This window comes from Rhea pennata, chromosome 5 (assembly GCF_028389875.1).
Source record: "Rhea pennata isolate bPtePen1 chromosome 5, bPtePen1.pri, whole genome shotgun sequence".
Classification (NCBI taxonomy): domain Eukaryota; kingdom Metazoa; phylum Chordata; class Aves; order Rheiformes; family Rheidae; genus Rhea; species Rhea pennata.
The window spans coordinates 30682257-31258972 of record NC_084667.1 but is presented as its reverse complement, the minus strand read 5'-3'; the positions used below and the strand labels follow the sequence as shown (position 1 = coordinate 31258972).

Sequence of the window (576716 nt, the reverse complement as noted above, 5' to 3'; positions counted from 1 at the left end):
GGTACACAGCCAAATAAGCAATCAAAAGGAAAGCTGTCTTCCTGTATCAGCATATCTAACAAAAAACAATTTTCAAACCTTTTAAATAGGGAACAGGGCAGAAAGAGATGCTCTCAAAGAGTGCCTCTGGAAAGGGAAGATTTAAATACCTAATGGATTCCATATTTTTGCTATCTCTGAACCACTTTTCATATAAAAAAGGCAAATCACTAATTGCAAAGATGGAAGCATCACTCCTCCATTTACAGGTGTGGCTTGCAGCCCTCTAAAGCTCCTACACCCAGGCCTCTGATTTTGTCAGTTTATCATTCAGACAGGGAGGTGAACAAGAAAATCCTGCAGAAAATTATTTTCTTCCTAACCAAATCAATATGTTACTGCATCACTAGTGGGCAATGGCATACTGAAAGTGCTATCTTTTGTATGACTGGTAAAACCAATAGCCCTAAACTGTTGCTATCATTGGCCCAATACAATTTAGATTAGTAACTTCCTACCTACTCATATTCCATCCCACTTTCCAATATTACTTACCATTTTTTATCCTCAGCACTACTTCTGTTGTTTTACATTGCTACAGAATTCCTGGGTTTCACCTCTATAGATATCTAGTTTCAGAAAGAACTTTAGATAATGGGAGCAAGATTTAAAAATGTGTTTCTGAATCCTATTACATGCCTATATATACACACTTATGTAGCTAAATGTTTTTGTTAAACTCCTATTTGCATTTAATAGTCAGATAATTAGCCCTGGTTTGATAAGTTTCAATAGATGGCCACCCATATTCTAGTAAATCTGTGTATATCTTAGCATGCCATCCAAGTCTGTGTTACTTGCTTTGCTTGATTAGCAACAAAAGACTTTTGGTGCTAGAGTAGTATGAATTACCTTGAAAAAACTTTGAATACTATTACTTCTTTTGATATATTACTACATTTCTGATTTGCAGGCAAAAGAGATCACATAAAGTGAACTGATGTGAAAATCTTGCAAGATTTGCTCTTAGATGTTAGGACTGATGTGCTGGCCAGAAGCTACACAGGAAGATACATCAGTTTCACATCCTCTGCTGTTTTCTAATTCATGGGTGAATTTAAGTAATCTGGCTGCTCTATTCACATAAACAGTGCATAACACTTCCGTTGAGTCCTGTACTCTGATCAGGTTTTTTTAGATATTTCACACATATGGAGAATGCAATTTATATTAAAGCTTATTTTTGAAGATATTTGATGTTACAACAGATTTTTGATTTAGTAGAGCAATACAGTATTACACTAAATTCACAATACAAATGTATACTTACATCATTCAATCACAATGACAACGTAATCACCATTACTGGTCTCTATAATATGCTTACCATCATGACACTGAGCATCCCTAGTCGCCAGGAAGGAATACATGGATTGAAGCCAGCTCAAGCCCATTGCTCTCTTCAAAATTCCTTGTGGAGGTTTTATACTTTATGTCGGGCTGAGCCCCGTATACACTTGTCCCATGCTGGTCTGGCTAATGTCAGGGAGACATTCACATTCTTTTGATCAGCTCCAGAAGAAACACTTACACCTTTACACCTGGCACCTGGTCCAATTAACGGCTATTGCTACTTATCTCAAACAAAGGTCACCACAGGCCCCCTTTGGCTTGAGATAAAGCCAGTTCTCTGAGCAAGAACTAAGTTGCTGCTGCATCCTACATTGTTCATCTACATTGTTCATCTACATTGTTCATCTTCATGGGCACCTCAACCTCTGAGCCTCAGTTTTTTACTCCAAGCTTCCTCTACAAAAGGCCTGGATCTTGGCAAGACTATAATCTATGAGATTTCTTGGGGTTTTTTTGTTTTTTTTGATTGGAACAGAAAAGTGTCAAGATCACCCTTTCACTTTGTTTTCCTCTTGACAGCTATAACTGAAATCTAAAAGTAGAGGTGTACAGAAAAAGCAATAAAATAAAGATTTTAAAATGGTCCAGAAGCTCTAAAAATCAGTTTATTCTCAATATATGTTTAGAAAATGAGTGATTTGTTTCTCATTGTATCCACGTGTTCATCCACACAAGTCTATGCAACGTTTTCTATGACACAGCAGAGAACCGTCAAGGCAATAAAACAAAACAAAAAACAAGCCATAAAACAAAAGAATCCACAACTTCACCATTTTATTCAGACAGTCTTATTATATTAATAAGGGTAATAAATACAACTTCGATTATATTCATTTGGTCATCATCAAAAAAATTGCAGATGAGTATAGCTTATAAGACTGCACTAAAATGCTGTCATATATATGATGCAACTGCCCCTCATTTCTTTTTATTTCATACAGTCCATAAGGAAGTATTAACTCTAAACTGTATGTTAAACAATGCTGATGAGAATTTTAATGGTCTGGAGAATAAACAAAGGATCAAGAAGTTAGGCAGGATAGAAAAGGAAGTAAAAGAAATGGCTGTTATGGAATTTTATTCAAACACTACCCTATCAACCAGTCTGAGTAAAGAGGTGCAGTTCTTCTTTTCAAAAGGAAAATACACTTTTTTGATAGATATATTCCTTATGAAATAACAGCTGTGTCTGGCAGAAAAATACTGATTAAAAAGCCAACTTGAAAGTAAGTGTTGGCACTCTCTAACACTGGTCTTGAACAAAACATTTGAAAGATTATCTTTCAGGCGAAAGGATACATTCTCCAGCATTTGTTTGTTTGACAGTTGCAAAAATTATCTTTTAGTAAAGGAAAAAAGCTTGGCATGAGTGCAAGCACATATTGAACTGGGAGCCTGGATGGAAGCCGCTGAGTTATTCCATGCCAGGATGCTGGTAGTTAGGGCTTGAAGAAGATATTTTAGAAGAACTAATTCCCCACTTTTGATAGCATTTCAATGCTCTTTCCTTTTAGGTTTCTATTTGAGGCCATTTCACAAATGCTCACATACATCATTGTTACCATAATATTCCAGCAAGAGAGCAAAGTTATTGCTTTACTGCCATGGAAACATGTGATCAATCCCCTCCTTCCATCATTACGTACACTGTAGCTCTACTAATAGTTCATTGTGCTGTTCAAGTACTGGCACAGACCTATAGGAAATGCCAGGAGAGACAATCTAAATATCCTTAAACTAAAACCATAAAAATACCCAGGAAGCTAATTCTATATTTTCAGCAAACCCAAAACATGTTGATGCTCTAAGCATATAATTTATAAACCCTCTGATTACACAATTGTTCTTTTTTATAACACCAGCTAAGAAAGCTGAAGTCATGCTTGCTAATTTGAGTTTAAAAATTTGCATTACTGTGTGTCACACTCCATTTTATTCATCTGTCTGTTCACACTGCAGGAGCATTCTAAGGGTTCCTCCTGTCTCAGCCTCAAAATAGCAGAGCAAACCACAAGTGTGTATACATATACATACATACATACGTATATATATATACACACACACACATATACACATGCATATATATATAAGAAAAAGGAGATCTGCACTATGAATCATTTTTTAAGGAATTGTTCAGCTAATAAGCAAATGTATCTCATAAATTCCATGTTAACTGCACAGAGCTCAGTGGGGTTATACTCATACTGAAAGCGCCCCTCCCTTTTTTTAAACCATTTAAACCTTTTAAAAGGCTTCCTAATTTTCCTGATTTTCAACAGAACTTGACAGAGACTTGAAAAAAGCCTCAAAAGACTGGAAAATGGTTCAGAAGTTGAAAGAGCTAACAGAGTTTGTAAGATGGGCTGGCATTTGCTTATAACTGATCACAGCCTCCACCCAAGGAGTCTCATTTATCTTTTTAGAGAGGCTGTCGCTACAGGTAAATAATCTGACGCAAAAGAACATTATAGAACAAGAACATAGTTCTTATCTCTACAATACTTTTCTAAATTTTAGCTGTTTTCAACTTCTTGATGAGACAAAATTTTGCAACAGAGAACGAAGCTTAAAATAATTAACAGAATTGAGGGACTAGTATTTGAGGAAAGAATTAAAATATATATGTATGCAAAGAATAATTAAGTGGGAACAGCAAGGCAGAGGCAGTGCTGCTAGTCCAGCAAGGCAGTGCTGCTAGTCCACCAGTGCCTCCTAGAAGGTGCAGGCATGACAAGGCTGTGGAATAAATTAAGAATGTAACACAAGAAAGCCATACTGGGCAAGGCCAAAGACCACCCAGCAGAGCATTCAACAGTCAACACCTTAGAAAGAGCAGAAAAAAAAGGCAAAGATAAATTGATCCTACTCCTGTACAGCATTCTTCAAAAAGCTCTAGCTCAGAGATTTTTTTTCTTTCAGTTTTTCAGGTATGGATTTCCCCTGTCACATTTTGAACTCCTATAAAATTCAACAGCCACCACATTCTGTGAAGCAATGTTCCAGAGTTTAATATATTACAAGGAAGCATAAGGAGATCTACAGAACCAAATTAAGCTAAATGCATTTTAAATAGAGTGTGAAACAATGGCAACAAGTTGTATTAGACCTTTGCCCAAGAACACTATGAACATTCTGTAGAGAGTTGCATACCTCTAATAGTGACGACATACTAACAAAGAGCCTTGGGGGGAAAAGAAAAAAAACCTATTTTCAATAACAGATTTCAAAGGGCTTTACAAAAGTTATGTGTGTATGTTGTGTGTGCTACTGCTCTAATACTGCTGTAATACTGTAATTCTGTAATAAAAAAAAAGATCTGCTACAGTCAACAGACCAGTTGGCCACAAGGGCATTTTCCATCTCTTTGAATTATTGTTCTGTCGCCTTGCTAAACAGCTTGATTTTCTCGTTGCTGAAAAGTAACTCCAAATAAGGTAACGATGTCATTATTCTCATTAGGAAGAAACACTGCTGAATATAAGGAGTGCCTAGTGGTAGCTAAACATTTACAGGTCCACTACCCCTTGACACTTCCTTTCTTTAAGCATCTAGCATTTTATGTTTTCTTGGATGCTTAAAGTGCAGCATGAAAAGTGAAAGTGAAAAATATCTACATTAAAAACTGGATGTGAAAGTCCATAAATTGGTTTAAATTTCTCTAAAGCTTAATGAAAAGCAGTGTTCAAAGACAACAAATACATTATTGTTCTGATTTTCATTATGTAGTTTAGCAACAAATAATTAAGAATCTAAAGAAAAAAAGAGTTGCAGTTCTTAACTACGTATCTACTGTAATGGCTTACTAATGGGAAGAAAGCTATGCTAGATCATAAACTATAAATCCTAAAATCATAAGATTGAAAATATAGAAGTAAAGGTATTACTGACTACCTGATCAGGAGAAAGCGACTGCATATAAACTAGTAGAGGAAGGCAGACAGGCAACAATAATATTACATAATCGTAGCAACCACTATATAAACTGGAAAAAAAAAAACATATCCAGGCTTTATGTCTAAAAACAATTTCTTCACACTTTCAATGATGTAAATGATGCTCAACCAGTTCAAAAGCACTAGAGACTAGATTTTTGGCAATGGTCTTCATCTACAATAAGAGGTATGTTCCTATTATTCCTTGCTCTAACTCAGACTACGTGGGAAACTGGCTGTCCTACCTTTCAGGAGGATGTCCTTATTATTAATCTCCAGTTCATTTTTGCACTAAGAATCAGTCTTTTCCACCATACTTTTGATGTAAAACTTCAAATTAGGCTTCAGAAGCTTTCCACGTAGAGCTTTATCCGTTATTGTTGAAAATTTCAATTTAGACAAATTTGGTAGTTTCTAAAAGAAAAAAGAAAAAAAATGACTACTTACAGTTCATTCGGTTTAAAAAGTTGTATTACTTGATACCATTAATAACATATAAATAGCTACTAAACATCAGATGAGATTTAAGAATCTTGTATAAAGTAGACTATCTACATAACAAGAAACAAGACAAAAGAAGAATTAATTCCATTTTATAGATAAACAACAAACTCAGAGAGATTGAAGTACTTGCTGAAAGTTATACATAAAACCTATGGCAGAAAGGAAAATGGATTAAAATATAAGGCCAAAGTTAACCCCTCAATCAAAGTTGAAAACAGCAAAAAGTTGGTAAGTTATGACAATTAACCGGCAAAGCAAAGAATCCAAAGAAACTGAGGAACATATAGCTAAATAGAAACATTATTTCCTCATATCACAAAGAGGGACTTGCAGATGTACTAGACCTGCTAGATCAGCCTGGAACGAAAACAGAAAATATTCATAAATGAAACTTCTGTTCTCTGAGATTAGAATCACCTTTTACACTAATTTTTTCAAGCATTTGAGCTAGTACAACTCTGTTATTCAAATACTCACATGAAGCAAAAGTTGTATCAGTTATCTGAAATAATTTAGTATCATTTAGTATTTCAAATAAATACTTGCCTTTTTTCATTGTTGTTTTACTTTGTGACCATTTAAATTAAAAAATATATTAAAATTTATCCAAGATATAACACACACTTTTTTAGCAAATATTACAACCTCCAAGATCTACTCCTGAATTATTTAATTCACAAGATCAGGACTATAATCTGCTAGTACTCATCTGTTGACTAGCCTGCAATTAGATTTCAGAAAAAGCAGGCATATTTTGCTCATCCCACCATCCCACCTCTGAAATAATCTCCATAACTAGTAAACATATGATGCCCAGAATCCATTAATTTCTTAAGCTGGAGCTTCCAATTTGCTGATTATTTTCTTGCACAAAAGTTATCTGGAAACAAAAAAACACCAAGCAAACAATATAGAAATTATCCATGAGTTAAAACCCACCACAGATATGACACACTCATGTTAACACTCAATACTATTTCTTAATTTTATGGTAATACAAAACCACTATGGAGTTGAAAAAGGATAAATAACATGCATTTCTACATAACTGGTATATAGAGTAATTGCATACTTATTTGTCCCTGTAAACAAAATCATAAACTAGACAATTTTCACTCTGTGTAACTGCAGAGATAGTTTTACACTAGAAAACAATCCATACCAAAATTTTCAGAAAATCAAATTCTCTATAGCCAAGTATACATGTATGCATCTGTATGTACACATATACTATACACACATATTCTACAAAGAATACAGCAAATACTTCTTTTACTATGTTGGATTTTACCAAATCAAGTAATAAAGGGTTTCAACATTAATGTCCTCTCCCCAACCCCCACCTGCCAAATAATTTCAACATGAAGTTCTATGAACTGAAAATAGAATCTCACTCTTTTAATGTGCAGGAATTTTATTTCCTTGACAGAGTTCATCTAGTCCTCCATACAAACCAAGAGGACTGTTTATGAAATCTGCAGTTATAAGGAGAAAGTCTTTATAATAATGTAATAGTAACACTATCTTCTTAACCTCTACAACACTGAACAGAATGTTGTATCTACCATTTGCAACTGCAATCATCGACCAGCCTGGGAAAACCAAACTAAACCAGAACACAGACAAGCCCTTCTGCAACTCCTTATAATTTTCAGAAAACTTTCTGATTCATACAAAACATTTTCGGTTTGGTAATTTGTATGTCACACGCCACATATTCACACCACATATATGATCCTAAGTACTGCATAAGAAGCTTAGATTACAAGAAAATTTGATAATTATCCAGCATTTCTGAGTTTTTTGCATCATAATGAACAATAGAAAAATTCCAGTAAGCCTTAGACATTTTAAGGAAATGTTTATGTTCCATGCAGCTCTGTTTTACAACCTTTAACACAATTGGTTTTCCAAAGTGTATGAAGAGAGGCATAATCTGATCAACAAAGCATTGCCTTTTGAAGCTCTTTCAACTGATACTAGTCTACCTCTACTTTCAACGTAGTGGAGCTTTTGCTAGATCTACTGTAAATTATTAAAATAATAACAAAGGTATAAAGTTAGGATAACCAGATATTAAATGATGTTTGCAGGATACAGTTGCATTGGAAACCATTATACAAACACTTGAATTCAACGCAGAAAAAAGCATTTAAGTATGCCTGTTACCTTAACAAGTATTTGCTCTTATTTTTACCTACGGAATGCCTTTTTTTTTTTTTTTTTTTTTTAATATGCTTAAGTCATTGTGGTGGGTAGGGTCTTTGATCTTCACTTGTGCAGGCTGTAAAGAATATACCACTTTTGCACACCAGTGAGTGCTGAGTGGCCCTCGTCTTTAACTTAGAAGTTGAGCCAATGTGTATATATATTTCACATATATAAATGTATCTACACTTTGCCAGGGGCAGGTGACATGGGTAGTTGTTTTGTGCCCAACTTTAGTTAGAAGATCACTGATCTTTTAAAATAGGCTTTAAATACTTGCATTTTCAGCTCTGAACCTGGCTGTGGAAAATGCTAGACATTTATATTCTTAAGAAACACAGTAAATATGAGAGAATGGCAAAACTGTTTGCAAATCAATTAAAATCTTTGGTAATATTCTATAGTTGAATAGTTACCAGTGTTCACAATCCAGATATTAGAATTAATAAATTCAATCGCAAGACTCCTACTGGTTTTAATGAGATCAGGATTTAGTGCTTTAAAACAACTGGCCTCTTTTCACCCTCATGAGAAATGTCATTCATTATGTGGCATTAAAACTGTGGGTGGTATAATGTCTGTTCTCTGCATCATTCTACTGCATGTAAACTGTAGCTTAACACCATGCTATAACAGTTCACACATAGTAAAATTTCCTGAGAAAGAGCTGCAATATGAAGGAGTTAATATTTTACATTGATGCTGATTATTTTCATATGACAACATACAGAATTACAGTTAAGATCTGCCTTCTTAACACTGAATAGCAATTCTGTAAGAGTATGAAAGCAACGCTGCACCTGAAGGCATAGTCTGACTTGCTGTGTTCAGTGTAGGAGCATTTTTTTAATGTGTTTACGATTTCTGCAAGTCTCATGTTTTCTTTCTTCTTATAACGAAGTAAAAGCTATAAAAATCTTCTTAAGAGATGACAGAGAAAGAAATACGGAGCATTTGCACTTCCTTGTGCAACTGAAGGATGAATGATTGATCAGGACCGAACAGGACCATTCCATGTAATTGAGAAACATCTAGGGGACAACACTAAACATTCTAGTGACCAGGATTAAAATTTAACAACTCATTGTTTTCAGAAAAGAACAAGATTATTTAAACTAAACTATTATTTAACTATTTTTAAGAAGGGTAGGAGAAGGAAGGGGGAGCTCTGAAAGCCAACTTGACTATAGCTCGTCTGTAAAGAAATAAGCATTTAGGTAAGATTTTGCTCTTGGATGTTTCAACTCAAGAACTCTGCAGTTCTATAATCCAAGTAATGAATAAATACTGGTTTGTTTTAGAAGAGCTGCTTTAGCTACCACTACAGGTTATCAACTTCCCCCCCCCCCAAAAAAAAAAAAAAAAGTTACATCTGCTCAGAGCTGATTTAGTTCTACAAAGAAGAGTTACAGAGAGAAAAAGACTAATTATTAGCCCTCTTTGAGAGGAACCTTCACATAATGATTAGGTCAACTTTTAGCTAAAAATATTTCTGGAAAATTGTATAAAAGCCAGACAGCTTCTCACACAGAACATGTATTTAACCTCTGCATCTCAGCAAACTTGACAGTAAACCAGGTATGGAGAATACCATGAAATTACACGGACTACAGAATTTTTATAGTTCACATCCTTCAATTATAGGACAACCTCATTATTCCCACATCCTGCTTCTAAAGCTAAACAGGATTTGTTTAGATGTAAAGTGAGCACACATTCATTTCAGAACCAAGTCATGTGTCCATGTATCCCCTAACAGCTCTAGGCATATATTTCTGGGAAGTCAGAAAAGATAAATATTGTAAATAGATATAACAGAAAAAACATAATGCTTGTATGTACTGATTACGAAGAGAAAGAGACTTTTCCAAGGATACTTTAAAATATTTCAAATATTTTGGAATTTAGTGCTTTAAAACAACTGGCCTCTTTTCACCCTCATGATCAAAGAGATCATTTATATACAGTGGCTGGAGAAAAAGTTTTGCATGGGTGGACCCCTAAAAAGAAACACAGACTCCCCTTCCCCCCTCCCCCCCCAAAAAAATAACTTACTAAACTAACACTTACTTAATGACCACTTAACATTTAAGATGCTTGTGTGGAATCTGCTTTATCTCTGGCTCTGTTCAACCAAATACATAATTGCACTCACTGAAGAAGAATTTCACATGGCCATGTTCAGGCTCTTCATAGGAAACTGCTTAAAAGTAAAAATCTTTAAGATTTTCAAGTTCTAAACACAGGGAAAACATTACTCCTGTGGAGTATTTCCATATACAACGGTACATTTTGCATATTACAGAGCCATGTTCATGCCCTAAATGTAGCCAGAACAGCTAATGCCTCTAAAGTGTTAGATACAGAAAGAGAAGTTATTCATATAGGACACACAAGAATTTTTATTCAGAAGGAAATTCACAGCTCATATAGGAGAGAAACTATTTTCTTCTATTAGTGTGAGCAAACATATCTACAAGAAAGAACATCACAGATAACGTTAAAAAAAAAAAAAAACACAGCAAGCCCCAGCTTGTTCCACATTTTCATGCTCCTTCTTACTTTAATTAAACGCAGAAGCATTAATAAAGACTGAGAGACAAATATGGCATGAGATCTCAGAGGCTCAAGGTTCTGCAAAAAACTTGACCAAAACACATCGCAGGGCATTTCTTGTATATTTTATTATGTCTTTAGCAGCACAATCATTCCCAATTCATACCTAGCAGTGTAAATAAGAAGAGAGTATCTAAAAAATGTTGCACCAGGATCATAAACTACAGGAAAGGCTAGCTTTTCAGCACAGACCGCCATTCTGGAAGAGCCCAGCACCATCCTCTATGAGGCTGAATGCACAACATAAATCCCCTGCTGCCTCTTTCTGAATGTTTTCACAAGTAGCATCCTCTTCCTCTCTTGAATCAAGAGCAATCAAGTCCATCAAGACTGAGGACTGGAAAAGTGGGATAATGGCGGTGCTGTAGGCAAGCGGCTGAACTCTTTAACTCGTAAGCGGGTGATCTGCTCTGACAAGCCAACCTCCCTCCACCTGATGGCCCTGGCGAGCCTTCCAGCTCCATAGCAAATATTCTCAAATTCAAAGAGCTCTATTTTCTTTAGTTTGCACAAATTTTATGTAAGAATCAAATCCTCCCCAAGTTGTAAATAAAGTACTTAGTATGTCCGGCTGGCTACCTCTAGGTATTTCCTCTTTCAGGGAGCAGAATTTTTTCCTCCATTCCTCCCTCTGAGGCCCTATCTCTTTCCACATAATACACAAAAAGCTTATTGCTTTTCAGATTCCTTTCAGCAGGCACAGAGACAGAAATTAGACATTACCTTGCCAAATACTGTAAGTGTCTAAGGTTTTTACACCATTTAGTGCAACATCACTCAAGAGGTTCTTAGAGAGATACACAGAAGGATTCAGCACCATTTACGTGTGAACTTTTCACTTACACAGTAAAATCCTCCCAGCAATGATCATCTTCAAAGTTGCTACCCTCTGATAAGCCTAAGTCCTTGGGCAAAATCATCTATGACCTCTAGCTAATTCCAAGGGACTCATCAGTAAGTATTAAACACTGACTTTATTTACAGAGACCGCTGTACCAATTCTTAGGCCACGTGATACAGCCTTTTCACAAAGCAGGAAGGTGACCAGTATCTTCACTATGCATCGGCTGCACTGGCAAATTGAGCATCGGTAAATTCTTCCCTCTCGTGATCAGATTTAACATACATCATTTATGACACAGTTTTGGCAACTACACAAAGGACTTCATGTTAGAAAGTGAGGACTAGAAAAGCTAGGCAAAGAAGAAGATAGAAGAGGTTTCCTTGCTAGTTTTTCGTTGGATGCAAGTGTTATTTTTTATATAAACACAGATTTGCTATTAAAAATAATGCTTTCTGTAAAACGCAATTTTTTTTTTCACTCCCTAAACATGGTAAGTGCTTTATGACCCTGACAACGTTACCAATCTGTAACTATTCTACAGCTAATGGCCTGTTTTAATAGCTTGTTTTATTACCTGGATATACCAGACAGCAAGTTGTTCTCACAAGATATTTGCTAAGGGAATATGGGATCAGAAAATAAGCTGAGCTTCACAAAATTGCTGAAAAAGTTCCTCCCCTCCCCAGTGAGGATAAATATAGACAATACGGAATAGGCAATTATACAAGGGATCTCATAGATGAATATACGTTGATTGTGTTTTATTTTAACTTGAAAAACTGAAGCAAACAAAAAATACTCAGATACACAACCATGACTCTAGCTGCTTGGTCCAAACACACCTTTTCCTTTAAGCACCCTGATTTTGCTCCTCACAGATCGGCTTCCGATCAGCTTGATGTGGCTTTCAGCCTACCTTCTGAGAGCCTGCAGAAAAACTTTCGCTAACTTCAAGATTTTGGAGACCCCAGAATCAGCCCCGCCACCGCCAGCGGATGTGCGGAGCCAGCACGAAGCGAGGAGCAAGGAAATCGGGAAACGCAGCGTACAAAGCAATTCCAATCGCTTACCGTCACGTCCTCCGTCAGGCACGCGCTGAAAGGCAGCGAGCCGAGGGGATCCGCGCCCCAGCCGGGATGGCCACGGCCACGGCCACGGGCCCAGCTGCGGCAGAGCTGGAGACCAACGCTCCCACAGCGCTGCCCGCGCAGGGGCGCGGAGCCGAAGCGGCCCACGCGAGGGCCGGCGCGGGGGGCGGCAGAGCCGTTAGGGAGGGCCCGCGCGGGGGGGCGGCAGAGCCGTTAGGGAGCCGTTAAAGCTCGTTAGTGCGTCAGGGCTGCTCCCCCGCACGGCAGGTCCTCGCAGGGGCCCGGCTCCAGCAGGGACCTGCCTGGAGGGACCCAACGGCTGCGGGGCGCCGGGGGCTGCTCGCGGGGACGGGGACGGGGGGGCGAACCGGGAAGGGGAGCTGGGAGGGGGGTCAGGCAGCCCCGAGGGAGCAGGGACTGGCCCAGTTTTCCCTGGAGAGGTAGGGCGAGTCATTTCACTTCAGGATCCCTCTTCCGACCTTTACCAGGCAGCCTTGTTCTCCTGCTCCTCAGTTTCCGGGGCACTGCGCCCTCTTCTTCTGGAAAACGCACCCCTGTTAGGTAATGAAGGTGATAACAGCCCTTCCCTGTTACCTTTTAGGAATGCTTACTCAAAGCACGCACTGCCACCTTTTCTTCTGGCAACCTGAATTTTTATCTGAATTTTAGCTCAGTGCCACTTTCTATGTAATCCTTTTACAAGCAAATCATCTCTTAAAAAAAAAATCATTAGTTTGAAGGAATATTTAATATAAAAAATAATCAAATGAATCTGTCTGATGAAGACCAGGACAGTAAGATATTACACCCTCTGGAAGGGGTTACAACTCAGAATTAAATTTTTGAAGATCTGTTGCTTTTATTTACAGTCCTGTACTATTTACAGCAACATACTGGCATGCCATTGGTTGCTGTAGCTTGACACATATTTAAAAACCGTAAGAACAGATAAGGTCAAAAATGTTTCAATGTTTGTACATTAAAAAAAAAAATCAACTTCTGTGAATGAGAAAGGCAGTAGCCTTGGGAAAACCCAAACTACATCTTGCCCAGAGAAAACTTTTTCATGTTCAGAAGTAGCACGATGTCAATTCTCAATGAAAACAGCCTTTTAAACAACACCTAAGTACAAATAAATGCTGCTTGGCTCTGCTTTTTCAAATAAAGTTCACTGTTTTCATTTTAATCATCCATTCTTATTATAGCACATTATATTAAAGAAAAATATTTTACGTGTTTTTAATTATTAGCAAATGTAACATGCTTGGAAATATTTAAGCATATAATTTCCAATTTATTATTGTGGCTAGGCCTATTCTTCAACCAAGGCAGCTCGGGGATTAAGAGCAGGGAATCTGCTGCCACACAGCTTAACACAAACTGCACAACCCTGTGCAAAATCCACAGAATTCGCCCTGAGCAGAAACCTGAACTGCTTTGACTTCTTTTAACCCGAAGGTGACTGAAGATACAACCATATTTTGCTTTCTGAACACCAGATTAATTTGTACTGTAACTTAACTTTTGCCTTTTGATCTCCACATTGGACTGGGATATTCTGAGCCAATAAAGGAATGGCAACAATTCAGATTTCCTCAGCTGAGCAGTCGTCTGCCCAAGGAAAGATGGCTCTAGGAGAAGGAAATATGTTTGCTTCTGTCCAGGAGCATCAGGAGCAAACTTTCCCCATTTGGACTGCAGGCTGGCCATATAAGCAGCAAATCATGCACACTGGATTTGAAACCAAACAGGAAGATCTTCTCATATGTATGGCTGCCCTTCTCTTTTTTTCTGAGATAGACTAAACAAACTGCAGTACAGAACAGATCCTTATGTACAGTCAGCTGTGTCTCAGCTTAAATGACAAACCCCCATATATAGTTACTCCAACTAAGGGAAAGAAAATCAATTTAAATTCCTTTCTGGGCATCCCCAAAATAGCTGTTGAAAAAGTTCTGGTCAGTTATACCTCTACAAGTCCAGCAACATAATTTCTTTCACATATCCTTTTGTGCATCAGGGAATACAAATAAAAAAAAAGAACCAAAAAGAAAAGGCAACTCTCCTATTACAGCCTAAGTTATCAGAGATGGGATTTATCAAGCAACACTTGCAACAGTAAATATACTTGACACTTAGTAACTGAAGTAAAGTAAATATATAGGACCCAATAGTGTCATTTTTATGGAGTAGAATAACACTTTAGAGCATATGTCAAAAGTGAAATTTATTTAACTAAAGAGAAAAGAACCATCTAAAACTGACAAGGGATATGAAAAAAGGTTGCTACAAAATATTTCTGATTCCTTACCAGATATCTAAGAGGACTAGAAACTGTTACACCATCAAAGAGCATTATCATTCCACCTACAGAGACTCTTCATGTAAGGCATTAAAGTTACACTGCAAAGACTTCACTGTCTGCTAGAATCATTTTGATATTGTTTTTCCTATATTGCACCCTTCATACTTGCTCATTAAGTCTCAATACTTGTTTACAAAAAAAAAGTCAAGCCAATGATAAATCTGAAGTTCAAATTTAAACAATGCATATGATCAAGGGAAAAAAAGAAAACATTGAATTCTCTCTCCTGGTGTGAACTCATTACTGTGTATTTACATAATGGCATTTTGAAAGCCAGTGAAATGACACTCTGTTACAGAACCTCAGTGGTTTTCCTACATAAAATCCAGCAATTACTCTCACCAGGTAGATCAAGTAACCAGCAAGTGAGATGATCTGGCCAAATGAGTATGATAACGCTTTCTATGTCATCATAAATGTGTCTGGAGAGTGCCTCCATGTATGTTCATTTGTTTATTTTATGCTTTTCGTAGAAATGTCTTTTTGTAGCACAAGTATCTCATCCATATCTCACTTAAGACTTTTAGTTTTTATATGCAAATAAATGAGTTTTCATGCAATTTCACAGCTGTTAACCTGCAAGTAGTTAGCAGAGCCTGAAGCTGTAGAGCCCCATGTCACAGTTCATCACCCCTCTAGAACCTGTGGCATCAAGTGCAGATTTGAAGCTTATTTTCTTTGAAATTTTCTTTAAACTCATTGTGATTAGCGACTTTCCAATAAATGAACAAAATTAACTACATAGTTTTATTCTACAGAACACCTTCTGGAGGAGACAATTTCCATTTCAGACACTTGCACCCAACTCAAGTATCTAGCACTTTACATGAAATACAACCAAATTCAAAAACTGTTCCAAAAGATTCCTAATTATGCTTCAGGGAAAGCTGTAGCAACCATTCCATTTGAATTAATTGTGTATGCAAGTCAAATTCAGTATATGCTTCTAAACATAGACTGTATCACAGTTATGGAAATATGACTTAAATGTCTGATTAAAGTTCAGAAGCAAAGGATACCCAGTGCTTCATTCAATATATCCCACAGATGAAAACAGCAAATAGACAGTGTCATGTCTTTGACACACAGAGGAACATAATGAAGAGCCACTGAGCTGACCTCAAGCTCTCTCTTCCTGAGCTCCTGTATGTCCCTAGCTCCAAAGTTGCCACATCATACTCCACTGCTGGCTTAATTTGGAGACTTGCACAGTGTCACTGCAGGATATGCAGTGCCTTTGAGGAAGCCAAACCAAAGGGGAGCAAGTGTGAAGACTCCGATCTACCAGAAAAGATGATTCCTATTGAATCATCAGATTAAAATTTTCACAAACCAAATCTGTAGGAATTCAGAATACAGCTTATTAAACCAGTTCGTATTGTACGGGAGAAGTTTATTCATTCTTTTCAATAATATCACTTGGTCAAACAAAAAATACTACCTATGTCCACCAAGCCTTCCATGATATCCTTAAACTACTACAGCTAAAATATTCTACTACTACAAAGTACATTCAACAGTATTTATTATTTTTCAAATCAGTTTATACTTCTAGTATTATTAAGCATGTTAAACATATGAGCATTTTATACTAAAATTAAAGTACAAGTTGGATGTATTCCACTAAATCCTATGAAATATCTGTTAAAAAATTCATAATCAAAACTCACTATTTGTTCCAGAACCAGACTGCCAATCAAAATAATGCTATTTAAAGAAAAGCACTTGTGATCACTTTAGAAAGTGCTTTAGCTGTTAGAATATCTTTATCTGCATCTAATAAATTCAGAAAGAATAATGAAGTTGTTTGCAGATGCAATGCATGTATTCTTATTCCAATTCTTCCTAGCAAATAAAAGCAACCATTTTCAGTGTGAAAAAGGATCTGCTTCTTTGTCCTTTTTATATCCATATGTATTCTATTAAAACATAAATTTGGAGCTTTCTCTAAGCTACTCTTAAGTCGAATGAGTCTTTCTGGGTTATATCTACAAAGAAATTGAACTTGACTTCCCCTTTTTTTCATCCTTCACTTTCCTTTTTAAACGAGCTTTCTAAATTGAAAATTCTAGGCTAACATAGCTGTTTTAATTTTGACTTGGCACTCTAAATAAAACCGTCTGGGACAACTGGGACTTGAACCACATTCTATTACAGTTCTGCAGGTTACCCCAAAGCTCTACCCTACTTTATCTACATGTAATTGAAAAAAAAAAAAAAATCAAAGCATCAAAAAGACAGAATTTGGTGATTATTTTCACTGCTATCTTCCTGGAGAGACGCTTTCACCCAGCCTGCATTCAATTCACACTGCAGTCCACATGCATCCTGTGTTAAAATGGGAAAGTCATTTTATTTCTCTTTCATTCCCCTCTTCTGGGAAATAGGGATCTAAATATGTAGAGTCAAGCCCTAATCTTGGTTGAGGTGTATTACCAATTACTAAGTCAGTGTAAGCTTCATATTAAAAAAAAAAGGATAAAAAAAAAAGATGCAGGGGTAGGCTTTAACATGTACTTACATCCCAAAATGCCACCTATTTAGGGACAATATGAATACTTACGGTAATCATATATTTCAGTGATTTGCTGATCTATGGTAGTCTTACTTTTCTTTGAGATTTTTTTACTTATTCCAAACGGAAACTAAAATCTCTCCTACTTACATATGTGCATACATTATGTGACCTTGAACACTTTATGAAAATTGACTTACAGCACTTGGATCTGATTTCCTTGTTTGAAATCTGTTTCAGCATTTGGAAGCACTCAGTGGTGCTTCCAGAGAATCCCCTTTATGGAGAAAACCATGAAATTTCTCAGATTTTACAAGAGTAGCTTACTTTTCCTACTGAATGACTTACTAACAATGTAGTTCATGTGATAAACAAATAGAATTAGAAGTTGATATTTTGCTCCACGATCAGTCATTCCATAGGCAAGCTATAAGGTGAAACACTTAAAAAATTTTTTTTTAAATCATGCTGTGGATGCTAGAACAGCAGCTCTTTTATTATGCATGGACTTTCAGAAGGACAAATTACATGCAAACACTCACAAGCAAGCCATGCAGTAAGCTATCAGAATTAAGCTATATTCAATATAATGTCCTACTGCAGGAAAATAATTAATCTTGTATTCAACATGATTACAGAGAACTTGAAATACTTTGCTGAGGAAGCCAAGTTTTCAAAAGCCTTTTCAATCAGCTCTATAACTAAAAAGAAAAGGAGCTAGAAAAGGAATTCACACCTGTGCCTTTGAGATGATAGCTGATCAAAATAACTGAATAAACAAAGCTGTACAAGTCAGATCGAATCACCTACTTTAAAAACATTTTCTAAAATAAATTCAGCTCCCATTGTGAGGTTCATTAATGACATGCATTATTATCTCATTTAATTCAACATTTATTGGCTCATCATCTCTTGCTACCTGCCTAGGGGTCAGGCTGCAGAGTTCTCCTTACACACTGGTGTCATTTTTTGCTCTTCCTTTTCTCCCTTTTTAAAGTTTTGTGGATCTAATTGTTTTTTCTTCCTGCCTGTTGCTGCCAGCTCTACCCACGCAGCTCCCTTGTGCGCCCCTTGCTCTCTGCGGGCATTTGTGTGTGGTAGGCAGCAAACGCTCGCACAACTGGTGCTGCAAGCTAGCTGGCAGTCCACTGCACCTGGGCAGAGCAGCCCGGGGCCCCCGTTATCCCACCCTGCCCTCAACAAGGTTGTGCATCGTCATCCCTGGGCACGCCAGCTCCCTCGCCACCTTGCTCAGATGTCAGCCAGATCATCACGCTCGCCTTGCGCTTCTCTTCATGCTCTGCTGAGTAATTGCTTGGAATGACTTCAGCTCCCACTGTGACCGCCCCACGCTCCTTCACAGCAGGGCCTGTCTGCTCCTTCCCTCCCACTGCCACACACCTTGAAGTCGCATGCTGGCACTTTCGTTCATCAGAGATGGTTCCTGGTCTCCATCAGCCATCTGGCCCCAGCTCCTCTCTCCTTGTCCCTCCCCTATCAGATCGTGGATAGACACATGCACTCCATTTTCTTTACTCTTTTCTCTCCAGCATCTTATCTAGCAGCCGCTGAATGTCTCTCCCCCACAGTATCTGCTGCTTTTACTCCTATGCTGCAAAGCCTCTTTGTCCCAATTCCTGCAGTTAGGCAGACCTCCACCTTTAGGCATTTGCTCTCTTCTCCTTACTTCTGTTATCCGTCTGGTTGAACAGCTATACTTCTCCCAATTTAAACTGACTCCCACAGTCACAAGCACCTTTCCAAAACTGCCTCTTCAAATCCACCCGCTGCTTATCACACTGCTGAGGATCTTTCTTGTTTCTTCCAAACATAAACTGACTAAATGGATTAACTGTTTCCTTCACCTCCAGTCACCTTCAGTTCCCTTTCTTCTTCCATGTTTCTTTCCCCACACAATGCACAAAAAGATTTCTCATCTGCTTTCCTTCTCAAATCCTTCTACTTGCCCCAGTGATCTTAGTCCACCTTACTCCTGATTTCTCTCCCACCCATTCTCACCTTGTCTTCAGGAGGGAAGGCTTTGTTCCGCTTGTACAACACACAACACTATGCCCAGTCCATGGTTAGATGCCATTACAGCAATCATCGTAATATCTCTAAACTATTAGACTGGCTTAAAAAAAAACAGTCTTTATTTTCTCTGAAACAGAGAAGAGCTGGATTTGATTACTGTTTTAGATCTCCTACAAAAATATTATATAAAGCCAAGACAAACTAGGGTAGTTCATTACATGAATTTCTTGGAAATGTTTAGCATACGCTTTTGCAATCAGTACTCCCACAGAACGCTACAAAGAAATAATTAATAATAACCTCTCTGCCTAAGTGACTACATCATAAAAAGAAATGTCTTTCTGTATTTTTAAAAGCTTTGTGCTTTTAAAAATCTTGGTAAAAAAATCTGTCCTGTTTCGTTGAGGCCAAGAACTGAACTATCATTGTATGCATTTGTTAGTAACATGCGTGAAACAACGCATCAACCATTAATACCTTAAATTCTACCTTAAAACACTTTCTGTTTAAAAAACAATCAAATGCAGTTGTCATGAAAAACAGTCAGACCACTGGCTGAGCTGTAATAACCTGGGCCACTTAAAGATCATCAGTAAGTTCAAGGTTGCTTTAGCAACTCACCTCTGACACCAGCAGCCCTGGCACAGCACTGGGCAGCCATGACGCTGTGGTGTCGGTCACCCTGAGCCACCTCAGTGATGACCACCTGCTCTGCCCCATGCGGCTCTCACTGCTACACAACTAGGGTGCTCTACCTTGCATCAGCTCAACTATTCCTCTCATCGTTAGAAATCTGTTTCAGAAACATCCAAGATACACTGGTAGATCTGGAACAGATTTGCAACTCAGATCAATTGTAGAGCTCTTTATTTTTCCTTGGATCTCCGATTTACAGTATTAAATAGCCACCATAACCAAGGTAATGCTTGTTCTTACTCAACAGACTATACCTAACTCCAATTCCAGATGCAGTGCAAGAAGAGAGACTTAAAATGAAATGTTATAAGAAAATTCACTCTAATTATGTTATGTGGTTCACACAATGATGTATCTAACAGAACATATTCAGATTATTTACACTGGCAAACATTAAGTATTGTAGTGCAACATTTTCTGCTCATTACACTTAATACTTTTCTTCCTGAAATAATAGAAGGTGGTGTAGAAGAAGTCTGCAAAACAACAGCTAATATTATGAAAGCTTCATCATATCACACATGTCCAATTCATAACTGGAGAATACTTCTGACACAGGTTTGTTTGCTAGACACATACTGAGCTGTTTCCATACATCTATATATATGATCAAGAAGGCACAGCACCCAGGTTGGTAGTTAAGTGACATCAGTTTTATTACTGGTTTTGTCACTAACCTAAAGTCATTTGACTTATGTGCTTCTTTTCCCATTTTCTCACCCAACACTTTTGTTTTGTCTGTTTAGACATTAAAGCACTGTCAGTATGTGCAGAGAATATCAGTCCCAAAGGGACCAGAATTTTATTTGGGGACTAGAGAACTATTTTAATATAAACAACTCCCCCCTTAGGTATAGTTTACTTGGCAGGAGACTTTACACAGTATCTTAACTACAAGCTGAAAATTCCTCGACAGCTGGTGCTGGCATCACACGCACTCGAACACGGCACAAGTGAATGGTAACTGCAAGCGCTGCCAAGGGAAAAACATTCAGTACTGTCCCAGAAATTGTGGTAAAAACCTTTCTCCCATAGAACACACTTGCATTTTGAACACAGAAATTTGTTAAACTGCATTATCCTTTAATACACTAAATTTCCTTTCTGACTTTGCTGTCACTTACATATTAACTTTTTCACCAGGTATTTGTGTACCTCAAAGTAGCCTTGTCCCAATACTTAATCAGCATCTAGGACTGCTACCACCACTTTCTTCAGGCAATACTTTCAGCAGGTTCCCCTGCAGACTAAGGAACTGAAAGAAGCAATTTATTTCCGAGAGAGAAATAAATAAATAAATAAATAAATAATCCTAGGGCTCTTCCTAAGGCATCTGGTATCATATTACCCACCAAACCTCAACAGCTGATGGACATGCAGGTGCTCTACTTTGCCTCAAGGCAAAGCTCAGTCCTGGTTGTTGCTTGCTCATTGTCATGTAAGTTTTGTCTCTTTGCACAATGGTAAATCACATTTGTAAATGCATGTGATGCCCTGTATCTCAGACACTTAAAATGAATATATGGATACAATTCATTTTAATGAATTGTTCTGTTCATTCCTACTTGCAATGCATTACTCAGTAACTTAACTTTGCCTCTTTCCTTTCAGAAGAATGTTGCAAAAAGCCTTTCACATCACAGAACATGCAAGCAATTATTTTCCTTTAACTGTTATATTTTTGTGAGGTGCCCTTTTGCCATTATTGAATAGCCTGTAATTAACAGACTCTTAAAGTGCAAAATATTCAATGACATAGGAGAAATAGAGATCCAAAACAAGGTATATGGAGTGAGGACAGAATCACTTTAGCTGATTCCGGAACTACTATAGCTCATGCACTGCACAAAAGCTAATACAAGCTTTTCGTGAAGGCAATATACAATATTGCTGCAGAAAAATGAACTGTCATCAAAACAGCTGTGATAAAGATAAATATTTGGACATGGGATTTTTTTTTCTAAAAATTGTTTATGATCTCCAAAACCTAAAAATAAAGTCAATGGAAGGTAAATGACTAAAACTGAGGACTCCTGGTGATGTTCGAGTGAACAATCTGAAAAAAACTGTATACATTCATATAAAATGTATTATTTATAATAATACCAGGGAAGGAAAAATAGCAGTCACTCAGTTTAATTTATCAGACCCTTGGTCTCCTGGAGAGAAAGCCTATGTGAAGGAACAGTGCACACAGACATTCTCAGAGTACAGGACAGAAATGAAAATGAGTCAAGATGCTTTCAATCAAAACTGAGAGACTGTTGAATGCCATCAAGATGGGGACTTCTAAGACGTTTTATTTCTGAGCCACATGACTGTTTTTCACAAGAATATGTGGCGAGCCAGCATCTCCCCTAGGCATCTACCTTCTCTGTGGAGATCCACTGTGGCTTTCTCCACTGACACACTCTCTTGACACATTGGCAGTTCTGTCCAGAAGGAACACTAACCACGGTCTCTTTATTTCTTTGATCCTAATCTGATATTTTAGACAAGAGCGTAACTTAAATCCACTCTTTTCTCTCTCCTTCAGTTTCTATCCCTCTGGAAAATAATTTAGCACTTTTTTCCACACACTTTTACATTATTAGAGAAAGTGTATGTGTGAGCATATGGGAAATAGCAGGCTGATGGGAATAATCTGGTAAAATTGTATATTAATATAAAAGCTGTGAAAACCCAGCAGTTATAACTGTCTTGATACATCAGTTTCGGTACTGAGACTATTTTAAACCATTCAGTAGTAATATCTACACCTTCGTTTCTTGCAGAAGTCATAGTTCAAATCAAGAACATTATATATTCTTCATAATTCAAATAAAATACACTATTAAATTATCAATATTTTCCCCTAATGTTGTAAGTCCAAAGAATTTCATTCCTTCTGACATCAAAATACTTTGTTCATGTATGACCAAGGGAAACTATTAACATTTCTGGAGTTACTGGAGCTTCCAAATATCACTGAGTAAGTGCACTCTAATTATAAATTTTTCTTTCTTTATGTGGTCATGTCATTACTATACGGATATATGGATATACGTGTAATAGATACATTACATAATTATGATTACATGACTTGATATATTACATGTGTACATTACAGACATCATTTCAGAAATAATTTCCTATACAGTCATGTAAACAGTGAATTATTTTAATTTAAACTCATTGTAAGATGCAATGTAATCACTACGATAGTCTGAGAAATAAGGAATGTGGAAAATTCAAATAGGAAAAAAATATTCAAAAAGATGTTATTTTACAGATATTCTCCCTGAGGTACTGAGTCCAGCCAAACACCAATAACATTCAACATCTGCCACCTCTGAAGCTAAGTTTTATCTGTTACTTGAAGATGTGGTTCTATTCTTGCCTTCCCTCTCTTTAAAATAGAGAGAAAATTGGTGAAAATCAATTCTTCTGAAAACTACTTTATTCTGTTTGCAAAACTGAACCCAGGAATAGTTTAGCTTTTAGCTCCTTTTAATGAACCATCACAGAATCTGGAGATAGTTTGGGCAAACAGCTGCCACGCAGCTCCCCTCTCCCTCCGATTCAGGACCTACCACACAAGGCAAACTGGGCCCCCTTCCTAAGCAGTGCTCATGCATCCAAGGATAACTGGAGTCAGCACTTGCCATGGACAATTTTGTATTTAACTTATTGATAGGGGTTAAGCTTCTTTTTATGTTACTAATGAAACATTTTGCAGACAAGTTGCTGCTCTGTGGCATCAGGACCTTAAAGAAGTGGAAGATCAAAACGTCCCCATTTCCAATATGCTTTTCTGTTTCTATAAATAAATGTTGTCAGACTTAAATTTCAATAAAAATTGACCGTTTCTTATGACAATTCATTTCCATTATGTTATAAATGCACATGAATATGCCCAGGCATAGAAGCATTTTTAAGCAGTTACTATGGCCAGTGATCATATCAGTTAATTAACTTGCATTATAATGCAAATGACAAATATAAGAAAAAGAAAAGCAGAAGCAATTTCAAACTGACTTCAGTCACATCTGAACTGTCAATGCTACTGTAAATTTTGTCTTCAGTGTAATTAACCAGAAACAGAGTGAGCACCAGGGTTACTGCAGTTAGACCCTTAGCAAAAACATGGATCCTTCTTCTCATATTCCACTTAGGCAACACTCAGGTATGTTCTGTCCTAGCTGTCTTGCAGTTGCTATGTATAACCGATTATCACAGTTACACATGATGTTGCACATAGTAATATATGCTTATCCACCTGGAATTTAACTATTCACTTCAGTACCTTTAATTGCAAGATGCATTATCTTCTGACCTTTTCATATTGGGTCCAGATAATTTTATCTTCTTTTTGCTTATTCAGTTACAAAGAAGCTGGAGAACTGCATTAATATGACAACTAGGATTTCTATGAACTAAGGCAACTTGGAGCTACTGGAGAGAGTCCAGCGTAGGGCTACGAAGATGATCAGAGGGCTGGAGCACCTGCCCTATGAGAAACGGCTGCGAGAGCTGGGCCTCTTCAGCCTGGGGAAGAGAAGACTGAGGGGGGATCTCATCAATGTCTTCAAATACCTTAAGGGAGAGTGTCAAGGGGACTGGAACAAACTCTTTTCAGTTGTCCCATGCGACATGACAAGAGGCAGTGGGCAGAAATTGAAGCACAGGAAGTTCCGCCTGACCGTGAGGGAGAATTTCTTCACTGTGAGAGTGACGGAGCCCTGGACCAGGTTGCCGAGTCTCCTTCTCTGGAGATCTTCAAGGCCCGCCTGGATGCAACCCTGTCTAACATGCTCTAGGTGACCCTGCTGAGCAGGGAGGTTGGACTAGATGATCTCCAGAGGTCCCTTCCAACCTTACTGATTCTATGATTCTATGATTAAGCAAGTTAACCACCTATGCAGGAGAATATCAGGTAGACCAAGAATTTATCCAGGATGGAAAAGAATCAAGCCAATAGAACAGTCTTCTTAGGCCTTCTTTTTTCATTGGTACAATTTAAAGCAATCCTTAAAACAGTCTGCTTTGCCATGGTCTGCTGCAGTCCACTGGCTAGTACAGAATTAGGGGAACCATGGCAAAGCACAAAATAACTTTTGTGCAGGTGCCTCCTTCTCGATCCTGTTCCAACTACAGTACTGCAGACATGGGAATCTGCCCCACTCTGTATAAGGTCTGTTATTCCACTTTGCTGTGACAACAAAGTGCAGAAGGTAGCCCGTATCATTTTGCAGTATTTTTTAATATACTGATATATGAAAATATTAACTTGCACGAATACTTAAGGCAAATCAGAGTAACTTAGACTCAGTTAATTTTTTTCTAATTTAAAGGAGAAATATGATCAAAGAATAAAGTGAGAAGCAAAGATCCATAAACTCATTCAGATACAAAGCAAGCCATGTTGAAGGTGGCTGTTTTCCATTTCCATGATGTTACAACACTCAGACTGTGTTTTGACTATGTAGTGTGTTGTATGCTGGTAATTTTAGTAAGTTTTTTAAAAAAGTTTTAAAAATCTACTAGGAAAAAATCTATTAGAAATATCTACTTGTAAATGATTTTTTAAAAATGCTACTCAGAATGCAATACGAATACACAGTTTGGTCTTTTTTTTTTCTTTTTTGCAGGATGGACATTTTCAAAAGTACGGTTGCCAAAGCCCCAAAGGAATTTTGTTGCAGGTTGGTTTCTTTTTTTTTTTTGGTGTGTTATTGTTTTATTCCTAACCTAAGCTTCACTGCCCGTTTTTCCACATCCTGCATCAACACGTTCATGTGCTAGCCTGTACTAGAAACAGAATTACATTATGTTATCTAACGGAAGAACCATGTCTGAAAAAAATCAGGAATGAAAAAAAAATAGCCAAAGAACTGAGATTAACACCTCATTTTTCTAATCAGGGGCCTGAAAGAAGCAATTTGGTTAAGCTTCAGTTTCTGAAACTAAATCAAATCCTCAAAGCTTCTGAATAGGCAAAAACTATATTCTAAATTGTAATACTAATAAGGAGCCATGATTATTTAAGGAGAGATACTCAAATTATGCTGAAATAGTTATAGTTCAATATCACTTTTCACTTTGATAGTGCACATGCAATTATTTGGCTTAAATAATCATAGCTCTGGTCTTGATTAGGATTTGGAAAGCAGCTCTACAAAACCTGGCATCTCAAGAGAACAACTAGAATGGCTAAGGGAAAACCCAGGCACATTTATGGTCTCTGCTTATGGCTCTAAAAAGTGTTTTATTCCTGTGTGATGTACTGCCCTGGAGAACTTGGCTGTACTGTAATCATACTGACTGCTTGCTTCTTGCTTCTTTTTCTCCTTGTCTGCAGCCTTATGCCCGCAAATCTCTTTCTACTCTTAATTTTTCTGATGGGCAGGCAGTGTTGGGTCAAAATCAGGTTTGAGACCAGGAAAAATGCACAAAAGTTGCAACTTTGAGGTTGCACTGCACAGCTGTTCCAGTTTCCATGACCGTTGCAAACACTTCAAAAACTCAAAATTTGGCTTTATAAAAGAAATTCAGATCAACACTTTAAAATATAGGTAAGGCTTCAATCACTTTAGAAATGTAGGTAAACCTGCAATTGAATGGACATACACAATCATGCTGAAAAGCACGGCCAAAGATGAACTAAACAGTGAAATATATTCTGTTACCAGAAGTGAAAGATTTTATATACATATATATGTGTGTGTGTGTGTGTATGTATGTGTATATATATATTTTTTTTCTTAGTGAACGATATTCAATTACCTGTTTTCCTCTTTTTTGACACGCAGGTAAGGTGTCCTGGGTTTACCCAGGAGCACTTTTCTGCTTGTAATAACGACAGCAGCCTGGGAGATAGCTGATGAACATTTCCAAAATAATGAAAGAGCACGGCTCTGTAGTATATAACCACTTTTACATGCATTGACATGAGCTATCCTTGAGTCTGAGAAGACAGATAACAACAGATAAAGCAGTAAGAAATTTCCTTGGTCTACATCAGTAAGAAAATATGTGCAGGTCCAGAGATTCTTCTCAAGCTACACAAGAACAATAAGGTTTGTCCCTACTCATTTTACACCTCCAAGAGAAACTGCAAGGAAGCTGATACTGAAAAGTCAGCTTATGTTGTGTGACAGAGCTGGCGGGGGGGTGTGCGCTTATTTGTGCTGTAGAGACAAGAGCATACAAAATTATTGCACTTGCACTGCCAAGTTCTGCTTTTCTGTGCTAAATATAAGGCCTGCATATACTTCACTGTCATCAAAAGTACCAACCATGTGCAAACCTCTTTTATAAACTTTATAAACTTTAAAACAGCACAGTATTCTCTTCCGAATATCTCTGCTAGTGACAAGCCCAGGTGCAAAGCTTCTGTCCTAACTGCAATCCAAACGCGGTTATATCAATCCAGGTCCTTCTGTGCTGAAATGAAAGTAGCCATAATAGGTTATATAAAATTTTCACGCAGAAGCGGGGATGGGAAATTGGTAAGAAGGAATTTAGGTAACTGGACAATGAAAACATCCAACCTACTCAAAAAAAATATCCGTGTATCACACTTCTAACCCTTGCTATTTTGATTTCAGAAAGCTGAAAAATAATCACCTCCATGTACTTCTGTGCTCTCTTATTTTCCCTCATCTGCTAAGGAAATAAATAGTCTGTCACTACTTTGGAATTTCTTGTTAGAGATAAGGTATAAAATATTTTAGAGGATTTTCCAGAAGTTCATTACCAGAGTGTTTCTATTAATGATACAGCTAGCAGAAGTGTAGTTTTCTAATCAATTATGTTTTCGACTACTGCCTGAGCTAATTATTTAAAGAGTGTATATTTATGCTCCAAATATGAGACTTTCATTTCATTGAAGTTATAATCACCTCACAATCACAGTGTTATAAAACATGCCCAACAATAGGAAATATGCACAAAAAGATCATTTTTTGTTTTCCAATTTACTGCCTTCGACCTGCATGGAAGACCTACAAACCTCTTGCTGCCTTTCTAAGATTAATGTTAGTTTAAGGAAAATCAATGATATCTTTGCCACCAGCTAAGGGAAGAAAATCTTTCATTTTTATATCCTACTTGCCAGTTTGTCACAGGTTAGAGTAAGTATGCATTTGGGTCTGCTAGGCTCATAAATAAAGCAAATAGTGACTGGAGCAATATAGTGGGAACTCCTAAAATGTTTTTATTTTTATCCTTGCTTCTTCCCCCATTCCTACCTCCAGAACACCTTCAAAAGGCTCTATAAATTTCAAAGCAATGAGCAAGTTCTCTTGTAAAATGATGTCTTTCAGTTGTCATCCTTTGACATAGATTAACCTGGTACACAGCTTCCCAATATCTTTTGATGGATTTTAGCAGTAGTAATAATCATTCTTTTTCTATAATTTCCCTTTGAAGAGGATAATATGTGGAGTTTGGCTGGCTTTTCCTAACATAAAAATGAGCAGCTTTTTCCCCTCATTATACAGTAGCATTATGGTCAATCTAAAGATTTATTTTTAATTAACTTTTCACATCACTTACACCAAAACTGTGTTGTGGTTGTCAGTATTTAGAGTGATAGGAAAAGAGACAACAATTTCTAACAACCACTGGGGAGAAAAGTAAAAAATTAAAATCACTTATTTATAAAAACCAATGAGCAAGGAAAAGGCAAGAGGCAGTGCACAAGAAAGGAAAGAAAAACAACAAAAATGATAAATGGGTAATATCTAGTAACAGAGAGCTCACTCATGACAGTGTGGACAAGGCAGTTTTTCAGACAAGTAACATGGACGTTAGGGAGAAGACAGCTATTAAAGGGCAAGAATAAGAGAACAAAGATGAGACAGGTCTTGATATCATTTGTATGATTAATTACCTCCTTAAAACTGCACATTTTATTATACAGCAAACAAAAGGCTTTCATGCTAAATAGTATTTTGAAACTAAGTGAAGTTTCTGCAGTTGGAAATTTCTCCCTGAAAAAAAGCATCATTGACAATTTTCTGCAGAAAATTGAAATTTTGACAGAAGTCACTTAAAAAAATATATATATCCATACCTAATTTCCAGAGAAGTTGCTAGAAATATGAGCTGGAGGGTCTTCAACACTGGCAAATCTGTATTTCGACATTTCTTTATTTTCTGTATCTACCTTACTCAATTTAGTCCTGCAGAACTTCTTGCCAAGCTTTAATTATTTGGTCCTCAACTTCTATATATTACAGGATGTAACTTCATAAAATGCTGTGCTGGCATGTGTCTGTATGATTTTGTTTCAATTTGAGAAAAAGAAAACTATATGTAGGAGTTCTTTTAATGCAACACAAAGAGCCAATATGGAAAACTTTATTAGATTACTCATAACAATCAAACATCAAATGGTCAGGAAAGTTCATTCTTTCAGGCCTTGCCTTTTTTGTGTGCTCTCTCTGTAAGATACAGCTCTAACTGTAAGTGTTTTAAAGACTTCTGGTTAGTAAAAGTTCTGACTACGTACTCTTGGACTCTACAGCAATCACTGCAAGCATAGACTTGATGAAAGACTTGAAAATAGAGGCAACTTTCATTTTAGCTGGTATTCCAATTCATTTTCAAGTGCAGAAAAACACTAGATATCAATGTCTAAACTGCACACTTTACCAAAGATTCCACGGTTTAGGGTCAGTCTAAAAAAATCCCCAAAACCAAAAAACATATTAAGAGATTTCTATACGGCACAAGGCTGGAAAATTATGGATGTTGATTTCCATGTTCCAGTGTACAGTCAAGGATTTTGCCTGTGATTACCACACTTCTTATACTCTTACACTACTTAATTTCCAATTGTAAATTTCTCAACCCAGTTTAATATCCTCATCCACAGTTTAATATAACATTTATACTTCAGTTAATATAAACCATAGCATGTTTCAGGTTAGACAAAGAGGAGACTGCTATATATTCTTATTTTCCCGGAGGATTTTATATATATATATATATATAATTGAAGGAAAAATACTGATTTTTGTCTATCAGTGGTGAAAAATCCGTTTTTCAGGGGACATAAGAGATTACTATAGGAAATATCACAACGTCAGCTTATAATCAGTGGCACATCTTCTTGCAACAAGGCTCATAATTTTGTGTCCTTGTCTAAAATAAGGATTTTTATCCACTATTCCAATAGAAAAAAACAGTAAGTACATTATTCAACTGCACAGTAAATGAAAAAATGTTTCAGGAACAGCTGTATCTCTGGACAAATGACTCAAACTGTAACGAAAAAATGGTAGAATATATATATATACGAGACAGGACCTTTCTCACATCCTCAAAGGTTAATTCAGCTCTTCGCTTCAGTTCTTCCTTTTCATTACCTCTGTAGGTTTTCAAGTTGCTGAGAGAACATACATTTCCACAGCATTTCCCACAGTCCACTTTTAAAACTAATATTAAGGACAATACTTAAACTGTGTTAAGATCTTAATTGTGTTATTTTCTAACATAATTGTCTCAAAACATCACAAATGTATGTAGGAAAGAGAGAAAATTGGGTAGATTAAAACACTCTAACAAAACTGCTTTGCTAAGAAATTCCCTACTGATGCTCCTCATTTTACTGACCAAGTCCTCTTGCTCTGCTTCCTTAAGATTTATTTCTGTTCTCTCACATTTCAAACAGTAGTTCACATTCCTCATCTTTCAGCAGCATCCCTTGCCACATCTACCTACCTTTGCACGCATTTCACAATTTGCAGAGCTGATGCCAAATCGCATGCAGAATGCTGAATTTTTTAAGACTTCTGTACAGCGGTTAACTTGCTTTGTAGCAACAACCAGCCCCTTACATTTTGATCCTTTGGGCACAACAAAGAAGAATGATTCTTAGCTCTTAGCCTGTTTTAATTAACTGCACTTCTACAGTTCGTTAGACTTGATATTCCTGTTTAGAAGTGATATTAAAAAGGAGGTTTTTAGCCATTTATAGAGAATAAAAAAGCAGTAATTTTCAGCTCTCAGTTAGGTCAATATTTGAATTAAGCACAGATTTCCAAGAGGAAAATATGCTCCTTTTTACAGTATGTAGTTTGACTCCGAAGGTTCACAAGTGACCAAACCTTCCTGGGGGAAAAGATGCTTCCCACCTGCCATCGCAACATAAGAGATGCTACAAGAAACCCCATTTAGTTAAAAATGCGAAGAAATGCTGTAAATCAGGGCTGTCCCAAATGTATTTCAGGAGCAAGACCTCTCCCCCAGCATATACCATCCAAAGAAGCATTCTTAGCAAATTTTTAAGAGAGGGCTTATACCTACTACAATAATAGGTGTATTAAGGAATAGGAAAACATAAGAATATAATACAAAGTGGAAAGGGGGAGGCATTTTGCTGTTTTGTTTTTTATATAATTCGCCATAGCGCACTGAGAAAAAGGCTGTATTTTCCCTGTATTCATATTCAGATAAGCTAGTGGGACAAATCCCCTCAAACTAAATGAAAATTATTACTTGACTTGTCATTTCCAGTAATAGCATTACTATCTTTCTATCTCTGACTACACCTAAAATCAAGTTGATCAAGATGCACAGAAAACTTAATGCAAGAACTACTTAGTAATGTGCATTACTCAGTCTTCACGCTCCTTTACAATAAATTCAACTAACATTTTATGGAAGTTGGACACAATGCAGTCTGAAGCATAAAACTATGATTCCACATCTATATGCATTTTTATTTAAAAAAATGTTATGTAGCACAAGATCATCTGAGAAGCAACCTGGCAGAGGAACACATCTGATTGTCTCACTATTGCTCAAGATTAAAAGGAACAGAGAGAAGACAACATAAACTGTATTGCTCTACACACACTAATAGCTCTTTTGTCGCCTATCACACTCAGTACGTCCCAAGCATCCTTCCGTATCATTCGGTCAGCTGTTTGAAAGCATAATCTAGAGGAGAATAAAGTTACATTAATAAAATCAACAAGCTACTCTCCATCGTGCAGCACATAAAATAAGGCATTTACTGCAATATGATAATAATTTAAAGGTGACCTTTAAGAATACTTTCCTTTTCCTACAGCTTAGAAAAAAATGCAGAAAACTTTAGTTCTATGCTTTATTTTTTGGCAGTTACCAAGTGCACATTGTTATGCACACAATGAAGAAATGGCACACTGGATCTTGAACAAATATACCCTTCCTGAAAGATAACAGATGTTGAATCCAATTAGATATTGAGTTCAAATATTTCAAACAGTAAAATTTTTTTCCTTCTCAAATGCTTGTTTCTTTACTAGTTAAGAGTAAAGCTTCCTTAGCCGTCAGGTTGCTACACTCCTTGATCTGTACCTCTAGTGTAAAATAAAAATAATGGCAAAATTAAGCTCTAAAGCTTTTGTGACATTTCAGGCCTCCTGAATATATTGCACAGCAAGCAAGAATCCCTGTCTTCTCTTTTCCTCAATAGCTTTAAGTACATAATTTCTTACACACTAGAATTAAAACAGATTACATTAAAATAATGTTTTGGGAAGGACAATAGAAGGATTACATATTTAATGAAAACCATTTATGAAATCTCATTAAAAAATCAGCAGCTACCACTTCAGTTGGGATTTATTCCACATGAGCCAGTTCACTTAACCTTTTAGCCTCTGCAATCATGTACAGGGAAAAATGTGACCTGTCCCCTCCATCAAACGGAAGTGCCTTTTAGCATCATTATTGCCTTCGAATCTAAAAATAAAAGTAATTTTCATGCATCACCTGTGTACTTCATATACTCAGCCATATGATTTAACATTTTTTTATTATTATTTAAAGAAAGCTTTAGGGAATGAGTTGTAAAATAGACACCTGCAAATGCGTAAGAAAATATCAAAGAACATTTCACATGCTCTCAAGAGGAATGCTTCTAAAACCCAATGGACATGAAAAAGATCCAGGAAAGATTCTTCTCAGATGCAGATGAACTGCTGATGAAAATGGATGTTTGGGAAACAAAGGCACTAGTTTACTAGTGAATCTGAACAAATACCAATAAATCAATGAGAGTGGGTGCAGACTCCAACTTGAATAGAGCTTTTCAAATCTGAAAATGGCCCTCTCAATTAAAATAACTAGGGCAAAGTTTTATGTACTCAAATGTTGATTATTTTTGATTTATTAATAAATGAGTTAACATCTTCTGTCAATATCATCTATGGTATTTGCATGACAATAAACTAAGGTTATACTTCTGCAAGTACAGGCACTGAAATTAGAAAGCGTTTCTGCTAAATGTTAAGATCTTCTCTAAGCACTAGGGACAAGAGTTGTGACTAATCCTCACCAAACAAATTTAGGCATCCATAAAAATATCGTTTCCACGTGTCTATGACAACAAGAAAACCCTTCCATTTCTCTAAGATGACGACACTGAGCGCACAGGTTCAATCACACACTCCTCCCACAGTCTTCTGTCTAACTTGGAATTGAGAATGTGAGTTCCGTGCTTTACTTCCCAGCAGAGAGAGATGCAGTAATCTTTTTTCTCTCCTTTTGCCTGTCTTTTCTACATAGATGCAACGAGATGCCATCTCTCAATCTCTGCACACATTAAGCCTAGGATAGTGAGTCTGTATTATCAACTTAAGGTTTAACTCAAACAAACCAAGACAAATGATCACAACCAACAAGAAAGCCAAATTCACATCATACATAAAACTGGCTTTAAAAACAAACAGTCATGCTGCACTATCACTTTCTCATCAGATTCTGCTAATGATTACAGTGTGTTTTGTGATTAACATGCAAAAAAGATGAAATCCTGTTCACAATACAGGCTTCTAGGTGACACCCATGCATACCTGATGATTATATGACAAGCTACTGCAGTCTATTGACTGTGAATCAGATATTTAACATGCAATAAATAAACACAGTATGGTCCAACACTCCTTAAAATTGAATGCACATTTTCTCTTTGGCTTCAGTGGGCTTTGACTGTGCTCTAGTTTACATCACTCATTCTTCTTTAGAGTACGCTTGCAATAGATTCCCCACGGGAAAGAATCAAGGGTAAAGAATTTTAGGAGTTAAAAACATATAAATCCACATTAGATTTCAGAAAAGAAAATAGTGATTTGTAATGATATTCCCTTAAGGGACACAACTCATGAACTTGAGGTTGGAGGTATCTTCTAAAAGCATCAAGATAATTAATGAAGTGGATGACATGCTCAGGAGCTGGGTGTCTCGGCACTGTCTCGAAGTACCAAGTCAATTCCAATGCTGGAACCCATCGTTGCCTACATTGCTCTGTGGACTTCTCAGAACCATCGCACCATCAAGATTTCTTCTAACTTTTTGAGTATTTTATCCCACTTTAAGGAAAATGCATATAAATTCCAAAATTATTCTGGTCATGTATTTATCACTGACAGATTTCATGTACTGTAAATGACCTACTGCTTGCGCAGTACAGCTGCTGAAAAGGGAAAAAGGTCATTAAAGGATGGATAGCTCCCAGAAAATGTGAAAACGTAAGAGGATGCAACTACCCACTGTTTATCTATGGCTGTATCTACATTGGCAAACAGTAAAATAAAACTGGAGCAGAACCATAGAGCAAAACAACTAGTGCTGAAGATCCGATGCCCACTTTATGCGTGACTTGGGCCTGCTTCTTTGGACTAGCTAGGGCATGGTCCTAGGGACTGAGTTTTTTTAATTACTAATAATTGAGCTAATTTCTTCTTCCAGTGTCATCTATGACATTTTCATGACAATAAACTAACATCTCCCCCACCCAGAGAGTAGTTAAGAGTATATTAGGTTTGTTCCTAGACTGTATTTTCCAGTCTGTTTCATCCAAAAGTAACCTAGGTCAAGCACTCTGAAAGTGTTTCATATTATGAACGAAAGCTCAGGAAGTGGGGACAACCAAGGAATTCACAAGTACACTCCTGATCAAAGGCTAATATAAACTTATCTTACAAAGTCAGTACAGGGTTAAAACTCAGAGACAGCAAAAAAAAAAAAAAAAAGAAAAAACCAGGTCTTTCATCACTGCACTTAAGAGATTCCAAAAGAAAATACAGAAACATGGCACAGAATAGATTGCAGCCCTCTGTCATGAGTCTCACTCCCTTCTGCTCCTTATTCTGCATCTATTCTGACCCAATACGCCCATTCTCACTCAGGAAAAAGATCCTGTCTCTATGATTAGCAGTGGGGAAACAGGAAGTGTCACAGATGCACTGTCTGAAGTGGTTTTTAAATTGATCTTCCTCAAAATTTTAATAATACAGGTCTCTTTTAAGCTATATGGAAACTTAGTGCAAAAGGAAATAATGTCATTTAATCAAGGGAATTCACAGAAAGAGAGAGATAAGATTAGAGCTGCAATGATCATGCTGTTTACCTTGAAAAAGCTGAAAGTCAAATTCTTGAATACAAACTTCCTTCTCTCAAACAACAAATTCACAGAGCTGGGTATCAAGAACAAAACAGTACTTAATGTATCACAGAAATACTCAACATTAGATAGGAAGAGAAATAATTTTCCTACTTTGTGCAAACATTTGAGATGCTGCATTAAAGCCAATCTGATACTTTGGAGGGCTTTTGTATTAACAAAACTGAAAGCCATTAAAGAGAAAGGAAAACCCATGTTAGCAAAGCCAAGGCAGTTTTGTTTAGAGTACTCAGAAGTGAGGTTTAAGAGCTTAAGTTCTCACTTAGAAGAGGGAAAAGCAGGCTCTGGTACTGGAACATCAAATCTCAGGAAATGACATTAGTCCCTAGCCTATTGTAATACAGTGCAGTATGATAACTCGTCTTACTCTCATCTAAAATTCTCCCTGCAAGAATGCATGGCTATAGTTAGACCAAAGGTTTTTTCTTGTTTGAAATCAACATCTTTCAATCAATACAATATTTCAAGAATATGATCTGGTAGTGAGAAACAGACAACTCCAAAACTAGAGTCTGACACAAGTGTAGTAGTTTATCTTCCTGTTTACTTACATATAATATCTACTACTGTTGCTAGATGTTACAAAAGCACGTGAAGAGACTTCTTTAAAAATCACTGGGCAGAAATTTAGCATCCTGAATTCCAGTAAATTCGCTAGTTTTAAGTATGAACATTAGTAATGAGCTAGATTCCTAACAGATTCCACAAGAAAAGAGTTATTCAGTAATCTATTTTTAAATGTAATGCCTTCAAATCAGACTCATCATTAGACAACCAACTAAGCCAGCGCCCAGATTATAGCAACTGACTGCGAGTGCCTTCAAATCCTCCCCGTACTGAGCCATGCTGCTCCGGCCGGTGTTTCGCGCTGCCCGCAGCAGGCAACGCAGGTGGCAGCTCTCCCCTTGGCCGGGGCCGCAGCAGCGGGGCCCCCCGCCCGAGGGCTAACCCGGGCTGGCAGGCGCCAGGCAGCTCCGAGTCGCGTACGTTAGGCGCTGGCCACGTCAGCCTCCCGCTGCACCCACCCACCCGCTCCGCTTGCCGAGCTCCTGCTGCCGCAGCCTCCGCTCGGAAGAGCAGGCTGAATCACTGCATCACCAATTTGATGCGTTTCTAAGTGTTGCTGAAAGACAGTCTATAATGTGGATGGAGAACTATGCATTAGAGGAAAGAGTCAAAGAGTATGGCAACAGATCTGAAATTTCCACTGAACATCTAAGTATTAAACAGAATATTCTTTTATTTTTTTTTTTTTAGCTATGTAACATTTCCTTCGATAGCTTTGTGAAGTTTCCACATATGGACATCTGAAAGCTGTCTAAATGTATGTTCTGTTATTTCAAAAAAAAAAAGAACAAAGCCTTATGAACAATGTTTTTCATTTTTTGAAGGGCTTTTTTAATTCTTTGTATCTTCACAGAGGCAATATAGAGTGCATCATTTACAAAACAAATTGACTTTAGTTTACGTCTTGGATCCCCTCTGTGTATATGCAGTTGTCAATGACTGGGTCCAAAAGGTGCAGGTCGTAATATATATTCTGGAAAATCAAACTGCCTACGTACTTTGACGTCCAGGCATGCCTGCCCTTCAAAACTAAGCACACTTGTCCATCTCAGGTACAAAACTGGTAGCTTTTGGCAGCTGTGTAATCTAGAAGACATTTGCAATGTTAAACAATGCCTTTATTTGCCCAAATTTATCTACGAAATACACAGAAGTATTCAGTGTATAAACAGTGTACAACAAATGCATCAACAAATGATACATATTACCATACTGGACACATTACTGTCATACAGGGAAATCAATCAGCTGATAAGAAAACCAAACCTATCAATTCACGCCAGATATAGATCAGTATGAGACTAAATAGCTATTGTTTCACTTCTGCTTTAAAGTTCCATTGGAGAGACAGTATTCCTCATTTGAAAGAAATTAAGCTAGAAAGTCATGCAAGCCAAATGCTTCAGTAACATGAAAAGAAGAAAGCAGACACAAAACTTGTAACTTCTCAGATTTACACAGATGACATTCTCTGATGACTGCTACATTAAAGCCCTGATATGCTGATAAAGCACTCACTCTACACATTACTGGGGCAGGCCACAGGTCCAGCCAGCTCAGGATCATGTAGCCCAAGAATGGCTGAAAAAGGCTCAGGCAATATTGCAAGAAAATGAAGTTTACACAGTGATATTTCCTCAAAATAATCCCACAACATATGGGCTGTTGGAAAAGAATGTTTGTGTATAAGAACCTTCATTGATTATTATGCTTTAAAGTATGTGCTAAAAAACTAAAGATACCTACTGCAATTTTTATGAAATAAAAACTGTTATATTTGTAAAATTAAGCAGTGAGCTCTTTTGCTTAGTCTTTGATGCTTTAAATGGCATTTAGCTTACAGCTAAATGTGGGCAGCTGGCCTGTGGCAGGCGTCAGGCAGCTCCGAGTCTCGGACGTTAGGCGCCGGCCGTGTCGGCCTCCCGCTGCACCCACCCGCTCCGCTACCTCTCCAAGTTAGACTATCTTAAAATACAGCTGAGGATCTCCTCTAGCCACTCGGGTCAGGGGCATCGCCGGAGCTGCTCACACAGGCAGCAGAGCGGGCTCTGCGCGCGCCGAAGGCCCTCCCTCCTAACGTCCGTGGGAAGAAGGCGGCGCGCCGGCTGCCGCGCGGCCTGCTGGGCGCACCGGGAGGCGAGCGTGCCGGGGCGTGCTGCCGACCGCCCTGGCGCACAGCCCTGCCTGCCTTCCGCACGCCGGCTTCGAGGAAGGGGAAAAGCAACAGCTTCCACTGGGATAGCCCGCTTCTGCCTTACGCAAGGCTTCCCTCCCTTTACCCCAAACCAGGGGAAAACTAACCAGCCCAGCTCTGCAGGCGTTTTGAATGGCAATGGGAAATAAAACTAAAAGTCACATGTTACCATTCAAAGGCAATAGTGCCGGATACATGTTCGCGTGTGTGCAGACAGGCAAGGGAATGAGTAATGGAGAGTAAAAATCAAGCTAAAAACACTTGAACAATAACCAGGGAAACGTGGTAGTACCCGAGCACGTGCATTGAGAAATTAAGTGTAGATTAATCTTTCTAATGGTTTATATACAGAATTATCTTCGCTAGATTCTATTTTAAACAACGCTTATTAACAATGCATCATTTCATTTAACAGTGTCTTTTAATAACAAAAGACTACAAAAAAGCTATGAATTAACAAATTTATTGCTCCTAAAAGGTATGTGTAAGGAATATGGAGTACAGCACACTGCTGCAGATATTAATATAATCTCTGAAGGGTTACAGACTCTTTTAAACAAAAATATCGGTGACATCTGGAACTGTTTGTTAAAAACGGCAGACTGACAGAATGGGGACACAAAAACATACGGCTAAAGAGAATAGATGCAATGATGGTGTATGCACTTACTTACTATTCCGTTATTTAAAACAGATCACCTCATGTGCATCTTGTTCTCTATTTTCACAAATCAGTTTTCTGCAAAGTGCTTGCTGTAATTCAAAAGAATGATAATTGGACTCATTATTAACATAAAAAATATGCCCTTACATGTTTCCTCAGTGTGATATTTTCCTCTTGTAAATTATGAAGTTATTTCTTACTTACTTATGAAGTAAAATCTTTACTTATGAACTTAGGTCAAAAGTACTTTCAAGTCTTAATAAATTAAAAGCTTTTCAAGCCATGAACCTATGGTATTTTTAGAGACCTACTACCCCAGTTACATCCAGTATGTGCACAGCTGAAAGTAGCCTACTACGAACCAGAGGGAGGATGATGATGATCAATGAAAATCACTGTCCATTACTATGCGGGGAAAGAGCTCAATACATGCTGTTTACTAACTTAGCACAGTTTGCATTATATACGTAATGCCTGAAATATTAAGTGTACAGTTGTTGAGCTGCACTATGCTGTCAAGTCTTTCCCCTTGCAGCCCTAAAAGCGAGAGTCGCTCAGTGGCAATAACCAATGAATTAGCCCATGTCAAGTTTTGTGGCATTCATCGAGCAACAAAAATGGGTAAGATAACTTTCCCATAAATCCCATTATTAAGTAGTTGCTGCCTTCTCTCAGTGTGCTTGTCACTGCAGAAAAGAAAATAATCTCTCTGCTCAGGAACAATACATATCACATGGTGAAATTTATGCTTAACCATTAGGTAAAACTGCAAGTATTAGAAGCAAGATTAAATCAAGAGCAAAAACCATCATCTGCAAACTTCAATCAAATGGAGCTCTGAATGAAAATCTGCAGCTTGAGGCCATAGGCATTTTGTCCTCATGATCTTCTGCCTCATGACTGCAGTGACAGTCATGTACTGCTCTCTTCCCTCTCAGTACTGCATGGCTTAATGGCATCGTCACCACAGTCGATAGCCCCTTTAAACATTTCTGAAAAGAAGTTCAAGATGTACCTTGCATTCTATTTTAGCATTCATATTTTCTTGTTTTAGAGAGTTTGTTTTTTCCTCCAAGAGCAACATCCCCACCACTGAGCTCAGAAAACTCTTTATTCCAGGGTATTTTTTTGAAATATGTCAGGGAAACTGGAAGAATGAGAAAAATTCATGACAAAGAGAATGCAAGTAAGTATTAGCATGTAACCTCACTCAAAGTAAATACAAGTAGTTATCAAAGAGAAAATGCCAGCTGCAATTGGACTAAAGACCTAAGGAAGAAGGGAGTAACAAGAATGAGGCACAGAACCGCTTACAATAAGCTCAGGAATTCTTGATTAAAAATTGAAGGTACAAGCACAGCTTCCAAGGTGTAAGACTAGTAAAAAGAATCAAAGAACCCTCATTTTTCTTCCCTTTAGAGACTTAAATGAGACATCTTCATTCATAATGGAAATACAACAACAGTTCCAGATGTTCTCGTGAACAGAGAGCCTGGATAGAGGGGAAACTGGAAAGAAGTGGCTACATACTTCAAGAGGCAGATCACCTAGGTGCATCTCACTCGATTTCTTTCCTGCTGCAGGTAGGTGACATTAGCGGCATCTTGACCTCTGCTGTTCAGTATTATCTCCCAGCTTAACTGATTTAATTTACTTGTTTATTGAAATCTTTACCTTTAAGATGGGATATCTGGATGAAATGTAATGGGCAGTGATACAGAACAGTCACATCAATAAGCTTAATGGTTCCTTCTGCTTTTGAACCATAAAACTACAGGAAGTCTGATCATCACCATTTACAAACAGGGCTTACTAACAATACTTCAGCAGTTAAGAGATATTTTAAAGTATCAGAAAGTGACTGTATAAGTACCAACATTAAAGGTTAAACATAAACTTAAGATAAAAAACCCTGCAAGTTCAGAACTACAGATGTATTTTATATCCTTTTAAATTTTATTGTAAGCTGGAAGTATCATAGCTTGCGTTCTGCTCACCAGTGACAGCGCCTTCTCTCCCCTTTCTCACAGTCTAACCAGCACTAACATAAAACTTCTCTTTGGCACCTTTACTGTTTTTACTTTTCCAATGAATTTTCTTTCAGCTCTCCTTTGACTAACTGTCCCCTCTCCCTCAGTAGCCACTGGGGAATGTCATTTTTACCTCTCTCCTCCCACCACCCCACCTGAGGAAATTCTCTCAAGCACAGAATTTGTTTCTGCACGTTCACCGAAGTGAGACGAACACAGTGAGGATCTGCAATAGCATAAATAATATATGCAGCTTATGTCTCAAGAATTTACTTAAAATAACAGCAAAATTTATTTTCTCTTGGGGACCTTAATGTCAAGCCCAAAGCTTTTTAACTGGATATATGCATATTCTTCAAACATCTACTTTAATTTTCTGAGATTCAGTCACTATATCTACAATGAGGATGTAAGTTATAAAAAGTTACTATTTGGGTTTACAGTACAATCAGTAAGAACAATTAATTGAAGGAACAGTACCAGGCACTAATTAGCAACTACTTTTTTGAAGTAACTGACAGTACAAATGCTTTTCCTGAATTTCTGCGAGACTCTTTAAAAATTCATCAAAGCGCTTCCACATCCAGTTGGGCTTTGAAGCACATAATCGGACTTCAGTGCCCCTTTTTAGAGCAGCTGCCTAAGGAAGCCGTGATTACATAACCACGCTGTATGCCACTCTCCCTCCTACCAGCCCCTTCCTTTCCAGGAGGGAAAAGAGAGAAATTAGTGGCTCTTCTGAGAGAAGCCTGGGCTTTGCATCTCCTGTTTCATCAGTACATCAGCTGCAGCAGCCGCCACCGCTCGGGCGGGTTTCTTGGAAAGAGTAAACGTATCCAGTGCTCTAAAAGACACATTTATTAGATCAGCAGCTCAGGCAAAATCTTGTCTACTTACACACGCTACAGAGATGACTTCAAGTCAAAAGCCCAAGCCAAAATATCTTAGAGCTTCGGCAGCTGTTGAGAAACAGTCTGCAAGCTGAGCGTGAACTTTATAAAAGCCTCAGTTAATACTGTGGACTAAACAGTAGCATGAGATCCAAGTAGCATGAGATGCAAGTATCTTTTATCTCTAGATGTCTGAACCAGAAGTTTGCAGAGTGAGCCTTTGGCTTTGTTATCTTCATGCTTGCTTTGTCATGCCCATTCATTTTTAAACGAAATTGTACGTACATACAAGAAAGAAGCAACTGACTTCTTTCATGGCACAATAAACAATAAATTCTAGAACTACGTCTTCTCTAGAAGTAATCCTATATGAAGCAAGTATTGAAAAGTGTATTAAGTTATGCAGGACAAAAAGCCCTGTAACACATCACACACTAGTATAGTGTAAAAACTCTTCATTTTCCCGCTGAATCTCCTGCAGACTATGGAAGTCATCTATCTCACGTAAGGTTTAGTACTCAATGTACTAGTACCTTGAAGTACATGCAAGCAAAGTGCAGCTGCCCTGGATGTTTGATGATATAAATATATACACACACACACACAATATATATACAAATACATACATACCTATATGTGTGTGTATATGTATATATAAATATATATATATATAAAATTAAAATGCAAATACCAGTTCCTTTCCTTTAGAGAGGTTCTCCAGATTTGGACATCATCTTTATAACTCTCCTAGAGAGGGAAAAAGACCAAATTATCTTTCAAAACCTTTCATCTTCTCCACTTTCTCTACAAGTTTACTGAAAACTCATCCAGAGTACTATCCTGTGGATCCTTAATGGTCCAAATTGCAATCCTACACAAAGAATACTCTCCAGTGTAATCAAGCAGAAGAACTGCTTAACCAACCTGATAGCCTTCTATGATGGAATAACTGGCTGGGTAGATGAGGGGAGAGCAGTGGACGTCATGTACCTTGACTTCAGCAAGGCTTTTGACACTGTCTCCCATAACATCCTCCTCGATAAGCTCAGGAAGTGTGGGTTAGAGGAGTGGACAGTGAGGTGGATTCAGAACTGGCTGAAAGGCAGAGCTCAGAGGGTCATCTGATATCAGTGGCGTGGAGTCCAGTTGGAGGCCTGTGGCTAGCGGCGTCCCCCAGGGCTCAGTACTGGTTCCCATCCTGTTCAAATTCTTCATCAATGACCTGGAGGAGGGGACTGAGTGCCTCCTCAGCAAGTTTGCTGATGATACCAAGCTGGGAGGAGTGGCTGACACACCTGAGGGCTGTGCTGCCATTCAGAGACCTGGACAGGCTGGAGAGTTGGGTGGAGAGGAAGCTCATGAGGTTCAACAAGGGCAAGTGCAGGGTCCTGCACCTAGGGAGAAATAACCCTAGGCACCAGTCAAAGCTGGGGGCTGACCTGCTGGAGAGCAGCTCTGCAGAGAAGGACCTGGGAGTGCTGGTGGATGACAAGTTGACCATGAGCCAGCAATGTGCCCTTGTAGCCAAGAAAGCCAATGGTCTCCTGGGGTGCATTAGGAAGACTGTTGCCAGCAGGTGATCCTGGCCTTCTACTCAGCCCTGCTGAGGCCTCATCTTGAGTACTGTGTCCAGTTCTGGGCTCCCCAGTATAAGAGAGACATGGAGCTACTGGAGAGAGTCCAGTGTAGGGCTACAAAGATGATCAGAGGGCTGGAGCATCTGCCCTATGAAGAACAGCTGCGAGAGCTGGGCCTCTTCAGCCTCGAGAAGACTGAGGGGGATCTTATCAATGTGTAGAAGTACCTGAAGGGAGGGTGTCAAGGGGACGGGGACAAACTCTTTCCAGTTGTCCTGTGTGACAGGACAAGAGGCAATGGGCAGAAATTGAAGCACAGGAAGTTCCGCCTGACCGTGAGGGGGAATTTCTTCACTGTGAGAGTGACGGAGCCCTGGACCAGGTTGCCCAGAGAGGTTGTGGAGTCTCCTTCTCTGGAGATATTCAAGGCCCGCCTGGATGCAACGCTGTCTAACATGCTCTAGGTGGCCTTGCTCGAGCAGGGAGGTTGGACTAGATGATCTCCAGAGGTCCCTTCCAACCTTACTGATTCTATGATTCTGTGAACTGAAGATACTCCAAACTTAATAAAAAATGATTAGCTTAATGCAGTTAACTACTACTCACATTTTCAGCATTGAACTCTTGACTGAGTTTAGATATGCTTGGGTTCCGCCCTAAATATTTACTGTTAATTTATAAAAAATTTATCTAACCTGTAAAAACTTTAAAAGTAGCTATTGGTAGCAAATTGTATTAGTTTGATTTTTATATAATTTATGTTCCACAAAGGCTGGATTTGTATGTAACTTGTCTGACAATGTTTATACTGTGATTTATGGATCTGGTTTGCATTAAAGTTGGTATGTATCAGCTGCCTTAGCTGGTGAACAGGTAAAGCGGGGAAGAAGGAAGGAAAACAAAACAAAGGTACAAAGGGGCTCTAGCATCCCTCCTTCAATTCTACATATTAAGGGACCAAACCTTATAAAAACAAAAAAGGACTGACTTCACAAAACCTGTCCACATTTAGCTATACAACACATTTACTACACAACTGCGTCCATCGACACCCAATAGACAGCACCGTCTGGGAAGTGTGGTCAGAGTGACAGTGCTGCCTGACAAAGCTTCTGCATCAAAACAAACGTGGTCTGCCTCGGGGCACCTGCTCAGGTAGGCATTTCGGATCAGTTCAGCAAAGCTTCTCCAGGCACAGCACTGCTCACACGAACACAGACAACATCTCTCACCTTCCGCAACCTGCCTGTGAGTGGCAGCTGATGAAAGACTCTGTGAGAATTACCAAATATGCTGCATGTGGCAGCCTGCCCCCCTGCATCTTTTCATGTTGTACAGGCACTCAGTTGGTCTTCACAGAACTTGTTATATTTTCTCTCTTTTAAGCTTAGATTCTTCCATACCAGACTTATGTGACTTCCTTGTCAATGATCTCTGTAAAGTCGAATAATAATACATTTCCATGTCCAAGGTCTTGAAGTGACAATAAAATGATTACTACTTTCTGTCATCTCCTCCTGAAAAGTATGTGCTTTGACTTGGCAGAACAGCTGCAGCAAACAGTGAATGCGGGTGTTTAGAATGAGTATTTGCTGCTCAAGTAAAAGGAGAACAGAGAGCAAGAGCTCTGCAGTTCCTCTGCTCTGCTCAGCTATTCACCGGCTGCAACACCAAACTGTAACGTGACTTTCCAGCAGCATTTTAAATAGTTTTCATTTCAAATAATGCCATCTACTTCTATCAGAACTGGGCATTTTTATTTCCATGGCAAGCTTTAGGGGAACTCCAGCTCTGAAGATCCTACTCAGGTGAAAGAGGAATGGTGTTCGAGTGAGGACTGCGCTGCTGCTGATGTGACCCAGTGCTCCATCAGCACAGCCACCGGCTGGAGTCACTGCACGAAAGGTGCCACTGTCCTGTGGTCTGCCAGGAGTAAAGCTGCAGGTCTAGGCCATTTGTATTTCCTCTTGCCCTGCTTCAAAAATTTTCAATCAGGACTTGAATATTGCCTTCTGATAAGAACATGGAAAAATGCCTAAGGCTATCCGAATTAGATTTGGCACAAAACATTGCTCTGAAAGTGTTATTTAACTAGTTTTAGCCTACAGCAAGGTTTTACAGCCAAGCTATAAACTCCTGTAAGAAGCCTAGAAAAGTGCTGACAGACCCTTCGCAGCTTCTGCAGTGCTCATTAAAATACACTACTAGAGAACAGTCTTAGGATGACAGAGTCTCAGTCCCTAAGAATGTCTTGATAAACATGTGCATCTCTGGCTGTGTATACTACATACTGACTTTTCCTCTCTCAACAGTATGTAATTATATTATTTTCTGCCAACATAATTATTTTGGCACAGAATGTTAATGACCTGTTCATTAGGTCACATCGTATCCTACCACTATGGAAGAACACTTAACTTTAACCAACATGTCCGTAAGAATTAACTTCAAAGAGATACTTTTATTGAAGGCTTTTGTAAGAGACTGCTTCACCACAAGATTTTATTTTTCTGGATTTACCAACTCTTCCTTTTTTTTTATAAATTAATTTAATTTTGAATTTTTGAAAGCATGCCATTGTGCTACAGGATTTCCTTTTCTTCATAAGAGTCATCTCACTGAAACAGTGCCAAGGGCGTAAGCATTGTTTTCTTGGCTCATCCAAATGTAATCCACTGACACACATCAAACCATCAGGGATAAACAAAGATTTAGGTGCTTGTTCCCAAGAACAGAATCCAGTCTGTAGAGGCTTCAAACACAAAGGATGGGAGGATTTTAGTTTCTACAGCTGGGATTCCCAACGAGCATCAAACAAACATCATAAATGTTTATGGGGTTTATGAAATTACTATGAAAACCTAAAATCATGGCATAATTAACATTTGTCCGATCTAACCTCCTTCTCAGAGGAGACTTCAAGGATAAATCTGTCTCCAGGAAGGACACCACAACCTCTTCAGGCAACCTGTTCCAGCGCCTAGCTGCTCTCACTGCAGAAATGTCTCCTCTTATATCCGGTAAATAAAGTTCCTCTGTACAAGAAGGAATTATGACTAAACAAACCTGAGAAAACAGAAGCCCAACTCCCCCAGTATAATTTTATATTGTATTGCTACCAAATAAAATGCAAGTCATTGGAGTAAGAACCAGTCTCAACCTAACTCCCGAGATCAATGGCACGAACACCAAGCTCTGGAGCTACACTTACTCTCTTTATATTAAGGGTTACTTTATGTAGAGCAGAACATAACACACAGGCAGTCTACTGACTTCTCACATTGGTTTCCTTCAGTCACAAGTCCTCCCATTTAATGGTTATGTTACTACAGAAAAGGAAACTTGATACACAGCCTCACCAGCAAGACTCTGTTCAGAAAAGCGTTTCAATCCAGTAAGAGGGAAGATAGAAAGAATACGAATATTGACTTAAGATCACACACAGAATTTAAAACTGAGATCTTAACAGAGTTAAATGAATTAATTAAATTTTTAAAAGAATATTTATTATTAATTTTTCCTCATTTCTGAAATGCTTTTTTATTTTTTAATTGCCTATGAAACATCTGCTTTCCAGCATGAAACCCTAATTTGTCATGCCAATTATTGATCTCTGCAGAGCTTCTAATGGCGCTGGCAGTCATGGAGCCACACAGTTTTCAACATCCACAATGCAGCTCCAGGAAATAATTCTGCTTTTACAAGGGACTCTAGCCTGAAATGCTTGGTTACTTGAAACGTCATTTCTTAATGAGAAAATAGTGTAATATTTAAGGATCTACTGTTATCATCCACTTGCAAATGTTTTTTTCTTGAAGAACTGAGCAACATGTATATCAAGCTGTTAATCCAAACAGAAATCTCCTTCACTGCTCAGAGATGACTTCTAGATCCCAGAATCCACTCTAGTCCCGTGCCGACCGCAGTACCGTACTGTCTCACGTCTGTGCTCATGTTAACAGCTACTCCTCCCTTGCACTGACCCAGCTTTTCACAGCCCTGTATTTAGTTTGGCTATGTATCAGATAAAATAGCAGATAAATTAAGAATTATATAAAATTACAAAATGCTATAATCAGAGAATTTACAGAACAATCAGAGAAAATATACTTCCAAATCCTGTGGCAAAAGAGTCCAAAAACCAAGAATCACAAAGGTCTCGCAAGAGATCTTCAGCTACCATTTTGGGTTTGCTCGCCTTATACATTTTATCTCATGGTCTTCAGTTCTTAGATACTTCTAAAAAGATCTGTAGATGTTTTAGGTAGCCTTGGTCAGTGTCCAGTAAAGGATTTTATGCCCCTCTTCTGCTCTGTGATAGAGTTCATCAGAAATTCTCTCTCAATACACATTACTTACTTTTCTACAATTCTTTGTTATAACACCAGAATAATTTTTCTTCTAGAGTATCAGTTACCTCCAAAGGCTTAGCCCCCTTTTCCTTCCTACTCTCTTAGGATTTAGCTCCGGTTAGTAGATTTTCTAAATCTCCTCTCAGTATTTTCTCCCAGTTTGCTCGCCAAGAAAAAACTACAAAGGCTTCTACTTGCCTGTCTGCCTTTCCTTCCAGCTGAGGTCTTACCACTGGTGACTCAACTTTCCTTGGACTCAGCATATTCTGTATGTGCTATCAGGTGTCAATTGTTTTCTGGGCCTGGGAATTCTTTAAGGATTTATTCTAAATTAGAATCACTGGCTCAACTTCAGAAATCTTCCTAGCACACCTTTGAAACACAGCTGAAAAATACCCTGGACACACCTAAACATTACTATATAAACAGGAGTCTTACATCCCTTGGGAAAATGGTGAATAAAGGACACAGAAGGTCAGACTGTTTATTTATTCTTCTAATAAAGTTCACTAAAGCCTTAAACTCCCACCACAGAGGATCATCTCTGTAGCCTACACTAACCAAAGTCTAACAGTCTACTTACAGCAGCTGCAGTTCAATTAGCTCTTTCATTAAAGAAATTTTTGATCCTACTATACTTGTTTATGACAGATACCCAGAATTTTTGTTAAACAAAGGAAAACAATAAGAAAACCATAATCTATGGCATACAAAGGAATCACAGGAAGTCAGAGTATTCCCCCGACTCTCAGCAGACACATTTTACCATATAGTACGTTCACCAAGAGCAACTGCTTTATTTAGCACATAAATCTCAAATGAGCAAAAAAAGTGCTGCTACAATTCAATTGCCAGTTCATGCAGTGATGTTCTATCTGACCTGGTGTTTCAGCACATCAGATAATAAACTAAACCCATAGCACAAAATCTCTTTACTGGTCTAGTAAAAAGGAGCTGTAAATTACTGTGCCTTAGGGACAGATAAAACTATAGCACAGCAAATAAAAGCAGGCAGGAAGGCAGTTTGGTTTGATCAGCTGAACAGGTTTTGCTTACAATTTTCCAGAACTGGACAGCCCTCCACTCTCACAGAGCAGTGATAACGGTTAGAGAAGAAAAGACAGTAAAAACTTGTAAACAGGATGTTGAACTATAAGGATGTTCTGTGTGGAAAAGTAACAAAACCAGAGATTACCTGTTAGTACTGAAAAATGGGACTTCTTAAAATCTATTTCTGATAGTCTGGAGAATGTCTTCCAGACACTTGTTTTCTGAGGTATCATCACTTCAGCGAATGTGGAGACAGATGTCATCAGGTAGATTACAATATTTTATGTTGTTTGGTACTTATCATAGAATCATAGAACGGTAAGGTTGGAAGGGACCTCTGGAGATCGTCTAGTCCAACCCTCAGCATAGCCCCGTACGGGGACTGAATCCACGACCTTGGCATTAGCAGCACCATGCTCTAACCAACTGAGCTGAACCTGCCCCCATTATCCTATGAGAATACCCCGACCCTTCAGGTACCGATTACACAGCACCATAGGGCCCCTCTGAGGTAGGCAGGTACTTGCTACAAACCCACCTCGAGACTGAGACAATCCCTCCACGCTCTGCTGCATGCCACATATGTGCTAGCTATTGTTTGTTACTAGAAAACATCTCTTTCACAATAATGCTTTGTTTTACCAGCTACAAAAACATCCCACCTAGTTTAACTGTAATAATGCACCTTCTTTCGACTGTCCCATTTTGGGGTACTGTGGACAGCAAGAATAAAGCAGTAAGCCCGCACTTGGGATCACCGTGCTTGTGGGAACGGAGTATTTTGATTTGCCAACACACTGTCACATTTAGATTCATAGGGTCTGTGTAACAATTTTTTAGCATGCCTTAGCTAATTACTGAATGGTGGATTTCTGCTGTACATTGCAGGTTGGAATGGTGTCTCTCCATTTCCCTTCTCAAAAAATAAAGCATTAATCCATCAGAAATTAAGAATTTCTTCCAACTACTAGGCTTCATATATTAGTATACAATTTTTTAAATATACAAACTTTTAAGTTTAGGAACATAAGGAGCTCCCTGCTTGGTCACAGCAGTGTCCCATTTCCAACAGGGACACAAGAAGTCCTGGAGAGAGCACTCAAACCTAGTCTTTGCTTCTTCCATGCTCCCCAGGCATCTTGTTACATTAAGGATATTGGACAGAATATCCCTGCCTGTTCCTTAGGATCTCTTTATGGACCTGTTATCCATGAATTTGAATCCATTAATATACGCTGCCTCCATACCCCCAGGGCAGTAAATTCCAGAAGTCCAAGAAGTGCTATCTTTTATACACAGTAGTTGTATCAATGAGCTCCAGTTCAAGTATGGCAACATTTGGTTAATAACAGTTCTGTATTCATTTTGCTCATCACCTTCACTATTTTGTGAATGCTGATCATATCGTCCCTCAGCCTTACTCTCTCCCGACCAAAGAAGCGTCACCTTTGCTCCAGGCTTGTCTCATAGCTCCTGCTCTGTTCCAGCTCAGCCTGCATACACTCACGTATGGTGAAAACCACTTTCTACACAAACATACCTAAATATGCATGAAGTACCTGAATAGCTCTTGATCAACATGCAACTTCAACGCCTGGCAAAGTTGGAGATGAGTTCTCCTAATCCTAGCTTGATCCTGCGGCATTATATCACCCCTTTACCATTTAAGGCACGACAAGAAACGTGATACAATCACACAAGTCAGCAGAACCCTAGAAATTTTAAGTCTGATGTCCACCTTTGCCATTGCCTTCATCCGGAGAAATTTAAAACTGTCATATGAGAAATGTGCTCTGGCTATTCTCTTTCTCACTGAACAACTTTTTAGCTAATCTCCCAACTCATCACCATTTTGATAAGTAAGTTCCAATTTAACATATATATTTTTTAAAAGCAGATTGTATTGACCACATTACCCTTGTGCAGAACGCTGCTCCGCAGAGAAAGACACCAGATTAGTCTGACACAAACTACATTCTAATAAATCCATGCTGCTTGTAATGCCATTTTCTATTCATCTTTTTAAAGCTCTTCAAAGATGCTGCCAAAATTCCTCTGAAAACCTGGCATATCATGGAGATGATATTTGAAAGCTACTCCTGAAAGCGCTACCTGGTACCCTGAGGCTCAAAGACGGTAACCAAGCAGAGAGACGCTGGCCCTCTGCTCTGCAAGCGCTTTGCGGGGAGCAGCAGGAGGGGGCTGCTCCGGGGGGGAGCCAGGGGGGCAGCAGGGCCGCGGCCTCACCCGCGAGGGGCGCATTCCCGCGGCAGCCCAACGCGAGGAGCCGGGCAGCTCCCGTGACGGTAACCACCACTGCAATCCTCCACGGCAGCCCTTTGCAGAGCCTCAGGCAGCAGGAGGTCTGTTAGCACGAGCGCGCACCGTGCAAAAGACACAGAACTTGTCTAGTCCTCATAATGGTTCTAAAAGACTTAATTTTTCAATTCCTGTCTAGGCTCAAGCATACGAGACACTGAGTACTTCTGTAGTATTGTATTTATGAGGACTTAAGAGGATCTATGAATAACAGACTTGTTAAAAAAAACAAACTAACTTTTGGGTTAACTTGGTTAACTTTTTTAACCAAAAAGGCTACACAGTAACAATCACCACAGCTAATATAAAAATGTAGAAGTTAAATCTTTTAAGTTCAAAGTAAGGTAAGTACGAAATCTTATCTTGCCTTAAATATTTACTAAATAGTCTTTTAACAATATTTCTAAAGAAAACATTCTTCATACTGCAGATACAAATGCACAAAAGAAAAAGGTAAGAATAGGGGTTTCTGAAACACAGGGAAACAAAATCCAAATTCAGTTGTGAACACTTCAGTTCAAGCACACCAGGGAAACACTCTGGGAGAAACACTACGAAACTGCAGCGCACAGATTTTCTTTCACATCTGAGGCTGAGCACAGTTAAACATAGCTAAAAGTGGCCAAAAACTTCGCAGTGTTTGGACCAAGAGGGAACACCACTTCCCTGAGCTGCTTTGTGCGACCCGAACGTCACCCCGTCAAGGTCACGTCTTCCCTCTCCCAGGCCGAGCGCGTCCTGCCAGCGCGACCGGCGGAAGCTGGCCCGTCGCAGCACTCCCAAGACACGGGCGCCTTCGTCGCGGCTCAGCTGCAAATCATGTGCCTGAGACAACCCACCACTAGGTAGAAGGGAATGATGAGCAAAGACAGATAATATATCCATATTTCAATATGAATCTGTGGTACCTAATGATAACAACATGTTGATTTGAATAGCTACTCACTTCAATCTTCTAATTTACCGGCTGACATAAGAACTAATTTATTTTATGTAAAATTCAAAGGAAAGTTAGAGAAGACATCCTGAGTAGTATACTATAAAAAGATACCTACTTTGAAATGACTGACACTGCTACAGCCATCTGCAAAGCATTTCAAAGAAGTATTGACTTTGTAGATGTAAGTGTAATCCATGTAAGTGCCGCTCCCTAGTACATCCTGTTTACGTAACTTTCTTCGAGATGAAGAAGAAAAAAATGTGTTTGTTAAAGAAAATGTCTTAGTAACAACTGCTGTTTTTCCTGTGATTGTCTGTTTGACTGAAACATGGAACTGATAAGTCAAACTGAATAAAGTAAATGCCTTTTCATAGAGTGAAGACTCTGAATTTTTTGGTTATAGAATATCAAAGCCAAGGAAACTTCCAAAAATATTTATGGGGACAATAATTCTTAAATAGTATTTTTATTCTTAAGAAGAAAATTTTTTATTCCCTAACAAAGATATAAACCACTATGGTTCAAAGCTTATACAAATCTCTCCATGTAGTTCTTTCACCGAGAGGCAGAGGCTTAGCAAATTAAGGAATCATTGGTTTAATCCAAAGTACCACAATTCTGTAGTTCGTAACACCACAATTCTGCAGCAGCTTATTTCGAAGCAGTATTACTGAGATTGATTTCCTGTTTTTCTAAGAATTTGAGCAATTTTAGCAGTTTTAGAGTAAGCCCTCAAAGATAAAAGTTCCAGAACTTCACGGAAATATGTGAAAGAAAGTAAAATTAAAATAAGTAAGTAAGTAAGTAAGTAAGTAAGTAAGTAAGTAAATTTTCAGAGTGGAGCTCAACTAATGTTCTCAATTTCATGGAATTTTTTTTAGCATGTACCTCGAAATAGGTAAGAGCAACTTTCTAGGAAGATATTACATATTTCACTCAAAATGAAGTGGCCAAATGAGCCTGTGAAAGTTGTTTTTAGTTGGTCTACACAATACAACAGATTTCTGCTGTTGTTTTAAACCAAAAAGAACCTTAGATCCATAGAAAGCAAAAGTTACCAGAGGGGAGCTTAAATACGCAAACAACACTGGGAGAGCTTGCTATCCACACAGATGTGTTAGCTAGAATAGCCTTATTAGCCCACCGCTCTGTAGCCTGACTAATTCAGATATCCATCTGACAGTTTCCTGGAAAAGTCTTCTGTTCCAGCAGCAGTGCTGCTGTTCTTTCTTTTATGAAAGGGTATGTTCAGGTTTAACAAGAAGCCTATAAAATCATGTCATCTAGGAATAAGGAAAAGTACGAGATCTTCCTCATCAACAAACTTTATTTTAACATGTGTACTATGTCTTTTAAAATCTGTCGTGCTGTGAATCTGGACAGCTCCATTTAAAGGCAATGTTTCACCTTTTATTTATTCTGGGTAGGTTTTTACCTTGATAACTTTCTACGTGATCTGACCATGAATATGGCACATTTCCATTCCTTCCTTTTATTTGGTTAGTTTGCTTCCCTAAGGATGTTTAGCAATTTTTAAAATAAGACTATAGTTGACGTGTACATAACTACTTTTCAATGTGAATTTCAAAAGCACTTAACCGTTGTCTTACTTTGCAAGTCAGTGGTAAAACTCCCACTCCAACAGCAGCAGAACTAGGACAGTGTTGGCTGATGTTTAGTCAAAAGTAAAATAAACATTCTTTCCAAAAGATAAATGGATCAATCTATTAGCCCTGATTTACTTCCAGCAAGATGACTGGTATCTGACTCAATTTTGAAATGCAGCAGCAAGGCAGTGCACAAGGTGGGAATGCCTTACCCAGCTGCATTAATTCCAAACATACAGAAGTTGGCAGTCTGCAGAGCTGCTACTGCAATGACAATTTTAACATCCACTGAAACCCACTAAGAATAATTTAAAGAGAAAGACACTGATTTTGAAAATTAGGCCCATGATTAATTTCATAGTAAGTAATTGCCTTTTAAGTAATGCTATTTGCATGAAATTATACCTAAAAGTTACGTTCATGTGCAGGTCTTTGCAGAACTGGATGTCCCCCAGAAGAAACAATATTTTTCCTTTTTTTTCATATAAAAAAAACTCACTGTATGTAATTCAGGCAAAAAAACATTTACTCTGAGAAAATAAAATCCAGCAGCCTTTGTAAGTATAGCCCTTATTAAAAACATAAATTGGAATCCAATTCCCCATGTGACCTTTATCTCCCATTACTAAAGGATCTGTTAAGTTTACTGTCTGAAGGAATAACATAAAGGCTTACTTCTCATTTATTGGGTGACTGACTAGCAGTTTCATTCATTATAATCACAGTGGGAATTCCTTTTTTTCCTTTCTTTTTGTAATCAGTGCAATGTGATAGATACTTCAACTACATAAGAGAACAAATTCTCTTAAGGGAATGCTTGCCTGAGCTTACCAGTTTTAATTTATTGACCACGTTATAGTTCCATAGGATGATAGGATGAATAGAAGACAACATGTTCTTCTCATGCAGTTCTTGATCAGCAAAGTATCACACAGCAATGGAAATTTCAAGTTTCAAAGTCACATTCAAAGGTGTGGGTTGGAGTATCTCCCTTAGAGATAATGCAGTTCTGGAGTTTGCTCCCTAAGTATGAAATGCAAACTCAAGAAAGAAAGTACATTGTCAGTTCTTTGGCTTATGAATTTCAGCTTGAGGTTATGCTGTTCTTGACCAAAAATCATGTTACATTCTCCACTGACACTGGCAGAATTACAAGAGCTTTTATATTTTTTGGTGGTCTAATGGCTAATTAATCCAGATCAGATGTTTAAAGTAAGGAACACTACTCTCACTGGGCTTGGAAAAAAAGCAGACCACAGCGCTGGCGTGAACAAAAGCCCAAACTTTGTGTCTACAAGCTTGTATTTTAGCTTTTAACTTCTAAGTGTTAGCTGTAAAGTGTTTTTACACAGACAAAGTATAATAGCTGCATTTTTCACAAGTTGAACTTTACAAATTCTAACAAAATTGAAACATTCTGTTACCCCGAAAATGCAAGGAAATGACAACACATTTAAGAAAGTAAAATGCTCTCTCATTTTCGATTTTACTGTATTGAAGGGGGTGGGACTGAAAAGCAGTGAAACAGAGACCGATTTTTCTTTTTTAATCACTAGCTCATATAAATGGATGCTATTTAGGGATGGTCACAATGGTAGCGAAGACGCTCTGATTGCAGAGGCTGTGATCTGCTCCACTGGAGTTATGTGAAGTTAGCCCTAGCTATGCAAGCAGTTTTAAGTAACAAGTTATTAGAAGGGGAGAAAACAGCGACAAAAAGCAAAGCCGTTAATTTGCAGTCAGCCTACGCATCTGTGAAAGGAAAGGAAACAAAGGAGGAGGAGAGACAGTCAGAGAGCCCGCGTGTGAAAGTTCGCTGGGAAACAGACCCTTTGCATTGTAAGTGTACTTCCTACTACAAGGGACCTTATCTCCTCGGCTCTTATCCTCCAGAGGAAAATGTGACAAGAAATAGATAACTACATACAAACACTGTACGACAGCCCGGAATTCCAAGTCATTCTGCAGAGGATCAGATAGAGAAAAGACATTGTTTGTCCTTTTCAAAAGTAGGACGTTGTGGTCTATTCAGGCAGTAAAATAAGAAAGGATACGATAAATTGCCTAGTTCGTTGATACATACTCAACCTCAATAAACTCTGATTTAGAATAACTAATAGCCAATGCAGGAAAGCTATTTCTTGGAAGAGGTGAAATTTGCAAAATAGTATGATGGTACTTACACTATCACACACTAAACAATATACTTACTATTTTTCTTACTATTGTGTAATTAGAACTTGAACGCTACCGAAAGTTGAGAAGCAGCAGGATGCTTTCAGATAAGTTTTGATGTTTTGTTCTACATTCAGAACTATCTTAAAACAGTTCACTTGTCTCTTCCATCTTCTAAGACCACGAAGCCTGACAGTCTAGAAAGCATTTAGAGAATAGTGAAACTGAAAAAAATTACTTGGAAAAAAACCCCAAAACAATGCCTCCCAAGAAGTCCTGAAAGCACTTTTTTTCTGTTAACCACTTGCAAGAGCTGAAGTATTACGTATTCGCAGCCATAGATGCTTATAAAATTGACAAAATAGTAAATATTCTTGTATACAAGTGTTCTGAAAATTGAACTTTCAAGCAGTGAAAGCAAAAACAAAAAAACCCCTAGGACTTGGGAAATACTAATTTTAGCTCTGCAATCATTCTTGCAATATATGATTTTTTTCTCTAGGATTTTTTAAGAGATGGCATATACCATGTCCACATAGTTTGATTTACTTATTCAGATGGATCATTCTACTTTTACATCTGTAGTATTTCAGAATATTCATTCCAAGATTACTGTAGAAGATAGATCCTTATGGATTTTCTTCTTTTCAGCCAGCAACATTTTGTTGAAATAGTTTCTTGTGAAGAGAATGATGAGAAATTATAAGAATGATGAGACTATATGCTCATCATTATAAGAATAATGAGATCTTAGTTTAGCTAGTTCTCCCTTTAGAAAAATATGTTCTATTAGAAAACATTAACCAGCAGCTAATGTTCTTGTGAAGAGAAAGGCGATAACAATTTTGAAATTGAATTTGCACTGGGTAACATGAAAATAAGCAAAACCATCTCAAAGGCTTTCAAACTTGACTCGTTTCCCTGTTCCAACGGATGTTAACTCACATTCAGCATACTGTCTGGTAAGATATGTTTTCCCCACAGAAGCATACTGACAGGTGTTCCTTAGGTACAGGGCCTTCACAAAGAACACCTAATCAGTAAAATCTTAAAGCGATCCCACACTGCCTCTTAGGAAAGCTTTGTAGGGCATCCTGTTTAGAGGCCTTTTATGCCTACACACTGTCTTTGTTCTTTTTATCCCTCTCTGTACTATAGTGCAGAATGAATCCATGGAAATAATGCCATGAGGTTTCCACTGCTTGTTAGGAAGGAGAAGACTACCTCTTGGCTGGTAATGAAGAGACTAGCAGCAGGCATGTATATTGGGTCTTCTGCATCTATGCAAATATGCTCAGATATTGTTTTCAAACCCTCAAAAGAGTTTCTATCACGACACCAAACTGCAAACCTAAGCCTCTGTTCACTGTGGATATTTATCACAACTCCAGCACCAACACTAGCTTAATGACAGTACAGAAACAGAAAACAGTGGTGAAGGCATGATTCTTGGGAAAGTCCTGGTTACGAACTCCTCTGCAACTTCCTCAAAATAAAGAGAGACAGAAAAAGTAACATTTTAGCACAGCAAGAGAACCAAGAAGGTACCAGCAACGGCGGAGAAATTGTAACCTCGGCCCTCCCATCACTGCAGCTGCTCTGGAGGCAGCTGTGGCAACCTAAGATGTTAGTCCCCTCCAACCTCCCAGTGGTTAAAACTATCACAGGAGAGTACATTGAAGACAGCCAGGTTATTTTGAACTTGCACTCAAGGTATCTCAAGCTCATTGAACTGGTTTTTGAAACAAAATAGATTAGAAATCTTCACCCAATCTGTTATGATAATTTGGCTGCTGGGAGAACAGCATCCAGTTCAGTAGTGGAAATGAAAACTGCTCCAAATAAACTTCAGAAACTTTTCTGTAAGTCTGAAATGGACCCACATAAACTAATACATTGAGCAGAAATATTCCTAACATCAGCAAGGAGATGTCTAGTTTTATCCAAAAGGAAAATACACAGGAGAAAAGCATTTCTGAAATTCTGACTCTCTTCAGACACTTCACTCAGAGATGGCCGAGGCCTCTCCCTCACTCTGGGATTTGCCTCCTGGAAATCTTTCCTAAATCTAATCACCTTAGACCTTCCTTTCATTAAATGAGAGCATGCTCTCTCTTTTTAGTAAAAACGTTGCCAGAGAAAAATCTGTTGACACTCTTGTTTTGTGCCATATGGGAGATACGCATTCCGTTGTGTGTAAGTGGCATAGAAAAACAGGATAATTCAGGTTGGAAGGGACCTCAGGGGTCTCTGTCCAACCTCCAGCTCAAAATAGTGTAATAGCAAAGACCAGACCTGGTTGCTCAGAGCTTTATCCAGTCAGAGCTTGAAAACCTCGAAGGCTGGTGACTCCGCAACCTCCCTGCATAATTGTTTCTGTGCTTTACTTTTCTCATGGTTAAGAAGAAACATCTGTGCCTCCCATTGCTATACTCAAAGGGAAGTGAGGGACAGTGGAAAGAGTGTATAGTCACCGTCATGCTGAGTACTTTTAAGAGAAAGTGATAACTAGCAGTGTATGCTATACAGATGTTAGTTTGAAAGCTCATGATAGGAATTATGAATAAGGGTCTCCAGGACAGACAATTCTCAATCCCTACTTTCCAGAGCTTGAATAAGGCAGAAGCATCAGCCAAGACCAAGGCTGCCCAGCCCTGTCGCTTTAAGAGGCCACTCACAGACATCACTTCCCATGCCTAAGACAGGAATGTAAAACACTCTAGTGCCTTTAGAGAGCTGCCACTGGGTTAAGCGGCTGCTGGGCCGTATTCTCAACATCCACCTGCTCTGCCTGCCTTCCGTGTCAGTCCCTGTGGGCTGCATTTGGTCTCCTGCCCATAGATGCCTCGCTTAATAGCCATGAAGCCTACAGGATTTTTGCAGAGTAGGCAAGCTACAGGATAGGGATAATTTCAGTTTTCTCAAAAGACTTCTGGTTTTATGCACTTCTTCTAGAAATACTGTCATTAGCATAATGCAGCTGTTCAATCTCATTTATTCATGGCTCAAAATCCGTGCTCTAAGATGGAGTCAATCGAGTGAGAAGAAACAATTTAGTCAATTTATAGATTAATTATTGCAAGGGCACAAAATAAATATTTTTGCCTTATGCTACACCTAGCATAAGTGTGTGGTTAAAATACTAGTTTAAAAGCGTGGTAAAATATCATTTAAATACTTGAAATACTGTACAGAGTACATGACAAAGCCCTCCACACTGACAACAGTCTTAGATTTAAGTTCCTCAGTAATTTCTTGAATTTTCTCCTTTTTGCTTGTACTTTTCTCAAAGAGTTTCTTTTACATAGAAGATACTGATGAGAAGGGTAAAAGATTGCATTTTACTCACTCATAGTACAGAGCGAGAAAAAGGTTCGACTCGGAAGTATTATTCATGTTTTTCAAGTAAGGAATTTAAATCTTCAGAGAGATTACATGATTTCCCAAAGTCTCAAAGTGAGGTAAGAGTTGAAACAAGAACAGAACTACATTACTTCATCCAGTACGCCCATTTCTAATCTTGACTCTGATTTAACTCCCAGTCTTCTAATATTAGATACTAAAAGTCACTACAAACTCAGAGAGAGTAATGACGCAGTTCATGGGAGAGAAGTCCAAGGAAGATGACTTAATACATAGAAGTCACTTCTGGATCAGAAGCCACAAGTGGCTAGGAGACAAGGAGAGAACTGGGGGGAAGTATCACATCTATATCCCTCCCTGCCCTCCCACTTTGGGATGTTGCTGCGTAACAGACACTGGGCTAGAGAGATCTTTGGCCCACCCAGAACAGCCACTCATAACTTCTCTTCAGTATGTACACATGAAAAATCTGGACAATCTGCTAGAAGATCAGAAGATCACTAGAGTGACATAGAAGTCACTCTAAGGAGATAGTGACATAGAAACAACACAATGGGAACACCTAGCTACTAAAAAATTGCAAGACGTCAACTGTTTAAAATGTTCTGCTTCAGATTCCTAGACTTTTGATGTTACTACAACAACCCATCAATGCTACTTAAAAATGCTTTTTTCTCCTTTCTTTCTTATATATGCACAAGACTAAAGTGTTTTAGATAATCTGACCTAATTGCAGAACTTCTGAGTAATGCAGAATGTTGACAAAAGCTGGCACAAACTGGCACTCTCACAGAGACAGGACTGTACCGCAGAGCTCGGGTTTCACTAGGGGCCTTCAGCCTTGCCTTCTGCTTCCCAGGATCCTCAACAGTAGTGGGGGTTTTTACCCAGACACAGATGAATTGACTGATAGACAGACTTCAGACAGTGCAGTGATAGTATCTTCACTCAGGAGCTCAGGGACAGCCTACAGCTCAGAAGGGAGGAGAACAGCACTTCCACGCTGACAAAGTTTGCATATTAACATGGGCACAAGCGGCTGTGGCCACCCCACCTTTGGAGCAGCCAGCTTGCTCAGCTTCCCAGGAACACGATGCTACTTTTCAAATCTGATTACACAGGGCTTGTATCAATACGCCATAGACGTCAATGTTTTGCCGTCTAGGGAAATCAAGATACTACCAAATATTTTACCTGATTAGCTTATAGTGTTTTAAATAAGGCTCCATTTTTCCAATATTCCAATAAAAGGTCTGGCTGATCTACTGGAAAAAGAAAGACACACCAGGCTGCTAACATTAATAACTCTGCATGGAGTTGCAATGAATTACCAACATACAAATAGCACCTTCCATCCTTCCAGCCATTTGTCTAAGCGCTGTAAAACACTGACAAAAGTTCTGACAATAATGACAAGTATATAATCCATAAAGAAGAGTAGGAAAATTCTTCACATAACGCTGTCCTTTCATGTGACAATTAATTCTTACACCGGTGACAGTCTTACTATTTTAACATCTAGTATCTTAACCTACAGGCGGATAAAGCACTTCACATAATGTATGTTGCTGTATCAACTGATGTGCTGAAGTGTTTTTTGCTACATTTGTTTAACAATGAAAACCTCAAAATGCATATAATAAAGTTTAGCACTGACGCTAATCTGTGAAAAACATGGAGAAGGGAGGGAATAGGCTATAAAATAGGACAGAGTAAGGATAAATACTGAGACTCACTGTAAAGTTGTTGTGTTTAAGAATTTTAAGACTTTTAAGGAAAACAGAGTGCACTTGTCTCCTGCCCAGATACTGATCTACTCCCAGAACTGAAAACATTTTTTAAGACATCTTATTTGATGTCTTACCGGTTTTGTTATACATTCAGAGCAGGTAGTCTAAAGCAAAGAACAAAGGTGGCGCAATTTGAACTTTAACTTATACTTCACAGGTTGGTGCCTCAGTCAGCCTGCAAGAAAAGCAATTATTGCACTCGAGCTAACACCAGGAATCATGTTATAAAAAGGGGTCAGTGACATGCCATTTCATTGTAGAAAAGATTTGCAGTAAAAAAATAAACTAAAAAAAATTAATTTTCTTAAAAGCTCTATAATTTCACCTTCCTGACTGAAGAACCGTTCAAAAATAAATAAATAAAAAAATAACGCTAAAACACTGGCATGACATTAGCTGCTTGAAATCTTACCCTGAAGTAATTCTGGAATACAGTTATAACAAATGATTAAGCATCATTTTTTAACTCAAATAGCTCCTTTCTTCCTCTTGGAAATTAAATGCTCTCTCAACAAAGATTTTAACAATGTTAACTTCAAAACAAATACGAAGGATGATCTGTTCCTAAGCAATATTAATTTAAAGTAATCCTATATATTTTTGGTAGCTTCTGTTTTAACAGTGGCTGCTTTCATTCTTTGAAACTGTTGCTGTTCCCTTTGGAACAGGTAAATTGCTTCAGTGAGTGACAAGTTAGTCCTCTTGCTGGGAGACTGGAAGCTGTTCCCTCAATCAAAAGTAAGCTAGCTGGAAATAACTGATTTTATGCCTCACCGAGTTTGGTCTTGCCTGAATACAAGAGGACATTATCTTACCGCTTGCCACGGTAAGGGAAAAGGCCCTATGTGACTGCTGTGCAAAGCGCGCAGCCAGGACCGGGGCCGGCTGCTTAACGAGGGGAACCGGGAGAGGGGCAGAAATTGCCTTTCGGCAGCCTGCGTGTACAGCGGAGGCAGCGACTCCTCAAGACAGCAAAAAGCTTCGCTTCTGACAGCAGCATCACCCAGCCGCTCCCATGTCATGCTCCTGCCTTCCAAATTCTTGAATTGAAGCATGTATCGGAAAGATTCATAGATTACTGAAATACTTAACACAGTGCAAGATGAAAACAAGCAAACTCCCCAGCTTGTTCTTTTTTCTCATTTTCACTTGTTAATCAAAGTGAGGCTCGAAACACTAAATGAAGCCCTTCAAAAAATCCATTTGCTACTTCAGGCAAATGCTTATGCTTACCCAGATCTGTGCTGCTCATCCATAAAGCACTGCATTATTTATTAGGACAGTCTAATTAGCTTCTAACTTGTCCCGTGTTCAGCTTTAAGTGAAGCAAAGAAGCTAGAGAACTGCTAGAGACACATTTCAGCTCATGGAAAAGCAGCTGGGGAAGTTCTCATACAAATTCATCCACTGTGGGAAAAGAGAAGTTTAAGTCAGTAAATGCAGTATCAGACAGTGCTTGACCTTTGAAACTGTGTGTCAGCCTTGGTGGGAAAACAAACATACCACTTGCCATTAATGGGCATCTCTTCTACATGGGAACAACGGGCTATTGTGGCATAGAAAAAGTGATGTCCTCAACATCTTACACTAATCCTGCTTAACAAAAAAATAAAAGAAAAAAGAATTCAAACTGCAAAAAACTCAAAAACAATGCTGTAATTGTTTTATTTATTTTAAAATAAATTCATTATAACAACTTACTGAATTTTAATTTCTAGATCCTAGTACTTTCCAAGAATATGTGTCCCTGTAATATAAAAAGTTATAAACATATGCATATGATCTCCTAACAACTGTGAGGGTGAAATAAAAATAGCTAGGAATCAAGCGATCAAAGAGAACACGCTTTACACGAATGGCATAGCCAAACCAACCTATCTAAAAATAATGTTGTCCTCCAATCCTTTTCCTTTTCATATTTTAATCTGACATTTTGTAGCTATCACAAATGTTAATTTGATTTGCAGGATTAATTTAGAAACCAAAAACCACACAAAAACAGCTTAAGCTGAAAGAGCATAGGAATGAGAATCTTGTTCTAACTGTAATGTATGTACTGAAGCATGTTTAGACACCAAACTGACTCTTAAAATGCACTTACCACTATGGTAATGCCAGGATAACTAATTGAGTTGCATAAATAATCTCTCATTTTTAATAATGTTTTGTTTACCTGCATCTTGATAGAAAAACTACTTAAAAATCATCTTAACAACCAATATATCCCTGTTGTCTCGTCATAGGAAATAAAGTAGTTTACTTCTGAATTTAAAGATAAAATGTAAGGATCTCAAATGATTTGCTGCTTGTATAAATAATGGGATGCCTAGCTATTCAGGTTACATGATAGTTTATGTGTTTCCTCTAAAGTAACTGTATTAAGAAAAAAAATACCAGTAAGTGGCAGCTTAGCAACTGATTGTGTCATACTTTGTAACCACGGACAGTCCTATCTGCATAATCTAAAACAACCCTAAGTGACAGACTTATTCAGATCCCTCTAAATCAGGTTAGCTATAGGATGATATGCTTGTGCAACCACAGTTTCTGCAATAAATCCCAGAGTAAAAGAGGAAAGCTATGCCCAGCTTTTGCAATAGCTGAAAAGAGATCAGAGGAAAAAAAGTCCTCCTCCCTGCACAGCCGTGGCTCACTTAAGTACTGTTCTGTGCAGCCACAGGATCTGCAGCATTTTCTGTCAGAAGTTTCCTTGGTTGGCAATGCTCATTAAGAAGTTTTATGTCAAGACACTGATGTATTCCATCTGTTTTGAGCATACTGCCAGTACAAATCAGCTTAAAGCACATTTCTACACCCTTCACAAGATTAGAAGAATTCTCATTTGGTAGGAAAGCACCAGTTCTCACACAGCCCATGTTTCAGGGATGCAAAGCAACTCGGGAAAAAGGAGGGCTGATTTTGGAGCGCCAGCGAACAGCCGTCTGTGCACAACTCTGCAGCAATCATAAGGTCGAAGAGGGGATCTGCACATCCCATCTGCCAGCTAAGCTGAGCTTAAGGCAGTTTTTCTTTTCTGCCCGGAGGATCTGTGGTAGCTGGACTACTGTACTCCGTGAAGCCGGATTACATAAGGAGCCTCCAGAAGGGAGGTTACTTGCCAAGCTGGCACAGCTGTACAACTGTCAGATTTTTCTCCATTCACAAATCTAGTTACAGCACTCTACAACACTATAAAATCAAAATCTAGCATACACACATATCAATAAGCAAAATATCTGTTTTGAATTAAAACAAGTACCCCAACTATGATTTTACCTTTATACATTGTTCATTAAATCTAAACTGAAGTGAAACATGCAGAAAGAAACCCAAGTAGAATTGCTTGCTTTAGTTTGTATTTACTAAAGAAATCAGTTATTATTCTAAAGAGTGCCCAGACTTTACAAAAGGTAATGACTCTATCCTAAACAAGAGAGGACAAGGACTAATGTCCACATTTAATACAGAACTGTTTTCAGGGTCCGTTTTGAAGAACTATTCTTTTATTGAATGATTTTAAAGAATTATTGAAGATTAAATAAATTCCTATTGAGGTATTAGGAAGGGAGAAATGGGAACAGTTTTTTCTTGTATTACAAATTTTAAGGCCAATCAACATGCATGTGGGTGGATTAAAACAGAAGAATGTTCTCTATTATGCCTTCAGAAGAATAACCTGAAATCAAATATCCTGGATATAAGGGTCTCTGTTACAAGAAAAATGGGCATAGGGCATATGTGGGAGACAATGGTCTAAATTCTTATTTCTGTATTCCTGCATTTAAACAATTCATAAAGTTACAAGATTTTAAAAAGGAAGATATCCTGTCTGCCTCTGGTATTTCAGGTTCACTTACTCAGAATCATTTGATACATAAAAATAAACAGGAAAGATTCATTGCTTTATTCAATGTGAATATAGTAGGTCATTTAAATGGAAAGAAAGAGGCAAATACAGCTATGTGCCCACTTTCCACAGTCAGACAGAACAAGCAGTACATTCTATATTCTCCTACAGGCTGTTCATCTCTCAGCTCAGCATTTCATATAGACAATAACAGCAAAACTGCAGCCTGCGCTTCTGATAGTGTCGATCATGTCCTGTTTCATAAACAAGCAACTTAACTCATTTCAAGCATCTTTCAGTTAAACCCCTCCAGTATAGAAATTCCTTCAGGGGAAACCTCCATGTACCTACCACACAGCACTAACAGAACTCCAATTTATACTTCTAGAACAAACCACAAAGCGTAATAAGCTATTACTTTAAAAAATTCAGTACACTTCTCAACTCATCCTCTCCTTCTCAAAATGAGTTTTTCATGATTTTTTGCTTTAACAATTTTATTTCTTTTTTTTAATTGTCCTGATTAGTATATTCATCGTTATTTTTAAAAAGTCAATAATCTACAACACTTCTCATCTCGATGCAAGGAATTAATAGCAAAACAGAGTCATCAAGAGGCATCATTACCTTCCTTGTAGGGCCTTATATTGGAGTTTAAATAGTAGTTAGACATTGAGCTGACGGTCTGCACTTGAACAAATTCCACTGCAGGCAAAAGACTTAAGCTCTATAATATTTTTTTCTCATATTGTTGAAGTTATGTTTTTCCTATTCTTATATGCCATTTTGTGTGAAATACCTTGCAAAAGATCCCAATGGAAAACCTGTGTTTCTATCTACGTCTAAAATAAATACTAATCTCCTAATACCTGGAACAATGTTTTCATAAAGTGTTTGATGTCCATTGATACACTGTGAACAATACCGTGTCATGCCCTCAGCATAATTCAACACAAGTTTCTTGTAGCCTGCAGAACTATACTTATTTGCATTTGTTGTAAATCTGGCTAATTCTTTTCTTGGTGGTACAAGAAGCTGAGTGTGACTGCTGAAACTTGGAGCTGCATGAAATGTGGTGCCTATGCAGAAATTCAGGCAGACTGCATGAGAACAATTCTCCAACTAAAAACTACGCTGAACTTTAATACCAGATCAACATAAAACCGTCATTAGTGAAGTTTTACTAACTTATAACTTGATCCCAGTTGAAAGAGGGAGCAAGTGGGAGCAAAGACACAGAAAGCACCCGCGCTAATCCCACGCGGCAGGGAACTGCCCGGCGTACGGCACCTTTGCAGCAAACAGGCATGATGGAGCTGCCTGGGAATCCAAACACAAAAAAGGACTGGGGCTCAGGTCTTCCCTTCAGCCTGGTCTCTGAGAGGACAAAGAGGGCAGAATAGAGGCAGAGGACCTGCATCAGAAAGAGCCATCAAATACACCCAAGATGTCCAGCTTTTGAAGAAGAGTCGCTCGTGGAAAGCACTGGGTTCTCTCAATCCATCTAGAAAAAGGAAGACCTCAGCGTCGAGCCTCTCGAAGTAAAAAAACCATCTATGAGCACGAGCAAGGCAATCAGACTGTAGCAGAACTGGAGGCAGCAGCTGCCACCTCAGCTCACTCTCTTCTCATCTGTGGCTTTTAATGCTCTTCTGCCTGCCCTAAGGGGGGGGCAACCATCAAGAAAATTCACACCTGCAGGGAAGTCAGGTGCAGAGCTCATAAACCAAAGAAGCGGTGCCCAGATCCTGGCTTTCCGTGTGCACTGACATCGGAGCAGCACTCGGGCCGTTTCAGGCATTTCACCCACCTTGGTCACAGCACTAGCATTGGTCAGATCCACAGCAATCCTTTCAAAGCAAGCTTCTGCTTGGAAATAATATTGACTAGCATTCATGCCAGGGTTAGAAACTTGCTTTCTTTTGCCATTTCATAATTTCTTTAACAGACACTTGAGTAAATCAAGGGAAAGCAGGAGTCATATTTTTAGATTTGAATAAATGTGACAATTACTGCTTCCTTGGATTGATCGCATCCCTTTGATGTGAATTAACGGCTCTAAATAAAGGTTTAATCTTTGACCAGCTAGGACTAGAAATCTTGGAAACGTATGTTTCCCTGAGCTTGGCAGTAGTGACATGTAGAGTGGTGGGCTGGCAGCATAGTTTTATTCAGGCCCTCTGTGTCTGAGAATGACAAGCACAAATGGAGATGGAGAATAAAACTAGGATACACTGCAGAGACAACAAATAGAAAAATAACAGTGAAAAACTGTAAGGAAAGAAATTATTAGAAAGAAACTTACAGAAACAGAAATAATATATGCCTTGAATGGTTTGAAAAAACAAAACAGTTTGAGACTATAAAAGTGCTTCAAGAGAATATAAAATGCCGTAGGCATTAGAGAAGTCAATTATGCAACTGTCCCCATGCTTGTTCCATCTTTCCCTCCTTCCCAGTTCCCGTTTCTGCTCATGTAGCCTCCATTCGTCCACTGAATTATTTTATTATTGGGTATTTATTATTTTATTGGGTAGAATTTTTCTTGTATTTACTTGCTGTGTTAAGTGCAACAGTTCTATAGATTATGTAATATACATATACGTCTATGCACACATATCAAACTAGATGAAAATAATGTATGAAAAAACCACCATTTTTCCATTACAGAAATACCTTTTCAGCTCATTCCTGAATATGTCACTGACCGAAGCAGTTAACATAGATGCACTCCTTTATTTCTTCAGTCAGCTTAACAATTTGTGTGAACAATTTCAGCACTTTTTTTTTTTAATTTTGGAAAGAGGTATGGAATTAATTTACCCTCTTCATGGATAATGGCTATTCAGAACGCATTAACTCAGAAATTTTGACACATCTGCCATCAACTTATAGAAGAAAGGACTAGCTGTTTCTTCGTCTTATTTACCTCTTATTACTCTGATTATTCTCAGACTTTTTCAACAGCTGGTAATGACAATTAGTGAACATAATTTGCTATTAAGTTCTCTAGGGGTTGTGTTAATCCTGTTACTCAGCTGTGAGTTCTTCAAGCACATTCGCCGTGTAGCTTTAGTGATGGTGATTAGCATAGTGTAAAGTTGATTCCTGCCCAGATCAGTTTCTAAGAAGGTCTGGCAAGCCATCACAGGCAAGGAGAAACCTTCACCTAAGGAAGGCTCCTATTAAAATCAAAACAGTACAACCCTCCCCACACATATACTTAAAATTACATTTCAGCTTTTATATAAAAGAAATGTGTGATTATGCAGAGCAATTACCTACAATGGTTTCATTCCTAACAATTGTGCCATTATATGTATTTCTGCTACTGCACTATCAATAAAAAATTGTCCATTATAATTGAACTAAAAATGTGATCTTTTTACATCCTGTTCTGAAGTTGTCTTAGAAATCATTTGGGCCTCAATCAAAGTAAAACTAAATGACTATATTTAAGCAGTATTACAATTTAAAAGCTCATAAAGAAAGAATATCAAAATCATCTCTCTCTAGCATTTGTAATTCTCCTGCCAGACATGAAATCCCTAAAAGAAGTAGCATCCTTTTTTTAAACTCTAAAAATAAAAATCTAAACTATTTTTACAGAAATAAATGTTTCTTTTCTGATAGTAATGCAATACATTTTCCTCTGGTACAGAGGAATATATGGAGAGACGATAGTTAGCAAACTATCAAAGGATGAGCAAACCAGTTCATCTCACTGATATGTACAGGCTCACAAGACGGACAGGTTTTTTAGCAGAATGTAGACCACTTCTTCACAACTGCAGCAGGAAAGAGGCACCCAATGAATGTGCCACTCAAGGTGGAAGCTGTATCTATGTAAATATATGTCATTCCTATCTGTCGAAGTCCTTTGAGCAATGCAAAGTCTTAACTACACAAAATAAAACCCCTCATTCTTCATCATCTATTTGACCACATAGAAAATGTCTTGCCCATAATAAAAACCTGCCTCTAGAACCCAAGAAAACAAATTAAAAGGAAAGTAACATATGACCACAACGTTAATTTTTGGTGGCTCTTCCTTCTACAAGAAATCCTGTCCAAGAAGAAGCTCTGTACCTTATACCTTAGTCAAAAAAGAACACGGAAACCTGTGTCCTTAAAATCTTTTTATCTACTTTTTCTTATATCCTTGTTATTCCCTTGCTTATTTTTTGTGCCTGATTTGAAATTTTGTCTACTCAAAGAAAGGAACAGTTTTTGGCACCAACCTGTCTCTACAAATACCTAAACCTATTCTATCTTACCATAGGAATGACAAAGCATAACAGTTGGTTGCTGACAGGAAGGGACAAATTCTGCCTACAGAAATATAGCTACCTGAAATACAACTATGTGTACTATTTTCAGAGAAACTTAGACATGTATCTTAGCAAGAGAAAGATCTAAAAACTCAAACACTACCTTGAGAACTTGTACTTCAAGCACTTGCTGGAGATTTATAGGGAAAACGTAAAATGTACAGAATCTTCCCTCCACTTCCAGAACATCTGTTCTAGCACTCATAGCATAGATACGGCTAACTATGGATTGCAACTGGCAAAGCTAAACTATGACTGCAGTTAACAAAATACTGACACACACTGCATTTTAATTGCAAAGAGCTGAATAAACACAATCTGAGCCTAACTAGATGAGGAAAGTTTTGCATGTTCAATAATATGGGCTTGTGTAGTAAATATAGATCCATGTTTCCAATAAACAGTTAGTCACATTTTCTGGAAAAGAGGATGTGAAAAAAACAATGAATTTTTAAAGAAACTGAAGCTGTCGTCTTTTGCAACCAAAAAATTTCAAGGGAAGTCACAGCATTTACGCTTCTAACTCCCTCACTAGCATACCCAGAAGTCCTGGAATAACCTGCCTTGTAGCATGTGACTACAAAAAGTGTAATATGTTCATTTTATCAATAGGAAGATTAATACGTGATTTGCTGCCATTAAGCAGATACCTAGCCAGACAAAGGAGTTTTGATAGTTTGGGCTTTTTAATGACAGAAAAAAAACAGAGTATACCTCATAAGTAGCTGAGACATCCACATTTGAATTTCTGCAGCTTTCTGTCTTTAAATGGTTCCCTGTACAACTTATTTGCTGAATAGCAGCTAAAAATAAGCATGCCCAAGGTTTTCATCAGAACAGCAAAATTGTTAGACTTCAAGCTCTTCAGGGAGAGAATACTTCTCTTTGTGGTCTTGTATACCTCAACATACACCATACTAATGAATGAATATCTTCTGTATTTTGTCAAAGGTAAAATCCCTACATTTCAGAAAAGCTCTTTTCAAAAAGAAACTCCTGTCAACAGTCAGTCTGGTACTATGTGAAGAATAAGCCCTGGAGGCTGAAATTGTTATCTCAGGAGAAGTACTGAGAGAGGAGTGACATCAGTGAAAATAGCGTGGATTTCTGAAAGAGTAAAAAAGATCAGAGCCTGACACATTTATACATATATTCTTTCTACCCCTCATAAAATTGTGTATTTTCATTCTAGTCAGCAACTGCAATCACAACCTTAGCACACTTCCTATCACATTAGTAGCATGAAAGCAGCTCTGAGGCAGCAGTGACAGATGCATCATTAAAAACGTGAACTTCAGTGCTGGCCCCAAGCTGTCCCTGGGTTGTGGCACTACGGTTTTCTCTAATTGGTTATTCAGCTGCATTAAGATTTCTAGTACATCTGCAGCAAAGCAGGTGGGGAAATTAGTCACATAACTCCCATTAGCAGTTGTTCCAGGTTGCTTATTTACAGCAAAACCCTTTTTCTGCATCAAGGAAGGAAGAAAGGAAGAAAGGAGCCTCCTCTCCCCCTTACAGCCTAATTACTGACTCCAGTCTAACCAGGACAGTAGTCTTGTACATCTCTTTAAGAAATCATCCATTGCATGATCCTAATGCATCTAGACCAGCATTTGAGGTCATACTTTTCCTAATCTTTCTGTACACTTCCCAGTAAAATAGCATTACCATCATCAATGGATTTTTGTATGTGGAAGCTATGCAGGACATAATAATTTAATATTTTGCAACCTAACAAGGAATCTTTAAAATATCTTGGGCTGTAGTTATTCTCATGGTTATTTTGTAGGCGTTCATTCTCATTAGTACTGACTTCAGAATAATAGGTATAAGAATGTAAAAGAATTCCAATGTATTTCAGACGCATTTCTCAGAAGTATAGATTTGCAGGGAAAAAAATGGCCGAAAGGCTGTAGAATTCATGCCTTACACAACTGTTTCACAAAATGATCACATTTGGTAAAGAATGGGCTACTCGCTAATATGCTCTACTGTTACTAGAAAAACCTGTGGATTTTAAATACATTAAAATTTAACAACCAAGAATAGGTTTTCCAAAGCATTCCTTGTGAGTTAAGATCCCTTCCACAAGCAGAAATATAAGCAAACAAACAAACAAAAACACAGCTGGCAAAAGTTTTAAGAGTCAGAAAAAGCCCTATGCATGCATTACCAGGTGAATTTCCAAGCCAAATTATGGTACCAATTACCAATTTTAAAGAATTTCTTCAGTTTAAAGCTGTACCTTTTAATGCTGTTTTTGACAAGCAATAAAATTATGATGTCCAAAATCCCACAGAATATTTACTTCATTTTCTGACAAGGCCCACTTTATTCTTCTACGATCTCAACTTTACAATCTGTTGAAACAGTTGCATGTATTTGTACTGATCTTGAAGACAACTGAAGAAATCCTATCATACATTAAGTCACAGATGTTTTATGCAATTTCACCATATCTCAACTTCTTAATGACAGGGTGTACAATTCTATAGCAAGCTCCTCAAACTTTCGCTTGATCTTAAACATACGCTTTAGCCATTGCTACCTCTTGAATTTCAGGTAGTCATTTTACTATTATAATCTTTGATTAGTCAAGACCTGAGCACTTAATAGTTGATTTCTTTCATATAAACTACGAAATGGTCTAACATCAGTAGATAGTTCCCTGGGCATATATGGTTCCGAATCAAGGATCTGTGCAATTTTTTCTGATCTAAATCTTTCCGCCTCAGTTTGGCTGAAGAGTTGAGCTGCTTGTACTTCTACTGTGGGGAGATTAACTTAATGACCCACTAGAGTTAAGAGGTCTAGTGCTAATGTCAGTGCTATGGAGTTAGGGCCAGGGTAAAACTAAAGAAAAAAAAAGTAAAAACTAAACGCAACCAAAGGCTGTACATAAACCGCTGAGATTGTTTGAAAACTATTCTATACCTGGCTCAAGCCAGTCTCAGTCTTCTGAAATTAACATTATAGTCCCAGGCTTACTGTTCTGTCTTTGCAAACAGCTCCATCTGAAATGCAAATAAGAAAAATGTATATCACTATCTATTTTCATTTCTGTATTTTTCCCATAAGATATATAGGTACCTCTGAAATCAATACTCTTTTTCCTTCCCCTCTACCCTCAGTTTAAACTGAAGCATTCAAATTCTGCAGGTGAGGATTTACATGGTTACAGACTGGAGTTTGGATTCAGGTGGAGTTTGTATTTAGTCCCTGAACTCCTATCAAATTTACTGAAAGTAGGAGGTCTACAAAAATGACTAGATGGCGCAAGAAACAGGCTTTTCTGAGAATTCCCCCTCCCCCCTTTTAAAATTTTATGTCTAATAATACTATGAGAACTCTCGCTTGTGTCAGTATAGGTGGAATACATACAGATGAAAAAAAGTCATGAATAGTGAGTGTGGAAAGCTAGGAGGAAGAGAGGAAAGAATGAACCAAAACTCTTAATAGTAAACACCTCCAAAACAGCTGGATGTATCCAGAATTTAGATTCAGAGCAGCAACCATTCTTACTGTATTTTCTGAGCCATGTGCTTTGAAATCAGAAGCAAACATCCTTGAAAAGAGCAGCAAAATTTCATGGCTTAAGCCTAATTTCAGAATGCTTTATTTCAGTTTAGTGCTAGAAGCTAGTCAAAATTAATAGTACTTTTTGCTCATGGCAATTTTTAAAAATTATTTTATGAGTAAATTTGTTCCAAATAAGTTTCCCTGTTGGGGATAGGAAGACATTTTTCTCCACACAAGAAACATTTTTCTCATCTTTCTGGTGGTCCCAACAGTTAAAAAAGACAGATACAAAAAAGTTGTAGAAGAATATATACATTTCTCTCCCAGTGAAATACCATCTTTTTTCCCCAAGTACTGACAGCTAGTCAGTTCTTTCAAGAACAGCATGAAATGTGTAAAGGCAAGAAAAAACAACATAGAGTGAAAAGTACTGATTAACTTGGGGTGGTTCACTGAGTCACAATGTGGTTCTCCACTGTGCTGTCTCTAAGAATCTTAAATCATCTTTCCCTTCCAGAAGTACCCAGAATAATTTGATCCTTCCAAGGATCTGATTCCTTTAACCCAAAGTTAAAAGGTTAAAAAGTTTCTTACAGTTAAAAGATCTTGACATATGGTGTTTTTAATGTAAAATGTAATTTAGCAGTCTAGCTATACATTACTAAACAGCTGCAATTACTTTTTCCTTTTTAAGATAATCAGACATAGATACTACTCCAAAAATATCTCTACAGGTTTATACAAGGATAACACTTTCTACCTACTTCCTGTTTTTATTACTGATTCTGGTTTTATTGGCTCAACGATGGTTGCCTAGTCATTTAACTTCCCTCCATATACCTTGCTTTTTTCCCTATATACTTACTGAACTAACACTGCATATCCATTGCATTTCAGAGAAAATCCTGTGGAGCAACATATTTCTCCTACCCTTTTGTACTGCATGACTTCCTCTTCATCAGAAGAGCAGTAACAAGAGAACATTTTCATCACATTAATGTATATCAGGAGATAACGGTACCATGCCATCATGGTATATTTATGCAGTTAAAGGCACAAAGCTGCAGCCATCTAAATTGCTCATTAGAACAGTTAATTCACTTATTTCACCAGAGTCTCTAATACAAGACTCCAGGTTCAACAACTACTCTCTAGCAGCAGGTCGAGGAGCATGGTATAGAAATTAAGAACTGGGCATACTGTTAAGCCACTCTATGGCTTAACTAATCCACTCTTGTATCTTGCTTATATCAGAAGCTATTACAACCAGGGTCCTTGAAGCGTCACCACACAGAAACAGCGCTCCCTCAAAAATGAAACACTGACAAAGTTCCATTGCATCTTTCACACATACACCATGCCTGCATTTTCCCTCCCCCCTCCCTCCTCCTTAATATCAAGCATCCTTATATTTTGGAAACTAACATCATAGTAACTGTGTCCCCATAACTTCCGCATTTATCAGGTTTTCTTCTTATCAGTAACTGTCCCTCTGTTTTCCCCACTTTCTAGAAAGTCTCTCTCTGGTTCATTTTGCTTCCTCTCTTTTCCAGGCATTTAAGTTTTGAGGAGCTTAATGCCAGCATCTTTGTTTCATCTGCTGAGTGCAAATGATCTGTTATTTTTAACCATATACTTCTGTCAATATATCTCTTTGTATTTCTGTTAGTTGTTCAAGTCAATATAACGTAAGACAGAAAGAAGCGACAGCAGTCTCTTTGAGCATCTCCACCTACTTTCCTGCAAGTTATAGTGGATCTTTAATAGCTTTTCCCACTTTCCCTTTAATAGTTTTTCTTCCCCCATCCAGCATCCAATCCCTTCCCATTCAGCCCTTGCAGACTGAGCCTTGCAAGCCCATGGCATCTCACCCTCACTGAGCTTTGAGTCTAAGTCTCTAAACATGTGCTTGCATATGTGTGTATTTTATATATATATATATATATATGTATGTATGTATGTATGTATAAATACACACATACACACACATACCTACACATACAAACATGTGTGTGTGTACAAATATATACACAAGCATATATATCTATGCATATATACACATACATATGTGTGCGTGTACCCATACACATAAAGATGTTTGCTTACTGTCATAAGCCTTACTGGTAATCCTCAAAGCAATCTTTTCTTTTCTTTTCTTTTTTTTTAATGTTTTCATATAAAAAACAAGTCTGTGCTTTTGCTCCAATAATAGTGCAAAAAAGTCACAGTAGTAACCATGTAAGAAACAACGTTAATAAACTTGGCCTTAAGATTTTACTTTTTTCCATCTTTCTTCCATGTAAAGGAAGAAATCTAGTCATCTCAAGATCAAAGCTCTAAGAAATCAGCAGATTCATTCTGTACAGTGCTGCAGCACCATCGTACAGCACTTCAGTGTCTTACTGTCCTCACGTGTTTAACTCACCTGTTCTCCAGGTCCTGCTTAAAATGCTTCGCTCATCTACCACTGCAGTAAATAAATTTGTGTTTATTTACTTATACTGAAAACACACTGAAGCCCTGATTTTTAAGACAGAATTGATACATACACAGGGATCCTATGCTGTCCTATTATTCTTGTAACTTAAATGCCCAGCTCTGCAGCTCTTCCTCATATGTCAAGTATTACCTCTTACTGTGCATCTAGTTTTACTGATTTCAGCAGGCATGCTCACCTGGAAATCAGGCCCTAAAATAAAGTAACACTAATTAGACCCAATGCTAAAGAATAAATAGATTTTCTGAAGTTAGCTGTCATTAGCTATACTGGGAGAGAGAAATGACAAATCATTGTCGTGGGAATATGCCATTAAAGTACAAAAATATTAAATTAAATATTGTTGTGCTTTGGTAAATGTCAACAACTACCTCAGTGGGAGAGTGACAGGCCTCTGGCAGAGGAATTCACCATAAAAGAACAGATTTCAAAAAGAATCTTTAAAAGGAATTGTCAACAGAAATCACAAAAGATGACAGAAAAGGGATTAGGAACAGCCTTTAAGAAACCTGCCATCCTAGGAAATCAATAGGAAATCGTTAACTAACAAATGATAGCATCTGCTATCATGGAATTTAGTGTTATAATATAGTCTACTTTCCTGACTTTGTCAGAAACAAAGATATTTAGCACTTTGGAGAGACATGGGAGTGATGTTAAGGAAGATGGAGCATAGTGCAGTTAATAGAAAACAACTTTCTATACAAAAGCATCTCAGAACTTCATCATTTCAAAGAAAAAGACAATACTACAATTCTAAGCTTTATCATTACTATCAGATGCTTTAACAGTATCAGTGCAGTCTGTTTGGATCCTGTTTTGTGTCAGACTCTGTACAGATAATAATACATGTATGTTCATCTCACATATCCAGTTTTGACAATGTGCATTATCCAAATCAGGTATCTAAGGAAGTACTAGTAAAACAAAAATATATGCTGAAAGCATTTTCTAGCTTTCTCTGTTGTTCTAGTAGCACATCACTTTGTTACTATGAATAGAATAATTCAAAATTGTGAGCAGAAATTCTGTATCTTCCATAGAATTTATTCCATTAGTTCAAATAAGAGCTCAAAGCTAATTCTTTAAGGTACTGAAGCCTCAACAGAGCATCAGCTTTCTGGACCTTGTTATCCTCTTTTTCAGAATGTAAATCTACAGTCACATCCATAAATCTATAGAATTTACTAAGCTTGACTCTAATAACCTGTATCTACATAATGAATTTCTGGCTCATCATTTTTACCCAAAGTCTATTTGTGTCTAACTTTCTGCACTAGTCAGCAAAACTGACTTGTACAAACCTATTATTAGTTGAAAGAAAAACCAATTACTAAAACTGCTTAACCAAAAATAAATTCTTAAGAGGTATATCTTAATAGTGCAATTATTTTCCACGTAATAGTATCTATAAGCCATACACTTTTGTGTCATGCATTTTTATAAGACAGTGCTCTATTCTGATCACACACTTACATATCAGAACCAGCACAACAAAGAGAAAGACAGAGTGAGAAAATGAGAGAGTTTATGCCTCCAAACAGAAGTATCTTCTCATCTTCACTAAAATTGCCAGTCTGTTCATGCACATACATTCACACCAAAATGCAGTAGTACTAGAAAAACAAACTAAAAAAGAAAAAGATTTGGTGTAGGTGCATCCACCTATTACAATACCAATTGGTATTGTTATTGCAATACCAATAATTTATTTTGATATATCAATAATTTATTTTCAAATCACAGATCCAAGGCTGTTCATGCACCAATACCGAATTAGGTATTTAGTTTTCAGCTTAGCTAGCAGATCTTGTGACTCTGCCAGCTAAAGATGGTAACAAGCATTAGTTTTCACCCATCAGCTAACAGGTATCAGGTATACAGTTCTACCAACGCAATTACCTAATCCACCTCATTTAAAATGATCTAATTGTTATGTGCCTTCATTAATGGTATAGATTAACCCAAGGAAGTTTCCTCTTATTAAAAGAGAAAGTAGTTTGGTGATACTTTCCACTGGCAAAACTGCAGGGACAGTGTCCAAGAGACAAAGCACAGTAAGGGCAATACCCTCAGTACCAATACCAACCCTTGCAGCTGTTTGCAAAATGGGTATCTATATGCCACCTTACGGAAGTGCAAATAACTCTTTTTACTCAGTTTAAAGGTAACCTAGGACAGTTTCCTCTTATTTCCTTAGACCATCTATTCTGTTGGCAAGTACAAAGAATGAGCTGAGACAATCAGATGAAAAGGGTCATAGTGATAGTCTGTTGTATTACAAAATACATATCCTATACACAGGACCTCATAAAAGGAATGTCACTCTAAATGAAAGATATCTTCAACTAAATGGTATTGTAATAGCTAATTTGGCAGACATATGGTTTTAATGAATCTGGAAGAAAAATCCTTATCTACTGATGTAGCTGAAAACCATGAGCTTAGAAATAAGTAATTAATCTGAAATGAGATTTGTTACATATATCCATACAAAGTGATTGCTAAAGATTTCTACTTCTTTAACCCTTTATTACTTCTTTTACACCAGTTTTCTTAGTGATGCCTTATAATGGTTATATCACAACGTCAGCGTAATTATCGAATGGTAAAGCCTTGAAAAATGCCCTGGTTTCTAAGGTAGCACACTGATCCTGGTTTTAATTTTCTCTGTTTTGTTTCCTTATAATCACTTTGCTGAATGACACCTTTTCGTGCCTTGCCAAATTTCAGAAGCTTATTGCTAATTACAGCATTCTTCACGATGAGAAGTGAATTTGCACTCTTCAAACTACTGTCATATGTTTTAAGATGGAAGGATCAAAAGTTATTTCCAGCTCATTACCTAAATAGAAGTTCAACCCAAAATGAGAAGAAAACAGGAAAAGGAAAAAAGAAAAAAACACATTCCTCGTTCACAGTGTTGGGTCAAGCTAGAACACCCCAACAAGGCTCTGTGACAAATACTGTCCACCCAATCTGCACGCTAAGAGAACTAATGATAATAAAGCTGTCAGATCTATAAAAATTTAGAAAATAAACCCCTTATGCTGCCTGTCTTTGATCCACATATCTGACAAAATAGCAGCATTATCACTTAAGTGAAATTTGTGCAAATAATGAAACATCTCTGCTTCTATAGCTTATCTACTCTGGGAAATGCAACCCAAACAGTTCCTAGCTGCCCTTGAACGCAAGGGCCAGAGAAGCGTTATCCCTTTGAATTGCAGCTTGGCTCATAATATTAACAATATGGATGTTCTCTGAAAAAATAAGATTTTAAAAGGCTAGTTCAATGAATGTTAGACTGTCTCCTGATTTTTGAGTAAATCTAAACACACTCTGTGGGAAAACAGAAAAAGAATTTAAAGTTTCAATGTCTCAGGCATGTTTAGATAGAGATTTGAAAGTTAAGCTAAATGTTCTCAGCTGATCATTTTCATTATAGGATAGGATGAGGCTTTCCTCATCGATCTCCCCAACCTATATACACACATTCAGGATAAAGCGAGAAGGCAAAAGTTCCTCCTACTTACTTTGACAGACGACTAATATGCCAAGCTACTCTAAAAAAATGTGAAAATACTTGGTGGAAGAGGATGTGTACAACCATCTTCCCATAAAATTCCCTGCTAGAACACTACTCAGATAAACACCTGACTTCAACAACAAGGCTTTAGACTTCAATGGGGGCTGGAGAGGAGAGTTCTGATCTCTCTGCATTGCCATATGTATTAACAGGGACCTAAAGGTGGTTCCAGCTCACACCCAACTGTAACTGCAACCAAGGCAGAATAAGAAAAAAAGAATCGTGAGGCTCATCTCCTGCTCTTACATCACATATACAAAAATATTAGCATAAACCTCTGACTTTTTTGTACAAGCCTAAAGGCTGGTTTGAATGGTCAGATTCCAGTCTATTCTGCACCTCTGTGTGAAGCAGCATCCCTTGACAAGGTCCATAATGGGACAACGGACCAGTGCATAGGAGACAGCTTACCCTAAGCATCCAAAAACATCTAGTTCACACCCACATACGTCCAGTTTCCCTTTACTGTAAGACACATTTAGACATCTCAACCACTTGTTTGTTTAGCCTCTTCTAAGAACGCTTCTGGGAAGAGGGTTTCATAGTATGCAATCTTTTCCCAATTCCCATGTGCCCTTAGAGTTAGGAAATCTTTCTTAGTAACTGAGTCTGTTCAGCTGATTTTTTTCTAATCTTACCTTTGCTTGACAGGGAAAACAATTGTCTCCAGGTCTTCATCTTTTTTTAATAACAAATATTTAGTATTTTCTTTCAATTTTTCCTCGAAGTTCATGTCTCCTATAATTCTTGTAATTCCTACTGCTGCCTGCTGAAATCTTTTTATATCTTTCTTATACTACAGTGTTCAGAAGTTCGTGCAGTTGTCCTGACAAGGCGTTGTCAGCACAGAAGAAAAAAATTACTTCCCTCCTGGAATTTCTATTAACGTATACGAGAGTATCTACCTTTCTTTTGCAGCTCTTTCATATTCTCAACTAACACTCCGGATGTGGTCTAGTATAACCTCTGAAATGCTGTCTAGTCAAATTTTCACCATCATCTGCTTGGCTTCCTAAGTGCAACATTTTGCACTGGTCTTTTCAGAATTTCATCTTAATTTCAGGACATTTTCCAAATCATTAAGTACATTTTGAGCTATAATCTAAGACTTAAATGAAATGAATAAACTGCATTACACTTAGGAGAGACCTCTGATTTCATGTATTTTACTTTTTTTCTCCATTTGACAACAAGCAATCAGTGTCTGAGTATCATTTTCCAATTGTTTACTAACCTTTAGAGTGATTCAATCATGGTCATATTTCCCAGCTTCCTTCTACTACAATATCAACAAATAACATTTTGAACACATATTATTACGAGCCAGCCTTAATTAGAATAACTTTTGTTTTCAGTATCTGCAACTGTGCATGATCATGTTTATGCATGTGAGTTATTTCAAGCTTTTAACGTGATTCTCAGCTAAGTAAGGGTTTCAAACAAGCAACACCATTGATTCCTAAATGATGCATAACTTGAGAGGCTTGTTAAGGACACTGAGGCAAATCACTATCCCACTAGCGTCAGGGGCATAACAGTTTAACCCTCCAGATTCAGCAAAACAAATTATGTAACACAATGAGACAAATGTCATCCAACATTTTCAATGATGACAGATCAGAGACAATTATACAAGTTTGTTAAAACTGGCTGCCTCTACTGCTCGGACTGCATAGAACAAGACAGACAAGTCAGAAATAAGACAGTAAAGAGAGAGATGGAGAAAATCAGAATAAAATATCTATAAGCACTGCAGAGTATTCTTCTTTTATCTTCTATTTCAAACTGAATAGCTTCATGGGCTCTTCTGGTTGTCTCTATGTTAAAATATGATAGCAATGATTGGCAAGTACTGTCCATATTCTTTGTGTACCCATTAGGCAGAAGATGAGGAATCTTTTTTTTCTTTTTTTAAAAAAAACTTTGCAAATAAATTCAATGCATAAAAGGACCTTTGCCTCAGAAAAAGGTAAATAAAAAAAGACTCAGTTTTAATTCAATCATGGATCCCAAAACCTGGCTCGTTTCCAACAGTTTATCTGAACTGGCAGACTCCTTATAAGCCTTTAAAGCTGGATTAAAATTCTGGTCCTTCTCCAAAATACACTGAAAGCACTCCTGTTGATTTCAGTGTGATTTAAACAAAGCCTCCCTGGATATAAATAGCTGTCATCCCCTCCAGTAATGCCAGAAATTAAGAGGCAAAATGTATAGCTTTTTGTATCTTTTATGTTTATATAAAAGTGCAGGGTCTGACAATACTTTGAACTGGTTAATTAAGTTGAATTTTATTTAGCACATTTCATTGTATCATACATTTTTCCTTCTTGCTACAGTTTAGACACTTACGGAATTAGCAGAAAGACTCAGAATGATTTCAACTGATTTTGCACTGTATCAGAACTGAATCAACAGCCCACAATACTGTCATTCTCTCATTATTTGCCCCTTTTCAGACAGCACTGTGTCTTCAGGGAAGGAACAGAAGAAGAAAGCTCAGTTCCACTTCTGGAATGGCTGTCATAAGGGCCATCCCCTAAACTTCCCATCCTAGTTCCCCATCCATAACCTGGTGTTAAATGCAGCTTCCTTGCACTGGAAAATCTGTCCTAATCCTCCAATATTTGCTATCTACCTCTGTTGTCCCAGGATCCTTCTCCTTTATTAAGCCACCATCAGTGGTTTAATGTAGACCTTAATGGAGAAATACAGTAAATAATATGGGGAGAGATAAAGAAAAAAAATAGAGCTAATGTTTGAACAATTTAATATATTTCAGTAAATGGAAAGACTGCTCATGCAGTATTTCCTTCTTCATGAAAAGCAAAAACTCCGTAATCTCTCATTTTTCAATGGATTTTTAAAAAACAGCCCAGAAGAGCCCAGCTAAACTAGGCTGAACAAGTCTGTCTAGTCCATTGTCTTCTGTTTGATCGGTAGAAGTAGTAGATAATTGAGGAACAAGAATAAGAAATAAGGTCTTTCTCTGGTACATCCACATACCCTCAAGCCAGTCAATAATTAAGGACTTACGCATCTAGTGATTTCACTCAGGCAGTAATGTTTAATCATCGCCATGCCAACAGAATAGATCTGCCCAACATTACTGCAGAGTACATTTCCTCCTTTACTACAGCCTGCATCTCTCTATCATCATGTTTCTTCGAGTTCCAAGTTCTAGTCCTTTTCCAGTTCCTTGTATGTAAATTGTTTCATAGATATAACCATCTTCGTCTCTTCCATCATACATTTTCCAGTTCTTTGTGTTGTTTTTGAAATGGAGAATCAAAATGGCACACCTTATTCAAAAGCAGGGCATACTGTTAGCTTACACACAGCCATTTTTTTAATGGCACTCTCAATTCCCTTCTCAGTAATTCCATATGCTTTATTGCCTTTTGACCACCACTGAGGTTTGAACAGATGTCTTCAGAGAACTATCCATCAGCCCACTATTTCTTTCTTCTGTACCAATAGCTAGTTTAGAGCCCATGACTGTATATGCACAACTAGCATTATTTTTCCCAATGTGTATTACTTTGCATTTATCACCCCTTCAGTTCTCTTCTACCACCTTAAGCTTCCAAACGCCATGTTCACAGACTGAGCATGACACAGCATGGAGCTGACTCAGCTCAAGAAGCTGGTGTCTGGGCTCCAGGGCTGCAAATCTCAAGTTTAGATTGTTCTCAGGAAGAACTGTGTTTTACCAACCATGGCAGATTCTTTCCACACAGAACAGTGTTGAAGAGAATAGAAAGAAAAAAAAGTCAGAAGATGAAGCAAGAGGAAAAACAACTGTATGCTTTCTTTCAAATGTTTTAAAATTGATCCTTCTAGCCTGTATATATTCTCTCAATTTCATTTCAAGGAAAAATATTGAAATTACATATTTAGAAAAATAAACAGAATGGCCATAAGTCTGTGGAAAAGAATAATTCCATACATCAAAAAAGTCAGTTCATGATGCTACAACACCACAGGTGCTTGTAGCAGATGTACCGTATTTCTTTAGTAAGACTTTAAAAGCCCTGCATATTTCTGCTGTTATAAACGCGTATGTTATTTATACTCCTTCTACAGATTCTATTTGCATAGCTATAGAGCACTGCTTTATTTGGCTTAGGTATTAACAATTTCCTGTATCTTCCCACAAGTCTATCACAAACTTATTGGAAATGGAGAAGTATTGTTCCATCAGGGTGCACACGCATATCCCAGGATCTACAGTTTCTCTGGAAGCAGAACAGGTAACATGATCTTCAGAAACCCTTTTGATATTTCTACTACCTTTTATATCGCAGCAGCAAAAAACCACAGGGTAACTCAAAGAGCAACCCTGAGCAATTCCCTGCTCAGGGAAGTCACAGGGTAACTCACCTCCCAGACCGAATGAGACAATCCTAATGCCTACTCCCTCTGCCCCTAAACATCACACAATTTTCTGCCTTGCCAGAACACCATACTAAAGATGACAGTTCAGGAATTTAAGCTACAGAGAGGTATCAAATGTAATGGTACACTGGGTACACAAGCCACAGGAAAGAACTACTCAATTTTGCCACAGTCCAGAGGGTAACTTTACCCCCGTGTCCTTACGCACGCAACGAAGGAAGCGACAGACTCATTCCAGAATCAAAGTGAAGCCTGCCGTTTGACTATCTTAGCCCAAAAGTAACTTCCTGCTGTGTTTTATTCAGGCTGACTTATTGAGGGGCAATTTTTCAGTGTGGCTCTTCAAAAGAATAAAACTCACTTCTCCCATGTATATATGGTCTTTCTTTTCCTATATTTTTTTTCCTCCATTGTGATAAGAAAACTAATCAAAATAGTCAGCTTCTTCAAAGGGAACAATAAAAAAGTTCTGAACTGTTGACTGCAAATCTTGATGTCAAAAAATTTTTTCAAATGCATTAAAAGGAGCATGATGGCTGGTGGCTTTCAGGGCAGAGAATACCAACTAAAAATTACCATCCAGTAATGCCATTAGCCCACACAATACTCCTCACTGAGCTCTATAAAAGCATGACTTGAGTGAGAGTACACATTCTTCCACAGTTCCAAAAACATACGTACGGCAACTAAGAGCCTAAGAGGAAACCGTACGCGATTGTTAGAACCTAAGCACCTTACAGAAAAAGTCTGCACAAATAAGTCAGTTATCTTTTTGACTTGAGTTTCATTTCTCTGTTACTGTATTTCTGTATTCTTTATACACAGAAGCATGCAAGAATCTCCTTAGCATATTTTAATCACTGCAACTATAGCATGTGCCTTTACATTCCCTTCATACTCCTGGAGGAAGAAATTTGCTAGAAATTCAGTGCTATCCAGCAGCATTCAATCTATGGAAAAGAGAATTACCTACCACACATGGCCAGATTAAGGCCCAGTTCTGCTGTCCTCATGCATGCAAACTCTCAGTGAAATCAGAAAAGAATTTTTTACTATATTAGCACACACAAGCACTAGAGCAGTAAATTGATTATAATAACTAGGAAAAAGTTAAAAGTTATCCTAGATCTAGGTTTATTTGAAAGAATGGAAAACTGCAGTCACAAATTGTAAGCAAAACATTAAAATATTCCTTAAAAAAATCAGGGAAGGAAGGCTTTCTTCCTGCTCACCAAAAAACCAGGCAACCTGTTTTGCTCTACATGCAGTCTGTAACACGCACAATTACTAATGGCTGGTGAGCACTTCCAAATTCACCCTAATTTTTTACTAGTATCAAAGAATTACTGAAGTGAAAAGGAAGAGATTAAACTAAAAATTAAGTTAATCCATCACTCTTTATGAGCCATGAAAAAGTCTATACAGTGAATAAATCTTTGTGTGAGAGACTACTGCTGCTGAAAACTCTTCATGCTTGACATACATGAACACCTTAAAATGTGTGAGTTGTCCTGTTGACACTTTGCTGCTCTGATTAAATTTATTGCCGTGCCGCATAAAATATAAAATGATAGTATGTTGCCATTAGGCTTCAAAAGTACATTTGCTGTACAAACAGGTAAGAAATTTACTTTAAAAAATTACCTAAATGTATTATTATTGCACCTGAGCTCTGTGTAACAGTAACAGGTTTGAAGAAGTACGGTCATTAGCACTACTAACATACATCAGTAATTAGCAATTACAACACTCTCTTCAGGATCAAAACGTTTTATAAATGTCAAGAAAGATGTTATTTCAGACACAGAAAAAGGACTTCATTCTTTTTTCCTATGTAGTTCAAACAAACTACCCAACAGATGAAGTCTCACAGTATTACTGAGAGTTAGGTATACGGCATTTACAAATAGCAGTCAAAGCGCCTTACAAAGGCCGCGGGTGGAATCACTGCAGGAGCGGGATCCGAGTTCAGGCTTCCTCCACCTCAGCGCCGAAGCTAAAGCTGCAGGCGACCCACCTACATTCTTACTAAAACTACGCCTTGCTTTTCCTGAGAATGTGATCAAAAATCTGCATGCAGCTAAGCATCACTCACAGCGCATACGACCTGTAATGCTGCCAGGGCTGATAAACATGGAATATGTTATGAATCTTCTCCTGCACACAGGAAGCAGGGACACAACTGGCTTCATGCCCAGGTCCAAGCTGCACGCTTTTAAACATTGGTGATTCTTGACAGAATCACGGCATCTTGATGACACATTTAACAGTTATCAGAACAGACAAATTTCCTAAGAAAACCATGGCGAGTGCTCCTTTCAGGAGAGCGATCGCCAGTCCCCTCTGTTGAAGACCCATTAGCATGTATTTTAGTATAGCAACATGGGCTTAATCAGCAACTTTGGTGACTGTGGATTTTGTCCTGGAGCGTACTGAGTATCTTCAACTCCTCATAAGGCCAGCTGCAGCCCGGATTCTTTCAAGTGTTGCTCAGCACCCGGCAGTTTGCGCCCAGTGAGACGAGGAGTTTCCGGCAGTATCACCATCTACAGTCTTAGCAAGACTGCTACTGTGTGTGTGAGTTTTAGATGAATACTATCACTTCCACGGAAACACTGAGGTAAACTTCTGAACTGAACTACCAGAGTTACAGAGAGCTCTTGTCTATTCCAAAAAAAAAAAAACAAAAAAAAACCCTATGCTCTTTGTATGCACGATTAGTTTTATTCCCCTCAAACACAGAGCAAAAAAAAAAAAAAAAAAACCAACCTTCCTAAAAAGGCACATGTTTGTTTGTCAAGACTGCAAGATAAAAATTACTCATTTTCCTAAAAACAGGTGTGAGCTTTGTGCTCTTATTTATCAGAGAGAAGTGGGAAAATGTTCTTCCTTAAATGAGTTGTTTTGCACAGAGACGTGGAAGTTAACTTTAGCCAAAGCAAATCAGCTTTCTAACAGCACTTGGCTCCAACGAGTGCCTCACACGCAGAAGAGGTAAAGCACCGTTACGATGCTGCTCCCGGCCTGTCTAGGAAGGAGGATGGATACTGGAAGAGGAGCCTTGACGTTTCCCTGACCTCTCTGTCAGGACTTCCCAAGCTAACATACCCCAGCACCAGCCGGGGGATAAGCGTTGTTCAGATTGGCATCACAGACAGATGTTAAGGTAAACTCTGCACCTCCTGAATCAACACATGGTGACGCTGTAACTGTCCCTCCCCTAACACATTCAGACAGCTTTGAGGTGATCCGTCTCAGACATTTTTAGCAAGCAAGAAAAAGAAACTGTCAGCTTCTTTTTGTGAACTCTAAACAGATGATTCAGAGCAATACGAGGAAACTCGCACTTTCCACACTCTCCGATACAGCAACTATCTAGTTTGCTGGTATGAGATTCACCCCTGGCAAACAAAGAGGAGGAAGAACTGGAAAGAAACAGGGCATGCATTTACCAGCTTTAGAGTCCTTCCTGTCTTTAAAAAGGCTGCCAGATAGCTTGTAAGTACATTTGCCAGCAGTTCCTGCCAAGAAGTATTCTTTGACAAGAGCACCAAAATCTACATCTGTAGGTAGGCAGCATAACATCACCTTGCAAATGGAACAGAGCAGCATCTTCCCTTGACAAGACTGACCAGAGCCTCCTGGAGAGAGCCAGGTCCATCAGGGAACTTCTCTTCTTCCTCCCAACATGTATAGGAGCAATAGCCTGGCAGAGAGAGTGGAGTAAAGGGCAATTGCACACACATCATAAAAACACTGGCCTAGTTTTAATGTCATATAACTTTAGACTGATTGTAATATTGTCACTTTTTGTTATTCAGAACTTACAATTTATTAACTGTTTTTCAGTTAATAATTCAGAACTTGTAACTTACTATTATTCAGAAAAATGCAAGCCAGAAGTGTTTGAGTATAGATATGGGAAATTGCATCAGAGTGCTAGTAAATAACTGTTCTACTTTCTGCGACTATAGTGACTGTGCAAACTGACCCATCGTATCAAAGCCAAACAAGGCAGGAGCGCCCGACCAACCTTCTCTCGGAATTCTGAACCAGATTTTTTCTTTATAGCTCTCTGAAACATGCCCCGCAAAAGCTGAAAGGAAAGAAAGCATTAACATCTGCATTAAACACCACATTTCTTTGGCTTCCAAGAAGGTTGGCATAAGCAGATTTTAAATGAACCACTAACAGAAAATGATTGTCTTGACTACCTGATTTCTAGGTATACTAGTAAATTGTCCAGTTATGAGTTTAATGACTTTATTTTTTCAGAAAGTTCTTGCTGAGACTGCACTGCCAGAACTCAAGTCCCAGGTGCAACAGTTCAAGCTACAGGTCTAACAGCTCTAGCTGGATAGTTGCTGGTCTCAGGCCTTGGATACATTTTAAGAATATTATCTAGTTCTCTACATTTCTCAAAGATGATAACTTCCCATCATATATCATTCCAGATTTAATCTGTAAAAACACAAATTTATGATGTGCTTTTCTACTTTAGTAATTTAAATTTGTTCATTTATTGCACTTACTTCTTTAAAACATACACAGCCATTCCGAGCTAGGTGGGCTCGGCACAGGGACCAAAAGGACTGGGACACAGGCGATTTAAACTGTCTCTGTATGTGATTGATTTCAGGATTTAAGGGAAGTTGCATACACTGCTTATTAGGAGCCTCTGTAATTCCACAAGGTAACAGGGCATCTCAACATCACAAATGCAGGGAGTGCATTTTTCAAGCATGCACAGTTCAGCCACGTGGCAGCTGAGCAGCAGATCCTCTGCACAAATACAATTTATCTGCATGTGTTCAGCAGTAGCTTTTCCAGCAGCCTAAGCCAGAAAAGCAGCTAGTTGCAAGAAAAAATGGGAGGAAGAAGCCAAACAAACAAAAAACACATTCAATTTGCTTTTCATGCAGGTTTGATCATAAGAGAATTTTATTATATAGAGCATCTGAAAACCCTACCACTGGCTCACCATTTTAGCAGAGCATAACTTCAAATTGGGGCTGGAATGTGAGACTATTCCCTAAGGTAATGCTAAAGGGTTGAATGAATCTGTCAAAAGTTATTACAAACATCCTGACCACCACTTCTTTGAAACTATTATATCAAGGACTTTCAGGTAGAGGCATGGGACCTATTACTTTGGCCTATAGTTTTTTCAGGTTACATAAATCATGGGTAATTTCCAGATCTTCTGGGTGTAAAATTAAGTTGCACTAGGAGATCATTACAATTTATTACAGCACTCTGTGTTACCTCCCTCAGAATACAAAACACTATTTAGAGATCACAGAATCATAGAATCAGTAAGGTTGGAAGGAACCTCTGAAGATCATCTAGTCCAACCTTCTTGTATGCTCTGAAAATTATGGTATTTTTGAGGAACTACTTTGCTTCCTGTGCACCTTCACAATAACTAGTTTATTCTTCTCAATCCTATAGAGCCAAAGGTGAGGGAAAGCAAGTTAGTTATTCTATTCCATTTCTTACACCAATGTATTTTTCATTCAGGTCCAGTTAATAATTCCTGCCCCCTTCAGAAAACTACAGTAGTCTCATGTCTCTCTATTTATTATCACATTTTAGTATTATACTAATTTTTAAGCATGTATTTATTTTTTAACATAGCTCCTTACTATTTTCAGTATTCACACAATCTTCTAGTTTAAAGTCAGTAAAAGCAAATCCCATCTGCTTCTATTCCTTTACTATCAGCTAACTCGGTCCCTCTACCACTTCAGCTTTTGATATTAAAATGACATCTCTACAGCAAGTTTGGAGCAGCACTGAATTATTTATTCCACTAGAGAGTTTTATCGGACCAGCTCTTCCAACCCATTGTATTAACACACATTCTGCGCTGAAGCTCAATTTTGAAAATATATGACAGCAGAGAATAAAAATACAAGAAACACCATACCACTTAATTAGAAGGTACTTCAAATTTTGGAAACAAAGAAAAACAAATTTGCTCCGGAACCATGGGTTCTGCATGTCCATGTTTGTGCGAATCAAGCCTACAGCTACGTTACCATTTGTGTCCAAATTCTGAGTAGAGATAGCAGAAGTCAAATTTTGGTTGCTTAATATCTACTGCTTGATTGACACAAATCTTTGAACTTCTGTATATTCAGCTGTCCTGGTCATCTTTTGTCTGTTTCAAGAGTACCCTAAGAATTATCTGCTTTAGTATGTTTCCTTATATTGCAAGAACCATGCTTTAACCAGAAGACTTGGAGATCTTGGAGAGAACTTCTCAGAAGCACGAAGTATCTGATTACAACTAGAGGCTACTAAGTGATGCAGACACAAGCATGAGGAACTGACTACTTTTTCCCCCCTGTAATCACTTGCACGACTAGCCCGGAACACAGACCTGCAACAAAAGAACAATAAAAAAATTGGAAAAAATAATATGAATTTGTGCAGCCTCCTTCTACGTATAACACAGTTATTCACTGGCAAGTGTGACGCTATTAGAAATACAATTTACTGTGAATGATTTTGCTTCTCCGTGTGGAATATTTTCATGACTATTAGCATCAGCCAAGCATAATCAAAGAGATGCAATCAAGCGGACTACTAGTTTATCTTGAAGGTGCCTATAAAATCGTAACATGTAATTATAGTTCAGAATTTTACAAGATGTGGAAACTACAAGCATAATTGTGTCAGAAAAAGATTAACCAAATAACCCATGGAGGTTAGGCTCACTGATATACATTAAACATGATGCTCCAAATGCAGCTTTTGGGTCAGAGAGTCTGTAAGGGGCTATTGTGTTATTCTACATACATCTTGTTCTTAAAGGCTTCCCCAGCCAGCTGCTTTCAACTCAGTGTAGGTGTTCATATGTTTTCGTATGATACTCTTTGGCATTCCTGTAGCAGTACCCAAGAGGTCACCAAGTACAGCTTCACACAACTGAGCATCAAGGGATGGAGAAGAAAAGAAGATGCTCTTTGAACAAGAAAGAAATTCTGAATGACACTCAGCTGACTTCCTAGTGGCCACATATTCCCAACAGTTGTGTCTGTATTTACACTAGCTTATTCCTGGTTTGTTTCTGAATCCTCCTCCCCCAGTGGTTCCCCAGTTTCTATGTCATTGCATACCTAGATACTATTTTGGTGTATGCAAACAGAATTATCTACTGGGAAAATACAGGAATGGAATAAAAGGAAGAAAGTGACAGTCTTCCCAGGATGCTAAGGACACTGTGAAGCCCAGAAAAGCAGACTGCTCCACAACCAGCATCCCCATAGCTTCCCCCACTATCAGCTTCCTCATGCACCTGACCTCGACTTGGCAAGCCACGTGCCCATGCTGAAAGTTTAATGTGGGCATTGAAAGAATCAGACAAGCAGATTTCCTGTGTGCCAGAAGGTAATCCTGTAAGCACTGTTCAGCTGAGAAAGGGTGGCATGAATGGTAAATGGGCCTATTTATTGCCTTGGACGGTATGGCATATAAACCCAATCTTGTTACCACTGAAGCAACACATGATGCAAGTAACCTGCAGATGTAAGCGAAAGCCAAAGTAAGGCTCATCCGGAATCCACAGGCTTGTGCCACTTGGTTAGGCAAGCTGAAGCCCAAATTCAGCCAAAGCTATCAAAACTAGACTGGATATAGCTGTTTTATTATTATTATTATTTTAAAGAGAATATGTCTCTCCAAGGCCTCAATCCACAGTTTTTTTTAGAAAAAGAGACAGTATAATACTTTCTTCTCCTTTCTTTTTTGTTGACAATTTGAATTATGAACTCTTCAAACTTGTAATTAACTCAACCTTCCAGATATTTTTTTTTAAATCTCAACTTAAAGTAAGATTTTGAAGCCTTATCCAATACATCTTTAAGTGAAAGGGATCTTTTCCTGACCTCAGAGGACTCTGGACAAGATCCTTTGTCCTCAGAAAACCTCAAGCAACCACAGGGAACAGAAAGGAAGCCAAACAAGTGGGAGAACAGAAGTGGAGGGGGGAGTCTCATTCCCCCCAGATATCCAAAAACGCTTCACACAAGGCACAACAAGAAAAATCTCTGCAGACAACCCTAATTCTGCAAAAGTACTTTCACATTATTGAAAATCTATGTTGTGACACATTGGTCTGACTGAACAGGTAAAATTCTCCGCCAAGGCAAGAGAAAGGCAGTTCCCTCCCTACTCCCCCCCCAATGAACAAACAACTTGATTGTTTTACTGAAAATTACTTTTCCTTAAGACTGCTTACAGTGTAAGATTTTAAGCTTTTGAATCTATACAAAGAACAGCCGTTTCCATTAATTTCTTTCAAGTGAAACAACTACCAATCTTTACTGTATCATACAGCATTCCAACAATTGCTGCATTTCATCTTGTTCGGCTACTTCAGAACTTTAGTCAATAGCATTCTGAGCAAAGACCACCTTAGTAGAAAATATTTGCAACAAAAAATATCAGGCTGTTTAAGTTTTTGTAATCTGTCATCTGCAGATAGAAAATACATGCTTTCATATAACGCAGCTGGGCAAGCTATGATATAAGCACTAAAATCAACAATACAAGAACTCAGGCAACACGCAATAAGAATTCATGGGGAGGCAGGTCACAGGACCACAAGAAAAGAACATCTGTCTCTCTTAATCAAGATTTAGGATTCACATCTATCTTTCTTTACTCAAGACTGAAGTTTCTTCTCAATTCCTTCAAAATATAATATTCATGTAAAATGCAATTATTTTTCTTTGTACAAAACGAATAATTGAGACTAAGAGTACAATCAGAAGTACTCTTGGAAGATTCTGCTCCAGATGCTTCTCAGAATGCCAAAGCGCCCCCCCTCCAAACAAAACCATTTTATATAGTTCTGTACCTAGAAAATGGCTTTACTTCTTGTTCCTTCCAAATGAAGCTCAGTAGAAGAAATTATTAAAATTATTAAGTAAATTAGCATTCATTATGCTCATTATTACCAATAACATAAAAAATATTCCAAGCACTGGCCAGGTTCTTCATAATAGTAAGTGGTGGGATGACAAGAGATAACAAGCGTTGAGTTGAAACAAGAGAGATTCAGACTGGATATAAGGAAAAACTTTTTCACCATTTCATGTAAGAACTGGAACAGGTCAACCAGAGAAGCTGTGCAATTTCCAGCCTTGGAGGTTTCTGAGATCAGACTGCGTAGAGCCCTGAGTAATTTGGTGCAATCTCACAGCTGAGCCTGCTTTGAGGAGGCAGCTGGACTAGAGATGTCCTAAAGTCCCCTCTAACCCGTATTATCCTATGATCTCTTTAAATGAATTATAATTCTGTTACTTCTTTTTGCTGTTTTCACCTTATTTGTGATCCCACACATTTCTTCTGTGTGTCTTTATACCATGCAAACATTGCACTGAAAAAAAATAACTCATTTCCTTATGGGTTTTTAACTGATAGACTTGCACTAGCATTAGAATGAATTATACATTTTAATTCATCTTTATTTTCCTTTATTTGACAGATGGATGCACAGAGAGAGTTAAATGAAAAGCACTGATAATTTGGAATAGCTCATCACACTAGACAAAGACTTTATTTAGCATTAGACAGAACTGTGGCTGTTTGACACACCTCTCTCTTGCAACTACGGGTGTAGGTGGACACCTGTAAGATGTTAGAATGGATTTGGAAAGTAAGTACGCAAGTAAGAATCTGCGTAAGTATTCAGAAAAGGAGGACCACACATTGAATGGATAACTATGAAAACCATGGTTCAGATGATCTAAGAACAGAGGATAATTTGAAGAAACTCAGAATTCTCAGTATGAAATCAGTTTGTTACACACCTTGAGTTTGAAAGTCTCAATAGCTATGTTTAATATTAAAGGCTAGTTTAGCATCCAATCATATACTAGATTTGGCAACCACGAGGCAAAATCCAACTCATCACAAGGCCCATTTAATCTTGCAAATTCCTACTTCATTTACTACACTTCCGACTATGTCATTAAATTTATTGTCCCATAGATGACAGTTTTATTCACCGTATCTCTTGATTTAAATCCAAAGCATGTTCCCAGCCCTGATTTATCTGCAAAACACCACATTAGACAGTAATTCTGTTGAAACCACAGTACATGCTTATGTAATTATAGACTGTATCATAATGCATACATATATGGACAAGGGAGCTAATTTGACACTGAACAAACAACAGGCAAGAAGACAACTATGCATAATTTTCTGTGTTTTAAAGACTAAGAACAACAAGAGTTTAATTATATCATGTCATGTCTATATCCATGTAGATCATCAACAAAACTGTTCTAGACAGCATTCTGCTTGTTACATTTAAGACATACTTTTATTTCATGCAATAAAAATAGCAGGTTGTCATCTTTCTCATGGAATAACACTACAGAAAAACGGAACAGTCTACCTGAAGCATGCCACAAACATTTGCTGACAGCAGAGGAAAGAATCTTACTATTCTGTATATATAAGTTTATTTCTAAAGTGGAAATGACACATCACCAACATGATATAAGGACTGGAAGCACATAAGTGATCAATATTTTAATATTCCAGACAAAGTAAACCTTTAAGTCTCTGATCTGTAATGTATTTAGGTTTTGTTGTCTATTTACCATAATTTTTAAGGTCTTTAAAGACATTTACCTGTAAGATTAACTGCATTACCTAAGGTTGCTGTAAGGCACAATTTAAGGGAAAGCAATAAACATTATGTATCCATTAAATTAGAACTTTTTCTTTAATTAATTCATGCTTACAAATTTAAAAGGTTCTTTTACATATCTGCAACCCAGATGGTCTTGTAAATAAGTAAAAGATTTGGATGCCATTTTTAGAGACAAGTTGTGGGAAAGATGCAAAGTAGAAAATGTACTGAGAAAAGTGAGATAATTTATTTACAAGGCTGTAGAGGGAATCTTTTGTGATGCTAGTCACAAGCTAACCTACATTATTTCCAATACAGTTACTCTGTAATATGTAGTGTTTGATGGGAAGTCAGAGAATTATGCCATCCAGGACTGTGCGCAGTATTAAACACATAAAGAATATTAAACATGAATGTATTTGCTGCAATTAAAGTTTATAAATTTGATATGGCTTTTTAATAAGGGGAAATTCATTTCTTTTCTCACAGAGACCACTGATTAGTCTTGATCAGTTCAGATGGGTTTCTCTTCCTGGAAGGATTAAAAAGATTTCTATTGTCCCTTATATAGCAAAAAAGGATTCATAACTTGATACGTTATATAGCCAAGGATGTGCAAAACAAAGCTATTACAGAGCAGATCACATGGAAAAAAAGAAAAAGAAAAAGAAGAAAAAATAGTAAAACTGTATATACTGGAAAAGTTCTGCGATTTCTGTAAAAAACATTATTCATGTAGTACCTCACAAACTTAATAAAAGTTATAACTTTTTGATGCTGGTTCAAAGAGTTGCCTTCCAACAATCCATGTAGTCTACTGTTAGGAAAGGAAACACTTTCTTCTCTAGTCAAAAAAGAGATTTTTTTAATCAACAAATTACCTCTGCTTTCCTGCATCAGAGATTTTTTTCAGACTGAACATGCTAAATCAAAAACTCTTACGCTCAAAACAGCTGCAAAGCAAACTTGTTTTAACTATAAATGTAGCATACTATTTCAGACAAACATAACAAAACATAAGAGAATATGTATTTCAAATCTCTGAATGGCTCTGCTTCTAGATTGCCCTCCTCAGAGTAGTATAATTGAGCACACACTAGGAACATGTCAATGAGGTGATGAACATTTGTCATGTATAGGGTTTTACTTATCTTCTCTGGAAGGGACTAATATTAAACACACACAATAACTGGAAATTGTCTGGCTCATTGACATCTGTGGGAGTTTTATCATTGGTTTTAGGGTGACCAAGCTTTCATTCACACAATAAAGGGACCTTTTCTCAAAGTTTAATACTCCATATTACAAATGATCACGGCTCATCATCTATAGATGGATGATCCATAGATCACACTCAGAGAAAAAAGCAGTGTATTTGGCTGCATAAACAAGTTATGTGCTGCTGGTTCAAACAGCTTCACAAGTTGAAAGGAAACAGATCTTTCAGCTCTATCCTTCAACACCAGTTGCATAATAGGGGCTTAATTCTAAAGGGTTCCCTGGGCAGTCACTGCACACCCTCCACAATTACCCCACAAATGCCCAGAAGTTCTCTAAAACTTTACTAGAAATACCAGAAAAGGCAATAAATGTTAGAAATTACAGTACATCAGAGGAAAAATGAAGAAGAAATCACCCATTTCCTTCATTTCTGCAACAGGAAGAAAGACGTTACAGAGATATGCTCAGATGATCTTAAAAAGGGCAGGAACAGGATACATGCTCAAGATTTTTCCTGTCCCATATACATACCTCCTTGGTGTAATTGTATCCCAAAATTATGAGGTCTTTGTGAAAGGTATTATCACCTTGGTATGCATTTTTACAGAACTTGACACAACTGGATAGAATTTAGCAGCTGGATATATACACACATACACACACATATACATATAGATACACACACACAAGCATGTATATATATGTATGCACGTATGTACATATAAGATACTAGACTGATCAAATGTGAATTTTACTGTGGCAACATCTATAGTTATCATTGAATGTCCTAAATCTAAAAAGGTGCCTTGTAAATGGACAGTGGTCAGGTTTCAGCAGTAGAAACAGAGTAATAATGTTAGCTACGGAAGAATGAAAGCATCCAAAGCACATTCTTCAGCCCGTTCTTTTTCTCTACATGTATTTTTATATATTCATACACGTGCACACAGTTACTCTGTGGACGGAGAAGGAGCGAGACATACAGTCATCAAAGCATGACGCTTCCACTGTGGCCACCAAGTATTTACTCAAAAAAGAATTTAGTTCTATTACATTACAATTGACTATTTTTGCTTGATAGTACTAATAACTTTCACCCTCACACTGAAAAAGGCTGCACGAACAGTCGATATGAAAACCAATGGAACAGTAAGCAACATTTTTCTTGTCCAGAATAGCTTGATGGATACTGCTCAAGATGCTTCTTAAGACAGTGAGTACTCTTATTAGTTTTCCTCTACTTCAAGAATCACTCATTTCATACAGTGATGCATGTAAATATATGCAATGCATAACCAAAAGACCTTAACTTCCTTAATTTATGAAGGTAAGGTCATGTGTAAGGAAAATTAATAATTTTCCTTCATTTTCTTTTTCCAGTATTTTGCTCTTCCACAAATATTAATAAACCCTCTTTCAGGAAAGCACATCAATCCAGCGTGCTTCAGTAATATTCAGGTCCTAATATGAATCAAGTAACTATTATAAGGATGTTATATTATATCAGAGTGCTTCGTCAAATCAAGGTCTTACTGACTGATTCTGTTTAAGTTGATGAAAACATCGTGTTCATGACTTGTTACTAGCATCAGTATTTAATTTTTATTTAACAGAAGACTAAGTGGACTTTGGTAACAGTCTAAGATCAGTGAAAAGGAAAACCATGAAATTTCCATGAAAGATTAACTGGCAATTAAAGCTTTGAGGATCTTGAAGACGACACTGCTTGAAGCACTGCTATTGATGTTGGTTCTAGCTGTTGATCAGTTCTTGCTGATTTTCACAGCTAGATTATAAAGAACTGTGATCCTTAGACTTCAGACTAAGAGATTGCTCTTAAGCACACATATTGGTATTGGGAATTACATATAAATCTAGATACCGCCATTAACACTTACTTCGAGGAAAGAAGTCAGACCAAACTGCAAAAATTTCTGTTTACTCAGATGCAATGTACATATGTCCATAAGACAATATGTAGATCATTAAGTTGCTCAGAAAATAGAGATATGATAGATAATTTTAACTATATGTAATACATGAAAAAAAAAAACTTTCAAGGTAGATAGGTCCTGTAGTTACAATGTTAATTACATTCTATTTTTAATACGGTAAAAGAAATTCACTAGATGCATTGAAACCACTACAATTCAGAGGTCATTTATGCAGGAAAATTATTGTGCAATGAGGCAGGATATTAATTTACAGTACACTGACTTCTTCATACAGCCTCACAGAGTGCACTAAACTCAAAGCAATGCAATCCATTTTCTAAATGGCACACAACACAACACCTATTCTGCCAAAAGCCTGGACACCAACATATGATGCATAGGTCTTAGGTCAAAAAGACCCAAGTGGTCCAAATTTCTGCTTGCCTGTGACTATACTCCAGCCCTGATATCGCATAGCACTTTGCCCAGAATTTCCTACGAGTCCTACATGGGTCCCTGCAGCGCTGCAATGTTAGTAGGAAGAGTAAAGCATTTTTTCAAACTGAAAGCAATGAAATATTATCACAGCTGCACAGTATCCGCCTGCATGTGGATATAGAGCAGTTAGTGTGATACAAATTTACATGCAGCTTCCCGACTCTCAAGTTCTGCGTAGAGGCTACATTTTTTTAAAGCTTTCAACCTAAACTAAGTACGATGTTTAAAGAACGTGTAAATAAGTCAAAACAACCTTGGACGTACATTACCTTGCACTATTTCAGTGGTCATCTTTCTGTCATTCGTTTCTTCTATCACACTGTGACTGTTTCCAGAACGAAACATCTATGCTATTTACCCTGTCTTCTATGAAGGTACCAGTTTAACCCCAGAATACTAACTTTCTAATAATTAATAAAAAAAAATATTATAAACTACGGTAGAGGCTCATCAATGTATCAAATGTTTAATTATAGGGACCTTAAAATCTGTCCTTTAACAACTTTATCTTTTAATCCTTATGTCAACTCTTTATCTGCAATCTGCCTGTGCACATCCTTTTTCTATACTGCACGGGCCCCCATTTCGTTTTTTCATGAGAGGATTATATCAGAGCATCACCTCTTCATATATCATTTTGTTATTGTGAAGAGTATATGATCTCACATTTTACTCAATTCTAGCTATTCACACAGTGTTTGATCATATAGAAGAACACAAGATATTTCTGAATTAAGACAATAAAGTAGCAGTCCTTCCTCGAAATAAGGAGAATAGCATTGAGGATTCCAGGAGGAAGATGCAAGCTTTCAAAACAGCTTCAATTATTTATTCTTAATCTAATTATAATGGAGTTTGTTTTTTGAAAGCAATACAATGTCAGCTGAAAAAAAAAAGAAAAAAAAAAAGAAAAGAACTCTAAAAAACCCAGAAAAAGAACCATTCAGTCTGTACTGACACCTGCTCTTCTAAATAAAATGATTCACTTGGACATAAAGCTTTTGTGAATACATTGCTTAACACTCAAAGATTTAGGAGTAACAGGATAAGCATCGCTTACCCATTCTTGACCAACATTCAGTATGTGACACTGTTTAAATTACTTTGAAAACAGTATCATCCATGAAGAGTAGTAGAGTTACAATATCAGCAGGGTACTGTACTGTATTACTATAGTTATCCAGCTACCAATAATACCAATGTTTTTTCTCCCAGGGAAGCACTGCACTTCCAGTTTTGTACAGCTTATCAAAACGTAACCGTACCTTAAAAATTACTTTCAAATCTATCTTCAATGATTGAATAAACTCTGCTGCAAGACTTTTGATTATTTTACTGAAAATCTGATTCTGCCTTTCATATACTTAAAATATTCCCATCTTACATAGAGACCTACCTGACACCTACACATGGAGCCTTCATGGAATAACTGCAGGATAAACTCTAATTTAAGGAGTACAGGCTAGAATTTGTGCAGCTTACTAATGTATGCAGCATGTTCCTCTAATACTGAGGTTAGGATAACAGTTCGGGGACAATTATGGCTTTATTTCCATTTTCCAAAGTCCCAAATTAGAATAACTACTCGAAATTTTTTTAAAAAATAACTCAAAGGTATTTGCCAGATGAAAACAACCTGGTAACAGAGCATAGACACTGATCAAATCTTGTCCATGCTCAAGGAAATATTTTCAAAAGCTTTTTCCTTTTTCAGGCTTAACTCCAGTGACTACTTTCCCCACTCTTCATTTTATTTTTATTGTGTAAAGATCAAACAGATGCAAAAAGTTTAATACATACATTTAAAATAATACATTCTGAAATAATTTTTAAAAACAGATTTTTTTTCCAATGCCTTTTTATAACTCTCCAATTAAACTACCCTGTGGTGGGCATGCTGTAAGCTGATGAGTTTTCTCCTGAGTCATGCTGTGAGTATACCTTCTTGGACTGATTCTTCAGCACCCTCATTATTTCCAGCTTCTGATTTCTCTGCCTGGTTGGCAAACTGTTCCTTACTTGGAAGTTCTCCAGTGCCACAGCCTGACCAGCTAGGGATTTCCCAAATGATGACAGGTCTCCCAAATGGGAGGATGCTTCCTAATGCAGCAAAAATCATGGCTCTCCGGAAATCAGTGTTTTTCCTATCAGTTTTATTACATTTATTAGCATTTTACACTTGGGTCTCATAGCATTATTCATGACAAAAGAAAATCTGTCGTAATTGGAAGGAATGGTTGAGTTACTACAAAGGTTATATTAAACCTTTAAGTTTAAAAAAAGAATTTTTCAGTGCTTGACTCCTTGTTGAACATGACAATAAAGATTTATACTTTTGGTAGTTAGTAAACCGCTATTACATCTGAACAAAAATGTGATGATTTAATTTTATTCCCCCAGCTTCAGTGCTATTTGATCCTTCCATAATCAGAAGTATTTAAACCATCAAACACACACACCAAGAACAAAGAGTTTCACTGGGTCTCGGAGCAAGTTTCAGCAGTTTGAGAACAACACAGATTAAAGACATAGTTATAACAATTATACAAAGTTATAGTGTTCTCAACTATTACAGACACTTTCATTTTGGAATAAAAGTCCTCCTTTTCTGAAGATAAAATTAGCTCACAATTTACAGTGTTTGCTTTGCACTGCATGTTATTACAGGCACTGGCAAAGCTATTAGGTTTTCTCACTTGTGCATTCTGTCTGTGGAGAAACTAAACATTGCGGATATTATGCATCAAGCAACCATGCTGCCTTGTAATGCTAGTAAGCCCGCAACATGCTATGACAAAATATTATTTGCAAAATATATGAATACAAATAGTGTCAACAACAATCTTTTCTTATTAGAATTCAGATCAGGGATTGAGTCTGTGCTATACACTTAATAAGATCTATTTAAAGTAAGACTTTGGGAGGAAGATCATCTCATGAATTCCCTTTGATCACCTAGTCTAAAATGGTCACGTTAGATTTGCTTTGGTTTGACTGACAAAACTCTGGTAAAAAATTTGTATCAGTTTTCAGATTTTTCCCCACCCCTTCCCTCCACTCATATCTCTCCAGTGTAAATACTGTCATGTACCAAGTACATAAAGACACAACAGAACTAGCACTTGTCATTCTACACTCTTCCAAGTCCTTCTTCAGTGCGTGGCAAGACCCACTTCTCAACCTACAGTCCCTTTCCTCCCTTCCTACCCTATACTGAATTGGTTTTTTGTTTTGTTTTTTAAAGTCCAAAAGGACAATTTCCTGTTTAATTGAAGAAACCCTCAAAATTCACATCATCTCATTACAGTATTGCCAAATGGAAACCAGATAGGAACAAACGAAAAGGTGGCTGTTAGTGTCCTAGGTGCTGATGATGGGAAGGAATCATTATGATTATAGTACGTAGTCTTACCCCTTACATAACACAGATAATAACCAGAATCTGATTTAAGATAATAAATTCTCATTAGAAGTAGCCCAGATAATTCTCCATGTTTAAAGAAAGATTCCCTCCCATTGCTTTTTCTCATCTCAAATTTTTTTTGTTTCAAGGGAAACTTAACTTACTTCAGCTTACATAATCAAAGTACATACTTAGCTACAAAAACTGTTACTGAAAAATGGTAATCAACCATCTGCTTAAAGAACTGCACAAGATACAAGGAAATTCACTTTCTATTCTTCCATAAATTCTTATGTAACTATCACACGTCATTTTGATCTCTGTAGCCTATTCATACATTGAGCTTACAGCCAGCATTTTCTACTGAATAAGTGAAGATGTCACAATTGCAGTTCTTCCCTTCTAAAATAAAGGCATGGCAGTCAACAGCTTCTGGTAATTCAAGAAAATTAGTATTAACTGCAGGAGATATTAAAACATAAATTTCTTAAAATATCTGACAAGCTGGGGAAAAAAAAAGCCAGGCATGTTGTGTCTAACAATAAGTAACATGAGGCAATACTATATGTTCTGGCAAACGTTATGTAATTTAATGCTGAAATAATTATATTCATGTCTACATAACAAGTTTGAATTTCTTTTAACTAAAAAAGTAATCTTCTAGAAACAAGAAGATTTGACAGATGACAATCAATCGTATGTCCTCAAATTGAAGTTACTCTCTGTATTTGAAACATACATAGTGATACACTGTAAACACAGACACTAAAACGTAATAGCTTTCAAAATGATACATTGTAAGCAGAGCCACAACTGGTGTGAAATTAAAGAATACTGCGTATTTTAAAATGGTGCCTTTTGAAGCTAGCAAATGCATGCATTGCACTAACGACAACGTTTCCGGGGACAATGCTAAGATCAGGGGAGTTCTGAGAAAAGTCAGAAACTCAGATGAGAAACTATAAACTCCATCTGTCCTGAAGACTGCAGACATTTAGAGACAGACTTTTGTTTTAAACAGACATTAACTCACTGGCTCAAAAGACAACCATGGCTTTGTCAAGAGACAACCATGGGCTGGTACCAAACTGAACCTGCAACACCACATAGACACGGAGCTACTGCAGAATGTGGCAAGACGCTATATAACCACCGCACAGTTTTTTGACCGCAGAGACAGTACCACTGCCTTCAAAACCAGGGCCGAGGTCAATAAAACTTGAATCAGGCACAGACTAATCACATAACCCAAAACAAGTCCTCATATGCCCTTTTTTCCCCTCCCCTTCCCTGCTTTTTTCCTCTCCCTCCTGGTGTCAAAAACCAGCTGCAAAATTTTTGATCATTGGGTTAGTAACAGACCGATTTTATTGTATTATGCTTTAAGTAGCTTTGGACCAGACAGCTTCAGGGACTTCGTGTGTTCTGCATCACACTGCTAAAACTGTGTTCAACATAAGTTCTTGAAGTAGAACAACTTTTTAGTAAAAGAAGAAACTATTGACTATTTGCTGGCTAAGAAAAATTCTCAGCTTAAAACGCATCCTCCCTCTTTGCACAAATAGGTGGTATCTGCAGAGACTGTGATGAGAACAACCTTGTTTTAGTAACAAAATGCTAGATGAAATTTAAAGTAAAGGTCTTTATTAGGCAAGGTGAGTACAAACAGCTGTCAATAGCACCTCAGCTTTTCCATTCTTAAATGATTTTAGTTACTACTCAGTACAATACAGTAAATTATTCTAGTTAGTTCTGCCATCCTAAACTGAACAAATAAAACTCTTAAAAGTTAAAAAGCAAGACTCAACTATTTGAGATGCAAGAAACTATTTGAAAACTAACATTTTTTCTTCATTTGTTTTAATAGTTCTTGCAAAATATCTTCAAGGAATTAAGGGTTAATGACAAAAATCCTGGCCTTTATTATCTTATACAAAAAGAGTAACTTGGGTTTCACATATGTGTCTTTAAAATTGTTGCATATTATACATCCTGCACACTTTGTATCCTTTCTTCTACACTTCGACTCCATTCATTTTTTTTTCTTATTTTTAAGCCCCTAGTACGCATTATCTTTTCTAATTAGGAAACATGCCAGAAGATTGCAGGATTTCCTAAGTTTCCTTTCCACCTCACAGTGAGGGACATAAGTGGTCAGCTAAACAAAACTCTGCTCCTCTGGTTTTACCTTCTGATTCAGCTCACTGGGGAAAAAAAAAAAAAGAAAAAAGAAAGAGAGAGAGAGAGAGAGAGAAGCTGCTGGGTATCCTTTTTTTTTTTTTTTTTTTTTTTTTTTTCCAGAGGCTTGAAAGAACAGAAAAAAGTAGTATCAGAGATTTAACTTTTCTGGAAAGGAATCAACATAGCATCTTCCCAAAGGATGCCAGGCTTTAACCTTGACGATCAACTACACAGAGTACTTAATAGTTCAGAATTACATAAACCTTTGTAATTCTTTCTCATGAGAAAGTACTTAAGGGCACATAAGTAAGTCAAGGGCCAGGTGTGCTTATTATGCATAATCATTTCTAGAGTGTGCAAACAATCTGTTTATAATAATACATAATTGCTACTTTGATAATATAAAAATATATTCCAAAGTTAAGAAATACCTCCAAAAAAGTAACTTATGAAAATAATTATTATATGTTGCCATTTCATAATAGCGCAACTTCTTCATTAGCTTCAGAAACAAATAAACCAGCCTTGTAGCACTACTTCAGATATACTTGAGTTTTGTTGTTTCCCTCCAGTCTGTCCTTCAAATAACAATTTAATCCTTTTACTCTGGGCTCTCAGTGTTGAGGAAAAGTTGGAATTCATTCCTGCCTCGGAGAAGATATAGTATGAATTTTTGTGTCCTTCGTTGACAAATTCACTGAACTTACGAGGAGATGGCTATGATATGTACAATACACTACTTGAAAAGGCAATAATAAAATTCAGAAACACTTTTTACATATTTTTTCTTACATTTCTGCTTTGCTAAAGTTTATAATAGAAATACATACATACCTATATACACAGATATACACATTTCTGTTGGACACATGAGTAAGAAGCACAAGCAAGCTAAACTTAATACAAATGTTCCTCAGTGTAATTCAATAAGGCAAATAAATAGTCAGAAATCTCACGCAGAATGTTGAAACAAACTGCTATTGATTGCATAGGTTTGAAGCATTTTATAATGCTTGACATTATGCACGTTTATGCACATTGAACGGCCTCATGGAAGATAAATTTTAAAAACATTTTTAAAACAAACAGAGAAAAAGTTTCCAAATACTTCTTTCCTGAAAGCCCCACACATACAAAGCTGCCTTCAGAAATGTAGCAAAACGTAAATCCCTACTGAAGAGTTAACCATCTCTTAAAAATGTCTGTGAATATATGTAATTTCACACATTTTTACAGATTTTGAAAACACCTGCAGTATATGCAGTGTTTACAATAAATGTGTGTGTTACTTTCCACAAATGTAATAGGAACCATATATAGCTGTCTTTGGCCTTTTTTTCTTCACTTTTTAAAATAATGAACAAAAAAGCATCAATGACATACCTGGGCACAAATCACCAGGAAAGTATATTCTCCTGTAGGATAATATTCTAAGAAGAAAAACGAGTCAACACACAAACCAGCATAAATCCATATACTGTACACAAAACTAAATGCACTGCAGAGCATTGGCTGTAGGGAGAATCTGATATGTAGTGCAGGAAAATTAATGAAACAAAAGATACTGCTTGTTTTTTAGAAAAAATAAAAAATAAATAATTACTGTTTTATTTCACAGGTGTAATTGAAGTTGGAAGGTTAAAATCACAGCTGAGTAACTACCTAAATTAGACAGACCCTCACCTAAGTCAGTGTGATCCACACTTTCAACATTAAATCATTGTTATATAGTCTACACATGGTCTTTACATGGATGCCACTCCAAACATGCCTGTCTAATCATTAAATTAAATTTCACTTAGGAAACACTTGACAGTAGCACTCTAAGAGCTGAGTTGGCTGGCAAAAGCAGATCTAATTTTTCCTTTCTGATACAGGACCAGACTAATCTCTACTCTTTCCAAAATATACTACTGAATTTGAGATGAGTGAAAACATCTTAACTGGAAACTCTCCAATGCAACAGTTAGCTGTCAGCACTGCATGCACTCCTGCTCCAATGAGATCCAGATTTTTCAATCTCCTTCATACATTAAGAAGTCTGTTTTCCCAGACTACTTCAGGGAATTATGATAACCTCAGTTTTTTATTTCTTTTTTTTTTTTTTTTTTTTTTTGATCAACATTACATTTTATGGCAAATGCTACTTCTAGGCCTCAAGAGGAACAAGACTTTTTCTGATACTGCTGGACTTTTTCATGATATCTGCTACTGTTTTACAATAGCCACACAAGACTTGTGCATAGAGGTTTTCATATCAAAATAAAATTGAGGGAGTACCATATTTTTTTGCATACCCTTTTCTTGCTTATCTCCCTATTGTCATTGCATGCAAGATGCTCTGTTACTGGCCAGTTGCCACCAGCATTAATCCCCATGTGAACCACTCAATATCCACGCAAAGCTTTTTTCTCTAGTCTTTATATAAGATTGAAAAAAGGATTCAGCATAATGCATTTACCGCAGTCCATTAAGCTCTATTCTGTAAGAACAAGAGTGTAAGCCACCTTCTATTCCTTCAACTAAAAGTATCACTTAAATACTAGGATTTACTCATACTAATGAATTAGACGAACTTAAGCTATTTGTAAGTTACTTACAATTTCAACTGCCTTACTCTACAGAGAGCAATAGAAGACTTAAATCAAAACAATATATCAAATTATGAATTGTTATTAAGCAGGGGATATCCTAATCCCCCTCAAATGCCACCGTTTCCACAAGTTGCAAGAAAACCAAGAAATTCTGTCAAGAAAGACAGAAGACAGGGAAATATTTATTAAGATATACAAAAACATCTGAGCACAATCTCCCCCTTTTTTTTAAACACAGGAGCAGAGTTAAGAGTAAGAGAGGAAAAAAAGTCATACTGTTGAGGCTTTTACAAAGGTTATTTTTTACTATTATCAGTTACATATAGAATTTTAAAAAAGATAATGCACTTTCAAATGAGAAATCATGTAATAGAGTTAAATCATGTTTGTTACTAAGTCAAAATGACAAATTTTAAGATACCACGTTTCACTTCTGGTATTATGCATTACTTTGATTTAAACATATTACATTCAGTATTCACTTCTGTGTCTTATTTATTCAACTGTTGATAACATACAGATTCAGGTCACTAATGCAGCAAAATCAACCTTATCCACAGAGGACATCAGCATGGGAATTAACCTTGAGTGACAGCAGCTGATCTGTACTTAGTAACTACTAAATAGCTCGATTTTCTCAGGAAATGCACCTGGAATACTCACTCTTCTTTAAAAGAAAGAAAGAAAAGCAGCAAACAAACAAAAAGAAAAGGTCACCTCCGTGAAAGAAAATGCTAGGTAGTTTGTGGGGCCAGTTTTAGTTTACCACAGAACTGCAGGAACGCAGCATATGCAAAGCAAATGAGAGAGAGGAGAACAGGGACAGTCTGATTCGCCTTGCTCAGCTGTGGGCAGCAACACGAGTAATGGTTGAGTTATCGGGGCTTTCTTGGATGTTCTCCTAAACCATTTGATTTTACTTCATCTGAAGTTTGGTTATACAGGAAGTTTAATTCTTTTTAGGGTATAGATTTCAAGCAAAAAAACCCATTCACCCGGCAGAGCCAGGAAAGGCCCAGCAGCCGCCTCTCGGACGACACTTTCCCCCGGCTCGGCCCTCGCCACGGCTCAGCTACACCAGGAAGAAACAGAGCGGCGGAGGCGGCTGGCTGAGAGCTGCCCCTGTCCGCAGCCCGCACGGAGCGGGCCGAGGAGAGCGGCCTGGGCGCCCACGAGGCCGCCTGGGCACTGGCGGTGCTCAGCCTGCAAGAGGAAATCCTTGAGCTCCTTGTTCCTTAGCCTAATCAATTGATATCAACGCTGGGAAGTTTTTTTGCAGCCATACTGCTTGCAAGTACCAGCAATACTAAACAACGAAAAGAAAGGCAATGGCTCAAAACAAAACCGCAACAATTGCCCAGTGTCTTTACGAGAATAAGCAAACATTACTGTACTACCACACTACAAAGCAAAAAGGAGATCTGTTTACATGACCAACACAACGCGTGCTAACTCCTTCTAAACTGTGTTAAAACCTCAAGGACTGCAAAGGTATTTGTCAGCTGGTTGGAGTATTTGTTAGTTATCAACAGTAGCAGCCACCTGGGGGTAGTTAATTAGAAATGCGTAAGTTAGAAGCTAAGTTAGAGTAGGGTCTCTTTGATTTATTGGTCTCTTATTTCCCAGATGTTGCTGCTTTTACATAGAGTTGGAAGAGTAAAAACAACAGCTAGCATGGTTAAGAGAAAACAGCAGCTCAGATTGTCTCTTGAATGATGATAAAGAGATTAGCAGTTCATAAACTGAAACCTAGCTCTACTTTCAGCCTGCTGCTAAGAAACCGTGCTAACCGCTTCTGTAAGCGCGTAACAGACAAACGGCCAGGCAAAAGCTCCGCTTTCCGAGAAACAAGGCGCAGGCTGCTGAACCCGTTCAGCCAGCTGCCGAAAAGACACGAGATTTTTAAAAGTAGTAAGAAGTGCAGTAATGAAAATGTCTTAAAACGGAAACAATACACACATTAAAGTTTTACCAGAAATCAACTCTGTAAAAAGACAGAACGATCAGCTCCACTAACAAGCAACAATACGGTCTTCTGTCTAACCTTTTACTTATATACTGATCAGAAACACTAAGTGCTCAAATACAGTATTGCAGATATTGAGAGATATACATGAAAAATTGCTGGCTATTATAAAACCATATTACCATAGTAGAAAACAGCAGTCATGCAAGAGGAAAGTCACTTCATACGTAAATAACTGTGGGGAAGACTGCTCTGAAATTCTTGATATATACTACCAGTACAGACAAAAACAAAAAACCAGAATAGCAGGGTAGCAGGCTTCACCATGCTGCCCTGCCAGCACACGGTGCTTCAGGCACCCGCACTAGAGCTACCTAGAGGGCTCAGAATTAATTGTCAAGAATTCCGGCAGGTTTGCCAACGAACTTGCCTGCTAACACCATTTTTATATATATACACTTCATTCCACTGCGTCATGGGATAAAAATGAAATCAATTCATTTTGCATAAAAAGATTCCTCTTTGTTATAAGACATCAATGAGTTACATGTACAGAAAATAATCATGTTTTGCTTTCAACTGCTGATCTGATACAATTACTGAGCATAGTTGTAAACAATATCTAATTCATATTTAAATAATAACTGATTAATTTTGCTGTCATCTTCCAAAACCTGGTATTTTAGGATGCTTTATTTTCTTCTCACCAAAAATAGTAGATAAAATCTTTTATTTGCCAAAAATTTTCCTCTACTACATTTTTATTTTTCCAAATGTTAAATAGGCTGAAATAATCACAACATTGAAACTTAACCTCATTAAGTACTACACAAGGAGACAGGAAAAAGGGTCACAGCAATAGTTATTACTTGAAATAAACTCTATTAACTACTACTTCATTTCCTTATTTAGAAAATAAACAAGGCTCTAGACAGTAATAAAACAGTGTTTTTATTCCTGTTAACTATGGAAGCTCCAAATTCCGATGAGTTTTGAGCCACAAAACTGCAAATATCCTCTTGCACATTTCTAGAGCTTTTATTCAGTACAACAGCAAAGTACAAACTATAAAAAGCACTACCAGTATTAGTCTGTGAGAGACTTTTTTCATGTTATTGAAAAGCCAAGATTTATTTTCTTGTCTGAAGATCAAAAAATGAGAAGAAAAACATTGCTGATAACCGAGAAAGACAAGTTTTGAGTCTGTATAGCCAGCACAGAAGTCAAACTATAAATTGACAGAATCTCCTTTGCACTCGACGGGTTTCATCGCATCAGGGAAAAGAACTTTTCAGCAGCTTCAGATTAAGATTTTGATCTGACATGTTGGTGCAAACTCACAGCAATTGTACTGAAGTCTTTAATCCTGCTAGAACATCTTTATTTTGTATATTAATGTTACCATCTGTTTTTATGTTGGCCCAAGAAATTCTGTCTACCTGTACATCTATCAAAGGAATTCTGATAGTAAATCCCTATATACTGCAAGGGAAGAACCAAGAATTTGGAGACATTTCATAAGAGAGGAGATGAGGAAGAAGGAATCTGGATAGTTAATATAAAATCTGAAGAGGAAAAAACACCCAGAAAAATTATCAACACTTCTCCATCTGGCAAACTCCGCCCCCCCCCCCCCCCCCAAAAAAAAAGATAACAATCTGGATTCAGCTGCCTTCCTTTAAGATCAGGTGCTGGTAAAGATTTTTAAAAATTATTTCTCTTACAGATTAATCATAGAAAATTGGTTCTTAAAATATATATTGTTTGAATCAGTCTCAAATATTAAAGGAAAATGTATGTAATGCAACAAATTCTGATATCCAGGGAAGAAGAAAGATGGAAGAAAAATTATATTGTTTTAATCCAACATTTTTCTTGCTTAAAGTGAGAAATTACTGTTATTAAAATCCAAATGTGATTGATTTGCCACTGCAGAAATTAATATTGCAGGAAAACAGTCATTTTTACTACCATCTAAAACATGACCTGTATTGCTGATTATTCCTTGCACATGTACATTTTGAAAGATAAAGTGTCATAGTAACAGTAAACACAGGCAACTGCTGGCTGATTTCCATAATAAGCAGAAGCCACTTCACTGGCTTTGATGGTAAGCACACTTTCCTTTCCACACTGGAAGGATGGAGGTATGGAGAGTAGTTAGCATAAAGAGCTAGTAACTGATTAGAGCTTAGTTCTGGTCTTATGGCTATCTCCTGAGGGATACGTATTTGGTTTTATTGTATACATCCCTGGTGCTCAGTTTTCCAAACAAAAGCCATGGGCACTAACAGCTCTTGTTCAGAGCTATTTTACCTTTTCCTCCCTGGCTACAGAGTGGAAGGTGTAGTTGCTCAATAATTCCATCTATCCTTTCCAGTCCTGTTTTTTCTCCTCTCCTCCCCATCGACAGGAGTAACTTAGTATTGAACAGTCAGCTAGGGTAACAGGGTACTTTTCAAATATATCCTCAAATTCATTTTCTGATTAGTAGCATTCAGAAAAGTACATGTTCCCACAGAGGCAAAAGCAAAAATCCAGTTCCTTGCAGAAACACTAAGCACTAGAGATGCAGAGGCAGAAACAATGTTCTCCTCGTACATTAGCGACCTAAGAAGTCATTCCATGCCTGCCACCAGTCACCTGGGGGATGACACAAAGAACATGCTTTCTATCTGCTAGGTTTTATTTCTTCATGTATAATTACTGAAATAAAAACACATTTCTGATCAAAACTCCTTCTTGTGGAAGGCAACTACCTGAATTAGAGAAGTGCAATAGAAATTCATATTTCTTCCACAATAGAGTCCTCTATGATTTTACAGGAATAGACATGAGGAAGAAGAAATGGAAATACATTAATAGAGACAAGGAACTGTTGCCTTCCCAAAGGTATTTCTCTCTTCTCTCTATTTATTTTTCCCTATCTTCACATTCTGGTTTCCCTGTTAATTCAGAGTCCTGAGATTCTGCTAGCGGGAATTAAGCATGGAATTGATTTTCACCTTCAGTATCATGTAGCATAGTCTCCACATGAGGGGAATTAACAGTGGAAAATTCCATTCACTGTTCTAGTTACCTATTTTTATTCTTCGCTATTCTGTTCCATTCTTTACACTGAATGTATTTATTATGCTGCTCAACAAAAAAAGCTTGTTCCCAGCTAACTCAGAGACAGCTAACAGAACAAATACTGCTTAAGCCCCCAAAAGGCTGGTAAAACCATAGGAATACTAGTGCTCTCATTAAATTAAAGTGAAAGAAGGAAGGAGCAAGGCATCAAAGAATCAGTATCTTGAGCTCAAGCTATTCTGTTAAGATCTGTTAGGTGAGGAAATAAATTCACAGTATTCACATACTAACACTCGCAATTCTGCATGACAACTTAAATCATTTTAAAAGAAAAGCATGATCTCTAATGCATGACAGGTCATGTAAGGTTTCTGGCTTTCTTTTTACAGGCTGGAACATCACTGTCAATTCCTACTCATAAAACTGTGTGTATTTTTAATGAACATTAGTCCTAATACTTTCAGAGGAAAAAAGGTATTAGAAAGTAAGACTCCACATAATTTTAAACATATCTGAGATATCTTTGTTTAATATCATGTTTAGATATTCCATAGGACATGGCAAATGCAGTCAGATGAAATAAGTAGGCATGAAAAGCTGCTGCAAAGATTCAGATAAATATAAGACAGCTTTGTTTTTTGGTTGAACATGAGTATTTAATTTGACTTAGTTCTTTTTAGGGAAAAAAGGACGTAATTTTAAGAAGTACTCAATTAGTGTTTCAAATTGCATGGAATGCCTCATTAAAAAGTCAGTGTATGCAGAGGTTTACTGTACAGTACATAAAGAAGCATTAAGATACACTTAATTCGTTAACAAGTCAGCAAATCTTGTTTCCACTGATGTGTTGTTATCAGATTAAAAACTGTGAAGTACAAAGAAAACTTATTAATATTAAGGCTTCTCAGTAGTCAGGAATATTTTATAAAAGTAACCATAGTAGTTACAAATGCTTCTCATTTGAGTTGAGTGCACTGCAGCATGCAAGCAAGCAAAGAGCTTGAAGGTATCTGAAGGCCTGTACTTTCTAGCAAAAATACTTTTGTTAGTCTATTTATTTTAATCGCAATTTAGATTTTCCTCTGATTAGATAACTTTGAACTCAATAAAATTTACACTCATTTAACACCACAAACTGTATGTTGGTTCATTTCCAAATCACAGAAACCAGAATAGAACTTAATGTGCATGTACATTGTTTTTAGAAGACAAAAAAAGATTTTTTCAAAACAAGATCAGATTTTGTTCAGACTAAAGTTTTTCGAAAGGCATTCTGCATTATCTTTTGAGACTTCCTAAACCTTTTAGGAGTCTATTTTTATGGCAGTGAGGTAGCAACTAGTGCATTTGCTAGTTTACTGAATCCTTAAATAATCTTTGCAAAGCTGAATATTGAGAGAAAAAAAAAGTGGCATTGCCCATCTATCCTTATTTAAAAACTCCTAAGATATCTGAGCCAGATTCTTTGTTTTGAACTTAATATATACCTGATATTAACAGGAATTTCTAGATGTACATGTTAATATTACCTATACTGACACACAGAACACAGAGAATACAGGCTTAATACAGTGTAACATATATATTTGAATGTGAAATTCAAAATGATAAAACAGGACAGGATTTTACTTTTCTTGCATGTAGGTATTTCTTGACTAACCATTATTTAAGTATCCTCAGTGAAAAGAGAAAATAATCTAGGAAAAGTACACTTGAATGCTATAACATCTTTAGACATTACCATTATAGACATCCATGGAGAAAGAAAGAATAAGCTAGTTAACAGGTCCAATGTCACAGTTCTCTGTTTTATTTTACATGTGTTGCATATAAAGCCAAAGAAAAGCAATTATTTCTCATCATAATGTAGCATACATATATTTTTATTTTCTATACTCAGTACATCTTGATTTTAAGATTGCTTACAAATGTTGAGCTGCTGGTAATGGATCTAGTTAAAATTTACCTGGTTTGGCATACTCTACAAATATAGAGTATTTATACTCTACATACTATGCAAATATATGGGGGAAAAAAAGGTCAGTAAAACTTCGGTCTATCAACATTGGCAGTTCTTTTCAGAATGTACATCGCAGGAATACAATGTGTGCATTTCATCACATGGTAAATGGATGGATGCTTACTTCAGTGTATATCCCCCTTAAGAGGTTAATGCTGGCATAGATCTGTACAATATTTATCATGAAACGTGATAGGCTTGCTGTAGACATGGTTAACTGCAGGTACAATGTAACCAGCTTGAGGTAGTAGTTTTAAAGCACTGGCAAAGTATTGCAAAGAAGTGGAGAGCTACTGGTAAGTTGGTAACCAGTAATTTAATATTACAAGTCTTGTTCCTCACTTGATTCCTCAGGTGGTTTATTTTATGTACTGACCTTTCAAAGTTTCTATAGCAAATACCATTCAAATGCTGACACTTACCATAGTAAACAACTAGACTTACAGATTTTATATATATATAGAGAGAGAGATAAAAAAACTAGAGGAGCATAGTAAACCTAATTACTTTGAAAGAGCAGACACCTGTTTTATAACTGTCACCACTGCATATTTCCTATTTGCTACCAGACAAAAGGACCTAATTCTACTTGCAACTACTTGAGAACGAGATGAATAGGAAATTGTAGCATTGGAACGCAGCTGAATTAGAGCAGGTGTATAAAGGAGTGCGTAATGGTACTTCTATTTGATCTAAGAGTAGTTGCTGTATTTGAAAAGAAACCATCTAAGACCGCACCGTAGGAAAGCTGTACCCACTCAGTTCCTAACCTATGCCTGTGAGAAAAAGTTTCCCAGAAAATGAAAACAGAACTGAGGAGTCTCCCCTCCTGTTCCCTGAAACTCATTTGCTGCCCATTTCTGGTAGGCACACGCTGCGAACCACACCGCGGCTTCAGCTGCAGTGGCTGCTCCTGGCCGGAGAGGCTGCCGGGCAGAAACCACCGCGCATCCCAGGCTCCCAGACTTCCAAGCAGCAACGGCTACAGCCAGCTCTTCCGAACAGGGCTCCCATACCTCAGACTTCCTCTCAAACAGCTTCTCCAACAGATCAAAGCATTTCTAGCTTCAGCAGTTAACTTGCCTTCAGTTTTTAACTGCAAATAGACAAGCCCTTGGATAACCAGTGTACCTAAATACAGGTAACAGGACAGTGCTAAGCAGTTATCAACAGTAACAACATTTCAGCATCATACAGAGTAAAAATCCTTTGAGATCAATAAGGGTTTTGCTCCTTTAACATTCACAAACATTACAATTTAAAAAAGTGTATTTTTCAGTACTCCCATTACCTCTTCTCACTCTTTAGTATTTTTAGATACTATTTTTTCTATTAAAAAAAATTTGAAAGGCAAGGCAAAAGATAATTTATACGGCAGGTAAAGAAGTCTGCTGTTCACAAGACTATGTTCAATTAAATCAGTAAGTAATAAACCACAAAAAAAATACCCCTAGGAAATTAGTCTGATTGGCTGAGATCTGAATTATTTATGAATATTACTAATAAATAGTATTTTTCCTTGATTAATGATAAAGTAATTATCCCAACATATTTATGGGCCTTAAACTTATATATGGAAGTCAGTACAATATTTAAAGAAAACTGAGGCATAACTGCTTTTAAGAAACCACCATCAAGCGGTAAACTAAATCTTATTTATACTCATCTTAGAAATATGTCATTGTGCCTCTGCACTTTATTGCATTCAAGAGAGAAAACAAACCAAGATTGTAATTCCGCTTTAGAGTTGCCCAGTTTAGCACACACTTCCACTCTTATTGGTGCTGCATCTGCCCTACTGTTTCTAAAATAAATTACAGATCAGCAAGATCAAGCATCTAATATACTTGCTGCCCTCAGCTAAAAATGCCTGAGAAAAGGCAAACAGCTGAAGAGACAAGCAGTTTGAAATGTTGAGTCTGATTTTCCATTAACTTACATCTTGTATTATTTACATATTTGAAAAATGCTCTCAAATCAAATAGACTCTCTGGAAGTAGTCACGCTGCTCTATGTACACTGTTTGAAGGTATCAGAGATTCTGTCTCACTGACTGCAGAAGTCTGAAAAAAGAGAAGTCAGAAAGAGAGGCAGCGGGATGTATTTTTAAATAAAAAGGTAACTGACAAATACTTATTTTCTGGTATTTCTTCTTTAAGGAATCATTCACAAGCAGAAAGAAAAAGTGTAAAATTGCACTCCAAGGGAGGGAAAGTAACCTCATGAGGCAAATTATCTCCTTGAAATGAAGTCCCCATCTGGTTAAAACTTTCTTTCAAGTAAACCTTGACATTCTTGGTTCTCATGTATAGGATAAATTATTTACCTGTGTTTTTAAATTATGCATACACAAGTATATTACACCATTTTTAAAAAACTGCCATTATTCTTAACTTGAAAGTAAAAGCAGATAAGAAGCTTAGAAAAATGAAAAGTACTGATTTTCAAAAAAGTAAGACACTAACAGGAGAATGTACCCAGAGAGCTGTTCACAGATATGTACCTATCTATATATATATTCAGGCACACACACAAAGTTACTGGTAAAATAAAGATCATATGAAGATTGGATTAATTTTTTAATTTCAAATTTTTAATTAAAAAGCAGGCTCCCAATGTTTCCCAGATGTTATTTTTGATACACAGTTAATGTACTTTATTTTTTCAATTCTTATACCTCTTGTCTCTCTTTCTATTGTACCACTGGGCAGAAACAAAAAGCTAAGAATAGTTTTTGCAGAAGATTAACAATGGGAAAATAAAGATTTACTGAAAAAACACCAAAATGTTTTATTCCATGTTTATGTGATTATACTCGGAACTTTCAATAGCATGTTCTTGTTCTTAACTTCCCTTTTTAATTTCACACATGGAAGATATTATTTGGCACTTCAATAGGCTCCCTGTAGTTTTGAGTTCACACACTGGAGAGATGAACAGATAAACTCTCATCTCTCCTGCTGTTAATGCCTGGCTGGGAACAGTTTTCAATAGCAGGTTAGAAGGCAACAGCACATCAATCACAAAAAAAAAAAAAAAAAAAAAAATTCTTTTTCCTTGCCATGAGTAACATGTTTTGAGGTGAGCTTAGAAATCTCCTCTGCAGTAATGATCTGGATAAGGTCTTATTAAGCCCAGACACTCATAAAAAACTTGATGTAAATCCCATACGTGAATAACTGATTGCCTGGATTTGGGGTTTTGTTTTTAGATATATTGGAAAACTGGGACACACGTAATTGAGATTTAAGGACTAAAATGTTTACAACCTTTTTAATAAAGCAATAAGCATTTCATTTTATTATTTTTGACAATAAATAACCACAAGGAAACTTTGGCAAAACCCAGCAGAGAGCAGGGTAGAACCAGTGGCCCTCTCCCTTATGTCTGAGTTCACAGTGATTCTGACTCTCGTATGGGATGGAAGGCAACTCTGGTTCAAATACATTCCCTGTCTAATGTCGCCACAATGAACGTCATTCTGCCTTTCTTACCTGACCAGAAGGATGCCCGAGCCCCTTTGCAGCAGATCTCTCAAAGTGAGTCCTCTCCAAGCTGTTCTATTTTATACAAAATACTGAAATATTCATTGGGGCAGAGCATGAGAACAAATCTATACTTTGGGATTCGGGCACTCAGCTGGCAAGGGTAATCCCTAAGTGCCAATACCTTTTAGAAGAGTATTTAATTATTTATACAAAATTGAACAGCTGCAATGAGAGACAGAGAGATCTCCCACCAAATGGGTTAGACCATGTCCCAGAGATGATGCAAGATAAATAATTAGAAAAAGCACCAGACTCATTCAGCCAAATCCAGCAGCTATACGTTTTCTTAAGTGAGTAAGCATATTAAACCTAACCCTGAAATAAGAACATTTAATAAAATAGTACTGTAATAAGAACATTTAATAAAATAGTACTGTAATGGCTTATACAATTACAATGCTGATTAAAGATTTAAGTTTGCATGTTTATTATACTCTACTGTATAATACTGTTACTCAAACTGTGGATAAGCATTTTTTTTACTGTAAATCTTAATTTCTATCTGTAAGATGTTTCAGGTTATTATAAACCTAAAAATACAAAGTAATCAATGTTTTAATTTCAGCTATGTATTTCCTATTCCTTCCTTTTAATACTACAGTAATCTATAATACTTTAAAAGACAGTATTTTAAAGTCTTTTAAACTTTAAAAGACTTAGCTTTTCCTCATTTTAATGACTGCGTATTTAATTTTCATCTTAATTAATGCCAAAATAGAAAGTTTTCTTCAGTACCAATGATGGTTTAAGTTATGCAGGATAAGATTTTCTAAAAATCAAATAAAATCACACTGAGCTCTTGAAAAGCTTGAAAACCTTTGCACGCTAGTGAATATTCTGAAAAATAAAGGTCAGGTATGTCAGGTACAAAAGCACGTCAGCAAAATGAATCTGCAGTTGCTGACAAGTTCAGTTACCTGTATCTGTACAGGTCCAGACCAATTTTACCACATTTTTAATATGTTAATGTGCAAGAGGTTGTGTGTTTCTCTGGATGCACAACCGGATGTTTCCCAAAGCTCAAGGCATAGTTTAGGAATCTCATCTCAATGAAAGTATTTGTTCACCCTAAGAATTTTTTAAAATTTCTGTCTTAAATGAAAATCTATTTTGATGAAGTCTCCATAACTGCATTAAAGTTCTATAAAACTGCACTTTACTACTACTCTCTTCTTGGGAGCATATAAAGACTGTGCTGCATCTGAACAGCTAGTTCTGAGATTTGATGGATAAAAATCAGGACTGTATCCACTATTCTTCTCTTTCAGTAAAGAGCAAAAGAAGTAAGGATACATGAATGAACCTGGGAGACTCCTCCTCACCTTCAGTTGCTCAATTCTCTTTTTAGAGAATAAGATGTAAAAGCACTAACTTCCCCAGATTAAACACCTCTAGTCTCTAGAGAAACAAGACGACAACCTCAAGAGACAAAGTCTGTCTCCAAAGTACTTTTTGGAACTGTGAATTCTTCCTTGTGGTATAAATGTAAAATTGTAGGGAATCATTCTTAAATGTGTTTCTTTAGGGAAATATCAGCTTTCTGAGTATTCCATCAGGGCTTGTTATATTCCCAAGTCCCTAGATGCAAACTTCCACAAATTAAATATTACAGTTCTTTGCTCTATTTTTATTTCTCTTTCTTTACCATTTTATTGTCTTCCTATTTTCAATCCTATTTTCCCCACTCTTAGCGTCTCCTACAGAAAATACTAAATTCATTATCAACCAATTTGACTTGGATACTCAAATACTGTAATGATTTGAAAACAAACAAGCCGTATTAACCCCTTCCTAGTTTTCCTGGTAGAATTCTAAATGTTGAACAGGAAAATCTTGACCTGCTATATCACAGCCAAATCCTCTTTCATTCAAGGAAGGAATTTTCATAACAAGTGGTAAGTGAATCTCTAATCAGAAAAACAGTGAGATGCACACACGAAGAACACTGGTAAATACTGAAGTCAGTTGTGAATCAGTAAACAGCAACTAAGCCAGAGATCTCACTCCGTTTGTTACACCCTGCTCCCCAGAGGCAGATCATTCACTCCTCTCTACAGCGAAACCTTCCACCTTCATATGGCACTTTCTTCTTGTCACCAGTCCAAGCTTTGTCTAAGATTCAGCCAACACTGATCATCAGGAAGTCATCTCATCTAGAGTATCACTCCCTGTGCAATTAATAATACCAGAGCTGTGAGAAGTCCAGACAATAGCAGATTCAGGATAAGGTCCTGCAAAAATAGAGCACAAACTCCAAGAACTCCAAAACACAGGGGATCGGGGTGACCAAGCATATCTGGCATCTTAGTGTACTGCTTCTTACGAACCTTCTGAAAGAGCATTTCAGAGCAACATCAGCAGAACTGATGAGATGTCACCACCCTACAGAAATGAGAAGAAGCTCTACATAAAGAATTGGCAGGCCCTGCACGTTGGAGAGACTACTTATGTGGAACGCATTGTAAAATAGGTAAAGCATAGGCCACGGGCTAAGCTTTTGCCTTAGCATTGATCATGCTCACTCAAAACAAACTCTGTATGCAAGGTAAGTTGCTTTGAAAAGAAAATCTTTGTATAATTTTCCTTCAGCAACTTTAGTACTATTTTTTAATAATAAAAATCAGTATTTAGCCCATTTACAAAGAATAAAATCAATCAATCCTTTAGAAACTCTTTCAACTGACACAAACATCTAAGGGAATTCACTTAAAAACTAAAATTAGTTCAAACATATTTGAGAAACTGAAATACAAGTGAATGTATGAGTTTAAACTAATTAGGGCACTGCATGCATTTATAGCATATATAGTGGATGGCAGCCTATTCCTTACAGTTTACTGAGCCCTATCGATAAAACCATCAACATTTTTCACCTAGACAAGGTTTCATGTTCCTGTTAAACAGTGAGCTAAACACACTCCATCTTCCTCTCTAGGAAGCAGAGCTATCAGTACAATTCTAAAGTCATATCCGTCCCTAAATGCCAACCGAGTACAACAGAGAACCCCGTCTGCTTGTTTGTTTTTCCATTTAAAGGGAGAAACAAACACCTTGTGTCCTAGCAGCAAACAATTTGTCAGCTTTTACAGTTTAACATTATAGGTTCTTTCCTGTGCACTTTGTGAAATGGCACATTCTGATGAATCCATCAACATCCAAGATGCCTCAATATTCTGAAAAGCTGTATTTAACTAGATCAGATGAGGCTAGTTTTCTTTCAGGTTAATCCCAGGCTTTATTCTCCCTAGTTATCTAAACTGAAGATACAAGTTACAGACATTATATGATTTCTAACTCTCTTCCATCCTGCCCTCCACCACAACAAACTTAAAACACATATGCACCTTTTCAGTCCCTCTTTACGCCTAGTAGCATGCCTTTAACTGATTTCCAGGAGGAATGAATGAGGCTATGAAACTTTCTGTTATGAACAGGCTGATGAAAATAGAGATGGAACAAAGCAGAACTTGGATTTTTAAATTATCATCTTTTCATGATATCACTAGTTAAAAAAAAAGAAAAAAGAAAGGAAAAAAAAAGTAAGAAAGGGCTCTGAAGGAAAGACTTGACAAGCCAAAGGTGCCAACTGAGATGAAAGTTACTATGTAGCTGGAAAACAACTGGAGAAGAATTCAGTAGGGCTTCTCTTTATAGCTGCAAGGAAAGGTTACCTTGTTGTTGGTACCCAATTTCTCACAACATTTGATTCAGCAGTAACTGCTGCACTGAAGAATTTTCACAGCTATTCCTCACTGCATGAGTTACCTGAGCCTGCACAGAAGAAATGTGAGGGTTATGGACCCCAGTAAAAGCATGAAACAAAAGCAAAGGTGTTTTCCAATAAAATATAAAGCAAAGGTGAAACTCAGGAGAGTTTTGTGACTACTTTCAGATCAAACATTCAGTTTAAGAGTCTCAGTGCAAACGTGTTCTCCGTCAATGACCAGAAGAAAGTACGCTTTAGGTTGGCTTTGGGGCTTTTTTAATACTCTGTTGAGAAAATAATGCAATTTTTGGAGTAAATGTAATGACATCAGACTTCTTAAAAAGGATCCTTGGACACTGCAGACATATCCAAAGATCTAAAAAATGCCTCAAAAATATTAAAAAAGACATGCAAGTCAGACGTGAGTCCAACAAAAGCAGTACATGGAGCAATCCTTACAGACAAGGCAAGCAGTGCTACCCAGGAAGAGGTTTAGGAAATGCAATTGATTTCCAATTGTTTGCAAGCAGTAACAAAAGACAAACTGGCAGCACCCACTCAGATAAATTATTCACCAGAGAAACTGAACACTGCTGCAATAAAAAATTAATGCCTGACTGCTGAGTTAAGTTTAACAGTGGTACAAAAGCCAAAGCACTAGCAACAACTATGTAAACTCTGATTAGAGATTAGGAAAGTCACAGATAGCAGATGATAAAAACAAGACAGGAATTGCAAAGGTAAATTAGAACCACTACAATTTAACAGTACCAGGGAAAAGACAATTGTTACTGTGTTAAAAAATGAGTTAAACTCATGGGTTTGTCACGCAGCTTCATTAAGGGCAGGGAGCTCAAACAGAAATTCTGAAAGCTGGAAATTTTGCTCAACTGAACACTGACACCATTCCTTTAGCCATCTTCATTTATTAATTTTCCTCAGCAGCTAACTCATTTTCATGGTGTGAAAATTTCTTAATGCTCAAGATTTTTATAAATGTAGCTTCAAAAGTGGAACATATAATTACAGAGCTAGAGACAATTAATAGAGAAACTTCTTATTTTGCATCAGTAATGACTGAGTGATTCTCCTCACAAACTGCATTGTCAGATGTAATTTTTAACCTAGAAAAAAACCAAACAAACAGCATGTTTTTCCCAATAAGCAGTTTCTATCCTTAATTAGAAGCAGTATTCATCTGCCTCAGGGACCCATTTCTGACAATGCTAGCCATCACACGAACATTTCCACTGAAATCGAGAACATTATGCTAGATGAGAAATGTTTCCAGAACAGGGCCCAAACAGTAAAGAGTATCAGTCTGGTTACAACAAAGACGAATGAATCACATAGCAATAATGAACAGCTCAGCCCCATGTCATGCACATACATCTCAGAATAAGTGTATTGGTACACCTATGCATTCCATTTTGCCCCACACTAGAGAAAAAAAAAAGCAGTATTTATATATATAAAAAAGTCACCCCAGTTGGATCTGCTCCAGTACAAGTCTGAATCCAAATAAATTGAACATATATTCATTTGTTTTAATTTTCAGTGTGTTTGTATGTTTTTTCCCCACTTCTTTTCTAACATCTCTCCTGTTTTCTAGTTTCCACTTCTTTTCTAGTTCATTTATTGTGCATGTCAAAAGTTTGGGGAGTCTGCACCCTATTTTCTCAAGCACTGTTCTACCTCACACAATACATCCGAGGCTTCAGCTGGGAATGTATTGTTGCTGTTGTTCTCTTTATTCAATTTTAATACATACTTGTGGCACATTCTCACAAAATATATAGTACATTGCCCTACCAAAATAACGAAAACCATGTTTTCAGACATACTATTCTTCTGAGAACCAAGCTGGTGAACAAAAGATGTGTCTATGCGTGCGTGCATGTTTACTGAGAAGCTGAACTGAAGACATTCCAGTAGGAAAGTAACTATAGGGTATCTTTTCAATTGCCTTTTGGAACAGAACTGTCTCAAACCACTAATCTCTCATTACGCTGTTTATGGACAAACACTGTGTAACAGCGAACCAGCCGGCGTCCTTCCTCTCCTCCTTCCCCTGAGAGGGAAACTCTTACTAAGTGATCCTTACAAGCTGGTGATGGATTTAAAAAGTATGTTATTTTATTCTTAGCTCACCTAGCATTTTAGCTAACCAGATTCTACTGAGGCTTATAATTAGTAGCAATTCTAGTATATACAGGCTCTCATTTTCCTAATGAACTGCAAGCAACCTCTCTCCCCTGCTTATTGTCCTACTCCTCCTCTCATTTCTATCTAATAAACTTAAGCCTATTCATGGTAATATGCAAGTATGAGAAGACTCATCTTGACTTTCAGATTCAAGCTAAGGTTGCTGCGCTGTGTAGTTAGGAAGACAGTATTTTAAAGTTCAATTTTCAGCATCAGTTCTCTCAATTTGTAATGATGTTAAATTGTTTTTCTGTCACGGAGATATAGAACATTGATTTTTTTTTTCCTTGATTCCCAAGGAAATGAGTATTATCACTTTGTGCCATTTATCTTCTCCAACAGCTTTGGAACACATTGGTCAATTTTAAATGAAATTTGACAGAGATGCGGCTTCAGAGATATTATGTTCCCACAAGTTTTATGACAATGAACAGATGGGCAGAGGAGAGAGATCTTTTACGTAATCACATTACATATCCCACTGAGAGAAAGGCTCCAGAATATGTACACGCACTCTTAAACAGCAGAGTATTCCCAGGACAGAAAACCTACACACAAACCTGAGAAAAAAATTTTCAATCAAAGTATGTAACCAAACATACATATGTACACACACACACACACACAAACAGCTTCCCAGTTCTGATGCTTATGCAATTACTTGTTCTTATACCCTTCCTCCTCTGCAGCTGCTGACTGACAGTGCTAGTCAAATTTCACAGAATGGTTGAGGTTAGAAGGGACTTCTGGAGATCATCTAGTCCAATTCTCCCATTCACTCCAGAATCGGAGATGATGAAATAGATGTCTGATAGCCTACAGTTAAAAAGCTAACTGTGGATGCTGGAAATATATGAGCTAGAAAACTGTAAATACAAAGAAAACTTTTAAAGCTTAATGAAATCTGTATTTCTTATTGAATGCCCTCAGATATGGCATTTAGAGAAAATGTAAGGTGGTAGTTGAGTGTAACTCATATTCTAACTTTGAAAAGCAGGGCTCTGAGCACTTACTATGTGGAAATAATAAAGAGTCAATGGAAAAAACAGACTTAATTCATTTTAGGCTCAACACTTAATCTTCTTTCAGCACTGTCCAGAAATCTTAACTCCATTAAAATTTAGGTTTTTCTCTTAACATTCAAACTCTCTTGTATGTCAACCCATCTGCTCTTGAGGTTTTGCATATCAAAGACTCAGTAGGTCTCAGTCCACAGCTTCTCACATATAATCATCTCCTTGAAAGACATTTTCATAAGTGTTCTCCGTTGGGTAGTCTCTGCTCAAGATTAATGTTGTTTCAAAAGCAAATGCAGCACTTCTGCCAGCATAAGACAAATTTGATCTCTATTTTGAGCTTCAGATAAATCTTAAACACAGATGAAGGCAATCCAGTCATCAGGTAAGAATACCTATAGCACTTGAATAATATCTATCAACACACGGCTAGCAAAGCCTGTTTTGGACACAAGGGTGGTTCTTCACAATAATAATAAGCACAGATTTTTAGGCTTGTTTAAACAAAAAGATTTGCTTCAATCCAGGACTAGTTCCCATAGAATCATACAATTGGTAAGGTTGGAAGGGACCACTGCAGATCATCTAGTCCAACCCTCAAACGAGTGGCCCACACAGGGATCGAACCCACGACCTTGGCATTATTAGCACCACACTCTAACCAACTGAGCTAGTTATTTTCCTGTGTAAAGTCCTGGCAATATACCATTTTCTTAGAAGTTGTAATTTACAACACTGCTTTTTCCAACTAATGCTAAAATCTCAAAAGACAGTGGAAATTTGGTGAAGATTATACATGCACTCAAAAATTCAGAGGATTATGCCAACTGCCTGAGCTACCTGAGTTTGCACCATTTGTTCTTAGGTTTCACAAGAACAGCTGATAAGCATAGTTGTAAATCATCTTTGAAACCAGGTATCTCTTACTACTCCCTAGATTTTTATAAGCCTTTTTCTTTACATGTTGTATCACAGGATTTGTTGTATTACAGGATTTGTAATTCATTTCTCTATAACCGCATCTTTTCCTGAAGCAAGTATAAAAACATACTTATTTGCTTTGCTAGACATCTTGTATATTCCTAGATATTTCCAGAACACACATTTGCACACTTCTGCACCTTCCCCTGTAGTGTGAATTCAGTCTGCAGTTGACCAAGAAAAACAACCCACAAAAGTAACACTAGACCAGACAGATCTTAATTATTTTCAGAGCACCTATGGTAGTACATCACGGTTTGAAGAGGAAGGAAGGTACTGAATGTTTCTACTGTAGAACAATACTTCTTGATGAAGTGCTACTGGGAAGCAGAAAAAGATATATACACTGTAAACATCTTCTTAAAATTCAGTAGTAGGTTTTTGGATGCTATTTAGTTACTGCTTTGAATTCTGTTGCCTCTCCTAACAGGCTCAGTAACAGTATTCAGGATCTAGACAACAAGTTCAAAAGGAGGACAGAAGATGTCACTAGCCAGGAAGGAGAGATAGGTGGAAGACAGGTACTGAGAGCAATCCAAATGCTCTACTGAACTTGAGAGCAATCCTAGACATTGCATTGTAGCAAGAGCCTGATTTGGGATAGGTAAAAACTATTACTGTTATTTTTTTTTTGGGGGGGGGGGGGTAGTAGAAGGCAGTAAGGAACATAAGAGGACATAACAATTTCAGAGCATAGTCTTCTGTGGGAGAGCCCTGGATCTTCCTTAAGTATTTCAAAACCTCAGCACTTCCCAGAATTGAAGATTGTAACACATTTAGAAGGAGCCCACAATATGGATAATTTATTTTATGTGTAGGAAAGCCAGACAAAATGATTACAGCAACTCTATTATTTGAGTATGCCAGCCAGCCAATTCGAAAACTGAGAACAAGACTATTTTAATATTTGGCATGTTATTTTTTCTTCTCTGAAAAAAATGTAAATACTTACTCAGTAAAGATGTTTTTGCATAGATTCAGAGTAACAGATTTGATTCTGTCTAATTAACTATGTGACTGCAGGAAAGTACTATCCTCAAAACATATCCTCCAAATTACAGATATGAGCCAGTCCTATGCATATGAATTATGTTCCTAAGATGTTCCAGCAGTTTTCAAGCTCTCCCTCAAAATACTTCCCTATTGTTTTCTCAACTTTCCTTGATGCCTCAGGAACAGTATACCTTTTTGACAGGGTCAGGACATGGTTCATCAAGCTGTAAATAAAATTAGTAAGTATCTGAGGAAACTTGTAGGAAGGCAAGAAGACAGACAACATCTTGAATTCTTCCTAATCAGAGATTATGGTTCTTTCAGGAAGCTGGAGACCTGCTGCCTGGACTGTTGCCATAGCCCAAGACATCTCATATTGGCAAAGACTATTCTTATGCATTTTTGCACTATAAAATTTTTATATTCAAATCACTGTCCTGGTTACCAAGCACACTGCAAGTTAAAATCTTGTTACATTTCTGTAACACTGCTCTCAGGTGATAAGAGCATTCCAGCACAATGCTCTGGATGCACATAAGGAATTCCTACAGCTCAGACTGGGTCTGTAATTTGCATCCCGTATTTCCTGTCCACATTAATTCCCTAGACCTAACATTTTCAGCCAAAAATCTTGGAAAAGTTGCATTTCTCAGAGCGTAATGGACTAAAACCAAAAAATTCAAAGTGCCTCTATCTTATTAAAAGCATACTCCTCTTCCCCATAAATACTTCAAATCACAGAATGGGTAAGGTTGGAAGGAACCTCTGGAGATCACCTAGTTCAACCCCTCTGCTCAAGCAGGGTCATCCAGTGCATGTTAGACAGGGTTGCATCCAGGCAGGCCTTGAATATCTCCAGAGAAGGAGACTCCACAACCTCTCTGGGCAACCTGGTCCAGGGCTCTGTCACTCTCACAGTGAAGAAATTCCCCCTCACGGTCAGGCAGGTCTCTGAAGAGCCCAAAGTCCGCTCTCCTGAAGTCCAGGGTTGCAATCCTGCCTGTTGCCTTACTTCTTTCCTGCTGGATCCTGAACTCCACCATCTCATGGTCACTGCAGCCAACGCTGCCCCCAACCTTCACACCTCTAACCAGTCCCTCTCTGTTGGTAAGGACAAGGTCCAGCAGGACACCCTTCCTCATAGGCTCCTCCACCATTTGTGACAAGAAGTTATCATCAATGCTCTGCAGGAGCCTCTTGGACTGTTTATGCCTTGCTGTGTAGTCCTTCCAGCAGATGTGAGGGTGGCTGAGGTCCCCCAGGAGAACCAGGGCCTGTGATCGTGAGGCTACTTCCAGCTGTCTGTAGAAGGCCTCATCGACTTCGTCTTCCTGGTCAGGTGGCCTGTAGTAGACACTCACAACAGTGTCCCCCAAGTTAGCCTGTCCTTTGATCTTCACTCATAAGCTTTCAGCTGCCTCCTCCTCCTCCGCCCCTAGGCAGAGCTCGATGCATTCCAGCTTCTCTCTCACAAGAAGAGCAACTCCACCACCTTGCCTCCCTGGCCTGTCTTTCTTAAAAAAGCACATAGCCATCCAGGACAGCATTCCAGTCACACGAGCTATCCCACCATGTCTCTGTAACTGCAAAGAGATCATGGCCTTGCAACCACACACAGATCTCCAGTCTCCAAATCATTCCAGCTTAACGTACAAACTTCTCATCTAATGGGTACTGATCCTTCCCAACAAATTATCTTTCTATACGTGTACTCTACAAGGTAATGCAATACAGACATTTTCAAACTAGCTGAAAACATAGAGCATAACTGTAAAAAAAAAAAAAATCTATTGTCTTACCAACCCTAGCAGATACCAACCTAGCTCCTGGAGCTAAACTACTGTCAGTACTTCAGCTAATCCATTTACAAGGTAAAGATACACAGGCTAGCTCATATCATCTCAGCTATGCATGGAATTAAAAGTATTCCTATTGTCTAATTTTAAAGCATCAAATTAAAGCTTAGCAAACCTCTAATTATGCTGCATAACCATAAATTATTAAAAATATATTTCTTATATTCCACAGTAAAATGAAATGTTCAGCTGTTATATAGATAGCTTATTTCAAATATTTACAGAAGAAAATGCCATAAACCTAGTTCAAAGGTATTTTACCAAATCAAAAAAGTTTTCTTGAAGTATAATCTCAAACCTATGGGTTCTTTAGCTCATGTGATTTCTGAGCCCAAGACAAAACTGAGAGCTAATGAGGAATAAACAAAAGAATCCTACAAAGAAAATGCAAGATTTTACAAAAAGACCAAGTTCTGTTTCCATTAAGGAAGAAATTTGTCTTTAGCTACAGTGGAAGCAGGACCAGATTCTGAACAGCGTCAGTCTTCACTGATGCAGAGTAAGATACTGGGGACACAGTGAGGAAACCACAAAGTACCACAGAATATAAGATGTAAAACATGCTTTCTATGTGCTATTCATTCTTAACAGGCCACCTTTGATCCAAACCTAGGAAAAAAATATTGCTTTAAAAGAAAGTTTGATAATATTTAAACTTGTGCTTAGTCTTTTCATCTGTTTTTTCAGTCAGAAAAGGCCTGTTTAGAGTTACCTGCTACAGTACTATACTATTCAAATGCAAAGGTTTCTGTTTTACTCTGCCTTGCACCTGTACATTTGCTGTTCCCATGAGCAGCATAGTAACACAGTTCCATTTGTGAACCAGTTTAAGAGTCACATGCTCTTTCTCTGTTGCATATTTTCTGCAAAATAAGAGAGTTAAATAGCAACTATGCTTAGCACCCATCAAATGAACGTAAAACACCTCCTTTAACACTATCACAATTCGGGGCGGGGGGCAGGGAGGAGTTGTCAGAAATAAAGGTAGTTGGAGGATCTTTTTGGCAAAACAGTTTTGCCTTATGGATTCCTCAGGTCTGCAATGACCTTTCTGTTCAGAACCAGGTGGAAGGCAACGTTTTGATCAGCAGCACAAAAGCTACTGCATTCAACTGGGACGCAGGTTCAACACTCCTGCTTCTGTATAACTGGGAGAAGGTCATTCATATTGTACTCAGCTGTTTTAGGATGATTTTTCAAATCTTTTACTGCAGTAAAAGTATAGTCTTTGAATAAATATTTACTGCAGCAGGACCTCAATCTTTACACTAAAGCATTTTAAAGACTAGTTATCAAGTCAGTTGGAAGACAACATCTTTGCAAAGGTTGAAGTAATACTTATTTCTGATAGGGAAACCCAATAGTATTTTTCTTCCCATTCTTGGCCATAATCCCTCCAACCTATCTTCAGGATTTACAGTAGTTCCACACTCACGGGCAGCTGTAGAAGGAGCTGGCCTATACACATTCTTCCAGCCCCGAGAGTAGTACTTCACATCTGACTATTTGTCTATTGCTGCTATTTCCAGCAGAATTGAGAAGATGCAAAACTGTACAGAATGAGGAACCTCTGGGATGAAAGCTCTTAACTTCACTGGGCTGTTCACGTTCAGATGCACACATTTAGTTTAGTTTGATTTCAGTCAGTAAGATTAACTGAAAACTGATGATTAACTGAAAAGTGGGATGCTCTTAGGAAACTGCATGCCTTCCCCTTACTCCTAGACCTAGATTAAAGATGATGCACCTTTCTATAAAGAGAAATTAAAAAGACTATGTATACAAAGGGATATGTATATTAATAGGTCCACAACAGTTTTCTGTTGCAAGCAGCAACACTGAACCTTAATAACAGAATGTCATCTTTGGTTTTGGGATACTCTTGAATAAACATTACATTCAAGAAAGCATTTACATTAAATTGTGTTTTATACAAATAAATTACAAAATAATTCATTAATTATACCTCTTCTAAGTGTGGAAAATACGTTTAATAACACTAGTAAGCAAGTTTCTTTTTAACCAGTAACTTTTTAAATATTCATTCTATATGGATGTACATTTATCCAAAATCTTGATTTTTTGTTTGTAGCTTGATTTTTTGTGTGCTGTGTTAATAACTGGAGTATATTCTCTATTTCTCAGTTCATCTTAACCTCAGAAACCTAAGTATTTTTTGTTATTTTAAAAGACTGGAATAAAAGACTTGGTAACAAATACGTGGATGAAAAGACATATAACAAAGAACTTACAGTTGCTAACAGACTCCCTTTCTTTTCTTGTGGTGACACTGCGGACAACTCCAAGCTCTAGTTCTGACCCGCACAGATTACCAGCAGGGGAAACTGAGTCCCTAACTGAAAAAGGACCAGAGGACAATTATACTAAGTGCTACATCATGGCTGGAAGTTTCTAATGATCTCATAGTTCTCCGTGAAGATATAAAATACCTTAGAGATGGAAAACAGATGTTACTGAAGTTGCCAAAGCTATTACAGAAAACACTCTTAGTTCCAATTAGTGAATCCACCTTAATATCCACTGCAGATCTGACAGAGTATATTGTTTAATTAGCAAGTCTGATAAGATGAGAGGTAACACTAGCAGCTCTAGAAGATTCCTTTCCATTATTACAAGGAAGTCTTTTATCAGAGAGGAGTGGGTACACCCTATTTCCAAGGATAGCTAGCGTGCAGGTGAAGACATTTTGGTAGAAGTCTACTCAAGCAGAGAGGTTCAAGAGGCAGGCTACCAGTCAGTGGCAAGAATCCACAGAGTGGGCACTGGAATCAAAATTAATCTGGAAAGATGAGGGTAGTCAAATTATTCTAGCTTTAGCTCATCTCTGTCACATGACTTCAGAAGAACTTGAGTCAGACAAAAAAAAAAGGGGAAAAAAAAAAAAAAAAAAAAAAACAAACATAGAGCAGGGCCCCAGATCAAGAAAGTAAAGGAACATTTCTCAAAGACTACATTCCCATGCAGCTGGACAGATGCATGGCAAAATAAGAAAGGTGTTCACACAGGACTGGAGATCAGGGGCTCTGCTAGTGTGCCATAAATGTATTGTTAAGACTGAGAAGTCATACAGATGTAAATGGTTCTGTGTATCTTTGAACCAGTCCCTTCATTCATGCAGTTGTCTCTCTGTTAACAAGCTATTTAAACGTGTATTTATATAACATACATTAAAAATATATTGTCATCATTCTTGATATATCTATACTTTTCTAGAGGTTTTGTGAGGGTTTCAGAAGAGGAAATAAAAACAAATCCACTGTCTTGCCGGATGCTTTAAATACAGTTTATGGCTTCTTTGTAGTCCCTATGAAACCAAGACATGTAAGCTAAAAGCTCTCCATTTTCTCTACAGCTTAGGAACCTCTTCTTCCCTGAATGCCTTTCCTTTCATAATGCTTATTATTACCAGTAAGCATTTTACACAATTCTTGGACTGTGCCTATTTATAGAACATTTATAGTTTCAAGTCCCATAGTTTCTACATACCTCTGAGTAACAGCAAAATTCAGATATAGGAGAAATAACTCAATTTTCCAATAAATTTATTTGTTTAATAATCTGAGAAAAGATTATTACCATACTGATATACAGTATCAATAAAATTCTCAAAATAAAACATGAATTAGTAACTAATGGTAGTAGAACGGTAGTAGATTAAGTCACAAGCTTAAACACTCCAAAGTCACAACATTTCTAAAATGTAAGGCAGGCAGCTGGTGAGGACTTCCCACTGACAACACACTACAGTGTAGCTGAAAGAAGACTTAAAAAGGCAACAAGATATTCTTTTATGATTGTGATATGAAATCTGCCTACATGTAGCCTTCTGTACCCTCTTTTCCCATTAGTTTTTCAGATGCATCAGGAGGTCAGAGCACTTTAACCAGAATAATTTATAAAAGGCATTAAAGAATTGTCCTAGGAGACATACAAGAAACATAATCCCAGGACGAAGGAGAAGAAAAATGAACAGAGTTCATTCATGCTACATCTGGCCTAGATTTCTCCAACATTATTTCTTTGCCTATCCTGATTATTTTCTCATGCTTAGAAAAGGCCAAATAAGGAATATTTTTAAATGGTTTTGATTTTTCTATAGCTTTTATTCTACACATTTAAGTTGTTTATAATTGGAACTTCAATAGGGACTACCTCAACTTTAACAGCTTCTTGGCTTGGTATTTTCCATTATATTGATTATTGTGATAAAAAAATGTTTCTCTTCCTGATTTTCTTGCTTTATCTGTAAAGCTGCAGCTGTGTGGGAAATAGATCTGTAAGAACAAAGCATCTATTAAATCACAGAACATAGTATGAAGGGGCCTGAGAAATCTACCCTTCTTATAGATGGTTACTATGATTTTTTTTTTTTTTTTTAAGTAAGACTTCTGCTCTCCTTGCATCTTTTCCTCTTCTTCCTCTCCCTCTCACTTTAATGACAAGACTGTGGCTACTAACCTCTTTGCTTCATTCCATCCCTTACTCTCAAGATGAACACTCCCTGGCCTTTCTGCCCTTCCCACTGATTCTATTTACCTTCAGTGGCCTTGACACAGGCCAATGACACTTTTACCTCTCAACAGAGGCCAGTAATGCTAGAGAAGAACTCGAGGTTCATATACCCATGACATAGTTTACTCCATCCCAAAAGAGCCTTGTTAATAGTACGGTAAATCACACAGACTGTGGCTATGCTTTTAGCAATTGAAAAGCAGTAAAATAGATGTTCACAATGAAGCAAACTTCTTTTTTATGTGGTCACCTAAATCCCCCAGATAGCAATGGACAACAAGATTTTCCTACATGTGGAATAGACCATGGTTCTAGTCTTCCATAACAGGGAACATATCCTGGAATAGGAAGAATTCCAGGATATGGATAAGATGCTTCTGAAAGTTACAGCTGTCGATAGGGCAATCAGTTCATCATTTTCCAGCCTCTTGGCACTGACAGACTGGTTTTGCCTTATATCACATGCATCAGTGAGCTATGCGCTCTCCTTCCTGAAATAAAACACCAACCTCTCCCTCTTTAAAATAAGTGCAGAGATCATATCTATAACAAAAGTAAAACTAGATACTGAACCTTAATGAAGCACAATTTGGCAGAAATAATCTATTTTTGAATCATTTGCATAAATAAAAACATCACAGTGTTACTAACACAACCACTATTTAAATTTAGCGTCGGTTGAACTACAGTAAATGTAATCATATTCATTATATCTTTCTATTACCTTATTATGCCAATGCTTGAAACTGCAGTATCTGTTAAAGCACACCTCATTAAAAAAATAGCTTCCAGCCACAGAAGTTTACATTTGCATTATTCCCAAAATTGCATTCCACCATAATGACATCTGAAGTGAATTCAGAAAGAACTGCTGTTATCTGGATGAATTATCTCCTCTGATAAAGCGAAGATTGCCACAAGCATAATTAATATGAAAGTACATCAAACAGTATTTCTGGTACTTACTTGTAGTATTAATGAGATTTGCTGTAGAGGAAAGTGGTAAAATTGGCAATAGCAGGTTCACAAAGCCTTGCCTTCTTGTGTTCCAGAAGATTTCAACAGACTGAACACAAACAATCTCCAGAATACAACTATGCAAAAACTTAATCATTTTCAAATAGTTTAAGTTAACTCTGTATTAAGTGTGCTCCCCAGTCCAAGAAGCTGGATTTGTAATGAAAGTTTTGTTTTGATATTAATATTTCTATTTATTTAAGGATAAGAAGTAGAATTATTAAGCACAGCATTATCAGACACTGGGCAATTGCTTTTAAAATGGGTGTGGTGTTGTCTGAGAAAAAAAGCAAGCAAGCTTTCTAGTCACTTCAGGAACATAAGATAGTACTGTTGCAGTTTCCTGGCACTGATGTATTAGTGACTCAAAAGGCTAAGTATTCTTCTAGTATCTAATAAACCAGAAGAAAAGCAATGGTGATGGGGGGAGTTCCACGTGTATGTTTTTAAACGTACAGAAAAATAACAAAACACGGTGGATCTTTTTCAGTTCAAGGGTTACTGACTTAGCCCTGCCACAGTTCAGTGGAGCTCCCAGATATAGAAAAATATTTTATATAAAAAAAAAAAAGAAAAAAAAGAAAAAGTGCTAATAATACAATCACAGAAAATATTCCTGAAAACAGATCTTGAGAAGTCATTTATGTCTTCATCTCCATTTCAAGGAATATATGGGTTATATCCAAGTCCTTCCTAAGTAACATTTATCAATTCAGTCTTTAAAAACTCTGAGAATGAGGACTCAACAACTTATTTCAGTACTATACCTGCATCTGCCTTGCTCTAATTTAAGCTAATTAACTTTTGTTCTGTTGTCCATCACACACAGAGAACAGATTATATCTTTCTGCTAAACAATCCCAAGTCTTTCAAACCTTACGCTGTCATGCTTTTTAGATTTCTTTTCTGTTGCTTTCCCCTTACCCCTCTTCCAATGGTTCATGTTTTTCCTGAAATACACTAAGCTAGACATAACTGTGGCCTTATTAACTCTACACAAAGGCGTTATTTTACGAATCTCTAAGCTACAGTCATTTTCAAATACAATCCAGCATGTCTTCTGTCCTTCTTGCAATAATTTAAAATTGTAGAGTCAATTAAATTTACAAACCACTCTAGCACCCAAATCCTTTTCTGAAGATCTGTTACCTTACTATTTATTTTTCCATCCTTCATCCTGCTGAATGTTGCATATGCTATCAAAACTAATGCTCATTTTAAGATTACTATGTACTTCATAACGGTTATTTTTATATTTAGATTGTGTTCTCCTGCGTATCTGTATACCTCTCAAAATCCATAATGAAATTTTATTTCAAACAAAATTCCATAATAGTGCAAGTAAAATAATATGAAATAGAGTAGTTTTGGACTTACAGAGGAACGGGTCTAGAGAAATGGGCCCAGGATTAGATATCAGATTTCAGTTCTTCCTTCCTCCAACTGTCAGACATTCAGCAAGCAATGACAAACATTCATTTCACAAATACTCAGTGCCATCTGTAAAAATAGAGATAAATAATATATGTTTATTTTCAGATACCTTTCTGATATATACAGGTTTGCATTTATATATTTATAAATGATACATCACACAATTATTATATTTAAATAATAAAAGACAGGAAAATTATTTTAGTATCATCTGAATTGAGCCAAGAAAAAAAAAAGAAAAGAAAAAAGAACTGATGGAAGTAGACTGAGATTTTAAACTTGTTCCAAAGAATTCAGGCTAGAGATTCTGATGCAAGATTTGGATCACAAACCACACGGCTGCCAGTTATCCTCACTGCACACTTTGAAAGTTTTTTAAATCCATCTCTGTGCAGCTGAGTATAGAGTATCAGTGTGACTACCAGACTTAAATCTTTTTCTGAACGGGTATGATTTGGAGTGGTTTCCTTAACAAAGATCCATATAAATAAAGCAGGAAAAAAACCAAGACACAATCATCCTCCTGGTGCCTTAAGAACCAGAGAATTAAAAAATGATTATCTGCCAACTGCTGAAAATACAAAGACAGCTCAGTTAGTTTTTCTTCACAGTATGACATGACCTAATGATACTCCAGTGCTTTTTCTTTATGCTATTCTTTTTCCAATGAATAAAGTGAACTTGTTTCTAAGTAATCACTTACAACAATTTAGTTGGAATGATGTGTTGGCATTGTTTCTCTAGTTCCTCTACAGGGGATGTGCTGGAACATCTTTATCTGAACGACTCACTCACATGGATATGATCTAAAATGTCCAAAGGAATAAAACAATGCTAGAAGCAGGGCACAAGAGCCTTCCAATTGTGTGTAGCATCTTTTCCGACAGGGAAGTTCTGGAAACTCATACATCAAATATGATGGCAACAACTGGCAATGATAGGGACATTTGGACACTTTTAGAAGAGAAAAGGAAAAAGTCCAGCCAATGAAAATAGCCCAAACACTTATTAAAAGCTTTATTACATTTTTAATATCCATGCACTGCACATATGATTCAGTCTTCAAGATCTTATCCAAAAGCTGCTCACAGAACACAGTACACTCATCCAGAAGTCAGTCAAACCATGTAACACACATCCTTCTGAAAGACAGCTCACAGAACGAGTCCACTGGCTTGAAAATGTTAGTTACAAGTAACAGGTAGGAAAGAACTGGACTTCATGAGTCAAGACTTGTTTTACCAAGCAGTGAAGATAAAGCATAAATACTACTAATCAAAACAAATTGTAAAACTATAGGAATAGAAATGGAGATTGGGGCTAAAGGAAGACTAAATTATGTTATTGATTGGGAGAAGCATGAACTGTATTGTTTCTGTTGCCTCCCCTAAAATGTTTTATACATTTGAAATACGTTGCTAAAACTAAAGAAAATTGTTAGTGTTCAGAATACAACAGAAATCGGCACAAAGGGCTACAGGCTACTAGTGCACAAGTAACAGTACACACATCTTTCTGCATCCTATTATAAAATTAATAGAAATAAAATACTTTTCTCACCAATAGAAAAAGAAATAGGAATCCCATCAGCTGAAGAATAGTTAAATCAGGAAAGAACTTCCTTCTGCAACTACCTTGTTAAAAACACTCTTAGTACTCCCATAACACTCAGGCTTACTTCAACCTTTTAATAAAAATTTGGGAGACCAGAGAGAATTAATTATTGCAGGTGTTCAGAACATGTGATACCTAATCCATTACTTAATTATCTACAGGTGAGGACATCACTAAACAACAATTTTTTAAAGACAGCTAGTTGCCTTCCTTCTGTTGTGTTTCGTTTTCACTTGTGAAACCACATAGGGCAATGAGATAATCTTAAAATAGATTACCATTGTGGTAAATTCTGTAAGTTCTATAAACACAGCTTGCTAAAATAATACATAATGAGGTTCTCTTGTCTTGTGCAGCATTGGATAATTGGGAACACCAGCAAAAAGAAGATTCATATATGTTTACATCTGATGAATATCTGTAAATCATTAATATTATTGAGTTTGCAACTACTGTCTTCTTTTGGAGAGAGGGAAGAGCTTACTTGATATCCCTGGCTTCCTGCATAGGTAAATTTAGCAGGATAGTTAAGCATAGGATGTTTTTCTGGTCTTAGCATGAAGGTCTACATGTTACTGTGAGACCATGCTAGTTGCATAACTGCCACGTACAGCTGAATTTGCTAAGAAATTTCATTTAAGAATAGACTATCGTGTTCCTTTTTTGGAATACTGAGGTATAAAAGAAACTTGATTGAGCTAGAACTTTACACATAATGAAAAAAACATGAATTTTGATAACAACATTAACTAGAAGTGTTCTTTATAGTGATAAAGTTGATATAGACAACTCTTTAAGAACTTTGAACAGAAATCTTCTTTTCCCTCAAAATCTTTACTAATTTCTTTACCTTGTCTACAATTACAATAGTGAGTTTAGAGAAAGTAAACCAGATCCTGAATATATCAGGAAAAGAAGAGAGAAATGGAGAAAGCTGCCAGCAACTACAAAATAGAACTGTGGCTCACTAGGTTTCCTCTTGCACAATGAATGTAAGCTATTACACTAGAAAAGAGGCTCCAGCTGGAAATGTGAACTTTGAAAGTTTGAATTAGCAAAATACTCGTATCTTCAGGGAAGACTAATACTATTTTTATTAAAAAAGCTTGAAAAATAAAACTTGAGAGAGTCTAATGATATGCATTTAGAAATCAGTCCAGCAAGAGAACGTACACAAATCTTTTAAAATTAACACCTAAGAACACTTCTTCTGACTGGACAAAAGACCTAGTCTTTAGATAAGCATGTATATAGTTATGAAGGAACAATATTTGCTTTTTCTTACCCTTTCCCACCCTTCAAGGACAAGCAAACAAAAATGATATTATCAATTTGGCAGGAAATCCCTCCATCTTTTCTCTTCTGGATCTGCATTTACATAGACTTTTACAAAGTCTAACAAAGTCTAAAAGAGAGTATTTTCTCTTATTCAAAGATTTATTTTCTCATACATATTACATATGTATGAAAAAGTAGAACAATTTCATATTTATCATCCAAATTTTTAACTGAGTGAAAACCAATAAGAACAGATCACTTTCTGTTGATGTCAGTCCACTGGGACTAGAAAAATTTAATTTCGCACATTGCTGGAAAGCAAGTTTTATTTCCTTAGGTCTTATCATGCCCATAGGGTATACACTTACGTTGAGGCAAAGCAAAGTTTTACTATCTAAGTAGCATTACAGAGCTAATCTCTTCCCTAGTTATTTTTTGGGTGTATTTTGGCCTGCGGTGACAGCAAAGGAGTCATTTAACAAGAAATACCCAGAATAATTCAGGAGAAATTGTATCAGGTTTTTGTACCTTAAGAAATGCAATGGTTAGAAAGTTAGGTACTCAGGTGAAGAACTGATAATAACATACTGCTAATAAGAATTTTTAATAACTTATAGAGCCAGTAAAATACAACGCATGAGAGGTATTCCAAAAAGGCTCTTTTTAGTGCTTTGCAGCTAGCCCTATGCTCTTCCTTTAGTCAAAGGGGAGAGAGGGAGACCATAGACAGAAACTCAAAGCATCTAAGTTAGTCTTCTGCCCTTTCAAGAAACCTCTCTTAATTGCCTTAAGAAGCTGGGGAAACCAGCCACTCAGGATGTAAGGCAGCTCCTGTAAACTTCTGCTCTTGCATGCACAAAATGTAATAATATAGTAATAACTTACAAATATCTCACAGTGGGCATTCTTGAAATAGATCTAAATGGGATAGCTTTAGCAGTTTGCCTATATATATGCTAGTATATATATATATGCTATATACCAGGAAGTATAATAAGTAGTTAGTAAGCTCCTTCTACTATAATGAAGAAAAGATGTTATTCCAGTTACATCAAACTTCTAGCTGCATTCTAGAGAAGCATCTGAAACCTTACACTAATACTACACTACTATTCACAGGAAAATACAGGAAGTATTTGCTAGAAATAAACAGCATGTTAAGATTGGTAGGACCCCTGGATAAACCCAACAGAGAGAGTAAGGCAAAAAAAAGCAGGAAACAAATTGCCTGGCATAGATGACATCCAGAAGGAGATACACGGAGGTAAACAAACTTACTTGGTCCATCTCACTTCACATCAAATATACATAATACTGTGATATAGAAGAAGGGAATGACAGTGTAAGACAGAAATGTATTTAACTTCTTAAAAGAAATTCCAGTGCTTTGTATACACCTAAAAACTCAAAAGCTTAAAGCAACCTGGAAAAACATCATCCCTTTGCCATGGTATTTTCCCCAGAGTCACTACAGAACTGTTTCCAGAAAGGGAAAGGTCTGAAAGACTAATAAGTTTATAGATCCACAAGCTTAAAGTTCTTAAATAACAGATAGACAAGGGCATTGTTAGATGAATGTATTTTCCCTGTCAATTTAGGAAACTAAGAACTCACATAAACCTCTTTTCTTTTTTTTTTTTTTTTTTTTTTTTTTAATTTGGGCTCTTCTAGAAAAATACATAAACTGTATAGATAATAATACATATTGAAAAAAGGCTGAACTGTAATCTGAAAGGTGTAAGTACCTACAGTAATATTAGAGCAAAACTCAAGACTGAACTGGAAGGATTTTGCTCCATCAGCATACACACATGAATATATATGAAGTGAACAGATATGATACTATAGGTGACAAAAATTCTGTGGTAGAATCATTCTAGCAATGATTTTTCCTTTTATATGCATATGTACCTTTTTTCAAGAACTTTTAATATTATATTTTAAAATTCAACCTCTGTTCACCAGTCTAATGACAAGGGATAACTAGGCAAAATCTCAGCCCATACGCAGTTTATTCTGCAGTTTTTCCTGCCTTAGCAGGACAGCTAAAATTCACATAAAGCTGTCAGGAGCAGCATGCTCCTGCAAGAATGTATGGTTTGAATACACTGAGCTTAATAACCTACAGCCATCAGAAAAATAACCTTGTGACTTCTCTAACTCTGCAAACACCAAAGCACAGGAAACTGTTTTGAAATCATGTTGTCTCCCATCAATCCCAGTGAGTTCCTTTATCAATTAAATCTTTTGTATCTCAACCCCCATCCCAGCAAGAAATCCAAGTCCAGGACATACCTCATCCACCTACATGCACATGTGGCTTCACGTTCCTGTATCAGAGCTTTGACATCTGAAAAAGCAACCTCTTGTCTTAAAGGGGCCCTTAACTCTCAGAGCTATTTCTGCTCTGCTTTTATTAGTGAATTATTTTTGTTAAGCAATTGATTTTGGCCACTCTCAGGAGACAAGTTTCTCTCTTTTGGAGGCTAAGCTGGAGAATCAATTCCCCTATAGCCTAAGTAGAAAAGTAGGAGCAGGAAGAGAAATGGGATTCAGTATAATCTTTTCAAACCTGCTGTGACTGCTGCAGCCTGACTCTTAAAGTGAATTATGGCACAGAGCTTGAGCACCAGGGATTTTAGTCACTTCCAGTCTACTGGATGCTGAAGTTCAGATGTGCTGCAAGAATCTAAACTTCCACAGGGCTTGCTCTCTTGATGCAAGTCATTTCTACTGAGGTCTAGAGGCATTACTCAAATCCTCTGAGCAGGGGGAAAAGTTGAGAGTCAGTCAAAGGGGATTCAGCTTTCTACACAGCTCAGTTACAGCCTATTCTAGGAGAAAAGATCAGCACCCAACTCGCGTTCTAACCAGTGAGTGGCATTGTCAAAAAATCAATTAAAAAATCAAAAAGAGGAAAATTCAGTAAGAGGCAATGAGACAGGAAACAAGGCCCAAGAAGAACAATGAGGCTAATTAAACACATTGAAAAATTAGAAGCATGGAAAAGCAGCAGAGCGACAGAGCAAGGATTTATGCATTCCCATTCTCTACCAACCTCACTGATCTTCTATTTGAAAGAATCATTGAATTCAAGGCAACAGTTACAGACATCTCTAAAGTGTAAGAGTACATAAGAAAAGGTAAGACCTTACTTTGAAACAAGCAGGAACTGATGACTGAAATAAGCAAATTTTATCTCAGTATTATTTCGCTGGGTAACTCAATTTTCATTTCTTTCTAACAGTAGCAGCTTTTAATTAACAGATAAACAGTGCTCATACACACACACAGACAAATGGACCACAGGCAGCTTTATCTGGACCCTTTCTTTGGTAGCAGCCGATGTTATTTCAGACTAGTTAGTACGTTTTCTGCCTATTAACTTTGGTTATTCTGATTTTGTTCACACACCAGGGATGTTGCCATTAATATTAATAAAGGCACTGGGGCAGCTGAAGTTCAAGTCCTATTCAGAAAAGAGTGACAAGGGGGCAGTGTCACACAAAAGTGCTACTAAATTTAAAAATGTAATGAAAAGTATTACTTAAGCAAACTCTAGAGCACAAAATCCAGACCTTTACAAAAATACACTAAAAATGCACAATCTGTTCTTCCTCTCACACCTCAAAAAAAAAAAAAAAAAAAAAAAAAAAAAGAAGAGCAATGTCTTTTTGTGCCATAACATAGTATCATCTCTGCTGCTCTCCTTCAAACTCCTTTACCACCAACTACATCTGTGCCAATTTCACTGAGCCTGAAATCTGAGGTACAACTTCATTGTACCTATGAAGGGAAAGAAGCAAACCCATTTCTTGAGCCTGTGCAAGACTAAAATGCTTTCTCACAACACCACTGCAGCTATGGCACTACTGTACATTGATTTCTGTGTGGACTTATATTGCCAAAAGTCTGTAATTGTGAGCTGTATGGAATTAATTTGATTTACTTTGCACAGGCTAATTCTGAACTCTAGAACAGTGGAAAGTGTTCAAGTAACTGACCAAGCACTTTGTTTTCTCTGAACTCCGTGAAATAGAAAGCCAGAAATTCCCTCCCACCATCACTTTTCCTGGCAGCCCATCTTCTTTCTGTGTTATCTCTTTCAGTGTTCTTTGAGGAAGTCTTCTGTAAAAGATGTGCTTCAGTTAAAGGTTTGCTGTCACTGCAGGACTATCTAAAAGAAATGCACTACTGGAACCACTATAGAGACCAGAAATATTAGTGTAACAGTCCATGTTTGAGGGCTTTTTTGTTTGTGTCAGTGTGGGCAGACATTTTTTATATCCAGACTTTTTCTTTTTTCTTAATTCAGACTAGCTTGATAAATATATTTTCATCCTGCACTGACCAATTATACCAAATGAATATACATCCGTAACTGCAGCAAGCAGGTCTGGCTTGCAACAATAACTGCTTTATTTAATAGACTCCCAATAGACTTGGTATTTCATTTTTTTCTCTCTTATTTGAAATAAAACATTTAGCTCTGAGTCTTCATTACTCTGAAACTTAATGTTGTGCACATAGGTCAGTTTATACTGCAGTCTAATGTTTCTAACTTTATAGTACAGTGCATGCAATACATAGTAATAGAGCAGTTAGGCCTCTACTTTCAAAGCTAAAGGTACTGTAGATACCTCTAACATTGCCCAAAGTTAAGCTGACATTTCAGTACGCAGTAGACTATACTAGTGTTACCATGAACGGTCATTTGACCCTGAAAAGACCTTTCCACATGATCAGAATTTGTGATGTATGGCCAGGGTGTGGGGTACTGTTTTCATACTTGCTCGTCTTAGAAACCGAAGGCAAGGTAAGAAACACATGGTTTTCTGCCTTGTTTGTTCTGCTCCATGTGAAAGGCCACATGGTTGGGGATTTTTCTTTTAATTATTTCTAACAGGATACTTCTAAGAAATGTACATATTTCTTAAGATGGGCATTTCTTCATTCCTTCTTCCACCACCCAATTTACTGAAGTAGTCAGATGTATGCCTGAAGTCATTTGGGGAAGAGCAGAAATCTGGAACCTTTAACAAAGACTTCTGTTTTCTTACTGCTTCTTATCTGAATTAAATACCAGCTAAAGCCAAACAATAATTATTTGAAGTGATGACTAAAAATCTTCCTGATTCAATCTGATTTCAGTGACAACACTTCATTGATACTTTAATCACATCATTTCTTTTGATACTGATGGCTCCCATAAAAAGCTGGGTAGGCAGGACCTATATTTCTAACATTAAGCATCATGTATTACTGACAGGAAACCCTTCAGTTGTAACAGTCCTTTTATATATTAGAAAGGAACAAAAAGTACGACTTAAAATTAATGAATCATAAAGAAGCAAAGAGAGAAAAACATTTCTTTTTCTCTTTGTGGATTTTTTAAAGAGAGTGTAATTAAGATCCCAGTGAGCTGCAGACAGAGATTCTCTTATATTCAGCATGGATCCTTAAAATTACCACAGAACTTTTCAGGATTTCCTTAGTCCTTTAAGGTATGTTCTGAGATATTCCATCTACAGTAACATTCTGCAATCTCCTCCTCCTCCACTCCAACAGCCAACTTCAGTTATAAAACCTGCTGAGATAAGGTCTCCGTTTCACAAGAACAATGAACGCTGGAAATTATATACTGAATTAACAGCTGTTGAACACAGAATAGCTATCTGGTAGGTAATTTGATCACACCTTATACCTTGGAATTTGTTGTCAAAACGCAATAGTTAGAAAGGGAAACATATTGGTAAGATAGAAGTACTAACTCTCTAAAAACTGAAAGCTATCTTATAAGAATTGATTTGACCTGAACTAGTCACTTAAACAGAGGCTTTGTTTGCAGTAGTTTACTCAAAAGTAAAAATTCTATGAAAGAAAGATATAATTATGGATTTTTTTTTCAAATTAGGATACAAGAGGCCTGCCACTCTATTCTGCTAGCCTACTGTTATTTTGATCAAGTCAAACACTTTTAGATTCTGTTTTCCCATGATAATTCAAAAAAAACCTGAATCTCACTTGAGAATCTATCAAGAATCAATGTGTTTCTCAGTCAGCCATGATTTTCTTAATATATTATGCCAAGAGAATATTTACACAGTTTTAACATGAACTAAATAAAATAATCATAGAATCAGTTCTGTATACAATGTTGTAAAATATGAAACTATGAAGCGCAACTGCAAGTTAATTGACAATTTGCTAGGAAATAATTATGTCTGAAGAAATGACTCTGAACTGTGGATTGAGATTCAGCTTACATTTATATATAAGTATATTGGGATGAAGTACACATTGGTTTTTTAGTAAGTTATTGCCAAAATAAAACTGTGTTGTAGAAGCAGAGTACCTCAAAATAAAATGGACATAATTAACATTGATGGGAAATGTCCTGTTTAATGTTCTGGTGGCAAGAATAGCAAAGTGCTGTTAAGCATACAGATAATACAGGAGGAAATACTGAGCATATAAGATGGACAGATGGATAGATGGACTGGAAGAATCATTTCAAGTAGCAATTTTGGAATTACATTTTAAACTGTAAACTTTGCAGTTTCTACATTTCCCTTAACTCTGCTTGAGCAACAAATACTATCTCATCCAAGATAATTGCTAGACGACAGTAAAGGAGATTCAGATTCAACTGCTGAACTTCTCTTGTCACCTTAGGTCAAACCACTTGATCTCCCTGGCTACAAACCTCAAGAGACACTAGTCGAAATTGCTTATTAACTTTTTCTGCTAATAAAACTGTGTGAACTGAGTACTAACTCTCATAAGCCTCCCATAACCTTTTAAAAACCTCTGCCCCTCAAGTCTTGATCTCTTGGTCTTCTTTTTCTCTGCTCTCCTTCTGCCAGAGCTCCTAAAAATGAAAGGAGGAATCTGGTAAATCCAGATCTTCTGCTGACTGAATCGCAGGAGGAAAGCAGTGGCCTCTTAAAAAATACCAAAATTATTCCATTTTGATCTGAAGAGGGCCCTAGCAGGCCAATATGTGATCATGTGTCCTGTTTCAGCATGCAAGCTTCTTCATAGCTGGCTAAATATAACTGAGCCACCTTCTCTGTGAAGCACCTAATGTTGTCTCTATTGCTACTACAAATGACAACAAGAGACCTGGGGTACTAAGCTTGCAACTGAAACAAATGGATTTCTAAATCCTGAATTTCAGTTTTTGGTAACTCCCTCAACAAATGATCTAAATGTTCCCGAAATTAACTTTGAAATAGGAGTAAAACCTTTCTTCTTCTTCAGGCATCTTGGTAAGAGCTGGTAGAAATCTCAGCTCACCTGTGAGAAACTGATTTTGATTTTTTTCATTGATTTTTTTTTAACTCATGGGATTGTAGTAACCAATTAGTTAAAAAGTGCATACTCTTGGTAGAGGCTGTGTGAGACTGCCTTCGTTGTATACAACTCTGCTAAAGTACCATCCCTGGAAAATGTACAACCAGAACCCAGTACAGCTGCCCTACAAGTCTTTGCAATAGAAACAGTTCTCAAAAATACTACACAGGAAGCACTAGAGCCTTTTCTCACCCCAGCGAAATGTGTTTGACTCATACGTGGATGGATAGTATGCTTCTTTAGTGATACAATAACAGGTAAAAGGGTCCTCAGAAATCACTGCATTATACAGTCAAGTAGTGTTTCCCCAAAACTTTAACACGATGTTTGAGACACTCCTCAAGGAAGGAACTTCCCACAAAATGAGTCATATGGACTCATTTTCACTGCAGAAGAGGCACAGTCTGGCTAAAATCTGTTGGTCTGTGTGGAACAACACAATGATGGTATCAGTCATCACTTGGATAGGATTCCTTCCGGTGTAAGAGGGGAATTTCCCACAGGCGTTTTCAGCTGCTTGTGCACCTAAGACAGTTGTATGGGGGTAAGGGGGGAAATACTAAATACCCTGGGCAATGAACTCACTGAAACGAGTCTCTGTTTGTCCTTAAGATATAGGCTGATAAATGGTATGACTCCAAACAGGACTCTCTCACACATTCAGCAAGCCAGCTTACTCTATAATCAATCCCAAATTTTATCTGGAACAGACATGTACTGTAACTATTTAGTGCATACACAGAGTAGGAATGTATTTGCCCATACATTTCACCTGGTATGATCGAGAAACCTGGAGAAACTTGAGTGCATATAGGTGATGCCCCAGAATCGCTAGGCAACTCATGCACAGCAGTAAAGGAGACTTAGATATCTATATCATGAATGTGCATAATCCAAGTGCTAAGCCAGAAACTTTTATATGCACATTTATTTCAATATTTTCTGAAGTCTCTTTTCAGTAGTTTTGATTTCTCAGTCCCTATTCTTTTTGGCTATTTCTAACCAAAATATAACCAAGAAGCAGAGTACACTGCAAATAGCTACTGACTGCCCTTCCTCTGCAAGAGGATTTCTTATTTTACGTATTGTTCACAAATCACTGTAATCATACCAAGTCAAAACACAACGTTATCACAGTGCAAGAGAAATAGACTAGTTGTTGATTAGAAGTTAGATATAGACACCACTTTCACTGCACTGGATTAATAACAGAAAAGTCACACATCCAAATGTAAGGAGATTACTGAACACTTTCAGCATCCATTTGAATCTAAGTAATTCAAAGGTACAAAGCACATTTCTGAACTGGATCACACAGGGAAAGCAGTGAAGAATTGCATAGGTATCAAGAGACACTTACTGATTTAACTGATTTAATTTTTGTACAAGATGCTACGTGCTCAGAAACCTTAATACCTTGGAAATCACAAATGACTGAAACAAAATGTGAATTTCAAAGTAGTAATTGCTATTACTGTATTCAACTGCTGCTAGGAGAGGTTTCCTCACTGGGTATACCCATCTAAATAGTTTCACTTTGTGTCACCATTACAGATCCCAGTTTTGCCAGTACAAATTCTCCAAGATTATTAACTATAGAAGAGAAAGTAATTTTAAAAGATAGTTTTATTAAATTTAAAGGGAATTTTATGATGTTTTAGAGGCATCTAGAAAACTGTTTTCTATTTGCCAAAGTATTAGAAATGTTTTTCTCACACATGCAAATTTTAACTTTTGTTCTTTCCAATAATACAGACTGATGTAAAGATAGTTACACTGTCTATACCACAGAACATTCTTTAAGAAACAACATAGTTTAATTCCAGTGTGAAACAGCTTACGGTGACCTGAAATATTTTTCTAATAAAGTAAAGCATTTCATTGCAACACACCTTGACTTACAAGCTGAGGAAAAACAGAAGCAGTACAGGTGGAAGAAATGGAAGAAAAGAGTATCTAACCGATGCAGTGACAGAACTTCGAGTAGGCAGCTAACCCTGCCAGAATACCTTCTTTTCAACTTCTTGTCCTTTGCTGGAAAAAAAAAAAAATACAAAATCATCTAGGAAGTATTTCTGCTCGTTCCAAACTAGCACTTCAGTTCATGTGGTATTTTGAAGGGAGGGTCAAAATATGTGTTATGGTATGTGGGAATAAGTCAGAAAATTATGGTCAGATTGTACTCGTGAGCCACGCTTACACTAACGGAAGGTCTTCACCAAAATCAGAGGAGTAACAGAGTCACAAGATACTGACAGAATAAAGGCAAGAGAAATGCAAAATAACTGATAAGCAACTAGATGAACAAGTCTTCCAAACTGTTCTTTTTAGCATGTTTATATGGACATCTATACAATATTAGGCAAACAATTTCACTGAAACGTACACATTACAGCGCTATATCTTAGTTACCAGCATGAGAATTTGTAAGCAGGCTGTCTTGCCTACATAAGGAATGTGGTTTTCACTCATCAATAAAGACAAAATCTGTAACTGATCTGTAACTGAAATTCACTGCAGTATTCATCTTCTTAAATCTTCTAAATAAAATTGCTTTTTTGTATTGAAAAAAATGAGACTTTGGATTATGAAGTAGTGGCTGTACCATTACTGTAACACACCCACTTGTTATGAATGCATTATTTGTAATAAATCATAAGCTTATAACACAGAAGTGGCATTGCAAACAAAAAACAAAAGCAATTGGTACAATTTACTTAACATATACTTTATTATTCAGAAAATTATAGAATTTAGGAATATTGTATTAAAATATAAATGAATATCCTTAAAATAATTACTGATCTGTAAGAACACGTTTTTTAAAAAAATAATTTAACAAATGCTGCATCACATTAAACGAACAGCTCAATAAGTAAAGGTAGAATCATTAACAAGTTCCTCTCTTTACCGAATTCTATCTGGATGTCATTCTTTATCTCTAAAAACACTACTACCAAAAAAAAAAAATCCCCCAAAAAAGGGAAACTGAAGACAAAACTTAATTCATTACATCCCCAGAATTTCATCCATATGATCAACATTACTCACACAGTAGAAAGATCATGGCAGGAATCACTGTCACCTTTTGCAAGCTAATTTACGTTTCATGCTTGGATCTTTTCCCATTCATCCCTACTTCTGCCACGTTAAACATTTAGACTGCAATTATGAGAAACTGTTCCATGTTACAGACAGAGTAGGAAATAATATATTGTAGCTCGAAGGGACTGAAGTGAGACAATACGGGGCATTCCCACACAATTAACGTATAAAACCTTCACATGAAAGAAGTAAGAATATAACGGTACAAAGATCTAGACAGATAAATATTAAAGAGAATACATTTCAGTAGAACATGTTTATAGCAATTCTGGTTCATTTAAAGACACCATATATTTTTAATGGGTAGTGAACAGGAATCACAGACTGTAGAGCCCTTAAAGACGGGCAATTTGACTTGAATATGAATTTTTCATGGGAACTTTGCCATCCTTCGAACTGATTCAGTATGCTCTTCCATCTATTTTATGGGCAGATTGAATTCTAGCAGCCTAAGTAGGATAAATGTAGTCATGACTACACTTCCCTTGAAATATCCTTACAGTGGAAATAGCAGTGTATTTTTTTTAAGTATGCTGGTCCAGATATTTTGCTTACAATCACACAGTACTTACCCAAAAATACTTCGGTTTACAAAAATATTAAGTCTAGACTAATGCAGAAATTGTCCTTCTAGGTTCTAGAAGCATTGAAAGGAATGCACAACTGTATAGTCATTTGATATTTTTGACTTCTCCAAAGAAAATCAATCCCCTCTCATTAAAAATACACAGGGAAAAATTTTTAACTAAATCTCCTTTTTATATTTATTTAGTATTTTCTTTGTTTTAATGTACTTTCAATTTCTCAAGGTCTTAAAATATATATTTTTAAAGTATTTCAAATTATTTGTCCCTGCTTTTTCATTAGTCATTGAATACCGTATCTGCCATCATTCACTGTTTTTCCCCATAATCAATTTCCCTTTTCATTTTTCACCCTTACTTTTCAAAACTTTTTAAATCTAAGGGAAGTGAAAGTATAGAAGAATCAATGTTTCATATTTAATCACTAACATTTCTGAATTGTTGGTATTCAGAAAAGCTAAAATGGAAAAGAAGAAAAAAACTGACACTCCACTAGATACTCAGTTTATCGTATTCCTAAGAACAATGAAATACAGCACGAAAAAGAGAAAAGTAAATCTCTGAGTTTTTCTAGGTGAAGAAATCAGAACTTTTGAAAAAAAAAGATTTACATTTCATTAATGATTCTAATCTAAACTTTATCTCAAATTTGCTTTTCCATTTGTGGCCGCTGCTTTATCTTTTCTATTGTGATTTTTCTACTTCTCTCGTAGAAGGAGCACGAAACAGTTCTGACGGTGCCTACCCGCAGCCTGGCAGTGTGATCAACGTGCAGGGCGTCTGACTTGAACAGCCACACTATTTTTCTGGAGGAGAGATCAGGAATGTTCTGGCAGATGGGGTTCCCAAGAGGACTGCAATAATTTTCTCTCATCGTATTCTCCAAAAATAGTACATATGTATGGCCTCCATAAAAATGGCTAAGAGAGTAATAAAAAGCTGCTTATATTAGTCTTTACCAACAGAAGAATCTGTATATACAGAAAATTATCAGCTGGTCAGTTCTGCCAGCTTCAGATCTTTGGGTGACCACAAGAGCTCAAAAATTACTTACTGAGTGTCATCAACTGTCTATTATGTTCTCTAAGACAGAAATTAATTGTCCTAATGGACAATGTCCTTCAAATCCGTTTATATACATCAGTTTACTCATGTGAATAATCGTGTTTAAAAATATGTAAGCATATCTCCACAAATATGTAAGAACTGTCCTTCATACAGAATTTAGGTCCTGCTTTGACAGATACTAAACTTCACCCAAAATCAATGCTAGAAGAATATCAATGTGACAAAGTCAATCATGCAACAGCCAGCCAGGCCTAGCATAACACCTGTCTGTGTTTACGTACTAAAATTCTGTTTTGATTACATTTCCCACTGAATCACTAATTCCATTTGCAGATGTATTATTCTCATTAAGCAAGCAGCCATTAAGTATTTTGAGTACTTTTTTAAACTAATAAACAATCCTGTAATTTAATACACACTGTTCAAACTTTGATGATAAAATTATTCATTCCCTTCTGGCATTTTATATGACACTTTTCACAAACACTAACGTAGTTTCAGAGAGCTACTACATGGTAAGGAGACAGTATTTTGCAAATGACACATGCAAAACTTATGGCCAAAAATGTCTTTTAATTTGTGGACCAAACATGCCCCTCACTGCATTTTTTGGAATAACTCTCATTATATAAAACATTATTTTGAATATTCAAGCCACAGTCCCCTTGCTTCTGTTGCTGCTAGGAATACTTAGCACTTTGCAGGTCATACCTCTAGATCTCAAAGAACAGAGTTAGCAATCATCAGTAATATGAAGTTGTAATTTCTTTGTTAACAGTATTTTGTGAACTATCAAAAATGTACATAATTTTAACATAATTTTGTACACTCTGAAATGCATATACCTCAAGCAAGGAGTTGCCAAATTCTAGATCCTTGAGTCATCTGCTTCAAATCAGATGGGTTCCACCTCTGTGATGGCACTCCTAGCAGGAGTGGAGGCAGCAGAGATCTCCTTGTCCTCAGTTCTCACTATCTGGGAGGACTGAGGAAAACTCCTGCTCAGGTTCTGCAACTCTGGCCTGGACCATCTAGTATGGATGAAAAAACTTCAAAGACGTAAGTTGCCAAACTAACAAACCTTTACTGCACATGTGCAAACAGGAATTTAAAAAGTTTTCTAAGTTGGCCAGTTTGGGTTATTTTCAGCAAATGTCACATTCCTGATTTCATGTCAAATTTCAAACTCTGCTCCAAATTATGAAAGTATCAAATTTCTCAACAAATCGTTATAAAGGATTTTTTTAACATGCATCAAGGAGGTTTTTTGCTCAGTCTTATTCTGAAAAAATACTTCAGTCATTTTATCTGAAAATTTCTATGATATTCCTGAGACAACATCTTAGGAAAGGGAAAAAGGGGAAAGATCTGCTAGAACAATTAAAGTCTGACAAAGCTATATGCATAAAGTTAGCTTAACCATAGGCATCACCAGCAGTTCCATCTATAATGGAACTGTCATATAAATGAACAATGCAGAGAAAGACCTAAACAGGGTCTTCAACAGATGACCCAAATGAACTAGGACATAGCGTTGTATGGGTTATAAGATCAATACTGCAGAGCTGCTGTGGGTTGCTCATCTGTTTCCAATTTGTTTTGATAAAGCTAATTGTACAGCTTTTTTGGTCCAACCTCCTCTTTTCCAGGCCAGCTCATTTCAGTTTTATGACATGGCATAAGTGGTTCATTATTTTTCTATATTGACACTGTATCTTCCAACCCAGCACTGTTATGAAGGTAATCAGAAACCAGACTAGTTTCCAAGCTCACTTCTGCTTGCATCAGAGGAAGCTTAAAAGAGCCCTACCAACTGAATAAAATAATAAATATTCCTTGTAAAAAAATAGTTCATCTGCATGTACTAATATTAAATACTTTATGATTGACATTATAGCTACATGATACAGTCTAATGTGCTGCAGATATGCTTAAAGTATTGATTATAATCGCTAACATCATATTTTAATGAGAACAGAAATAAGAGTCATTTTGATTTAGCCACAGCCCAGTGATGCTCACAAGGTCAGCAGCGCTTGTATGGCTTAAAGTAAGTGATCTCAAGAACACTGCTAAGTGATCCAACTTCATTTCTCTCCTGTTCCTAAATATGCATTAGGAACTGCACACACAGAGCTAAAAAAGGGGGGTGGGGCTTTTGTCCTTTTCCTTGAATTACAAAGATCAGCACATGAAAGATATTGCAAAATATTCACTCCTTGAATACCACCACACTGCTCAGCGGAGCAGTTACAAAGATACTACTCTTGCCCCTTTAGGCTCCCAGTTCAAACTAACCAAAGGTGGTATAATACCAGACAATATGCCCCCTTCAGTAACTTAATATGGCCTGCACTACATACACAGCACTTGCTGTTGTTTGATCAAGATATTTTTCTACGCTTATTACTCAGACGTCCATTGTTTTCTCCTGCCTAGAGTTCACAGATATCATTTCTATGGAGAAAGGCACATCATCATTATGAGAATCTAATGTTATGATTCCATCCACAGAGCATAATTTTCATTAGAAATTGCTTAAACCGGGGGGGGGGGGGGGCAGGAGGGGGAGATTTGAGCAATCCTGAATGTCACACCAGTATACAACTCTATTTGTAACTGGATCAGAAAGTTGTTACTCACCGATTACCCAAGCAAGATGTATATTAGAATTAAGCCAAAAGCAAAGCAGAAAGTTGAAACGTAGTTGTAACAAATATAGTTTAAGCATTGCTGGGCACAGCTTAAATAGAAGAAATTAATTATACTGCCATGACAAAATACACACCTACAGCATCTGGGTAAGATTGCAAGAGATTTTCCACAGCAAGTTGGTGTTTGTTTTGTTTTACCGAGCGGGTTAACGGAGCTGCTCCAGTAGATGAGCTAGTTGAAAGCTCTGGAGCATGTTCGCATGTTCATTCATTTCAATGTCACATTAATGGCTCGCTGCATGTGGTAGTTGACCAACAAAACCACCATTCTCTGCAAATAACATGATAATCATGAGGTTGGAATACATCTGCTTGAAGTGATTGAGAAATGTTTTTTATTGGATGATACTGCCAAAATTACATGATACAAGCAAAAATGTTCCTGCTCTAACAAGTATTGTCGTGCACAGAACAAATAAACAAGATGTCATCTCAAAGCTTACGCCTGTCTGACATCAAAACTAACAGCAATACTGCCCTCACAGCCTCTGTTTGTCTAAAAACAAATCTCTCCTTCTGTGCTTAGGGCTATTCTTCAGAGCCAAAGACTTGTTCATGCAACACATAAGGACATTGTTAAGGTGAGAATTTACGACTGGCTTGAACAGAATGAAAGCTTGCTTACCTAATGTCGGCAGCATTATCTGACTACCCAGGCACTGGTGAGACAGTAAGAGAACAAAGTTCACGTTCTACACACAGCTCTAATAGAATAGACTTGTGTACCTTTGCTGAGGCAAGTTTTAAGGGTAAATCAGACTGACCACAGTAATCTACTTCTTCTCAACATGATCAGCGAATGGAAGATGTTAGCAGAGTTACAAACCCTTAAAATCCAGTCAGTAAATTCTCTCTTATTTCTAAAGATAATGAAGGACAAGAAAGATACATGTTTAAGTACACAGTAAGAATTCAGAATGGAGAAGAAAGACATAAAAATAGAAAATCTGATGTCCATCACGTTGCTCTTAGAATAGCAAACACTTAAAATACTATCTTTAAGGACTCTAAGTGTTTGCTACTTCAACTTTCTCTAAGAAGCAGCACTGCTCACACTGAGAATGCTTTTAAACCACAGAATTGCTGTTAGAAGATGTAATTTTGCCAAAAGTTTCACAAAACTATATGGCAAATTCAGTTCAGGCTATTCAGATATGATGTTACAGAGCAATCCTTTCTATGGAAAAGGAAACTTGCTACAATAATGCTCAATTTTTTAATTTTTTAGTCTAATTTGTCTACACATGGCATAAGTAAATACACACATATAGTACACTTCACTCTGCATTAGCCCTATTCGTTCTTTTCAATTAAACATTAATTCACAACAGGTAGGTTACCACAGACAGGTTATATTTTTAAACGAGGAAGAGTACAGATTTGTTAGATGCTTAGAAAAAAAAATGGTTAAAAATCAAAAAATCAACTGGCTGCTGGGTGTAAATTATATCCATCACATTAAATAGTTTCTTACAGTAAGATGCTACTACATTTGAAAACAAAAAAAAAGACAGTAAAATACAAATAAATCAGTCTGCTGAACAGCATTCAAGCATTCACAGAACCTAGAATTTCAGCACATTTTAGCCTGAAGGAAACCGTGAACACTAATGCTGCAGAAATATTTCACATTTCTAAGTATTCAGGACAATTAGTTACGAGACAACGTGTTGCTCTCTGTTTAATTAGGTTCAATCACATATTGGCTTTTTTTGATCTCTGAAAGTCTAAGTTATAACTTATTATGAGATCATCTATTTTCAGGATATGCTGTTATCTTCATGAGTAGTCAACAGCTATCCAGTTACTCACAAGCTCTTTTTTTCAATTCGGGATTTAACGCAGCCTCTAAGTAAGTCACAGAACTGCGCTGTAAACATCACTGAAGGGTACGCCAGAATGACCAGAACTGACTAAGGACTGGTACGACACTGTCTGTTCCCACTTCTTCTTGTCCTAGAACATTCACATTCATCACAGATGGATAAAAGCATTACACTATTACTATCTGTATTTTATGTACTTTGGTGTAAAGTACCTCTAGGATGCCTCTAGCTCAAAAAAAAAGAAAAAAGTATGAAGCCAACTGGGTAAAATTAGATATTAACTACCTTCCCATTCGATGTATCTCAGAAGGAAAAGAATATTGTTAACACAAACTGGTTGAAATACAAATCTAGAACTCCTTCCTTCTTAATTTGGATTATTGGATTCCAAATATTAATGGATGTCTGGAAATTTATAATTAGTCAGTTTGCATATGCGTGATACACAGGAGTTTAAAATTCTTCTCCATGTTAATTATCATTACATTTACATGATGTTATAAGTAAGGAATGTGAGTGTACATTTTTATAGATCAAAAATACAGTCAACAGACATTATTTTTGATATTCAGAATGAACTAAAACAGTAAACTAAAGCTTAACAGAACAGTGAAAGTAGTGGGATATTCTGAAACAGAATTCTATATAAAACATAATTTTACATTTTCTAATTGAGAGATGATTATATAACAATCTTTTCTATCCATCTCTTGAAAAATTAAGAAACAGGGATATTTTAGGAAACTCTAGAATATATGACTACCAGCACTGCTTGAAGCACCAGTGCTGCAAATTGAAATATGTACATGATGCAACGCCCTGTATAGCCAATAATCCAAAAAGCACTTTTTCAGAGACCATAAATTTTGACTTTGAAATTTATCTTACAGTTATCTAACAATAACAGTTTTAAATTGTTTTGATGCTGCTACAAAATATTGCACTTTTTGAAGCCTTGTTCCCCAAACTGCTTCTGATGACTGTGATGGCATTTGTGGATCACCACCTGTCACAGTCATATGGTGATGTGAGGCTAATAATAAACATTATGTCTTCTGCACTGTTTGTTGAAATTGGTTATGTTTTATGACTTCCTGTTCTAGAATATTAAATTTAGCATTTAAAAAAAGTTATTGGTATTTGAGTTGGAAGATTATTTTAATTACAGCCTGATGTTCCCTTTCCTCAGTAGAGAAGTTGAATTCTGCTCAGAAGAAATGCACATTCTTCACAAAAGGAAAAGGTCAGGCAACAATGGCAAAGAATCACTCTATTCTAACACTGAACAAAGAAGTACGAGAATTAGAAAACATGTATATTATTCCTGGAGCTATTCTGCTTTTCACTTGCATGCTCTTTAACTCTAGTTCAAAACAGCTGTTTTTAAATAGAAATTTTCCTGCTCTCTACTAAATAGCTTCACAGAATTTAAGCATAAAACCTTAAGTAAGCCACAAAGCACAGGTAGCCAACTGATTCATAACTAATAATTTACAATGGGTACAACCAGCAATGCCCCCCTTAAAAGTCATATATACAGGATTATGCTATATTACTAAATATAACTGATAGATACGATTGTTTCAGGAATGGACATACAGTCTTTTAAAACAAGTAATGAAATATGCAGATGTTTCACAATGTTATTGTTGCATGTGCAAATTAAACCTGAAACACAGCTATTCATAGATGAGAGTCAAGGAATAGCAATTCATCACTCTGCTCATCCACAAAGACCTGTAAAAGATTTTCTCTCCTTGGGGAAATAGAATATTCTATATTTGAAATTGAAAGGAATATGAAATTTATCAAAAATAAGGTAAGCATAATTATTATGTTTCATAATCCTTCTTTACCTTTAAAAACTGAATTTAGTTATATTAACTAATACAAAATTAGATGGGCCACATAAGCTTTACAGAGGTACATGAAAGATCAAATGGGATAAAACACCAAGGCTTTTCCATTGTCAATATTCACAAAGAACACAAAATTAAAACTGCTCTTTAAATCATGGAAATATTCTGAATCACCTTTCAAGGAACACCACATGCTCACCACAGCTGCCAGTTTTTCATTATTAATAGTCCAAATTTAAAGTAAGTATAGGATTCAAACTTATACACGTAATGAGAATTTGACTTCTAAATTTTCCAAATTGCTTTTGTCAGTTTAAAATCATTGTTTCTTTTTTTGTCATTATGATTGTGATAAAAATACTTTTTCTGTTGCAGATACCTTTCATTCATTTAGAACTTAACTGAAATCTCCTTCTGAGTCTTTCTTCTCTGTCAGTTCCTATCCTTAATCTGCTGTTAGAACTACCCAGAAGCTTCACTGACTTAAGTCTGCTTGAATTTCTCAGTGTCTCAATCTACAGAGCACTGCCTTTCAAAGGAAGGGACACAACTTTGCTATAGCATAGAGCTATAAATCTAACCTTTAATCTAATCTAACCTTTAAAATACCTTCTCACAGGATCCCAGCTCATGCAGAACTTCAAGGTGAATCTATCTAAAATTTTTCCACACAGTCAGATAGTAGACAAAGCCTCAAACTTAAAAAAAAGCCAGTTTTGTTAAAATAAAAAACTAGAAATACAGTTTTCAATAGCAAAAACTCAAGAGTGACTAGAGAATGCAGAGCAGAAATGAAAAGATTTAGCTACAGCCGTCACCTGCCCACTGCATCCCTGCTACTGGCTCCTCACATCCAGCCAACACAAGCACCATCAGAGTAACACAACCACCTAGGTTTCCACATTTCCTAGCAGTTTATTTCCTCCAAGACCTGCTTGGCTTCTCCCTGGCCCTCTCTGTAGTTTCTAAGGCTCAGCAACACCTGAGGAAAGAGGGCCACATTGTGCCTTTTCCCCAGCCATGTCCCACTGCCTGCAACTATAGGCCTCACCTCCATCCCTGGAAAGGTGATGGAACAGCTCATTCTGGATGTCATCTCTAAGCACGTGCTAGAAAAGAAGTTAATCAGGAGTAGTCAGCATGGATTCACCAAGGGGAAATCCTGCTTAACCAACCTGATAGCCTTCTGGTATGGAATGACTGGCTGGGTAGATGAGGGGAGAGCAGCAGACGTCGTGTACCTTGACATCACCAAGGCTTTTGACACTGTCTCCCATAACATCCTCCTAGGTAAGCTCAGGAAGCGTGGGTTAGACGAGTGCATGGTGAGGTGGATTGAGAACTGGCTGAAAGGCAGAGCTCAGAGGGTCGTCATCACTGGCATGGAGTCCAGTTGGAGGCCTGTGGCTAGTGGCGTCCCCCAGGGCTCAGTACTGGGTCCCATCCTGTTCAACTTTTTCATTAATGACCTGGAGGAGGGGACAGAGTGCCTCCTCAGCAAGTTTGCTGATGATACCAAGCTGGGAGGAGTGGCTGATACACCTGAGGGCTGTGCTGCCATTCAGAGAGACCTGGACAGGCTGGAGAGTTGGGCGGAGAGGAACCTCATGAGGTTCAACAAGGGCAAGTGCAGGGTCCTGCACTTAGGGATGAATAACCCCAGGCACCAGTACAGGCTGGGGTCTGACCTGCTGGAGAGCACCTCTGCAGAGAAGGACCTGGGAGTGCTGGTGGATGACAAGTTGACCATGACCCAGCAATGTGCCCTTTTGGCCAGGAAGGCCAGTGATATCCTGGGGTGCATTAGGAAGAATGATGCCAGCAGGTCAAGGGAAGTGATCCTGCCCCTCTGCTCAGCTCTGTGGAGGCCTCATCTTGAGTACTGTGTCCAGTTGTGGGCACAGTACAAGAGAGACCTGGAAAGGCTGCGAGAGCTGGGCCTCTTCAGCCTGGGGAAGAGAAGAACTGAGGGGGATCTTATCAATGTGTATAGGTACCTGAAGGGAGGGTGTCAAGGGGATGGGGACAAACTCTTTTCAGTTGTCCCATGCGACAGGACAAGAGGCAGTGGGCAGAAATTGAAGCACAGGAAGTTCTGCCTGAACGTGAGGGGGAACTTCTTCCCTGTGAGAGTGACGGAGCCCTGGACCAGGTTGCCCAGGGAGGTTGTGCAGTCTCCTCCTCTGGAGATCTTCAAGGCCCGCCTGGATGCAACCCTGCCTAACATGCTCTAGGTGACCCTGCTGAGCAAGGAGGTTGGACTAGATGATCTCCAGAGGTCCCTTCCAACCTTACTGATTCTATGATTCTGTGATTCTATGATTCTAAGATATTCAAAAGGTCTACGAAAGTATAGAGCTAAACTATGAGGAGAGGAAAGTGGCAGGAACTTCTTTGACAGTGGTAACTTTTACAAAAAGGTACCATCATAATTATTTTGCCTGGCTACCTATATGATTTAAGCACCAGAATATCATATAATAATCTGTGTACTGGAGGAATTTTCTATCTTACATCAGTGAGCATTGTCAAACACCATCTGTGCTGCACTACAATGTCTCGTTTAGAAAGCTCCTAACTCTTTCTGAAAACTTCTAAATAATAGCAATAAATTTATGACTTGTTTTATTTTACAACACATTATTCTCATGTTACACCTATATGGAAGTTTTTTTCACTTTTGAACCACTCTGCGAACATCTTTTTCAATCCAAATTATAAGTTTGCAATTTTGATGGTCATGCACAATGAATATATGGATTAAATAATGCAAAAGGGAATTGTTATGGCCATCCCAGACACACAAAAATAAGTGAGAAGCAATGATATGGAAAGAAATCATTAGCAAGATGGAAAACAGTGGCTGGGAAGTCTCATTTTTAGAATCAATAAAACACATGGCTATTCAAGGTAACAGATCCATGATTCAACCCTGACCGTCTCCAAGAGCTGGAAGAAAATACTGAACATGTTGCTATAGAGGGTGTGACAAATCCTGCCAGCCTAAATTTATCAAAATAAGGAACTCAGAGGAAGGACCTCAGAGGACAAAGCTGAGAAGAAGAAAGATTGCTAAATGGTTGCTTCTCTTACCCTGAGCATTTCATGCATAGTCAACAACAAGCACATGAAACTCTCCATAAGATGCATCCCCACAGTGAAAAAAGAGGAAAGTCTGGAACCACTGAATTACAGCCGAACATCTTCTGGGAAATGAAAAACACTTTCTCTTTTTATGAATACTCTGTATGTATATGACTATTTCTATATCCACATGGACTACTTAGAAAATTGTATGTAAAAATCAAATTTTCATTCATGTGTATGATTAAGAATAGTAGACCAAAGTCATAATGATCTATGTCATTCTAGGAAACAGCGTCGAAAATGCCAAGCAATAGACATGATAAATTATCACTTTCGAAAGACATAAAATTCTAACTTGGTTATAAATGAGCCTGAAAGAAAATATAGCACTCTTTTCACAATTTTATTTAGAAGAAATGTTTTGCATCTTTAACATACACTGAGTGTCAGACCCTTTGGATTCAGAAATACTCTCCCCATCTGCATTCCACTGTCATCCTCTGTGCACCAGCATTTTTGCATTTTGTATCTGTAGCTCACCCCATGGCTGACATCGCATGGTAAGTTCCTACAGCTACGTTTTCTTATCTGTAGTATCAAAGATGACTATTACAGTCATTCAAGGCCTCTGCTCTGAGTAACTTGCTCCTTAGAATGAATAAATTACATTCTCCAATTGTCATCAAATAGCATTTCAATTCATGTCCATTGTTTAAAAAACTAAATTCAATTCATATCATGTTTGGATTGCAAACTATACAAACAAAATAGCCCTACCACACTAAGAGCACTTTGACAAAATTTAACAAGAAATTGTTCTCAATATTTATTTTTAAAAAGTAGATACTGGCTCAGCAGAAGACCTTCCAAAGTTGCCTTCAGTATATACACTCCTTATTATAAATCAGTACGAAATTATTTGGCTCAGAGTTGTGTATCACACATACTAAGAAAACAGCTTCATATCAAGCGGTTTGTCTGCTTTCTGTAGCATATGTTATTAAGCATAGATCCTTATGAGCCCATGCTTAAGTTTCATAAATATGGGGGTGTTATGGATAAGCACCTGCTAAATTTAAAGAACTTTATGTTTAACAATGTAATTAAAAAATGCAAGGCATTCAATGCCTAAGTTAATGTATCACTTATGTCAAGATATTAAGAAAAAAGATACTACCAGCACAGACTGGTCTACTCCTGACTAATTTGTGTAAATGGGTAGCTATGAAATACTAGGAAAAAATATTCAAACACCTTATTCACCAGTGATGGAATTCTCTGGAAGAACTTATCCAATGAATAATTAATCAGATACGAAGAGTATTTATCAGTTTGATTAATATGTGTTAGCATTACTGAAGGTAAAAATTAAAAAAATAAGAAACGATATCTCCTTCTGCATTTCTGGATGAGATTCATCTGACCAACTGAAGACATCTACAATATAAATATCTACATCTATACATCTAAGCTAGTCAGCTTGATTTCCATTTATAGGCAGTGGAAAGTAACGAGCACTTTTAAGATAAAATTAACAGTATCCTCAGAACGTCTCCTCTTTCATTATCTTCAAAAGGAGCTTAAGGTAAGTAGCTGAGGCACAGACATCAGACACATATATTAAACAGGAGACATCAAAAGTCAGGTGAGGGAAAATAACAGACAGAGATCCTATTCCAGAATTTATACCGGCAAGGTGGACCGGATTTCCACCTTGTCTGAATCTTTAAAAAGGACTGTTATGTTATAAAATTGAAATATTGTACTGATTAGGTTTGGCAGCAGACACCTGGTCACCAGCTCCCATGACTCTGATGTAAGCGGACCTCCAAAACTGGCAAAATTGACAAACTGTGAACCTGAATTCTACATATTTTTCCCCTTTAAGATGAAAAAAAAAAACTTTGAAAAAATGTCATCTTCTAAATGCTTATGTTGCAACCAACAACTGAATAATGTCCAACTACAGAAAAACAATTTCTTCCACACTCCTATATTTGATGTGCCTCAGGGCATCCACAAATCAAGTTCCTCATCATAGCAAAGTCACGTTGTGTCCCAGTAAAGTTTGTGTGCTATCAATAACTATCAAGACACACATAACTCCTACCCAGGAGTCATCTGAATTGTCAGATAAAACAGTAGTATAGCTACTATTTCTAAAGCTTTATCCTATCCCTTTTACAATCTCTCTTTCCCTCATCAGTAGCTTTAGCTATTTACTGTAGCAGCATAAAAGGCATCCCTATTGTTACCCAATGAAATTTTTCTATCCTTTGCACACAAAAGTAGAATAGTATCAGCCATTTCTTCCTATTCTAAGGCTCGGTTTGAACTGCATTCTTTCCTCATATTTTAACTGCTGTTCTCCAACAGTGTATCACTGTTACCAGGCCAGAGGAAAGAAACACTGTTCTTCTTACAGAATCACAGAATGGGTAAGGTTGGAAGGGACCTCTGGAGATCATCTAGTCCAACCTCCCTGCTCAAGCACAGTCACCTAGAGCATGCTAGACAGGACTGCATTCAGGCAGGTTTTACATTCATCTGTTCTACTTACTTCAATGTTTGTAAGTAGCAGAAATAAACCAGCTGTGAAAAGCTTATCAACAAGCTTATCATATATTTTCTTGAATAGACACAATAAATAATATCACTTCTGCCTTATCTCTTGACAGTCTGAAAGTACTTGGGGAAGCAATGAAACTCTTCGAGTATTTTTAAGTCTGCTTTTTTTTCATTTTACAAGTCTGTCAATTAATTTCTGTCTCATTTTAACTACTAATTTAATAGTAGGTTTAGCTATTCTTATTATAAGCCTGAGTTAAAACATGCTCTTGGCACTGGAGTGCCAAGGGACAGCATCCTATGCATGAATCAATGTATGCCTGTCTGATCATCCTATATCACACTTACATTCTGCCTGAAAAGTTGTCAGATGTATTATGTTGTGTCCAGTAAGTGCTTTATAAACTCCTTTTTATTTTAACAAGAACAATCTTCTGCTGGGTGTCTGGGTAAGATGATATATTTCAGTGAATAAAATTGTTGATTGAAAGATTATTCCCATATCTGCTTTGTTTTCCTTATGATATTATTTCTTGAATGGTAGAAGTCTTTACTTTGTGTATCTACATTACTTCCACTCTACTAACCATCTAGAGAAAATTCAATTCAAACCTCTTACTCCTATCCTGAAATTAATTTTTTCAAGGTATTTTCACTCTTTTTCATTTAAATACATTGAGACAACTTTGCTTTTCACCTGGATAAGAAGTTTGCTTTTGCCTCAGTGCTGAGTTGAAGCCTATAACACATTCTTGTTATAAATTCTTGTCATAAAGACAGTATAAGTGTGGCTTTCATTTCAACATGTCAGTCAAAACATTTTCCACTGGTTTCAATTCATACAGGCAACATTAAAATACAGTATAGCTTCCCCAAATTGGGATTTAAAGCATATAATATTTTTACTTGCATAGCTGCATACCTATTACCTGGTAAAAATTCACTTTAACTTTAAACCATGTTTGTGCCAACGCTCGCAAATTTTTAGTAATTTTTTTGAGAAACCTGGACTAAGCTCTGGGCTTACAGAGGAAGCCTGCAAGTTGCCACTTATATCTAGCTTCAGATTTCAAAAATAATCAGTGAAATATACACCTTAAATCCCATTTTCTGGTTTTAAACAGGATATTGCTGTAAGCACCCCATTTGTAGTACCCAGCTAATTAGGAGCATTCAAATTAAACAGGAACCACCTGAAACAGGGACAGTATTGAAGTGAGCACGAAAATCTCTACGTACCTTAGCACATGTACCTCTTTTTAAAATATTCACTGCTTTAAAACTCATTCATGAAGCCAAGATAAATTGATATCTACTGTTGAAAATTATTTCACCGAGGAACTGAAGTAATATGACCACTAATGGAAAGATTAAAATAACACACGATATAATATGCATGTTCTACGCCGATTTAATGCCACAAGATACAGTTAAAACACAACTGAGGCACAGTCTGACAACAGTTCCAAAAAGCTCAGCTCAAACTGGGAGGGTAAATGCTACTCCGTGTCCCTGATCATGTAGAGAGCACATACAGAACTGGCTCTCTTCTATCAGGCAAGGTTCCTAGGTGTCAGATAGGATGGTATTACATCTTTCTTCTGCATTTTGCAAATGGTACCTATCTGACCGGGGATACATCTTGCAAATTAAAAATTTTCACTTGGAACTGATTCAATTTTTTTTTCCTATTTTTTGGCAATACTCATTGCAAATTCCAAATTTGCCAATGAATTGCATTTCTGATGGATAAATGGTTTACCAAAATGTTTGTATTTTATTGTCCAACTTTGTTATTATGCTTTTTCTATGCTGCTAAAAACTAGCAGTCTGCAACAGAACTCATGTTTTGGACCAGCAGTTTAATCAGTAACAGATAGGTACTCTTAGTTCCTAGGGGCAAGAGAACTGCCTTAAAGAGAGCCATTGTAGCTCAGAGAGGGAAAAAAATTCAAGGGAAGAGGATAGAATCAGTATCTGTGTTTATTCGTACAAATGTTTCTCCAAAGAAGTATGATTTTTTATTTCCTTGTGGCACACTCACACTCTAGCCAACCACTAAAATACGACAGAAATACTGCTTCCTTAGTGTTTCAAACTCATCAAGGGGTTTGACTCCTTTAGGCACTAAAAATGCCAGTGGAAAACAATAGAAAAAATAAAAACAGACAAACACAAACAACTGAAACACCAGTACCAGACACTGCTGTGCATACTGTATTGCTAATGAACTGTATGCGTATGTAAATCAGTGGGAGATGACCATATTGCTACAGTGATATAACCGAAGTCTTAATGGTCTCAAAAAGGGATTGGATAAATTTATGGAAAGAGATTTAGTCCCTCAGTGGCTATTAACAATAATTGTTCAGATAAGGCCACTAAACTGCTAACTGGCAGAAGCTGAAAGGGTATATATTAAACACAAAACAAAACACAGCCCTTCTTTAGCTCCCTGCTATTGGCCACTGTTTGACACAGGACACTAAGCACAAAGGACTTTGGGGTCATTCTTTTCTTCAGATTTAGTCTTGCTCTGGCAAACATGTTTATTCCATCTACAGTCTTCTGCTTAAATTTATATCTTCATAATGTAATACATCATGTTGTGCTTTGTCTTAATTTTCCATAGTAGCTCCATAAATAAATATTGTCACTATTATGAAGTAACACTTCTAAAAAATATTTAGCAGTATATCTGAATATGTAAGTTAGTACGGTAAAAGGACTGAGTTCATCAAAATCTGAAACCTTACTTCTATTCAATTTTCATACAAGCTTGGCACCTAATCTTTACTGAAATGCTTGTACAGCATCAATTCACCTGTAAGCATACCTTTCTAGCTTTGTAAATCTGGCCCACATCAACAGCCAGTAAAAACTGAGTTATACATGGTCTGTGCATTCGTATTTCAAAAAACCCACAAACTATTCTGATTCAAAATACTTCGGACACATTACAGAAACAATGAAAACAATGTTTTCAAATACTGATACACAAAGCAATACAGCACATCATATGTGCTAGTTGTTCTTAAACTGTTCTTCGGACTAAATGTAATTTTCCTAAAATGGCAACAGCACAAACTATTCCCTAAACAATAGCTATTATTTATATACTAGAAGTGTATTATTGCAACAATACAGCATTTGTCATTCCCAAACACCTCTACAGGGAGAAAGAAAGAAAACTGAAATTTAAGAGGATTTCCCTTTCTATTTGCTACTTCCATTATAGCTGAATTCAACAAATGATTTGGCTTCTCAAGCAGTAAATTTCCTATTGCCAATGTATAATTCCTATTGCTGATTTCTGTATAGATAACAGTGAGGTGAACTGTTCACATTTGCACCAAAACAACTGGGCATTTTTCAGGAAAAGCCATGTGATTCAAATTCTTGTTTTGTAATCTGATTCACAGTGCAGTTTTCTGCAGAAAAGCCTTAAGAAAATCTTTGTTTATCCAGGAGATTTCTTAGCTCCTGATACTATTTGCAAATTAACATCCATTTTACAGCCTCACTGCTAATTGTTATTTGCAAAAAGATTAGTGTTCTATGCCAGCAGTTGCTTTAGTTACCCTATGAATATTCAGTAGGATTTCATACATAGTACCCTCCATATTTTCAGCTTTATTTCTTTAGTTTGTGGCTTTGTTTTCCTGTTTTCTCCGTCTGTACAACTAACATTACCACAACCATACAACTATTTTTATTTTAATCAAAAGATCTGTTTGTCCCTATTTGCACACAATCTTCTAGAGATGCCAATATAAATTATATTCTTCATAGCTTCTCCTAAGTTTTATCCAAAGACAGGTCACGAAGTACTTCTGGTGATCTCAATGATGCATGAGTAATTTTGTAACAATGAAAACCCAACTGTTTCCATGCAGTTTTAACATAACTATCGGCAGTACTCCCAACACTAAAACAGATCGGACACCCGGAGGCACTGGTATCAAAACTGCAAACGCCAGGAAGCACAAGACAGCCAGTCACATTCAATGTGAACAGCACCTTTATCAGGAGTGATCAGGTTCTCAGTGACACCAAATAAGACACCAAAATTAAATTTATAGATAAGAATGTTTCCAACCTCATTCTGTAACAGCAGAAGTATATTTACTTATACATAAGTTTTACTGTCAGTAAACACACCTTGACAGCAGTGGAAACCCACATCTAGATTAGGTATCATTGCTTAATGATACTGTGATCCTTGATTTGGCAAATGTATTATTAATACATTAACAGACTTCTCAAATCATACAGTTATTTCAAATTTGATCCCAATCCACTCCTTATTTTCAAATATTCTTTCTTGAAACTACTCTTAATCTTTTATAAATTGCTTATTTTCTATGATAAACGTTTATGGTTTTGTATGTTTTCTTTAGCCACTTCCTTATTTGCTTCTTATTTATAAATCTTCACATCCACAACACATCTCCTCTGTTAGTCGCATGTTTCTCAGTAATCGCAGCAATCTGTTTTCTTATATTTTATTATTGCTCTGTCCTCAAACCTCTGCTCAAAAACCTCTCTGAAAGCCTAAGTCATTAATATAAATATTACTGATAACTATTTCACATTGTTATCCTTCTTATCACAAATAAACAATAAGCAAAGCAGTTGGGCAAAGCTGAGTACATCCAATAACAGCACACCATGATATAAAAGTTATCCGTACAAATTCCTGACATATTTATAGCATATGGTACTATATATTGATGAAGAAGTCAACCATTCAAGCCTATACCTACCCAAACCTGTCTGGGCTGAAACACACTAAACAATATACTACTGCAGATCATGCTGCACAATATATTAATTCTGCTCAATCACCAAATACTACCAAAGACACAGTAAGTTTTTGATGTAGCTTTATGGCAAATGGATGTATTTTTACATAATAAAATCCCAAAACACTATTTCTGCATGATTTTAACTAGTCAAAAGAAATTGTAGGTGATGGGTACATAGTTGATTTCAACAAGCTACCCAAATAAAAACCATCGCTACCTTGACATAATGATAACTAACTCAGTTTAAAAAGACCAAAAGTAAGTAATGGTAGCAACAAAGCAAATCTCACTATATATTTTCTGCTTTGTAAACCAAAAACTTTTCCTTATCTGCATATATTATAGCCCATTATATTTACAGAGCAATATTTTAAATGCAAATATGTATCCAGTTTTCCTACTGCCTTTTGCTGCAGCCCCAAGCTATTCATGCATGCTACAGTAGTCACCAAAATGCAAATAGAAAGTGATGTAAGTTAGTCACTCAGTTCTAGTTTACTCCATACATTCTGCTACTGAATACTGCTAAGCACAACCGCTTTAAGCACATACAGAGTATTATATTGTACAGAGTGAAAGAAAGTAACAGGTAATATGAATACCCTTGTTAAAATCATAATGCACGCTATCACTGTGATAGCAAAGCCAGAGGAGCTCCAGCCTGTTTTAATGGTAGTTTCATTGACTTTTGGAGTGTTTGTATGCAGATTCTGTTATACTGTACTGTAATAACAACTGAAGGATTTATGCAAGATGATTTGCATCATCTAATCATCCAGTGAACTTATAAGTTGCCATGGCATCACTCAGAACATGTACCTTCCTTGAAATGGTCGTAAGCAGCCCCAAAGAATCACCAAAAAAATGAGATAGAGAATTCCAGCAGAGCACCCTGAGGGATATTAAACCAATTTAACACATATTTCAAATTACCAAAATCTTAGCTTTAGATAAGCTGACTCACAATGTGAGGCATTGTGTCTTACATATTTGAAGAACATGCAAATTAAACACAAATGAGTTAGGGCATTTTTAAACTACAGTCTGCTTATAAAAATAAGAAAAATTTTATAACCACTGAAAATATTTTTCTATAAAAATTTAACCAAGATAGAATTCTAGAAATTATTATATTTGTCCAGGGTTTTTCTTTAAATGTTCAGATATTTATGACACAAGAGTGTGGAAAAAGGCATTATTCAAATAGTTACAACTTACAGATATGAAGTCTCTAAGAAAAAGTAATCACAGAATTATAGAATAATTTAGGTTGGAAAGGATGTCTGGAAGTCACCTGCCCCAAACTCCTAATCAAAGCACGGCCAACTTAGGTTGCTCAGGGACTTGTCCAGTCAAGTTCTGAGTATCTCCAAGGATGGAGATTTCACAACCACTCCTGGTAATCTGTTCTTGTATTTGACCAGCAATACGGTGAAATTTCTTTTCCTAATATCTAGCTGGCACTTTCCTTCTTGCCACTTGTGTCTCTGGCTTCTTGTCCTACCACTACAGACCTCCAGGAAGAGTCTAGATCTGTATTTACTTTATCTTCCCTTTAGGTAGTTATAGATAGCAGTAACATCTTCTTTTTTAGTCTTTTCTTCCTTAGACTGAACAAACCCAGTTCTCTCAGCCTCTCCTCATGTCACATGCTCCATCCCCCCCCCTATATTATCTTGATGGGTCTCCTCTGGACTCTCAGCGGTCTGTGAGGTCAGTATCTTTCTTGCACTGGGGAGCCTGAAACTGGCCATAGTATTCCAAATGTGGTTTCACAAGTGCCAAATAGAGGGGAAGAATCATGTCCCTTGACCTACTGGCTATGCTCTTGCTCATACAGCTCAGGATGCCGTTGGCCTGCTTCACTGCACATTGCTACCACATGGTCAACTTGTCCATCAGGACTTCCAGGCTCCTTTTCTGCAAAGCTGCTCTCTAAACAGCATGTGCCTAGCTGGTATTGCTGTAACTGGGATACTGCATCCCACATGCAGGACTTTGCCTTTGTTTAACCTCACGAGATGATGAAGACTCCATCAGTTCATTCCTCCAGTCTTAACAAGCTCCCTCTGAACAGAGTATCCTATACTCTCCAGCAAATCATCTACTTCCTCAAGTTGGTATCGTCTGCAAGCTTCTTGAAAATGAGTCTGACATTCACTTTTTCCCAGTCATGAAAAACCTGTCATAACCTTTCGAAGAGGGTGATGAATGGCCTCTCAGTAATATTAGCTCATGTCCTCAGCAACTTCCAACGCTTCCCATCCAGTCCAATTGTACATATCCCATTTGTTCATAACTTAATCTTCCTTTAGTGTGAGTAACATTTCATTCCTCCAAAATCTGCCACTAGGCTTAACGACTGGAAAGGCCTACAGGTAGACCATACTTTTATCTAGAGGCTGAAAAATACAGTCACTTTCATGGAGTCCTGATTTTCAGAGGTTCTGAACAGCTGTATCTCAAGAGATACAGTGATCATTCCACAGGCATAGAAATCAAAAGTATATGTTAACCTTAAGGTAACTTATCACCTCAAGGAACCTCAAGCTCATTTTCTCATCCACATCACCTTCTGATGATCAGAAAGGACTTTGACACATCCAAGTCCTCTACATTGTATCTCTGTACCTCTTCAAAGCACAGCACTAAGATGTTCTCATGGAACACTTGATAAAAGAATCCTGAAAAGATACTTTTCAGGATGATCAATTTGCATAAGTAGTAGGGAAAGGAGACAGTATGCAGAAGGAAAGAAAATCAGAATTCAGGATATAAAACTGTGGTATTACTACTCTTAGTCCTTTGTTGTAAAAGCCTGAAGCACATACATGAATTCCAAATGTAGTAATAACAAGATCCACAAAAAGTACAAGCAAGGAGTTGAGAGAGGAATGGATCTGATATCTAACCTTCAGCAGAATTTCCACATATTGGTTAATGTTTATCTTCTCTCTGAACTATCTCCTCCATTTCTTGTATTTCTTTTTGAAAAAGTGCTTATTCACAGGTGTAAATACTATCTTGTTTTCTTGACCAAAATTTCCCAAACAGAAGCATGCAACTGTGTCATTAGCTAGCACTCCAATTTCTCAACAGTAAGCAATGTTTTTCTTCCTCCCTCTTTTCTTCTTCACCACTTCTGTTTTTTGTTCAGCCAAAAGAATCTGAGAACAACAAATTCTTAGGAATAAGGATGTGACTTTATATTATCAGCAATTTTTGTGATTCAATCCAATCATAAAAATAATTTTACACACAGCCTCTTGAAACAAGCAGTCACCTGGCTTTATTATTTTTAGTCACATGAAAAGAGAAATACTGAAATACTAATAAGGCTTCTTAAAGAACAGTAATCTCTTTTGCAGAATACAATCTAGATTGTGACGGTTTGAGAGAAGTTAGAGTATGCTACTTAAAGCTCACGTTTGTTATTTCTTCCTGCATTGAGAAGTAAAAATTTAAGGGATAACTGTATGATGATGCATCTATTTGTATACAAAAATTCAACATCACCATTTACAGTACAGTAAAAAGCATTAAGCTTTTCTTAATGTATTGTTACTTGAGAAAGTGGACCTTCCAATATCTAACAGGAGCTTACGAAACAGAGGGAACACAAGGATGAAACAATGGACATTTATTGAAACACGACAGGTTCAGCGTGGATAGAGCAGCAGAAGTGCTCACCGTAAGGACAGTCAAGCAGTGGAACAGGCTGCTTGGAGATACTGCGCAATCTTCATCCTTGACGGTTTTCAAGGTGTGGTCAGACAAAGCCATGAGTATGCCATGGTCTCATAGCTGATCCTGTCCTGAGTGAGAGGTTAGAGACCTCCTCAGGTTCATTCAAACTTGAATTATTCTATGATTTTATGATTTTTCTTGCTTCCACATCCTTTGTCAGGTGTAGTGGGCAGCTGGTATCTCAGTCCAAAAGAGATTTTATTCTTGCCTATGTTTAAGTGTGCATAGTGTGTTAATCTAGTCTTAGTTTCCAGTTATCCTGGAAAAGCCTTTCAATTCTTAGCAGAATGAGTTATGAAAGTTACAGTAGTACAGCATAAACAGGTTTTGATACTATTCTTGATGTGGCAAAAACTCCCAGCATTTTTATTTCTATTCAGTATGTAGCCAGCAATGTCTGTCTGAAAATCTGGATACCTGCTCCCTGCCTGCACACATCATGAACTAACATTCTTTTCATCTTGTAGCTGCAGCTGTTGGTGGTTTTGAGCAGCCACGATCAAATGTAAGATGAATAAAACTAATTTCTAACTTCTACAACGTACAGAGGATATAACGAATCTGCTTGAAACTTCTGAAGTTACTTTCAAAGCTGTATGAGCAATATTGATGACATCTCATTTCTTACACCACCCAAAAGAATAGTTTTTGATGTATTTTTCCTATATGTTTTAAAGTGGATCATGATTACAACAACAGGTCTGTTTTCCCTTCTTTAGCTGACAGCCCATAGCTTCAGGAGTGGAAACTGACAGCACCAAGAATAGCTGGTGCTTCTGGGTATTATTGATCTGCTAATCACAGCTTTAGAGATTCACCCCTACTATGCTCTATTATCCTTTAAAAAATGAAGCTGCAGAAAATGCACAGAATACCTGAGAAAACTATAACACATAACCCAAGCCATTTTAGATTTTCTTAACAAATTTTCTTTGTAAATGCAAGACTTCTTATTACAACAAATATATCATCTAGTTAGTAGTGAATATAAATACAAGCTACATTTTCCAGTCCTCTAATACCATTTTGTGTGCAAAAAATGATAAAAATTAAATGAATACATATTCTTTATTTGCTATAATCTAGCATTTCATCTTATGATGAAATTTTAGATATTGAGAAAGTGGACCTTCCAATATCTAACAGGAGCTTACGAAACAGAGGGACACAAGGATGAAACAATGGACATTTATTGAAACACGACAGGTTCAGCGTGGATAGAGCAGCAGAAGTGCTCACCGTAAGGACAGTCAAGCAGTGGAACAGGCTGCTTGGAGATACTGCGCAATCTTCATCCTTGACGGTTTTCAAGGTGCGGTCAGACAAAGCCACAAGTATGCCATGCAATACAGCAATTTCATCAAATTGCTAGATATTTTATTCTACTTCACCATTCAGGATAAACTATGTGTAAAAAGACAATATATATTTAAATGTGTTATATAAGAATGGAAAGGCACAATTTTTCAGCCTAGCCAATTGTTCTTTTGCTATTCACCTCATTTCAATGCCAGAGTAAACTGTCATAGCAAAGGACGACTCATCGCAGAGGTAACATAGAGGAAGGGAACTGAGTTAATACTGGGAAGTACATGAGACCATTTTACAAGACAAGGTGGATAGAATCGATCAGTCATAGGATATGTTGAGACACAGACCTTCCTCAAATATTGCTGTCATCCTGTTCTGGTGACCATTTTAGGCACTTTCTATCTGACTTAAGAAGCAAAATGTTGTTGAGAATTAACGCTACAGGAAGATATGGCAAAAGAGCACAAGCACTTTGAGAAAGGTTCAGGAATGAAATCTTGACAAAGAAGTTTTTTGGACTGAGAGAGCAAAGTGACTGGAGGCTGTGACAACAGTGGTGTCTCCTGTTTGATTCCTTTTGATTTCAGTGAAAGAATTTGGTCATTTTTTTGTGAATAAAGAGGTTCACATCAAAAACCCACCAGAATCAACCACTTATTTCTAAGCCAGACTAGAAGAGGACCACAAACATTTGCTTAGTTCAAAAACAGAACAGGAAAAATATTATCAGATGGAAGAATTTATTTCAGCATAAAAAATGTAGAAACTTACTGAAATATCAGTAAATTAAAAGAAAAAAAAGCTTCAGTTTCTCTCATGTGTCTTCCTTTAGGCTTTACGAAACTTCTGAATCATATTTCCAACTCTTCTCTGTAATCAATTAAGTGTGAAAGGGTAATTCTTTTTGAAAATGAAAGCTGAGAGTTTTACACAGTCAAATACCTCCAGCAAGTGGAAATATACTGCAAGACTCAAAAAAAAGTCCTTAAAAAGTCATTTTATATGGAATCAGAAAGGATTCCAGCCTTCTATAAATTCAATTCACAGAACTGAATTCTGTCAAAAGCCACAGTTTTCTGGAGGGGAATTATTTCAAAAGATAAAGAAGTAGCAGCCTCACTGCTGTCTTCCAGACTGAACTAATTACCATATGGTACTCATTTTATGTACATAGTAACACATCAGAATGCATCTTCACTGATGTTAGAATCTGAAACAATCTTTTAGCAGTACTGAAGAACAGAAAAAAGTGACGGAGTTTGCTTATTCATCTGTGTTACACCAAGACATCATAAAAACTGAAAAGGACAAAATCTGACAAGTAGCTAGGTTCTTTTGCTTATGTATTTCCTGAATTTTCTACTGAGAAGATACCCAGAAACACAATAGGGAAGAAAGATTCGGAAAGCAGTGGGCTTCAGAAAAATAAACTTAGAAGAGTGTATAGACAGTGTAACCTAAAAAGCAATGTGGCAGGACAACAAAAATAAAGAAAGTACACCTCTGGACCGCTCCAAGAGTGGCGTGAGACGCCTCATCAGTCTGCTTCTATAATGTGCTCTATATGAGTCTACTGGAACCGGAGCCTCGCTATTGAGCTCAGTAGCTATTAAAAACATACTACAGACAAATGAAGAAAGATTAAAAAAGAACAGCAAGAAAAGATCTAACACAGAACGATTAAGGTGACTGAGCATTAATCTACATAGAAATATTAGGACAAATACTAACCAAGCAACAACTGAAGCAAGTGTGGACATAACTGTCCAGAAATATTTTACAAGCTAAGCACTTAGGAAGAAGAGGAATTCTTCAGTGTGCTACCTAGGGCTGTAACAGCAAACAACAGGTTGAAATTAGGAAGGAAGATTTAGGTCAGATATCAGGAAAACATCTCAGCAGCGTTATTGTACTGTGAAATAATCTCCCAAGGGATGCAGCTGAAACCCCATTGTATGAGAAATTGAAAACTAGCTCCAATTAGAGCTAAAAACTTCAATGCGGCAAACAATACTGCCCCAGTAGAATGATCGTCTGGATTGACTTAATATTTTTTTTCCCAATTTCTATTATATTCCTTGGATAATCCACAAGGCAAGACAGCTTCAGAGGAAGAATGTTTCTCTCAACAAAAGATATTCTTTTACCTAAGTATGCTTAACAATTTAGACATCTACCACTCCACCAGGTCATTACTATAGCATCTGAACATGCCATATGGATAAGGGTATTTAAGTGACTCTGGCCTTCATAATTCTGTTTGATCTCCCATTGTAATGACTGAATGAGATCAAGTTGAAAAGCTAGCTGAAGAGATGATTAGGAACATTCATAATATAGCAGCACATCAAATATAGAACAGTATTACTGCCAGTTTAAGAAATTGATATAGTATTCCTCACACAAACCTAAAGAAAAGTTTGGATTAGAAAGCTGGTAAACTAGTTGTAGTTATCCTATAGAGAATAAATTTTTCAAATTTGCATGTGCTCATTTTGTACAAAACATCTTGCATTTTCTTTCTATTTTCTTTCCCATCATGTATTTAGTTTGGTCTGCAAGGCCTTGCTTTGTATCTATGCAGAGCTCCTTGTGTGACCTGACAAGTGATAAAGACATGTAGAAAACATTCCAAGGAGCACTATCCTTCAGCAGGACATCCACACATCACTGGTATGACTGTTGGAAACAATATGATGTATTTTTTCTCCACAACATAAAATATTTCACTAAGTATGAAATCAGAAGCAGCAAGAGGATTTGGTACTGTCAAAATTTTTTCCTATACACATAGATGTCTTTGATAATAGAATTTTCTACTGCTGTTTACATTTTCTTTCTCTTAGTTCAGTGTTTTCCGCAATGTCTCTGGTCAGACCTTGATGTCACTGAAACATGGAGATTACAGGCAAATTTCAAAAATGACTTATTATTTTATAGTATGCATGAGCAATTGATAGAATTAGAAACTACAGAAGATACAGCAATTTCAAAATTATACAGTATCACTTATGTATCAGCATGAACTGTATCATTTCCCTTTGTTTATGGATCAAAGGACTCTCCATTTAATCTATTGATTCTGAAGATGATTACAGTTGCAAAACTAGGGAACTAAACTAAATCTCCCTGAGAGGAGAAAGTGGTCTAGTATCTTGACAGCTGGCCATATTCAATAACTGGTATGGTTATAAGAGGCATCACAGGAAAGCCGAGTTGGATTAAGAATTTTTGTAATAGATAATTGAATTAAGCTATAGAAATAGTCCCTCAATACACAATACATAAGAGAATTAGGTTGCATATTTCAAATTAAAATTCAGCATTAAATAAAGCTAGAATAATTTCCTCTAGTTTCTATTGATTTTCACCTGCTTATACCACATATATATTATGTTCCAAACAACATCAAATGATAACCAAAGACTAATCTATCTGAGGTTCTGAATCTGTTTTTTTTCTGTTTGGGCAATGGCTGCAGCAGGCTGTTGCATGTGCGCAAAAATGAATTGCTCCACCGAAACAACACAGTATTAACCTGTTTCTGAATGGCTTGAGAAGGCTAAAATAACAACTGGTCAAATACTTTCCAGATTTCAACATCTTTCAGGAGATGCAGTACGTTCCGAAATTTTACATTTCGGGTATGATTTAATAGCTCTCTCATGACCTTCAGGCCATGACATAGGAAGGATCTGTTATAACGCCAGAGAGTATTTTACATGTGTGGCCTCCATTCAGTCTGGAACGGCATTGGAAACGACACCATATTATAACAGTATTGAGACCTCAGCTCCCATTAGTCGCTCGTTGAAAAGCAACAGAAGATGCATGAACTTGCATCTTCAGTTTCCAAGGTAACTTTTCTGTGTCACCCTGGCTGTTCCAAGGTACCTTAGAACTATGCAGCTGCATAAAGCTTTTTTGCGCTGTTCCGCTGTGACTGGTGCTGTCAGTCTCCCAGGATTCCTCCTTGTGTATGTGTAAACATTAGCGATTTCACAGGGCTTGTTCATGATGTTCATCCCAAGTAGTTACTGCAAGAACTATTATGAAATGTATTTAAACTACCCATGACAAATAACTGACATAAATGATTGGTAAAAGGCTAGTTAATACTCATTTCTTGAAATAAATCAGTCAGGAAAATCTTACAGTTCTCTCTAGCTAAAGGCAAGTTTTCACTTTCTACAGAAGTTACAATCTGAGTATCCACAGAGACCTGACAGCAGCTTTGTAATACAGAAAGATGATTACATTCTGCTTGGCTTTTAGAAAGTGAATCCCATCATCTTCTCAGAAACAGAGAAGAAACTCCACGCAACTGCTGACCTTCCTAAGGTTTTATAGAAGTTGTTTGTTTTCTGTTTTAAATAGAAAAACACACAGAAAGTTTGAACCTAGCAGGTAAGCAATCATCTTCCAGAGTAATTATGCTTTTGCATTTACTTAGCAGCTTTCACCTAAAGAGAGCCTAAATTAACAATAAGGCAAACAAAAGAAGAAGGATGTCTACTGATCAAGCACTGTTTCTTATAAATTGAGTTACAGTAACTGTTTAGCACTCTGTGATGAAGACACACAATAATTCAGAACAGGCAAATAATTCAACATTGAACTTACAAAACAACAGGCAATATACATGTAATGACCCTGCCCGATCACAAAGCTTAAGATTTACAAAGCCACTAGAAGTAGACTTCTAATTGTATAAGGAAGAACTGCCAAAAAATTTGTAATGACACAAGCAGGAAGAATTTCAGTTTCATGGAACATCCAAAACTTAGGAATTCTAATGTCAGAGTACTCTAACACCATGTTCAAAAGGCAACTTTACAGATGAAGGCTTCTTGTAGGCAGGTGTTTTTGACTATTATTTCCAACCATTATTCAAGCCTAACCCTCCTTAATAGAATTTGCAAAGAAAAATAGGACTATCCATTTTAAGTAAGAGTTATTTAACTTAGTAAGATTTAAGAAGTAACCCAGATCACTTTCAGTATCCATAAAGATAATTGATGAAGATGGCTGGGACCTCTGGAGATTGTCTAGTCCAGTCCCTTGCTCAGAGAAGGGCCAGATGCAGCAGGCTGCTCAGGGCCACATCCAGTTAGGTTTTGAGTATCTCAGACAATGGAGACTCCACACCTCCCTGGGCAGTCTATGCCAGTGTTCAACCATCCTCAAAGCAAAAAAAAAGGTTTTTCTTACATTTAAATGTCATTTTCTGTATTTCTATTTGTGTCCATTGCCTAGTATACTTTCACTGGACACCGAGAAGAATCTGGCTCTGTCTTCTTTATTTCACCCCATCAGGTGTTTCTACACAACGATGAGCTCCCCTTGAGCTGCTCTTCTCCAGACTAAACAATCTCACCTCTCTAAGACTCTCCTCATATGTCAGATGCTGAATCCCTAAATCATCTTCATGGCCTTTCACTGGACTCACACCAGCAGGTCGATGTCTCTCTTGTCCTGAGGAGCCCATCACCAGACCCAGCCCTCCAGGTGTGGCCTCACCAGTGCTGAGCAGAGGGGAAGGATCATGTTCCTTGACCTGCCGGCAACACACTGCCTACTGCAGCCCAAGAGGCTGCTGGCACATTGCTGGCTCATGGTCAACTTGTACTACAGTTTTCCAGTCAGTTAGCCCCAGCCTGCACTGGTGCAGGGGTTATTCCTCCCAAGGGGCAGGATTCTGCATTTCCCTTTCCTGAACTTCACTGGGCTCCTCTCTGCCCATTTCTCCAGACTGTAAAGGTCCCTCTGAATGGCAGCACAATCATCTGATGTACCAGCCACTCCTCCCAGTTTTGCATTGTCCACAAACTTGCTGAGCAGAAGCTGTGGCTTGTAAGTTTTTTCTTTTTTTTTCCTGCAAGTAAAGCGTGTCTCAATGATCAGGGACTGCTCTTGGAACAAACAGTCAGATCCAGATTTAATTTCCTACTGAGCAGTGGGAGTATACTAGAAGCATACAGTATTAAAGGGAATCATTTATTCTTGCATTTGTGGAAATGTTGGTTGGTAAGTGATGTTATTATAGGTCAAAAGACATAGAACAAAAGCTGGCGGGGCATTTTTTAATATTAATAGCAGTACTATAGTTCAAAGTCACATCTTGAAGCTAATAGCTTATTTTCTGGAAAGTCTCCTTTGGTTGCTTCTGTGCTGAGAGCAGCCCAGAGACTCATTATTCAAGCCTTTCTCCTGGAGAACTGACTGCAAACAAACTTCCACTATACATATTTTTTCAGGCTGATTTATTATCCATTGTAGTATATTTCCTAAAAATTTTAAACTGTTCAGTGGCCAGAACAGTCACTACTTTGGAGTGGTCTGAGAGTCACCAGGTGTACATATAATTGTTTCACTGTCCTGAAATGAGCACATGAGACCTGAGAGATCCATTACCCCATTTTAGCACATGACCATTCTCAATCTAACCAGACAGACAGTTTAACAGGTTCCTAGTCTGGATTAAACCTGCATTTAACTGTTCTGCCTCAAGCTTCCTATGCAATTCTGGATAGGGCCCATGCAGTCTAAATTTAATTCTTAAAGGCAAAAAAGTCTGTGGCTTTCAGTGGGAGCAAATGCAAGAGCTACAAAATACGCAAGCACCTAAACTCAGCTAAAACTGTATGGTAGGAGCCTAATTCCAGAAACGCAATGTAAGAAATCCTCCTCTAACCACACTAATACATGAAGGTCCATAGTTTTGGTCAGTAAGATCATTAAGGCTCTTAACATTTTGCTCTTGTTCTTGCACCGAGGCAACACCACCTTGTATACAGCAATTTAAAGCCATCACATCAAGTGTGCACACATTTAAGTTTTTCAAAAGTTTGATCTATTAGGCAATGCATAAAGAATGACAGTAGAGTGGCAAAAGTTAACAGGAAGGATCAAGAACAAAACATCTCTCAACCTCCCCTCTAACTTAGCATTTAAAATAGAGTTCGTAAGTTTGAACCCATCAAATCTTCAGTATTCCAATTCCTGCCAATTGCTATAGCAGCTACCAAAATATACACAATTAGGCATCAGCACTTCCATCAAAATCTTGTCACATCTACAGTTTCAGAGAAAAGTGTCAGATAATCGCCTTGCCTAATGGACGAGCAAGGGGATCAATTCCAGGAGGCAATTTCAAAGCCTGCACAGAATTTCAATTGTTACCTAAATCAGGGCTACCAGGAGGCATCTAAGAGTGGTGAGATTTCAGATTTTCTAATTACAGCATTTTCTAATGCTATGCTGGCAAATTCTCCAATCAGCCCATTCTTTGTCCTGAGTCCCATTCCTGGTTATGAAATTCTCCTTGCTGTGTTTCATAGGAATGGCTAACTTGCATGTGTGGGTTTTACTCACAGGAATACGTATATAAAAGCTAGGTGTGGCTGTGCTGAGTGTCATTCTGATAAACGTCTTTAAACAGTCTGAATTTCAAAGTCTGTTATATCTTCAAAAACTGCCATGGTTCCCATTTTCATATGTGATTTAGATAATTACATTTTCTGTATTATTGACTTTCTCAGAAACTTTCAATAGAGCTGTGCAAATAATTGATTTTTTTACAGTTTGGTTCCTAGATGCTCAATTCTTGTGTGAGGGTAACCTAAGACAACACACTGGGAAAGGGTAGGAAGGCTGACAAAAACTTGTATTGAATGAAATATTCAATCTGAAGTATTCTTGCTTCACGTTGGAGCAGTTTAACTTTTTTTCAAAAAAAAAAAAGAAACAACAACTGTAAGTGAAATCAAGAGAACAAAAAGCCACGTTCACAAAGGACTTCGATGTTAGCAACAAAATGGTATCTATGAAAGCTTCCCTAGCCTACAACTTAGTGGCTAACACCACTCTTATTTGCTTTGTGTCTCCCTCTCCCCAGTTACAGCTCTGGAAGCTCAGTTCTACGCAGTACGGCACGGTGTCTTTGTTTCAATTCCCCAACTCCGAGAGTGAGATGCCGCAACTCAAAAAGAAACTACAAAAGTGCACAACAGACAGAGTATAAACCTTCCTGACATGAAGGAGTTCAGTTCACCCATTCAGAATGAGCTGTTTATACTGCTAGTCTCATTAGTCTCAAACTATTGGGAGTTTTTTTTTTTTTTTTTGGCAAATTCAACTTAAGCCACTTGTGAATATGAAACTGTGTCCCCTTAAAAAAAAAAAAAAAAAAGTCATTCTTAATCCTTTTATTCCTCGGTTCTTGTCTTTAACATGGAGATAACAGGACTCTTCCATACCTGACAAGTATGTAATGAAAAAGAACTAAGTGCTCAGAATGTAACATAAGAAAAACCAGACAATCTTAGCAAAACAGTACAGTTTGCACTCATTTATCCAAACTGAACATTGTTTTTACTATTGCTTCAGGAGAACTTCTCAAAATACAGCAGTAAGAGTAATGTTCTACAATTATTTAAATACACCTCTGTATATATGAATCTGCATTCCAATCTGGAATCGAAGACTGTTAATTACATCAGCACAAATACTCTTAGCACTGACCCTTTTGTTAGTTACCTTTGACATACCCAGCTACAGAGATATTTGGTATCAGAAAGAAGAAGGCAACTTGTGAGAGAATAGCGTCACAAAGTGATTGATAGGAAGTGTTATCCAAATGTTTGCTGTAACTATATGGAAATCCCTATTAAACTTCTCCAAACATACAGGGGAATTTCAGAATAGTTTGCACCGATTGGACTGTGCAGTCCTCTACGACATTTCTAGGAGTCATGTTGATAAACCTCAATGCACTGTTCCAAGAGTTCCTCTCCACATTGGAGGCAAGAGTCAAAGTTACAAGAGTTCTCCTAATGAGCCCTGCTCCCTTTGATGTTTCCATTACATAGCATTTCTGGCACCAAATGAATATTTTACATGACTTATACAAAAGTCAAATGGTTTTCACCTTTGATAATCATACATCTTACTTTAAAAGCCTGTATTTCTAAACACTGTGAATGGAAGGTGATTCTTCTATGTCCTTTTTGCTATTGAGAAGTAATGCTTTTGCTATAAAATTACTGAAGTTTCACATTTTGTAATCATGGTACTAAGGTTAGAAATCAACATATAAAGTTAAGCAGTGTTAATGTAGTGCATAATTCATTTCTCAACTAAAAGTGCTTTAAAATTAAGCATATTCACTTTCATGTAGTAATTTGCAAAAGCCTCTAGAGAAAATATGCTGAATTTTTAGGAGATTCACCTGAGATTTTGCTAAGCCAAACTTCTCAATGTGTAGTTCAATTGGCATGTCTGATTTTAGTATCCTGAAGTACAGTATTTGCAGTTTATAGTGAATAGTAAAATTGGTAAAGAGATAACATTAGCATTATCGAAAGTCAGTGCCTCAGTACCATTTATGAGGATGCACTTCCTAAGATCAGAGCAGAAAAATATTCTTCCTCTTTTGTGCAATCAGAGAGGCATCAGAAATTCATAGCAAGGGGGAAAGGTTGCATATATGTAAATTTAAATGGTCAAAAGAACAGGAAAATTTATTTCCTCTATTGCTGGCTTTTGCCCCGTATTTGCAAACCTTCCTCTACTTTAGGAAAGAATAGGAACAATAAGAATAGCCCCCAAGGTTCTGAGATGATCATGTAAAATTCACTGGTAATAAATGGTTTATGCCTTTGTTCATTCAAGAAAGTTCAAAACTTCAGTAATCAGGTGATCTTTCATTATATCAGAGTCAGCTTCAGAAAAATCCTAAGCAGGTTATACGTACATTCCAGTGGGAAAGCAAAATCAAGGAAGACAGAAAACATACAATGGAGCATATTTCTGGAAGATTTTCAGTTTGTTTTTTCAAGTACAAAAAGCTGATGCAGCACTCTGATCATCTAGTTCGGAGGGCAAATCTCCTTGCCTGACTAAAAACTCATAGCCTCTAGAGATAGAGCCATACAAATACAAAAGTCAGAACATTGTAACAGGAAATTCCTGGCTTCTGTCCAGATATCTGCATAAGTAAATCACATCCGTGCATTTCTCTTAATTCTGAGTCCTAATCATGAAACTCAACCACTAATCTAATAAAGCTGCGATCCAACACAACATGCAGGATCTGAGCTTGTATTTTACAGTGGGACCTCTTGCAGCCTATATCCAAATCTCTGGAGCTACGATAGAGACTGCATCAGAGCTACAGAAACTGGAACACTTCATTATCATTTCTTTGTATTTTGGATTCTGCTCCGGAAATGGGGTAGAGTTCTTAAAGAGGCATATTTTGTTTACCTCTCACAGACAGGCATAAAGATCATTTTGCTATCGCATTCAGAAGAGTTTTTCCAGTCTCACATAAATATCTCACGTGACAAGGCTTCCACAACTACAACTAAACACAAGAAAATCTACACCTAAAAGCTCTACGCATGGTTTGTCATTTTAAAGCAATCAGTATCTAAGCTTTACTAGCCTCATCTCTCCAGCTCCCCGATAAAGGCTACTGGTATGGAACTGAAGTTCACAAGCCTCCTAAAAGATCGCGTGCAATCACAGTAGTGTAAACGGTTGCACTGAATTAATATCATTATCCAAGCCGGGGTTTTACAAGGACATTAGAGACCCAAATGAAATAGTCTTCAAAAAAAATTCTAGTATCTCTATCATCTGACATCCAAACCAAGAAATTTACAGCACTGCAATACCAGTGCAGTAATATTATGAGGCTAAAGCCTCAATCACAGTGTTTCTGCAAGTAGTGCATTACTGTTTCTGCAGTAACAAACACTGTCAAACAACAATAAATAAATTTAGGAGGGAAAAGACGTTCCCTGCAAAATATCAGGACCATATCCTTGCATTTTACCATATTTCAAAACATTAGAAATCAATGAAAAGAAATTTAAACAACCCTCTTTCACTAGTCCTCCTCTAGAGTCAAATGCACATATTTAAGCACAATTCCTTGATGAGAGAATTAGAATGAACAGGCTTTGAGTAAGAGTAAGTGTACATGTCAGTATCACAGTATTTGTACCATCGAAGTCTTCCAACACTTAATGACCATTCAGTATTTTATCAAAAGTCTTGCCTTTCCTAAATATGCTCTATGTAAAATACACACAAAAACTAAAAAGAACATAAAGTTGGCACAGCTTTGAAATGAAAGAGCTATAAAATTAAAAACAGCTATGAAATATAAAAACTGGGATTTTCAATGTACATGAAAAACTGTGATTGTCATTGTACACTTTATTTGCCATTCCTTCCCTTCTTATTAGCCATTCAGTCTGATAGTCTGTAAATACTTGCTATTTTTCCCCAAAATTTTGATTTGTTCAATACAGCAACACCTGCCAAAGAAAAATTCTGCCTCAGCTGTTAACATCTGGCAACATTTTACACAACTGACAATGCAGCTAAGCTCAAAATAGCAGCAGAAATCCAGTTAATTTTTTTTTTGTAATTAATATTGAAGAAGAAATTAAGCTTTGAAAAGTAGTCTAAGCCAAATCTGCATATGCAGCAGGTAATCTACATGAAGTAGTGTTGCTTATCATAATAAGGAAGATACATTTTCTACTAAAAACAACATCATTTATTAAGGTGAATAGTATCATCACAAAAAATGCAAGGTTAGGATCTAAAAAACTACAGTAAACAAACTGAAATTTTTCTTATTTGCAATCTCTAATCATGCCAACCTAGGGGCATACAACCACGGGAAGAGTTCTCAATAAAGTTAAAATATCTCTCTTTACAGTTTCAATAGCTTGTTTTATCAGCCTTTGCCTTGTTATGTTGATAGAACATAAATGATTTTATTCATCCTTACCCTTTGCATGAGTTCATCAGGAAACAATGCAGTGAAATATTATGTAAAACCAGCTCCAGAGGCTGCTCTGGGATCCTGAGCCTCTTATTTTTTTAAACCAGTGCTAATTTCCTTTCCTGCATCCGTCACTTGGGGGGAAAAAAAGGAATCATGTGGAGCAAATATTTAAGGTCCAGGTCTCCCTTCTATTGTCTTGTTTTGTCCACACACAACCTTGTGGCTCCTCTCAACGTTTAAGAATATTCAGACAATAATCTGGATTTCTACAGTCCTAACCCAGTGTTACAAAGTGGGCTTAAAACCCCAAGCTGCTATGCTGTCATAGCAATATCCTCCTCGAAAGAGAGCAGGGGGCTGGATTAGAGCATCTCCAGAGGTGCCTTCCCACCTCAGCCATTCGGTCGTTCTGTGAAATAGTACGGTCTGTTTTGTAAACCACACTAAGAGACCTTCTTAAAGACCCCGAGAGGTTCATTTTTGAACTGGCTAATGTCAGTCAAATGTTCTCCACTTAAAATCTCTTGGAACGCTTCATATGTTTAAGCTCCGGGACAAGCTTTTAAGAATAGATAAGGAAAAAAAGCTATGCCTCTATATCCACCTTTTTCATGCTCACTTCTTTACACTCACTCTATAGCGGGACATTTATTAGAAAAGATATGTTTTCAGCTAAATCAATCTTTAAAAATGCAGTTTAGTTATGAAACATTTTGATTCTCTTTAAAAGCATTTTCAGGAGCAGTGCTATCCAGTCTAATTTGGAAATAGAAGATCTGGAGCACGGTTAATAATTTAAATTATCTTCTTTCAAATATCAGGACTTGGTAATTATTTTAGTATTTTCCAGAGGTGTTTTGCTTCATTAAAATTTGGAGGTACAAATTAAACCGACAAGAGCTTAACTAATTTAAAAAAATAATCTATGGATACTTAATCAAAGGCTGAATAATAAGAACCCATAATTTCTGTAACTATTAAAAAGGTATCTATTGAATTTACTAACTGACGAACTCCCCCAACAAATGATTATAAATTTATGCAGTCAGAACTTTTTCACATTAAAAAAGCCACCCAACATTAACAACCAATATCCCTCCAACATCAAGACGTTATTAGATTTGCTGATACTGAGGACCTTGGAAAGTTTTGGAGACTGACCATCAACTTAGATGTTACCCCATTCAATAACAACTACTGTTAAGAAAGGAGAACTATTTTGTGATCTCTGTGTAGTGCCAAACTGGCCACAGTGCTGAAGGCACTAATTTAGTTTTCAAAAATGTTACGTTCCTACAACCTCTACTAAAGCATACAGAAATCATTCAGGTGTCCAGCAGTGAAACCTGAATGGAAGGGAAGCTCTGAAGTGACTTCGCACCTTTGACAGACCTCAACTACACTTCCACTATGTGCTGTCTGGATTAGGACTGTCAAAACGGACAGAGACGTGCATATGCCAAGTAGTACCTTGTAGCCTGTTAACCCTGCTATACCTCCCAAACAGAGGACTGAACCAGAGTTGTTCCTTCAACATTAAGAACCACCACTTGGAAAACTGCCAAACAGTATTACTAAATCTGTGATTAAAAAGAAGCTGTTCTCTGTAACCTACCTTGCTACAGATAAGGATAAGGTCACACATTTTACTCCTTAAATAAATCTTGGGTTTTGGGTACTCTGACATGGAGGTTATCAGACCGGATTTGAATTACAGCCTAGCTAATCTCTGCTGCACAAGAGCATCAAATTCTTCCTCCCCCATCTACCTCATAAATCCCCACAGCAAAAAATTACCCCAGCAGATAGCATAGTGTCTAATTGACACGTTGACGATTAGGACACTGCCTGAACAGTGCTATCAGCAGAGGTAAAGTGGAAAGATCTTCAAATCAATGAAAAATGTTACATTCATAGTAGGAACTGTGATGGCTGTGATTTTGTCCAGAGAATTTCAACTAAAAATTTGGACATCTCTGTTTTTAAATGCAAAGAGAATAAGTCAAAAAAACTGACCCCAGTGGGGAAAAGTACAGGGAAAGGAAATCACACATATGAAGGCTGTAATTAGCACAAAGGTCTAGCTAACAAAGCAATGTCAGAGTTATTCAGCAAATTCTCAGTACACTTATACATGGCAATTTTGGTACACATGAGTATATGCTTCTCTTAATACAGCATGTCATGATATAACCTTCAAAGGGAGTATTTTAGGTCTTGAGACAGTGTATTCCAGGGTTCAGAGCTCTGAGGGAGACCTCCATGGATTTTCTCTTAGTCACACTGACTAAGAAAGCCTTGTATTTCATATAAGAGACAAAAAAAGTTTCTGGAAACCTACTCCAGGAAAAGAGATAGATGAGAAAGCTTTGAAGATTAATACTAGCAGGACAGTACTACTGTCTCTTAATGATGTCAACTGAATAACAGGAGAGTATAATACTAAATTTTTTATTTTTGTTATTAGTATACATGTCCAGTTGAGGTATCCCAGAAAGTTCTTCTTCAATATGTCTGTCCCAGAATATTTTCCCTGTAAGAAAGGGAAATCAATTCTTTGTCTCAGTCTGGCACTCAATGAAGAATTGCAGAATTTTGCCAGATAATGGAGAAGGAAACTGAAATTAAAACAATCCCTCTAATAAGCCAAGTGAAAAAAAAAATTATCATATTTTTCTCTAACACAGCTTGGTCTCAGTATTTTCCTATGCCACTTTAAATTGAGAATATTTTTGGTGTTTAATTTATCTGAAGAACAGATTTGAGGATAAGGCATGAATCCGCAGGGCAGTATCAGTTGCTCACTCTTTATGTTTCTGACAGTTTTATTTCACTTACGGCTAGAGCTCCTTAGAAAGCTGTAGACAGGATGTAATTATCACTTCTACTGGCTCTCACATCTTCAGTTTTCTTCCAGACCAACACTGTATTTTGGGACAACACATACCAGCTCAACTTTCATTCCAAGGAGGAAGCTCTAATACTACAGATTGCATTCTATAGATACTAATTTAAGTATTCCATTTTTGGTAATGTGCATGATCATCACCTGCACCAATTTCAACCAAACACAAAGGCATCCACAGCACCTAGTGCAGCTCATGATGTAGGATAGAAATGACATAGCCCAGGTTCTCTACTCCTAAGACAAGAGGTAGGACACAAGTATCTCAGTGTAATATAGAAGTGGTAATTAGTTGTTATTTTAATAATAAGACTGTTTTCCTGCCTGTGAGAAGAATGAACTTGCACAAAATGTAACAATTTCCTATTCTAAACCTGATTAAAAAAGCATACCTTACAATTCCTGCAGTGATTGATCACTGAGCTACAGCGCCTTTAACAAATTATGTAATGATTAAAACTAGAAGAAAATCACTTTTCCATTTCCAGAGGCTTCTGGAAATTTCAGGTATTTTCCTATCATCACTAAGATGAAAGCACCAAAAAAAATCATCCTTTTATAAACAAAAATGACATTTTCATGTGGATGTGAGTGACCTCATTCAAGTCCTCACTCTGCCATTTTCCTACATCACAGGTAAAATGCCTTAGGTGTCAGATTATATGTTATTTTAAGGAGCACCTTTTTCTTCTATTTTGCCAGTTTGATCTTTAAACTCAAAATCTGATCCAGAAGTATCTTTTTTGAGGATTTTTTTTCAAAGCTGGAGCATTCCCAAGAAAAGGTCTGGTTTCGATAATTCAAGCATTTATGACAACAGAAGTGTCACAGAAAATAATGATTTCTGAGTAGTTTAGTAATGTGTGATGTAGAAATATTTAAATAGACTGAAAAATTAATTACAGAATCTCATCAGGAAAACTGTTTTCTTTATCATATACATGACTGTAAAACACAAGGGACTGCAAGAAGAACTTCAACTGTAATGAACAGGGAGTTTACAGGCACACAGAATATCAAAGGTATAGATTTGAAACAGAATCAAAACACATGTGAAAGGAAAAATTAAACAGTGATGCCTTTAAAAGATTCTATTTGAATTTGTTTCTAAAAACGGACAAGATCATGCAAAAACAAAAGGATTTCTTAAGTCACTAGGTAAAGACGATTGATTCAGATTAGCCTGTGGTATAAAGAGTGTATCAAAATAGGTCACAATTTGTACATAACATCAGTAATCACTGCAGTATGTAAAATTGTATCTTTCAGCTCATTTTTAAATGCTCCCTCAGGATCTTTCTGGAATCTGGCATTCTCCCCAGGACCTCATTATAATGTCAGAGAATTACCTGACTAGCACCGGCCACAGGAAGATGCTTCTTCCAGAAAAAACACCTGGTAATACAAGGTCTCCAAAACAGTCTCAGTTACTCTTTGGCTACATTTGTACTAGTAAATTAAAAATGTTATGAACTGGCCCTCTCTGGCCCTGGGGCCAACCCACATGAAATGGTCCATATGCAAATTAGTAAGTCTCCAGCACTGAGTTGTCCACACCTAATAAATACGCCTGTTGGGAACTCTAGCTCATGTTAACTTTTGATCTATGCCTAGGATTTGTCTGGGAGGGTGAAGTCAAGGCTGTATTGGGAATCAATAGAACTGTTTAACAGTATAGACAATTAAGTTCCTGTATATGCGCCTACAACCTGCCACTGTTTAGTTTTAAAAAATAGACACTATATGGACAGCTTTTCAATATTCTTAGCTGAAGTAATACAAGAATGATTCAGAGCCACAGTTTTATGGATCACATATATATGTGAACAGAATATTTTCCAGCTTTACAGCTTTCTCTGGTTCAGCCTTATTGCTAGATTAAAATTTAAATTAATACATTTCTTCAAAGACACAGATCTGCAAAAATAGAACAAAATTTCAGTAGAACCAATATATTATTAAAATTGCATTTCACATCAGATTGTCTCAACTCTTTCAGCATCTCAAATACCTCCTAAAGTAAGATAAATATCATCTACAACATACCTCTGCATATTCTGGGAGTTAAATACTGTCTAATTCTATTGTTAAAGATCCCCTAGAATGACCTATAATATCCTTACGCAACGAAATATTGAGCAGTCTGTGGTTCCTAGGTATGTGCCCAAATCCCCCGTGAACAGCACCTCTTCTTCTACAAAGAGAGAAGACAAAAACAAGAGAGATGATAGGAAGAAACTTTTCAGCCTTTTACATGATATATTTAACTATGCTAGTGGGGTAGAATTAGGAAACTTCTGGTGTTGATGCTCTGCCAGTTACATTAGAGAGCCTGGACCTGCTCTTATATAACTTGTCTTGAAACTTCTGCCCAGATCTTTCCACTCCTTGCCTCAGATTATTTTTATATACGCTCTGAACTGCAGGAAAACTAAATTCCTTTTCCCAGATATATCATGAGCACTGCAGAGTTATTTATTTTGCAGAATTTGTTAACTGTTTGTTTAGTCTAGGAGGAGGAAGATCTTTATAACTTTTTAGTTTAAAAAAAGGTTCCAGGAGCATGATTCCTTATTATGATAGTAGCTATATGGTAATTTATTGTATTTCTTATCATCTCCTTTGATAAAAGAAAATAGTTTATTGCAGAATAAGCTTTCTGTGGCTTGAATAGAATGCATAATCCCTGCATCAGGGTTTGTACAGATTCTAGTGATCAGTAGATATATTATACATTGTCACAGACTGATATTAATGCAGCATTTTAGTGGAGAATTTCAAAGTCCAAAAGACAAGAGACACTCTTCAATTCCCTTGGGAGAGGATGGTTACCTACTGGTGTTTACATTGCTTTTTTTGTCAGACTTGTTCAGAATAGAAGCAATCACAACGAGTATATCAAAACCTTTGCCTGGAGCTGCACTTTCTGATGTGAGAGGAACAAACTGCCACAATACTAGCTTCTTCTCCATTCAAAACTGATTCAAATCTTGCCCTACCTCCATTTAACATCTAGGACTATGGAAGAGCCTAACTGGTGTCTTCCAACTAATTGAGAATTGTTCTTAGTGCAGGATTTACTGAGTCCATGTACAATAACAAACCCCAGTGTCAGGAAAAAATGAAGGAAAATAGGTTCTCTGCAGGAAAGAAATTCACATCTGTGAGGATTACCGCACCCCTGCTGCTTTAATAACAGCCAGAGCTGACTTCACTACTTTTCCCAGCCTAGAAAAGGAAAATTTTCATTACCTGTGTTAAAGTCATACTCTTAACAGAAACCAATTACTCAGGATGTACTGGGATAGCAGAATTTGTTCCTAGTGGAGAAGACAGTATGTTTAAACGTCATATACATACATATATATATATATATGTTCTATCCATCTGCCTTCTTGTAATCATTAAAAAAAAAAAAGCAATGCCAGCATCTCCATTGTTAGTCTTTTCTGATCTGGGGAAAGATTTTATAATTGTAAGAAAGCCACCAGTGGTTAAATTAAAAAAAAAAAAAAAAAAAAGTGCATAGTTCTCACAGTTGCAGATTTAACTCTCATGGTTCTTTAAGAATTCTACACTAAATTTATTTGTTTAAATGTAAAGATAACTTATCAGAAATATACATACAATTTCATTGCCTGATTGCCTGAATGTTGGAATACAAAGTAAACAATAGCATGTCATAATCACAGCAAGTAAAACCCAACACTGTTTTGAGAAAAAAGGGCATTGATGTTTATCGAATTCCAAAATCACTTTTATTCATTTTTACTTGTAATCATATCAGAAACATCTTAATCTAACTTTGAAAGCCAGGAAGCTTTACTTACATGAGGGCAAATCTATTTAAGGGTTGTATTTTTCCTCAGAAGAAAATGGAAACAAATAATATTGGTTCAAACCAATTTAGAATGCACAACAGATGTGAATATTGGAATTCCTTGCATCACTCCCTGTGAGTTACACAGACTTTTTAGTAAATTAAATTGTGTTCAGCACAGCATCAGATTGTGAATTATAAACAATATACCAAAAGCCTCCTGCTATCAGGCTCATAATAGGAAATATAATTTGCAGTAGATTACCTTTGTCTAAAATTATATTATTTTTCACCAAAGAATGTTTCATTTTCCTTACTTCATAAAGTATGGCAAAAGTCAAATAAATGCTTCACTGAGCAAATGAAATATAGATAAAAGGGCACCAGGTAATCAGCTGCAACAATGTATTAGAGAAACAATGCATTTGCTATTTTTGACATTTCCTGCTGTATGCAAAATGTCTCAATACTTAACTGCCACATGTCAGCAACAGTCACTGACCAGCTACTTGTTAAACAGCTCCCTCAGAGTGTAACTGTTGTTCTTCCTTATAGACTGCCAGACTAGAATAACATTTACATTTTTTGAAACAGAGCTTACAAAACAAGATTAATTTTTACATGAAGTAGGGAGAGCAAAACTTTTAAAAGATTGAGAAGTCCTGTTCTACATCTGATCTTCAAAATTAGGAATCAGACACCCAAGAAAGGTAACTATTTTTACACCACAGTTTAAGCACAAGAGATTGAAAACTGCTGAATATATTTACTTCTGTGTTTAGAAATAAATATAAAAGAAAAAATTTGCTAGTGAGAAGAGTGACAGCATTTTTAACATCCAAAGAAAGCTATTATCTTCAATCACAAAATATTTCCCACAAAGCTCAGTGTTTCTTTTATAAATATAAGTAATGAAGATCAAGGAAAAAAGAAAAACAAGGATTACAGTTTAGAACTACTGTTCTGACTTAGACTGGTATGATATTTGAAGTGGACTTGAGACATCTTCAATACTTGTTTTGGGGTGTGATTGACAAGTTTATTTGATGCACTTCGTAGTTATTAGAATAGCAACAATGCAACTGAAGGAAGTAAGACTGACATTGTATGGTAGAGTTGCCTTGGCAACAAAACAGACAAAGTTAAGGCATGAAATACTGAAGGACTGGATAAAGAGAATGAATTCCTTCTTGTTACAAGAGGCTGAAAAGTTAACAACAGAAGTCAAATTGTAGCAGTACAATATACCACTTGCCTATGAGACTGGACATAGTATCTGTAATGTATGTTTTTAAATATCCAACATTTGAATTATGAATTTGTCAGCACTGAAAGATAATCTGTAAATCATGGCATTCACTAAAAAACAAAAACAGAAAAAAGAAGAAGCTAACAGCCTAAATGAATAGGATAAATCAGGGCATCAGGGCATCAGTATTTTTGTCTTCTTACAGCTGCAAGAATGAAATCCAGATTTAAAAAAAATCACCTTTTTCTATTATACCAATTGCACTAGACTACAGGCCCTGAGAAAGGTGACGTTATCAAACTGCCCATTTGCTGCCAGATCGCAGTATATTTTTCCTGTGGTTAAGACAGACCAATACATTTCTTGATGCCTTCTTTCCAAAATAAGTAATATTTTTAAGACAGATGAAACAATTTGTTTTCATTACTGTTACAACTAAAGGAAATTGCCAGAAAAACATACTGTACTTAAGTAAATAGATCTTCATAATAATATTTTTAGGGCTCACTAAAAGTATATTCTTATAGAAGGCATTTCCTTTGTTACTGGAAAAGAAATGATAACCAGAAACACTAAGTTTTGCATGTTAATGACTGAGAAATAATTGTGAAATTTAAGGACTCAGACAACCTCATGGGAATTCTGAAATCCTCCCAAGTTTTATTAGTTTGACTTTTTCTGCAATGTCACACTGCTGCACAGTGGATAGTCAAACTTTCTAGGAGTGCACATCACAGTCAGGCTTCCAGAGACATGCTATAAACCAAGACACAGTGACACTGAGCAGAGGAAGAAATGACAAAATCTTACGGGAGAAAAAAACACTGACCTTTTCTAGTCTCCAGTGCTGTTCCACAGTAAGCCTGGATGTCAGCAGAGGATAAGAAGGGATGTCACGTTAGGTGATAGCCAACTGATGTTGTTCTTCGTGGGCCAGATGAGAAAGAGAGCAACAAGTTTGTAATTCAGTCCTCCTTTTTGAGTTTCATTATTTCTCATTGCAACTGCAAGGAAGAAATCTACAATGTGATCATTTGCAAAGAATGACTGTTTGCTTTTATTGTTTATTTCTTCTTAGATTTGAAATTCATAGCTTATACCCAGTATAAAGGAAACAACTAAAACTATTATTTTATAATGTAATCATTTGCGCTGTGAAATTTGTATAAAACATCTTCCCTATTTTAAAGCCCAAACATATTGGCCTTATGTGATTTATTTGGACCGCTCTGGACTATTTAGCTTTTGTACTAATAAAATTTAACATATCTTTTGTTCACTTTGCACAGGACATTACAATGAGTAATAACATCACAATTAACATTTTCTCCATAGGTCTTTTGCCACGAGTGAGGTGAATCAATAGTGTAAGCTTCAGCCTGCTGCATGCTGCAATTAAATGAGTACAACAGGCTACATTAACCATTACATGGTCAAACTGATAGCACTAGGCATCCTTGAAATGCCTCTCGATATTCAGATACTTCTATTTTGGATGGGTTTGAGTGATAGGTCACTCTATAGCAATCATGACAGAAAGTGTCTTTGCTCAGACTCCACTGAGCCCAATGACTCCCTAAATTCCAGTAACTCTATAAACTATACTCTATTAACATTTTACACTTACAAAACAGTTTTCATTCAGGGATTCTGATACCTTTATGACATTGTATAAGCTAAGCAACTATCATTTAACATGACCAATTTTACCTTTTTCTGGAAGTGAAAAGCTTAGGCAGAGCATGCTGAAAGGTCCTTCCCCAAAAATCAGTTAAGTTATATACTAAAAGTTTTAATTTTGGGGGGTTTGTTTTTAAGTTTTACACATGTAAATCATACCTGGGCTAAATATCCATATTCACTGGCAGAATCAAACACAGAACCTTAGTATCCAAATGCCCTACCTCAAAGATTGAACAATTTCATCCAATGGGTACTTAAGCACAATAGAGTGGCAAACAGCCAAAAAAGTAATGTTTTGGAAATCAAAACAATTCTTGGCCATGATCAGCAGTACAGTGTCAGTTTGCAACAACATTTTCTTGCTATGTTTGGTATTCATATGGTTAATAGGAGTAAGGTAATAGGTTGTAGCAAATTCTACAGTTAGGTAGAAATCATGGGATCCTCTAAACCACATTTCACTTGCTTTAAAATTAATTATTAGCATTACAGAACTATAATCTTAAAAGCATATCAATTATGTAAACAAATATCCTAAATAAAATTAAAAGTTAAAATATATGCTATTTAAACGTACTAATCACTAAGGAAATTAACTATTTTCCAGTGAATTCAAATAGAGAACCCATAATATACTACTAGTACTCAGAAACTGACTTGATAAAATGACTTAAAATATAAACAGCACAAATCTCCAGCTGAAGAGATTTCTGCTTATTTTACTTTAAGATTTGAAATCTCAATCAGGTTGTTATGCTCTACAAAATCTTTACATTTCTAGATCCATTTTCTTAACTGTTCTAACACAATTTCTTAATAAAGTCCACTTAGAATTCAACTTCTTTTGATGACCACTTGTCAAAAAGTACTTTGCACTTCTGTGTCATCCAGTGACTCTTTTTTTCCTTTCTGTTTTGATTAAAAGCATGAAGAAATGATAGAAGCATATATACTTGCACTGGAAATTCAGCCCCTGCTTAAAATTAATTTTGAAATTATGGAAGCCTATGTAAAGGCCTCAATGTATCAAATTTCTTAATAAGTATTTTTATCATAAGTAATTTAAAAAAATTGAAGGTGCCACTTTCTAAGTATAAGCAAAACATCAAGGCGGATATCAATTCTTATGTCAACATAAGCATTATATGTATTACAATATTGCATATTATATTAATAATGATGCATATTGGTTTTGCTGTTCACAATTAAAACAAATATTAAATTATCATTTTGTCAACTGTCAGTAATTCAGTTTTTGTTTTTTAGAAAAACCTTCCTTTGATTATGTTTGGTTTCAGTTTAGAAAACAAGAGCTCAGGAATTCACTGGGAATTGTAAAAGCAGAAGAAATTATTTTTTCTTTCTAATCTATGCTACAAACTAGCACATGTATTATTTTTAAATCTTTGGGCATCTTGTCAGATTTAAGGATAATTACAGATCTAAAATCAGAATTGACTGCCAAAGCACCTGTCTCTTACTTTTCAAAATGTGAGGGGCAACTTACCTGTAAAAGTAGCTTACTGTCTTTAAATAATATGGCACACCCTGATAGTAATCAGCAATAGTTCATTCACTAACTTTGGTGCAATTTATTTATTCATTGAATCTAGTTTAAGTAAAAAAGTAAGTTTGAAAAGAAAAAAAGATTACATATACAGCACATTTAAATATTTCTTTTTAATTAAAGGAATAGCATTTACTTACTGTGTCCCTGCCCATCAAGTTCAATATTTATATGAAGCCATTGGGCTGGACTGCTACCCAACTACACAGACAAAATAGAAAAAGCATCTTTTTCTTTTTGCAATGTAGCAAACATGGGAGAGTAATTATTTTTTCTCTCTCATTTAATTTTGACTGAAGTGTTTTCATGAGCCCATCACATTCCTGGCTCTGTGACATTATCTCGTTATTACCATGCTTTGGCTGCAGAGACGTAGGAAGAAGATTATTCCTTTGAAAAGATCTGATTCTTTCCTGGAAAGGGGGAGGAAGGAGGGCAGGGGATAGATGGACATCATGTGACACCTTGGAAAATCTTGTTTTATAGAAAGCTTAAATTGGAGCAAACTGATACTGAAAGCATCCCTTTACCATTCCCATTTTTAGAAAAGTATGCTACCTCTCAGAAACAAGACCTGAAGCATAAAGAGAAATGAACTGAATCTGCCAACATAAACCTGCAGCATTGTGTTTCTGCTCTATGGGGGCCAGCCTTACCATGTGAGCTCCGCCAAAAAGAGAGATGAGTGCACCAGTAGAGTTGCTGGATAGCAGAGGCATCTCGTCACCATTCACCATCTCTCCTTCAAATGCCAACAAGAGGCATAATTGGCATTTGAGTTGAAGCATACACAACTTCCTTTTGTATCAACCACTTGCTTAGCTTGAAAATTAAACACAGTCATTCACTGCAATTTATATGCACCACGATAACAGAGAGGAATCTACGCTTGCTAAACAATAAGTAATAATTCACTGCTCTGTGACAGTTTAACAGAATATAATCAAAAAAAATAGAAAATAAGATTGGGAAAGCGTATAAGAGTGCTTCTCTCTGCTCTTCTCACTGAGTTTCTATTTACAAGCTTTCCAACAAAACCTGTGTATTAGGAATAGAATTTCAGAGTGCCTAAGATATTTAGGGTAGCTGCAACTTCTGGACACAGATGTGTGCATTAAAAACAAATCTCTCTGCTGTGACAGCTAATCCAAATTCTATATGTAAATCTAACATCCTTCTCATTTCTATAGTAGAGATACTATTGTTTTGATAGAAACTGCATACACTCAGATGAATAAAAATCTACCTTTCGCAGAATAGATTTCACCTCTCTTGTCTAACAATGTCTAATAATTACGAATAAAAAGCCTTTCATACATATTTTTTTCTGCAGAATGTCCATACCAAGAACTAAATATACATTTCTAAGTCATCAGCACTCTGAAACTTCATTAATTTGGAAAGGAGGTTCCCTTTCTTCAAATATGATTTGAAAACATTTCTTGTCCATTTATCTTATCTTTTCAGCTATAAATCAATTTAAGCAGCTTGGGAGAAACATGGATACTTGGAGCAAAGATGAAGGGGTTGGCATAAGGCTGAAAAAATATACTAGAGAGCCAAGTAACTGAAGAAAGAGAGGGAAAGGAGGGAGATCAAAAGCAAAAGGGAAAAAGACAGACAGATGGATGCATCCACCACACAAACAACTCAGTTAAAGTTAGAACAAGTTCTGCAGCATTTTGTGCTAAGCGGTAATAGGACAAGACCTATTCAGAACAAATGCACTGTTAATCCCCCAAACCTCAGACATTTGAAAGGCACAGTGCACTTCTGCTGCGCTGCAACAATACAACAGTGTCTTTTCAGTTCTGTGCATTTCATACAGTGTGAACAAACTCATCTAAATTGCTGGTTCTCTCCCTCACCAACTACCTCACGCACTCTATTTATTGTGTTTAAATCATATCATTCTCAGATGGCAAATTAAGGCTGAAAAGATTTCTCACATTTGACTCAAATTCATTTCATTTTCCTGCTCAATTCTTAAAAGCAAGAGGGAGACAGGACATTTTACCTACTATCTCTTATTTATTTCTTTTGAAATGACAGGCAAAACAGGCAAAATACAGCCACCGTTATTGCTCAGAAGAGAATGCTTTGGCCACCACTGCCTGGATCAAGAAAGAAAATATCATCAGCAAATATACTCTTACCTGAGTTTTACTATTACCCAGATGCTACCTCCAGTCAGTAACTAATTTCAGTGAAATAAACTGTATTTTTCCACAACCTTGAGAGAGAAGAAATATTAGAGGATAGAGATCTTATCTTTGTGGATTCTTTGTACTCTTACAACAAATAGTCACCATACTCTTTGCTTCACGTAAGACAAAATTTTACCAGGCCACTATCCCCTGCCTTTTTTTCAGACTTTCCTCACACAGTAATTCCTTTACCTACTGTGATTGCAACTGGTACCATGAAACAGCATACCAAAGAATTTATACAAAGGAAATTTATTGCCAAGGGCAACAACAATAGATACTTACCAATATCACAAATGAAACTAATCACATGAACCCTTCTAATTACTATTGACACTGAGTACAGCTGTGAGCTAAACTGACCACACAGGGGTGCCTCCAATGGCGCTAGCACAACTGGCCACATGCAGAGTTCATGAAGCCAGGGACATTTTAGTGGGGAAGTTATTTTGAATCCAAGTTAGGATAAAATATTATCTCTTAAGTAATGTTTATATAAATGGAAAGAAAAGTAAATCCTCAACCAAAACCCTGAGCGCTCCAGATCTGCTAGGTAAAGGAAGACTCTGCCCAGCCTGGCTCAGCAGGGTCCGTTAACAGATTCTTTTTTTGGATCTTATCCAAAAACATCTGTGCAACATAGAGGTCTACGTTTCATAACTTTCAACACAAGTTCTTCCTGTACATACACTATCTTCAGCCTAGACTCAGTGGAATAAGATACATCTCTCCAGCAGTTATTCTTTTCTGCAATCTAGATAATGATTTGTAAAATAGTTTGTGGTAATCATTTTCCGCAGCCTAAAGTTTCTCAGAAAGATTATCAGAGCACAAATTGGACTTAGAGAGTGCACCCCATCAGCATTTGATTTGGATGAGGAGCACACACTTGAAACAAATCTCCTGATCAGCTCCACTCTCAGGGCTTTGGGTTGCTTTAAAAAGCAGTTCCAAAGCTCAAGATCTGAATTCCTATAAATGAAACTAAACTGGAAAGTGCCCTCTAACAACTAATGGGCATTCACACTGCAGCTAGTCTGAAGTAAAGCCACCAAAAAACACACAGTGCAGATGCTGGATCTTTAATACCATTTCACTCTACGTATCTGCTCCTATGGAGCTACAGTACTTCTCTCTTTAACAAAGTTTCTGGATCCAGAAAAGCATTCCTACACCTAACTCTCTTTAATTTTATGCAGCACCAGACTGTTTTGACATTGGCGATTCCTGCCTCCTCAATAACTAAGAATCCACTGGAATTTTTAACTTGTTCACCACAGCCTTAGTTTTCAATAGGCATAGGCACTGACAATTAATTTCTTGTTTTAACACAAACATGAACCCAAAAGGTCAAAGAGCTGTTCATTAAATAGTATGAAAAAGTAGGCTGCACTGCAGTCTACATTACATTTATGCTGAGACTAACAGAAGATTTTCACCATCAGAAGTATCAGGATAGCAAATTTCAGAAGAACTCCAGTCTGATGACAGAGTAAAATTCCAGGCTTCTCAGCTCATAAAACTGTATAGCACACACATTTTTAGTCAAGAAATTTTTAATGCATTTTTTTTGCACTCCTAATAATCCCAAACTACCCCACATACGAAACTAGGAACTATTACCCTTCCGGGGTGGTGGTATATAATTGTCATTATTGTCTTTTGCATATTTTCATTTAAGTAAACTCAGAAATACTCACTAAAAAATCACAGGCGATAATATTGGAAAATAAACCACATAATATATTCACTTGAAGGAAAGGTCCTCTGCAGGTCAGTATTCAAAGGAATTTTGTTTCATTTTAGAATTTCTTTACAGGGCTATCAGAAGTGCACAGATAGGCAGAAGCATGAACAATGATGGTACAGAGTCTGCAGAATCAATTATAATCTTCTTACAATCTTGGAAAAGCAGGTAATAACAATAATTTAAGCACACTATAATATATATCCTTGTTAGATATTTGAAATGCTCATTTATCAAGGCAAGCTGCTAATTTAACTGAAATTTTGTAGAAATCTTAATTTTATCAACATGTTGGGATAAAGAATCCATACAAAACTTAGTACTGGTAAGTGCTAACTATCAGTTTTGTATTCCTTGTCATAAAGTATTTACAAGGATGACAATTTTCAGTTTTTCTAATTATTCCCACGTCATTCCAGATGTCTGGAACTGGAGACACAGACCTTTTATCTTTTTATAGATGGTGTAAAGAAGAAAAACTAAAAAAATGTTGTTGGCACAGAAGCAGATTATCAGTCACAAGCTAAGGCGGCAAAGAGGACATTCAGGAACTGACAGAAAGATGAGATAAAGCATAAGATACTTTGAACAAGAATGGAAGAACATGAACATACTTTTCCAGGGAAGAAAGGGTTTATTTTCAGACTCGCTTTTGCAGTGCTGAAAGTTTCCATGATAGAGAGGAAAACAACATTGTAACAGAAAATGATCCTGACCTCCTCAGAGAACCTGACCTTAGCTAGAGAATGTGCCAGTGTGATGAGGAAAATGAAGCATCTTAATGAGGTAAGAAGAAACCCGGTCATCCTAATTCAGTGGACTCCTCCCAAGAGATCAGTAAACTAGAAAAGAGAATTCACTGTGTTTTGGAAGTGCATCTTAATTCATTCTGTTTATCTTCGAAAGAAAAAGGAAGAATGCTCAGAAATTGAAATAATCTTTTTGTAGACTTCTCTTTTCTCAGATTTATCTCATATCCTTTGAAAAATTAAACTGTATACGCAAATCCTCACAGTTGTAGTACAACTCTGGGGAAAAGAGGTCTGAGGAGACTCTGCAAAATGCTTGGGACAGAGAGGTGGGCTGACAGTGGGCCGCTCATTCCAAAATAAAATTGTCTTCCTCAAATCTATTTTTCATACATATATATATATATATATATACACACACACACACACACACACTAATTCCCAGCAATCAGGTGGCTCTTTTTCCTAATAACCTGGAGAATTTGGCTAGACCGTGGTACAACAGTATGTTCCAGTTTTTCCATGCATCTTGTACCATGCAGATCCAAATGTAAGGGCTGTGCCTATAGGCTTGCTCTCTGCCTCTGAGGACTAATAGCTCAGCATATTCTGCATCCACGAAGCTATGTTGTTCTCCCCAAAACAGGTCTGACCCATCCTACCTACTGGGAACTTCCCTCAGCATCCACACAATCCCCCAAAACATGTGCAGGCACTGACAGGCAGTTGCATGGGTCTGAACACTGCCAAAGAGCATAAAACCATCTCTAATATGAGATGACCATGCATGAGTTCTCAAATCTGTTCTCTAACCCTGAACTTTGTATGAGAAGTTGCATAGCTCTGCAGTATTTCAATGTGCAAAAAGCGAAGAACAAGAAAAAACCTACTGGAAAATACCGAATATAGCGCATGGACTTTACCTTGATCTCTGTTATCACGGTAACAAAGAGAAAGAGGCACTTTCACAGCACAAGCCACCGCTGCTGACAGAATGGCCTATGCAGAAGTGCTGCAGCCAGGCACAAATTCAACTCATCCCGATCGCTTTCCAAATTGCGCAGAGGTTAAAAGAAGCATCAGCCCATCACCAGATCACAACGGGAAAGAGGAGAGAGAACGCAGCTCCTGGCACAGGGAACAATTCCACCTTTATTTGAACTTCTTTTTGTAGCTTCAGCAAATTTAGTGGTATGCCCTCCTGCTAAATAATATTTTGACCTCAATAAATCACAGTTAATAAAACCAAGTATATCTTGCCCTTTTACAAAATCTGATTTCAATCTAAGAGTCTAACAGTGTATATGTTACTCAAAGAATATATTCATTTCATGCAAACACATCTATCCTGACTTAATCTAGATACACAAGTAATTTTAAAAGATATAAGGAAGGACCTTAGCAGTGGTTTACATTAGTAATATAATGTGCAAAATGTTTCTTTTTGGAGCAAGTTTTCATACGTGCAGTATGTGGTCCAGGGAGCTATGAGTGGTTTCCCTCTAGGGGGAACCAAGATGGAACGAACAATAAGTAACATGAACAAACGTAAAATGGTGTGGTAGATCACACCTTTTAAAGTCAATTTACCAGATAAAATACACACCAGGATCCCCTTCAGCCTTAACTGACAATCCACTTGGAGTATGAACTCCACAACTCAGATTTTAAAAATATATGACGTCAAAAGTTAGATTAAATCAATCACATATGCACTATGTATGATGATGGCTTCAGTTTATAAAGTTTTTATAACTTTTTATCTTCTTCCACAAGAAGAGTGGCCAGCAGTGAAATTCCCAATCTTCTCTTCTTTTGAAAACTAATGATCTGCCTCCTCTTTGTAAGTCAAAAATTGCTTAAGTAAAGACTATAAATATTAAATATCTAAGTGCAATATGTAGTGCCAAATCCATTTTTTCTAACTTAAGGTGTCAAAGTGTTTCAGCTTTTTAGTTTTGTTGAAGAATAAGAAGCATAGACAGAGAATAGTGTGAAAACGTGGGGTGAATTCAGGACCTTATACACTTAAGAAGACTTAAAAAAAAAGAAAAAGAAATGAAAGAAAGAAAAAAAAAAGAAAAGAAAAAACTAACTCATTTACTTCCAGGCTTCTCCCAGTTTGACTTCAACAGGCCCCCCCACCACAGGGAATCTGCAGTCATCACAGAATACAATATAAACCTTCAGTGTTATAAAGACACTGCGCTTACAACACATTTGCAGAGAAAGGTCACAGTATTTTTGCAAATCAAAGAGTCAAAATTTTTAGGCAGACACTTAATATTCCTCAAAATCTCAGGGCCAGTCATCTCCCCTCTGACCAACAAAAGGAAAAAAATTCTTCTCTCTGCAAGGTCTTTCTCAATTACAGCCCTAACATGATTAGCCTAGTGAACTTTGAGCAATGAAAATAACATTTTTTCATGATTTTTACTCTTCTCAGCTCTGTAGAGACACAAACAATTCTGGGAAAAAGTAGTGGAGCTTTATACCTCATCAACAGAATTTGCTACCCAAGTTCCAATTACAGGACCAAATATCTACCCGCCTATCTATAGCTGCTGTCACATTAAATATGACGATAATTGGATTGAACAGATGTGTAAATTGGGGCAGAATCTGGTCTGTCTCTTCGCTATTATTAGTGATGTTATTCACTGCAGAAAACTCAGTTTGACTTTCAGATTCCAGCAGACATTTGAATTTCTGCCCATTAAAGAAATAAAGTCTTTTTACGTTACAGAATAAAATCTGATTTGGAATTAATAAGGAACAAACACATAGCCCCTAAGTTCTCATTTTTTTTGCCAGTAAATACAGCCACACAAATAGCAAATCTAGAAGGAGAAGAAAAAAATATAACCAAATCTAAGCAAACAATATGAAAAAGTTGTCAAAAAAAACCCTTCAGCAGTCTTTATGCCAGCTGTTATTCAAAAATTGCATTAACATACAAAAATGAGAAATTACTATTTTGTATATTAAGGTTTTATTCACAATATCTAGACGGTGTACTAAAACATGTTGACTATTCTTCCTAAAATTAACAATTTCAAATAACTGTTAGAAGCTCAGAAATGTTTATCATACAATGTAAATGCCTTTAAAACCATCTGTGCCGCTGAACAATTGTGTAACAACTTCTGACAAACAGCCAACGATCTCAGGGCCTGTCTGCTGTGTATTTGCCACTACGTAAATTCGGCAGGATTGGGACCTCAGACACCGAAGCTGAAGAGGAACACAGAGCTAGCTCGTACTTTTTTTTCCCCCACTCAACATGAGTCTACTGCAATTGCTGTTAATGTCAATCCCATCTAGATCAGTTATTTGCATAACCGAAACAACATCAGGGACTAAAACCATGATCTATGTCTCCTGCATATACAGTCAAAACTCCACCATTCCATTTTAATTCCACTCATTAAATTCTCACATGGGATCAAGGACACAAAATTTAAAAATCAAGAAAATATTTGGTGAAAAACTGCAGACCACAAAATTTGAAGGAAATCTGCTCATAGGAAATTTTCAAATATTAAATACAGAGATTCCCCAAATTCAGATTTTGATAACTGTGGGTAGAGAGCAAAATCAAAATCATCATATCATCAGCTACAGAAAGTTAATCTTCTATATAGAAGTCTCCGCTCTGGCTAAATAACTGAATTTTATCTGAAAAGCCCTTGCCTAAAATATTTCTCTATGATTATTTGTAGCAATACCTCTGTACTGTTATCAGGCTAGACTGTCTAACAACAAAGCATGTAAATCAAAGCTTACAAGATAATGGACTGAATCATGAAGTCCTCCCTTACACTGATTTTATGCGAGTTGCTGTTCCATGTTAATTACAATGAAATTGGTCATTTTTAGCTTCATGTTTCCTCTTCCCTCTCTTTAAATGTCTATTTACTGTAGTAAATTGGAAAGACAGAAAGCATCTCAAAGACTAAAAATCAAATTCAGATGAATTCATCCATTTGTTGTTGTGTTCTAACAATTCAAACTAATCACAATGAAACCATAGAGTTAGGGACACGTGAGCTGGAAAAGCTCTACTGAATTATCTACTATAGCCTCAAATCCTTAATTGTCAAGAAATACTCAGCTGTATTACAATTTACCTCTTCATGCTACCCTTGTTTTACTTTTTACAATCTTGTTTCTTCACTTGCTGCAGATTTTACTTATTTTGTGAAACACACATTTTCTTGTAGACCCTCAAATATGGGGGGTTTTTTAGCACTGAAGAGGCACAGCAAGACTGGAGGTCTGCATTTCACTTGCTGCAGTCCAGGAACTATATTCTGCTTGTGAAGTGCTTAATTTACTTTTTTTCATTTTAAGCAATAACTGTTTAAATTATTAATGGTATTTTTCTTTGCTGCTTAAATGAAACTACTTCTGTTCTAGACCACTGTGTAGAAATTGGTGGATTCACTTAGTAAATAAAAGAAACTTGCCTTTTAGTTCTCCAAAGTTTCAATAATTCCAGAGGTGAATTACAAATCATCATTTTAATGGATGTCCTCAGTAGTTCATTTTAGACATAGTTGTTACTGCAGGCAAAGCAACTAGGTAAGACCAGAAAATCAGTTCTTCAGTCACCTGCAAGGGAATTAAAAATGCTTCATTTAGGCTGTGATATTTATGAATTTGCTTACTTTCTGAGGTTGACTGGCCAGCATTCCCTTAGATTTTGTTTTTATTTTAATAATTTACATATTTCCAAGAACACTGAAAATATCAGAGCTTGTGATAAAGTTAAATCATGTCAAGTTCAATAAATTATGACTCAGAATTCTTGCCAATTCCTGAAATATCTTTAATTTGCAATTTAAGGCTAACATCCAAAGAAAAGGGACTACTGAAAAGCAGTGCTAAGGGTATGTAGCCCCTTAAGACAGAGATTTATTAATGTAACTTATAACTATTTTAAAACAAATCTTCAAAGCTAGATATGCAAGTGATTCACAGAAATGTAGGTTTCTGGAAGAGAAAAATAACTTTTAAAGCCAAGTAGAAATACACAGGTGTTGCCATAATGCACACATCTGTCTGTGCAACAGTAGCAGATTAAATAATATATATTGAAACTGAGAAAATGCACTTTTATTACTGGTATTTCAAAGCAGGCTTCTCTCTTATGATTGAGATCAACTGTCACTACATGTTAACATAATATTTTATAGAATGTTTTCAAAAGGATATTTAAAGTGGACATTCAGTGTTTTTTGTGGTAGCACAGACAAATAAATCAATCCCCCCTTTTTACGATGATATTTTAGGGGGTGAATGTAAAGCAAGTAAAACAGAGGGTTCTTTCGTGATATTCCCATCAATATGCAGTGACTATCTCTACTTCAATTATATAAATACAATTAGATTCCTCTCTAAAGGGAGCTACGTTAAAAATTCTATTTAAAATTTCAGAATTCACAGAAAGTCATACTGCACTTATTCACATAGTATGGTAGTATATTATTTCATTTTTCCTAGATATAAATTAATCACTTTAGACAGCAGAGCTAGGCGCTTCCTTTATTTTGAAAACACTCCCAAACAGTCAATGTCGCCATTCACTTAAGATGAAATCTCGTTCAGTTAGCGATTCATTTTTAATTAGAAAAACATCTAGTTAAGACAGTGCAGTTACAGAGGAATAAAGACGGAGTAAACGAAATCAAACAGAGCAAGCCTCTCAAGTGTCTTCATCTTCTTAAACTGCAAAAGAATTCATACAAAAAAGATTATTTCATGAAAAATATACTTCTTTCTGCTTGTAGGAAGTATTAATTTTAGGAGATCTTCTCTCCCGTCTTCTTTCAAAGCTTTTAAAAATATGAACAGAAGTGGAGATCTGAGGGAGTTAGCTAAGCAATTCAGATCACAAAAGAGTATCAGCTGGCTTATTCCCGATCATGTAATATCAGACTCCGTTATTTTCACGTTAGTGTACACATCTGTACTTCTTGACAAAGATCACTTAAAATGAATACGTATACGTATCATACATCCTTCCTGAAAAGCTGTTAGCTTGTGCTGCCAGTTGAAGGCAAAGGATAAAAATTCTACACATAGCTTCCAGTTTAAGCAAATAGTTGCAACTTTATTCCACATTCAGCTATCTAGAAATTCCAGCATCCCTTATCTTCAATAATCTTAATGCAGTCAATTTTCCAAATCTTAAGTGTCAAAGCAGAAAAGGACGCAGGGTACCTCAGAGGATAAAGCTCTGAAGAAAGATTCCCACAACTAACCTCCTCCCTGAGTGAAACTGCAAAAGTGAATGAGAGCTCCTTTAATTAGCACTCAAGCTAAAATATTTTTCCTTAATAGCATGGAAAAGAATTCTTGCTGACCCCAAATTGTGAAGCAACTCTAACACAGCATACACACAAAATATGGACACCTAATGTAAACCATTAAGCCACTTCTACAGTCACAGCCAAAAAGACAAGTAGCTGGAAAAATGATTTCCTGTCCAGAAGCAGCAGGAATACTTCCCTTGTCTTTGACAAGGTGGGAGAGTAGCACTAATCAAGTTGCTGGCAGGCAGTAGATGCTGTGTAGATCTTTTCAAAAAGAAAAAAAAATTGTGTAAACAATTAATGCGTCTGTAGCAACGTCTCAAGTAAATGGGTTGGTCTGCAGCGTGGTACTTAATTAGTACACTCTGTTCAGTACACAGCGTGGCCTCAGTAAGCAGCGTCTCCAAAACAAATTAAAAGGACGATAATAAATCTTGCTTTCTCACCAAACATACAAATCTTTTCTCTCTCCCTCCTCTTTCTGCCCCACCTCCTAATAGATGACAAAAATAAAGTTGCTAGAAGAAAACAGATCAGCAGCCATCGTGCTCAGTTCGTATCTCTCCGAGCAGTTAGCTTTGTAGCCCTGTAGAACTGATGACAGCCTGCACAAGGACAGAGCTTGGCGAATAATTCAGATCAGTAATTTTTAGATAGATCTCACAAATTTATCATTTTGCAGATCAGTTAAACATATTTTTACTTCTGAGAAAAAAGCAGCAAAGTCAACCGATGTAGAAGTTTGAACACATATTCATGAACAAAAGGTATGCAGCAATTTTTTTCTCATACCAGTAATTTTGTAATAATCATGACACATTGAACAACCAGACCTGAATCTTCTATCTAATAGCTTCTTTTTTTTCTTCAGTTTGACTTGAGTTGGAGCAGGCTGTAACCCCTGAGTGTTCTCACAAATCATCAATGAAATACGCGGAGGTTTAGGATGCTCAGCCTTAGTATCCAGTGCTTTTCAAAATGGCTGCATTGCAAAAGACTGCTCACACAGCAGAGGAGAAAAATGTCACTGTGTTAAGACAGAATAGTTTACAAAACCAGTGAGAGACCAAAAGCAATACACAGCTTGTGTTTATAAAAATTCATAAGCATTTCATGTGCACTCCTAAAGGAATTACGTAGCTGCTACAACAAATTATTATATAACATAATTAAACACAAAAATCTGCAATAGTAAAATAGTATTAAAAGATAGATTATCACTTCTGCAGTAGTGGCAGGTTGCAAGCAAAGATCCCATTAGATGTAATGGGAGCTAAAGTTCTAATCCACTGTGCACACTGTTGAAAATAATATCCCTGTGGCTTTGACTTAAACTAGCAGAGTTAAGGCAGCAACCTTATTTCTCATTCTCTCCAGTGTGTACAGACAGCAATGCTCTCACAATGCCTTTATTCCCCTCCTCCCTCTCAAATGTATTTTCAAGAAATCCTCAACACTTGAGTAACAGAGGGAGGCAGGAACAGGCATGATACATAATTGTGCATTTCCTCTGTTTTTATTACTTTAACTCAAGCTGTTAATTTCATTTAGGATAGTTAATGGTTAGAGCAAAGGACAGCAATTGAAACTCTGATGTTTTTCACTTTATAACCATGAGCATTACCTCTGGAAGGGGAGCAGACAGGTAGTTAGCGAGGGAAAGTAAGCTGTTCTCCCTCACTAAAAAAATCACCTTTCACCTGTGACAGCAACAAATTGCATCAGATGGTGTCTAATACAAACCATCTGGGATTCCAGAATGCTGCACTTGTCCTATTCTTCCTGCTTTCTGTTAAAGCAGTATTACTCAGATGAATGGGTCACTTTGTATCCCCCCAAACTATTGCTTCATGTTGTAACAGGTTTAACTTTAATCAGTTTAACTTTAATCAGTTAAGCTCTTTTAGAGGATGGTCAACAGACTGGATGCAAAAATGCGAACTTCAGAACATCACTCCTTTCCAAACTACCAGGCTGGTGCTATCTCCCACCCCTAAATTAGACCTGCCAACTCCAAAGTGCTGGAATAAAGACATTGTGCACAAGCAGAATCATAGAATCATAGAATTGGTAAGGTTGGAAGGGACCTCTGGAGATCATCTAGCCCAACCCTCAAAGAAGTGGGCCAGACGGGGATCGAACCCGTAACCTTGGCATTATTAGCACCACGCTCTAACCAACTGAGCATAATGTAAAAATACATACAAGATATTACTAATTTCCTAGCCTTTAAGGGCTTGGGTAATGAAACTGTTTACTTTGCTGCTGGAAAAGAACCTTAATCATGCTGAGGGAGGAGGAGGGGTTTCATATCCACACGTGGTTAATGGGATGGACTTGGCAAATTTGCAAATGGCACCAAACTGGATGGAGCTGGAGAACAAGGCTGCCATTCAGAGGGATCTCAGCAAGCTGGAGGTTAAAGCATCAAAAATCTCATTAAGTCTGTAAAAGACGTATGCAAAGCCCTGAACACGGGATGGACCAAGCCTGTGTATCCCTATAGGATGGCGACTGACTAGCTAGGAAGCAGCTCTGCAGAAAATAACCTGGGAGCCCTGTTGAACATCAACTAGAGCATAAGCCAGCAGCATGACACTGCAGTATGAGAGCTTAAAACATATTGGCTGCAGCAGCAGAAGTGTAGCTAGCAGACTGAAATTATCATCCTCTCCACAGGGCATGTGTGGCTACACCTGGAATACTGCTTCCACTACCGAGAGGCGGTTATAGACTCTTCTCAGAAGTGCACAGCGAAAGGACAAGAAGAGGTAACGGTCACAAGCTGCAGAAAGGAAAATTCCAACTGGACATAAAAAAATTCTGCAGAGTGAAATGGTTAAGCACAGAAACAGGTGCCTAGAGAGGCTGTGGAAATTGCATTTTCAAAACTCAGTTTGATAAGGCCCTGAACAACCTGATCTAACTGTGAAGTTAGCATGGCTTTGAGCAAGAGGTGGTAGATGACTTCTGGTTTGGAACCTCCCAACCTAAACTTCTGTATCATTCTACGTTCCAAAAGCTCTCAACAAATTCATCTTATGTCTATATTGCCTACTATTTGCCTTTCCTCCCCATCCAAACATGGCAGGGAATTACTCTCATTTTACATCAAGGAAAATGAACACACACAGCAATAATGAACACCCATAAACTTGTGTCTGACTCAGCAGTAGCTCAATTTGCACTAACTATCCAGTCATCACTGGTAAAATCAGAATTAGAAAACAGGATTTACTGGCTCCCAGTTCTATACGCAATTCATTAAACCACAACGATTTTAGGTGTAAACCTGTCTTCGCCAGGGATTACTTTCTTGATACATTTTAACAACACTAAGCACAACAGCTTTCAGTCCATGACTGATAATTCTTGGCACACTGTTGATTACGAAAATTATTAATAATGTGCTGGTGTTTGAAAAAATTATATGGAATATATGAAATTATTCTGGTGCAGATCATTGAGCTCTAACAGAACAGAAAAAAGACCTTAGGGAAGAGCATACGTAATAATGTAATAATTACCATACAAGTGATAAATACTTGTATTTACATATCAGGGACAGAAAGGTTTTGGGGAAAGGACTGTTTTTTATGCATGTTTAAAAAGTACTCAGCATTGATCCCTTTGACTCCAAAAAGGGGACAGTCAAAAGGTGAGGAGAATTCATAAAGTAGGGGAAAAGGTTTGCTACACTTACATCTCTTCTTCCTTTTTAATCATCTCAGTTGCAAAATTTAGTAACGGGGTAATTACAATTAAAATTTTTGAACCAGTGTTCAAAAAAAATAAACTCTGTTTTCAATGCAAGGCATTTTTCAATGTGCCACATTGCATTCAAGTCACTTTTAAGACTATCTATCATAAACTAATTGCAAACGGAAAGCAAATACCAGCTGAATTTGACTGGGACAGTAAAAGGTTTTTAAGGTATTACTCTGGCCTCAATCATTCTGTCATTTAAAAATGTCATACTCCTTCTTGCTTAGCAGATTCAAAAGCTCACTTGAAAAGCAGATTTATATGATCTGGACTCATTTCCCAGGGATAATATTAGAAATACACCAAACTTCTTAATTCTTTATAGTTAAAGGGTCAAGTACAAAGTCATATTTTACTTGAAGTTTGCTCCTTCTTGGAAAAAAAGTTTCCAGGTGAACAGAAAAAAGGATGAAGAAAATAGTATCATGTGCAATAAGTCAGTGGCAAAGTCCAGTCTATAAATATCACCAGGAAAGCATGAAACATTCCTCTGATCATTTTCAACACATTTGGGATGATTATTCCATCTTCTGCATTGCTTCTGCCACTAACTGTTAATTGTTTGGTTGTTCCCTAGTCGCCTCTTGAAGGATCTTTTATTACAGTTATGCTTTATATTTTAACACACAAATATAAATTACAATTTATACTTTGTATTCTGCAATTACAAGTAAATCAGTAACAAGAAGAGTTGACGGCACAGGCTGGACAAAAATGTTTTTATAAATAATATTTAATACCATTCTAAAACTCCACGGTGTGAATCCTCTCCCTAGTAAATGGCAGAACTACTCTGACTTGAGTAAGGCCTTTCATCCTACTTTTAAAAACTATTTCAATTATTGGTTAAAAGTTGGAAACTAAAAACATCCACAGTCAAAATGAGCAAAACATAAGAACAAGCTTCTTGGTACAGGTCCATCAGCACACCTCAGAAATGAACCAGAAAGTAGGTAACACAACAGTATAAACCTTGTGATTCTTTGGATGTCTAGGTGGCACCAGTTAAAACAGGTGCCAATAATTACTGGATACTGTGGCCTATGATTGCGTGACAACAAGGATGACTCACAATTCATTTCACACGGACTACTGAAAAGGAAATAATTTTCAGCTCTTTACTCTTATTTTAAGCATTTCTAAAGCATTCTTCAACCATATGATCAGTGAAGAAGCTGTATTCTAAAAGTGAAAGTCTTTATAGACTACCATTAATGCCTTGGGTCACTTATACGCATGACAACATTTATCATATATCATTTAGGATATCTAAATAGTACAGCTTCCATTCTCTAGATTCAAATGTAGCTCCTACTACTTGACAGTGAAGTGTATGCCTAGAAAGAGTATTAATCTCTTAGGTCTTTAAAATGAAGGATATTTGTCTAACAATGACTTCAAATAACTGAAGTCATAGAAACATACTGATCTTTGGTTTAAGTAATCAATTTTGGCATTGAACAAATTTATTGTTTCAGCTTTCTGTGAATTCCATGGAGACCTGTTTTAGTAATAATAATTAAATATCTGTATTACACAGAAGAAACCCATATAAACAGTACAATTCAATAAAGTCTTAACAATTGTACATCTAGAGTTAACAGTCTTGTAATAGTACATTCTTTATCAACTTTATGCTTTAAAAAACACTAATTTCACTCATTTTTAAAGAATTTACTATTTTAGAGAAATCCAGAGTTAAGTAGATAAGAATTCTGTGCCTTGGAATTTTTAGTGACCCATAATATTAAATGCCTTGAAACAAACACACATCTGAAAGTAAGTAACAGATTATCTTCGAATAGAAGCTAAGTATGTATCTGATTCTCATAGGCTGTATTTTAGAACACAGTACTACAGTTACTACAGTTAGTAGTAAGATGTTATAGTCCTACTCCGATATCAAAGCCAAGTTGTGCTAGACACTGCACAAATACAGACTCTTAAGAGCTGACAATCTGAGCGGATAAGTAAGACAGCAAAAAGCAAATGGAAATGGATATTAAGTCATTTGTCTCATGTTTCACTTACAAAGCTTGAACTAGACCTCTTGATCTGCAGACAAGCACTCTATTTAACAGGCTACATGCTTCCCAAAGAGGACTGAGCACCATTCATAGAATCATAGAATCAGTAAGGTGGGAAGGGACCTCTGGAGATCATCTAGTCCAACCTCCCTGCTCAAGCAGGGTCACCTACAGCATGTCAGACAGGGTTGCATCCAGGCAGGCCTTGAACATCTCCAGAGAAGGAGACTCCACAACCTCTCGGGGCAACCTGGTCCAGGGCTCCGTCACTCTCACAGGGAAGAAATTCCCCTTCACGGTCAGGCGGAACTTCCTGTGCTTCAGTTTCTGCCCATTGCCTCTTGTCCTGTCTCATGGGAGAACTGAAAAGAGTTTGTCCCTGTCCCCCTGACACCCTCCCTTCAGGTACTTATACACATTGATAAGATCCCCCTCAGTCTTCTCTTCCCTAGGCTGAAGAGGCCCAGCTCTCGCAGCTGTTCTTCATAGGGCAGATGCTCCAGCCCTCTGATCATCTTTGCAGCCCTACGCTGGACTCTCTCCAGTAGCTCCATGTCTCTCTTGTACTGTGGAGCCCAAAACTGGACACAGGACTCGAGATGAGGCCTCACCAGGGCTGAGTAGAGAGGCAGGATCACGTCCCTTGACCTGCTGGCAACACTCTTCCCAATGCACCCCAGGAGACCATTGGCCTTCTTGGCCACAAGGGCACATCGCTGACTCATAGTCAACTTGTAATCCACCAGCACTCCCAGGTCCTTCTCTGCAGAGCTGCTCTCCAGCAGGTCAGACCCCAGCTTGGACTGGTGCATGGAGTTATTCATCCCTAAGTGCAGGACCCTGCACTTGCCCCTGTTGAACCTCATGAGGTTCCTCTCCATCCAGCTCCCCAGCCTGTCCAGGTCTCTCTGAAAGGCAGCACAGCCCTCAGGTGTGTCAGCCACTCCTCCCGGCTTGGTATCATCAGCAAACTTGCTGAGGAGGCACTCTGTCCCCTCCTCCAGGTCATTAATGAAAAAGTTGAACAGGATGGGACCCAGTACTGACCCCTGGGGGATGCCACTAGCCACAGGCCTCCAACTCGACTCCACGCCACTGATGACGACCCTCTGAGCTCTGCCTTTCAGCCAGTTCTCAATCCACCTCACTGTGCACTCCTCTAACCCACACTTCCTGAGCTTACCTAGGAGGATGTTATGGGAGACAGTGTCAAAAGCCTTGGTGACGTCAAGGTACACAACATCCACTGCTCTCCCCTCATCTACCCAGCCAGTCATTCCATACCAGAAGGCTATCAGCTTGGTTAAGCAGGTATCCCCTTGGTGAATCCATGCTGACTACTCCTGATCACCTTCTTTTCCTCCATATGTCTGGAGATGACATCCAGAATGAGCTGTTCTATCACCTTTCCAGGGATGGAGGACTACATGCTGGACTTCTACTACCGTAATGTAATTGATCTGTGACACTGGCACTAATTCATAAAACAAAGTACATCAGAAGTTCTATTCCCCAAAATGGCAACCACTTGAATGGCATAAGTATCTATGTAGTAGCAGCTGCTGTGCATATAGCAAAAAAAAAAAAAAACTTTGTTTGGTAAACCTCCATGCAGAAAGGTTCACACTTATGATTTATTAGCATTTCTGCTATTACAGAACAAAAAAATTCTGAGGGTTATGTGCCCTACTTCACTAGAGTTCAGGCTAACAAAAATAAACCTGATTGTAATAACCAATGTATTTCTCATACAGCCCAGTAGCCACCATCTGTATTTTGTTCTTTTAAAAGTATCAAGAGGCAGAGGAAAAGATGAGAGTATCAGTAAAGCTCATTGCTCTTTGTATCACCAAAAGCAAAGGGAGAGAGGCACAATAAATATTAAATCAAACAGCAGAGATTCATTCTCCACACTCAGAAGAGCCTCTTCTAAAAATGAAACTGTCAGCACTGACTATAAATGTTTGTTTATTATTGATCTTTTAGGACTCGCTGTTCTTATAAAGTACTAGAGATTGCAAACTGCGCTTGGAATTCAGGCATTGAGCATTCTCATAGCAAAAGACCAAGGAAATAATTCATCTTTTTTTTTTTTTTTTTTTAAGCATATCCTTATTTATCACTCTCTTTTCATCAGAGCTTCCAATTCAAGCTTTTAGCCTCACTTGTATTGAAAAGAGTTCTGATTCTCCAAGAAACACTCTCAGTGGGAGATAACTTATAAATTAATACATAAAATTGAGTACACCTCTTACAGTGTAAGAGTGTAATCTAGAAATAATTTATGGAAACCCAGATTAAAGCAGGTCAGAGATACATACATACATACCATAATACATTCTCAAAACCGGAGACTGAGTTAAACATTAGAACAAGAAATATTGGTTAAGATGCTTGTAATCATGCACAACTCTGATTATAGCCTCAAGCCCACAGAAAAGGTAACCAAGCCAGCTTGCAAACCTTTCACTCATCTAAAAGAAAATAACTTGTTTAAAGTAAACATCAATAGGTCTTCTAGTACAGAGTTTCAAGTTTCTGTTGTAACATTTCATCTAATCCCATTCATATCCCTAAATCACAGGATTAAGTCTTTTAGTTATGTCTTGTCAGTTGGGAAGAGAGACAACCATACCACTTTGGGTATATCTGACTGCATCAGAGGCCCACATTGTTGACATTGGATGTCCTAGTTAGGAGACAACCTGGCTACCATGCTGTGCAGAGTTATTTGTTCCAAAGCATAAACTGGACTTCTTGAAGTCATTGACATACTACAGTGACTTTACTGTCAGGTGTCACATATGAAAGCTGGAATGGAAAATGATGTGGGTGCACAACTTCACGTGGTCCAGCACAACTAACAAACCTTACTGAGCTGAGATGAAGTAAATTTTTCAAGCTTCTTAGTACCTGAAAGTTCTCCAGAGAAAGACTAACTTTGGTAAGGAGAGTCCAGGATAGCTATGTTAAACTGAAATGAAACTGTAGTGAGATTAGATGAGGTTATTCTCCATGTTTACCACAGTCTTGCACCAAGAATCTGAGACACTCCCTGTGCAAGGGATGAGTCATAACATAAAGCATGCATCCTAACGGCTGAAAACTGAAAACTGATCTTCCACCACAACAACAGACTAGCAGACCCATCCTGAAAATAAGCTGGTAAATAAAGATACACAACCTCCTTAAATCCACACTGACCCTCAAAGAATGCACATGGAGTGGCCTCTGATCCTAATGAGTCTGTAGAAATGCTTTTAAAAAGGAAGTCACATGAAGGAAAGTTGCAGCTTCTCAACGCTTTGACCGAATTTCAACCCCTCCCCTTATAGATGGGCTCACTATACCAGATTTGTAAGGACTGTGTGACCCCTGAGGTCACAGTCCAGGAAAACACACAAAAGGCATCTGTGGTCCACACCACAGTGGCTGTAATACTCCTTGGGATGTCAATTAGAGCTCAGTTCTGAACAGGGAAAAATGACCCATGCTTGAAGGAAAGGAGGCTCTTAGATGACAACGGTTGCATTCTGCATTTTGACATGTATTATTTCCATTCAGCTGAAACAACAGTTTGTATGCAGGCTATAGTAGGGGGAATGAGAGAGAATTAGCATACGGCAAGAACTTAGTCTCTTTCAGATTTTTTAAATATTTCACTGTAGATTTATATGCAGTGTTTTTCAGATAGGAAGTGGTAGATGATGCTGTTTCATTCTTTTCTTTTGGTTCTTGAAAATCAGCATTAGGTTGCATTCTGATTTAGTAACCTGATGTACTGTGAAATGACTATGGATTCCAGCTTTGCCAGGCAATAAGCCAATTAACTATATCATGAAAAGTATGGATCTGGACTTTGCTCTTGAAAATTTAATAAATTTTAACAGTTGGTTTGATGAAAAACAGATTAAGTTGATGAAATACATCTACATCAGATCAAAATAGAGCAATATTAGGTTTCTACCATACTTTGTGCTGCTGAATTTAATTGTCTCAGTTGTTCCTATTTGCAGTAAAACAAGACAAACAGCTCCTAACATTAATAATACTCAAAGTAAGGTAACAGTTTCAAATTGCGTCTAGCAACATCTTGGGAGTCAGCACAATCACTAAAAACTAATTGCAATGTATATTGAGCAACACAGAAATAGACACATATACTGGTTCTAACAAAGATTTCAGGCCATCATTAAATATAGTATTCCCAGGCAGGAGAGAAGTAAAACCCTGCTCTCACAAATGGTAACTGTGGCAAAATTGGACTAAGAAATCTAAAATAACCCTACAGTAAAATACATATGACAAAATAGTCAGGGCTGCTGCACAGATTTAGAGGTTCACAAGCATCTTACAATAAAGCAGAGTACCAAGCTTCAAATACTGATTCAAATTGCTGTATTTGAAGGATTATTTCCATCATGCCTTCCTATTATTTTGAAAAAGCAAGATTACTTCCTTTGTACCTTCAGCAGCTCTCTCTCACCTAACCTCTGTCTGAAGCAGCAGATCAAGGACACCATCCAGCTCCAAAGGACAGGCAGAGCTGTCTCCCATCCACATGTTTAAGAAGCACACAGCTCACACTGTTTCTTCATCTTTCATTTAATGTTTTCAAACACAGAAGCTAGTGTATTTTGCTATGTACTGGGTATTTCCAGAAAGAAAAACACAGCAATAACTACGTAGATTTTTTTCTCCCCAAAAGACTTCAGCATTAAAACCATTACATTCTTTTGTATAAAAAGCAGCAAGTTTAATAAACAATATGTGCTTCCTTGTATAAGGACCAATTGTAACTACTAAAATAGCCAGCCAGTATGCTTTAATCTTCATAATAACTATAAATTTTAAGTATTACATTAATTGTATATTCAAGCACCATTAGCTATTGCATTTTTATCTAGGATTATTCAATTACTAATTCAATTTTCATAGCCACCTTAAAAAGATGTTTCTAACATGAAGCTTATGGTAATTTTAACCTACAAATGACAAAGAAAGTTTGGATGAATAATTACAAACAAGGAAAATTTGTGACTGCAGCATATATTTATTAAATGTAGCAGCATTATTAAGGCAAGAGTTACTGGAGTATAGTATCACATGAAATTCACATACATTGACAAAAATCGTATTGAAATAAATGGATTAGCAATTAGCAAAATATTACAAGCTTTTTAAAGCAGGTGTATTTTAACTTCATATTTTTCCTGATGTTGAAACCAAAAAATATACTGTGGTACTGCAAAATAATCAAATAGTGTCAATAAACAGTTTTGAAGATGAATGAAATTTAAAAGGAAAGCAGTATCTTGTATGGTAAAAAACATGCTGATTTCTGAAATCAATCAGTATTAAACTGATTTATTAACTGATTAAATTGATTAAGTTAAACTACCTTGAATATCTTTTTAAAAATTGATTTTATCAGGCATTTCACCTTAAATGAAGTTTTTATACTATTTTCCAGGAGCTATTTACCTAGAAAAAGTTAATTTAAGAACAAGATTTATTTTAAAAGAGGGCAGTTACATAAAGAAGATAATGCATTTATCTTTCTGTAGCTCTTTCCAATCCCTTCCCAGTAAAAATGGTTATGTAGTAAATCAATGTTCATGGTATGATCAGTAGTTTAACATCAATTCTTTAACAGCAATTACTTATCCTTTCCTTTCAGGAAAATCCCACTATCAGTATTTAGTGCATCAATCCCTATATATACAAAAGCTGGAGTGAGGTCTGGCTAGCTGTGCAGAATAACAATTCCCAACAAATTAATTTGTGCTAATCTAGAGAGAGATGTTCCATTGTTTCCACAAGTATGTGGAGCAGCAAGAAGGGGCAGAACAGCCCCTTCCTTCTTAAAGAGCCTTTAAAGGTTAGACTCCTAAGGGAAACTCCATAACTGACATTTGCAAAGCCAACTGCCTACTACAAAGCCAACATTTCCCATTAATTTTAACGATAATTTGCTATCCAAGTATTTTTGTTACTTCTACATATCTAGAATTCTAAACTCGTAAAACTGCTCCTTTCAAGCTTGGAAATAAGACTTTCTTTCCTTTCCTTTGTTGCAAATTTATCAAGGGCCTCTTTGTTCTTACATTGTATGGTTCATTAAAAAAAGCAAAACTTCAGCTTTCCCAATAATGGTAGTTGTGCCCTCAGAAACTATACAATACATATCCTTGAAACAACCCTATGTGGAATCTGTTGATACCAGATACATATTTCCCACAGAAGCACTCTCACAGTGAATGAAAAATAGCTTTTCATAACGGAAAATAAAAGAACTTGAAAAGTAATACAAAACATAATGAAAGAATTTATTTCTAGCAGTGACATTTCTGAAGTATCCTTTTGGAGATATGTCACAGTTTCCTAAAGGGTTTGTATTAAAAAAAGACTTTAAAAATGCATAGCATGTTTCTTTAGGGATTCTATGAAAATTCATTTCCAACTGATTCTCCACAAGTGCATATTTTAGCAGAAAAATCTCTTTACAGTAAACATTAATGTCAGATAATAGACTAGATCTTCCACTCCACCACTCTATTCATGGTGCAACTGAAGAGTATTCAGTGGGAAAAACAGCTTGGCTCAACTGTTAGACAAATTAATCTCTGCTCTCAGAGACTCCACTCACCTCGATCATTATCGAATGAGCTGTGTGTAAAATCTGTATTTCAGTGACGTATTTTTAAGGTGCTAGTGCTGCACATGCTTGCTTAAACACAGTGCCTCTATTTACATTCAGTATCTTAAAATTGGAATCTTTCCATTTTCCCATTTTTACTGTTCAATAACCACTTCCATTTCGTAAGTTTCTCATACTTCTTGTGAACCCCCTCACCAAAGAAACAAGCTGGTGTACCAGGCTATGCTAATAAGGGTAATTTTTACCCTGGTTAATCAACATCTGTTTTATTAATCATCATCAGACCACTGTAATATTCCTCTGTAACATTTATAACTAATTAATTTCCATATTTATGTGCCAAACTTTATTCTATAACTAGTCAGTCTCCAGTAACATCTCTGTCTCTCTGGACTTCTAGTATGTATCCACTCCTTTTCAGCATGTCAAAGTTTCTGCCATCCAAAATAGCAGCTAGTACTTAAAACACATTCCTTTTAATGATTACAAGACAATTTAAACTCCTCAGCCCTACTTTCAAGTTTGTGAGCATCTTTTCTACCTATCATTCAGTTTCCTGCCCCAAAAATTCCACCATTTTGTCCTCTTTAATAACCAGTCTGTTCCTTATTGCAGCAACCACCCCCTATAATGCTTTCCCAATACTGTACACTAGACTTACTCAAATTCCATCCTGTTCCTTATTCAAATTCCATCCTGCTCAGACCACTTCTCAAATTCCACCTCATCACTGCAAATCTTACTTCAACATTAGTAAGGGTAAAATATAAAATATATTACCTATTTGTCACCCCTATTTAGATTCCTTCACTATTTCAGCTTAGAATATGAACTACAGAATAGGATCTAAAATGGCATGTGAGTGATTTCACGATTACACCAAATAAAATTTTCTCTAAGCTTTAAAAAGAGATTTTTTTGCTAATTATTCAAGCCTTGTCACATTCCTCATGATTTGTAAAAAAGACATTCTTCACCAGTAAAATCAAATTAGGTATTTCTCAAATTGTCTTTGCTGCAGTGCATCATTCCATTATTATTTTTTAAACTTGGAACTGAAACAGATTTTGATGAGATCTATGCATACTCATTCTTGGATCGCATTAATTCAATATATTTCTAGTCTTCTATGTGCAAAGCCGCATTGCTGCACAATGCAGAACAGAATTTCAGTTAATTGGGAACCAGCTAGAATGAGGTACTTAACAGCTGTATGACCTACACAGGGACCTTAAATCACAGTTAAGATTATCAACTCTGATGCTATGCAATATTCAAGAGAGACATCTGCTGGCAATAAAAGGAAAGAACAACTACCACAAAAGCACCACACCTTTAGTTAGGCAGACATACCCATTAAAATGAACTATTCAGGACTAATTAGAAATAACCAATCTGCTTTCAAATCATACATTTATTTTCATTACACCATTTTCCAGATGCATCCTGTTTCATTTATGATGCATATCATCTGTTTATGTTGGATATGATTTATTACACTGCTTTACAAACGTTTTCACATAGCTCCATGTAAGAGGCATTTACAAGAAGGATTCTACAGCTGTTCTAAGGTATGAATATGTGATCTAAGTGCAGGATATTGGATGAGTCCTATAATTTTACTAGATCAATGACAGGATGCCATGAAACAACTAGTATGAATCATTTAATCGTATCAATGTATCAATTAATAGTAAATAATCAAGTTTTGATATTATCTTGACTGATGTCATTTCCAGCTATTTCACTGAAGCAAGAGGAAATATGGCCACTTGCACATCAGCAGAGACGAGAATCTAGCCAACATTCTGTGCTGAAGCTAGTTTACTACAATTTAGTCAAAGATTATTTTTAAATGACTTTCATGTGGCCTATTAAGAAAAAAAAAACTCTTTAAAGCTAATATCTGGAAATGGTAACAAGCCACAGGCTTGTTAGGTTGATTTGTTTTAGGTTGCATTTTAGCATTCTTAATTTGAACTCTGTCAGGAGCAAAGGAGGAAAATATGCCTCAGGTGTCATAAATTTATGACCATCCAATAGAGGACATTTCAAAGAAACAGTGAAGCACAAAATTAGCTGTTCCTAATTCAGTGTTGCTGATGCAGGTGCCTCATATTGTATTCTGTTTCATTTTTAAAATTTTCAGCTTTATTTTTGCTACCAGAAAGCAATTTTTTTTCAAACTTGTTCGTGAAACAGCCCATTATAAGACAGAATAAGATATGTGACAGCTGTATCATTCCCTCTCTAGATCCTGCTTATTTATTCCTGGGCCATAGGAGAATGCTTCTGAATAGGCATGCCATTTTCCTTTGGAAAATACCAAACTGCACAAAATAACCTATTTAACAAAGCACTTTCTGAGTATTATGTTATGCTCCTGACAGGACTTCTATTCATACGCTTTCTCCTCCTTGTCACTCTCCAGAACTCACTCCTTCCTACACGTCATTTCCATAGACAGTTGCATTCCTTGATGTATTTGTGAGCGGATGGCAACAGTCAGCAACTCTTCACTATATTTGCCCCCTCATTCCTAAAAGCATGCCTGAAGTGGGTGCCCGTTTTGCATTCTTGCCACAATTCAATCTTGAATGTAAGAAGACATTAGAGGTGTCTCAGAATTAATGGAAAGCATCTCAGAACTAACTGAAAGGCCTCGTCTTTCACTGCATATGAGCGTTTGAAAGAGAGTGTTAACTGAAGATGGAGAGAGGGCAAAAGAAGTGTTTTTTCAAGGTGCAGCAGAAGACACATGGAGACAGAACTGTCTGAGTAAGTGTTGAGAGGCCCTAAAAAGAATGCTTACACTTCAGGAAAACTCATTTTATCCAAAAATAAAAGCAAGGAAAAAGAATCCCCCACCAAGCTCCTTTAGGAGCGTTAACCTGTTTTTAAATCAAGTTTTGAAATTTTCACATAGATAACAACAAGTCATTTCCATGTAACCTTCTAGGTTTCCTTTCTTATTCGGTCGTCTTACTCTGAAAAAACTATTCCTACCTCTCTTCAACTTTTGCTCAGTTTCCATGATGGTCCAGCTCCTTCCAGCTGTCTTCGCCCTACAGATTTCCGGTCACTGCACTGTGGAGCACTTTGATCCACTGGAGCTATGCTTTACTCCAGTTCTCTCCACCCACCATAAGCACATCATCGTAACGACTACAGACAGCAAGCCGGCCTAAAAGCTGTTTGTCCGAAGTTATCATTGTACATGACAACAGGACAGCCTTTTCACGGGAACTAGTACTTCCAAGAGAGATACTTAACACTCTACATGAGCTGCATTTTTGAAAGTGATGATGCCTTTGCTAGAAATACAGGTACTGTCTGAAACACTAAATGAATAGATTATGTCTGCCCAGTACTGCCAGACTAACATTTCAATCAAGTCAGTAGGTATTTCTCAGGGAAATAAATGATTAGGCTCAGCATCTGCTCCTACAGAGAGTAGTGCTTGGAGATCTGGTTAATCTTTTCCAATCTCTTCCGTTTATTATTTTAATCTATCATGTGGTGATAGATGGGCACTCCTACCTAACTAATTCCTAGCTAATTTTAAAAATAAAAAATTGAGATATTTTATTAGTGACTTAATACGCTCTCTCAACTCTTTCAGATTTTTTACACTCAGGATTAACCCCTCTGCTGGATTATTTGCTTGTTCATGATAAACTGCAGAAGGAAGTATAGGAGAAGAACTGCCAAAAGCTTCTTTGCTGCAACTAGCTAGCCATTAAAGTTATCTTCCAGTAGAGGTAAAGAGGTCATCACAGCTGAAGACAGAATCCATTTAAAGCACGATACACTATCAACGCAATCGGCAAGCCTTTCAAATACTTGAATGGATGCATCTTATATAGAGAAAAAGAAATAAATTCAAAGACAGATCATGATCTTCCCCAAAACCTAATGACAAAGCTAACACATACGGTCATATTTTTTCTCAAAGGCAAATAATGGCGTAATTAAGATTTATCCAGTTCAAGCTATTTAAAATAAAAGAGGAAAGTTAAATAATCAGTCAACATATGCCAACTGCTATTCCTGTTCATAAAATATGGATTTTGCTTGTACACTTAAAGAATCAGCCTCATACTGCTTCAGAGAAAACACTACCGTTACCACAATTTCTATTCAGCAATGTGTGGCACTAGTAATGGTGAGGAATGGCATGCTGGATTGGAATAGCTGAATGACATCTTTGCTCTGAATCAGCCAAGCTGTACGATGAAAATGCCTCTTAGTGAAACTCAATGTACCATTATAGTACAGTTCCATTGCAATCATTGTACTTTTACGTTTGGCATGAACCAGTCTCCAGTATTCTAAGTAGTTAATGTAAGTAGAGCAAGATTGTACTTGCCGATCTGATTTCACATTTCCTTCATATGATAAGGCTGCAGCTCTGAAGAAAATTATTAGTGAGTCAGCGACATTCACATCTCAAGGTTACTATAATTAGAAACCATCTACATTCCCAAGCTGCTGCAATCTTGATCGTGAGGATAACTGGAGCCTGTCTTTCACTTTAACAGTAACTATGGGTAAGAACGAATAAAAACCTCTTTTATGCCAAAAATATTTATATAGTTCTACAAATGTATCTCACGCAAGTCTAACCCTTAACAAAACAAGTTTTTAGTACAGTGCACAGCCCCTCAGTTCAGAGCATATGCATGTTTGCAGTAAAATGTATCTGAATTTGAGAGGTTTCACACAAATCCTCTCTAATAAATTCTGAGCTCTACAGACTGCATCATCATCTCAGTATATAGAGATTTATGATGGTGTCAATTCCCAACACGTGAAGAAAAATTCTGAGTGATGTATAGATTTTCTTTCAACCTCTCCCATGATGGACAAGAGAGCAAAATTTGCAACATAGACATTATCTGGCTGCACAATTCATTAATTTTTTTTTTTTAATTACATCCTTCCGTGCTGGAAATCTTAATATGACTGGTTGCTGATAAACAAAAACAAGTCAAGTCAAAGAAACCTTGAGTTTCTATACCAACTCCCTCTCTGTTTATAGACCCCTAGTAGGTTATCTTGCCTCTGGAGAAACGTTCAGCCCTCTCACAGAATGGGTTAACATTTCTTTGGCGTTCTATGTTAAACTATGCTAACTCCTCTAGGTGGTTAATAGGAATGCCATCACCATTAGAAAAAACAGCAGTAGGAAGCAGGGCTAATAATAAAGGAGATAGAAAAAGGGTTCAGCAAAGGGAACAAAGCAACAGAAGCAAGCAGTGCGGTAAAAACAGAAGTAAAAAAGGAAAAAACAGAAGTGGGAGGTCTTAGCACAAGCCATAGGTGCATATCTCAAAGAGACGAGGCTTGTGGTTGACATGAAGTGAGTATGAAAATGCCCGTGCTGCATGGTCCTCTACTTAGAACTAGAAACATTTCAAGGTGTCAAGGTTTCATTTGAGTTCTCAATGAGCTCTGGAGGCCTCTACAGTATGTATCTACATGCTTAACACATAACGGAGGACTTCTTTGTGCTGTAGTCTGTTCATTCATTCAGATGCTATCTTCATCATTAGGGGCTGAAGTACATTTGGTGTACACCGGAGTTGGTCTTCCAGTTTAATTTCCCCTAGAAGGGATGTATTTTGCATGGACAGAAACATTTTATATTCCAAACCAACATACACGAACGTGAGATGATCATGGGATTTGCTTAAAAAATCCTCCGAACAAAATACTAAGGTCACGCTATATTCACTTTTACAGAATATGATCTCATAGGTGTGTTCCAGGCCAGGGTACACTACAGGGTACTACTACTACAGGTAGTAGACAAAACCATGGTGTGCCACTTCATAGAATCAACATGGTTCACTATGTTGCACTACAAATAGCTTCATTTGTGAAGCTTTTCACATCAGCTGCTAACACATGGTAATTTCACCAAGGACTGCACCCAATAAACCAAAGTTCAAATAGAAATAAATAATGGCAAGGTCTATTAAGTAGCATATTTGTATGATTCAGTAATCAGGGGACAAGTTAGCCTGTGGCTTTCATAAAGTGTACATTTGCAAATGAAACATTCATGGACTAATTTGTGTTCATGATGCATAAATACATGGACCTCACAAAGAAAAAACTTCCTTTCATCCAGAACATACTTTCCCAGGTTTTCTCCTTCAATGTCAATCTGACATCTCTAGAAGATAAAGCAAACAAAACAGTTCACCCAATACGAAAATGTATCAGAAGTTGTATAAAATCTGCTTCCATCTGAGTTATCTACGAAAACATTCACATGTCCATTTTAAATGCTGCTTAAATTTTATCTGAATTAAATAGCTACTACAATTATTTTAAGTAATTCTTATCTGTATTCATCCAATTGTATAATCTATTTTCACATTTAGGTAATAAATTTTGCTACAATACATTTACTACTAAATAATCTTCATTATTGTGAAACCTAATATTGTTTATTGAGCCCAGATGAAATGGCTGTGCAGTAGGAATTTAAAATGGAGCTTGGAATACAGCACAACAGCCAGGAGCAAGGTGCAAGGCTGCCCTCAGGATTATTCATGAGTTCCATTATTGCAAAGCTGGAATCAAATGGACCCTCTTTAATTTTCTATGTGGTGAACTCTGCCTTCAGTGCAACCTTGTCTACTGTGACACACTTTTTTCTCGTATGTGTAACTAGCACTGAAACCTCTATCCTAATACTCAGCAGAATTCAGCTTTCCCAATCCATGGAAGGTCTCCTTGCTTCCTTTAGATTGTAAGGTATATTCCTAAGAGAACATGATTTCCAGAAAAGAGACAGATTATCAACAGCAACATTTCAACAATAAGACCGTCGTAGAGACCTACATGGTGGCAAACAGTGTTTGACAAAGATTCCTGTTTAAAGTAAAAGTAATTCACAAGCCAACATAGGTAAGCAAAATATTTATTTGTTGAATTAACATACAGCTCTCTGCTGTATCAATCTCCTTCTCTCTCCTTTATCTTCCACATACTTATATGTAAGACACAATGCATAGAAACAACAACTTACCTGCCTTACCTAAAGAGAAAATTAAAGATTAGTTTCTAAAACAGCTAGTGTTTTCTGCATTCCTGCTAATCAGTCCAAATTTCTATTTTAGGCACTCTGTCTCTGGCTAATTTTTTATTTCAATTGAAAACTCATCTCTTAAAAACTTTTTAATTAACACTTCTTTCAAGTTGTGTAATTGTTGACTAGTTCCTCACTGTTAATTTTAAGTTTGCTAGCATAGTGTTTTAAGACTTTATAAATAGTCCTCTGTGTATCGGCTTGTATTGTTGAAACGTGGTATATCTAGTAGAGGAGACAGACATTCAACAGGAAAGAGAGAGTGGCATATTTCTGAAATCAATATTCTTAACAAATCCATCAGATTATAAACTGAAACTATTATACGCTCAGTAAAAAGTTACATGGATAGCAAATAATATAGGTTAACTTATTCAAATTATTACAATTCCTATTAACATACTATGGTAGTATCCATTTGTCTAAATTAGGATTGGGTCTAACAGTTGGGTCCCGCTTTTCAAATACAGAAGCAGAGAGTCCTCCTGGAAAGGATTATAAAGAAACAGAAAGCAAGTGATGGCGCAGTACAATAGTTTGTGAACACAGTGGCAGTCCTCTATTCTTATTAAGGAACAGCATGACAAAGAGCATGAGCGCAGGTGCAGGTGCTAATATGCCTAAGGAAGGAAAAACAAACAATGGAGCAGAACACCCACAGCTCACTGCCTGCAAACATATGGATTTTTAAGGAGAGTACTGGAGTTCCTGCATAGATTTTTAAAAGTTTCTACCCAGAAAGGAGGAAGAAGAGGAGAAAACCTAGTAACTTTTGTCAGATAACTTGAACAACAGGCAATAAAGGCTGGGAATTTGGGTAGTGAAGGTGGAAAGTAGATATAAAATACAGCATTAGTCCAGCTAGGAATGCCAACATGATGAGATCAGTTAAATATGGCAAGACTAAACTGTGAAAAGCTGTAAAGGAAAAGGGTCTGATGCAGAAGTGAAAGGAATGATCATGGGGACAATATGGCCAAAGCAGTGAGAAAAGAAAACAATTCTGGTATTACTCTGAACTGATTTCAAGAAGACAAACTGATGATGAGAAACTTTAAAAGGCTGCACATTAAAAATATTTTATAGAAAGACACCTAACTATGATACATCCGTTACAGAAATGAGGAGCTAGAAAAATTGAGCATGTTAATGAGGAAGAAAGAAGAAAGCAGAGCTTAGAAAAGACAGAACAGAAATCAAGCTTTGATCCTCAATTAATGGAAAATGCTATCAGCAAGAGATGTCAGAATACCCATGCTAGATGACAGACAGAAGTTATAACTGAGAGAAAAACTGTGATTTATTAACATATGTTTTAAACAACACACTAGATGTTAAATCTAATGTTTCAAGACATAACTTTTCAGGGTATCTCAGAACGATGAAAATGTGCTTTTTAATGCAATATTAAATCCAAAGTAAAGTGGCACAGCTGTGCCTTCTATGGCCTCTACAAACTCTCAGAGCAATCTGTGTATGTACATTCATATACACACACTCAAGAATTCTGAGCATCTCTATTTAAACTGTGTATGTTGTCAGCAGCTGCAATTTTTAAAACGTATAAAACAAGCCACAGGAAGACATTCTCCTAGGTAGCACTTACTGTAAGAGTATTACAAGTGAATGGGCATACAAGATGCATGATTAAAAAAAAGTCAGTATAGATTAGATGGTGATGCAGACAGTTAAAAGCATAGTTTACCATTTCCAATATTTACTTGAAAATTTCATATTATTACTGACACTAGAGACTACATCTGCTGCTATTGTCTCATGTAAACATATACTAGCTGCTCTCAAACTTTACATCTTTAGTTGATTATCCTTACTTTCTCTCAACAGAAAAGTCTTTCAAAAGTTTTTCTTCAGAGTTTTTTCGAGGATAGAAGAGGAGTCATATTTGGAATACTGTCACTATTGTCTTTGTGGGATAGATAAGTGAAAGACCTGCTTTTCTGAAATTAACATTTTTATGAGCATTTAATTTCTAATACTTCAAACATCAATATATAAATACATAGAGATGAATGTGGTAAATCTATATCACACTGTCATGTGCATGTGTATTACTCCCTCTATTGGATCAAATCTGTATAGTTATTATCTGTACTGTAACTGCTAACCTACCAAGTACACATGTACTGCTTTTGTCTCAAAAATCTGATCTTCGTATCATTTATGGCCCATTAGGCTACATAAAATTTCTGTCTACATGATGCAATCATTTGTATCATCTGAGACTAAAGGATCCCATCTCTGAAAACAAATTTTGAATGTCAAAGACAAACAAACATGTCTGACCAATGCCTATGAATAGGGCAAATCAACGCCTCTTTCTTGAAAGCTCACAATTTTTTCCACATCTCACAACTTTTACGTTAAAGCAAAACAGCTATTTTTCCTCTATTTAGTTCTCTTGTACATAGAAGTCTTCACATGTCCAAATACTTTTAAAGGCTTTTTTAGATCTAAGATTTTTAGCAACAGATCTCCTTGTTTGTTTGTATGATATGGATCTCTTCTAATAGTTCCAAAACTACAGTCAATTGTTTTAGTACAGTGAAACACATAGATGGTTAAAAATATAATGATTAAAATATTGAGTAGGAGCCCTGGCTGAACTAGGATTCTCACTGTTGATATCATAAGTAGAACAAGTTTTAGCTAGGTATTTGAGGAGTTTTGCTAGAATATGCTTCTACAAGAAAAGTATGAAATGCTAAAATGTACAGCATAAAACACATATACTTAATAATCAAAATAATAGTTTGCAATATTTGATGGTAGTTTATAGAGGAAGGCACAATATTACTGCAGCCATTTCACAGATACTAGAAAACACAGAGATGGCAGTAAGGAGTATAAAAATCTTAAGATTCACAAGCATGTGCTCTCACCACGGGACTATGCTACTCCTACAAAATAAAAGCTTAGCTAACAAATGGGTGCAGGTTCAGTGGGTCTTCCCACCACTACCATGCTCCTAATACTAATACCATCTCTTTGAGATTGATTTTATTCCAACAGAGGCAGGTACAAAATGGTATTGCCAACTCACTAATTCCTCCAGCGATTACTATACTCTTTAACAAGCTTAACAAGTAAAAGTTAAATTGTGACTTCAATTTGGAGAATTAAGTAATGCAATCTGGAAATACAGCCATGGAATGGCAATCTGGAAATGCTTGACGGAGGCCCTACGCGCAGACATGTGAAAAAGACCTTACTCCCCAGGCCTAAGTTGAAAATTACACTTTCTAACTCTGAGATGCAAAACCAGCACTTTCTCCCATGGGACAATCCCATTTGCTGTATATAATTGATTCTTTTATCATGAAGACATCCAAACAAAAATGTATTTAAGTTTTGAATGTTCTTCTATAAAACATACATAAACCCTTTTGCTATCTAACAGGATAATGCAGCTTACACAGCCACGTATTAGTTCAAGATATACAACTGTAAAAATATAATTATATAAAAAAGTATGAAAAGTACAATTATAAAAATTAAATCCAAAATATTTTGATTACATTCCCTCAGAAAAGTTAGGCAATAACTTTGGAATGCCATTATCTTCGTTTCAATATTCCATGACATTATTTGCTTTTCAATGAAGAAGTTACCATTAACTATATATCAATGAAATTTTGTAAGAGTTACGAGAATTAGAAATCTCTGAAATCCACATTATAAAGACATGAATTATATTCCGACGCACTCTCACTGCTACCGCCTTTGCATACTCAGTATTTCATCTGATCTCTGTACGTCTAACCTCTAATTCTTGCTCCTGCCTAATGAGTAATGCAATCAGAAAGAAAAAAGAGCACTTGTAGCATTATAAAGCTGTAAAACCACCACCAGATGGCACTTAGAGATAGCATGACCCACACCTTAACATTAGCAGCACACATTTGCTGAAAGCACGAAATAAAGAACTTTATGGTTCATAATACTAGCATCCAGCAAATAAAATCCTGTATCACAATGATCTGCTAGTCCACATATGTTAGAAACACTGTATCTGACTGTTATCAGTAACTACAGAACTACAGCACCTGTGTTATGCTCTCTCCTCTAATATTTTCCTCTTCAGTGCACACAAGTACCTTCCTCATTCAGCTGAAAATCTCCCTCCTTTGTGTTCCGAAATTTCTCTTTTCACTACTTCATCAAGTATGTGTTCCATTCATAAAATATGTAACTGGCACTTGGCTGTAAAATTTTAAATAATTAATAATGTAAGCACATTGCATATATCACAATCTGTTTTGACTCTTCTCTTGAAATTGGGTGCATTCCCTAAACGGTGCACATGAAAATAAAACACCGAACTCTTGCCATTATCTCTCAGCTTCTACCACTTTTAATAGCACTGTCAATCTTCTGATAGTTAATGTCTGTAGATCTGCTAAATTTAAAAAGAAGCATTCACATCAATACTGGCTCACAGGACAGAACACTACATCTAAGTGGAAGCCTGTATCTAGAAATAGGTTATACCAAATTTATCATTTTATTCATGGGAAAATTTTAAAAATAGAATTCTTTTCTAGAGCACAAACGATCCCTTAAGAGCTGTGTGGAGCTGAAGTCTGCTCAAGCCTACATTAATCCTGCACTGGGCTTTTCACCTTACTTTAAATGAAATAAATGAGGGTTCATGACTGCAGGGGTTATTAGGGTTGCCTGGAACACCTCAAAACCCCTCAAATCCACCACAGATGTCCTCTCTCAGCAAGCCCAAGAGGGTTTTTTTGGCCTGACCTGAGCTGCACGGAAGTTACCACCAGCACTGCTAGTTACTGCCTTGGACTGCAGGGGTTTTGTAGTGCCTGCTAGAAACATGCCTAGAACTGCAGAACGGCCGACTGCAAACTATCAGCTTGCCACACAGGGCTAATGATAGCTCTGACTGTCAAATCCAATTGAAGCCACAGAAGCTTTTCATGGAAGAATAATTAAAAAAGCCCTGAACAGCAGGTGTGCAGAATGTATATATGAATAAGCCACCTTGAAAATAAAATTCTGTTTAACTCATTACCAACCTCTTCGCATCCTCAAGATGTGGCTCCCCTATTCATGTTTAGCCTGAGGATAAACTGCTGAAATACAATTATTAGAACACCTTGGTCAATTCCTTTTAAATTTGATACTTGCAGAGTCTAATGCACCCCTGAAATACCACATCACAGATGGAGAAATTAAACTGTGAGATATAGTACCTGTCTCCTGGCAGGAAAATTCTCAGTAGTTCCAGAAACTTCAGCTCAACTTGTGCAGCGTACGTTCAAATCAGCCATTTTAAACGAGGAGTTTAAAGCCTCAGGACTCTGGTATTCATTCTGAAGGAGAAGGGAGAGAGCGACAGAGATATCGCTTTGAGGGGAGTGTTTCGCCCAAGCAAGGCCCTTCGCGGCGGCGCCATCACCTCGCAGGGCCGCCACGACCGCCGCGCCTCGCCCGCGCGGCCCCGCGAGGAAATGGCGGCGCCGCCCAAGCGGCCGCGCCCGCGCTGCCTCCTCCGTCGCGGGCGCCCCCAGACCGGGCGGCGCCTCGCCCGGCGCGGCCTCGCCGGGGCCGCAGCCCGCCGCCGCCGGCCGCTCTCCCCGGGCCGGGGCGCCCGCGCCGCGCCGTCGCCACGACAACCGCCGTTGGCGGCCGGGCCGGCGACGCCATGAGCGAGCAGCGCCCGCCGCCGCCGCTCTACTTCCCCCCCTTCCACGACCGCGCCGAGCCCGCCGCCCCCGCGGCCGACCGCGGCCGCCCGCGGAAGCTCTTCACGCCGTCGGGCGGGCTGCGGGCGCCGCCGTCGGGCGGCGCGGCCGGGGCGCCGCGCTGGCCCGCGGGACTGGCGCCCATCGCCTACGAGCCGCTGCGCTTCTTCTGCCCCGCGGCGGAGGGCGGCGGCGGGGGAGCGGCGCGGCGGCCCGCGGAGCAGCCGCAGCTGGACGGCGAGATCTGCGAGCTGGGCATCCGCCTCAAGGAGCTGGAGCTGCTGGCGCTCATCGGCGACGGCTTCGACCCCCACCAGTGTGCGTGGGCCGCCGCGCCGCCCCGCGCCGCGCCGCGCCGGGCAGGCTGTGGCGCGGGTGCCTCGGGGCCAACCGCGCCGCCGCGGGCGCGTCCGCGCTGCTCCGAGGCCGGCGGTGACCCCAGGCCGCTGGAGGCTTGCAGTAAATACTGCAAGTTCGGCAATTTAATTTCAAAACTCACTGGGCGTGAAGGAAACGCAGAAAATAAAGTAGTGCAGCAGATCATAAAAAAGCGCAGCTTTCCCGAAAAGAGGCGAGGAGGCTGCGGGCCTTTCCTCGGAGGCCGGGGCTGCGCGTCGGGGGTGGTGGAGGTGGCGGAGCGCAGAGGTTACGCGAGCACGGAGCAAAGCGGCAGCAGGTGAACATCGCTTCGAGGAAGCTCTCGAACCCCGATACGCAGTTCGCACCCATCGCTTTCCATTAAGAGGAAATCAAGATTTTTTTTTTTCCTTTGTCATAGTAATATCTATTTTACCATTTTAGTATTACTTTCAATGCTCGTGAGAAATTCTAGTTCAAATATTTTCTAGGCAGGAAATTACAGCTTGGTTAGTTTAACATAATATGAGGGGGTTTCTTTTGGTAAAGCATTAATGACAGAATTAATGACAATTTATGTTTCATTCCTGTTTAGACAAACTTTTGAAGGCACTGACAGAAGAAAAGATACAAGGCATAAAAACAAGGCAGAAGCTAAAGAAACAGCAACCAACATGATGAGGATTATTTTGGCTGGATATTCTGTCAGTATATCACTATAGAGTATTTTAATGGATCTTCCATATTATTTTTCTACTTAACCACATGCAATTCTGTAATACAGTATATTTTCATGTTGACCTTTTTGTGTGTTATTTCTTCAGCACTAGGTATTTCAAACCCAGATGGGTCTTAACATTTCTTCTCCAGCTACTATAGACAAACAGGGTAGACACTGTTTTCATCAGAAATGCTAGAAATTAACATTGCTAATGTCAGGATTCCTTCCAGTCCTGTAGTGAGGTTCAAGGTACATGTAGCAAAAAAAACCAGTAATTCCAGTGTTGCTCCAATACAGTATTTAGTTTTTGTTCCAAATACAGTAAATGCAACTGAGAGTAAATAGATACAGTTAATAAAACCACTATGGCTGAGAAATAAGTTTTAGAAAACTACTTTCATATTACCAAAAAACACATTACAAACTATCATAGTGCAGTAGTTTTTCTACTGTGCAACTGTACCACCAAATTAAAGGAGTTATGGCTTGAGTTAATTTTTAACAAAACAGTTGTAAAACATCAACTTAGACTAAAATCTGTGGCAGCTTCTGGAGAGACAGAATCCTTATGTTTGGAAGGAATCTCACTAAAAAAATAGACAGAGTTAATGTCAGGTTAAAGATCTGGAGAGCATTTGCCATTAACAGAAATGTCTTTTATGACATCTAGAATATAATGAAGAAGAGAAGTAAACCGATAGAATTTTTGCAGAATTGCTTTTTCTTGTTCCAATTCAAAACACTAGGTGGCAGTATGACATAATAGTGTAAAGGTGTAAAACAACCCTAAAGGTACCGTATTTTTTGCAAACAGCTGTTCAAAAAAAATTAATCTGTTTAAAATTGTGTTAAAGATGCTCAACTGTGAAGCATTTTAGCACGATACCAAAATTTTATTTCCTCCTACTGATTATTACAGCATTCACTCTTAATGTATTATTCTTTCCAGCTAGATTTTAATCAATCCTACAGAGAATTTATATTAAAAAAAAAAAAAAAAAGTTTATAACTCCCACTTTTCAACTACCAAACTGTAATAATTGCATTTTATCAGAAAGGCTAGGAAATCTTAAACAGAATCTTACCACCCACAGTTGCCACTCTGATTCTGATGCCAATACAGGAACTCACAATTTTAATCTGCTAATGATTATGCTTTTTAAAAAACAAAACAATAAATATCAAACCAGTCTTTATTTATGCAGGGACTGCATCAAATGCAAGCTCTCTTTCAAGCAGTGCTGGAAGACTGTTGAGGCTAGATCTATAGACAGATAATCTAATGCTTAATTACTATGAAAATGGGAGACATTAATATTTAAAGACAACAGGACAAACTTGGACAGGACAAATAGGATGGACATACAGTGGTCTTCAAAGGTGTTACTCATTAGTAAGAGCTTTTAAATCAAATTAAGTAGTTTAGGAACTTCATTTTCTGAAATCTTCAGAATAACTTTACTCCTAAGCCAGTCTTTAGTTTCCCATAATTATAGAAAAATTCCTAAAGGAAGGATTTCCATTTCATATCATTGATCCCTATTACTTCACCTCATCTTTTATCAACTCTTGCATTTTGCATATAGCCATAATCAGCCATTATTCACACGAGTTTTCTTGGCTTAAATGGAGCTACATGGGAATTTTATGAAGTATCACTGCCTGAAATAAAATATTTCTTTATTTCTTTATTTTGAATTTGAAATATTAATGTGTTTGTGTATATGAAGTTGGCAAGAAAGTAATAAGCTTGTATTCCTAACCTGGGCAAACAACCAGTTAAAAATAATGAGGCATATGTTAATTGTGATTTGGACATGAACATTTTCTTTATTTTTCTTCTCTATATTCACCTCACCTTGTTACATCCAGCAATTTCCTCTCATCTCTGCAGGCACTGTGGTTTTTTTCCTTTGAGGTAAGTGCATCTAGAAACCAGATTTGTTTATTGTTTCATTTAAAAAATTAAACATTAACCAAAATAGAACACTAGCTTACTGCATAGTTTTTATTTATAGAGCATACTTCATCCATTTTTCAATTGATTTTGTTTTTTAGACTGTTCAGGGAAGGTTAGACATTTAGACACTGGTGCAGCTCAGATCTCTTTTACAAATGTTTAGCCCCTTGTGACTCAACTAATCTATTCCTATTGTATTCACAAAAGAAATAGTTGGGTAATATTTTGACTCATGGGCAAAGTTTTCAAAATGTTAGTAAGTTCTTTCATCTCCAAATACTTAACAAAGGCGGCTGCTCAGAAAGCAGATTGTGACATCTTTTCAGTGAACACGAGGGCTGAGCAGTGATACCTCTCTCTCTGAAAGCGCAGTGTCCATCTGGAGGGATGTGCCTGTGTTCCCCCATGGAAGGCTCTCAGGTCTTTTCCTTCTAAAACTTGAAGTGGCCTTGGCTGCTCTATGATGGGAGAAATTAGGAAGAAATTAGGGAGAATTTTCAAACACATTTGAAAAAAAGAACACATTTAAGCTTTATTTTAAAGTATTGTCTACCGAACAGTTGGTTCCATCAAATTTCAGACTGCTTCTTTATTTTAGATCTTAAAATTCTCCAAATAGATACTTATTACAATGGATCATTAGAACATAAATTAACCTTAAAGCACGGTTACCTTAACTAGCTCTGGGACAGATTACAGAGGAAATCCCAAAACTATCAAAAAATGACTTTTCTGTTTTCAATAGTGAATGCTGCTTGTTAGATTTGCCTGCTCTGAAACTTCAGAGGTCATATCTGTACATAAAAGTAAGGAAATCAAGAGCAACATTCTAGGAAACCTGGCCTCTCTTGGTTGGTTGTTTGGTTTTCTTAAGGTTACTGTCATCTGATACTGAGTGGAATACTAATAAGCAGTGCTAATCAAGAAAGGTTTCTAGCAGTTGGTAAGTGCAACATTTGGACTCTCTAGGGAAACATATAATTATTAATAAACACTATTCAGTTGTTTAATGTTACACATTGAAGTATACACTTGCAAAATAGGCTGAGATTTTTGGTATATCTAGAAAAGAACCACAACAATCCCTTGTGCAAACTTGAGCATAGACAGTCACAACTTGATATATAACAGCTTCTCAAGGATGATCATCTGTCTAGAATCAGTAATGGTATGTAGACTAGGAACTTAATTTCTGTGTCTATTTCAGGGAAATCTCTTCCTCTCTCCATTTTTTTTTCTCTGAGACAACAAACAGGGAGGAAGGGATAGAGGTATTGCTTGCAGTAAAACGAATTTTTGTTCCAAATGTCTTGTAATACAAATTATACAAAAGCAGGACTGTCAAAAACACATACCTGCGTATTTCTTTTCACTTAATTTATGACTGAAAACAGAAAATATAAGTCTGAGTAAATACTAATAAAAAGAACAGTAACTGACTTCTTCGAGAAGATTAACAGGGGAAGGCATGGAGGAAATGAAGATAAGAATAAAAATTCACACAGGAAACACAGAATCACAAGATGTGCTCAAAATCCATGTGCTTGCTGATTATTCTCCTACTCATCTCCGTAGGGTAGGCAACCACCTCTCTTTAGACAGACCACCACAGCTGAAACGCACGGTTTTAACTTGTGGAGCTCTTAAAACCCCTTTCCTGTCCTTTCTCCTGCTCTTCCTTGAGAGCACAAGCAGCAGGACCCCTACCAAGCTCGGAAGCCTGGCAGTTCCTAGAGAAAGGCATGCTCGCACTTCCAAACAGCCGATTTACCAAAAACGACACATCAGGAACAGTCAGTAAGTAGCAACATATATTTTAAGATATATTTTATTTAATGTGCAAAATTGCCAAGAAAGAACATGTAGAACTTCAGCTAAGCTATATCAAATAACATGAAAAAAACTATGCTATGTACCCATAAGCTTCATTTCTATAATGACCCTACAGTTCAGAGTAAAAACATAGCCATTTGATAATGACTCAGAACATCTTAAATGTCTCCTTTTCAATGATATGTGAAATTCTACCATTGGTATTTACCATGATTTTAACTGCAAAAGGAACCAGTTCTTAGAGATTTCGTTTCTGATTGCATAGTATAAGATTTTAATTATTTTTCTCCTCTTTCAGTTTAGCCCCTAGACTTGACTTTACAAATCACTCTGTTTTCTAAATGGCTTCAGAAAACTCAAATTTGTCCATATTCTACAGAAACACACTTAACGGTTTGTGAGCAATTTTCACAGACGCAGCCATTACAGTTCAGCTGAATCAAGCTGTAGATAATCAAGATAAAAGTTATTTGCAATCATACATAGCTCGTCCTTTCTATATTTCAAAGGCATAAAAGAAAAAAAGAGGAAAGTTCTTTTAATCAAGAAATGAAATGTGTTGCACAGGAAGCCTTTTCCGTCTGTAAAAAGTGTAGAATCTATTACTGGAGAGGCTTCCTAGAACAACAGAAATAATACCAGGAAGTGTGTGTGTGTGGTTTTTTTAATTCACATATATTTTAGTGCTACCACAGGATATGCTACCTTGAAGAGTCCTGAACAATTGCCAAGCTCCATGAAATAATGAATAAGGCTTTGTACCAAGGTATTGGCTTCTGCTCCAGGTTTTTTAGGTTTTGAAAACCAGTGTTAGTTAACCCTCTCCCCAGCTGTGTGAGGATAGGTGTTTCTTCATGCCAGCCTTGGACATGGGGACACTGAGGCATACTTAGATCAAACACTTTGCCTAGGGCCAGTCAGAAACTCCGAGGAAGGGACAACTGGCCTCTGATCTCCTAACTACTTCCAGCTACCCATAACCAAGTCTCATCCCTCCTCTCTGCGCAGAGAGAAGATGCCTGTGACAGTTAATTCACCGGCAGAGTACTGCCTCAGTGTATTCTCCTAGGAGTGAGATGATGTTTTGGCAGTAACTTCAATAGAAGATATTACCTACATTCGTGTCGCGTTAACACTAAGATAACATCAGTAAGTATCGCAAACCAAAATGCTGGCCAAAGACATGCCATGCCATAGCTAATTAAAAACCTGTATCAGGGACATTACTGCTACCGTTGCACAAGCTGTTTATCTGTGATTTAAAGAGAGCAGCTTTTGGGGTACACTGCTATAAAAGTCAAGATGCAAAATGCATAGCTACAGTAAGAAACAAATGAAAAAAAATCAAAGAATGTAAGACTATCTGTGCTATACACATTTTTTTCTAATGGGATCCAAAGAACTCCCTAGAAAATCTTTGTCAGGTCTGAGCTATTATTGCCAGGTTGCTATATCCTAAATAAATATTCAGGCCTCAATAAAGTAGGTGCCATCTTATTTTCTAAATATTTTGGCTTCATTATATTTTTTTCTATCAAATATGTGGCCTTGAATACAGTTTGAAATCTCTTTTACCAATATGAAGAAAACCCTCTCAGGTTCTCTATTGCAGAAAGCAGTATCATAATTAATTTTGTGGAGAGGAAAATGTTTTTTTTTTCTGCTTGCAGAGTTGAATGTAGGTATAGACAAGGACAAAGAATAAACTTCAAGTTTACTTTACTCAAATCTCCCATAAAACTCGTAAATAGAGCAAGCTGTTAATGTCGCTATTTTTGTAGTATTTTAACAAATAAGGAAAGCAAAAGCTAAGAAAATACATAAAATTGATTCTAAGCAATTAACTTTAACTCTCAGTCCTGCCATAGCGGTAGGTCCAAAATTACTTGGTGTCCACCCACTGCTAGAGTAGAAGGTTTGCCACTTGCTCTGCGACAACAGTCCTTTGGCTTTTTGGATCCTGGCAAATTCCAGGCATAGGCTGCTGTATTCTGCTGCGCCGCATGACAAAATATCTATTGCTTTTAACATGTAAGTTTGCTGGTAATGCAGGGCCTAAAAGGCACAGATTCCTTGTAAAAAGTTAGATTAAGGACACAAGCCTATTTGTTTTCCTTTAATAAGAGTTTAATTTCTAATTTTATTAGTTTTTGAATTAATCATGTACACAGTGATCCCACTGCAGCCTGCAAAAGTCAGTGCTTCTCACCAGATATATGAGATTTTAAAAGATGCCACTGTGTATTTTGGTGTTTAGGCACTAGCTTATAAAGCATAGAAAGAAACTGAGATGCAGTGAAGTGGAATATGCTTTGGAAGAAAAATTCATTTCCTTTCTAAATATCATACTCAGTGGAATCAATTTTTTGTAATGTTTACAATCCTTTGGAGCCATTATTGTCTAGTATGTAAATGTTTGTTTATATAATCACAAAATTATTTACAGATTTTAGTAGTTTCAAGCTGCTCTTTGGGAATGACTACTATTGAGCATGAAAATTCAGGCACTTCTTAAAACAAGAATTATTTTGACAAAATGCAAAACTTAAATTACTAAAACATCTCTTCATGATATTTGTAATTATTTTCAAGACATCTGTTATGCATCTGACTGTCTATTTAACAGAAATTTCTCATCTTCCATGAGATTTAGAGTGGTATAACCCTGGGAACTAACTCCTCATTAGTGTCTTCGTGCATCTTAAGGTATCTTAAATGGATAGGGACAAAGATGGATCTAAGAATCAATTTTCAAAAGATATTTTTGTATTAAATATATATACATATACATATATTTTAAAAAGGATTTTCAATAGGCATATGGAGTCAAGGTGATTTTGAAAACATGAAGTATTATTTGATTCCGTATGTAGTATTTGATTTTTTTGGCCATCTCAACAGTTGTAATACAGTTGTAAAAATCTGGGCTTAAACCACATTTCTGCCACGCTGCTTTGGATGGCTGTAGTTCTTGATCTGCCCATGTCAAGGGCCACCCAAAGGGCAAGTGTGTTCCATGGTGCAGTCTCATCCACTTCAGAGGCCCGTGTAAAACCCCTGTCCCATCTCCTACATCCTGTATACTGCCCTAGCAAAAATTTTGCTGGACAACAGGACTCCTCAGGCATACAGTTTTCTGAGTGCTTTTTACACTTTGGGCTCTGCAGAACACTTTTGACTGGGCACTCGGGATAGGACCAATACTTTTGATAAAATGACCATCAGTGTGCAATGCAATTAACTTCTCAATATTCTGCACTATCAGTTAGGTTTGCTTTTATGACTTGACCATTTTGCAAATTTCTTTTTAAATAGCAAGTGGGTACCCAGTTCATTTTCTGACCTATAAAATCTCACATCCACAGGTCAAGTTTTGCATTATTTGTTTATGAGAGAAAAGCAGGAGTTCAGAAAAGCCTTCTAAATGAGCAATCTCATTCTCATTTTGCATGCCTAGGCTTTGAAATGGAAAAATATAACCTTAAAGTATTTTGATGAGGAAAAAAATCTCACCAAGACCTGGAGTCCTGAAAAGAAAGTTCAGCATAGAGAGTATAAGTTATTATTAGACATATTTATTACATATAGCACTGTTATAAAATCTACAAAGTGCTATGTACAAATAACATTGTAGAAAACAAGCTGATTCACTTCTTTTTGAACACACGCTGCTTTGAAAAAACTGCTCAACAGGCCAGTAATGCATCTTGAGCAACCACAGAGAACTAAGTAAAAGTTATTTACTCCATATACTTATTTTCAAAATTAGTTACTACTTACTCGAAAAAGTTGTACGTTTGTACCGTTTCATGAAGGACAGGTAAGTGGAGATAGGAGAGATTTGATCCAGCAGACATAATAATAAAAGGCGGCTGTTCCCCTGCACAGATGCTGACAAGCGAGCGGTCCTCCTGGGCTCAGCACAGCAAACTCCCTTGCCTTGTGTTTTCCCAGCTTTTTACAAAGAGGCTAATGGCCTGAAGGCTAATAAACTAACACTCTGTACAATGCCATTTTTCCCCCTTAATGCTTTACTAAAATATATGTAAGGTGACATATAGCTTGGTATTGTATGAAACAGACTCTTTCTTAAAAGAGTTGTATGCATCTTACCAAGCACACTCGGAGAAACGGGCAACCATGCAGAGGCACTGGAAACACATTAATTATGCCACTCAAGTGGAGCTACACAGACACTACACCTGCCTTATGTAAAGGAGTGGAAGCATTAATTGATGTGCTTTCTTGTGATGGCACTGAGTGTTGTTTTACACACAGTGGTCACCTGCACTGAGAACGTACCTTTCCAAGGAAGTTTGCTTTAACACAACAATTTTCTAGCAGGTATGAATTACCATGGAGCGAAAGATCTATGGCTTCCACACTGCTAACAGTGCTAACGCTGACCTGTTAATATTCTTCATACTATCCCACGCTTGATCTCCGCCTAACCAATTTCATGTCAATGAGCTATGTGAAGCTACTGAGAATTGTCTACGTAAAAGGAATGCAAGGTCGAGACTGTAACTAATTTGCAGTGTCCTTGGACACAGTACTCAGAACCACTCAAATGTGTCCAGGATGTACAGGGTCAGCCAAACGAAATGAATTCTTGTGCTAGCTCAAAATACTGTCACTGCTTTCAAGCTCCCTTAGACTTTTAGAAGCAGGCATTTAGATCTTTCACATTTACATCGCAGGACAAAAAATATATTAAAATCTAATTCATTCTTTAGTGTCAGACATCTTAAAATCTAACGTAAAGCTGTTCATTAAGTTAATTTTGTACGTATCTCCCCTTAAACAAGACAGAGGCCTCATTTGAGTTCTGCCATTGAATGCAATGCTACTTTTTCTACACACTTTTTGTTTTTATCTCACATTTTCTGTCCTCTTCAAAGTTAGTCTGAAAAAGAAATGATCATTATGTAGGATAATTTCTCCATTTCTATATAGGATTTGCATGCACTTCTATCAAGTTCTATCCATAATATTATTAGATACAAATATTATTCATATTTCTACACTGAATGTTAAGGCTTCTCACATATCCAGATAATACATTTTTCTCAAAAAATGACTGTCAGAGAGTGCCCTCTTAACCAAGTTATTCTTCTACTAATGTCAATAAAACATCAAACATAGTGTACCTACTGAGAATGGTCATTACACATATACTGAGAAGTAATTTCATGTGAGCTTCATTTGCAGATGTTGCTACTAATGATTTACAAATCTGAAGACAAACATTGACCAAAACATCAACAACTTTTGTACACAGAAAATAGTATTTTCACATTAACATTTCACAACATTTGAAAGAAAACTGGGGAATTTATTAGAAAATCCCTTTGTGACTAAGTCATTATCAGTAAAAATGGCATAAATACATTTTGCTGATGTCATAACTTTAACCAGGTATATTTTCTTCTTTGAAATCAATATTGAAAAACTGTATTGTAATTGTAGCCATACAAAATTTTATTATATTACAAATTTTTTGTACACTATATTATCATTTTATCATTGCTTTGTGCTCAGACAGTATAAATATTACAGCATGATTTCTTTCCCAGGAATGTCCTTACCGTCTTGATATAAACTTGCTTTGTACGTCAAAAGAAATTATAGAAACGTATCACAAACAAGATAAAAAGCCATTATGAATGAAGAATGTAAAATATCTTTGTGAATAAAGTGCACCACAATGGTTTCATAGTGATGTGTCAAGGAATATTCAATAGACTGCACATATTCAATACAATAACGAACAAAATTCATTTTGAAAGCCTAACAGGTCTTACTCAGTTGTATGCAGAGTATATTGTTTAACTATACTGAAATGCTTTGTCTTTCTAAAAGGCTATTTAAATGTTTTAATTTTGTTGTTTTTTTCTTTGTTCATTTTGTTTGTATGTAGGTATTCAACCCCTGTACATATATCTAATACCTAAATTTTTTAATTTGCAGTATGGCAAGACATATGCTTGGCTTTGCCCCCACGTTTCTCAATAGAACTACTAATTCACTTAAATTTAACAATGGGTACAGATTTACAAGCAGAAATATGGTATTTAAGTCTGGTATGTCATACCTCCTGTCACTCATTAGGGAATGCATCATAACATTACTCTTCCCAGCTATATTGCTTCAGCACTTCCATCCATGTCTGCTGCTTCCACACTTGCAGCTTTAGGATAATTCTGCAAAACTGGAGTCTAAGATTCAGAAATTTATTTCACAGGACATTTCATTCCCATTGCATTGAAGGGCTTACGTACATGCAAAATTTCACTGGATTAACCAGATGAAGGATTCAAAAACGGAGGTAATAAAGCAGATGCAAAATGTGGCTGACAAAAATTAACATAAATTTCACTTACCAAGTTAGCTTAAGTTGGTTTTGAAGCAGATTAGGCTAAATAAAAATAAATCGCTCTTAAATTATGTCTGCACTTCTGTTACGGTAATCTAAATACACTGATTAAAAAATAAGCAAATTAATGTTCAAATGATTTTAGTGAAACTTGCACATATAGGCAAAACCTAACAGAGAAATTCAGCCTTGATTTCAGGGAGTTAAGTTCCCTCTGAAGCCAAACAGAATTATTCTATTTAGAGCAAGCAGAGTTTGGCTCGGTACTTATAAGTCATTCTTTTTAACTGTGATATTTTTAGGCAGCTTTTAATTCAACACAAAAACACATTTGGATGTATTGTATTACACTAATAGATTAGTATTAGTTAGATGATAGGTAACTGAGACAGCAACCTGTCTTTAGTAGACTTATATTCATACGAAAGGTTGAATTTCTTTGGTTGTTTATCATCCAAGTCACCCAAATGTATATTTGTGTACTTCGCGCATGTTAATATTGATCCATAAAATTACTAGCATTTTTTTTGCACTTGGTTTATGGAAATTTTTTGACTACAGCAGACACTTATATAAATATACAGCATATATATACACAGAGATTACAAAAATACATTTTATTTATATCTGATTTTTAAATAATAAAAATGAAATTTCACATTTGTTTAAAGATCAACTAGAATTCCAAAAGCTTTTGCAATGTTTAAGGTTTTGGAGCAGAAGATACCTGTATATTCTAGGATAACTATTCATCACAATGTCAAACAGGGTTTATAATATATTTTTGGGGAAAAAATAGTTCTGTTTTAGAAGTTTGTGCTTCATCAATTTCTTCTTTTCTCCCCTATTCTAGTCTTTTCCATCCTTTTCCTCTCATTTTTCTGATGACCAAAAAGCTAAACCAAGTTCCCTCTCTCATCTCAGTAAAGACCAAACTCAGGAAAATGAAATGATCGGCCCAAATAGCATAAGCAATGGATGCTAATTAAATAACTTAATAATACTAATAACTTACTAAGATGAAGGACATTACCTTTAACTCCAGTTGACATCAAACATGCCCAACACAAAGTATTTTATAACAACTTCAGTTCCCAAAACTAATTGCTGAAGGAACTGAAAACAAGTTTTCATGATCTCTGACTATTTTGTTTAACTTGAAAAGATAAATTATTGTCCCATTCAACTGCTTAGATTTTCTTTTTGGATTGGATTCATACAACAGTGCAGTTTAACAGTTAGCGACCTTCATCTTGCTTAGCGTAAAGTCAACACAGTTTCAGGAAATACTCTCTTTCTCACAGAACATCAGTAGTTTCATTAACCCATGTAACTATTCACTTATTTACATGTTAGTATAATAATGATGTCCCCTACATTCAGAACTTCCTGCAAGGACTGAGGAATCCAGAGGTGCGTATTCAATGTTCTGGTGCAATCAAACTCAACTGCAGCTTCATGTAGCACTTTCTAGCATCACTTTACTAGATATCATCATTTAAGAAAGAGAAAAAAGCATTGTGTTAGACAGAAGTTTTCTTGTATGAGCAGGTGCACTCATTATCCCATGCTGGAAAGACTCGCTCAAAGGTCTCAAGTTTACCAGCTTTGCATGCATTCAGAATGAAAAGACCGAATATAGGGCAAACACAAATAACCATTTTTCTTTTCTCTTAGAAGCTTTTAGCACCAGTTTCCTTTGTTACTTCTTCATTGTGTTACTTCATGCATTGTGTTCTCTTGTGCTGAAAATATCTTCTCCGTAACTCGTTAGTGGCATTTACGGACAAGGTAGCCGCCAGTTATTGAAATATCATTAACCTTCTTCACAATCTTCTCTTCTTTCACTTCTTTGTACTGTTAATAGGATGAGGAGAATTGGGGATATTTACAGGACATTTATTAATATTATTTCCTCATCTCAAATTCTTTTGGTTTGAATATGATCTCTAGAATGAAAAGGATGAATGAATCTGCATTGCTGAAATCAGCATTTCTTATACAATGATGTCCCGCAGCAAACAATATCATCACTACCACACCTACTGTGGCCTTTAGCTTACCTGCTACTACTGTATTTTCTTCTTTAATCACAGAAACAAAGCTTTGACATGCAGAAGCTGTTTTCAGCAGTTCTACTTTTGTGCCTGCAAATAAAATATTGTGTGGTGCAGACATATTCAGCAGCATCTCAAATGATGATAGGTCACAGCACAAGAGCTTAGTGACAAACAACTGCATATGATCAATTTTATCGGTACTAAACAGCTTCCTGGCAGCACTTCTATGGCTGGCAAGCAGAACATACACCTTCAGAGTCCCAGTGCTCTACTTTAATCCACTTCATAGTATTGACTTTTCAGAAGGAGAAAAATGCCATCTCTTTGGCACAAGTCACAATAAATTTGTAACTGAAAATTAAAGGACTCGCTTTCTTGGCTACTATAAGTTACATGATACAAACACTGTCACAAAGATATTAGACCTGGAACTCAAACATATCTGTTTGCTTTTTGGCCAGTTTAGCAACTTCCTCTCTTATTGCCTTTACTAGAGCAGCTGTAGAAATGTTGGTGAGAGGAGCATCAGAAGGGTCATTTTCCGTTAAGCTCTGCTGAGAAGCTGCAGTAGACGGCAAAGGAGCTTGTTCCAGGCTAGGGTGCATGCTGGCTGACTGGCTGTACTGGCGAGGCAGACGTGAAGGTGAATTATGCTGGTAGCGGGGCCTTGGATAAGCCTCTATGTATCCAGGAAGTGGAACCTGTAGAGCATTGTAATTATACAAAACAATTGATGCTTAATGCCACCTGCTAGTTGATATAAAGCTTCATTCAGTAGAATAAGATGCAACAGATAAGGCTATATGAAGAGAAAGTAAACTTCAAATTCCTGAGTATGTGTTTGCAAATGTATATTTCTGTATGTGCTATTTGTGCACGTATGACAATGAGCCAAGCACTCAACTACCCAAATTGCATTAGCAAAAGTAACTTGCCCAGAAAATACGGCCTGTCCTAATGTATCATCGTTGCAAAAAGTCAAAGGGGTGAGGCTTTTCTGAAAGTGTGTCCTTCACTTACTATCCTTCATAAACATTTCTCTTTTAATAGCCAGTGCTACTACATTTCAGGACATGGAAAAGCCTAGAATAAAAAAGAAGAGTTTGCTGATCTGCAGAGCCATTTTCTAATCCAAATTAGTCAAGTTTCTGAACTTAACAGCCCTAACAGAAACTCTCTAGGATCTAGACAATGGGGATAATAAACTCAAGAATGCAAACTGGGAAAGTTAACACTGAAAAGGATGTTTGACTTCTTAGAAGTATCAGGATTCCAGGCCAAATTTAACAGAACTACCCAGGAGGGGTTCTGCTCTGTTTTAACTTCATTGATTTCAGTCACGTTACATTGGCTAAAGCCAAAACAATAATGTAGGCTGTTAGTCACCGTGAGATACTGAATCCATGAACTATGACACCAGTCTTTACATTCCTATCAAAATGGAAAGTTTTGTAATTTTTTTTAATGCACCAAATGAAAACAGTTTCAGTTATCTTTTGCAAAAGTCTAGAAACTGCATATCTACAGTCCTTCATTTTGAACCATGCTTTATATTATTACAGTAGGCAACCTAAAACATATTACTAGGACAAGATAATTTCTCCTTGCAAAAGGGCTTACTAATATCAACTACTTATCCTAATTCATTCCAGTTAAAACTAAGGAAAGTTCAATGTTATTTTTTTATGAATTACCTGAGTTAAAATACTATATGAGTCAACAGGTAAGCTACCACAATATTTAAACACTAAAACATTAACTTTATAATCCCATTTTTACTTTAAATAGGGAAAATAGATTTTAAACTTTCCAAATACATTTAGCTCCTATATAAGCGGTAACACAGGTGACCAGACAGATGTTTCACCTAAGCTTTGGATTTCAGACTGAGGTTTAAGACGCTTGACCAACCAAAGCTGAGACTTTGTTGGGTATTCCAGTAGCAGAATTTCAGAATTTGAGGTGTCTTCAAACAGACTCAAATGTCAAGACGTGAGACATCTGCAAATTTAAATACCTTCAGGAGAATACGGGACTTCAGCACAGATTTCAGAATGACAAGTTTGGAATAAGGTACCTACATTTTGCTTAAATCCTATTTGGGTTCTGGCCCTATGAAAGCTCAACAATTCTTCAGGTGCTTTTGAAAATCTTGCTACTTCAGGCATCTAAGAATCTATGAAAATCTGACCACTAGGACTTACTTACGACCTGTACGATATTGAATATTTATCCAGTGACACACAGAATGCCAAATACATTCAATAATGCATACATACGACATAGTCATGATATGCCAGTGATAACTAAATGCAGTCACTGCTATTCAGTTTGTATTTGGTTATTCCAAAGAAACATTTTAGTAGTACCAACATGTGAACAAACCACTAGAGGCCATCAGGTTATTACTTCTACTGAACAGCATCTAGTGATTTCGAAAGTAAAAAAGCTTTGGCTGACACATTTCCTCTTCTTCCACAAAACAGTGCTTCAACACTTACCTTTTAAATAAGAAAATAATACGTCACAGTAAATTTAGCTTACAAGATAACTCTTTGTTCCCAGATCTCCTGTTTCATGTATTTATTTGGTGTTTTACTTACAGTCCAGTTAATGGAAACATATAAAAAGTAAAGAATCTCAGTTTTCATCTTCTAGAAATTCTCTATTTTTATTAATTGCCTAGAAAATCTTGGACACATGATCCAGCTATAATCTAATGGCTGAGAAATCAGAAAGCCAGTAAAAACCCAAATTTGCTAAATCATAGCAGGGCTGAGAGCCTGGGTAACAAGAAGCTGTGATTTAAAGCTCAGTAAAGAATAAATGGAATCTTTTGTTTCTTTTGACTTCTGCATTGTCATAGTTATCTTTCAGAAACATTTCTTCCCCTCTCCATTCCTGCATGTGCAAAACACAAAGGCCTGGGCTACTGGCACTACCTGCTCTTGCCACCTCTTTTCCAGGAAGACCAGGCTTACATTCTCCCCCTTCTGAAGGAAGGAGTGAACTGGAGCTTAGAGACCTGCTTTCCAGCTTTGCTCGCTGTTAGCCTCCAGTTTTGACAAGTGATATCTGGCTCTTACTTCATGGAACTGCAGCCAAGGAGTACAGATACAAAAGGGAAAAGGAACAGAAGACAAACAAAATACTTTCGCTATTACTTTTAAATGTCTTTTTCTTAATAAAAAAGTTTAAAATGATACAATCGGCCTCCTGGGATTAAAATGTCTATAAGGTTAAAGATAAAACAAAACCAAGAAATAAGTTTATCATGTTTTAAAGGCAGTTCTGTTCTGGGAAGTGAATCTGTAAAACATCACAAACCTCCATAAGTCAGGGGCATTATCAGCAAATGTGCTCAATTTACATATGAAAATACTTTTTTTTACTGATAGTTCACCCTACAAATTCAGACTTACATGTAAGAGTCAGACTGAATCTTCTACCTCTCAGACATCAGGACTAATTACAAAGACTGGGAAACAAAAAGTTGTTCCCAGGAACATCTACACGACCTTGTTATCTCTCACTGAGCTGCTCAAAGCCAACTATAAAACGAGAACAGCAATTCACCACAATATTCTGTTGATAATATGCACAAAGAAATAGAATCTGTCTTCCAATTTACACAAAGAAATGGAATCCATCTCCCAATTTGCTTAGCTGAATTGGTTCTGCACAAATATCAGATTGAGCTCAAGCAACATAATAGATTTTTTTTCTCCTTAACAGCATTAAAGGTATGCGGAAAAGTAAGTTCTAAATTTTAGAAATTATTTCAGACACAATAAGCTACTGCAATTCATGTTAGGGTTCCAGTTTTATTTCCTTGAGATGTAGATGCATTCCAGGTTAAAACTTAGAACCAATTAAAAATTGACTAGGATAGTGCGATTAACTACTTAATTTATAATCTGTCTGGCAGGAAGACTTGACAACACGGTGCAGAAGGGCTACAGCAGAGCTGAGTGGTGCCATCCTGAGAAAAGGCTCCACATGCTCCCAGCTCCTATTAAATTCCAAATAGCACAGTGCCACCCTGCAAGGCAGCATCACTCCTGCAAAGTAACTATCTAAATACTCAGCCTCTGATTTGGGAAAGAAAAATATCTGACCCGCCAACATTAACAGTTGCCAACCCCTGCCCTAGCGAATGGTTTGACTCTGTAACAGCTTGCTTGCAGCTCATGAGATGGACAGCCAGGGCAGCTGTGCCCTCTCGTGCAGCTTTTCATTAAGAGAGAGGATTCCTATTCCTAGGAAGAACCATCCTGCTCAGATTTGCCGATTATTTAGCATCACTTAAGACCCCCTTTGTACAAATCACACAAAATATACGTAGTTAGAAAAGCAAAGATACTTACCGAGTCTGCCCATTGCCCTTGTAACTCATTCTCTCCAGCATAGGGCATCCAGGCTTGGTTCCTGTATGCAGTGGGTGGTGTTGGGATAAAATAGCCTGTGAAGCCAGGTCGGTTTGCTGCTGGGATGGCAAATACTGCTGGTACTGTATTTCCTATGAAGAGATAGAGTAGATATTAATAGCTATTATTTCCAGTTGTAAATTAGAAGGCTATTACATAATGAACATGAAGTAACCGGCCTAAAGGTTTTGTTTTTGTTTTTTGTCAAAGTGTGATCACCATCAATTGTAGGTAAGAAGACTCCTATCACCCGTCTAAAACTCCTCTATAACGATAGCAAATACTGGAGAAGGCAAGATCTGCAGTTGTTTATACAATCATGCACAAGCCTTAGACAAAGGTATGAGGACTTAGTTCTTAGTATTCTATCATTTTGTTAACTGATCTCCATCAAAGGTTGGAATCATTAGAAAAAAAAATCTCTTATATTTGCTCCTTTATATTCAATTGTATTCAATTAGCTGTTGTTACCACAGGTTTCAGAGTACAGCACCTTCCATTTCAACCGCAGGTTACAGAGCATTCAGTTTACACAGTAAAGCTAACTTAGTATCTCTAGGCACAAAACCTACAAAAATGAAGTGTGTGATATACCTAAAAATGCTGTAATCTCAACAACCCCATCATAAACCTTCAGTGCTTCCATAAAAAGTATCAAGGCTCTAACTGCTCAATTCCTTTCTCAGGAACAGTCTACGACTTCAATAAATTATGTAGCTATGACTCAAATAAACATTTCTAAGGAAAGGTGACATTAAATCTGCTTTACCATGGCTTTATCAAGATGTATATTACAGGGATGTCCAGTAAGTCTTCTCTTAAAATTCTGCTATCATACCTGAAGAAGAGTGGGAGAAACTAACCTTCATAGATAGGAGGTTCAGCCAAATCCTTGGATATGGTTATAGCTGCTGTTTCAGATAGGGTTTCTTCCTGGAGCTCACAGAGATGCAATGTGGTTCTTTCAATAATTATTCAGATTATCTACTTGATATAACTATAACTAGCCTGTTTGGAAGACCACCATGATGTATACCATTGCAGGTAGCCACAAAGTATCTCATAAGCCCTCTATCCCAGCTTCTCTACACTGTTTTTTTGGAAGGAGGTGGGCCAAGTGAAGAGCAGTGAGCAAGCTTGGTTCTTCCCAGGTCATAGATAGCCCAAGGGTTGCTATTTTAAGTGAGTTATCAAGACTGGGAATATGATTTCTTCAGACATATACAGAGAAGAATTGGCTGCTTCTTTAGATAACATTTGGCTTTTACATTAAACACTCATGTAATGTAATCACAGCAAAATGAGCTACTAGTCAAAATGAACAATTAGCTGATGTAATACCTTATTCCTATTCTTATTACAACATCATGATCTTAAAGGTGGTGCTTCTGCAGCAGGAGCAATGCAGCTAACATTACATCTAAGAAGGGAGCAAATATTTGTATATCCCCTTCAGATGCCCCAGAAAGAAACACATAATACAGTCTTCTCCAAATAATCATCTGTATTTGCTCTACCCCATACATTTACTCATATATAATACAAATTGTGAGCTTCCCAAAGCTGCAAGTCAGCCCTGTAATATTTTGTCACCTGAGTGAAAAGCTGGCTGATCAAGTGGACCAACAGACACTGGAGCTCTTGAACCAGGGGCAAAAGATGCCTGATCATGATGCTGGGCCTGATCTACCCCACTGGGTTCAGGTATTCTCATTTTGCTGCCAATATCCGATGTAGACCTATAGAAAAAAAAAAAAAAAGAAATTTTTGTCATTCTGACTAATAGATGAGATTTGTAGCCACCTATGTGACTGTGTGATATCGGCTACAGTATTACAAGCTGGGAAGGAACCAGCTACTTCTGCTCTGGCAGGACAGAATTTTGGAAAATGTCAGCGAACAACTTCTTCAGCTTTGCCACTACTTTGTTGAAGTGTGTTATTACAGTTTCACAGGACCTTTGTATAACGCTTTAAACAAATGCCTACGACATGCAACACAAAAACCAGAGCTTTATGATAGTCCATCAACACAAGACCACAGACATTACCATATTAGTACAGTACACATGACCTGGCATCATAAAGTAGAAGAACTCTATGGTGAGTAATGTTAACTGCATTTGAGAAGTACTCCTATTCTTTGAACAGTGTGCCACGGTTGCTTTAGAGCTAAAGTGTAATAAATAACCAAGGGTATATCAACAGTGTCCATACCCTGAATATTTGGACAGAGTTATGTTATTATTAGCAGCCACTCAGAGAAGTTTCATTTAGTTTCAGTACTCCACAGTAGCTCTCAGCAGGCCTGCAGTCTCTTAGAGTTACAGCTGGTACCTGCCAGGACAAAATTGCACAATACTGAAGGCTAAATGAGCTCATCCAACCAAGAAGGGCGAAAATTGCTTGAAATGCATTTTATAGATTGCCTTATTGTGAGGAGGTGCAAAATGTATACACTGAGGCAAGGCAATCAGTCTTTTGCACGTATTTGGCTTTGGAAAAACAAGCATGAAATATCTGAAAGCTAGGCAGAAATCCCCGGACCCACAGTTCTGAAAAATGTAATTCACCTCTACCATGTTGTGAGTCCTTCAAATACAGAAAAACAGGGGGATTGAGAGTGTGAATTATCTACTACACAGTTGCAATATGATATGCCATCATGCATTGTCAGAGTTGAGGCAAAGCATGATTTAAAAGAAATTGAAGCTTGGATTTCTGAATTTTATCAAAACTGACTAGCTAATTGGAGAAACAATTTGTTTTTATTTCTTTCCTCTTCATGTTAAAATGAAATAAAAATATTCTGTTCCTAATTTCATGAATGTCTCCTTATTATGAAGGACACGTCTGGTAGGTGCCACTTCAGATCTTGCCACAGGTACAGGAATTCTTTTTTGAAAAGTAGTTTTTACAGTTCAAACCTAAAATAAAACAACAGATAAATACCTCCTGAGAGAGGCAACAGCCACAGGACCTGTTCTGGGAGGGACAGGGGGTGGAGGAGAACCCATTACCATCTCAGGAAGCTGAGAAAATCTGTAAGCCTGTAAAAGAGAAAAATGAGCATTTTCTGAAACACCAATAGATGTCATTCAAATTAAAAACCAAGACAACCTCAGAAATGCAATACCTGCTCTTTGTGCTGGCCAACAGGAAGTTAACTTTTGGTGGCATCAATAGTAATAACATTTTGAAAATTTACAAAGCCTCAGTCATTTTAGAATGTGGAAGAAAGCATGAACAAATGAGTTCACAGAGCCAAGACAAAGTCCAATTAAAGCATAACATATTAAACACTGTCTCTACGATATTAGCAACCCAGCTGGCAAAGTGGATCTTTTATGGTTTATGAGACAACAGCTGCCTTGGACCCATAGGAGAAAAGATCTCATCATTTTCACTTCTTCCAAAAGCATAATGTTTTAGAGATTCAGTACATTGGAAAAGATCCTCAGAGCACTATCATCTAGTGGAATGAAACTGTCTGTGAGCAATTTGTATTTCAACTTCTTTCTTTCAATCTTGAAGACATGAAAAGAAAATTCTTGACAAAAACACTAAGCTCTGTAACTTTCTAAAGGAATAATGAAAGTCTCAAATAATTCTGAAAATGTAGAATTATTCAGAGGAACACAGGATCAGATCACTAAGTCACAAAGTCAAATATCTTGCCTGCAGCAATTCTGGATTTTTTCACTAACAATAAAGTAACAAGGACAAGTATCTGCGTGTGAAACCTGTGGCATGCCAGAAATTATCTGTAGCACAAAATTTCTCTTCTAAATTCTTTGTACTGCTATAAATTACAGATCATAATTTTGGTAAAATTGCTTGAAGATGAGGGATGATACCTATCTTTCTTACAGTTCATTGACATACTTGCTTAACACACTATACTTTAACTCCACAGACAAGCCTAAGTATTTACTAGGTTCAGAGCAACATGCAGGATTAAAGATAAGCTTAGAATGATAGCAAATAACAAAGTTTGGGGAAGCTGTCCAGTATCAAGAGACACATACATTCTGATAAAAGCTAGAGCTTATTCTAAAGAAGCCCTCTCTATGGTGCACAGAGAAAGCTAAACCCGTATTAGCAGGGATCAGTCACCTGCTGAAAGTGCCTTCCTATCTCCTGCCTTCGGAAAGAGCCTACAGGGTTTACACAATTAGCTCAGCCATAACATCTACATTTAGATACAAATTTGGCAAGATAAATCCCACTCTAAATACATAAAACTACTATCTTAATCAAATTTAGAAGTTCCACCTTTAGACACAGTTCTATTATTTGCTTTCTCAAATAGTTGCAAAACTGGTTTAACACCCAGGAAAGGTAATTTCAAATGCTTACTTTTGATTTCAGCGTCTCTAAGGAGAAAGCATTACAGACATGCATCTCTATCCTGCCCTTCCACTCCCCCCCTACCCTTCAAAAGCACAGTAAGGCCCTGAAGGGCATATCTGTGAAAATCATTTTTACTTTCATGCCATCTATAAAGTCTCTATTTACTTCCACTATGCTACAATGATATTTAAAATATTTTCTAGATAGAAAAATCAAAAAATACTACAGTTCATTTCCCAGCCAGGGGTGGAAAATACTGATTTTTAATGAAACAACTATATGGAAAAATTATTGCTACTCACATCAAAGAAAACCTCAGTTTGATTTCTCCTAAAAGCACTGACTTGAAATGGTCCATAATGCCACCTCTGCACCTGAAAAGCTGGCAACGTGCTGACAGAGCTAACTGAACCCTTCCTTCTGGCTCCATAATCCTTTTAGGCTGCCACATCCTGCTCCTTACTTTCAGCATGCATTTGTACAAAGTGGGAAATTCTTTCCTTTCCTCTTTTATACACATAGCACATGAGCTAACATTTTAGTGTGATCAGTGACTCCAGATCTATTTGAGTATAACAGGGTAGACAGAGATGGAGGCGAACTTGGTTCTTCTCTTTTTTTTTGTTAGCATAGGTGCTTTGAAATATGAACATCAAAGAAGGCATTTTAAGGAGTCACATAGAGCGGTCCACTAACTTAATCCAACTTTCACTGCAACCTTACTCCAGTTCCCACAGCAGCAACCAATGAACAGGTATTCAGCAGTCTCCATATCCCTGGGATCTAACCCTTATGCTTATAAGCAGACATTGGAGGAGTGGGGTCCTTGCTTGTACAAAAAAAACCCCAGATAAACGATCTGGTATTATGGCTCACACTGACTTTCAGTGTGACTCTGAAAGTCACTCTGACTTTTCCAGGCTAGTATTATTTTTAAAATATCTAATTCAAATCCGATTCTATAAAGCTATACAGCCATAAGTAAGCCTCCCATACGATTTGTCCTCAGACTTTGAAGGGAGACATAGTAAAACACCGAATAATAACTGTAGGTTAGCACAGAAACTTCAGCCTGGGTCTAGGAGACTTACAACACAGCCTTTGCTCCATTTCTTGTACAACCAGAAAAAAGTCTGAGATGTCGCCTACTAGGAAGCAGGAAAGAAAAATTTGATCAGTATACAATAACTGAAGTCCAAAGGAGAAACTTTGCAGTTGGCCTTAAAACTACCTTTCACTGATCTCAATATCAAAATATTTTACCATCTCCAAAGTGCAGATTTATTTTTCTTCAATATTGCTTTCTGATTAAAGAAACACCTATCTCTCTACAACTTAACATAGGAATTAAAAGGGCAGTGCCATTGTTTACTTACTGAATGATTTAACTAATTTGATTATTAAATTCCAATCCAGCAATAATATTAGCTTATTTATTTCAGCTGGATTTGGTTTTGTTTTTGTTAGCTGCCCATGGGTTTAGATTTAGTATAGTAACTGTTACTAAGAGCAGCTGAACTTTGGTAATATTCTCACTTTCAGTAAATGAACAGAAGCTTTGAAAGCTTGGATTCATTACCATTCACTCAACCTGTAAGTCTGCCCAGTCAATGCATATTGTATCATGATAGTTCTCACCTAAGAAACAAGAATTCTGTTATTCTCACTTCTCTTTCCAGAGGCCTGAGGGACAAAGATGGGAACTGGCCCGTCCTTACGATAAAGAGGCTTTCTTTCCCAGACTATGGTTCTCAGCTTGATTCAGTCGGCTGTGAGAATTTCTAAAGCAGCAATGTGATCTGCCTAGGTACAACTCAAGCAGTCTGCCTTCTGTTTTAAGATCTATTTTACAACCCAATCCTCCAATACGCAGTAAACTAGCTGGATGACAACGACCTAGCCAAGTATTGCTCAACCTGTTTTCTGAAGTTCCAAAACAAAACTAAGAGTTTGCATTTTACTAACTTTTCTCTGCCACAGAGAAACAAGAAATGACAAGGAATGAGAGCTTCCAGTGAAGGAATTTTGTTATTACAGGCTACCTATAAGCAGTTTGACAGAAAGGCATTCCCTCACAAGACCTACAGAAAATTTAGTCAATGCTAGCATGTAAAAACACAGAAGGACTCAAAAAGGAAAAACAAAAAGGAAAAAGAAAAAAGATGCATGTTCTGGAGAGATACATGAATGTTTGATTGTAGAACAAGCCAATAAGCTGACTGCAGAAAACACAGATCCATAACTTGGAAGAGACCTGAAGAAATGCAGCCCTAAAGAGTGGTTGTGGTCCTCAGAAAACATATGGCTCAAATACTTAGGAATGGAGAGGAACACTGAGATGGAGATTTGCATGCAGATTTTCACTGTTTTGCTTCTATCTGCTTACAGTTTGCACTGTCTAAAGATTGAGATGGTCTGTGTTAGAAATCTTAGGCAGTACTTGTATCAACTATGAAGTCTTTTTGCAATAATAAAATCTCAGTCTTGCCTCTGAAAAGGGTGCACTCAAGCTAATGGAAAGTTTGTGAGATCTTGTAAATATTTTAGAATCCAGCTGGATTGCAAAGTTCTAGATCGCAGAAGAAAGTGATGCAGTACAGATCTTTGGCTTGCATTCTATCTATAGAGACAAAGGTAAAGCCAGTGTCTGCATTTGTTCCACCTCAGCAAGCAAAAAGCTCTTGAATCCAGATTTCAAATTATACTAGCATTGCTAATTTTGCCTTTTAATTGCCACTAATAATTGAATTTTAAGAAAGGGCAAAAATAAATAATTCTTGGCATGCAGAGGTAATACCCTCCCCCATATAACTAACACCTCAGTGCTCCTGTACCTCTCATCCCCAGGCCAGCCTGTGGCTCCTCACTCATCTCTCAATTCTCTGAGCTTCGACCCTCAAGAGACAGGAACCCCTTGCTTTTCTCACCTTCGCTATGTTTTAGCCAACCCACTGGTGTCACATCATCTGCCCTGCTTGTAGCCTGGCCCAATCCAGTCCCTAGCGCTTCCCTTTCCCGCATCTCTGCCAGATTTCCTGAACAAAGATCGAGACCTGAAGGGATCCTAGGCAGGCAAACAGGTGATAAGAGGCTGACAGCAGTAATTCTTGCATATGCTACTTTGCTTCCTTCTCACAGGTCACTTTTTGTACACTTTGCAGCTGCTTATTTTTCAGTTCCGAGCCTACTTACCCATTTGAGAATAAATCAATAACCAGCCTAGTTAATTTTAAATTCAGTTCATGTTTGTGAAATCAGAAAGCATATTTTATAGCTTTCTGATTAGCAGAAAGCTATAAAATAACAGTCCTAATCCAAACTCCAGTAGCCTATGACAATCCTAGTCTGTGGTGGTCAGTTAAGATATTAATTATTACTATTTAAAATTATCTTCAAAACCCCAGAAAGGTAAACAAATGGTTAATGGTCCTAAAATACATGGCTGATTGAGAAGAGTAGTAAGTTTTAAAATGAAACAGTAAAGTATTCACCGTGGAATTGAAAGGAGCCACACAGTTAAACTCTACATTCAAATCAGAAAAATAAAAATGGAATTTTAGTGTTGCTTGAATAGTCTACAGTTCCAACACTTTCTTCCAGATACAGCAGATAGGTGAAAAAGTCTGTCATAAAATCTTACCTAAATTCATGTTTTTAAAAAATATCACTTGCCATGATGTGGAAAACAATATGAATATTAAAAATCTGTAGCTGTATATCTTTCATTTTATTCTAAAAAGATTTCTCCAACTGTCAAAGTAATGCGACTAGCCATTAGCTGTCTCATAACCTTCTAATTGAATTCTAACCATAAAATACGATTATATGCTGTATAAAGTTTAAGAGAAAAACTTCAAAGTGCCAGAAATAACCTATAGCATTATTTAAATAGCACCAATCTGAATCTTTGCATGCAGTGTCACTGGCTTTCAGGTATGTTCGCAATAGTTTAGAAGCAGCAGCCCTTATTTCATTTTCTTATTGTCCTAGAAAGAAGTCATAGTAATAGTTATTTTGAAACAAGGACATTTTTCTGCATTATTGTCTTACTCTAGTAGGAATTAGCAACTCAATATGAAATGCATTCTCTAAAAAAATATTCATTGCTGACAAAAGTGAGCCTTAAAGTGAAAAACTTCAAAATTTTCAAGGCCTGTTTTTCACATTGATATTGCCAGGTTGGCTATTTCTCATCTGGCAGAAATCAGCCTGGTTTAGATTTGCATCTGGTGAGTATTACCACACAGTAACTGGGAATTCATGGGAAGTATAACCTGTCAGGAGAATGTATAGTACTACTGCTATTGCTGTCTATGTACTTACAAAATTCCAACACCAAATTCCATCCATGGACTTCAGTTTTTAGTATCTTTATTACTTTTGTGAAATAAGGAAATGTTAGCCACAGTTTGAGGCTAGATAATGAGACATGAAGAGTGACTTATATGTGGTCATCTGAGAAACCTGTGGAACTAAACTGTCTTTTGAGTCTTAAGTCAATGGCTATAGCTGCAAGTCTGTCAGTATTAGACCATATTTCGGGTCACTCTGATTATTACAGCTGGTCCCCTCTGTTGCTACAGACTTCATGCATAAATGATGAATGATTCGTAGCCAGCTGTGTATATATCCTTTTTTACAAAAACAAATCGTAACCTAGCATGCATTTGAGGAACAGGAGAAGACAATTAAACAAGTTCTTGATCTGTTGATCAGTCTGGAGGTTTGCACAACCTTTTCCTTTCCCAAGGAAAATTTACACAAAAAAGCATTGCTGCTAAAATAGATACTAGGAGTCTTCAGACAAGAGATGAGTATGGGTAAGAATACACACAAACACACAACTGTATTTATTTACTGTAAACATGGTTTTACATAAGCTCTTAAGTATGCAAATGGACCTCCATCTCTAAAATACGTCTCTCAGAGTAGAAATATCTTTTTGATAATACAGTACATTAAAGAGAATTTTCACTTACTGGTCTTGGTAAACTGTACTGATACATTTCTGGTCTGTATGTTGGTACCCACTGTACACCTCCTCTAGGTCGGGTCATGGTACCAGGAGCACTTGTCACCACCTCCGAGTATGGTAAGTGCGCTGTTGAACTGTAAGCGTCTTGTCTGTTCTGCCCTCCATGGCCGGCAGAGGCCAGACTGAAAGCCTCTTCTAAGAGCATATGCATCTGTTGTCGAACTTCATCTATTGAAGGCTGAGAACTTAAAGTAGAGGTCTCTGAGTGGCCTTTAGCTTGACGGGACCTGATATAACCTCGAGGCTCATTGATACGGTCAACATTTGTTTCTTCTATAATTTCAGGCTCAGTCTGTAGAATGGAATAAAAGCATACACACACACAGAAGCTTTATAAGACAGTATTTGTGCTGCTTCACAGAAAATATATTCTCAAATGCAGATGATAAACTGGGCACAAAATCAAACTTGTTACAATATAGATGCTTGACAAATATTTGAAAGGAGTTACATGATGCAGGTGATTATAATAGCCAAGGACTCAATCAATGACTTTTTTATATTCTTAATTGTTTGCTGCAAAAATGGCAGGCATAATTTGTAGCAGATGGAATTGTTAAAGATTCACCTAAAAACAATTAGCAATAACATATAAAGTCTTTTCTTGCTTGTTCGGATTAATGGGAATACAATTGTACCAGGAAGACTATAGCTCCCTAAATACTACTACCACTTGTTACAGATGAGCATAAACTGAAATTCTTTTGTTCATTCTCACAAATTATGATTTCAAACGGATTATAGTTTATGAGTTTATCTGAACATAACTGCTTTTATTTGAACATTGTGGAACTCAGTCAGGAGTATCAACAATAATGTCACTAGATCCTGGCCCTTGCAGAAAACTCAGCTTAGTTATGTTAACTGGTTGAACACTAGTCACACAGACATTTACTCACAACTTATTCAGGAAGAGTGAAAGAAGCATATAATTTTAATGAGCAGATAATACTAGTACATCTTAACTTGAAGATTAATACTCCCACAGTAATTCCTTCTATACACATAAGTAAAAACAGAAGCTTGAAATTGTAATCTTCATGAAAGATTTTTTTCTCTTGATTGTGTACAGTGCAATGAGGTTTCTGTAACAGAATGACACTAATAAATTCACTAACAATGATTCATCTGTGTTGTATCGTGAGATATTGTGTGTCTTGAGAATTAGTTAGGCCAAGTTTTGAAGAGTGTATTGCTGTAACTCACTCAAATTGCAGTGGTTAACTAGCAAACACAACTGAAAATCAAGTTGGAAAAAAAAGCTAGAAAACGATTGGCATTCCTGCCCTCTGCCAGAAGTTTCTGCCATTTCACGTGGAACACAACACTTACTTATATGTAGCTCTGGAAACCTTTTCAGGCAAGCTAGTTTCCACCAAAAGAGAGCACTTCTATTCTGTTGGCTGCTGAACACGAACGGTGCATCCTTTACCAAATGATGCCAGAAATACTCTTCCCAGGGTCTTGCCCAAGGATCAGTCCATCCTACTCTTACAGAATGCAGGTGAATTTGAGTACAGTTTCTCATCATTTAAGATACAGACCTCCTTTATAAGCAGCAACTGTTCCCTACGATATTGCCATTAGTAACACTACAATAGTTACTCAAGGACCTCTATACTTGAGGAACAATTTTTGTATTACTCCCTCTTTTTGATTCAAAGTTACTTTGATTCAAAGTTACAGAACACATGGAGACAAGTGAACTGAGAAGCACCAGTGGGCAGTGGACTGAGACTGAATTAAAAGATATGTTGGACGTAAGTATCAAAATGACTGATAAAAATCCATCATTCATCCTCAAATCAGTTAGGACAATACAGACTTCATGAACATAACTGTTTTATCCCAACTTGATACTCTATGCTATGGATCAATGAATATTGGAGAATGCCTTTCGATGTAGTCACAAAACAGTACCGACATATTTCCTTCACAGTTAACTTGGAGGAGGAGATTGCATTTCCATTCCCCATGGATGATACCAACCTAAAGGAAAGAAGCTGATATCCGCAAAGCTGCTGCCAACTTCCAGAGGTTAGAAATCACATTCTGAAATGCTATAATCACACACCTCACAGCTTGGTCTACTTAGATGCCAATGTGATCATAGAATAAAACGGAAATAATGTAACAGAAATTCCAAAGTCTTACAGGCTGCAAACCTCAGGACCAGATCGGAAATCTGCAAGTGAAAGGCAGATGTGGTTGATGACACACCTGAGGGCTGTGCTGCCTTTCAGAGAGACCTGGACAGGCTGGGGAGCTGGATGGAGAGGAACCTCATGAGGTTCAACAAGGGCAAGTGCAGGGTCCTACACTTAGGGAGAAATAACCCCAGGCACCAGTACAAGCTGGGGGCTGACCTGCTGGAGAGCAGCTCTGCAGAGAAGGACCTAGGAGTGCTGGTGGATAACAGGTTGACTTACAGGCTGCAATGTGCCCTTGTGGCCAAGAAGGCCAATGGTATCCTGGGGTGCATTGGGAAGACAGTTGCCAGCAGGTCAAGGGACGTGATCCTGCCCCTCTACTCAGCCCTGGTGAGGCCTCATCTTGAGTACTGTGACCAGTTCTGGGCTCCCCAGTACAAGAGAGGCATGGAGCTACTGGAGAGAGTTCAGGTACGAAGGGCTACGAGGATGATCAGAAGGCTGGAGCACCTGCCCTATGAGGAACGGCTGCAAGAGCTGGGCCTGTTTGGCCTGGGGAAGAGAAGACTGAGGGGGGATCTTATCAATGTGTATAAGTATCTGAAGGGAGGGTGTCAGGGGGACAGAGACAAACTCTTCAGTTGTCCCATGAGACAGGACAAGAGGCAATGGGCAGAAATTGAAGCACAGGAAGTTCTGCCTGACCGTGAGGGGGAATTTCTTCACTGTGAGAGTGACAGAGCCCTGGACCAGGTTGCCCAGAGAGGTTGTGGAGTCTCCTTCTCTGGAAATCTTCAAGGCCCGCCTGGATGCAACCCTGTCTGACATGCTCTAGGTGAGCCTGCTTGAGCAGGGAGGTTGGAGGGGGGTTGGACTAGATGATCTCCAGAGGTCCCTCCAACCTTACCTATTCTGTGATTCTGTGAAAAAGGACAAAGTATAATATTTAGAAATGGACAGCTCTTCCTGGTTTCGCATGTCACTATGCGATAAAGAAACATCAGATACACTTATTCCTGAGGACAGGCTGGTATTTTTGAATATCCATAATACACTTTCTTCCTTTTCAGCCCCTCAAAAAGCTGATCTGAACTGAAGAATTACAGCGCTCTAAAGATAAGACTTTATCTCTATGCCACAAATTCTACAATGTCATAAAAAATTTGCAGTATCAACAGTTGCCGTCTGAGCCAGGATAGCAGTTGTGTCAGCTCAGAGGACTGATAAGGAAGAATATCCCATCTTATGTCCATATTCAACGCTATTTCACTAGGGTAACACATGCTGACCAGCATTTTATGTCCCAGTCCTCTGTACCCCATGTCCAAAGTAAGGCATGAACATTTCTCCTGCTTTTTTTCTCCAAAAGAAGTAAATTGTACAGCCTCTGAAGAGCTGAGGAGTACAAGAGCTTTTGAAAAGATTTTCCTGCTATACACTAGACATGACTTACTCCTGTAACCTCATCAGCAGGGAAATTCAGAGTATTTTGTCTAGAAGGAGGAAAAAAGCAAGCTATAACTGTACCATTAATATGATAATACATGCTAATGAGCATAACAGGATCCATAGAAAGCAGATGGGCCCAGAATCCTCCCCCAAAAGCATATTTCAGCCTTTACTGGGCTCTGGAATATGGAATAAGCTGATGAAGGTACTGTGTCAAACCATCCCACGGTTCCCGACACCGACCCAATCCAAGGATATGAAACAGTAATGGGAAGAGAGCCAATGAGCCCTGCTAATGTAGGTGTGAAAATGCCTCCCCTGAACATACCATGACAGGCATTAAGTGGCAGATCTGTGTAGAGCAAAGAATGTTATTCTGTAGAATAAGCATTTGTCAAATCTTTTTTAAAATGCTACTGCAAAATGTTTAAAAATCAACAACTATAAAAAAAATTCAATACCTAGAGCACTATTTCTAGAAGACTGTTAAGCTTACTTTTCATTGTTTAGTGCCCATAAAGTAACTTACACTTCAAAAAGTAGGTAAAAAGTAGGTTCTAGCTTGGACTTCACCCTCCCAACACATTTATCATTATTACTAGTTACATTGGGCAAGATCTAAAGCTGTGGGAAAACAAGTGCTATGCTTTTGAAAGTAAGCAACTAATATTTAGTAACGGTTATTTAATGTAATGATGGCCAGCAAGCGTGCAGAAAATTAAAATACTGTTTTCAACTCTTTCTGCGCGTCAAAATTTGTCTCTAAAACCAAGAGAGAAAAATTCAGTCATAAGATTTTAAGAACTTGAAGGTAAAATACGTAACTTCATCGATCTTCTTTAAGACTAGTTTTACAGAACATAGTTTTTCAAAATTCATTTTAAACAGGTAACCTTGAAAAAGGTTAATTATTTACAATTACTTAAAGATCAGTAAAATTGATTTAATCTCATACGATAACTGGAAGCATAGATACAGTATATGCATTTCCTTCTATATAGTATCTATTCATCAATGGCATTTAAAATAGTCACAAATAAAAGAATATGGCAGGATACTCTTATTAAAAATTCCAGTATTGCCCTGACAATTTACTTGAGTGCTCTGTAGCTTTTGATATGGCACACATTTTTTTTCATGCAACAGTGCAGTAACGTTCTGTATACCCGGCTAGATCAGACACTGTGCCACAATCTTTCGCAAGCTGTGTATCATTGATCATACATACTATAGGACAACCACAGTGTTTCTTCATCTATAGAGAAAAATATCTAACCAACTTTCTTTTTCCATTTTCAACTATTCAGAGAAGAGTTACATACTTAGTCTGAGAACTGACAATAAACTTTAAATAAAAGATCATAATTTGTTTTCTCTCTTAGCTGTTAAAATACAGCTACATTTTGTCCTTAATGAAAAATATAGCAGTAAAAACTAGGTCAATAATTAGCCATTTATATATTAGAATTTAACATGAGTAGTGTTAAGAAAAGACTATACAAACATAACTGCTTAGTGAAAAAAAAAAGTTAAGGTCAAATATTGGCGGACGTTTCTTAAAAATCTGCTGTTAAACTAAGAGTAGCGACGGATTCTGACCTTTATCCAACCACTAGATTTACTTATGTGTAAATCAAATGTGTAAGATCAGTTATTGCGCTTGCTTAAACGTGCATTAGTGCTTTCTGGGATGTACAGTGAATAGTTAGCACATCTGAGAGCTCTAACAGTCCCTAAGTGCCAGCGAGGAATCCTGTGGCAGAACGGTGCTCAGTAAAGCGCTTTGCAGCTTTGCAGTCAGTCATGAGGAAACAAGCCAAAGGCAAATGAACTGGGAAAATGTGTGATTAGATTACCGTCAGCGAAATCATGGTAACGCACACTGCCAGAGGATTTCGATTCAGATCTTTAGGTGCAGGTAAAGCGTGCTCAGGGTACTAAACAGGTGATATTCTGTCAGTTTGCTACTAACCTCAGTGATACCATCTGATTTAGTCTGTGGAGCTACTAACAGAGACCAGGCTTTTTACAAATAAATATTATTCCTTTATAATATTAATAGTAATACCCCAGCAGCTTTTTAAAGATACTTTATGCCTATCTTATATGTTTCATCCATATTGCCCTTTCATTATAATATCATCTAGTTTTAGATGGTGATTAAATTTCATTTGAAGTAATACACCATTGCATTTATTTTTTTACATTAGTAGGATACTCATATGTGTGAAAATGATACTTGGGCTCCCTATTTAAACTGCATTTCTGCTTCTCCAGAGACTAAGAGCCAGATTTCAAAAGGAGCTCAGTTCCCCATTCACACTGAGAACTGTCACCACCATTGAAAACTGATCATTTTAAAAAATCTCACTACTTCAATTAGTTACTAAAATGAGGTCTGATCCCTTTTTCTGCCTATGTCTGGATATGAAGCTGCCTCTCACTAAGCCAGAAACAAGAAAATGTTCAAAGTAGTCAAAGTAGTCAAAGTAGTCAAGCCACATAAAGCTTTTAAAATTTGGAATCAGAGAAAATAGGAACAAATAATTGAAATGACAGGACCCAACTGTCTCAAGGAGATCCAAGCTTCCTTTCCATTTTCTCATAACTGCGCTCCAAAATCAGAAAAAAAAAGAAAGAGAAGGAAAGAAAAGAAAACTACAGAAAGTCAAAAACTCCAAAAGCAAATAAAATCTGAGTCTGTTTTAACTATTTAAAGTTACTGGCATTGTAATAGAAATTGCTGTACACTCTATATAAATAAAAATTACATAAATTTTAGACATGATGATAAAATACAAAGTGATTTCTACGTATAAGTGCAACTAAAGAGCTTCAGCAATCATACTATCCCAATCCGAAAATTAATAATTGTAGCTCTTCTATTTCCTTATGACTGTAAAAATATCAGTGAATGGAATCTCACAAGAAATCTATTAATATCCAATGAAGTAAATCAGGTTCTCTACTACAGTCTCTTAGTGAAGTCATTACACTGCTGTATCTTTTGATCCTATCCTATAAAAGAAAAAAATGTCTAAAATATTTCATATAAAGAATTTTTAATAGCTGTCGAAATTAAGTCAGCTTTGATTTATCAATATCAAAGTTAGCATGAAGATTTTGGAAGAGACTAGAGGCAGAGATACACCTACTCAAGTTTTAAAATTTATTTCATCTTATCACCTAATCTATGCTATTTGCTTTCATACCAACTAAGGTATGAATCCTTCACACCTCAGGATTGTAAGTAGATGCCAATAGACATTAATGTCGCCATCATAAAAATTCAGCTATTGTTCATACATAGTTACTGTACAATACAAGGAATTAGAATTACACAAGAAAACAGAAGAAAGCCATGTGCTGAGAGACAAAGAGGTTATACATTTTTGGCTTGTCATATATTGGCAAAATTCTGCTGCTGCAACTATATCAGTAAAATTCTTCATGCGAACATTAGTAATTCAGAAGTTTTTGAGGAGCTGCATCAATGTAACTGCATTAATAAAATGTTACCAGTAAATTTTTCCGTATATTGATCTGTAGACAAATATAACGAGGTCATTTGCATGCTTTTATATCAAAATGGCCTACATTTTCTCTGCCCTAGTGTAAAGCTCATTAGTAGCTCAAAGGTTCTAAACGTTTTCATTATAGCATTTGCTCTAGTCAAAATTGTCTGTGAACTTGCTGGAAGTAATAAATGTGTTAGTACTTTCTCCTTAATCTACTTATTAGGTGAAGGTTACCACACTAAACCTTGGTGGGGTTACTTAAAATTCAAAGATAGGTAATGCTCATTAACAATCCATTTATAAAAAGATGTTTAGTAGAATGCACACTCCAGAACAATATGGAAAGTTACATATTCTATGAGAACAGATATATAAATGTAGATCCTCAGATCTTGATAGGGAAAAAAAATTTTGATAATTATCCCAGTCACATGGCACAGTATTATTTCATGTAATCTGATGGGAAGTTTTCAAATGCAGGAAGTCATTTAAGAAATCTGGCACATAAAATATTCCCTGAAGAATTCTTTAAAAGATTTAAACTTTCCTGAATATATTCCTTGACCTTGTTTAAATCTTTTCACCTTGTTAAATACACTATCCTGACAGTCACAGAGTTAATGATTAATTCTCACACAAAATGCTTATTGTCTTCAGAGTTCACAGGACGCCTGGCAACCAGATAACTTCCTTATTTTCCAAAAATATTTAGCCCTTTTCTAGGAACTGATCTTCACGGCTGGATGAGCTACAGCCAGTTGTATACATGACAATGAACTGAAAAATTCCGTATTACCTTAATATATAAATTATTTTTATCCTCATTCTGGGTGCATGCACTGTCAGCTTGTACTCGGTGTATGTTCAGACTGCACAAGACAGCCTGTGTTCACCACGTGAGTTCCTTGGACCATAAACCAGAACAGATCTCCTCTGGCTGTTTTTGCTCTTTACCTCTTCAAAACACTCCCAATTTTGAAGTAGTAAGAAGAGAACAGAAATGTGGCCAATATCTGTAAATAGGTGATTTTGCTCAAAGTACTGACATCCGTAAATAAATGAAATCCCCAGAAGGCTGTTGTCCAATCTTCTGAATCAAGACAGCAGCATAAGGGGAACAGAACAAGTAGAGGATTTTAACTGCAGACAAGGAAAAAAGCTTAATATCTTGTGTCTGCATACTCAGAAGAACTATCTACATCTAGAAATAAATATTTTGGCTAATAATGAGTTTCAAGGAGAAAGCTCTGTTAACATTTCAGAGCATAAAACAATGTGCAGCTACAAAGCACATGAAAGAGCCCATGTTCTATATCCTGAGTCTTTCTCAGGAGGCTAAGTGCATATAATGTACTGCAATGTTAAGTTTCCAGTGGCACTCTGGCTTGTAACTTATCACTCTATCTTTAGGAATAAATTAAGACTTTGCTGAACAAATTTCACTGAATTTATTTGATAAACTTACATCATATCCACTGTTACGGATTCCACGTCTAGGTCTTTCTCGGGTGACCAGAAGATCCATTTCGGTTTCTCCTGGGCTAGGGCTGTTCAAAGACTGCCTGCTTCTGTACACAGAGTTCTTCATCTGTTGCCTAGAAAATATCAAACAAGAAAAAACTAGAATGAAAACAAAAAGAAAATTACACACGGTAGTTTTCCATACTAATTTTTATTCTAAAATGATGAGTTTCATAAAAATGCCATTTTATAACAGGATATCCATTCTCTGCATACAGAACTGCTGGAAATCAGTAGCATTATGGAGGAGATAATAGATTTTGTTTACTGTTAATGAACATGGACCTCATATGTGGGGGCTTATCAGATGAAATGTGTTCCAGGAAGATTTCAGAACCCTTTTAGCATTAGCTGTTGTGATTTATGTTAATAAAAAATAAAAAGGTGCTATTAAAACAAAGTTATCAATTCAATGGATGCTACAGATTATAAGACCTTTATTTAGATGCCAAACTATGGATATTTGCATCCAGCTTTAAGCATCCAAATATGATAAAACTGATATTAACCAAGTCTTACAAGTTACACAGCATATCAGAATCAAAACTAAAACTAAAATTCAAGATATGAAAATTGTTAGTTAAAGATGCTGTAACAGACCTGGCTTTTCATGGGTGATAGAAATCTCCATGCAAAGTTAAAGTAGTATAGCTACTTCCATGGTCTGAAACTGAGATCCTCCCTCCATCCTCTTCTAGTTGTCCAAGTGGACAGTTTAATCATTCAGCAAGGAAAGATTTGGCAGCATGACCCAAGAGAAAGTAGCATGATCAAAGCACTGCTGCGCCTAGCACATACTCCTGCCAGCGGAGCTGTTGAGGTGCTGTCATCAAACGATATGACAGAGTCGTCCCTGGGCAGCTCTACAGGAGTGCTGCCAAGAAGTCTCAGTTTTGAAGACGGGCTCAAGAGCACCAGAAGGGAAGTGTGGCAAGAGAGAGGAAGAAATGCCCTCACACACTCAGCTGAGGAGCAATGATTTTCATCTCTGATCCTGAGCAATGGAGAGGGAAGGGAAAACTCCACTGAAACAGACACTCAGCAAAGCTGTGGGTAAAAAAGACAGCAGTGGCAAGGAATTGCTTGCAAGACGCAGGTTTGAAATAGCCGGGTCGGTAATCGGCCACAGCTTTATCAGAGAGCTGTAATCCCTTAGATTAAACTGCTTCCAGCATAGCTCTGAGTGGCACTAAGGCAAAGACATCCCTGTGCATTGAGCTCTCAGCACCCTGACCTCCAGGAGCAAGGGAAAATAAAGGTGCTAGAAAAAAAAAAAAAAAACCCAAAACTCAATACTCAAAATATTCTGTAATCTCTCTGACACAACTAGTTGTAGTTGTAGTTGTGTCAGAAAGATGTAAGATGGAGAACATATTTGTATACAAATTCTTCAAGACTGGTTGTGATACAGGAACTTAATGCTTCAAACTGCATCTTTTAGGAAGGCCACATGTAAACCAATAAAGTTTAGGGGATGCTGTTGTCATGCTTTATCTGGCCATTAGCCACTTTCTTACATGTATCACAGAAGTCCTCGTCCCGTTGTAGATCAACCACTGATCAAATAATGATGTGCCAGCTTCATTTACTAACACAGTTACTACTTTGTTAGTGTCTAATATGGAGTTCCCTTTACCTGAAGTTATCTTTACCTGATTGTGCTCTTTTTTCTGCTCTGTGTAATTACTGTGTTCAAAATATTAAAAGCAGACCACATAATCTAACATGTCTCTGTGTTGCTCATTTTGTACAGTGGACCTCACGCTGTTTATAGTGAAGTGACAGAACTTGTACTGCTATGTACTGCTATGACTACACTTCCAAATCTCCATTTGCAAGGTAAGATTTATACCAATTTCCTCAAGACACCAACAGAAGAATGTTTATGCTGCAACGCTTGCATTGTGCTACCAGGAATGCGTGTCTCCACCAGGAATTGGGCCCCACAGGACCAGCCCTGGTGCCCACTCTATACAGATAATGATAAGAGATAAGCAAAGGTGTAACGACACAGATTTTGAAGTCATGGGCTTCCTCTTCAGTGTCTACAGATGGACAGCTCTCCACACCTTTTGGGAGATGCTGTTCCTTTTTCTGACACTTGAAGCTGCCAGTTACCAACTAACCCTAACAGACTGACCAGAAATGTAAACTAATTTTGGGGTTTCCCAAGGATGTTCTGGGAGTAAGTACCCCAAAAGTGTGTCCATGACATTACCGTGCCTAGTTTACACCTACATTCTTATACGAAGAATGTAAAAACATTCTTAGTATATCATGTTCATCTAAGTACATTTTTGCTTTAGACAAGATCAAAAATGAATAAAGTAAATTTGTTCTAGCAAGGCAAAAGATTGCATTTCTTATTACAAAACTAGGACATTTCTAGGTTTGACAGTGATGACACCTAATTTCTTTTTCTCACTTGTGTGTCTTCAGACCTGTCTTTCTGGGCTTTGCTCATCCTATTATTCAACAGGAAGGTGGCTTCAGAAACACAGATCTCTTCAAGAAGAGCAACCACAATGACTCATACTTTTCCCTATCTTCCAAAATTGGAATTTTTCCACGCCCTTTCCTATCTCTCTCTCCCTATGTCCTGCAGTTTTCCTTATTACGAATCTGCTGTATCCTTTAGGTACTCAAATAGCTTTCTTGCTGGTCATAACATTTTCAAGATTGTAAAAAGTCTTTACAATCCAGATATATCAAGAGCCAGCCACTGTTTAAACATCCTGTCAATCTTAGAAGTTTCTTTCAGGTGAGACCACACACAGTAGACTAAGAATATAGCAGTTAGATCTGAGATGAGACCATTGGCCAATCAATTCCTCACCAGCTACTTCCTTCAGCAGTTTTGGGGATGCTGTGGTAAGGTGTCCAGCATAGTGGTGGGATGGTTTTGAGGCTACAGTAAGAGAGAATAACAAAGGCAGGAAACATCAGAGCATCACAGCTTTTAAGTCGTGACTGATAAATTTGTGGAAATCAGAGAAGAGTTGAAAGCAGGGATTTAAAAGGGAGCTCTGTGTCATTTGGTCATCGCAGAGACCTCATAGTTTAACCTTTCATTCTTGAAACCACCAATGAAATGGAAAGACAATGTAATTCAGATTAATTCACTAATAAAAATAAATAATTGTTTACATACTACATATTTAGTTAATAGAACTTGTTGCCGTACCCAATTAGAGTAGCAGAAACTGGTTTGCAGAATTCCAAAATTGCAGACATTTACTTGAACAGAAAGGAAAAAAGGTAGGACAAGAACCATCATTGACCAACTTTCATATTTCTGATTAAACGAACTACTCAAGCATGTATTTAATTTCAAAGAGGTTTTCAAGAACCTTTACTCACAAGTTCTCATGAACATGTTTGAAAGTCCCGAAGGCACTGCCAAATCAGAACACAAGTAGGAAGTTTGGAATAAATTATAAATTTCCCCTATAAATATGATACTGAATAACTAAAGCACTTTATTTGAAAGCTATGTGAGCACATAAAGGACACAGTGGATCTGTAATCAGAAAAATAAGGTGGGAGATGGGGGGAGGGAGATGAGAAAGGGCATGAGAAGACCTAAAGTGCAATAAACCTTGTTTCTTCCAAAGACTATAGCACTAATATTACCAGAAAAGATGGGGAGCCTGCTCTAACTACACCTGACAATATTTATGTTATGTTTAATATTTAAAATATTAAATTTATGTTTTACAATAGGTCTATGAATCTTAGCTGATGCAGTTGTGATATTTTCTAAGGGATTCAAGTATGCAGCTCTTTAATACATGCAGATTCTTGACCTGATTACAAACTATTAAGGAAAAACCCAGAATAGTGCCTATCATCAGTAGGCTTTTTAAATTTGCTTTGAGGTTGCCAATTAGCTCATTTAAGGAAGTTTTCCTAATGAGAAAGGAGATACGAACACGAACAACTGGCATTCAAATGGGTTAGCAAGTGTCTGCTGGGAATACAACTGGAACATTTTAAAACATGAATTTTACGGTACAGAAGACTCAAAGAAACTAAGAGCACAAAGCCAACGGTTCTTAACAAATCAAATTATTTACTGCTGATATTTTGTAAATAACTTTTAAAATACCACTAAAAAAAGCTTGAATACATGAAGGTGACTGTGAATACTGTAGTTAACTGCATCTTTGTTTTCTGATGCATTTTGAAAATTCTATAATAGTGTGATTTAAGTTGGTAGACTATAGACAGAATAAAAAAGAGTGAAACAGGTCTTCTCGCTAGAAATCTTGAAATCTTTTAGTTGCTCCTAAATGTTATTATTAAAAAATTAATAGAAAGCATTTTAAAGTACAAGATTTTAATTGCTTTAATTATAATGCTATAGATGATGATATAAAGCAGAAGATGCTACAGAACAAATCTTTTCAATTTCATGCCATCCTCGGTTGCTTTAAAACCGATTTTATTTCATTGTGAAAACAAAATTATACTGATTCATTTACCCATAACCAAAAACTGTATTACTTTACAATATTATTCAAGACTTTCCTCCACCAGTATGTCATTTTACCCATCTTACTGCTACTTACAAAATTAAGACAATAATGCTGTCAGCCATGCTGCAACATATCAGGTTAGGCTGCAGGTCTTAGTGTAGCGATTACAGCATGGACTATAGAACTAGTTTGTCTGCAAGAAGTTCTGAAAACGCTCTGCATCTTTCTAGAAGGCATATCAGACATGGTTCTTCTCCTTTCCTACAGATAGGATAGGGATACAGACTATACAGCAAGTAAACCTGCGTTCAGCCTTTTGTAGTTCAGCCACATAATGGGATCATTCCCTTACAGCAATATGCCGGCCTTGAAGCAGTTTATATTATGACAGTGATTAGTATCTTAAATAGACTGTGACAGGTTTACACAACACATCAAAAAGCACACAGGAGAAATATATTCCAGGATCTTTCAGCACACTGGCACATGAACAAACAAGCATTAGTATATTTAACAAAAAGCAGATGGTTAGTATTAAAGCTTCATGTGTAATATCTTAAGCATTTCCTACATGACATATGATGCACAATAAACATCCGAAGTAAGGCTTCAGCCCTTCACTGTATACAAAGTTTCTCCTTGCTTAATTTATACTCCCTGGACAGACTGTGCAGATAGGACTACTGCACATTAAGGTTCAATATCTTAATTTTTCAGTGCTTTTGGAGTAATACAATTCTCCCTTGCTGGAAGCCAGCACAAGGAAATGATGCCCTAGACCCTCCACTACGAACATGACATAAAGTTCTGACAGAATTTTTTTCTTCACTGACCAGTGCACAACACTGCTTCAGCATTCCCATTACAGTCTTTTTCATCTGCATGCACTGAGGTAACTGCTAACGTTGTATTGCATGCAAAAACTGTGTGATCGTTGATGCTGCGATTGCAGTCACAGTCTAAGCTCACAAGAAAACTTTGGTCTGAACTTTCCAGAAAATGAGAAGAAACACCATCTCAATGCATGAGGAATTTCCAGGAGAAATGTATTTAAATATTCCTTTCCTCTCCTGGATCAGCTTCTGGTCCCTTATTGCCACAAAAAGCAGAGCCCTTGTGGTGGGAGGTGTAATGGCAAACACACTCTCCAGTAATTTTCCTCTCTTTGCACCTCCACCACTCCTAAGAAAGAGGAATATGCATACTGTGCCACTCCTCCTTTAGGCTGTGCTGGGGTAAGACTGGTGTGATCTCCTCTTTTTATCAAGTCTGTTTGCGTTTCAGAGAGCACCAGCAGCCAACCCATCTACAGTAGGCTCAGATAGAATCAGCAGGTATCTTGTACTCTCCCCTCTCTTTTTTTTCTAAAATAGAGGGATGAACACTTGGTATGCCAACTTCAAGAGACCATAAGGTTAATCAAGCATTAGTATTGCTATACAATACACCTGCTGCACATCATAGATGAGCAAATTATGACTCTCTGTCAGAGACCCTGAAACATCACCAATAAAAGGTACATACACATCCTGACAGACATCACTGCAGGATTTACTGAAACCACTGAACTCTGGAAAAGAACGAAATCAGATGCTGACTTCCTGGTCACTTTCATTACCAAAAAATTACTAGCACATTTTCTATTTAGACTACTTTGAAAATGACTCACAAGAACTTGCAATAGTCCCTTCACTGTTCTTTTGCCTTTCCATTTATTCCGTTTTACTCACATTGCAGTTTTATCAAATGACATACTTTCACAAATAATCACAGGTTGTATCAATTTTCTTCATAAAGTAAGAGAGACCAACTAATCAAAATGAACAAACATTCTCCTCATTAAGAATGAATCTTTTGATTCCGTGCAAGCCCTGGACAGTAACTTTCCTCTTAGATGACTAACTTTGCATATAAAAAGTCTCACCTGCTTTTGGGTTCAGCAAATGGAGATGATATATCTGTATCTGGATCCAAAATGTGGTCCATTTCTTTTGGGGGTTTTTCATACATCCTTTTTCTCTCTGTCAGCCCCTTGTTGTTATCACCCTGGGGGAAATCATAGTATCCCTTCCTCTTGGCTTTCAAGCGCAGCTTGTTGCGGTAATGTTCTATATCAGACTTCTGCTTCAAAGCTTTGTTCACCTAAAAGGCAAAAACATGTCTAAATGATGGTGCCGGGATGATTACTTTGAAACGGTATTGTTAAAGTGTTTGATGCACTGCATGTGTCGTTTTACAGAGCGTTTTTTCTACCACACTATGCCATCTGTAAGCAGTAAGGAACTGCAAGTGAACAGAGTTGCTGTATTTTTATGATTTGGCAGATGGTTAAATAATTTTAGCCTAAAAACTATGTACCATCACAACAGTGACTCAGTTCACACCCACTGAAGAAAAACACTGATGATGTTAGCCAACCACCGTGACCCAATGCCATGCTTGCTTCTGGGCGCAAAGGGGAGAATTCACCACTGGGAAATCCAGTAGGGTCCAGGAAGTACCGACACCACCTCTAACTACATAAACCCTTGAACAGTTAGTCCTGGATGGCTGGGAAAGTATTCTGGTGAAATATCCTCCTGTGTTCCTCTTATTCATTTTCTTCCTTGAAAGTCTGTTATGGGCCACTGTCAAGGACAGGATCCTGAAATAAATGGGTGTTTGGTCTGACCTGCTACAGGCCAGGTTCCTTTGGGTGCTTCTAAGGGATAGGAGTCTACATGAAAATTTCACTCATGCTTCAAATTGTCATTTGTGTGAAAATGAGTAATTTACTTGGAATCTCTGCTTCAAGAGATAAATTCTACAATCTTCTCACAAATTCCAAGATATGTATGTAGAGCAGAACACAGCATTAGGAATGTCTTCCAGATAACTGACTCTTAACAGAAATTAGGTGCTGAATTCTAAATGAGCCTTTGCTCGAAGTTTAGGAAGTCTGTGGCACATCAGGGCTTAAAATATATGTACAGAATGAAACATGAGAGACTGCTCTAATCGAGGCCCAGATGGGAAGCCTGACAACACCGTCTTTTACTTTGTTTCTAATGGCAACTCTCAGTGTTGGTTCTAAACCATAAAACAGGATGATTCTGGCTGATCCTTAAACGACTTTTGCAGTACGAGTTTGCAAATTGGACACCCCTTTTGCTTGTCGCCATCATGCTTAACAACTATATAAATTCCCCAGTCCCTTGCAAAACAGACCATTCTTGATGAAATGTACATTAAAAAGTATGAATAATCATGTAAGTCTTTGAATTAAAGCACAATCTTTGGTCAGCACTTGAATCCAACATACTTTGTTCTCAGTAAACAACCCTCTGTGCACAGGCTGAAGTGCAGACTGAGCAAAGCCATGGTCCTGTTCTACCTTGCTTGGAATGAGAAATATTGCTCAATAAAGAAAGAAGAGTTTGGGACTTGGATGGTATTTCCAAGCTCAGCCACATAATTCACAAATTCTATTCTCTGCCTTTATTCCTGTTTTCTTAAAATGAATATTATAGAAGAGAAGGATATTAAGAACGTATGAATATCAAATATAGCCTCTTCTAAGGTGGCATGCATTCATAAGTGCATTATGGAAGTGCAGAACTTAAATTCTCAGACCTCAGAGTCTACAATGCTAATGCAAATTTATATAGCACCAGGGTGAAGTGCTCCAACTGTTCCTCCACCATCACAGGCTCGATTCTGCTACTTTTGGACATAGCCAAGGAAACAGCGGACACGTTTCTGAGCCATCCTTACCTCTCCATTAATGATGGCAGATTCCTGGCTTCTGTCTGATGCAGCATGAACAGCAGGTAGTGCCACAGGTTTGATAGCTATCAGCTGTACAGATCCAGAAGAGGTGTCGAAGCGATCAATAGCAGATTTGGCAATGTTATCAAAGAGAATACCTCCTTCCTCCTCATCACTTACGGGCACTAAAGCACATCAAACTTATTCAGTATAAAGACATAGGTATTTTTACTGCATGTTAAAGATGAAATTCAACAAGCACATGCTTTAGATTAATAATGTGCTCAGTACACTCAAGGAGCAGATCCGGTAGACTTTAACACTGGAAAAATCCTGTTAGATTACAGATAATATTATATATCCAAAGGATTGTCTGGCATTCTCCAGAAGAAGGTTGATTTCCAATCTGTGCTAGTAAGATGAAAAAGAGTAAAAGAATGACAGACAAAAAGCAGGAAAATTACAATGAAAGGCAAAGTCTATCTTTCTCTAAGTTTTGCATGGAAAAGATGTCATACACACACACATACATTGAAGTTTCCAGCAGCTGCATCTGATCTGATCTACACAGTGTTTCTTTCTTTCTCTCTCTCTCGCTCTCTTTTTTTTTTTTATACTGTAAGAGTTTGGGCTTTCTCAAAATTTGAAAATTAATCTACTGATTTTAGCAAAAGTTACTATTACTAAAAATGCCATCTGTTAAACTGAAAGCACTGTGACACTATTAGACTAGTAAGAAAGGAGAAGGCTTTTGAAATTCTTTAAAATTAAATAGCATGGTTAAGCATCTTTATTTTTAGATTTCTACATAAATGGAAATTTCAAATCCAGTTAGGCTTTTTCTCCTCCAAATTTAGTTTATAAACTCTGCTAAAGAATGAAGTGGTCTGCTCTAAACTTATTTCCTCTGTTTTAATATTTAACCTTCCTATTTTGTTTTAATATTTAACCTTCAAGCAAATTAAAATGGACTTGTATAAACTCAGCAGTTCAGACCTCTATGACTCTGGTAAGAAAATATTTGATAGTTATAAAATATGAACCCACTAAGCTTATTATCTTTCTGTCTATATTCACTGTAGACTGGAGTTGACATTACTTGAGCTTTTGAGAAATATAAAGGTTAAATCATTCTGACGTTAAATATTGTCCCTCTGGATTCAGGGAACTGTCCAAATACGACAGACAGTTTTTAGTCTGTCTGGAATGCTCTGGTCTTACTGGGGCTGTTCAAACTCTGTGAATTTTGTAGGCTTACAGTAATGAACAGAAGATCAGAAGCCTGGCCCATTAAAATTATCGGCCAAATTCCCAGTGACTACCATGGAGCCCTGACTTCACACAAGCAAAATTAGATGAATGACAAAGATACCTACATATCACCGATTGCCCTTGAACAGAAAAGCATTTACATTACAATGATTACACAGTGAGGCATGTATATTCTTCTCCCTAGGTATTTTTACTCAGTTTAACTCTTACGAAAGTTACCAGATGCGATTTTTGGAGTCTTTTCTGTAATTCAGATACAACCTAAATTTCTTTTAAAACTTGTACACTGAATCAACACAATAAAGGCTACTGGAGTGCTAATTTCTTCTGTGCTACACTAAGAAGGTGCCTCATTTGTGACAGGACTGTCTCGAGTAAAGAGAAAGATTATGACATAATTGTATTTTGTATAGACAAGATGTTCTTGCCTGATGATCACAACTTGGATGAGCTTGTGCAGTAACTAAGCAGCAGCCAAGAAATTGTGGGGTCACATCTCCTTGACTACCTGTCTCAGTGTTTGCCTGAACTGGACATGCCTGAAAACCCCTGGAGGGGGGCTAGGCAGCAGACCGTTAAAGAAGATTTTTTTCAACCCTCTTCTACGTATTCTGCTTCAAGTAGAAGGAGTATAGAAGTACAGCTGTGTTTCCATCCCAAAATGTTTCAGAAGAACTGCGCACTTGCTGAGGCCTCAGACTTGCAGTGCTCTCCAGGCACCCACAGACAGCAGCAGGACTAGCTACAGATGCATGGGTTGTCTTCTCCAAGCTCGCTGCTTGGAGATCAGATCAGATCAGGATCAGAAACCGGGAGTCCTGCTTAGCTGCACAGAATTCCTCTGGTTGTAAGACTCATTAAATAAAAAGAAAAATTAAAGGTAAAGAGAATCAGTAATCACATCAGCTACTTTTGCTATGGTTAACTAATACATAAGAGCACACTCATTATCAGCCCATTTTTGTGAGCACATCTCCTTATCTAGTGTAGTGCTATTCACGTGGATATAATAGCCAAGCAGGACTAGAAATTGGAAGTTTATTCCACCTTAGGTCATCATTTATTCATTAAATGGCATTTACAATATAAAAGTAGTTTTTTACATTGCCCTTTTCCCACTGATGAGTGACAAAAGGCGAGTGTGATCTGTAGTTACTGGCAAACTGCTACAGTTTAGATTGGCAGCGAACCATATGCAAGTACTGTAGGAATTTTGATATTTGTTCCTATCTGCCTTTTTCCTAGAGAAGTCACAAAAAGTGTTCACAACATGCTGGAACTCCCCTTACTACTAAACCTCTAAAATTAACAACCCAACCAAAGGGAGTTCACAGAGAAATAGGGGTCCTTGAGCATTGTTTCTGCCATATATTCCTGCCACACAAGTCAGTAAATAAATCTGAAAGTTTCAGCCGGGCAAATGATTGTGAATCACAGGAAACTTTAGAAAACTGTCCAGATGTTCCTTTACAGATACTGCCAATAAAGACACCTGCTTACTATAATTAGCAACAGATATTTAAAGCAACGTTTTCAATTTCAGTTTGCAAGAGATGAATTCCAACATTTTTATGCCTTCATTGTTCCTCCATTCTTGCTTGCACTGTGTGCACGCACAAATAAGAAAGGCTTAAAATCTTTTTTTTTAGGGGGGGGGAAGGGCAAAATTCATCTATTTAACAGTAATTTTCTTTCTCTGAAGTGTCTTCTGTTAGATATCTCATGCCACGTGATCCACTGAGACTGAACTACTTATCCTAATCTTTCCGTGACCGAAGTATATGCAGATATCTCCAAATCAATCATTTACTCCGACTGTCAGTTCTAAGGAAGATCAGTATGGCTCCGGATTTTTGGAGACCAGGACCACCACTGAAGGTTTACCTCCACATCATTGCAGCTATTAGTAGACAAGATAAGATAGACTAAAATTGCTTAAGGCATACTACAAGCTCCAGTTTCTCTGTGGACCTACACTACTTTCACAACATAATGCCAGCAGGTGGTGCTAACCACTCATGTCACCAGTTCTCCGGCCAACAGAAAGGATGCTAAGAAATTATAGTTCTGAATATTTAAGAAAAAAATGGCCATGTGGAATATTCTGCTCTTGTCTATTTACTATTCATACAAAAAAAAATCACTACACTTTTGTCAATCTAACATCCCAATGTGAAGGACCCACAAGACTTTCTTGTCTTTCGTTTCTCCTGCTCTCCATCTTGTTTTTTCTCACCTTGTCCTCCTGAAAATTACAGTATGTTGGAAAAGAGAAAAGGAAGATTGAAATACTTACCTGTAAAAAACAGTAAGGAAATTCAAAAATCAAGAAAATAGTTCTTACACTATGCAAGTTCTTCTATTGTGCTTGTGAATACAGCAACCAAATATGGCCCCAGTCACACATCATGGAAAACTCAGATGTGTTGTTGGTTCTCTCATCCTCTCTTTCAGCAGAGAGACAGGTGCACTGCTTGCTTTTGCTTTTGTAAGACTGTGAAGGGGCTCAGACATGTCCACAGAAGTTCACAGAAAACATTGTAACACCTGGCTGCCTCTTGCAAATCAAAAACAAGTGGAGAAAGCAGTGGAAAATGGAACTGGTTCCATCTGAAGACACAAAAAGTTCATTGTCACTAGCAGGATGCTAGCAGGGTCCCAGCACTCTATATTCCACAAAGCCAGGAGAAGGAACAGAAAAGGTTTTGGAAATGTTAGGCTATGTCACACAAGCTGAAATCTATGGGTAGAGGAGAATCAACACATAAAACCCTTCAGGAGGCCCAACAGGAAGAGTTGGTGCCAATATAAGGGATTTCACCTGAACAAGTGAGTTTTGTTAAATCATTTTAGATTTTTGGGGGTATGGCTAGGTATCAGGAAATGCCCTTGGAAAAGCCTAGGATAGGATAACGAGAAAGAGATCCCAAAACAGACCAGCTAGCACCCTTTCTGGGGCAAATTAAGCAATGATACTTCATGATGAGGGAATGAAGGACGAAAAGAACAGACTCCTCTCTCTACACCATAGACCCTTCTTAGCACTCTCATTTGCCAGCCTTTTGGAGACACAAACGTTATGAAAGGAAATCATCTCACTTAAAATTTGTGCATAGGCTCTGATGTAGTCATCTAGGCTCCTTCCATATTGAAAAGAGAAAGATGAGTACCTTCAAAGCAGATACATTTATCCCCATTAGCTATCTCTCTCTGAAGTAACTGGAGACCCTACCTGGTTAGATCAGATATCCAACTTTAAAAGACCAAAACCTGGCAAGATGAAACCCATTCTATCCTAACCTGTAGTTCACCCTAACTAACACAGAAAAGGCAGATGAAGAACCCTAGATGTTTTCTAGAATATGTCACATTCTCAAGCTAATTCTCTATAAAAGCAGGCTGCTACATTGTTGCTACTAGATTCAGTTACTGTTGCCGTGTTTTTAATCTGGAGCACTGAGTCACTACAGACAACCATTCTGAAATTCTGAAGAGCTCGCTCTGATGACAAACTACCACATTAGACAGTTTAAAAACTGTGGGCCACATTTCTGTATCACAGCTTGGTTAAGTTACATACAAAAATCTCTTTGATTTTGGTTAAGCCAATAATACAGCCAAGTTTTCCTCCCCAGCACATTGTTCCTGCAGACACTTGATTTTCAGAGATCTTCTTTCCAACCAGAACTACAAAGAACAGAAGGAAAAAAAAATTTATATGATAGCATCTGCCTGGACTGAGGGAAAGGACAGTCTTAGAGGAGCCTTCTGATATTTAAAAAGGAGTGGGGCCATTGACTGGTAACTTCTAAAAAGTTGCATCTGTTTTAAAAGACAACATCTGAATGCTTGGAAAATGAGAATAAATTTTCCAGCTAGGATTCCTAGGGGATAGAAAGAAAGGTTTCTTACACAAGTAAATTTGACTCTTTCAGCATGTAGCTTGTGAATATTCATGAGTGATTTGTATCCTTTTATGCTGATGAGATTCTAGTACAAAACTGAACTTAACTATATGAGTTTTCAGCCCAAAACATATGGGCTTTTAAAGACCACTCAAACTCTTCTGTAACATTTGCCAGAAAGCACTCCTAAAGAAACAGTCAAGGTGGCTTTCACTTTTATCTATGACTAGACTTTTCTGTTGATTCACACAGGTAATGATAACCAAATGTTATATGCTGTCATATACTTCATTAAGATCTGCTAGCAACTGAAAGGTTTCTACATTAACTACTACATCTGTTTTCTATTATTTGCTTTTCTCAACCCAAACAAGCAAGCAGAGCCTCCCAAAAATGCTAATGCAAAAGATACTGCAAGATCAGGTACCCAGGCCGTGAGGGAAAAAAACCCAACCTAGACTACTATCACCAGCTTCATTTTGTGAGGAGCTGGTGAAAGTTAAGATTTTGATGTAGCTATAGCTCTTTGAGTACTCGCTGGTTCTGCCATTTCCTTCTCCGTGAATGGTGTTAGGCCCCGATGAAACAGCCCCTTGCTGTCTTCCACACGTGCCCGCAAACCTTGTCTGGCAATTGCCAGTGCCTCTGTTGGCGGCTTCGCTTATTTCACAGCTAACATGTGCATCTAGGTACTTTGAAGAAAAGATTTAAATTGTTTTTGTAAGTGTCCAAATATAAGCACAACTAATCAACTTTAAAAAGGAGCCTTCCTATTAAAGCATGAGCTTTGCAAAGAAAATCAAAAGGAAAACATGCAACCACCTTATAAAAGACTATCAGTATTGCAATACAAATAGAGATTTTATTTTTTTTTCATCAGAAATAAGGCTCAGCTAAAGAATTTTCCTGACTCTCCAAAACATAAGGTCTTAAGTCAAGTCTGTCAGTCTACGATGGTTTTTATACCATTCACTTTCAGGGCTGACATACTTCATTTGGAGTCCATTTTGATAAAAGCCATATAGAGTTTATCTATTGAGTTAACATCCAGTGCTATCATTTTTCTGTGTAACTAAATGTCAGTGAGGAATAGAATCTAAAATTGGTCGGTAACTATGGCAACTAATGAGCCGTTCTAACTTGGAGTCCCCAAATCAGACATGTGACCATCAAGGGATTCATTCCAATTTTAAGATGCTGCTTTTCAGAGAAGAAAATATGCTGTTTCTTTTGCTGACATGCGTATTTGAGGTGTTAGCCTACAATCATGCTGGAGGGCTGGAGCAGATTCAGACAAACAAGGAAGAGAAAAACAGCATCTTTCTTACACTGGAAGGACAACTGGCCCAAATATTTGACTGATGTTAATCACTCAGGATAAAGACAAAGCCCTGAAAAAAACGGAAAAATCAGAGATGACAACAGTGTTTGGTATCGTAGCACTGGCAAACAAGACATAAGTTCAGTGATAAAACTTACGAGTACCGTGATTTTCATCTTTTAATTTCAACTTTTTAAGCTTCTAGGATCATGTAACTCAGGAGAATCATTTTAGGATACAGTCACGTTCTCATGATAAGTTTCAGTCAAAAACATATCTTCACATGCATACAAGAATAAAAATGAGGCCAAATCCAAAATTCTGGTAGGTGGGAAGCCCTATTTATTTCTTATGACAGTAACTCCCTTCTTCAAAGCTGTCCTAAAAAGGCCATGCCATGAAACTCTCTTAAACAGATCTCACAAAGACATGCTTACCTGTCAATCACAACCTTTTTACCAGGGGATAGTTATTATTTTGCTTCCTATTTGTTCCTGGAACAAATAGGTGTCCGTTGTAGGGTCATAGAAATGGAGTGAAGGAAGCGCCACTAGAAGTAGCTAAAGTCTCTCTCTGCCAGAAGGAGGGCTCTACAGAAAAGTTGTTTCATACACAAGTCCCTTTACAGCCTAAATAATCAGACAGCAACACCCTATCTTTTTCACAATTTGTATATATGCTGTACTACTACTTTTTTAATGGGTAAATTCTGTTCTTCTGTTTCTGTTTTAAGAGCTCTGGATCTCGATACTAGCAGGTAGTAGGAACAAATGACAAGAATCCATAGTATGAACAGTATATATACTGGAGATATTTTTCTTACAGCACTAGAAATAGATTTCATTTAGCTCCTTTGCTGCTCCAAAAAAGAAACACCTTGGCCAGATCATTTTAAGTATCATTGCTATTCAGACTTTCTGCAGAAGAAAAAAAAAGAAAAGGTCAAATAAACGAGTAAAGTCCAGATTAGAAGACAGGATGTTAGGTGTTAGTCAGATTTTCAGCAAGAAACTGGAAGTTTTCTTTTCTTTGAAGATTTTAAACCTGTTTATTAAACAAAGAAAAAATACCTTCACTAAAATATTTTGCCTGTGTGCGCAAACATTACCTCAAACTTACTTTGAATATTGGCTTCCTTGGGTAAGGAAAAATAAGATAGCATTAAAAAAATTTTTAACTCTAGAAACCATAATTGTCTTTGCCTTCTAAGTGAGACACATTCAAAACTGTAAAAAATAATTATGACTCTTAAATATTAGAACAATGGAAGATTATGAAAAAAAGACATCACAGAGAAAAAATGAACATAAACTCACAGCTTTGTCTGAAGAAAACAATAGAAGTAATATAAACACATAACAAAAGGAAACTATCAGCTTTTTTATGTGTATCTGTAAATATGCATAAGTCTCAGAGAAGCTTATTTAAAAACAGAACACTGCAGTAAATCTATGGAAAAAACAAAGGATGTTCAACAATGCAGTATGATTCTGCTGTACCAAACAAAGGCTATCTATGGGACTATGTACTTGTCTTTACATCTCATCAGATTTTTTTTTTAAGCAGTTAAGCCTTTGCATGACATATTAGTATTAGATATAATGATCACCAAGAGATGACATGGAGTTATACCAAGCTTGCCATCAGAATGCTCCACAGACCACACACAGGCGATTTATTGGAGAAAGAATAGACCTACACTAAGAACTTTTATCTAAATCTTTACTACCAAACTACAGTATTTTTAACAAAGAAGAATTAAAGACTTTTCTTCATGATGGAATCTGATGAGGCCACATACAGCTTAATTCCATTCAAACAGAAGTAATCTTCTGGTTCAACTAGAGTGTTTCCTATTCGTAAGGAAAATCTGGCCATTGAAGCAAAGCTCTAACTCAGGAGAAATAAGCAGGGAGGCAGAAAACTGAAAAGCAAGGAAGAAAGGGAAGAGAACCACTATCTCCTCAGATGTTCCTGATACATCCCAAGTGACAAGGTCACCATCATCAACAAAGGATTTGTAAGCAACATCAAGTGCAACATCCTATGTGCAGCAGGAAAAGCTATCACTAAAAGTGTTAGTAATAAAAGGCATGAGAAGACAGAAAAGAGAGGAAAGAAATCTCACACCTCTTCAAATTATTTTTTACCTAATTAATTCATGTTCATCAGATTTGGGCCAGCTCAGCAACAGGAATAATGGAAATGAATATCCTAGGGCTCTAAATAGAAAAAACTGTAAACCCAGTCCACCTACTAAGCAGCATCATGTCTTCATTACTTTACTGCTAAAAAAAAAGAAATCAGTAAAAACTTGCAAAGGCCCCCACACAAACAGTAAATATCATACTGTGATGTTGAGGAATAGATATAGCAGTATAGAGAAAAAGAACAGCTATGAATAAAAAATGCCTGAAAGACTGTTAAAGGCATAGGAAGATGGTTTCAACACAGCTAGTGCCTGTGTGGGTACTGCTAAAGGAGCAGCTGCAAGCAGCTTTCATCAGGAAATACTTCTCACCATTTCTTTTTCTTCCATCATCTTTTGTCACTTTTTGCTGTGCCATTACTTTCTGCGGGGAGCTTCGTCCAGAGCTGGGCTTTCCCGATTCGGTGGTGATGACGGAGCCGTTCTGGCTAGGTGACCTGCTGCAAGTAACCATGGCAACAAGGGAGAGTGTAAGTTCTCTATAAACCTCATTTCAAGGTTATTTCATTTACACCGTTTGCATCACTGAGTTTTCAAGCCTGATTTTGCACCAAAAGGAGATAGAAAATAAACTGCACAACAGAAACACAGTAGAAGCAGGAACACAGCGACAGTACTATGCAAATGTTACTTTTCAATTGGTTCAGGGCAGATAAACATCTTAGTGACAGCAGAACCGTTTGCTTCTCTTACACAACCCCACAACAACAGCAGAAACATTGCAAAGGACAAAAAATATTAATTCGGCATCATATATACAGCTAAAATAAAGTAGATCTTTGTTTTTATATATAGAACTACACTACTTCTGTTTTCCTCAATTATTTAGCTTGCATTTACACTCAACTGCTTTGTCAGTCATAATGCAAAATTCACTCACTTTACATACACACACTCACTGTGATAAGAAAATTCTTCTTTTTTCCTCTGCACATAATAAGGTTTAGCCGGTGCCATTGTTTACTGAAACATCTAAGAAAATACTTGTTTTACTCAGCCATTGTCTGTCCAGCTTGTTGCACAGAGACTGAGCCTTCCCCAAGGTGAGAAGGGAGGTCAGAGTAGAAAGGTTGCAAGTGCTCAGTATACTCTCCTTAGCCCAGCATAACTAGGCTGCTTCAGGAGAAAGCTCTCAGCAGAAGTCTGTTCCTTTTTAGAGGTGTAACTTATTCTATCTTAGTGCACAAGCTGGGAAAAGCAGGCCAAAGTAGAAAATGTTAGATCTGGTGCTACTCCACATCAAGATGTGGTACCACATTGTTCCTAGACACGAAACTGGCCACAACAGGATTGAAAAAAAATCTAGAGAATCTGTACAGTTATGCGTGCACCTATCTGAAATGAATTCTTCTGAACGGTCACAGTCAGTTAAGGATAATGTAAAGAGGCTGCATCTGAGAAAAAAATCTATTTAGTCATAAATACTTTCAGAAGTATTCATTCAAATCAAATTCTATTGCTGTCACAACTGGCTTTAAATTCAGAAAATGGTACTACAGCAAAACCATTGTAAAAACCTTCCTGCAAATTCGTGCCCATACTATACTGCCAGCCTGATTCAAAGTACTTCCAACTCAGATTGTCTTGCCTGAGCATTTACTGTGGCCAGAATAGGGAGGGTCAATGGAGAGAGAGTAATTCTTACAGACTCTCTTTTGAAGATAGCCTGAGTGCATATAAATATATACATAGATATACACATACATATATATTATTTGACACAGGCTCTTTCAAACTACAGGGCCTTAGGAGAACTCAGCATGCAACCAGCCTTTACTCAGTTTGGTGATTTCCTGTGAAATTCTATTAAGAACTGATACTCTTGAAAAATAGTACTTCTCCTCTACAAACTCTTCTATGCTAATGAGTAATCCCAGACCAATAAATAAATTCATCCACAGACAGATAAGCATTTGAAGAAAATCTGCTCCACTTGGGAACAGGAAAAAGAAACACAAATGGGTAGTTCACAGAATGATTTCTGCTACCACTAATCTAAATACTCATCTTTTTAAAGTGACCATCGCATCTATTAACTGCGAAGTTTCCTTCAGGGATAATATTAGAGGAGATATCCGGATCAGATACCAGCTGCTTCATGGCAGTATGATTTAAATTGACCTTTTCAGGCTGCAAAATAGCCTGGATGAAACAGCAAATACAAAAAGGTCATGAAATGTCTCGTCATCTTCCAAAACCATCACTTTCCATCCCTCAACCACACCTCACAGGAATCCCAGAAGAACAAAATTCTGCTTGTTCACACTCACTCAACTAGTCACTCTGAAGGAGGAACAACTACTGGCTTAGAAACGACCATTTAGAAACCTTTCATTTAGAAAGGCACCACAGAAAGGTTACAGGTTCAATACATTTTATAATGAGAATAACTTTCCTGTGAACTCCTGAATCAAGTTTGTTAATCAAAATTTGTTTAAGAATGTGCAGACTAAGTACAGGAGAATTTATGCACTCATCCAGAGAACCAAGTGAAGTGCTTAATCACTTCTGTAGAGGATTAATAGGCTGATTTACATTTCTTTGTGTGTATTTACCCATGGCTTTGGAGAGGCTTCAAATCATTTTAAAGAACAGCTCCCTCAGATTTACCCTGTAGGAGCACAGCCCTAGCACCTACAGCTAGTATAACAGTAATCTTCCACCGGAAGACTTTGAAAGGGACAAGTAGTTTAGTTTTTATGGACAATATAACCTACCCTCATGTTTCGAGGGCATAAGTGATCTTGGAGTGATACAGGCTCTCAGTGGAGCTATGTCAATTTACAATGGCTGAAGACCTTTTTTTTCAGTTCATCTGAGAAATGATCTATGCTCATGATCGACATCCAATGTTTAATTCAGACTCATTTATCCCATTTATCTTCTTTATACATACACAATCTGCAAAGACTTCACTATATTTTATCCTATATTTTTCAGCAAGCTTACACATCCAGTGTAGATCAACATTATGCCACGAATATCTGTGGAGGAACCATCTGCCACATACACAGCCCAGGTGCCAAATCCTGTAGTTTTTTCATAAACAACCAGCAGCATGCTCTCCATTCCATCCCTCTACTGAAATGCCTCACTCCATACCTTTTCCTTGTCTCATTGGATTTGGCAGTTTTAATGGTGCTCCCATCCTGAGTGATTTCTCTCTCCTGGGAGGCAGGAGCATCTCTAACTGGAAGTGGAAGTACGACAGTTTCTTGAGTTACAGGTAAAACCTCATCTTCAGCTCCTTGCTGACCTAAATGTTGCTTGGCATAGTCAAAGCCTTGCACTGGCTGCAAAAAAGTGGGAGAAAAAAATTTCCAAGATGCATCATATGTTAATACAGAATTTCTATTACTACTTCTTAACCTCTCTAACTGCATAAGCTACAGATAAAAAGCTATAGATTGTAATAGGAATACTCAGCAACAAAGTAACACTCTGATGAGATCTCCATTCTACGTATTTTAAACATGATTAATTACTATAAAATTGATCTTGGCTAACCTTTCTTCTTTGCCTTAAAATACACAGAAATTCCTTTCACAGACAATGGAATATTGAACATAAAGAATAATTAATGAGGGAGAAAGATAAGATCATACAGGAAACGGAAATCTTTCTCCATGAAAAAAAATCTTTTCTTTCCAAAGAGAACAGGATTAATTTATTTCAAATCAAGACAAAGTAAAAAAGGCAAGAACGGAAGTTTCATGGGAAGAATTCCCCAGAAATGGGTCACTTTAGAGGAGTGAAATTACATTACTCCTGCTTAGTCAGTTCCCCTCTGGGAAGGTTCCTATGGATTTCCCAAGTTTCTCTTGGGAAGTGGCATTAGGAGGAGCCCTGCAGCGGGCCGGTGGAGGCTATGCCCCCAGCGCCTCCTACCCCAAAGCCCTGCTGCTGTTCCCCAGCTGCCTCTGCAGGGAAAAAGCAGAACTAACAAATGCTTTCTAGGCACTGCAGCCACCAAATGGTGGACTCTCCTTACAGAGAAATTAAATCATTTAAACAAAATCTAACTGTCCAAACTGCATTTTCTGTCAAAAAAAAAAAAAAAAAAAAAAAAAAAGAAAAAAAGAAAGAAAAGAAAGAAAAAGAAAAAAGAAAGAAAGAAAAATTAAAGGAAATTCCTGACCACATTGAGAAAAAAACATGTAACATAAAAATCTAGAGGAGTTCTTGCTTTGCTAAATCCATTTAATTTATAAAAATATCAAGGGTGCCCTTCCTGGCATTAGCATTCTTCCTGAAAGAATTCTAAAAAGCATCACAGAACACAGCAAAACATGAGCAATGGTGATTTTAACTCTCAACTTCGTGCCAGAAAAACATTTCAGGAAACACACGTTACTGAATATTTTAGTTCTGGAAAAAATTTAGCCAGATAAAAATTTTGCTGACGCCATAGAAAAAAGAGGCTCTGAAAAAAGGCTCTGAAAAAAACCCCTCTCATTCTGTCCCTTATTAAATAAATCTGGGCTATAGCTATAAATACAGTTATATTTCATATGCAATTTCAGTCTGAAAAATCTGGGTCTTTTATTTTTAAAAAAATGCGTTCTACATCACATTCCCAGTCTCCTGTTTAAACCAAGGCTGATGATTTCTAACAAGCTGAAGTACCTCAGTAGTCATCTGATAAGCTGCTCCAATACATTAAGGAGATGCTAACGGGACTAATGCTGATCTGGAACAGCAGACGTCTCCACACATTACAAGGATGGGACTTTTCACGTATTAGAGAAACGCCAGTTCACCACCACGAGCCTACGGCAAACCCCGCTGCTGTCTGCCCCCGACAGCAGCCTTCTGCTCGCTCTCCACTCTGAAGGCAGCCCCCAACTCAGCTACGAGGGGAGGAAATGAAGAAAGGGGAACAGAAGGTCTGTGAAGGGCCGCTCGGAAGAGCTCCTGCATGCCATCCTTGATGCTAACCTTTCTAACCAACATAACGTTTTTAAATATTATCATCTATATTAATTGTTAGTCAAGGCCATCCTAGTTATTCTAGGCAACAAAACAGAAAAGTAGATTAAAGGCAGGTATTCCTCTACCCTTTCAAAATGGTAGAATAAGTTACAACGTATACTTCCTATCTTATTTAAAAGAATAAAACAAAACAGAAGCAAAATTCCACAAGCACGAGAACATGAGAATTTTTAGAGCTCTACTGAATTGCAGCTCTGACCTGCCAAAAAAAAAAAAAAAAAAAAAAAAAAACACATGAAATGAAGCTTTTTTTTAATGTAAGTTCTACTTACCACCACCATGTCTAGGAATAAACTGCATTAAAGGAAGAGCTGAAAAAGCCATCCTCATCAGCAGGCACACTGTCTTAAATAAGATTTGATCTTGGAACTCTGCTCAGTAAAAGGCCACAGGACCATCTGGTGGCTTTACCACCCTAAAGGAAACTGGCAAGGCTAAATCACGATCAGGCACTGCTATAACACACCCCACTGCAAAGATAGGTGTCCAGTAGGACCACAGTATTGAAAAAGGACAGAATTAGTGAGATTTAATATTGCTTTTGAAGTTATAAATGGATGATCAGACCTTTAAATTACATCGCCAGAAAAAAGGCAGAATGAATATAGGGAGTTATTTCTGGCACTTTTTCCTTGTAATGATGATGAAAAAGACACCAATATTAAAAAAAAAAAAAAAAAAAAAAAAAACAAAAAAAAAAAAAACAGCCTGTTTCTCTCTATATATGCCCATATACACATAGTTTCTCTGGCCTTTTTTTCTTGTGTCCTTTATCAAATTGATAGTGGTTGTTTTCTCATGGTATGCAGTATTTGCTTTTGCTTGAGGGACTTAGACTGCAGATCTTATCTCTATTTACCTGTAAGCTTATTCCCTTATGTTCTAAAAGAAAGGAAAGGTGACAAAAAAGATTACAGCTTTTAAAAAAGCATGCTGTGAATCACAAAGAGAGAGAAAAACTAACATCTACCCAAAACCTCAAAGTAAAACAGTATCTCAAAGTAAAAGCACTGCTGAAAGAACATTAAAATAAATTCCCATCAGAATTCCACCTCGTTGAATTTACACGTATTTAATTTTAGAATTTGTGAGTCAATTGAAAAAAACAGTAACAGTGCCTGTTCCCTTCAGCGTAGCATAGATATTACTGACTGCTAAATCAACTCAGTTCAGAATGTAACAGTTCCTAAGGATACTATAAACTACACTGTTCACAAGAGGTCATTTTTAAACTTTATTTATTTAGCCTTCAGTCTCTTACAACTAAAAGTCATTCCTATATTACCAAGCACAGGCAGCAATTCTGCTGTTATATTATATTGCCCGTCTGCAGAACGAGATTTAATGCTAAACAGTCCTTTACCCCTCTGTGCTGGGCTCATGCATCTAATCCCACCGAGAGAGGAGGGTCCCTGCGGCGATGTGGCAGGCAGCTCCCCCCTGCAAGGCGCTGCAGCGGCCCTCTGCTCGCAGCACCAACAGGACTGCAGCAAGAAACAGGCAGCTCCGCTCTGCTGGTTCCCTTGACACAAGACTTTTGAAGTCACAGCACATAAAACAGCACCACTAGAAACAGAAACAGCTGAAATCCACGTGTGCATGGGTCCCATAATGTTTTCTTTTCCTGTCTATTCAGTATATTGGATATTCAAAATATGGCAGAAAACTACTTCAATCACTCAACAGCAAATTCTGTTTCTAAAACTAAAAATCACTCTGCTGTAATTCCATTTACAGAACAAATTCAGCATTAATCAAGTAGTCTCAGGCACTTTTATAAGCAATGAAATATAATATATTAGTTTTAAATATGATGTAGCTACATCCTTATCAGTTATTTGTATTGCCAAACTGCATGAAATGCAGCAATTAGTTTTTATTGTTATTGCTCTTCCTGATACTAACGTTAGAATTAAAAACAAAATTATTCTCTTCAAAATGACCTTATTTTATTATCTTTCCAAAATACATTTCTTCACATTATTTTAAGTAAGATGCTAAAATGAGGAATGACAAAATCAGTCCATTCCCATCCTGCTCCAGAATTTATCTTCCACAGTACACAAATCAGTATACACCTTGAACAAGATCTGGTTGAACCTTTTTGATGGAGCTAGCTCTGTGAAAGTAAACTGTAATCAATTTTCCTTCTATTTTGAAATGCATCACATTCTATGTAGTGAATCAAATTGTGTTTTATGAATTCAAAAAATATGCCAAAATTGATCTGAAGGTAGAGCTATACTAGCATTTTAGTTTGGATCAGGAGTGCACTTTTGAAATGAATCTCCAAATTACCTCCACTGACCATGCTTTGGTTCACATAATACAGTGATCTCTGAGCTCATGGCTTTCCTTTCAGATTAAATTGAAATAGAAATGTGCTCCAGAAGAGCACCAACAGCATTCCAGTCACTATCAGGCACTCAGTCCCTGAAAACAGACTAGAGCAAGTCTTCAGTAAAATATCCTGAAATGAGTACAGAGTGGGTGCTAGGAGCTCAGCACCAATTGTGTTGTTCTACAGATCCAACTTCTATTTGACTACATTGCTTGCTAACATAAACATAGTCTGACTGAACAGGTTGCAGCCTGACCACATAAATTATAGACTGATTAAATCTAGTTTCTCAGGGAAAGTCAAAATTTGACTTTCTCTTTTTTTTGGAATGAAGACAACTGTGGAACACTGAAAGACATTAAAGTTCTTTCTCTGTTGTAGCGTCAACCAGCAGCCTTATTTTAAATCGCATCTTTTTTCTCAGGTAAAAAGCACCTGGTAATGACTGCCAGCTCAAAACAATGTACAAATTTAGTCCCACTTTGTCCTTTAGCTGGAACTAAGATGGTATATAAGAAGAATTAAGTGGTCTATGGTATTTGTAGTGGTTCCAAGCAAAGGATGATATGCATTTTAGAGGCTTCAGAGAGACTGTATATGATATCACTGCAGTGGTATTCATTTTTGTTGGTGTTTGTGATATTGCTTGTTTCACTTTTTCCAATCTAGTCTTAATACCAAGTTGATAACACAGGAAAAATGGATCAGCATATTGGAACTGAAATAGAATTGTCTTTTTTGTATTATTTTTGACCAGCTGATACAAATGTATGTTTTCAACTGCAACCAGCTACACCCACCCATCTGCTACTAACCTAAGATGAGGAGGAAAGAGCTGTCATATGAATTATGCCTTCCCTCAGCTCTCCCTCCCATCTACATTTTTTGGCGCAAGCAGCAGAGCTGAAATCACAAGAATCCTGCTGTCTACAGCAATAAGAAGCCAAAGAAAAATTTTATCATTTTATCCCATGCCAACAGAAAAGAGCAAAGACAACCAGAAGGAAGAAGAAACAGTATGATTTACATTTATATGCTTTGTAGGCTAAAAACTTCTAACTTCGGCTTGCCCAATCTAAGAGCTATTTAACAGCAATGTAGCCTGTTCCTTGAGAAGGTAAACTTTTTCTCATTATAGGGACAAATAAGTGTTCTGGAATATTTTTCTGTTAGAAAGAGAGAAACAAACTGGAGAGGTGCTTGATTTGCAAAAAATTCTTGTAATTGATATGGATTAGTAAGCATAAGGAAAATATGATTGTTTAAATACAACAATATTCACTAGTGAGTTAGAAAGTTCAAAGCTTCTAAAAGGGAAATAGCAGTGGGAAAAATTTTCTGAAAAATTCAAAGCATGTCTTTTCTGAATTACCAACTGGACAGGATGCTTCTCATTAGGACTAGGTCTGGACTGCTGCTGAATCACAGAACTTCACCTATAGTCACATGGAACATGAAGGAGAAGCTCAAGCTGTGGAACTGAGAATGAGGTCCTAAGGGAGAAATGTTATTAAAAAAAAGAGATAGGTGTGATACTCCGTTTCCTCATTTGCATCTCAACTTTATGAAGGAAGCAAATGCCCCAAATAAATCCAACTCAAACACTCTGAATAAAGCATACTTAGTCTTAATGGCTAAGTGCCTTACACCACTGCATAACAGCTATTCCATGTAGTAACAAGCTGTGAAGGAATTTGATGAGTCCTAAGGAAAACAGAAGGGTAACTACTGTGATAGGATACAGAAGTACAGAGTACAGAAGTACAAAAATCCAACTTGTGAGTAATGATCATCTGAATTCTAAATGTTCTTCAAATATATTAGCAAAGAATCTGTAGAATTAAAACTTCAGAAAACAAATAAATGCCTTGATCTGCAGATTAGTCACTCACTTTAGCTCTCTGAGGCAGGTTCATCATGGTATCTGGTTTGAAGTCACTCTTGTTTTTTCTGCACAGAACTGCCGTAATGATAATGATGATAACTGTAACCACAGCAATGGGAGCAAGCACTGCAGCAATGATCCACAGGTTGTTCGGTGGGTTTTTCACAACAGCTACAGAAAATTAGAGAATAACATTAGTATTCCTTTCTTTTACTGTGTAAGCAAGATGTATTCCAATTGCTTCCAACACAGTCTTCAACTGCCTCCACTAACAATTAGTATAAAAGGACTGTTTTTAATTTAGCAGTATCTTTGGTCTTCTTAAGTAAAAAAATAAAAAAAATCAGCAACATTAACACTGCTCAATTCACAAATCTTTGAGGTCTCTTCTCTCAATTAGTTACAGCCAGCTGCAAAAGTAGCCATCATCTCCCAAGTTTAGACATTAGATAATATGTTAGATACTACTTAAATGGCTCTTTTACAGAAAAAGCAAAATAAGGTGTAAGTAACACATCCTTACTTATTTTTCAAAAGTAAAAAGAGCCCATAATAAGGTAGTACATGAGTTAGAAGTATAAATACAGAATCCATATCTAGTGTCATAGAATTACTAACTCATCTAGGGTAAATTGGCCCAACTCCTTAACAGACAATGAAACTAAGCACACTAGTAGTTATTATTAACATCAGTGGGGGGACAAGAAAATGCTCCTCTTGTCTTCTAGAAATACTCTGTCATAGTTAAGCTCAAAATCAAGTCTATCATTTCCAGAGGAGGGGAAATGACAAAACTGGAAAGAGCTATTTGCAGATATATTAATAATGGCACCAGGAAAAAGGTACATTTCAGAAATGCAATGGTGCTAAAATGTTTTAGGTTCTATTTTATCAGAATAAAATCTCTTACTATGCATTCTCAATTGGCATACACTTAAGAGAACTTCCTGTAACAGAAATACTGTTCTCTCACTTCATTTCTTTCATGAAAAGCAACAGATAATCACATTATGATTCTGAATTCTCTTTTAAAGAAACACTTTGTTAAGTTCACCATGCTTTCTCTGTTTAAAATATTTTCCTATGCTACTGGTTGCTGGCATGGACAGGCAATTGTGAAAAAACAATGTAAAACAGTCCTTCCATTTCCCAGGGGACTACTGCTTCCAAATGTCATTGAGCTTATTAGCTGTCAAAGGCACTTAGCGTCTTTTAGGGTCAGACTTCAAATACGTATCATCTTGTTCAACAGCAGTTATGAAAGCTAGCTGAAAGTCTGTTTAAAGCTCGAGCCTTGAGCCTTTTTTTTTTTTTTTTTTTTTTTTTTTTTTTTTTTTTGTATATCCACAACTATTTGCAAAGCCAGTGCAATTCATTGGTCTATGTAGGAATGGCACCATTAAATACATATTTTGCACACAGTGCAACAGCAACTGTATGCTTTGTAAATCTCCGAAAAGCCAAGCTAAAGTCAAGGTTTAAGTTCCTGTTCAAGGTTCATGTTTCAATCAACTTGTATAATTTTAAATTATTGACTCTGAACTCGTAGTTTGGGAATGAAAGGGCTATCCTTTCTTGGGGGAAGGAAAGAGAAACTGAATTTTATTGGACAATATTAATTTTAATTAGACTGTTGTAGTGTTGAAACCAGTTGTTGAAAATTTATTATTATTTCTAGAAAATGTAAAGGAAAGGATGACTTTATGGCTAATAATGACAAATGCTTAGGAATTCTAGCTTAAAATTTTAACTCAGGCACCAGTTTCCAGTGTGACCTTGAATAAGTCAAAATCATGGTTCATTTAGAGCAATAGGACTTCAGTTGATTTTGAAGTAAGTCTTTCATTTTGCTCAGTCTCTCATCTATGAAACAGGAACATCAATATTTTTATTATTCATCTGTCTGTCTAACCCAAATATAAGCTCCTGAGGATAGGTGTCTTTTCTTACTGTTTGGTGCAGAACTTTTTGTGCTGCTGTAACAGAAATTATAATGAACAAAACTGAAGTGTGCATAAAATATATTCCTTGCAAAATACAAAGAAAAAAATACAAATACTGTGTCCAAAATGAAAATAATTGATATTTTCCCATAAGAAACTATAGAGGTAACTATGTCTCCTGCTTTTCAAATATTACAGTCTGAGAATCACATAGAATCAGCAAGGTTGGAGGGGACCTCTGGAGATCATCTAGTCCAACATCCCAAAGATTTCCTGGTGCTGCTTCCACTGGGGCTTGAACCCAGGACCTTCTGCCTGTAAAGCAGATGTGAGAACCACTACACAATGGAACCACCTCCATAAAGCTTGGCTACCTAATGTCGTAATTTCTCTTTCTGTATGTTTTCTTCTTGTGTGATCAACAGAGACTCCCACACCTATATTTTTTTTTCAGAGAGAAAAAAAAGACTGAAACAGAAAAATGTTGAAAGGATTCTTACGATCAGCTTGAACTTGAATAACATAACCTAGTGTCAAGGCCATGCGCTGTGAGTCAACAGTACTCAAAATTTTGGCAGCTGCAGTACCCAGCAAAGGTTTCCCATTGTATAAAGCATAGTATGTCAGTTCAGCCGGCTCTTTGGGTCCTGGAATACGCTGGATTTTTACCATCTTTCAGAAAAAAGAATGAGAGAAAGAGAAATAAGCTCTCTTTGTATTATACCACTGCAGTAGATCAAAGCCTGCAAGAAGCTACTTGAAGGCAGTACACACACAGAACTCCTTGAAGTCCATCAGATCCTATATAGCATAAGCTCCATGCAGATACTCTCATAGGATCAGGGCTTCTCCTCTTTACAGCCTATGCAGATTAGCAAGCACTGACTGCCTTCATAAAAATCTTTAAACATAATCCCAATGTAAAACCCTATATTAGGAAAAGCATGCAGTGCACAAAGGAGGAAAGGATCAAATGTTTGGACATTGCAGTCTTCTGTAAAGGGAGGATCTTTAAAAATCTGTCCTTATGTGGAGAAATACAGTTTACTGGCATATTGCAGTTGAAAAATCCCCCTCACATTTTATTTCTATACTCATTACTTGCAAGCTAGGCTATTAATAAAAAGAATGATGCTCTTTCGATTTTATTCTGTAGAACATCAGTGGAATTTTTGAAGTGCACCTCTATCTTTTTTTGACGATAGAGTTAAGTATCAAACACTTCTAATGATGAGAGGGGAAAAAGGAATTTTGTCATTTTCCTCCATTATGTCATGGAATAAAATATGTCCTGTTTTCATGGAAAATCTTACAAAAGTTCATATTTTCAGCAAATAAAAATGTGTACCTTCATTTTAAAATTCTTTCAGCTTGAGAATGCACAGAATTGGGGGCATTTTAGAAGAATAATAATTTGTTTTTATATCTCAAAATAAGTAAGTCTTGAAAAACAACATGAAACTGAAGGAAAACAGCAGTAACCTGACAAGCAGTTTCTGGAAACAGATCCAGTTTGAACTGCCACAACTAGAAACAGCTGACTAAATTAGAGAGAAAAAAAAGTAAGATTCTTTCAAAAGACTTTGAGATATTGCTAAATAGGAGAAAGAGAAAGGCATTTAATGAACCACTCAGGGCTCAAAATCCTATTTCAGAGTGTGATCTGTGGCCATGAGACCTGAAGACTAACACTGTATAAAGACTCTGTCATATTAGATTCAATAAAAAGTAAAAAAAAAAAAAAAAAAAAGTAAAAAAGTTCTGGAGTTCTAGCTTCTAGTGAGTTACCTCTACAGCAGAAGAAGAGTTCTAAGAACAAAAACCAGAACATACAGTTATGTTGAATATGAGACTATTTACACTTAAGTACCTTGATTGTATCAATCTTCATACTAAACCAAGAGAAAATATTTATTAACACTGATTAACTAATGAGAACAAAAGATGAAGCACATAGAAACATGGCTGATTCTAGAAAAAGAAATTCATTAGCAATGACATGCGTATTGCGCTCACTGCTTTGGTATTTATGAAAAAGGACAGGAAATCTCAATCCAGATAAACATTTTCATACAAATTCAGGCAGTACATATGCAAACAAAGCCTTTTTCAAAACTTATCTAGATGCAATCTATGTCCTATTGACCACCTGCACAGTGTAGCTGCCCACAGTAGTGGCACGTTTAAATCTTCTTCCTTGTTGATGGGACATCATAAAGAGTGGGGCCAAACGCTGCTCCATTAATCTTGCGAAGCTCTGATTGTTCAGTCCCAGTAATGTAATATCTACCCCTTGTATAACTGTGGGAATTGAGAAAATAACATATCAGCACATCTTACACAGACAGACTAAGTAACACATGGTTTTCAGGGCTATTGTGACACTGATGTACTAAGTAGCTTAGTACATATATTATAACTGGATACTGTTTCATCCCCCCAGTAATTCCTATGGGGGTATAATGTGCTTGTGTTTAGCTTGCTGCACTGTTCTCAGATGATCTGTGAATGATGTTTCTACACTCAAAGAATAAAATACTCCAATATTCTTGGTCCTCTATTTACCAAAATGGCTTTGAGAAGGACCTAATCTATGATCTTCAATGTAAAATAAAAGTAAGCCCTCAAGTGAAAACCAGTTTGAGAGCTGTCTGTTTTTATGCTTATCAAAAGAATAGTTAGGTGACTCTGTTAAATAGAAGTTTTTCATCCAGCAGTTTGGAAATCTGAAGGTAGAATTTTGTAGAGGTCTGTCTGAAATAAAATATTCTATGTTTGAGAGCACTGAACACTGATAAAAAACATTTGTGAATAGACATTTCCCAAGTGTGAATGAATAGAAAATCAAAGACATGGAATTTAAATAAAGTAAAAATAAGTGAGATGGCATGCTAATTTAATTCATACAAATGTGTGATTTTTTTGATATTACTTAAAAATTCTTTTGGGAGTATATTGATTTCTTTTGAAAAAAATGTCCATGGTAACATCAACAATACTCCATTACAGTGAGTGTACATAGGCAAGAAATGTAGTATCAGGTTGGTGGGATGCAAATGGGAAGAAACCTTACCATTTCCTTCAGAGGATGATAATCTCCACATACATGTATTTTTAATCTCAAAAATATAAATAGATATAACAGGTATCAAATCACATTAGATACTGGAAATACACTAAAAATTTTGATGTATTTCATGTCAGGCTCCTTTTCTTTTGCATTCCTGGGCATAAACAATTCCAGATGTAGACACGTTGATTAGAGAGACCTTGATCTCTATGGATACAAAGATTGGGAAAGGGGTCTTGAATTTGCCTGCTTACCACTTCTAAAGTCAAAATGATTGTGAATAGGAATGTGATACCAGCAAAATGATCTTGCCAAAAAAGTATTCTGAAATCTATTAGCATTCTCTCTGTCTTCTTTTCCATGAAGTTATGTGTTTAGTACTTCAGGTGAAAGATGCAGAAATTCCCGGACCCAGCCAGTGAATCGTAACAAACTTTACTGCGTTCAACAGATCACTTGTCTTCCTGTGTTATATCTACAATCCTCTTTGGATTTCAGATTTAAATCCAAGTCCTAGAAAAAGTTGGAAGGAGCTCATTTTTGTTTTAAAACTCTGAAAAGATAATGTTGCTCTCATAAGTGCTTAAGCCCAAAGTGGCATGAATTCTGAGGTAAGTGCTAGACTCAGGAAACACTTCTGTCCAGGACAATAAATCACAGTTATGTCCAAGAGTAACCTTAAATACTTAGTCCAGTTGGAACCCAGCAGAAGTGTTCAGTAGGCAGGCATTTATTTGTGTGTAAAATTACTGTACAAACATGTTTATAGAATTGATCACTAACAATTATTCTCTCAAGTGCATAGAAGAGGGATAGAGATTAAAAGATACCTGTAATCACCCAGTAGTCTCTAGTTGACTCTGAGACATCAAGGTTTGGATACTCCAGAGCTTTAAAATAAAAGTTGAAGTTATTTCATAATATTCCAGCACCCTATACATTACGTGTGCCCAAATTATTGGGTCGAACAAACACTGATAAATAAAATTGAACTATGGCTTTTCTGTGAACACTGTACAGGGGATAGCACATTATTTCTCAACCTAGAAGGAAATACAGAGGCATAATATGATGTCAGGATCACAATTTCTCTTTTGTCTGAGAGAGCAGAAATCAAGTGTAAACAGTAGGAGCGCTGTACAAAGTAGAACATGTATCCTCTGTTGCAAAAATATAGGCTAGAACATTGGGGCAAAGCCAAAGATTGCCCATGGCTAAAGGTCATATGTAATATATCTGTATATATGTTTTATATGTCTGCTGTTTTCTCCCTTTGAGTAAACATTTATGGAAAACGTGACAACATTCTATGATGATTCTATGACTTAATCTTTACTTAAGCCAGGCCACAATTTGATCCCAAGGTAATAAACAAGGATCAGATTCCACCACTCACAGAGGGCATTTCCACATTTTAATTTATCCGCAGAAGGTTCATCACCCTGATCTACCAGAAAGTGTCATGTTATGTTTCTAACCAAGGACATTTCACATCCATCTCAGAGTGCTGGGCAACAGAGGGAATAGGAACACCTTCTACTGGCTTCTGAAAAAACTAACATAGAAATGCACATATAATAATCTATAGAATATAAGTAAAATGAGAATCCATACAGTTGTGTGTGTGTTTACATATGCACACATATGTATACATACATACACACACAGACACACACATATGCATACAAAAATACATTAATATATACATATATGTACGTTTTTGGAATTAGATTTATTATATGAATTATAAGTGAGATTAACAAAACTGTGAAAACTGTCTTAAAGTGTAGCACATATATATTGAAAGCATGACATTCTACTGCATCATTTAAGGTATCACTACCATATGTACTAACATCTGTGAGAAACTTATGTTTGCTAATTTTGATGGGTTTTGTTAACTTTTTCATCTCAAAAGTGCATTAGGCTGTAAAATTCAGTATGGTGTTAGTTCATTATATAGATCAGCACTTTTTTCAACAGAATTACACAATATGGAGAACATTAATGCTTGGAACTTAATTCAGAAAATATCCATGCTTTTCATGTTGATGCACTTATATTTAGCCATCTTATGTTTTTAAAATTCCAAAGTGACCTGAAACAGTAAACAATGTAAAACATCAGATTATGCAGAGTAAATGCTTTTGAGAAGGAATTTCATTGTACATTTTTAGCTGTGCATTTCTATGATGGACTGTAAAGATTTTGAAAGAGCTGTAAGAGTCTACTGGGAAATAATGTATTCTGAAAATGACATCAATATCTGTTTGAAAAACTAAAGCCACTGCACTGCCACATGAATAAGCATCAAACACTTTTCTAAGTAAACATTTTCACAACACAAACTATCGATCTGAAGCCATAAATACTACGCACACATTAAGTCTGCTGTATACCTGCTGTGCTAGGAATATAACCAAGGACTTCAACATGAAATATAAGCCATTACTTGTTAAAGGAGCACTAGCTGAAGACTCTATCGTGTCAGTTAATCATGTGCTGGGAACAGCAAAGAACTGCAACACCACATGAGACTATGTGACAAATAACTTGCACAACTCCTGACTAGCAAGTACGTTCCTATACAGCTTTTGTGAAAAGCACCATAAACCTTTTCTGTCGCAACAGGCCTGCTTCAGAGGCCAAAATATTGAACAGAGCAGAGCTATAATCAAAACACACCAGAGCTTTCTGCTTGGACTCTTAGACAGCATGTGAAGACAAGCCCTACACACAGGGCCGTCCTCTGACATGCTTGTGTGTCAGTCACAAAAAGGAGAGTCGCATAATGAATGGTCTATAACCCTTTCTAGGTCCCTGTAAAAAACATTTGTCAACAACCTTCCTCCACCTCCCTTTGCCTATGCAAAGAGCTGATAAAAATGCAAGCTAACCCAAAGATGTCTATCTTGTCCTTTGATAGAAAATCGGATTCAAAAACAGCCTAATGCAGTGTCATAATTCATCACTTGACAGTTTCAACTACAGTCATTTGGTTGTATATGCTTCTATTTTTATGAGAATTTGCATAATCACCAGAGTTAACTGGGATTCCTGACCCACTCGCACTGGAAAGTGATCACTTACTAATAGACAGAGTATTCATAGTACAACTAACTGATCAAATATGGCACAAGATAATTATTCTGCTGTTGGTCTGTTTGTAAGGCAGACTAGTCAAAAAGGTAACATATTTTCCCTAGTGCTCACTTTTCAACAGTCTCTTACAACCAGAAAATAAACAAGCACTTTAATGATTTTACTTAGAGCTACAAATCCACTTAATTTAGTATTCTGATCATAAAGGCATACTTAGCTTTATATTCTTTACTTAATATTTCAATACTTGTGAAATTAAAAATTAGTTTGTCACTGTTTCAGCCTTATCAGTGAATTTGAAGGCCATTAGAAGCTTAATGAGATGTATTTGAACATAGTATTTTAAATTTAACAAGTATCTCATGAAGATTTACTCACAGCAAAATCAGCTGAAACCTGCCCTTACTTAACTGAAGTCCATTATCAGGCACTAATGTATCCATTACGTCTTTTTGTCTCCTTCCACTTTCAGCGAACATGGATCTCTTCCACTGAATGGATAACTTGTCTCTACAGTGAGCTTAATTTCACATTCTGAATTTAACAAGCAGATTAAACAGAAATCCCCATAATCAAATGTCCTGTTTATTTACTCATTTAGAGAAATTAGCATACAAAGAGAGTCAAAGCGCATATATGCCATACAGGCTGCCCAGATGCACAACTTTCTCTAGCTCACAGTAGCCAGTCTGACTCCTCACAATAATCAAAATGCAAGTGAATTACTAGCACTTGTGCTTAGATAACATTCTAAGCAGAGTATGAAGTTCAGCAAACACTTAATCACTAACTTTTTAAAAGGAGATCTGTAAACAGAGCTCACTCACTATCCAAATGTGCTAGCATCCAAAGCATGCTACCAAGTCCTCCCACTGAAACAAGTACCGGGGTCTAATTCTTTCACCGTTAAAGGCTGTGCTGAAGATGAACTTTATGTGATGCAGTAAGTTTCTCTGAAATGGAGAATTGGGGAGATTCTGGTTTTTGTTTTAAATAAAACAAAAATTTTAATCTGTTTGGAATCTGCCACAGTTTATAATTGAGAGCACACATGTGTTGTTTCTTAATTATCTGCCAACTTCTAGAGACTGAAGTAGACTGAGCAAAAAAAAAGCAGGGCTTTTTTTGTTTGTTTTGTTTTGTTTAACAACAAAGTAAAGTAAAGTCAGCAAAAAAGTACAATCTGTGAGTTTCATGAGGAAGCTTATGGTGCTTGCAAATCAAATGCATGGGGCTGGCTAATCTTAAAAAGAAGTACATACTTACATTCTGCAATGGTGAGAGGAGGGTAGGTTAGATAGAATCCCACTAGTTCAGCTGACAGCTGATTAAGAAGGTTGCTGGAAATGGTGCCATTTAGAGTTGTACTTTGATTGCTGACTACATAAAACAGAGTGACAGCTTGGGAGACATTGGAGGTATTCAAAATCTGAAACAGAAGCAGAATAATGCATAGCTGTGTTTCAGGTTAGTAAAAAAAAAATGCAAACAACAAACCAGGAAATCTTCTTGAACAATCCAGGAATCTATTTCACTAGACACAGCTCTTTCAATGTTCTTGTGTAAAATAGTCTGTGATAGTTTAATTCCTTGCTTAGCACATGAAGAATTATTGGAGAATAGCAGCAGGCCAAAAAGGCACAGTTTGGCTAAAGAAGTTTTTTTTCCCCATTTCTTGAAAGGAACTATAAGATGAGCAACAGGATGATTCTCTGAAAAAAAGCTTAACATTTCTGATACAGACAAATTAGGCCTGTATGTCTCGCTCCCTTTGCTGCCTTCCCAGTGTTGTTATCTAGATTTTTTTCTTTTTCCATAAGAAGAAAAGGCATTTCCTCTTTCTTTCCTAACACCAAATTTCTACCTGCTCTCCTCCCCTCAGGTCTATACTAGTCTCTTTGGAGAGCCAATGAGCACTACATTTAATGACCAATTATATTTACTGAGCGCTGGATCAGATCCTCAAATGCTAGTTTAATGGGGTGAGGCAGGGAGGAGGAAAAATGGGGCAGGAACTGGAAAATATGTTTTCTCAGAAATCTCATTCCCGGGGACATTTTTTTTTCCTGTTATTGGCACTTTAGGTAAGCCTGACAGCATTCAGCATTCACGTATACTATTTAATTACCTCATTTGTATGATTTGGGTCAAAAACATACAATATGACATAATAAAAACTTTAGAACTACAGCAATAGGTCAGACCAAAAGTCTGTCTGCAGATATCCACTTACAAATGGCCAGGAGCAGATGCTTGGAAAAGAGCACAGAAACAGGCAAGAGATGGCTGCTTTCTGCACTGAAAGCTCCTAGCTTACAGCTGAGGAACATTCTGAGCCATAAATCATATGTTTTTGTTTAAAAAGCATTGATGGATTTTTATTCTATATGTTTGGCCAATTGTTCTTTGTAATTTTTATACTTCCTCTCCAATTACATCTAAATATCTTCAAGATGTTGTTATCCATTGCACAAAAAGGTTCTTCTTTTTGTTTAAATCTTATGGAAATAGCAAATGATCATTCTCTATTCACTATACCATTCATGCTTCATTCAGCAGCCCTTTTCAAGGCTGAAGAACCAGAGCCTGTTTTATTTCACTGTGTATGGAAGTAGTTTCATGCCTTTTATCCAACTTGCTGCCCTTCTCTGTACCTCCTCTAGTTCTACCACATCTTTTCTGAATAGGATCCCATCTGTTCCAAAACTTTTCCTCAGCTCACAACGCAACTAAGACCCTCGTACTATTTCCTGTTGCACTGACTTAGTCCTTTGTGTGGTACTGGGATCATTTCAGAATACGTTACCACGAAGGCTCTTTAGCCTGTTACCTCCTAGCTTATCGTTTGCTTTCAGGACCTCCCTCTCACACAACTACTGCCTTCTTTTAGGGATCTTTACAAAATTGTCTAGATGCCTGCAGAATCGTAAGTCCATATACAGAATTTTATCAAAAGTCAAGTATATATCATAAAATATCACCCACAGGAGACTTTTTTTTTGTTCCTGAAGTATGGCACAGAGTATAAGAGTGCTGGCCTACTGCACATACAAAGTTTTGCAAAAATCAACCTGTCAGTACTGAGTTGGAATTTGCAAGTATGGAATTGGACTGCACAAAAAAAGAAATATATTCTACTAGTATAGATCTTCAATATAGTTATGCATATCACTACCTTCATAGATGAATAGTCTTACTAAAAGCAACTGATTTGTTAAAATAGCACTTCAGTAAAAAGATACATTTGAAGGAATATCTTACACTTCATTTTCATTTGAATTTCACTCAAATAATGTAAATATATTTCTCAAAAGGATAAGATTGTGCAGACAGTAAAATTCATATTCAGAAAAAAACCAATTTTCTATAAATTATGCATTTATAAGATTTCCTGCAATACATAAAACTATCCTATTTCAGATGACAGTATAAACTTATTTCCATAGTGGCTATCAAAGACATTATGTTGAAATACAAGCATACACACAGCTAAGAATAACCCAGAGCATTTTACAACAAGCACTGGCAAAGCGAGCAGCATTATACCTGAACTGTTAAGTTGCTGCTGGTATTTAAGACCTTTCTTTCAGCATCCTGAAATGCTTTCTGTAATCGTTGCTCCATGGTCTGAACAAATTTGCATGACTGTATATTGTCGGTTTGACCCACAAACTGCAGCTCTAGAAAAGGAAAAAAGTATTTGTGTTTAGACAAAATATTCTTAGTCACATAGCTTGCAATGTCTGACAGGAAAACGATCAATTTACAAATTAAGCAGGTGAAAATAATGCCACATAAGATGACATTTAAGCACTATTGTAAACTACCCTTAATTAAGATAAAATTCAAAGACTGGATTGTATTATTAGACCTGATAGAAACAAGAGATTGTTTCTATTACGATACATAAGACGATAAGACCAGTTCACAGTTCACTGTACATATACTTACTCAAAGACAGGCAGTAAGTGAAAGCTATTCTAAAACAGTAGTTTTACTCTTAAATTTTGCAAGTCATTGCTTCTTATAAGACATAATCATAATATTGATTCTCACTCTGTTTGTGCTAGAAAAAGTATGCTTAACTTGGTAACTGTAATATGTATGAGTACATAAATACATGACAGCACACATAAGAAATCTCTTTACAATTGAATATGTTGTTTTACAGGGCTGAGCCAATCATTTGGAATTGTAACACTTCCCCTATCCTATTAGAGACCAATTTTAGGGCTGAAGCTCTCCTTTTTACCATATCCAGGGAAAGCTTCCCGCACAGAACACTATTCTGCCTTCTTGTAGCTTACATTCTTCTACTGCTCTTCAACTGATATACACTAAAGTGATACAGAGAAATTAAACAATCCAGGTTTAGATGGTTAAAACTCAAATCAAATCAAATAGGTCTAGCCAGACCAATATATTTATATCATGTAGTCATGCTTCTCATCTGATCCTCCTCAAAAGAAATGCACAGGTTACTACATAACCTGTAGAGCAAAGTTCATTTTGATCAAATGAAATCAAATCATTAGTTTAAAAAATTATTTAAGCACGTTGGATTGACTCATCCTTAACGTAACGACGTTTCATTTCACGATAGTGCCAACAGAGGTGAAGTGTCCACCAAATGACAGGGACTTAATGCAGTCCCACTTCTACTGGGATCAGGCACATGAAACTATGACAGGCCTTGTCTTGTTGCCTGCTGCTGTTCTCTTACACTAGGGAGCAAGAGGGTGAGGAAACAGGACAAAGAGAAGGAGAAGTCTCGTAACATTTATGGCCTGACCTGTTAACAAAATACGCAACTGTTCTCACAAGCAGGCAGGCTATTGCTTACCTGTTTTCAGCTGGAAGTGGTATGCAGGTAGGGGATTCCATGGCAAGGCCAGGACAGCAACATACTGAAGGTTTGGTACATGCTGCTTTATGTCTGCCGTGGCATTGCTAATACCATAAGCAATAAGCCTTTCAATTACCGCAGCTGGCATGAAAACCAGCCTTTCCCGTGTAACATAGTAACCAATTGTTATGTTATTTGATTGTTCCAGGATTTCAATCTAAAACACACAGGGGAAAAAAATCTTTAGTTTGCAATTTAACTATTATTCAACCAGAATTATCATCTGGATATGAATCCCTTGCAGGACTTTGTGTGATCTGTAAACCTGAACAGCAAGTATTATATCAGACATAGTATTAGTAGAACTGCTTGGGGACTTTTAGTCCTAACCCATGCAATATGTGCTCCCATTTAAAGCACTACAGTATTGTTACCACAGCTCACATGACTCTAGTTTAGGCTGGGGCCTCATTCATATATAAGGACATTTTACTTTTGAATCTAAAAACACAGAGAATCCAGAGAACATCTATCATCTATTTCAAATCTTAAGTTCACTGAATTTGTGCATATATCTATCTTTGCAAGTTTGACATATTTTTGGAAGGGTAAAATTTTCCAGTATTTGATTCTTCAACCTCAAGAGACCGTTACATCCTATTTATCCTATACTCTCTCTAATAGCTAAGCTACTGCCTGTATCACAGACCACAAGAACGAACACACTGTGAGCTAAAACAGAAACTTGATTTTTTACCTCAAAAATCTACAGTTTCCAAGAAATTCAAGCCTTATAACTTGTCCTCTGCACTAAGTTTGAGCTGGGTTCGTTTGCTAAAAAAAGGCAACCTCTCTCAGATTTACACAATGAGGAAAATCACAGAATCATAGAATCAGTAAGGGTGGAAGCGACCTCTGGAGATCATCTAGTCCAACCTTCCTACTCAAGCAGGATCACCCAGAGCACGTTAGACAAGGTTGCATCCAGCCAGGCTTTGAATATCTCCAGAGAAGGAGACTCCACAACCTCTCTGGGCAACCTGTTCCACTGCTCTGTCAAATAACAGAACAAACTTGACAGTTTGTATTGCAGCTTCTGAGACTCTCAGGAATTTACAATTCCCAAATTGGCTAACATCATCTAAAACTGCAGTCACAGAGCATGGGGACAAAAGTGAACCTCATACCCTCTATTTTGAGTAAAATCACATTTGCCCTTACTTCATGAGTACTTCTCCTATGATAATCTAGTTCTCTGTATCAGCCCCTGCTTACCATCACCAGAAGCTTACTTTACACAAAACATTGTGCTAGAAATCTATTTTGGTCTAGTCTTGCACTCAGCATTGCACAGTTTCATGTAATTTAAGTGGAAAGTGATGAACACGTCTCTCAATTATTTTCAACAAATCATGCTTTCTCTCTGCTCAGGATTTTCATCCTGTGGAATTAAACTTGTCAGGTACTGTGTTTTCAAATCAAAGAATGGATTGACAGCAGTGACATCCCATTTACAAGGCCTGTTCTTGCACTTCACCCAGGCTAAGCACAGAAACACTTGGCTTACTTTTTTAACCAGTCATTCCTGAACTGCAGGAGAATGAGGAAACTGCTGTTAGCAGTCGTTTCTCAAAGCATACCAAAAATAAAGTTGCATTTCGCCTTCTATTTTTTCAAATAAGACAACAAAAGCCTTAGAATGGTCCTAAAATTTTTAGAGTCCAGACAGAGTTGGACCCTCCTCTATAAGAAAAGCACAGTGCTCTTCCCTCCAAGAGGGCATTCTGAATCCAAAGTGAGATACAAAATTACAAAAGACATAGGGCAACCTACGGAGCGCAAGTTGGCAAATGCAGCACTAGCCAAAACCAGGCTGCCAACTGCTATGCATCCCCTGTGACAAGCATTTAGACATGAGAACCCATATGTCTGGGAGGTGTGAATGCCCTGCTGTTGTTTGCCACTGAGGGTCACTGTGTTATCTACTAACATTCAGACTCTGCCTTCCACTTCACCTTTCTCCCCTCCAGTAACTCCCATACTCTTCTGGCTGTGCTCTCCTTCAGTTGTAGTTCCATTTTGTTGTCATGCTCCCAGACCCAAAACCAAGAACAAAGCCCTGTGTGTGTCAGGGCTTTTTCCTAAGTGCAACTGCAATAGTCCTAGCCTGGAACTACCGCTGCACTACGTACAATGAGAAAGCAGCCAGGAGGGGAGCTCAGAGACCTGCATCACTGCAGCCATCACTGCAGCTAGTCAACCACAGTCCTTTTAGTATCTACCTCTCTCCAAAAATACCTGCTACTTGACAAAGCCAAATTGCTTAGTTTCATAGGGCTTAGAGGCAACATGTATTTTCATTTGTTTATGGTTTGCAGCAGTGCGATGGAATAAGGTGTAAATACAGATAGGAGGGACACTGAAACCAGCTGCTGCCCAGTGAAAGGAAGAAGGACAGCCCACGTGGAAACAAGTATATCTAAGCCTGCAGCTCATAATAATGCTGCTGCCACCTGCACCAAGGCCACTGATTCTTAATATAAAAGTTTATTATTTTCTCTTGGTGTGAGAGCTGTTTCAGCGTGATCACATAGGCAAACCAAGCATGCTTACCTGAGCGCTGGCATTTTGGTTGAAGGCTTGTCTCAACATTTGGTTCAATCCTTCTGTCACACTCTCCTTGAAGGAATTGCTGATCAGTAACCTTCTTGTATTCAGAAGCAGAACTGGGTAACAACAAAAAGTTACATGCCAATTTAAAACATTAACATACTGTCTGCTTTCTTCTATTGTTTTATTTTGATTGGGCTAGTTCAGCAGAGATCAGGAAGAAGCTATGATTTCCAGCAGCTGCTATGAGAGTAACAACGACAGGGGCTGAGCAGCAGCCCAGAGTTCACTGTTCTTCTGAAGACAACGGCCCTTTGTTTCCAGAGCAAGGTCTAACAATTGCAGTTTGTTTTGTAATAAGAGTAAGTCGGTGCCATGCTGCCTTTCTGAATGAGGTACAATGTCATTTGATTGCAGATAGACTAGTACAGCATTCCCAGATGATTGAGCTGCTGCTATAAAGGCAGGCCTACATAAAGAAATAGTACTTCACATGTCCACAGCCAGGTGGAAAACCTTTATTTATTTCTACCATAAAGGTGGAAATGTGTTATTCCACCTTTAAAATTAACTTCAATTCAGAAGTATGTGTAAACTTTGTTTGTTAACTTTACTGTTCCAGTGAAAAACTATAATCCGCTTATGAGGTTCCTCTCCACCTAGCTCCCCAGCCTGGCCAGGTCTCTCTGAATGACAGCACAGCCCTCAGGTGTGTCAGCCACTCCCCCCAGCTTGGTATCATCAGCAAACTTGCTGAGGAGGCACTCTGTCCCCTCCTCCAGGTCATTGATGAAGAATTTGAACAGGATGGGACCCAGTACTGACCCCTGGGGGATGCCACTAGCCACAGGCCTCCAACTCGACTCCACGCCACTGATGACGATCCTCTGAGCTCTGCCTTTCAGCCAGTTCTCAATCCACCTCACTGTGCACTCCTCTAACTCACACTTCCTGAGCTTGCCTGTGAGGATGTTATGGGAGACAGTGTCAAAAGCCTTGCTGAAGTCAAGGTACACAATGTCCACTGCTCTCCCCTCATCTACCCAGCCAGTCTTTCCATCCTAGAGGGCTATCAGATTGGTTAAGTAGGATTTCCCCTTGGTGAATCCATGCTGACTACTCCTGATCACCACCTTTTCCTCCATATGTCTGGAGATGACATCCAAGATGAGCTGTTCCATCCCCTCTCCAGGGATGGAGGTGAGGCTGACCGGCCTATAGTTGCCTGGGTCCTCCTTCTTGCCCTTTTTGAAGACTGGAGTGACACTGGCTTCCTTCCAGTCCTCAGGCACCTCTCCAGTTCTGCATGACTTTTCAAAGATGTTGCCAGGAGAACGGCCTGGCAACAACATCCGCCAGCTCCCTCAGTACCCGTGGGTGCACCCCATCCGGGCCCATGGATTTGTGGATGTCTCGCCTGCCCAGAAGGTCTCTAATCCTTTCCTCCTCAACCAAAGGAAAGTCTTCCTTTCTCCAGACTCTCTCTCTCATGTCCAGGCTGCAGGATTCCTGAGGGCTGCCCTTAGCAGTGAAGACTGAAGCAAAGAAGGCATTCAGTAATTCTGCCTTCTCTGTATTCCTTGTCACCAGGGCCCCCACCCCATTCAGGAGCGGGCCCACATTTTCCCTAGTCTTCCTCTTGCTGCTGCTGTTTTTGAAGAAGCCCTTCCGATTGTCCTTAACATCCCTTGACAGACTCAATTCCAACCAGGCCTTAGCCTTCCTCGCAGCATCTCTACATACTGACTGCATTCCTATAATTCTCCCAAGTAGCCTGTCCCCTCTTCCACATTCTGTGTACTTTCTTCTTCTGTCTGAATTTGGCCAAGAGCTCCTTGCTCACCCGTGCAGGTCTCCTGTCCCTTTTGCTGCACTTCTTACTCACAGGGATGCACCTTGAGCTTTGGAGGAAGTGATGTTCGAATACTAGCCGGCTCTCCTGGACCTCCATTCCTTCTAGGCCCTTAACCTAGATAATTGCAGAATGAGTTTTGTATCTACACTGAAGTATTTTCAACTATATACTGCATACAAGCTAGATGCTTAGCTTTTGACCTAGCCTTTTATCTTTCAAAATAGTTGTGTTCATTATGTTCCTGCTGATGATATTTCTAAGCCACGAAAAGCACATTAGGTCCAAAACCTGTTTATTTCATTGTCCGCAATCTCATTCATTTTCAGGCAGGTTCAAAAACCCTTTAATTTAGCTCTTTGCTTTGTCGAGACCTCTGAGACACACACTTTCTGGTTATGCACTGTGCTACCATAAGGACTCCTTAGATACAAGGGGTGAAGAAATCTCTCAAGATCCCTCCCGTTTAGGGCTCCTAAAATTAAGGAAAAGCTATCTGCGAGAGATCATAGTTACAAGCCAGAGCAAGTAGTATTGCTCAGCTAGAAAGATCAAAATCTTCCCAATTTTGAAATGCACAATTTTAAATACTAAACATTATTTTAAATAAATCTTTAATCATAGAATTAGATATGCATATGTAAACAGGTCAGAAGCATGAGGCAGGTTATCATACAGCTTATCTCAGTGACACATTTATTACTGTATCAAATTACACGTTGTTGTATCTCCATATGTGGTTCTGTTAAATTCCTGTAGTGATTATTGAGCTTCAGAGCATGCAAGCTCATTACATCATTTGACATGCTCATGGTAAAGCCTAGGCTACAAGTAAAGCTAATGCAGCACCCCTGCATTGTAACCTTGTCTTTATCTGCATACTTCATTATTGCCACAGCCTTGCCCCTAGACTAATCATCCATGTTATCTGATGCTCCAGTGTGTTTCTGATTCCTCACCACTTGTCCCTCATACAAAAGCAAGGTCCATTCAGCACCTTCAGTGGGCAGCCATACCTGTTTTAAGCATCTGGTTCCTGGAGAGGTGGCATTCCAGAAGAGGAGCTGCTGTCACACTCGCCAAAGGTGCTGCTGCTGTTTCAGGAAGAGCAGAAGTGCTTTCCAGTGGAGTAGGGGGAAGCCTAGTTGTTTTCGCTGATGCTGTAATAGATGTCAAAGCTGCTGTAATTGTCAGCGGATAGGGGGTTGACGTTTTGGTGATTTCTGAGTTTGGGAATTTCTGGGTGTCAGCTATGGTTGTTTTTATCTGCCTTGGTGCATGTACTGTGGATGTAAGTGTGGAAGCTGTGACTGTGCTACTTTTAGGAGGTGCAAGTATAGCTGTCATCTCCACGGGTGATACAGTTGTGTTTTTTGTTGCAAAAGGAAAATCTGTGTGTGCTCCTACTGAGCTTAGAATTGATGTCAATTTTGTGGTGGTGTTATATTTTGTCAGCGACAGTATTGGTGTGCTTAAAGCCATCACAGATGGCAAAGGTGTGTTTTCAGTGCCTAGAGAAAAGAAGGAAGAAGTTGGCACTAGTGAAGTTGGAGATGATTTTCTTGTTATTTGTTTTGCTTCTGAAGTTTCTACTGTAGGTATTGCACCAGAAGACACTCCAGATAACACTGTAATGACAGAATGGGTAAAGTTGGTTGTTGACAAAGAAGTAGAAGTTAGATGTGTTGGTGATGCATGGACAGAAGTTATGATGACAGACTGTAAAGCACTGGTGATAGGTGTTTGCAATGGGATGCCCTTGGTAGCTTTGTTAGATGTATTAATGGGAACTAGACTATGTCTTGTAACATTGGTGTGCTGCTCCTCCATACTAAATGTAGCTGGATTTTTATCAACCGTAATCAAATAACCAAGTGACTCTAAATGGTTATCTGCAAATTCTGTCAAATTTCCAGAACTGATTTCTTCTGTAATAAAACCATGTATGTGAGTCAAGCTAGAAGAAAGCCTAGTTACTAGAAAAGGAGACTTTGTTCTCAGTAAGCTCTCATCCAAACTGACTTCATTATTGGCTGAAAAAGTCAGGTTGCCAGTGAACTCAAAAGCCAGAGCTGGTGTTGCGTTCAAGGTTTTTGTCAGCAAAGTGAGTTTTCTAGCATTGTATCATTAACACCTGTAACATTAAGAGGAGGCACCTGTAGATGGAGTGGTGTTATACTCTGTACTGACATTAATGTTACCAACAATGAAGAAATTACTAAAGTTTTCAGTTGTATTTCCATGATTTTTTGCAGGGCGGCGGGTATCATCATTGTACTAGCACGGGATGAAAAATGAACGGGAGATGTTTTCAATGCAAATGCATGTATACCAAATTCTGGGAAACTATTACACTTCATTCCAGTGAAAGCTAAATTTGAAACATTTTGACTAGATGTTGCAGCTGTATAGTTTGCTGAAGGAACAGAGAAAAATGGTTGCTTATTTATATTTGTTTTATTTTGCAGACCTGAAACTTTTGAATATAATGTACAGTACTCAGCTTCTAATGGAGAAGTACTTGGAAGAACTTCCCTTATTAGCATTTTGATTGAAGTTTTTACTGAAGGAATATTAACACTAGCTGAAGACAGTAATGATGCACTGGTTCAGTTAGATGCTGAAGCTGCGACTTCACAAGAGTTTCTAGGTTCTAAATTCCTTTCAGAGACACCACTTGAAATATGAGAAAAACCTGAGCGGTGGCAATCTATCATTTTTGTCATGGAAACAGATGGTGGCAACGTACACCATTATGAAGGCATAATAGAGGTTAAGTACTTTGTATTAATTGAATGTGAAGTATGACCAGAGGTAAAATTAGACTGATTTAAAGCTGACTGAGGTGAATGTTCTGTATGTGGAGTTACAACAGTAGGTTCTCTCATACTGCTTTCCTCATTTTCAGTTATGTCTGGACTTCCTGCATTATCAGGCGGAAGATGTGCAGTCATAGAGATATTAGTATCAGTGGTATTTGTGAGAGCAAGTTCAGGTTTTGAAAGGCTTCCAGTGGAAGTAATTAACAACACTGCAGCTAGATTGGGGCTAGTCATTTCTGCTTCCAAAACACTGCCTATTATTCTTGACCCTTTTGTGAGTTTACTGGCTTGGATATCTTGAGAAACTTTGGAGACAGTCATAAGGGAGAATGCTATTAGCATTAATTTTGGTGGATACATTTGCTGTTATCCCTCTCGTGAAAGATTTTTGAGCTGTTCTCATCACTGGAGAGACATCAGAAGTTGGGAGAGCATGTCCAGAAGCAGCTGGCAATAGCACATCCTTTGCTTCATAAGCTCCATCAGTGAGGTCTTTTTCAAAAGTCCGATTCATAGTCAACACTGAATGATGCAAGGAAATAGCTACCAAAGGGACTGGCGAAGTATCCTCATCAGCTGCTGTTGTACTTATATTGCTCATGTCTGTCGCCGTAGTAAAACTTTGATTTGTCTCAGTTTGCAAGGCAGATACAGTGCTTGTTGAACAGGAGTGTGTTGTATTCCTAAGAAGAAAATCTGTTTCACTTCTAAACGCTAGTTCTTGTAGTACTGTGCTGTCAGTGTTATCTGCATCTGGAATAAAGGATACTGGCCACAAAAGAGTAGGTGTGCTCTCTGTTGAGCTGGAGACCTTAACTGGGCTTTCAGAAGCTGATGACAGGAATGTTGCTCTGGTACAGCTTGTAGTGCAATTAGTCACTGCTATGGAAGGCTGAGGATAACTCATTTTTGGTATTTTATGTGCAGTACTCACAGGATGGAAGAATGATGTAGGAATCTCTGTTTTATTCTGAAAAACTGGTGATGACAGAGAAGGAGTGGTATCACTTATTCTGTCAGTCAACAGTGCCTTAAATGGGCAATTATTGGGTTTTCCTCCAGTAGAAGATACGTTGTACATACTTTCATCTGGAAACCATGATGCACTTCTGGAATGGAAGACTGATACAACTCTACTGACACAGGAGTATCTGAGCATACAGATAACAAAGAGGTCCTTTCTGAAGGAGACTCTTTTTCCATTATTTTTGTGAAAGGCATTGTTGTTGATTCAAAGAGATTAAAAGACATGTTACCTGCAAAAGACTTGGGACTCTTTCTAGATAATGTGCAATTCACCACACTGGAATTTACTACAATGACAAGGCTCAGAGGACTATTTCTGCTTTCACCAACCTGGGAGTTGGTTGAATCTATGCTGAAAGAACTTTCAGGATCGGTGGACAAAGGCACTTTGATGGGCAGCAGAGCTGATTTAGGAAAGTTAATGGTATGAGGTGACTGGATTATCAATGAAGAGAATGATGATGGTGGAACAGCTGCAAGAATGTCTGATCCTGATGTGCTTTCTTTTGAAATGGAAGGTATTTCTAATGGTATTAGCTGAAATGGCACAGCTGTACTTGAATGTGTCATTGATGGTGTAGTGGACAATGTGGCAAACATACCGAGTTGAGGCAAACCTGATACAGCAGCTGGTTCATCTGCATCTTGAGATGATGACCTCAGAGGTGAATCAGCTGAAACTTCAGCAGGTTCCTGTGATGCACTATTTCCACTGCCTTGATAAAGAGTGGGTGAAAGATTAGTTTGATCCATAGTTCTGGCACGTGTGCCAGTCAGTGTTGTTCTGATCATCTGAAGCAAGTTTGCATTCTCTAAAGTCTTTCCAACAGAAATGTCAGCTACTGAGGAAGTCTTAGTTTCTGTAAAAGGCCGTGTTGGTGATAGTATAGATCTCCAGTTAGGAAAAGATTCTGTAGAAGGAGCAACGTTGATGTGCTCTTGCTTGATACCTGTAAAACAGTAAGTAAAATGAGTACTCTCTTCCCCAAAAGGAAGAGGAGAGATCTTGTCGCAATAAATCACAGTATTAAATATATAATCTTTAATAAAATTAGTGACTTATTTTCTTGCATTCAAAGGACATCAACATTCAGGGAAAGTTAAAGAACAGTGAAAAGTATGATGTGACAGATTATAAATCTCTCAAGTTGTTTCATCTGACAGAAAAACATAAGACAAGTTTTATAGACAGTACAAATACTATTTTTAACTAGAATGGCTTAACATACTAAAAGATACCTTAATTCAATTCTTGAGGTTATCAGTGATCTCGAGTCAAAACGTTATGTGAGAAGTTGGGTTTAGAAGCACTGTAGAAAGGGAATGGATTTTGACAACTAGGCTTCACTGACTTGGCATGCAGTCTAATATAGGAATAGAGTCAGTATTGGCTGGATTCCTGTAGGATGCATCTGGAGATGTTCATCTTGCCAGTTCTAATAATGTATGCAATTGTAGGCACAAAAGGGAAAAAATATAGCAGGGATGAATATAGGCGGTGGGATAGGGAGGTAAGATCCAAAACCAATGAGGAAATTAAACTCCATATTTGGTATGTCCAGATGTACAATACTTCAAACACCAGTTTATTCTACATTCAACATTATAATGTTCCAAGGCTCTGTTTTCTTAAAATGATTACAGTTCTTCTAAAAATCATAGCTTGGGAAACTTTACATTCTTACTAATTTAAAGATTATAATTAAAGCAAAAGTAAAATTTAAGTTTTTCTCCCCTTCACCCCCCACCCCAATACTAAATCAAAACTCAGTAGTGACATTTGCTACTGTGCCAAGCTGTACACCCTCACACAGCTGAGTAGAGGCATAATGTAGAGCAACTCCCAGCCCTCAAACTGCATCGCCCCTGGATACTGCAGACACAGAGAATGTCAACCTCCTCGATACCTGTGGGACTAACCTCAATCTAATGGCATGGAAGAGTAAGCAGGCGGCAGACCTTGAAATATATGGTTATAAATTAGTTTGAACATTAGTTCCAGCCACCAACAAACCCAGGTGTCATTACAGCCAACAGTACTGAAATGGATAATCTTGTATAAACAGGAATCAGCAGCAGAATTCTACACAGAACAAGAGAGGAAAATGGGTCATACTCCACCTGTTTAAAGCTAAGTTTCTTTCTTGTGCTGCCCTTGTGCTACATCACTTATCATCCATATGCCCAAGCTAAAGCAGATGATTAGACTAGCTCCTGTGTTCATTCAACATGAACCTGCTAAAACTGAGTTACTTAATATGTTCAGTGTGGCATCTTCAGACCAAAAAAGACAGATCTTCCCTTTGATCCCTCTGTTTAAGAGCAGTGTTTGACCACGATGAACAGCTGTTTATTTTATTTTTGCAGAGATGCAAGAACAAATAGAGAATCTAGAAACAAGTTATTTTAGGGAAGCAGTCCCAGGATGGAAGCCAGGACAGAACTCTGAGCTTCAAACAGCTAAAAATAATCCCAGGACTTCGCATCTAATATGGGCTAATTTGGACACCAGCATTTTGGATAAAAGCAGACAAAGGTAGGCAGACATAGGACTATCTACAGCAAAAAGAGGTAAGCAGACAAAGATGACCCCTAATCAGCCTGTATATTGCTGTTACCAGATGACCTTATGGTGGAAACATCTCTAGAGGATCACTAGGCCTAGCAAGCTGCCTTACAGAGGGGGCTCAGCAGGTGGGACATGAGGCAGTGGAGTCTACCAAGGACACTGACCCAATGAGAGCCTTTCAGCATAACTGGAATGCTTAAAAGTAATGCTTTTGTTCTCTGTACTGTTACTGCTGATGTGTCATTGTAGGATCTGAGCCCTAAAGCACTGGTGTTGCCTAATTGTTGGTAATCTACATGTTTCACCATATAGAGGGAGATACATCACATTGTTTTGATGTCTTTTCCTTCCCTGCTCTAGTCAGATATCTTTTTAGAAGAAGTCACGAAAGAGAAAGTATTTTGGCTGAATTAGAATGGTTTCAAAATATGCTTAGAATTAAGAATCGTATCATGTGGTTTGCAAAATCGGACGTTCAATTTCTGTGATGTCAATGAAGCCATCATTACCCAGTCCGTTACATCTCTAATAAACTGTTGTTTCACCTTTGAAATGATAGGCTGTACTGAAAAAAACAGTGCAAAGCATGAGATTCACCTAGCACTTTGCAAATGCGAGTGCTAAAGGGAAGTTAAACAAGTCAATTTTTTTTGCTTTCTAAAACAGCAAAATCTGTCAACATCAATCCATATACAATCTGTAACATTCTCTACATATTTCTTCACACTTTGGTTTAATGAGAATGATGGCTAACAGGGAAGTAATGCAAACCTGAAAAAAGTGGGGAATTGATGTTACCAAACAAAAATGTCCTCTAACCATCGTTTAATCCTTCAATTCTTGTTTCTCCCACTTGTTATCAACCAGCAATTTTCCCTTTTATGTCCATTACTGAACTAAAGCTCTTGAGTAACTTGAGGTTTAAAAAAATTATTCAATATTCTGCAACCAGAATATGAATGCTCTCACTCTACTGCAGCAAATTTTCTTCTGCTTCTATCTCTACAGAAAGATAGTATCAGTATCTTTTTCAATCTTCTACCATATATCAATATCCTACATCTGACCAGATGCAGCATTCAAAAAGTAGTATTATCTTCCCCATACACTGAGTTTAAACTGAAGTACACTTACTTGAACTAGTAAGATGATAACTACAGATACTTATCAAACACTGAGAAAACCAAAGCTGTGTCACTGAAATACCTTTATATCTAGTTTTACATTTACCAACAACTGAAAATACTTGACAAAAGGAAAAGACCAAGTCAAGCCAGTATGAAGGGCACCATGAGAACTCCACCGATATGCATTAGGCACTGAACCATTACTTGTACATCCCAGTAGTTATTTCTCGTGCTTCAGACTACCCGATATTCTTTCATACTTCAAGGCTATTAATTAACTGTCACCTCAGCCACACTAAAGCCCATTTAGCAGTAACCTTATAACAACCACCATTGACTAATGGTCTTTTTGTTTACAATAACAAGAAACATTTCAAATTTGCCATAGCAGGCAGCTAAAAAATGATCTAATTCAGAGAAAATGATGGCTTTAACATTTCTAAGCCCTCCTGTGCACACCTAAAGTAGAATGAGGACCAAAGCAAAGCCTACCGAAAGGAATACCAACTCCCCCTTTGCAAATATAAAAGGGACAGCAATGGGCAGGACATCAGTGGAGGCACCCTGTGCCAATCCAACAGCTGAAGGCAATGCATACATAAAACTTATGTGCGACAGTAAACAAGGATGACAGTCATATTCCCTCTGAAGCAAGAAGTCTCAATTATAATCCAATTTCTGCCCCTCTTCCTGAGATATCACAGTCACATGTTATTCTTTACATAGGTTAGGTTAGGTTATTTCCAGTGAGACAGCTAGTTGGTGGGCAAATCTCCCCTGAAAATAGTAATGGCTAATGAAAATGTCTGTCAATTTTTTAGGCCCATAAAAGCTGTATTTCAATATAAGAAGAGATCAAATTCAAATCAAATGCTGCTGATATTTGAAACTATGGTTCTGCTTGCTTTATGGCACAAAAGCCAAAGATCTGTAACAAAAAAAATATGATACACTTTTTCCTAGATCAGATAGAAAAGATTTGTTGCCTACAAAATTAGTCATTTCCCTGTGCTGGGGAGAGCTCACAAAAACATTAGTCTTTCCCAAACTCATGTGGGAAGATATCTAAACAGGAAGACAGGCAAAGATAGGGTCCTCTTTGCTTTGACTGACAAACTACTGCCTATTGCTACAATTTGATTGATTTCAAGTTGCACTTCCTATAAAGAATGTGATGCAGTCACCTGCCAGGTAGTTCTGATCATGACCCACCCTCTACAAGTTGCTGGATAATTTCAGCTAAGGAAGCGAGCAGTGTTTCTGTGGACAACACATCCATTCTCATTTGTCCTGCCTTCCACTCCCAGGCAATGAACAAGACCAGGAGCCACACAGAAGCCGTAGGATCCCAGCAGTAGAGCCCTTCTCAGGGCAGATGAGTTATCTGTTTCTTTCTCGGTGAGGAACTGATATATAAGATTTATCCTTTGCTTAGCTCTAGGGATGTATCAGTAGGAAGTCTATCAAAAAGCTAACACATCTAAAAAGATTTAGCAAAAATAAATCCTGGGGAAAAAATACCAGTACTAGTAGCATAGTTTCTGGAATACACTCACATCTTCAGCAGTGTGCCTGGAGACATAACCAACCTGAAAGCTCAGTTTTATAACATTCCTGATGTTTTCAAAACTTGACATTTACAGAACAATAACAACAGAAAAGACGACGACTTGTTCCAAGACTTTGGAAGGGACTAGCAATCACTTTCGCCTCAATTTCTTTCTGATTTCCTTCCCCCCTTTCCTCTTCCAATAAAAGAGTAAAGCTGCAGATTCAGCATTATGTTCAGATACCCTCAGTATTTCTAGAGTTGAATCTCAGTTGGAGAAAAATGAATTTGTTATTCCAAAACCAAATTCAACTGCAATTGAATTTTAAAAAAGATAGTCAGGATTCAATTTCCTTCACAAAGAGGTTAAAGAAGATCTGAGAACCACAGCTGAATACCACATGCCACAGCTGCCACAGTCTGGCTCATTACCACAGGAAACGCAGAACTCCAGAGGAAATTCTCAGGTGCTGTAATAGCATAGAAATATTTTTTGCCCCTTCTGAGTTGCAATGTAAGATATCTGCAATGTTTAAGATCCAACCAACTCAACTTGAAAGCACCTTCAACAGAAGATTTCTGTTGTCTTGACTTCCATTTCGTTACTCTCAGATCATCTGGTTCAGTAACATTTAAAGGGGAAGCTGATAAAGAGGATATTCAGGAGTTGTATTGCATGATAGGCCAAGACATCTTCCCATTATACATAGGAAGATATTCTCTATCCTTTCACAATCTTCAGCCCATTGAAAACAGAATCTCCATTTGCAGATGTATAATACAATTATACAATAATATTTACATAAAAGTAACTACAGCCTATTTGAAGTGCACTGGAAATCCAAACATTGAGTCATTACTCAGGCAATCTGGATTTAATACTAGTCTAAAATAGTCAGTCATAAGGAAAAGCAATTCTAAAAGCAGCTTTATGAAATAATAATTCAGCTTGTCACATAAGCAGTTACAAACATACATGCATACATAAAAGAACAGTCTATTTAAAAGAGAGTGCTACTGAGAGGCCTTTTACCACCTTACCTCAATCTACCCAATAATAGACAGCACTATGCTAGTGCTGCATCATCACACAAAAAGAAAGCGACTGTTACATCCAGAAATGCATTGTTTTTCTCTTCTCACAAGTATGAAGGTTTATTCTTGAATTATTTTACTGGAGCAGATGGGTAATGAAAGGTGGGTGATTGACACTGGACAGGACAAGAAAATAAACAGAAAAAGAATCCCTGCTACACCAGTGGAAAAAGGCAACCTCTTTCCAAGGGCTATACAATTTACTTCTGCTGTTAAAAGTCCAGTAATGTTACGCCTACACATTACAATACTATTACAAGCATACATGTTACTTGAGTCACTTAAGTAATAAAGATATATTCTAGTAATCTCTGAAGAGCTGTACAATTGGAAAAATGGCACAAGGAATGCAGATTTTATGGGTCAAAGGATATGAAACATGCCACCAACTGAAGACAATATTTGATAAAACATTTCCAAACCAGCTATGTTTTCTTGGTACTAGCCGCATGGATTTGGTAAAACTTAATTAATTATTGCTGATTCTTACATATGTTTAGGTTGTAACTTTTCCCAGATTAGACACTGGCCTTCCAAAGCCAAAATTCTGACCTGCAGCGTTAATACAGAACTCCTTACCAACAGGCGACTCTTTGCCTCCCATTTATCTGCAACAGTCAATAGCCACAAGAGCTGATCATGAAAAAACAAACATCCTCTCCCCTGCAAAAAAGATGAAGACAGGGAAAAAGATGTAGGTCACATACACAAAACACACTGCTTTTTCTTGGAAGATGTTGCCCACTGGGTGTTTCAATATTGCCCCACTGACTATGCTTTGAAAGTATGAAAAGTCACAGTTTTAAAGAACAAAATCAATAACCTAAATTGATTTTTAGTTTAGTACAATTCTAGTGATTCTAGACAAATGTCAGTAAAGGTTATATAATTTATCTTGTTCCACATTCAGAGTAAATGGAATAAATAACCTGCCTTTCTAAAGCAAGGCAGCAGAAGCACCCTCTAGCCTGGAACCGTATCTGATGCTCAGAGCGTGCATTACATAACCAGTGTTCAGCCACCTCGGTACACGGCACAACTGCGCCATTCTAAAGAAATCTATGACTTGCCGCTAGAAAGCACCAGGATTAAACCAGTAAACGTGTAGGATTTGCTACCATGAACGAGCTAATAGACAAATACTGAGCCGAAGCGCAACACATGCTTCTTTAGAAGGGACCTGCTCCCTTTAGAAGGGAATTGTACGAATGAATGAGACTATAAATATAAGCTCTCGTTAAGAAAGAATCTATGCAAGATATATCGTTTATTTTGTTAGATTCTTTCCTCTGAGCAGGCTTGACAGCAATGAAAGGAAGTTACAGAAGAGAGCTGTATTTTAATGCCTTTCTTTATCTTCTTTCCATTAAAAAAAGGGTAAAAACTGACAAGAAAACCATGTATTCATCTTCTTGATTTGTCCTATCTTACGTACTAATTTTTCACAATCAATTTAAACACAATCTTTTTTTTAAATTCTGATTTTATTTTTTTCAGTATTGTCCTTTGATTTCTACCTTTTACAGATGTTGTCCTGAGAGAGCCATTAAAGGAGCAAGGACCCAAATTCCCAATAGGAGAGAAATCACTACTACAAAGGACAATTTCAGTTTCAAGGAAGTTTTCAGAAAGATTCCTGAGGTCAAGCCAGAATGTCAGAGCAGTGAATGAATTCTTTCTGAGCAAGAAATCAAACTGCAGTTTGCTATGACCTGCAATGGCTATTTAACATGAAGTACTATATATACTATACAAGTACGTATATATGTGTGTGTGTGCGCGTGTATACACACACACACACACACACACACACAAGTACTATATATACTACAGCTAAAAATTACATCTTAATGAACTATGCACATCAGTTAGGTTGTAAAGCTCCTTGCCTGCTCTAAAGTACCTGATGACTTGGCCCAAGTTAGAAAATACCACACAAACATTAAATTTTTTTTTTCATTTTCTATGACTTCCATTGTGCTTTGCACAGTTCATTAACCTTTATTTTCAGGAGTTTCCTTTCCTGCCGCATAAAAGCGGCAATAGCTCAAATTTATAGTAATATGTTGGCTCCTTCACCTTCTCACCTCTTGAAAATCATTGCAAATGCTATCTGACATGACACTATTACTGTCAGTAATAAAAGTTAGCCATCCCTGTTGACAGAGTAAAACAGGCTAAAAGAATAGAGGGGAAATCCAGTCACTGGCAGTAAAAAGGTTAAATAATTGCCCTGTCAAATCTAACTCTTCTAGAGTCACTAATCAAAATCTAGAAGGAAAGTTGGACCAGTGCAGATATATGGCATCTCTTTCTGAATCTGCAAAAAAAATGGGAAACATCAGTAGACTGAGGTACCTGAGAACACTGGAAAAATGTCTTAGACCACAGCCTAGATCCAAGCCCAGTTATTAGCAATGAATATTCAGATGAATATTTGGATGAATTCCTGAATAATACATACATCCCTAAAGAATAAGTGCTTGCATTATAAAAACAGTAACTCAACAAGAAGTTTCAAGAAAGAGGCAAGAACTAACTGAACAAACAGGCAGCCACAGCACTAGTCAAATCTTTCCATTTCACAGTGCTCAATGCTAAAATGAAGAAGACACAATCATCACGCAGATGTTACGCTAGTCAAAGTTTTAAGAAAACACCTCTTCACAAAATACTCTTACACTTTGAGGTATGCAATGCTAAAAAACAAGGGTAAGAAATTTTATGAGAGATATATGAGATGGAGATTTATATGAGGTTTATGTTAATTAGATTGACTACTTGATACTTCTCTGCAACAGAACACAGACAATAATGCTTGGTCAGTATAGGATTCCAGGTATAAACACACACAGCATATTTACCTTAGCTTTTTGCATTTCTTAGGCATTAAGGATATCTTACAGTCATTGACATTGCAACTGAGGGAGAAAACGGAGCTGAAGAAACCTGAAATGCTAGCAGCCACTTCTACAACAAAAGATCCAAACCAGAAGACCCTCTTTGGCCTATCATATAAAGGCTGAGAGGGTATGTGATTGCTCAAGTACATGGAGAGGAGATGACCAGAGAGAGAATAGAACTAATTAAGCTAAATAACAACACTAGAGGAGTAATATAATTAGTCTAGAATTAGCAGAACATTTCTAACACATCTATTGTTCTAGGATACAGGTGCCCTTGTCTCTTCTTCAGACACTAGCTGACAAAAGCAATAGGCTAGACTGCACGAGTCGGCAAGTGCAGCCTCTTTTAGGAAGGGCTCTGTATTAGACACACTGTGTCCCTGCACTTCTCCCATAGTTCAGATGCAAATTATATACCCAATAATGGTTCAGCATATAATTTACAGAGATCAACAGTACAGGCATCCAACAAAGCAGCCCCAAAGCACATAGATAAAACAAGCAGATGCAGCCACAGACTGCAACTGTGCTTATATTGACTACATAAACATGGAAAAAAAATGTCAGTTTTAACATGGGATGTGATATTAAAAAGTTGATTTTTCTCCCTAAAAGGATTAGCATTTTCAGTCAATTAACTAGGTAACAGTGGCTCTCCTGAGAAATGAACACACTTGAAGGAATCTCAAATCATACAAAAAGCAACATTGCTCTACTACAGCTGTGATCATTCTTGAGTGAAAGTTGAAGTCACTTTTCATTGTAAAATCAGCAATTCATTAATGGTCAACAAAGTGAGCAGCTGGCTGACAAAAAAAAGACGATGCACTGCCTGGAACAAAGGGCATTATTGAAAAGATGATGCTATTTATTTAATAGATGGTGCTATTTCCAGATGGTGTTTGAATACTGCCAAGCAAGCTAGTGGGCTTCCTAATTTAAATCTTCAATGCCCTACAAAAAATATGTAGGGCTCATGACATCAAATGACTTAAATATTGCTTTTGGAAAGTTAAAAAGAAAACAACTAAAACATATTTTCTCCTCTGCAGCAATTCTGTTACGTTAGCTGCCTTCTGCTGTATTTTAGTTTATGGGAGATATGTCTGAGTACTAACATGCTCTGTCACATCACACCTTACAGAACTGTAAAATGGGTGTGTTAGGTAAGTAATTGAAAACACTTCCACCTTGAATCCTCAATTGAAATCCGTCTTTCTAATTCAGCTCACAATTAAAATCAGAAAAAAAATGTCTGTTTGACCCACTTTGGATATAACCACATTTCTTTTCACTTAATCACTGCCCTTTAGGTAAAACTTCATGAGATTTTGTTGCTCAAAAAACCCCTGCAAGCTATTTCCAAAAAACAGCCTCTAACCAAACCAGATCTTAATTCTTTTCCAATCACTCAGTTAATCATTAGAAACGTGGGGCGGGGGGGAGGGGGGGGGGGACAGCGGTAGGTAGGGAGAGAGAAAAAATATCATGCACTACTTATACAGGCTTTTCCTCAGTACATACCCCGTGTGAACATTTTGCATTTATGTAATTGAATACCTCGATTTTAAAGCTGTCAGGTGAAATAGGATTTTAGGAGTACTACGACTATGCTCTATCTGTCAAACGCAAGCACAGTATAGCATTCAAAAAGTTTTTCCCCCTCACTTGCTTTGTACAGTTATGGCTATTGAAATGCCACAATTCAAATGACTAAGAAATGAGAAAGGGATTACAGGGGGAAATTAGTGAATATTGAGTATTCAAAAATGAAAAAGAGACACATGAAAAGTAAAGGCATGAAAAAAGAAGGTGCTAAAACTGTTAGGTCATGCAGCTCTTCATTACTCTTATTTTTAAGTAACAGTTGGACAGGTGTCAGAATACAACTGTTTAGATCTACTCTTGAGTCCATGATGCTACCAAAGAGAAAGTATAAACATCAGAGGCTTCACTCCATATAACATCAGAAGCAAACCTGAAAGTTTCTTCATGTCAAATTATCGACAAATGACTTCTTGCAAAGATCAGGTGAGCTCTTAAGCAAATTCCTTAAGCCAAATTTATGCCACTTCTGGGTACTTTTTCAAACAAATATTCTTTCTCACAGTCAAGATTTACCACCCTGAACGCTAGTAAAATGCAGAACCATGTGCACAAACATAACCCCAGATGTGACACTTCACATTCAGGAAAGGTAATGTTTGTTCAAAGGCTGTTGTTCTGTTTCTTTGTCAGTCAGCTAAGTGTTGCAATAAACTGGTGACTTCATAGATGAATCACCATTAAACAGAACTAAAATTGTGAATAACATAGAAAACCATACAGCAAAAAGTTACTGTTTGAAGTGTGGATGCTGAATATATGACGACATCTGGAAGAGGCTCACAGTTCTTGCACAAACAGAAAAGGTTTGTTGATTATTATTCAATTACTCCTTTAGCTCAGATACATCTACTTCATGATTTTCAGGACTCTAGGATATGACTGCAGAAATAAAAATACCTCTATAGTTATAGATAAAAGTGACCCTAAATTGCCCTCTACAAATGCTATACTGAAATCCCCAGAGCAGCTTTGGCTCCATGAGAAGGAAGCAGAGGGTGCTGCTTTGCCACCTTGCCTTCCAGGACTCTGTTCTTCGCCGCAAGACCGACGAGGAACCAAGTACGAGCTGCCAGCCCTAGCCTGCTCCCCGACCCTTCCCACACACAATCTACCGCCTCTGCATCCCTTTTTCAGTGCTCCACACAAAATTCCCAGGAAGCCTGAGTCAGCCTGCAAAGGTAGGCCAGAACTGATAGTTTACATGGAACTAGTTTCATCAGCCAAAAGTTACTCAAAGGGAAAACCCCTTTTCCAGCAAGCCCAACTTTTCCAACTCTACCTTGCAAGAAGAGAGAAAAGTGGGGTGGGGGTGAGGGAGAGGGAGGGACACCACACACACATGACAAGTCCTGGCTTTGTGGTCATCTACACCCAACACTAGAGCAGCTCAGATCTGACCTGCAGCAATGGCTCCCCAAGGAACATCCGGAGAAGTCAGCCCAGGAAAATACAGCAATGTGAACAACCTGCTGAATGGAGTTGCTTGACTTGTTGAAAACTGTATCTCTGGCCTTGAAAGGGAGCAAAACCTGCAACAGATCCTAACTTAGTACCCGAGCTAAAAGGCAGGTTCTGCTTCTAATTCATTCAAAATGAAGACAAACGTTTTATTTGCAAGAAAGGGCCGAAATCTGATTGTAAATTCTGATTAGAGTCTATAGGTTTGCCTTGCTGACCTCCACATTAATCTTTTGCATGTTTTTATTAAATCTGATTTGAATCTTACAATAAAAAATAATTCATTTCATTCTTCTCCGACCAACACTTTATTCATTACCAGATGGTACTTCAAATAGTTCAAGGGATGTATCAGAATTCTCACCAAAAATCTAAATGATAAGAGTTTTTCTGCATGAACCAAAGATTTGAATCTGAAAACTTTAATTTCAAAATGATAAATATTCTTCAGTCACATTTCCTTTCTGCAAACCACCAAGCATCATGTTCTTCATCTAAAAGCTTCTTTAATTGCAGTAACTATTTAACACTAAGCATATTAAAGTTTTGACAATCAAAATAAATTTTGACAACAGAAGACAGTATGTTAAGTGTCTTAATAACATCAGTCACATGATCACAATTTTCAAAACATTATATTGAGGCTGCATTGCTATAAAATACGATAGTTTATTGGCAGTGGAACATTTAGCTTGAAGCTGAAAGATTAATACTTCATATTTATCCCCATGATAAAGAAACAATGTTGTGGAATAGCCATGGATTAGAAAGGGAGTCTATACTATACATCAGCATAATTGTCTTGTTGTCTGAGTAAGGTTTTGCACAGCAAGAGAGGAAAGACATGAGCTGACCCAAGCTGTCAGTTTGGGAAAACTATTTCAGTTGAAATACGGCCTCTTTCTTCTCACTCAACTTTTTACAATGAATTACATAAACACATACCAACCTGCCGTAAACACAGTAAAACTTAATCCTTGCTGCCCTGAGCCTAATGTGATCACTTACACTTTTGTAAAGTAAATGTAAAAGCTCATTTAGACTCAGATAATTTACTACCATCTACCACACAAGTGGTATAAACTGCCAGTATAATATCTAGTATCCTGTTTTAAAGTCTATCTTTTCTACTAATATAAGTTTGACTTAATGCAAATAGGAATAAAGCCTTATCATTCTGCTCCAACAGTATTTTGAATTTGCTTTGCATGGCCTTCATATGGAAAGAGCTATGTAACAATCAGTAACAAGATGTATTACAGTTAATCTAGTTAATCTAGTTAATCACAGTTAATCTAGGCTGCAAAAAAAAATTCCATTTAAATTTGTACTCATTACATGAAAATATGGTACAAGTATGGAAAAAAGTAATGAGTGGATTACAGATAACAATTTAAAACAGGAGGCATCGTACCCCTGCTCCAGATACTATCCCAGTATCTTTGAGATCTCTTGGCACTATCTTACGAAAAAAAGAAAACCCAAAGGTAATTATCCTTCACAAGGGATCCGTTGCTTAGTTACTGGATAGTTCAGAATTCAAAAAATAGGCTCATTTGCAGAGAAACAATTTAAAAAAAAAGAAAGAAAAATTTAAAAAAATTTAAATTTTAAATTTTGAAATTGCACATGGATTCCACAAATACTGGGGAGTCTCTCTCACCTCTCCTCCTTTATCTTTACGTTTTTCTGTTTCTTTGGGGCATATTCACCAAGTTACCATGCTGACTTGGTAACTTCCCAGGCATGGTTTAACATGGACCATCATACTTGGAGATCATCATGATAGACATAACTTTGAACTCACTGAGGGCATGCGTATTTAAAAATACACACACACACACACACACACACAGAATTGCTTAGGACAACTGAAATACAAAAGCCACTTAAACATCCCAAGTGAATTGTAAGGCACAATAAAGTAAGTTCCTATCTAAAATAAGATGCATCTACCTTACCTAAGCACCAGTTTCTCTATTTTTTAAAAGAATAAATAAGCATTGTCAGTTATCCAAATTTTACTTTTTTTGTGGTATGCTGAATTCATCCACTTTACCTTCTGTTTTGGCTCTTGAATTGTTTCAAATATACCTTCTCGTGCCAAACTTTCTAGGCAAGCTGAGATTAAATACAAACTTCACAGATGTATCAATGCTCACGATGGCAGTGTGTACCACGTACGCAGCCTTCCCTAAGAATCCCAGTTTGCCTGGGAATCATTTCTCTGCTAGGCCAAGCACACCTACTGTGCAGACTCCAGCAGAGGGACCAGGAAGCATGATGGGCTTTGGCACATGGAAAGCCCATGCAGATAGGCTACAGGAGAAATGACGACAAGCCAGAAGAGCCACCATTACTGGTTTGTGAAGTTGTTCTCTTAGAAAGGATGTGTTGAATACAGAGGTAGAGATGTGTCCTGTGCAATATCTTCCACGAAAAACTTATCTTCTCTTTGGGAGGAAACAGGTTACGCAGAAGTACTACTGAATTCTGTGCTGAAAAAGCAAATTTTCTCTGTTTCAAACACATACAGGGCCCAGCCTGGAAAACAGAATAGCACTGCAGTGTAGTATGTCAAACTAAAATTGTCCAAAACCTACCAAAGTCAGCAATATTGTTTATTTATTTATTTAGGGCACATTTACAAACTTGGTGGACTAAATTCTGGATTTACTCACTAAAATAGAAGTGACTTGCTTTTAAGAGCTGCCGAGCCCTTGCAGCTTCCACTGATTACACAGTGAGCTGGGGTTGCTCAGCACTTTTGAGAGATGAGGCATTTCTACAAAGGCGGCTAACTGTGGAATTTACATCCCAAAATTAAGATCCCACATACATGCATATCAGCTATCTGGCCTAAAGTGAACTGGTTACCGAATACAGGCATGTTAATTTCTAAGAAAACAGCAATTCAAACAGAGCAGCCCAGAATTAAGAGTACTGCTTTCCTTTGGGATTTCTTCTCTCCAGCCATCCACAATGAGGTCACTAAAATGTAATTTAAGATTTTGTGTGTGCAAATACTATTAAAGATTTAGTGGGTACCTTGGTCTTTGGCTTCTGAAATACATAAATATATTTAACATAGTAAGAAGAATTCTCAGAGTATTACCATAGTTCCAGTATTTTTGGAAGTGTTTTTTTTTCTTCCCTGCCTGCTCACAACAACCAGGTGAAGAGCTGCAGAGCCCTGTCACTGCCAAGGGGGCTGAAGCCCTCTCCTATTTCAGAGACTGAAGCCAAACTCACACAGAAACTGGCACCACATAAAGTTTAAAGGCCAGGCGAGATAATATTAGAACACAGACTGTAAGAAGAAATGGAGAAACTGTGGAAAAGGGTTCAGAAGAAGACAGCTGAAAGGTAAGGAGGAGCAAAGTGATAATACAGAAAATGGAGAAAACTGTGGTGGGAGCAAGGGCCAGAGCCCATCAGATGACACATCCCTAGTGTGCAAAGAAAAGGAGATATGCTTCCAGGATCGGGGTGGCAGGGCATGCTTTTTGCATGCCGGAGGATTCTGACCCTTACAAGCTTTCACACAATTTGAAAACAGTCAGTTTCTTCTTCAAAGTTTAAAGACTAGCAGAAAAAAAACAGCAAGCTTTGCAAGTTAGTTGTTTGAAAATATCTCAAGTTGTTGAAGTCAATCTCTGCCTCTTGAAACCTGACTCACTGATTTTGAAAATGTAGGAATGGCAATTAGGCACATGTACATATATGTTTTCAAAGCGGCTGCTAAATTTGCAAGATACTCATCAGCTGAAGTGCATAAACGTCTAGTAAGTACTTGGCATTTACAAGCTGCCAGGTACACAGTGACCAGCATTCTCAGGCAGGGCATGGACAATCTGCCCTTTGTGATCTGTCCTTCCAAAAAAGAAAAAGAAAAAAAATCTAAAATGATATACTGTGCTGCTCTTTTCAAGATTTCAAATACATTTCTTTTTCCTAAAAGAAAGTCATAAGCACTTTGCTATTTAACTTCAAGAAACATGAAATTTAATGTTAAAGTAATACATGTTTGTGGAAATAAACACACCTGACTTACAAGCATATGCTGGTCTGAATGGTGTTAGAATTAATGCAAAACAAAATGGAGTGTGATACCAAACAAGCTGAAGATAACGAGGAAGACTTTTCTAGTTTGTAACTTGTACAATTAAAAATGCAGTTCCAAATTATTATCAAAATATTTTGAGTATTTTGATATAAAGCACAAGGAAATGTTTCAGAAAGTAACATATTTCAAATTTTCATTTTTAAATGATGCTTTTTTTAGACATTCTTAGGAAGTTGAAACAGGTGACCAATCTGAAGACTTAATTATTGTTGCATGTCAGTCTGAAACAGTTGTGAGAAGACTGACTTACTCAAAATCTGTTTTTGTCTTACATTTTATAGAGCCAGCAAGCAATCTAATCAATTTCTGAGTGCAAAACTATCTTTTGTTGTAAATACTATCAAAAAGTTTGAACATTACATTGTCAAAGCTGTAGGTTCTCACTAGTACTACCAGGAATACCATACCAGCTATGGAATAAAAGACCATATGCCTAAGTCATAGCCAGAGCAAGGCTTACAAAATGTCCTGGTCAAAAAATGCTCAGCATTTTTAACTCAAGGCACGTCCTGCACAAGGCACAGACACCAGCATCCTCACAGGGACACAGACGATTTCTAGAGACTGTACAGCCGGGCAAGGTCCCTTCCAGCCTTACCATTCTATGATTCTGTGATTCTAAGGTCTTCTGCTGGAAGACTTCTCCCTTCTCTCATCAGCTGAGAGGAAGTATGGCTCTTCTGAAAGCCTGGCTTTTAAAGTAGACTTCTAGTCTACATGTTAGGTCCATTTTAACAGTTCCAGTTTTGCCCTCCACAGTGAGAAAAAAAGTAAGCACTCGTGACTGCTGCTGTCTCTAGTCAGCCCACAGACCCAACACAGTTATAAGAAACTGAACTATTTCCTAAGTAAATTTAAACTCCAGTGCCAAATGCGAAACATAGTCGTGAATAAGATCAAACTGTGATACAGATGGCAAGTACAGTTAATGGGGCAAGATAACCAACTAATAGACTCACTGGATTAATTCTCTATTAACTGTAAAGGTTTTGAGCACAATCTTTTTCCACAAACACCATGTTTCTGAAACACTCAAATGTATCAGTCTTGATAGTATTGATAGTCCTGATGAACAGAACCACACCACTGCTGGGACTGTAATTAAACCACAGACACCCAAAGATAATACATGCATACCACTGAAGAATTACAATGTTACATATTGCCCCAAGCATTGCCCTAGCCAGAAAGTATTCCAAATGCTAGGTGCACACACCCTTGTCAAGAACAGACAGCCCCTGGCTTTGCTGTAGCACAGTACAGCCTAAGCTCCCACGTACAGCAGAAGTACAGTATCAGTACAACTGCTTTGCTGAGTGCAGTGAAAGTTGGAACTGTGCCAAAAAGCAGCTCAGTAGCATCCATGTGCCCATCCAGTCCTTTGCTGGACTCCGGATGTCTCCTCAGACATCCTCTAGTAGCAACAGTATGATCTGAACTAAAGCAGCAAATGTTGAGGTTTTTTGGAAGTGAGTATGGTTGCTTTTTTGCTTACATTCTTTTCAATTCATTACCAAAAGGAAGTGTTGCCTTTCCTGCGATTCTGCCACCACACTAGTACCTCCACATAATCCTTTATGCAGGATATCTACCCCAGCAATGCTTATTACATGGTTGCGCCACTGCTAGACAACAAAACACTGTTTTTTGTTCTTTTTTTTCTTTTTCTCTTGCCTCAGGACCATCTGCCTCAGATCTTCAAGCATGCCAACAGCATTCCATGTCAAATGCTGCACAGTAACTACCAATAAACTCCTAGCCTCTATGGAAACAGCAGTGCTAACCGAAAGTGTTCTCCAACTACTCCAGAGAACGTAAGAATCTAGGACCTGCGCAATCTTGAAGGGAAAAGAAAAAATCATAATAATTAAGAACAAGTAGCCATTGCTTCTTTTGCTACTTCTTATATCCACTTAATTTACAGCTATGAAGTCTTTTAACTAGAAAGTTTTGTAAAATAACTACAATTAATTTATTCCATTATAATTTTTTACAAAAATGCTACTTGCATTTTTCAAAAGTGGCCTTTGGATGACATGAAAATTGGAAATCTTGTGTTTACTGCATAGCTGAACTGTGCAAGCAGAGAAAAGATGTGCTTTCTTTTCCATGATTCCTCCATAAGAAGTAATGAAAGCTCCCTCATTTCTAAGAAACGGGCTGTGATGGATCTCAAGTGGTTGGGCCTGCAAAAGCTGCTTCTTGACTGGCAGGTACCCATGGCAGAAAAACTGCATGAGACCCAGTCCTTCGTAAGCTGCAACTGTAGGTGCAGCTGCTGGAATTATTTGAATTGGGGACTGCAGCCTGCAGTTAATGAAGGGAGAAAAATCATATCAAACTAAGAATATACTTTTATTTCAGATCTGGACCACACAACTTGTCTTCAGTGTAACAGAAAATTCAGCTATTACTAAAACCAAGTATGTTCTTTCAGGATAGAAACGAGGAGTTTGTTCAGACACAGGGTGCCTTGGTAAAGAGGGGGCTTTTTTCATACCACGCCAGCCATCATCCCAGAGATGCAGCTGCCACTTCCAGTTCTGCTGTAACCTTGAAATGAACGTTCACAGACTCGAGCACCTGCTTCTCTTGCAGAACAGCCCTGCTCTCCACTACTCAATGGCAAAACACTTGCAAAAAAGAAGCTAATTATGGGAGTTGTGAGAGAGGAAGGAAAATCATCCTCGTGGGGCGACTGACCTTCTTGCCTTGAAGGAATTTAGTAATAGGTTTAGTAGGTTATTATTAAAAAGATTTTCTATGCATGGGATTTTCTTTATAATCCACATTTGCACATGACACAAGACATGCACTTTCCAAATCAATTACAAAGTATCATTTTTTAAAAAAACGGTGTAAGTAGCCACAGCGTGATGAAAACATGCATTAAATGATTAATTTAATTCTCACATTTATAGAGAATGTTAGAGACTCCTACAGAATCAGTATACCAAAATAATATGAAAGGTAATTTTAAAAGACAGAAGCCCAATTTTACTGTCAATTAAGTCAAGGAAAATTTACAGGACAGACCTCTGGCCACTTAAAAAGGAAGGTGCATTTATATTTATGAAGTCCTGCTTGCTCACTGAAATCTGAGTGTTGCTCTCCTCGGTCCAGTAGCACCCATGTCAAAGACCATTTGGTGAATGACAAATAACACTGTAGCTCCACCCTACACCTTTCTCCTGTTCCTTTCAGGTTCTGTTCTCTTCAGAGCAGCAACTACCTGTCAGGGAAGTGCTCAACACAACGGTATGCCAACCTGGCACATCTCTTTGAGACAGCCCTGAAATCTGATAGATAGGATGCAGCCATGAAGCATTACAGTACACGAATGATGAAATACAGGCTTACCCTATTTTCCTCTAAGTGAAAGTGTAATTTTTATGTACTCCAAAAGAACATGTAATGCATACATCTTTTGCATGTATTATTATATATGAATACGCAGATAATTGCAGATTGACAGGCCCTAAGCAAAACCATCTTTAATTACAAAATCAGAAAATACAACATTGAAAAAGAAAGAGTTAAGACCACTACAAATGAAATCTCTGGTTCTTTATTTTCAAGTTACTAGGCATAATATATGCTAATTCATTATGTAAAAACAGGTTACTGTTTTCCCATTATCACTAATACTCCTGCATGATTCCTTAGCAAATTAAAACTAATTAAGGATTACCTACCACTATTATTCACAAAATAATATAGAAAAGTAGTAAATACTTTAGAAATTGTTTTTCTGGAGAGAAAGTTTCCATCTTTCTGTCACAGTGACACTGTCACTGATTATCGTGCATCTGCAAAGGCCTAATGCATTTGGCATTAACAAATGCATGTCAACAACATCTTACATTTGTTTCCCGTAAAATCCACAGAAACCCAAGGACAAACTAATCCACAAACTGAGGCGAAGTGGTTATGCAGATCTGAAATGCTACCATCACAAGGTTATCCCCTGTCTTTTGCTACTAATTATCACCTGGAAAATTCATAAATGCAACTCTGCAGTATGGCATATTTTTTACACCAGGTACAGTTTTCACCATTAACAATACTACTGATTTGAAGAAATAATGGGGAACATGATTTTTTTCTATTCTTTATCCTTAGACCAAAGATACAGGGAGACATTCAAATGTCATCCATTCAAAGCATACTGGTATCACTCGGTAAGACAACCTCAAGTCTTTAATCATGGTATTAAACACACTTTGGTGCAGAGATGGCACATCTAGAGTTTAGTTGGCTAAATATACAAAGCCATGTTTTATACTTCTAAATATTATATAGTTTTTTACCTTTTAAAATTTAAATTAGCAGTTATATGAATATATACAAAACACTTTAGAAATAATATCTGAGGTAGAACGGTCATTTGACTAGTGGGAAAACTATGCATTTACTCTCACTCATTGACTGATAGTCACACAGAATAAGGTCTTCCATTTATCTTAAAGGGGAGAGGATTAAAATTCATAAAATCTCTGTAATGATGAGACTGTGGAGTTTGCTCTGATTATCTTGCTCAAAAGGGAGCTACAAAAACTTGCATGTATCACCAACTCTTTCCATGCACAGCAGCCAGCTCCTATAAGCTCACTCTACAAGCCCAGTGAAGCTAGAAACTCCTCTGGCAGCAGCTCTACCTCATACTTCCATTTAATGGATGGAGAAGGAAGGAAAAGATCACAAAGAGCTTTCCAGGCAGACTAAGAAAGCAAAGATCTTTTCTGTGAGGCTAGTAAATGGTCGCTGCATTTCTCCACCAAACACAAGACTACTCAGGCTCATTCCCAGGAATGCAAACAAAGATCAGTACCACTGAGGAGCACACAGGGTGCATATGCCATGGGGCATACATAAATGAGCACCGATTTCAAAAATGCTTCTTCCTCACATGACCAGGTCCTTAATTCCTAACACCGTATTTACTCAGGTAATACTGCCATAGCTGTGAAGATAGCTTCTGTTTGAGAATGCCCTGAGAAGGACTTGGTCAATTTGGGTAGCGTATTTCAGATTAGCATTTGCTGTAAAGGAGGCATGGACTAAAAGAATCTTAAGCCTAAAAAAGTCATAGTAATTTAATGGGGGTTAAGCTGAAAAAGAAACCCATATGAGTGGACATGTACCAGCTGAGTTTTTGCTAGGCATCAATGTTTAAAATGAGGAAAGATACAGCCTAAGGAATAAATGCTAGAAATATATACTCTACAGGCTGTGTTTCATACTCACTGTTGATCTCCTGCCAAATATTTTAAATACTCTCTCTTTCCTCATGTATCTAACTTATTTCCCTTAACTCTTTTCAGAGAGCTACTTTTACAGGGCAAAGCCTCAAACACAAGAAAATGCCGCTGTTTTATCGACTGTGTTACACTACTGCCTTACTGAAACTGCAAGGACACAACATCGAAAATTCATTTGCAACTCCACACACAAACCCCAGCAATACAGAGGAAAAACCTCATCACATCTCCAGCGTTTGCCACCATGTGCTGGTTTTGGATGTACTTTTTGTATAATAAGGAGCTGACAGTGAATTATGATCTTCTACCTCCCACGGGAGTGTTGTCAGGCTCCAACTCTGTTCTATATCTTTTGGCAATTCTCTCTCAATGTAGATCTCTGTGATCATCAGTCTGCAGTCTGTCCCACCCTTCAGTCTGCATGTAGGCTCTCTCTTGTTTTTTGTGATCTTGGTGTCCTGAGAAGCTGTCTGTAGAAATATTTGTATCTTTACAACCTGAATCAAGGTAAAACTAACACTTGCCCTTTCTTACATCCCTTTTTCTGCTGTTCCTTCTGTTGTTTCTACACCCAGCGATTCCTATTCACTTACTATGCATACCAACCTTACCATTTCTATTATAAATGACTAGAAGAGAGTACCATGAAAATGTGTTCTTGGTACTTTACAATCCTAACTGTATCATCCGTTATATAATCTGTTATATAATATTCCACAATACACTCTGAATGATACTTTGGGTTTTGGTCACTTAATACGTTTTCGAACACAAATGCTAAAAAGGCAATGTCAAACAAATGGAAGCTTTCTAACATGTAGATGTCTTACAGCAGTGGTTTCTATACCTTTATAAAGAACTTTTTACCCCCCATATGACATGGAAACACATATTATGCAATATTTTATCTTTACTAATACTGTAACAGTGTTCAATAATTACAGTAGGACCAGCACGAACTAGGACAGATACATGTGTTCATAACTGAAGTGAACAATTTGTTAGAGAAGGATGAAGTGATAATAGCCTTATAAATGGATTGTCAACTACAGCAAAACAAAACAAGCTTCACAGTTTTTTCCTCAGTTATCAGTATTTAATTACCTGACAGATGTACATGCTGACAGAATACCAGGGTTTTGGGGAGGAGATGCAGCTTTGGAGAATGAATTAGAGTAATCTTGGAGAAAACAAACAGCCTCAGAGAAGACAGTTGCCATTCTGCTCTGGAACACAACAACTGAAAGCTTGACTGCAGCATTTATTCCTCCCTGATAGAAGGACCTTTAATCTCAGCTGATAGTTTCCAGCAAATTATAAATAAAAGAAAATGGATACTTTTTCAGACAAACTGATATACCTGTAACCATATGATCTCAGAAAACAAAAAGGACCAACTCTGAACTAGTTATGCAACATTCATTTCTTTAAGAAAGCAATCTACCTCTTCCTCTCTCTGCTCTGGTAATATTGCCTCTATTCTAAGGGTATTGCCCCTCCGCTCACCCAACATATTCTGATCAATATACATCTAAACACACTCTGAGCAACTATGTTCATGCATTTAACTTTGAAAGCTGCTGCTTCTCTTTCAAACTTTAAGAAAGGCTTGTGCATCTAAAGCTTGTGTGATTTTGTCAACTATGCATGTCAGTCCTAACAAAATACATCATCTCCTCCTATAAACTGTGTCCTGTTTATATCCATAGACCGTCCCAGCTACAGTGGTACTGTTAAGGTCAGTTGAAAGTACAAAACTCAATACATAGGAAAAAAAAAATCAATCTTGAACTCACTTTTCTCCTGAAGATCATCTCTGCTGAGATGATCTTTTTTCAGCCATCACTGTCAGTGGTTTTGCATATGTAGTACATACCAAAGCAGGATGTGTACAAACACCAAACATTTATAAGGAAAAGACATAGCTAGTGGCATTTTAGCTTATAACTTATCCATATCTGTATAGATTTCACTATCCCGTATCTGTATAGGTTTCACTGAGCTGTAGACTCTTCGTACTGTGGCTATAAACTATAAAATGTCAAAGATCTGTTGCAAATAATGTTAATATTCACATTCTTTTAAAAAATTTTCAGAATCGTTATCAGGGAAAGCAGTAAGTTTGATATTTATTTCCTATGGAGCTAGTGGTAGATGGAAAGATGTAATATTTTATTTTTTTAGGTTAAAAAAATAAAAAGGAACAACTGATTGCAAACAGTTAAAAATAGTTAATCAATTAAAAAGAAAGATTAGAGTTTTCCTTTGATCCTGCAACAAATATCTCACTTAGCAGAAAAACACATTGCTAAGAGATGATTTCTGTGCAGAAGAAAGAGAGAATATCTTTTTAAAAAATGGTTTCAGTTTACAAAACAAGTTTTGATGTGCATCGAATTACTTGTATTTCTAGCCTGCTCCTAGTTACAGACAGATCAGTGCTTTTCTAATGGAGGTTGACAGGACACGTACAGTTCCACTTCTTATACCATTCAGCATCAAATCAGGAGAGATGACTTAGCTTCTCTTCCAAAGACATATTCTACCTTCACATGTCCAAGAAATAATTTCATTGAAATAACACTATGAAGTTTTATCAAGCAACTGTAACACAAGTCCATAGCATATTTGGTACCATTAAATGTAGGGTTACCTTTGACTAACCCATGAAAATCATGCACTGAAACCATAAGTGTGTCATGGCCAGGGTTTACAGTACCCTGAAATATCTATTAATCAAATCAGTCAGATCCTTCTCTCTTATATCAATAGATTTACGTGAATGTATAACTGTCAAATCATGGCAAGGAAAGATCTAGCCACATTAATATTGTTTAATACTCACTTCAAGGAAGCACATATTCTTAGTGGAAGAAAATGAATAATGTTGTCTTGCAATTAAGTAGCATTTTAACAATTTTGTTACTGGTGATTAGCTTGCTTGGAAAGTATCATTATTTAGGAGAGAATTTGTGATTTATCTTTGGAATACATTTAAATGCTTAGAAAAAGAATAGTGACCCATTAAATGCTAATCATAATATTTAAGTAATGCCACTAGCATCGTCAGCGTGGCTACGGTCCCTTTTTACTTACAACATGGAAAAGAACAGCTTCCACAGAAAGCAGACAGAGACTGTCCAGCCAAAGGGAACTTGCATGAGTTAGAACACAGGGAATGTGCATAAAACAGGCAAGACAGAAGGACATGGGTAGTACGTAGGTGGTGTGTACCAGCAGGAGATGTGAGAGAAAAAGAACTGATGTGGTGGGATTATAAAAGTGAAAATCATGCATTCACACATTTTGTTTCCCCTTTTAAGTACAAGTTGAGGCAATGGTTCATATATGCAATGTGACAGTTAGATCTCTAAAACAAATCCTATGCGGTAGACAACAGTGAAACATGAAGAACATTTTAGACTTAATCAGCAAGCTGACAAAGGGCTATGATGCTATCTGACATCAGATGACAAATTTATTAACTGAAAGGATCAAATAAATGCACCAGGAGACGTTAACGCAGGCCAGGTGAAAAAGACTGGAATTACTGGTTTTGGTGGGGTTTTTGTTTGTTTTTAAAGACTAGAGAGAAGTAGTCATTTTCATTAAATGTACGGACATTTTTAAAATATTGCTGATATAACTATTAAAATAGTCATCACAGAAACGAATCAGCAACAACTTACATCAGTATGTGAAGGGACTCAGCATTTCCTCTAAAACTGAGATTATAAGATGATATTTTTCAAGACTGAAATCTGGTTGCATTTGACATGCAGGGCAAACAGATATCCACTGAATTTTACCTGCTAAAAACAAACATGCTGCAGTTATATCCCATTTAGAAGATATTTTTTAGATGGATGCCTAAGAATCTCACTTACCAGTATTAAAGTCACAACATACTGAAGTATTGCAATGCCTTCTGCAAACATATAACCTTGCTACACAGTTATATTAGGCTCCTCCAATCCAAGACTCATAATCAAAACTCTGATATGACTTTTCTACAAATAGTAAATAGTCTCTAATTAAGCACTAAGTAGTTAACTTGGACATAAAAAAAGGTCTGCATTTTGTGTATATTGCATATTCAGCACCCAAGGGAATCATCTGATAGACTTTTGCAACCCTAAAATTAATTCAGAACTCCAGGCTCAGCTTTCCACAAAAATCCATTGTGTGATCCTCAGGAAGGCATTTAATTTCTCTGTGCTTTTATACTCTATTTGCAATATATGTAGGAGTGACCATTTGATAGAGTGGTCTCAGAATTAATTTCGACGCTTGCAAAGATTCAGTTAGATCCTTGAATACAGGGATGATATATTAGAATGTGAAATGCTATTGCTACTTCCATTCATAAAAAAAACAAAGTGGTTTCACCCAAGTTCAGTTCCATGAAAGGGTGGAACCAAAATGGTTAACATTCATCACATTAGAAAAGTTGTATTTGAATAGGTAGCAGAGTGAAGTGTTTCAGATGTGAAAACTCATTTTTACTCAACAGTATAGTCAGCCTGTCAGCTAGGCTAACTGTCCTGTGAATTAAAGACATTTCCCAATGACCGTTTCAGTAGTATAACACATAAAGTGAGAAAGAGGTAAAAGAAGACCCTAAGCCTGTAGAATAATTAGTGTTCACTGTCACTGCAGAAACCACCAATTAGTAAAATTTCACCAGCACAAAATTTAGTTAAATCATGAGTCAGTTATCCTGGAAGGATTCTGTTTACCAGAAAGTCCCAGATGATTAATTAGCAACAAATGCTTCCACACAGTTCCCTGGCAAACACTTAGAGTAATAGATAGAGCACAGAATAAAGATATCCCGTAAGAAATCAGCTGTATCAAATAGTTTTAGAACTGTTGTGTGATACAAACAATTATAGCTCGTTAGCCAAAAAAGAATCTAGAATTTGCAAGAGATTGTAAGAGGTCTATAGTGCTGTGATTAACAACTTAGGTCTTTTCTTTGGGATTTTTTTCAGAACATTTGTATAATCAAAAAAAAAAAAAAAAGTGAGAGTCTTTGAAGCGGTCTTCCTATAATAAACTTCACTAGTTTTTATCCAAAGGGTAGAGAAACCCTGACAAAAACTGAAAAGGACACTGGACCTTTGATGTTGTGATGAAGGCAACAGTATTCATAGCTCTAGATTAACAGCAGGAGGCATGGAAACATTCATTTTACATCTTGCAGTATCTATGCAAAATCACGATGATTTATTTTATGGCTTTAAAAATAATTAAATATTGAATAACAAAAAAACCCCAAAACTCAGTTTGTAGATTTCATTTTCAAAGCAACTCTGAAATGAATATTCTTCGGGTTTGACATAATATAATTGTTCCCAAGTGAGAACTGCTGATGCCACTGACAAAGGATGGTGTCAACATTCCTTGTCAAGAAAATTCATATTGTCATGTTTCCTTCTAACCTCTGTCTAAAAGTATTTCTATCAAGTAAGCTGTTCCGGGAAAAGAACTCTCAATCTACACCTTCTTCCAGTAAAAGGAAGCCTTGCAGATGGCAGTAATAATAATAATAATATAGTATCAGTTATGACTCTAGATCAACCGTAAGGCCACTGCAGCAGAATTCTCCTGCCTGGATAGGGAAGGAACACTATGTTGTCAGTACTTCCAACAACTGAATTCAGTGACAATGGTCATACAAAATTCTTTCAAAGTAATAAGCAGATAGGAAGTGAAGCAGATAATTCCTTTTGAGTCAGCTGTAGCAAAGTCTATATGAAAAATCATCTGGGGATTAGTAGAAATTTTACAATATCATTAACTCTTTTTACAGTCCTTTTACTTATAAGATCTTGATATTGGTAAATTCCTATTGTATATACATCATAAAACAATGATAAGTATGGCAATGGATAGCTTAAATTTGTATTTATCTGCTCTATAGAGAAAAATAGCTGCAAAAATAAAGGGCAAAAAGATGTCCTAACATTGGCTTTCCTACCTCCCATGAGTGCAGACCATCTCCAATGTAGCTGTTGAGTGAAAGGTTCCATTACAGTCAAAATGACACCATCGTTAGAGTTTGTAGATGTTTCAGCAAGGCCAAGTCAGCAACTTCAGTGAAAAGGGTCAGATACTAGCTACATTTTCTCACTATTTTCTAAGGCTGTATAGCTCCTTTCCTGTCCCCAGATTAGATACATTATTATTATTTAACGAGAAAGCTTGCATTCCTCACCACATAGTGTAATGCGAATGTGGGATGGAGAAACCCATGTTAGTCATATCACAAAGAAAATGCATCAGTAAGATAAAGTAATTTGTGCAAGGACTCATGAGTTAAGAGCAGGATAAAAAATTAGGTGTTTTTAATATCTAACTGACACTCTTCCAAACCAATGTACATCAGCAAAAAGACTACTGCAGGCATCAAATGCAAAAGAAGTATCAGACGTCCTTTCAAGTACCACAGCAGTGCATCTTTCTCATTATAAATTGGTGACAGAAGAAGCTCAGAATGTTCTGGTCAAAGGAATGAATATTTGGCAATATCTGAACTGAAACTTATTTTTTAACCTCATCTTTCTTGCATCAGTTCCTTCTGCTCCCTTTCTATTACAGTCAAATAAGTCCTCACGAACCATCCCTATTCCTTCAATGTTTATAGAGTGTTTGCAGGACTGATTTTACAAGTTATGCCTATTACATTCAGCTGTGTTTTCCAGAGGATCTTCTGGGTTAGATGCTAGAAAGTGCACTGCTTCTCTCAACTTCTACAGTAAAATACCAACAGCCAGTCTAGCTGATAGCTAGAGGCTAGCTGAGGCTACACATCATGTTTCAGGTCATTCTGCATCAAGCACCTACATTTCTTAACCCCTTTCTGCACATGCTGAAGAGAGAAGTCTGACATTCTGTACTGACTCACTTTCAGTAGATGGCAACCCAGCTATTCACAATTGTGATTTTAAGAGATTTTACACTGCTAGGGAGGCACAGACAAGTACAGTCAAGGATTTCTCAAGCTTTAAAATGTTTGCCTCTCATCTCCACTCTCACAGCAAACAATGCTCAAGTATGAAAATGCTGCCCAAATAAATGCATCACAGATCACTATACTGATGTAGGAAAGCCAAAAATTTACCTTCTGTTATGAATTACTACTCTTTTCACGTTCTGTTTTTTTTTTGGGGGGGGGGGCTTTTGTTTTTTTGTTTTTAATTTCCTGTTTCTGATCAGTCATAATTGGAATGATTCACAACAGAAGAATCTGGTACTTGATTAACTCCTTTAAAATATTTTTTTCCCTACTTAAACCACTCTGAACTGGGAGTAGAAGAATTTATAGACCTCATCTATCCATCCCTAAGGAGTAGAGGTACAGGCACAGAGCTGAAGTTACAAGAGGAACTTAGAGAAGCCTTAGAATCCAGGAACAATATGGGTTGGAAAGGACCTCTGGAAGTCATCAAATATTGACAAAAAGTAATATCCTGGGCAAAAAAAGGTGTAGTTTTGCATTGACTGGAATAGTTAACAAGTTCAACCTATCACTTCACACAATATTTTTTTAAATTAAAGTTTTAAATTGAAAGTTCTAATGTTTGTTCCAGCAGTATTTTTTTCCAAAATGATGTTTCAAAAATAAATTTGTCAATAGTTAAGAAAAAATTCCCCCAAATGAAATATTTCAAATCATTAAGAAAAAAAATTACTCAGCTCTAGCTACAAACACAAAATCTGATTCTTCCCATTGCTAATAGTTTATCTAAGAATGCACTCAGTTCACAAAAGCAACAGGTGCAACTCTATCAATTCTAACTAAAAGTAAAACTGAATATATAATTAGTTATTGACAGATGAGGAGGAAAAAACAGGAGAAAGTAAAGCTAATGTGATAGTTTCAACTTAAGAGCCTGAGGAATACCTATACAGTCAGCAGATGGACTGGAGTAGTAACGCCTAATTCACAGTAAGACTACAGCACCACAGGAGTATGTTTGTAAGATACTAGCACTAGGGTACATCTTCATTTTCGCATTGTTCCTGACTGCAGGATAACCAGTTCTGGCTGGTGATAACACCATCAGCTGTCACTTACAAGGAACTGTATTTTATTTCAAATGTGAAAGTGGAACCTTTCAGAGACTTTTGTAAAGAAAAACCTTAACTTGAACTGAAAGAATCAGAGAATGGCTCTTAAGTGATAATGAGGTCCACAGCTGTCCTCTCAAAATAAGTCTAGCTGGAGAAATTCTTTGCATAACTTGAAAAAAGACATTCTGATTAGTCTCCTGGAGTCTGTGCACACGGTCAGCATCTTCTGACATTTTCTTTTTTGTCTACTGGAGTTGTTCTGATATATTGTTCACGTAAGTTTGGTACCACATGTCAACTAATCTAGTATTTTAGCAATTACAACTGACATTTTTATCTTTCCAAAGAGCACTTGTCTCTTGAGGAAAGTCAAACTGGAAGCAAGATACCACAGGGAGATTACCTCCAAGCCCTTGGAGCAGGGAGGCCTGCAAAACCATTGATATCAATTGACATCCTAAGGACAACAGTGAAAGAGAAAGATATACAGAAGTCAGGAAAAATACCAATAAAAAAGTACATCTTCAATTAGGTCAAATGTGTTTCATCAGTAAAGAACAGATTTTGAGCAAGTGGGCACTACAGAAGAGATAAGTTGTAAGAGCAGGTGTAAGAGTTTGTAGCATTGAAAAACAACGTAAGATAGCATTGACTATTACCACTAGAAATAACAGTTTCAGGATGCTGTGACATACCAAAAAGAATTAGATTCTTTATCTCTCAAGAAAATTACTCGTATCAGCAGTGCAATTCTTCACTGTATGTAAAAATCTAAAAACTTGAGACCTTTGGGAAACAAAGCCTGAAAATGGATGCAGGTTGAACGCTGCATCCAGCCTCACAAAATGCTATAGCTATGCAGTGTCAGTTTACTGCAAAGACATTTGCTACAAGGCAGCAGTAACATCTACTTTCCTCCCTTCAGTTTTGCTGATGATAGTTTTTATGCTCTACTGTAATGAACCATGTTGAAATCATCAGGAAACAGCTCAGGTTTTTCTACATTAAATGACTGGCACAATAAACAGTGCCTTATTTAACTGCTCCACTGTTGGAGCTTATAAACATAACTTACCAGAGCTGATTTTCTCTTCTGTTACTTTAATAGTCTTAGCCAAATGACACTGGGATACTTCCAGTGCAATTAGAAGTATATTTAATGATTCTGTGAAATAATTCTCGTGTGTATATGGGTGGTGAAATTGAAGATACAAGGCCAAATTTTACCTCCATGTATCTTCATAGGGTGCAAGATTTGAACTTGAGAATACTTAAACCAATAGGAGTGGTACTGACGGGCTGAATTTGCATGCATCCACCCATTGTTTTTGGAGTTGTCCGATTAAATATTACCTTTCTTTGGGCTAATAACACTTAACAGCTTTGTCTATAACCACAGAAGTCCAGTCTCCTACCTCTGTTTTACTCTAGGTCCTAATAACTTACCTCCAACATGCCCTACCTTTCAAGTTCAGATACTGTACTCTTCCCTTTTTGACTTGCACGAAGAAGGGGGGCATTGGAGGAAAGTGGTGTTCAGTACTCATGGGAACAACACTGATGACACCAAGCAGTGCCCTTCCAAAACAAAACATACCGAAGAAAGACCACCAAACCTCCTGGGCTGCATTAGGCAGAACTTTGCCAGCGGGTCAAGGGAGAGGATCCTTCCCTTCTGCTAAGCACTGGTGAGGCCACAGCTGGAGGGCTGGGTCCAGTGCTGGGATCCCCAGGACAAGAGAGACATGGACTTATTGGAGCAAGTTCAGCAATGGGCCACAAAGATGATTTAGGGATTGTAGCATCTGACATCTCAGCAACTGAGAGGTAGAGACAGAAAGGACTGCTTAGCTTCAAGAAGAGAATGTTCAGGAGGGATCTTTGTATAGTGTATAAATATTTGATGGGAGGAAGTAAAGAATATGGGGCCAGACTCTTCTCAATGGTATCCCATGACAGGATGAGAGACAACATACAAACTGAAATAAGTGAAATTCATTTAAACTTAAAAAAAATATTTTTACTGTAAGGGTGGTCACATACTCAAACAGTTTGCCCAGAGCACTTGTGAAGTCTCCATCACTGGAGATACTCAAAATCCAACTGGACACAGCTCTGAGCAACCTGCTCTAGCTGACCCTGCTTTGAGCAGGGCAGCTGGACCAGACAATCTCTAGAGGTCCCTGCCAACCTCAACCAATCTGCATGAATTTCTCTTAGTCCTCCGCATAAGAGGCACAGGTAATATTGTAGCTGTGTGTGGCTTCAGAGCAACAAGGCATAGTTGGATTAAACTCACCAGTTTTTCAAATGAACTGCTAAAGTGCATGATACTGTAATGTATTGGGTATAAGGAATAAACTGAGTTTGTAAACTACTCTCTTAAATTTCATAGTATTTTACCATAAAAGAGTGATCTGCTTTGTATAGAACTCTTAAATGACCCTATAGGAATCTGCAGAATGTTCTCTGCTGAGTTGTACAGCTTTCTAAAAGAAGTTTCATATCTACATCCTCCCAATTCCACCTGCAAATTTTTGCAGGAAAAATTCTTTTGGAGTTTGATTATCCCAGAAATTCAGATCAAAAATAATGATCACCTAGTGATTACTCTAAACCTCAAAATTAACTGGAGTTGGTACTATGTAATGTCTTTAAATTGCATACTTCTCCACAGAATATTCAGCAGTTGAATAGATCTGATCAGTATTAGTGTTACTGCTACAGGTACTGTAGGCAATATTCAGATTTTTGTTTTGATAATGAGCCAAAACAATCTAATCTGAGCACAGCAAACACCACATAATCGTTCACTACAAAAACAACATTTTCCCAAGATATAGAACAAAATATCTACTTAATTTTTGTTGAATATTGATAGACTTTCAAGAATGGCTGGTGAGAGCTTTTGATGCACTATGAAACATGATTATCAGAGACAGTCAAAATCACAGCTGCATTTGTGGTGCAGACTCAAGTCACTTACACCATAAAAACCACAGAAGCATTTTCCAAGTAAGGAAACACAAGGTTTCTGTTTCTCTGCTTATTACAGCAGCAGCTGAGTCACACAGTCTCAACAAATATTCTGTAATTAGCGCTGTTCATTTTAACAATATTAAAGAGCTCTGGGGAAATAGCTGCAAATATTTATTAAGATTTCAAGATTTAAACACTTATGCCAAACTGTATCCTGGCAGTTCTCCTGCTTGGTAGCTTTTATTCCCCACCAAAAGGGCAGCTAACACTATAAAGCCCTTCTTACACAGCATTGTGAATTATAAACAATGGAAATTTTAAAATTTAGGAAAGGAAGGAATACCTCATGGTTGATTTACCAGATTCAGATTCAGGATATCCGAGTTGAACTCCCAGATCTTCTTTACAACTTTGATCCAGGCACAGTCAATGTTACAAGAAACAATATATCATAGGTAATACCACAGCAGCTCCTGTAACTCAAGATATTATGTGTTTGCTAAGTCATAGTATTAAAGAAGAGGTATTATACATAGCAGAATTTTAAATCAAATTTGGAGATATGAGTGAGATGTTTTGATAAAAATTATTTTAAGAAAACAAAATTAGGGAGGAAGTTTTCTATTTTGTTCTCTTAAAACATTACTGCAGCTCTTTCTTTGAGAAATATCAGCATTCCAATGCTTTGGAGCAGCAATACAGAAATGGCACTAGCTTACTGTCAGAAATGTGTCTTTTACGTTCCTTATAGTACCCAGACAAATCTGCTCATATCCAGCCATATCTACTCATGAAGCAGGAGGTGTGAGGAGGGTGAAGTAGAAGTTCACTTATTCTAAAGCCTTGGTGGAATTAGGCAACATTATTGAAACTCTCTTCCCAAAGCATATTCAAACTGGGCCTTAAATTTCTCAAACTAGATGCTTAGAAAATGAAAAACCCCAATTATTTGCATTAACATAATGAATAAGCTATTGTGTTCACCCCTTATGTTCAAAAGGGCAAAGGCTATCTCAGTCACCTCACCGCAGCTCATGCCCTTTCTGCAACTCGTTGTTCATAGCGGAGCACAACTTTCAGATTCTACAACAAACAAGGCCACGCTCTAGCTGATAACAACTCCATTCATTTCACAGCCTAGATTTACTCCAAGCATTTGATCCATTCCATATTGAAATAGGAAAAAGCCTTCAAGGGCTTAAAAGAAATAAATAAAAAAATGAAGCTACGAAATTAAAGACTATCCATTCGTGCATATGCACTACAGACTAAATTTAGGCTAAAAAGGCAACTTTAGCTTATTTCTTTTCCAGGCTTCTGCACCCTCTTTGCAACTTCACTGTTCTTTCAATGCTGTTACTGAGGTTATACACACTGTAAGACAACAGCAACAGTGCTCAGGAAGTATCAAGGTAATCTGCCAATTTTTCTATCCAAATACACAATCCTAAAGTGAGAGAGAGAAATTATATACAGGTAACAATTAATAGTTCAGTTGTAATGCATTAATACCATATCTTTACAACCTTAATGGTCAAGTCACTATAAGTTTTATATAAAATGCACATAATAATCAGTCTACTAAACAAATAAACCCATTTTAAACTACCAACTACAGAACAATCCTTAAACTTCCACATCTAGAATACTAATTTCCAGGAAACAGGAAAAAAAAAAAAAACCTTTAAGACAGATTTAGTTAAATGATTTTACTCCATAGTTTGAAATGTTGCCTGGTAATAGTATAAAATAGTATAAAATATACAAAAATTGTATAAAATATAAAAAAGTATAAAATATAAAAAAGTATAAAATAAACAATAAAATAAACAAGAGAAAATGAGCAGCTATTACAAACTCCATACTTTGGATGTAATTAGAGTAGTTTATTGTGAGATGTAAATTGTACTGATTATACAGGCAACTTAAAATCCAGTCACCTCATCACTTAATTACCAAATAAATCATTTTCAAATATTTCATCATTTTCATTTATATAAAAGGGAATTCACTAAATACGAGAACAAGACAACAGGTAGTAAACCATGATGTATTGCTGTAGGAGTACTACAACCAGCAATCTAACAAAAATGGTAACATACAGGCTTCTCCTACCCTGTCTGGCAATATATAGCAATTTTCAGTAAATTAACAGCTTGTAAATTAAATATCATTACAGTATACTTAATTTCACTTGCGGTACTCAAAGCATAGCACATTTGGTATGAAGCCCTAAGCTAATATAAAATAATGTATCCCCTCAATACTGTAGAACCCTTGCAGTACTCAAAGCATAGCACATTTGGTATGAAGCCCTAAGCTAATATAAAATAATGTATCCCCTCAATACTGTAGAACCCATCTATTACAGGTCCATTTTACCAGGTACAGAAGTTCCCTGCAAGGTGCTTCACACCCTTTAGCCCTTAACTCATCCAGCTACTGAAAGCATTCAGGTGCAGCCAGGAGAAATGAGCTGACAGCTTCAAATATGTCAGCGCAAAAACAGGTATCAGACATAAGACAAAAAATTACCAGGTATGTGTCAAATTCCAACTACCTAATGTAATAAAATGAAAAAAAAAAAGTAATAGAAGTATTATAGCACCTTCAGACATGGGTTTAAACGACTTATGTCACAAATTACACTAATAATGCAGTGAGTGCACTGAAGGTGAGAGAAAAAGTAAATAGTACAAAGAAATCAGATTTCAAAACTGTGTTTAGAAGTGAACTCAAAGATGCAGTAACTTTAAAAAGTCATAACTGTGCTATGTTACATATGATTTTCCATTTTGATTTGGACATTATTTGGAGTCAGAGTCCAAATATCTTGCACAGCAATTTGATCAATTGTTACTTGTAGTTGGGGAGGGAGAGGAAGGGTGTCTTGCTAATTTAATTAAGTTACCTACAATGCTGTAAGCAATAAAACACTGATTCTATTTCACTGCTGATAGAAAGTGTTGTATGTATCTTGTTCAGTATCAAGATTTAAATTGTGCTTATACAGTTTAAAAGCTCTGAAAGCCCTAATCCAGAAGAATTTGTTTCCTGAGGATGAGTAGCAACCTATCTTTGTTTCAAGTTTCACAATTCAGAAGTGTCACAAGAATTAGGAATGATGCCCTTGGCAGGGTGGAAGGTGTATTGGATTGGTAGTCTCTGCAGGAACAGCATCTATCATCTGTTTAAAAATCTCTCTTTACTCCCCTTTGTTCAAGGTGAAGAACTTAATTTCTCATGAAGCAAGGATCACTAACTAAGGATGATGATGATGATGATGATGACATAGGGAGTTGAGCAGGCAGAAGTAAACAGAAGTGTGCTTCTACTTTGGTCTACCAAAAATATCATTGTGCCCATGTTCCCATTACATTAATTCTACTACTGGTCACTGATGAAAGAAGCAATAGAAGAAGCAGTGAACTACCAGATAAATACACATATACATTTGGTGGAAGAAGGTAAAAGAACTGGTTAAAGCACGTATACAAAGTGTGTGCAAAATCTCTGGTATAAAATATTAGAGCATCTCTCCTGGTTTGAAAGTCAGTCATGACACAAGCACTCAGAAGCCACAGAACTAACATGGCCTACGGAACTGCACAGGGGAGATTCAGCTATTGCTTTGACAGCAATGGACCTTTTATTCATTCTTTCCACTCATGAAAAACAAAATAAAAATACTGTGCAAAGCTCAACCAAAACTGGCACAACTACATTAATATTTAAGTGTTTCAAAAGGCCCCTCAGGTCCTCCAGCATGACACAAAGCACACAACCATGTCCTATAGGCAAGTTTGAGTTTAGTAACAGGACACCTGCATTTTAACTGTCAAGGCACACAGATGACACCACAAGACTGCAGAGAAGCAGACTCTGCTGCACTGCTTTCCCAAAACACTGATGCTTATTTTATAGGAAGGAGCTCTGCATACTCAGAGAAACATGATAGCTCACTGAGCTGCAGCATGGATGAGGCAGACCAGATGCTCCTGGTGGAATGCTTTAGCACTTCTTTCAAATGTTGCAAAATAGTTTTTGAAGGGGCTAAAATGGTGTGATGAATTTCAGATATTCTACTTTGCATCAGTTTACTGGAATTCTTGCTGGACAGAGGTCTCATGTAGTTGTGCATGGAGGAAATGAATGACAGTTTTGAAGGAAACCAAAGCCTGAAAAAAACAAAGAACAATCTGTGGTTAAATATCCTGAAAATGGTAGAAACTCTACAGACAGCTCAGTCTAGTATCTTGAATCACAGCCTTACAGAGACTGGCAGCCACTGGCCAACACAGGACAGCATTGCAGGGTTAAAGGAAAATACACACCCACATGCACAGAACGAGGAGAAAAGCACTCTTCTACTGCATCGCTTCTGTGCATTCATTTACAGTAGCACTCTCTGTATAGCCAACCTGGGTGAAGCAATGTGGGTGGCTCTGAACTCAAATGCAAATCATGAGTGAATACAAATATGAAGAAAAAAGGAAAGACTTGGTTTCCACTTCTTTCTTATATTCTGAAATGGCAGTGATTTTTAATCCATTAACATACAAATCATGGGAAAAGGCACCTTGTATCAGATCAAATATTCATAAAAACAACTTTAAAGCAATCACCTTCAGATAAACAGCGGAAGGCACTGCAGAACCACAAGAAAAAAGGAGGGAAATAGAGAAATACATACATTTATATACAAAGACATACATTTGCTTAAGATGTCCATCTGTCATAATTACCAAAACATTAATTTCCATATGTAAAAGCCAGAAATACATACAGATGCGTGCATTGGGCAAAGATTCTTCTCACCGATAAAGGACATTTATGCACTATCTCAAGAGTGTAGTAGTCTCGGGTCAGAGACAAAAGAAATAAGCTGCACTGTGCTCACAGGCAGCCCTGAATAATCCAAGCATATTAAACGAACACTGCTTAACAACAACAAAATGAATGTTGTTTTATATCAGCTATTTTTCATTGTTTAGTGTTGACATTGTAATAAGCTGGTGATTAGGCAGATATGGATACTTTGAGCTGAACAAAAACTACTGAAAAATAACCTGCAATATGTAACCTTGTGAACAAGATCACATGAGCCAGTGCCTGCATGGATGACAAAACAAATACTACACTAATACAGCATTTGAATTCATCATAAGTGCCTCAGGGTCAGATTTACAAATGATGCATTTAAAGTGCCTAGCAAGATTTGCAAGAAGTGCCAGATATGATAGCTGCCTAACACCAACTGACTTCAGAAGTCATCAGCCCTTTGAAAGGGCAACAGAATTTGTGTGCCTAAATTATTCCAGAGATCTTGCAGGCACCCATCTGAAACTGGGGGCACTTCCACATCTTTATAACTCTGATTGATCAACACTTTGGAGTCTACCATGTCACTGAAAAACACTGAGCACTGGTGACTGAAATATCTATGCTACTTTTTAAAGTGAGCCTGAGAGATTTTTAGGTACTTTTGTATTGAGTATTGTACTTGTGTATTTTTTCTTTAATTTTTAGCAAAAGGCCAAGAAGAACCACCTTGAACTGAAGTGGTATAGTGTAAAATCTCAGCTTACAGCCCAAGAAAGCCTAGGTGTAAATATCAGCTGTAATATTACATCCGGTAGTGAGCTGTATTACTCCATTGGGGGTTAGGTTTAGCTCAGTTGGTTAGAGCGTGGTGCTAACAATGCCAAGGTCGCAGGTTCGATCCCCCCATGGGCCACTCATTTGAGGGCTGGACTAGATCATCTCCAGAGGTCCCTTCCAACCTTGCCGCCTCTATGATTCTATGATTATCTAGAGCAGCTAATATCAGGACACAGCAAGTAACACTGTGCGTTACTCTATCACTTTGTCATATCAAGACAATCACAATGAAATTCCAGCAAATTTAAAAAATGAATGAAATCTAACTAGCATCCTCTTACTTCTCTTGTAATCAGAGCACCTTCACAAGCTTTGACAGAGCTGCCAGGCACTGATGAGTAGGTGCTAATATCACTCCAGGAGGTAGCACATGCGATTAATAAGGCACAGAGGCTTCCAAGAGCCTGACTTACTATTTACTTTTAAGCAACTTTTGCAAGCTTCAACTGGAATGTATTGTTCTTTTTGTAAACTTTATCATAATTTCATCTTGTGTTAATATAAAAGCTTCAAGTTTACAGACTGCAATTCTCACAGTTACAATAAAAACCACTGATCTGTAAACTAGACAATGGAATCTGTCCTCTTTTCTGATCTCTCCAAATAAACGGCTGAACAACAGTGACCTTTGGACTTAAAGTGGACTTTTATGGGGCTAACACACAAAGCTGATATTAGATAGTAATTTCTGATCGATCCCTCAGAAAAAAACACTTATTCTCAAAGGACAGCAAGTATTTCACAGCACTAAAATATATCTTGGAAGAATTTATTCTTTTATCTTCTCCAAAAGCATGCACTGAGGTCTCCTTGAAGGTTTTTTTTTTATTGTTGTTTTTTAATAGAATGTCAATAGCATTGTGGAATACTGCTGAAAAGTTGCAATTACTGCCATAGTGATTAATAAAGGATCTACACTAGCAAGCGTGTACTCAACCAGACAATGTACATGAAATAAAAGAGAACTATTGTATGCAGTTGAATAAACGTATAAACAGAAAGTCCAAATGGAGATTCTTGATGCCAAAGAAAGGAGCTGCTTCTTTAGGTCTTAAAGTGGCATTTCACATTAACTTTCTTATGGAAACTTCTCAATGGAAGCAGTCTTCACAGAACATGACTGCTTTCATTTAGCACTGATGATAAATAGATCTCAAATCTACACTATTTATTCTCTATTGCAAAATCAAAAAAAATGTGATTACACTGAGACAGTTAACTGAACATAAACTTGCAGTGGGCATAAAACACTGGGATTACATAGATTGTTTAAACTGAGTTCACCAAAGTTAACAAACTGGAGATAATAAAACCAGACATTTTACACAGTGATTAATTAAGAAAAAACAATCATGGGTAAAGGAATATATCACACTAAAAGAGACAGGCGCCATCTTTCTACTATGAATTTATAATGAGACAACTGCCACAAGATAACTATTTCACAATACAAGCACCAAGAAAGAAAAAGGTGTGGGTCTTTATACAACACGACCTAAAAGTATATTACTAACTCCGCATTGGTGGTACTCCTATACTTCACGAAATTTTGGAAGCAAAGTGTGCAATAACATGAGTTTTAAGTTCATCACACATAAATACCATTTTCCCATGCAGTGAGTTTAAGTGATAGCTAAAACAAATTAATCCTTTACAGATATATATATGGGTAGGTGTACTTAATTTTATCTATTAGATTCTCTGTAATCCAGAGTCTTGCATCAAAGCATAATCAGACCACAGTCCCTTTCAGATACTTGCACATCCCAGTAAAGACAATAAAGTATTTGATACGTGCTGATAAAGGATTTGAACAATAGCAAGTAGACAATCAATACAGAAAGCACTTATTATATAGAACCTCCACAAATATAAATGCATAGCGTACATGGCACTATTTCCAATGAAGAAACATTGCAGATGATTTGAAAAACTCTAAATGAATCTACAAATTGTTGTACAGCGTATATTCGCTATTTCGGAGTTCTAGACCTGTTTCTGCTACCGTCTGTCTTACCTCTAGCAGATCACTGCTGAACACAGTTTGCAGGAAACGCACTCAATAAAGATACAAGGATATGAATTCTGGCTTGCTCTAGCAGCAAGAAAGTTTACTTGATTATACTACATGTTAGTACTACACAAAAAAGAAAATCAGAGAATTGAAGTGTTAACTGCAGGTTTAAAGATGGGTCCTAGTATCAAGAAGAGATGTTATTCTACAAACTTTGCATATATTAAGTTCATTTACTGTAAAATATTAATACTGTATTTACTATTTCTCAGAGAAGCTAAAGGAATCTCCTGGTCTTATAGCTGAGAGAATAAAAAAATCTTCTATAAGTGCTGAAGGTAATCCATGGGAGGCAATTGTAAAATCACATCATGACGTTTAAGTGACTTCCCTATTTCTTTTCTTGAATGTTTTAAATGTTTTCTTTAGCAAAAAAAAAAAAAAAAAAAAAAAAAAAAAAAAGATAGCTTTTTACATCTAAGAACAATTTTTACCATTGAATGTAACATAAATGCATTGGCAAACATTTAAAAATATTCCTTATCACATCCCATTGACAAAAATGCACACCAGAAACCTTATTTAAATGCCAGTCTGCCAACATTATCAGTTACTATATTTTAAGAACAAAAACCAAACTCTTGCATGAAATTCCATTTAATCTAAGTTTTCCAAATTATATTACATTACCACCTCAATTGCAAGAATCCACTTCTATTTAAATGAGAAGCAAACAAAATACATCTTTTGGTCGTAAGTGAGATTATGTTCTCCTTTTAGACACAAAAATTATCAAAGGTTTAGTGATAATCCTAAAAATTCAGCTTCACTAAGGAGTCTGTGATGTCAGCTAAAATGGCAATCCTTCAATTGGTTACAACAATAAGTGCCAGTATTATTACTGAAAAGAGAACTGATAAAACAAAAATATTAGAAGTCATACTATGATGGGAATAAGTCTTACTTTATACAGGTTAGACAAATAAAAGCACATTCTTTTTCATATATAATTGCAATTTTTTTCACTTCTTGTATTTTTAAATATATAATAGTACTGAAGAGAAGGAACGAAATTCTTCTAGTATTAGAAAATCTTTAAATGAGGAAGATGTTCTGTAATTAATAAATCTTTATTTGAGTAAGTACACATTCTGTGCCTAAAAAACAAATGTTATTTCTACAAAGATACACTGGAATGCTCAGAAATACATACAGATATTGAAAGGTGAAATTTGCTGCTCAAAGCGAGCTTTCAGAAGCACTCACATTGAAGTCACCAGCCAAATCACACTAAACAATATGTAAATACAGTGCAGATAACCTTAAAGTGACTTAAATGTGTAAAGAATTACTAGTAAAATCCAGTAGTTTACTAACAGATGATGTAAAGTAAATTACCCTCAAACTATTTTCTTATTAACGGCAAAGGAATAGCCAAGAAGAGACCAAACTTTTTACAAGAAAAGTTTGAATGAAACAATACACTTGATTCTCTTCACTCTGAACCAAAGCATATCTGCACTTAAAAAAAGTGTGTATATATGTGTGTATATACGTGTGCATGGGGGGGGTATTTATACACACACGAGGGAAAATAAGACCTGTCAAATACAGGTATCTCCTTCTTTTTAGAAAGAGAAGTCCACAACATAAAAATAAAATTATGTGCCACTCTAAACTGAAAGGAAGTTCAAAGTATTCTTCAAAACGACATATCCAGATAGAGCAGAGGCACAGATATCTCAGTACTTCAGTAGTTTAACTAACATGTGTAAATCTTTTAGATCTGTTCTCTGGCTAACAATCATGTCTACTGAAACAACTCACCATTTAGTTAAGGGAAAAACCTGATTTTAAGAAAGTACAGGTAACTCAAATAATTCACGACAGTTATTTAGCTTCAAGATTATTCTGTACTATATTTCAATTACATTGTCTTAGTCACTGAAGGAATCAACAGACTACTTTAACACTACAACTTATTAGGCACCTTAAAATGGCAACTTTAATTTGTGTAAGCATACGCTACAGGGGAGCATCAGTGTCTTCCTATCTATTTGTTTAGTATCCTCCATAACAATTGAGTCATTACTGTAGGCCAAACTGGCAAAATCCTCCCCTTATGAAAATGCATCTCCCAGGTGTATCTTTATAAATTATTAATGGGAATTTCACAAGAGAACTAGCCCATACTTCAGATACAACTTGCAGATCAGACTTTACTCACTGGAGTTTCAATCCTTACCTACTGAGGTCAGTGTGTTTTCTCCTACTGCCTTCTATCTGAATGGGATCAGATGCAATCTGAAAGGAAAATAACTAAATACCATGGCTAGGCCTAATTAATATGGAAATACTTAACTAGTTTAAATAATTCAAATTCTAAACAGCGAATTTAGGCTGGCTACATAAATGTTAAAAAATTTTCTATGTGCACATGTAGATAACAATTTCAGCAAAAATTGCCTAGCAAGACAATTTTAGAAGCAAATTAGCACTATAGAAATTATACAGGGAGATTTCTCTGATTGGAGAGTTATAATAATAGCCACAGAAATTTGCTCTATATATACTCTGCATAATATGCTACATTGTAGTAGCCTACAGTTAGTATTGTTGACAACAAATTGCATTCCCAGAATATGTTCATGTAAGATTATCACTTTGTGATTATTTTAATTACTGCATTATATTGAAAATATTGGATAAAATAAAACATCTGATAAATTTTGAATTCCCTATACTTTATTATTTCAGTTCTCTTATCATTATCAGTTACTTTTAAGTCTTCACTGATTTTTAAAATGAGCTATTAGCTTTTTAACAAAAATATATATCGTACAGCCAGCTCATCGAACAGAGGGATCAGAATTACACAGTATATTGGAATACTCTAGCCTAATTTCAGATAAGCATTTTATGTGCTTCCCTTTGAGCACTGAAGTGTTTCATTAATTGTAGTGGCTGGCTTGAAGCCTTTTAGAGGACAGAAAGGAGATTAATATTAAAATGCCATTTCCTATTCAGTCTCCTACACAGAACACTGAGACCCACACCGCAAAAAGGAAGAAAGTAAGTTATCATGAAAGAAAAATAAACTGACTGAAATTTTGTCCACTTTAAAATAAGTGTTAGCATTTCAATTGATTCTAACAGGGTTAAAATTTTCACCAGTGTATTTTCAACTCACTCAAAAATTTTTGCAAGAAGCATTCAAAAGGTTTTCAAAATCACAGAATAATTAACATTTACAGTAGAGTCATCACTCAGCAGTGTCATCAAAATCCTTTCTGCCCTATATGAATGTTATATTGAGAAATGATGTGGCATGTAGATCTTGCACTGTGCTGTACTGGCACATGGCTCAGGGTGATTTGCACCCTTAGAGCTCCTGACAATCAGAATTTGGAGTACTTTAGAATTATCTGAATTCCATGGTGCATTACTAGGGTTATGCTCCATTTGCATCTGGAAAAGCTGATGAACTGAGAAATGATATGACACCATTCATTCACAGTCATAATAATACTGTAAGCTCTTCAGGAATGAAATACGTCTAGCTGTGTATTCAAAATGTTTTGCTAAATCTAAATAATATATATAAAAATTATTTTAAATAAAATAATCATCATCAATTTGGTAACAACTGGGAACTGAACACAAGGGTCTCAACTCGAAATTTCAGCACATATCCCTGCTAGGGAACTCCTAGTTCCCCAAACAGAAAATCATCATCATGCAGTTTCACTGAGCACACTGACAATGCTGTACCTTTCAGATATTTCCCTGAAATATCCACCCAAACACCTTAATTGTTTAAGTGCATTTGGGAAATAAAGTCTTAAACAACATTCACCTGGAATCCCATTACCTCTATTTAATCTATCTACAAAGCAAAGAATATTAGGCAGCTTTGCACCTGGAAAGACTATTTGAGTCAGTATGCCTGCCCTCTTCTTTTTACCTAATCCCTAATCCTGTCTTTTCTAGAAAGAAATCTCTTAAATGTATTTATATGCCCAACTTTGAGCACTTTTCTTGATAAGCTGGTCTAAAGTTTTAACTACACTCCATGTAAAACAGTTTTATCTTAGTTCATAATTTCCTCCCGCCTTCTTCTGTTTACGTTGTGTCCTCCTCCCCTTGGGCGTCATGAAGGTTGTTCTTTCTATACCTTCCAGATGGAATTTTCATAAAGGCACAGAAGATTCTGGCCCCTCACGTAAGTGGGTGCTTTGCTGCTGCTGCCCTGTGCACGCAGCACTTCTGCAGGAGGCAGCTACCCCATCAGATTCCCAGCTTTTTCACAGCAGGCCATGAGGAGATTAAGGTACTTTTTGCAAGAACGGCAGAGGCACAGTCTTCAACTCATGCTCTGGGCAGAGCCAGCCTCCTGAGCTCCCTGTTCTCACCTGCCACCCTCCCTCCCCAAGAAAAGAGAGAGGCCGCGCCATTCTGGAAAGTATGCCACCGCTCTCCCTCCGGCGCAACATTCTTGCTGGTAACAGCACTGCAGGGAAGGGAACACAAACCTCATTGTTAGTACAGAGACATGAGGCACATATTTTTTAAAAGGCACATATTTTGTAAAGACAGAACAGGAGGCATAAGAAACAGAAGAGCATCTGCAGACTGCAGCCTGAAGTTTCTGTATGCAAGTGTGCAGGAAAAACCACAGGTAGTTGCTTTGACTAGATCCTTCGTGGGAAGCGAGTCCCTTCCACATGTTTCTGTAGTTGCTCAAGCAGTCCCCCCTGGAAATGACTTCGCTAACTTCAAGTAATGTTTCATTTTCAAGAGTGTATTTTCCATATTTTTTTATAGTTTATATTCTTTTAGTATTACTCAAATTTTGGATATTCTGTTTATCCATATAGGAACACAGGAAATGCCCTGCTGAATGACACAGATCGATTCAGTCTGTGTCAGGCAGCAAAACCAAATGCTACTGGAGGATGTGTAAGAACCTACATTTTGGGGGGTTCCTAAACACCTCTATTTTTATGGCAGTCAGAGCTCTACACCTTAATTACATGTAGTATGAAGAAGTGCTGAAAGGGTTTTGAATTAGCCATTTTTCCAGTTGCTGACTGTCCCCTTACTCTTGTGTGAGGAGACAAAGCAAACAAAGAACAGTATTTATCTTTGTTCTATAATACTGTGACATTTAAACAGGGTAAATGGGAACTGTCAAACAGACAATTTGATATTGCTACTAGATGATGGACTGGATTAGCTAAAACAGGATTTGATTAATGAAGAACAAAAAGAGAATAAAATAACTAATGCATAGCAACGTATTTTTATGGACAATGAATCACTTCAAATTAATTTTATATTTCTATCCAACTGCAAGTTTGATCTAATACTGTGAGATTTCAACGAGGCATTTGACTTTACACCTCATATTTTGATTAATAAAATAATAATGAATATACATATGCAATAGATTTAAAATGATTGAAACGAGTAGATAATGGACTCCCATGGGGACTGACTCTCAGCCTTCCACTATTTAACATTTTTACCAGTAACCTGGAAGAAATCAAAATTATCTCTGGTAAAAGTTTACAGATGACATAAAGACTGGGAAAGTAATGAATAATGAAGCAGGCAGGCAGATGCAGTCAAGTATCAGATCACATATAAAGACCAATGTCACTGGATAAGAGAGTCTACCAAGGGGAGCAAGGATGAAGGGCTACGTTTACACAGTAGGCTGCAGCTGCCACAGGGAGGAGAAGCAGTGTAGCTGCAGAGCCATAGACCTTTAAGCAGTTAATCTTGCTTCTCTAGATTGTACCAGTCTGCAGTGTCAAAAAACTAGCACTACAAGTAACAAGACTACACTGTGTCTGACACCGACACTGATGTCAGTTCTTGCTGAATCAGGAATACCAGATCAGCTCTGGAGTCTGCAATTCAAGAAGTCAAATGAATTGGAAAGACTTCAAAGAGGACCCACAAGAATGAGGGAAGAATTGGAAAATAAGCCTTTGATTGAACCATTAGAGAAATCAGAGTAAAAGGCATGAGTCGATGAGATATTTGAGTAGCTATGCATGGAAGTGAGATTTGAGAGTTCTTCTGTCTAAAGTTAGGATGGCTGAAAAATAAAGTAGGACAAATTCAGTTCAGAAATAAGGCATACATTTCCAACCACAACAGTAACATCCTTCACCGATAACTATGGTGAATTATTTTCAAAGTATTTTCCACTCAAAGCTGCTACATCTATACCAGTCACTTAAAAAAGGGAAATTTTGTGGTCCACATAACTTATGCAGGAGACAAGTTAAACAACCTAAGTGACTCCTTCCTAACCTAAATACCTAGAAATTTGTTACCACTACACTCTCTTTCATGTTCTGTTCTCATTTTTATGGCCTATCACTACCCATCCCAAACTTTCAATGTGCTTTTGGATGTGAGATGACCAGAAGAAATACTACATAAATATTCAAGTACAACCCAAACTGTAACTATTGGGGAGGGGGAGTGTTGTAGCTGGCTTCTCAGTAATACATGAAGGTGGCCCAGAGCTTTATGTAGGTGACAATCTAGTAAGATATCTTTCAAATAAGAACTCAATATTTTAATTATGTGGCAGGACTCCTTAAGCTTTTAATGAGTATCTTACTAACCAAAGAAAATAAATAAATAGGTAAGGAACATAACAGTTTTGTATAGCAGTAGATCCACAAACACCTAGTTTTGTGATTTACCTAGTGAAAGATCACGGCCCATAGCCAGTTCAGAGCCCAGGCCTGGGGGGGTTTCGCTCCCTCTGACAAACAGGAACAGCTGCTATCATTAAAAAAATAGGGTCTGAGACTTCTAGAAATAGCAAGCATCTAGCTGAGAATACCAAACTGCTACAAAATCAAGCCTGTATCAGTTTTAAAATCTTTCAGTCAAAATATTTTACCACAAGATCAAAGAAGTATATTTAAAGTTACAGTATCACGGAAGGCTAGATCAATATATGCTAAGCAAAAACAACGGTTTTCAGGCTTTCTTAAAACTACTCCCAAAAACTTGAGCTTCAAGACCACACATTGAAGACATACTACAATGAAAAAAAACAGGAAAAATGCATTCCCCTTCCTAAACAGCCATGACCCTTATAAAAATCCACTCTTTCACCATCAGTATGTTTATCTGCCAAAGCTACTTATCAGATTAAAAGGAAACTACACAAAGAAAGAACTGGCAAGCTAATTTCTTTCAAATTAGCTTCTCAGAACTTCAGTGGCATACAAAATAGCATAATCTAAGTCATTTTTATTCTTTTCAAAACAAACAATGACAATTTGGCAATGAATTGTTCCCAGGATAAACTTCAGTTTTTCATCTCTTCTCCTACCATTTTTACATTGCAAGCATATTTTAACAGCCTCTGTTATTTCTTTTTTTATAGCTACCATGGAAAACTAATACAACATCTTTGTTTTCCATTTCTTTGGAATGAGTTTTTCACATTTTCACTTCCACATATTAAAATGTGTAACCTTTCTTTCGACTTACTGACTCCTTAAAAAACCTGCTTCTTAGCATTTTTAAGTTACATGTGATCATAAAATGATTTTACTGTGTTATCTTAGCTAGTAACTATACAAGGTTCATTTACAAAATCCATCTCTCTCAAATTCATATCAACTATTTAGCCAAAGACCTTTTATTTATTTTCAGCTAAAGACACTGTAGTGAGTTACCAGCTCTCTCTGCAGTAGTGATGCAGGATACTTCTGCAGGTTTTTTATTAACTGATACACAGATGGATTTTAATTTATATTGGCGTGCTTCAGGAAATTTTTTTTTTTTAATCACCACTCCACTGCACGAGTGCTTAGAAAAATGCTGCACATGATCTGTAGGTACATCATCTAGAGAGACATTCCTAGAGAGCAATCAAAATCACTACATACAACATATATGATTTTTAGTCATAATAAAGAAAACACCTATGTGAAGGAGAAATTTTAACAGTAGGCCTACTGCTACTTGAGCAACCAATGCATCAAAACAGATCTTAGCATCTGAAAATTGGTGAACACGCCTTACAACAACATGCTTCAAGCATTCAATCTATTTCATTTACAGAAATCCTACACATTAGAACGAAATCTTCCCTAATTGTCACTAAAACAATTACTGACTAAAAGGCTCTTAGATCTGAAAGCAAAAGGCATAACAAGAACTGATGACTAGACCCTGAAGTTGGATAAATTAAAACCAGGCACATATTTTTAACGACAGGATGGTGATCACTGGCACGACTACCAGTGGAAACGGTGGCTTCTCAGTCTCTAGATTGGAGCCAGCAGATAGAGCAAAGCCAAGTTACTGATTTTGATACATGTTAACTGAGTCAACCCGTATGGCGTGCACAGGTCAGAGCCTTAAGCCCTATTGGCACTACAGTTCAAATGTAGTAAGAGAGGCCCACAGTGACATCAAATGGAACAAGCAAACATACTCCAAAAGTAATAACTGAAAACCTCGTCTTCCTTTCCACTTCCGTAGGGCATGCACATGTGCTGCTGATTTACATTTGATGTTTACAATCTTGGATAGTTTTTCCTCTACTTCCTCTCATATAGTCTTCATCTGAAGTCTAACTGAAAGTCAGTAGGAATCAGCTAGAGTATTTTCCTTACAGGAGCAATAGCAGTATATCGCTAACAGATGATAAAATGATTGAGAGGACACTGTAGATAATTTCACATCCATAGTAATGTGTATAGGAGAAAATGTGTAAATAGTCACTATTTTCTGCTTCTAAGGCTGAATTTTTATTTTTACCATCTCCAAATGTTCTTCTCTCCCTCCAGCTCCCACAGTCCAGGAAGGAATATCCACTGATTTAACCTCAAGATCAAATAAAAACAGTATCTGTGTTACATTTTGCAATACACCTTGTAACATATCATCCCTGGAGAAAACCACTGTTATTTAAACATTAATAACATAATCAACTCTTTTTTACCAAAAGGAGCCCATAGTGAGTAGATTTTCAGACATTCCATTTTCTGCAATACCTCTTCTGTTTAAAAGGAAGTAGTCAAACCGAGTCACTTGTGGCTGCTGTTAACAGGCCCTTTAAAAGCATCATCTGTGTTCAAAGATGCACTTCAAACATCTATCAGCATAGCATCTCCATTTCAGATTTTAAGAACATTACTAGCCTTTCTTCTTATGACAACAATTACGAGATGCAGATGTTCCTTTTCTATCCTTCTGCACGTATTTAGAAGTACCACTAAACTGTCAGTTCAAAGCCTGGATTTCTCCCATATCTGCTTCTTTTTCGTTCCCAACCCATTTTGCTTTTGTCATGCCCTTTCAAACCCAAAACTACTGAAAGTTATGTTTAAAGAGGGGCTAGGGAAGATCTCAGCATTTTTTTTTAGTTACTCTCTTGATAAATTCTGAAGATTAATTTATGGAATCTAAAAAACTTTGCTGTGTATCCCTGTTTAATGTGCATTTGGGTTTTAGAGAGGAGCAGGAAGAGAATAAGAGAAGTTATTACTGAACAATTTATGGATGTGAGGGATTAGGCTTCACTAACAGTAAAAAAAAAAAAAAAGAGAGAAAGTTCACAGCAGTTACTCATCTGCTAAACTCCTCTTTGAGCTGCCAACCTAGCCTCAAGTCACGAATGAAAATGACAGTTTTAAAGTGATCATGGGTAATGGACTTTGGGCCCCTGCTAATTAACTGTAAAAATAAGGACAATGCTTTCCTGTCCTGAGATCCAGCCACAACCACAGAATTCTCAAACACTCAGATGACAAGGACCGAATAACTCAGCAGGCCAGAACTGGTTGGTTGACTTCTGGATAAAGGATAAATTAGCCTACCATGAGCCTAGGAACAGCAGGACCCCATATTCCCAGAGGAAGCTGCAGAAAAAGATTTATTACCCAGCCTCTAGCAGTGGAAGTCTCTCATCTCAGGTCTGTTAGGCAGCCGTGCTCTGAACCTCCAGAAGAAGGCTCTCTAGATAGGCAGCTCTCTTACTCAGTGAGGTATTGTGGTATCAGCCATGTTCTATCCCTATCCCTTTAACATGGTCTTCCTTCCAGTACTTTTCTTCTGGTAGGAGAACTCCTGCACTTCTCCAGCTCAAGCATACAAGTATTTTTTCCTTGAATGTTGGAAAGCTATTTTTAAAATCTGCTACAAATACTACAACTACTTCAGCATCAAATAGCTCTCATGTGAGATGTATAGAAACTGGTTTTCCTATATCCTGTACTTCTGCTAATTAAATAACTGCATTGGGAATGTTTTGCGGGGGGGTGTTTAACTGAGAAATGCCAGCTGTTCATAGCCTAGCAATTCTATCCCACCTTGCTTGAAGGCCCACAGGATTAAAACTAAAATGCAGATTAGTTCAATCAATGTAGTAGTTCCTTCCCTGGATTCAGTAGGATGGACTTAAAACAGAAACTAAACACTGAAATGCTCTTTGTTTTAATGTTGACATGTTTAGACCTTCAAGCCTAAATTCAAACGTAAATATTTTCAGTATTTATTATTCCAGCAGAAGCAACCATTACCACATGACTAAGAAATAAACACAAAATTGCTCATACATCCCCTCCCCTTGTTCCTCAGCCTGATCTCAAGGAAGTCCAAAAGATTTCCTAAGTAAGTGCAATGGCGACTAAGAAGATGAATGATATTCAGTATTTTTTTTACTGGATGACTGAACATGACTGAATGTAAGATTGCAAAGTTATTTTCTAACCACAAATCTAAAATAATCAGTAAGCATTCTTCATAAGCAAAACATGGCCATGCTTCAATCTTGTCTAAGATATAATTTGCTTATCTTAATCTACAGAGAATAATTTCATCAAAGCTGTTTCAGTATGTATGAACTTACATTATCCTGTATCTACGTGAATACTAAAATGAGATTTTTTTTTTTTTTAATCAACTCATGTCAGGAATAACTCAAGTCCAGGAACGCACTAGTCAAAGCAAGATATCTCAAGGCTGGTGGATCTGTATCAAAGGTACCCATCCACCAAAACTTCAAATCCACCCAAAGAAGCATCTTTTCACATGTTCCTTGTGGTCAAATTCTTTAGTCCATGTTACAGATTCCAGTGGTTCTATTTTGTTTTGGTTTGAATACAATGAGCTAGAATAACTTTTCACTGACCATTTGCCTATTTTTTTTCATAAGGTAGATATCTGTATGTTTTATTCTGTTGAGATAATCAGCTCAAATATTAAAAGAGCAATGTGATCGATCTGAAATTACTGATGACATGGAATGCTGGATTTTTTGTTCTAGAGAACAGCCATAAAAGACATAGAATGGCTTTCTACAAATCCTCACCATTTTACCTCAATGAGGTATCGGATCTAAGGAATGACTTACACCCATCCTTCTCACATCCCCAGCCTTTGAGGCAACTCTTGCGGCAACATGCACATTGAACTCAGAACTCTGTCCCAAACCATACAACTTCTGATATGCCAATCCTGACTGTATTTTTGTGGGGTTTCAGGAATTGCAAGAAGTTGAGTCAGTACTCAGCTGCCATCCAACAAAAAACACAAGTCTGTAGGAAGTGGAACTGACAATTTAACTCTTGGCACAGGGCACACTGAATTCTTCAACCAAGGCTCAAGCTGGGAGAAGCAGCCACTATGCTGGAGGCGCCATTGTGGGTTTTGAAATTATTATGAGTGAAGGTGAGATCTCACTGTGCTAGTGTTCGGCAAACACACAGGAAGACATGGACCTTTCTCTGACAAGCTTATCATTCAAACAGGTTAAACAAACAAGTATGAAGGAGGATGGAATACATAAAAGGAGGATTTAAACATTTCTTAAAACTTTTTATCTCCAAGAACCTCACGCCAGCCCTTCTGATCAGTTGCCTAAGCTAACAGGCAATGCAGCTGTAAGCCAATTAATCCTTTTTTTCTGCTTTATTCAAACAACAAGTAGTGTGATGTGTACTTAATGGTTGAGAAATGGTCCACTGAGAGCAGATCAACTCTCAATCTTTGTCCATTCCAGAAACTGCATTTCTTGTTACCCCAAGTAAAATGGTTGCCCATGGTTCATGCTTATTGCTCACCAAGTAGTTTTACCTGGTTGGATGATGGAGAGGATTCAATCCTAAACTGTCCTCTCATACTTTCATTTCACTGGATCATTCCTTTTCCCTTTCTTGATAGATATATTCCGTCTGTCAAAGCAATACCAGTAAAATGTTTGCACTTGCTATTCTATAATAATCAGAAATCACAGTTACATACTTCTTATTATGGCGGGCAATGTAATTTTATTTTAGTGCTCACATACAACAATCTGAATTCAAACATGGTCACAAGGAAGACATACTGCAGAAGTTAATGATTAATTTTGCATCTTACTGAGCAGTTTTGTATGTATTCTGCTAAAGAAACAAAAATATTTTTGGCACTTCTAAAATTAGATATTTTCCATCCCATCTACTGTCTCAAAGCTAAGCACTTAGATATTGCTGAAAGTGTCCAGAAGCACAGACCAGCACGGATTCTGAGTCCCAAATACTGAGATAACGACTCTCACTGCTCCTAATAGCTGGCAGGCCAACACCTTTAATGCTTTTTCCTGTTAGGATCCCTTTTCAGGCTTCATTTTGTGTTGAATTTTTATCAAGGTCAATGCAAATTATCACAGCTATTTGAAATCAACTCAAGTATCAGGAAACTTATGAATTGTCCTCTGAAGAGCTAGCACTAGAGTAAAATTTCTCTTTATCCTCCATGCCTAAAGTTCCCTGCTTTTTCTTCACACACAGTGGTACAGCATGTTGCACATAAACACAACAAAAGAACCTAGCATGTATCCGTGCATGAGCATGTATGTTCGTACAATTCTCCCATATATACAAATACTTCCCTGTGGAGAAAGCTGTACTACTAACTGTACATGACAAATGCTCTTCTCATTGTTTAATGCATCATGTAATGCTACATGGATTTCATGGCTGTAGACCTGCCATAGCAACCAGAATATTAGAATAGTAAACACAGAAATCAGTAAAAACAAGTTTGCTTAACAGAAATACAGAATTACAAACAGACCAATATACAGAAGTTAACCTTCTTAGACAAAACTGATGGTTTGAATTTCTTGCTCTGCTAGTGTGTTTTGCCACTGACTTCAATGGGAGGCAGTATTTCATGTGCTATATCTCACTGGAAGACAAAGCTTTTTATGTTGAGGAACATTAAACTTACGTACCTTAACAATTAATTATAAACACTGCCTACAAACAGTAAAGCTTTGCCTGCAATTTTAGCTGAACTCTGAGAAGTACTGACTGCAACATATTAACTACTGTAAAGTAACTACCTTATTATATTCTGGCTGCCTGAAATTCTCATGCAATGTCTATTGGTGGACATATTTTTCACTTTATGTGATTTGTGTACTATAGTCACGTATTTTGGCTTAGTATTACTGTAGATTCTCACCTCTCTGTTTCAAGCTATCAGCTATGTGATACCCACACAGATGTTTTAAAAATCTATTGGATTTCCTATAAACTGATGTTGATACTTAAAAGTAAGATAATGAATATGTCGTAAGGACTTAGCAACCACAAAGGTACAAACAGAATGTAAATACTTTCATTTAGTACTGGCTGTAGTGACCCTGTGTCAAGAGTACCATATTCTATTACTAGGAATACCTCAGTATACCTTTTAAAGTTCAGGTATGAGAGACTGGCTACCTTAGAGTGAAGATAAATTTCACTTCATAGTTCAGATATGGAGAGAGAGTTTATATGAAATCCAGACTGAGTTGTCAAGCACAGGTAAAAAAATTAACCATTCCTCTGATCATAGGTCAATTTATCACAGAGATAGATCTAACCACAGTATTTACACATTCAGAACAAGTAATGAAGTATGAAGCACTGTTTCACCAACTTACAACCTGCAAACAAGAAACCTTATTATATTATGGCTATAAAACTGACATCAATAGTATATGATGACTGTACATTCATTTTAACAGCTTCAAAACGTGGATCTACACCTACTCTTTCCTTAAATCCAGGAGATTAATCTAGCCATATATCAATCTCAGTCTTTTTTTTTTCTTTATGCTAGTGTACTCTTAGAATTATATCCAGCATCTATATCAGGCACACAAAACAACCATTATCAACAGTAATCATTTCTGTTTTGTGACCGATGAGTATTTCTACTACTGTAAGAAGTCAAGAGAGCGTACTGAATCCTGTCTGACTCAAAGGAGTCAAGGGGAAAGGGAAAAACATAGCCCAGGAATTCCTGGGAGACCTGAGCCGCATTTGAGAGCGGGCACTGGGGTGTCGGCCCCTCGCCCTCCTCGCCCCCCGGCCGCACACCCACGGAGCACCGGGAGGGAGCCCGCGGGGTAGCGAAAGCCTCCCGCACCCTCTCTTTCCCTGCGAGGCACAGGGACGGTCCCAGGCGAAAAGGTGCTGTCTGTCTGTCGGCCAGAAAGAGCAGAGATCACCGCAGCGCAGGGCATCCACGGAACGAGGCAGAAAGCCCTAGCATTCCCTCTTCATAAATGAGCCTCACCTCAAAGAGCGGGTAAGAAAAGACGCTAGTGACAACGAAGAACAGCCTGGATTTTTCCACAAATACAGTATCACAAGGCGTAAGACCGATCTCGCCGTTCTGAATCCCCCTGCCTTTGAAAGCAAGGCGCTTGACACACAGGAGCCCCTCTGCCATTGCAGCGAGGTGAGGCTATTATGGAGGCGGCCGCAACTTTTACTGAGGAAAACCCGAGGCTCCCTCGGCCGCCAGCCCTCCCTGCGGAGCGGCTCCCTCTCCCCGCGGCAGCCGGCCCCCGCGCTCCCTGCCGCGGCGGGCGCCCCAGCCCGCGCCCCAACCCCCGCGGCTCCCGCGCCTCTTACCCTGCTCCGCCCGGGCGCTCTGGAGCAGCGCTGCCATCACCCCCATCAGCACCACGGCCTCGGCGACGGCCGCGCCGCCGGCCCGCGGCCCGCAGCGCCGCCGGCCGCGGCCCGCGGGAGCGCCGCCGGCCGCCCGCGGCGGCGCGGTGGCGGGCAGCCCGCCAGGCCCCGCGGGGCGCGCCCCGCTCCGCCCGCCGCCCGCCGCCCGCCGCGCCATCTGCGCGCCTCGCCCGGCCGCGCCGCGCCGGCTCCGCGGCTCAGCGGGCAGCGCCGCCCATGGCCCCGCCGCCGCCGCTGCTGCGGGGGCTGCGCCGCGCCGCGGCTCGCTCAGAGCAGGGGCTGCGAGGGGAGGCGGCGGCGGCGGCGGCTGCTGCGGCGCAGGAGCAGCGGGGGGGCCCTCATGGTGCCGGCGGCGCTGCCCGGGCGCCCGCCGCAGGTGAGGGATGCGGGGCCGCGGCCCCTCGGCAGCGCCTGCGCGGCCCCTCTGGCTCCGGAGGGCGCCGGCGGCCGGGGAAGGGCGCTTCCCCGACAAAGGGCTCTCGCCGCAGCCAGCGCCGGCCGCGCTCCCCGCCCTCCTCTCCGCAGCGCCTGCCGGGCGGGGAGGCGCGAAACGGAGGCGGCGCTGCCAGGGCCGCGGGGAGCCCTGAGGGCTGCGCGGCCGCTGGGCGCGCGCGGCCGTTGGCGCCAGCGGCCGTTGGGCGCGAGGGCGGGGCCGCGAGGGCAGCGGGGCCCGGCCGCGTGCCGGGGCCGAGGGCAGCCCGCCGGGCGGGCGGGCGGGCGGGAGGCGGCAGCAGCGCTGCCGCTCGAGCCGGGCGCTGCCGGCGCTGTTCAAACCTGGTCGCTTTCTGCGGGTGTAGCGACAGCCTGAGAACAAACGGGCTGGAAGATAGTGCTGGGGTCGACTGAAGGGGCAGCAGGTAGCCATTTCCTCGGCAGACCAGCGCGTGGACACACGGGTGTCTCTCTTCACCCACCTCTCCTACAGTCACTTGGTGACCCTCTCTGCCGAGCACGTGTAGGCCGCCAGGGCGGAGGGGGAACCTTGAGGGATCAGAGGTTGGCCTCTGCGATGCTGGAGGGCACATCGGGAAACTGATGGGCTTAATAGCATGGATTAAGTAGTACTATCACAATAGTAAGATGAGTATCAGATAGGACCGCAGCAAGGGGCAGAAGCTGCCTCCATTGCAGTCAGACCAAACACTAAATCACGTAGTTTTCTATAATTTAAATTCTTTATTCTTTAAATTCTAAATTCTTTTTCCCCCCAGCAGTTGTTCCTGAGTTCTCTTAGTTCCCAGAGATGGTAGGAGCTGGAACAAAGTGAACATGGGCTCTGGCAGAATGTGCGCTCCAGAAAGTTGTTTCTGAAGGGGTACAAGCCTTGCTTGAAGCGCAGGAAAGCTGTCATCACTTCAGAGCAACATCAGCAGAACGCAGGATGAATCCTTTTCAGCAAAGTTTTACGGATCAAGTTTGAGGTAAAATAAGCCTCAGCATCGACTAGCCACTAGCAACTAGTTTTTAAACAGCTGCCCAGCTATTCACAGTATCTGTACTGCAACGATGACCTGCAGTTACATATTTATCTAGTTTAGCACATTCAGAATGTTACAAATACTCAGACATTAATGTCCCCTTTGTGCTATTTTACTTGCTTTTTTCCTAAAATCACTAATTCATGCTACACCAAATTAGTTTCCACGTGACTACTAATAATTATCTACAAAGAAAAGATGGCAGTTTTATGATTATTACAGTAAAATGGATAGCTTACTCATCATTCTGGTTCTTTAGGGCTAACGTTTAGTGCAGGGCCCTCTGGTGGTACCTTTTATAATCTATGTAAAAAAACATTGAATTACTTTCATTTTTTTTCCTGGCTTTTGTCGTAACTAGATCTTTACCATAGATACAACAGTAAGTTGATTTTTAGTTTTTCCCCGATCTAGCTCTTAATCACTAGTCATCTTTTTTATTATACATTATGTAATTCAAGTTAATCTTTAAATCATAAATCTCTAGCAGATTTGTTATTTCAAAGGATTAAAAAAATGCATATTTTCCAGAATGATCGGGAAATAGGATCCTTACACCTAGGAAATATCACTAAGTCTTACCAAGTAACTGTAGTTAACTACTTCCAAAACCAACCTTTTTGAATTCCATTTATCTTCATTGTCCAGAAAAGTGATTTCAAGCTCCTGCGAGGATATCTGTGCATCCATACTTGATATTGAGACTTGTTTTCCTACATACATATTCTAGTAGGGTATGCACATGCTGCCTGTACTTGATATCAGGGACTTTTCTTTGCAAGCATTACGTGCATGTTGCCCATATACTCCCTTACAGGATTTCACAAATGGAATAGGGAAGTGCAGTATATCTATTTGTAACTCAGTTCCCCTCAGCTGTAGAATTCTTAATCCTAGAAAGTAGCCTATATGGTGGAAGGGGTCTCTCAGGGTGGATAAAAGAATCAAGGTGCTTCATGTCAGTGAAAATCTACTCTTGTTGGCTAAGGAGCTTTCTTTTGTTGATTATTTCACCTGTGTGACCAGTATGGCTCTAGCTGGGAAAGAATAATATTATACTATGCAACATAACAATAAATCATCCACACTGAGACTGAAAAGCACATTTGCATGGACTCTTCGATCTTTGCGCAGAGCAACAGGTTGAGGACATCTGTGTGATCTTGGTTGAAATGAGGAATAAAACCCAGGTACAAAAAAGAATGGGAAGGAACACAGGGGACACCTGACATTATCACTAATGGAAAGCAGGACTGGAAAGATTTCATGGACACCATACTCCCTAAGAAAGGCTCAGGTAGCCTTTCCTTGTTTATTAGATGCTTCCAAAAATCAAGATTATAAAATACGTGAAGATACTGGCACTATTCTCTATGGGAAATGTGAGATACAGATATTACTATCAACATGCATTTAGAAGTCAACATGCGTAAGTCTAAATGTAAAGAATGAAAAGTAATGGAGGTGTTTTTTAAAAAAAGGAAGTAATAGAGGTGTCTGGAGAATTCAGACAAGGATTTATTCTCATGTATTCTAAGGGTTTAGTCAGATGGTATGACCTCCATGCATGGAAGAAAAAGCAACAGTAGAAAATCAGTAACAGCAGTGCCTTCTATTTAGCAAAGTAAAGCTTTCTGAAACATTTTGTTATCAAAGTCATTTACACTGTCAGTTTAATGTTCTACATTTCATTTATGACAGTACCTTTACTGTAGTTTTAAGCACAGAAACTATGCTGCTTCATAAATATGTGGACCTAATACCCTGCTTCTTGACAGGTTTTTAAACAGTAGATTTCAGTAAATACTGTAACCCAATGATAGAATTAGCACACTTGGCTGACTATAGTATAAGCAAATGTGTCTTCCATGGGAGTCAAGTCAACACCAGTTAGGCCATCTGGAGGCAGTGACAGCATGGGGCCACTCAGGGCTCTGCCATCTGCAGCAACAGGAGTCCCTTCCTGCTGTCCAGGCAGCAGTTGCCATAGGCTTGGTACAAGCTTCAGCAGCAACAATGTATCTGCTTATATCTGGGCCAGATAATCTTTTCCTAAGGTTGTAAAAATGGGACATCCAGGACAAAGAACCTTCAGGTTTGGCTATACTAAATGCAGATTTTCAGCATTCTCCTAATCAAGCTCTGGAAGTTACTAAAACTTAAATTTTCAGAAGGAAGAGAAGCTTAGTCAAATGATTACATCGCAATTTGAGACTCTGAACCCCTCATGTGAACTTGATCCAGCCTTGATTTGACATAACAAAAATAAAAGTCACCAAAAATATCTGCTGCAATATATATTTTAATTCAAAGTGAATCTCGACAGTAATACACCATAAATTCTTATTTTGACACTCACCAAAATAGTCACCTGGAAAACCCGCTTTTTGTGACAAAGTACAGAAGGCTTGGTCACATTTAAATCACTGAGAACTAGAAAGAAATACTATCGCAAACTGTAAGAGACATTACATCCATAAAAAATTTCCCAGTCCTCATATTGTAATATTGCACAGTGCAATTGCTACATGGCAAACTAGTGTAGCATAGAAATCTAAAGCAAAAAAAAAAAAAAAAAAAAAAAAAGGAAGAAAAGCCACAAGTCTACAAATTGTTAAACAGTAACAGTTCAAACTTATTAATCAAGTCTATATCAGTGGGTATTTCCAGAACAAATCTTCCTACAGCTTGCAGTGTGATTTAACTTTTACTTAACACAAACCAAATTAATTAGCAGTAAAAACAGAAGATTTTAAAATTAAAACAAAAAAGTTAATACAGTAGCATACTTGATCAATAAAACACCCTGAAGTTAAAAACTGAACACAAGAAATTCATATAAAATCTTGCAAATTAAAGTAATATGCAAATATGCAATTCTGTAATCATGCAGTGTTTTATTTAAAAAAGGCATTAAAACAATCATATGTATAAATGTTTCTCTGAGGATGACTTTTTCCCCCCCACACACACACACACAGAAAAGGCCCTTTCCCTGAAAGCTTTTTTCTGCAGGTGGCCCTTGGACACTTGGCTGTTACAAGAGTCTGTTCTCTCAGAATGTATTGCAGGATTGGGGAAAAGTCACCCATTATTCAGAATTTAAGCTGGGGTAGAATCCCAAATATTTCATTCATTGAAATGCAAACATTTCTAAAATTACAATATATAGGAAAAGCAGCAGATCTAATTTGGGGCACCATTTACAGCAACTTTTTTCTGCATATGATAGGATACTCTTGTGATATACAGATAATTGTGTCAATTTATCAAGCACATTTAGCTTAATACCTTAAGCACAGTAAAAAGAAAGCACAGTAAATACATTAGACAAATGAAGATCCCCATGGCCCCACAGAAAATGCAGTAATTTTTGTTATCACAATAAAAAATTCATTTACTCCATTTGCACTGGTGATTCTTGGTGTGTCCATTGCCTGCAATGGAGTAAGTACCAAATCAATTCCACACAAAGGAGTTAACAGAAAACAATCTGTTGGACCATATAGTACAAGTCTGAAGTGATAAGGTGGATATCCAATTTGAGCATTTTCTTGACTCCATATATTTAGGCTTCATGTATGTGTTGATAAGATCTCAAATTAATCAGGATACTCCTAGTTTCTAATGTATATTTTATATACACATTTATACTTGTAAAAAATGCATAGAGTTGATTACTAAAAACACTGAAACTTTTGGGAAAAGTTAGATTTCTTAATCTTCAGTGTGATTAAAAATGTTCTGCTGGTACTGTTTTTTAATGATCTAATACTGTTGTATTTTAGTTATTATTTAAAAAATAAATCAAATGTAGGCACATTTATTTCATTTAGACATTCATTAAATAAAACACTGCTTGTGTTAGTGGAGTAAAGAAAAAGTTTACCAGTTGTTAGCTTATTGACAGAGTTAAACTCAAATGCTTTGCACTCTTATTCCAGTCAACATTGTAAAGATTATATTCCAGATTTTTTGTTTTAAAAAAAGTTAAGTCAAGCCTGCAAGATGCAGCTTAAGTGTCTACACAATGCCAATATAAAAACATAAAAAAAATTAAGTTACATTGATACATCCACTTATATGCAGTGATGAGCTCAAAGTTAATGGAGATAAAATACTGATGCAAATAACACACCCCAAAAAAACATATGCAATCATCTTCCATCATTTACAGTATAGTAGTTACGACACTCCAAACATGAAAACAAATTAAAAAAAAAAAAAAATCAAAACCTGGTTTCTATTTCATGTAATTAGACTTGTACAGAAATTAGAAGGCTAAGAAAGAACTAGTAAATCACCTAATTTCACAGCTATCTGAAGTGGCAATCATTATATAGCAGCTTATCTATGATACATTCAAGATAAATGATACAATTTATTACTTGCCCATAAGCTAAAACACAGCCTCAGTTTAACACCTTCTTTAAATCCCATCTCTACACTACAGTATACTTGAGGTCTATGAAAAAAGTAGCTACCTTTTATAGGAAATGGATGATTAAGTCTTTGGTGCTGCAAAAGCAACTTCATTTGAACAAAACAAAAAGACACACTTCCTAAGGAAAAAAAAAATGCAAAAAGCATGTAATTTACGTCCCTGACGGAATGTATTAAATAAGCAAACACCCACAACAGGCTAAAACAAATACTATAATGTAAAAAGACTAAAATCTCTCCCATGCATAAATGAAAGATTGCACACAAAGAACTCGCATCTTTTCAAGCTTCAATAGTAAATATTCCACTACTATTTATTAAATACTGCATGGTTTGCTCAAACTAAGATGAAATCACATCATGAATCAATAAGCACTTTGCTTTTTTCTTTCATTATCTAGTCAAAGTCATGCCTACTGCACCTCTAAATATTTTATTATATCCAATTAAACAACTACTTTGAAAATAAACTACTTAGGTTGTATTGCAGTTCCATTTAACAGTATGAAATACTGTGTTGTGTGTCACTACTCAATAGCTACTGAATCAACTTTTCTTAAGCACTACTAAAATCTTTTCTTGAAGCTAGATCATTCTTGGGGGGTGGGGGGGAGGGAGACAGCAAAACTCAGCTAGAGCAAAACAGTGCTGCCTTCCTGATATGGAAAAAACACCCAATACTAAAAATCATACCACACAAAACCCAAAATGAGCATTACTCTATCAAACAAAAACAAAAAAAAACCAAAAAACCCCAACAAACAAACAAAAAAACAGAAAACCCCAAAAACAGCAGATCTGATTTTTTAAGTGCTGCAGTCCTCAACATTTATATATAAGTAATAACATTAACAACCTCAAATATTTAAGGCACTATGTGTGGGAACAGTTTACAATGCAGCTGAGATTATTAGGACAACAACATTTAAGAGCAACGTTTAGGCCTTTTTTTTTTTTTTTTTTTGCCCATGCAAAAGACACATGCAATGTGAAGAACAACAGCTCAACTTTTAGATAAGTGACTCAACATTTAAACACCAAGATACATAATACAAACAATCTACTTCTACACTGTACTGCTGACATATGTGCATCTGTTGCTCTAATTCTGTACACTGAATGGCTTCCCAAATGTAGACGTGTCTTGCACTAGTTAGAAGGCAATTTTATAAAAAATAGCAGGAGCAAAATCAGATTTCTGCTCCTATAAGTCACCTGTCTAAAGTTACTATATAAGAAGATAACATGACCAAAGACAAGTTATACCAAATGTGCAAAACACAGTAAAAGTGAGTTTGTTTTTTTTTCTTTAAAGCTCAGAGTTGTTTAAATTGCACCCAAGTCTACATGATTCAAAAAAATAATTTTCCTGTTGTGCCATGGCTAATATTTAATAAATACCATGTTTCTTCTTAAATCAAACTTCTGTATCATTGAGCTTCCTCAACATACTGTACTTGAGTTCTCACATAAATGGATACTGGCTGAGTTTTGTCGGACTCAATGGAAATCCTGTGTAAGCAGGTGATGCTGCAATGTACGAATGTGGTGGAAAAATTGGTTTGTACTGAGTCTGATGAATGGTTGGGGAAGGTAAAAGGCGGGGATTTATGCCAACTGGAACTTGGTGAACTAGACCACTGGGATGAGATATATTGTACGTTGGATGTTGTAATAAGGGTCTTGAGGTACATGGAGATGCAAGGAGGTGGGCAACGGGTGCAGCAGTACTAAGGGGTGCCGATGATGGATACTGAAGGATAGCAGGCTGTCCTCCCAGGTGTGTGCTTCCAGACAGATGCGCGTGCATGGTCGTGGGATTGGGACTTCCTTGTGGCAGCGAGAAAGGATGACCGGCAACACTCGCTGGGATGTAAGCCTGCTGTCTTCGATGACCATAGTTTCCATTCCACTCCTGTGGCCCAGATCCAAAGTGCTGAACCTGTCCACACACAGAAATGGACAGGTGTTAATATTGCAAAATATAAAGACAGTCTGAAAAATGGAATAATGCTCTAAAACTAATTAACTTAAAATCAAGAGAAATATAGAGACAGGAATAATTAAATGCTTAAATTAAAAAAGGCTATTAGATAGTAGCACAGACAGGAAATCTTAACAGTAAGAGATGACAAATAGAACAAGTTATTTTAATGCTTTTGCAAAAAAAAGAAAAAAAAAGAAAGAAAGAAAAAGAAAGAAAAAAAAAGAAAAAAGGATAAAATGCCATGCTGGGCTGTTTTAACAGAAATACCATGTATCACATGAGCAAGGTGCTTATTCCACTCTACTCAGCACTGGCTTGGCATCAATTGGAAGTGCTGCATTCAGTTTGGGCACCATAATGAGGCACAAAGAGGACAAAGAGAAATTTTAGAGGAGAGCAGAAAAAATAATAAACGGATTGAAAAATATCTGAAACAACTAGGAAAAAGAAGTCTAAGCTTATGATCACAGAAAGATGTGATAACCATTAACAGTTATAAAGAGACAGACTAAAAATCAATTACTCCCATTAAATGTCACAGAGTTTAAACCACAAAGGTATCTACCACAGAAAGAAGGATCAGCATAATTTTTCAAATGAAAATAAAATTCTAATTTCTCCCAAGAGGATGAGGAACTGCAGTCCTTGAAGCAATTAAAATTCATACTGTGCTGATCGTATGAAGGTTTGCTCAGAATTAAATCAATCCTTCTAACACAATCACACAAAAGGAGAGATCAGATCCCCCACCAAAATGTTTCTTTCAATCCAAACTATTCAAGCAATTATTGGTAAATGCACACTTACATTTAACATTTAACTTGCAATTAATATTCATAGTTAATCTGCAAGAACTATACAGACAGGTACTGTTACATTAAATGTACCCCTGGATACCTAAAAGCTCCACACAGCCACAGCTCAAAATCGATTAATTAAAGGGACTTAAACCTAATCAATGCCATGTGTTAACTTCAGTTCTCAGCCACAGTAGATACATCTGCTATACTGATGGATAATAATAATAAAAGTGGCTTTTAAATTAGCTTTGGGTGTCTTCTTGCAATGGATAGAATACAATAGAGTACAATACTCCACCCAACCTCAATATCCAACAGGCAGGGGAAGAACAAATTAGGTATGTTAATCTTTATTTCAACTCGGGATACTCTCAGACTAGGAGTATTTTCACACAGACGTATCCATGGGATTTCCAAACTCTTTGCACTGCTAACCGAGACTGAAATATAGCCTCAGTTTCCAACTACATTATGCATTTTAGCATTTGGATATAGGAAAAAAAAATACGCTAGCATTTATTCTATTTTGCCTTGTGCTCTGATTTAGGTGTTGACAATTTTTTTCAGGATAACTTTTTTTTTTTTTTTTTTTTAAACAAATAATAGCCAGCTGCTTTAAGAAAATGTTAAAAAATGAAAGATACATATGACTTGCCCAATAAATTGAAGTCCACTTTTCAAGATTTGAACACGTCTGCAATCAAGTTGTTGAGAACCTGCAGTTGCCATTTACACCAATTAAAATTGTAGTGTTCAGCACATTTGGAACCAAGATTGTAATAATATTTCTTAGATATTAATAATTACACATACCTGACTGAAGTTTATATGTTGCTGATGTAATGCTGATGTCAATTTTCGCTGACGGTTTCCCATAATAGAAGACTGGTTTATTCTTCCTAGGACAGACCGACCCTTTTTCAGTGGCTGGCACCTAGTATCTTCCAAGATATAAATGAGAAATGTTATGCTTTTCTTGTCATTATTCTCTTCTAACAATCTAAAGGCAAAATTTCATTTGCTTCAGCTGCTACTAGATGGAATTTACAAAGTGAAAACTAGTCAAATAATAGAATAATTACAGATAGAAAACAGAACTCAATTTATAAGTGTTTATTTACAGCTCAATAGATACATGTGTAAATCAAAATCTTCATACATATGGCTATTGAATAAATTATTCAAATTTCTATTCTGTCTGTTGTTATAGTAAGGAAAACCCATCTGGACTAACTTACCTGTATTCACCACCTGTTCATCAAGATGTAATCTGTTTTCAAGTCTCATTGGTGGCACCACCACCGTGCAAACAGCTGATTTGGTTTCGGAGTTAACTGACGCTCTTGTTTCTGTATTTTTATTGGTGTTAGCTACAAAGCCATTTTCCACAAATGGGCTGTCATGTCCCGAAGAGTCCGAAGTTGGGGAACCATCTACAGTATCGCATCCACTTTCCTGTTCATCATCTGACATGCTATCAAAACATAAAAGTGTTGCATAACAAATGCATTTTCATAATATAGATGCATTTTTGGTAAAATACTACATAAAATTTATAGAAATAAAACAACTCAAAGGCAGTTAAAAACATTGCATTTTACTTATGCAAGCATAGGCATTCAAATGGCAGTTGAATATTCAAACTTATTCTGCCCACAAATTCTCTGGTTCAGAGAAAGACAGAAATAACTTTTATAGAAAGATTTGGATATGTAACTTGCATTTTTTTTTTTTTTTTTTTGTTAATAAAGCATTCTTGTAAACTACCTAAAATTTACATTTTCAGACAGAGTAAAGGGTTGAAGATGGTTCAGGAAGAAACAAAACTAAAACATGACGGTCTCCTTATGCTTATTTTACTGGCAAAAGAGAACACACTGAAATAATTTCCTTCTAAAATTCAGCCCCATCTCAGAGTTTGTGGAAAGCTCTCTCCTGGATCAGTCATATTCACAGTCAGCTACAGAAAGCTCAGGATGTTTTCTGCGCAATAGCATACTGTTCTTTGTCATCTGCACATCAGTCAGTAGGAGCTAAACTCAATCTTATCGACAGAAAAATTAGGTCTCTTTTACACGCCTCTAGAGAGCGCTGCGTGTGCACAACTGACAGATTCTCCTTCACAGATTTTAGATTAAGGAAACAAATGAAGGCCTACTTTTATAGGGTGGCCATTTTGGCCTCTGCAGTCTGTGAAATGCATGTTGATCAGGTGGTACAAATCCATTTATTCTACCACTGCTTTTACTAAAACAACTGGAAGGGGGAAAGAAGTGGAGAAACCAACTTACAGTAACAGCCTTTTCTACAGTTTATTGAAGCCAGGTTATTCTGGTAACTTCTAATCTGCTGCATCCTACTTTGCTTATTTAATTTTGCAAGATTTTTATTCTAAAGAAGTTATGTGCAGCATATTTCTATTTTGAATATAATTACATTTTCAAAAAAGTGAAGAGGCTCTAATAGGAATACTTAAAGAACTAGGTTGTGCAGTTATAGGTCACTAATATATTTTTAATATATAATTCAGCCTCTACCATAAAGTATTAACACAACTACAACTATTGGTGACCAGATGGCGATATCCTAAACATTTCAAGATTCCTATTAAAACCAAGCCTATGGTAAACTAGGATTTTTTAATATTATTATTTTTTCAAAAAACTGAAAAGAGCTCAACTTTTTACCTATTGGATCTCTTGCAAGGGGATGGACTAGACTGTCCCGAGGAGCTAGTACTCAAAGTGCTATCAGGACTGCTTAGAGAACATACGCGGTCAATATTCAGCGTGTGCTGGCAAGCTTCACAGTCAAGGCTTCCTTTGCACCTACCACAAAGAAAAGAAAATGAACATGCATACAATCTTTCATTTGTTCTTGCTACACACCATTGACTTAGGTGTAATTAAGGATAAAAAGGGATCAAATATAAGAAAAGGTCTCTTAGATGTAGAAGGTTAGCCAATTTCTTGGTTTTTTTCTAATTCAAAACAGATTTCAAACTATTTCAGAGTTCTTTTGAAGTTTTTAGACTAAGGGTGTATTTTTTTTTGAAACTTACTAAATGAATAAATGTATTACTGAAATGATACCAGAAAAAGTTTTTACTGCAAATAAAGATCAAAGCCTTTAAACATTTGACAAAGTTTGGATTTAAAATGCAGGTTCGTGTAGTTCAGGATCATTAGGAGTGAAAATGAATTCAAACGTTAACTTTTCTTTTAAAGTGATGTATGTTTCTTTGACAACTTCGTGAAGGAAAAATCCTTTTGGGGACCATGCCCAGCATCTGCTTTTGCACTCAAATGTCCACCTTCTAGTACAGTTAAAGTATTTGTTACCCATATATATGTAAAATTATCTATTATATGCTACTGCTAGACCAATAAAATTGTTTACATCATTTAAAACAAAAAAACCAGAACATTAACATTTAACATATAAAAAGATGTATGCTAGTATTAAGGAAAAATCATGTTGGATCTAGAAGTATTCTGTTTTTAAAAAAATCTGTTATAAAAGACCAGTAAGTATGTTTCCTGTTGTAAATGCCTAACTTGCATAGATTAATAAGGTAGAATTTTGAAAGAAGTATTTACTTCCAAATAATATATTGCTACAGAATTAACTTTTTAAATGAAATGTGATTAGAAATACTTTGATTAAATACAGTAGCTGCAATAAGACATGCAGCTATGTTTAAATAATATTTCAATAAATGTAGGCATTGATTCTTACTCTCTCAGTGCATGTGTTCGTCCTATGTCATCTTCATCTGTGTCACTGCTAATGGTGATCACACTGACTGCCGGGCTTGGGGAACCAGCAATGATGATAGCCTGACGCTGTTTGCTTGAAAGAGATGAATCAGGGTCCAGCCTGACTGATGGTTCGCAGTAGTTACTTTCCCGTCCTTCTGAGTGATGATTGTCCTGTGCTTCTATACAACTTAGTCTCTTTACAGCCTTCAGGTTAATTATCTTTGGAGATATAAATGCTGCATTTTGGATATTGGTATTTTGCAATGCATTGCTTCTGTGAAGAAAATGTATCATTTGCCATTTAGTGAAACTTTGCCAACAGACCTGGAAACTGTACTATTTTTCAACAAAAAGACAATGTAGGTTAATACAACAATTTTCTAAACAGATAAGAAGAAAACCATAGAATAGTAAACACAGTGGTAAATACTTAGTAGATATGACTTCAGACATTAAAAACATTTTCCAGAAATATGCTAATAAGAAGCTACATTGTTGCATCCAGAATGAGTAAAATCTAAGATAGAATTTTGCAACAAATTTGAACACAATACATGGAAAGCATCATTTTCTTACATAGGAAAACTGCTTGGAAAACACCACCCCCATCACCTCAAATCAAAACAACAAAAAAACCCTAGTCAAATTTCCTGAAAAGATTCTCCAGTGAATCTCCATGAAAACAGAAGTTCATTTTATTTGGATGAAATCCTGCCTTAACAGAAATCTGCTGTAATCACTATTTGTAACCTGTGTTTTTTCCTTTATTTAACATCCCTCACCTTTGCAAATAATTTGTATAGCAATGAGGCATATTTTCTTCAGCAAGCAGAAAGAGTATTTTTGGCTACCAACGAAAGAAAGACTATTCTTACAACTATCCTAAGGCATATGCAACCCTATTATATAATATCTCTTTATTTTTAGTTCTCTAAACTTGATATACCCTCATGCATGTAAGCTTAGGAATATCTCATTAGAACTACCTCATTATATTCATACACCTTTCCAAAGGCAACAAAGACAACTTTGCTATGATCGCAGGCACAAATTAATCAGAGGGAACTAGGTGCTCTTGCTATGTGGAAATACTTTTTTTCATCTATTTTGTTTTACTAAAATAACATTGAAAAAAATTAGAACAGAAAGACTAATTTCCCCAAAAGACAATTTAATTACAGTTGTTGCTAACACACACACCAATTTTATAGAATATTCCCCTGCCTACTGAACAGCAATTATCTTTGAATGTTGTGAATGTTAGAAGTGTTTTACCAACCTGTTCTGACACAGTTTATTTCTCTTGGTAGCTGCAGGCTGAGGCCAGACAACATGTGCAATGCCCACACTAATTGGCTGAGGGGCAGACAAGGTTATTTGATGTGTTAAAAGAGGCTGTGGTATCACTGAATTGTAATGGGTGCCCTGGGTAATCATCTTCCTGAGGAGAAATAAAGGAAGTTTTACACTGCAAGTCATTTAAATTGCATCCACAGAGTTTGTTAAACCATTAGGGTATTACATAAAAATATGTGGACTTACCCCCAGTCTCCAAGCCTTTGTGGGCCAGCCACAGGATCAGAGGCTAAAGAAGTAGCAGGAGCTGCCACTGGTGCTACTTGCTGCCACGCAGGAACCAGTATTTGCTGGGTCTGATTCGACCATGTCTGTTGTGAAGCAGAGCACATTTCATGATGCAGTGAATGCCTGCATTTGTTTTAGCGGCTTGTGGTTCAGCACAAATACAAAAGAGTGACTGCACACAAAACAGCTATTGCAAACAGTAGTATGCCCTGATTACAGGGCATATTTCCACTAAAAATCTAACTATTTAGTAAATACTTTCTGTTTAAAGTAAACCAACCTGAGAAAGGATTCCTGCTCGAATCTGTAGTGGCTGAATTGCATGGGCTTGGGTCACCAATGGAACTGCATTGTCCACCCGCAGGGAGAAACTTGTGGGCTTGCTATGGTTTGTAGGAATTCCTATCAGGAAGGACAACACATGCACAAGCTTTAAGCAAAACATAATTCCTGCATAATTTCTGAGCAAAATGCAAACTTTAAGAATAAACTGAAAACATTTAAATAACATTTCTTGATGTATTTATTATCTAACCTTATCAATAATGTAGACCTTTCAAGTCAAATAAATCAATGTAACATCTAGAAGATTTTTGTGCTATTACTTATCTATACAGATGTTCGATGCTGTAATCTCCAGAAATAACTGCAAATAGCTACAACTTGAAAACAGAGTAGTAGAAAGCAGAATAACTTTGGCAGAAGCTTTTGCAAAGCTAAGCATTTTACTCTTCATCACAAGTTACATTAAAAAATATGAGCTGAATATAAGCTGAAACCCTCTCCTAGCTCTTTCAGTAGGCAAAGCCACATGCATAATGTCCCCTATTGTTAGTGATGCCTCTCTTGAGAGGAAACAACGCAAAATTTTGTGTGTACCACCAAATCTTTTCAATGGAATCCATAATCCTCTCCCTCCCTTTATGAAAATAATGCAAACTGTTGCATAGCTGGAATATTACAGCAAGAGCATAATAGGAAAAAAAAATGCAGCTCATTCTGTACATGGATTTTGCTATTTCCACTGGATACTAACAGACATTTAGTAATGCTGTAATGTTTATGTCAACTACTAATTTTAGATAACCTCGTAAAATAAAAGGGAAGAGAAATATTTTGAACAGAATATTACAACAGAGCAGTTATGCTAAAAGATATTAGCTAGGAGAACGTACTAATTTTGTCTTTTAATGCTACTTCTTGTGTTCTGCGCTTTAGTCAAGGACTAAGCAGTGTATGTTTAGAGGTCAGGGTAGGGAAATATCACTGCAGAGTCAGTTTAAATTTGATCTTGAATACGTTCTTTCGTTCTTTATTTTAGTCTATGTAGTTCTAGTATGCCACAGTACAACCCTAATTTGTAACCACTTGGTCAAAATTTTGGAATTTTGAAGTGTTGTTGATTAATTTTTTCTACAAAGGCATCTAGAACAGCAACACCTCAACTCTGCCAGAGGCAATAAGACTTAGCACTTCGGGTACTCTGCAGGGAAGCCAAGTAGGGAAAAGCTGAAACAGAGCCAGAGACCATTAATATCCCATTTCCTTCCTTGCCAGCAACTCAATTTCTCACTTATGTGATGAAACCAACACACTTCTTTTGTTCAAGGTGTATCAGAACTTAAATTAGGAAATTCATCATCATACTAAGAATACAGTATGTAAATCACAGAAAACATTTTCCTAACTGTTATGTTTTCAATAAATGCTTTATTAATCTGGATATATCAAAACAGTAGGGTTTTTAAAGTATAGAATATGGCATTGTGCAAAGCATACATACAATTTAAATGGAAAATTCCTTAGCAGTACTAAGTGTGCTTAGAAGAAAATAGATCTCTCTGAAGCTATGCATTTGGTTCATACAGCCTCTGACACTCTGCACAGGGAATACTCACAGCTCTCAAGGGGTTCTGGAACTCCAGATAGAAGCAGCAGCGTTCTGCTGCATCTGTCCTTATCAAACGAGATAAAGATTTCCTGGGCTCTTTGTTTAGGTAAAATGTTTTTTTCACAGACTCAGTCTGTTGATTTCTGTAATTTCAAACTAAGACTGGAGAACTTGGAAGAAGTTTGAAGATCATTCTGAGGAACCTCAGCTTCCTATAAACCCCCTCCTTTCAAGGGCTGATCTCAACAGCTCTCTTTGGTCATTACATTCTCAGAGCAGGGAGATTAATGCAATAAGCAAACAATATAAACTACATCTGCTACATTAGCAACAGGTTTCTTACTTGAGGCAAGAAAGGCTGCTCTGAGCAGCCTCTCTCTGATCAGCCAACCAGAAAAGCAAGAGTTCTGCTGGTCTTGTCTAATCCAGTTTAACTGAAGCTTTAGAGACTCCTCAGATGTTAAGATCTGTATTTGCATGACACAGACGTATTCGTTCAGTGAAACGGATGTCAACTCTATTACCGTGCAGACTCCTGAAGATGCTTTCCTTATGTCGTTATTTTCTACACTAAGGAAATACTTCTCTGCTAGCATTTCCACCTCACAGTCTTCCAATTTCTGATAATTAAAACCTCAACCAATTACTTCTTTTTACAAACACAAAGTTACGTATTTCAAATCAATCTTTTATCCTTGTAATAAGGAGTTCAGCCAAGCTGCCACTTCCCCCTAACAGCACAATTCAATCAAAATTGTCAAGATTCAGTTAAATGTTTTTCAGTCATCAGAAAGCTGCAACAGTTCTATCTAGGTGTCCTGGCTCATCATAACTATAGGACAGTAAATGTGTTACTTAAGGAAAACATGCATACTGTTTACATAGGGCAGCCACATCCTCAGTGAAGCCCCAAGAGGCTTCCAGCTGTTTTGTCAAACACTCTTTTGCAAGTACAATGATAAAGCTTCATTTTCCAGATAGAATCATCATAAAAAGTACTAGAAAAAAAGAAGTCAAGATTGACATATTTCAAAAAAAATAGATCTTTACCGTAAGAGACCTTCTTGTTGACAATGCTATTTTGAACTGCATAGCACAATCATTATCCCTTCTACTTAGTAGGTTTAACAATCGAGTAGCATATGACTGATTTGCACACTGTAGACTTTTTATGACAGAATTAAACTCCTTTAATATACAGCTTAAGTAGAAACACAGAAAAACTCAAATATCATTAACAATAGACAGCAGCACTCATTTATCTCAGAAACTGTAATGATTACAGTTGAACATACCTTGGATAGTCGGGGGACAGATAATCAATGCCTGTTGGAAAACGTCATTGCAGCCAAACTGAGCAGCTCCCGCCTGCAGTGGTATCCCTTGGTGCAAAACTGAGTGAGTAGATGCAGTTAAAGCCTATTGGAACAGATTCAACATGGACGACATTATAACTGTGAATATAAACTTCTCTCTCACCTGCTAATACAATAAAAAGCTAAAACAATGTATTAACATGAAAATTTTAAGTACACTCCAAATTAAACAATCCTGTTTGGCCACTGGAGGGCAGCATAATACAACAGTGCTTTATTACAACAATTCTGACTTGTAACTTTTAATTTTGAAACTTACTTAAAAAAACAACTTTTTAAAATTCAGAGAAAAATAAAAATAAGAAAAAGCAGTAAGAGATAGAAGATTTTGTAACTTATCAGATGTACTTTTTCAATTATGAAATTAGTTCGATAAATTGCACTAACAGAGTTAAGAGGGGATATTTTTGGATGATAGAGGAGTTTTTACCTGACTTCTTACTGGGCCAATTTTGGTGAAACTTGCAGTCAGATTAGCTGCACTGCCTGAGGCAACTGGTCTCATAAGTGATGTTTTATTGCGATTACTCAAGTCATATGAATTTGATCTGCATTTGCAAACATCCATGATATGGAAACAGGATTTTACTCTATTAAAGACAGAAAATAAAAAGTTGCTTTAATTAGAGTTTCCCATTGTTAAATGTATAAAACAATTCCACAGAAAAAGAAAAAAAATAGTTCAAAACCCACAGTTTTCAGTTTCACAGAAGGGCAACATGAACAGAATTAGAAAAAAACACTGCTATTATTATATTAGCATCAAACCTTCTCAATGCATATTTTCAAAATCAGGAAAAGTACTACTGTTTCCTGCTTCTTGCATATAACAACATTTTCTCATAACTGGATACAAGCAAATAAGACAGGAAACTAATGAAAAACTCTTTGCTTTATGAGTCTTATATTTTAAGAAATTGACACTGAAATAGCTGTTTTCAGAACTGTAAGAACTCTTTCAATGTATTCCATATTAACTAATGCATAAAAAGAAGTGTCTGACTGAGATGTTCATCCTAGGAAGGAATGTCTACTTTATTTCTCAATGACTGGTAGAAGCTAAGGTTCTTAATACTTTCAGCAATAAAGCTCAAATCTCTAGAGTGCTGAAGTTCTATAATCTAAACTTACAAATTACCATTGTAAAAAGCATTGCTCTAAATGTTATTTTTTAACAAGATCCATGCCTAGAGTTAGTCAGACAATTTCCTTGAGCAAATAGACATATTTAATATTGCAAGTACTTGAAAGAACTCTCTAGGATGTTAGAGAAGTGACTGAAAACTACTTTTTCCTGATACAGATGAAACATGATACTACTGTACATATGAATCACTACAACAGGGAATTAAAAAATAGTTTGTGTGTAACATACTGGGTGCTATGAGGAAAATCAAGGAGGTGCTTCATGGTAACAAAAGAATGGTTCAGGGTCTCAGCTGGAGTGATTCTTAAATCTGCATCAATCAGCAACATTTTCTTCAACAGACTGACGAATTCTCTCCGATCTGCCTTCTCTGCCAACAGGTCACTTCCTTCTAAATCCATCACCATGTTCACCTGGCATTGAACAAAATGATCAGATGAAAGACAATATACATTGAGATATTTCTTTCTATTACTTTTTTCTGTTTTAAAATAATGCTAGTCAGTGATTTTACCATGTGAGGTGAGGTGAATTTGCTAGCTTATGCAAAAATGGATGGCTTAGAATTAGTGAATCTTTTCTGTTTTCACACACAAACTACTCCTCTTGCACTCTCCCCAACTAAAAACCTTGGAAGGCTTTATTCTCCGTACCTCGCTAAGTCTGGGACTCAGAATTCAAAAGTAAGATTTGGGATAGAGATCTTTATATGATCTAACTTAAAGAGGCAACCTTCAAAACCAAACACATACTTATGCCAATCTTGGAAAAAAAATTGATTCTCTTTTCAGGTTATAGGAGTAGGGGAGAATGAGAATTTCTTAATAACTTGAGAGCTATAAAACTAAAGAAAAGAGAGGATATACAATTAAGAACAAAATGATCTGAGAAGCTGTTAATTTCTCCTTAATAGACAAATAAAAACAATCAAAAACAATGAAAAAGAATAATACTGTTAACCTAGCAGGATGGATATCAAGTTCTTGTTCCACCCAGCATGGCAGATACAAGAGAAGAGAAAGCACATATTATATATAGTACTAATTTTTTCCCTTGTAACAAATACAGTTACTTAACATACACAACAACAAAGGAGTATTTCTATAAAAAGAAATACAACAGACTGACATAGCTGGACATTTTCCTCAGAGCAAGGTATATAGATATAAATAGGTAAGATTGGTATACAATCAAACATTCTAGAGAGGTGTTTAATTCAATTACATATTTAAAAAAATAATTCATCATTCATCATTCCTTTTGCAAAGGAAGAATACTTTAATACTCACATGCACTATATCATCCAAACTGTTGAAAATGTACTTTCTGGCCTCTTTAGACTTCATACCTGTCTCTGCCTCATGTTCTTCCAAAGTCTCAAAAAAGAAAAAGAAAGCTGAGTTTAAAAGTTGATAATAAAGGACATTTCTAATTATAAAGTAGTTTAAAATATTTATTGATCTAATAAGCATTGTTTTAAAATTTTTAAACATATCAATTGTATATCTGAGTTCTTTGTATGGTCTTTTACTGACTACTTTCATTTTCTAAACCTAAATATAAAAACTAGCAAATCTCACATCTTGGTTCCCCTGAATTATTGCAATAGATTGTTTGTAAATCATGTAGGAAATGTTGAAAGTCTAGCATAAAGTTGCATAATGAAACCCCTCTGTGTGCTTATATCTTAGATATCACAGATTTTCTATTATTTGTATGTTATACGCTTCCACAAACTCCAACCATTAATTCTAAATGGCAGCAATACATCACATCATTGCAAAAAGTAAAACAAAAATCAGGTAGACTCTATTCAACTGCATAGTGCTCATCTATTCCTGTATCCTTTTTGTTATTGTTACATTTTTTTCTTCACAAACATGACAGTTACTGCAAGCGTTTTAAATACCAAAACAAACAAATCCTAAAGAATGAATGTGATGACTTGTTAATAATTTATGAGATGGCCTATCACTTTCTGTTATAGTTTTCCTCCTCCTTTTCAGATCACACCGGTAGGCAGTTTTAAGAGTCTATGTTGCAGGATGCAAATTAGCACCACAAGGAAAGTTTTTTAACATAAAAATTACAGAAAAGTTTCTAAAATTAACTTTGACAAAACCTGTGAGTAATCACTGTATCAAAGCTGCTCTCTTTCCAAAAAGCAGCATTCAATCTGACACGAGAGATTTAACTTCTGAAGGTTACCAGCCTTTGAAAATCAGGAGGGCTGTCTGCATCCAATCCACAAAACTCATTTAAATTCTCTGATACTGAAAGGCCAAGCGTACTGAAATGTAATGATCAGCTGCATGGAAAATAAGAAAACTGGAGTAACCACAATAATATAATTAGAGAATTCCTATACTGCCTGAAGCTCAAAAGCACCACCCCATGTATTAAACTTGGTTACTCAGCCCAGGGTGCATTGTGAATTTACTAAGTAACCATAGAGAGTTGCACTATTTGTGCTTCCAGCTTGTCAACTATTTGCTATTTGAAAAGTTTTATTTCAGCTATAACTGTTTCTTTACTCCAAGGCCCCTGTAAATTCAGTGAAACAATACCAAGAAATAATACAATTTAAAACAAAACTCTTTACATAGGAAGGAAATTAAAATGCTGGTTATGCCCAGTGTATAATAATGTAGCTTAAAAAGAGGTAAAATATGTGGATCATAAAAATACAGCTTCAGATGTTCTTCCATTGCATTATAACATTCAGCCAACAAAGATTATTTTAGCATAATACCTGAAGAAAATGAGGCATACCCAATCATATTGTTTCTTAATCTCCTTTCTCTTAGGATCTTTCAATCCAGAAGCTCATTCCAACTAACTTTGACAGAGTAGTTTGGGTATCAGAGATAAATTCTTTAAAGTGAAGTGAATATCAGTGACTGAGCGAGAGAAAGACTTGCTTAGCACCTTACTGAGATGCAAAGCTTAATTTGAATTCAATTAGAATCATAGAATCAGTAAGGTTGGAAGGGACCTCTGGAGATCATCTAGCCCAACCTCCCTGCTCAGCAGGGTCACCTACAGCATGTTAGACAGGGTTGCATCCAGGTGGGCCTTGAAGATCTCCAGAAAAGGAGACTCCACAACCTCCCTGGGCAACCTGGTCCAGGGCTCCATCACTCTCACAGGGAAGAAATTCCCCCTCAAGTTCAGGTGGAACTTCCTGTGCTTCAGTTTCTGCCCACTGCCTCTTGTCCTGTCACACGGGGCAACTGAAAAGAGTTTGTAAATTCTTGCTACCTAATGCACATGTCCTAGCCACACAAAACCATCAAACAACTGGGAAGCCACACAAAACACATCTTTTGGCCAGCTGGTACTCGAGAAACATGGGAATTAGCTCAGTGTAGTATTTTTGAGGAAAGGGGTAGAGAAGCGAAAAATGGAAGGGATAACAAAGGAGAACAGAGACAAGTCACAAAAGATACAGAGGGAGCTAATAGTATTATAGTGAAGCTTGTCTCTTTGGTTTCTCTGTTCAGAAAACAATATGCTTTTTTTTCCTACCATATTATACTGTTTACCTTTAATCTCCAACTCGAATATGGTGCATCTGTTTCTCTACAGAAAAATCTTGCGGTTTTCGTTCCCATGCTTAACAATTGCTCCCCAGGCAAACCTTGAGTCTGTGAAATGTAACGAATCTGAGGAAGAAAAAAAAAATACAAGAAATAGTTTAGCTCTGTTTTTCAAAATCTGATCCATACAGTGAAAAATTGTCATTTTATATAAAAAGTAGCAACAAAACAAACCTTCAGAGGATTGAAATTAAGCAACTACATCTTCCATAGGAGAGAAACCTAACACTGAAAGCTTCATACTTCTCTCTCCATTTCTTAAAGTAAGCTATGCATAGCAAAACTTCTAGAATTGACATACAGAAACAAACAGAATTCTAATGCTTAGTCACAGAGCTGAGGGTTGTCACCTCAACTCATTCAAACACAATATATATTAATTCTAAACAGAAAATTAGTAGAAATGCTCTGTGTGCAGAAGTAGTCTTATTTTTTGGCATACTCTTATAACGCAACTCTATAAAAGCACACATACTTGCTCAGTTTCCATTTTATCCCTCTTTCAGATGTGATACACAGGCATTTTAATAAAATGTTCCACTCAAAAAGGTAGTGTGGAGATAGCTTCCCCCTCAAACCAGCAAAAGGAATGGTCCTATTCCCTTGAAAATTTTACTCCTGAATTTGATTGGAACAAACAGGTCACTGGAAAAGGTGGAGCAGTCAGGGGATAATGAGAATGGAGGAAAAGCCTAAGGAGAGTCCTGAAGTACAATGAACCAAAAATTGGAAGATCACATGAATTCAATGGAAGACAAATGTCTTGAGAGCTAGGAATATTTGAGAGAAGAAAAACTGATGGGAGACAGAAGGGAAAGTTACGTACAAGGCTTCTAGCGAAAAAGAAAGTAACTGAGATTTCTGTTTAGAATTTATAGATATTGTGTTTGAATGAGTTGAAGTGACAACCCTCAGCTCTGTGACTACATGCAATGCCACCATCTTTTGATATTTAGTATCCTCCATAATTCTGTAGACCATGGAGTAAAGCAAATCCCAGTTCTGTTCATGTTAATTTGTTCAAATGTTATGTTCACGTTCAAATGTGATCATTTAGTTATCTAAGAACATTATGAAGTTGTGGAAATTGGGGGGAAAATTGCAATTTAGCAGTTAAATACCTCTGCATGTTTTAACAGAGCTCAGAAGGCATTGCTATTTCCTACTAAAAAGTGCAACTGTTACTGGATATAATCATAAATTAATACAATCACTAAGAGTTTACTTTTAAGGGCTATCTTCTCGGTTGCATAACAGGTGGACAGGTAAAAACACAGCGTAAAGTATTTTCCTTTTCATTTACTAGACTACACACACCCGGTAGCAGGAGGAAGTGAATTTCCTTAAAAGCCACCTCTTAAGATTGCTGTACGCACATACACAGGAGAGAACACTTAATCACATTTCTCTGAAGCAAATTTTGCAGACCTACTCAAGAATGAAGACAGTCTGGAGAAATCGGCAGAGAGGAACCTCCCAAAGTACAAAGGGAAATGCAGAGTCCAGCCCCTGGGGAAGAAGAATCCCCTGCACCAGTGCAGGCCGGGGCTGACCAGCTGGAAAGCAGCCTCGCAGCGGACCTGGTGGACAAGCTAAATGTGAGTCAGCAACATATTCTTGCAGCAAAGGCTAAAAGCCTAATGCATTAGGAAGAGCACTGCCAGCAGGACAAGGAAGGGGATCCTTTCCCTTCTACTCAGCACTGGTGAGGCTATAACTGGAGAAGTGGGTCCAGTGCTAGGCTCCCCAGGACGAGAGACACATGGCCATACTGGAGCAAGTCTAACACAGCGCCACTAAGATGGCACTAAGATGGGACTGGAGCTGAGAGAGCTGGGATTGTTCAGCCCCTAAGGGAAAGCATCAGGTTGGGGGGTAGAAGGGAGAATTTTAGCAATGTGTGTAGGGGTGAAGGGAGGGTGTAAAGAGGATGGGGCCAGTCTCTTCTCAGTGGTGCCCAGTAGCCAAACAAGAGACAATGGGCACAAAACTGAAACACAAGAAATTTTGTCTGAATATGAGGAAAGACTTCTTTACTGTGACGGTAACAGAGCACTGTAAGAAGTCGTCCAGAAATCTACAGAGTCACCATCCTTGGAGATACTCAAAAGCTGTCTGGACACTGTCCTGGGCAACCTCCAGAGCAGAAGGATTGGACTGGATGATCTCCAGAGGTCCCTTCCAACCTCAACCACTTGGTGATTCTGTGAACCCATCTGCCTAAAGTGATTGCTACTGTTGGAGAAGCGGTTATACCTCTTCTTCCACAGAGACTTCTCTCAACATGAGGATCAAACAAGTTGCCAGACAAGATATTAACTGATGCCTCTAGGAAACTTGAGTGATATAGCTGTCTTAACTAAGCACCTTTTAAACTCAGTATTCATTTATAAAGCAGGCATCTTATGTACATGAAGATTAGCTCTTAATCCATTTAGTTCTTTAAGTAAAATATAGCATCTTGGAAAGTGGTTACCACTGGTGATAGTACTATTTACTCATACTACCTATCAGGGTCTAGGTCAAACTATGCTGGTCCTGGGCCTACAAACAGGAAGAAACAAGTGACTGGAAGAAGCCATCAAAGAGATCTTACTCTACAGTTAGAAGGAAACAACTGACAAGCGCTACAAAGATAAACAGTATTCCTGAGAACACAGAGCAGGTTAATGACAGATCAGGGACAGAAAGTATGCCCATCATGAGGCGAGTGCTCTGCTCCCCGCGCTCTGCTGTCCTGCATTTGCCTGGGTTTGGTATAGGGCAAGACGGCTGCAGAGCAGCAGAGGGAAAGAAGAGCTAATTTTTTTTTTTTTTTTTGAAATGAGATTCTGCGCTGTTCTCAGAAAGCGTCCCATAGTCATGAGAGTTGTCTTTATGTCTTTATAGAGAGAATAGTACTTCTCTCTATAAAAATCAGAGGCTCAAAGCTATTTACTCCAGTTGCCACATATTAACACTCTGGGCTGCTTCCATCAGGACGGATCTGAACTTAATTTGAGGGAAGAATCCAGAGACTGGCAGACTCCTCCACAATTCAAATCCCTACGGCATCATAAGTCACTGATAAAGTGGTCCAAAGCCACACTCCACACCTAGAAGCAGCATCTACCTATATTTGAGACTGGGTCCAAAGATAAGGAAAGATGTTTACAGATTCTTCCTCACCCACAGCAGCATCTATTTAAACAGTCATTACAGCAGTACACGGTAAAATGTGTGGAAACTATGTATTTTAGACCTTTCTGAATTTCCGAGTCTTTTCCTGTAGTCTGTCTTGAAACAAGAGGCAGATAGACTTGCCAAGTTCCTAGAAAATTTTGATATAGTATTCCAACTAATTTCCAAAATAAATGTCCCCACTTTTTCCTTTTTCCACAAGACAAGGTGAATTAGAATCCTGTTGAAAGTAACTATTTTCTTTTTCTTTCTCCATAGTAACGGAAATGCACTATACAAAGATCTTCTCACTATTAGTCAGGATACCAACATGTGTTTTACTCATAGATCACTTCCTACCCATTAAACACCAATCTGTGAAAATGAAGAAAATAGAAATACGGTATGTGACTGATATCAACACAACATCAGTATATTCTCTGACATCAATTTTCACAAAACTAAAGTAAAATGCATAGATTTTTAGAAGAATAAGTCTGATCAAGCACACAGAACTCATGAAAATCACAATTTGAATAACAAACAACATGCTGGAGGAAGTGCCTCTACGCTGAACGTTGACTCAGATATGTAGAAATTAGACAATGTTATTACAACTGTGATTTTCAGAAGTCTTCATCACTTTCCAATACCAAAAGCAGATGGGGAAGTCAGAAGTCTGATTACATTCCTTCCAGATTTCCACATTATGCTAGAAAATAATAAACCTCTCTCTATAAATGTTTTAAATGAAAAATGTTCCGTGTCTTTCATTAGAAACAATAAAACATTGATTTTCTTAACGCAGCTCACTAATTGTAAAGATATTGGTGGTTAAAAACTCCAATAAAGTAAAAGGCACAGCTTCAAGTTTTATCATTACATACACACATACAGTATTATTACAACTGTTGATTATAGTTCCTTATAAAGAAAAGACTCTCAAAGTTCTGAGCTATGCCGGATTTCCAGAAAGCATCAGAATTTTCAGAAGATGACTAATTCTGACATCTGAATCAAGATCCCAGAGTTAAATCTGTTCATGGCAGTTCAAAGATAGATAATAATGCAATGACGGTAGCCACAGACTTCAGTTTCCATCAGAAGCAGCAGCTTCAATATCAAAATTTAGTTTGCAAGATTGGAGAAAAAAAAAAGAGAGACTTAAATTGAAATTTAATTCATAAAAGCAGCACAAAACTCATAAAAGCAGCAGCATAAAAGTTCTGCTCTAGAACTCTGTCTATTTCTAAGACAATTATTAAGGCTAAATTAAAAGCATTGAATAGACTCAGAGAAACATTATTTAAAAGGAGATATGATTAGTATTACAAATCCTGATTTTAATAATCAGAAGTTTTTAAATTGCAGAAAGAGTGCATATACTTGTGAAATTATTATTCTACCTGGTCATATTCCAGTGCTCCTGGGTAGAGTGGCCATCCAAGAAACAGCTCTGCAATCACACACCCCAACGACCACATGTCTATGGCTTCACAAAACGGCAATCCCAGTATAATCTCCGGTGCTCTGCAAATTAAATGTGGTTACTGAATTTTTTTTCCGTAGGGGAAAAAAAATGTAATTTAACAATCCAAGATAACAAAAGTATCTGATGTTTGAAAATTCAAGCTATTTACTTCATTAAAGACATAACTTTAGAATTTACATTTTGCTTTACCTAGATAACGCCTTAAGATTTTTGCAGCTCTTTGAAACATTCTTCCTATCAATATCAGGTTGCTACATATCTGAAAATATATGATCTGCCTCAAGAATAGATCTTTCCTGACTCAATATTCTCGCTTTTCTTCCAATATGACCTCAATCATTTTTCCACTCAGAAGATCATAAAACGATTTTATTCTAAACAGAATAGGATGATTCATCTCAAAAAAATAGTTATCTGAAAATATTCTTGCACACTTCCAACCTGTTCAAAGCTATTTAAAATATCAAATTAATTACACAGTTGCAAACCACGCATGCACTCAAACAAATTCAATGTGACCAATTTTTAAATCACTTTAGTGAAGCCACTGCACTTTCCTAAAGAGTCCAGCTCTTATTTTTCACAGATATGAATTATTTAACAAACTGCAATTGAATTTTCTTCTGTTTAACTCAACTGCTAAAAGGGCCTTCTAGTATTTACATTCTCAAAGAACAAAACTGAAGTATTCCATAGGTATCATGCAGTTTTATTTTCATGTTTTTTTCTTTTTAAAGCTTCTCTCCCACTTCAGTTATAAATAAAAGGAAAAAAATAAAATACATTTGCATGATAATACAGAAGGAAGCCTCAAACATGAAATACTATTTAAAGCATCACTCTATAATAGGATTTAGTTTTAAAACAGGCAATCTGTTGTTAGCTTAACAAGTAAAAAACAGAATAAAAGTGGTTTAAACTAACATGTTAATTTATATCACAGCTGGGCAGAATTAGTAGCATCCAACTGGCCACATAACATACTGTTAAGAAAAATCACAATTTCTTATCAACATAAAAGCTCAAAAATCTCGTATGTTAGCACATGTTGGTGCATCATTTTAGCATTCTATACCCAAAACAGAAACCTCTAAACATCAAAGACCTAAATAGTTGGTTCATCTTATCCTCTGACATTTACCTGTACCAAAATATTCTTTACTTCACAGAAATGCACTGTATTATGAACAAATTCTTATTTTCAAGCTATTTTGTAGTTACATATTAGACCAAGAGCTAAATTATCTTCTTCACTTTTTACATGTTTCCTTTCTAAAAAAAGGCAGTAGTTGTCCAAATCCATATGTAGACATATCTACCTCCTGTGGCTCCAAAGTCTCTTGTGTAACAGCTTAAAAACTGCCAAACCTGGCTCCCAGGATGTATGTGCACTGTCAAGGGAAAGACTCCGGAAACTCTGCCCCATATTTGACCCTTGGAATTATACTAGCTGTTGTTAAAGGAAAAAAAAATCGAGACTTTGCTCGCATACAAACTTTTAATTACAATAATCTTTGACATCAAACGTATGTATTTTTGTAATGTAAGATTATGACACTGCAGTAACTATTTGATAATTATGTTACCTGAGAAATAGATCTAATATATCTACACACCATAAGACTAGAAATAGCAGTAGAAATGTCTGCACTCCGCTGCCAGATGGATTCCTCTCTAGGCACTGTTGTTAGAGATATCTGCTAAAATATGCTGCCTTTGTTGTATTATGTTACAACTCTGAATAGTTAACGAATATATACAGTCTATGGATATAGTGGCTTTAACAAATGCATCTGCTAAAATAAGCACTTAAAAAAACTCTTGTATTTACTTGCATCCACAGTTAATATGTGCACTGTATAAAAATAGCCACAGTCAGTCAGTCTGTCTCTCGCCTTTTTTGAGAGACAAGTTTGCAAATAAAGAGAGGATAAGGTTAGAAAAGTGGAGATTAAAAGAGAAAGAAATAAAGATTTTACTAAGGTTACAATCTGTTAGTTTTTCATGGGTACCAAGTAGTTCTGTGATACCAGCAAAAATGCTAACAAGTCTAAAGAAAAGAGACATATTGAAGAATGCACGTAATTCTTCACTTCTCAGCAACTAAACTCGTACTGATAAACGATCAGGAAATAAATGCACTGCCAAAATGGGCTCTACAATGAACAAAAATAAATCTCAGACTAGCTTAAGTGAGGAAGATAAATGGTTCTTACTACACAGATATTTAAAGGTGGTTGCTTTTCAAATTCAGTTCCTTCTGTTGTGGTCTACCACTGTCCACTGAAATGGCATAGCTGTCCCACCAAAAACACGGTAGAATTTTTACTCATTTTATTTGTGTTTTTACCGGCTCAAATATTTTTGCAAAGAAAAACAGCTTGTTAATCTTATGCTCATAGGCCACTTTTAATATTTATTTTAACTTCTGATTAAGATCAAGCTTGATAAGGGGGGAGAAAAGGGTTATGGAGGGAGGTGTCACTCTTCAAAATATTTTTTTTATGAACCACAGTTCTTTTTCATGCAAGATGACATATTTTTATATGAATTTTAAGAGCAAAATCCTACCTTTCCCAACTACAATCACAGATATTAATGGAGTTAGGTATCCTAACGCAATTCAACTTAGCACCAGATCACTCAAAAAGACTAAATTAGTACTTCTCTGAAAGAGAGAAAGAAAGAAAAAGGGGGGGGGAGAGAGAGTGCACTGCTACTTGATATCTGATATAAGTGACAAGAAACCCCATTCATCAGAAGCTACTATAGTCCCCAACTTAATAAAGAGCCTCTGTATTTTCCTATACTGGGATATCAGTGAGCAGAATCTAAGAACTTTCTGTAATTTCTTACTTAAATGGCATTAAATGCAAGATTTTACAGCAAACTAATACCTGTTTTCCTCTTATGAATGTATTTACCTATATTTAGAAAACTGAAGTAACAGAAAACTTTATTTAGAATTCAAGTGCACTATTACAAGGTTGGAAATATTTACCTTATTAAGTAACAATTCCTAGATTAACACACGGAAAATATTTTCTCATTTGACTTAACACAGCTTGATTCAGCTCTGTTGCAGCAGATGTTTGTAACAATCGGAAATACTCAAAAAGATGAAAGAGGCAAATGAGCATTGGCTTCAGCCTCTTGTTCAGCTACCGGCATTTTTGCTTGTTACATCACAAACCACGAACACCCATATTTTTGGTACTTTTATTAAAAAAATTATCAGAAAAAGACTCACAGTTTGTTCTATTAACTAGCATAAAGACTAGAAAGTTTCATAATGATTCTTGCTCCAGTATGTTAGCCAGCCTAGAAAGAGGCAATAAAATAAATAAATTTGAAAAAAAGTGAAATAATCCCCCCTTTAGAAGGAGGAATAAAAAAAAAAAAAAAAAAAACTTTTTAACAAGATCAAAACAAAACAGAAAAAAAACCCCTTACTATAGTACCAGAAAAAAAATCCTCCAAATTTTCACACTGGAGGAACAAAGAATAAATAGCAAGATGAGCCACATGCAAAAAAGTTCATGACAAAAAAATGTAAGGAGTCAAGCTGTTTCAAATGATCATTACTTAGAAGTCTCCAGTCAAAAGTCTAACTTAGAATAAAAATTAAAATAAAAAGCTAAAAAATGACAGCTAATGTACATAATAAAGATCGAAGAGCATAAGGCATTAAAAACAGCAGCTTCCTGCAACTGCTAGTGCTACGGAAAAATCTGTTGAACGCACAAGTAATTTCTCAAGCGTGTTCCTACTGAAGTTCTTACAATAATTCTTCCCTTCCACACACATCAAACAAAACATTGATTTTGAATCAATGAAGATTGAACAATTTTCTTTTGTATTTCTCTTCTGGCACTACAAGAGGGACCATATATCTTTTATCTATGACACGCCATTACTGACCACCCTTCAGAGGTGAGAAGGGCGTAGAAACAGCCACGCGGGATCCCCACGGCCCGCGCTCCCCTAGTCGCACGCCTCGGCCATTCGTTGCCAGGCCCCAGGCCTTCAGCCTCCGCCACGCCAGGGAGGCTGGGCACAGGCACCCTGCCTCCCCTGGCCCCCGCTGCTGCTTCACTACTGCTCTTCGGCGGACAGATGGACGGACAATGCTGAGTTCTCTTTTCTCCCGTTGCTTCTGAGCAGGAATCACCCATAAATTATACTGCCTTCACTAGAAGGCCTGAATGTCTACATCGACATTTAAACATGCAGGAATTCACCACCTGTTTTTCTAACTCATACATATTTTAGCATAGATTTAGCTACTTCAGTCGCAATTAATTTTAAATTCCTTCCAAATATGCAGAAAGGCCTGAGCAAGTATTTTAACTTTCTGCAGTCTTAAAACACATCAAATAATTTTAAGTCTGGCTCTCCATAAACTTTGATTTCTATATATTTGTAGAGCTGATGACAAACGCAGACAGCATTTCTAGTCTGAGCATCTAATGCAACACTTACACTCCTCCCATGTAAGCCAAATCTTACTACCCCTGTTTAACCACTGTTCCATTGCAACAATGTAAAAATGCATCTGCTGGATAAATGCTCTGACACCATTAGGATGACTAACAATACAAAGAAGTCATCAAAAGGGTAGGGTTTTTTTCTTTCTTTAATGAGCTGTTCAAAGCCTTCCTGAGAGATCAAGAGAACTCATGTAAACGAATCCAGCTTGCGAGAGCAACTAGAGTCTACATAGATTCGAAACCTGAGAATCAAACTATTTTCCACCACAATTACTAGCACAATGCAAGCATGTTCTTTGTAAGAACAATAACCAGATTTGGGTTGAGATATGTAATTCATCTTCTAAAGGAAAGAGGACTAAAAGAAAGGTAAGATTCAGCAAAGTAGTGAATGAGAGATGGTGATGGGCATTGTTACAGCTATTCTCATGTACAGCTCACTTTCTCCAATACCAATCTTTATTATGAATGTGAAGTGCAAACCTTTCTAAAAGACTTGAAAGAACTTAGCAATGATTTTAGGCTGCAGAGATGCAAACCAAAGTGTCAACATCCCGTTAAAAAAAATAAAACTACACACACACACAAGAACACTTCAATAATCTGAAGGATGCAATGGGAATGAACCAGGCAGTGACAAATTTTGTGGATGATGAGAGATTTACAGAACAGTTGGTTCACTAGAGCATTTGTGATGGCCTTCAAAAGGCATTTCAAATATTCAGTTAGATCAACACAATGACAGGCAGTAGAGCATACATAGCGTATAGTAAAACCACTGAAGATTAATTCAAATTATTCATTCGCGAATTAATTACCCATAAGAATCAATAAGTTATAATTTAACCAACTTTCCAGTGGGGGAAAAAAAAATCTAGACAACTTTATGGATAGCTCAAGCAAAATATCTTAACATTGGAAACAAAAATAATCAGGATATCAGTACTTATTTTTAAACAACAAAGACAAACCCAAAATTATTATGCCTTATATAAAACTAGTGATATTCCCTCACCTTGAATGTGTGTGTTCACTTTTGAATTCTGTGTTCAGTTTTGGTCACCCCATCTGAAAAAGGATACATCAAATAGAAAAGACGCAGAGAAGGACAATGTAAATTAAAGACTTGGAGATAGTTAGATATAAGAAGAAATCCTGGTTAGAACTATAAAGCTTTAAGAAAGAAAGAACGACTGAGCGGTAACATTACTCAATTTATATAAAATAATGAAAGAAGCACAAGGTGTTCCTAATATCCTGCCTCACTACAGAAACCTAAAGAATCCCCCATTCCCTCTGAGATAAAGATTTATGCAAATATAAAAGCTAAGCGTTTGTTGGGTGTTTTTTTTGAAGCCAAAATAAAATTAGCCTTTGAATCATGGGCTACTACTGAGGTAAAATATATTAAGAGTATTTAATAATGGATTAGCAGAAAAAAAATACCCACAACTGCATTAAACAATCAGTTTTATATTGGTATACAATTAAACAGCCTGGGTAGAGCTGGGAGAAACTTCCTTCAGAAGACACTAAATGGCAACCTTCTGTCGTAGCAAATTTTCTCCAGCAAGCAAATATCAAATACACACACCATGAATCTAATCACTAATCATATTTCCCATTTCCTACCATTAAAATCTCTATTGTTGCAAAAAGATACGAGTCACTTAAGCTCTCCTTTTGATCCAAACTAAAAAGTCTTTGCAATCTTCTTCATGGTCAGAATTTACTTTATTCCGAATGCCATTTCATTAGATTGAGAACCACTTAAATAAAATTTCCAGAAGTCTTTAATACAAGTATATTACAAATAAATTCTTCACTCTTGAGTGAAATTTTTTTTCTTTAAGCCAAGTTTCATAGTTCAGTGGTCTCTTGCTTTTAAGCACATCTGGATATTAAAATGTAGATTAGCAGTGTCATGCATTAAAATATACTTATTCTTCAATATAAGTATGGTACACAATTCCAGATAAATAAACTAGTTTTCCTCCCACCACTCTGACAAAATTATTGCTGTAAACCTATAAGCCAAAATTATATCTGAATATTCAGTATGAAAGTAAGAGGATTTAGACTGAAAACAAAAATGTAAATACTCAGACTATGGAAAAATTAGTCAAATAGGATAGAGGCATCTATGTCTATGATGTGTTAGAAAAGAATCAAAAATACTGCTTCATAATTGAGGGCTACATCACCATGTATTACAAAAAACAGAGAAAACAAATATATTCAAGAAGGAATGAAAAGTTATCCTTGCACTCCTACTTCCATGGCTCCTTTGAAGGAGTTGTGTGGAGTCCCAGCTCTCATGTGGCAAAGGGTAGCGCAGACAGGAGGAAATGAGCCACTGTAGCTAGGGCAGACTTCTAAGGGTACATTATTGCTATGCTGTTGTCTATAGTGCTGCACAAAAGAAATTTTCATTTCCTGATAGAAGAAACTTCATTTTTAGCATAATGGAACTTTTCCATTAAACTAAATAATGCTCAACAGCTAAAAAAAAAAAAAAAAAAAAAAAAAGAGAACTACGCAATATCACAACCTTCCACTGCCATATACAGCATACAAGGCTACGACATGCAGCTGCCAGTTAAACTTCAAATACTGGCTGTGGTCAGACCTTATAGGGAAGATAGAGACATTTCTGATTGTAAAAACCTTATACAGAGTGACCAAAAAAGTGATTACTCATAAAAAAAAGCTGCAACTGCAAACAACTGAGCATAGGGCTCAAAACTGGAGGGGTGGGGGGGAGGAGGCAGAAAGAGATAACAAAAGCAGGAAATTAAGCAGAGCAATTAACAAATAAATCCTGGGTTATTTCAAATAAAACAAAATTAAAAGAAAGCTATCCCAGCATTCTGTCATGGTACTGAAGAATTCTGTGCTGAAACAGCCACCACAAATTTTAACTTGATAATACACCTTCTGCTACTGCTTACTGGAACTACTCAAAATCATAAACATGCTTACGGTTTGAGTTTTGATTTTTTTCAGTTGAGAATAATAAAGTAAGAAGCAATTTCAACAGATTCTTTTGCACTTATTCACTATCTCTAGTGAAAGGAGATGCAGATTCTATTAAAACCAGAATATGTCCATGCTTTGGCCTTTCTCCATGGTTTTATTTTTCTCAGAAATATTGAAGCTTGCCACAGGACTGACTTATGTGCTTGCTGAAGAGATTCTGGATGAAATTAAAATTAAGCAAAGTAGATGCTGATGTCGCAATTTAATGAAGAAAATCATGCATACAGAAAAACTACTCAGCTGTTTATTTGTAAATAAATACTGCAACTTAATAAATTTTATCTGTGTTTGGGGTAGTACGAGCCAGGTTACTGGCTCAAACAAGGTTACTTACCGATGATTGACTTTTGACAATATCCTTCACGTAACTGCACCTGAGTGCTTTCCTGTTAACTGTGAAACCCCCTGGCAGTGCTCTACCCTTGAAGGGGCCGGAGGTGGCAGGAGCTGGTCTCTGCCTTGCCCTCCAAGGAAGGACAGGCCGTGCCCAGCTGCAGCAGCACCATCGTCCCGCCCAACTCAGCTGCAGAAGCAGCATGATACACCATAGTGACTTCTGAAGAACAAGAATGACTGATGAGTAACTCCCTCCTTTTCTTTTCAGGCAGGGAGCTCTTCTGTCTCCCTACCGAGTATGCGATGGCTGTATGCAGAGCCCCAAACTGTGCTTCAAAGCACAGCTTGTTTTGGCCTGCTACAGGCTTACGCCAGTCTCTAAACTCTTGTTTTGCACATCTCTTGCTATAAAAACCTAGACTCACTTTCTTCTGGAGGCTTTCCAACCTGCCGGTACTGCTCTTCTAAGAGGCAATAATGGCCTACACATCCAGCCTGCTGAGACCGCCTCTGTAGTACAGCCCGGTGCGTCGTTCCTGGCATTCCGCTCTACCCGCCATGACCACCCTTGGGGGAGTTCTTGTTTTTGTTGAGGGGAAAGGGAGCGGAGAAACTCCCAGAAAATGAAAACATCCCCAAATCTTTTCCTGAAACAAACAAAAACCTGAGCAGGCAGGGATGAGCTGGGGAATCCTCCAAATTCTTTTTGAAGAATATACCCGCTATGTAGCTTGAAACCAAGAGAAAAGTGACTACAAGCACAGATAAACTGCAGAACATCACGTAGTGGCATGGGTTGTAACCTCAACCTACCTGGGGAGAGCACACACAAGCAGCCAAAGAGTAGATCAAAGCAATGAAGAAATTATTAGCAACGATTTCCAGCTCTGAAAAAGCACAGAAGAGACAGGACAGTACAGTCCCAGAGATGTCAAGATCTCAAACTGGTGAGCTAAGAAGATGCAGGATCTTAATCCCTTTCCCTTCGCTTTGTTGGTATTGATTTTGTGGGGAGATACACTTCTAATTCAAGAGTGATCTGCATGAACTTGCAGTGCCTGAACCCACAGGTTGCCACACAAGCATGGAGTTTACACAAAAGGTGAGCATGGTCGCATGTGCTTGTAGCTCCCTCACCAGACCTCAGCAAGACCCTAGAAGTCAGTTTTGTTCAAAGGCTTCTTTAGATTTTACCCCTGATAACAACACTGCTATAGAAAAAAAGAAAAGACAGCTGGATTGGGGCCTATCATACAAAGTCATATTGGGCCTAAGGAAGCCAACTTCCGAGCGCAATGGGAAAGGACAAGGCAAGGAGGCTGCTTTCTGTGCTGCAGAGACACACACAGGCACTGAACCCCCAGGTTACTCTGCAGGACGTCCCCATCTCAGTGGGGATATAACAGGCAAAATCAACTGCAAAACTAATTACCAAGTGAGTCCCATCTGGCACAAAGTAACAGGTAGCAGTTTCTGATGTGACAACAAGCACGAACCCCCCCCCCAGTCTCTTCTTTTTGCTACAATTCTCGCTTCAACGTTGTTCCGCTAAAATACTAAAGAATGCAAGGATACAGCTACATCAAAAATCGTAAGTGAATCATAACACATTTCTTCATATCAACTACCCACAAAAATCAAATAAGACTAAAGGAAAAAATCTGTCCAAAAAAAGTAAAGGCAAATTCCATTTGCTCTGGGGCAGCACTTGTAAAATCCAGCACAGGATTATGACACTCCTGCATACTCCAGATGGGCACAACTTTTAAAGGCAGCTCTGCAGCTCAGCTGCAGGAGCACTACAAATCATATTACACTTAAAATTATTTTCTAGCATTCACCTGTTGCACAACAGTTTTCCATGTAAGATATCTTGCACCGGAAATAAGCACAGAATATATGTATCTGAAAGGATAAGAAAAATCTGCTAGAATCCTCTTCTACTATGAAAAGATTGTTCAGTGTTGATATGCACCCATCTGGGTGACGCATGGTGATGCTCTGATGAAATTTTGCAACTCGGACTGATAAAATCCTATTTAAATTGCAACAATGATTGTTTAAATTACAGGATGCTCACTAAACATCAATAGAAATGTTCCAGAGCAGGCACAATGATGTCACATCATTTATCTGTCTCAGACTTTCAGATGATTCTGTATTCAAAGTAGTATGTCTGTTTACTTACTTTCCTAATAATGTTCTACACACAGTATTAAAGCAAGAATGACATAATGTATTATCTTGCCATGTAAACTGAAGGTTGTTGTCCCTGATACAACCCTACCCATAGAGAAAGATTTATAAGGAAAAAGTTATAGTTTTAGAAAAATATCAATGTTTTTAATTACAGAAATTTTACATAGTGATAATTGGATTTAAAAAATTGTCAATGCAAGAATCAAATACTGGCAATGTGTTTAGTTATACATCAGGAAAAAAAACTATAGACTTCTTAGAGTAGTTCCACTTAAAAGGACAAACAAAATAATCTAGGAGAAATTAGATATATACTTCTTAAATAGTAATCACTTACAATTCAAATATTCAAAGTATATAAAATTTAAGAAAAGGAGTATCTAACATGTTAAGTCTTGATGCCACAGCTCCACACAGGAGCCTTATTCACCAATAGTGGCAAATGCCATTTCACTTGGATATTCCCCTATATAAAGTAGAATCTAGTCATTTAATAGTTATGTCAGCTGCTAAATGGGAAAAAATGAACAGAAGCATGACAAGAAAGCTATGACAGAGAACCCACAGAGCAGCAACTGGGGCAGGTGGGTTAACATAACTGTAATATGAAATTAAATCCTCTTTTTCAAGATTGCAGTAATTAGACTATTTAATACAAATATTTTTAAATACTGTTAGATTCATATCTAGCACACATACATATCACAGTATTTTCTTGCAGTCTATTGCTTCCATACAGTAATGCATAAAAATATATCCAACAAACATTATGCACTGAAGCTCAACGAACTTGAGTAACATCTACACTGCTGCAGTCATCTGTGCTGCACTGCCAAGTGAACAGACGGGTGACCTGATAAGCTTTTCCAATTCTAATTTCTACGACTACATCTCTGGTGTAAAATATGACACCATCAGAAGAAATAATATTCTTACTGACGTTTCAGTGATTCCATTAGCACAAATACATGGAAATAGCAGAGAGCCTAATCTTTTGGGCACTATGGCAAATAACCTAACAATGTTCTGACAAAACTAAGAAATGACATTAGAAAACGTAATGCATTTTTTTCCCTCCTTTTCAAACCTATTGACCGCTTACAGAAAAATTACACAAGTCTATTTTGGTAGGCTAGACTGTAAGACTTCATCCTTCCAGTATGTCCTATCACCTGCTTGCTGTTATACTACAGCCTGCTTAAAGAAACCATAAGCTACGGTTACCCTGGCTCGTACTCCCCAACCTTAAACCATATTAGTACCAGTTTTCGGGTGGGGGAGAGGGGAGGAATCGCTCTTTTTTGTTCTCTTTGGGTGCTTTTTTCCTCTCTTTTATTTCATTTTTCCTTCCCTAGTATCACATTTTAATTTATTTGTCCTTTCCTGTTGAAAGGAGAGCCATTCTATTCTTAGGGGAGTTTCAGATCTCAAAATAAACTGCTTAACTATGTATCTGTTACATAGAGATTGATGTCATATCAGAATCCGACAACATGCTGCAACAAGAACTAGACTACAGCAAGGAACCTGAGTATTTCTGTAAGTGCAATTTAGCAAATATTTTTTAAATTAAGATGCTATGTAAAAGTTTAAAAGATGCCACCCAAACGTTAAAATACATTTTTTTTCCTTTTTCATTTATTCTTCTTGCTACATAAACAGTCAAGATTTTAACTTCAATTGCCTTTCTGAAGCAGTTCTTGCCTGACATCTAATGCTAAAAATCATACCTTCATCCCTGCACTAAAGGAAAGGAAACCAGAGTAACTGAATTGCACTGGGAATTCTTTTTAGGCAAGTAGAACAATATAATCTTGCAGTCATAGCAAGTAAAAGTTAAAAACAGATAGTACAATCTTCAGAGGAAAAAAAAAAAAGATAATAATGAGATCTAGAGCCTTTTACCTAGGTAAATTCTTTGAGTCCAATCCAGGGCAGTAACAATTGAAAGTGGCTCATTATTTATGGCTATAAACTTCATTCTGTTCCCAATATAGACAGACATTCACATTACGAAAAGGCACGCTTGTTGAGAATATTAACAGAGGCAGCAAAGATCAAATAGAGAACTTTCCCCTCGCTCGTGGAAATACATCTAAAATCAGGTTATAGCATGTTGACCATTCAGTGGCTGGAGCTGCTGTTGTGTAATAACTTTGGTCTCCAGGAGAAAAAGGAAAGGCACATTATCTTCACTGCACTTTCTTCTCAAAGGACAGAGAACATGACACAATTTCACAAGATCCTGCAATAAAACTCTGCTGGCAGTGTGAGAAACAGTAACAACTTTCTGAACTTTAAAAAAGAGTATTTATTTCAAGAACACAACTGTCCTTTCTTTAACCTATTAAAATGTATTAATATAATATGAATAAGATTATTAAGAACTCTCAAACTTGTACTAAGTTGAGAATTGAAATACATACCACATAACATCCATAATCTATAGTTTCAATTTTCTAAATAACTTGCACCAAAATAGAAGAACAAAAAAGGCCAACTGAACTTTGAATTTTACCTTGGTTTACTAAAAATGTCATCAGCTACCCAAAAAATTACAAAAATAAAAACATTCAGAAGTTATATGTAATATAACTTTGGCCAAACACTGAGCACTGCCCTAAAGGCTGATCTGTTCTGAGAATCTACACTGCAGAAATATTTATTGTTAACCACTGTTCTGTTGTTGGAAAGACAAAAGCTACAGTTCGTTAACTAAACTACCTGCATACATTAAACTTGGAAGAAAAGCATTAATCTCTTCTTGAAATAAAAATGTGCACCAGCTTAGAGACGCCCACCACTGCTTGCTTTCCTCAATGCTCTAAATGTCTGCTGCTTGCAAACTATGCAAACAAATTTCTCTATTTGAGGGAAGTCTTAAATATTTTTCCTCATCTTATCTGTGATGTTCCTGTACTTCATTTTGGTCCAGGACATCTATCAGCATCAGTGAAGTCTGTCTGCTAAATATCCCTCTACTACAATCCAACAATTTAAAATCTGGCTGAAATCCTTTCCACAGTCATTGCTTCTCCATAACACTGATGGAATTGCCTTAAGATGGCCCTGTCTCGTCTGCTAAGAAGATGGGTCTTTTTCCAGCACTTAAACGCATGAAAGCTTCGGCATATGTTCATTTAGGGAAAAAAAAATCAAAAAAAAACAAAAAAACAAAAACAAAAACCTGATTTACCGAGAAGTTAGTCAATTCAAAGTTTGATGAGGGCTCCTTCATAGCTCATTAAAAATTTGACTACATCACAGGTGAAGTTAGACAGGATCATTATGATCATCGGCAAGAGATTCTCACGTATCAGATTTCCCCAAGGTCAGTTTTGTCTGAATGTTTTTCTAACAAAATACTGATTTTTAACACTGACGCAGAAGGTCAATTTTTTAACTGAGTAGACATAAATGAGAAATGGTGTTATCCATAACTAAAAGAGCATAAACCATCACAAACAGAACAATATACTTAAGGACATCCACAGTAATCTCACTGCCCAGATAGCCCTAAGGATCTGTTTGGACTTACCCAGGCAGAACTGCTGGGAACCAGTGTGAACAAGCTCTACGAACAACGGATACACTAATGATGATGCTGGGACACTGGTGGGCAAAATTATCCATTATACATCAATTGCTGGAATACCTGAAGCTTTATCCACAAATAACCTCCTGACACTGTGTTTGTTTCTAACTACTTATTGTCAAGACTAGCTCAAAAAAAATCAAAGCAAAAGAAACTTAAAGACTAGCAATGCAACCTTAAGAGGAAATAATCCATTAGAGCAATAATTATAATACGAATATTTTAATTAGATCTAGATTGGATGACAGTGAAGTACTGTTTTGTTTTTTTCTTGTCTCTAACTCTGAAAATGGCCATAGGCAAATCAACTTGTACTGTGATCTGAGATTATGGATTTTTTAAAAACATGAATACCTAAAAACAGCCAGCTGGGAAATACATTAAAACCCAGTAAACATCCAAGAAATACTGAAATCTGCATTTCTCAGACAGAGGGCTACCTGAAGACAAAAATCACTATATTTACAAAAACAGTGTTAATGACTTGCCAAACGTTTGTACAGTATTGAGAATATTTGGAGAAAAAAGAGCTATGTTGGTGAAATAACAAGGAAAGTGGTCTTTACCTGTTCATAGACCTCAAGCAACTGTATTTTCATAATAAAAAGCCCCATTCCAAAACAGAGATTGTTATATTCTGCCTACCCTTGTTATGCTCTCCAAGGACGGCCAATATAATACTGAAGTGTTCACTTTAAGGCTTGTAAGTGTTACATGAAGTGAGACGTGACCAGGAGCACTCACCTCCTCACCTGACCTAAAAAACACCTTCAGTTTTCTTTGCCAAAAATTTGAGCTGGAGGGCACGGGGTGTTCAATTTTGGTTGATTAGTTTTTTAGAGGAAATTTTTTATATTTATATATAGTCAGCCGCAGGCTAACATCTGTGACATAGTTTCTGCTTAAATGTTTTGCATTTGGAAGTATTAAGGAACCTATAATATAGTCTTTTAAACAACAACTGGCACAGCAATCATGACAACACGCATGGTGTTACCAGCTCTATCATTTTAAAAGAAATACTAAAAACGGGTTTTATTCTACGGAATAATTACCTGCTTCACCGGGTTATGCTTTCTTCTCTCTCATTGGTGCCTGCATATCCAATAAAGGGAGAGACAAGTGAAATGGCAGAGAGTTTCTCTGTTTCACCATTCGTATGTTAAAATTTTATGAATTCAAAGACTGAACTACAGTAGAAGTTAACTGAATTAAAGCAATTGTGCGTTTAACCTGGCAGTCATCTTCATTCTAGTCACTTCAAACTGGTGCTTTACCAAATTACTGTATTTGTTGTCAGGAAGAGAAGGAATGTTGAACTGCAAAAGCGAGAATCCTGTGGTGAAAAATGATTTTCTAAGGTGTCATTGACTCACGTGAGCATACTGCAGAGAATCAGCTTTACAAACTTATTCAAATCATCTCTGTGTCGCAGTATGAGCTTTCTAAGACTTACAAAAGGATATAAATACAAGTATAATTAAAATTGTCATAATGCTTGTTATACTGCAAAAAAATAAACAGGAACAGGTAGAAACTGGACAAGTAAATTAATTCTGACAGATGTCAACACAATTTTAGAAAAGAACATCGTGAAATAAATACCACCAAAAGCTGCTATGTATGCCACCATTTCAATAATGAGTTATTGAGTTATTGCTGTGTCATAACCACGTCAAGGAAAAATCATCACAAAAATACACAGAGACAATGATTACAAGTTGTATCATTACTTTAAAGGTAATTATTTCACTAGAACACATAACCGGTATTTCCCTATGAAAGGTTCTCTGCTTAGCTGGATTAACACACTATTGATAGCTAAATTCCACTGCCAGCAGCTACTGACAAGTCATCATTTCCAGAACAAACCTATAAGCTATTTTCTTTATCCAGTCTGTGATGATTAGCACAAGCTCATCATGAATTTGCTCTGAAAATGCACTAAAAAAAAAGCTGCTGCAAAGAATATTCAAGAGGTGCATGACATAGGATTACCTGTTGTAATGAAATTAGCATGTGCATTGGTCACATTTCAGAAAGTTAAATACATTTTGCAGCAAACTAAAAAGATCTTTAAACTAAAAAGCAAATATTGAAAAATTAAAAGACTATTTTGACCATACAAAAACTAACATCTAGATGGCAAACTCCAGGTACTGGGGAAGGGGAAGGGGAAAATAATAATAATAATAAAAATCTATCTCTAAATTTTCAGCGAAACAGTTAACAACATTTATGTTTTTTTCCAGTCAAAAGGGACACTCACATGTATGTATGATCACTTCCTCTACCCGCTTCCTAGTGTGCATGGAAAATCTAAGAGATATGTTAACACATGGAAAAGCTTCAGCTAGGAAGTGCATAACTGTTAAAATAACAATTCCTTTGCACATACACATGCACTCAAGGTAGTGCTGGTGGAAAACATCCCTTCTGCTGTGCTATTCAAAGCCCCAGACTTTGCAGAGCCCTCTCCCTACCATTTTTGCAGGATAATAACGTAAAGGTATAGTAATTAAAAGAAAATTCTAATCCTTCTGTTCTGGTGCAATCACTAAGAGCAACTTCAGGACAACCACCACCCTTACTTGTGGGTTAATTTCTTCCTACTTGCAGCACCTAACCAAAAAGAGAGAGGAGCAAGCTTACAGTAGAGTTACAGTGAATTCCTATTATGCTTGAAACAAAAACAATTGACTTTAAAATTAGGTTTGGTAACAGAAACAAAACTTGTTCAAAACTGAGGAATTTTGAAGGTTACTTCCTTCCTCCTCTCCCAGTAGTACTGTTTGTTTCTTGATGTTGATAAACCTGAGTGGGAGATAGAGCAGAGATGAGCCACTGCTGATGAGGGGGTCCAAACAGTCCCTTCAAAAGGCCAGAGAAATGACCAAAAAGGTTTCAGCACACTTAGGAGTGCAACCCACAAAAAGCATTTTTGTTAAAGACAAAAAGGTGTGCTTGTTGTCAAAGAGGAACTCTTTGAGGAACCAAGCTACAGTTCCTTGACTTGCTATTGGCAAAGGTACTACTCTACTATACTTGAATGGAGCTTGTTAGAAAATTTTGGGAAAACATTTTTCCATCAGAACTTATCCAATCTGTCTACGTTCTTGCCTGGCTCAGCAAATTCAGCAGCCAGCGATTTCATTTCAAAACACTGGTCATTCATGCAATAAAGTTATCTTTTGCACACAGAGCAGCTCCTGATTAGGACCAATTTATACAAAATTGGTCCTAACATACAAAAGCAATTTCATGCAATATGTAGCTGGACTGTGGAACTCTGTTGCGAGCGATGCTATAAGTCTACATACTTTAAAAAGGGGGGAAAAAGTGTCATTAGTGTGTTACCACACACAAAAGCTTAAACATAAGGAAGCTAATAAGCTACCAATCATAGCAACTAGGAGAATATACTAGGAACTATCAACAGAAATGTATCTTCATTTTTGCTCCCTAGTCTTTGCTTCTTTGCTGCAGCTTTCACTATCAGCCACTATTGGAGATCAGATACTGAACAAATCTCTGATCATTCAGTGCTGTTTTTATACTCTTCAAGGTAATCATTAGAGGCTGATGCATGCACCCTGCAGCTCATCTTTGCCTCACCCCACCTTTTTCTAAATAGGTTCTGTTTGATGTAGGAGAAATCACAGAATTTAGAAGAGAGAGAATTCTTTCCTTTGTAAAGGAAATGATAACTTACTGTCATCACTGAGACACATTTGTCACCTTACAAATACTGACCATAGTTGTGTGTTGCTTGTATTTTAGTACAATGTACACTAAAAACATTATCCTAAACTTGCATTTATCACTTTCACACATTTCATTAATCAAGTTTCAAAGGGTTAAAAATCTTTCAAAATTTTCTTAGGCACATCATAAGTGAACTCAAAGAAGAAAAAAGGATTATAGCTAATGGGAGAAAAACCCTAGAAAGTTAGTTTGAATATAAACTAAAGGTACCAAAATTAACATTCTTCCCTTAAAATCTGGTTTAAATTAAAACCAGAGACCATGTTTAGACACATCAAAAATACACTATTTCACCAGTTCTTCAATAACATAAGGCAGTATACTGAAAGCAAGAAAAAACAGTAAATAATTTTAGTACAACAGATCTAGAAAGAAAGTTCAATTAAAAGATATTTTTCACAAAAAAAATCTCACATATTAAAAAATCAGAAAATTACATAATCACATATGTTCCTCTTTCAATTACTTCCATTGCATCCCTATGTCTTCTGCATATTTAAAATTCTACTGTGTCATATAGTTTTGAGCCTGCAGGGAGTGTGGGAAGGACCCAATTACGTAAAATGTTATTAAGGCAGCAAAGCTGGCTACTTAAGGTACTTAAATACTCAAAATACTTACACAGATTAGTGGGCGACTGTCAGACAAGAGTTACCTACCTACAGTGTAGTACAAGTTCTTCAAACACACCCTCTCCATGTGTATTACAGTTTAAGTACATGCTCTTTAAGGACTTAAAATTGAAGACATTGAGTCTACTGCGTTTGCTGTAGGCCATGAGGCAGACTAGCACGTAGCAAGGCACAGATGGATGCCAGTCCATAAGTAGTTGTTTGGGTCTATCAACAGGCAAATACTGCAAAAGATAACAGGCACAAAGCATGCTTCCTTCAGAGCAGAAGGACAGGAATTGGAACTCCTAAGAATAAGTAGCATTACTGATATCCCCAAAAAGCGATCTGCTCCAGTTAAAGGACAGTGCCCCTGGACATATGCAAGAGATCCCACGTAGCAGTCCTTCGGACATCAAGCACATGAGAATATTTTAAAACAGTCTGAAATAATTTCCATTTTCCTGATACCTTCTCATAGGCTCAGACCTACAAGAAGTTCAGCAGGAAAACCTACATGCTAGTTCAACCAGTCAGGCATTAGAAAACACTTGTCTAAAAAGAAGCTTTTTAGTGAACAACTGCTTGAAAGTGGGAAAGTTAAGTACAGCAGTTCAGCAGTCTGACAAGACACTTTGGGCAGCAACACAGGAGAGAGAAACTAAACCCAGATGCTTGGTTTAGAAGTCGTTTCAACAACCTTAACACAAGAAGGAAGCACAAACTCGCTACCCTTCGACTAGAGTGAGCTCTTTCTACGGCAGAGCCAAGCACCCCTTCCCTGCTCACACGTGCTCTTCCTGTGACCCAGGCGAGCCCACAGCGCTGAGCCGTAACTCCAACCAACAAGGTATGGCAAGGAGTACAGAAGCACTGGTAGTGCTTCCTCATGATCACAGTTAAGCTGGGGGGGGAGGGAAAGTTACATCTCTTAATAATATGAAGGTATCATATAACATAAGGATATCAGGAAGTCAAGACTTCGTGGAAGAGTTGGATAATATAGGATGTCTTTATCTTCTGTGCCTTCACTCCAGATTTGCTGTGGTAGCAGACAAGCTCTTTACTTTAAGAGCAGCCCTTTATTGTATACATTCCCTCTCCATTTTCCACCTGCTTAGGCTGGGAAGACACATATATAACTGGAAGACATGTATATAACTGTTTTGTCTGTATGCCTAAAAAAGCAGTGGTTTCAATAGACCTGCACCATCAGCTGAGGGAACGCAAGTCAATATAAGTCTTTGCAAAGCAAGACAGAGCCAACTCCCAATCCTTCTATCTAGTGTCAAACATGCTTTGTAAAAAGCAGTCATCAGGATTTTACTGCAATTATATTCACTTATCTGGCATCAGTAAGACTAACTTAAGTTTAGCATGAAATAAATTCTATCACACAAAACCAGAAGCTGCAGGACAAAACAGAATTCTCATTTTAATTCAGACTGATTTAATAGGCAAGCATGACGTTTCAAAGTAATCATTACAATGAAAATTTCTTTTTGTCCACTATCACATACTTCAAATAAAACATTTAGGTGCCATTCTCAAGATAAGTTTTTTTGCTCCCCACTACAAAAACATCTGGTGGAAATTTTGGACAGTAATTTTCTGCAACTTACAGATTTTTTTTTGTTTGTTTAAGTACACTAATGCCTAGGATAGGGCTAATGACAAAACTCAGAAATCTGCTCCTTAGAAATGTCCTCTCGTCCATTTTCCATCCCACATATCTTTTAGCCTAGGACTTCTGAAGGAGAACAGAGGGAGAATGAAGGAAAACGGGACAAGTAAATCAATATTTATAAATGGATCACCACTGTTTAAAAACAGGAAGGAGTTTCTGATTTCAGGTTCAGATTAAATTCTGCATTGAACAAAAATGTATTTATTCCTCCTGAGGCAACCAAACTGCAGGAAATAGCTTATCCAACGGCACTCTTACTCCTGTTGAGATACCATACTCCTCTTCTTGGCTCTTTCCAGCCTCTTGCCTGTTCTACTTCCATTTTCTCTATGCCCATTTCCTCTGTGTTGATTCCTCTTGTACACTTTTCTTTCCTCATATCATCTCCTAACCTTCCTTTCCTCTGTCACTCATTTGCTACCTTAGACTTCCCATCCTCTACAGTTCTGTAAGTCCATATATATGTATATATACAGGAACAGTTACCCTGAAATTACCTCAAGTGCGCACCCTCTTCCCACTCTCCAGTATATTTGGGGGCTGGAGGCGAGTGTCGGTTTGTTTGTTTTGTTAGCTCCCGCCTTGCCTGCATGGCTTGCTGCTCTTCGGGCAGCAGGAGTGCCAGCCACGAGAAGTGAGCATTGGGCAATACACTGGAGAGAGGACAAAAAGTGCTGTTTTTAAACATTAGGAAATGATTACTTTAAAAACCTGGGAGGTTTTCACAAATTTCTCTGTAGGCCTTTGTACCAGATTCTGCTGCAGAAGAGAATCTACTATTACGCCACACAAATGTAAATAAGTGAATCAAACACTGAAATTAATTATACTTTGCTGTTCTTTCAGATTTGTACTTCTTTTCTCTCCCTAGCCAAGAGTGAATTAACCAAGATCCCTATTTTGCCTCCTATAGCATCTCAAAAGCAATGAGTATACAAGGTAGGTAGCCCAGAGCTATGGCCATGCTAACTAGCCCGAAGGCTGCTGCAAGGCAGAAAGGGTGATGGCTAACGCCTTCCCTTCCACCTTGCTGTAAGCACCAGCTTGAATCTTCCTGCTACCCAGCAGCTGCTGTGCTCACACTGCTTCTTGTGACATCCTCACTGCTTTTATCTTCTGTCAGATTCAGTTTAAAATACTCATCAGGTTTCAACGGGACTGAGAGTGACAGAGCACAGGAGCAGGTTGCCCAGAGAGGTTGTGGAATCTCCTTCTCTGGAGACATTCAAGACCTGCCTAGTTGCAACCCTGTCTAACATGCTCTAGGTGACCCTGTATGAACAGGGAGGTTGGACTAGATGATCTCCAGAGGTCCCTTCCAACCTCAGCCATTCTGTGATTCTGTGACTAGGACAAATGCACATGCGTACATATTCTTTTTCCTTAAGAAGTCAGCCAAAAGAATATACAAACTCTAAAGGGGGAGGAGGAAGAAAAAAAAATATTAGATTAGATTCACCCAGCATCTACCTTATTTCTTATCACAGCAATTTCTTGCATTACATGGCTGTCTACAGTAACACAGGTCTAAACAGTGTAACCCTCCAATAAAGTCAAAGTCCCATCTTCAAAATAGTACCTATTTCTTGTCCTCACAACTGATCACTGCAAAATTACAAATGCAGCATATGCAGAGAAACTCCAGAGACATACTGATAACCAGTTAAAGATTAATTTAAAAAGCCAAGATAACATTCAAAGAGATGTTTAAAAGTTATACCAAAACAGTCTTGTGCCAGGAAAGGAAAAATTAAGCTGCATCACTATATATCATGACTAAATATATGAGCTAAAGAATGAAATCATCAACATAACCTCTGCTATTAAACTACAGAATACTTTTGTTTTTTGCCTTCACAGGTTGCACTGTGTACTGCTTTCATTTTTGCTGCATTTCCCAGAAGTCAGTTGCTTGCAAAATGTGAAGAGAGTTCTTAAGTTACAGGCTCAGAAAAAATAAAGATCGAGGGAAAGTTTGAAAATACCTTTATAAACCTGTGAAGCAAAGCCGAAATCAAAGCACAGTCACAAGAGACAGGGGGTTGCTGCATCTGGTTTATATGCATTTGAAATACACAATGTAATTCATATAACTACTGCATCAACAACAAAAAGATTTAGGGCACATGTGTGTCCTTATAAATAGATAAACAATGCAAACACACCACTACACTTAATGGTGTTTCATTTGTGTTATTTAAGCAACGAAAAATTAACAGTTGCTTTCTAAAAAGGTACAGACCTTCTTAACCAGTGAGAGGTGTCCCAAACAGCGTGGTTAGTCCCACTACTGGAGAACAGCCCTGGTAACAGCCCCAGGCGGCGTGCGGAAGGCCAGGCTCAGGCACCCGGCTCTGCACGAGCTTTCCATGCCCGCTGAGCTGTTCCCTGCCTGCTCTGGGCACACATCTGGCCTGTGTTTCAGCATACCATCAGTGGACTGCAGCACACATATACAAACTAGGAAACTGGGGGGAACATTAATTACAAAGCATAGTCTAGTATACTTTTAATTTTGTCAGTAAGGAAGGATGGAAGCCCCTGTTCTGCAGCTGGCATTCCTTATTTATATAACACCATCTTCTATATTAAAGTCAATATAGACCATTTATCCTGGGGGAAATGCAACTTACACATGCACGCTGGTTGATAACTGAATTATTTAATAGGTATCACACCAGTATTATTTCAGAGGCCTACAGGAGTCAGCCAACACTCATGTGAGCTAGATTCTCTGCACATATAAAACGAAAGTGCTGAAGTGTCAAAAAAATCCATAAAACAGGAAACTGTGAAAGGGACATGGCCTCTCTTCAATCAAATTCACAGTAACTGTTGGAATAAGTTTTGAGGCTTCTCTTTTAAATTTTACACTGTACACTTTTACATTACAATGGAGAAGATGAGTCATTCGATATGGTCGGTACAGAGGCTAAGAATGCTGATAGACAGAAATGTAAACACAAATAGGTGTTTCTCATGTGTGAATGCTTAACTATCACAGCCAATGCAACCTTCAAAAAAGCAGAAATAAAAAAAAATGACATAAAACTAGTGTTAATTAGGTTTAGGTAATTCTGAAGCTGTTATATCAGAAACAGCTCCACGGCTACAAACCATCTTTCTTAAACTACACATTGTACCACTGCACAACTAACTACTCCTGTGGACCAGGAATTAAGATAGTGCAATGGTATGCAACAGGCACTAACGATACACACTAATTGCTATTTATTCTTCTATTTAATATACTACAGTGTTACAATTTTTTCCCCTACTTAAGTATCTTTCTGTTTCCTAACCTCTTTTGATAGCTCCTTGACACATGGTAATCTAAAACAACTGCGGCCTACATTAAACACTATGTTAAATAGGTAGATCACATAGAGCAGAACACCACTAGGGACATGAGTGGTTTGGGTAAGGTAAAAATAGGAGTGTATGTCAACTTGGTGAGATATGCAACCCATATAGGTCAACTACTAGTAAGATGGAGAGACCAATAAAGAAATTGCAAGAAATAAATTACAAATATCAGTTGAACACTTGACAGGTGGCATCTGTGAGCATTTTTCTACACAGATAAAATAACTAGCATCATCATACAAGTATAAACTATAACTACAAAGCGTTCCCAGCAACATAATCTGCACAGGAAAGCCTTTAAGAATATTTTCACAGTGGAACTAGTTGAAATAATTTAAGACTAGACGACAACCTAACATTGGAAAACACAGTGAGAAATCACCCTGCATAAACTACAAATTCTTTCCTCCTTTTCCATTTTTTTAGGACTCCATTATCATAGCGAGGCTCTCTGTTCCCCTTTTAACTCCTGCTCCAAAAAGGTAAAGGGTCCCAAAACAGTTGCATCTCCACCCAGGTCTGCACCCAGTGTGATATGCCTCATTACGGGAACATCAAATGCATCAGTGCACAGACGCTATGCCCCGCAATCTCTTGTGCTAATGCCAGGAAAAGGCGAGCAGCCGGACCACTTTCCAATCCTGCTGTCTCCCATTAGTATTAGCCACAGCAGAATTCATTCGCCAGATAATTCCCAGGAGAAGTCAAAGATCTGTTTTATACCCTCTACATTTACCATAAGAAAGGACCCCAAAACCAATTATCTACAACTACTTTACTGAATTCAGAAACATGGCCAAGCAGAAGATGCAGAATATGATGTGTTAAACATATCTCAAAACATTCATATAGTGAGTGGAAACATTAAAACTACACGATGTTAAAAACATTCTTAAAAACATCCCTGGTTAAATAACATGCCTTATTAAAAATCAAACAAACAAAAAAACCCACCCAGCACTCATACCAGTATATAGTATCATCAGTACAAATGATACTTTTGGCATCAGACTTTTTGACCTAAAGCATACCCTAATAGCCCAAACTGATTTTAAAAAATGAAGTATATTCATTGATAAAACTATAGTAGTACTGATTTAAAAAAAAAAAAAAAAAAAGTCTTTTCTTAAGAGTGCTATGTGCTTATAATTTTAAAACCTTGTACATAATCTACATGGTGCATGCATGTTTTCAAAGCTATGCTGGCAAGTACATTTCACTGAGAGAAAGTAATAAAAATACTAACGAAAAATCTGTTCCAATTCAATGTCTAGAATCAACTTTTGACAGCTAGAAGTCATGATAAATCCACATTAGTTGTGAATCTGCAAAATCAAAAGAAAAGCTCCGTTTCATTATGTATATGTATTTATACATACACACGCTATGAATACTGATATTACTGTAAAGTAACAGCTTTTTTAAAAAAAGATTGGATATGCACACATAATTGAAATTGAAACCAAAAAGCATACTCTCACGAGAGATTTCATCATGAAATATCTGACGTTTTGAAATGTTTTAAACACCTAATGAATGACTGACTATAAGAATGAGGACTTACAGTTCTCAAAAATATCCAGTAAGGCATTGAAAATATTGTTTAAAAATTCAAATTCTGAATTGAGAGAACTATGTGAGTAGATGATACTTCATTACAGACTGCTATATTGCCTCTAAGACAGCAGAAACGTGCTTGGCACTTATAAAGGGAAAATGGCAAAATCTGTAAGAGTCCTTACACTGTGAAACAAAATTTCACAAACATTTCATTGTAGCTCTTTTGTACAGTGAACCTACCTGGATAAAACTCAATGGCAGACCAACAGCACGACCTACAAACTGCTTTGTTCCACACTTTTAGGGAGTTTTAAATAGGCTAAGCCCAGCACATTGTACACCATGAAGGTAAGAATGAGAAATCTTGAAATCCACAGAGTTTCTGCCATGAGGTGAACAGAGACAGATGAGAACAGGTTTGATTTGCTCACTCTGAAGATATATTGGGGCATTTCTTCATAATAGCTTCATAATAGCCAGGATCCTACTATGTCGCAATCCAGGTAACACAGTGTATTTTACACAATACATACTAATTTACTGCCTATATAAAAATCTAGATATCATACATTTCCAAATAATACATACTTCCAGAGCAAATTACTAAAAATAGCTTCTGCCCTTAGAATTATGACCAGAACAGCTTTCTAACTTTATAGTTGGTTTACAAAACAAAACAAACAAAAAAACCCAGCTTTTGTAGCAGAGATTAGACTCCTGGAAGCACAAGAAATTTAGATAAACCCTAAAGCATTCTCTTTTTACCATCATTTACACATACCTTCACTAAAAAGCACGGATGCAGTTGCTGCTCTATTGCTATATAGGCTAATAGTGAGATTCTGGTGCTAAGGCCTAGCAGCTGGAGTCAGCTTGCAGTCGCACTGTTCCAAACAGAAAGGTGGAAGGCAGTGTCCAAAAGGAAACGCTTCCCATCGTCCCTTTTTCGTGGGATCTGTGCAGCACCTTGTGCTTCTACTAATGATGCCATGGGACTGAAGGCCACAGTATCCCCCCCTCTCCCACATGCTTTACAACTACACACACATAGGGATTCAGAGAGTTTTCTGAAATGCTCATTTGAATAAAACTCATTTTACTTTTCATCTCATCAGCACAACTTTCTGTGAGTAAAGACTCAGCCACTCACACAAAAGTACTACTTTTTAAAACTATATTATGCTTGCACTTCAATCAATTTTTGCTGTCCAATTACCAGTAGACCAAGATTTTTAAGTACAAGAATCTCCTTTAGACTGTAGCAGTCTAAAGACCAAGAAAAGCCATCACTTAAATTCTGATTTAAACTGTTGCTCCTACTATCACTACTAATTCAAAATCTACACTGATATTACTTGAATCCCCATCAGTTACATGGTAGCACGTAATGCTTTGTGTTATCCCTATCTTAATGTTATTTGGAAATTACGTATCTCAAAATGGACAGGCAACTCAGAGAGGCTGCCACTATTTCACCCATTCTCACCCTCAAGATATTCGTACTGATTTTGGGGCGGAGGGGGGAGATTTGCAGTAGCCCTCCCATTCTTTTCCACATCAGAAAAAAAATGGATATGCTCTTCTGCTCTGTTTCTTCAGCGAGTAAGAGTATTATAAACCACATTATGTTGGATTGAAAATAATATAGAATCAATATTAGCTTTGTTATCAAATACATATTTATATGTAGTTATGCCAAACTAAGTTTCCCAATCCTGAACAACACTTATAATGGCTTTGCTTAGGTCCTGGTAACCATAAAATAGAAGTTTAAAATATTAAGTCAACTAAAAAATGAACAAAGACTTTGCAAAAAGTGCAGATAAAATCTTGCCAAATCAAAATAGCAATTTGTTCAGCAGACACATGTCACAGCAGCTTATCTTGATGCCAAATTCTTTTTGTTTAGATAAGAAAATAAGTACTGCAACTTTAAAGGAGGGAAAATGTTAAGAGTGTCTCAATTTACTCATAACAGCAATTCCTTACATTATCATGTTATCAGGACTCTCTTTCCGTATATACTACTGACAGTAACCGTGCTCACAAGTATAGCAGCTGACTTCGAACATTGCTGACCTTGAGCAAGCAAATGCCCTTAGCAGCATGTACTTCTGGCTTATTTCACTGCAACAGCGAAACAGCCTCACCATCTATAGTAGTATAGAGTCTCTGGCCACCACCCCTGACTATTTTAAGATATCCCAATACACTTCAGTGATGCACAGTTCAAAGTGATAGAATAACATCTGCTAGCATGTTTAAGTGCAAGTTGTTTACAGAGGAATTTTTAGCTTGTTCTGGTACTGTGCTTCCCAAACTAGCAGAAAAGAAAATTCAACTTATTAAGAGAGCTTTGCTTCCTGTTTACACATCTAAAAATCAGATTTTTTTTGTTTGTTTGAACAAGAATATTAGATATTGTGAAAGGAGAAAAGAAAACATTACACTCTACATAAGGCTTATTTAGGAAAGTTCAACGTGACAGCAATGGGTAGGCTTGAAAAAGCAGCTGCTTTCTGAGATTTCAATTTTACACGATTTCTCTCTTTGATTGTCCCTATAAATAAAATCTATAGTAACATATTAGTTTATTTTTACATAAAGTTTTGAGTTGATATTCTAAACATATGTAAATTATATGTTGACACGATGTTATGACTAATCACAAAGTACTCCAATGCAATGGATTAGTGTGCTGCTTCCCACTGAGTGATAAGAATGGACTATGCCTACAATCCTAACCCAATATAATATAAAAACACACACATACATACACCGAAAAAAAAACATATTAAATTAAACTAATAAAAACACTCCAGGAAGGTACTGTCAACCTATTTTCTTTGAAATCACTGGAATGGCATGGAATGAGCTAATGAAGTTGCAAAGTTCACTGAGAATGCAAGCCTGTCTAAGAATACCCAGCACCACTGGAACTTTCTCTCATTTCAAAGGATGTAGATGAGAAAGGGAAGGAACAAGAGATGAAATAAAACTCATTAATTTGAAAAAAACAGCATAAGTTATTTTTGTTTTATTCTGACTTTAAATATGAAGGTTATGAAATATGAAAAAGGTATAAATACAAAAAACAGTCCTAATGCAACAACCTCAGCACATGTACCTAGTCCTCACTAAAGTCCAGCCGATAGACCACAATTAAGTGACAGATCTCAATTACTCTATTCTTTTTCCAAAGTTCTTACAGCACAAGAGATTCACCTGTATCTAATTACTCTGTTGAACTGCAGCAGGACTGACTGGATGAGTGAGAACTACCATAGTCCCCACTCAGGCAAATGAAACCTTCATCTTAAGGAATGAATGAGCCTTCTTAATCACTAGGAGATGCCTGGAACCAAACAGATGAACTTACAACTCTTGGCAACTGTGTGCAGGTGGAGAAGAAGGGATGGAGGAATTTGCATAGTAGCAGTGTCAGAACTACAAAATGCAATGCATATCTCTTCTTTCCATCCTCTCTGATTCTTCACAGAAAGGGAGGGTAAAAGGACAGAGAGAAAAAGGATTGTTCTCATCCAACAGGAATACATCCAGAAGTTATTTTTCCATCTCTCTGAGCTCTGCTGCAACACCAGTGACATTTGGCATTCTGTCTGGAAACAACATTGCTGATAAGTGGTTATCCTTAATTGGAAGGAGGGAGAAAGGATATCACTGACTGATGCAGGAATGAGTTAACGCCTACTTAGTTCATCTGCTCAAGCACTTGCTTTTCCTTGTGGGCACACAGTTGAATAAACCAGAACCATATGTTATTCCTGTCACCAATAGAGCAGAAAAACATTTCCAAGTTATGAGCATTACTCTATAATCAAGCACGTTTCATTCTGCAAGCATCACTTGAGCAATGCAAGAAGCTAGCACAGGTGCAGGAGGTCACTCACTCCTTTTATACAGAAATCAATTATGCTGCTCCTCATTGACTCCTCCCACCCCCACAACCCATCTGACCATGCTAAATAGCAGTTTAAGTATAAATCTCTAGGATGTTAAAGAGTAGCCTCATTGGCTCCCCAAAATACTTTTTTTTTTTTGTTAAAATTTACACCTGTATCTTAGCAGCAGTACAATTTGATACAGTATAATGAAGTTGATATTTTCTTAGGAGACAGAAGATGGAAGACAGGAAATTTAACTGCAAGTGCAGCTATGCAAGCACTTGGAAGAATGACTGTTAAACTCCCCTCTGAGGCTGCATGTAAGGAACAATGAAACACCACACTCACTCCTAGGCAAGCAAAGACTTTAAGTTCAGGATGTTAAAACAACTTTGAGTGGTAGTTTTTATAAAGGTTTTCCAAGAATTCATTTTCAAAATCCTGTCCTCTAGGATTAAATCAGCATAAAGGTGACTCTCCTTGAGAAGGTAAGACTCAACCAATGATGAGCCCTAGAAGTCACAGAAATCTGCAAACACAAAGTTGCTGTTACAAACTCTGCCTTAGTGATCTACACTTGGCATGTAAGGCAAATATCAAAATGCATTTTATGAACTCAACTGCTGTTATAGGGGAGTAACAAGTAGAGGAATAAAAAATAATGAAGAAAGACGATGTTTTAGCATTTTATCAAACCCCACTACAGAGATTTTGTAATTAGATGGAACCGTGCATCTTTTAACTGAAGTTTTACATATCAACTCCTTTGCACAAAGGCTGAACAATATCCACAACAGTGAGCACTTTTGAAGTTCAGAAGTGCAGAATGAATTTCAGAAGCCACCTGGGCATTAGCTGATGATTAAAACAAAATTCCTTAACAACTGTTTCAAAAAGGAAGAACTATATCCTTGAATAGGAGTTTTTCTGGAAAAATAAATCCTGGAAAGGATACCAGCAGAAAGAGATGTGCTGAAGCCCCTCTTCTCAAACCCACTTCCCAAAGCATTCATTTAGGCAGGCAGGTATATAGGCAAGTATACATCTTATTATGAGAAACATGAAAGAAAGGAAAGTGACTACCAGAGTGAAAGGAGATCACCACACCTGAGGAGACCTTCCTGACTCACCATGTGACTGTGAGAGGGAAGAGATTCAGAAATACAAGCCATCTGTTGATTCCCCTACTTTCCAGCTGGTGTTGTGCAATAAAGGAGAAAAAGGAAGCTTTTCATCTCAGATTCCAGCTCTCTTGATTCAGAGCACAGGTGTCCAAGAAGAAAGAAAAGCCACATACTTTTCATACCATTTCCATACATGACAAAAGCTTGATCATCTACTTTATATGTAACAGGATCTTTGTCTTTTCAAAGTGTATACGCTGCCTAGTTACTTACCTACTTACATCACTCATAAAAGGTCAACAAGCATATAATGCATGAAGCCAGCAGCAAAGAAAAAGCTCTGCATACAAGACCCCTCCGTCCCACAAATACTAACATCCAGATCAGCATAAAAACAGTATGTAAGCATAGACACTATCTTTTAGGAAAACAGTACACATAACAACATTTCAGCTTTAAATTAAAAAAAAAAAAAGGAAAAACAAAAAACCTTAAGACAGGGTATTGTGGTAAATATTTATTCATAGAATGACTATTCTTTATCTTTGCAAGTGAATAATTTAATTTCTAGCAATACATAACAGCAAAGTTGCACTTTCCAGAAGGTAAAGAGATGTCAAAAACTACTTTTATATTCATTTTAACCATTCTTTCTTTTTCTTTGCTTGAAAAAGCTGAAGCAGAAGAAAGAAAATAACAAATCATTATTATTCTGTCTCCTTTTTTTCCCTCTCTGTCTATATCCTTCAGAATTAAATAGTCCCATTCTTTATGATCTCTCCTCATATTAAAGTATCTTAATGTCTTCAACAATTAATATCATGTCGCTTCTCCTTCCGTTATAGGCCAGAATAAGGTGAAATTTAAGTCACTCCACTGTCCATCCACCTATCTATATTATATTCCCTGCCTTAATTCCTAACTTTGTGTTATCGTTTGTTTTTCCAATTCATTACCCACTGCCTCTTACAGATCTAAAACATGCTATTACCATTCAGACACTGCAACAGTAGACTTAGTGGCATTTTCCATTCTTGCAATAATTAATTCCAGTACTTCCAGAAACAAGCTTTTTTTTTTTTTTTTTTTTTTTTTTTTTTTTTTTAATAAATAAATAAAACACCCCGGAGTGTTGAGCTTCCTCTTTACTCACTTACGCAACACCTTTCCACAGGCCTCTCTCGAGCACTCGGCATACCCTTCCACATACACACAAGGGCCTACTCTTTCACTATGGAAACTCCAAATCTCATTTTTGAAAATGGGCATGGCATAAGTGACCTAGCAATTGTAGTAAGTTAAAATCGTCACCAGAAAGAAATAGTTCCTCCCCTTTCCCCACGGCACCTGCCTCCTTGTACCGGCACAAGTACTCAGGCAGATGCAGAGCGAAGTGAAAGTGCGGATCTCACATAGGCTAATCCAAGCCACCACTGCACAGCTTCCCCGCTCTGGGCGGCTCTGTGACACAGAGCCATGGGGCTGCAGGGCTTAGAACAAGCAGCCCGAGGCTGTGGGAGGGCAAGTCTCCTCCTTTCAGTGCTGTCATCTTACACTACTGTTTAAAGGCATTTCAAGAGAGGGTTCAAAAACAAAACGCAAAAAAAAAAAATCTGCTTAATACCTTTTGCTTTAAGTTCTCAGGCTTGACTGAGTGCTTCTACAGATCAGAATAGGCCAAGTATCATATGACATTGACATTTATTTAGGTATTTCCTGGATAAAAGTAGTATGTTGTGGATGCAGCTCAGTGAAACAAGATCTCATGCATGGTCATTTCTGAACAGATAGCAATCTCCACTGATAAGAATTACATGTAAGGCTCATGATAGCCGTGTACAGCAAATAAATAATTTGTAAAAGTTTTAGGCAGGAATATAACTGTGATCCTGCTAATAAGAGGTGATGTTGAGAATAAGCATTTTAAAAAATGTATTTTCAATTTAAACTCTAATGGGATTTAATCTGAAGCTTTAAATAGAAAAACATTGATTATATTCAATTTTTAGGTAGACTGAACAAACAGCTTAAGTTAAACACCACTGAAGTTAAAGTGAGTTTCCAATGTCTCAATTGCTACTCAATTCTTCTAAAGAGTTTGTTTCAACAAGTCATAGTGAAACAAGTCAAACCTGCACTGTCACTCCCACCCTTCTCTAACACAAAACCGTTCAGGATATAGTTAGATTTATGAAGTAGTTCCTTACACAGTTGACAAGAAGCACGACCTCTGTCATAGCAAATACCTTCATGTGACATATTCTCTGAAGACCCTTTATTTCTTTCTAAGGTTTCTCTTTTCAAATTTCCCTGGTATCATCTATTTCGAAAGCTTTCAGGATCAAATTCCTATTTCTGGATGTTATTTATGCTATCCAGGTGCTTCCAAAGCAGTAAAACCAACATGCTGACAAACAGCATAACAAGCTACACAAAATTAGTTTGAATCACTCAACTAATAGAGACTCATGCATCCATGATGCAATCCAACATGCTTAAAAAAAGTTTACTTCTGAAAAGTTTTACTTTTACAGTGAAAATATACTGAAGTATAATAGCAATATTTTTTTCAAACTAGAAACAATATTAAAAAAGATCTTAACCAAGATTTAACCTAAGTGAAATACCAAAACTCCAACCCTAATTAATGGGCAAACTTGCCAGATTGTTGTTTTCTTTACATGTCTTCTTTTACTTTAAAAAATACTGAGTTAAATGCTGCTTTGCAGAAGGGTTTGAAAACTATCAGAGGTAAGAGAGTATGATCTTCTACTAAAGAACGTGAATATTTACAAAGCACTTCAGTGCAACTTAGTAACTGGGGAATCTTAGATGTACATACCATATGAGTTTACACAGATGTCATTTAATCTTTTCACGAGTTAAATTCCTTGTCTATGTAAAGTTCTTACACTGAGACAAAACTGGCACACACACACTCGTCTGGAGAAGAAGAAACCATTTTTATATTATATATATAAAAAGCACATCCACAAACAAACAGTGCTTGCTCACACTTTACTACACACAACACTATACACACCTCTAACACACACATGGTAGCAACAAGCTAGACATGGAGTTGCTAGCATACAGACTCATTCAGCAAGTATGTCAAAATTCTATATAATATATATATAAACAAACCCTGGTATCTAAATGCCATGATTTTCTCAGAGGAAGATGAAAGTTGCAGAAAATTTTCTATTTCTAATAATTTTAGATTATTATTTTATATGTCTCCAGTCAACGGGTATTAAGGAACATAAATAGAATTAAAACAAATCTACAGCTAAAATTTGCAGGTAGACCACTGAATAAGCACCACCAGCAGAACAGTTCTGCATCTGATGGGCTATCTGCAATGGAAGAAGAATCAACTTGAAATCAGCACACTGTAAATTATTACTATTATTACTACTATTACTAGACCACTCTTCATCATTTTTGAAAAGTCATGGAGAACAGAAGTGCCTGAGGATTGGAAGAACGCCAGTGTCACTCCAGCCTTCAAAAGGTGCAAGAAGGAAGACTCAGGTAACTACAGGCCAGTCAGCCTCACCTCCATCTCTGGAAAGGGGATGGAACAGCTCATCCTGGGTGTCATTTCCAGACATATGGAGCAAAAGGTGGTGATCAGGAGTAGTCAGCATGGATTCACCAAGGGGAAAGCCTGATTAACCAACCTGATAGCCCTCTAGGATGGAATGACTGGCTGGGTAGATGAGGGGAGAGCAGCAGACGTCGCGTACCTTGACGTCACCAAGGCTTTTGACACCGTCTCCCGTAACACCCTCGCAGGCAAGCTCAGGAAGTGTGGGTTAGAGGAGTGCACAGTGAGGTGGACTGAGAACTGGCTGAAAGGCAGAGCTCAGAGGGTCGTCATCACTGGCGTGGAGTTGAGTTGGAGGCCTGTGGCTAGCAGTGTGCCCCAGGGCTCAGTACGGGGTCCCATCCTGTTCAACTTCTCCATCAATGACCTGGAGGAGGGGACAGAGTGCCTCCTCAGCAAGTTTGCTGATGATACCAAGCCGGGGGGAGTGGCTGACACACCAGAGTGCTGTGCTGTCATTCAGAGAGACCTGGACAGGCTGGGGAGCTGGATGGAGAGGAACCTCATAAGGTTCAACAAAGACAAGTGCAGGGTCCTGCACCTACGGAGAAATAACCCCAGGCACCAGGACAGGCTGACCTGCTGGAGAGCAGCTCTGCACAGAAGGACCTGGGAGTGCTGGTGGATGACAAGTCGACCATGAGCCAGCAATGTGCCCTTGTGGCCAAGAAGGCCAACGGCATGCTGGGGTGCATTGGGAAGAGTGTTGCCAGTAGGTCGAGCGAGGCGATCCTGCCCCTCTACTCAGCCCTGGGGAGGCCTCATCTCGAGTCCTGTGTCCAGTTGTGGACTCCCCAGTACGAGAGAGACATGGAGCTACTGGAGAGAGTCCAGCGTAGGGCTATGAAGATGATCAGAGGGCTGGAGCACCTGCCCTATGAGGAACGGTTGCAAGAGCTGGGCTTGTTTTATCCTGGAAAAGAGAAGACTGAGGGGGGATCTTATCAATGTGTACAAGTACCGTAATGGAGGGTGTCAAGTGGATGGGACTGGACTCTTTTCAGTGGTGCCAAGCGACAGGACAAGAGGCAATGGGCAGAAACTGAACCACAGGAAGTTCTGCCTGAATATGAGGAAAAATTTCTTTACTGTGAAGGTAACAGAGCACTGGAACAGGCTGCCCAGGGAGGTTGTGGAGTCTCCTTCTCTGGAGATACTCAAAATCTGCCTGGATGCAATTCTGTCTAACATACTCTATATGACCCTGCTTGAGCAGGGTTGGACTAGATGACCTCCAGAGATCTCTTCCAAACTCAACCATTCTGTGATTATAGTAGGAGCGCCCAGCCAGGCTGTCCAGTAACATAGTCTCTTCTTTGTCACTTCTTGCCAAGGGCAAGTAAGTGGGAATAGTAATAGCTTACCATAATCTGTCATTGGTTAAATAAATAAAATCTAAACTAAGTGGCAAAATCTTGAATATCTGCTGAATTATAAATTTGTAAAGAATTATCAGCAGACACAAGAACCTTCGCGCTTGTTTTCTAGAACCTCCCAGAATTCATGCTGCCTTTTTAAGGCTCTCACATCTTTGTCCTGAAGGACTGAACTAACAGTCTCTTAAATAGTGTACAGCTATTACACTAAAAGGAACTCTCAAGTTACTTGACTTTTTATTTTCTTTTGTGTACCTTTTTGTGTAACATATGAAGATGCATCAATCTTCCTGCTTCCCGATTCAGTATTTTGTTGATGAATTTCATGGAGTTTTTAAATCCTTAGCTGTTACGTGTAATTAAGTAATAAGGAATGCAGGTGATTAATCTGAATATTTGTAGGAACACTATACATGAAATATTCTTGTTTACCATCTATAGTCAAATAATAATTAGGTTCTTCTGGCATGAACACCAATCACTTCAGTTTCATCAGGCGTGGAAATGAGCTGCACAAGTTTTCAGTTCCATCTTGAATAGATACAATGTATTTTAAACCAACTCACTCCTTGCCCCGGTTTACTAGCTTTTTACTGAATTTGTAGAGAGAAGCAATACAAAAGATGTAGTAGTCAATGTAAAGTAAGTCTGAAAAAGGTTCAGTCAAGATACATTCAACTTTTAAAAAGAACAAATAAGAGCAACCCATAAATAAATACTAAGAGCTTTTAGATGCCACACAAATGATCCCATATGAAGAAAAGATTTTTAAAAAATTAGAAATATTCATTCATTTTGAGTCCAATACAGAATGCAACTACATACCAAAATCATTTCGAATGCCTGAAGGCATCTCATATCACCATAAAATGTTTAAGTATCCTATTATTCACTAACTCCAGGAGTTCACAGTTGCTGAAGGCACTCAATCAAAATTAACTTTTTAAGAACTAGGGGAAGTATTTACAGATGTTGGAGAAAAGTAAGAGGATTTCCATAACCTTTGGAAACAGGATATAAAAATATGTAAAAATATGGCACTTCTAGTGCACTGTCCAGCTACTTACAGGAGGGAAAATATATATATATATATATATATATATATATATAATTTGAATACGCGAGGAAGGCATTCTAATCAAGCAAGTTAGATTACGAAATGAAAGCTAATTTTTTCTATCTTTCTTTAAAAAAGCCTCAAACTTTTTCAGATAACAGCAAGTGATAACTTAGGACAAAATGCTACACAAAATATATTTCTAGGAAAAAAGTTAACACTGAAAATACTAAGAGCAAATATTCACATTCAAAATGGTAACAAACTACTTAGTGAATATTAATTTTGAAAAAGTTAGGACCACCTAAGAACATAGTTCATTCTAAAACTATCTGGAAGGGTAATTATTTCAAACCATTAATTTTAATAAATGTTAAAACTTTGTTCTGTTAAAAAGTATTAGAAACAAAGTAAAAGAGACCTACCTATAATACCGAGACTGTAAATAGGTTGAACAAATTGTCTTTGATACATGGCTGGCAGACCCAAAATCTATTACTTTAACTCGGTAAGGCTGCCGAACAGGATCCACCAACATAATGTTCTCTGGTTTGAGGTCGGCATGGATTAAACCAAGACTTTTCAGTTTTTTCAGTGCAGTGGCCACCTGTTGCAGAATAGGCCGTATTACTTTCAATTGCAGAGGGCTGAATTTGTTTTGTTTCAGGAAGTCGTACAGATTCTGTTCCAACATCTCAAAAACCAAACAAGTATGGTTACGATGCTGAAAGCATTCGTAAGCTCTCACAAAATTAAATTCATCAGCATTTTCAGTACTTAGTCTTGCTAATATGCTCACTTCTATTTGTCCTTGGCGTGCATAAGAAGGATGATTCTTCAAGATTTTGATTGCCACAATCTCATTTGTCCCTCTTTTCCAGCACTTCACTACTTGTCCAAAGGTCCCTCGGCCAAGGAAATCAAGAACCTCATAAGTATTTTTCACAGAGCACAATACCTCATGCTGTACTAACTGATAATCTCCATCTCCACCGGTACCACTTTGTTTTGAAGTTGCAGCAGTTGTCACAACCGTCACTGGGTTTCCTATATTGGTTTGCAACATTGCAGGCAATATGGACAGTTCATCCACAATCTGCATTGTGCTGTTCTGATTATCCAGCTCTTCACTCTTACGCTTCAATCCACATCGCTGGGGTCCGTCTAGTGTATCCAATCTGCTTTCTTGTGTCCCAGTCTGAGGTGCCTCTATTTGAGCTTGCTGCGCCCGCGCTGCTAACACTTTAGTAGCACCTGCAATATTTTTTAAAGCAACAGCATTCGACTGCAACAAGAAGTTTTGTCCTCGAGGTCTGTCAAATGGGTTTTTAGTCTGAAAGAAAGTACTAACCCTGTGGGGAGAAATTCCAAAGTTTTTACCATTCACATAGATCCGTGGGTAAGTTCTTTCATGGTACACACAACTGCTTGGTTCTAATTTGAGTTTCTTCACACTACAAAAGGCACTTGACTGGGTTTGATAAACATATGGTGGATAGACCAAGACTTGTGAGGCCATACCTACAAAAAGAAGGGAAGAAGAAAAAGCAAGTAAGAATTCTACATTCACATTTCCAAAGTTTACAGCAGTTTCCTACTTTAAAATCAGAACAGAGTATATTTTCCATACAAACTAGCTTAAAGTAATTTTGTACTTAGTTTCTTACGGCAGACAACATGGTCATCATGCCTCATTAGTGCCCACTCTTCAGCACACAGACAGTAGCAGATTATAGTAGTAAACTTCATACTTCTTCATTGGTTGCACAGAACAGAACTGAGAGAGTCTGCAGCAGCCTTCTGACAGTAACCTTTGAAGTAGAGGAACCACCTTTGTGCTATAAAAGCTAGATTTTCATTTAAAAAACTCCAGCATTTCTACATTCAAAGCTATCTTACTCTTCATCTTAAGTTAAATAACTGATGCAATTATTTATGCAAAAAAACTTAGAGCTTTTCTACCTGTTATGAAATGTATCCAGCCTACCATCCTAATTTTCATCAGGCTTCTAAGAACATATGGGCCAAAGACATGATTGTCAACGTTCCTAAAATTTCACTCTGGTGAGTCAAGTGGTCTGGTTGTGTCACAGGGTCTGACCTACCTTGAGTGTGTGCAAACATTCACATAAACAATTCTAAGTTTCTGAATAAATTAAGATGTAATCTAACCCATTCACAACATGCAGGTCCTTTCTCTAAGACCCTTCCACTGTAGAAGTTTTCACATAAATCATACAGTTTAACAGAACTTTTCATCTGTATGTATGACTATGCCCTTAAGATATTTTATTAAATCAATTGTACTCTTAGCAAAAAGATTAAGATGTAAATAAAGTTTTAATATGTGAGGAAACAGATCTGATTCCATTATACACTTGATCATGTCTAAAGTCAAATTCCAATTTTGTTTGCAACCTCATTACAGAGAACACTAAGTTCTCCATGAAACCATCCACTTCTCTGTTCAGTCTTCCTCTAAAAGCTCATTTCAAAAGATACCTGGAAATGTCAATTCAGTCATAATTACACAGACTAGTTCCCTTTGTTAAGTTTTTCCAGCACCCAAATCCAACTTACTTTAAAATTATATAAAGTCATGCTTTTTCTTTTTATATATTGGTTTACACACTACCAGAATACTCAGTAATTACAGTAAGCTCTTTCAGAACAGAGTTTGTTTCTTATAGTAAATTTAAGATAATATTTTGCACAGAAGAACACCAAACCTGACTGCAATTTCTGAACACTGCTATAATACATCAGAGAAGTAATGAGATGTAATACATCTTTTAATCCAAGATGAGCTATCACTTGGAAAAGTTTACATATTTTATATACATATTATATATTTATATATAATACACATACTCATATATTTCTGCCAATACAATTCCTTCCTTGCAAAAAGGAAAGTGAAAGTTAAAATTATGAATAGTCTTTTAACTTTTGAAATCCCAGCAAAGTTGAAATCAAAAAAAAATCAATTTGATTGACACTGCCTTTCTTGAGGTCATCACATTTTTATAGACTAAGCCTATACAACTTTCTAGAACAAACAATCGCTTCTCGGAAATCAGTAGTGAAAAGCTGTTTTATGCAAAATCAGGTAGTTTGTCAGACCAGGAAGTTAAAGAGAACAACAGCTCTTTACCCTCCTCCATGCTCTATACTCTGCAAAACACCAGAGGATTAGTCTTGCTGCCTTCCAAAACTCACCAGCCAGCTCAGAAAGCTAGTTCCATGGAAAGGAATGTCAGAAGACTTCCTAGGGTTATGTTCTACATTGTACCCTTCTTTCCCAAACCAGAAATCATGAGTGCCTGCAAAATATCAGACAGAGGTAGAAAAGCGGTAGCTTGCTTGCACATAAGACAAGGAAGCTCACTCCATTTTGATCTCCAGAGGCACCCCCTCTCACCAGTGCCATCCCTGCCAGCTCTTGCCTCTGTACTCACCCTGCTCAGTACCTTTGCAGAGCTGCCTATCTGCCATCCTTACCGTTCACGTCACATAATGCTAACCACTTTAAGAAAAAGGCAAGGTAGAAAACAGTACAAATTATTACATGGTTTCAGTAAAAGTTACAATTTACACCAGTCAGGGATCAGCTCTTCATGAGGAATTCAGTTCCAATAATACTTTAATTAAATCAACCCTCTTATCAAGTACATAAAGATTCTGAAAACAGGCATCTGAAAATGGCACATTAATCGCATCAGATTTAAAGTAGACACCACCACAATGATTCTGATCAAGTGAAAGCTAACCAAACATACAGCACGATTATTCTAACACTGTAACTTGATTTATAAAAAATTAGCATTTAAGCAACTTAAAGAGCAATTAATCACAATATCACAACTGATTAGCACCCTATAATGCTTTTTGTCCGTATTAAAAACAACAATAAAACATCCCACCCACCACTCCTTACAAAGTTGTTTTCCCAGAAACAGAAAATTTAGAAAGCTAGATATCCCCTTGTAGCTAGACTCTCTCCCCAAATTTTATGGAACTACCATTGACCACCTCCTTTACATGAAGGGTTTAAAATCCTAAATCTCAGTCTCAGAACAAACAACGTATCTCAATTCCTAAATTCTTTCACTGAAGCCCTTCTCTTAACTACAAAACCCTGAAATTTTGAATAAAAATACCCCCTTGTTGTACACTGCATTGGCATATTTAGGAATGCTCAACAGCAGGAAAATGCTATGTTCCACACTAGAAGAACAACAGATACATTCACCAAAAACCTTCAGTTTTGTAATACTCTCCTTGTTTGACTTTACCCTGGTAAATTACCAAGATCAAAGCATCCTGTGAAAACTAGCATACCTTAAATCAAACTCCTGAGACTGTAACTTTAATTCAACGAGATTCTTCAAAACATAGGAAATAAAAATGCAGTTAAATATGTTGGTGAATCAAGACCTAGCTCAGAAAACTTTAATAATAAAATTTGCATATAAGTAAAAAGTGTTTATTCTGCAACCCAGTACAAGTGAATTGTCAAGCTCACTCCTCAAACACACCTGAAATTGACCTCTTAATGCATTTAGTAGCCAAAAATCTCTCTTCTACTAGTGTGAACTAAAAATGAGTCCTTAAGTTTTACTTAAGCACTACATATTTTTGACTCAAAGATTGATTCCTCGTTGTAATTATTTTGACTTTTCATGAACTATTTTATCCCGATCAAATTACTTAGAGCTGGAAGATCAGCTCTCATCATCAGTCAGAATTATGCATGTGTTTGTGCATACTTGACATTTCTGGAGCTTTCAATATAGTCTCTACAGTTAAGGCCATTCCACAACTACCAGAAGCAGGCCTAAAATTCTTGCATTACATTTGGAAGACTTTAATGTCTTTGGAGTAATTGTGACAAATTTGTATTTAAGTTTTCAAAGAAGAATATATTTTTTAATATTTTTTCAAACTTCCTGATAAAAATCACTGCTTGTTTTTTCACCAGAATTGCCACTTGCATCTCTTTCACATGCATATACAGGAGAGAAGTAAATCACTCTGCCTCAAAAAAATTTTTTAGAGCAAGCCCAGAAGCGGCCTCTTTCTTTAAGGGAATGCTGCTGCGGTCTTCTGTGGAATTTGCAGGCGGAGCAGCTGAGTCGCCCAGCTCACAGCTCCCCAGACCGGCCCAGCCCTGCTGCAGCAGCAGGGGCCATGCAGGACCGGGGAATCACAGCAAGTCAGGGCAGTGCAGCACTACAGTGCCCAATCCCTGTAAACTAAGCACTTCACTAGGGAATTACTGTTTCTTCTAACTTGGATGATTCCAGCTCTACCTTTCCATAGCACCTCATTCTTTCACACTATCCTAGTGCAACTTTATTCCTCTCTTTCCTGCTTCACTTCTCAGCAACTTGCACTCCTATTTTGTTTTGTATGAAGGTACATTAAAGAGCACCCAGGGATTAGGAAAAAAACTCAAAAAACAAAGAAAAATCAACAAACCTAGCATACCCACTCAATAAACCTAACCCCCACAACAGTGACACCAAAGCCAGATTCTAATTTAGATGACAAATCCAAACATTAAGCAGACACAGCAGTATGGCTGCATTGCTAAGCTCCCGGACAGAAACAGATCCAAGCCTCGCAGCCAAAGCTGCTCTGTCCTGAATGGAATGAGCCTCGACGGATGACCTTCACGCTGAGGGCCTACGAAGCTGCGACAGCACGAGCGGCTCCGTAGCCCTCCTTCTATCACAAGCAGCAGGGCTGCAAGACTGCCACAGCTCGTTAAACTCCTAGAGAAGCTATTCACATGCACAAGCACACTGCCCAAGTCAACAGGAAAAAAAAAAAAAAAAAAAAAGGCTAGGTAACTACTTTGAAATAGTAGTGAAAAAACTTACCCTGTGATTAAGAAGTAAGATTTTCTGAACACAAAACAAGAACCCAGTTTTGGAGGAGTGGGATGCCTCTTGCACAGCCAGAGCACTGCTCAAATACTTCTCCAAGCTAGGCATGCTTTAGCCAAACTACAAGTTGTGAGTTGTGTGCCCAGCAAAACTCAAAGCTATCAAACCACTAAATATTTGCTGGGGCCACTGGCATTCAGATGTGCCTAATTTTTTTTAATAGCCTATGCTATTCAAGTAAGTCCAGAAGGACTGAAAGCATACAGTCAAGGCTTTCTCTTCCATGTTAAATTCTGTTGGTTGAGAGAAACCACGTTATCACCTTTTGGGGTTTGTGCATTTCTTATAGCCCAAACTCCATAACCCCGAGCTCCAACCACTACTGCCAGTTATGTTCTCAGGTAGGAAACATTCATTGAGTTGCTATGAGAACATCTTTAGCAACTCAGTTGAAAGAACGAAGCACTGCATTAACAGATCATATAGCCCAGGATAACAACCTTTGATGCAATCATGTCAGACTGAACTATATAAATCAAATTTTACTCCAAAAAGGTAAAAAAAAAAAAAAAAGAAAAGAAAAAAAAAAGTATTTTAAGTTCTTCTCTCTTATCCCCTTCAAGGCTCAGTCTTATTTGGAGAAGAGTCAGTACCTTCATAAAGCCAACGAACAGCATACTTTTACAGAGCTGTATGACAAACCTTAAACAAAAAGGGAAAACATGATGACAGCCTCTACTATACAGCACTTCTGCTGTGGCTTTTTTTGTTTGTTTGTGTTTAAGTACTTTGGGGGATTCAGGTTACAATATAATCCTACAGATACACTGGAAAGGATAAAGAGTTACTGTGTTACAGTTCCCTAAACCAGGTCCAGTAAACAGAACAATCAGAGGATTAACTGAAAAGCACAATCCCCACTCAAAGCACCAGAGGCACTCTTTGACCACTCTTAACTTCACACTTCTTCATTTTAATTGCCATTAGTCTCAAAAGTCTGTCCGCTTTCCTCTTTTTATTTATTTTTTTTAAACAGCCTTCTTATCCCTTGGGCATGCAAAAGAGGGGCATGCAGGCTGCTCACGGTAAGGTTACCTCCCAGCCGGGTTATCCCACGGAGCAGCGGCCCATGCAAGCTCAAGCCAGCCCCAGCACTCGCCAGCTGCCGAGCATCAGCACCACAGTTACTGCGGCCCTGTCACCGCCCCGTGGTGAGCGGCGCAGGGGACGTGCAGAAGAAAGCCTGTCTCAAGACATCTGCCTGTTAATACTAAGCCTGAAGAGGGCCTTTTCAACAAAGAAAACCAGCAGGTCTTAAACATGGGGCTTCTTGACTCCCAGTTTGAAGCAGAGAGAACTGAGCAGCCTGGACTTGATTTATTAACCATTAATATTACAGAGAACGTGTAGGTTCTGATCACAGTGTTAAGACTGTTCACACTTTCTTCAGAAGCACAGATAAAATTCTCTACGTTTTCACTAAACTATGAAAATAAACAGAAGGTGCTTCAGTTTGCTGCTTCCAGTCATGTTTCTCTCTCCAGAAATTCAATACAGAACTCACATAAACATTATTCTGCGAAATGGTACACTTCCGATAGTATCTCATTGATTTTCATCTAACTGCACCTTACTGGATTCTTAAAATGCATTACAATTATTTCTCTAGACTTCTCCAGCAAGCCTAGAAAATTCATAAGTATGGCAGAATTGACAGACTGTAACAACCTTGAGAAGCACAGGCTGTTCCAAGCTTGACCATCATTAATAATTAACTTTAAAAATTTATTTCCTGGTCATAGAGTAGAAGGGGGGAAAGGTAGAGTAGCTACCTTTAGTAAGAACATTGTAGTAGAGTTGAAAAATTACTGCACTACACCTTTAATTCTTCTCTAAAATAAACAGTACATTTTAAATGGAATAAAAATTGTGATCACTGAAGTTGCTGTTATTGTAGTAAAAACCCTAGCACAAACCCTAACCAGCAGCTACAATCTAAGCTATAGTTACAATTTAACTAAAGAAAACTTGTTTTCTAACAGCTCTCAAACTTCTATTAGCTCTAGTATAATTACACAGTTCTTACAAAGTAGTTGGACACCAAAGCATGTTCTTCCAAAACTTCAGTAACTGCCAACAACTGCAAAACTGGAGTAGCAGCATGTATGCAGTGCTTTCTTTAAATTATGTTCCACCTGAAAACACTGTAAAGACGCTAACTATATTTTTCCCCAAGTAAAAAACTGCTCTTCTTGTATTAGGTTCCTGTCACTTAATATTTCGAAGTTATTCAGCAAATATGAAACTAAATTAGCTGCCTCTGTTCCCCTAGAAGGTACGTTATTATTCGGATAGTAGCACCTTTATGTTATTGTTTACTTTGGGTATTCAGCAGAACAAGCCGTACTGATGTGAGCGCTTCCGTGCCAGGGAACTGTTCACACTGAAGCGTTCGATTTCCTCAGCTGTATGATTCATAACAAAGTACTGACAACTAAGATACCTTAAAATTTATAAAGAAAAATGTACCTATGGAAAGGGAATCCCTGCTCCTAGCTGTCTCACAACCATTTCTGCAAACCTGTAGAGAATTTCTGAACCACAGGAGGGAGGAAATGGGGCAAAGGAGAAAGCACACAGTCGTTAAAATAGAGCCCTGCCATGGGGGGCCTACTGGACAAACAGCACATAGTCCGACGTGTTCATGAGGGCGCACACATCCTCAGGAGGAGGAGGAATGAGAAGATACTGAGATACCTTTGCAGAACAGGCCCTGCAGCTACAGACCACACATCAAGCCAGCTCATCAGGGAAACCAATAGGCAGTTCCAGGGACAGCAATCCGAGACCCAGAAGTTTATGACATAGAAGAAGCTCTGGTTAAAACAGATCTATTAATGACAACATCTTTTGAAGCTTAGGATTTTTTGCCCTTTTTATGCCAAAAATTTCAGAAGCTGAGCTCACGTTGTCCTTTGCCTCACACTAAACATCCCTTGAAGTTTTGAATATAGCTCTGCACAGATCAGTGGTCAAGGTACAAGTAGGAAGGTCAGTTTTCTATTGCATGCTTCAAAGGAGGCTCAGCGCCAAGCAAAGAAGAAAATTATCTCAGTTTTTGCATTTGTAAAGAACATTGTTACTACCTGCTAAGAAAAATGTTACAAGGTTTGCTTTAGATTTGCACAACACTTGGGATCCCTTACAGGACACAATATCAAAATAGCATTAATGCCAGAAATAGGACTTAAATTGTTCAATTAAATTATTAAAAATATTAAACTTGTATTTTCTTCATAAAATATGGGGTTTAATAGAAGGTATCTTTACACTTAAGGCAAAATATAATTATCAGGTTGACCGAACAGCTTGTTTTCATAAAAAAATACCATGAATGATGATTTAACAGATACTGTTCCTAGCTTTTGAACTTAAAGATTTACCAAGCAGCAGTAAAAAACATAGTGACTTGAGGCTCAGTTCAGAAGAAAATTTACATTAAGATTATATAAAAAGAAAAAAAACCACAATTGAAAATACAAGTTCATTTCTGCTTGGTGCAAACTCGTCACAGTACTGTGGTCTCAAAACTTGGCAACAGAACTGACACCACATATTTAACACGAGTATTTTATATAAAATATCAGAGAGAATTCATATGACTCAATGCTGTCATTTGTACCAGTAGCGATACTGAAAAATACAATCGCTACATTCAGATTTTCCACAAACATCAAAAACTAAATCTTGTGATTCCAACATGACTGTAATCATAGTTAAAAAGACAAATGGAACAATACTTAAAGCATTTGTTTTTCTGCAAAGCAAGAAGGTGTTATGCAACTGAAAGGAAAAAAAAACGTGCTATTTGCCACCAGCTCTGCATTAGAGCACGCTTTCTAAATCAGAATGCGCTATCATCAACACAAACGGCACATTTCAACTAGCCTGGGCTTCACCAGTTTAATCTCTTCTTTTAAAAGATTAATTCTTTTTGAACTTGAAAACAGTACTGAAATAAAATAGAAGCCTCTCCGTGCGTAGTAGCTGTGTTTAGCAGAGTCCACACCTTCAGGTTCTGCATGAAAGTACAGGGTTGAAGGGCATACTGAAAACACTGCCACTGTAATTCTTTCATGCAGTAAGCAGGATTAAGGTGAATACAGAGTAGGACATAAAGCAACACTGATTTTTTTTTCATTGTTATGACTATTTCCAAAGGATTTCTACCATCTTATCTAGAGTGGAAAGACAATTTGATCAAAGGGTTTAGTTCAAACTGCTTGTTGGTAATCAAGTTATTTGGAGGTTTTTGTTTTGTTTGTTTTTTTTTAACTACTAAGTAAATACCTATATCATTCCTATTTCTTGATTCGAGTCATTTGATTTTGATTTCACTGCTTCTGCCAGAGTTTCATTATAATTAGAAGTGCAGCAATCCAAAGAAATCTGTTTAGAAGCTTTATTTCAGAACAGCTCTAGACAATAACAAATGCATTTCCTATGAGAACGTAAAACTAGATGTCCGTTTTCCTCACAGCTACCTCACCTTCCTTTCTTCACTTCCTAAGACTCAGCATGGAAAACAGAATGCCCAATGTGCCAGAACATCTGTATGCCCATAAAGGAGTCCTATTTATAGAAAGTTAATTCTTCCTCAACTCCTCCAAACTATTCAAGGTGGGAGAGGTTTATTTGAAACTATTAAGTTACCTATTCATCCTCTCTTACTACAGAAGACTGTCTGCTGGACAGAGAAGGTATCTGTATAGCGCTTGACAACAACTGTTCTCCCCACAGCACTTGGGCATTAAGTTTACAACAGCGTGCACTAGAATAACCTACCAAACTCACAAGTTTGACTTGTGACACAAGAATTTATGAATCAGGGTCTTATTGCATCAAGAAAGTATGATTCAAGAATTATATTGAACCATTTCTACGCATTTAGAATTACTCAGAAGTACCATTTGAGTTAAAAGTCTCCCCAAATATATGAAAACTCATAACCACTTTTCCAACAGGACCAAAATAAACTTATCAGGCAGTTATTCAATTGCCAGGACAGCATGCCTAGATCCCATTCAACTTGCATATGGCATTTTTCTATGAAAAAAATCCTCTGCAACAAAAATATATTACAGAAAATAAGAATTGTTTGTTTTGAATCTGAAAACTTAACTGTAACAAAATTAAGACACCTAGTCCAACCCACTTCTCTTGATTTACCTTTTTCTGTTAACAACCTTGAGGTGAGTCATTTCAGAATACACCTAGCAGCAACCAAACACACACTTATTGAGATACATTTATATAAGGAATAAAGCCCATCCAAAGTCCTAATTTTTTTCAGAATATGAATACCTTGTATAAAAGCAAAATATCATAAAAATATGTTTTTACATAACAGTCATATTTTTCTTTCATTGTAAACAACCTCCTGAAGGTAGCACTGGTTGTTTACTGAAACTAGCTGTATAAAATAAACATGGTATAGGAAGAACAATGAGAAGAAAAAAACGGTTTTTAATACTTCTCTTCTTTCAGATTGCTAAACATCTGGAGGCAGCACTGTTCCCCGTCGGCCATATTACCATTAAAAATGCCTACTCTCTCAAAATAATGTTCAGTCTTTTGCCTCTTAACAAATCAATAATTGTAATACCCTGTATCATAATGTTCCCAAAGCCACTCATGCTAAAAATATATTTTACTCTCTCATCTACCTAGCAGAACTTAGTGAGTTTAGCTACCTTTTCAGCCAAGTTTTAAGTGCCTGTGTAATCTCAAAAGGAACCTGACCGAGAAAGCTCCCAAAGTATTTCCTGGGAAACATGAAATTCCCAGGAAGCCCTCTTACAGAGCTCAAAGCTGTCAGCGTCAAGGAAGAAACTTAGCCCATAGCACCACTTCAAAAATCCTAATGAAAAAGCCTTGAAAAAAAAAAAGCTTTAGCACATCATCATGAAAGCAATCCATTTCTATTGGAGTAAACATCAATTAAATTCTTGAATCATAAAATAAATAGACAAAGAAAGAAAGGGACTTTTCCTCTCTTAATGAACCCTTCAGAAAGGGTTCAAAACTAAGACTCCAAGCACCAAAAATCCCATATTACACTCTTAAATAGATTTAACTGATGAAAAGGAAAGATGCTGCGAGGACCTTCTCTACGTAGATAGTTTAAATCTTAAAAAAAACAGGCTTTGGGGAAACCTCAAGTAGAGCAGACAAGTTTTAAAGGAGCAAGTAATTCTAATAATTTAAGAAAAGGAAAATATGAAATAATTGAACAGAAAGGAATAGGGAGCAGCAGATAATCTAAGTTTCTAGGAAACTAGAGGAAGGAAGACATTTACAAGGCAATGTTTTACATAGCAGCTTTCAGTCAAAAAAAAAAGTGAAATACATTTTACACGAAACAACTTTCTGAAGACTACAGAGATCCACCAATTGTTATATACCCATATAGGCAAAATCAGTATGATATCGAAGAGAAGAATAAATAAATACATATTTTTTTAAGCTAGCGGAATAAGCTAAAGGTTAATACATCACTTTTTGTAAACACTGAAAAAGGCCCAAACAAAGTAGTAACCAAGAGAGATTGGGAACACAGAGGAGAGAGAAAATGTGTTCTGGTTTCTACACAAAACCAACCTACTAAGGTTTCAGATAAAACTGTGCATATGCCTAATTTTTATGAATTCCTGATGCTAGTAGTTACTCCTAGCTTCCAAAGGGAACCTAAATCCCAAGGGGAAACAAACAAACAAAACGCAACCTTTGTTTTATCACTTGCACTATAATAGTAAACTTCATATCAATTATCAGCATTGAAGGCTTGAGGTTTTTTCCTCCTCTCTGCACTTCGGCATTTATACTACAGCCTCTTCATTCAGACCTTCACTCTATCCTAGTTCCTCTCTGTGGAAGACACTTGTCTGATGTGGTATCAGAGCATTCAGGAAAATTTCAGATGTCTGTCCACATCCAAAGATCTGAGGGAGCAGGGCTCAAAAGATTCGATCTTTCTAATAAAAGCAGCAAATATCTTTGCAATGAAAACGTTTTAGCCTCATGCAAGGCATTGCTCTATCACTTATCACAATTTCAGTTTAAGCTGTTCTACTGGCAGCTTTTCCTGTCTGGGGTCCAATTTTCCTCTCTCACTTTATCATATTTTAGGCTGAGGTGAGCACAAAGTGAGACTTGCCTCCATGGGCTACCCGAGAGTAATTCCAAAGTAAAACTCCTAAAATAACTCAAAGCAAATTTTCTGAGGTACCATATTCCATCCGCCCCAACACAAGGCAAAAGAAAAGCTTTAGTTTTGAGACAAAAATCTTGTCCTATCCAATCTCATCCTTCACAATTTAAGACTACTGGGCTCACAGTACATTTACTTACATATATATGTGCTCACATACAAACAGCTGCAGCAACCTACCAGGCAACGTAAGTTGCAGGACAGTATGGTGTAATAATTCAGAAGCACACACCGTCTCCACAGCAGTGAGAAAAGTAACAGATGCTCAGGTCTGTAAGCTATGACTGGCTTCTGACGGGGAGGGTGCAAGGGGGAAAATACTGCTGCGAGTATCTCAGATCCCAGTCATATTGTGACTAAACCTGGCATACATCACACTAATGTTAATAGAGCTCTGCACAGGTATTAGAATCTGATCATTTTTGTCCTCAGTATTTCCACAATTTATTCTGAATAGGCAGGTACTGAAATCACACATGTGTTCAGTCATGGTTATATAAATACGAAGTGATTATCACCTGATAATAGCTGACTTTCTACATAAAAAGCATTAATCAATTTTAATTTGTAACATGCTTTTAAAAGTACTAGATTATTTTTCTAGAACTGTTATTTTAGTAATAATGGATGGTCATGAGTTTGAGATTATCATTTTTTAAATTAATTTTTAATGGGAATGTCATATTCATAACATGCAATAATAATTCTCTCTACATATCAACCTGTTTACTTAAGACCGAAATAGTTGCTATAGCTTTGATCATACTAAAAAGATATACAAATATCTTCTCCTATCAATTTTGTCTTTGGATATTTTACCAGGTCTTATTTCATTTCTGTTTTGGAACTTGAATTTGATGTTTTGCTAGGCTCCATCCTGTTATGACTAAATATTTTAAGGTACAATAGATCTGAGGAAATGAGTATACTTCCAAAAATGAGTATTTCTATTCTTTTCTGAAAACACAAGGTGAAAAGAAAGAAATTACAAAAAGACTACATACTTTTGGGACTATTAAATAAAGTTAATAACAGAAAGAGAGCTAAGATACTGTGAAATTTTAAACTGATTCCAAGTTATTGAGTAATAGTAATAAACACCTTAGATCAGTTGCTTAAAAACACTCCAGCTATTTGGCTCCTTTTTAAAGCAAAATTGCTAACCCAGAGATTAACTCCATTTTGTCAGAAAGATACCCATTCTCATAACTGAGGGGAATGTTAAGAAAATACATGAAAAATTAATTTGTGACATGATGTGAAAGAATACTAAAAAAATGAATATTGTTCCCAAACAGTGTCTGACAATAATACTCAATTCTCACTAACTTTTCCAGCATTCACCATATTGAAATAAAACAACTGAAAAAAGTTCTGTTAAAAAAAAAAAACTAAATATAGGTGTGTGTGCTCGTGTGTGTGTATATATATACATATATATATATATATCAAAGTATTTCATATATATATACATATATATATATACATATATATATATAACAGGCAGACTAATCAAAGACTGAAAAAGATACCTTTACAGTTACAGGTTGCTCATTTGTCACTGAAAAGTTAGTGCCTCTAAAGGAAAATATAGTTTTACTCTCTCTAGAAACCTGTAAAAGACAGAGAAGTATTAAATCAAAATAGTCTGCAAGGAGAGGCAGTCAAAACCAGGTAACAGGATTTTCCAGGCTTTATGTTTCATTATAGGTTATTTCAGGTCACAGATAACCCATTGCTAAACCATTTCATAGCACTAGGTATTAAAAATTCCTTTAAACACAGTTTACATAGTTATTAAAAGTATATAGCACACTTATTACAAGTTCTCAATATTCATTCTTGCTGTTTAATTTCTTCATATTTGGTTTCATGTATAACCTAATCTGAAATACCGTTTCAGATACCTAGAGATATCTTCCATCATAGTGGGTGAAATACTTCACCCAAAGAATAAGCTTTTCTCCCAAGCTCTAGATTAAAAGTAATACATTACTCTCCACTCCAACTTCCATTTTCTGTCAAGAAATCTGAGAAAGTAAAAATAAGTAAAAATTTCTCAATGACTTAGGAACGGATTCTCCAGAATCAAGTTCAACTTTCTATATAAAATGCAATAAAATTTAATATTAAGAATAGCTGAAAGCAAGCGTTTGACCAGCTGCAAGTTTACAAAAATCCACCTATATTGTGCCAATGAATATGAAAACATCCCAGTGCTAAGCACTTCACTAAATTAATCATATAGCAAATTTTTGAAATTCTCCTGTAATTACATTGTAGTATTATCAGTAAAACAAAGAAATCTATAGAATACAAAAACATACAAGTTTTTTCTAGAAATGAAAGGCAGATACTACTTCAAAATATTCAACAGCAAGAACATAACTGAGGCATCCTGATACTGTCACACTAGTACATCTTAGCTCACTAGATTGTTTCATCGACTAACAAAAGTACAAATCAGGAAAAACAGGCCTGATAATCAAATGTAAGCAGTTTACCTTAGTTGTAATCCTTCTGCATATGGAATGATATAATCATCTACTGAGTAAGAGAAGATACGGCTTGTCTGAAAAATGTAGATGTTCTCTACTTTTTTCCACAGTTATCTATTATCTACAGAAAAGTAACACTGTCTACAGTAACTATTTTGTATATACATACAAATTGTATGCCAAAATATCTTACAAGCCTCACAGTGGAATAATGAAATTTAACTTGATTAAAAGAAGTCTTTCTTTTATATTTAACATTAGCCTGAAATACATGTTCAGTCACAATTAATGGCATCTATTACCAGTACTTCAGTCTTCACTGGTAAGGGCAGCCCTCAGGAATCCTGGAACCTGCACGTGAGGGAGGAAGTCTGGAGAAGTCTGGACTTTCCTTTGGTTGAGGAGGATAGGATTAGAGACCTTCTGGGCAGGCCAGACATCCACAAATCCATGGGCCTGGATGGGATGCAACCACGGGTACTGAGGGAGCTGGCGGATGTTGCCAGGCCGCTCTCCATCATTTTTGAAAAGTCACGGAGAACTGGAGAGGTGCCTGAAGACTGGAAGGAAGCCAGTGTCACTCCAGTCTTCAAAAAGGGCAAGGAGGAGGACTCAGGTAACTACAGGCCAGTCAGCCTCACCTCCATCTCTGGAAAGGGGATGGAACAGCTCATCCTGGGTGTCATCTCCAGACATATGGAGCAAAAGGTGGTGATCAGGAGTAGTCAGCATGGATTCACCAAGGGGAAAGCCTGCTTAACCAACCTGATAGCCCTCTAGGATGGAATGACTGGCTGGGTAGATGAGGGGAGAGCAGCAGACGTCGCGTACCTTGACGTCACCAAGGCTTTTGACACCGTCTCCCATAACACCCTCGCAGGCAAGCTCAGGAAGTGTGGGTTAGAGGAGTGCACAGTGAGGTGGACTGAGAACTGGCTGAAAGGCAGAGCTCAGAGGGTCGTCATCACTGGCGTGGAGTTGAGTTGGAGGCCTGTGGCTAGCAGTGTGCCCCAGGGCTCAGTACGGGGTCCCATCCTGTTCAACTTCTCCATCAATGACCTGGAGGAGGGGACAGAGTGCCTCCTCAGCAAGTTTGCTGATGATACCAAGCTGGGAGGAGTGGCTGACACACCAGAGTGCTGTGCTGTCATTCAGAGAGACCTGGACAGGCTGGGGAGCTGGATGGAGAGGAACCTCATAAGGTTCAACAAAGACAAGTGCAGGGTCCTGCACCTACGGAGAAATAACCCCAGGCACCAGGACAGGCTGACCTGCTGGAGAGCAGCTCTGCACAGAAGGACCTGGGAGTGCTGGTGGATGACAAGTCGACCATGAGCCAGCAATGTGCCCTTGTGGCCAAGAAGGCCAACGGCATGCTGGGGTGCATTGGGAAGAGTGTTGCCAGTAGGTCGAGCGAGGCGATCCTGCCCCTCTACTCAGCCCTGGGAAGGCCTCATCTCGAGTACTGTGTCCAGTTCTGGGCTCCCCAGTACAAGAGAGACATGGAGCTACTGGAGAGAGTCCAGCGTAGGGCTACAAAGATGATCAGAGGGCTGGAGCACCTGCCCTATGAGGAACGGCTGCGAGAGCTGGGCTTGTTTTATCCTGGAGAAGAGAAGACTGAGGGGGGATCTTATCAATGGGTGAGGGTGTCAAGGGGACAGGGACAAACTCTTTTCAGTTGCCCTGTGTGACAGGACAAGAGGCAATGGGCAGAAACTGAACCACAGGAAGTTCTGCCTGAACGTGAGGGGGAATTTCTTCACTGTGAATGTAACAGAGCACTGGTACAGGTTGCCCAGAGAGGTTGTGGAGTCTCCTTCTCTGGAGATCTTCAAGGCCCACCTGGATGCAACCCTGTCTAACATGCTGTGGGTGACCCTGCTTGAGCAGGGAGGTTGGACTAGATGATCTCCAGAGGTCCCTTCCCACCTTACTGATTCTAGATTCTACTTTTTCTTCTCCCCTCCCCCCCCCACAAATAAGTCAATTACAGAATTTCTTTTTTTAAACACAAGGTTTTGTCAAAAATGTCTTTGTTTATATAATCAGCACACTAGCAGAATATAAAACATGAGAAAGAAAATATACATTGTTAGACAGAAAACTATGCTGAAAACAGTAAGACTACAGACCCCTACAGTAATAGACAGGTACCGCCCCAAACACACAAGCTAAGAGAATCAGAAGTTGATGTTCCTACATACTTAGGTTGGGATTTTCATGAGAACTTGTATAGTCAGTTTTGCTCTACCCAGAATTTAGTTAAGCTAACACTGTGCCCCTTAAAATTATTGTTTAGGCTCTCATTACCTTTAATGGATGCAATTAATCCAATGCTTTTTGCAAATCACCTCCAAAGCACATTTGTTTTGAAGCAACTGCTATAAATAAAAGCACAGACAAGAGAAGATGTGCATACTAATTCTAGTATTTCCATCAATGACATCAGCTTCTACAAGACGAGCTGAAAACTCTTTCCCTCAATGCATGGCTTATTTTGTCCCTGCCATCTTGTTACACAGGACTCAGTCTCATTTCCCTAGCTTTATAGTTAGTTATTTCAAATATATGTGAGGAAACATGCAAACACAAATCATCAAACAAAACCACAGACACAAGCAAGGACCTCAAATCGGAAGCAGCTCCCTGAACCATTTTTAATCAAACTATCTTTCAGATGATAGAAACCTTACGATTATGAAATGTCTTGAAATACACAAACCCACATAACACCACAACAGTCCAAATTAGAACATCTGTCCAAATATATCTGTGAAGAAATAACTTACAAGCACAACAAACACCACACCCTCAACGAGTAGCAGAACTAGAGCCACAACAGAAGCCTCCAGTAGTAACCATGAAAAGCATATCTAATTTCTGTTCAACATGACATCTTTCTACCACATTCTTCTATAAATGGTTAGTATCTACAGAGACAATGCAGTCACAAGTGCTACATCAGTATCAATTTTCTCCCAGTTAAGTCCATGTTAACAATGTGCTCTATTTATTTCAATCTTACCATGCCACTTTGTAATACAGTCTTGACCTATTTTCTAGATGCTTAATTAATCTCTCAGTTGACTGCCAAGCTTAACAGACAGTTTTTAGTTATTGTTAATTTCAAACTTAGCTTACAGAAACCTTTTGCAAATTATTATTGTTACAGTATTATTGTTACATTAGTAATTAACCACTCAGAGTCTAGCCCATCTTTTCTACTTTGTTCTGAAATCAACTCATCTGAGCATAGCGTTTTTTCCAATGATTTAATGGAAGGTAATACACCCAAAAAAAAAAATCACAAACAGGTGTAGTTATCAACAACTGCAGCTTCAATTGACGTATTCTAAAATGTGAAGATACTAGAGTAACCCAAGTAAGAAACAGAAACACCTCAAGACAGAAGATGTAAATACATCAAAGAACTGTGTAATCTCTGGGAAGGCGAGTCTGGGTGTCTCAAAATAACTTACCAAGTAAGCAAAAAATGAAACCATCTCAGTTTTTGGCACTGACATTTTTGACATCAGACACAACAATCAGTAATAAGGGTATTACTTCAGAAAGATGTGTGCGTGTAAATAAACAGTACTGATGATTGAGGGTTTCATGTAAAAGAAAAAAAACTATTACCATTTCTCATGAAATTAAATGCATGCAAACACACCTGCCTGGTTTTGGAATTTTTAAGACAATTTTTGTTAAGATAAAGCAAAAAACAGAACGAGGCCGGTATGTACAGTCCCTTCCGTAATCAAAGTCGGGAGTAATAATCTTCTCAGTTACCAAGGAGCTAGTTCTCATGAGCTAATCACATTTTAAAACATCAGCTTCCTTTCTTCACAGTTGCATTTACTCGCCGCCCTCGCCCGCCGCGGGCGGCCGCGCAGGGGGCAGGAGGGAGCGGCCGGGCCGGGCCGGGCGGGCGGCGAGCAGGCGGCGGCACGTCCCGCCCGCGGCTTCCGCCACCCAGTTATTTCGAGCCCGAGCCGGGACAGGCCAACACAAAGTTGTAACGGAAACTGCGCGATTCGCGGGAGGCCTCTGCGCGGCGCGGGGCGCCGCACGCCGCCCCCGGGACCCGCCGCGAGCGGCGGGGAGGAGCCCGGCACCCCGCGCCGCTCCGGAGCATGGAGGCGGTCGCCCGACGGCCGCGGCGGGCCCCTAACGGGCGGGCGATGGCGTTCCTGTCCCGGCAACGCCCGCCGCGGGCTGCTCGGGGCGCGCAGCAGGCTTTGCGGGGGGACCTAGGGGATGGCAGCGCGCGCCGGGAGGGGAAGCGCGGATGCCGCCCCCGTGAGAGGTGGCTGCGGGCTGCCAGCAGCCGGGGCCGCAGGGCCGCTGTGCAGCGCGCGTCCGCCCGCGGAGGGCGCCCGGGGCAGGGCTCGACGCCCCCGGCCGGCCCGGGCCGCTGCACCCCAACGGCCGCGGCAGCGCGCGCCGGCCCCAACCGTCGGCCCCAACGGCCGCGGCAGCGCGCGGGCCCGGCGCGGCGGGGCAGGGAGCGGCCGTCCCACCCCAGCGGGCTTTCCTCGGCAGGCGCGGCGCAGGGCGAGCCCTGGCCCCGGCCCGGGCCCGAGCCCCCGCCGGGAAGCGGCGAAAACCCGTAGCGGAGGCAGCGCCGCCCCCCGCTCCCGCTCACCTTCACAGATGGGGCCGCGCTGGCGTCCGGGCGGGAGCTGCGGCCGCTGCCCTGGGCATGTCCGGGAGCGCGACGGCGACGCGCCCTGCGGCCGGGCTCAGCCCCTCAGCCCTGCCGCCGCCCCGGCTGCTGCCATCTTGTCCTGGCGGCTGGGACGAACGAGCCCCGACTCAGCCCGCTCGACAGCCCGGGCCTCCGCCTCATCTTCCCGGGGAGGGACCCAGCCCGCCCCGGCCGCCGCCTCCGCCTCCTCCGCCCGCCTCCGCTCTGCCCGCCCGCCTGCAGCGGCCTAGCGGCGCCTGCCGCAGCCCATCGCCCTGGCAGCGGCGGGACGCGGCTGCGCTCAGCGCGGCGGGGGGGCCGCGGGACCCCGCTCCGGCGCTCCTCGGGCCTGTCCCGCCCCGCCCCGGCCCGCCCGCCGCCGCCGCCGCAGCGCCCCCGCCCGGCCGCCCCCGGCCCCGCTGCAGCCGGGAGCCGCCCCAGCGCCGCCCCGGCTTCCGCCGCGGCCCGGGGAAAGCGCTGCGGCCCGGCCCGGCGCGGGCTCCCTGCCGGGCCGGAGCGCGCCTGCCGCCAAGCCTCCTAAACAAACAAGCCTCTTTCCCTGGCGCAGACAAAGCGCGCCGCCAGGGGTACAAACAACGCCTGGCTCCCTGCCTGTGGATCTCAACAGGGGTCGCAGAGAGAGTCACTAACACTGCTGCACAGGCGAGGGTCAGGGTGAGCGCCCGCGGCTCCTCGCAGCCGGCCGCGTCCCTGCCGGGAAGCTGTAGAGGCAGACTCGCAACGCTCCCACAGCTACTCTGCACGAACCTACGCTGGTCTGTTGCTACCCGGAGGAAGGCAACCTCCCGCTTTGTGAGACCCCCGTGAGGGGCACCTGCAATAACCAGACCGGTCTGCCTCGCGCAGCTGGCTCATCTAACAGGAAACCGTGCGCTGTGCCCCATTTCACCAGCCGCCCCCACCCGCGGCCCGCACGTGTACAGAACCTGCGCAACGAGGAACCTCCGGGCAGGGAAAAGACCTCGCCCTTAACACCCACAGAGCAGCAGCTGACAACACAAGAATGAATTCAGAAACTCACCGACGTACCGCGTGCTCTGCGAGTAACTGGACACAGCAAATGTAATAACCGTTTTCTGACCCACATTATAGTTCAGCATTTTGCCTTGCTCAGCCCTTGACAAGACCACAGGATACATCCTCAGTAACAACATGCCACTAATACTATACATCACTTAAACATTAGTGGTTGGTTGTGTGACTAGTCAACTTCTGTGAACTGCGTTCTTGACCTTACATAGTAGTCGTTCAGCTGATGTGGGATGAAGACAGTACTAAGGAATTACTGTTTACCTGTACAGTAGCTAGCCCTAAGATAAATCCATGGCTATAGCTGGAACTGGACATCACATGCTTCTCCACCTGTTCTCAATGATTTACTTACTTAAACAACTGCATGTACTTTTCTTTTTCATTCTCACTACTTGCTCCATTATTTTCAATAGTTGTCGACCTCCTTTTATCTTTATTTAGGCCATATTTTTGTAGTAAAGATCAGTAGGAAGCAAAGTTAGGATCTGAAGTAATTAATTGGAAGAGTGTTTTTGTATAGAAATTCTAAAATTGGAGCACTACTATAACAATTTAACACCAATATTAAGTCCTGTAAGTTAAAAAAAAAAAAGTAATTTATGTCTTAGAAAAAAATAGGTGGGCGTCAGTGTTAGTAACTAATAGCTCTTAAGAGCTGCTGATCACATCTTTCACCAATTTTATACATTCTAATCAAGCTCCTCTTCACATCTCTCAAAAAAAAATTCAACTTTCTACAAGATTATATATACAGATTTTATTTATATTTAATATTTTATACACATATTAATATATAATAATATATTAATATATATTTTAAGACCATCAAAAATGTTAATAAACATTCATGTTAATTTCTTAAGCATACCAACTCTAAAAAGGGCTTAATGAAATAAAATTCTAACCATACACTAAGCAATTAACTAAATATCTAAAGTGTATCTAAATATACTAAGCAATTTACTTGGTAAGTATATTTCATCATTGGTATACATGTTTTCTCAAATTAAAAGCTTACGATCTATTGAAAGACTGCCTCCCTCTTAACTACTAACTGGTCTTGACATATATGCATAGTTGTTGTTTCAGCTACTACTTCCAGAAGTTTAGTTGTTTTTCACTGTTTAACTTCATATAATTTGATAACCAAAACAATCTGAATACGTTTGTAAACGTGAATGATAATGATCCTTTGAACTTAGACAAAATAATGAATCCAATGCTCAGCTAAGCTATTTGCACAATTTTGACCAACAACTCTCAGAAACAGATCCAGGTTTAGAAATGAAGGACAGATCATGCGGTTAAAAATTTCTTCTGTTATACTGGTCTCTCTCTGAAGTTTCAAATTGGTCATGCTTGCTAAATAGCAGAGCTTCTTAAAGCATTTTCTCAGTGTTTTCCACTGTTGTCCTTCAGTTCCACCTTTTGTTAACTAGCTCAAGCTCAATTTCCACTCAGCCTGCAACAGGAGTATCATCAACACAAGATCAGTATGTCAAATCTCAAACTCCTTCATTGCTTTTGTGAAATTTAGCATCTCTCTGAAGAGTCCATTATTTGTCCCTTATTTAGGGGCCGTTTTGATTAAAGGCATCCTTGTATTCTGTGCAAATTTCATCATATTTAAGGACTAAAGAGCCTAACCTGCAAAAGAGTTCCAGCTACCGTCATTGCAAAACTGAAGCATTGAATTTCCTTCTTCAGTCAACTAAACGTGAGGCTTACTACGGTCAGAGAAATTTTTAACTACCCACAACATACAGTAAGTCCACATAAGGTATATCAGTAAGTTTTAAGTACTTACTCAAAAGTAAGTATTTAAAAGTAAGTTCATCAGTACTCTGATGACTGTGTATGAGAAGCTCGTGTCCTTTTTAATCATCTGATAAAGATCAAATAGTAGTTTGTCCTATTTTTTTCCTGATAGATATTCTTGTGCTGGTAGGCAACTGAGAGGTTAATCTGGAAACTCTTGTTACACCTGTAAGTAATGTGGACTACTGACACCATTTGGAGCAGTATTTTGTTTCAAAGTACTTAAGTAACTTAGCAGAAGGAGGCCCACGTCATTTAGATTAATTTTTAAATTTTAGCATTGAAACACACACCTGTATAGGTTCTTTGTTCTTTTCTGTTTCTGTAACACTGCAGAGGATGAGAATTAGTTAGCTATCAACGCACAGAGTAGAAAGAGGAAACAAAAGTTACGGAAGATATGCATCTAATAGATATAAATTATTATGCAGCAGAAAGAGAAGGTCTGAGGACAAAACTAGACTAGAAACTTTTGGCAGCATACCTACCAATGAAATTGTGAGCTATTTTTGTTATCCAAATCCCAAGTGTGGACACAGGCAAAAAGTACTTTGGCTAGAACAACTTGTTTTACTCAAACTGCTATAAGCTATACCATTCAAAACACTTTTTATTGCCAGTTAAGCTGTTTATATCAACTAGATTCTTAACTGTTGAGTGAACTTGAACATCAGAGTCCTGAACAAGGCTGTACTACTAGAGCTTATTAAAGAAGCAAAAACTTACAGACAAGGACTAGAAAAGGCAAGGCCTTAGGTCTGTAATTCCATCTATCCCTTAGGCCCTTCATTAAATCGATAATAACATAGGGTGCACTGCATGAAACAGCAAGCCACCCTAAAAGTTCATTACTGCTAAAAGAGAGATAACTTGTCTTTTATTCTTTTCCTGGCCTCCTCAGCTGAAATCTCCTGATAACTATTCTCCACTGGCACTGGAGTTGAACCTCTTACTTAGTGCATTCAATTTACCCAGAAAAAAAGTATATGGTTTTCTTAGGCAAGTTGAATCAGCTCAGGAAAAGATTCAGTGAATGTCAGAGCTAACGCAAAGAGGAAGGCAGAATTTTTCCACTGCTAATAGTTAGATCTGACAGACTTCAGTTTAGTTTCTGAATTGAAATTTTGAAAACCAGGCACCCTGGAAGTATACCAGTTGGTAATGCACTGTTATGACCATTGCAGGTATTCAGGCTATATTAACCTTACCTAAAAAGAAAGAGGTAGCAAGTACTGAGCAATAAAAGGAGCATGGAATAGGGGGATTAAAAAAAAAAAAAAAAAAAAATCAGATGGTAGTCTACCATTTAGCTATCCTTGTTTCTCCTAGAAGTTAAATGTTTTAGGGGTTGCTTTGGGGAATTAATTTATGGTAGGATTTCAAATCATACTTTTACTCCACTGTTTTTCACATCAGCTGAAGTATTTTGTGTTTGCAATATTTATCCTCTCAGATTAGAGATAAAACTTGACAGATAAGGTCATTAGGTTTTTTAACTAAGTGTATCTAAAGCTAAACAATCTAAAGTTATTTTTTTAAAAAAACAGACAATTCTTTGTTTAGAGGATATTTTTAAGCTCATCTAACTCTTACTGAAGAATGAGTTGTACTATGAGAAACAAGTATTCAGTGTGATGCACTTTAATTAAATTTTTCAAGTTTCAAATTCTTGCTGGCAGCTGCAAATGGATCATAAGTAAAAGACAAATAGTGCTTTATAACACATAAAAATTTAAAGTTGGCCTTCCCAGTAATTACAGACATATTCAGATGAACTTACTTCAAACTCCCTTAGTTCCCCTCTCCATAGATTAGCTAGACACATCCAAAACCAAACATGCTATTGCTGAGTATAAACAGAAAACCACTTTTCTGGGCTTCTGCAAGGGAAGTACTCGTGCCAACATTTGTTTCATGAAGACATCACCTTTACTTGTGGATCTCAAAGTACACAGGAGTGATCTGTAGTTCTTATAAAGGGAAAAAAAAAAAAACAGAATGAAAGTGTTGCTCTGCTTGCCTGCCTTTCTGCTTATATTTTCCTCAGTCCCTAATACTAAGTTCTAAAGAACTCTCAAACATTCTGACATTCCTATTTTAAATCCTACCAAGTTTTAATCAGTAACGCTTGGTCTTGTGCAGAAAGATAATGACAAGATAACCAAAAGGGTAACTCCTAGGAAATGTATAAGAAATGTTGAGAATCGTGTTGTTATCATTTAGATAAAAGCTAGCTATAGTCTACCAGAGATCAACTGCCTCTTCTTGCTTTGTAATGAGTGCTTTCCTTAAGAAAAATAACGAACAACCCATTTTGTGCTAGGATTTATAGCTTTTCAAGAAAATTGCAAGCGCTCATGAAAGAAAAAAAAAATAGCCTTGAATTCTCAGGGTAGCATTTGTTCAACAAAAATTAAAACAAACCACAGGAAACCTCTGATGGTTAGCAAGATGGTTACCCGGTTATCAAGTAAAGCAACACAATAGAAGTGGCTTTCTAGAGTGGAACAGTTGGTGCTGAGGATCTGCTATCCTTGCTAAATGCATACTAGCATCCGCTGATGGTTGCAGTACATCATCTGTTTTACTTTCACCCAAAAGATATAAGTTTTGCTCATTCCAAGGTTGCTGCATGATGCGACGGAAGCATGATAAATCAGGATTCTCAAGAAGTTCCCTTCAGAAGTAAAGACAGTATAACTAACTAAATAAGAATAATACTTATGTATCAAGTAGCAGAAAATATACAGAAACAAAGTGGAAAACTGTCTAGGGTTTATTTTGAAATTACATGAATGACTACTGCTTAATCAAAATTTGGAGGGGTTTTTTTTTTGGTGCTTGCTTGTTTTCAACATTCCTGCTCTACTAAAATTTAAGTGCCATAGTTATTGAAACAATCAACTGGGACAATTATATGTATTTTTTAAAAAAATACTTGGCACTTTGCCCATAGTCACAGATAATTTTGTTCTGAAATATTGTGAAATGCTGACTTCTCTGCATCTTTATTTGTGCTCACAGAACATCAATAAGTATGGAATTGACAGATGTTTCACCACTGTGTGTTAAATTATTTGTGTTATGTACTATTTGTTCATACTTACACAGAGGTTTTTACCAATTTAAAAGTTAGACTAATGCAACATGCTACAGGGAAGCTTGAATGTCTTACTGGAGTATGTAAAGACTCGTAATTTTATTTTGTAGTTTGACATCAGATTTTCTTGTAAGTCTCACTCTAAGTATCTAACTAGGTAAATTTTCATGTAGTTACTTGCAACAGTGGTGTCTGAGCATCTTTCACATTAAGTATATGCCATAAACACACTTTCTTTCTCACTCTCCAGCAGGAAAAGAAACTAAAATTCATATGATATAGTGCTAATTTGTAAAATCTAATATATTAAGTAATACACCTTTTAATGTTGTTTTTAAATGAGCATCATCTGTGCATGCCACACTTGCAAATATTCATAGGGTGCCATCCACTAATATCAACCACGTTGTTTTCACAGTTGAGCAATCACTTCTTTTTTTAGTGAGTGATACATTGCAAGATCAAGAGTTGCAGACAGATGAACACCACAAATGTTCCAGCTGACCTCACTTTCCAAACTGTATCATTCTTACAACCAATCATTAAATGTAAGTGACAGTTAAATTATTGAATTAAAACATAACGGGTGTTACTCAGTTGACTAGCTGTGTATCAGTAGATCCACTGACTGCAGTAAAACTATTCACTTGAATAGATCTGTGGGGTTGTGCTTTTAGGATATATTCCAAAGCCTTTCAAAGTAAATAGTCTCATTAACTGACTCCTGGCTGAGGCTGATCTTTTACTGTGGAAGTTTTGCTCTAACTGGGAACACATCACTTCCCCTGCCGACCGCAGCGGACGGGGCTGAAGTCCGGTCCGCGGCTGCCAGGCGCTGAACGGTGCCCCGGCCTGCTGTAGGCCGGAGCGGAAGGAGGGGGAAGACGCCGTTGCCGTTACCTCGGCACCACGCGAAAGCCGTGAGGACTGAGCCAGGGCTCTGCTGTGTGGCAGTTAGAGGCCATCCACCCACCCAAAACCAACCAAGCAAAATACCTGTCGCCCTGTTCTCAGGGCCTGTTACTAATCTTTCTGTGGCACAAATCCTTCCTCAGAAGCAGCCTTATCCGAGCCAACTTACACACAGCTTTTGCCCATAGTCCCTTCACAGTTTAATACATTAGGAATTTATCAATATGTTTTTCTATTTTTCCAAAGCGCTTTAAGTACTCCTTCTTTCCCCTCAGTGAAATATCGCTAATGAAATACCAGTTAAAAAAAAAAATCCTGTAAAGATTTCAATTACAACAGTGGAGACTCTCCTCTCAGAATGAACAACAGAAAAGGCATGTTTTAATTACACAAACTATGAAGCTAGATCAGACACTTACAAGAAAAAAAACCCAACATGTCCTTGTTTAGCAAAAACCTATTTTCTTCTAAATGCTTCTTCTGAGAAATAAATATTCCAAAAGAATTTTTCAAGCATTTTACATAATTAACTTGCATTTATTTTTGTTAGACATTTTTTGTCCCAAACCAGTAACAGACTGAATCTGTTCCAAGGCAAAAATGTGATGTTCGGCAGCAGCTCAATACATTGTTTTGACTGAGTGAAATACACCACGTGCACTCTCAGTAATGAGACCCTTGGCAGAAAGTATCGCGCTGCCAGAACAAGAGCAGCAGCCTGTCACTAGGGGCCACAAAATACTTTACCCTCTACACAGTATATCTTTAAACAGTGGAGGGGAAGCTAAGGTAACAATTCTGCTTAGCTTCCTGTACGTGCAGTTGGTGGTAGAGCTTATTTTTGTCTGTAATGTTTTACGTTAATAAAAAGTAGAGGGTTTTTGATCACAGGCAAGGAAGACTTACAAATATTTTTTGTTTGCTGATTTTTTTTTAAAACATACCGTTGTTAGTAAAAATTACCTCATTTTGTTTTCTTACTTAGATTACAGAAACTACTTTGATTAAAAAGAAAATGTGTAAAAATCAAATATCACATCAGTTTTGAAAAAGCCATGTCTACTTATGCAACATAATAACATATAATATATGTATTATATATGTAACATATGTAACATATAGGGTGAGGGGCAGTCAGGAAATAGTTTGTTTTTCTGGTTTTGTCATCTTTTGATATAATTAGTATTCTGTGTTATTGCAGCAGAGAGTACAACCTTACACATGTGTGCTTTGATGTTTAAAGTAAGATGACAGAACAGAAGTGAAAAGGAAAATGGCAAATCCATATCTATAAATAGAAACATGGTCATAGACATCATATCATGTTCAACACTAAAATGAATGGCGATGAGACACAGCAAGTGAGAAACCAAAGGAACAGGGACTGCAAAGCATCAGATACCATTGCCACACCAGAAAGACTGAGCCTATGTCAAGCCGAGATTTTACTGAATATGCAAATACCAGGATGTTTACACTCTTCTCAGTTTCACAACAACAAGCAAATGGTCTTGAGGCAGCTTCTTTTTAAGGGGATCACAAACAATAGGGGAATTCTCTTCAGGACACTATCGCACAAGAAAAGTCCCACAACACTGATTTCAGATGCTATTCAATACAGACCATCAGTCTTAAGAAAAAGAGAAAATTGGGGATCCTTTGAAATATGTTAATTTTTCAGTATTATACTTGTGACTTAGAACTGTATTATCCAAATTTTTTTTTTAAACTTTGCAATGAACTTTAGACCATTTCCAGATTTTTTTTCTAAAGATTGCATCTCTCCAGAATAATACGGTGTAAATTATATAAGGCATAACCTGTCAGGGATTAATATACTTTCATCCATATGTCTCCTGCCATATTTTAAAAAGGAAGATATGTACAGCTATTCTAGACTCAGTAAGTGTAAACTAACTTATCCTTTTCCTACTTTAATGACAAAAACCTTAAGCCTTTATAGACTTGATTATTTTCTACAAGCAGACAAAAGAATAATAATACATACAAACCTGAGAGCAGCCAAAATTTTTAATTAAAAATTGCAGTGTTATTTCATAAATTTTAAACAGTTTATGTATTGCACTGGATGCTTTATGGTGCATGTAATGCATTTAATAAAAAGCAGTTTTTATTCCAGAGATTACTGCAAAATATCCCTAGGCTCAAATAGCATTAAAAGGGCATATTGTGAGTAAATGTATTGCCTATTGCTTGTGTTACACAAAATACGTAAGAGCAGCTCAAGCTGAAACTTAAAGGGCAAGGGCTACAGCACAGATTGAAATACCCAAATATGAAGGCATGAAAAAGAGCAGAAATAACACTACTTAACCAACACACTGGGACTTTTCAACCTACCTTTCTATATAAAAGTAATACTGTTTAATCTGTTCAATGTGTTTAAGGTATTTATTCTGAAGCCTCACATATACTTAGTGTACATGCGTATAGCAGGTTTTAGATCAGTTTTTATTCACTTGTTTGTCCACACTCTGTTCATATCTAAGAGGCAAAGAAAGCAGAGATCATAAAACCAGGTGAGGTGCCTAGCTGTTGGGAAGTGGGGTCACAGCACTCCATAGGCAGTGTTAGTACTTGGAAATGGCCTCAGGAGAGAAACCCAGGGGGTGTCCCCATCCTGTCTCCAGCACAGTCGCCCTGGCAATAACCACGGGGATTGCACACACAGTCCTTCACAGAGTACTAAACCCTACATAAAGTCAATATGCAAAACAGCAGTCCTGTTATTGGTTTCCCTTTCTTCCCTCCTCATCCTTACACCTCCTTCTATAGCTGTTTTCCTTGCTTCTTGATAGTTGTTAAACACACAGTATGAATAATCATCAACAGCATTACTAGGCTTTAATTACAATATATTCAGCAATAAGCTAGAGGACCAGCAGCATCCAGCACTGGGTCAGGTTTGAGCAAAAACTCTCTAACATCTGAAGATGGAAAAGGAAGCTAATGGGTGGTTCTGCACAACAAACAATACTGGCTAAATGTGTTCCTGGTGCAAATCCATACGGTCACTGAAATTATTTCTAGGATGAATGTGGCTTGGGGTGCTTATTGACTACTGAAGGAAAATCTGCACACTTCATATTTTATTCATCCAGTTCCTTATGTAGATAGATGTTAAGATCAATGTTGGAATAATTAAAAGTTCCATTTTCATTCAAATATTTCAAAGTGTTTTTGCATTATAGCCAAAATACAAAACTTGATAAAAAAAATCATATAACGCATGAATTAAATTACTAAATTGAGTGAAAATGCACAGGATATTAGCATTAATTTTAATAGACATAGTGACCATGATATTAGTAGAGTACCCCAAAATATGGACCAAACTTTCATGGTCAAGAATGACCTAAAACACAAAACAGAATGATGGCTTCTGAATGATGGCTTCTGAACTAAAGCTTACAATCTAAGTATTTGATAAGAGATAACAGATGGATTCAGATAGAGAGGGGAATACAAGGAGAAAGGAGACAAAGTTGGCCAGCACAAAAGGCAGAGTCATATCAGTGCACCAGCTGCTCGCCTGCCTCAGGAGTCCTTATTTCCTGAAGCAAGAAAGTTTGCCAGTTCTAGTGTTAATTCATTACTGGAAGATTGCCAACATTTTACCTCTCCCAAGGGACCCAAGAATGTGCATACTGCATAAAACACAGGAAATAAAATACCAATCTCACTGAAGTCGTCAAAAAATAAATCACTGATACTGATAGGATCAAGATTTTACTCAGATCCTCCTGTGTTTGCTTAAGCACTTACTTCAATCAAGTGTTTCAAGAAACATATTCCCAAGATCAAAATTTACTGACCGTGGGGGGTGGGGGAGGGAGGGCATGATAACAGCTATCAACTTTGGAATTCAAAAGCACTGCAAGTATTTCTGTTTTAACATATAAAATTTAACTATCGGTAAGCTTACCAAACATTCTTAATATTTAATTGTATTTCTTTAACAGATGCAAATTCATCTATTATACTAGAAACTAACAACTGTTTCACAGAGGGTGTGAGTAGCTCTTCATTCATTTTTTATTAAATGGTTTTATCTGTTATATGTGTGAAAGATTGCTTTAGCTGTTTACACAAGCCTTTTAAACCAGAATAGCATTCCAGTCAGCAGATGATACTCAAAAGCACTAATTTAATTCAATAATTACTACTTAAGCATTCTCATGTTTAATTTCTAAGCTCAACATATCTTTAATTAAAAATAAAATAGGAAAATGCCTAGTCATCTGGTTCTTTAGTAATGTACTACTTAGTACAAGGCAGTTAAAACCAATTCAATCACTCTCTCTAGTCATTTTCTGTACTAAGTGGTACTTAAAAATGAGCTGGTTAACTCATATTCCTTAATGGACTTGCCTTATACACCTGAGAGGAAAAAAAAGTCTGTTCCCAGGTCTATTTCTGACTGCTGATCAACTGTTTTTATTGCAGCAACTGGTCATTTATTCTTTTCCCCTCTCACTCCATCAAGCCTATCTTTCAACAGGGGTCTTAGAAGTGCTTTCTAGACCAGCAGACTCAATTCTGTTGTCCTGGTATCAGCTCAGTTTATATTATTTATAATGATTTGACAGTCATTTAGTAATGATGATAATAAGGTACAAAAGACAATGAAATCAAATTTGCTCATAAAAAAAAAATCATTGTCAAAGCTCCTTTCTATATAATAGTTCTTTCTTTTCAGGGTATAAATTTCAAAGCTTGAACTGAATTAGACAAACAATAATTAAGTTGTAATGCTTCAGAAGTGATTTTTTGAAACATCTTTCCAATCTTTTAATTCAAATCTTACTTTGGAATCACACAATTTCATTCACATGAGAAAGTGAAATTATTTTTCATTGAATCCTAAGTGATTATTAGCAAACAGGACTATTTTATCTTAGCTAAACAGCATATATTTTGATCATTAAAGGTAAATTGTGGCAGGGGTTATATCTATTTCTGCTTGAAAATAATTAAGTCCACAGAAAACTCACAACTTTGTATTTCCCCAAATAACAACAAAAAGTCCACATTTTTAAATCTTTTTCCAGACACCTTAAAATAATTTAGTCACTCTCTGCATACTGGTCTTATTTAATTGGTGCTAACCCCCACCTAGAAAGGAGCTAGATAATATATCTCCTAAATGTTATGATTTAAATACCTGATAAAACTTCTGCCCTAGACACATTAAGACAGCCATCAGAAGCGATTGAGCTGGAGCGCACTGGGGGGTGCGGGAGAACAGAGGGAGTTAAATATAACACTTTGATTACAATGAAACATGTTGACATTATTTACTACAAATGTCAGTTAAAAAAAAAATGACTACGCCTTCCAGGAATCCTTCCAATTTTGTTCCATCAGTCTTTCCTGATGAAAACTCAGGTTTAGTCATTATTTCCCAGAAAAGAATGGCAAATGTTGCAAACTTTGTTGAACCTAATCTAGGCTTTCATCAAAAGAAAAACCTCAACTAATATTTTACTGACTAATATTTTACTGTGTAAGAGCTTTCCAACTATAATCTCATCCTTAGCATCAGGAATATGCCAGCATTGCAAATTGCCAGTGGTGGGATATTAAACAACGTTTTCCTTTTCCATTGATTGTCACTCGTCTATTATTAAAGCTCTTGAAATGAGTTTGTCTCACTGGACCAGCTGATACGTAGACATCTCACATCACATTCGGGAATGCTAACTAACTGAAGATACCTCAATACAAGTTTCTGACCAGTTGGTCAAGAAAACAGTAGCTGCTACCAATCACGCATTCATCATATTGCTCAAATATACGAACTGCTTCTTAGCAGGATGGGAACGATGCCCACTGAAGATACGGGACCTGGGGAGCTGTACCCAACTAACAGCAAGCAGAAAGAGAGAATAGGAAGTTATTTATGTCCAGAAACCCACGATCATCTTTCTCCTCCTACTAGCAGGCTGGTGGGTAGTAATCATTTTGTCAGACAGTGGTACATATATATACTTTTTTTGAATGTTTTTTCAATCTTCTCTCTTTAATCCTGGAATGAGAGAAGACATATGGTGACAGATGTTTCAAACACCTGCAAAATTTCCTCTTATCTTGCGGTTTCAATGTAAAGCTGAATTGCCCCAATGCATCCACAGTATTGTTGACAGTTCAAACAGAAGGCAGGACTGAGAAACACCCATGGAACTGAAGAGAAATGATGGAAAAATCATGCAATCTTTTCTCGTCAGTAAGCTTCATAGAAAATTCACTTCCTAATTATGAAAAGTTATAGTGCTCTATAGTATTTAATCTATCAGTAAGTACAGAATGAGATACACTATCAACACAGTTTTGATTTTCTTTGAATAAGAATACATAATATCAAATTTTACAGCCCTGTGACTCCACCAATAATGTAGAGTTTTAACATGGCTAAATTTAACCAATTTCTACATTTTCCGGGTTGTATGACAAAACATTTCAACTGTTTTTTTTTTTTTTTTTTTTTTTCAATTTTCAGAACACTTCCCTCTAAACACTGAAAGGTGAAGATCCTGCTCCTTCTCTTATTATGGCACAATTCAGATATACTCTAGAAACTGAGGTTTCTACAATAGTTTGGTGCCTCCAGTACACAGGTATGCCAGGACACATGCTGTACTCCAGCAGGTTGTGTCACTGCTGCAATGGTCAATGAGCGGGTTGCCAGACAGAAGTAAGTTGGAATAGTTTTCATCTTTCACAGAAACCAATTTGGCTCCTGCTTTAGCTTTAGGAATAATGAAGGCTGTAAAGATAGTATTTAATCATCTTCATTTCCCACTTTTCTCTTACATCTAGTGTTCTGTTTCATCTTTTCCTGCAGGCTTTAAGAAAAAAAAAAAATAAAATAGAAAATAAATTTTCTACTAAAACACATTGCATTCTCAAGAGTTAAATTTATATTATACAGGTTTGGTTTGGGGACATGGCAGTGGCTAACCCAATTTGTTCTTATAGATCATTAGATGAATCATAGATGAAGATGATAAATTTCCTAGGTCATTCAAGGTGGAACAAAATTTCAGATTTAATGCCTTCTTATAGAAGAAACAATACTTAAAAGACCATTAAACAAATGACTTGCAATGCATTATAACTAACACACATTACACTGCAGATGGAACACTGAGAATTAACTATAGGATACTGTTCTTCATGATTTTGTGCTATATGCATCATATAAAATGTGAAGCCCTGCACTCAACTGTAGAAAGTATTGTATAATAGTACGAAACCCCAGAACTGATGGCTACCCACTGGAATGCTCAATTCCTTCCATGACTTTCTGCATCTTTTTTTTCCTATTTTGCTGAGCCATCTAGCTATAGTCCTAAAGTGTCCATTTACCATTTATTAGTTCCTGTGCTTTCTTTCCTGTGCTTTCTTTTTTTTTTTTTTGCTAACATCAATTTTTTTCTCCATAGTTTTTTTTTCCTTTCTTATTCCTGAAAAGAATGTCATATTCTGAAGTATAGAAAAGAGCTTGAGATAGATGAGATAAAGGACATTAATCAAATGAATTCACAATATGTACTTTAAATTTTTCAAGTTTATGCTATGCATTATCCAAACAAAATCTGAAGTAGATTGTCTAAATTATTTTGAAGTGATTGTACTACAAAATTCATTTCATTGAAATAAAAATTTCAGTTTCCTAATGTAACAGAAAATAAGAAAAATTAAAGCTTAATTTTTAAAGATTTAACATTTAAAGATTTAACGATTTAAAGATTGATCAATAACATGTTTTTTATGAAGAGTATGCTGTAGGAACTCATCTCCATGAATAAGCATTTACACATCATTTTGCAGATGCATATGCCTACCTAGCCTGTAACCTAACATGGAAGTCACAAATCAAGATGCAATTCCTCACCTGCTGAAACAAATAAGAATTATCCATACAAAAGTGTTATTAAATTAAAAAAAATCCTTTAGAGAATACCAGCATTAATATTCATTGACTCTACGTATTATTCTGTTGATTATTTGGAAGCTTATAAGTTTATTCAGTGGTACTTCACTTTAATGAAAAAAAAAAAAAAGCATGATACAAAATTCATACGAGAGCAATCAACTCTGATAGAAACAAGACATTTACAGGAGCAGCCATTAACAAAGTAAACTGTAGATCTAAGCAATGGCTAATCAAACCTAAGAGGATTTACCTAATTAATCCTGTGTTGCACAGCTATCCAGATGGCCTTTCAGTCCAATCCATACTGTAACTACTTATTACTTACTCTTAGCTTTCTAGAAAGAAATGACATACCACATAATAAGTTAAATAGCATTATTTAACTGTTTTACTGCATTACTGTGTTAGCAGTCCACTACTGCACTGCAAAAATACTTCAAGAATTCCAAACAGTTTAGAATTAAAGCCACAAACCAAAGGATAACTGTAAAAATTAATTACTTGGATAGCAATATTTGCCTTTAGAATGGGATCTCCATCTCTCTTTTTCCTTCTTTTTTCCTAAAAAGAAAAAAAAAAGAAAAAGAAAAAGAAATTCTGAAAAAAAACCCATATATCTTGCAGAATTTATCAAAGAGAACTTACAGGCGAACAAAAAGTGTATTGTTAAAGAAATCCAAATGGCTGCAGTCTGAAGGCTACTATAATTGATAAATCTAAAATATCTGACAAAGTAGCTACAGAATGTGGCAGGTGTGTGTCATGTATAGTTTTACAGTCTAAGTAAAGCAAACATATGAAGAGATTAAAAAAATAGATTAAGTGTTTTATAAGCTACTGCTAGACTACACTAGCCAGCTGAAGGCTTTAAATAATTTAATCCCTTCAGCAACTGCCAGTCCCAACTGGAATACTGAAACAAGGTCTGAATTCAGTTTGAAACCCAACAGGTGCTGTCTAATACTGCTTCCTTAATTCAGCTACTGATCTATGTTTATGCTTGTAGCGGACACCATATTCTTAAATTCACCAGGACATTAATTAAATTTGTCTAAGTGCCTCTTGTTTTATCCCATCTTCTACTATCAAATTCACCTCAGACACTACTCTGTTTCTCTCCCCTCCCTTCTATAAATGGTCTTCATGCCAGATGGAAGACAGCTTTTAAAAAGCTTCTAAAATAAGGAATTTTTAATATGTAACACAAAAAAATACAGAATAAACCATGTAAACTGAACAATATAAAACATACTGATTTTATTAGCTTCAGTTTCAATGTTTGAAATTGTAAAGAGTCTCATGGGAAACAAGGAAGTCTCTAACAGCACATTACCACTTATATTTGGACTCTTCTTTGGATAATCCAGGCAATTTAAGTTGCATTAGATACATATAAGCTATTTCTCATTTTTATATGGTTCTTATTTTTATGAGCATTTGCTAGTAGTACAAACTAAGGCATAAGGATTTCACTGACAAAAGTAACAAATTATCAGCAAAATAAGTCAAAGTAAAAAAGCAGCACTATCATGAAACTTCTACTGATACTATTAGAGATTGCTTTTTTATTTTTAAGGTTACAGCCTTTTTTTCAGGTTAGGTCTGAGCTAACAAAGTGCAGACAAAATGTTGCTTAGTACACTACTTCCCACAGCGGTTTAAAAGCAAACCTACATTCTTCTTCAACTGCAGGATGAGAAGAGAGGAAAATTCCCGCTGCCTTATCTCTTCTGCTCTGACAGCAGAGCTGGAAGATGAGACAATTCACGGCATGAATTCCACTTCCTTTCACTTTCTTGTAGCCTGGGGCACATTCATATTTGGGATGCAGCGAGAAAGTCCTCTCGCATGCAATTAAACATCATGTTTGGCATATGCAAATGAGAGGATAGCATTACCTGTTAATGCAACCTTTATTCAAAATTTCTACATGTTAATATAGTGAGCTGCTGGAGTCATGAAGAGAGCTCAGACAGGAGATCATAATTCAATGTCATTCATTCAATGACTTCTATAATAAGCCACGAAAGTAACATTAAGGCTTATGAAAATGAAAACAGATTAAATGAGCATGGAAACAAAATATTTTTTAAAAAATGCCAAGCAGCTCAGGATACTAACAGCTGGCTAAAAAAATGCCAAGATTCTTATCCATTAAAAAAAAAAAAAAAAAAAAAGGCTCACAACTACAAGAAATAAAACCTTGAGAACTTGGGTCCACCAGCACAGATCCAAGTCTCCAAAAATTCTGTCAGCATATGAGCAAACAATACTCAAGTAACCATATTAAAAGTATATTTGAAATCAGATAGAACACAATTATTTCCACAGCTTTATATATATGGAATACAAGCTTTAACAATTAAAAAACAACTACTATGTGTCAAGCAATTTCTAGAGTCACCATTCATTCTCTTTAAAACTAAATTTATTGAATTGGATATTATTGTTTCTTAATTCACCTATATTGAGGTAACTCAATTTTATTACTATTTACAAAATTTTCTCTGATCTCACTTGGACTTTAAGATGCTAAATTAATGAATTTTGGGGGCATAGAGTAATTTACAGAGATTCAGAGCTAGCAAATGGATCTGCCAGTTAGTTAATACAAATTTGAAATTTAAAAAAAGGCATACTCCAGGGAAATTCCCTTAGTGGTAATAGCTGTATACTATTAATTAAGCTTAACTAAAGATCTTAATTCAGAAATCCCTATCTATCAAATAAATCACATCAGATTTCATCTTAGTCCTGTAAAAGCTTACATGAAGAATTCCTAGTGCTGGAATAATCACCACGTCAGAATTCCCAGTGTAATCTTCTGGGAACGAGAGTCTGCTGATCATTACTAAGTTTTTAATAGATATGATACACTTCCATACACAAAAAGCATGGTATTGTAGTGATAAAACACAACACTACTCTATGGGGACAGAGAGAAAAAGTAATGCTTTTATGAATACCCCCAGTCTTAGAGGTACCCAATATGAGAATGTGTGTGTAAATCACTGTAATGATACAGAGCTAGAAACCAAAAGCATTATCTGGACACCTAAAAGATCCTTGGATCTCAAAATAATAACAAATAACGTGTTACTTTAAATTCCAGGCTTTGTTTTGTTTTAAAGTTCATTTATTTGTTCCCTTTTCTAAGACGAATGCTTAGGAAGTAACAATAAAGCCAAACTCATCATGCATTTTTCACAACAGTTTATGGGTTTTTTTTTCCTGTACCTGCTGTTTTTGAAACTCTGAAGAAAGTCATTGACCTGCTTCTTTTCATTAGAGGGCATTGTAACCTATCCTTTCTACATCTGGTGATTGCTTTAGTAGGAGACAGTCACCTGTCCTTCCCATCACCTTGCTGGCAACATTTGTCCTTAGGTGAACACAGCAGGAGAAATTACTACTCTTCCTTTGCCCACTTACTATGGGAAGCGTACCCAATGCTCCTAGCAGCTCTTCCACTACCTGATGCATTTGTACAAAAGCCAGGCACAATCCAGCCTCTAATCTAAAGCAGTATTCCAAGTCCACATTTTTCTCTCTGTCAAGAAAGAAAAATTTTTCTCTTTTATTTGTTGCTGATACGTCTGCAGGAGAGTACTGATACAAGACAGAATATAACACTACTTGCTAGAGGCATTCATGATACTAACAGGTACAGCATAACTTTCCCTCAAAGTTCTGCCAATGTACAGTAGTACTGTCTTGCAATGTTTCTGGTATTCCAGTCCTGGGAACATTCAAGGAGAGGCTGCTGAACTGCTGGGATGCAGCAACACGGACAAGTATCCAAACCTGCTCCAACGCACGCTGCTTTGCTACACTGTCAAGTTATGTACCTTTCTTTTTATTGCATCAGGATTGTTTCAGGCAAGCCATTGCCTTACTATCTAATCTGGAATCTCGTTTAGTGGATATAGAACATTTTGCCCTTCATTGCTCCTCAGCTGAGCAACAGCAGTCTATGTTCAGTCTTTACTTGAAAGACATCACAGGATGAAAGGAATTGGAGCACTTCATATAGGGTAGTTCCTGTTGAGGATACAACTGAGGGCAAGGTATTCCCACAGTGTATCTCCCTTGAACCCATTTTTCAGTACCCTGAACTGTAAAAATGTCTGTGGGAGCAAACAAGACTTCTCTAGAGATTCCTGATTTCATGAAAGATATTTTGCCAAAACTAAAGGGCAAATAATAATAGTAACAATGTTTACCTCTGTACAGCATCTTTTCTTCAATGCTTGCAAATAACTTTTCAAATGCACACCCCTATATTTTGGTAGACAGAATTTTTCAGAGAACTGCAGTGTAGAGAGATCCAGCCCTACTCTACCTTTGTCAAAGTGAACTTCATCACTAGTTCTTTAAAGTTAATCGTAAACCTTAAATGCTTATAACATCTCTGTAAAAAGAGTACTTACTGTACAGGTTATCAGACTTGTTATATGGATACTAAAAATAAGATTAGTAAATCACTACCTGCTTTGCGTTCTCATCCTATGCTCAATCAGCACGACTGTCTTCCTGTAGTGAAGTAAATAATGACAGGACTAATATTTGTCAAGTACAGTTTCTTTTTTTTTTTTTTTTTCATCCCCTCCAGAGGAAGAAAAGGTTAGAAGGTAATAATAAAAGAATACTTCTTGCACTCCATGGAGAAAGTGGTTAGTTTTGCGTTAGTTCTTAGTTAGTGTGAGAATTAATCCCAATATCAAGCAGCATCCCCCTGGGGTTAAGTGACTGTAACTGATACATAATAAATGACACACACAACTGAAGTAGTGGTTTACATTCAGAACTGTGTTAGGTAACAAAAGATAATATACCAAAGTAACCTACACTGAGCAATTTGATGCATTATGATGTTCTGGTGCCTATACTCCTAGTCATCATTAACAGATGTAACATGTGGAACACCCAGGATGTGTATTTGCACATTAGACTTTGTAAAGAAACCAATCGAATTGATTACATGAGCTAACTCTCCCCACAAAAATCCTTAGGTTCCTCTCACTGTGACACAGCTCACCAGATGCTTACTATATATATAATTGTCAGCAACAGACTAGTACCAGGGCTGCATCCACACTATACGAAACAGAAAACACCTGTGATCGCTCTGAATCTTTCCCAAGACCCATTGCATAGTGCCCAGGTGGCTTTGCAAGCTGTCTGCACTACAGCCAGCGAAGCAAGCAGCAAAACCCTGGTTTAAAAAAAAAAAAAAAAAAAAAAAGCACAGAGAATTTTTCTGAAGGAAGTAAGTCTTGGTCACTTGCAAAGCAGTGGAATGAAGAAAGTCTTCACACATTTAAAATGTAACTTCTTAAGTATCATCAGTATTAATAATGCTTGAGGTTATTATTTCTTTTTCCAGCTATTTTCCTAGTTTTTCCCCTTCAACATTTGTGTTTAATTCTGTAACAAATTCTGTGTGCAGGGTTTTAACTAACTTCTGCTTCGGAGCATTAACAAATTCTGATTCATCCCACCTTTTGGGAGATTAGTAAATCCAGTGATTACCAACAAAAATGCCATTGAATGTCAGTTATCCATGTTAATTATTCAGTTAAAAATATGCTGGAGTTGTCAGCAGGACATTTCCATTTCATGGTTGGATAGAAGAATCTTTCACAGTTGCTCTGAAGTAATACATACTGTTTTCAGAGCCAGTCTTTCTCCTGTAGCTACACAGTGGTACAATAAAACCTGTACAAGTATATCAACAGCTCCTGCAGAAATCATTCAGTAGGTATGAAGGTTTGTCTTGGACACCTCTACTAAGATGAAGCTCTCAGAGGTAATCCTCTACCCATTTCTTTCCCTCTCCTTTCTGCACATGCTTTGGGTAGGGTACATTTAGTTTCTACTTGACCTTTTAGTCACAGGGATGCACCACATGTATTACTATCCTGATACGCTTCTTGTTCCAGTGTTTAAACACAGTGTTATGATCACAAAGAGAATTTTTAGTCTAATCAAGCATTCAGGCTATCAAGAATTCAGCGTCCTTGGAATGAATTATCCTCTTTCCAGCACTCTTATGCTCCAATCTTTATTTTTCCTCCATTTTTTAATCTTCCTTTTGCATTCATAGTGCCTGTGTGCTGGCTAACACTCTGGCTACAGCCTGAAATGAGTTGTCTGTCTAAGCTGGCAAGAAAACTCAGTAGCAGGTGGAAGACTGGCCTAGGAAGGAGCCCTTTCCTAACAGATATAAAAACACAGCCAATACACTAACTGAAATAATGCTTCTCTCCAGCTCTTTCAGCTCAAGTTCATTTATGCCCTCATACTTCATCATTATGGCAAACTAAATGACTCTTAACATCATACTACAAAAATCTGGGTGTATTTCAAATGAATACTTCCTTTCTGAAAACCATTTGTGACACCCATAGAACCCAACGGGTAAAGAAAATGTTGGACAACATCCAGCAGTAGCTTGCCAAAGTAAGCAACTTTGAAATCAGCTCTCCCACAAAGCACCAGAACATGGAGCTCTCACAGTATCTGAGCTTGACGTTATCAGAACATTTAGCCACTACAAATAAATACACTCTAGAACACAGAATCCGAGCTGTCCGTCCAGATTTACACCTGCACAGGCAATACTTGCAAGGCATCCCTGCCTTTTATAAGAGGACTTTCAAATGGAGGCCACTAAAGAACACAGCTTGTACACATGTACACTGTTTTGAGGGAGGAGAGGAGCAAACAGCTTCTTCCAAGAGAGCAGATGGTGTATGCAGCAAGGCTGTCAGTTCGGAGTGCCTCAATCCCAGCTATATTATTCGTCCATCTCACCAGCAAGAGCAACATTGCTCATCAAGCTCAGAATGGACTTTGACGGAAAGTGCTACGCATGATGCAAATGAATCAGTGATTACTGCTTAAGTGGCCTGCAAAATCTATGTACATATATCCCTTGGTTTTTATTTTTTAAAATGTATACATAGGCTTCCTGCTTTCTATTTTCAGGTGCATTAATATCTGCTGTACAGACACAAAAAGCTTGCAAGGTTAGACAAACAACTATACGCAACTTCTGACTCAATATGAAAGAACTGTATTTGCTGCCTATCTCTAGAGACTTCTTTCATTTGAGGCTAACTGAAGAGTTCTCTACTCCCTATCTATTCCTAGCCAAATGTAAATTTAGCAGACCACTAAAACTATCACAACTGCATCTGTTTGGAACAACTACAGTCGTATCCTTCATTGGGCCACTCCACACTTTTGTGAGGCTAGCATGGACAAAGCACTGGTATTCATCTTATACAAAGAAATTACTCGTTCCAGTCCAAATTTTTAATGCTCCTGTTCAAACTTCAGTATCATGGTGGAGAGGTGGGAAGATTGCCATTTAGTAAAGCTACTCAGCCATCAGCTTCATGCTGGCTATGCCTGGCTTGCTGAACAGCACTTCCAGTCTCTCTTCTACCCAATGCAGATAAGCAGGACACAGAATAGCAATATAAAATGTAACTATTAAAAAGTTCTTTCTATAAACCATTTCTGTCCCCATTTTCTTTTCCCAGTTGCACAGGAACTTTAACAAGGGAGGGAAAAAAAGAAAAAAAAAAAGAAAAAGAGACAAAAAGTCTTACTCCACAGCCATGCCATTGTGTGTGTCCACGCAGCTGCCTGACACACCCCAGTGACTTGTTTTTATGGGAGCTGCAGAGCTGTCCTTGTGTTGCCTCAGTAACAACTCCTACACCAAGATACTTGAAGTAACCAGGGCACAATTTAACGAGTACCATGGCACGTAGTCAGTAGTCTTAAAGCTACTTGAGCAGTGTCTGGGAGGAGGCTGTTTTCTTATTACCTTGACATTTACAAAGAGGCAAAGCCAAGTGCTGTGCAGAGCAATGTGACAAAGTTATACACAGAAATAAATAATAAAAAAAAAGTGACTAGAATACATGCATTGAGTTTTGTTCTTTCTTTTTTTTCTAAATAACATTTACTTTTCTTTAAGAAAAAAAGAAAACTTTTTTTTTAAGTTTATATTACCCTATCTGAATGCAAATTATTAAATCAAACTTTCTGTAAGAAAGAAAAGATGAGCCTTTGTAGAGAGCAAGGAACATCCTACACAGAAAATATCCCAGCTTAGTATCTTCTAGGCTACTGAAGTTTTACATTCCCCAAACCAAACTTTGGATTTTGTTTGCCAAATTGCTAAAGGAGGTAGCCTATAGCACAGAATCACCACCAGTGAGCCGCAAGCATACCAGCAGGAGCACACAAAGATAATGAAAAAAGCAGAGCAGGTGCTTTATGAATACCAGAGATGGCTGTAATGGGTTCTCAAAAGATGCTAAGTAAAGTTTAAAAAGACACAGGCCTATACTCCGTCTGCTGTTTTTAACTTTTTGCTCTTTGTAATTGGGTCCTTGTTTATAAAATCTGTTTATTTCCCCCCATCCCCTGAGTCAAACATTCTAGAGACACCATACTATCTGGACAGACTGCCCCCTTCCCCCCCCCCCCCCCTTTTTTTTTGGTCAGGAAATAGGCAGATGATGTAGGCCAGACATTCAGCTCAATGCTGACTTTGTGATTTCTTCTAAAGAGAATGTTAGATAGCCAGTTCCCAAAGGGATCTGAAGGGCCAACGGATGTCGACAATACAACTTGCTCTGGAACAACTACAGTACCTCTTCACACTTGTATAATAAGTGTTAAGGACAAGACAACATTATTTTTGCAATTAATGAATCGATGCAACAGTCTACAGGACCTGATAGATGTGATACATAGAAAACAGTGTTGCACTCAAAACAAAGTGGCTACCTTGAATATAAAGTTACCCAATTTTCCAGTTAAAACTCTGCAAATTACAATCAATGATTATTTAAAACAGTTCACTAGCAGGACCTTTGGGAGTTTTACAATTAACTTATCTTTAGATTAAATTTTAATTTAGATTAAATTAAATCTCAGAGAAGGACAAACTAAGGACAAGAAGTAAGGATCCAACAGTCAACATGATATGATAGTGATCTCAAGAGCACAAACTCGCCAGATGGTGGGTCCAAACTTTCTCTTCCCTTAGCAACAGCTATCCCTGGTCTGGCTGCTTATCTTTTTATACTATTTTTCAAATTAAATTCCAATTCTAAGAAGCATACATTCATTAGAACTAGCATTCTTTAGAGATGCATTTTGATTGTAGATTTCCAGTCCAGTTCAAGAGCACCTACAGTATGAAAGTTAAGCAGTTAGTGCACTCAGTTCTTTCCTTACAGAGTCATGTTTTAACATGTTGAAATCAGATTTACCTTTGAGTTATGATTTTTTTTTTTATTTATGCAATTAGCTAAAGAGCAGGCAAAGAGGAGCTATTACTCTTTCTTACAATAACCATCTTGTGGAGTTGAGATTCTTCCTTTATTTCAAAGGCTTGATACTAGCTTTAGCCCATGGCAGGTTTCATTCTTGAACATATTGATGCTGCATTCTGTTATTTCAGACAATTCTTTCAGTATATGTTTCTTTTTAATACAAACGAACTGCATTAACACTTACAGAGAGAACTACTCAGCAGGCCAACGGACGAGACTGTTCTTTCACTCCCAGTAAGAAATCTGGGCAAGTTTTATAAAGGCTATTCCATAGTTATTTGAAGTATTGATCAAAAAAGGATAACACAAACTTTTCTCTGAATTTTATCACTTCATAATTGCCTAAAGTACTTCCTCACCTTTTTAGTTTCAGAACAAAATGGAAAAATGCATTTATTCAAAATCTTTTGGAAATCTGAAAGTAATTGCTTTCCTTGAATCTTACATTTTCAGATAATTACTTGTGAATTCAAAACAAAAAAAAAATCCTAACGCAAAAGGTAAAATAGCTTCTCTCAAACTTGTCTCTCATTTATCTTTCTTACATTACTATAACTTCTCAATCATTTCCTGTTCACTGTCACTCAGATGTTTTACTGATACAGGTGGCCAAGTTACAAGAAAGCTCCATGAGATAGCTCTCAGATAATGTTATCACCTCAGATGTATGTAACTGATGTCCCACATTTGGTAACACTTTAGTTTATTTTCTAAAACCACGTGTCACATAACAAAAGCATGAGAAGAATGTATAAGCAGTGCTGTAAGTATCCAGAAACAACAGTGTTAGCCCAAATATCTCCTGCAGGCTGTCTGAACTAATACGTATTTTTATATTATGAAATATTTTAAATAAACTTAAAAGATAGAGTTCTACATCCAAGACTGAACTTGTCTCTTCACTCAAATACCTTATATTTGGGTTTCATATATGCTTTTTTTGAATGCTGTTACCACCACGCGCTGTATGGCCTCCTTTGTAATATGAGTTACATAGAAAATCAAAACGAAACAAATGTAGCTGGAAGAGAAACTGCAGATGCTTCATTGACTTTATACATGTGTGTAGATATACTGATAGGCATTCTAAAAAGGTGCAGACACATTTAAAATGTATTTAATCTAACCTGTTGTTTCTCTCAAGCAGTAGTACTTCTGCTTGAGTATTAGTGATGCATGCTCAAATTTTGAGCTCTCAGGGGAAGGCTAAAGTCAGCCTTAGTAGTTCTTAATCCATGGTTTTATTCTGAAGACTTTAAAAAGAGGCATAACTATGTTTTTAAAATTTATCAGGACCATAAGGGTCATTCCCCACTATATTTAAAACAGTGGGGCTCTTCCTCGTTACCTCTTGATATTAACTTACATTCTCACTGAGTTCTCACATTACTGACACGTACAGCAGTATTTTCCCCTATAAACTCATATATATTTGGAAAAGAAAAGATATGTAATGATTAGTAAATATCTTCCACACTGGTAACTTGTTTTCAGAAAGCTGGATACTCTGAGAAAAGCATGGAAAAGATCCAGAATTTACGAACGTATGAATTATCAAAGCAAACACAAAACGGAGAGTAGCAAAAGAAAGGAAGAGGAATCATTACAAAAAATAGCAGGTAATAGTAATTAAGGGGTACTACAGAAGCAAGTCACGCAGGAAAGGAGAAAACAAAAGACAAAGTGGGAAGGTAAAGATATACCTGAAAAAAAAAAAAAAAGCATATTGGGATAGATCAAATACCCAATTCATTAAGCCTTTTAACTACTCTAACAAACATAACCAGCCAAACCTGCTGTCTTTCAGCTTTTCTAAACATGACTATATCCTTTGATGAGCAAATAACTAACCTAGACGCTATTTCAGGTTCCATCCTTCAGTCTATCACACGTGCATGTTACCATCATTTAGTTTACCATGCTCCTGAATGCTCATCTTCCTCACATGCTAACCATGAAGCAAGCTGACACATGCTTTTCAACAAAAGTAATATATCCTCCCACAACACCACACCATTGTTGATAATTTCCATGCTGCTGCCATTTCCCGGGTCTCGCTAGGTACACAGACAAATAGAGCCGTCTGATTCTATAGTCTGAGACTTACAATGCCACAGCATACTATATTGTTTCTTGCTTGCACTTGAGATGGATTAAGAAATAATTTCTCTGTTCCTCTGTGGAATCACAGGAAGATAAAGGAGGCCTCTGAGTTTCTCAGTAGTAACCTAGTTAATGTGGTGGTAGGCTGTTACATGACAGAGAAATGGATTCTGCACTTGGTGGTTACTGTGACTGAGACCTGTTGCCTTTGTAGACAGGCAACACTTCTGCTATGAGCTAGAAATGGGGATTTCAGAAGCTGTTTTAGAGTTGAACTACATGGAAGCATTGGTAGCAGCTTTATAAAATTTTGTGACACTGAACCACAGACTGAACCAGTTCTGTTCTTATGGATCAGTGATTCTTACATAGGCTACATTTCACTCAGGAATATGAGCACATACTGCAAATAGTTTGTTTTGATGGAAATATGTTTAACTAACAGCAAGTCCAGAGCTTTTTATACTCATATAGCTTTGTGATGAAGTTCTCCGGTACTCCGAGCATCCATATAATAGCCCAAAGGCATGTTTCTACCATTTTGTGAAAACAATTATCCCTAAATTGTTTCAGATCTGCTGGCAATATGTTTGGAACTAGGAAAGCTACGATTGCGAAAATAGACACCGGGATTTACAAGGTAATTAATGTTGAGCATATTCCCTACATTCCAGCATTTGAGTGGCTGTAATTCACAAACTGTGCTGGAATACATATATCCTCCTACACTCATCATTTCTAACAAATTATGTAATTAAAAGTAAAGTTGCAGGACCTGCACACTTCAAGCCAAATTTGCACTGAGATTCTGTTTTTCCATGTAGTGAAATGGATATATACTTCTGATGCATACCAACCATTCCCTTATCTTTGAAGCAACAGAGCCAGAAAGACTGAAAGGACTGCAAGAAGAGTAGAAAGACTAAGTGACAAGAAATAAAGGTAGATCGCTCCCAGTCAGGTAGACAAACAAATATAATAAAAATCCATGGGGCACACTTACTTGCATCAAATCACTGCAGGAACATTCTGTTCTGTGTAATTTTAGCTGCATGTGTGAGTGTATATACATATATACACAAGCACAATTCATTGTACTAACTTTAGAGTAACAAAAAATGACAAGAACTGCTTCATGGTCTGCTCTGTAGTTTGAGTAGGTGAGTTACCCTCAACTTTGATGTTTGTAACTGCCTCACTGTACAGCAACACCAGCTTACAAACTATGTGAGAATGTATACCATAATCAAGAAGGAAAGTAGATTAAGTTATCAAATGAAGGAAGTGCAAAGAAAAGACTATCCCCTTTCTATGCCATCCTTTTTGCCCAGACATTAATATTCTGCTGGAAAGTTAGTGCTTGGAACAAGAGTCAATATATAAGCCTGCCTTCTGTAGGACTTTACCTCTTTTTTCCTTTCAATATGCTATCAGCATGAGATGACTTCTCCAGAGTAAACACTTGTCCATTTACTACTAAAAAGTGCCAAAAATAACACAAGGTGAGGAAAAAAAAAAAAGTGGCACAAGTGTGTCACGAAACAAATTGTAATGCAAGATCTGTTTTAAATATAATCAATACCTAATGAGAGCTGCCTAGTAGAGGCAAGATTTTGCAGTTTGCTGATCTGAAGCACATTTTTTTCTTACATTTATGCTGAGACATTTCCTTTAACTAAGGTTTCAGAGTATGCTGTTATGCTATTTTAGAAAGAAATGAAAAAACAAAGCAAGTTCTACCTCAGAATGCAGTAGTTGAGCTGAAGCATCTTGACTGAGATTCAGAAGCAGTAACTTAGTCGCTAGCTGAAACCATAGCTAAGAAGAGAATTTAGAAGTACCTCCTTACCTTTGTGTCCTTATTAATATTACTAAAAGATGGTGTACATCTAACACTTGAAATCACTCTTTTTACTAGAGGACACAGCTCTGTCAATAAGAAGCCCAAGTTTTTATAAAAAAGGGCCCTGGCACTGTTCGTTAACATCAAGTGCATATTTAACTATCTACTTGTTCAATCTAATCACCATGGTGCCCAAATGCTTTATAGATACACATGAAAACACGATCCTTAATTCAAAGGGCATGCAATTCGCCAAGGTAAATTTATACAGGGATGAACTCCAAGGGGACTGTTATTCCAACTGCAGCATGTAGGCCTAAATTTGGACTAGATAACATCAGTTGGTGGGGGGGGGGGGGGCTGCACAGGAATGATAAACAGTTATTTCTTCAAAATAAACTTTGATAAGCATGAACTCTGACAATCATGGAGCAGAGACAGAATTGCAGCTTCAAGTGAGACCCAAAGAGAGTAGCAGCAATAGGTTTTTAAGCTGAATTGAGGCAAGGAATATTTTGTGGATCAAGTGGTCCTGCCTAACACGAAAGTGAAGGGCAGGAGTGATTGTTCCTCTAGCACCAGGAGAGTACTGCCCTTTCTAAGATTTATAAGTCAAGTCTGCCTAAAATAAGGAGGTTAAGACAACCCAGGTTCTTTCACACTGCTTCTAGGCTTCTTAGAGTTTGTGATGTATTTGGTGCACAAAATCAAGTTTTGTTTTGTAACAGAAGGAAACTAACTTGCCAGAAAGAAAGACTGATTGATTGATTCTTATGTAAACCCTTGCTTCCTGGAGCTAAGCTTTCAAGCAAAACATCAAATACTATAGTTGCATAGCAACCTCCCCACTCCCATTACAGGTAGGTTGGTTCACCAGTTCCACCTTTCCTGTTTCTCTAGACTGCACAAACATAGCACTTCGACACATAGGATTTACGTCTGCAGGATGAACTTCCTCCTTTAGAGAAAAATTTAAGAAAGTAAATCTTGGAGAGTATTTAAGAAAACAAGAGTGCTACCCAAAACAGCCTGAGGTAGACACTTGTGATGTTTTTTGTTTATATATTCCAACACATTATGAAAATGAATAGTATCTAATGTCCTAAAACCTTAATTTTCTGTCCTTGTTATATGATGATTCAATCATTCCGCTACATAGAACGCATGAAAGTACAAGCACTATGTTTAGACAGTGAATTTTTATTTATAATCACAAAGACTTACTGAAACTCTCCAATATTGCTTCTGATAATCAGTTAACGAAATTTCTTATTACTGATCCTGAGAAATAAGGGCATCAACATTAAGCTTTTGCTTGTGTATTTACAACTAGAATAAGCATGTACTGGAAAAGAATTGAGGCTGAACATTGGTATGCAAAAACGTGCAACACCAATTACAAATATGCTCTGCCCCACCTCACTTCATTTTTCTTTTCATTTGTTTGATGACTGCTATGCTAAATAATGGCACCTTCCCATTGATTTCCATTCTTCCTTTGATGCCATATTTTTCTTCCACATCCTTCTGTCTTCCACTCTTATTATTACTCTGAGTATATCTTTAAAATCAGGATGGGCATGATTTTTTCTAAAATAAGGCAAGGTTGAAATACTTTAAAAAGCAATTCATTTTTGCAAGCTTTGACTCACAGAAGGATTCATAGAAAGCTGCTTCTGATGTCAAACAGTAATGTGGCAGGAAGAAGTTCTGTAATCTAGACATAAAACAATTCAAAGTTACTGCCATAGCATTTTCTCTGCTGGGCTGTTGCCAGGTACATGCTGCTTGTGCCCTCGCTCCAATTCCATAGAAGCAAAGCAGTGTTTGTCTGCCACCTCCCGGGTGAGTTACAATGCTGGGAAGACAAAGCAGACAAGATCTGACAGCAACAAGATGTAGATAAAGATCTGGCCACAGTAATGGTCATTAAACATATTTTAAGTACTTCATAAGTATTAGGTTACAAAGTAAAACACTCAAAAATTTGAAAACACTAGAATTATAGTGAACTATGCCACTGTATTTGTACATATTGTTTAACCTTTATCTCTCTAGCTGCAATGCATTTATGCTTTCCTTTGGAAAGCCAAATAGCATTATCCAATGTTTCTTTTTATCTTCAGCCCACAAATTGAGTTTTCCTAGATGTTTATATTTTTCTGCCTGGAAATTTTGTCCAGGCAGAATCAGAGGCTGCTGGTCTCTCTCTCTCTCTGATATTCAGACACTTGGAGACACTTTTACCAGCCAGCTGGTAGGCATCCAGGAATGCCAAAGAAATGGCTGCTGGACATGCGAGACCTGCTGTGCATGTACTGGAGAACTGATCTTTGTACATACTATACACTTGATGCATTCAGGACATGTTGGACTTACTGCATACATACTATAAATGGTACATCCACATATATCTGTCCAGAAATCTTATTTAAAAACAAATAACTGTAACCCTGCCTCTGAGGATATCTAGCTGTTGGCTTAAACAATTTTCTACACTACTTTCACTGTTTCATCATTATAATACGGTTTTAAACAGAAACTGATCCAGCTTTAGATGGCAGTTCATTGTGGTAAATTTTCCAAAGAATTCTCAAGACAATATACATAACAGTTGACAAATATTAATAGTCATACAAAGTAGCAAGTGGTGTTACAGAAAGAAAAGAACAACTACTTATGCTGGAAAACAACATTAGAGTAAATCAGAATAAGACTTTGGAAAAGGTGGTTCAATCTAAATGTGGATTATATATACATTTTCTTGGAAAGCTGATTCACAACTGAAAAATATAATCTAGGCAACACTGTGTTAAATACCTTAAAACGATAGCAAGTCCAGGCCAATGAATTTGTATTAAAGATGCTAGAATTCAATCAATTTTAACACCTTATTACATTACTAAAATACATTATTAAAAATATGCAGTCTGCTACTATTTTGTACTGTTCACCTTAATTATTCACTAATCCGTTCACTTTTGTTTTCCGTTTATATATAAAAATTCTAAATTGGTTTCCTCCCCTACATAAATTCCTTCAAAACTGGCAAATTACTCTGCTCTGAAAAAAAAAGAAACTTTCTCTTACTGCATTACACCCACATCATTTAGCACTGCATGTCATGGATTCTCCTCTTTTTAATTTCATAAAAGAACACTATGATCATGAAGTCTGATTAACTGGGCAATGCAGGACACAGAACTTCATCCATTGCTAATGCTGATATAACTAACCAGAGGTTTCTGCAGCTGTAATCTAAACACCTTTCCTGACATGTGAACCTCACTGTGCACATCCCATGCTGCAAACCTCTACCTGGATAACAATCACCAGCACCTCAGTTATTGGTATCTGGAATAACACACACACGGCATATGCCCACTATGACCTTGCACCCAGCTATTCCTGTGCAGATTGCCTAGAGTAGTTAAATGGGAAGGATGATAATGGGCATGAGTTGGAAAGATGACAGAACCAGAATGAAATAAGATGTTTCCTTCCCAAATGCCAACGATAAGAGACCACTACTGTATCTGGCAAGATAGAAGCAGCAACAGATCCAACTCCTAGGCTGAATGATTTTGACGTATTAAGGGTTCCCATAGTCTGAACCCTGACAGTGCATATCAGTCTGATCAAGTCTCACGCACTGAGCATTCACGCCACTAATTCAGTCTCCCATCACAGCACCTGCCTCTCACGTACGTAGCACAAAGGAAGTACCATGGTCCCCTGTATGGTGCACTGCACCTCACATAGGAGTCACAGACTGAGAAAAAGCGCTCAGAAAGGAACCATTTGAGAACATTACTCTAACAGATCTGATGCCATGGCTCCTACCAGTCACATATCCATGCAAATGGAGTTTCATACCCTGCCATTCCTGTCAGCTGAAATCCTATCCTCACAGGATATATTTTCAGATGAGTCCTATTGCCTTCTTCTGCTCACTGCCAAGATCCCTATTGCTGCTTCCTCCACTCTTCATTGCAAACTCCAATAGTGGCAGTACAGAGACCAAAAAAAAAAAAAAAAAAAAAAAAGGAAAGAAAATCACCCACACACTTATCAAAGCTTATTAGCTACCTTCCTCAACTTTACACTTGATGCAACCAATTAGTGGGGCACACCTCACTTTAAACCAGCAGATGTCAAACAGGGAGGGAAATCAGTTTGGCCAAAACATGAGTTTCATTCTTAACTATGGCCTATAGGAACATAAATTTAGACTACCTTCCTTCTTTAGTTCATAGAATTCCAAGATGTTGTCAATTTAAAAAACACAAAAGGATACATTATGAGCTCTATTCTGCTGTGCTCTACACTCAAGCACAGCAGAACTAACAATTGAGCTAATGATCAACCCATCATCACTCTCAATGATAGCAAAATGAGGTCTCTCTATTTTCAGATCAATGCATCTTCACCCTATCTATGCTGAAACCTTTCCCAGAGGAGGGCTAACACCAGCCCACATCCTCCAACAATATTATGACAGAGAATCCTCAGGGCTCTCTGCAATCAAGCAGCTTGATATTCAGCATTAATACACAGAAATTAATGGGGAAATTCAAAACTAAGCACTGTTAAAGCTCTCTAGGTTTGAGCAGATACAGTAGACCTGTAAGTGAATCATGCTAAATAAATAAATAAATAAACAAACCTGAACAATATATTTAATGGTTACAGAGTTACACTGAAAGGGTTGCACAAAACCTGGGATTTCATAACTAGCAATAAATAATAATCTGCTGCAGCTGCTAAAATCACTTAGAAGACTTGCACATCAGCTCTATTTGATAATCATCAACTGAGCTCTGTGAAAGCAGCCTCCTTTCAAATTTGCTCCACTTTTTAGTTTGCCAAGGTCTTGGCCTAGCAGCCTGCAATGCTCAATGTCTATTTGTTTTAAGATGACTTTTTTTCTAGTTGTTTTTTGATCAGCATGTAATTTGTGTCTTTTTTTTTCCTAGCAAAAACATTTAAGCAACACTGAACTACGATACTTATAGAAGGGGTCTTCAATTTGTGCTCAATTTCATATTTGTTTTCAATTCCTGATGCATAACTTCTGCATCAATCACTTACTGAGCACTATAAGCTGCAATAATTTGCTTCTTAATTTACAGCTTACCATTAAGTTTCATGTCAATTATTGAACTAAGCATGAATCATTACATTATAATCCATATTAGCAATGTCCTGTTGCTTTGATATCATGAGCTACTTGATAATTAGAATACAACCTTCCCAAGCAGGTGGACCTGTAATACTGCCCTCACTGCTCCAGTTAAACCAGACTAGAAGACTTGAGCTAGTCCAGGTGAGACAGCAGCTTCAGAAAGAGCAGAAGCAACAGTTGTATTCTAAATAACATTTGAGTGATGCAGAAGGAATTAGCAACTAAAGTGTTGCTGTAAGCCTAGCTGCTACATCCGCATTATTTTCTCTCATACCATTGCTAAGAAAGCTCCAAATCAGCCTATCAAATGGGTCAGCTAAATCAAAGTAAATGTTATAAACTGCAACTACAGACTTGGGAGTGAGGAAAGAATTTAAGTTACAATGAGGCAAAATTTGAATTAAGCTAAGAAAACTGTATATAAACTTGAATACAAGACAAAAACTGTTTCAAGTTACTTCGAAACAGAATCTATGATTTTTAGGGTTTTTTGTATGATTTTTAGGTTTTGTAAAATACTACCAAAACATAGAATATCTTCATGATCACAATTCTGAAAAAAAATCACACTTAATTGCAAAATAGGACAACCCTTAAGGCTGAAATAATAAGGCACAACATAACAATAGTAATTTAAAACTTAAGTTTCTCTCTGTAACTTAGTGCTCCTTTTAATTTTCTTAGAGCAATACAGTAGAGAGAGAAAATCATGTATAAAAGCTGTAGTTGATGCAAATTACTCTAGCAATACTAACATAAAGGAAGCAGGCATTACTGTATTTACAGCAGCTGGGGTTTTGCCAGGTCTACTCTGTGCATGGAATTACAGAAATTGAGAGCAAGAGCAGTTTAAGAGATAGCATGTTATTTATTTTGAGAGGTGAGGGAGATTATAGGAGATAAGGAACAAAAGCCTAAATGACATTAGGCATCATTCGTTTTGCTCTTTACTAACTTGTTTGCTTAACAGAATAAGATGTCACTGGTATTACCATCACTTGAAAACACCTTTATCATTCTAAGAAACTGAACAAGAAAGTCCCAAAGAAGAAACTAAAAGCAAAACAGAAACACATTTGAACAAGAATAAAAAAAAAATAGTTCAAAAACTTACCAAGACCACTAAGATAACTAATAGCCCAGATATATAGAATAAAATTGTAGTTATATATCAAGTATTTTCAAAATAAATTTGTTGTGAAGAAAAAATTAATAAACCATAAAAACAAATTACTCTCTATCATAAAATCATCATCTTCTAAGAAATTCAAGATGAGGACAGCTTGCCTACCAAGACTGATGGTCAGGTATATTTGTATTTCACTTCTGAAGAATGATTAAACCAGAATCATTCAAGAATGCTGGTAAGAAAAATAATGTTACAGATTGGTTAAATAAGTGTTTACTCTCTGTTCATTTTTTTGTCAAACTTAAAAAAGAAAAGAAGAAATTATCATGTTCTTTTTATGTTCTTTTCCATACACCACTGTAGTTTAACAAAGTGACTTCTGGAAGATAAAGTTGAAAGGAACCCCAAAAGTGCTAACATCAAGTTATTTTAAGTATTTTGGCATAAATATGACTGCATTACATAATCTTACGAAGACTTACACTGTTGTTGCGAAGGCAGTCAAGAAGAGAACGTCAGCTTTCACCTTGGTATCCGCAAAGCCTCCTTCAGTGACTGTTTCATACAGCAGACTGCTTCTACGCAGTGGTTGACTCAAGGCCCTTCTCTCACAGAGAGACTGATGATTACTTTGCAAATAAAAACAGGGAGTTTGGGGGAGAGCTGTCACCTGCGTCCTTGAGCTGTTTTGAGATGACGACCTCTTAGACTGTCCTTTGAACTTGCCTCCTGGTTCAGCAAGAGCTTCTCTGGAGTGGGAGGGACGGACCTACCGCCGGCAGACATCGCTGACAGGAGCCTACAAAGGGCAGGGCGCCGGCTCGGGGCAAGGCAGCGACCGCTGCAGAGGCAACGCCATGCCAGCACAGGGGCCGCCGGCCAGTCCCTAAGGCCCCGGGGCTACAGGGCACCGGCTCCCTTCTGGCCGCTCCCTGCGGGCGTTCACGTAACCGGCGGCCCGCCAGGCGCGGGAAACTGAGCGACGCCAGCCGAGCTCCATGCTGCTCCTGCCGCCGGTGGCGCCGCCGCGGGCCCCGGCCCCGGCCCGGCGCTCTTCCGGCCGCGCCCAGCTCGCGCCGCCGCCGCCTCGCCCCGCCTCGCCCCGCCCCGCCCCAACGGCCGCCCCGCCCCGCCCCAACGGCCCGCCCCAACGGCCGCCAGAGCCCCGGGAAAGCGAGGCACCCGAGGCAGGCCCGCGCCCGGAGGCGCCGGGGAAGCAGGCCAGGCCCCGCGGCGGGAGCGGGGCAGGAACACTCCCCTCAGCTCCGCTAGGCTCCCTTTAGGCACTTCGCGCGCCGAAAACTTACTGGCCGCTTCCGCCTCGGTGCGACGTGCTGCCGTAACGCCGTGCGTAACTTCCCTCCGCTTCCTGTTGGCCTGCGCGCCGTCGCACGGCGCCCTCTCGAGCCGAGCCGAGCCGAGCCGAGCCGGCGCTTTCCCGGCTCCCCCCGCGCGGCGCCGCTCCGCCCTTCCCCCCGCCCCTGCTGAAAGCCGAACCGGAGTCGGCCGCGCGGCCATTTTGTTCCCAGCGCTGCTGGAACCGTCGGCCGCGGCCGCAACGGCTGGCGGGCCTGGGAGCCGCCCGCGGCGGCATCGCTGGCCGGTTTTTAAAAGGGTTTTTAATCCTCTTGGGGGGCTTCGCGCCTCGGCCCTGTTTTAACCCGCCATGTCTGGAGAGGGAGGCGCCGTCGACCAGGTGAGCGGGAGGCGGGTGAGGTGGGAGGCCGCTCCCCGAGGGGCCCGCGGGCCGCGGAGCTGAGCGAAGCCGGGGCCGCTGAGGCGGCGGCGCGGCAGGGGAGTGAGGAGGGCTTCGCGGCGACGGTGGCGGTGGCCGGGCCCTGCCGGGGTGGCGGGGCCCGCCGTGTGGCGCAGCGCGCGGGCCGGCCGCCGCCCGGGAGCGGGGGCGGGCTGGAGGCCGCTACCGCGCCGCGGGGCGCCCCTGGGGCGGGGGCGCGGCCCTGGGCCCTGGCCTGCCCCGTGCTCCCTGCTGGTCTCCTCCGCGGCCCGGTCAGCACAGGCACCCTTCCCCCTCCGCACACACCCATCTTGAGGAACTCGACTTCTTCCTTCAGCGAAGTATCGCTGTGACTCCCTGGGGCGATGAGGTGAAGCGCGGGGTTGCTCCCAGCCTTCCCTCTCAGTAAAATCGGGGAAGCCCCTTAAACTTTTTGCATTTCTGGTAAGCAAACTTTAATTCAAGTCAGGGTGAATAATAGGCAGTCTAATAAGCTTCACTTTCCCCCATCTCATTTTCTGGTAGTTATTGGTTGTGCACATCCTAGAAGAGAATTCAGATTTGCGCAGGCTGTTTGCTTAAGTATGTTTGCGATGTTTTGCAAAGTGAGCGTTTATTGAACGACGCATTGAGCGTATCAGGCTTTTTGCCTCCTTAATGATACTTTTTTTTCCCCTCTAGAGTAACACAATACTAAAACATCTTCAAGTTGGAAACAGTAGCAATTCAAAAACATACCTATTTAATAAAGAATCTTTTGTGGTACAGTATTCTTACTGTTGGGGGGAATAACTCCTGTTTTAGTTGGGTTTGGCTCATTTTTTTAAATACATACAAAAAATTGTGTTTATTGTGATGTCTTACTTTCTAGACAGATGCAGTCTGAGTATTTTGTCATCTCTTTAAATCTGGTGTTATAGTGAAATAAGTTTTCCACTTTGGGACAGAACTTCTGTAACAAATCTTTAGGGTAGTTAGGGCTATGCTTAAACTCTGAATTAATTTGGGGGAATAGGGATGAAAGTTCCAGACTTAGTGGAGGAGTAGTTAATACCAGTATTGCATGCCTTAGTGGCCTATATAGCCTACAAAAGTGCCTGAAGCCAGTGACTAATGTTCTCTTTTTTAGAAGCTTTTTTTAATGGAATTTAAATCTATCTTCAAAACAGGTTAGGCTTCCATATCTGTGGGCCTGTGCCTTGAAAGGGTGGTATGTAAATTCCTCATAAGATCACCAGTTCTTGGGGGTAGGGAAGAGGAGTGTGCGATTTTTAAATTTTCCTGTTTCTGTCTACTTAATGAAAGAGAACATCCTTGAATTACCCACATAGATGCATAAAATCAGGTTAGTAACTAGACTTTTGCAGTATATTAAAGCAAGAGATTCTTAGGATGAGGTACATCATTCTGAAGGTTAAGGGCTGCAAAGCAGTAAGAGTATGCTTCAATAAAGTGTTAATAATCTTGATGTGTAATATGTTTCATGCTTAAGCTACCCACTCCAATATATTTTGGAAAGTTACATTGGCATTTAATTACATACATTTGTTCACAGTTCATTTCTGTAACTTGTATACATTACTGCTAAAGAAGAAGCAAATATTGTTAAGTAAGGTTTATTTTCTTCTTTTGCAGAGAAAGAATGAATATACAAAAGGTTTAATTACTTTATGCTAAAGTAAAAGCTATTTTAAACAGTACAGGTAGCTTTAATATTATTGCTATATGTCTCAGAGGCTTTTAGAATTCAAAAAAATGCAAATTGCTTTTTGCAGCTGTAGAAAACATGTAACAACATAAAGCTTGATTTTTTTTTTTTGATTCATGTTAAGGTTGATTCTTTACCTGGTTTTACTTGCAGTTTTTACATTGGGTGCACTTTAAGTCAAAAAAGGAACCTACTATAGATTTAGTTAAATGTATCTTTTTTTTCTACTTCTTTATTCTCTACTCCTGCACATGTCTGTTTTTGTTTCTATCTTTTTTCATCTGTGTTTCTTCCCTATTTTCCTCTACTTTCCTAGGAGAGTTGTGGTTCTTATGCCTAAGTTAAATTAGGTCATGGTTTGACAAGTGTCTTTGGCAACAGTAACATCAAGATTTCTCCAGCCTAGCTTATCACTTACTAGTTGTGTAGTAGGGCAAAACTTATCTTAAGCCAGTGTTACTGGTTGTCTAGCTATGGTCTTGTAGAGCTTGGTAGACTCATTCCCCTTTCTTTCTTGAAGAACAACAAAACATTGTGTTTGAGGCCAGTTGTCTTGCTCCCTTGCCTGTGTTGTAGCTACTGTATAGTATAACTTTTATCTGAAGGGCTCTTCAACTTATATGTCGATTCTTAAAGGTTTCTTCCTATAGGAAACTGAAAATAGAAGTTAGATTGCATTTGAATTTACTGTTTGGCTTTCCTCTGCTGCATATGTAACCAGCTTTTGAGTTCTGGAGTGTAGCTTTTACTGTCAGTCACATACTTAGATCAGTATGAGGGGGTGACTATACAGTTAATTTTTGACTGTGCTGTGTGGTAGTTCTGTATTATTTGTGGTAGTCTGTATTTGAAAAAAACAAAGCTCTGGTAACAGTCACTAAAAATGTACATACGGTGTATGATGCAGATGTTAACAGTTATTGTTTGTCAAAGATTTTTAGCTTTGACTCAGTGCCAGCCATTCAGGGGTGTTTGCATCTTGCTTCCCAGGTCTTGGGGTTTGGAGGGGATGTATGAAAGCAGCCAGGTGAATAATGGATTGCCATGCTGTCTCCTGCAAGCACAAAGTTTCAGTAGTGCAGGAGGAGAGAAGAGGGGAGTAGGGAGTTGGATGAGTAAGAGGATGGAAGTTCGGAGCCTTGCAGAGTTGTTTAAATGTGGCTTCACTGCCTTTTTGTTTAGGCTGAGCTTACCTTCAAGCTTTAGGGGATATTAGCATGTCATAGAACAGGAGCTTAAACTACTTAGTGGAGTTTGTCTCCTTGCATGATGCTCACAGCTTTGAGGGCAGATGAGAATTGTGATGCAGGCACCAGGATTGCAGGGAGTCTTCTAGAGTCAGAATACTTTCAATTCTAGCTTAGTTTTAACTGTATTGGACCCAAACTAAATTCTGCAGAGCCAGTTGAAAGATGTCAAATCTTAAATCTGTTAGGCTTCTGCCAGCCTCCTAGGAAGATTTGTATAATATTTAACCAACCTGAATTTCAAGGGTAGATTTTTAGAATACTGAATACTTAACATTGTCTATATCACGGAAATCCACATTTGTAGATTGAAAAACTGCATTTGCCCCTGTTTGCTAGAAAATTATCTTCATGGTTTTTCCATGAAGAACTCTTCCTAATCTCATCACATGTCAGAGTTAAAAAGAGTAGGCCCTTGCACCTACAAATTTCTTTACTTTTTTTTCTAGCCATGACTGTACACATCTAGCTTATTTGGGTCTGTGGTTGTTGCTTCGTATCCCTTACTCTAACAAGAACTAAATTCAACATCCTCTGCCTGTCCTGACAGAACCACCATTCTTATCCATTTAATAAATAAATGGTTGCTTGACACCTAGTTTTATCTGAAGACTTGATACTACATCTGCTTACGCCACACTAAGTTACTTCTAATCTGTTAAGGTGACTTGAACATACATTTCAAGCTTCCTGTAACTATTTCTAAGATATACTCACAGTCCGTGGCACAAATTCCTTTACCTGCATAAACCTCCTCCAAGCCTAGGGTGTGAAAAGAGACATCCATACTGTTACCCCTAAGTAGAGAAAAGACCTTTAAAGAAGTCTTTTGCTGGCATTTTCTGTCTTTGTATGCCCCTCAGTCATACCTTTGGTCTGTTTGGTATAGTGCATCCTACAGGTTTGTGCATTTGCCACTGGGCTTCAAATGCAGTTATCTAAAACTTAACATTCTAAAAGTAGGTGTAATTGTTAGTGCATGCAATGCCAAAAGCAAAACTTTTTTTTTTGTAATATCATGGATTAAATATCTTAGGAAGAGAGATTTGAAAAACTCATGAGAGAATATTATTTTAATTGGTATATAAAGTATTACTGGATTTACTGACACAGTTTACATTTACTATAGGAACTGGTTGTAAACAGAAGGAAAACAAAGATTGGTGAAATAAACCTGTTTTACTTGATAATGCAGATTTTTTTTTCTTTTTTTTAACAATTGTAACCATGCTGTGCATTTTAGTTGCATTTACAGAGTCAATAATTTCAGATTATATTGAGAAGAAATTAGTAGAAAGTGTCCATCTAAATGCTGGTGTTTGGGAAATAGTCTCATGAGGAATGAATAGTAATCTAATCTTAATTCAAAACTGATTTGTTCAGAGATCTAAAATAGATCAAATAACATTAGTGGGGGGGTGGAGTGACTTGTAAAACACCTTTTTCTTATTTTATTAGTACACTGGGTTATATTTTTTAATTGTCATACAGCCTTAAAGGACAAAGATACTTTCAAGATTGTGTGCACAGCTGAATTTGCTTTGTGGTAAAGCAGGAGGCGAGGCATTAGAAACAGATTTAAGACTACATTGAACGTATTTTCCATTTAGTTTTCAGTGATGTTTGTTGAATTAAGAAAAGACATTTTAGTTTCTCTGGATAAACAAGGTATTTTATCCAGAGAATGTGGAATATGGTATGGTTCTAAACTCTCCACCTGGGTATTTATTCTGGTTTGAGTGGCTTTTTCTGTTAAAGCAAGAGAAATATATTTGTTAGTAAGCATCTTGCTTTGTTTCCCCGTAGAAACAGTCATTGATACAGGGAAAAGAAAGTGTAAGGGTTGATACAGTGTAGCTATAGTGTGCTATAGTAAGAAACCTGTAGCTGAAGATAGGAATTAAAAACCTGTTCTGTGTACATAAAGCCATAATTAAACTCGCAAAAAAGGCTTTGATTAGGCAAAACTGTAGACTAACATAACTGAATACTTGTTAAAATGCTTTTTGTATTGGATATATTATTCAGTAATATTGTTAAGATGCTTATTATATTGAAGTTATTTTCACTGGCTGTGTTATAGCCCAGACTGTGCTAAATTGTACCATAGCCAGCTGAACCTGCAAATGATTGTTTCCATTTTAATGGACACAAAACTCCTTTTAGACATTGAACCAATATGACAGAACTAGACATTAGAATTCCTGACTCTTTTCATGTGCTACAACCTGTTAGTCTTGTCTATAGGAATTCGCATTTCATAGTGGTAGTTTTTCATGGCATCTTAAACTGGCGGCTTGACAATTAGAATAGCTGTTTGAATAATTTTTTTCCACTGTAGCAGATCCTTCTGTGGAAACAAGAGGATGCTGTAAACAAATACCAAGTGGTGTGAGCAGTTGGGAGGGGTGTTAGGCTAGGTGATTTTTAACATCCTTTGGAAACATTACGGTTTATTCTCAAAAGCCTGGGGAAACTGTTAACTGGTTTTCTTAGCTGCACGGTATGAAACAGTTTTCCTTCCATTAAGATGATTTATAAAAGAATTTGTAATAAAGATCAGCACTGAATTAAAAATTCTGTTTCTTATGTTCTTCTTCCCTTTGACATCTTTTGTGAATTCAGATTTGGGTTTCGTATGGCTAATGTAATTTTCAAAAAGGATGACCTAGACTTCTGATCAGATAATTTCTTTTGATTTTTTTTCAGATTTTGAAAACCATGGTCATAGAGATCATTTTGCAATTTCAGTATGTGCCAAACTAAAATTCTCTTGCCTTTCCTTTTCTGTAAATAAAAAAAGGGAAGCTGTGGATCAGGCTAGATATTAATAATACAGATACTTATGAGTATGAACTTTAAGTACTTAAACGATTCCGTGACCTTCAGAGAGATTGTTGTGGAATAGGAGCCTGATTACGTGGGAAATATACTGCACGCAGAATTGACAAAAGCGGAGAAAAAATTACTTTTCCAGCGTGTTTGCAACAACTCTTTGCAACGTTTTTTCAGACATTAAATAAAAGTTAAAAGTCCAGTAATTACTTTTTGTTTAATGTGACGTAGTTTTACGGTTTCTTGGGACTGATGCAATCCTGTGAGTCTCCCTCTCTTTTTTTTGCATTGGACCTGATCCTGAGATCAGGAGCTAAACTGTTAGAAAGTTAATCACTTCAATAGGTTTTGTTTTTCTGATGGTTTAACTCTCTTGAACCGGTATGTTACAGAATGAGATCAACTCAAGCATGTGTCCCTCTACCAAATCAAGGACCTGAAAATGTTTGTCTAGGTGCAGGATGATGCGAGTGACTTAAGACCACTGTGGAATAGCACCTTAACAATTCAGTATCTTCATCCTGTTGGATATCAACTGTCGTGTGAGAAGAATAATTAAAAATGTATAATCAAAAGCCATCAAACCCTCAAACTAAACCCAGCAAATCTAAATACAGAGTTCAGTTAACATGAGTTTTCAAAACTGATCAGATGTTGCTGGCTGTAGCTGAGTTAGATTAAAAGTGGAAACTTCCTGCTCCCTTTCACTCCATTGTTACAGTAGATATTAGTCCTCACAAATTTGAACGTATAACTGAATGCATGTTTATTCGCAGACTTGATTCTGGCAAAATGGCCCAGACAGGGAAGCATGTGTGTTGATCTCTCCAATGTGTTAGGAGTGGTCATTGATGAGGATGCAAGGTAATAAGACCTTGTTTTGGTGCAAATGTGGCTAGAACAGCAGTTTACCCAAAGTGCAATTTGCCTCCATACTAGAATGGATGGCTTTCATGATTTCCCTCTTCACCCCCAGCAGTGGGGGCACGTGGGAAGTGCTCACTGGCCTTAAGAACTTGGGCGTTCTCCTACATGTGACATTTGATGCAAGCAGTACAGAACTGAGCAGCTTAACCTTAACCCTGACCATACCGTAATTGTTGGTTCTATAGAGCTCCTGTAAATTTTTGTCTTATATAACTGTATGGAGATCTTCATTTGCTGCTGCTGCTAAGTGAATATTTGCTATTACAGCAAATCATAGGTTTTTTAATTTTTTTTTCAAGTACAAGAATGAAGGTTTTCTTATGCTGCTTACATAAATTAGGAGTCCTATATCAACCTTTCAAACTTTAATGTAGAATTGTTGGGATTATGTATCTTGTCAGCAGATACTTCTGCACTGGCTTGATTTCTTTCAGTCCTCCTGAGGTTATTGCCCTATATTTGAATAGGTAAAATGGACTTCCTGAAAGCTTCTTAATTGCTATTGCAATGTCAGCTGAGTTTTGTGTGCCACATGAAAAGATTTGAGATAAGACAACTGCATTACTGCTGAAATAGTTGAGGGGCACTTGGATGATTCATTCTACTTTTTCCTATGTGAAAGTGACTGTTTACAGTGCAGGACCCTAATACCTGTAAATGCTTCAATTGTTTCTTTAGGGTTAGTTTTTTGATTGTGGACTACATTAATAGTACTCCAGAAATAAGCATTTCTGTTTAATGGAATGCCAAATGCTGCATGCTTGAAGATTTGAGACAAGTAGATTTCACTGAAATAGAATGTAACAAGAAACAAAGTTTACCAATAATGTGGGCAAATTTAACTTTATTGAATAAACAGCATTTCAGCTTTGGGTTACCTCTGAAGATTGCTTATGTAAATTGGGTTTTAAACTTGGGAAATTTCAGCTTCGGTGCTGTCTTTGGTAAGCTGAAATGTGTCAATGCATGTAATTTGGAAAAAAAATAATGCCAATAGGTCACTTTATACTGTTTTACATCTTAAGGGTGTTTCACTTGAACTAAAATACGCAGTATGATGAAGTCAGAATTTGAATGGACATGGGATGCAACAGCATACAGAAACTTATAATTTACTTTTTTTGAACTGACAATGCTGAGCTAACAAGTTTTAATTTATCAAATTAATTCTTAATTTGCTCGGGGCTTTTTGATACTTCTCTTCCCAATTCTTTCCTTTTTGCTTTCATTCATGCCTACTATTAGGTATCCACGTAACATCTCTGCAACATTTTTGTACATTTTTCTCCATTTTATATATAAATTACTAATTAAAAATAATGCTTAAGAGAAATGCCTGAAATTATATCTTGCTAGTAGGACTAATGCAACAAGTGGTAGTGGTTAAAGATATTCAGAAATACTGTAACTTTTTGAAATGGTCAAGTTGAATCATGATGTCTAATGTAAGCAGCTGTTATATAGTATTACATCTGCAAAGGTTAATAGGAACAAAAAAGGGAAGCAGGGGATCATCCTGAAAATGAAAAGCTGATGTTCCTAAGTAACTCAGCCTCATATCTCTGTGGTATTATAGGTGTCAAGCTGCCTTGTCTTTCGAAGTGTATGTTGGAACCTGTGATAGAGAGTATGAGTTCTGTCTCATCTGTTGCCTGCCTATTCTTCAGAGCTGTATAAGTTTATATCTAGATTTAATGCTAAGAATTTAAGTAGTTCCTTGAAATTAGCTCTTAGTAATTGGCCTTTTTTCTAGATTTCTCTGTACAATAATCACTGTTAAAGGGGTGATACAGAACAGTGTATTGTAACAGTAAATAGGTACCTAACTTCTAAAAATTTACAAGAAGCATCTAGTAGGAGTAATTTAATATTAACAGCTTATTACTATTACATCTTGTGAGGGCAGCAATCAATTTACTTGATCATGCAATTTGGGGTTGCTAACATCTGTCTGAAAATGACTCAAGTTCAGGAAGCTGGTAAATAACCTTTTTGGAGTAAAAGAACAGTCTTTCATGTTTAAAAAAAAGTCATCATATCACTTAGGATTCTAACAAGCATGTGTTTGAAGACTTGTATAAATGCAATCATCAGATCTTATTTTTTTCAGTTATTTGAGCTAATGCAGTATTAACACTAGAAAACTTTTCCTGGAGATTACAAAGTAGGATATTTCCACAAGTATTTGAAAGTACACTTAAAGACATACTGTAATAGTAGCTATTTTAACAATTTAATGTTCAATTTGGCAAAACTTTTAGTATCAAAAGTAGCTTGCAACCTCCGATCTGAATGGCTGAGTGTGAAGAAAACATTTCAGGATATTTAGTGCCAAAGCTGTGTGAAAGCAACTATGAGACTATGCTGATTGACAAATCACCAAGTTAACAACAACAACAACAACAACAACAAACTGTGCTTGGATAATGTCTGTGTTGCTGTTAGAATTGTCATTTCTTAGTTTTCTTGTTAAATCTACAACTTGTGACATACTTTCCTGCATATGCAGAATAACTCATGTAGTAAATTAGATGTATTTGAAATCTGTAATTAAAAAATAAAATCAATTTCAATTTAGTTTTTTGCTTATTAAGTGTTTCAGGTCAGAACTGTTTAAATTTTGTAGTGCAATAAATCTGGCAAACTCAGATTTGTTCTAGAATATTTTAAAAACGTTTGCTCAGTTTAGTCTAGCTTTTCACTGGGTCACCAAATATGTCAAGCTTGTTGTATTAGGGTACATTATGTTACTAGGACAACTTGCTTTACAGATAAAATTACAGTTTAATTCCAGCAAAAAAACTGAGATCTGAAATGTTACACTGTCAGAACATTGTATTTAGCTTGACTGTATTGCTGGGAATGAACTTCTCAAATTCTGCTTGTGATCCCTTATGTCTTCTCTTTGGTTTTTCTAGGCTGCTGAATATGTCCCAGAAAAAGTGAAGAAAGCCGAAAAGAAACTAGAAGAGAATCCATATGACCTTGACGCTTGGAGCATTCTCATTCGAGAGGCACAGGTTTAGTGACATAGGATTACATTTCCTTATCTATGGTCCACTCACACTATTTGGTTCTGGAGTAAAATCAGCATATTCATTTACATAAATCATAATATTGTAAATGCTGTTTTGATTTTCAATTTTTAGAATCAACCTATAGACAAAGCCCGGAAGACCTATGAACGCCTTGTTGCCCAGTTCCCCAGTTCTGGCAGATTCTGGAAACTGTACATTGAAGCAGAGGTTAATATTTTAACATTTTTTTCTTATATAACATTTAATAGGAATTTAAGTTTACATTCTCATAAAGATAAATAAGATAGGTACATAAAACCTAGGGAAAGGAGGATTTTAAATATACCTTGCCTTTATTTTGTAAAATAGGTGCAAAGGAATAATTAAAATGAATTCTAAAGTATTGGGTCTTTTATGACTTGATGATTGTTGCATTATGGAATTGCAACAACATTAAAACAGTTTCAATGGTATTGGAGTGCTTTAGCCTTTTATTTACTTGTCGTGTCAATTTATTGCCTCCTGTGTCATTTATTTAGAGCTCATTTTTTTATTCATACGTACAAACTTACTTGAATAATTTTCTATGAATGTTGGATCTTTTAATATTTTTGCTTCCTCAGGGATTTGAGTACTTCTGAATATTGTTTCCAGGGAGGGTGTGGGGTGGAAGCTGATTTCTGAAATTAAATTGCGGGTAAAATGCATGGCTTTAGCACCGCACATTAACTTTTAAAAATTCCCCTCAAATTGTGATGATTGACTATATAAAACTACTGCCATTGTTGTACCCTTTAAGTGCATTGACCCCTTTGAACAGTCTTTAATGACATGCTATGAAATGCACTGTATAAGCTGAGTATTTCTTCATTTTTTTGTAGCTGATATTGCATGCCAATACACATGCTTTATGGGCATCTTTTTAGGCGCACACTTTTCTTAAAACAGAAGTCTTTTGCATGCTAAACTGCAATAGTGAATGCCTTTGTTCCTGAGATGAGAAATGAGCTAGCTAGATTTCTTTTCCATTTTATGTGAAAATTGCTTAAGAAGCAAGCTCAGTGGCAAAACTGAATTGTATAATAATTATACTCTGTATATAAAATTATTTACTCAAATACTTTCTGGCAGTAAATTTTAAAGGTTATGAAATAAAATTGCAATCATGGGAATCTGTTTAACAAACGTGTGTTGAAGTTTGTAGTTAGTGAGGTATAATAGTGCAACTTAAATTCAATATTAAGTAATGAAATATCCTAGAATTCTCACTGTTTTGTTTCCAGTACTTTGTAGTGAGTGGTTAGTGGAATGTCAGTGATAGAACATGTCTGGAAGATTGTGAAGGGACTGATGCATCCAGCTGTGAATTTTACCTTTTGGAATCCTGCAGCTTAATCCCTCAACCTCTTGTATTCTTGCAAAGTTCTCTGTAGAATCTAGTCTGTAATTTGAGGAGTACATCAGTTATCTGATTTGTGTGGCATTTGGTGCTTATTTAGAACTCTTTCGCTAAACATGCCTCAAATCTGAGGTGAATAAGACCACCTCAGAAAGCTTATACAACATTATAGATCTTTCTGCAGGAATCACTCTTATCAGTGTAAGAAACCTCAGGTTGCTTGTCTTGAACTGTGTTCAGAGATGGCTTGGCAGACATTACCTCTCTTAACCAATGCCTTTTATCTAACTTACCTACTAGTATTTACAAACACAAACAATGGCAAGGCTTATGAATCTCTAGGATATAATTATTATGTGCTACTTCAAGGAAGGAAGATCAGCTTTATCCAGCAGGTATGGTAACTAAGTAACACAAGGTAAACTTGAGGAATGAATGAATCAGCATTGAGATCACTAGTTTTGTGTGTATATATATCTACAATTACACTTGAAATATAAATGAGCCATACAATTCTTTTACTCAGAATGAGCAAAAGATGAACTACAGAGTTCTGGCAGAGGTTACATTTAAATTTATGTTTAAAAGAAATGAAAGATATTTTTGAAAAACTTAACATCTCTTATCTTAGCAGGCAAATTTTTAAAACCACAGTTATGACTTAATTTTGTTTTTCAGTTTTTCTTTCCTGGTTCTAGTAACTTCTCTAAACTCACGTAGTTACTGTTATAACTAAAAAGCAACATACTTATCTTTGCTTTTTTCAGTGTACGTAACTCTTCATCTGTGTAAGCTGAAATAACTCTCTATTTTCCAAAATACCTCACTGAAAAAACATATTCACATGATTGGGCACTGTTGCCAGTGGTGTTTTAAGTTGCATATTGAGTGCAGACCTGCCTGAGAGTACATTCAGAATGAAATACTTTCTCAAATATTCTTTTTCACAATGTAGTTGAATATAAGTTAAGATTTACTTTTTAAAGGCTACCTTAGATATAAGCTAGAGGAGTTGTCTTGAGGCCTCTTTTATTGCAGCTTTAACATGTACAAGGAAAACATGGAAGATATTTTCCAGAACCTTTTTCCTTGGAAATCTTAGTATTCTCCTCCTGCTAGGAAATTTCTCTTGGATAGTTCAGAAGTGTAGCTCTTTCCAACTTTGAGTTGGGAAAGTAAACTTGTGGTAAATCTTTGGTTAGCATTGCCTTTGATTCACTTTCTCTGCTTTATTATTTTAAATCTGGAAATTGCTGAATCTTCAGTCATCTTTAAGCTATGCTTTTTTTTCTGAAGTCAAAAAAGCATAACAACTTTCCTCTTTAATGATACTACTTTTCTCTTTGCATCACAAAGACAAAAAGGAAAGTGAGAGAGGTTTTCTGGCAGATGTCTTTCACTACAGAATTTTGTTCTCTGAGCTACACGTTATAAGGTGAATGTTACTATGTAGATGGTGTTCTGCTGTTGGAAGAGGAGCTAGGGTGAAAATTATTATTATGACCATGAAAAAAATGTAAATTAGCCCTGTAACAACTGTCCTTTATTAAATTATTAGAAACTTGTAAATTTCCCTTTGCCTAACTTAAGAGTGTATTCTTTATAGTCATTTGCAATCTTCAGGCAAAAGTAATTTTTATAATATACATAGACAAGACCTTTTCCCTGCATATACTCTTTCATTTTGTAATATAAAACTTGAAGTGCAGATCTTAACTGTTGTTACTACCTCGTGTTTTAGGATGACAGTGTTTCTTCAACTCACTGTCTCTGCTTTCCTTTTCTTGTATGTCTTTGTTCCCTACTGAAATATAGTTTAAAACAGTGCTCAGCACTTCATCATCTAACTTATTGCCATTGATGCACAGACCACTGAAGTAACAGAATACTTTGTGTTTCCATTTTGTATGCCAAGCACTGATTTATATGTTCTGGTCTCTTTGTTACAACTGGTTTACCGGTCAGTAGAATGTGGAGATTAACTGGGCAAAGCATGCTTTGACAGTTTTCTAATGGAATTCTGTTATAAGCTTGAACTCTTCAAAACAATTTTGATTCTCCCTCTGGTTCTTACTTCTATTAACATTCAAAGGAAGCAGTTGCAAAACATGGGAACATTAGAAGTGGATGAAATGGGCCCCAGCTCGCAATGCTTTTTGGTCATGACATTTGAATGCTTAAGGCTTGTGAGAGTGTGAATTTGACAGACTGTAGACTCTTTTTCGTACATATTTTAGCAAGTAAATATAGTGAACTGGTTAGTACATTCTGCATCTACTAAAATTTAAGACCTGGTGCAGTAATGTTACTCTTGTTGCTTGGACTTTTTTTTTTCCAGTTGCTTAAAGCACATTTTTCTCTTGATACCTTTTTCCATAAAAATCTACTTCCAGCAAACTTGAATCAGTCCACTATCAGTGCCTCTTTAACAGTTTTACAAAGCAGCATGCAAGTCTCAAGGTTCCACATGTGCCATATTGTAAAATTCATAGATCACCTGATCTGGATTCTAGTCTGCTCTGCTGATTTGCTGTGCCTTCTTGGGTAAGTTATTTCACCTGTTTTTCCATTATTACAATACAGATACCTACCTACCTCACAGGGTTGTTGTGAGGCCTAATTGAGTGCTTACAGTGCTTTTAGCATCTAGCTAAAAGGTGCTGCAGAAATGTAAAAATAAATTCTAATGTAATGCATCCTATGATACCAAAGACCCAGCAGTTTCCTCCATCTCTTTGACTATTTGATTGTTCTTTTAGATGCAGAATGAGTTGGTAATGCATTTGATATACTTGAAAGAACTTTCACTTTTCCAGTTTCCTAAATATTTCAGTAGCTCTGCAACAAACATTTGAAGTTGTTACCTTTTTTACTTTTAGTTTTCCTTGAAAATCACCCAGTGGAAAACCTTTGAAGCACATTTATTAACTATGTCCATATATTTGTAGCATTTTTATCAAGGTTATTGCTGTTCCTTAGGATTTTTAGTTCCTGTCACTTTAAATGGAAGCATTAAGCTGTAGCTGTCCCAAATGTGTCAGGCCAGTTCACATCACATCTCTTTTGTTTTTGGGCTTATTTCAGTATCTCCTTGTCACTTTGAACTGTTGTTGCTGGTAGGGTTTGAGAAGTTGCCATAATTCAAGGTGTTTAATAAGCACAAGACAGTTGTTATAAATATCCCAAATCCAGAAACAATAAACATAAAATTAGTAATATGCATGTAAAGTGTTTGGCTGTTCACATGTATTTTTCATTTTGCGATTTTTTAAGTAAGACTTTTATGTAACTGCTTGTTCTAAAGAAATGAAACTAGATATAATTGTTTAGGTAACTTCTATTTAATATGAACATTTTGATTTTAGATGTCTCAATAACAAAACATGCTGTATGAGGCTTCGGGGGGAAGGCTTTTTATCACTGAGGCTTAGGGTTAATTGTTTTGCATTTCATCATATGCAATACATCAGTATACTTAATTTCATGTAATTCACACTGGTGTGGATACTAGTCAGAATGTATCATTCAACATACTTGTATATGAAAAATGTAAATAAAATCATTTAGAAAAATGATTGTTTTTGTTTAAAATGTTTGTGTTTCTTCAGAGCATTTTCTTCCCCCATTTTACTTTGATCTGGTTCTGAGTTTGGAAACAATTTGTGATTACTTATATATACCTATAAAATTCTTGTGCTTGGGGAAAAATGGGAACTGACTTCTGTCAGGATGAAGTTGGAGTGATCAGAAGTTAAAGTAAAGTAGACTTCCTGTCTGAGATTCTGTTTAGTAGTAACTTCTTAATTAAAAATAACTGTTATATACATCACTAGCCAATCCTTGCACATTTCTTAATGGAAGATGTACCTATTAAAAGATCCCTGCTGTTCTACCACTTTACTCATAGGAAACTTGCATCTTTGAGGAACTGTTGTACAGGTGTTCTGTACAAATGTCCATATTGCACACCCTTGACAACTTCAATCTGAGACTTTAATTCTTTTTGCAACTGTACTATTTATGATCTTTTCTTATCCATGTGTGGACTTGTTCCATTCCTGTTAATAAATGTTGTTCTGTCTGTGTGATTATTGTAGACTTGCACTAGAAATTAAACGGAATTTTTTTCCTGTCTTTTCTACTCAATATGTAAATACAGGCATGTATATCTTGCATAGTTGCCATGGTCCTACATGCTGTGTAATATCAGAAATAGTTATCCACACAATTGACATTTGCTTTGTAGTTTCAGATGATGTGCAATGCCCAATACTAATGGATCTTTCTAGAATCTTGATTTCTGTATTTGTTCATAAAAACTAATGGATCATGGGAAAGTGTTAGGAAATTTTATTTTTGAGGTGGAAATGATGCTTAATGCAGAGATTACTATGAACCCTCTTCTATAGTGTGTTGTTGTTTTCACATGAATAAATATGGACTATTTCCTGTTCTGTCTTATTCTTTCCATGTGGGGTGACAGAAACATTCCTATTATGAATGTTAGTTATTCAAAACACTCATTCACAACATATTTGAAGTCTCCCTTTCAAATATAATGAAGACAGTGAAAACTTCTCATTGTGTGCTTTTTTTGTTGTTGAATTATTGTATTTATCCTTCTACTGAAATTTTGAGAATGGGGAGTATGCGTGGGTTGAGTCAGGCATAAACATGAGCCTACTCTTGTCTGAACCTGAAAGACACTATAGTAAACACAGAGCTTTCCTGTCTGCCCTATATTAGCTGTGGGTTGGTAAGATTAATCGGATTGATGAGGGAATGGTCATTTCAAGTAGACTACTGTGATTTCTTTCCTTTCTGCATCTCTTCCAGCTTCTAGTTGTCAGCTGATTGAGTTAGCTGTTACCCTTTCCTCAGATTCTGAGAAGCCTGATGGCTGTGAGAACGCTATTTGGCTAAACTCTATCTATTAGTACTACTGTTACTAAAATACTACTTCGCTGTATTGGCTGCCAGATCTCTTTTTGGAGTTGCTGCTGTGGTGAAATAGTGGCTTCTCTTAGCTTGAAACTTCTGTGAAGCCATGATATCTGTTTTGGTACTGCTGTGTACTATAAAAGCGTATGAATGTTCTTCGTGTAGAAGTGTTTATCGGTTTTCACCCCTTGTGAGGGTATGTTCTTTCTTACTGATATTTTGAATTTTGGACTTTTGCAATGAAATGTTATGTAGCTAATGCTGTCAAAGTTGAGGTTTTTCTTTTCTTTATATAAAACAATTCCAAAGTGAGGAAAAAACAGTATGTATAGTGTGCACTGGTACGTAACTGTGTACTATTGCACAGAAGGAATTCCAACATTAATTTCTTTGTGGCACATTATATACTTGTAGTTATTAATACATTAAAAGGTCTTACTTGGGTTTAAATGTAGTATGATTGTGACAAATGTTCCTAGCACAGAAACGTGGGAACATTTACAGAGTTCATCAAAACTATGGCGTCACAGATTCAGTTTAGGAATAGGTATTTTAAGTAAAAAGATGCTCAAATTTAGTTTATGGACAGTTTTGTCATACTTTTATAGAGCTGAATCCTATTGTCTCTTGGTATAAGAATGTGTAATACTTTTAACTTTTAACTTCAAGTATAAACATAGCATCAGACTCTAGGTCTATTCTCTTATAGTTGGATTCTGCTAAGTGGTGTGGCAGGGATAAGTACTATTCTTGCATTTCACAAATTTCGGTGAGCACACTTTTGATCTGTTAATGAGAAATTTTCTACTAAATCCTGTAACTGAAGAACTTATAGACACACTACTAAAAAACTTTCAGAGCTTAAACATCTATAACACCCTCTAAAAGGGGGAAGTCTAGAACTGTCGATATGTTGAGGAATATGCTGATAATTTTATTCCTACTTTTTGTGCTCAGTGTTTCAGCAAAACACATATTCTTAGCTAAGCACATATCATGTGTATCTAAATTGCTTAAACTATGAATAATTCAAAGCTGTTTCTCTCAATCAGCTGATTTGAAAAGGTCAGTAGTGTGATGAGTTGAAAATCTACTTCATTTGATTCTAGTAGTATGAGTATATAAATATTTACTCAGAAAGACTTCCCAATCAGAGCATCTTTCTTTATTCAGTTTCCCTATGGTTTACATCAGCCCATGAAACAGAGAATCACCAATGTGTGAAACAAACTGAAAAAAATGGTTTAGAAACTTTGTGAAGAAGAATTGAGGGGGAGAAGGAAATAATTTTGGACACTGAAGTATTAACATGTTCCCATAGGAGAGCAAACCTGTACTATAACCAGGCTGATACTTACATATATGTAGGAATGAATATCAAATATTTCTGAAGATACTTTTGAAGTCATGGGTTCACACTAAAAAGCTAACTTAGAAAATGATTCCTAGTTATATAGTTTACTACTTCCTTTGTCCAAACTGGAGCAAAACCTTCAGCTTCCTTCAGATGTCATCTCTTCTGGAAGTACAGATTTTTCAAACACTCTTTAAGCAAAGTAAAGTAAAGACCTAGAAATTGGCATGAGATGCATAAAGATGAGACAGCATGTATTCAGTTGTGTGTGAGCTGGCCTGCAGATATAACATATATGCTAAAGTTAGTGTATGGGCTAACTTCATTCTGCTCAGTGGAACCACATTTATACATAAAACTAAGAGTATTTAAATATTCATAATATAGTCTAACAGGAAAAAATGCAACTCAGATGCAGCTGAGTTTTTGTTTTGTTTTTATTAGGACGAAAGAGGAAGATACTTTTTTTTTATGCCTTGTCAAAGAAATAAAATCCATTAAGGTCTTTCCTTTTTTTCCTCCTTTGAATAGCTTCTATTTGTTTCTCTTGTGCGAAAGAAATATAATGTGTAACTGCTAGTTATAGTTGGTGGCATTTTATAGTGTATGTAAGGGTGCTGGTACCATTTCCAATTGAGTTATCTTTTTATTTAGTAGCTGACTTTACCATAGGAGAGAAATTACTCTGGTGCACTGTTTCTTCCCCCTCCTCCTCCCCCCTACCCTGAAAATTAGGTGTGTCTGACTTATTTTTTCACAATAACTTGAAATTGGAATTTGAACCATGAAGCAACTTGTGCTGACTATATTAATACTGGTAGTATTTATTCTAAATCGACCTTCAGATTATGAAGGAGTAGAAAAGAATGTTGTTGATGGTTTCTGTCAAATTCTGCATCCCTGCCACTTCCATTGCGGGGGGGGGGGGGGGGGGGGGGTGGTTCCATAAATGTGTGTGTGTGTGTGTGTGTGTGTTTATATCAGCTTAAGTGATGGGTTGGAAGGAACGTGAAAAAATAACTTACTTTATATTTCCAAAGTTAGAGGACAATCTTAAAACAACAATCAAACCCACTGTTTAAAGTTCACCTTCCAAACTTTGGACTTTTTAGCTTTCATATGGCTCAATTTAAATATAACTAGAGATTCCATGGGAATCACTCAAACTATATACGTATTCATGTTTATGGATATTTATAAACTTTTTTATGGAATTTGGTCATACAGCATAATTCATCTTTCAGAATCGTTCAGAATAGAAATCTGAGTTTACCACTGCATCAGTCCAGATTGCCTACAGATAGATTATGTACTTAAATTACTTAAAGCTTATGGTTATTCATCTAACTTAGTAACGAGCGTATAATCTTAAATTACCATATATTTTGAGTTACAATAAGTGACAACTTTTTGCATTTTATACAGCTTCAGATAGTATGAATGCAAAAACATGACTTGATGCAGTGCATAAGGGACTGGGGAAAAACTGAGCAAGATTTCCAGCCTTACGTGGCTATTTTGAACTCTGCAACCCAGTGCTGACCTTTCTTTTTCCCTTCCCCATCCTCAAAAATTTATGTGTGTTTGTGGGCGGAATTGGAAATGTATTTGCTGTTAGAATTGTGACTTGATCAGCTATTGCTGTAGGCAGTATTTTGGAATTTACCCTTCTGACAAGAGGGTCAGTTGATGGGGGACAAAAGAAATAATTTTAAACACTTATATATTAACATGCTTCCACAAAAGAACAAATTCATACTATAAACAGGCTGATACTTTTACATTCATTTATATGAGAATGAATATCAAACATATTCTTAAAAATACTTTTGAAGACTGAACTACATAAGTTGAACTACTTAAAGTCCTTCTCAAGAGGCTGACCTTGGAGTTTGAGTGCAGACTTGTTTGAATTTAAAAAGCATGCTCTTACTTACCATTTTTTTGATGGGACAAAAGGGAGGAGGAGTCTCTAGAAATTAAGTTGCAACTTTTAATTAAATTTTTTTAACCAGTTAGCAGTGAAAGTTTTGATACAACCGTTCAATTGTGTGAAGGTACTCTCATTTGTCTTTTGGTCATAAATTAATGAATTGTAGGTCAGAAGCAGGAATCTGGCATGGTGGCACCTCTGCAGCTGAAATTCCTGCATATTGTTTCTGTCTGACCATAAAGGGTGATGTAAGTAATCTGAAGCATCTAATTTAAACACAGAGCTAAGAAATCTGGCTCTGACTTTTCTTTTGGGCTTGGTAAGTTTTCTGGTTAGGCTCTTGTAGAGAGTAAGAAAATTAAGTGTCACAGGAATGAACCTGATTTGTCCAGTGAGGAGTGCTATGCTTCAATAGTTGTTTCTCTTAAAAGCTTTGTAAATACCTACAACTTTGTATATTTTTCAGCAGAAGAACTTTTAGTCATTTTTTGCAGTAAGAGAAGGGAATTACTGTTTTGATTAGTCACTTAAGAAGAGCCCAAGGAATGCCTTGAATAGCTCTGTGGCTATCTTTCACTTTCTAAGTAAGTAAAGAGAGCAATTTAGAGTGGGGAGCAGCTAGTTATTTTAAAGCTGAAAAATGGGTAGACAAGAGCCCAACCCTCCACTTGCTGTGCTGTAAGCCCCTGTCAGCAGAAACACACTTACTAGAGGTAAGGGGAAAACTTCTGTGATAATTTTATATCAACTTATTTAATACTCTTACAAATAGCACTACAAATTCAAACTGTAATGACAATAGTTTTTTGAAGAGTATAATTGGAGAGGTCAGTGAAGTGTCTTAAGTTGCAGAATAACTGACCTAACTAAAGACTTACTGTTCACCTCTTTCACATTAATTTGATAAATAGAGCTATTATAGTTAAATAAGGTAGGACACTGTCACTTAATTTTTATGTAAAATAGTGGGGTTTTTTGCTGGTATCTTTTATGCTTCCAGTTACACGTTGTTTGAACACTACAAGTAGAAGTATTTGTAGTCTTTTCCACCTTTCCATGAATTCGCTGGTTTTAATAAAACCCCTTAATTCCAAAACTAACCCTACAACAAAACTTCTTACATTCTAACTATTGATGAAGAAATCTGGTGCTGTTAACATCACTTAATCATGGTTGTGCAACTGCATGGCTGCTGGTGAGATTGTAATAGTATTGCATTCATAAAACATATGTGCACATTTAGCAGCACAATGTTACGCATTGTGTTGTAGGAAATATTTTGAATTTGAGTTTGTAAACCTTTCCTGAAGATCCATTTAACTACTATCTATAGTTTACTTTCTTATGCTGTTTTAAGAGTAGTACCATAGATGCATAGAAGTTAAAATTGTAATTACTTCGTATCCTACGCAGCAGCTTGAGATGTAAGAAACCCTTTCACTGGCATTACTATTCTCAATTACGGTAATACAACGCTAGTTAGGTTTTCACTAGTTAGAGGTGTTGTGCACTTTTACAAACTTGGAATTAATGCAAGTTGAAGATGAGTAGCAATAAATGATAATTTTACAGCATCAGTTGCTTCTGTAATGCATCTTAGTGGCGGAAGTTCTTGCAATTTTCTTTGCTGTAGTCATTTCGTTTGCCTCCTCTCCTCACATAATTGAATTGGTTTTAGTACAAGCAGAATGCTCTGAGAAGTCTCCCTGCATAACCTGATAATGTTGACAAGCTTGTAATTAAGAAACATTTCCTTCATATTAAATTAGAATGGCAAACTTTTCACTGAGAGACTTAGTCTAAATGATTTAACTTCACAAGGGGAATTTTGTAATTCTAGTACTGACTCATTATGGCTTTGAGAGTTGTAAGTTCTATCTACTTGTAAAATAGGGCTAGAAATGTTTACTGCATGGTGATGATTAATATAATTAAGTAGCTGAAATTAAAGTTTATAATTAATATAAAGTTTCAAATTGACTTGTCTTAAGTAGACTGGGGTATATCTTCAAAAGTTAGGTGCCTCTGATAGCCCTACTAGCCACTTAAATCTTAGTCATCTGAATGCTCTTTAAAATAGTCTAGTGGTCCTCGAGCCGTGACTTGTTGGTTCTCAGTTATCTGAAAGAATACTGTGGATACAAGCTTTAAAAGTTTAAAGCAGAATGGTGTCAAAGGAGTGGCTGCCCTCCTGTGTATTGTATTTTACTTGCCCATATTGTTACCCACGAGCTAATATTTCTTAGAGAAATGTTATCAATATGTTTATTCGAATTTTCTGTAAATTCAAATCAAGATTAATTTGTAAAACTGATATCCCACATGCCTTTTCTGTTAAAAGTAGGTATTAAAAGGGAAATACTATAGAATTTTAAAATTAGTTGACAGAACTTAATGCAGCAGAAGTATTTTTGATGGATAAGAGCAGGTGAAGGTAAGTTGAAGGTAATTTTAGTAATACGCAAAGACTTCTGCTCTTGCTTTTGAAAAACACAGTGACTATTGCATTTTTACAAAAAAAAAAAAAGGGGGGGGGGGCACTGAGTTAGGTGTTCATACCAAGTTGTGTGGTGTTCACACCAAGTTGCATTTTATTTGCCATCTTAATGATGTTCCTTAAGTTCAGTGTTAACATTGGAAAAGTTTGGTGGGTTTTTTCGCATTTGCGGATAGTCTAAGGTCAATCTGTGTGGGTATTTTTTCATTTATAAATGAAATTCTAAATCTCTAAAGCAATTTACTTTGGTTTTTCTTATTGGTCATTGGTCTGTGAATCAAGTGAAGACTGTGCACTGATGAATTATCATGCCTAAACCTGAGTGACAGGCTTAGCAGTCTGTCCTTCCTGCAAAAGCATCATGCTCAAACATCCTTGTTGCTCTTGGAATGTGCTTCTGTGCCTCCATCAGGTAGAAGTCTTGACTGAATGTTAAGGTGCAGTAACTAGTTGAATTCTGTGCTTTTACCTATGTTTTGTTTTTCTCCCAGGCTGGCAGATGTGCTAGAATTTGTCTAGATTAAGAATTTTTTTTCACCTGTGTGAGCAGTTTTCTGCTAAGATGTATATTGGAGGTCAGTTCTCTACTCAAATGCTGTCTGGTTGAGTGAATCACAGAGGCTTCATAGTGCTGCTTCACCATGGTCAGAGGTGCCAAATCTTCCAACTGGATTTATTAAGAACGCTGTGTCACCACGATGATGTACACCAAAAGTGACTGCAAAGCATCATCATCTTCCAATGGTAGGCTAAGGTCTGAATGAGGGGAAGTTAACCTCCTTTTTATTAAATCTTTTCTGCCTTGCTACGAACCATGTCTTCTCAGTTTAGGCAGTATTTACATTATGTTTTAGTAGTAGCATTCTGGTTTTTTACTTAACCAAATATTTTCTGCCAATGACAAAGATTATTGGTGAAGATGCTGTGCTAATTATATGCCTGTTTTACAGGTGATAATGATTTGGTGGTCTTTTGTGCTTTTGGAGTACTTATATCAGACCAAGCATCATTCATAGTATCCTATCTAAATCGGCCAAATAAAACAAAAGAGAACTGACACAGCATTACATAAAGTAAAAGGATCTGGGAGATCCTCTGCACTTCTGTGTAAATGACATGTAAGAATTTAGCTGAGATCCTAGGTATTGTTTTTAAATGCAGTGCTTGAAATGGGTAGACATTTTATAACATGTTTTAATACAAATGCAACTTGAAGGTACTCTGTACTTTTCTACTCAGTCTTTGTCTACCTATCAATGCATCTGTTTTAGCAATTGAAGTCTTCAGGATCTCAATCAAATAATCAGCCTGCTAATGTCTACTGAAGAGGCTCTTTTTTATGAGAAAGTTTTGAACTCTTCACTCTGGTTTACTAAGCTATGTATATTAAAAAAAAAATAAAGCCACAAAATGCTCAATTTGCAGAGTAGGGGAGAAGTAGTAAGCTCATAGGATCTCTGTTGTGCTAGAGTGGTTTCCTAGAATATGTCCATGTCTGCGTGAATACCACCTCTGAGTCGCAGGGAGTGGAAGAAAACTCTTTTTCACTGTGGAAAGCAGCAGAAGAAATAAGATTACCATCAAACCGTTTATTGCTGAAAAGATGCTTTAAATGCTCTGGCAAGGGGCAAGGGGGGATAGAAGGACCAGTGGCATTTCTCTGTTCTAAACAGGCATATGTAAAAGCAGCACTTGCATTTTGGTCACTATGCTAGTTTTTCTTTTTTTCTTATGGGTCAAGAATAACCTTTCTTTATCAAGTCTACGGATTTGCCTGTGCTGTTGTAATTTCATTACCTTCAAATTTAGTTAGTATTGGCATGTTCATGTATGAAAATTGCTACCCCAAAGCTTTGCTTGATGGAGCTATTTGCAATACATGGAAAATCTCTGTATGGCTCCTTTTTACAACATAGCTTTCAGCATGTTTTAATTTGCTGTTTTTTCATCCACAAAGCTTCAGCTTCTACCAGGCTGAAAAAACTTCTAGTACAAATGAATTTTAAGAACGTATTCTCCTCAATTAAAACGAGGATTCTCTAATTTGGAGGCCTTCTTCTCTGAACTACTAGGAAGAGAAATTGAATTTTCTCTCTTGGTAAGCTGTGCCTGTTCTTGTTTTCACACTATTTAGGTTGAAACAAAGAACACTGTGGGAAATGGCACTTAGTTCCAAAGGCATGCAAGGAAGCTCATCTTAATAAACTTTCAACAGTAGGGAGAAAACATTAAAAATTCATTCTCCCAAGATAGTCTTGTACAGACTACATCTTTGAATAATAATTTATTTTTAGTTTCTAAAATTATTTTAGTTATTTTTACCACAGAGACTGATGAACAAAACGCTAATCAATCTTCTTGTAAGAGGAGGTATCTTGTTCCTAAGCTCAGAAAAATGTTTGTGTTGTTACATGTAAATAGGAGTGGGTTTTTTTGGTTGGTTGCTTGTTTTGGTTTGGTGTGTTTTTTTTCTTTACATCTTGTTCTATACATTTACTCTGACTCAGGACCATCCGCCATGGTTCAACCCCAAATCTGTTCTCCTATAACATGCATTCTGAAAAGAGAAATGTGGATCTGCTCACTGAGTTAAACTTCTTATGCTAGCCTTTCAATGTGAAAAGGCCCATCTCCATCTTCTTCTTAGTACTTTCTTCAGTTTCCTACAGAATTGCTGCAAGATGCATTTTTTTCTTCCATAAAATTCTAACTTTAGAAGTGTGTGCATGTATGGAGTGGTGGTAAGATGTGGCAGCAAATCCTTTGTTTTAAAGCCTTAGTTCTATAGGAGATAATATTGGCTCATCAGACATAAATTCTTTGACACTGAGTTTTCTTACTTAGGTGTGTATCCCAGTTAATACTTAGAGTGGGGAACGTCTGATTTCCATTCTTTTACCAGTAGCCTTCTCAGAAAAATAACCTACCAGCTAAATGCTAAAGGTCACAATAGAGAATTTAGTTAGCTTTTTCCCAGTTTTCCTTTTTCATATCTATTCTTGATGTTTTTGTATTAGTGAGCATACTGCACTCTAATTTGTTGTAAACAAAATTATCTCAAATAAAGTGAATCTTTAATGCTAATCCTATATTTGTGGTATTCTGACATGGCAGTGTACACAGCCCTCAGGCATATCAGCCTCTGAACACCAAAACATCACACTAACTTGCTTTATACTGTTTTATGTCAAGTTCATCAAGATTTATTTTTAAATGAGTTCAACACTGGTCATTTTTCAAATAAAGTATCAGATTTAATTAAAGATGTGAATTTAGGTTGTTTTGGACTGATATCTGAGTATCTGTTTTATGTTAATTTAGATGAGGTCTAATAAAAACAGGTTTATGGGAAGTTGAAACAAGTCATTTTTAAATGACTGCAAATTTTTTTGTAAGGCCTTTGGTGATGTGTGGCCTTATGTTGAAAAGGTTCCTAACATTTCTGTCACTTCAGCATCAGCCTGCTGTCACATGCCTCCAAATAGCTCTGATAATTCTTTCAGCTTCTATTAATAAGAATCTTAAATTGAAAATATATACCCTGAATTGGTTATGCAAGTGTTAAGTGTATTCTCCATACATATATACACAAATACTTGTGCCTTTTTGTAAAAAATAGATATACATAGTACTTGTTACAGGCGAACTACAGATACATCATTTAAACTTGTCATCAAGTCTGAATTTTAAATACTCTTCCATTCTGTCTATTCATTCTTCTGTAGGTATTATCTTTTAGCTGACATAGTTGACCCTAACTCATGTTATTTATTCTCTATAATTTGAGATAGGTGAGGGAACTGGGATGTCAGTTGTATTCCATCTGTTCTTGCTAGGCTACAAGGGCTTGACTTTCTGGACAGCTTTTGTAAGAGGCTTTTGCGTTTCATCTTTTTCATAAAACATGAGATAAATTGTAAATGCACTTACTTAGGTGCATATGAAGTGAAAGCTAACAAATAACATTATATTGAAATCTAGAGTCAAAGAGCAACTTAGCCTGATGCTGTTGAATTTTGATTAGGAACAATGCAAGTTGTGCTGTTGATGTAAGTGGGCTGTAATACTATTATCCTAATCACATGGAGTATATTCTTTATTGGGGGGAAAAGGTGTGAATTCCTAAGATCTCATATAAGGTGTAAATTATTTGAATTTACCTTTAATATTAAAAATTTCAGTGTAAAGCTAAAAAGCTCTTGAAGAAAAACATCACCTACATAGCTTTCATTTCTATTGACTTTTCAAGTACAGTTTTCCCTTTTTTAACACCGTAGACAAAGCTTTTTAGTAACTGATTAATATGCCTTTTTGGAAAGGGATCGATAGAAAAAGTTCTTGGTTTCTAAGAGACATATAAAGGTTTTTAAGGCAGCTATCTGTATTAGACCTTCAACTGGTAAATTCATTCAGTGCTGTACAAAAAGCTACTCAGTTGTTAGATTAGTCTTGTGTTTGCAGTAGATTCTTTTCCTAGTTCAGTAAATGACAGACAAGATAAATGTTTGATCATGATTTCTTAGGAGATTCTTGGCAGAGCCACATCCCTTCCTTATAAGAATATTCTTGCAGTATTGCAGCTAAAGTGCATGTGGCTTGTTTCTTCATTTAAGGCTGTAGTGTAGTGCAGTGCAGGTTGTCAACTGCAAATTCAGAAGATAAATGTTAGGTAATGAGGAAGCTGCAGAGAATTTTTTGTGCATAAGCATTATTCACCACTACTAACTTCTGGATTTCTGATTTTTAATTTCCTTGTTATGTGATGACTGTCTTTCATGATTAAACATTAGAGCTCTTAGCTCTGGAGCCTTGGGACCAATCTGATGATTTTAAGAACAGTTACCAATATTGTCTCTGCCATTTTCGCAACCAGTTATTGGAAATGATTGTTACATTCCAGCTGTCTCACTGTCTCCTCATGCATCATTCATACGTCACTGTAATTCAGATGTAAGCTAAGGAGATGACAGGTTAAGAACAAATTCTTCTCTGATAACAGGCCAAAGCTGGTCTTGTATTATCATTGTCATTTATCATATGTAAGAAGATTGTGCTGTTTGATACAATTACATCTTGTAGCACCATCACAATGACTTATGTTTATTTTCATTAGTTCAAAAAACTGTCTTTATTTTTGGGAGAGCCTTTAATTAGAAGAGTTCTGCACTGGAAAATGAGGGGAATTAATACATGGTGCCTAGAAGAATTTGACCACTTTTAAGGGGGCAATGGTACTTTGCCTAGTCCTAAATCATAGTCTGAAAGACCTTTGATTTAGACTATTACTTCTTTTTTTCCTAAATCAGCATGGAAGTGGAAAACACACTCAGTTTAAAGGAACTTTACTACTTTGGAGACGTGTTGCTTGTGTGTTTTTTTTGGTTGGTTGGTTAAGTGGATATTCAGAGTACTCTCTAAAAATGTGAGATCTGTCTGAAATACTAATTTGTTCTTGTGTATTGTGATCTTATAATCTTAGTACACAGAAGGAGGACTACTAAAACCTTCAATACAAAAAATTATGATTCCAGAACACTGAAACAGGTTGCCCAGAGAGGTTGTGGTGTATCTTTCTCTGGAAATATTCAAAACCTGCCTGGATGTGCTCTCTCATTTATATCAACTAACCACATAGAAGATAATCACCTTCTTACAAATGTTGCCGTCTTACTATCACTGAGGTATTTTGAGGATGCAAAAATCAGAGAAGAGTGAATATTTTAATGAGCTGTATATAACTGTTGTAAGTACAAATTTCCTTTGGTAATCAAAAGCATCTAGAAGATTTTAAACTAAGGGTAAAGTAATAGCATTAAGAAGTGAACTGTGCAACGGAATAGCCTTTTAATTCTGTTTCTACAAAATAGTGTCCGGTATGTTCAACTCCATTGTCCTTGCCATGGGACTATTTAGTTACGATACATGGTTAAGGCAGACAAGTGGAATAGTTTAGCTGAGCTTACAAAATGAGGATTTCCTAGCCCAATGAGAAAGGCCAAATAAAATGGATCCTTCATGTCTTGGTTTTATGCCTACATCTTAATTTAACTTTTTAACTTAAGTGATTTGTCCGAGATAAGGCAGTAAGCCATCTTGCTGCATTTTGTCACATTAAAAGATTGTCTTGCAACCTGTGGATGCCATATTTCCTTTTGAGTTCTATAAGCTTGTTTCTCTGGCAATTAAACCAATATAAAACTAATTCTGGGTTGAAAGGAATTGGGTTTTTTTGTGAAGTGGCATAATTCTGAATAACTACAGGGGTGCCAGTAGATCTGTTATTAGACACCTGAAATACTTTCTTAAGAAATTTTAAAATTTCTTACTGCTTTTGTAATACACTAAAGGCATCAGTAAATATGAATAAGAAGCAGAAGTGAACTAAAGTACATAGAACAGCAATCCACATATCAAGGAGAAAACTTGGTAGCTTGCAGGAGTGTGAATATGTTGTCATATTTTTTTACTGTTGATCTTGAGGTGACTTAAAGTGAGTGTGAAATGAAAGGAAATAACAGCTGCAGGGCATGTGGAAAAACTGAGTTTTAAATTAGATTTTTTCCAGACAAATTGTGATCTGGGGATGAAATTAAATCCCCCTATAAAGAGGCGTAGAAAATAGAAGAATGCATTATAAATAATTGCTCCATATAGTTAATACAGTTAATAATGGGCAAATCACCTAAACAAGAAATTTAGTGATTTTACTGATTTGGAGAAAATGCTAAGGAATGGGTATGGATTGGAAATCACCATACATAAAGATGTTGTACGATAAAACATAGACCTAAGAACTAAAGAACACTGGATTTTCTCCCTTTCTTTAGAAAAAGCTGTGGAGTAGGTTGCTTGTACTTGCTGATCAAAAGCCTGAAGTTAGATATGCAGTGGTACATAAGCAGGACCTAAACACCTGAGACAAGTTCTTGGTTTTCTGAATGTTACTGAGAAGAGCGTGAAATACATAGATAGGAGTTCTTGGCGCTTTTAGTTAAATGCGTATGTCGGTAGGCAACTGGAATGATTACAAGCAAATTAGAACATGCAGAGGGGAATGAATGATACAGTTGAGTGAAATCAGTGAATAAGGAAACTATCTCAGAATGACCGTATAAGGGGACTAAATTCAAAATGTGAGCAAAAGGTAATACAGAAATAAACTGAAACTGGTTAAACAAGGTGGAAGGATTCTAGCAAAACATGAATTCTTTAAGAAAAGTAACTGCTAGCAATATAGTCCTGTCATTCTCTAATCAGGAAGTTTCCATGTGCCAAATATGGTATGATTAAACATTGAAAGGTGCTTGTTAAAGGCTGTCTCAAAAAATGATTAGCGTAAGAGAAGCTGTTTCATGATTTTGCATTGGTGTTTTTTTGTGAAAAATGCTAGATGTGTTTCTTTATTAGGATATGAGTTTTACCTATATAGCAAGGATGATGTTTGGCTCAATAGGTTGAGGCAGTACTGACAGGTAGAAGAAATTTAGAAATGCAGAAACCTGCTTCTTCAACTTCTGGGCAGTTTTACATTCCATAGGCCGTGGAATAGTGGGTAACTGAACATGCGTCTGTCTTTTTTTCTTTCTTTTTTTTTCTTTTTGAACAATAATGTAGGGAACGGTTTTTCAGTCATGCTTTTTTCAGTTCAAAAACGGCTGTTTCTAAAAATTTTCCATTAAATTATGTTCAGATTTGGTAGAAGGAAAGGGAAATGTTCTGGAAAGGACATAAAACATACAAGACAGAAGTACTAGTAGAACGAAATAGATGGGAAGGAAGGGGAAATGTACTTGAGAAATTACTTTTTTATTTTTATAATCCAGGTCAAAAAGAAAAGGAAAAAGAGCCTGGCTTAAATGAGACATATATGTGACATCAAAAAAAAAAAAAAAAAAAAAAAAAAAAAAAAAAAAAAAAAAAGGATACTGAATGGATCAGTTATTGCGGTTCAGTACCATTCTCCAACTAGAAAAATCATTTAATACATTTTTTTTCCCCACTGTGAAACTTTTTTTAAAGACTACCTATGAAGTATTGTTTCTCTGTACAGAAGACACTAACTCTGGTTGGTGTCTTGACTGTGATGCCTGAAACCTATGCTACCTTTTTGAGATTAACATGAGCAAGGTGCCTCACTGTAGTACCAAGTGGTCAACATTTTTTGCAAGGAAGTAAAGACAGGTGATAATCTTAAAAAATTTTCTGTGAAGTCCTTGCTCTTCTTTAGATGGGGTAGATAGTTTCTGAGTATTTCCAAATTCTATTCTTAGCAGCAAAGTTAAGTTTCTTTACTGTGAGTAATTAATCTATCTTCACTTCTAGATTAATCTGTTTTCTGTAAATTTGTTCAACAGGGTTATGTCCAGATTCTCACTTCTTGTATTGTTACACCTCTAGAATGCAGTTTGCTTATACCTAAGAATATTACATTCATATATTTTTCTGAATTTTTTTTGATGCATCTGAAAAGTAAAATTGTTTTTATCTAGGACATTTTCCATACTCTGCATACTGCAGCTCTTCCTTGCAACCTTTTCTAATAGCAAAATAAAAACTATGTTTTCACAAGGAATATCAATGCTTTGGGACTTGATTCTCCTGAAAACTGCAGAACTGAATCTTTCAGTCCTTCATATCTGATGCAAATTGTAGCAAAATTCTACATTATAAATGACCTCTGTAATTATATGCTATTTTTTTAAATAAAGAATTTTAATAATTTAGCCTTTAGCCTTTGCACAAATGAAATATGTATGCTTTGTTAATGCCTCATATGTGTAACTCTGGTATTAAAAGTTTTTTTACAGGCCTACATCCTTGGGTAATGACCATATATGAGGGTGATACTACTCCAGTGTATTTGTTCTGCTGATAGGCTGTAGCATTTCACCTGCATTTCATGTACTTTTGTTTGATTTGCTATTTACAGAGTTAACTGCTGTTATCTGACCTGCATGAAATGAGTTTGTCATATTAACCGCTTGCACAATTAGTCTAGAGATTTGCCTTCCACTAACTGGAAGTCTCAGCAGATAGCAAACATACTGAACGTGCTGAAGACTGAAGAGTGAGTTAGCTTGTTACGTTTGCTTCGTCCTTTCAAACGTGAAATTTGTTTGAGAGCTCCTTCAGTCCAAGCAGTATTTGTTCTGCAGATAAAGCGAGAATATCTCTTCAGCCAGCCCAAACACTATTTTGGGAACAAGTACAAAAATGTATTTTACTGCATATGCAGTTAAATGCTAGTAGAGACCCTAATTACACCCTACCATGCTTGACTGAGTATCTGATAGTTAAAAAGAAAAACAATTGTGGTTTAAAAATCAAGGTGTAAAAAAAGATAAATGGTTGATACGAATGTCATGTTGAATATCTGCCTGTGTGAATGACCATAGAGTGAACTCTCTTCACTTAAAGATGAGCAAGATTTCCATAGCATACCTGTTGTATACACCGGTTGTAATTTTGTACTCTGAGGCACATGTATGTTTTTTAAAAAGTGATTACAGATGTTGCATATATGATATTGGGTATAACAAAACCATATTTTAGGAAACAGTAATTTTTAAAATACCAATTTCGATGAGCTAAGGCCCTAGGATGTTAATGCTAGTGCTGCTGTAGCTTGTTTTCTCCTGTCGCCCCTGCCTTTCCCTGCCAAACTCGTGCAGGCCAGGCGTTTGGCGACGGGAGTGGGCGCCGAGAGCTGCCTTTGGGCCCCTCTCGCAGGCAGCGTTGGAGAGCTTTGGAGAGCAGTGCGTGGCCGGGGGAGGAGGCAGAGCACAGAGGAGTGTTTCCTCTCTCTGAGGTGAGAACAGCATGGAGCTTGGCTGGAGAAGATGGGTAAAGGAACATTAGGTTTTCTGCTTGGAGAAAATCTAATTTTTCCTCAGAAAATATCAGAAAAAAAGGAGAGGCAGTTGGGATGTAGAAGTGAGTGAGATCTAGAAGTAGGAAACGTGTGGGAGTCAGCATGGCAGAAAAAGCTATGTTCTTCCTTAACACTGGTGTATGAGCCTTGCTTAAGAGCCTGATCAAAACCAAGAAACACAGGAAAGATTAAAGCGAGACAAGCAAACTTGTTAGGCCTGTGTTGTATAGTAACAGACAATCAGAAGTTGTCTTAAGTCGGTGGATAAATAAAATCATTTGCGTAATCATGAATGATGTGCAGGTCTTTTAACAAGGCTATTAAAAGCTGAAGTGCAATATAATTTATAGATTAAATTTTGCCCTTGAATGTTTGCGAAGCTGATTATTGTGAAGTATGTTGTGTATCCTGGGAAGGAATTTGACCTTACTGTGAAATCGTTTTATCCAAAGCTTATACAGTGGTGACTTAAACTTCCTATTGGATCAGCAAATTTAAAGCGAAATTTTCAGCAAAACAGGTGGAATTTCACATTCTCATAGACAGAGAAAGGTGCCCATAGGTATCTTTTACTACAGAAGCATCTGAATATGATTAGTTGGACTAGGTAGTCTTTGCGTAGCCTCCAAAGATGGAGGGAAAGATGTATTTGTATATACCAATTTTAGCCTAGAAGGGTGATATTCCTAAGCTTGTTCTGCAGCTGATGGACTGGTGATAGAGACACTCATATATGTGTTAGACCCCCTCTCTGGGTGTCAGGGAAGAGAATCGAGCTTTGCTGGTCCTGAGGAGCCTTTTGAGTTAAAACACAGAATCACAGCAGAGAATAAGCAAATAGGAATAAGGGCAGCATGAGAAATCAAGAGACGATCTAGTACAAAGGACATGTCCAGTTCAATTTATTTGTCTTTGTGGACAAAAATACAACATTAATATTGATCCTTTAACTCTTGTCTGCATTTGATCCCTACCTGTTGCTGTGCCCCAAGTGGGATACAAAGAGGTGAAGGCGAGCAGAGGAGGCAGGTAGCCCGCTCGGACCCGCTCCCAGGCTTTCCCCATCGCCAGCACGGCCCTGTGCCGGGGGCTGCGGGAGGTGAGCCAAGAACTGCCAGGCCACTCTGATGTGAGGGGTTAACCTCGTTGCTGCCAAGATTTCACTAACGAGCTGAATTTTCAGGTGTTGGTATTGGACTATTTGTGTCAATTGGCTATTGAAAATATTTAAGCATGTAACACTGAATTGAATTCCAAATGTAAACAGCAGCTTTTCATGCATCTGATAATTCATGTAGCGAATGTGTTGCTCTTTGAGTTGAAACGTGCGGATAAAGAATAAGGGTGTTTTTGGCGGAATATTTTAATTTCAAATGTCTTGTGGTAAGAGTTGGTTCATTGAAAGCATGTGTAATCTAGTTGATAAGTATTTCTTGTACTCAGTCTTTTGATGGTGCCAGTGCTGCCACACACTAATAAAAATGCATTAGTAAACCTTCATGTAGGATTACTGTGCCCATATCTGCTGTAATATAAAAGAGATCAATCTAGGTCACTTCTGCTGAGTTAGAGATGTCATTGGGCTCTTATTTGATAAGGAGCAGAGAGTTGGAATAAGTAGGTGGACAACACTTACTGCCTTATCAGCTAGGCTAATAATTCTCTTTGGCAGGATAACTCAAAAAGGACATGCCAAGCATTTTCATGTGGCTAAACCCGGAAGGCAGACCAGTTTCTGCTCTGCTTACAGCTGTTATGGGTTTTGAGCACGTACAAATTTTTTTCAGTCTTGTTCTTAACTGATGCCTACATCAGTAGCAAAACCATGTGTTAATTTTTCTTAATTTTCACACAAAAAAAAAAGGATTTATGCTATCTCTAGGGGACTGAATGAAGCTAAATCACCTGCTTGCTTATTAAAAAAAAAATAAAGGGCAAAATGAAACCAAAAAAAAGTGTTTCTGCTGATCTTATTGAAGATTTTACATGAGTAGGTATAGACAAACAAAATGCAGACAGCTCTGCTTTGTACTAGACATGTGAAACAGTTTATTGGTCCTTTCCTGTGGGGTAAAGGGATCTTTTGGGGGATGGAGTGGGGCCCATGGGCTGAGAGCGTTTGCTTTTTAGTGAAAGCAGTGTCCTTTTCATCCGTTCTGGGAGATGCTGAGCAATTTGAAATGCTGCTCTTACTGTCAAAAAAGGATGAGGTAAAAATGGTAGATGTCCTTCTCAGACTTTACAATGGAGGAGAATTTTAAAATACACGAAATATTCTCCTTCAGCTGAAAATAGGACTTGATCAGAGTCTGTGTGTCCCTGAAAGACTTCTGTCCAAGCAACCATAACATTATGATAAATGCTCTTTAAAAATTAAAGTATGCTCATATCATGAAAGATGTGAAAGAGTGGAAATAAGATATGTACCCCTGCTGTAAGTATGTTAGGTCAGTGCATCTTATCGCAGAGATTGCAGGTGTTCTCTGTAGCACAGGCATGCCATCCTAATTTATTTTAGTTAAATATTAACACGCTGCTTCTCAGAGCAGTGTTGTGAATCAGTGTGTTCTGCAGTTCACTATCTTCTAACATAGCAATGCAAATAGGATGCATTACAGGGCACAGACTGTGTGAAAATCTTGTGTGCAAAGTGTGACATACTTAGGCTTAACTTTCTGAAAAGCGGATTTTGTGGAGTCTTTTAAAATTGTGCAGGTTCTAATTTGGAAGTGTTTCAAACATAAGGCAAAGCTTATGTGATGCAAAAAAATCTATTCCATTAATTTTTTTTCTGCAAAGCTTTTTTGAATTCTCTCATTTTTAATTAATCTTGCTATACTTGAATTGCATTCCCTGTGTTCAGGAGTGTGGGGAGGTGGACTACTCCATCTTGGGCATCTTTGGCACTAGGGTGTTTGCAGGAACATGCAACACTAGTGCAGAAACTAAGGCAGGATAACATGGGAATAAGCGCACTGTGCCATACAACAAATATTTATCTTAGGCCTCCTGCTGAAGGAAGAGTGTGCTTCCTAAAGTTTCTGTTATAAATTCTCTAATGCTTTAAAATGAAAATGATGTATTGTATGATGAAATCAGTATTTTGTGGTAGAGGGTGCTGTTTGCTTCATGATATTTAGGATTATTGAAAGGCTTTTGGAGCTTTTCCTGTGGTGGTTTCACACCAAAGTGAAAACTGAATCCCCTTAATAAGCAAGGAGCAATGAGATTTAAAAGGGAATTTTTGATGTTTACAAATAAAATGCAGCACAGCCAGCACAAGCGATGTTTATTTCACTAAAGGATCATTATTTCAAAGGAGATGAGCATTTTCTAGATGATTTTTTTAGATTTTCCTTGCTGCTTTGGGGTGTTTTGCAACAGATGGCCTAGTACATTAACATAGCTTGAGTGACTATATACACGAAGAGCTGTGTGTCGAACCCTCTGAATTCATCCCATGCTCTTCCCTGTGCTGTGTGAAAGGCAGCTTGTTTCCTAAGAGGCTCAGGTTTCCCCTTTTCCCTCTGGTTTCACGTGCTGGCTGAATGGGAGCGAGTGCTGAGATGCGAGGGTGGTTGGGGGTGGCCCGCTGTCCTGTGGAGAGCAGCGCCGGGGCTCAGGCACATGTTGGAAAACAGATTCTCTGTGCTTTATTCCCATTTTCAGTGTCGGCAAATTATATCAAAGTTTACTTTCAGAAATTCGCAAATAATCGTTCAAATTAACCTGTTAAACACCATTTTGTCAATATGGTGTTTCACCCTGGATTTACTAAATCCTGATCTTTAGTACTTAAATCAATACATGCACTTAAGGCAATAAAATTCCTTAAAGTAAGAGGCTAAGTGTCCAAACCATATGTGTAGGAAAACAATGTTACCTACTGATGTCTAAATTCTATTGGAAAATTAAAAATTTTAAGGTATGCAAATTCTGAAAAGCTAAAGATAATACATAGATTTCATATGCTTAGTTATATTTTTGTAACGTTATGTGATGTTAAAGTGTAATTAGTTTAGGCAGCCAAAGTGCAAACTAGAATGCTTTGTTACTATATGAGAAATATATTCCTACTATTCTGAAATAGTTTCCTAAGTCGTTTGTTCTTTTCTGCTTCCCTATAGATTAAAGCAAAAAATTATGACAAAGTGGAAAAGGTGAGTTCAATCAATAATATATATCTATAGCAAGAAGTAGTATCTTGTGGTTCAACTAAATCAGATTGGAATAAGCTATAGCTTTTATTGAACGGTCTACTCAAAAATGCAGAGAAGTATCACTACACAGGTTTTGTTGTCACCATACTGTAACCAGTGATGTGAGCAGAGGAATTTCTCTGCTTGATTCTCTTCAGTTTGCTTGCATAGCATGAAGATGCTTTTGTTAAAAGGATGAGTAATTTTATTTATTCTTTCTTAAATTTCAATCATAAAGATGATTTTAATTCGTACTGTATAACATTAGAAGTAGAAGCCTAATTTCTGTATTTGGAATCCTGATCACATCTTCTTAATATATTAAACAGTTATTTCAGCGATGCCTTATGAAGGTTTTACACATTGATTTATGGAAATGTTACCTATCCTATGTACGAGAAACCAAGGGGAAGCTACCTAGTTACAAGTAAGTTAAAATGGTTGCTCTGCAATTTTTCTGGTTTTATGGTAAATTGCTCCCTGTTTGGTGTTGGGGTGCTTTTTTTTTTTTTTTTTTTTTTTACTATTTTAAACTGGGTTGTGTGTGTGTGGGGGGGACATTCTCTGGCAAACCTGTCTGGGAGTCTTGTAGCAGAACATACTTGTGCTGGGGGCATTTTATATATATCTTCTGCATTTTTGTGAGTGTTTTCTTTGAAATACCTCAGTGCTGCTTTTATAGCAGCTTCTTTAATTGAGCTTGCTAGATAAAATTGCTTCTCTACTTGGGATCCATTATAAAGATGTGGGACAGGGGACTGGCTGAGTATCCGTGCTCTTTCCCATGAAGGATTTTGGTGGTTGAGCCAGCCTGTAAGGTTGGTCTCACTGCTTACTGAGGACTTGTCCAGCATCACGTGCTGAATTCTCGCTTAGTGCCTGTTCAGAGTCTCAGCAATATTTTTCTGCTGAGTTCAAGGTTGATTCCGATTGAGACAATGTATTTGAAGAGGGCAGTTGAGTAATTAAAGTTTGGGAAGGATCCTAGAGCATAAAATTTCAGGGTGTTGAAAGGTTTGCCGATATTAATTCCTTTTCATTTGGTCACATTTTGCTTGTTTTTAATCTTGTGAACTGAGTTTAATGCTTTCTTTCATGCCTGAAGTTTCAACAGCAATGATACCTTTTTAGCATTTGTGAATTGTTTCTTTCCCAGTCTACCATAATTTCTTCATACTATAATTCTCAAAAGGTTATTGGTTGATGGATTAATGAAGGAACACCAAATTTTTATAATTAAAAAAAAAGTAATTTTAAAATAAGTGTCCTGTCCCATCCCCCCGTATCTTTTTGTCCCATTGAACTTTCTTTTATTTTTTCTGTTAATACAGACAAAGGAGAAGTGAGGCACTGAAAAATGTTTGAGGAAGGGAAGCTAGGAAAAAAGAGAAGGAAAGAGTAAGAGCAAAGAAAAAAAATTTTATGAACATTTTCAGTTTGGAAAAATTACCTTAAATTTAGAAGGTGGGGAATCAATCATGTGACACATATGAGACTTTTCAACCTATCACACATGTAGTATACGTGGATTTTCACATGCTTAGGGAGAGGGGGTTTCAGGAACCATTAGCGTGTTATATTGCCACAAATAAAATCCCAGTTACAATTTTTATTTTCTGTTGTTAGATTATGTCTTTATACTTCAATATTTGGTTATAATTTGCTGCTAAAAAGAATATTCTTAAATAAAGAATTTTTTTAAATACTGAAGACTTGCTCTATGGTCTTTGTCGTTTGTTTTTTCCTCAGAGAAAAAATGGCTCAGGCATATGATTTTGCTCTGGATAAAATTGGCATGGAAATCATGTCATACCAGGTATGGGATTTTTGTTCCCCCCCCCCCCCCCCCCCCCCCCCCCCGGAAACACCTTTTATTTCTAACTTGGATTCTAAAAAGTACAGCTAAATACTGATTTCATTATATGAAATTTAATTTTTTCTTGCATAGATCTGGGTGGATTACATCAATTTTTTGAAGGGCGTGTAAGTATCTTAAAAATTTTTTTAAGCTTAATTAAGGTAATATTAATGTTCATACAGGTTATGATGTGTAGTAGCTGACACTAATCTCTCTCCCCACTGTTTAGAGAAGCTGTAGGATCTTATGCAGAAAACCAGAGGATAACAGCCGTCCGTAGGGTTTACCAGCGTGGTTGTGTGAATCCAATGATTAACATAGAGCAACTCTGGAGAGATTATAACAAATATGAAGAGGTAATCAAGAACATGAAACTTATTTGTGACTTTTTTTTCCCAAGAAATGCAAAAAATGATCTAATCAAGTGTGGTACCCAAATTGTGTCCTAAATAAAGACTAAATAATTATGTATAAGGAAATGACTGGCAGTATAGACACGTTTTGTGTGTGCAGTGTGCACTAAGACTTGTATTAGGACTACAGAGGTGTGATGAGTGATAAATATTTTAAACACTTTCTGTAGGATATATTTTAAATTGGCCTGTTTCCCAGTTAGTGCAGTGGGGTGGATAGTGAATTAGAAATTAGAAGTCACTGTTAGCATTGTCAGATGCTAGTGGAGCTAGAGCTGGCAGCTGACAGTGAAGGCTTGCTTTCCAAAGGAGGCATTTCCCACGTTTCAGTTACAGTTGAACAGGAAAAATGACACTTAACTGTGGTGGTTTAGACTTCCTTCACAATATTAAGTTATATGTCCACAAGCACATATAAAATGCTACTAACCAACCTTCACCCGAAGCCACAACAGCATCAGTTCAGGTGAGTCTGCTGCCACGAGGTCTTCAGCGAGCCCAGTGTCGCCTCGTTGACCTCGCAGTCTGACTGGTGGCTGCACCTTCCCGGCGCGTTCGTAAACGCGTCTGGTAGTGGCTTGTTGACGTGCCCCAGCCACCGGAGGGGAGACGTAGGACGGGCTCGATGCCTTGGTGCTCCGCGCCCGTGCTCTGGGCTGCGCGGCGTTCTCCCTCCTCCCGCGGTGTTGCTAGTGCGCGATGGGCCGCCGAGGGCCTGCGTGGGAGAGGAACGAGGGACCTTTTCTCTTTCCCTGCTCTGAGTTGTTCAAGGGGTGGGATTGGCGCCATCGGATGTAACAGAGCCGCTTGCTTAGCCAGCGGCAGTGCTCCCGGGCATCGGCAGCCGTAAGTGTTCGCTGTAAGAGCTCGTCGCCAGGTCAGTGCTCAGGGATACCTCAGACAGCCTGCTTGCCACCAGGGGAGATACCCGGCGACATGCCTCCTCATCCGGAGGAAAGCCCCCAGTGTCTCTGCCAGAAAGTTCCCAGTAAACTTCCCCTTCCTCTTCCCTTCCCACGCAGTGAAACGAAAGCGCTCTCTGCTTGTTCCTACCAATTTTGTTCGTACTTAGGGGGACTGTCAAAACGAGAGCTGAAAGCCAGGCTCCGTTCGTTCTGCGTCTTTCCCGAGCTGAGGCAGTTCTGGTTGACATCGGTTGCATACCGCAGCTGTCTCAGCTGGAAGACAGGGGCTGGTGCTGTGTCCAGACCCAAGTTTCTGCGCTTAATGTTCTGGTTACACTAGCCCCAAGGGAAGGGGCTGCTGTTTACGTATTTGGAAATCCTGGCACAAAATAAGGAAATGCTATTCACCAAAAAGGCTCCTTTGAAGGGAAAATGATTCTTCACATGAATAGCCCAACAAAATGTAGATCAAGCACAGCTCTTTGTACAAAAGGTTATTGATTATTTGCTGCAGTGAAAATGCTCTCAAGCTTCTGTTTAGCTCAGGAGCTAATGGGTGGTAATATTGGCCTATCAGGCACCAATAAGCATCTTTAATTGAAGAAATGGTCAAAAACGGCAAAACACCTAGTGAGATTAAAAAAAAAAAATCTGACTCTCAAAGCCTCACGGCAGCAAGTCACTGGAGGCTGGGAAAGCATCCTGCGAAAACAGCGCTATGTGCTCAGCCTAGCCCTCAGTTAAATGGGATGTCACTGTTTTTATGTTGCAAGTGGCCCAGACAGCTGTCTCAGATAAACCTCTGAGAGCCCAGGCAGTTTCTCTTGTTTCTATAATGAACCGGTATCTCGATCAGATGCATGTTTGGAATAGGAATCATAATTATGCTCACATTCCTCAAATTCCCAGCAAGCCACTTAGAGCAAAACCCACCCCGACGCAGGCGTGCACAAGAACAAAAGGTTTCTTTCCCTGCCGTAAGAGGAGGTTTTGCAGATTTTGCTAGTGACTGCGATCCCGTGACCTGGCCCATGTTCCAGATTGCAACTTCTGAATTGCAGTGGGGGGCCTGGCTGCCCCAAATCCCTTCTGCTCTTGTGCAGCTGAGTAGCTGAGCATGAACATGATCCTAGACAGGTATTGCTGCTTGGAGTATCTTCAAGTATCAGAGTTGACAAAGGTACATTTGTGGCAGGGCTTAAGTTGACTACAATCACTTTTAAAAGCTGTCACTGACTTCAGGAGTGAAGAGAGAGAAAAGACGAAGGCAGAGTTTTGGGCTTTGGCTTTAATCTCTGTTCTTACTTGTCCGAGAAGGCTAAATTGGCTCATATACAGCCTTAGGCTTCACCTGGTAAACAGCAAGCAGCAGTAAGGTAGGGAACTCTGCCTCTCTGGCAGGGCATTGACCTTTAAAGAGAAAAATATGAATTCATAAATACAGTCTTGGCACTGCTTTCTCCTCCATCAGATCCATGTAAAGTTCATTATGGTTTGTAAGTTGCAATTTATAAGATTAAAATACTTTGAGATACCTCAGATCAGCTGATTTTTAGTAGCGAGTTTATTCCATCATAAATAAGTTCCTGCTCATTTGTGATATATTTAATATGAGAAATCCAGAACCTCCTGAGACTGGTACTTTTAAATAATATTGGCCTTTTGGCTCACTTTTGCATTCCCTTTCAAGCCCCTTTCTGTATGAAGTAAGATTTAGTAGTTCCAAAGTGAAATTGCGTATCCCTGATTCTTTTTCTTACCCTTCTCCAGGGAATCAATATTCACTTAGCTAAGAAGATGATTGAAGACAGGAGTAGAGACTATATGAATGCACGACGTGTTGCAAAGGTATAAACTTCTTCTGACTTTTCTTTGTGCTATTTAATTCTACAAACTAGCATTAAATTTAGTTCTTATTTTCATATAGAAGTGTTTATTAAACTAGTAAGGTTGGTATGCTAAAACATCTCCATCAATTTTATAAAGCGTAATGGCGCATGATGTCAAATAAATGTTTTTTGTGTTTAAATCTGCTGTTCAAAATGTGGCTTTTTCTGTTTCAGGAATATGAGACAGTTATGAAAGGTCTGGATCGCAATGCTCCCTCTGTCCCCCCACAAAATACCCCTCAGGAGGCTCAGCAGGTGGACATGTGGAAGAAGTATATCCAGTGGGAAAAGAGCAATCCACTCCGTACAGAAGATCAAACTCTCATAACAAAAAGAGGTAACTTAATGTATTGTATTTCTTAGCTCCATTAATACCTCCAGTTGAAGTAATAATGTGTTCTGGTGCTGTCAGCGATAGCAGAAGTTGATCAACTTTTTCTTTTCTTATCTTTCTTGAGTTTTGTGGATTTCATTTTTAAACTACTGGCTAGTTTTTGTTTAAGCTAAGCTGCACCTAATATGTTGATTTTTGGGGTACTGTGCTACAATTGTGTCTCACTGGAGATCAGGAAATGGGGGATTGCAGCTTGTTCTCTTGCAAATAGTCAGCTGCATCTGTTTTTTTTAATGGCTGATGCTCACATCCTGTATGGAGGAGACAGGATTTAGCTGCTGTTTATGATTCATAGAGTTCTTGAAGATTGAAAGAACTGCAAGACGTGATTCTTCTCTTTGGAGCCCATTAGTGTTAATAGAATCTAAATTATTTGCTGTTTTCTGTGTTTCATTCTTCCATTGTGCGAGATGGTACTATTTCTCCAATAATATACAAGGAATATTTCTTTTTTCTCTCTAGTTATGTTCGCATATGAGCAATGCCTTTTGGTTCTGGGACATCACCCAGATATCTGGTATGAAGCTGCACAGTATCTTGAGCAATCCAGTAAGCTGCTAGCTGAAAAGGGGGTAAGAAGATTGCAATAAAACTTTTTTTTTCTTTCTTATTTCATTACTTTGATGCAGTATGCTGTCATAATTTTTTCCTGAAATACTTAAGAACCAAGGAGGAAAAAAGATCTTTAGCATCTTAAATTGTCATATTCAGAATTTTAGATTTTATGCTAATAGCTATTTATGCTATTTATTGAGAAATAGAAATCTTTGCATGTGAGGTAAGAATTACAAAAAAATGTTTTAGTCTCTGCCAGTTTTCAATTTTTTTTTTTGGTGATGTCTTCATGATTCTTCAGAGGCTGAGGAGATGAGTGTCTCTTTTGGAGCATTTCATTGAAGTTCACTGAGACTTTTCAAGGATGGAAGATATTCCATAGTTTGGCCTTCATTGGCACAGCTGTTAAATGATAATATTATCATGTTTATTTTATAACAGGACATGAACAATGCTAAACTTTTCAGTGACGAGGCTGCTAATATTTATGAAAGAGCGATCAGCACTTTATTAAAGAAGAATATGCTGCTTTATTTTGCATATGCGGATTATGAAGAGGTGAGCAAAAATAGTCTTGTACTGAAGTTATAACCAGAAAAAAATAAGTTTTCTCTTCGAAAATGTCATTTGTTTGAAATATACTGCCTATACAGAACATCTACAGAATTAACTTACTGATTCTTCTAGCCTTAACTTTGTTTGGTGTTTCTTAGGCTGAGCTAACAAAATGGGGGAGGAAAAGCCCATAGTGTTAGTTACAACATTTTTGAAAATCTATTCAGTCTTTCCATTTAATTATTGACTTTATTTTTCGAATGACTGAAGTTGAAGACTCATAGATTTACAATTAATGAGGCATTGACTTCTTCACTTTTAAAATGGAGATAAAGAACACCTTTCCTATCTAATTCTTGGTGGTTTAGTATTTGTATTCTCATGGCTCTGATGGAAAATGGGAGGGACCCTATACAGTCATTTTCTTGAGAAATTTGTTTATCCTATCTGGTTACCACCTTATTACATAGTCTCAAGAATGAGTAATGCCCCAGCGATGGTTGTTTTTGTGCATGACCTATCAAGAATGCAGATCCTTTCTCATTGATCAGATGAGAACTCTGGAGTCCTAAGTAGGTAAACTCCCCTCAGGTAGTGTTTTTCCACTTACAACATGGAAGAGTTTGCAGTAAGATCCTGAGGACAACAGGAAACAAATCTTCAGGCCTGAAAGAAGAAACATCTCTTGGCTTTCAGTGCATCCTCTTGTATCCATAGCATACTGGCTGTTCAACTTCTTTGAAGTTGCACAGTGCTTACAATAGAAGGGCTGCAGCTGGCAATGAGCGGAGCGGATTATTGGAAATGCCTAAGTTTTGGAGTGAAGAAGGTGGTTTTCCTAGCAGGTCTGCAAGTTGCTTTTAGTTGGAGGTAAGGGGAGCAGTCATCTTAGCCCAGCACCTAAATGGAAGTACTGCTGCTGTGTTACAGAATTAAAAAAAGAATTCAGAATCTTGAAAAGCCTGTACGTAAGCACTATTAAGAATGGAATGCAGAAAGTAAAGAAATGACTGGACAAGACAAAAAAAACCTGCATCTGAGTAAATAAACCACTGATTGACAATGTATAGCATCCAGCTGAGGAAAAAAGTAAACAAATTTTTTTTAGGATTTTTCTGCAAATTGTTTTTTGCATTCTCAAAAGTGATTTGTAAGAGCAATATTAAATTTTAAATCATTAATATAAAAGTTCTATAATTCTTTTGTATTACAAAGCAGTCTGTTTCCTTTGTATTTACTTAGAGTCGAATGAAGTATGAGAAAGTACACAGCATATATAACAGACTCTTGGCTATAGAAGATATTGATCCCACTCTGGTAAGATGATCCACAGTATTGAGTTTTTCCACATTTGCATAGATCATGAGCTGAGTACACTTAAAGAATGGGGGAGTATTTACATGTGTTCAATGAGTCACAAGGATGATTTAGCAGGCAGAGTACTAAGGTGATGGAATTAGATGAAAATTGCAGTGAGGTTGATGATTATAGCCTTTAATCCACTTAGATACATTAAGTCATGTGCACTTTTCCCCAGTGTGTCTTTTGGAGAATCTCTTAAACCATGAAGATATTAAATGAAGATACTAAAGATTTCATGAAGCAGCTCGTAAGCATTGGTGTATGTTTTTGTTGGCTCAACTAAAATTTCACTTCCCCTCACCTTAACTTATGAAAAGCACATTGCTTTCTCCCACTGTCTTCCCTACAGAGAAATATATTGTATTGATTTCTGTGTGCAGGTAGCCTGCAAAGAAATTTGAAATGCACCATATAAATATCAAAGTGTATTGCTGTATATATATTTAAGTTATAAGTAAATAACATTGTTTGTAGTGCCAGCTGTGCAGCTGCTGAATAAGTGGTAGAGAATGTAACCTGCCCTTGAAAAGTTACTTAGTTTGTAAATAAACATCACAAATCAGGTGAAGCAAAAGGGTCTGAGGTCTACAATTAAATGACAAGTCAGTGTCAGAAGAAAGATACCTATTTATTGACATGCTGTATTCATTATATATAGATCATAATGTTTTCCAAATACGTATTTTATGAAAAAACACATACCATTTACTCCTCTTTAAGGAGCACTGTTGTTTGTGGTCTAATTCAGAGTGGAGGAAAATTAAATCCCCAAGAAATACAAATCACGATCTGGCCACTGAATTAAACAGCACCTTCATTATTTTCTTGATCAGATATAAACATTTAAAGCCAGGCTGATTGGTATCTTGGATCCTATAATACACATGAAAATGTTGAAGTAGGCTTTTTGCATTTTTCTTAGTCTTATGGATGCCTTTAACTTCATTGGAAAGTTGACGTTTTTAGAATAAGCAAGTGACCTCTAGTTCTCTGAAGATACTGGCTTACATAAATTATATTCACCTATATTACGTTCACCTACTTACCTCCCCTACCTCAAAGCAATTGCACATTATCGTCATTTTAGGGACTCAGTCTCAGGTGTTTTCTGCTTTTAAAAGAAGTATATAAAAAGCTTTGTCTTAGTATTTATAGCGTGACAACATAGAGGCACAACACAACTTTGTTGGTTTGTATTATGAATTGTTAACTGTGTTTTGTGCGTAAGCATGATTTTAGATACAGCCGAAGACTTTACTACATCTTAGCACTCTTTGTTAGCAGTGATACTATATAAACATTAATATACACCTTAGGTTTATATCCAATACATGAAATTTGCAAGGCGAGCAGAAGGCATAAAATCTGGAAGAATGATATTTAAGAAAGCAAGAGAGGATGCCCGGACCCGCCATCATGTCTATGTTACAGCAGCTTTAATGGAGTATTATTGTAGTAAGGTAATTATAGATGCTCAGTTTGATACTAAGGAACTGTCAGCAGGGTGCATAGCTCACTGAAGCCAATAACTTTTTTTTCTTTTAATGTTTGCAGGATAAGTCTGTGGCCTTTAAGATTTTTGAGCTAGGACTGAAAAAATACGGGGACATTCCAGAATATGTACTGGCATATATCGACTACCTGTCTCACCTTAATGGTAAGTTTTGAACTTTGAGAGGTAGTACGGAAACATGCATTTGCCTTCTCTGCGAGTCTGGCTCCGGGCGAAGTTCTTTGTATTCCAGTTTTAATCCTTTCTTGAAGGGCAGTGAAACCTCCTCATAAAGCTTGGTAATCAGTTCCAAAAAATCCTGCCGTTATGTCCACGCTGAAGTTCCAGACGTGTATTGATTGACATGAGATCTTAACTCTAATAAATAGAATAGAGTGAACTTTCCAAATTGCTCTGCAGCAGTTTGACTGTATCTGCTGTAAACAGTGGGAAATATACTGAGAAATACCAAGTTCTGCACAAAAAGATTTGTGGGAGGTCGAAGCTAGCACGAGAGAGGTGGTGGGTTGCTTCTTCCATACTGGAAGACATTTCATTGGCTTCCGCTAGCAGTAATTTTAACTCATTCTCCCCAGATAGGTGAGATGAGCAAGATTTGAAAGCAGTGGTGTGAGCTAGCTCGAGATGACCGCCCCGCTGGGGAGTTGCGGGGGAGCCAGTTTCCAAAGCCCGGAGCGGGGCAGGCTCAGGGCACGGAGGATCCCTGTGCGTCAGGCGGAGGGCTGGGGAGCCCGGTGCAGTGGCCGGTGGCCGCGCGGGGTTGCCGGCGTGGGAGTCTGTTGCGGTGTTAGCAGAAACCGGAGCTGTCCTGGTGTGTGTTTCTGAATTAGCGACGAGTAAGGAAAGGGGTTCATGCTGGGCTCTCCCTCAGCCCAGTCGTGTCTGTCAAGGACCTGCTAGGTTTACAGATTTCTTAAGGTATTTGTTGAAGTATTCAGCCCTTGAGTAGCAGGCCTCTCTCTGGCTGACGGGAGTGGTGGCTGCAGGTAGCTGTACTTCTGACACTTCTGAACTTTTCAGTGAGTTTTGTAGGCATCAGTGAATCTCTCCTGTCGGCCTGCAGCGTCCTTCGTTTCAGACTCTGGAAGTTTGAATAGACGTAGAGCTCTTCTCTTCTGTGAGCTGAAAGCAGGAAGATTTTTCCAGCCAAAATATATTTAATTTTGAGACAAATTATGTTAGGTCTACCTGAATATCTGCAATGCTTTTTCATAGGTCACCATAGGAAAAATTATTTTAAAACCCTCCAGTGTGAGTACTGCTCTGCCTTGTTCCGTGTAAGCGAGCATCTCTGAAAAACGGTTTCTGTTTTCCTCAGCACCAAACTTAGCCTCTGCTGCTTACGAGCAGGAGGTAGAAAGTAGAAGTGAAAGGCTCCTGCACGAGCCCTGCTGGAAGAAGCATCCGTGCAGTAACTGACCCGAGGCATAGTACACTCTGCTCCAGCGGGCACCTACCAGACCCTGAGATCGGTAATAGCAGCTGTTAGCACTGCCTGCTCCTGCGCTTAAGTAGAGGCAGCCAAGCAGCAGCAAGCTGAATGGGTCTGGACCCAAATCTGAACATCTTGCTCACGGCCTACAGATATGTAATTACAGTTATTACAAAAACACGCATTTTAAACACATGAACATTGAGCAGAACATAAATGCTTCATGTAGCACTGAAGTTTGGGTACTGTTGTCTCATCCTTCTGGTCCTTTTCCTGACAGAAACAACCCAGCAGACTTAGAAACTAAAAAATTAACTGTTAAACTTCTAGACTTCTGTAAACCCAAGGTACAGTAGAATATTTAGCAAGAGAGACAGGGTAGAAGCTAGCAGTTTTTAGAAGAAAACAACTGTTCGTTTCCCTCAGTTGGAAGAGTACAAAGGCAAAGGCTTAACTGCTAATTGGAAAGCATTTCTGATAGTTTTGTGAGGGTTTGAGGAATATACATCTGAGAAGTACATTAATGTTGCTCTAATTTAAAAGAGAAGTAATTGAAAAGCCTGATAAAAAATTACAAGAGATCAAGCAATAGCTATGCTGTCGTAGTAGAATCTGTACTAGAATTGACTTGTTGCTGTCCACAAGAGACTTTCAAATAATAAAAGTAGAATTTACTTTCCTTTGGTAAAACTTCATATAGGTGTTCTGAATTTTCCCTATTTATTGAAATTCACATCCAGATGTCAGAATGTCAGCCCTCTTATTTAATTCAGTGTACACATCTCTTTGAATGGAAATGATTTTAAATTGTCTTTAATATACTTTACTCAGTGTGATTTTTCTTTTTTCTTTCTGTTTTTAAGAGGACAATAATACAAGAGTTTTGTTTGAACGTGTTTTAACTTCAGGGAGCCTCCCACCTGAGAAATCTGGGTATGTCTGCAAAAGCAGTTTCACTACACTAAAAATAATACATAAATCCTTTCAGAAACAAACATTACGAGCAAGTCAGAAAAAATGAACAGTAGGGCAAAGCTAGCTGCAGGTGTTCCTTCCCCTCTTAATACAGTCTAAAATATGACAGAGTTGTGAAAATTCCTGTCCTATGTGCAGTGAAATTCATTTATTAGTTGAGTATAGCGTGCAAAATCCTGCTGCACAGCAGCGGGTGTAGCTAATGCTGTATATCACTTGCTACCTGCTTCAGGCAGCTGGGGAGAGGGAGTCGAGGACGTTTCTCAGGAGTGTTGCATTAGAGAAGATGAGTCAGGAATTTAAGGAGGAGAATGCTGGAAAACTTCCAGACTACCAGAAATAAAGTAGTGAAAGAAAACACTTGAAATTAACCACTCAGTGGCACATTTTCATTACTTCTTTTAAAATTTATTTCTCTAAAATGATTGCCAAGTCATGATTGCGCTCCAAGTAAGAAGCTATTAACCTTTGTTTCTCTGGTTGACATAAGCATCAAAACAGAGAAGCTTAATGTTGTGTTGCTGTACACCTTCATCCTGCACTTTTTTTTTTTTTTGAGAAATACTTAGCCCATTTTAAAAGAGAAAAATCAAAATAGTTTAGATGCAGAATCTTCCTCAAAAGTGAGCTCCAAAGCTAAAATGAAAGTTGAAGCAAGTCCAGAAATATGGTCAGATGTTGCCTAAACTATATCAGATTTTTTCCATAAAGAAATAATTAATAATTTACTGTCTTATAGTTGTATACATTTTAGGCTATGTAAAATTCTCAATTACTGCCTATTATGTATTAGGGTGTTGCTCTTGTTGGCTAGCATGTGCTAGTCTGTACAAGTGAATTAAATCACAGTCTGTATTGAAAATTCCTTCAGGCATCAGGGTCAGAATGAAATTCCAAAATTCCGTGTAGCAGGATAAGTAAAGACCATTCACGCCTCATACACTGATGCTAAGAACTTAACTCAAGTGCTACTGAAGTCATACACTCCAGTAACCCTTTCTATAACAAGGTCTACTGCAGATATAAACTTTAAAGTCCTTTATTATCTACTAGATGGAGAGATTTTACAGAGATACCTAAGGCACTGGGAGGGTAATATGTGCATCTAAAATAAATAATAGAAATGGTAATGTCTTCCCAGATTACCTCATTAGAATCTCTCATGTTATATGTTTTTGTGATTGGGATATGATCAGTAATGCTTTTTCCTTTAACACCCATCTTATGTTTCTGTTCTCTTGCAGAGAAATCTGGGCTCGGTTTTTAGCTTTCGAAAGTAACATTGGTGATCTAGCTAGCATACTGAAAGTTGAAAAACGGAGATTTACAGCGTTCAAGGAAGAATATGAGGGTAAAGAAACAGCTCTGCTGGTAGACAGGTATAAGTTCATGGATTTGTACCCTTGTTCTGCAAGTGAACTTAAGGCTCTTGGTTATAAGGTAAGCAGATAATTTTACTATTATTCTTTCAGTCCTAGCAAGTTTGTGCAATTCTTTATTTAGCACTTGCCTTAGATTTTTTTTTCTTTGATAGAAAAGTAGGTAAGAGAGGCCAGGTTGGCTTTTTGTTGTCTTCTGTTCTTGTTATCTCTAGAAGGTTTGCTTTGACTACTTTTTGACACTACTTCAGTGAAAGCAAAATCAGGCTGTTATTTCTTAACTCTTTTTAATGTCTAGCCATAATCTGTAGCTGGAACACTGCTGGGCCAGACCAGAGCGACAGCGTAAGGCCAGCCGAGTTCCACTGCAGCTCTAGTGAGGTGCTGCGAGGGGTGAACTTACCTCTCAGATTAAGACTGGAAAGAAGCTGAGCTAATTGGGGCTCCCCAGGGACACCCCTGTTGGGCAGCAGCGTGTCAGGCTTTGTGGGGCAGGTGCAGAAAGGGGCAAGGGAATATGACTAACGGATGCAACTTCACTTATTCATATTTCCTCTCACCTTCCCACTAGAAGGTTTGATGTATGCTTGTGCCCTTAGCACTCAGGCCGCTACTGTGGAGTTAGTCCTGAGCTCATTCATAAAGCAAAATACTTCTGAAAGCTTTTAGAATCGGGACATGAGCATGAAATATTGCTGGCTGCCCTTCCACTCTAGTTGGTGGCAAAGCTCCTTCACTTCGTTGAGAACTGAATCAGAAACAAACTGCAATTGTAGTGATTACTGCAAATGACTGAGAAAATTACTACAGAGCTCAGTGGTTGCCTGCTTTTCTTTAATTCTTCATTATGGTTAAAGTTGTTCAATGCTATTCTTTGGAAATTAATTCACATTCTAGGCCAGGAAACTGGTATCTGGTGGTCTTCCATCTTTATTTTTGACTACCTATACTTCAACTGCTATTTTAGTCTTGTGAGAAACCATAAAGCTTTGGAAAACAATTAGGATAGAAAAAATGATGGCTTTTTTGTACCATGATGTAAAATAGACTGGCAGACAACTTATGCAAAAATAGCTCTGTTGGAGGAACTCTTTTGTTTCACACTTACAAGAAAAGAAGGGAACCTTCAGTTCAAGTCTTTCAAAAATAGTGTCTAAGCTTCAAGTTATCTCTTATATAGAAAAATAGTTTCTGGAGGAAAAAAGTCATCAAAGTTAGCAAAACAGCTGAAGTGTTGGTCCTCACATAGTTTTAAAATAATCTCTGAGGCTTGGAAACATAATCGATGCTGAGCCATTAAATACTCTTCTTAGAAAATAATCAGGAAAAAGTTATTTCTGAAGTTACAGTTGTACATATAAGATGGTATGTCTTTATACAAATGCCTTCTAGGTGGTTCATCTAAGATTATTGAGCCCTTGGGCTGGTTTCTGTTGCTTGTAACATGCCAATGTGCCATTTGACTGTATTTTGCATGCCTGCTGATTTCCTTATGTTTTATTTCTTTTCCAGCTAAAGCAATCTAGAGAATGAAATGAGGGAAAAATGACAGTTGTGAATGCTTAGTGGTCTGCACCTGTTCACCAAAGCCTTTTTAACCTTAAAAAAAAAGAAAAAATGCAATTCAGAAATGGTGAATAGGATCCATTCTGTACCAAGAATAAGTGTTTCCATTCACAGCTGGATCACTGATACAATGATGACAAAGTCAGAATCAGTCACTAGTCTGGAGAGAGATTTTGGTCTACAATTTAAACAACAATATGGTATGGCCAAGTTCAGTGCTCTTTAATTGGCTTTTGCAGGATGTCTCCCGTGCCAAGCTGGCAGCTATAATTCCAGACCCTGTGGTTGCACCTTCCATTGTGCCTGTTCTCAAAGATGAAGTAGACCGAAAACCTGAATATCCCAAACCAGACACTCAACAAATGATTCCATTTCAGCCAAGACACTTAGCACGTAAGTCAGATGTTCAGTCCGAAGTGGCTATATTTTTCCTAGAGGCAAAATATTTACCTGTGCTCCTCCTACAGGGAAATTCCCCTGTGTTTAGTAAACCTAGTCAAGGAGACTTATCATCATCACCTAGTAATCATCAGTGATCTCAACATGTACTTAAGTTTTAGGTTGTGTCATTGAATTGCTAAATATATAGATGCTTTGCTTAAAACTAAGATCATATGAAGATGTAGTTGGGGTCTTGTAAATGGTAAGAAGCTGTAATAGACGTTGCTCATAGAACTCGGATCACTGACTTGTCAGTAGAGGCAGAAGTGACAGGGGAGTGATTATTTGCACCTTGTAATAATGCTGTTGAAATAATCCAAGTCTAGCGGTCATGTACTGGATTCATTCAGTTGTTTTTCCACAGCCCCAGGATTACATCCTGTACCCGGTGGTGTATTTCCTGTTCCACCAGCAGCTGTAGTTCTAATGAAGCTCCTGCCCCCTCCTGTTTGTTTTCAGGTATGTTTTAATTGTGAAAACTTCAAAAAGTTAGAAGCAATTCTGTTTTGACAGAAGTACAGTACGCACTCTAATCTTCTAAACTCTGTTTTTTTAATCAGGGTCCCTTTGTTCAAGTGGATGAACTCATGGAGATATTCAGAAGATGCAAATTGCCAGAAAGTAAGCTATATGTTCACTCTGAGTCTGTGGTAGTACCAAATGTGATTTTTATTTTACATATATGATATATATTTTTACATATGTGACTTGTATCATATGTAAGTCTGAAGTCCAGACCTCATTTATAGATGTAAGTCTATAATTATTACTTAAGAGTATGCTGTTGAAGTGGCTATGTTTGTAGGTTGGAATCTACATACAGATGTTTGCACATTTAACTGTGGAGAGAAACAAAAAGTAGAAAAGCGGAGAATTGCCACCTGCTACTTTAATCGCAACATACCTAATTATATAATTTCTGTGATAAACATTAAAGAAATGATTCTCCAAATATACTTTGGAGAAAACAAGGTATCATCTCTACTTGTATAAGAATTTTAACTCATTAAATTACAAATTTGCAGTATGTGAAGTCCATTGTTAGACATGACTCAAACACAGATTGTCGCAATGTCTGGTAACAATTCAAGAATTGTGTTGTCTTAGCCTCCACAAAAAAGGTAAATTTCTAAAATACAAACAGAGGACAGATCCATCCCCCAGTCCTCATGTAAATATCTACAGCGGATGATTAGTATGCAACTTCCCAGCCCCTCTGTTACTTTAAGGAACTCGATCAGAGACAAAGCTAGAATTTAGTTTTGTTTGGAGGGAAAATAAAGTACCTTCCATTTAAATTATATATTTTTCAAACTTTGTTTATAAGCAGAAACAGACTTGCTAGGCATCTTTCTGACGAATCATGAACATGTGCACAGTTTCCCAACAGGCTTTCTTATTTTAATAAGCTAGTATTTCACTAAGCTAGTAATTGACCTCAATATTTGCGTAAAGAGAATTCTCAATTTGAAGCAGCGGCAGCATTTACTTTAGTGTTTGCCACAGATAAGTGTTTTAGAGAGTTGAGATCTAATTCTTCCTCCTAACTTCTGTAGGAGAAATACGGTGGCAAAATACATTGTGTTCCAGAAATCTCTCGTATGTATCCATCTTGGTGTCCTTGCTTGAATGCTTTTTAGTTTTTCTTGCCTTTTCTTCTTATTCCAAAAGCATACCTGAAATTCTATTCAACTTTGAAACACCCTTCTCATCAGGGAATTCGCTTTCACAAATTAACCTATTTTTTTTTCTTGTTCTACAGCTGTTGATGAAGCTGTAAGAATAATTACTGGAGGCCTACCTGAAATAACTGTGGAAGGCAATGGACCTGTGGAAAATAATGCTATGCTCAATAAGGCTGTCAAGAGACCAAATGAAGATTCTGATGACGATGAGGAGAAAGGATCAGTAGTTCCCCCTGTTCATGACATTTACAGAGCACGACAACAGAAGAGAATCCGGTGAAACAAGTCTGGAATTCTACTGCAATAGACAAAGACTTGTTTTGAATTTGTCTTGTCTCTTAAAAGTCAAGCATTTAAAAGGGACAGCTGCAAACAAAAAAAATCTTGAAATGGTTTTGTTACTGTGGTGCCTCTTCTCCCATATTGTTCTTGAACCGAAAACAGAGAGAACCAATCTTAGAATGTGCTCTGAACAAAATTAGGTTTTCAAAAACAAAAGTGCAAAATGACTAAACTGCATTTTGTTCTTTCTTCAAGGATGTTCACGTCAGCCACTTGAAATCTTGTGGGTTTTCAACAGTTTTATTTTAAAAACTGGATGGCTTATAATTGTGAAGCATTTTTAATTCACACTTTCTGGAAAACAATTGTTCTCAGTTTGTTCATGTAGTGTCCTGCCTTATTGTTCGTTTTTATTTATGGCAGAATGTATGGAATCTGTTTTGTAGTTGAAAAATGGAAAAACATTCCTTTAAAATAAAAGGATATCGATAACATCATGCCTTATTCTGATTTTATTCAAACATTTTTTTTTCTAAATATCACTCAACTACTTCAAAAGCAATGTTAAGAATTAAAACCATCACAGGAAACTGATCAGACCATATATACTAGAATTATTTTGTCTTCCATATCTCTAGAAGATACAGTATTCTTTTGCTCTTAATGCCATGACTGTTTAAAGAAGACAGCATAGTAAGACAATTTCAATACATATTTCTAATGTGGATGTCCAGGAGTATTAGTTAACTGAGTCTGACCCTGATAAATGCAGTGGTCTTCTATTTAATAATGTACAAAGCTAAATTTTAATATATTAGCTACATAGTTTAACCTGTTGTTTTCAAACAAGCTAACAGAAATGATTATATGAACTTCTGAAGCACTTCTATGCATACTTTAGCTTTTAACTTGTAATTAACTATTCAAGTGTACCCTCATAAGACCGTCAGAACCCTGATGAACTATACAGAAATAAGACTTTCTGACAAGTAGACAGACATTCCCACCACCAGGAGGACAGATGACTGCAGGTCAGCACTGCTATCTACCAGACTAAGAGGTAAAACAGCATACATGTAACAGTGTAAATATTCACATAGGGAGGGAGGGCCTCGCCTTATCATTGCCTTTTCTCCTTCTTTTTTTTTTCCTCTTTTTTTTTTTTTTTTTTTTTTTAACTTTGCCACTTAACAACATCTACACAGGTCTTTTAAATATGACTCAGCCCATTTCTCTATCATTAAAAAAATAAAACAGAATTGGAGAAAACACTAGTATGACTTGCACTTGTAGGCATTTACCACAGTTGCTTTGGATCTTTAAATTTAGTGTTAGGTAACAACAGCAGAAGCCTGCAACACCCAACCACTGTGGCACTCATTTCCTGCTGCGTGCAACACCCAAAGGTGAGCCAGAAGCCAGATCAGAGGTGGGGTCGGCACTATTTTCTCCATGAAGCCTTAGGATCCAACCCTTGTTGAGAAGCGAGTTGGGGTTTACCTACTGCCGCGACCCTGGGAGCAGCGTGCGCGCAGCACCAGCCGCGCGGTCCGTGCTTCGACGTCGGCACAAGCAGGAGCTGGCGCTTGTGCGCACCGAGGTGCTGCGCTGCACAGCTAGAAGCAGCCATCTCTCAGGGAAGGAAAAAAAAAAAAAAGCCTATGGAAAAATACCTGATGCCAGAATGAGTGGGACTGAAAGGGTAAGCAAGACGATCCTTGCTTAGTCCGTGCTGCTTGCCCTTTGCTGCTGTTCCTTTCCACAGCTTGAGGCCTGCCCCCCACCTAGCTTTAGCAGTACAGTCTTGGGGGTGGGGGCGGAGGGGGAGGAAGCTTTTAAAGGCAGCCTCTAGGCAATGCAAGAACATAAAATAGCACCAATCAGCCTCTTCAGCTCTCACTTACCAAAAAAACGTTTTTTTTTTCTTTTTAAATCTTTCTAGCGAAAATGGCATGGGTAGCTCTTTTGTTACCCACACTATTGAATGAGCTTTTTTTGGAGCTGCAAGCTATAGGCTTTATTTCAAGGTGAAGCCTGCACTAATAACAAGGTACAGTAAGCAGAGGCAGCAATACTGAAGACCTTTGTAACATCCTTTGTTAAACTAAACAGAATACAGTAGAAGTAGACTACACCAAAACTCTACTTAGAACCGGTTTTCTGGCTAAAGGACCAGCTCTGTTTTGAGTTACCAAAGATCCAACGCAAGACACACAATGAGTAAGATTTTTTTTTTTTTTTTTTTTAAACCCACTTGTCTAAACTAGTGATCTCTTACATGACTTCTTTTTTTTCGGAGGGGAAAGGGGTTTTGTAATGAATGAGAAAAGATTTGTTTTATAGTTGCATAGGCTAATATGCAGTAAAAGGTCTTATTCTGTCTTCCTCCCTATTCAAAATTATTGCAGCTATATCCATGCTGACATTTATAGGGATACTAGAAAGGGAAGCATCAACACAGATTCATCATCAAGTACTTCCTTCTACAAGCTTTATTATTTTGATTGATTAGTTTATCAATAAAATGAAGCTGGAAGTTATCATCATTAAAGGACTTTTTTTTTTTAATGTAATTGTTTTTAAGAGACAATATTTTGCTGTGGATATAGCCTCTGAAACACTGATCATGATGATGAACTCTACTTTCATAAAGTCATCACATTTTGACTGTGTTGTACTCAATAACTAGAGGAGAATTTCAAATATACTTACCTCCTAAGTTTGAAATTACATTATTAAGTTATTAAATATTATATACTATGATTTCAATATTTTTGACATTATTATTGAAAGTAAGAGTATAATAGCTGTAAGATCATTGAGATTTTCTGTGAACATCCATCTATACAACATGTAGTTAATTAAATTCAAGATCTAAAAATATTTTAAGTTTCAAGAACATCTCTACAAAGTGGAAAAACATCTGAAAATATTCCCTGTGTATTCAAATCAACATTACATCATTTATTTCTCACTCTATGTTTAAAATCACCTACACTTCTGATAGTGCTCTGCACTTCCTGTATATTTCTGAAGACATGATTGAATATGCAACCATCTCTAACTGTAGTTTTAAAAAACAAGTAAAATTTTTCAGTCAAAAGAATCAAGCATTTTAAATCCACCTTCCAAAAATGACAAAGATTGAATTTAAAATCAGTATTTCACATAAAAAGGAGTAAACTACTAGCAAAAAAAAAAAAAGGTAAGAAATGCTACTTTTATCAAAACATTTTAGCTCTGCCCTTCTGAAGCCTTTACAATAAATAAATACAGCTGCAATCTATAAGATTGCCACCTTGGTAAGTACTGTACATAGCAGAGGACAGTTACCCAATAACCAGAAAATTTGCTACAAAAATATATTGTTTTTTGTAACATCTGCAGGTAAACAGCAAAAAAATGCTATTAAAAATGCAGAAAAAAAATAGTAGTCTACCATACTAACTGTAATGTTATAATAAAGTGCTGTTTGGTTTTATTTTTTGCCTGTTAAAATTTCTCATATTTAGAGTTTTAGCTTACTACCTCAGTCTTTAAAGTAAGCTTATTTTTTTAAAAAAGCCAAATCACCCTGCTGGGAAGGACCATTGCTAATCTGCTCTGGACTAAACAACTAACTTGATGGTAAATCAAGAGAATAAAATGCTCCAAGAACGCCAAAAATGAGCCATTTAAAGACCATTTGGTTGTCAAACTTGTCCTACCTAGCATCTGCTCAAAATCTAAAAATTGCAGCCATAAGAATACCAAGACAGCCCCCCAGGTTGCATACTTGCATCAAAAATTCATCTCTTTTTCATCATTCATTTCAGAACCCCTTCCGCAACTCATGTATTTTTCTCATTAATCATCACTAGTGAATTAAAAGAACCAATGTTTAAATGGAAAGCTGTTTTTCTAGGCAAATATTGGTGCAATTTTTTTTTGGAAAGAGCAGACAAAGTTAGTACCATATTGGTAGTGTACAAACTGGTTTTACGATTCTTCTGATTTCCCTATGAGCTGAGATTCTTCCTTAGCCAGTATTTTTCCAAGGACTGCATCGTAGTAAGGGCTGAAGACCATTTTGTTGTAGTTGACAAGACGAACGTACTTGACAGCGATCTCTTCCAGCTCTCGCTGAATAGGGCCTAATCCTCCAGGAAGAGCAGGTAACGATCTCCGGTGACTAGAGGCAAGATGACTGTCCAGGAACTTTTGAATTCGAGAATCTGGAAAAATGGGATCAAGAGTTTTGATTTTTTTTTTTTTAAGAGACAGTCAGTCAGAAAGATCATAATCTCACATTCAGGAAAGCCGAACACAGAGAACAAGTATTTAAAACATTAAATGAGAAGAGCGGGCACGACTCACCACCAACAGTTTGCGAACAGAGAAGAGCGGGCACCTGAGAACAGACCGTGTTTTGCCGCAGCGTACCTATTAGCTTGCATATGGCGTTATCAGGATTGGCCGCTGCTTGGATTTGTCCTTTAAGCACAGTCTCTCTCTCGGGCGTGAATGGTGTAAAGCCGTGCTGGGAAAGGCAGCTATTGACTTCAGCACACACCTTTTCACTGATGGTAGCCAGAGATTCCCTTAGGTTAAAGGAGCTACAGAAAGTGGAGTGGAGCATTACTTAGGGATTTGAGTTACCTGCTTTTCTTCCACCTTTAAAAACAAACTCTCCAGTCAGAGTTGCCTTGGTTGTCAAGTGTAATGGAAGAAGAGTAATCCAGATAAAGCAAGAATTATAAAGAACACAGTGTATTTTCTATATATGAAAAATAACATTAAGACATAAAACAAAGAGGTAGGATAGCATTAAAGATTTCCAGCCTGAACAATCCATCCAAATAAGAGTTGACTTTCTGTCTATATAGACAGTTCAAAATAATGTAGAAAACAGTTGTCAAGCCACAGTGCATTCAGGAATCGTTCCAAATGCACACGCACCTTACTGTACCGCACTCAGACAACGCACGGGAGACTGGCCCGACCCGCGTGCACAATTGTGTGCTTGCACTCACAAGGCTCCGGCTTCATATGCCAACCGGGCGTCATAAGGAACAAATACTTTGAAAAAAAGGAGCACCCACACTTTGGAAAAGAACAAAGCCCAAACCGACAGTTCTCTATCAGTAAGCTGGACAAAAAGTGCCAGCATGAATTAATAAAAAGCCCTTATCACTTCCTCTACGTACCCTACAGTCTACAGCCAAAGAGAAGCTTAAACTGATTATCTACTATGGTCAAACTCAAATTACACCTGCCTCTGTGTGACTAGGATTATTCAATACTCACGGAAGATGCAGTCCGGCCAACAGCACCTTGATAATGGTTTTGATTTTCTCAGCAAATCCAGCTATACCAGCAAGTGCTGAGCCTGCTGCACTGAACGTGACCAGGAGGACAGTCCCAGTCAACAGGAGTTGTTCCAGCTCCAGCTGTATTTCCTGAAAACGGAGCTGGTCCATTAACACAGTCTGCAAAGAAATGAGAAAGGCAGCAGAGGACAAATTCAGAACGCTGGGCTGTGAAGCGCCCCTGCGATGCCAGATAACATAATATAGGTAATTCTGAAAACTTAGTTCTTTCATAGCATTGAAAAACTAGAGAAAAGAAACAGCCATACCAAAACCCACATGCTAGGCTGAGAAGAAAGTTCAGTACACAATGTCCTGAAATAGCATGTCCAGAAGCCAGGAAAAACGCATCCTCCCTCGGTCTTCTGCAGAAGACTTACCAAGTCACTCTTAAACCTTAGTTTCCAAGGTCCTGTAACTCTAAGCTTGCGTTAACTGTGTTCTAAGCACTTTTTAACTGAAACATAAACCTCCACCCATCACTAACAGGCTGCCCAAAGAGCTTGTGGACTCTCCATCCTTGGAGATATTCAAAACCTGACCGGACACAGCCCTGAGCTGTCCCCGAGTCCCTTCCAATCTGAATTATTCTATGATGCAATCTTACAGGTAAAAGCTAGATTACAGCTACCATTTCTTCACTCCAAAATATTTCAGGAGGTTGAAAATATGAAAATACATACATGCTAATATATAATATACAATATTACACTGTAGATATAATGTAATATTCTGCTTTATGACATAAAACACACAGGCCTGCTTGATCAAATTAGTCTAATTTGACATGCTGACTCAGTGACCAGAACCAGATACTTCTGAGAAAGGCACAAGAATTCACTGAGGGACCATCACAGGGGTACCACATACGGGACTTGCCGGGGGAAAAAAAACAAACAAATTCACTCCTGCTGGAATAGCAGCAGTTCGAAATGAAGGTGGCTTTGCAGGACGGTACTGATAAATTTGTATTATCTTACTGTTAGGTGTTTTATTTTCTCACTTTCATGACCAATTTGTTAATATACAAATAAAATTCAACAGTAAGAAAACCTTTAAAAGATGGCTTGTATTTCCACCCTTCAATTACTGAGCTTATACTGCAAGTCAGTTTTAATCCCCTCTCAAGCCTGAAAATGCCAATTTTTCTTTTAAGAACCACTATTGGGGTTAAGCTATGGCAAAGAGATCAACAAAAGACAGATTCACTGTAATTCCTGTTGAACAATCTCAAACACACTTGAAGGAACACAGAGGCAATAAATACTTCTGCTTTATGGTTTCTATAAGCGTGTTCCAAAGAGTTCTTCCTAAATGCACAAAAAGCTGTTTATTTTGCCCAGCCTGAGTTCCTGGCTTTTCTTCTTCACAACTATGAGTTAAGGACATCAAATTTACAGGGAAAGGCAGCTTTTTCAGTATAATCTACCTTTATTTTCTCTCCAACAATCCGAAATGTGCAAGTTTGCCCCGATTCAGAGGATTGTTGGAAAGATTTTGAACCAAAGATTTAACCTCCCAAGCACAAAAAGAAACGGCCGTGCGATGATAAAGAGGCAGAGAACCGTTATCCTATCCCAATTCCTGAACTCCGCTACCTGTGCCGGAACAACGCCGCGAGGAACCGCTACCAAAGCCTCCGGTCACCCACCGGAGCAGCTGCTCACCCACCCAAGAACTCCCTGCGACACATTTTCCTCTTCCACAGCTACTCTCTCCCACGCGCGCTCGTCCAGGACGCGAACCCGCTGAAAAGGCCGCTCCTCCTCCGCGGAGAGCGGAGGGCTTGAGGCGCGAGGGAAGCGGGCGGCCTCGCGCCGGCACGGCGCGCGCGGACAGCCCCTCTCCCCAGGCGCCTTCCGCCACTACGCGAGCGACGGGAGAGGAGACGGGCACAGGGAAGAGCAACCGCCCGCTCAACAGGTCAGCATCAGGCACGAAAGTGAACAACTGGCTCCTCTCTTTTTCCACCAAGTCTCAGAGCTGAAGAAGGGCTTACCCTATTAAGAGAGCTGTGAGCAGTCTCAACCAAGAGATAACGCATTTAGTACTGCATTTGGGGCAAGGCTACAAATCCAAACAGTTTCCATCACAGCTCAGAAACATAAAAGCTGTAGAACATAGAAATCAATTTCTCTGTTAAATACCTACTTCTGGAAAAGGCCTGTTCACATGATCCCACTTGAGGAGCTTTAAGTACGCCCGGTTTTGTACAGCCGTGGGGCACAACGCAGCAGCTCCACCAGCAGCACCGTCATCGTCATCACCGCAGGGGGAAAGCAGCTTCTTACATCTCAACTTTCCAAGATCATCTGCTGCTTCTTGCAACCAGTCTGTGACAAGGTCTAAGGAATCTGGGGAGGGGGAAGCCTTGGTAAGAAAATTTGTTTTCAAAGCTTGTTTTTTTTCCACTGTTAATTCCCAAATAATCCCATTAAGTCGCTATTCCTAACACCCATAAGTTACTGATATGTATTTTATTTACAGCATCAATCAGAACATCTAAAACAAAATCAAAACCACGCAGATACAAGAAATCAGAGGCAAGATGATGCCTACTAATTACGATAAAAAAGCCTAGTGTGAAGACCTACAGCTCTAAAGCATTTTGTGTTGATTTATTATGCCATACACTCTATTCAAATGAAACAAAACTCCACCGCATTAAGTGCTGAAATGTTGTATCAGTATATTTTTTCAAACCATAGTTTTGGGGCACAAGCTGTCATTTACCACATGAATTATAGAACATAAAACAAAATCTAATTTCTTTTTGTGATACACAAGCAGAGATGGACAGTTTGCTGGGATGTCAGAGGGAAAGAAATTAAGAAAAACAAAATCATACTTGGTTGTTTCTCAAGAAACTCCTGAAACTTCTTTCTTTCATATTCAGCAGACTGCTGCATTAATTTTGGCCTAATACTACTGACAGCGAAGTTTGCCATATCCATTTTCATTAGGTCTAACACAGAGAAAATTGCTCTAAACAAACAAACAGAGAGAGTTATTCAGGGCTACAGAGGTTGCAGAGGTGCTATTTACAAGATTTATTCGGGTGTCCAAGGGAAGAGCAAGAGCACGCATGCAAAACGTTAGGGTGCCTAACAGCTTCAGAGTGCGAGTCGGAGAGCAGCAGCGAGCAAACACGCACACGCACACGCACACGCACGCAGGCACCTCTCCCGAGCAGGGAATAAAACTCGCTCTCCGCAAGAACGCCTCCAGCACTGCCAGCGCCGCAGAACGCGTCGCCCAGGATGTGCACTATCGCAGGCTGAATACCCCCACAGACCACCTGCCTCTGCTGGCAGCCCACACAGTCAGCCTCAGTGGAAATCCAAGAATCAGACCCCGGGGCGGGGGAAAGGCAACCAAATCCCTCCTGGCAATGTTTCTGTCAGGTCAACCCTTACTCTTGGAAGCTTATCAAATTAGAAAATGTTTTTGCATAAAAAGATAAAACAGCAAGGATAATAGGATTTCCTCTAACTACTGAGAGCTTGAGCTGTTTATTCAGAAAGGTGGTGACAAAGCAGAAACCTCCACTATGCTCCCAGATCCAATATGTTTGCTCCTTTTTTTTGGAAAGAAAGGACTGGCTGAGGAACAACAATAGCTTTTTGCTATGCTCCTGATTGTGTCCAAATTTAAAACCAACAGCAGAAAGTATTAAAAAAAAACAGAAAGCAGCAGAAAAAGCAAACTAACTATTCATCTGCAACATTTCAGAAAAGGCCCTTCAGTGACGTGCAGGAGCCAGTCAAATATCCATCCGAACCAGGAGGGCCCTCGACTTCCGGAGCATCTCCCCCCTTCGCACCCACAACTGCGCTCCCTTCCTTCACTCCCTTTTTCCAGGAGGATCAGCAAGTCACCCTGCTGCAGAACCTCCCCCAGCCCACACGTTCACACACACCTATGTACAGCACTCTCAACACAACTAATAAATATCATTTCAGTACCTGAACAGAGGAACTACTTCATGAATATCTTTCAGTTTCTTAATTTCTTCATCTCGAGCTGGAGCACAGAGGGTCCCCATCATCCCAATAACAAATTCTACCAACTTAGAAATGTCCAGGGCCCCATTCTCGGCCTCCTGTTTTATCAAATCCAGATCAAGAACTTCTGTAATCTGGTTTCTTAGTCTAGCATGACCAGGCAACAAGAAAGACAAGAGAGTCTGAAATGGAAAGTTTTAATAGTGCATTAGTTCTACGCATCCAACACTACTGGACTAAGGCAGTTATTGAATCATTTTTTACTTACATTAATAGCCATTTACAAGTGGAATCTCAATTTTATTAACAAAGCCATAGAATCATTTACCAACTCCAAATTCAACAGTTTCACCCCATTGTGAATGACACTGAAGATTCCCATGTGGTAAAAGCTCTGCAGCACACATCATCTTTACGACTACTGCACCTTGCTTTGTCAATCCACGCTGGGGCATCTCGGTGCTTCCATAACTAATACCACTGTCATATTATGAAATCAGTATTAGTTACTTCTATTAATCTTAAATGATCTGGATTAAAAAAAAAATCAAATCTTTCCTCTGGGAGTATACAGTTTACGTAAGTTCACAGAAAATATGGTAGCAATGAAAAGGTCATGAGAGTCCTTTATGAACAGCCACATTTCAAACACTTCTGGCTGCTCATATCAACACAATTACACAAATTCAGTAATTCACTTTGACATCACAGCCTCTTACCTCTTTAATTTCTCCCAACAGTTTAATTGCATGGTCATAGGTTGGCGGATCTTCCTTTAGCTGGGCTTCCAGGCAATCCCAGAAAGCTTTGTGCACAATATCTCTTACTTTTTTTTCCAAGCTGCAGGCAAACACAGCCAATTAAGAAGGGCAACACTTGTCTCTGCAACCACCTTATGTAGCTTATGTAGTGACTTGCAGCTCCTTAAGGAGAGTGTGTGCTATTAATATATTAATATGTAAGGATTAACAGAGAAGAAATCTACCATTTTAAGCTACTCTGGAGGGGAGAGGAAAAAAAAAGAAAAGAAAAGAAAAATGAGATGTAGGATTTGGAATGGCTTATATCCCAAAAATGGGCTACTCAAAAGCAAAGAAAGCTACGAATTAAATGCTTGAAAGCATCTGTCTAATGCTACCTCTGAAGTAGACCACTAGAAGAAAAAAAAATTTAAAATTATAGTTTGTCTTCAGAAGAACAATATTGATGTTTCTTTGCAAAACGTCACTAGAGTAATACAATTCTACCAAGTAAAACTCGTTAAGTAAACCTAAGTGAAATGAAGTAACTCCCCTGATACAAAAGCTTCTGTATTTCAACTCAAACGCTGAGTTTACACTGAGCTAAAGGCCCCATTCAGTTCATATAAACAATAAATGAGTTCCACTGACCCAGTAACCAATTTCTCATTCAAAATACTGAAAATTACTCCACGTCAGTAGGCACACTCCTGTTCACACCAGGTTCGAATTCAACGCTGAAGAAAAAAACTTAAAATGCTCACTCACACACACACACGAAGAATGGCTGCACCAAATCCCACAGGCTCCCACAGTTCTTACTCCAGGTACCACTGAGGTTCAAGCATCTCCCAAAAGTACTTAACATGCCGTGGTTCCCTGAGAGCACTTGTCTTCAGTACCTTCAAGCTGCAGGGGACCCTAAGCTATACTTTCCACAAAAAGCTATTTAAGTGCATTAAGTATATAGCATGGGGAGAATGAGCTTTGCGTATCTCAGGTGTCCCTTCCAAATGCTCGCTTCAGAGCCAGCACCAGTCTCTGCATAAAGTGTGCACAACCTGGAAGTAAAGTAATAGAAAGGACTGGACACTACTGCTTCAGTCTGCCTAGCAGGTGAGGCAGACGCTGAGATGGTGACGAAGAGAGAGATCAACTCATTGCTCGAGATCTAAAACATATGAGTCTTGACGGACAACAGATGTCTGTCGTCACGTGCTTGCTCAATTAAATGCAGATTTGTCCTCACCATTTAAGGGGGACATGATTCTATCGCCTACCAACTCAGATGCTCAGGCATGGGAACAAATTATAACAAGGATCCTCACATGCACTATTCAACCCCTACCACAGAGCCAGTTGGGACTCGGTATCTTTAATAGCACATGCACGTTTTTTTGGATTATCATTGTCACATTAGCTAGCTAGCAGTCCACATCCCTTAATAATACCACCACTGCTATACGTTGGTGTCAGAACTAGAATTACTCCCTTTTCTGTCAGGGACAATTCAAGTTGCAGGCGATATCCTCTCAATACTAATGCTAACAGGAACCACAATCACCTTGTTTTGGCGGAGACAGGCATCAGGTCTTTCCTCTTGGTTTGACCCACTTCAATAGAGAGCAACCACTGCCAATCTTCTAACAGCCATCCATACCACATGCTCTGGGAGTACTCCTGAAGTTAATGTTTCAGCATGATATGCAGCCATTTCCCAGAATCAGGCAAGAAATAGCTTAGGGAAGGAAGCAGACTGGGACCCCAGCATAGTTCCACTGCCTGCATTCAGCAGTGGTGTACCTTAAACAAACAGCCCTCAAAGGGTTGCCAGTTAGAGCTGAAATTAATACTAAAACAGCTTATGGCTTTAATGGAAAAAAAAAAGTATACCAAACAAAATTCATTTGCAGTTGCCCTGCTAATGTCCCTTAAGCTTCAGGAAGGAACCATAAAAATCCTTGAGTTCATGTCCTGTTTCAAAAAAGAGAGATGAAATATGCTTTGAGCTGTACTTGGGCAAACAAACATCCATGGTTGATGTGTTCAAACCTGGGGCACAACCAAGAATGCTGAGACAGAGCCTGTTATTCAGGCACAGATGGTCTCTGGGGTCCTCTCTCTCAAAAGCAGAGTAGCTGTGACATCTACGGAAGACAATCTTCCTGGTTCCAACTTGGACCAAGCCTCCTTCCTGAAATATGCACTCACTTTCATAAATTAACCCAGGAAACACATTGTCAGCCACATCTGTATCTGTGTACGAAAGGAAAAGGAACAGCAGATGAAGCACTGTTGATGCAAAATCCTGTTATAGGACGGGGTCAGCTACGCTGGCCAACATCTAACTAGACATCAAGGCCTCTCCTGTTTTCTCTCCCTCCTCTCCTACTCCAGAGTGAAATTACTCTAAGTAAGATAGAGAAGGAAAGCTTTCAAATTTAAATGGATCAAGGACTAACCTAATAAAATGTAGCAGTATCTTCCCAAAACAGGTAGTAGGCTCAATAAAAGCAGTTTCATCTTATTCCAAGAGGCAATGAAAGCTTAAGAGATGCTAAAAGTGCTACTTGCCCTGCAGCTAGAGTCATGTTTCCAGAAGATCCTAGGCTCAGGCTCCTGGGACAAGTGGGGAACTGGTAGGAATGGCCCCACAGCAGGAATCACACTCACACATACCCAAAGAATTACTCCAAGAAGCTCAATCTTCACACGAATACACTTCTGGGGAAGTAGAACTGTACGCTTATCACCTCCTTATGCTCTGCCCTAGGCATCTCCTATTGCGCATGCCAGGTAGGATACTAGACAGACCTTTTATCTGATTCACTAGTCACTCTGCAGTTCCACAAATGAAAATTTTATTTAAGTATTTGCTAATAGTCTTACCTATGTTCTGGTAATTCAGCTGGTTTTATCTGGAAGTCTCCGTTAACAATGATTTCATGTGCCAGAGCCATATTCGTTACTCCCTTAGCTGTTTCCATTAGCTCTTCCAGTGACACGAGCCGAGGAGGACTAGCTGTAACATAAATTAAACTGTCAGACAGTTATCAGTATATATCTGTGGAAAAGAGCCTTTCTAATACTTTCATACCCTGAAGATTCTTCTCCTTTTCCTCCCCTCCTCTTCCAACAGTTGGCAGATTGGACAGGTTTGTAATACTACAGAAAGTAATGTTCTGGGCTCAGTATGTCAATTACTTCCAAGTTCCACCAAGCTCTTCATTTAAAAACAAACAGAAAAACCCACCACTTCTTCAGGGCTGCTTAACTGCATCTTTCTCCGTATCATAGGGAGAGATCATTAAAAATTCCAACTTTTCACCATACTGTTTCCCCAGTTATCTGCAGATGTTGCATTTCAGTTTTATATTTTTCAAGGAAATGACTTTATAAAGCAGTCAACAATATAACATTAAACACACTAGCGGCTGATTACTCTCAGTACTTCCAGTGCAACTGGCACTGCTCCAAACTCTCTTTTTCCTGAGGCTATTGCTCAGGTGACAACGGACATCAAGACCTAGTCTCAGCACTGTTACCTAAGGCTTCTTCCTCTGGCAGGAACAGAAATAGTGGAGTTCAGGATCCTGTGTGGAGAAAGCAGGGCAACAAGTAGGACTGCCCTACTTGCCCTGGACTTCAGGAGAGCAAACTCTGGCCTCTTTGAGACCTACTTGGAAGAATCCCATGGGCTGGGGCTCTAGAACAAAGGGAGGTCCAGGAGAGCTGGTTAATACTCATGCATCACTTCCTCCAAGCTCAAGAGCAGCACATCTCTATAAGTAAAAAGTCAAGCAAAGGGGGCAGGAGACCTGCATGGATGAATAAGAAGCTCCTGGCAAAACTCAAGCAGAAGGAAGTCCACAGAATGTGGAAAAAGGGAGAGGCCACTTGGGAGGAATATAGGAATGTTGTTGGAGTAGGCAGGGATGTGACGAGGAAGGCAAAGGCCCATTTGGAATTCAGTCTGGCAAGGGATGTCAAGGACAACCAGAAGGGCTGCTTCACATACACTAGCAAAAGGAAGACTAGCGAGAAAGTGGGCCTGGTGCTGAATGGGGTGGGTGCCTCAGTGATGAAGGATACAGAGAAGGCAGAGTTACTGAATGCCCTCTTTGCTTCAGTCTTTACTGCTAAGGCCAGCCCTCAGGAATCCCAGACCTTGCAGACAAGACAGAAAGTCTGGAGAAATGAAGACTTTCCCTTGGCTGAGGAGGATTGGCTTAGAGATCATTTAGGCAAACTTGACACCCACAAATCCATGAGCCCAGATGGAATGCACCCACGAGTGCTGAGAGAGCTGGTGGATTATTTTTTTGATAGGTTGCTCTCCATCATCTGTGAAAGGTCATGGAGAACAGAAGAGGTGCCTGAGGACTAGAAGAAAGCCAGTGTCACTCCAGTCTTCAAAAAAGGCAAGAAGGAGGATCTAGGAAACCACAGGCCAGTCAACCTCACCTCTATCCCTGGAAAGGGGATGGAACAGCTCATTCTGGATGTGATCTCTAAGCATATAGAGGAAAAGGTGGTGATCAGGAGTAGTCAGCATGGATTCACCAAGAGGAAATCATACTTAACCAAACTGATAGCCATCTATGATGGAATGACTGGCTGGGTAGATGAGGGGAGAGCAGTGGATGTTGTGTACCTTCACTTCAGCAAGGCTTTCGACACTGTCTCCCATAACATCCTCACAAGCAAGCTCAGGAAGTGTGGGTTAGAGGAGTGCACAGTGAGGTGGATTGAGAACTGGCTGAAAGGCAGAGCTCAGAGGCTTGTCATCAGAGCTGCAGAGTCTAGTTGGAAGCCTGCAGCTAGTAGTGTGCCCCAGGGGTCAGTAGTGGGTGCAGTGTTGTTCAACCTACTTATCAATGACCTGGAGGAGGGGATAGAGCGACCTCTCAGTAAGTTTGCTGATGATACCAAGCTGGGAGGAGTGGCTGATACACCAGAGGGCTGTGCTGCCATTCAGAGATACCTGCCAGGCTGAATTGTTGGATGGAGAGGAACCATGTGAAGTTCAAAGACAAGTGCAGGTCCTGCCCCTAGGGAGAAATAACCCCAGGCACCAGTACAGGCTGGGGGCTGACCTGCTGGAGAGCAGCTCTGCAGAGAAGGACCTGGGAGTGCTGGTGGATGACAAGTTGCCCATGAGCCAGCAATGTGCCCTTGTGGCCAAGAAGGCCAATGGTCTCCTGGGGTGCATTGGGAAGAGTGTTGCCAGTAGGTCAAGGGAGGTGATCCTGCCTCTCTACTCAGCCCTGGGGAGGCCTCATCTCGAGTACTGTGTCCAGTTGTGGGCTCCCCAGGACAAGAGAGGCATGGAGCTACTGGGGAGAGTCCAGCGTAGGGCTATGAAGATGATCAGAGGGCTGGAGCATCTGCCCTACGAGGAACGGCTGCGAGAGCTGGGCCTGTTTAGCCTGGAGAAGAGAAGACTGAGGGAGGATCTTATCAATGTCTACAAATACCTTAAGGGAGGGTGTCAAGATGGGGCTGGACTCTTTACAGTGATGCCAAGCAACAGGACAAGAGGCAACAGGCACAAACTGAACCACAGGAAGTTCCACCTGAATATGAGGAAAAACTTCTTTACTGTGAAGGTGACAGAGCACTGGACCAGGTTGCCCAGAGAGGTTGTGGAGTCTCCTTCTCTGGAGATATTCAAAACCCGCCTGAACATGATCCTGTGCAAGGTGCTCTACGGGACCCTGCTTAAGCAGGGGTGTTGGACTAAGATGATCTCCAGAGGTCCCTTCCAACCTCAACCTTTCTATAACTCTGTGAAAAGGACAGGCAAGTAGCTTCAAAATGGACTCTATCATACAAGTGAATAGGAGGAAGCACAACACCTGAAAAAACAGGCCCGCTTCCATTAGGTAGAAGACAACGGTAGTGACTGACTGCAGAAATCTGAGAGGTAGAAAAGCACTGGTTGGGTCAGTGACAGTTTCAGAAAATTTAATTTGCTTCCTGGATGCCCTGGAAATTACTGGTCCTAATAGTTCCAGGTTACATAACATCTTCCACCTGGGAGGCTACTGACCTCGCTGTGGTGCATGAAGTTGCACTAAAAGCAAGATGACGTACGGACAAAGAAAGTGCAGCTCGCGCTGATTAGGGGAGCAATCTAGTCCCCACTGAAGCCAGCTGAAACTTGTTGCCACTGTTTCTTTACGCTAAAAATTCCCCCTCATTGCGCTAGGATCCACGCAAGCAGTACATGTGTTGGCCCTGGAATGCCATGCCAAAAACTAAGAGAAGCACCACAGCTCTTCCCCAGGCCAGCTATTCGGGGAAAAAAAAGAAGAAACTGGATCATTAGTGTCCTCACGTGATGCAGACAAGAACGGCTAAGGCCATCTCACAGCTCCTCCAGAAAACACATAGCTGAGCTGAAGGGAGGGAAAAGGTACACCAGAACTGCCGTACTGGCTTGCTTCCACTTTCCGCAGTTCATTCATTTCAGCTGCAGTCCAGGCATAGCAGCAACGCATTAGTTTCCAAAACGAAACAAACCAACCAGGTATCTTCATATGCTGGGTCCACTAAGATATGTTTTAGCCCAACTATTGGGACTGGCTCAGATGATAATCCATTTTGATTACACTTAGGTTAGCAACATAGAAAGGGCCCTTTAAAAGTAAAGGCCCATCACCTGCTATTTAAAGGTGTTCCAAGTATGTAATACATAAAACAAGATAATTTTTCATGAGTTCCTCATTCTTTTCATGCAGCCCACTTTAACACTTATTTCCTTCTGCTTAGAGCTTAACCTTGCGCAGCGACTATGGGAGCACAGCAAGGACTGATATTCTGAGCAGAACTTGCAGCACAACGAAGTTCACAGCTGAATGAGAATACTCTTGTCCAATTGCCAAATGACTTCACTCTAGCAGCAGAGGCAGTAAAAGCTAAAAGACTCTTTCATAAATCAAAGAATGCTTTTAAATCATGTTACTTCATTCGCATATTATTCCTGCCCCCTTCCAAGAAGGGAGGGCTTGAGACCAACAACTTCTCTGTGGTGCAGTGCAATACAAGGCTGTGCCACGCATTTTACTTTCACGTGTCCATAACCTCTGTCCGTATGTACATTTGCTATCAGGCAATCAGCAACACTACAGTATAAATTCCATATAGAGCACCTCTGCATAGCCTACACATAACACTAAACCTCAGTGAATAATGAATGCTATTAAAAAATTAAAAAGAATGCAACAAATAAAGCATGTCATACACTGAGAATCTCTACAAAAAATGAAACTAGTTATCTGAGTAATTCTGTCTCCTTGAACTGAATTCTCAAAACCAGAAAAAATCTCCTTTGTTTTATCTATAGATTTGCCAGAAATAATCAATAGTCATCTCACATTCAGCTCCTCATGTTACAAGCAGGATGACAAAGAAAAACATGCTGTAGCAACAAACTCACAACATGAGAGTCCTCTGAACTGTTTGACACTAAAATTGGTGTTAGAATCGAAAATACTCCTACATAGCCCAGTCAAAGCTTATTAAATTTCAGATTTCAAATAAATCCACTGAGCAGAACAGCAAGAGGCACCATTAAACTTTTGATCTGTATTTGGAGAGAGAAGGAGAACATAAGAGGGAAGGAAGAAGACAGGACGTATTTTGTTGATAATTTCCTACCCTGCAATAGAAAGAGAGGCTGCAACAGCCCAGAAAGTTCAGCTGATAAAGCAAACAGCAGCAACAATCCAGCTACAATATGCTAGAGTAGTGCTTTATCCTGTAAACACTCTCACAAAGCAGCTAAGATACATATGGCTCAAGACAACACAGTTATTGTGAACAATGAAGTACTGAAATAAAGAGGGAAAAAATGTAACAGGGAAGGGTTTGCAATATCTTTGTATTACAAACAGCTGCAAAGCAAAGCAAATAATGAGGGTTCATACAGTATTTAGCTGTATGACACAGTGAAACATACACAGAATGCTGTAAAATCTCATGATTGTTTCCAAAATACAGAATTCTTTTTCTTTTTTTTTTTTTTTTTTTTAAGAAAAAAGCAATTTTGCTTACACTTCGGAGTATCATCTCTGTGTGAACCTGTAGCACTCTCTCCTGTTCTTTTTCTGATTGACTGATCCACATTATCCACGCTCTCCTCTTGGTCATCTTCCGAAACACTCAACTTTTCTTCACTTGTATGTGGCTTGTCAGGATTTTGAGACATTTTCAGTTGCTTCTTTTTAGGAAAAGAAAAAAAATGAAAAAGGGAACAAATAAGCATTTTCTGACATGACTATGTGGGAAATCATCACGTGCAGTTCTCCTGATTAAAAAAAATAAGAATAAAAGAAAACTTAAGAAGAATTACATGATGTCATTCCCGTGATGGGACCTGGACACAGTGACTTCACTTCCCATCTTAGGCAAAGAAAGGATGCTTTCAATACAGCTACCACTTGCTTAATCTTTACTCCTAGTAAGTTTTCAAAAATCTGAAACTGTTCCTTTACCATAATACACACAGATAAGAAAAAAAGGCATTTAAAGCTTCCTTCTTAGCATTGCTTATGAAGGAGCAGTAAAAAACATGTTTTAAAAAGTATTGTGGACATGATTTATAAAAAGATTATGCCAAATGAGACATTCCCACACTACATAGTGATAAGAAAGCATTCTGAACATGTTGTACTTCTGACCTGTTTTAACTGATCAGAACTTAAATCCAGGCCACCCAAATAAATCAAGAAGCAGGAAAAAGGCTAGAAATTAATTAACATACAATCTTACTCCCATAACTTCCTTCCATGCAAGAGTCACAATTTATGCATAAAAATGTCAGTATGTTTTGTTAAAAAACACAGTGACTGTAATGAACCTGTATAGTATTTAAAATATTTGTAAACTAAGTGGTAGATTTTAAGTAATTTTTATATTATATCATAAATACATGTAGTTTACCCACTGATACACTGAAAAAAGGCCACTGGAAAAGCACATATCACTGTTCATTATCTTCTCCTATTTCATGTTCAGCTTTTTCTTTGAGGAACATAATTTGCACACTTTACCATTGAAAGCTCTCTACCAAACAAAAAACTACTGCTTAAACATCAGTTCTAGGAAACTCCATTAAAAAGTACACGGTATCTCTAAATCAATCAAAAAACCAGAACTAAGTAGTTCTGCAAAGAAGGAAGTCGGGAACAGTCTGTCTTTCAAAAGCAAAAACCTTCCTCTTTCACCTACTATCCCAGGATCACTGCTTTCAGAACTTGAAAGAAACAAGTTCTTAGCAGGAAAACAACCTGCAGAAGCAGCTCACAGCTAGCGAGAGACATATTCTTACAGAGTTAAGGACTAAACTGGAAAGGATGCAGCACAAACAAGCAACAGTGCAGAAATACAGAACACAGCACAGAGACTTTTTTACGCAGTCTCTGTAAGGACTTATTCTGCTCCATCAATATTTAAACTGAGTGCTGCCAATGTCGTAATACAAGCAGCCAGGAGACTCGGTGGATACAAGAAATTACTATTCTGCTCTCCAGCAGTGACTCAGGATCATCATCCTGCTAGACGCGCACATACGAACGCAACACTACACTGCGCTTACCCAAAGCCTTGTGTTATTTCTACCGTAGACAAGAAAACAAAGCACAGAGAGCCCAGCACATACGCCCAGAGGAAAGCTAAGCCGTGCCCCAGCTCACCCTGGAAGCAACGCGAAGACAGCGTCCAGCTGGGCGTAGCACAGAGCACCCAAGCCAGCAGGCAGCTGGCGCGAGGAGGGACACCAGGGACGAGCTCCGCGGGGGAGGGCGCGCAGCTCTGCCTGGCGGAGAGGGACAGCCGCTCGCCGCGGCTGCGGACACTCTAGCAGCGAGAGGACGAGGAGAGCTGATAACAAAGAAGCAGTTAGAAGATGAGAATATAGCAAGTGCAAGATAGGTTAAACAGAGTGGGAAAACGCGTCATTTACTTTGGCTAAAACAAAAGCATTATCATAAAGGTTGCCACATTCAGTCAGCCAGATTAGATTGTTGATCATCCTATACGTTCTCTTCCTCAAAGCATCTTCCTGAAAATGAGAATCAGAAGAACAAAGATAAATCAACTAAGACCCATCTTTAATGCATACAATACTTCTCAGTAACGTGTGATATGCCTTACACTCTCTCAATGCATTTTAACCTCACGAGCCCTAAAAAAAGTACAGAAATATTACACATTACCTGTATATAGCAGGGAAACTAGGGTGGTAACTTAGACAAGTTGCTCAAGGACCCGCAGAACAGAAATGGAGGGGCCAGAAGAAAATCAGTCTCACGATTATTATACTTCAGCTTTTCCCTCTAGACTATCATTCCTACCACAGAGACTACACTCTGCCGTATCACCTTCCATAAAACAGCAGATCAAGAGCTACAGTCTCAAAAGCAACTCAATTTAAATATCGTTAAGAATTTTCACATTTCAGCTGCGAAGTCGGAAGAACCCCTGAGCCATTCAACCACAGGACCTTCCAGCAGATGAGGTAAAGAGGCACACTTGTTGACTTAGTTTGCAATAGTCTACTCTCTTCTCCTGGTTTGCTGCAATTGTTTGTCAGAACAGGTCTAGAACAAACCCTCTTTCTACTGGATAAATAAGCTTGACAATACCTCTTTCAAAAATGCAGTCATCATCTTTCACTCCACAGAAGTAATTCTCACTGTTGACAGAATAGTCTACTTCTTAGCACTGTCCTTCAATATTTTTTTAATAAAAGCAGAAGTGCAAAAGAAAATAAAACAAAAAAATTAACAAAACATTTTTATGCTGTTTTTTTTTTCCTTTTTCATTAAAAGTCCTGAAATCATTTGATGCAAACCAGCATTTAATTAACTCCACCATGCTTCTATGAAGTACATACAGAACTGGTCCGAATACAAAGCCACCCAAAACCTAAGGAGACTCCAGTTCACAAGATAAGACTCTACCGTGCCCGCCACAGAAGTAAGCTGCCATCACCCAGTGCAGCTCAGCTCCACGATCCAGCTCCCGCTAACTTCCAGTGCGGCCCCACTGCTCTATACATGATGCAAAACAAAACCAACGCCCTGAAGCCCACTTTCCTTCGAGCTTTTCTCCAGCACTGCCCTCCCTCCCCTTCCCCAATCTCATCTGCCATGTCACAGGCTCCTGACCCATCAAAAGGCAACCCAGAAGCTGCCCCTCTCGCCTGCTCCCGCGGGGGAAGGGAAGCCGCTGGACTGTCACGGCCGTCCTGCCCGCGGCCGGCTCCGGGTGAGGTCCGCGAAGCCCGCTCCGCCAGCCGGGGCTACCAAAGGAGGGCACGCAAGGCACCGCCACGCAGGTGTCAGGGCCGCGTAGCCGTAACGCGGCTCCACCAAACCCTAATCCCCCCCTCCCCGACACCGGGCATCAATTTTACTGCAATACGCGCACAACGATCCACCGGCCAAGTACAACGCTTTCGCTGCAGACGGGCACGCAGAAGCGCTCACTCGGCTGCTAGAGGAAGGAGGGGACGGGAAGAGGCTCCGCTCCGCAGCAGCGCTGCGGGCGGCCAGCCCGGCGCCCCCGCGCCCCCCGCCGCGCCGCGCCGCGCCGGGCCGGGCCGGGCCGGGCCTTACCGCCGCCGGGGAGCCCCGCTGCGCGGCGCAGGGCGGGCCGCAGCGGCGGGGAGCGGCTGCGCCGGCGCCGGGGCGCTGCGGGCCTGCGCTCGGCCCTGCAGGCGCGGCCCTGCGCGGGGACAAAGCGCGCAGCGAGCCCGGCCGAGCGCGCAGAGCGGCTGCAGCAGCGCCGCGTCCAAGGCGGCGGAGAAGGCGGGGTGCTCTCCCCGGAGAGAGCGGCCGGGGCTCTCGGCCTGCTGCCGCCGTGCACGTACCGGCCCTCCCGAGCAGCGGCCCCTTCCCGCCGTCAACGCACTGCATCGAGTCCCGCCGGCGGGGCGGGCCGGGGGCGAGGCAGCGCCTCCGCCCCGGCGCCGGTCCCGAGCCCCCCGGGCGCGGAGCAGCCCGGCACCGCGGCGAGCCCCGCGCCCCGCGGCAGGAAGGCATCCCGGCCTGGGGGGGGGTGGGGGGTGGGGGGGGGGTTAAAAGCGGAACCGTGCAGCCGGGGAGGCAACTGACCCCACAGAACAAGCAGCTGGGAAATAAAAAACTATATATAGTCAGAATCCTAAGAACAAGTAGCAGCCTTCACGCTCCCACACACTTTTTTAAATTGTGCTAAGCAACTTTTTCAGAGAAGATTGTATTTATAATCAAAACAAACCTAGTTAAAAGCAAGAACTAGGGAAAAAAAAATAAAAACACTTCACACCCTTTCCCCTCAAAAGGTACAGTTTTTCAGTATGGCTCCTATCACTTTTTTTTTTTTTTTTTTTTTTCCAGAATTTCTAACTTAAAAGTTTACAGGAAAACACGACAAGGAAAAACTCGAACTTTAGGGAGGCAAAGGCAGATATTAATGAGAATACATTATGTTACAGCACACTAAATCATCATTTCACTCTTGGAGAAAGCCACTGAAGAATTTCACTTGCTTTGAAGATGAGAGAACCAGCAGCAGCAGATACTACTACTGACTAAGGAGCTACTTACTAGTACCTCAACTTTTTATTATTATTATTATTTTTAAATACCATAACACTCCTAGTTTAAATTAGTTATTACTACCTTGTTTTCATGGCTATTAAACTATCTTTCAACCTAATTAAATTAGGTATCTACCTAATTAAAAGAACTAGTTGTATCACCACAGAAGAGAGTTTATTACTTTCAGAAGTAACTAGTGAGGTTTTCTGGCAGTCTCAACAACAAAACCACAAGAGTGAAAATTGAATGTAGTATCAATCAGAATATATAGGCCTCTAATGCTATATACACTTCTCCCTTACAAGTGTCTGGGGTGCATAGCTTGGATTTTCACTGTAGACTAAACATGGCTAGAATATGTAATCAAACAACATAATCCAAGGTCTTTCATTTCTTCCAACTCTTTTTCTAATTACAGCTGGTGACATCATGAAGACTTACAGACAAGGCAGAACACAGCTTTGCCATGAACAAAGATGCCTTAAAAGTACTGCTGGTAGCATCATAATGCAGCTCTGTCACTGGTAATTAGCCATAAACAGCATGGTCTATGGCAACCAAAGCCAAACTGACTTAAAATCCAGAACACCTTTCATCTAAGGAAAGTCAATGGGAGTTCACAGTACAGCATGGGATTAAGCTGGGAACAAGTCAATTGTCTTTCCTGTCAATTCCTCCATGTGAGGTCCTTTTAACTTAAAACAGCATAATGGTTTGTCATATACATACACATACAGTATAGTTAAAATTTGCAAATTAAGAAAGCTGTGGCATATCAAGCAGATGTTAACTTTGCTGATAATTTAGAGTCATGTACCTTTAATCTTGCTGTATGATATATTACCAGGTCAGTCAGAAAAAACTGCTTAGTATAAACTAAGTGCTGGGGCAAAAGATGACAGATCTCAATTCACAGAAGTGTTCCCATCTCAGTATTTTTGATACTTGAAGAATGCAGGAGTCAATAGAAAAAAAAGGATTATTCTGGTACTACAAGTAAGAATGAGCAATGCTAGACTGTACAGTACAGGTTAAGCTTGGGTACCACTGACTTTGGTAATAATTGTAAAAAATTCCATCCAGTTTCACAAAATTTTATTAGATATACAAATACAAAAGATTTAAAAATATATTAGTGTTTTGAATGGTGCAATACAGAGAGGAAATAATCTATACTTAATATCACACACACATATTAGTAACTTTGTCTCCAAAATACTGCATAAAGATACTTGGATTACTACTATGAAACTGACCTAGCAGTCTTTTTCTCTCTTTGTCAGAGAGTTTTGAATCTTCATCAATAGCTTTTATTAGTGATAATAGCTCATCTTTTGTGGTCTTCTCTGTATTGGAGCGGTACTCACTTTCATCAAGTTTCTGGCAAAAGGTGTAGCCTAAGAGAAAAGACAAGACAATTACATAAAGAACAATAGTCAGCCACCTTAGGGATTCATTAGTCAAGTTAGTCATTGTTACAGGTTTCTCAATCTGTTTTATTTCACAGGTGCAGACAAGAATAAAAGGAGTTGAGTTTTAACCGTTACCTGTTATCTTACTAGGATCTTGGCCTTTCTGAATAGCCACCAGTTTATTGCTGACCATTTTATGCAGTGTCCCTGGAATCTTTAAGAAAAGGGAAGACCATCAAATAGCAGCTCAAGAAAAGGAGCACAAGATGCACACGAGCACAGGACATTGCAAAAACCTAAGCATTTTCTAGCTCTTACCTTTAACACATCTTTTTGGTGATCCACAAGGAACAAGATCAGAAGGTCAGTTTTCCCTCTAGATAGGATTTTATTGTTGATAATAGCTTTAGAGAATGTTCTTTTCACAACCATCCTGTTGTCACTCTAAAGAAGGTAAAGAACAGTGACCAGAAAAGGAGCATTAGTCTCTCTTTTTAAGTAGAAGGGTATCACCTTTGTTCTTCTAGAATCAGTTTTTCCTGTAGTCATGCTTAACATCTTTTTCAACCTGTACCTATGACATCTAGATTTCAGTAAGTGTGAGCAATGTATAACAGTTAAGAATGCACATTTACCTCTTTCTGTAGTTTGAGCTCAGAATTATGTGCTGCAACAGCCATGAAGTATAGTAATCTCCGGAACTCCTCCCTAGTTTGGCTGTCTAGAAGTTTCAAGTAGAGTTGAACTGCTTCTAAAGATTGCTCCATCTTCCCATTCACTGCAAAGAGAAACGTTTATGGACCTTTCAGTTCTATCTTTAAGAATTGCCATATCTGCTTTTATAACTTTAATTATTAAATGAGCCACAGAAGAGAAGTGCACCTCTCTAAACAAAACTTGGCAAACAAATAATATTATTGCAAAAAAAAAAATCCTCATAGATTGAGACCTGTTTGTGCAGTCTGAAAATAGTCCAGGCCCAGACATTTAAGAAAGTTCATTTTCAACTAACTTCAATTATAGTTCACAGTCCACACAACATGACTGAAATAGCTGGAAGAGGAAAATAGTTTAAGAAAATAAGTGACCTCTAATTACGACAAGAGAGATCTCACAAGAATTTTAAAGTGTATTTCTAGATAAATGACCTAGATTGATTGATTAATTGCAAACTATCTTGAAAGGCTTTGCTAAGTTTTAATGTAACTGGCATTACTATGCACAAGTTTTAGATGTGTCTATTATATTTAAATATAAGTAAGTTGTATTAGACTCCATTTACCATGTGGGGAGGAGAAATAGGATACAAATGCAAAATATTCACACCAAGGTTAAATAAGAATAATCAAGGTAGAGCAGAATTACAGCATTCAAGTTTCACAGCCATTATACACAGATCCAAACACAAAATATATAACTGCATATAACCAGGACCTTAAAGCAGAATTTCACATTATTTCAAAGCCGTCTTTACAGCAAAGAGAAAACAAAATACACACAACTCCACAGCAGTCAGACTTCAAGCTTGGCTGCTATACTAAATAGCTGCCTTCAATACACTTATCACATAGGCTTAGGAACTTAGCTTTGTTTTACTTACCCAACAGTTCCGCAATTCCTGAGTGAATTTCAGATGCATAGCTTAACAGTGGCTCCTTTTTCTGGCCATAGTATCTACCAATGTTTTCAAACAGCAACAGTTTCCATGTGTCTGCTTTATCTGGTTGATCAGGCAAGTTTCTGCTAATATCAACTACCATATGATCTGGAAGATATTCCAAGCAATCTATTGCTGCAGACAGCCACTCATCTGTTCTAGAAGATGAAATGGTTTAGTTTTGTAGCATTATATATTTATATCCTTCAGTCAGTTGCGTTCCGTTTGATGCAAAGGAAGTACATTCATTTCTCAATTGCAGTGAAAGCTGGATGTGTAGGTACTTAAATACCTTAGGAATTGTTACCAAAAAAATTCCTGTCCCATTTAGATCATAGCTATACAGTTCTTTGCTATGTATTTAGTCAAGATGAACAATTAATATTCTTCCTAGCTAAACAGTCGCAAGCAGTTAAATGTAAATTTAATGATGTCCTCTACTGTTACAGACAAGGGGAAAAGAAAAAAAAAAAAGAATTGCTAAATAAACAAACCTGAGCCTTGATCTGATTCAGACTGGTAGAAGTTTTTCAGTCTGTGCTTTTAACTGCATTTATACAGTTTCAGGCTCAGCTTTCTCTTACTTTCTACATTAAGGAAAAAAGCTAAGGAACAAACCTATATGCTCACAGGTAATTGTTTAGAAAAGCTTTAAGCTAAGCTAAATACTCTATTCTTCCAATTACTTCCATTCAGTAAACAATAATCACCCCTGGAAATACTATCTGTGCCTTCAAAAGCACTTCCAGAATTCAGCAGAAATTCTCTCAGCTACTTTTTGATTTAGAGCTTAGCAATTGTTATGTACTAGTTCAGTCAATTCTAACAGACAGGCAGACATGTGCCTATTTATGTCTTTTGTACAGTACTAGAGACTATGAACAGTTCTTCTACACAAAGATCAACTGCCTTATTTTTACACAGCTTCAGAATGCTTTCTACTCTGACTAGAGTAATTAATACTTACTGAGAGTCACTGAAAGCCTTGAGAATCTCTCTGTCCAAGTAGTTACTTGTGATGATATACTCAGTTCCCTTCTTTGGCTGTGGAAATTGAGGTTTGATCTCTCGGCGTTCAAGTAAAGAGTCAAGGAGTGGAAGGTCCACAAGCTGCAGCAGACGAGCAATTGTTTGTTCTTGCCATACTTCATTAATAACTGGAAAGAGTTAAATACACAAAGTATACAGATTTGGCAAGTGCAAGAAAACAAAACAAGAAAAACCCCACACAACTCTTTCCTCTCAATCCTAGTCCAATAGATTAATTTTTCCAAACAAAGATTTACAGTAACAGAAAGCATGTTCCTTATCAGTTTTAAGTGGATTTTATCACAGCAGAAGAAAAGAGTTAGCCACTTGTTTAGTTAACTGCAAATGTAGGAGAACTGCTTTCGGATAAGTCTGAAGTGCCTTACATTCTTTGTACCCTGATTTGCAGGCAATCTTTATTCCAGATAAGGGATAAAAAAAGGCATAATAGTGACATTCAACACTTACTGTAACTTCTACAGCTACTGTCTAGTTCATGTTTTTTGGCATACATTATCATTTTTCAAAGGGAAAAAACAAAATAGTTTACTCAGAGAGAAGACAAGAATTGTCAGAAAGAGCTTTAGACCATTACATACACAACACTGAAGGAGAGTTGGACAATGCAGATACAAAATTGAAAAGCTAGGGAAGAGTTTTAGCTAACAGTACATTATTGGTCATGATTTAAGTTGTGTGTGAATGTAGATCAATTAACTGAATATTATGAAGAATTTTCCTAGCTCTCCTTTGAATCCGTCGCAATTGTGCATTCTTTTCTATAGATTTCAACACTGATTTACTTCAGCTAAAGATTATATTCTAACAGACTGGACCTATTAAGTTAAAAAGCAAGCCTGCAATAAAAATTGTTTGCCTTTGCTATGACATAGTGTTCAAAACAAATACTAAAGAAAGTCAGTTTGATAATATCTCAGTTCTGACAACCAGCCATAAGTCTTTCTAGTCCAACAGTTATCTCACTTTTCCCTGCACACAATAACTTAGGCATTATTTGGCTTACCTTGACGGGACAAACTTTCAGAGATGTTTACTTGAGGAGCATTTGCAGGCTTTAAACTCAAGTTTTTCCAGAGATCCTCCAAGCTTTCTGGTTTGACAGGAGTAGGGTTAAACACTGTCTTCTCATATCTGAGATAAAAAAAAAAAAAAAAGGAGAGAGAGAGAAAGAAAAGAAAAAAAAAACAAAACCCAAACCTCCTCAACATTAGGACTCCAGTCTTAAAGGACAAGTTACATTCCCTAGAACTAGATCAATACAGTTAAGGAAATTTTACCATCCCTCATGAAAAGGACAATGTTATTTCAAGAAAGCCCTAGAAGACTTAAGAAGTCTGTAGGTTTGCAATTGAACATAGAAAAAAAATATATATTTGAAAGAGTATTCTGCTTGAAATATTTGAAAGAGTATTGCACTTGGCCTAAAAGGTAGCCTCTTGGTCCTTAAAAAGTGATGCCAAGAGCTAGGAGCTTTAATTAGTCTTAACAGTAACAGCAGCTATACCTTCCACTTGAGCTCATTTCTCTTCAATCAAATATAGGGGAAAAAGAAGGGGGGCAAAGTTGCACAGAATGCCAGAAGCAATAAAAGCAAGTCAGTCATGTGCACCACTGGAGCTTTTACTGCTTGGTCATACAGATGTCAGGGAATAAGAAAGCAAAAAAAAAATTCACTACTTTCTCTATGTCAGCACAGGAACATGTGCAGCATATTAAGGAACTATTTGCATACAATAGTTGCACACAGTTCCAAAGTTCCTCTTTGCAGGAACAGCTGACACTGTGAAGCTACCTCAATTACCACAGAGAACATCCAAGAGAAGGAAACAGGGAGGGGAAAAAGTTATAAAAGTAAAGTCTACAAACTCCTCAAACCTCTGGAGTTCTAACACATTTTTTCCTGAAGTGAAGTGAGGCACAAAATTAAGATTTGTTCTCAAGAAACTTGAAGGCGATTGCTCCTTAGCAAGGTCCTTCCTAAGGTTACAAGGTTTGCTCCAACAAATTAGTGGTTTCCATGCCACCAACTAATAGAATGTTTCAGATACCTGTCACTGATTTTTTAAAAAAAGAACAATTATACATTAATTGAAAATCATCTTGTTTCATGATTGCTTGTCCAATATATTTCAAGTCTTACTTGAAAGGTTTGTGACAAATACACTTTTAAAGTATCACACTTGATAACTCTAGAGAAACAGAAATGCTTTAATCCTCTTTCCAAATAAAAACTCGGGCCAGTTTGTTTAGCAAAGAACAAAATCCAGTATGTGGGCATGTGCTGAGGGGAGGGAGCAAGACCATGGAACTATCTACTTCTAATCTCTGCTTTTAGAATTTTCTGATCATCTGAGTTAATGCACTTAAGTTCTTTTATGTTTAACACTCATGGACACATTCATCACATAAGTTTTTTTTTTTTTTTTTGGTCCATCCAACACTATCATAGTTTTCAAGAATGTGTATTGCCAAAGTTTACTGCAATAACACCATGGAAATAAGTTCACACAGAATACTTTAGAATATGTCAAGTGCTGTATCTGAACATAAGAACTGTTCAGAGCAAGTTACTCAGAAAAAAAGAAAAAGCTACATGGAAGTTTACATTACTTTGTGATGGTTGGAGTTAATTCCAATTAATTCCTCTGGCCGCATAGTAGCGTGCAATAATGTAACAGTGTAGTAGTCTGCTACCTAGCTTAGGATCAGGTCATGCGCACATGAAGACACAGCTGAAAAGGCTTTTGCAGGGTGGGGTGGACAAGAAGCTAAGTTTGATGCCTAGTCAAACTAAGATGATGGGAAAAAAAAAGAAAAAAAAAAGTTTTCCCTCAACCCCCTTTAGAGATTGGATACTACAGGATGGATTACTGGCTTCTGCCAGAGTTAGATCTGCAGTGACTAAGGGTTTTTCCATTTCATTAGCCTACTTGATACACCTGAGCACTATGTGGTTATATTAGCTTAGATCCTAATGGATAAGGATTTACATGCATGCAACTTCTCCCCCACACAGAAGGCATTCCAATAACAGACACAAATGAGTAACCATGCAGGCTAAATGACTGCTCACTTGGAAGTGCAGTTCCATTCTACTTATCTTCAATCCACAAACATTTGTGGAAGCAGACACTTTTTTTCCCAGGTCCTGTAAGTACACTTTATCTCCTTCCTCCCTTCCTAAAAATACAGGAAGCTTTCCTATTGTAAAGTGTCTTACCTTCATGTTCTATTAAGTACTAACCTTTGAGGTGTACACTGCTGGTGATCTTTATCAAGATCTGTTTGGTTTGAAATATTTGTGAATCTGTAGAGACTACTGCTACTATCTTCAAAAACAGACCGTTTGTCCTTTCCAAAGACTCTAGTTGAAACAGCCTCAAACACTTTGTAGTCCATCAGTGCTTGACATACTCGCACTATTTTAGCGCGGGAAATATCAACATCTCCAAAGTATTTGTTCTGGAGAAGATGAGCAAAGACAACATCCACTGCATCAGAACCAATAAAACAGTCATGGTAGCACTTCAGGTTCTGTCGCCGCTTTTTCACTTCCACTTGAGTTTGAAGTGCACTGATAATGCTGCTCCAGACGTAAGTTGCTCCAAATGGTTTCTGCGCCAAGCTAAAACCTAAAGATACAAGAACAGGGAAATAAAAACACTGAACTCATTCTGCAATTAGAAGACAAACTGCCCCCTTTCTCACCACTAGCTCATGAAACTTGTCAGGAGTTAAAGCCTTTGAGAGTTCTGATTTCGTTTGGTTTCAACCAACACGTGATGAAGTGTTAATATATCAGCAATGCTTTCTTCGGATTCTTTAAGTCTCTGCATCATACCACTGTATCTCACTCTGGTGGTGACTTCTATCCCATTATCCTGATGCTTTATAACTAGAAGCTTTTACTTATTTGACAGCATCCTATTGCTTTGTCACAGTACCCTTTTGATTACTCCTTCACTGTATAATGGTTGCACTTGCAGGGCATATTTAAGCACAGGTGTTCCACACAATCAAAGATCAACTATATATAACATTCTAGTTTATCAACAGTAACAAAGGGATACAGCCAGGGGTGGGGTAGGAAGAAAGGAAAGGGTAGGGATAAAAAAAATAAGTCAGAGGAAAGCAGCAAGACTGCATATACACACAAGCCGCTTAGTATCAGAGCTTAGCAGATCACTGACGATCAGAAATTCCCTTCAGACGTGATTTACTAGACACGCATTCCATAGAACAGCTTTATAGCACCACAGCTCTGATCAAGATTCAAGCTCTGTGTACTCAGTACTACTTCCCTGAGCCACCCAGTCTTCCCCCCACCTAATAAAACCACCGAACTATTACTCATTTACCAATCTTAAGTTAAGAATAGCATGCTTACAACTAACAGTTTGAGCAGAGGCCACACTCAGCCTCAGCAAGAACTTGTAATACAGAGCATGCTCAGAGACTTGCAAGCGGCTGGGAGCTTTCCCAGCTGGGAAGAATTGCAACTACTAAATAGATTAAAACATGAGTTTCTCAGTAAGTAAGTAACTAGAAATCAACTTAAGAACTTCATAAGAGATAAAAGCAAAGCAAATAGAAGAAGAGAGAAATCAAGCGTGGAAGAACAAAATTCGGAATTGTAAGTTGGCAGCAGTCCCACAGAAAGACATCTGGGGTTATGACAGCCTTCAAAACCAAATGAATTAACAGTGTGTTGCAGTGTCTAAAAAATGCATCTCATTCTGAAACATATTACCATGAACATTTTGCACAAAGATGCAAGAGACAATTTATCTGTTCTGTTCAGCCTGAAGAGGCGTTAGAGAAATGTATTTCAGTTTTTTAGCACCAGCGCTTCCAGTTGGTCTCCATCTATCAGAGAGTCCAGAAAATAGCCAACTGGGAGAAGGGAAAGAGATTAAGAAAAGAGGGAATAACAGCCTTTGTACGGATCAGCATTATTATAAGGAGCATCTGTTTTTTCTCTAGACCCATTATCAGACAGACACTTACTTTATGAGAAGATTTATGCTAGGAAAAACTTTTAAGTACGATGATAAACACTGGGACAGACTAGGAAGAAATGTTCTGGAATCTCTATTTTCCAAAGCTTTGAAAGAACAAGACAGACACAATATGCACTACATCTAGATGCAGTCCATGATGCCTTGAAGTAGACAGAATTATCAACACAGCACACAGTGGTTACTTCCAGACATACGCTTCTGTTGCCTAACAGCATGCTGGTGGGGTTGTGGGGAGAGAGATAAGAAAAAACCCTAAGCATCAACTCTGTTTTGTGTTGCTAACATGACCACTAACATATATTGCCTGCAGCAACTCTATCACTAGCCACTGGAGTACCACCTCTTTCCCCGTCTGTTGGGGGGATGTGGCATTAAACATGCTCGCGTGGCTGTAGAGCCCAAGCGTTTGGGGGGAAAAGAACAGGAGCAGCTCCCAGCAAGCCCTCCCTGGGCCCCCACGCGGGGTGACGGACTTACTTGTTGGTGTCAGTTCGCTTCCAGCGGAACAACTGCCCCACCCAGGCTCCCCGTGCCGCCCCGCGAGGTGCCCCCCGGCCCCGGCCCCGCGGCAGCCCCGAGCGGCCCCAGCCCGGGCTCCGGGGCCGAGCCGCGGGGCAGCGCAAGCGGCCCGCCCGGCCCCGCCCCGCTAACGGACGGCCGCGGCGGGGCAGCCCGGGGAGCCCGGCCGGGGAGCCCGGCGGCGGCCGCTCAGGCCGCAGCGCCTCCCCCCGAGGCGGGAAGAGCGTCCAGCTCCCGCACGGCCGCCGAGCGGGGCCGCGGCCCCTCGCGCCCGCGCCCCGTACCCGGCGGCCTGGCGGCGGGGCTGCCGAGCGCGCGGAGATTCAAAGCTGCCGCCTTCTCCCGCACCGTGGCCATGGCCGTCAGCGCGCGCGCCGGCCGCACCGAGCACTGCCGGCCGCGCGCCGCCCCGCCGGGATGCCGCCCGCGAGGGGGCGGGGCGCAGCCGCCGCGCCCACCCCATTGGCTGCGCCCGGGCCGCGGGATGGGCCGGGGCGGGGCGCGCGCCGCAGCCGTTGAACGGCCGGCCGGGGGCCGCGGCGGCGGCCTGGCACCCGCCCCAGCCGGCCCCAGCCGGCCCGGGAGCGCGCCGCAAAGCCTCGGCGACAGGAGCGGGAGCACCACCCGTTTCCGGGGGAGAGGGGAGAAAACGCAGCGAAAACCGGGTGTTTTTACCAACGCCACTGTTGTCAGCTGGCTGAACGCTCCTTCTGCTGGGAAGCACCGGCTGAGGGCTGTTAAACCTCAGGTGCCTCCTGCCCTCCTAGCAAAAGGATATACCATGCTGGTAAAGCACGCAGTGCAAACATTTTGTCATAGTTATTGTGTGAGAATAGTTAAAAAATCGAACTGGTCAGCTATATTTCTTAAAATTAATCCGAGTCTCGGCCTCATAAATAACTATGGATGAACACGATAGACAATTTAAAGAAATGAATCAACGCTCACGTATGTTACCGGGACATACCTACGAAGAGTCACGTGTGGTTGAAACTGTCTTTTGATGCCCTTTATGAGCTGTTTATTACAACAATAGGATTTTTTTCCATTGGAATGAAGGAATAAATCAACTTTCACAGCAATAGAAGTTTTTTTTCTACTGTCTGCAGGGAATGGCTGAGAGATCCAACATCATTTTCTGGTAGGTATGGAGCACTTTGATGATACTGACTGAATAATACTGTATTAGGACAATGTAAAATTCAATAGTTTTTGATTGATCAATTTCAATAGAAGCAGACACGAAGTCAGACTGATATGCATGGACTTAAAAATATATAATGCTTATTAACCCCCCTGAACAATACAGATAGTAAAACTGATGCAAAAATTAATGTTGAGATCTCCAGTTACTAAATGTTGTGGTAATTTTGCAAAACAAAATTCCCCGTGAAACTTTATGTAGCCCATTTTACAATGAGCACACAAGCAAACACAGAGTGCAGGATTTCAGCTGCCCAGCAAAGTTCAAGTTAGCCGCCTTTTATTATTTGTTACACTTTAAGGTAGGACACTAGGTTTGTTCATCATTGACAAATGAATAAACCTTGACCTTAATTTTAAACTGCAAAAAATGAGTACAGGGAACTAGATACCATAGGCTTTTATGGAAACCAAACATTTCTTCATTGGCAGAGCAATAAAATATTTAGAACTGCATTATTGACAGTGGAACTTCCTCTTGTTAAGTTTTTCACATATAGAAGACTTAAGCCCAGAGAAAAAGGAATCTATTTCAACTATAGCCAAATCCTAGCCTTTGGAAATTAAATGTGATATTGCTTTTCAAGAACTGAAAGGGAAAGATAAAGCTTTCTTTCTTGGAGGAAGTGGAAGAGCAAGTAAAAAGAAAATTCTGTTGCCATTAAGAACCTAAGCCATTAGATTCACCATTAAAAATATATAATGCATGGATCAATGTGGATTTCGATGACACATTTCTTTACTATTCCCTCTTTTGTAAGAGCTTGAAGTTGCATCTAGCTATTGCCAAAATATTTAGACAAAATTAACTGCAAGTCAGTAGATACCTAAATTCATTTTGATTTTTAAACAATTTATTTCTGTGTAGTTGTTGCAACAAAGCAAGGTATTCAATCATTCTGCAGTAGTTCACTGTAATCTCCTGGAGATAATTTAGAACTACAAACATTTTTCAGGAAGGAGGTGTACCACCCAAGTAACAAGAACATTACACCTTGTAGCAGAGGACCATTTGTCAAAATTCTGTTAGAGAGTGAACCTGTGTTAGCACACAGCTAGTTGCAACTAGCAACACAGCTAGTTGCAAATCCATATGGTTATTAACTTTTTATTTTTGTATACTATTACTGAGTAATCAGCACTCTCCGCTGGATTTCTGTCTTTGCCTCCCTCCATGTTTCACCACAGTGACCCCAATCACTCAAATGCTACCAAGAGGCAGGAGATATTGATAAGCACATGACAACTAGTGGCTCACCAGCCAGCTGTTGTCAAATAGTATCTCATAGCAAAGGACATTATGAAAAGCTATACACGGTTTAATAGTTTTTACATTAACATTATTATAAAATGCTAAAGCAGAGACCTAAGTGGGTAAATAAAGTCTGAATTACATGAAATACTTTTATACAATTAACAGAAAGAATGCCATCTTGTGCAGGCAATGTGATCGTTTTTAGCCAGTAGCTCCTTAGACTGCAGTGGAGAGATCTCATATGGAAGTACAACTTGCAGTATTTGCTGTCACTTTCCACAGCATTTTCCCAAAATGAACCTTCATAAAGTTGAACATAGGATACAAAAGAGAATGCTAGATACAAAGATGTAATTAGTATCACTCGCACTTCAAATCATTAGGACCAACTTAGCAGCATTCCTATGCACATGGAATAGCATCTTGCTCAAAAGCAGTTCCACTGAAAAATACCGGACTGCATGCAGATGCTGCGTTAAGTAAATACATCAAAAATCTGGTACACAGACTATGACAAAGGATTATAAACAGTATCACTAAAGGAAGTTTGATTATACATAAAGCTTTATTGTTTGTTCCAGATCTAATAATGTGATCTGAAGTTGCACAGAAAAAACAGTTGTGTGATTTAGTGCCTAAAATCGATTTTAACAAGTTGTACCTGAGTGCTAATTCGTACAGTGGAATTTTTAAAGTGAGGAACAGCAAAATAAAAGTCTATTTTGATTTGATTTCAGGTCATCTAGAAATCATATCCTCCTATCA

At 37.7% G+C, this 576716-nt stretch overlaps 6 protein-coding genes across 15 annotated transcripts; 2 read left to right on the top strand and 4 right to left on the bottom strand.

The window, feature by feature from the left end:
* Positions 1 to 230377: 230377 nt before the first annotated feature.
* Positions 230378 to 231452, top strand: C5H11orf91 (chromosome 5 C11orf91 homolog). The gene is made up of 2 exons (XM_062576311.1): positions 230378 to 230735; positions 231370 to 231452. Exons 1-2 carry the CDS (start codon positions 230378 to 230380, stop codon positions 231450 to 231452), a joined length of 441 nt encoding a protein of 146 aa, XP_062432295.1.
* A 12691-nt stretch (positions 231453 to 244143) lies between these two features.
* Positions 244144 to 368783, bottom strand: KIAA1549L (KIAA1549 like). Its single transcript, XM_062576310.1, has 23 exons — positions 368628 to 368783; positions 366945 to 367044; positions 314200 to 314547; positions 310766 to 311377; positions 307901 to 308013; positions 305285 to 305504; positions 303988 to 304121; positions 301708 to 301870; positions 298170 to 298229; positions 296419 to 296570; positions 294770 to 294941; positions 292334 to 292497; positions 286211 to 286401; positions 283421 to 283548; positions 281923 to 281943; positions 274408 to 274589; positions 272579 to 272796; positions 266121 to 266250; positions 257483 to 257830; positions 251103 to 251200; positions 249745 to 249890; positions 248092 to 248243; positions 244144 to 244425 (listed from the first exon to the last, which is right to left on the bottom strand). Exons 1-23 carry the CDS (start codon positions 368781 to 368783, stop codon positions 244144 to 244146), a joined length of 4290 nt encoding a protein of 1429 aa, XP_062432294.1.
* Positions 368784 to 372790: 4007 nt separating this feature from the next.
* Positions 372791 to 487676, bottom strand: HIPK3 (homeodomain interacting protein kinase 3). 4 transcript variants are annotated; one of them, XM_062576903.1, is made up of 17 exons: positions 487593 to 487676; positions 486768 to 486914; positions 431894 to 432989; positions 395660 to 395783; positions 391041 to 391160; positions 388785 to 388871; positions 387724 to 387908; positions 386779 to 386938; positions 386268 to 386391; positions 383362 to 383483; positions 383040 to 383164; positions 382777 to 382938; positions 381475 to 381771; positions 380424 to 380564; positions 378975 to 379210; positions 378550 to 378677; positions 372791 to 376891 (listed from the first exon to the last, which is right to left on the bottom strand). In XM_062576903.1, exons 3-17 carry the CDS (start codon positions 432985 to 432987, stop codon positions 376415 to 376417), a joined length of 3582 nt encoding a protein of 1193 aa, XP_062432887.1. In that variant the 5' UTR covers positions 432988 to 432989; positions 486768 to 486914; positions 487593 to 487676; the 3' UTR covers positions 372791 to 376414. The 4 variants fall into 4 exon arrangements, with proteins under 4 accessions (XP_062432887.1, XP_062432886.1, XP_062432885.1 ...); XM_062576902.1 differs by having other exon boundaries at positions 486768 to 487054; positions 487593 to 487673; XM_062576901.1 differs by lacking the exon at positions 487593 to 487676 and having other exon boundaries at positions 486768 to 487321.
* CSTF3 (cleavage stimulation factor subunit 3) lies at positions 487450 to 541649 on the top strand. Of its 3 annotated transcripts, XM_062576905.1 has the most exons (21): positions 487450 to 487981; positions 497656 to 497757; positions 497887 to 497982; positions 523877 to 523909; positions 524278 to 524375; positions 525698 to 525764; positions 525897 to 525931; positions 526036 to 526162; positions 528895 to 528972; positions 529188 to 529350; positions 529870 to 529979; positions 530404 to 530520; positions 531760 to 531834; positions 533196 to 533339; positions 533434 to 533536; positions 535688 to 535757; positions 537044 to 537239; positions 538984 to 539137; positions 539550 to 539644; positions 539746 to 539806; positions 540948 to 541649. In XM_062576905.1, exons 1-21 carry the CDS (start codon positions 487952 to 487954, stop codon positions 541148 to 541150), a joined length of 2157 nt encoding a protein of 718 aa, XP_062432889.1. In that variant the 5' UTR covers positions 487450 to 487951; the 3' UTR covers positions 541151 to 541649. The 3 variants fall into 3 exon arrangements, 2 of the variants coding, with proteins under 2 accessions (XP_062432889.1, XP_062432890.1); XM_062576906.1 differs by lacking the exon at positions 531760 to 531834; XR_009958527.1 differs by lacking the exons at positions 523877 to 523909; positions 524278 to 524375; positions 525698 to 525764; ... (13 more) ...; positions 539746 to 539806; positions 540948 to 541649 and adding an exon at positions 501547 to 502725 and having other exon boundaries at positions 487453 to 487981; positions 497656 to 497982.
* On the bottom strand, positions 541647 to 563151 carry TCP11L1 (t-complex 11 like 1). 5 transcript variants are annotated; one of them, XM_062576912.1, is made up of 11 exons: positions 562869 to 562880; positions 560943 to 561129; positions 559303 to 559468; positions 554134 to 554266; positions 551224 to 551344; positions 550466 to 550686; positions 549349 to 549485; positions 548652 to 548854; positions 546439 to 546620; positions 545575 to 545747; positions 541647 to 545366 (listed from the first exon to the last, which is right to left on the bottom strand). In XM_062576912.1, the coding sequence occupies exons 3-11, from the start codon at positions 559454 to 559456 to the stop codon at positions 545131 to 545133; spliced, it is 1560 nt and encodes a 519-aa protein (XP_062432896.1). In that variant the 5' UTR covers positions 559457 to 559468; positions 560943 to 561129; positions 562869 to 562880; the 3' UTR covers positions 541647 to 545130. The 5 variants fall into 5 exon arrangements, with proteins under 5 accessions (XP_062432896.1, XP_062432892.1, XP_062432891.1 ...); XM_062576908.1 differs by lacking the exons at positions 560943 to 561129; positions 562869 to 562880 and adding an exon at positions 563123 to 563151; XM_062576907.1 differs by lacking the exons at positions 560943 to 561129; positions 562869 to 562880 and adding an exon at positions 561894 to 561974.
* Positions 563152 to 564972: 1821 nt separating this feature from the next.
* Positions 564973 to 573850, bottom strand: DEPDC7 (DEP domain containing 7). Its single transcript, XM_062577246.1, has 9 exons — positions 573778 to 573850; positions 571198 to 571585; positions 568957 to 569084; positions 567871 to 568060; positions 566847 to 567061; positions 565882 to 566024; positions 565565 to 565690; positions 565382 to 565460; positions 564973 to 565231 (listed from the first exon to the last, which is right to left on the bottom strand). The coding sequence occupies exons 1-9, from the start codon at positions 573848 to 573850 to the stop codon at positions 565017 to 565019; spliced, it is 1557 nt and encodes a 518-aa protein (XP_062433230.1). The 3' UTR covers positions 564973 to 565016.
* Positions 573851 to 576716: the final 2866 nt, after the last annotated feature.

Excerpts from the sequence above, each read along its gene's own strand:
- DEPDC7 (XM_062577246.1), bottom strand. The coding sequence starts at position 573,850 with ATGGCCACGGTGCGGGAGAAGGCGGCAGCTTTGAATCTCCGCGCGCTC. Across the intron at positions 571,586-573,777 it reads CCCCGCCGCCAGGCCGCCGG|GTTTTAGCTTGGCGCAGAAA; the intron begins GTACGGGGCGCG and ends TTGTATCTTTAG. Across the intron at positions 566,025-566,846 it reads AGGAATTGCGGAACTGTTGG|TGAATGGGAAGATGGAGCAA; the intron begins GTAAGTAAAACA and ends TTCTCTTTGCAG.
- HIPK3 (XM_062576903.1), bottom strand. The coding sequence starts at position 432,987 with ATGGCCTCACAAGTCTTGGTCTATCCACCATATGTTTATCAAACCCAG. Across the intron at positions 388,872-391,040 it reads ATTCGAGTTGGAGATTAAAG|ACTTTGGAAGAACATGAGGC; the intron begins GTAAACAGTATA and ends TTCTTTTTTGAG. Across the intron at positions 386,392-386,778 it reads TTGGCCCAGTAAGAAGTCAG|GCTTTAACTGCATCTACTCA; the intron begins GTAAAAACTCCT and ends CTGTTCCAATAG.
- KIAA1549L (XM_062576310.1), bottom strand. The coding sequence starts at position 368,783 with ATGGCAGAGGGGCTCCTGTGTGTCAAGCGCCTTGCTTTCAAAGGCAGG. Across the intron at positions 367,045-368,627 it reads TTTCTTACCCGCTCTTTGAG|GTCTACAGCCATGAAATCCA; the intron begins GTGAGGCTCATT and ends TTGCTATGGCAG. Across the intron at positions 249,891-251,102 it reads GCTGTTGCCTCTCTCAGGAG|GTCTACATCGGATATTGGCA; the intron begins GTATTTATCTGT and ends TTTTTTCTATAG.
- C5H11orf91 (XM_062576311.1), top strand. The coding sequence starts at position 230,378 with ATGAGCGAGCAGCGCCCGCCGCCGCCGCTCTACTTCCCCCCCTTCCAC. Across the intron at positions 230,736-231,369 it reads CGGCTTCGACCCCCACCAGT|ACAAACTTTTGAAGGCACTG; the intron begins GTGCGTGGGCCG and ends ATTCCTGTTTAG.
- TCP11L1 (XM_062576907.1), bottom strand. The coding sequence starts at position 561,917 with ATGATGACTGCATTTTTGAAAGAG. Across the intron at positions 554,267-559,302 it reads CAGAGATGATACTCCGAAGT|CTAGTCCTCCTCGGCTCGTG; the intron begins GTAAGCAAAATT and ends TTTATGTTACAG. Across the intron at positions 549,486-550,465 it reads GAAGTAGTTCCTCTGTTCAG|AGCAATTTTCTCTGTGTTAG; the intron begins GTACTGAAATGA and ends TTGTTTGTTTAG.
- CSTF3 (XM_062576905.1), top strand. The coding sequence starts at position 487,952 with ATGTCTGGAGAGGGAGGCGCCGTCGACCAG. Across the intron at positions 529,980-530,403 it reads AGCTGCTAGCTGAAAAGGGG|GACATGAACAATGCTAAACT; the intron begins GTAAGAAGATTG and ends ATTTTATAACAG. Across the intron at positions 531,835-533,195 it reads AAGATATTGATCCCACTCTG|GTTTATATCCAATACATGAA; the intron begins GTAAGATGATCC and ends TATACACCTTAG.